Below are 567857 nucleotides of genomic sequence, written 5' to 3'. Positions count from 1 at the left end.
TTGCACGGAGGCAGAAGGTGCTGGGTGGTGCCACCACGTGTGAGGGTGTGCAGCAGGTGGAGCTGTGTCCCTGTCCCTGCAGCCTCCATTCCTGCCAGCCCAGCTGTCACCTGGTGGAAGGTGCTGTGATAGACAAGGGGCTGTTGTCTAGAAAAACATCTCTGCTGCAAGCAAAAGCTTGCACAGTTTTGTGAAGGGGCAGATTTCTACCTGGAGAGTGCAAAAGGAGGCTCTGACCTGGGCTCTGAGTGACTCCATGGTGGTTTTTGCAGTTTCACATGCAGTTCAGGAGAGATTTCTGCTGGCAGAGCACAGTTGTGTTCTCTCTCCCTTCAGGAAGGAGACACAAGCAGGGTCTCAGAGCTGCTGCTGTGCCCTGGCTGCCAAGCCAGCTGAAAGAATCTCTGGCCTGCACTGATGCTTCCTGAGCACCCAGGCAGAGCTGCTGTGCCCAGCACAAAAATCTTCTTGGGTTGTTGGGGCTGAGTCAGACCCTGGACACCACAAATGCAAACTGAGCCCGTGTCCCTTTCCCAGACAGCTGTTGAGTGTTTTGTTTGTATTACCTGTTAATTTGAGGGGTTTATCTCATCAATTCAGCCTGGCCTGTCGTTCTGCAAAGCTTGTGGATGGCTTGTCTCACCTCTTTAACGCTGGCCATTAATTTTCACTCAGATGGCTTTGGATCAAGGCTAATTAGTGCTTGTGTGACTAATCTCTGCATGATCTGACTAGCCTGGGGTGCCACTGCTGAGACCTCTGCAGCTCCAGGAACATGAAGAGATGTGCTCAGATAAGTGCAGCAGCCAAAGCCCGCCCTGTGTGCTGCAGGAGGAGGTTAAAAAAACAAACCCAGCAGGGCCAGACCCCAGAGCAAATCATTGTTCAGCTCAGATCTGATGGTCAGTCCAGCCCCAAGGAAAAGGAAAAGTGATTTTTCAGTGTGTCCTCTGTTGTGTGAAGCCTCCCCTCCGTGTGTCACAGCTCAGGGGGAGGGAAGCACAGCTGAGCTTTCAGCATTCTGAACAAAAGCTGTGTCTGCAGTCACGTAGGCAGAGCCCTGACCCCTGAGGGAGCAGGTCCAGGTGTGGCACAGCACAGCAAAGGAAATGAGGATTTTCTGCTGCTCCTGTGAATGACAGGGAGAAATGCAGTGAGGAACATTCGTGTTTTCCAAATCCCTGCCCAGCTGAGTGCCTGGCAAACAGAAGCTCAAGAATGCTCCTGTCAGAAAGGTTGGAAAAGCCCTCTGAGGTCATTCTGTCCAGCCATTCCCCCAGCACTGCCAAGGCCACCACTGACCATGTCCCCAGGTACCACATCTACATGGCTTCTAAATCCCTCCAGGGATGGGGACTCCACCACTGCCCTGGGCAGCTGTGCCAGGGCTGGAGAGCCTTTTTGGAGAAGAAATTTTCCCAAATATCCAACCTGAGCCTCCCCTGGCCCAGCCTGAGGCCGTTCCCTCTGCTCCTGTCCCTGTTCCCTGGAGCAGAGCCTGACCTCCCCCGAGCCTCCTTTGCTCCAGGCTGAGCCCCTTTCCCAGCTCCCTCAGCCTCTCCTGGTGCTCCAGACCCTTCCCAGCTCTGTTCCCTTCCCTGGACTCTCTCCAGCCCCTCCAGGTCTTTCTTATTGGGAGGGGCTCAAAAACTGTCCCCAGCATTGGAGGTGCCCCAGCAGTGCCAGCACAGGGGACAGGCACTGCCCTGGCCCTGCTGCCACAAGCCAGGTGTCACTGGCTCATGTTCAACCAGCTGTGTGCTGCTGAAAAAGAATCTGCACTCAGGAGAAATATTTTAAAAACTGGAAAGAAGAAAAAAAATCTTCATTAAAACATTTATTTTCCTACTAAATGACAACCCATAGTGGCTTGGTGTCTTCTGTTAACGTGCACATTTTGGAGATGTGACAGATATTGTCCACCAGCTGCCCTGGGTGTTTGACTGTGCTGTGCTGGGTCAGGTGTGGTGGGGTTTGGTACATCCTGAGCCCACTCCACACTGGTCACTTTGAGGAATTGCTGAGTCTCCTGTAGAGAGTTCAGTGGGAAAAAGCTGAGAGCTTGGTTCATGTGTTTATCTCTGTGAGGCTTGAGCTCTTTGGTTTGAAATAAATACATGGCTTATAAATAGATTCCTCTTTCATAAAATGCAAAGCAGTCTCTGTTTCACAGGACAGCAGGAACCAAAAGCAGAATGAATGAGTGCTGGAGCTGCACAGCTGAGCTGCTGGGCAGGACCATCTTGGGGATTACTGAAGCTTGCAGGTGAAAGGATGCTGAGGTTTGAATTGCACCATACCTCAAGAACTTAGGAAGTGAAATACTTCATTTGCATAAAAAGCTTTTTGCAGAGCTTTTTTGGCATTTATCAGTGTCCAAGAAGTGATCTGCTCTGCTTCTTCAGGAGAAGGTTTCCTGTAGCATTCCAGATTGGAGCAGCATTTTGGCATCTCTGCACTCAGTGATTTCTCCCGGCCCTGTTCTGTCTGCACAGGTGGATGGCACCAGGAAGGTGACAGCAGTGTGACAGGGCAGTGGCTCAGTTTCAAGTGTCACAATGTGTGGGGACCTGCTGACATCCCTGTGACATCTCTGCTGGCCACAGCCTGCCTCAGGTGGCCCTGCTGAGCTCAGAGCTCCAGCCTGTCCTTACCAGCCCCAAAATCAGCACTTTGAAGGCTGAAATAGCTGAGGTGAACTGCAGGCACACCTTTGGTGCTGCATAGATTCACTCACAACAAATCCCATTTTCTGATGGCAGATATGCTAATAGGAGTTTTTTCAGGAGAGCATTGTTTGGCTCAGGGGGTGCTGGAGACTTAGCACAGAGCTTACACACCATAATCCGTCAGATCACAAAATAAATGTGTCCTGAGCTGGAGTAAGTGAGTTGTTCTGCAGTTTTCCATGAGACTATTTGAATATTTGCTTGAATTAAAGCTTAAAAGTTAATACTTTGCAGGATTGAGCAGGTAACAAATATCAGTTAGGCTTATCAACAGAATATGCAAAGCAGGTATCAAGGATGATGGCATTTTACCATTATGTGGTTTGGTTTTTTTTTTTTTTTGCATTACTGCCCAAGTTAAAAGCAACAGGAAGCCTCAAAAAAAAAAATCTGAGCGTTTTCTATGGAAAACTTCTGAAATGAACCCACTGGTCGGTTCCATCCTCCCAGCTGCTCCTATTAGGATATTCTTCATTTGCCAGATCTTAATTAGTAACTGCAGTGGCCCTTTGTGTCCTTGTTTGTACCTACCTGTGATTTGGGGACTTGAAATCAGCAGGGCAGAATGAAGTGTTTATTTCAGCTGTAATTTGTGATCCTTGTTTGCACTTCAGGGTGTGTTTCGTGTGGAATGCTTTACATATTCCTCTCTGAAACATTCAGCCTCTGAGGTTTCAGTCACATGAATCTGTGTTACACAAGTACAAATCCAAATTAAAAAATCAAAATACTTCAGAAATGTGAAAAACGCCAATTACTTGGTTTTAAATTTTTAAGAGTTAAATAGTAATAAAATGGTTATAAAAATAGTAATAAAATTAGAATAATAAAAAAATGTGGACAATTAGGGTTAGCACAATGAGACAATAGAAACAAAGTTACAGACCATCCAGGTACCTCTTTTTCTGGGCTAAATAAGCCTTAAAAAGGACCCACATTAACAGAGGATTAACCCTTAAAAACAACAGCCTGTTGCATATTCATACATCTCATACATGATGCATAAATTCCATTCAAACACAGGATTCTGTCTGGTCACTGTCAGCTTCTTCCTCTGAATCCTGAGTGAGGCAGGAAGAAGTTCATTTCTTCTAATAATGGAGCAATAAATTCTTTTTCTCTGGAAGATTCAGGTGTCCTGTGGCTGCTATCTCAGTGCAAGTACCTCATTCCTCTCTTTTAAAAAAAGTATCTTACATAGTGTGAAAAACTATGCCAATCACTTGTTTTTAGAATTTTAAAAGTTCAATAGTAATAAAATGGTTATAAAAATAGTAATAAAATTAGAGTCATAAAAATTTGGACAATTAGGATTTAGGACAATACAAGACAATAAGAACAAAGAATTTGTTTCTTCTAATAAGGGAGCAATAAATTCTTTTTCTCTGAAAGATTCAGGTGTCCTGTGGCTGCTATCTCAGTGCAAGTACTTCATTCCTCTCTTTTTAAAAAAGTATCTTACATAGCAGGGTTTCTATTTTAAGATTATATTACAATCTAAAATTATATTTAACACGCTACTTAAGCAAATTAATACTTAAAAAGAAATAATAAATAATAAATAAAATTAATAAATGAAATAAATTAAATTAAATTAATAAATAATAAATTAAAGCATAACTTTCTAACACAGCACGTATAATACTCATTTTAATATTCACAAAAAGCCATTTTTCACAAAGAAAGAAAAACGCACTTTTGCGTCCGTGCCGTTTGCTAACTCAGAAACCGGAGGCAGAAGGGAAAGGCATCTTTAACATGAATATTTTCTTTTTTTCTTGCAGCTGATGAGGATCAGCAGCAGAATGTGGCAGCAGCAGCAGCAGCAGCAGGGGCCAGGCCCCGGCCCCAGGAGGAGCGGGCGGAGGGGATGCCCCGGCGCCGCAGGAACATGGGCACCAGGCTGATGGCCCAGAGGAGAGCCCAGCAGGCAGAGCAGGGGCTGGAAGGTAACTCTGCCTTCAGCTTGGCAGTGACAACCGCCCACTTTGACAAGTTAAAAGGGTTTATTAACAAAAACACAACGAAAGGACTACAAAAGGAAAAATTTTGCCGTGCTGGAAAATGCCTTCATGGGTACCACACAGTCAGTTCATCTTCAAGATGGATGCTCAGTCTTTTATACCCCTGGGGGTTGCCTCAGCCAGCCCTGGCCTCTCCCAAAGTCTGTCAGTCAGCTCTTCTGTGCCATTTATCAGTGGAAGCTGCTTTCTTGTCACTGGATTGGAGGTGTTGCCATGGCTCACCCCCTCAGCACCCCCAAGCTTTTCCATTCCCAACTGCCCCATGCCAGGGACACCTGTGCAGCTTCTTTGTACCTGTCCTGGACAGCCCAGGCTGTCTGATGGCAGCAATACAGGGGGGAAAGGGAGCTATGGGGAGAGCAGAGGACATCTAAACCACAATAACATAACCATACATCACTAAAGCTGTTCTTAATATTCACACAATAGTCACCCCTTAATTGTGAGCGCCAATCATCTCCTTGTCCATCTGTAAGAGACTGACACTGCATGAGGGTCTGACCTGCAGCTGAGCTGCTCCTGCAGGGCAGGAGTGGCCCCCCAGGTGCTTGGGTGATGGCATCCAAAAAGCAGCACCACTCTGGAAATGCAACTGCACAGAGCTGATGCAGGACAGGCATGTGAGACAACTGCTCACTTTGAAAAGTTAAACAGGTTTTTTAAACCTTGACAAAAATACAACAAAAGGACTATGTAAGGAAAAATTTGCAGCACTGGGAAGTGCTCTCATGGGTACCACATGGCCAGTTCATCTTCAAGATGGATCCTCAGTCTTTTATACCCCTGGGGGGTTGCCTCAGCCAGCCCTGGCCCCTCCCAAAGTCTGTCAGTCAGCTCTTCTGTGCCATTTATCAGTGGAAGCTGCTTTCTTGTCACTGGATTGGAGGTCAGGTGTTGCCATGCCTCACCCCCTCAGCACCCCCAAGCTTTTCCATTCCCAACTGCCCCATGCCAGGGACACCTGTGCAGCTTCTTTGTACCTGTCCTGGACAGCCCAGGCTGTCTGATGGCAGCAATACAGGGGGGAAAGGGAGCTATGGGGAGAGCAGAGGACATCTAAACCACAATAACATAACCATGCATCACTAAAGCTTTTCTTAATATTCACACAATAATTGTGAGAGCCAGTCATCTCACTATCCATCTATAACAAGCTCATCTTGCAGGCATTGAAACAAAGCTTCACTGCAGGTGTTGAAGCTGGGCAAGGGGTGCAGCTGGCTCCTGGAGGAAGTTGTTGAGTTTTGCTGATGGGTTATTTACAGTTTCACCATAATCTTGTCTTTGGGGGGGGGGGGGATAAAATGTAAAAAAAATAGAGATAGTATAGAAAGTAATTTTATTTTTGAGGAGTTGTAGTTGTTTTAATTACTAATTAATTGTCCTCAGAACAAGAGGACACAGTCTCAAGCTGCATCAGGGAAGGTGTAGGTTGGATTTTAGGAAGAAATTGTTCACCAAAAGAATAATAAAGTACTGGAATGCTCTTCCCAGGGAGGGGGTAGAATCACCATCTCTGGATGTGTTTAAAAAAGCCTGGACATGGCACTTGGGGCTAGAGTCTGGTTGAGGTGTGAGGGCACAGGTTGGACTCGATGATCTTAGAGGTCTCTTCCAACCTCATCATTCTGTGATTCTGTAAAGATTAAGAACAAGCCTGCCCTTAATAGGCCACAGCTGTAGCCAATAAAGATGAGTTATAAAAGAGTGAGTTAAGTGGTTAAGAAGAGAACTAGAGTTTGTTAACTGTGTTGTGAAGAACTACCCGTGAGAAATCACCGAGAAAGCATAAAAAATTTACCATAAAATAACATTTCTTCTCTTCCTACTTCATCACTTTTCTCCATATACCCCTTACATTAAACCTCTGCTTCTTCCTGAGGTGAATCCTGGCTATTTGTGGTGCCAGACCCTTCACATCCTTCCCAAAAACTTTTGTATTCCTGCTTAGGCATGCAAGGAATTAGATTAAATTACCTTAATTTAGGTGACCTTGTCACTCTCTACAACTCCCTTGAAAGGCAGCTGCAGTCAGGTGGGGTTGGTCTCTTTCTGTGGTGCCAGACTATTCACATCCCTCCTAAAAACTTTTTAGGAAGTTTCCTTCTTAGCCATGCAGGGAATTAAATTAAATTACCTTAATTTAGGTGACCTTATCACTCTCTACAACTCCCTGAAAGGTGGTTGTAGTCAGGTGGGGTTGGTCTCTTTCTCCAGGCAGCACTGACAGAACCAGAGCACACAGCCTCGAGCTGCACCAAGGGTTGGATATCAGGAAAAAGTTTTTCACAGAAAGAGTGATAAAGTTCTGGAATTTTCTGCCCAGGGAGGTGGTGGAGTCCCCATCCCTGGGTGTGTTTAACAAAGCCTGGATGTGGCACTGGGTGCCAGGGTTTGGTTGAGGGGTTGGGGCTGGGTTGGACTCAATGATCTTGAAGGGGTCTCTCAACCCAGTGATTTTGTGAATTTTCTGTAAATTTGGGAGAACAGAATCCACACCTTGCATTGAACACCAAGCTGTAGTGCATTACTGGTTCCTTTTAAATTAGTGGGAAGCATTAATTCCCAATGGAATCTCTGCAAAACATGGAGTTCTCTCTCCAAGGAGCCATCCAGGTGGTGCTCAGGATCAGGAGGAGATCACCACAGCCTGCAGCATTTTGCCAGCAGGTTGTTGACAATGTGCTGTGCAAATCCTGAGCTGCATTTACAGTTCACAGCTACATTTCTGTGGTGCAGACAAAAATATGGTGATAAATAAGATCTTTCTACATCCTGTTAGTACAATTCCCTTTTCTGGTGAAGGTTGACACGTGATTCTCTTTATTGCTGGAGAGATGAGATCACCATGATTCACCCCCTGGATTCTTTCTGCTTTCAGATCGTGGGTGAGGTGTTCAGGCTTTCTGCCCAAGTTCTGGAGTTTGCAGTGGAGGCCAGGGTGTCTTTGTGGTGTGCAGGAGGTGAAAGCACTGAGCACACACCTCTGTGATGCCTTCATTAGGGACTGTTTGGACTTGGTTCAGCTTCTCTTGCCCTGCAGTTTGGAGGAAGCCTCACGGTGGCAGCTGAATGTCCTTTTCCAGCTAATTATGTTCAGCAGTTTCACAGATGGAGATTGGACAGGTGTGAACTTTTCAACTTTGGTTATTTCTTCTCTTGTGATAACATCCTGGAAAGAAAATGGAATCTAAAAATACTCAGTTTTCAGCTCCAGACATCAAAAGTTTGAATGCTGAGGGCCGACAGTGAAGCTGTCAAAGCAAATGGCTCATCTTATCTTATCTTACTTTGTCACTTTAGCAATAGAAGAATCTGTGTCATTGGGCTTTATAAATAATTCTTTTGCAGCTTTCTGTACATCAGATGCAAGTGCTGCTGCTTTTGCATGAAGTTCCCTTTGAAATGACATGCCTTCTTTTATTTGTTTTCCCTAATTTCTTACCCAAATGAAACCAGCTTCTTGCTTTTTGCTTCTCTGGGTGGTTTTATTCGTATTTTTGGATGGTTTTTCCAAGTGGCTGAGCACAGGTGCACAGCAGGAGCAGCAAAGCCTTTGGAGAGTGAGCAGAGATTTGGGCAGAGGAGCTGTGGAGAGAGGCAGCTGTCCCTGACTCCCCAGCACTGAGGTGACCAGTGGCCATTAATAATTGGGATTTGCCACCCTCTGTGCTGCAAATCCTTCAGCCTGGCCCTGAGCTGCCTGGCTTAGGTAAGGCATTAAGATACCTGTCTTTTGTAAGGGTTTTCCCCTTAAAAAAGGATGTGTTGAATGTTTTAAAGCTTTCTCTGTGGACGTGTGGCACAAGCCTGGAATCACTCTGGGATTTATCCCTTTTTTTTTTCATTTTCTCTGTGTCACTGCAGTATAGAGCAGTTTTCCCTAATTGCTGCTTGCATTTGAACCAGCTGGAATAGCAAGTTCTCTCCATGGCAGGGTTTTGTGCTAAAGAATTCATTGACTTCTTGGAGAGAGAACCCAGTGCATCACCAGGGCTTAAGAGCAAAATTATTTGGCAATTTAGAGAGAAACACCAAACCCAAGCCAGTCTGGTTTCTCCACTCTCGCCTTTGAAAACTTCTGAACATCTGCAACCAAAGCAGATTTTTTTTTTTTTGTTTGTTTGAATTTGATGCAATGTTTTACTGCTAAATTTCTGTTCCGTTTGTGGAATTTCCACTCTGGGCCTGTGCTGAACTTTGGGCAAAGCTGCCTGATCCCTCTGTGTGTCACTCTTGATTTCTGCCAAGAAGTGATTTCTTCACCAAGCCATTGCTGCAAGAATCTGAGCCCTGACCTCAGGGAGGCTGTGGGGATGTCCTGACCATCCCAGTGTCCTTGTGGCAGTCACACAGTGCAGTCAGGTAGGAATCTGTTGCCACCTCAGAATTTTCCGCCTGTTGGGAGCCGGTTCTGCTGACTCTAGGAAATGTCCCCAAAGCTGCACTTGCAGACTTTGGAGTTGTGGTTAGCACGAGGGTTTTGTGTTTTCCATCTAACAATCAGATTTCAATTCCAGAATGAGAAAGAAGCTTTGAGGGTAAAGTTGTAGCCCACGATTTCTGCTGTCTGTGCTGAGCTGCTGGGTTTGTGCCAGGACTCAAATCTCTCACAGAGCAACGGGGGAGGAGAAACACCCCCAAACCCTGGGCACTAAGATCAAAACCTTGAAAACTTCATTGTCCTTTCTGTAGCTTCAATTTTACTTGTAAGTCTGGATAAAGAATAATTTAATACAGGAATAAGGAATTTAATTTAATCATTTAATAAGGAATCATTTAATACAGAGATAGTAATGATTATTTTCAATATTCAAATCTACACCCATTGCATTTTGGAGCAGAAAGTGACCCATCCATCTGATGTTTCCATCAAAACCATCATTTCCTCTCAAGTGACAAGAAACTCATGAGGATGAAATAATGACAGGTACAGTTGGGTTCTCTTGATCCAGCTGTTCTAAACATAGTGAGGGTGAGGCTTTTCTGTCACTTGGTTTTGTCTCAGGTTGTAATTCCTCAGTTTGCTGGGGTAGCTAACTAAATCAGTCATGGATTGTCACAGACAGACAATGGTACAGCAGCAAACATTTTGGCTTTCCTCCCAGAGGGAAAAGCCAGCAGGTGCTGGGCTCCTGATTGCCAGGGTCCCTGTGGGCTGTGGCATGGGACAGCCCCAGCCAGGTGCCCACCCTGCCCCAGTCCACCTGTCAGGAGAGCATCAGCACCTGCAGGTACCCTCTGATGGTCAGAGATTGCTGGGAGATGGTTCCCCTTGGTGACAAAGTGATTCTCAAAATGACTGGGACCCCTGAGCTAGGGACTTTCAAGCTGGCTTTAGAAAAATGGTTTTGATTGCCTCAAATTGCCCAATTTCATCCCAGCCACAGCACTCCTGCCTTTTCTGCAGCCCTCTGCAATCTGGGAGTCTTGTTAAAAACTAACAACCTCTGTGCTCTGCACATTGGAGCAGGGTGCCTGCTCCTCTCCCTGTGCAAAAGGAGGCTGAAGGAGAGTTGTGAATTTATGTGGTTAGGTGGAGAGCCCAGCCAGCAGACTTAATTAACTCTGTGTGTCTTAATTTAAATTGAACCCAGACAGAGGTGGCTTTGTGGGCTGACTGCAGCCAAGATGAAAATGCTGCAAGGCAGAAATGGCTGAGGATTTCAGGCATTAATCATTTAGGGCAAGAAAGGCCAAGCTAAGCAGTGGGAGAAGGGGATAAATTGGTGTTGGAGTTGCAGTGAGGGATGTTTGGGCCATATGGTAGTGTGAAAAAATACCATCACCCATTTCCAATTAGAAATTCCTTTTATTTGCCATGCAAGGAGGGTGTGCTTGGCTCTTGGTTTTGCCTGACTGATGCTCTGAGTGCATCCACTTGGATTCTGCTCACCTCTGGGTGGACATAAGGGTGTTGTGTTGTGAGCTTTTACTGGTACAGAAAAAACACTTGCCCAGCTCTCAAGTTGAGCTTGACCCTCCAAACCTGCTCCTTGTCCTTGAACATTGCAAAGAGGTGAGGAAGGTGCTTCTCTTGAGACTGCATTTTGGAGCAGAGAGTGACCCATCCATCTGCTATTTCCATCAAAACCATAATTTCCCCTCAAGTGGCAGGAAACTCGTGAGGATGAAATAATGACAGGTACAGTTGGGTTCTCTTGATCCAGCTGTGCTAAAAATAGTGAGGATTTTCTGTCACTTGGAGAGAGAGGTGTGTCAGGCCAAAACTTTACTGCTGGTGATGTGAGGGGAAAGAGAAATTGGTGATTTTAACTGCCCTAAGTCATGGTGTGATTTATAACTGCCCTAAATCTTGGTGTGATTTATTACTGCCCTAAATCATGGGGTGGTGAGCAAGAACCAGACTTGTGTAAGAAATGCCAGCACTTTCCAAAATGTCACAGAGCAGGGACCTCTGGGTCTGCTGGGAGTGTGGGTGAAAAGAAAAGGAAAAGGGAAGGGTGTGCTAGAAGAGCCTCAGCAGCCCACTCCATTTCCAGGCAGTGTTTTCCAAGGGTTTGAATTTGAAGGACACTCACCTTCACATCTTCAAAATGACCTCTCTGATTTGTTGAAAAAATGTGTTGCCAAAAAATGGGGCTTTGTGTGGATTTTTGTTTGGTTTGGTTTTTTAACAAACAGAAAGTAAGGACTCCCTCAAAGAAAAAATCTGATTTTGTCAGGTTGCTTTTATTATTTAATATTTTCTTATATTTATTATTTAATATTTTATTATTTCATAATAGCAATAATAGTAGAGAGCCCAGTCTGTGGGCTCTCTACTTCTGGCAGCAACATAAAACTCCCAAAAGTTAAATATCCCAACATCTGCATGATTTTTCTCTGAGCTTTTAGCATTGTGCAGCTGAGCACAAGTGTTGGAATCTCCAGCACAGTGAACATTTGGTTAAATTATTTTACTTCCACAGCATCAGTAATGATAAATCCAACAGCTTTTGACACTTTGAGTGCTCGAGATTGTGAAATAAAACATGAGAAACAAAAGTTTGTGAGTGCAACATAAATGAAATTATAAGTTCCTCTCTTCTTTTGCATGGCAAGCTTTGGAGATCAGAATCTCACATTTTTCTTTGCAAGTATTAATCATTACTGGGAAAGAAAGCAAAAAACAAGGTTTTAAAAGTTTTTTAAAATGATAATAATTGGGCATTTTAAAATGCTCTTTATTGCTTTGTGTGGCATCTGAGCTCAGCATTCAAATCCTGCAGCTAAAAAAATCCCGTATAAGTGTTTTCTGCTGAAAAATAATATAAAAATAATGCTTCATCCCTATTGAGTGATGGATATTGTGCATAAGTTCAAGAAGAAAGTGTTTGTGCTGAAATCTCTTAAAATAAGCACTTTTTCTGAGCACTGAAAGCTCTGGAAAATGTGTAAATTTAGAAGCAGTGATGTGGTCCCACGCTGTTCTTGCGAAAGGGAGCTGTGTTCATTGGTTACTTGAAATTATTTTAATGCTTAATCAGTGGGAAAACCTTTCTAGTACATCTAAACTTTGACTAATATCCCAAGTAGTGAATCAAAATTCAGTTTTGCCTTGCTGCTACTCGTGCAGTGGGGTTGGTGTTGTCAGAGTGCCCCCAGTGAGTGTCTGGTCCTGCTCAGGCACAGCCAGCCTGGGCAGGGGGGCTCTGTGGTTTCTCACTTCTGCCAAATGCTTTCAGCTGAGAATGAACCTCACATTCTGCTCTAAACTCTGCTCTTTGTGTCTGCTGCACTTGTCTGCCCTAAGTGTCGCCTGCTTTTGTGGCTTCTGGTTAATAAACCGGTTTCTCGTTCCGTTTCTAAGTTAAAAAATTAAAAAAAAACGCAAAAATTAAAGGTAGTTATTAGACTATAATTAATCCCACCACAGGATTGTGTTACTGAGAAATGGCCACACCTTTCCAGTGGCTGGTGTCACACATCTGTTGGGTATTAATTACCTGCTGTTAATAACATTTTCTGCTTCTGCCTGGCATCTTTTCCCCCTCTCCTTTCCCTTACTCCCTTTGTTAGGTGCTGCACAAATAGTAAATAATGCAGCTGTGCCCAAAGGACTTTCTGGGAGTAGCCACCTGTGCAACTCTCATTCTTTTCCATGGATGGGAACCCATTTGCTTCACCCAAAATTTAAAAGGAAGCAAGACAAGGACAGCTAGACCAGGTTGGGCTTGGAGAGACCTGGTCTAGTGGAAGGTGAGAGTGGCACTGGGGTTTTGGAACAGCATCTTTAAGGTCCTTTACAATCCAAACCATTCTGTGATTCTGGAGTAATTAAAATACACAATGCTGATTGTTTATTTTGGAAGTTTTTGTCTGTTCTGTACACAGTACAGGATTCTGCTGAATTTCTGTCCTGATAGAGAACATCAGCACTCCAGCACGTTTTCTAAAGGTACTGGGAAGCATTTTTAAAAAGAAATCTGTGAATTTCCAGCAATCCAGACACCTGTGTGGCTGATAACTTCCCTGGTGTGCTGCCTCTCAGTAGATTCAAAATAAAAATGAAAAGCAAAAGTTCCCTGAAGCCAGCTCTCAGCTGGGCAGCAGAGAGCCCCACGTTTGTGTAAAGCAGAGTTTGTCACACTGGTTCTGCTTTCTGCCTCTGGATGGGAACTCCTGGGACTGCTGAAATCACAGAAAGGCTGGGGTGGGATTCATGTTAAAGCTCATCCAGTGCCACCCCTGCCATGTTCAGGGTCACCTTCCATGATCCCAGGTGGCTCCAAACCCTGTCCAGCCTGGCCTTGGACACTTCAGGGATCCAGGCAGCCACAGCTTCTCTGGGAAATCCATTCCAGGGCCTCCCCACCCTCACAGGGGGAAAATTCATTCCCAATATTCCATTTAAACCTGCTTTCTTTCAGTTCTAGTCCTGTCAGAGTGTGGGGTTTCCCACAGGCTGCCCAAGCCCAGCACCTGGGGGATGCTGAACTGCTTTTCATGATCTGCCCCTCCTGCATCCCTCCCAAGCTCAGGGGCAGATGGAGGCCAAGTTCCTGTGGACTCACTCCCCACAGAGTCTGGCAGTGCTGTCACAGCCACAAGTGTGTGAAAAGTGATTATTGGAAGCTGCTGAAACAATCCCTGCTTGATTAAAATGAAATCAAGAATTGCTGGCTGTGTGCAGCACCCTCCCTGCTTTTGGTGGAGCTGTGACAACAAATGCATTCAGCTTTGGCTGTGTGTTTGTGTTGCTGTCAGCACCTTTAGGTTCATTCAGTAAATTTTAATTGCAGCCAGGTTTAGTGCCCTGGTGACCTTTGCAGCTGTGTCTGTATCCCCATCTCTGGTTTTGATGGCTGGAACTCCACACTGGAGGAAGCTTGGAGGAAGTGATGCCTAAAGGGTCACATCAGATGCTTCAAACAGGAGGAAAGGAATGATCCTGAGCAACAAAAGTGTGTCTGATCCAGGACTGGGGAAAAAAAGGCTTTAAAAGAAGGTTTCTGGCTCAGGTTATCTTAATACAGATAAAATCTGAGCAGCCCTCAGGTGGAACAGTGTCATAGATGCTGTTTTATATTTGTGATGTTTGCAAGAAATAATTTTCTAAACAATAATACCAGAGCTGAGCTGTTAATTTTGGAGTAATAACTGCTAGTGCTGGGTGTGCTCACCCACTGTGCTTGGAACTCCTGTACTTAAAATAAAGTTATTTTCAGCATCATTAAAATCACAGAAGCAACTGTGTCAGGTCTGAGTATCCCTGGTGAAGGAAGGGGGAACCCTTTTGGTTATCTCAGACTCCAGGAATTCTCTGAAGCCCAGCTCAGCAACCAGGCTCATATTAATTCCATCTCCTGAAAACTGCTGTTATTTGAGAGCCACCTACACAGCTCTCAGACACATTTATACATTTATTTCTCATGATGTCTTGGTAGTTTAACCATAGTCCCATTAACCATAGACCAGTGTCATAGATGGTGTTTTATACTTGTGATGTTTGCAAGAAATAATTTTCTAAACAATAATACCAGAGCTGAGCTGGTAATTTTGGAGTAATAACTGCCAGTGCTGGGTGTGCTCACCCACTGGGTTTGGAACTCCCCTCGATGCTGTATTTAAAATAGAAATAAAGTTATTTTAAGCATCATTAAAATTATAGAAGCAGCTGTGTCAGGTCTGAGTATCCTTGGTGCAGGAAGGGATATTTAAGAAGGGATATTTTAGAGATTTCAGCACAAACACATTCTTCTTGAACTTATGCACAATATCCATCACTCAATAGGGATGAAGTATTATTTTTATATTATTTTTCCAAAAAAAAGCAGCAGGAAACACTCATACAGGATTTTTTTAGCTTCAGGATTTGAATGCTGAGCTCATATGCCACACAAAGCAATAAAGAGCATTTTAAAATGCCCAATTATTATAATTTAAAAAACTTTTAAAATCTTGTTTTTTGATTTCTTTCCCAATAGTGGTTAATACTTGCAAAGAAAAATGTGAGATTCTGATCTCCAAAGCTTGCCATGCAAAAGAAGAGAGGAACTTATAATTTCATTTATGTTGCACTCACAAACTTTTCTTTCTCATGTTTTATTTCACAAACTCGAGCACTCATGATGTGTTGGTAGTTTAACCATAGTCCCATTCTGTGTCTTGGAATTAGTAAAACAAGAATATTTCCAACCTAATTCTTCACAAAAAAGAAGTGGGAGTGTCATTCATCCATATGCTCCTTTCACAGCAGCTTTTTGGGTTCCCAAAGAAGGGGACCAGGTGCTCTGGAGAGAGCTCCCTCCAGAAAACATCCTGGCACAAATCTCTTCCAGGCTGGATCTGAAGTGTCAGCATCAGCAGAGCAGCACTGGGCATGCTCAAAGCACCAATTATTTTACCCAAAAAGTCAAATATATGTGAGAGTTTTCATTTTGAGCCTGCCATGACTGTGAATTTGTTTGTGCAGTGAGCTGAGGATTTCTCTGGGAGTGTTGAGCTCAGTCCCCAGCCCTGATTTAGACCAGCAAATAAAGTGGCCACATGTTCCTGAGCTTTGAGCAGGCAGGAAATGGCTGCATTTAAAAGCTCTTCTTCCTCAGCCCTTGAGAGAGCAGAAATCGTCATTTGCACACCCTTTGAGCATAAGAGCCTTTCATATTTCACTCTTGCAGAATCACCTCTGTAAACAACCATTTGTCGTACAACAGGCAAATATTTACATGGCATTTTCCTGCAGGCAGACCCGAGATTTGCATTTCAAGGATTTTTTTTCTCCTCACCCCTGAAAGGTTTTATCTGTCAGAACCAGTGGATGAGTGGGGTGCCTCTGAATCCCACTCTTTGTGCTGTGCAAAGCCTGGGGCTAACTGGGAAGAAAGTCTCTGCAGGCCAGTGTTGGGCAGATAAATAATGACAACCATTAGCACAATTTCTGTATCAGAGGAAAATCTCTCTTTTTAATTGTGGAAAGCAAGAAATATTTATGAAAAGCCTCCCTTCACAGGATCAAGGAAATTTTTGTACAATTTCTGTATCAGAGAAAAATCTCTCTTTTTAATTGTGGAAAGCAAGAAATATTTATGAAAAGCCTCCCTTCACAGGATCAAGGAAATTTTTACTTCTGCCTTCACTTGAGTGTGTGTTTGCCTTGTTACTTCTGCTCTGTGGCTTTGGCAGTCTCTTGTGATTTTTTTTTCCCTTTTTTCCATCTAAAAGGTCTTGTCTGAAGTGTGTGTGTGTGTGTGTGTGTGTCTCCTTTTCATCTGCTGCTGCTTTCCTGAGCAGCACTGAAGTTTCTCCGAGAGGCTTTTGACAGATGATTTCAAATTTGTCATTTGTGCAATGTTGCAGAGGAAGAGGATGCCGAGGAGGTGCCAGAATTTCAGGTGTCTGGGAAAATTGGAGCAAAGAAGCAGAGGAAATTGGAAGAGAAACAAGCCAGGAGAGCACAGAGAGAGGTGAGGACTTCCTGCCACGTCTTGAGCAGAGCCTGAACAGCTCAGCAGAGAGCTGGGAATGACACAGAAAGCCAGAAGCAGTGGCATCACTCAAGGGTTGTTTTATCTGAAAAATGTCAATTCAGCTTTTGCTGACCCAAGAAGGCTGTGGAAAACTCTGTCTCATTTTCTTTCCATTCAGACTCGTGGGGAGTAGAGGAGTTAAACTCTTGAATGCTTTTTTTTGGATGTTTCCACTGCTTCCAGCTTAATGCCAGCACTGTCTCCCCTTAAAAATACATTTCAGTCCCCATGGAGCTGGTGAAACACCCTGGGCAGTTGTGAGGAGTGCTTCAGGTGCTCTCAGAGGGCAGAAATGTGGTTTGGTTTGATCTGTGTTTAGCTGTATTTATTGTTTTTACAGGCTAGGGGAGATACAAAGCTTTTTGGTGTTAATTCCAGGGAAGCAAGAGGCATTTCAGCCTTCTGAAGGCAGCAGCTTGTGCATTTTCCTTGGAATTGTTCTATCTTTTTATATATATATTTTTTTCAAACTCTATATTGTTCTGTATGAACATTTTTAAAGCTTGTGAAATCCCAAGTTGGGGATTTTAGTGTCGCCTGAGGTTTAAATCCAATGTAGTAGATGGAGCAGTTGGTAATAAACTTAATTATTGGTTATATATATATACTTCCATTATGAACCTTTTCTCACTCAGTGCTTTCATCATTTTGTTACTTTCCATACTCATTAAATTTAATTTTTCCCCTTTTTTTTGGTGGAAAATGTGAGCAAAGTTGAATGAAGTTGGATAAGCATCAGTTGGTGAAGCAAGGAATCTTCTGTTTCATTTTAAAACATGCTGATTTTTATTTTCCTATGTAGACAGATAAATTCCTTGGATGGGGCTTTTTCTCTGAAACACTCAAAGCCAAATCCTCCACTAGAATATTTTCTGCTTGTCCTCTTAAACATATTTTAAAATTTAAGTATCTTCAAGAGCCTGAAAAAAAATCTTTTAAAAAGCTTAATGCACCAAGACAAGGACCTTTTTATTATTCCCTCGTTTTGCAACAACCTCTTTGTCTTAACAACAAAAATAAAATTATTTTAAGAGACCATTGCAGCTTTTTATATAAGAGATTCTGCCCAGGTTAATGATACATTTGAGTGCACTTTTTTTTACATTGTGTGTTCCAAATCCTTTTATTTTTTTCCTTCTTTAAGGTCCTTTCTAACTAAACTTCAAGTGAGGAGAACTGGAATTCCATGACACAACATTGTTTAACATGACTGTTGTAATTAGCTCATAAGCACATTCAAAAGGAAATGAGATAAGTGAGGAGGGTAATTTCTAAATTTACCAGAAAGTTGAATGTGCTGGAGGGGAGGGGAAGTGAAATGATAGTGGCTTTAAAAAAAAAAAAAAAGAAAATTATTATTATTATTATTATTATTATTATTATTATTATTATTATTATTATTATTATTATTATTATTATTATTATTATTATTATTATTAATGGTGGTTGTTGTTGTTGTTGATGTTGTTGATGTTTCTTTCTGAGCAGGCATCTAAAAGGTGGGAAGAAACCCCCTCATGGTATCATCATATGAAATTTTAAAATGTAGATTCAAAAAGAGTAAGGTTTGGCTTGCATCGTGTTTATTTCAGGCTGAAGAAGCAGAGAGAGAAGAAAGGAGAAAACTCGAGTCAAAAAGAGAGGAGGAGAGGAGGAAAGAAGAGGAGAGGATTCGTCAGGAGGAGGAGCGACAGGTGGGAATAATTGTGTTTATTTCTGGAATAATTGTATTTATTTCTGGAATAATTGTATTTATTTCTGGAAATCCTAAGCCAGCTTTGCTTTTGGGATTGTTTCTGGGGGAGTTCTGTGCCCAGGGAGCTGCAGGGACCACAGGGTCTGTCCTGCTCCAGCCACATGCAGGATTTGGAGCTCAGGAATTTGCCCAGCCCAGCTCTGAGTGTCTCCCAAGGATGGAGATTCACAACTTCCCCTCTTCCCTGGGAGCTGCCAGCTGGAACCAGCAGGGCAGAAAGTGAAAGGCAGCAGCAGCAGCAGCAACTGATTTTGCAAGTGCTGTGTGAAATTTCATTCTAATTTCATGTATTTGCATGTGCTTCCCAATTAAAGCTTCCTGGGCTGTGCATATGTTAGCAGGAGTGACCCAGAAAAACAGGTACAGCTCAGCTGAAATGCTTCTGGTGAATACTTTTCATTAGTGAGGGAGGAAAACTTGGACTTCAGAGCTGCTTTTTGTACTCAGGCCATCAGTGCTGGCTGAGAACTTCCTGCTCTGGTGCTGCTGCAAGTCGTGGGGTGGAAAGGACAGAGGTGTTCTGCACAGTTCTGAGATGAAAAATGCAGCCCTCAGCTCTCACTGTGAATTTTTTGGTGTTTTTTTTGGAAATTTGTGTCTCTGCTTCATGGAGATTTATTTTAATTTGCTCCAAGAGCAGGTTGTGTAAGTGGGGTGTGTTACTGATAATATTTTTTAAAGGAAAAGATAATTTTTCCTTTCCTCTGTCAATGATATGAAGGCAGGATAAAGCAATTTTTAAAAATAACCCATACATTACACATACAGATTGTATCCATGAGAAGATTTTTATGTGAATTTCCATTTAGCTCTGGGGTTATTCCCCACAAATCCTTTTCCTCCTGAGCTCTCAGTTCCTTTCCATCAGCAGAAGTTTTGAATTTTAAAAATTGAAGGGGAATGTCAGCACTACAACATCAGAATATGTAGAAAAATCTGAGATTTTGTAAAGCAGCTTGACCAAACTTCCAGAGGGCCAATAATTCCACAGCTTCCCTTCCAAGACAGATGTACAAATTCTTTTTTTTTTTTTTTTCATATTTTCCTAAAGTTCTGAGAACTTCATATCCTTGAAACCCTGAATAATGAGCTGCGATGACTCCGGTGCTTTGGGGGAATTGTGACATTAAGTGACACTGGAACTTCCAGTCCCTTGCAGGGTGGCAGCCAGCACAGCACAGCACTGCAGGTGAATTTTTAAGCAAATTCCACCTGAGCTGGGCCAAGCTGCTCCTCCAAGGAAGCTGTGGCACAGGACTGAGCTGTTCTGCTGGGCTTTAGCAATTTGGCTGGGGTGACTCAGGCCCAGTTCAAAAGTTCAGTAGAAAATAAAGATAAAATTTACACCAGGCATCTCTTCACACAGAAATATTTATTTTTATTCTTTTACTTTGGTTTCTGTTCATTTGAGGGCTGTGTAATTTATTTCTGGTTGAATGAGGAAACTCTTTATTTGTTTCTGGTTTAGTTTGCAGTATTCTTATATACTGCACTATAGCACTTCTATTTCACATGGCTCTGGGAAAAAGAGAAATACAAACTAAGGCTCTGATTTTATTTATTTGTCTGTTTATTTATTTTAAATGTTGTGCACAACAGTTCACAGAGTACTTCCTAGAACTTGGAAAATTGCTCAAATGCCTCAAAATTGCTCAAATGCCTCAAAATTGCTCAAATCCAGCTTGGTCACTTTAGCCAGTACCTGCCTACTTAAATCCTGTAATTTTAAATCCTGTAATTTTAAACTATTTTAGTTTGATTTAGTTATTGGTTTTCCCAGTATTTATCAGGACAGCAAACCCACCCACCAGGCTGCATCAGGAACATTATTCTGCCTCTCAGAGCAAAGTGCTTTCAATATTTAATTTTTCTCCTTGTGTCTAAGTTGATAATCCAGTACCTGCTGAACATTTGGAGCATGGATCAAAGTAAATATGTCTGACAATATTTCATGTCCATGCTCAGCTGATTCCTGGTAATTTTGAATTTGTCTTCATGGAGCCTGTAACAGGAACCAGAACAATTGAAGAGAGCCTGTCCCTAGGCTCAGAACATCTCATTTTCCCAATCTTGTTACAGGCTGATGGTGTGATGGAAAAGGCAGAGCCTCTGAGAGGATCACTGGGTTTATGGAATACACAGGATGAAATGTCATTTATTTTCCTCTAGAGGAGGAATTCTTCAAGTAATATCTTGTCACCAGGAAAGCCTTGTGGGCTGCACATGTTGTGATTCCATTCCCTCATCTGAAAGGCAAAATTCTGAGAGATACCTCAGGCAGTGACTGATAGCAGATAAAAACCAGGGTGGAGCTGGGTTTTTAGAGGCATTTTGATCACTGACATTGCTGTAGTTTATATAATCCCACCAGGCACAAAAAATTCAGTTTATCACTGAAGTTTGCCTGAGAAATGTTGCAGGTCTCAGGTGCCTCCTTTTCCCTTTTCTCACCCAGAGTATTTCTGCAGGTTCAATGACAGAGGCAAATCCCCAGCTAAGCAGAGCCAGCTTTGGTACCTAAATTGTGACTGATAAGAGATAAAAACCAGGGTGGAGCTGGGTTTTTTAGAGGCATTTTGGTCACTGACATTGCTGTAGTTTATATAATCCCACCAGGCACACAAAATTCAGTTTATCACTGAAGTTTGCCTGAGAAATGTTGCAGGTCTCAGGTACCTCCTTTTCCCTTTCCTCTCCCAGAGTATTTCTGCAGAGGCAAATCCCCAGCTAAGCACAGCCAGCTTTGGTACCTAAATTCCACTTAAACCCTTTTTTTTTCAGTCTGTTTCCTAAGAATTGCTATTAAAATTGTGCTGACAGGTAGGAACTGTACCTTGAGGGAGTTATGGGGGCTAAAATCTTGCCTAGCCTTGAGAAAAATACCCTCTGCTTCTATTTCAATAGATTTGGATGCACTTATAAATAAAATGTGGTTGCCCCTTGGCTTGAGTGTTGCAAACCAGATCATGTATTTTTAAATTCAAGTTTCCTTTCCAGTGTTCTGCTGAGCTGATTGGCTGCAGGCCTGAGGAGGCTCCTTTAGAATTGGCATTTGCTTCAGCTCTGCTTTGCCCTGGGGATTTCCCTTTCACTCTTGGAGTTTTTTGGTGGTGAGCTGGTTTACCAGCTGACACCTTATCAATGAGAGTGAATTTCCTCTGATGTTGCAAAACAGAGTCTTCAGACAAAAACTGGCAGATTGCTCAGAAAAGAAAAAAAAAAAAAAAAAAGCTCTTTTTCCTTTGCCTGTGCACAGAGATTTTGGTAAATTTGAAATTAAGTGCCTAAATGCACTGAGATTTTGGTACATTTGCATTTTAGTGCCTGAATAAAAAAGGTTTGGATCTTCAGAGCAGTAGAAATGAGTGTCAGCCAGAATCACAAGGATCCTCTGGAAGGTTTGACCCTAAAGTTTTGACTCTTTGATATTTGATCATGGAAGAAGAGGCACCAAATTTTGGTTGCTTTATTTTGTGAGCAGCAAGATTTGTGTGTGTCTCAGCAGAGCTCTTCATTCATTATCTGTTTGATATTTATACCCATTTTTCCTACATTAACAGTGCATTTCTGGAGGCTGATGGAGAACCACTCCATAATTGCAATTTAAGCATCAGTTTTCAAGTGTGTGTACTCCCCTCAAAATTAAATTTCTCCTAAGAGAGTACAAACTGAAAACCTTAAAAAAAACCTCATTCTCCTCAGATTTTGAGGGGTTAAGGACACTTTCTGTGTAAGCAGTGAGGGGGGCAGGAATTCTACAGATCCATCTGCTCTGTGCCAAATTACTCTCAAAAGTCCCTTTTGGCTTCTTGCAGAACCTGCCCTGACAATCCAAAAACTGTACAAGGAGGGATTCTTTGATCCATGGCCCTCTAAACACTCAGGATGCTTTTCCTCATCCTAAAAATTCAGCAAACAGCCACAAACAAAGGAATGATGAGGAGCAGGTAGTGCTTGAAAAGTGTCCAGTGTTTGCTCTGCCTTCCTCACTTTACTACCAGTGAGGTTTTCTTCACCCAAGGAGCATCCTGAGCAATCTGTGATCCCAAAAACCAATGTGTGCTTCCAGCTGGGAGCCTCAGAGAGTTTTTGGGATGCTGTGGGTTTTACCTGGTCAAAGGCATGTTAGAAATAATCCCTGGGATTATTAAGGGGCAAACAGAGGGTGAAAGGAGCCTCACAGCACATCCAGGTCCTTGGGGGGACTGGGTGGGAAAAAGAACAGAAAACAAAGGTTTGAGTGACTAATTTATTTATTTATTTGTTCAATAAAAATGTGGTCAAAGTGGGATAGTTTGTTCTTCACATGCAGTGGAATAAACTAAAAATCAAAAAGAAATCTTTACACTGTTCAAGCCCCCAGTCTGGGTAACATTTAGATGGGTGAGGAGAGAGACAAGCCTGCTTCAAAAAAAAAAAAAAAAACAATAAAAAACCCCAAAAAAATAAAAGCAGGCAGCTGACGATGAGCATCTGCAGTTACCACATTTCCATCTGCTGGGATTTCCCCAGCACCCCACCCATGGCTGGGGGGTGGCCCAGCCACTCTCTGCTCTGAGCCATGAGCTCAAAAGGAACCTGAGTGCCCAAAATGTGGGGTTTGAAAGGTGGGTTTGAACTCACAAGGGACCCAAGTGCCAAAAATGTGGGGTTTGAAAGGTGGGTTTGACCTTAGAAGGGACCTGAGTGCCCAAAATGTGGGGTTTGAAAGGTGGGTGTGAGCTCAGAAGGGACCCAAGTGCCAAAAATGTGGGGTTTGAGCTCAGAAAGAATCTGAGTGCCCAAATGTGGGGTTTGAAAGGTGGGTTTGGCTTCACAAGGGACCCAAGTGCCAAAAATGTGGGGTTTGAGCTCAGAAGGAACCTGAGTGCCAAAACTGTGGGGTTTGGAAGATGAATTTGAGCCCAGTGCCCTCTGTGTGCCTGGCACAAAATCCTGGCCTTAGTTTGTGAGGAGATCCTGAGGGTCTGGGGGTGTTTCTGGGTTATTTATGAATGGACACGCTTGAGTTTTGTGGGAATTCTGCTGCCTGAATTTGACCTTGCAGCTCCCACACAGCTGCTCCATGAGCATGTGAGAGAAGAGGGTTAGAGAGATGAGGGTCAGAAACAAAAAATATTCTAAATAAATAAAAATATTCTAAGTAAATATAAATAAATATGAATAAATCTTCTAAATAAATAGAAATAAATACTCCCAGCCATCCTGAAAGTGCCAGGGTTCCCCTGCTCAGTCTCCACCTTGCTTCTCCCTGGGCACTTGTGCTAACTCATCTCTCCTCTTGCTCTGAACCAAGCTGCAATTTGGATAAATCCTTTTTTTTTTTTTTTTTACCTACAGATTGAATCATAGGTGAATTTAGGTTGTAAAGCATGTGAGGCTCTTCATGAATTTTTAATTTTTAGATGGAAAAAAAAAAAAAAAAAGGCAGCTGGAAATATTTAGTGTTCTGGAGAAAGCTACAACCACCAGGAAGCTTTGAGGGCTGCCAAAGCAGTGGCTCAGAGCACCTGGAAATGCTCTGCTGAGCAAAATTCAGCATCTGGAAAACAAAATCCTGTTGGCAAAAGAGGGGCTGGAGGCTGAGTGTTCTTCCCTTCTGCCTTGTTGGGAATGGAAGTGCTGATAGGAACCTGCTGGGACACTTCCAAAAACTGCAAGGTGCTGTTCTTCAGGTGGGGAAGGAGCACAGGAAGGAGCCTTGTTCATTTTTTAGACCTTCCAGAAGCAGGAAAATGGGTTTTAGTTATTGTTGCCCTCAGTTACAAATGGGACAATGTCTTCTGATCTTTTTTTTGTTTTTTTTTTTTTTGCAGAACCATCTAGAAATTATTTACCAAAGCAATTCTGAGGCTTTGTGATTGGTTTTTTTCTTTTTTTCTCATTTCAAATCCTGCTGAATTACAACCTCTCAATAGACCAGGGGGAGAACATTATTCTTGTCTTTCCAGGATCAAGATTAAATTTAATGCACTTACAAGAAAAGAACAATTGCTGTTGCTTCCAGATGAAATATGGTTATGTTGTTCTTGGCATCTGGAGTGCATGTAAGGAAAAAAATCTGCTGTTGGATTAATTGTTGTGGTGATGAATGACCCAAAAATGATCTTGTTTTGTCTCAAGAGCTTCCTCAGATCTGTAGATTTTTCATGAGATAGCAGTTTTAAAAAATGGATTTGGCTTTGCAGTTACACCAGGATCCTTTCAGTCCTGTTTTTCTCATTCTTGGATGTTGGCAGGATTCTTTCTGCTGACTTTATGGGAATTTGATATACATTTTTTAATATTTATTTATTTATTTATTTATTTATTTGTTTGTTTGTTTGTTTGTTTTTATGTCTATATTTATATATTTATATATTTATATAAAAACTATTTAATATATTTTATATATTCTGGTTTTATAAATTTTATAAAAATAAAACTTTAATATGTTTTATATATATAAAATATATCTTTTTATATCTTTTTGTACTTACATAAAAATAAAACTGTTTTATGTTTTATATAATAATTCTATTTTTATATATTTTATAGCTGTATATTTTTATATATTTATATAAAATAAAACTATTTTATATTTTATATATTAATTCTATTTTTATATTTTTATGTTTGTATATTTTAGAGATTTTTAATATATTTATATGAAAATAAAACTATTTTATATTTTTTATATATTAATTCTATTTATATAACATAATCATTTTTATATATTTAAATAAAAACAGGACCAAACACTCTTTGTTTTTTACCAAAAGACATCTTTTTTAATATGGATATATTTTCTGTATACTGAATGACTCTTCCTGTCTCTCCCTGTTCTGGTTTTTTTTAATGGAACAAATATTTACATTCCAGCTCCTTAAGGAAGCCATTACCATATCAATGTCCAAGATGTAGCATGGCAAGCTATAAACTTTATACTTCTATAAAGTAATAGAAATCAATGTCATTGTTCTTTAAAAAATCCCTTTCTCTGCTGATGCTGGAGGAATGCCCTGGGATTGTCAGTGACATTTGAAGAGCTCCTGTGTTTGTTCTAATCAGCCTCTGGAATGTGATGGAGCCAGATGCCAGATCCTGTAGGAATCTCTTTGTACCAGGTGCTGCACAAACAGAAATTCCTCTGTGCAACATTTCCTGGAGGGAAACATTTCTGTTCTGTGTGAGCCATGGAACCCTTTAGATTGGAAAAGGCTTCTGAAGTCATCAAATCCAACCTTCAGCATTAGTCCAGCCTTCTCTTGGAAGAGAACAAAACAATTTTTAAATGAAAATAATGGAAAAGAGCAAATTTAGGAGCTCCCAGTAAAAACCAGTTCTTATTTGAAACATTTTCTAAGCAATCTGTCACATTCCCAAACATTTAATCACAATTTTGATTTGTGAAGGTGTGAATTCCACAGAACCAGGCATCACCATGTCACTGATGCTGGGCTTGGAGTTTTCTGGGCCAGCTTTATTATGGCCTTGAAGGTTTTAATATTTATTTCAAGGTAGGCCATGAAGGTTTTGTATTGCCTAAAAGCCTGAAACTTTTGTTTAACAAAACAACATGTAAAAAACTCCTTTTGTTAATACAGTCATGCCCTGCCTCCTGTGCCTAAAACACTTTATATAATAATTTAGATATTATTTAATTTTATATATTATCCATGTAGGAAGGAAGTTTTCATAAGATTTTCCTTGAAAACTTGATTTTACTTGAAACTTTCACAGTTTCTCTCCCCCAGTGTAATCCTGGTGAGCACTCCCAAAGTCCTGCAGTGGCAGACCTGGGACCAGTAACCAAAAATGTGAATGTGGCATCAAAGTGCAGGGAGGAGCAGCTTTATTGTGGCCTTCAAGGCTTTAATATTTATTTCAGGGTAGGCCATGAAGTTTTTTATTGCAGATAACTAAAAACCTAAGGCTTTTGTTTAACAAACAAAAAGTAAAAGTAAAAAATTCCTTTTGTTAATACAATCACCTCCTGTGCCTAAAACACTATATAATAATTTAGATATTATTTAATTTTATATATTATCCATGTAGGAAGAAAGTTTTCATAAGATTTTCCTTGAAAACTTGATTTTACTTGAAACTTTCACAGTTTCTCTCCCCCAGTGTAATCCTGGTGAGCACTCCCAAAGTCCTGCAGTGGCAGACCTGGGGCCAGTAACCAAAAATGTGAATGTGGCATCAAAGTGCAGGGGGGGGCAGCTTCATTGTGGCCTTTAAAGCTTAAATATTAATTTCAGGGCAGGCCATGACATTTTTTTTATTGCAGATAACTGAAAACCTAAGGCTTTGTTTAACAAGCAAGAAGTAAAGTAAAAAACTCCTTTTATTAATACAATCGTGCCTTGCCTGCTGTGCCTAATTTAGATATTATTTAATTTTATATATTGTCCATGTAGGAAGAAAGTTTTCATAAGAAAGAAGTTTTCCTTGAAAACTTGATTTTACTTGAAACTTTTACAGCTTCTCTCCACCAGTGTAATCCAGTGTTCCTTGTGAGCACTCCAAGGGGCTTTAAAGCTTTAATATTTATTTCAAGGTAGGCCATGAAGTTTTTTCATTGCAGATAACTAAAAGCCTAAGGCTTTTTAACAAACAAAAGTAAAGTAAAAAACTCCTTTTGTTAATACAATCATGCCTTGCCTCCTGTCCCTAAAATACTTTATATTAAATAATTTAGATATTATTTAATTTTATATATTATCCATGTAGGAAGAAAGTTTTCATAAGATTTTCCTTGAAAACTTGATTTTACTTGAAACTTTCACAGTTTCTCTCCCCCAGTGTAATCCTGGTGAGCACTCCCAAAGTCCTGCAGTGGCAGACCTGGGGCCAGTAACCAAAAAATGTGAATGTGGCATCAAAGTGCAGGGGGGGCAGCTTCATTGTGGCCTTTAAAGCTTAAATATTAATTTCAGGGCAGGCCATGACATTTTTTTTATTGCAGATAACTGAAAACCTAAGGCTTTGTTTAACAAACAAGAAGTAAAAGTAAAAAATTCCTTTTGTTAATACAATCACCTCCTGTGCCTAAAACACTTTATAATAATTTAGATATTATTAAATTTTATATATTATCCATGAAGGAAGAAAGTTTTCATAAGATTTTCCTTGAAAACTTGATTTTACTTGAAACTTTCACAGTTTCTCTCCCCCAGTGTAATCCTGGTGAGCACTCCCAAAGTCCTGCAGTGGCAGACCTGGGGCCAGTAACCAAAAATGTGAATGTGGCATCAAAGTGCAGGGAGGGGCAGCTTTATTGTGGCCTTCAAGGCTTTAATATTTATTTCAGGGCAGGCCATGAAGTTTTTTATTGCAGATAACTAAAAACCTAAGGCTTTTGTTTAACAAACAAAAAGTAAAAGTAAAAAATAACTTTTGTTAATACAATCACCTCCTGTGCCTAAAACACTTTATATAATAATTCAGATATTATTTAATTTTATATATTATCCATGTAGGAAGGAAGTTTTCATAAGATTTTCCTTAAAAACGTGATTTTACTTGAAACTTCTACAGTTTCTCTCCCCCAGTGTAATCCTGGTGAGCACTCCCAAAGTCCTGCAGTGGCAGGGCAGACCTGGGGCCAGTTCTGCTTCAACCAAAAATGTCAACGTGTGCATCAGAGTGCAGGGAGGGGCAGGGACTTCCTGTGAGCAGCAGCAGATTGATGCAAATGAAGCAGGCAGGTTGCTATTTAAGAGGTTTTCTGTCAGCTCTGCTAAGAACCAGCCCTGGCTGTGAGATGGTCACTGCCTCTCGAGGGTGGCTTCTGGAACTCACTGTGCCATCAAGGGACAGCTTAAACTCAGCTGAAAAACTTCTCATGTGCTGGCTGCAGGGAAAGGAGATGCTGCTTCACTTCAAACCTGATTTGGGACAGAGCAAACTGACCACTTGTCATCTTTTCTGTCCAGGAAGAGGAAAAAAGGAAGGCAAAGGAAGAAGAGGAGAAGAGAGAATATGAAGAGTACCTGAAGCTGAAGGAGAGTTTTGTGGTTGAAGAGGAAGGGGTTGAAGAGTCAATGACAGAGGAACAGGTATGTGAGGCTGGTTCTGCAGTTCCCTTTCTCCTGTTAGACTTGCTGCATTCTGTCTTGTATAAAATGAAATTAAAAGTAGGAGTCAGCCAAAGGTTTTTGCTTGTGAAAGCTAAATTGTGTCTGTGGCACAGGTGAACCCTGGAATATTTCCTGGGGAATGCTGCTGTTCCTCAGAGCAGGCTCCTACAGGGTATTTTAGAGTTCTGAGAGAACTTGCTGGAAATGAGTTCTGTCCTCCCTGTGTCTAAGAACTGAAATAAAACTCACTCTGGAATTCAGATTATCTCTCACTGTCAGCAGCTCTGCCTTACCCACCGAGACTGAACCAGTAAAGCTCAGTTTGGAGTTTGAAAGTGCCCACAGACCTTGGGGACAATTATTTGGGTTTGGCTTTATTTTCTACACCAAGAGAGCTGCTGTGAAATCAAATTAAAACCCAAGCTCTTGTCTCAAAAGGCTTCTGATAAGGGAATCCTCAGGACAAACCCACACTGCTGCTCCTGTGGCTGCCTGCAGAGCTGCTGGGGATGGTGGTTGAAATGTGATATTTGATATAAAATCACAGCAAACCTGAAAAAGTTTTGCTGTGGTGGCAGGCAGAGCTCTTGTTTTGTCTGCTGAAAACCTGTTAGACACAATTTATTTGCTATCACATCCTGCAATTGCTCTTGGGTTGTAGCTGCCAATTTGAGCTGTCCAGTGCATTTCTTGGGAAGGATTTATTTCAGGGCCGTGTGTGCATTTGCTGCTCTGCTGAAGAGACTCTGGAATTAAATGGATTTGCTTTAGTGTGACTGAGAGTGGCTTTGGGCACAGCAGATTGTGCCCAATGTCAAGCACCACTGACTCATCACAGGTTCCCTTGATGGATCCCTTCCCATCAAGAAAAATTCCTCCATCACACCAGGGATTAACACCAGGAGAAATTCTGTCTGCTGATGGGGAATTGCAGTGAACAGCAAAAAATACACACTTTTATTGACAATTCCTTCAAAAATCTGTCCCTGTCCTGTTAGGAAATGAGATTATCCCTAAATATTGCTGTGTTCCACTTTAAACACCCTTCAAACTGGAATGTGGTGATTGTCCATGTTCCTACAGCTGCCTGTCAAGGAGAAATTCATCTCCCTCCATGTCAGAAGAGAGAAGGTTTTAGGTTCCTCACCTAAAAGAGCTTGAGATGCCTGATGTCAGAACAGAAAAGGGTGTTCCTCACCTAAAAGAGTTAAAGATGCCTCCATCTCAACCTGAGATAATTTTGGTAGGGGTGTTAGGGGAGTTACAACTTGAATTGCAGGTGATTTAAAAGTCACATTCAGAAATAATATTTAAAACAGGGTATTTAAAACAGGTACAGAGTTATTTGGAGGCAGCAGAAATGAGAAGGAAATGAAGCAGTCAGCCTGGCCTCGTGCTGGCTGAGAAACTGAAGCATTTCAGTGTCCTGTTAGCAGAGCTGACTCTGCCCTGTGCTGAAAATCAAGCTCCTGACTCCAGAGCTCACCACTTCATTAAGGCTGATGGATTCCTGGGCTTCCAGAGTAACCTGATCTCATTTTAGCTTCAATGCACAGTGTTTGCATTGCCTCTGCAGTGGAGCTGCTCACTGGATTTCAGGTGCATGGCTCTGAAATGCTTGAGCCTCCACAGGTGCTGTGCAGCTGTGCTGCCCCTGGCCAGCTGCAGCTCCTGAGTCACTCTGGGTTTTCCTCTGCACAGAATGTCCTGGGTGTGTGACTTAATGATGCTTAAATTCACCCAGATGTGGTTATTTCAGGGTATTCATGATGTGAAGAATAAAAAATTGTACTCTAACCTTTTGGGAAATACTTAAATTGTACTTAAACCACATTCTTTCTCAAAAAATACCTGTCAGAAATCCCTTGTGAAAATTAAATCGAGATTATTTTTCTTCCCAGTTCAATATCTCAGTGTGTGTAGTTAAAACTTAGGAATTATGCAATCTATAGACTTCTATAGTATTTATCCTCAGCAAGTTTTTGATGCATTTAATGCTCATTAAATACTTAAATTGTACCTGAGACACATTCTGTCTCAAAAAATACCTGTCAGAAATCCCTTGTGAAAATTAAATCGAGATTATTTTTCCTCCCAGTTCAATATCTCAGTGTAGTTAAAACTTAGGAATTATGCAATCTAAACACTTTTATAGTATTTATCTTCAGCAAGTTTTTGATGCATTTAATGCTCATGAAATACTTAAATTGTATCTGAGCCACATTTTGTTTTGAAAAATACCTGTCAAAAATCCCTTGGAAAGATTGAATCGAGATTATTTTTCTTCCCAGTTCAATATTTCAGTGTGTGTAGTTAAAACTTGGGACTTAAGAATCTAAACACTTTTATAGTATTTATCTTCAGCAAGTTTTTGATGCATTTAATGCTCATGAATTCAAAATTAAAATTGTTTTCCTTGTTGTCTCCAGTCTCGCAGCTTTCTCATGGAATTCCTGGAATATGTTAAGGTAAGGTGCCTTTGGTTTTTCTTTGGTTTTAGATGGTGTGGATTGCCTTTGGTCAAAGAGGGACATCTTTACTTCCTCTTTCATTTACTTAAATATTCAACAAGTAACAAAAACTGTACCTTTAGTAAGTGTTAATTACCGAACCAGCACAAACACAATTATCTAAAATAATTTAATTCCAGCTGGATCCTGGCTTTTGGGGCAGGATGTGGCATGGTGGACCTCCCTCAGAGTTTATAGAAGCAATGTTTGCTGTGGATTGGGATTTTTGGGGGCATTCAGGCTTTTTTGTTTGTGAGCATCAGCCACTGATTTAGAAACAATCTCTCCATGTGAGCTCAGCAGGAAGGAGAGCTGCTGTACCCTGGAGGGTGTTTTGGAGCCTCCAACACAGGCACTGGAAAGCTCCAATCTCAACTTTTCCTGTGATTCCTTCACTTTTTTTCTATCCTGCATGTTTTTTTTTTATGTTCAGGAGGGCAGTTTAAGAAGCAGCTGCCTTGTTTTAACCAGGGTGTGTCAGTCTCCCTTCCATCCCTCCCATTGTATGGCTGGGTGTTTAAAACCTGGGCTGTGCTCATTTATGCTTTTGATCTGTGAGGGCAAATTGCTGTATCAAAGGTCAGATGCATTTTTCTCCTCTCACTCCACCACTGGCATGCAAATCTGTTTTCCTGATGAATCCCTTTCTTCCTTTACTGGAATCTGAACTCTCAGGATGTGTGACCTGGCTTCTCCAGCAAGCAAATCACTTGCTGCTAGTATCACCTGATACTCTGTGAGCTGCTCATCAATTTATATCCCAAAATCTCACATTTTGCACGTCCATCATCCCAGCAAAACCCTGGATTTACAGCACATTTATCTCCTGGAGTCAGAGATTTGCCTCATGGATAATTCTCCTTGTGGAGTCCTTTGGAGTGACTGCCAGGCAGTTCTGGACAGGAGCTCAGAGCTGAGCCCTGCAAAGCTCTGCTGGGCTGCTCTGCCTCCCTTTTACCTCTGTAGGTAAAATAAGGAAATTTCAGTGTCCCTTGGGATCTTCCAGAGCACTGGGAGCTTTCCAGAGGGTGACACAGCCAGGGCAGGCTCTGCCCATTGCCCCTGGGGTTGTGGTGGATGGACCAGATTAGTCACAAACTCCCAGTTGAGTGTTTCAGCACAAAATTCTCTATCAGTCACTTTATCTTGACGTCAGAGAAATTCAACTTGGGCTGGAAACCCGTGTCTGAATATCCGACACCTGATTTCCTCTGCAGAGCTGAGCTGCAGAACTGGGGCATTGCTTTCTTTCACAAGTTTTAAGTATTTTTCTTTAATCTTGAAAGTGTGCTTATTGTATAGATTATGTATTGCCCTCATCTTCTGTTCTGTTCACAGAAACCATTGACAGGAAGCGGTGCTGAGCTGCTCGTAGCTGTCAGAAAAAAATGTATGAATTAAGAGGAATTGGCATTTTTTAAAAAATAAAATTGAATTTAGCTCTTCTGCTGAATAATTTCTTAGGCTGGTATCATTGACTGGAGATAGCTCACCCTGTGCTTCATCCTTAAGGGTGTTGGGAGCAAAATGCAGCCTCTTGCTGAGGACAGCAGCAGCATCACCCCTAAAATGAAATGAATTCAGGAGAATGTGGATGTGTCTTTGTTGCTGAAGGGAAGCCAAGCCTGTCTCTAGAACATGATGCATGTGGAGAAGTGTTTTATTCCCTTGGGACCCCGTGAGTGTGGGGGGTGCATCCTCATCCCACCCCACCCCCTTGGGCTCTCGTTCCCAGCAGGATCTGTCTTGGAAAGCTTCCACTAAACTTGGTCATTGAGGGGGAAGATCTTTAGGTGAAGGTTTAAGTCCTGTTTTTCCTGTTGATGTGGCTTTGCACCAGCCCCCCCCAGTCCCTTTAAAAGAAGATGTGACGAATGTTGGCAGTTCCCAGCTCTGAGAACTGAATTCCATGGACTGGTTCCAGTTCCATGTGTTCAGTCCATGGTATTCAGTTCTCTAGCTTGGCTGCATCAAACTTCACAGCTGCTAAATCTCTGTGTGCCTTTCTTTTGGGTCTGATTTTATTAATGCAAAAGATTCATCTATTTCAGCCTCTCTTGATTTCTTCAGTGGCCTCCCAGTATGCTCTCAAGACCAGAAACAAAGGATTTTGTTGTTTGAAGTATTGAATTTGTTACTGGAGATGCAGCTCCTGTGGCTGTACATACATGGATTTTAGGAATGTAAACCTGAATATTAACTGAGCTTTCCAACACTTTTGTTTTTTCCAAGCTCCTTACAAACACTGCATCCTTTTGCAGCTAAACAGATGAGTTCCTAAAATTTTGGCAGAGAAGAAAACAGGAACCAGGTAGCTCCAGACAAGCCCTGCAGGTGTTTTCTCTGGAGCTACAGAGAAGCACAAAACCAGATGGGAGCAGTGGTGGCTGTGCCTTGACTGAGAAAAGCTGCAGGAAGAACCTGTCAAAAAGCAAAATGACAAAGTGCAGTTCCAGCACTGACAATTTTAATAAGGTGTTGGCTTGCTTAGGAAGATTATTATGGCATTAATACACATGACATCAGTAAAACAGAACTAAAGCACTTAATGCTGCCAGTCTTGCCTGGGTTTTATGTAAGTGATGGTTTTAAAAGGTGCTTTGAAACATCCCTGAAAGAAGAAAGGGATGTTGATAAAACACTCTGGAAATCCAAGGTAGCAGCTGAGAAACTCAGGAGGTGGGGGAGCAGAGTCGTGGCTGTTCCTTGTGCTCATCCCAGGGTGAGGAAAAGTCCAGCATCAGTCAAGGCTGGCAGATGGGTTTAGCCTTGCCCTAAGTGGGTCAGAGCACTCAGTCTTTCCACAGAACTCCCTGCTTTAGGTAACCTCAGAGTTTTTCATCACAGGAAAATGCTTACTAGGAAAAGGAACAGGTTCTGGTTAATGCATTTTTTTATTTGAATGGAAAAAAAAATAAATCCCAGCTTTCTCATTCATCAGCTTAACTCTTGTTTGTCCCCACAGAAAACAAAAGTTATCCAGCTGGAGGACTTGGCTTCCCATCTGGGTTTAAGGACACAGGTAAAAAAAAAAAACAAAAATTGACTTTTGGGGTGGAAGTACTAATTTTTGCTGGGCCCCTGCCTTCCTCTTAAACCAGAACTCTTATTTAAGTGTGCAGTGGGTTATTACAGGAATTTATCTGGTTAAAATCGAAATTATCATTTCCTTCTGCAGTCATACAACAGCAAGAAAAACAGAGGTAGAGCTGTAGAAACCAACACTTAAGGTGCAGTGGAATTGCATGCTTGGAGTAACTGTGGAGTAAACCCAGCCATAAATTCAACAAGTTGTTCTTTTGGGTTGGTAGGAGAGGTTTACTCCTAAAAGGAGCAGGAAAAGACAGAAAAAATATGGAATTTTTGAGCAAGGACCTTGGAGAAGGACCTCTGTGCTTCATGGGACTTCATGGCACTGCACAGCCTTTCCATAGGAAGATTCCTTTAACCCCCTGCTCCTTAAAGCAGCCAAGTAATGGCAATAAAAGTCCATTTTTTAAGGGATGGGGAATTTAATTTGAACATCCCAAAATGCAAAAAAAAAAAAAAAAAAAAAAAAATCACCCCTCTAAGACCAAAGGGCTGATTCCATCTCTCTGTGTGGGAGCACTGAATTCCTTAACCCTGAGGGATTTCAAGGTAAACCTCTGGAGTTGATCTGAATGTGTGAAATGGTTTCTGCTTCCCTTTTGAGCAGTCTGTTACTCCTTTTTCTCTTCTGCACAGGATGCAATTAACAGAATCCAGGACCTGATGGCAGATGGCACCCTGACAGGTGACAGCCAAAGCACAAAGGAGATCTTCTGTAGCTGCTGGTGCAGAAAATGCCTTCCTTGTGGCAGAGACAGAATTCCAGTGTCATTCCTGCTCTGAGGATCTAGTAGGACTTGATAGCTAGATATTTATATTTTATTTATTTACCCATCTGCTGAAGGCCTTTTGGGGTTGCTGAGCAGCCAGCTGCAAATGGGTTTTTATATTTTATATTTTATTTATGAGGATCTAGTAGGATCTAGTTTTATAAGCTTAATCTATTTTAATCTATCTAGTTTAATCTATTTATATTTTTAATTTATATATTTTTAATTTTAATAATTTAAATTTAATAATTTTAATCTATATATTTAATCTATTTATATTTTAATCTATAAGTTTAATCTATCTAGTTTAATCTATTTATAAGGATCTAGTTCTGAGGATCTAGTAGGACCTGATAACTAGATTTATATTTTATTTTTTTTACCCATCTGCTGAAGGCCTTTTGGGGTTGCTGAGCAGCCAGCTGCCAATGGGGCCTTCTAAAATCTGAATTTGAGAGGATCACTGGGATGATTTGGGGTGGTTTCCAAGCCTGGTGCTTAAAGCCAAGACTGGGGTATGGCATGTGGGAGAGGCAGACATCCCAGAGCACTGCAGGATGCTGGAGCCAGTGAAGTGCTTGTTCCCAGTCCTGTCCAAGCTGGAATTACAGCAGACACTGAGCAGGAACAAGGCTGGTTTAGAGCTGGGCAGTCTTTTCTTTCCAAGGGTGAGGTAGGGGAAGGTGCCAGCACAAACATTTATTCACCTGATCTTGTGCTGGTGGCTGGAGAACAACTGTCTCAGCAATGTGGAAACCCTTTCAAATGCCCTACAACTGTCTCAGCAACGTGGAAACCCTTTCAAATGCCCTAAAAGTGTCTCAGCAATGTGGAAACCCTTTCAAATGCCCTAAAAGTGTCTCAGCAATGTGGGAACCCTTTCAAATGCCCTAAAAGTGTCTCAGCAATGTGGGAACCCTTTCAAATGCCCTAAAAGTGTCTCAGCAATGTGGGAACCCTTTCAAATGCCCTACAACTGTCTCAGCAACGTGGAAACCCTTTCAAATGCCCTAAAAGTGTCTCAGCAATGTGGAAATCCTTTCAAATGCCCTACAAGTGCTTGGAATGCAGGGAGAGGGATGTGTGCTGTCCTGGCTGGCTGTGCACAAAGCCAGGGAGGCTCTGCCTCAGTGGAATACATAAAACCAGAATTCTGTTCTCAGTCTGGGTGGAGGCACAGGAATATGGAAACTGAGCTGCATTCCCTTCAGAGGGGAAGCTGGAAAGGCTGAGCTGGGCCCCACAAGGTCCCTCCTGCTCTGCCTTTCTCCATCAGCTGCCTCAGCTGAGAGCATGAGCACCAAAAAAGCAGGCCTAGGAAGGGGAAGGGTCTGGAGGGGAATCCATGTGAGGAACAGCTCAGGGCACTTGGCTTGAGGGGAGATTCATCAAATTCTGCAGCTTCATCCCCAGGGGCAGCTCATCTCTGTGACAGGGACAGGACCCAGGGAATGGCTGGAGCTGGGTTAGGGGGATTTGTGCTGGAGATCAGGATTTGCTGGGTACTGCCCCAAATCTGCCAAAGCTCCAGGAGAGTCTGGACCACGCTCTCAGGGACAGGGTGGGATTGTTGGGGTGTCTGTGCAGGACCAGGAGCTGGATCAGTGATCCTGGTGGGTCCCATCCAGCTCAGGACATTCTGGGATCCCTGCAGCAGCTGCTGTGGAGCTCCCAGCCAGCTGTTCCCAGTGCCAGAACTTTTCTTTTGAGCCAAAGGAGCATTCCCAGGGCCCTGGGCTGCTGCTCCAGCTCCCAGCAGTGGGCAGGAGATAAAATCCTGCCTGGCCTAGGTAGGGATTATTGCCTCAGCAGCTGGAACATCCCTTCCCAAAGCAGTGAGTGATGCCTGGGGGAGGTGAGGGGAGCCTCTCAGTGCTGTGTTTGCCCTGCAGGTGTGATTGATGACAGGGGAAAGTTCATCTACATCACTGCAGAGGAGATGGCAGCCGTGGCCCAGTACATCAAGCAGCGAGGCCGAGTGTCCATTGCAGAGCTGGCCCAGGCCAGCAACTCCCTCATCAACCTCCAGCCTGACAGCAGAGCTGTGGCTCCCACCCTGGCCTGAGCCACACACTGCAGGAGTTGAAGCTCTTAATGAATAAAGCACATAATTAAAAGCAAACGAGAAGCTCCCAGGGCTGTTGGTGGTGCCTGAAGGTAGGATGATGCTCTTCTGAAGCACCAGCTGCAAACTCAGATGTTTTGCTTTTCCTTCTGTTAGAACTGCTGTTAAATGGTAAAAATTGATTGTACAAGAGGCTAGCCAGGAGCTCAAACACTGGTGCACCAGTAGCCAAAAAGATCAGTAATTTATCCCCTGGCAGCCAGTCTCATGTTGCTATAAACAAACTTTTTATTGTTTGCAGATTCTGATGTCTGTATCAAATTATTTGGGGTTGTTTGCATTCAGGATTCTCCAGGCTTGCTCTGCACTGTGGAGCTGTTTAACTTTGTGATGGACACAGCATTGGCTGCTATACCAAGGTTGGAAGGAAAGAGTAAAAAAAAAAATACTAAAAGTGTGTCTTTGTTCTTGCTGAAATATATCCTGAAACCCTGGAAAGAATGGTTGCTCTGTTCAAAATTCCAGGGGCTATTTCAGGAAACTTTTGCTATAGAAATATGTTTTCCTTGGTTTATGTAACATGAAAAGTTTGCTTGCAGACAAGCTTCATCATTTCCCTGTGGCCAAGAGACAGAAACCCCTCCAGGGAAGGGCTGAGTGGGCTCATTTATTTATTTATTGTGCAGGCCAGTCCTGCTGATACCAACCAGATCCTGGTGATTCATCCTTTGAAGTCAGAGCCAGCTCAGAGTGTCTGAAGGCCTCAGATACCCCCACCCCTTGGCCTCTGTGTTCTGCAGGTCTGGGGGTTTTTAAATAAAAACTTCAGACACTCTGAGTCATGCAATTAATGTTCCAAGTTAATGATTATTAAAGCATTAATTGTATGGGTCAGTGTATTTCCTGCAATAAGAATATTTATTTTTTCAATCATTCATTCATTCTCCTTTCTGAAATCAGCAGAATTTATGTGGATGAACAGTAACTGGGGAGGACAAGAGGTTTTGGCCCTGCCAAACTTAGAGGTAACTTGAGCAGACTAAAAGCCACCTTATTAGTGGGATGAGACAGCAATAAAACAATGGAAGGAAACATTTCCTTTTCATCTCTGCACTGCTGCTGGATGTCAGAGTGCAGGAGAGTGGAGTTCCACCAGCACCACGTGTTGCTGTGAAAGACCAGCACGTCCTGAGTGCTGTACAACCACAGCCAGCAAAGAGGTTATTTAGCATTTGAGGCTTGTGAAGTCTCTTTCTTAAGGATTGCATATTAAATATTTTAAAAATATTCGGGTTTGCCACTGGTTTTTTGTTCTGTCTTAAACGATTCTTGTAATAAAATTGACAATATTGAAAGAATTTCAGAGGTTTGAAAGGTTTGTTAGAAAGGGGCAGGACGTGACTGTGAGCTCTGCCAGCAGCTGCTCTGCCCTCCTCATCCTCTCCCACCATTTCCATTTCTGTTCTTTTCACCCAGCTGCATCCTCTCAGCACTCAGGAAAACTCATTTTTCTCTCATTTTGAGGGTGCTGTGCTGCATGTGAATTGTGAGGTTTTACATGAGCCAGGAGAAAATAATGTAGGTAACAAAAAACACGAGCGGGGCTTCTATTTCTGCTGGAAACTCCTGTGGAACAACCTCTGCTGTGCCTTGAAGGAATTGTTGCACCTCTCTGAGTTTCCTGAGTGGCTGCAGGAGGTGAGGACAGGTGGGTGTTGGTGCTCTGACCCTGGGGAACAGCCACCACTAAAAACTGCAGCTCTGTTTTCTGTTAAAGGAACGCTTTCGTATTTTCTAGGAATTCACATCCAAAGTCCCAGGAGTCCCAGCTGAAAGTCTGGACCACAATTGCTTCAGGCCATTTGTTTGGATGGGTTATAAGTGAGGCAATTCAAACCTAAGCTGCTCTTTCAGTCTGTGTCTGTGGAAGGGGAACAAATTCAGGGCTGTGCCCCCAAAGTGACTTCACTGGCTGAATTCAAAGCTCAAGTTCAATATAGCCCAAAGAGACACCAGATGGGAAGAGAGTTGTTCCCTCCCTGCTGGCACTGGAACAGGGACACCCTTGGGTGTCCTGGCTCACCTGGGAGTTGTCCCCAATGTCCTGGGTGGGGATTGGTGGCTGAGGGTGCTGGGGGAGAGGTGGAACAATCTGGGGGTACTGGGGTGCTCTCTTCTCCTAGTAAACCCGAAGGTTTGGGTGCTAAAATTCATCTCCCTCCAGCCTTCCAGGGCCTAAAGCTCCAGGAGAGCTGCAGAGGGCCTGGGGACAAGGGATGGAGGGACAGGACACAGGGAATGGACTTAAACTGCCAGAGTTTGGGATATTGGGGAGAAATCTTTCCCTGGGAGGGTGCTGAGCCCTGGCACAGGGTGCCCAGAGCAGCTGGGGCTGCCCCTGGATCCCTGGAGGTGCTCAAGGCCAGGTTGGACAGGGCTTGGAGCACCCTGGGATAGGGGAAGGTGTCCCTGGCCATGGCATGGGGTGGCACTGGATGGGATTTAAGGTCCCTTCCCAAACCATTCCATCATTCAGTGCTCTCAAGCCATGACTTTTCTCACTTTACCCCCAATTCCCTCCCTCATCCCATTCCCTGGGATGAGCCTGTGCTTCTGGGGCCAAACCCTGACAGCCTGGCACAGTCAGCACCAAATACAAGGCAGCAAAACACTGGGAAAATGGTAAACACAACAAAATTCTGGGCAGCAGATTTTGGGCTCCTCACTTTGGGATGATCCATATGGAAATCACTCATCAAAATGAGCCATGGGCAAGGGCAGCTGCTCCCACTGCCCCTCTCTGCAAGAGACAGGATGGGGGTGATATTTTGCTTTTTGCTGCTTTGCCCAATCTACTTTCATCAATTTTCAAAAGGTTGAACTTCCCCCCATTATCTGACTTTGAAAAAAATCCCTATTTTCTGTTAAATTTTGCCATGCATTATGCAGCATTTTTTCCCATGTTTTCCCTCTGAAGTAGCACAGGGCTCCCAGGTACTCTGACTGTACATGGAAGGAAATAATAATAATAATAATAATAATAATAATAATAATAATAATAATAATAATAATAATAATAATAATAATAATAATAATAAATTTTCGTGCTTATTAGTATGTATAGAATTATTATATTATAATGATAATATTTTATTATTATATTTATTGGTATATTATTATTATCATTATCATCATCATCATTATTACAACGAGCTCATTGGATCAAACTTGTCCTAATTTTGCCTTTCCACCCAAAGGCAAAGGGGAAAAAAGAGATTGGAATTATTATTATTATTATTATTATTATTATTATTATTATTATTATTATTATTATTATTATTAGTGTTTATATAAAATTATTATTTTCATTATCATTATTACAACGAGCTCATTGGAGCAAATTTGACCTAATTTTGCCATTCCACCCAAAGGCTAAAGGCAAAAGAAATTTTAAAAAGAGATTGAAAACCTTTGTCTACAGAGCACACAAGGTGAGATCTCATCAGGGAAAACTCCAGCTTCTTGTCTGATGGAAGAATGGAGTTTATGCAAAAAGTTTACAGGTTAAAAAAAAATAAAGCAACAAAATGTCACAACTTTTCATTTTATTTCTTTGTGATAAGAGCTTTTCTACCCATCACCCTCAGGGTCTCTGAATTTTCTCTGTAACTATGGATACTAGGAACAGATTTGGGGTTTTTTTTCTTGTTTGGGGCTCTGTTCTAATTCATGTTGCATGTTCATCATTTTGGGAAAATGTTAAATATCACAAGATGGCAGTGAATTACAAAGCTGCAATGTTCCTCTCTGCACAGGAGCAGCCACGTTTTGCATTCACAGATTTCTTTCTTTTTAACCCCAAAAGCAAATCCAGATCATTAATACCAATGTGTGGCTGCAGGGATCCCTGAATAAAAAATAAAATAAATAAAAAAACTGATACCCAGGGAAGTCTTGTGCCTGCAGCACTGCAGGGATGGGACTTTAATTCATTTCATCTTCTTTGATACAAAAGAAAAGGTAAAACAAAGGAGATGGGAAGTGTCTCCTTCCTGCCCTGAAAACAGAAGAACATTTTATGAAGAACATTTATGATCTCTCTGCATCCATCAAACATGACATTTTCTAACCCTGGGTGGAACAAAGAGTGGCATCAGCTGCTGCTTGGGCCTGGTTTTGGAGGAACTGGGATAAAACCTCACACCTGGAGTGGCCCTTCCCAGCCCACCTGGTCCAGGGTTAATTCAGCCTTCCTCACCCATCCTGGTGCTCCAGGCCCTGTCCAGCCTGGCCTGGAGCAGTCTGGGATAGTGGAAGGTGTCCCTGGGTGAGGTGGGCTTAAGGCCCCCTCCAACACAAACCAAAATGGTTCTTGTCTTGTTTTGGAAAGAGAGGTGCCTGCTAAGGAAGGCAGGAGCCTCCCCTGAAATGGAGAGTGTGAACTCTACCTCCCCCCCCCACTTTGAATTGCGATAAATTTTAAATTAAGGGGCTCTCAGGCAAAAATGTGGGAGCAGGAAATAACAGGTTTTTAATAGGGAAGAAAATAAAAAAATAAAATAAACAATGCAGTAAACTAAAACAACACCGACAGAGTCAGAACTCAACCTGACACCCTGTGGGTCAGGGTGTTGGCAGCAGCCCCATTGGAATTGTGGCTCAGCCCTCCTGGAGAGTCAGGGGTGGTTCTGTTGGAGCAGGGATCCTGTAGAAGGGTACAGTCTCTTCCTCTGAAGATCCAGTGGAAGAGGCAGCTGCTGCTCCTCTGGGAATCCAGGTGAGAAGCTGTGCTCGTATTCCAGAATCTCCAGATTATATCCAGGTAGGAATGCTTGGCTCCTCCCCCTGGGCTCACATCTCCCAATGGGATGCTGTAGTTCTTATCAGCCATGCAGTGACAGTCAATAGCTGTTATCAGTAGGTGTCCCCTTCCAAGGGAGGAGTGATTGTGGAAGAGATAAGGAAAACTGCCCAATGAACAGAAGACAGCTGCCATGCAGATGGTAACAGAATTCATCTTGCCTTTCAATCTGGAACAGTTCTTCAAAAGGCTTCTCATACTGGGGTGATGAGATTAGAGGAACAGCTCCAGATTTATTCATTGTCGAATCATCCAGTTCATTTCTCCCTTGAGTCAAGGACCTGCCCTTCCCTTTCTGAAGTGAACCAGCTGAGCTAACCCGCAGGTCCTGTGCAGAGCTGCACTGTGGATGCAGTCCAGCACCAGAGGGACACAATTCCCCTTGCTGTCTCTTTTTCAGACCTTTTAGTGGACTGACATTGGTTTAAGATGCCCTAAAAGCAGAGTTGGAATGGTTGCAGAGGGATCTTGCTGTGTGCTCAGATGTGAGCTGGAGGAGGGATGTGGTATTTGCTGGGTGCCCAGGATGAAGGGAAAAATTGATGAATCTGACTCCATGTTCTTAGAAGGCTAACTTATTATTATATTATATTATATTATATTATATTATATTATATTATATTATATTATATTATATTATATTATATTATATTATATATTATGCTATACTAAAGAATAGAGAAAAGATACAGAGAGAAGGCTTAAGAGCAATGATAATGCAAACTTGTGACTGTGCCAGAGTCCTGACACAGCTGACTGTGATTGGTCATTAAATAAAAACAATTCACATGAAACCAATCAACCACCTGTTGGATAAACAATCTCCAAACACATTCAAAAGCAGCAAAACACAGGAGAAGCAAAATGAGATAAATATTATTTTGCTTTTTCTCTGAAGCTTCTCAGCTTCCCAGGAGAAGAATTCCTGGTGAAGGGATTTTTCAGAAAATATGACAGTGACAGAGGGGTGGTTTTGTATTTGCAGGGAAGCCCTAAAGAAGGAAGGAATGATGACTCTGACTCCATGTTCTCAGAAGGCTAATTTTTTTATTTTATTATACTATATTATATTAAAGAATACTAAACTATACTAAAGAATACAGAATGGATATTTACTACATGCTAAAAAGATAATAATGAAAACTCCTGACTCTTTCCAGAGTCCCAACACAGCTTGGCCCTGATTGGCCAAAGAGTCAAAACACAGCAGAATTCCAATGAAACAATCACCTGTGGGTAAACAATCTCCAAACACATTCCATATGAGCACAACACAGGAGAAGCAAATGAGATAAGAATTGTTTTCCTTTTTCTCTGAGGTTTCTCAGCTTCCCAGGAGAAGAATCCTGGGCAAAGGGATTTTTCCAGAGAATGTGAATGCCACAGGGTGGGCACCTCCTTAAACCCCTCCTGGCCAGGTGGATCCAGGTCCCCACAGGAGATTCCTGGTTTGTCTCAGGGGGAAATTCCTGGCAGCACTGAATGAGGAGCAGGGGACAGAGCAGAACTGGCCCTGCTTGGGCCTGGCAGGGGACTCTGGGGTCAGGAGTGTGGAAGCCACAGGAGCAGGACGTGGATCTCTCCTGGTTCTGCTGGTGCCTTTGGGCCATCTCCCACAGCCAGAAGAGCTGGGGGACCCTGCTGTGGTTTTTCCCCATCCTCCTGCCAGGAAAATGCTCCTCTGGAATGCTCTGTGTGAATTTCTCCCCCCTGGCAGGAGGGCAGGGCTCAGGTGTCTGAGGGGATCAGGGGGATCACAGGCCAGGGTGTCCAAGCAAGGAGAAGGTGGGGATGGGACAACTCTTGCTGGAGCTGAGCTGGCAGCAGCAATAATCCGAATTTCTCTCATCTGCTCCAGTGCAGGAGCATTGGAGGAAAAAACAAAAAACAAATACAAAAAAGAAAAAACAAACAAAAAAACCAAAAAAAACCAAACAAAAAAACCCAAAAAAACCAAAACAATGAAAACAAAAAGCAACCAACAAAAAAACAAACAAAAAACCACCAAAACCCACAAAACCAGGAAAAAAACCCCGACAAAATAAAAAAAATTAAAATAACAAAAAACCCCAAACAAACAAAAAACCGAACAGAAAAAAAAAAAACCTCAGGGTGGGACAAGAACATCCACAGGAGCCTGGCAGCTCCTGAGGACACTTTTCCCTGGGTAATGGTGACCAAGCACAGGTTGAGGCTACCCCATTTAAAACCATTTAATACCCCAGTGTTTCTGGCCTTTAGCACAAGCAATCCCATGTTCCAGCTCCTGTCACTGTCACTAAAATGGCCAATCCCAGGAATCCACTCTGTGTGTCCCATCTCCTGCCCCACAGTGCGTCCCTGCCAGCCTGGCACGTGTCCTGTGTCACCTCCACGAGCAGGAGCTGAGGTTTCCATGCTGGGGATGGGATCCCTGATCCATGAGCTCCTGCTGACAGCTGGGATGGGATCCATGGGATGGGATGGGATGGGATAGGATGGGATCCATAGGATGGGATCCATGGAATGGGACGGGATGGGATGGGATCCATGGGATGGGATGGAATCCATGGGATGGGATGGGATGGGATCCATGGGATGGGATCCATGGGATGGGATGGGATGGAATCCATGGGATGGGATGGGATGGGATGGGATGGGATCCATGGGATGGGATGGAATCCATGGGATGGGGTGGTAAAGGGATAGATGCAAAGCTGCAGCTCTTGGTTGTAACCCTGAGAAACGAGGCTGAGCTGCAGCTCCAGCACGTCCCACGCTCCCTGTGGTGCCTCCACACAGGCAGAGGAGGCTCCCAGCCACCCTCTGCCATCTGCACCCTGTGCTGCCACATTTGCTCGCTGCTGCTGCTTCCATCAGGGCACTGAGGGTGGCATTAACTCCTTCACAGTGTCTCGGGGCTCTCTGTGGTCAGGATGACCCCGAGATGTGTTAAAGAGTCTTTTTTTCTCAGCCCAGCAGCCAAAGATGGAGTCAGGATTCTTCTGTTCTGGTTTTCAAGTTGTTTATTTGCTGTTATCTCTAACATTCTTTCTCCAAGCTGCTGGACGTCTCTCTGGCAGGTTGGGTTGAGGCGCACTACCCACCCTTGGGGCAGTGTTATCTTTTTATACTAAAAACTACCTGTACTTTATTTACAGTAATTTTCCAATACCTATCACCTATGTTAGACAGTGAGCTTCTACTCTAAACCAATCCAAAAGTGCCACCATCACAGCAGGAGATGGAGGACAAGACACACCCAGATTCCTCCATCTTGCCTCCTGAACCCCAATTCTAAAAACCCCAAAAATCTACATCTCACCCTAATAGTTAGTGATAAACTAACTATTATTCTACTTATTTGTGGCTTGTGAATCTTCAGATAAGGTTGGTAACTTTTCCCATGGGCTAAGATCAAAGGCACAGGTGGTTTTGACTCCGTGCCAAGGTCCCTGAGCCCCCTGCCAGGGTCTGGAGTCCTCCAGGGCAGCCAGAGGAATGTCCTGGGTTCTGACAGGAGGGCTCTTGCTGCAGCAGCCACCTCTGAGCCACTCTCTGTCCTGGGGCTGACCTCAGCAGGTCTTCAGGGTCCTCACAGGGAGACCAGTCCAGCACTGGATGTGCCCAAAGCTCCCAAAATAGAAACATGGGCATGATCCTGGTGTGTCCCAGCATTGGGCCAGGGCATCCCCTGTGCTGGCACTGCTGGGGCACGTCCAGTGCTGGGGGTGGTTTTGGGGGCTCCAGAGGGGCTGGGGAAGGGTCTGGAGCCCCAGGAGAGGCTGAGGGAGCTGGGCAGGGGCTCAGCCTGGAGCAAAGGAGGCTCAGGGGGGCCCTTGTGGCTCTGCACAGCTCCTGACAGGAGGGGACAGCCGGGGGGGTCGGGCTGTGCTCCAGGGAACAGGGACAGGAGCAGAGGGAACGGCCTCAGGCTGGGCCAGGGGAGCTTTGGATTGGATATTTGGGAAAAATTATTCACCAGAAGTGTTGAAGGGACTCCACCCAGGGCAGTCTTTGAGTCCCCATGCCTGGAAGGATTTAAAAGCCACGTGGATGTGGCACTTGGGCACATGGTCAGTGGTGACCTTGGCAGTGCTGGGTTCATTATTAGACTGGATGATCTCAGAGGCCTTTTCCAACTTTAATGACTTTATGACTTGGGATCATGGCCATTGATTGGAATAGTTAATGTTTTTTGGGAGAGCCCTCACATTCAGGGTGACATTCTGCCAGCACATCCCGTGGCCCCGCTGAGCGCTGCTGTGCCCGGACCCCTCGGTGCCAATGTCCCTGCCGGGTTTGCTCTGAGCTCTGCCCGGGACATCTCCGATTTAGCCGAGCTCCTCCAACCCCCCCTCGCTATCCCGGCTGCTCCAGGAGATGGCAGCAGCAGCTCTCGCATCCCCCTCCCGCGCGCGTTTCCATGGCAACGGGAGCCAAGCATCCCCCAGAGCATCCCCGGAGCTTGGAGGGGCGACCGCAAAGCTGGGGACATCCTATCATCTCTGTAAGGGGCTGAATGAGGGATGTGGCACTCCAGGCAGCTCTCCAAAATGCAGTTTATTCCATCCAGGGTTATGGGTGACAGAGCCTGTGCCTCCAGCTGTCAGCTCCAGCTGCAGGCAGGCCTGGAGACCCTGAGTTTAGGTTATAAATGCATTATAGACTTTTCTTTTGGTCACAATATGTTATATACTTTTCTTTTGGTTACATTGCATTATATCCTTTTCTTTGCTGAGCATCTTCATTCAGTAGAACCAATCTGTACCTTAACTTTTATCTCTAGCCTATCATAACTGCTATAATTACCATATTCATGTCACTGTTCTCCAATCACTATAAGTCAGTGCATTACAGTTAAAGCCAGAAGTTGTTTTTCAGTTTTCTTGCAGTAGAAAATTCTGAGACCTTTTTTCTACTTGCCACATTTGCTGCCTTGTTTGCCTGTGCTCTCTTTCTGCTTGGTAAAAACATCTTCTTGTTTGGGGTGGGTTGATCCTTTGCTCTAAGCCATAAAACCCCTTCTAACTAACACAGCCTTTGCCTCCTTGGTTATCCAGTGAGACTGGCTCAGCAATTCTTTTCTTCTATATCAAAACTTGCTTCCATCTCTATTCCTTCTTCAGATTCTACATTCAAAAATCTTTCTGCAAGCACACATATCTGTGAGAATTTCTTGTCAAACTTTCATCCTTCCCTACACATCTCAGCCCCTGTCCTGGTTTCCTAGGGCTCGGCAGGGCAGGGGGCTCTGCTCCTCACCCAGCATTGTGACATTGAGGTGACAACTGAGATATTGGGGTCAAATTAACCAAAATTGCTGAGTTTTACCTCTTTTAGCAGGATGGAAAAGCCACGAGAGGAATGACACCACTCCTGGATGCACTGAAAAGGGCAGGACTGCCCCAAAAGCTGTGCAGCATCATCAGAGCAGGCCGGGAGCAGGGAATTCTTTGAGGGTTTATCTTGTATTTGTGGGGTTCCCAGATGAAGAAAGGAATGATGAATCTGACTCCATGTTCTCAGAAGGCTCATTTATTATTTTATGTTCTATATTATATAAAGAATACTGTACTAAACTATACTAAAGAATACAGAAAGGATACTTACAAAAGGCTAAAAAGATAATAATGAAAACTCCTGACTCTCTCCAGAGTCTGACACAGCTTGGCCCCAATTGGCCAAAAAGTCAAAACAATTCACATGAATCTTATGAAACAATCACCTGTTGGATAAACAATCTCCAACCACACTCCAAAGCAGCAAAACATAGGAGAAGCAAATGAGATAAGAATTGTTTCCTTTTTTCTCTGAGGCTTCTCAGCTTCCCAGGAGAAAAATCCTGGGCAAAGGGATTTTTCCAGAAAATGTGACAGTGACAGGTTTAGATGCTGCTGCTGCTGCTGAGCAGAGGTTCCAGAGGGTTTGGAAAGGGCTGTTCCCAATCTCCCAGCCTGGGGAAGCTGCTGAGCACAGGGGTGTGATGCTGGGAGCTCATTAGTGATTGTTAATGAGCCTCGAGAGCAAAGAGCCCCCAGCGGGTTTGCATGGAGAGGTTTTGGCAATCAGGTGTGACATTACACTGAGCTGTCCCCGGGGACCTGTCCCTCCACCTGTGGCTAATGCCATTCCCAGCAGGGCAGGTGATGAGCTCTGGGATCCTGGGCAGGTGGGGAGCTCTGGGGTGCAGCTCAGGGCTGTGCTGGAGAGCTCCAGGGAAGGGCTTTCCCAGAGAATTACAGAATCTGGGGGGAAAGAACCCTGAAGATCATCTCATTCCATTCTCTGCCATGGGCAGGGACACCTTCCACTATCCCAGGTGGCTCCAAGCCCCATCCAGCCCAGCCTTGGGCACTGCCAGGGATCCAGGGGCAGCCACAGCTGCTCTGGGCACCCTGTGTCAGGGCCTCATCACCCTCTCAGGGAACAATTCCTTCCTAATCTCCCATCCATCCCTGCCCTCTGGCAGTGGGAAGCCATTCCCACTTTCAACATCCTTCCCTGGAGTCAGGGCACAGCTCCAAGTGCTGCTCAAGGAGGGCAAGGGCAGTGTTTGGAAGAGGGTGTTTCAGGGTGTTTCAAGTTCTCAAGGCTGCTCTGTTGAATCACTAAATTCCATTTGTCTGCTCAATTTGATGCTTTCATCCCTGGAAGTGTCCAAGGCCAGGTTGGAGCAACCTGGGATGGTGGAAGGTGTCCCTGGAATGAAATGGGATTTAAGATCCCCTCCAACCCCACCCAAGCATTGGGGAGATCACCCAGCCCCCCTGATTTGTTCCCCTGTTGGCTCAAGCCCTGGAGCTGGTTCATCCCCCAGCACAGAGCCTGTCCTGGGGCTGTTTTCCAGCTGCTCCATCTTTCCCTCTGGCATTCAGCTCCAGCCAGAGGTGCTGACAGTGCTGGTGTCACCCTGCTGGGCCCTGACACAGCAGGAGCAGACACTGCCCTGCTGCTGTGCCAGACCTGCTGACCAGAGAGGGACTGACACAGCAGATACAGACAGAAAAACACACATCATCATCATCATCATCATCATCATCATCATCAGGCCTTTGGGATCCTGAGGAATATGCACTCTTGTGCAGTTTCAGGTTTCTTTTCTAGAAGGATTGAACCTGTTTTTCTTGGGAATTTCCCTGACTTATTTCAGAATTTGAGCAGCTCTGAAGGGCTGCAGCTTTTAGCAGCTCAGCTGTGGGTGAGCTGCACTGTCCCAGGCCATGTCCCCAAGGACACAATCCCTGCACTGTCCCAGGCCATGTCCCCAAGGACACAATCCCTGCACTGTCCCAGGCCATGTCGCCAAGGAGAGCCAGGAGTGGAGGAGGATGGCACAGGGGCAGGACAGGGAGCTCAGCTGGGCTGCCCAGCTCCACAGAACCTGCTCAAGGAGAGTGGGAATGGCACAGGTCAGCTCTCCTGGGCTGCTGGAGAGATGCTGCATATCTCTGTCTTCTGTTTCCCCTTGCTAATTTTCCCTGCTGTCATTATTTGCCTGACTGGCAGGAAGGATTCACACTGACTTAGCAGAAGTACATTCACATGCACACTCATCCCAGAGAGCTGCCACTCACCAGCATGCCAAGATATTTTGGGTAAATTGAAATGGAGTAGAATGAAGCCAGAATGCAAAGCAAACTGCTTGTGCAGACAGCACAAAGCACCAGTGATGCTTGCAAAGGACCTTGGAATTCTCTGCTGGAAGGTTGATTATGCCAGGAAAATCATCCAGCCTGCTGCCCAAAGCAGCCTGAGCTTCACTTCTAATCTCTGAGGAGCTTCACACTGGAATTCACACTCTCTGGAAAAATCCCTTTGCCCAGGATTTTTCTCCTGGGAAGCTGAGAAGCCTCAGAGAAAAGGAAAACAATTCTGATCTCATTTGCTTCTCCTGTGTTGTGCTCATGTGGAATGTGTTTGGAGATTGTTTACCCACAGGTGATTGTTTCATTGGATTCTGCTGGGAGTTGTTTTCACTCATTGGCCAATCAGGGCCAAGCTGTGTCGGGACTCTGGAGAGAGTCAGGAGTTTCCATTATTATCTTTTTAGCCTTCTGTAAGTATCCTTGCTGTATTCTTTAGAATATAATATAATATAATATAATATAATATAATATAATATAATATAATATAATATAATATAATATAATATAATATAATATAATATAATATAATATAATATAATATAATATAATATAATATAATATAATATAATATAATATAATATAATTCGCCTTCTGAGAACATGGAATCAGATTCATTCCTCCCTGCCATGGGGATCCCTGCTAATACAATAAATCCTTCACAAACAGCCAGGGCAGCCCAGCTGTTTGTCCTGTCCTTAAAGCCCACCCAAGGTCCAAGCCCAGGCTCTGGAGCTGAGGGAGCTGTGGCCCCTGGAGGTGACCTGGCACATCCCCTCAGCCTGTGGGGCTCCTCTTCATGGGCAAGAGCAGAGAAGGGAAAATTCCAGCACAAAAACACCCCCTGAAGATCTCATGGAGCTCTGTAGGGAGGAAATGGGGTCACCCCACGTCTCACATACCCAGGGATCACCTGCAGCAAGGACCAGGGGTTCCCTCCCTCACAGACCACAGGGGCTTGACCAGAGCCTCTGCTTCTCCACCCTTCCTCCCAAGCCCAAGCCCTGTGAGTGCTCCAGACAATAATCTTGGTCAGAAATGTGGCACAAGGGTCCTCTCCAGAGGGTTTGACCCGTGCCAGGAGTCCTGTTGTTCTCCCAACCACCAAAGCTCCACAGGGAACATCAAACCTGGAGTTTGATGGAGCCTGTTCTGAGCCAAGGCCAGGAAAAAAAGGAGAAAAAGGAGTTTTTCTTCCTCTGCAAGGCTTAAATCAGGCTGTCAGGAGCCACATCCCTCCTCTCCACCTCTGGATATTGAAGTTGGCACGTTCTTAAGATGTCCAGACACCTTCTGTGAGGAAAAATCCTCCACTGAGTGGAGTGGTTGCAGCTGGGCTGCCATGGCTTTTCCCCTGCCAACAGCTTTAAATAAAAATGTATTTTTAACATAAAAATAACGTAATCAGGGTGGGAGTGACCTGTGCCACCACAGAATTCAAGAGGTCCCTTGGGTAGAGGAGGGAATTCTCCAACATTTCTGGGAGCAGATGATGACAGGAGAGGGGCAGGGCAGATCCAGGGGGACACAGAAGGTTTCAGGGGCATTCAGGCTGTGCTGGAGGCTGAAGTGTCCCTGCTTTACTTCTCCTCCCTCTCCACCTTCCTCAGAAAGGTTCTGGGTGTGCCAGCAGCTGGGAAAACATTTTGGCATCTTATTAAGAGACGATTAAGAAAGACAGGCTGGAGCCAGCCCTGGGGATGGAGAAGGGAGGACACCAAGGGCCCAGCAGGTCTCAGTAGGGATTTGGGCGTCCCCAGCGTGAAGGACACCAGCAGCACAGCCCCTGTGCCCACCCAGCTGCTGTCACATCTGGGCCCTGCAGGGACCTGAGCCAAGCACAAGAGGCTGCATGAGCTGCCACCCTGTTCTTCTGAAGTTCTCCCAAGCATTCTGATGTTCTCATCTCTGTAATGGAGCTTCTCATGCACTTTTCATGTAAATAAGGATTGTTTTGCATTCCTCTCTGGAGGAGGAGAGAACTGATGGACTGTTCGTTTGACCAGTGTGGTTGGAGAGGTGGCAATTCCATCCTCCAATTCCATGGTTACTTTTGGAATTCTATAAATATCAAGGTCTGGAAATAAAGGTGCCTTTTTTGCCTTGTGTCACCATCATATTTTCTGGAAAATCCCTTCACCAGGATTTCTTCTCCTGGGAAGCTGAGAAGTTTCAGAGAAAAAGGAAAACAATATTATCGCATTTGCTTCTCCTGTGTTTTGCTGCTTTGGAATGAGTTTGGAGATTGTTTATCCAACAGGTGGTTCTTTGATTGGTTTCATGTGAATTGTTTTGACTTAATGACCAATCACAGCCAGCTGTGTTGGAACTCTGGAAGGAGTCACGAGTTTTCATTATCATTCTTTGTAACCTTCTGTATCCTTTCTGTATTCTTTAGTGTAGTTTTAGTACAGCATTCTTTAATATAATATAGAACATAAAATAATAAATCAGCCTTCTAAGAACATGGAGTCAGATTCATCATTTCCTCCTTCGTCCTGGGGGCCCAGCAAATGCCACAGCCTTGGATATCTCAGCGTGTGAGTGTCGCTCATTTTGTGTCCTATCACCACATGAGGCCATCCCCAGCTCTGCTGACGTTTCCCAGAGGAGATTCCCAGCCCCAGAGCTGCCATTCCCTGGGGAATGCAGATCCCTGGCACTGCAGCATCCCCCCTGCATCCCTGCATCGGTGACACCTGGCCTGGTTGCCATGGAAACCCGAGGTGTCCCCATGTCCTGCTGTGCTCTGCTCCCTCCAGCCCTGGTTATCTGTGCCCCGAGCAGAGGTTTCCCTGCTCTCCTGGCACTGGAGCAGCCCCTGTGGCTGGGAATGGGTTCCCAGCTGCTGATGCTGCTGGAATTTGTAGGCAGTGAGGGCAGCCTGGGGTCACTCTGCACCCCAGGAGTATTTCCCAGCTCCAGCTGCTGTTGGTCAGACTGGAGGCAGGAATTCCAGGCTCTCCCAAATCCAGGATTTTTCACATCTGCACGTCCTGGGTGCTGGTGGGGATATGAGTGAGCAGAGCCGGCCAAATATTGCCAGGAAGCCTCTCACTTGGGAAACAAACCCTAAAAACCACCAGGATCCACTCCATGTACCCATCCCCAGTATCAGAATATTCAGGGATGTTTTTAATCAAGCTGCAGAGGGTGTTGACTGATTAATTTCAGGGTGGGTTTTATGCTGTTGAACAAAATCCCACAGAACCATGGGATGGTTTTGGTTGGAAAGAACCTTAAAGCTCATCCAATCCTACCCCTGCCATGGGCAGGGACACTTTCCACAATCCCAGGTTGCTCCAAGCCCTGTCCAACCTGGCCTTGGGCACTGCCAGGGATCCAGGGGCAGCCACAGCTTCCCTGGGCACCCTGTGCCAGGGCCTGCCCACCCTCCCAGGGAACAATTCCTGCCCAATATCCCATCTAACCCTGCCCTCCATCAGTTTATGTCCATTCCCTCCTGTCCTTGCCCATGTAAAAAGTTGTTCTCCCTCTTTCTCACAAGCCAGAAGTTGAATCTTTGGAAGAGCCTTTTGGGATTATCAGGTGCTAAACTTTTGGGATCCATGTAGATATTTTATCTTTGCAGCATCCCACAGCAGTAATTCCTTGTTTAGCTGTGCAGGTGACAGGGAGCAGGTCTCTGTTCTGTCTGACCTGTCCTACCCAAGTGTCACTTGATTGCTCCTATGTCCCCAGTTCTATGTCCTGACAGAGGAGCCAGCAAGGAATTGTCCTTTTCCCAGCCACCCTTAATGTTTTAATTCATTTCAATCCCATTCAAATCCTCCTTGGTCACCCCACCAACAGGAGCTATCACATCTCTGCACCTTCCCTCACTTCTCCACTGTGGCATTCACATTTTCTGGAAAAATCCCTTTGCCCAAGATTCTTCTCCTGGGAAGCTGAGAAGCCTCAGAGAAAAGGAAAACAATTCTGATCTCATTTGCTTCTCCTGTGTTGTGCTCATGTCGAATGTGTTTGGAGATTGTTTACCCACAGGTGATTGTTTCATTGGATTCTGCTGGGAGTTGTTTTCACTCTTTGGCCAATCAGGGCCAAGCTGTGTCGGGACTCTGGAGAGAGTCAGGAGTTTTCATTATTATCTTTTTAGCCTTCTGTAAGTATCCTTTCTGTATTCTATAGTATAGTATAGCATTCTTTAATATAATATAGTATAATAAAATAATAAATTAGCCTTCTGAGAACATGGAGTCAGATTCATCATTCCTGCCTGCCACAAGGGTCCCCACAAATACAAAACTCCCCAAACCCTCCCCAAAAATTCTTAACAGGGGTGATCAGGATGAACTCAAACCCATCAGAGCATTCCCAGGGGGGGTGGAGGACTCCAGGGAGCACATGGGCAGCCTCTGATCCCTTACATAACCACTGGCACTGTTTGTTTTTCTTTCCCCACCTTCATTTCATGCGCGCTCCTCCCGCGCTCGCGGCTCCCAAAGCCGCTTAGGACGGCTCTAAACCCCAGCTCAGCCAGACTCTGCTCTGCTCCTGCTGACTCACTGAGCACTTTCCTTGCAAGAAAAAGCCTCCCCCCTCCTGCCAGCATCCCAAAAGGATGACACTGGCTCTACCACCCCCTTCTCCATGTGCTCACCCACCACCTCTGGCACTGAAGAGGGTTTTTTTCCCCTCTTGTTTTACTGGATTCAGGATTTTCGTGGTTTCTCCCCTGTGTGGTGACTCTGATTTGTGACCTGCTGCCCATGAGATGCTCGGGTGGCCTCCTTAAAGGGTTGGCCAAACTCTTGGTCATCCTTAGAAACACCATCCTGCCACATCTCCCCCCAAAAATAAATCCCCAGCTTGCAGAGGTACACGGCAGCCCAGGCTGGGTGTGGGAATGGGTGTGCAGGAGCCACCGAAGTCCTGTACAAGGTCCTGGATGTTTTTCTGACTTAGACTCATCTCAGCCAGGGGATTTTGCATAAAACACAACGTGTCCTGCTCTTGCTTTGTGCAACATTGTCCTCTAGAACCTCTGTTGTGTTATTTGTGTGCAAACACACTCAGCAGATGCCCACACACACACGTTTTCTGTGAAATCTCACTGGCTAAACCCCCCTTGCTCAGGCAGATCAGGAGTTTTGGGGCCTCACTGAAACCTCTTTGCTCTTCAGGGTGACTTTGTAGAAGCCCTGGTCTGTCCAGGTCTTTCTTATCAATGTCTGTGTCTTTTTTGGAAAGTAAATGAATTTTTGTGGGCTCTGGAACAAAACCTTTGTATCCTCTCCAGAAGAGCCCGACCAGTTTGCTGCTGGGAGAATCATGGAATCTGCTGAGCTGGAAGGGACCCACAAGGGCCATGAGTCCAGCTCCTGGCCCTGCACAGGACAATCCCAAAAATCAAACCACATGCCTGAGAGAATTGTCCAAATGCCTCTTGAACATGGGCACAGCCAGGAGCTGGGACTGGGGCAGGACATTTTGAAAGCCTCCCCAAATTCTGCAGCTCCTCCAGCCCAGTTTCAGGCCCTTCTTCCCCCAGACCAGCCCCAGAGTGGTGGCTCCAAGGGCTCAGCCCGGGGCAGCTTTTCCCTTTGTGATGCTAAACATGGAGGAAGGGATAATCAAATTATATCCACACGATTACATGGAGAGCACCCCAGAGAGATTTGTCCTTTGTCCCTTCAGGAGGGACACTGGATGTCTCAGAGAGGCCAAACACCCTCAGGACATTGAACAGAGAGATGGGAGGGTTGATTTGGCCACCTTGGGGTACCTTTTTTTAGTACTCCTGGATGTGCTCACCTGTTTTACATGGAGAGCATCTCTCTCCCCCAGAGAGATTTGTCCTTTGTCCCTTCAGGAGGGACGCTGGAGCCACTGGATCTCTCAGAGAGGCCAAATACCCTCAGGACATTGAATAGGAAGATGGGAGGGCTGATTTGGCCACCTTGGGGCACCTTTTTTGAGCACTCCTGGACTGTAACCATGTTCAAAGGGGTCTTAAGATGAGGGAAGAGACGAGGATCTGACTCCATGTTTCAGAAGGCTGATTTATTATTTTATGATATATATTATATTAAAACTATACTAAAAGAATAGAAGAAAGGATTTCATCAGAAGGCTGGCTAAGAATAGAATAGAAGGAATGAATAACAAAGGCTTGTGGCTTGGACAGAGAGTCTGAGACAGCTGGACTGTGATTGGCCATTAATTAGAAACAACCACATGAGACCAATCCCAGATGCACCTGTTGCGTTCCACAGCAGCAGATAATCAATGTTTACATTTTGTTCCTGAGGCCTCTCAGCTTCTCAGGAGAAAAAACCCTAAGGAAAGGATTTTTCATAAAATATCATGGCTACACTGGCCCTGCTCACCTCCTTCCCAGCATGACAGCGCTGCCTCTCCCAGCTCCTTCACTTCTCTGCAGAGTTTTTGGGGTGCTGCACCCCACTCTGAGCACTCTGCCCCCTCTGGAGGGGTCCCCCCACATCCCCTCTCCAGGGCACAGCCTGGGGGGAGCTGCTGCTTCCCGGCTGGAGCGGCGCTGCCGCCGGGGTTACGCAATGCTGGGATGAATCAGCAGCACATCTGGGCTGCTGCCGAGGCTGCACTGTCACATTTTCCCCTCCATCCCAGCCCGACTGAGCTCTTAAGCCCCGGGAAGGCAGCGATCCAGGCCGGGCTGCCTGGCTGGGAACAGGGAGGGAGAGAGGGAGGGAGAGGAAGCCGGGCTGGCTTTGCCTTGCAGGGGAAATGTTAAACGCTGCCATCAAATAACTGGGTCATGTCCCTGTGTCTGCCTGAGCCGGGGTGAGAAACCAGGGCTGTGCCTCACACTGCTCGGAGCTTCCCTGTGCCCTGCACTGGGCTCCCCTCGTCCTGCCCCAGGCTTTGGGGACAGGGATGCTCCTGAGGCTTGGGTTTTTAGGGCTGGGATGATGATGATGATGATGATGATTATTATTATTATTATTGTATTTTATTATTATTTATTGTTATTCTATTTATTCTATTTGTTATTATATTATATTTTATTATAATATATTAATGTATTTATTATATTTATTGTTATATTTCTTATTGTATTTATTATATTTTATTATTATATTTTATTATATTTATTATTATATTTATTATTATGTATTATTATATTTATAATATGTATTGCTATATTTATTATTATATTGTTATTATTACTTTTCTATTATTATTATCATTGACCTGGTCAATCCCAGGGGCAGGCTCGGGGTGAGCAGAAGGAGCTGGGAGGATGAGGATGGATAAAGAGAGGCTGGGGAGGGAGAAGGGGAGGTTGAGAAGAGAGAAGGAGAGGCTGGGAATGGAGAAAGAAAGGGTTGGACTTGGCTCCCCTCATCCTGCTCCTGGCTCCAGGCTTTGAGGCAGAGTGATGCTCCTGAGCTCAGCACAGGGCTTGGGTTTTTAGGGCTGGGATTTATTATTATTATTATTATTATTATTATTATTATTATTATTATTATTGTTGTTGTTGTTGTTGTTGTTGTTGTTGTTGACCTGGTCAATCCCAGGACAGCCAGGGGCAGGCTCAGGGTGAGCAGCAGAAGGAGCTGGGAGGATGAGGATAGGTAAAGAAAGGATGGGGATGGAGAGGGGGAGGCTGGGGGTGAATACAGGAGGCTGGAGGTGAAGAAAGGGAGGATGGGGATGGAGAAAAAGAGGATGGGAGTGGAAAAAGGAAGATGGGAATGGGGAAAGGGAGGATGGGGATGGGGAAGGGACAGCCTTGCTTGCATTTCAACCACAGAGGAGCTGCAGAAGGACTGAGCAGCCCCAACCACTTGGCTGCATTTCCCCCATCCCATCACCCCAATCCTCAAGGCAGCTGAATCCCTGCCCCCAAAAATCCTCCTGCCCCTGCCCCAGCCCCATCCAAGGGTGAATTCTCCCCCAGCAAGTCCCTGGAGCCTTTTCCCCAGCCCATTTACCCCTCCCTCCAGCACAGCCCAGCTCGGGGGGCTGGATGGGGGCACTGGGTGCTGCTGGAGAGGGGGAGGATGGGGATGAATACAGGAGGCTGGAGGTGAAGAAAGAGAAGATGGGGATGGAGAAATAGAGGCTGGGGATGGAGAAATAGAGGCTGGAAGTGGATAAAGGAAGATGAGAATGGGGAAAGGGAGGATGGGGATGGAAATGGGGAGACTGGGGATGAATACAGGAGACTGGAGGTGAAGAAAGGGAAGGTGGGGATGGAGAAATAGAGGCTGGGAGAGGATGGGAATGGGGAAGGGGAGGATGGAGATGGAGAAATAGAGGCTGAGTATGGAGAAAAAGAGGATGGGAGTGGATAAAGGAAGATGGGGATGGGGAAAGGGAGGCTGGAGATGGAGAAATAGAGGCTGGGTGTGGTGAATTCTCCCCCAGCAAGTCCCTGGAGCCTTTGCCCAGCCCATTTACCCCTCCCTGCAGCACAGCCCAGCCCTCCCTGCCCCAGGCTGGGGGGCTGGATGGGGGCACCGGGTGCTGCTGGAGCATCTGCCGGGGGCAGCGGCTGCGGGAGGGGCAGCGGGGGCTGCCGTGTCCCCGCTCGCACGGCCGAGTGTCGCTGCTCATCACCGTCACCCGGCGCGGCACGGATCGCCACGGGCAGCAGGGATGCGGGAGGAGCATCCCTGCCCCAAATTCCGCCTTTGCCCAGGGTGCGGGGAGGAAAGGAGGCAGGGCAATGACAGGGGAGTGGGGAGGGAGGTGCGTCACAGCTGGAATAAAGCCGGAGGGGGGTGTTTGGCGAGTGGTTTTCCTCCTGGGGGTGTGATTTTCTACCCCTGCCCACTCGTTTCCCTTCTGGAAGAAATGGGAGATATCAGGTGGGAAATCACGAGGTGTTGGAGAGGAGGGAAAAGGAGGGTGTGGATCACACATTGCCGTGGTACAGACAGCCCCTTCCACAAAAAAAGCCCAAAAGAAACCCAAAACAAACAAACCAACAACAACAACAAAAAAGCAACCAAAAAAACACAAAAAAACAAAACAAAACCACAATAAAAAACAAACCAAAAAACTTAAAAAAAAAAAAAAACCAAAAACACAAAAAACCCCACAAAAAAACCAAAGCAAAAACAAAACCTAAAAACTAAAAAAAAAACCCACAAAAACCAAAACAAAAAAAAAACTCAGAAAACAAACAAAAAGAAACCCCAAAAAACCCAAACCCTCCAAAAACCCAAACAAACAAACAAAAAACCCCCCACCAAAATTTAAAAAAAAATAAAAACACAAAAAAAACCCCAAAAACCCACAACACTTTTCAGAGGAAAACCAGGAATCTGGGGAGATGTGTCTGCAAATGGAGAGCTGGTTCCTTCAGGCTGTGCATCCCAGAGGTGATAGTCTGGTCCTTCCCTCTGCTGGGAGGCACCAAGGAGCCCAAACTGGGCCCTTGGACCTTTCCCAGCAGGATCTGGGCTCTGTGAATCATCGCCCCTGGGCTGCCTCATTCACCCGGGCACAGCAGTGGGTGATGGAGAGAAGGGGACACCCCAGGGACACCTCTGTGCTCCCATTTGACCTCATTATCAATCAATAATCAAAGGTTGATCCAGCTCAGCCACCACCACCCTCCTCTCCCTCCAGCCAGAGGAGGAAGGAGAATTTCTCCAGCTAACTGAGGTCACGGCCTGCCCTGATTTCTCCCTGCCATTTCCAGATGATTATCTTTGAAGTGTTACAATTTAGAAGGCAAAAAGGCAGCAAGGCCCTGGTGCACAGGGCAGGGAGTTTGAGCTTGGTCTCATTAACCAGCAAACCACAACGAGCCGCAACGTTTCTGTCGGGGTTTGCTGGAACAAATCCAACACTCGGCTCCCCAATTATCCAATTACTGCTAATTCCCATCAATAATGCAATTATGGTGGGTGCACACAGGCCTCTGAGCATCTCCTGTGCTCAGGAGTCAGCACAGCAAGTGACCAGCTGTGGTGGTACCAGTTGTGGGTTTCTCTGGGTCGGGATTGAAGGCACTTGAGATAATATTTCATGTTTGGACTCGAGTGTTTATTACTTCTTATCAGTAAAACAGCCAGCCCCTTCCACAAAAACAAACAAAAAAAAAACTCAAAAAAACCCCAAAAACAAAAACCACCCCAAAACAAAACAAAAAAAAAACAAAACAAAAACAACAAAAAAACCCCACAAACCCAAAAAAAACCCCCAAAACAAAACACGCCCCCCCAAAAAAAACAAACAAACAAAAAAAAAAAACAAAAAAACAAAATCCCATGGTCTTACAACCATGAGTTCAGCAGCTTTTCATTAGAAGGCACAAAATGTCCAACAATCTCTTGTTCCAAGGTCTTTTAAAGCTAAACTCTCCAGTTAAGAGCTGACACCTGGATTATTTTCCCTTTTAACCCAATAACTGATCCCACAGAGCCCACAATGCAGACTTTTCTGCCCAATTACAAAATGCCACCCAAACCCATGAAGAAGGAGGAAAAAGAAACCCAGGATGACACCCTGTGCCCTCCATCTTGCTTCCATCCACAACACACTAAAAATCCCCAAACCTCAATTTCTCACCCAGTGACACACCTGCACTGCTCTCTACAATCTATTTCACACTTTTGTGGATTCCAGTCTATCTTGAAGTCTGGGAAACTTTCTCCATGAATGAGGGTCAGATTCAGTGCTGCCCTGGGGGTCAGGGCACCCCAGAGCAGACACAGAAATATTCCCTGTGTGCCCTGGGTTTCCACAAGCAGCAGTGCAGATTTTTTGCTGCAGGGGGTGAGGGTTGAGGTTGGTGCTGCTCTCACACCTCACACAACAACCTGCAGAAGCACTGCTGGCTCAGAGAACTCACCCTAGTTTTAGTCAGGCCCTCACTGGCTGGTTGGATGTTTTTAGGGTGAAACAATGCAGTTGCAAAAGGCTTGGTGAAATCTGGTGACCTGACTGGTTGCCACACCAGCAATTTATTGTAAAGGCAGGGCCACCAACAAAGGAAGGAATGATGAATCTGACTCCATGTTCTCAGAAGGCTAATTTATTACTTTATGATACTATATTATATTAAAGAATGCTATACTAAACTACACTAAAGAATACAGAAAGGATACTTACAGAATGCTAAAAAGATTGTCGCTGCTTCGAGTCCTGACACAGCTGGCTGTGATTGGTCATTAAGTCAAAACAATTCACATGAAACCAATCAAACAACCACCTGTTGGACAAACAACCTCCAAACCACATTCCAAAGCAGCAAAACACAGGGAGAAGGAAAATGAGATGAATGTTGCTTTCCTTTTTCTCTGAGGCTTCTCAGCTTCCCAGGAGAAGAAATCCTGGTGAAGGGATTTTTCCAGAAAATATGATGGTGACAGAGGGGTGGTTTTGTATTTGCAGGGAGCCCTGACAAAGGCAGGAATGATGAATCTGACTCCATGTTCTCAGAAGGCTAATTTATTATTTTATTATACCATATTATATTAAAGAATGCTACACTATACTAAAGAATAGAGAAAGGATGCTTACAGAATGCTAAAAAGATAATAATGAAAACTCCTGACTCTCTCCAGAGTCCCAACACAGCTTGGCCCTGATTGGCCAAAGAGTGAAAACAACTCCCAGCAGAATCCAATGAAACAATCACCTGTGGGTAAACAATCTCCAAACACATTCCACATGAACACAACACAGGAGAAGCAAATGAGATCAGAATTGTTTTCCTTTTCTCTGAGGCCTCTCTTGCTGCCTTTCAGCTTCCCAGGAGAAAAAAAACCCTGGGTGAAGCAATCACGTTCAGGGAATGTGAATGCCAGAGCAATGCTCATCTGACTATTGGGCCATGTGCTGTTTTGGCTAAAATCAGCTGAAAAGGACTAAAAAAAGCTCCAGGACAAGCCTGCCAAGGCCTCCCAGGACCTTGGCCCTTGTCTTGCTTAGCTGAGTGCAGAGCATGACCTAAAGGCAGTGGCCACCCTTTATTTTTGTGCTCCCAGGGAGTAAAGGCAGTGCTGTGATTTGTTATCCCTGAGTCCTCCCTCAAGTCTGCCCTGAAAAGGGAAGATTTAGATGGGAATAAATGGGAATAAATTCTTCCCTGTGAGGGTGGGGAGGCCCTGGGTTTGCCAGAGCAGCTGTGGCTGCCCCTGGATCCCTGGAAGTGCCCAAGGCCAGGTTGGACAGGGCTTGGAGCACCCTGGGATAGTGCAAGATGTCCCTGCCCATGGCAGGGGGTGGAATGGGATGGGATTTAAGATCCTTTTCAACACAAACCATTCCATGAGTCCTGCATCCCCCTGCAGCAGCCCTGGGTCCATCCCACCCTGCATGTTCTCCCTCCAGCTCTTGGAGGCCACTTGACCTGCACTTTCCTCTGGGCCCCAGAAGGATGCAGGCAACAAAACATCAATATTCACTGTGCTCCTACAGGATTTTCCAAACATTAAGGGGCATTTAGCACCCTTTGAACGCTAAACAACAAAGCTCTGCTTTTCTTCCTTTGAATATTATTCCTTTCATTCCCATCACCAGACCTTTTGCACAGAGGGGTAAGTTCCCATTTCCAGGCATCATTTCCTAAAAGAGCCTCACTCAGGCTGCTGGTCCAGAGGATGGCCAGAGCAGGGAGGTTTGTCCCTGAGCTGGCTTGGAGGAGGATAATACTCTGCTGCAGTGTGAGGTAATGGCAAGGAGAGATGGGGCGTTTTTTTTGAGCTTGTCAGTAGGAAGCATATGGCTGCCACTGAGCTCCCAGGCTTATTTAGGATTTAGTGACTATTTGATCTATTTTAATCCAGATGTTCAGCTCATCACATAATGAGATCCCACCACCAGAGGAACTGGGATGCCTCCCAGACAACCCAGTCCCCAAACTGCCCTGGGGAGAAGGAGCAGCCCCACCGAGGCAGAGCATCCCAGGGGAGCTCGTGGTTCCCACAGGGGTGACACCAGCACAGCAGTGTTGGGAGTCCAGACACTGCCCACGTCCTTCTGGCAGCCCACCTAAGCAGTTTCTAGAATCTGAAACTTTTATCTTCAAGCATTTGGGCATTTTGAAGGGTTTCACCAAAGATGGGATGTGTTTCCCTCCAGGCTCTTTCTCTCCAGGCCATGGGCCTCCCACCCAGACACAGGCACCATTTCTTCTCATATTTTGGTCTCTCCTCACCTGAATTCTGGTGTTTGTGCACATGGAATGTGTCAGCTCCCACTGCAGACTATGGATATGGATGGGAGTCCAGGCTGGAGTCAGCTGCCTGCTCATAATCATAGAATTCACAGAATTCCCAGAATGACCAGGTTGGAAGAGACCTTCAAGATCATCAACTCCAACCCAGCCCCAGCACCTCAACTAAACCCTGGCACCCAGTGCCACATCCAGGCTTTGTTAAACACACCCAGGCATGGGGACTCCACCACCTCCCTGGGCAGCCATTCCAGAACTTTATCACCCTTTCCATAAAAACCTTTTCCCTGATATCCAACCTGTATTTCCCTTGGCACAGCTCGAGGCTGTGTGCTCTGGTTGTGTCAGTGCTGCTGGAGAAAGAGCCCAGCCCCAGCTGAGCACAGGCACCTTTCAGGAGCTGTGCAGAGTGATGGGGGCACCCCTGAGTCTCCTTTTCTCCAGGCTGAGCACCCCCAGCTCCCTCAGGGGTTCCTCACAGGGTTTGTGTTCCCAGCCCCTCACCAGCCTTGTTACCTTCCTCAATCACCACCAGAGAAGCCTCCCTGATTGCTTTCCAGCAGAAATTATGGTTGGTTTGAAGCACTAAATTTCTCTGATTTGAAGCTGGCTCCCACTGTGGGCTCCCTAGAAGGTGACAAAACCACATCTCATCCCAAATCCTGCTGTCACCTCTGCAGGATTTACACTGAGATTTAAAACTTTATCAAGATTTAAAAAGGCTTTTCCCAGGTGAAACACTGACCCTGGCCAGGTCTGAGGCTGGAACAGCGACCTGGAGCAGAGGGAGTTGGTCCAGGGTGGGTCAGGATTCGGGTGGCCTGGGACAGGAGCCATTTTTGGCGTTTTGGCCAAGGAGGATGGAGGTGATGAATGTGTCCTGTCTGCAGCTTCCTGCCCTGCTCCCTCCTCTCCTGCTTCATCTCCAGCTCTCCTTGGGAGGACAAACTGTACAGAAACATCCTCTGGGAGTGCCAGCACTCGGCATGCAGCCCTCCATCAGCTGCAAACAGAGCATCTGGCAGCTCTCCATGTCAGACACTGTGCCTTTCCCAGGGAGATCTGAATAGGGAAGCACACAGGGGACTCAGTGTGGAGACTCAAAAAAGGCTGGAAGCACCTCAGCTGTGCAATTCCCATCCCTGGAAGTGTCCAAAGCCAGGCTGGACAGAGCTTGGAGCAACATGGGATGGTGGAAGGTGTCCCTGCCCATGGCAGGGGGTGGAATGGGATGAGTTTCAAGGTTATTTCCATCCCAAACCAGTCTGGGATTTATGGATTCTGGGAATCCATGATGTCCCCAGACCCCTGGAGGGTCATGCCAGGCTGCCCTTTGCTGCAGGGAAGCAGTTTGGGTCCTACAGGATGTCCCACACTGACTCAGGACAGCACTGGCTTCCCCCAGGGGGATCTGAACAGGGAAGAACACAGGGGAGGAGGAGACTCCAGAGGACTCAGTGTGGAGACTCAAAAAAGGCTGGAAGCACCTCAATTCCCATCCCTGAAAGTGTCCAAAGCCAGGCTGGACAGAGCTTGGAGCAACCTGGGACTGTGGAAGGTGTTCCTGCCCATAGCAGCACGGAAAATGAGATGAGCTTCAATGTTGTTTCCACCCTAAACCAGTCTGGGATTTATGGATTCTGGGAATCCATGATGTCCCCAGACCCCTGGAGGGTCATTCCAGGTTGCCCTTTGCTGCAGGGAAGCAGTTTGGGTCCTTCAGGATGTCCCACACTGGCTCAGGACAGCACTGGCTTCCCCCAGGGGGGATGCCCCAGGACCAGCCCTGGCTTTGGAGGTGGAGGAGCTGCACCTCCAGCTGTGTTTGGTACATCACAGAACCATGGAGCCTCCTGAGCTGGATGGAACCCACCAGGATCATTGATCCAGCAGCTCCTGGCCCTGCACAGACACCCCAACAATCCCACCCTGCCCCTGGGAGTGTTGTCCAAACCCTCCTGGAGCTCTGGCAGCCTCAGGGCTGTGCCCATTCCTTGGGGAAAGAATCTTTCACTGATCCCCAGCCTTTCAAATAACCACCCCAAAGGATTTCAGGGATCCTGCCTGGCTGTCATCACAGTTTTCCCCACATTTTCCCACCCACACAGTAACTGAGCTCTCCATTAATCTTTCAGAGCAGAGGGCGCTTAAAAGGTAAAAAAAAAACCCAAAACCTGAATATCTTGACATTTAATTAAAGAGATGTGAGTGGTTCATGGGGGATGCAGAGTGCACAGCACCAAGCCAGGAGATGCCCTTGAAGGAGCCTGGGCTTGGGAGCAGGGGGAGGAGGATGGGAAACCCATTTCAATTAAGATGCTGAGGCATGAGAGCCCTCCTGGCCTCATTCCTCTTTGCACTAATGACCCTGGATTCCCCTCCTCCATCCCAGGTGGCTGCTGGGAGGTTTTGGCACAGCACATCACAGTGAGAGAGGCAGGAGGAGAGGGATGGTCCCTGCCTGTGGCACTGCATGGTCTTTAAGGTCCCTTCCAAGCCAGACAAGTCTGAGATTCTGGGGTTGAGTCCCTGCTGGAGGACCAGCTTTGCTCTTTGGTGGAGTGGATATAGGAATGACCATCCAGAATGTGGGGTTTGCACCAGGGCTTGTGTTTTCAGGGAAAACACCACAAATTTGGGTGGATTTTTTTCCTTTTTGTCACCTCCTGCAGGTAAACTCAGAGTAGGAAAAGCACCTGTAGCCTTATTGAGAAGGAAAGGTTGTGGCAAACTGTCCTTTTAATGTATTACTTGCTGGGTTCAGAGAGCCCCATGGGGTGAGGCTCTCTTCAGCATCCTCCCCACAGCTCCTGAGCTGCGAGGAGAAAGGAGGAGCAGCTCCCAGAGACACAAAAACACAGCCCTGGACCTGCCTGATCCCTGACAGCAGCACTCCCTGCTTCTGCACCACTGGTCTTTAAGGTCCCTTCCAAGCCAGACAAGTCTGAGATTCTGGGATTGAGTCCTTGCTGAAGGACCAGCTTTGCTCTTTGGTGGAGTGGATATAGGAATCCAGAATGTGGGGTTTGCACCAGGGCTTGTGTTTTCAGGGAAAACACTACAAATTTGGGTGGATTTTTTTTCCTTTTTGTCACCTCCTGCAGGTAAACTCAGAGTAGGAAAAGCACCTGTAGCCTTATTGAGAAGGAAAGGTTGTGGCAAACTGTCCCTTTAATGAATTTCCAATGATTTCTTGCTGGATTCAAGAGAGCCCCATGGGGTGAAGCTGGCAGGTCCTTCATCATCCTCCCCCCAGCTCCTGAGTGTGTCACATTCACATTTTCTGGAAAAACCCCTTTGCCCAGGATTCTTCTCCTGGGAAGCTGAGAAGCCTCAGAGAAAAGGAAAACAATTCTTATCTCATTTGCTTCTCCTGTGTTGTGCTCATGTGGAATGTGTTTGGAGATTGTTTACCCACAGGTGATTGTTCATTGGATTCTGCTGAGTTGTTTTCACTCATTGGCCAATCAGGGCCAAGCTGTGTTGGGACTCTGGAGAGAGTCAGGAGTTTTCATTATTATCTTTTTAGCCTTCTTTAAGTATCCTTTCTGTATTCTTTAGTATAGTTTAGTTTAGTATTCTTTGATATAATATACTATCATAAAATAATAAATTAGCCTTCTGAGAACATGGAGTCAGATTCATCATTCCTTCCTGCCATGGGGCACCCCACAATTCAATACCTGAGCTGTGAGGAGAAAGGAGGAGCGGCTCCCAGAGACACAAAAACACAGCCCTGGACCTGCCTGATCCCTCTGACAGCAGCACTCCCTGCTTCTGCACCATTGGGATGGGTTTTGCAGGTGCCAGGTGGGTGCCTGGGGCAAGAAATGGCCACTTTGAGCTGTGTCAGAATTCCTTGTCCAGGGGAGGTTGATGTGCTCAGGTGGGCTCCTGCTCTGGTCCTGCTGCAGCCCATCTGGCCCTGCTGGGCATCCCTGAGGGTGTTAATTCCTTCCTCACATCTCATCTTGCTTCCCAAGGCCAGCTTGGACAGGGCCTGGAGCAATCTGGGATAAGGGTGATGCCTCAGGTTTTGGCTTTTCTATTTTTCAGATTCTGTGCTGCTTTAGTGTGTGGGTCTGGGTTTCATATGAGGGGATGGTGAGCTCTGTGCGCAGAGCAGGGAGACAAAACAATTCCTGCTCTAGCTGGGGACCAAGGACAAATGATCCAAACCTCAGCCCAAGAGCACAAACACCGTGGGCTGGAGAGAGAAAAACAAGGATGGGACTGCAGGGGCTAAAGCTGGAATGGGACAATGAACTGCAAGATGCAAATGGAGCAGAACTGATCACAGTGAGAGACCCCATGACCAGTGTCCATTTGGTGACCATTTTGGTGCATCTTGGGTTAATTTTGTGACCATTTTGGGTTCATTTTTTGATTATTTTGGGTTTATTTTGGGTTTATATTGGGTTCAGTTTGTGACCACTTGGGGTTCATTTTGTGACCATTTTGGGTTCATCCTGAGTTCATTTTTTGGGACCATTTTGGTTCATCTTGGGTGCAGCCCTGGCTGGGCTCTTGTGCTGCCCAAGGTGCATCCATTGAGGCCTCCTAATAAATCCCTGCTTTATTCTTTAGCTCTGTCCAGCCTCTGCTCCAGGTCAGCCTTCCCAAGGCATCAGGGAATGTTCCCTTCCCATGGCAGAACCAAAAGTCCTTTAGGGTGACCAATCCATGATTCTGAGCTGATTTCCCCTTGTTCCAATGCAAACAGATGGGGCTGACCCCAAAACACGAACCCTGAGATCCCAAAATCTCTGAGCACTGTGTCCTCATCCGTGTCCCCATCCATGACACCCCCAGGTACACCCAGCATGATTTTCCCGTGCCCTCCTTCCCTCCTGCCGAGTGTTAATGAGCCGGGAAGTGCCCTTGGCTGCAGGAGGAATTTCCACCTTAATGACTGCGGACAGAGCCCTCCCTGGAGCAGGGCTTGGTTAATGGAGAGGGAAGGAGATGGATTATGCTGTGCTGGGAGGTGTCTGGAGGGATGAGGAGTGGAAAGGGGATGGCTTCAGTGCCCGGATCACCATTAATGCCAAGGATCGTTGGTGTTCCAGGCTGCACCCAGCTCAGGAGGGTGGGAATCTGCACAGCTCCATCCTCTCCAGAGCGTCCTTCCCTTCAGCACAGCCTCTCCCATGAGGTGCTCAGGGTTTATGTGCATCTCTGAGCACCTTTCAAATCTCAGATAATCCTTTAAAGAACTCAGGAATTGCTGGTGCTCCCCACCAGTGCCAGGTGCACCCCTGGAAGAAAAGAGGACGGGCTTGGATTTGTCTCTGCTTTGGTCCCGGGGTCAGATGAGGTGACACTGGAGGTGGGATCCTGCTGGATCAGGCCCTCCTTGAGCTCCAGCAGGATTCAGCAGAGCTTCTGCCAGGCTTTTAATAGTGGACTCCTTCCCCCAGCCGCCCCCGAGCGTGGCACGTGCAGATCAGCAGCTCAAAGCCTGCTGTGGGCTGCCAGCCCACGGCTCTTTCTCTAAATAAACCTTCCCCTCCCTGCCTGGCTCTCCATCTCCCTGCAACGGGATGGATTTTATTCCCTGGGCTCTGCATCAGGGCCTCTGGAGCTTTCTCAGCCCCAGCCTGGCTCCCTGCAAGGCACCTGCACCTCCTGGCTGCCCCTGGAGCTCTCCTGCTCTGGCAGAGTCATCTCCTGCCTCCTCCTCCTCCTCCTCCTCCTCCCCACTGCCAGGAAAATGCAGGACACAGCGTGCCCTGCAAAATGCTGGAAGCTGAGAAAACTCTTGGATCAGGCAGAAATGTTGCCATGGGCTCTGATAAAGTGGGAAATGCCCCAAGGCTGGGAGTTACCAGCACGGGGCTGCTCCCAAAGTCTCTTTCGCAGTGGCTGGATCCCCCCAGCCCCCCCAAAACCCAGGGTGTGAGCAGCCAGAGGATCTGGGGGGACCCCAATGGCTTCTCAGTGCCAGCAGCACTGAGGGAATTTGCTGCCTGACCCCAGCTCCAGAACGAGCTCTGTCATGCTTGGCTTGACCTGCTGGCCAAATCATCATTATGTGGGGAATGCTTTTTTGTGTTTTTCAGCGGTGCAAAAACAAGGGAACGGGAGGGAGGAGGGAGAGGGACGGTGCCAGGCTGTGTCCTCTCCCCTCCTCACGTGTCCCTCACCGTGCTCAGGCCACACAGAGCACGTGGGACCTGGTGGAGCATCAGGGAGAGCTTTAAGGAGGGGGTTGCTGCTGTCCCCCTGGCCGTGGCCAGGTGCTGGCCTGGATTTTGGGTGGGTTCCTGGTGCCCTGCAGGGACCAGGCTGTGCTCCTCCACCCCAGAACCATGTGGGGCTGTTTCCTTGAGGGGGCACAATCTGATCCCCCCACTCTGGTCTCCCTGCTGTGTGTTTCTTACAGCTCCTTGTGCCAAAATTGTGCATTCCACGGGTTCAGAGGGCAGGCTGAGCACAGAAGAGCCCCTTTATCTGTGTTCCTTGCATCCTTTGGTCTTCTCCTAGTATTCTTCTTTATGCAAGAAGCTTCAGAAATTTGCATTTTCCTGTGCCCTTCGTACCATGGAAGAAGTTTCTTGAGTAAAAAAGTTAAAATTCACATAATTCTACGAGCTGAGCTTTAAATGCTTAATTCATATTGCTTCCTCAAGTGAACTCCAAAAATCTCTATTTCACAATGACTCATTTTGGGGAAGGGAGAGCAGAGCAGAGCCACCTTTGCCTTCCTGCCTTAACCCAGTGCTGGCAGCAGCAGTGCCCCACTCCAGCCTGGCTGCTGAGGCTCTGCCAGCAGGGCTGGGTCAGGGACTGAGATAACCCAGCCCGTGTCCTGGATTGCCAAGCAAATTGTATTCTATTTTATATTCTATTTTTATTTGTGTTCTGGCATCTGCATGGCAGCTGTCTTCTGTTCATTGGGCAGTTTTCCTTATCTCTTCCACACCCACTCCTCCCTCCAGGGGGGACATCTGCTGATAACAGCTATTGAATGTCACTGCATGGCTGATAAGAGCTACAGCATCCCACTGGGAGATGTGAGCCCAGGGGGAGGAGCCAAGCATTCCTACCTGGATATAATCTGGAGATTCTGGAACACCAGCACAGCTTCTCCACTGGATTCCCAGAGGAACAGCAGCTGCCTCTTCTTCCACTGCATCTTCAGAGTGTTACAGATGGACAAGGAGATGATTGGCTCTCGCAATTAAGGGATGACTATTGTGTGAATATTAAGAACAGCTTTAGTGATGTATGGTTATGTTATTGTGGTTTAGATGTCCTCTGCTCTCCCCATAGCTCCCTTTCCCCCCTGTATTGTTGCCATCAGACAGCCTGGGCAGTCCAGGACAGGTACAAAGAAGCTGCACAGGTGTCCCTGGCATGGGGCAGTTGGGAATGGAAAAGCTTGGGGGTGCTGAGGGGGTGAGACATGGCAACACCTGACCTCCAATCCAGTGACAAGAAAGCAGTTTTCACTGATAAATGGCAAAGAAGAGCTGACTGACAGACCTTGGGAGGGGCCAGGGCTGGCTGATGCAGCCCCCAGGGGTATAAAAGACTGAGCATCCATCTTGAAGATGAACTGGCCATGTGGTATCTGTGAGAGGCAGCTCCCAGCACTGCAAATTTTTCCTTATGTAGTCCTTTTGTTGTATTTTTGTCAAGGTTTAATAAACATTTTAACTTTTCAAAGTGAGCAGTTGTTTCTCACAAGAGGAAGGCTACACCCTTTTCTCCAGGATCCCTGCTCCAGCAGAACCACCCCTGACTCTCCAGGAGGGCTGCAGCCACAATTCCAATGGGGCTGCTGCCAACACCCTGACCCACAGGGTGTCAGGTTGAGTTCTGACTCTGTCAGTGTTGTTTTAGTTCACTGCATTGTTTATTTTATATTTTTATTTTCTTCCCTATTAAAGAACTGTTATTTCCTGCTCCTATATTTTTTGCCTGAGAGCCCCTTAATTTAAAATTTATACCAATTTAGAGGGGGGGGGGGTTTACATTTTCCATTTCAGGGGAGGCTCCTGCCTTCCTTAGCACACACCTGGCTTTCCAAACCAAGATGCCCTGCTAAGAAAACTCCTGCAAAAACATTGCTCTGAGCCCATTTTGGCTCAAGCCAAACCTGTCCCCAGCATTTCCCAGAGGAGAAGGACAGAGAAATACCAACAGCAGCTCTTCCAAGAGCCCTTTGCTCAGGATTTCTGGCCCAGCTGGGGACGTCAGGAGTTATTTATGGGTTGTGTCTTTTTTAGCCTGCTGTGATCAATAGGTGTGACCCATCACACAATCCAATACCAGAGCAGCACTGAGAGCGGGACAGAAAAGATTTTCCTCTCTGTGGTCACAATGCCACACACCCAGCTGTCTTCAAGGAGGGGGAGAAGCATTCATTGCCTCCAAGATGAGAAGGAAAGCTGGGATTCTCCTCCTTTCATTCCCATGGGTTTCCAATAAGCCACCTTTAGGTGCTTCAGTAGACTTCCAGATCCCATCCTTATCACCTGGTAAAAATGATCCTGTGGGAAGATAACAATGGACCCAGCAAGCCTGTGTTGGAGTGGGAGAAGCTGGAGCACATCTGTGCTGCTGAAGCCCTGGATTTACCCTGCCATGGCTCTGGCATCCCTGACCTCCAGCTCTTCCTTGGATCAGCAAATTCCTTCCAGCCAGCAGCAGCAGCAGGAATTGGTAATTTGGGGAGTTATCCTCATTTTTCCTGCTCAAAGAGGTGTGGAAACCTGGATCTTGGGAAAGGGGAGTCCTGGGGGCAGGGTGCTGCTCCTGGTCTGTATTTGAGGCTAAAAGAGACCTCCCAAGAGTGGGATCATGGAGCAGCAGGAGGCAGAATTGGGCAACTGTCAGAGGATCTGCCCCCAAGAGTGGGTCAGGTTCCCCAAAAAAGGGCCCTCACCGAGCACTCCCAGCTCTCTGGTCCCCAGCCTGGGTCTCACTGGGGTTCACCTGTGCTGGGACAGGACAGGACACTGCTCCTTCCCTGATGAGATGAGCCTCGGAGCAGAGCTGAGACACTCTCTGGCCACCATCCAGCCATGATGTCTGAACTTTACAGGCTGTGTCCCTCTCCAAGCGCTTTCCTGAAACTCCAGGAGTTATCTCTGAGTGCTGAAAGCCAAAATCTCCTCTCTCATTGCCTCAAGAGCTGCAGGAATGGCATCAGCAAACACCTTCACCTGGCCAGCCACATTCCTTGGCTCAAGCTCTTCCATCCCAGTGCCTCATTCCCTCTGGTTTTACCAAGATTCCAGAGGTTTCTCCCCCATGGCTTTCTGCCCTTCTTTCCTGACATCCACAGGGTGTTGCTGGAGCCATCATGACCCGTGGTTTCAGGCAACCTCCTGGTGGTTTTGTTCTGCACCAAGCTCCAGACCATGCAGAATTTATCACCCAAATACATGAGGGAGGCAAATGTCAGGCACGGGGAGCTGATGGATGGAACTGGGAGATGGAATTAAGCAGGATTTTGACCAGAAAAGATCTTTAGCACATGGTTAGATGGCCAGAAAAGGTCTTTAGCACATGGGATAAAATCCTACCAGCACGAGAGAGCCCCTATCACCCCTTCTGATGGGGACACTGAGGTTCCCAAATGAGGACAATCACTGCAAACCACTCCCCAGGCAGAAAATGCTCTCCATGGGTAAAAACTTCCTTCTCCCTGCTTGGGTACCTGACTGAAACCCCACAGGAGGAATTTGCATTCCAAAGCTCCATCGCACCTCTGATTTTTCTCCAAAATCGGTAAAATTAGGAGCCAAGTTACAACCTCATAGTTCTCACCCCCCTTTTCCATGGCATCATCCTTGCAAGGACAGAATCCCTTCCTCTTTCCTGCAGTGGGGACGCACAGGCTCCTGCTCCCATCCCAGATGGCATCCCCAGGAGCGATGGCTCCGGATGGACATGTCACAACAAACCCTCCTTTCTATTTATACACTGCTTGTGACCTTCAGCTGTTGCTACCCCGCTCTGGACGCAGCACAAACAGATTTTCAAACATCCTGGAGTTTGTTTCTGAGAGGTGCAGAGGTTCCTTGTGTTTTCCAAGGGGTCACGGAGTGCAAGGGATCCAGACCTTTCCAGAAAGTGGCTAATAGGCTGGGTTTTTTCTGTCTGTATCATCATTTCTGGGGTTAAACTTAGTATTTAAAAACACAGATGGGCTCAGTTTAAAGACTGGGAGAGGATCCAATTGTAAGTTGTCCAGCTGGTAAAACACCCTCACTGCTAAAAAAACGGGTGAACTTGGGAATTCAGGCAGCTCCATCTCCCCATCCTTGCCTCTCTCCCTGTGCCTTTTCCCAGCTCCTCTGGCAATGCCATGGACCCCCCAAAAGGTCTTCACAGCACAAATGGGGTCAGTCCTTGAGCCACTCACCCTTTCCCCCCTATTGCACAAACCCCTCTGACCTCTCTGCATCTCTGGCCATGAGTCAGCTTTCCCTCTTTCATTAAAAATGTGACATTTTCCTGAGCTTCTCCCAGTTTTGCTCTGTTCCTTCAGAAGCACAGGCACAGCAGGGGGATGCAGGAGTGACCTTTGGTGGGATGTGGAGCTCTTGTGCTGGTGCATCCCTCAGCCTCTTGGCTGGCTTCGTTCACAAGGTGTATCCTACACAATTCTGCATGAATTCATCCCATTAATGGAGGGAAACATCTTCTCTGGGCTCCAAGCCCAGCTCCAGTCCTTGGGCAGGAGAATGTGTCAGCCCAAGCTCTGACTTTGTGGTGTCCCAGCATCAGGAGGTGCCTTTGCACCAAGGGATGTCCTCAGCTGCTGTTTTATGGTGGGTTTTTTTTGGGAAATGCAGGATGGGAATGAGGCAGGAGAACGAGACTTTCCAATTCAGTCATCGAAGCCTTGTAGTCCAGGTATGTGGAGAAAGCACCGCTGGGAGAGGAATTTAAATAAATAAATTTGAAAACTTAAATTAATAAAATAAAATAAAAATGAAATTAATAAAATAAAATTAATATAGAAATATATAATTAATATAAAAATAAAATTAATAAAATAAAATTAATATAAAGCAAGTTGTGGGTGTTTTGGGGAGGGCAAAACACAGATGGGGGAGGGTCTGTGTGGTTATTGCATGTTCAATAAGGAGCAGTTGGAGTCAGGGAAGAAACCCCAGTTTTAAAGAGAGTGAGGGAGAATGTCTGAAGGTGAAATGAGTTTTGGGGGCTCACAAGGAGGGATTGGCTCCCCCTGCTTCAGCACAGCCTCACGGTGCTGTTTCCTACTAAAAAATGAAGTTTTTTTCCCTCAAAGCCTGCCTGGCTCCCCTTGCCTGGCTCCATTCTGGGGGGAGCTGGGCAGCCAGTGCCCAGGAGGATGGGACACAGTGGGCACTGAGCAAAGCAACCCCTGAGGATGGGACAGGGGGCCAGGGCTGCTCCCCTTCAGCCCAGGGCTCTCACTCAGGGACCCCTCCTTTGCCTTCAGCAGAGAGAAAGCACTGGAGAGGGTGGTTTGGATCCCTCTAGAGCCCTGCTGACTTTCAAAAGAGCTCAGTTATTGATTTCTGGGGCTGTGCTTCTCCCTGGAGGACTGGAAAAAGCCCAAGACGGTTGCCTAGGACGCCTGTAAACTGTGACTCTGAGAACAGCCTTGTTCTACAAGGACCTTTCCTGGTGGAATTTCAGGCCAAGGTCATTCCCCCAGGCTGCTCTCCAGCGAGCAGACTGTGAGGGGCTGGAGGATCTGCCAGCCAAGGAAGCAAGGTAAAAATCAGGATAACAATGTTGGAATTATTTGTCGCAGTGTGTTTTAGGGTGCTTTCAAAGTTTGAATCATCTTTGTAACTTGAAATCAGTTTGGATTTATCAGAGCTTATCTAAAAATTGGCAGAAATTAAAACCCAGAACTTTATAAAATCTGAAAGTGTTTGAGCAATGTCAGTAGAGACGAGTGAGCATCTCTGCAATCGACACACAGATGTTGCAGAGAAACAGGGCAAAGATTGGGTTTTGGACCAAGATGTTGATGGACCAAAGGCCCAGATGGACCAAAATGTTTGGACCAAAGGCCCTGAAGCCTTTCTGTGACAAAGAGGCAGAGATTCCCACCTTGCTGGAGTGGCTGATCTGGAGAGCCCAGAGCCTACACTAAGAGGGGCTGGAAGATGTTCTTCTGCCACTCAGATGTGTGGGGAGAGGTGCTAAAATGACCCCAGAAATCCTCTCTGCAGGGGGGTCCACAGGAAAACTGGTTGTGGCTATCTGGCATGAGTGTGGATATGGGCACAGCGAGCTGAGATGGCCCAAACTCCATTTCCCACCTCAAATAGATGGAAACACTTGTCCTAGGCTTGTCCTAGACTCACAGAATCATTCAGGCTGGAAAAGACCTCCCAGATCAAGCCCTGACTGCCACCACTCCCACTAAGACATTGCCCCACATCTCATTTTTTGAACACTTCCAGGCACGGCAACTCCACCACTTCCTGAGGAGCCTGTTCCAATGATTAACCACTCTTTCAGTGAGGAGATTTTTCCTAATATCCAACAAAAACCTTAACTCAGTGAGGCTTTGAGCTCAACCTCAAAACAGGCAGTGTTATCTCCAGCAAGGTGATGTCAATAGAGACTCCATTCTGTGGCTGCCTCCTCCTGGTAGGTGTCTCAGATATTCTGGGACACCTACAGAGCTCTTGGACACCACTTGGAAAACTGAAATGAGCTCAGACCAACACAGACAAGGAGCTGGGATTGCTGCTCCCCTGGCACTGGTGTGGACACCAAGGTGTGGTCAGCGCTGTGTCCTCGAGGAGTGGCAGCCCCAGGAGTGGGCAGGCTGCAGCCAGGCATGTCCAGCACTGCAGCCTGAAAGTCAGGGGTCTTGGTTTGAACAGACAGGTGTGTGCTAAGGAAGGCAGGAGCCTCCCCTGAAATGGAGAATGTAAACCCCCTCCCTCTGAATTGGTATAAATTTGAAATTAAGGGGCTCTCAGGCAGAGATATGGGACCAGGAATAACAGTTCTTAATTAGGGAAGAAAATAAAAATAAAATAAAAATGCAGTAAATAAAAATGCAAAAGTAAAAATAAAATAAAAATGGAATGCAATAAATAAAAATACAAAACACTGACAGATTCAGAACACAACCTGCCCCCCTGTGTGTCAGGGGGGTGGCACAGCCCCATCCCATGGGGGCTCAGCCCTCCTGCAGTGCCAGCTGTGGCTCTGCTGGAGCAGGGATCCTGCACAAGGGGGGAGTTTTCCTCTGCAGCTCCAGGGCTGCTGGAGATGGGCCTGGGCTCCCTCTGGCAATGCAGGGCAGCAGAAAGCTGCTCCTCTGGCAATGCACTGGGCAAAGGCTGCTGTGCTGTCCCAAACCTCAGATTGGATCCAGGTAGGAATGCTTGGCTCCTCCCCTGGGCAGAGCATCTCCCCATGGGATGATGGAATTGGATCAGCCCTGCAGGGACACTCACTGGCCATGGACAGAAGAGAATTAATAATGAATGGCCCATGAAGAGCAGAGATCTCCTGGAGGGAGGATTGGTTGTGGAAGAGATAAAGAAAACTGCCCAATGAACAGCAGAGAACTGCCCCAGCTCTGACAGATGGGAATAGAACACACACATTGCCTTGCAATCTGGGACATCAGGGAATCATAGAGTCACAGCTGGAAAGGACCTTAAAGACCATCTAGTCCCAGCCTGGGGCTTTCCACCTTCCACCATCCCAGGTTGCTCCCAGGCCCAGTGTCCAGCCTGGCCTTGGGCACTTCCAGGGATCCAGGGGCAGCCACAGCTTCTCTGGGCACCCTGTGCCAGGGCCTCACCACCCTCACAGGGAATGATTCCTTCCCAATAGTGCAGCCCTCAGTGCCCAGGTCTCTACTATCTTTAACAACAATCAGCTCCCACTGACTCCAGCGTGATCCCAAGGATGCCCTGCAGCCTCCAGGGCTGCACACCCCATGGAACACACTCCCAAAGAAAAGTTCCCTGCTCTTTCCCCACTAAACATGAACCCACAGAGGTGTAAAAGCTGCCAAACCCGAGCTGTGCCTGCAGCCTGGCATGATGGATGGCAGGGCTCAGCTGGGAGCTGTTTAATTTGGGTGAAAGACACTGTGTGGGAAGCAGCCCTGCCTGAGCTCCAAGGTGTGTAGGAGCCAGCTCGGTTTCATCTCAGCTGATTCTAGCAGCAGAGCGTTGCTTTGGAGAAAAGCGAAATGCCAGGAGCTGTGGAGGGGGATGGAGGTCAGGACAAATCTCTCCATTCACTTTTGCAGGGATGAGAGAGCAGCAGTGAAGCTTTCAATGGGAATGTTTCCATGAAAGGAGCAGGGACAGATCTGGTGTGGTGCTGAAAGAGGAGATAACCTGCAGCCTGCCTGCCTTGGCCAGCTCACCAGGCTCATTGCCCTGCATCCTCACTTGGAGGAAGCCCTGAGGCAAAGCCAGCAGTGTCCCTCCAGCATAAAATCACAGATTGGTTTGGGTTGCAAAAAGTCTTTTAAAGGTCATTTAATCCAACTGCTGCCATGGGCAGGGATACCTTCCACTAGTCCAGGTGGCTCCAACCTGGCCTTGGACACTTCCAGGGATCCAGGGGCAGCCACAGCTGCTCTGGGCACCCTGTGCCAGGGCCTCCCCACCCTCCCAGGGAAGAATTCCTTCCCAATATCCCATCCATCCCTGCCCTCTGGCAGAGAGAAGCCATTCCCTGTGTCCTGTCACTCCAGGCCCTTGCCCAAAGTCCATCTCCAGCATCAGTTCTTCAAATTCCTTTGGACAAGAAGAATTAAAGAGAACTTTACAGACCCCCATACCCCAAGGATCTCTTCTTCTTTGCATGACACCCCAAAGTTCTCAATTTCTGGTCCTTCTCCTCAAAATCCAGCAAAACCATCAATATCCCCAAGGATTGTTCACAGACCTCCTGCATCTCCCTGATACTTGGAGAGACCTCCTTGCTCCTGAGCATGTTCAGCCTGCCATGATGAGACAGCCCTTGGCACTGGTATTTCTGAGCACCCCCAAACCATCTGCTCTCCTTTCATCCCTCTTCTGGGTCCCTGTGAGGAGGAGGAGGCTCCAGCTGAGAGAAAGGGACAGGCCGCCCACTTGTGCTGAGTAACCATTGCCAAATTGGATGCCAGCACACACACGCACACACACACACACACAAATATTTCCACCAAGGCTGCTATGAACAATGGTCCCTTGATGATTTGCTGTCTCAAACTCTTCTGCCTTTGGCAGTGCTCCATGGGGAACAGGCAGTTCAGCACTGCCCTCCACATCCATTGTGCCATGGGCAAGGAACAGGACACAGTGATCCCTGCCCTGGGAATTTGCAAGATGAAGGCTGGCACGTGGGCAAGGGCAGAGCTGCATCCTCATCAGCGCAGGCGAGAAAATTCCTCCTCCTCCTCATCACCACTGGGCCTTCACTACCCACTTGGAAAGCCTGGCCATCTCCCTGGACACAACCCCAGCCCCACTTTGTTATCATCTTCCCAGATTTCCTTCAAACATTGCCGTGGTGTCTACAAACGCATGGGAAGAAGTTGAGGCAATGCCCAACCAAGGTTGGGCAGCCTTTTCTCCGAGGGTGTGACAGAGTGGTGACACCCTGAGTGGCACCAGAGTCACATCCTGATGATGTCCTACCTGGAAGGTGACCATCAGTGATGGAGGAAGCACTGGGAGATGTGTGAACCCAGGAAATGGGGTGAGCTGAGCAAAGTCCTGCTTGCACAAGGTGAGAACGAGCTCATGGCTCAGGGAGGGCAGAAATCAGTGCTAAAGCAGAGGGAAAAAGGACTGAGGTTCTCAGAAGCCAAATGTTTGATCTGATTATTATTTATGATACTCAGAGGTCTTTGCCCAGCCCTTGATTCTCCTCCCTGCTGGTTCCTGCATGCCTGGAGAGAGCCTTCCAGAAGAGACCCCATCCATCCGTGCACGGCGATCCCGGCTTTTGCACCGTCTCCAAATAGTTGGTGCGTGCTGAAAAGAGCAGATCTGAAGCCACAGTTGGCAAATTGCACCAACAAGCATATTCCCAGCGAGGCATTGTTCCAGTTTGTATATGTCTGAAAAGAACTGTTCAGGCATATGTTAAAGTTGGCACCTTCTCCCGGGGACTCGCTGCAAGCTGACGGCTGGAGCATGATCACCACAGCAAGGCACACAAAACACTCAGCAAATAAGGGAAAACAGAGTCCACTCGGGGTTTGAGCAGGGCCAGGATGAGGGTGAGGAGTGGGGGCAGAGTGCTGTCCCCTGGGGAGAGAGCTCATCCCAGCCTGCCACAGGGAATCTGCATCTGCAAGCACTTGGGGAGGGATTGGAGTAAAGGAGGAGAGTGAAAAATCCTGCACACAAAACATTCAGCAAATAAGGGAAAACAAAGTCCACTCAGGATTTGAGCAGGGCCAGGATGAAGATGAGGATGAGGATGAGGAGTGGGGGCAGAGTGCTGTCCTCTGGGGAGAGAGCTCATCCCAGCCTGCCACAGGGAATCTGCATCTGCAAGCACTTGGGGAGGGATTGGAGTAAAGGAGGAGAGTGGAAATCCTTCACACAAAACACTCAGCAAATAAGGGAAAACAAAGTCCAAATTTGGGGGTTTAGCATGGCCAGGATGAGGATGAGGATGAGGAGTGGGGGCAGAGCGCTGTCCCCTGGGGAGAGAGCTCATCCCAGCCTGCCCCAGGGAATCTGCATTTGGGAGAGAGATGGATATAGAGCAGGAGAGTGAAAATCCTGCAGCCCCAGTGCTGGTCCCAGGATAATCCTTGTGAAAAGGCTCAGTGATTGGGATGGGAGGGAATGGGGGTGTCCTACAGGCTCTGGACTTCAACCCACCCAAGGAGGCAGCACCTTGCAGTGGGGATGGACTCACAGCACCCTGAGGGTTCTCAGCTTCCAGGGATGTCTGGACCTGGCAAAAACTTCTCCCTTGGAGGTGCTGGAGAATGCCAAAAGGAAATATTGACCTGTTTTGGTCTTCCATGGGCAGCTGCAGCTGGGGACAGGATGCTGGGCTGGCCTGGTGGAGCTGTAACACCACCAGAGCATCTCCTCTTAGCAGGGCTGGGTTCACTTTTGGACTCAGTGATCTTAGGGGTCTTTTCCAACCTAAATGATTCTGTGATTCTGATTCTCAGCTACAAAAGTGGGCATGCCCCAGCCTAGGCACGACCCATTTTGGGTAGGGGCCACATGTGCAGGCTCCCTCAGGGTGTCCAGGAGCACTCCAGTGTCCCTTGCAGAGGGCAGCTGGAGCTCATCTCCCATCAGGCGCAGCTCCAGGTTGGTGCTCAGTCCTGGAGGTGTGGGCTGGGGTGACAATTGGAGCAGGGCTCATCTGGAGCAGCACAAAAACCTCCATGAGCTTCTTGTAGGACACCTCCTACCTTTGCATGACTCCCAAAAGAGGCAGCACTGCCAAGCTCAGAGCAGACCAGGCTTCCCAGGAAGGCCAAGACAGACTCCCCCCAGTTGTCCATGCAGGATTTAAATTGCTCCATTGCCTGGCAGTGCTGGTGGGCAGCAGCAGAGTCCCACCCACAGCAGAGGTGGCTTTGCCCAGCCAGTCTAATCCTGGTCCTCAGAGGCTGTAAGTAAATCAGGGAGCCTCAGCTGCCCTTTCCATCCCAGCAGGATCACACACAGCCCCTGAGCTGTCAGCAACAACCTGTGCAGGGAGATACTCACAGCCTGAGGTTCTGGGGGAGCAGCCAAGGGCCTGGCCAGCACCATTAGCAGGAATAATTAATTACCTGTCCTGCTATTTCACTGGAAAGCTGCAGAATTCTGTGGCAGCAATTTCCTGCCTCTTTCCTCCCTCCTGGGACCCCTGAGAGATGAGCAGGAGGGGTTTAACCTCCATCTATCCATGGAAAAGCTGAGGGGAGAAGCAGAGTGTGCTACAGGACCTGAACTGGGAGCGTTGTGCCACCAACCCCTTCATGGGCAGCACCATGAGCTTTCCTTTTCCCTTTCCCTTCCCCTTTCCCTTTTCCTTACCCTTTCCCTTTTCCCTTTCCCTTTCCCTTCCCCTTTCCCTTTTCCTTACCCTTTCCTTTTCCCTTTCCCTTTTCCTTACCCTTACCCTTTTCCCTTTCCCTTTCCCCTTCTCTTTTCCCTTTCACTTCCCTTCCCCTTCCCTTTTCCCTTCCCTTTCCCCTTCCCCTTCCCCTTTCCCTTCCCCTTTCCCTTTTCCCTTTCCCTTTCCCTTCCCCTTTCCCTTTTCCCTTTCCCTTTCCCTTTCCCTTTCCCTTTTCCCTTTTCCCTTTTCCCTTTCCCTTTCCCCTTTCCCTTTTCCCTTTTCCTTTCCCTTCCCCTTTCCCTTCCCCTTTCCCTTTTCCCTTTCCCTTTCCCTTCCCCTTTCCCTTTTCCCTTCCCCTTTCCCTTTTCCCTTTCCCTTTCCCTTTCCCTTTCCCTTTTCCCTTTCCCTTTCCCTTTCCCTTTCCCTTTCCCTTTCCCTTTCCCTTTTCCCTTCCCCTTCCCCTTTCCCTTTTCTCTCTGGCACCTCTCATTTCTCCTTGGAGAAGACAATCAGTGCAGTGTCACAGTCAGGAGCTGCCCTGCCTTCAGCCCTTGCCCATTTGGATGTCCCTTTCTCAGCTCATCCCTGTAAGGGGGAATTTGGGGAGTTTTCCCCACCCCCTGCGAGCTCAGGTCCTTGGATTCTCCGGGGGATGGGAGAAGTTGTTTCCTGTCCCCCACACTGACCTCACATCCCCATCAGAGACCCCCGGGGGTCCAGGCTGTGCCTCCACCCCAAAGGGCTCTGCTCCTGGAAATGGGGGGAAACCGGGACCAAAATGGGATTTTCATGGTGGATCCAGGCAGGCAGACTTGGCTCCCACCCCGGGGCTCCCGTGCCCCTCCAACCCCAGCCAGACACCCCCTGCCCCACTGCCGGGGCTCAGCTCTATTTGGGGGCTCTTTTTTGGGGGGCAGGAGCCTGCAGGGGACAGAGCCAGGGCACCAACACACCCCAAACATCCCGGAGCTCTGTTGGGGGGACGTCGACAAGGCGGCGAGCGAGGTGCGAGCATCACCCCAGCATCCCCAGGCAGGTCGGCGGGGACAGAGCCCTGTCCTGAGGGGTGGCGAGGGAAGAGTTAAAGGGAAGGCGAGCAGATCCTCCTCCATCCTGCCGGTGCTCGCTGTTAGGCTGCTGCTGTGACAGGGGGTGGGGTCGGGGCTGGCCGCCGTTTGCCGCAAGAAGGGGGGGGAAACGTGGCTGCGAATGTGTGTGAGTGTGTGCGTGAGTGTGTGTTGGTGACACAGGACGAAATGAGATAATGAGACCCCTCGGACGGGAGCGGCCGCCCGGCTGCTGCCACCCCTGATCCCGGCCCCATCGCTGCTGCCCGGCATCCCCGCCAAGAGTAAGGCTGGGCGCTGGGAAGAGACTGGGAGGAACTGGGAGAGGGGGGGAGGTGGGATGGGGTGGGGGGTGATGATGGGGGGGGGGGGGGTCTCCCGGGGGTGGGGTGCACGGAGGGAGAGGTTTGATCTGATTATTATTGGGGGACCTGATGCTGGAGCTTGGCGCGCCCGAACCACCCACCCAGATGTGATTTGGGGAGGGGGGAGGGGAGGAGGATTTTGGGGAGGGGGTGGGGTGGAGGATGGGCTGGCAGCGCCGATTTCGGGTGTGATGGAGGCCAGGGAGCCGTGTTTGTGCCTAAAGTCGCAGCTGCCCGGATTTGGCCCCGCGGGGCCATCGGGATGTGACAGCACCCAAAAATAGAGTGCGAGGCGGGGAGGAGCGGCGAGGGGAGGGGAGGGGGGGACAGACTCGTGTGCCAGTGCCAGGGCCGGGTTCTTCCCCCTCGTCACCTTTCCCTTGCCTTTTCTCATTTATTTTCTTTATTTCTTCGCTGTCGGGGAGGGGAGCGGTGCCTGGGGCCGGGGGTTGCATTGGAGGCACGGAGGGGTTGCTGGCGGCCGGGTGATTAACGTGCAGTTGCTGGGAATTATGTCATTGCCTCGGTGCTGGGTGGCCCTCGCCCAGCAGCGGCGGTGGGGAGGGACGGAGGGAGGACGTCATGGCAGGGGGCTCCCCGCCTGAGGCTTCACCCCGGCTCGGCGGGCACCCAGCGTTCCTCCCCATCCCCGCTTGGGACATCACCCCAGGAGGCTTGGCAGGGATGCAACAGCGGCCCCCAGGCCATGGGTGCACGCCCGCCCCGCTGCTCCTGGGGGTCCCCGGCTCCATCCCCCGGGTTGTGGCCGCTCCCGGTGGCTCATCCCGCTCGGAGCAGGGGGAGGGGAAGGTGGGCATCCCCTCTGCCACCTCCCACCCCGGGAGACAGCGGGGCTGGAGCTGCTGCACTGCAGCACAGAGCCCCATCCGCGCCCCTGGGTGTGCCCGGGGCGGGCAGGGACCCTCTTTGCCACCCCGAGCCCTCCTCAGAGCAGAGGAGAGAGCCTGGGGACCTGTGGCTGCCAGCGGCCCCCCGGGCCACGTGGTTCCTCTGCTTCAGAGGAGGGTGTTGGGCTGCTGGATGCTCCATACCCTCCTGGGCATCCCCCTGGGCATTCCTTGAGTATCCCCTGAGCATCCCCCGAGTATCCTCTGAGCATTCCCTGAGCACCCCCTGAGCTTCCCCCCCCCCCCCCAGCATCCCCTTGAACGTCCCCTGAGTACCCCCTGAGTACCCCCTGAGCATCTCCTGAGCATTCCCTGAGTATCCCCTGGTCATCCCCCTGGGCATTCCCTGAGTATCCTCTCAGTACCCCCTGAGCACCCCCTGAGCATTCCCCGAGTACCCCCTGAGCATTCCCCCCTGAGCATCCCCTTGAACGTCTCCTGAGCATCCCCTGAGTACCCCCTGAGCATCCCCATCCCCTTCCCCCCGTGTGGAGCTGGGGAGGGAGCACAAGGCCTTGCCAGTGAGCCAGGCACGGACCCTGCTGCCCATCCACAACCTCTTCCCTCTGCTCCACACCCCGTGGAGCCCCAGGCAGCTCCATGAACCCCCGGGCAGCTCCATGGACCCTGGGCAGATCCGTGGATCCCCGGGCAGCTCCGTGGATCCCGGGCAGCTCCGTGGATGCCCAAGCAGCTCCGTGGATGCTCGGGCAGCTCCGTGGGGCCCCGGGCAGCTCCATGGATGCTCGGGCAGCTCTATGAACCCCCGGGCAGCTCCGTGGATCCCAGGGCAGCTCCATGAACCCCCAGGCAGCTCCGTGGATGCCCATGCAGCTCCGTGGATCCCCGGGCAGCTCCGTGGATCCCAGGGCAGCTCCGTGGATCCCAGGGCAGCTCCGTGGATCCCAGGGCAGCTCCGTGCTCCACGGCAGAGGCTCGGACAGGGAGGGGAGCAGGCGGGAAGGCTGCAGGGAGATGAGCAGTGGAGGTAGGAAGGGCGGGCACGGCTCTAGCGGGGCATTTCTGGCATTTTCTGCCCCACAGCACAATCCCAGGGAGGGGGGGGATGCCGACAGCTCCCTGAATTCCAGCTGGGAGCCAGAGGTGCAATCGCAGCCGGGGGATGCTGCTTGCTCCGTTGGATAACCTTTGGCATCTCCCTCTGCTCCTAACACCCTCCGGCACATCCTTCACCTCAAAGCTGCTCGGGCAGCGGATTGTGCCAGCGCTGAGCCCTCCAGGGAGGTGCTGGCATGACGGGGGAACGCAGGGCACCCCAAATTTGGGGCAGGCAGGAGCGGGAGGCTGCTCCATCCCCCGGCCGTGCCCTCTCCGGGCGGGCTCGGTTTGTTTATGTGTGGCCCTGGTTGGAGCGGCGATCTGGCGTGGCTAAATATAGCAACGATGCTGTCATCCGAGTTCAGCCTGGCTGGGGAATTTATTTTCTGCAAAGGCTGCGAGGCGAACGGGCTGGGAACAGGCGTGGAAATGCCGGAGCCGTGCGATGATGCCCTGGCTGCAAGGGCAGCGGGCACCTTGTCCCCGGTGTCGCCTTTGTGATGGCAGCAGGGCAGAGGAGGGGTGGTGGAGGGGCTGAAACTGGCCCTGCTGGCTCGCTGGGGCATTTAAACACAGCGCGGTGCCTGTGTGGATTCAGTTCTCCATGCAGGGAAGGGATCCGCTCCTCCTCCTCCTCCTCCTCCTCTTCTTCCTCCTCCTCCTCCAACTCTTCCTTGCTGGCGTCCCCAGGGATCAGCTCCCAGCCCCCTCAGATGGAAAAGGAGCATCTGAAAGTCCCACATGTGGCTGTGGGTATCTGGGAGAGAGCAGCAGCCTGTCCTGAAAGAGTGGGGATTGGAGAGCCCCCCGTCCCTGGGGGCTGCAGCATCAAACCCGGGCATCCCCTGCTGCTTCCATGAAAAGAGCACCTTAGATCACCCATCCCGGGAAAAAACGGGAAAAAAAGGCAGAAAGACAGGTCCCCTGACTTGCAAAAAAAAAACCCCAGGCAGATGGGGAGGGTGTTTTCCACACATGCACTGTGAAAACCACGTTGCATCAGCTGTCGGAGCTCCATGTGGATGGAGCAGGAATGTGGATAAACTGGCTGCAAAAAAAGTTTCTGAAGGGAGTTCTAGTCTGACAGGGAAGGTTAAGAGTTAAGAGGGTGTTGCTGGGGCTGTTGAAGGGTTTAAAATCTGCTTTCTCCCAGGGCTGTCAGAGAAACCCAGCAAACAAAGGGTGAAACGAGGAGATTTCTTGTTTCCCTTCACAGAGGATCTTTCCCATTAGTCATTCCTGTCACAGGAGCTGGCAAACACGGTTATTATTTGAGGGATCTGAAAGTGAAATGGAGGCACGAGGCCAGGAGCCCAGACATCCCTGTCCCTGGGATTGGGGAGCAGGCAGGGACTCCCCAGCCCCTCTGGCTCCCCCACACCTCTGCTCCATCCTGGGTAAAGCCCCTGGATTCATCCTCTGGCTGTGGGAGCTCTTTCCAAGGTCTAGGAGTGGCATCCCTGGTCCCTCCCATCCCAAACCATTCCAGGGTTCCAGCAGGACAAGGTGGCACCAGGAGCCATAGGTAGGCTGGGATGCTCCATCCTGGAGGTGCTGGTGGATCAAGCACCTTGAGATCATGCAATAATCCAGGTGCTTCCCCAAAGCACCCAAAACTCTGCTCTTCCATCACCCCACAGCCCCAGGCACCCCCATGGGGGAGAGAGGACCAGGCTGAGTCCCACCATGGGTGGGAGGAAGGTCCAGGGAGCTCCCTGAAGAGCAAGGAAAGCAAAGGTAACTGTAAGGCAGCTCTCAGGAAATTGGGATGGCTCTTGCCTTGTGATCTGGGCTGGAGCCAAGGGCTGTCCTGGCAGAGGGAGCTGAAAGTCCCCTTGAGCCTTGCAGGAGCTGGAGGACTGGGGATCAGGTTCTCAGGGATTGTGGCTGAGTTTCCAGCTCACAAAACTGGGGGTTTTGCCATGAAGATGTGGGTCCTGTTGGCTTTTTCTGCTTCCTCAGGCAGAAGGATGAGTTTTGTCTGAGCCCCATTATGAGCCCCTCTTATTCCTTCAGGGCCAAATCCTCATCACAGACCAGTGAGAGGCTCCAGAGCCAGCAGGATGCTCCAGGTCCAGACAGGTGTAATCCCAGAATCCCAGACTCAGGCTGGAAAACACCTCCGGGATCACTGAGTACCAACCTTTGATCAAACACCACCACCCACCACCCCAACTAAACCAGAGCTCTGAGTGCCACATCTACTGATTCCTTGGGTAATTCCAGGGACTGTGAGTCCACCACCTCCCTGGAAAGCCCTGTCCAATGCTTAGCAACCCTTTCCATGAAGAAACTCTCCCTGGTGTCCACCCTGTCCCTCCCCTGGCCCAGCCTGAGGCCGTTCCCTCTGCTCCTGTCCCTGTTCCCTGGAGCAGAGCCCGACCCCCCGGCTGTGCCCTCCTGTCAGGAGCTGTGCAGAGCCACAAGGGCCCCCCTGAGCCTCCTTTGCTCCAGGCTGAGCCCCTGCCCAGCTCCCTCAGCCTCTCCTGGAGCTCCAGACCCTTCCCCAGCTCTGTTCTCTGGATTCTCCAGCCCCCTAAGGTCTTGTTGTGAGAGGCCCAGAAGTTTCCCCAGCACTGGAGGTGCCCCAGCAAAGCCAGCACAGGGGACACCTGACACCCCAAACCTGAAAAATTCCAGGTGCCATTGGCCTCCTGCCCACCTGAGCACACCTGGGCTCATGTCCAGCCCCAGCACCTCCAGCTCCTGTGCCACCAGTGGGCAACAGAGCCTGTTCCCTTTGCAGGGAGCCCAGGAAAAAGGCAATCAGATCATTAACACATGCTGCTCTTCACACAACCAACCTCACAAATATTTATCAGCTGGAGAAACACACACGGGCTCAGAAGTTGCCAAGTAACATAACAAGAGGAGCTTTTAAATAAATATCTGTGCTTCTGTGGGTGAGGAATTAACCAAATCCCTTGGTGTGTGGCCCAAAGAGCTGCTTTCCTCTGGAAGCCCAGCACCAGCAATAAAAAGAATGATCCAAAGCAGGAATGAAAACCTGGGATAAGCAGTGACTGCCTGTCTGTCCAGCTCTGGAGGGAATTCCTGCTGGGAAGGTCTGGGGAGTGATGCCAAAAGTTGGGAGCAGGATGGGATTGGGGGGGTTTATTTAGAGGGGAGGTGAGAATGAGCCCAGTGCACCAGGCTGGGTCTCATCCTGCACCCTGTGTCTCTCCTGAACACCCACAGGACTCATCTTCTCTGTAGGCTCAGGATTTCTTCTTGTACAAGGTTGTTTCTACAACCTTGTTGTTGTTCTCCATGTTCCCTCCAGCCTTGAAAAGAGTCCATCCCTTGCTCTCCTTAGCAGCTGGGTATGTCCCAGAAATCCAGCAGGAATATTGGGGTGGGCAATCCCCCTGTCTGTCCAGACAAACTCATCTCCTGCAGCTCAGGAGGGCTTTGGGACCAGCCCAACCCAGCCTGCTGACATTTCTCAGCCTGCCCAGGTGTGTTCTGCACTGCCCAGACAGCCAGCCTTGGTTCCCCTGGTGCTAAATCCTATTAAATCCTTGCTGTGAGGTCAGTTTGGAGGTTTTGGGGGTTGTTTTGGGGGGGGGTCAGTGCTGCCAGAGGACGCCAGGTGGGTTTGCAGATGGATTTTCGGTTCCTTCTTCCATGGGGAAACTCTGACTTGTGGGGTTGGGATTTCATGGTCTGGACCTTAAAACCATCTCATTCCACCCCCCTGCTGTGGGCAGGGACACCTCCCACCATCCCAGGGTGCTCCAAGCCCTGTCCAACCTGGCCTTGGACACTTCCAGGGATCCAGGGGCTTCTCTGGGCACCCTGTGCCAGGGCCTCCCCACCCTCACAGGGAGGAATTTTTCCCCTAATATCCCATCTGAGTCCCTCTCCAGCTCTGTTGGAGGCCCTTTAGGCACAGGAAGGTGCTGGAAGATCTCCCCAGAGTTTTCTCTTCTCCAAGTTGAACACCCCCAGCTCTCCCAGTCTGTCACCTCATTTGGTGGAGATGTTCCCATACAAATCCACCATCTCCCCACCACCACCAAGGCCATGGCCTGAGGGTTTTGCAAGCAAGTTGTAATTTTGGGCCCATTTGGGGTCATTCTGGGCCCATTTGGTGTCATTTTGGGCCCATTTGGGGGCAATTTAGGGGTTCTTACCCGAACCAAAACATGAGGAGACACAACCTGGACATGGAGCTGGTTGGCAAAGTCAACTTGGAGAGTGGTTTTGGGGGGCAGACACTGCCCAGTCCTGGTGGGCCCAGCTAGGCCCAGTCCTGGTGAGCCCAGCTAGGCCTAGTCCTGGTGAGCCCAGCTAGGCCCAGTCCTGGTGAGCCCAGCTAGGCCCAGTCCTGGTGGGCTCAGCTAGGCCCAGTCCTGGTGGGCCCAGCTAGGCCCAGTCCTGGTGAGCCCAGCTAGGCCCAGTCCTGGTGAGCCCAGCTAGGCCCAGTCCTGGTGAGCCCAGCTAGGCCCAGTCCTGGTGGGCCCAGCTAGGCCCAGTCCTGGTGGGCCCAGCTGAGGGGGCGAGATGACCCTGACTGGCTGAGGTGATGGTGGTGGCTGTCACCACCCAGAGCAGCTGTAGATGCCCCATCCCTGGAAAAGCTGGGATGTGGGAGCTCCTCCCTGTGCCCCAAACCATGGCAGTGCCCCCAGGCACAGGGGGAGGTCAGAGCTTTTCTTAGGCCAGCTGCTGGAGCTGGGAAAAGCAGCCCAGCTTTTTGGGCACAGGAGCTCATCTCCTTGGCCCTGCTTTCTAATTATATCAGCTGATCTAGCACAGGCTCCTTCACTCCCCACGGGCTGCTGCCTTCATTCCATCCCTGGCTCTGCCCTTGGCAAGCTCTTGGAGGAGCAGCCAAGCCATCCCAGAGGAGATGTTGGCATGGCAGGAGTGGCTGCCTCACCTCAGACATTCCCCTGCAGTGCAGTCCCTGCCTCCAGCACTGCCAGGAATGGCAAGGGGACAGGGGACAGGAGACAAGGGACAGGGGATAGGGAACAGGTGAAATATGGGTCTCTTTGAGCCAGCTCTCATAAGCTCTTGGAGATCTATTTCACACCCAAGAGAGCTCAGCTACCTTAGAAGGCATAAAATCAGCAGGATGGCTTCTGTGGCAGTGTTGGAAACAAAAAGGTTTTAATAAAAAGCAAAATAACAAAACTCTTTACAGAGAAAAACTGAGCCAGGTGCGAGAGGTTCTTGCTCCTGGTAAAACACCTCACAAAAGTGATTATTTCCTTTTGTTCTCTTCTTTTTCTAGTAAATTACTCAGGTGGGACTTTTTGCCTTCTGTCCAATTGGCTATCCTTAACTTTGAGGTGAAGTTCCCCAGGTCCTAGGAGATTTCTTTTCACTTAATTGAGGAGAGAAACTTCTGAGCTTATTTCCTTTTTACGGGGACGAAGGACAGTTTTGTCACTCCATCAACAGGGGGTACATTCGTACATCTCACCCTTTCTATATTTCTAAAAGGAAAGAGGAGAAAGGAATATGATTTGAAAAAGTTTAAATTTTGGCTGTAGGAATGGAAACATTCCTGTAGACAGGCACAGGTTGGTGATGGTTTTGGCCAGGCTGTGCACCAGTGTGGGATGGGAAGACAGGAAAGGCTGTTCCCATTGTGGGGATTGGCTCCTCAAGGTGGCTCAGAGACACCAGGGCAGAAAGGAGAGGATGAAAACATCCCCCAAAATCATCAGGGATACTGGGATGAGATGGGCAGAGCTGCATCCCCACAGGCCCCTGCACCCCAAGGCTCTCCTGCCCAGGGGAGGGGGTTCCTGGTGGTCCCTGCCCAGGGGAGGGGGGCTATGGAAAGACCTGGATTTGTTCTTGGCTCAAATCTCTCCCTCCTCCAACAAACACATTTCCCAAAAGGTCTCTGCTAGGAAAATCCACATCCCCACTCAGTGCAGCTCAGCAAGGACACAAACACCTGTCTGCAGCAGCAGGCTGAGCACAGTGCCAGGCTCAGGGAGGCCCAGCTCCTCCAGCAATGTAAATAAATAAATCACTGCTGCCCAGCTGGTGCCCAGCCAGCCCCTGCACAGCAGGACTTTGTTCCTCTCCTGTGCTCTTCCTCCCACCTGCCCCACTCTTCCTCCCTCCTGGTGCTTTCCCAAACCCCAGGACCTGCTCTCTTTGGGGATCAGGGTGTCCCCAACATGTAGGAGTGGTTTCAGTGCCGTTGAATCCCAAGTGGAAAGTTTTCAATCTGTTTTGTTCCCTGCTGCTGGCACTCGGTGCCATCCTTGGCGCATTCCTCAACCTCAGTTTCCCTCTGCAGCCTCCCAAGGGCTTGTACAGACTGGGGGCTAATCTGGGGACTAGGATGAGGTATTTCCAAACCAGACCTTGTGGCTGCAGGTGTTTGGGATGGGCAATCCCCCTGTCTGTTTCCCAGCAGAGCCCAGACAAACTCATCTCCTGCAGCTCAGGAGGGCTTTGGGACCAGCCAAACCCAGCCTGTTGACATTCCTCAGTGCCAGCCAAGAGCTTTGCCTTCCCCTCCACACTCTCAGGGGCCCAAATTAGCTTTTAATAATAATATTTCATTAGGAAAAAAAAGATTAAATAAATAAATCCCCGTGCAAACAATCCGGCCTTGGCGCCCGCCGGGACAGCAAACACTCCCCGAGGGGCACCAGGTGTGGTGCATTCCTGATAGCTGGAAAAGAAAGGAGCCATTATTCCATTCTTCCCCTCTCTGTGCCATGTCAGGGTGAGCAGGAGCAGCCAGCCAGGCTCCAGGCAGGGCTGGGCTGTGCCCAGCACTCTGGGAGGTGGGTACCTGGCTTTGGGAAGAGCTCCCTGAGCCAAGCCCCGAGCTCCAGAGCTGATTAATGGTGGCGTTTCTTTGTTCCACACGTTTCCTCCTGGCGGAGGTGAGGCATTTCAGGCGATAAAAGGGATCTGTTTGTTTTAAAAACAAGCCCTGCAAGTCACCCCAGTGATCCCTGAGTGCCCACGTTCCTGGCACAGCCATCCCAGCCTTTGTGTGGATGCATCCACCACTCAGAGGTTATTCCTCACAGCTGGAAAACTCGATTTTTCCTTCTTTAATGGAGTTTCCCATCAATCCATTGTTGTCTTTCCCTCTCATCCTCAGAAAAAAAGCTGAGGACAGGCAGGACACAGTGTTACAGCCCCAATGCCAGCTTTGACCAGGAAAAAAAGCAGGGAAAACCCTTTCCTCCAGTTCTCCACCCTTGTCTTTGGAGTGCAAAGCGATTTTGCACCCCTCCAGGGTTTAAAAGGCAGGCAGAGATTTGGGCTGCTGGATAATGTTTGTCTGGGCCAGCTGCTGGGATAAAACCAGGGCATCTGGCAGCTCCTGAGCCGGGCAGCCCACCTCCTGCCTGAATTCCAGCTCGGCCTTAGAATCACAGAATTCACAGGATTCACAGAAATTACAGAAATCACAGAATTCACAGGATTCACAGGATTCACAGAAATCACAGAATTCACATAATAACAGGATCACAGAATTCACAGAATCACAAAATCTACAGGATCACAGGATCCTAGAATGCACAGAATCACAGAATTCAGAGAATCACAGAGTCACAGAATTCAGAGAATCACAGAATTCGCAGAATCTGCAGAATTCACAGGATCACAGAATCACAGAATTCACAGAAAAACAGGATCACAGAATTTACAGAACCGCATAATCTACAGGATCACAGGATTCAAAGAATCCACAGAATTCAGAGAATCCATAGAACTCAGAGAATCATAGAATTCACAGAATTTGCAGAACTCACAGAATTCACAGGATTCACAGAATCACCGAATAAGAGAATCACAGAATCACCAAATTCACAGGATCATAGAAATCACAGAATCACCACCAGGTTGGAAGAGACCTTCAAGATCATCGACTCCAACCCAGCCCCAACCCCTCAACCAAACCCCGGCACCCAGTGCCACATCCAGGCTTTGTTAAACACACCCAGGGATGGGGACTCCACCACCTCCCTGGGCAGAACATTCCAGAACTTTATCACCTTTCTGTAAAAACCTTTTCCCTGCTATCCAACCTGTATTTCCCTTGGTGCAGCATCTGAGGGGCAGCACGGGGGAGGTGACACCCGCCCCTCCTGGGGACATCCCAGCGGGAGCAGGGTCTCCCTTTCATGCCCCGCTGGGGGATAAGAATCCCTTCATTTCCTTCGGACGCTTTATCCTCTAAGGATCTTGATCCCGGGGGCGAGCGACAAAAACACCCTTTAAATCCATCCCAGGGGCTTAGGGGAGGATTAGCAGATGTCTCTGCAGGCTTTACACCAGGGTGTCCCACCCTCATCCAGCTTCAGGCTTCCCGGAGGAGAAGTGATGGATGGAGCCAGCCTGGCTGGAATTGCCCTCGGGACATTGCTGCATCCCGGGCAAGCCCAGGCTGGCCACTGGCTCCCAAAATTTGCCATCAGTTTTCACCGGAGAGCTGGTTCTGGTGGGTGTCCTGTGGCACAGAGTGCTTCCCAGGGTGTTGTCGCAGACATCTTTTATGAAAAATCCTTTCCTTAGGATTTTTCTTCCTGAGAAGCTGAGAGGCCTCAGGAACAAAATGTAACCAATGGTTATCTGCTGCTGTGGAATGCAACAGGTGCATCTGGGATTGGTTCATGTGGTTGTTGCTAATTAATGGCCAATCACAGTGAGATGGCTCAGACAGAGAGTTGGAGCCACAAGCCTTTGTTATCATTCTTTCCTATTCTATTCTTAGCCAGCCTTCTGATGAAATCCTTTCTTCTATTCTTTTAGTATAGTTTTAATCTAATATATATCATAAAATAATAAATCAAGCCTTCTGAAACATGGAGTCAGATCCTCATCTCTTCCCTCATCCTCAGACCCCTGTGAACACGGTCACAGGGGGTTTCACCCTGGAATTTTCCAGCAGGGAGAAGCTCCCCCGCTTCCCACCTTTGGGGGATCCCTAGAGAGGAGCCCGGGTAATTCCCCAGTGAAAATCTGACTTCTCACCCCAGCCTGGCTGCTGGGAATCCCCCCTCTCCATCACCCCTTTTGTGTTCACAAGTCATTCATTACTGCCTCACTTTCCATTCCCAACACTTTTCCTACTTAATTTGTCTCAGCGCTGGGGTTTTTATCCTCTTAATTTCCCTGCTGCCCCCTCATCCCTTTTACCTCTTCTCAATTCTCACCCCCGAGGGCTTTTTGACTCTCAGGATGCCTTTCCTCCGGCAAACACAAGCTTGCATAATAGCTGTTGACACCTCAACTTCATTTGAATCGATCTTGTTTGCTAATTAGCTGATTGCAGTAATTGGCATGAACTACCTTGGGGGATTCTGCTTCCCTGGGAGTGGCCAGTGGCCAACGTGTCCCAGAGAGGTGGGAATGGCAGCAGGGAGGTGATTCCTGCTCCAGAAACACCTTTTGCAGATATCCCGGGGATTCCTGGAGCTGCAGAGGAATTTCCAGAGGGGAATCACAGCCCGGTGCAGGGGTTTTTAACTCCTGGAGTGCCTCAGAGCCACCAAAATGTCCAGAGTAACTAAAATGGGTTAAAGTTCCTGTTCCTGGGGTGAAGGGATGAGGGGATGTGACTCCACTCTGCCTCAAAATGCAACTGGGGATGACTCAAATGCTGGGTTAAAGACAAACTGAGTGAAGCAGCTTTTCTCAGAGGTCACAATTCCCTTCTGGAAACTCCCTGCCATAAATTCATGGAGGATGAAACAGCATTAGAGTGAGCAAGGAGAGAGCAGGCAGTACCAGGGACAGTGTCCAATGATGGCAGCAAACCTTTGGGGGGATCCAAAGACAACTTTGGGTGGGAGACATCCCTGAAAAGCTCTGGGATGGGAGCAGTGAGATTCTCATCTTCCCAGCCCTTTTCCTCCAAGCAGCAGCTGCACAGGGAGGAGGGAGGATCATCCCTGTGCCAGGGGATCCAGGCAGGATCCAACACTGCCCATTGTGAAATTCAGTGACAAAAGGAGAGGGACAGGAAGGGCAGGTAGGGAGTGACAGGACAAAGGGAATGGCTTGAAACTGCCAGAGGGCAGATTTACCTTAAATCTTGGGAAGGAATCCTTCCCTGGGAGGGCGGGCAGGCCCTGGCACTGGGTGCCCAGAGAAGCTGTGGCTGCCCCTGGGTCCCTGGAAGTGTCCAAGGCCAGGCTGGACAAGGCTTGGAGAAATCTGGGATAGTGGGAGGTGTCCCTGCCCACATCAGGGGGTTGGAAATGGGATGAGATTTAAGGTCCCTTCCCACCCAAACCATTCCATGCTTCTGGAATAACTCATTTTTTAAACAAACCCCAAAGCAAAGCTCCTCACAGGGGCACATTTCCATCTGTGCTGCTGCTGGGGTCCCCTGCTCCAAACCTGCCCCTGGTGAGGCTGAAGGAGTCTGTGAAATGCTGGTTTTTTAGGAGCCATCTATTTATATTGACAGCTTCCCACGCTCCATCCCTCTAATCCTGCATCCCTTTCCACCAGGCTAAGCTGCATCATCCCAATTCTCCTTTCCCCACCCCTTTTTTTTTTTTTTAATATTGCCCTGTAATTATCATCTTTCCACCCTTCTGGGATCTCAGAGAAATCCCAGGGCTTCTTAGAGAGGATGAGCAGCAGCCCAGACCTCTCCTTGTCCTGCTTCCACGGGGCTCTTGGGAGCAAATTAATCTGAACCTGCTGTTTAAAAATGTTTCTCCTCAGGCCATGCCATTTAGTGTCTTCCTGGGTTACTAATGGACTAGAAAGCACTTCCTTGTCCCTGTGCAATATGAGAACATCAGCCTGTTTTTTTCAAAGCCAGAACAGAAATTATTGGAGCTTTTTTTTTATTTTTTTTTTTCCTTCGTTGGTATCAGCGATTTTCTGATCCCCAGCTTGAGGACAGGCAATGCTGCTGCTGTTGTTTTGCTCCTCTTAATTTTGTAAAATCAAATTAAAATTCATTTCCTCCCTGTCATCTGTGAATGTCCAGGAGAGACCTGATATGGCCAACTGCAAACTGAATTGTGGACTAAATTCCAGAGCTTTATTGAGCCAGAATGCCACTAAGTTTAGTTTTGGTTACCAGTGTTGGTTCTTAAGCATTTTGGGTGGAAAAGAGAGAGCCCAAATGAAAACTGAGCTCTGCAAGACCCTTTGGTGGGTCAGGAGGCCACATCAGGTTGGATATTAGGAAAAAGTTTTTTATGGAAAGAGTGATAAAGTTCTGGAATTGTCTGCCTGGAGAGGTGGTGGAGTCCCCATCCCTGGGTGTGTTTAACAAAGCCTGGATGTGGCACTGGCTGCCAGGGGTGAGTTGAGGTGTTGGGGCTGGGTTGGACTCGATGGTCTTGAAGGTCTCTTCCAACCTGGTCATTCTGTGATTCTGTGATCAACCAGAGCTTTTATTTTATTTTATTTTATTTTATTTTATTTTATTTTATTTTTTTTTTTTTATTTTATTTTTAATTTATTTTTTATTTTTTCATTTTTGATTTATTTTATTTTATTTTTATTTTATTTTTAATTTTTTAATTTTTGATTTATTTTATTTTATTCTTTATTTTATTTCATTTTATTTTATTATTTTTTATTTTTATTTTTAAATATTTTTATTTTATTTTTAAATTTTTTTCGATTTATTTTATTTTTGATTTATTTTATTTTATATTTTATTTTTATTTTATTTTATTCTTTATTTTATTTCATTTTATTTTATTATTTTAAGACATTGCAAACACACAAGAAGCAGCTGGCTCCACCTGTGGGGTCCATGGGGGGATTTTGTGGTGACTTTGATCAGAGGGGTGAAGAGGCTGGGTTAGACCCGGCCAGGGGATGGAAATCCCAATTTCCCACTGCACAGGAGCTGTGCTGGTGGAGCTGTCACCCAGTGAGGGTGACAAGTGACACAAGTGGAGGTGGCTGGAGGGGCTGGGCCCGGGGAGGAGCTGGCAGAAACCGCAGCAGGAGAAGGAGAATTCAGAATTCTCTGTTTCCCCCCTCCCCCGAAGGTCTGCGGGGTTGGACACAATGAAATTTGGACACAATGAAATTCCCTCCTCCCTGCCCTGCCCGAGGCAGCCACATCCCAGGAGGAATTCAATGCTGCCTCCGGCTCCATTCAAAACACGCCAGGGTCAAACCTTTATGAGGCAACAAAGAAAATAAACCCCAAGACAAAAAGCTATTCTGGAGGAGGGCAGGGGAAGGAAACAGCTCCCAAAATATCAGTGAGAAGCTTTCCTCTGAGCCCAGCTGTGCAGTGGGGGTCTCTGCTCTGGTGGGACTGAGCAGGGCAGGTGTGAGCAGATCCTTCTGCACCTTCCTCGTGGTGGGAGAGGTGCAGAGTTTTGGGAATGCTGGGTGAGGATCATGAGGATCTGGGTGCTGGAGAGGGGACAGCTCTTGGTGGGATGGCTCCTGCAGGGAAAAGGGGTTGGCTGGCACCAAAGGACCATGGACCCCTCCTCTGCCCCATTTCCTGTGGTCACCACTTCCCTGGTGGCTGTGGGGGCTCCTGGTGGCTTTCAGAGGTTGTGTTGCTCCTAGCTGTGACCCCAGAGGCAGCTGGACAGACCCCAGGTCCCAACACCTCCAAAATAATTTGGTTTTTTTCCTTTCGTTCCTGTTCTTTAGCCAGGAGCACTGAGCGAGGCTTTTTGAGAGGTTTTTTGGAGTTGTTCCCATGTGGGTTAAAGCTCTGGCACCTGGAAGGGATGGCAGAGGAAATATCAGTGAGAACCTTTCCTCTGAGCCCAGCTGTGGGATGGGGGTCTCTGCTCTGGTGGGACTGAGCAAGGGAGGTGTGAGCAGATCCTTGTGCACCTTCCCCGTGGTGGGAGGTGACCAAAGGGCAGAGTTTTGGGAATGCTGGGTGAGGATCAGGAATGTTGGGTGAGGATCACGAGCATCTGGGTGCTGGAGAGGGGACAGCTCTTGGTCCCTGCAGGAGGGCAGGGCAGTCCCTGGGTCACTCTGGACACAGACAAGCTCTGTTTGGAGCACAGCAGGGAGGGATGGTTCCCCCAGAGCCCTGCTGTGACTCAGGGCTTTGTGGTCTGTGATGGGTGAGTCAGTGGGAGCAGGAAAAGCCTGGCTATTTTTAGGATCACTTGGTGACATTTTGGAGGGGTTTAACCCCTCTCGCTCCTCCCCCAGAGGCATCTCAGCAGTGCCTTGGTTGAAGAAGGAATAAAAGAATTTTTCCAGGGCAAACAGGTGCCAGCCTCACGGGGTGGAGCTTCCTGGGATGAGGAGATGAGGGAGGATCACGGGGACCAGCACGAGGCTGCCGAGAGCCACAGAGACAAAGCAAGAAGCCATGGCCAGAGAGAATCCCAGAATTGTTTAGCTTGGAAAACAGGATAATCCATCCAACCATTCCCCCAGCACTGCCAAGGCCACCACTGACCATGTCCCCAAGTGTCACCTCCTGTGGAGGTGTTTGAGGGTCCCCAGGACGAGGGAAGAGATGAGAATCTTGACTCCATGTTTCAGAAGGCTGATTTATTATTTTATTATATATATTATATTAAAAGAAAATGATATATTAAAACTATACTAAAAGAATAGAAGAAAGGATTTCATCAGAAGGCTTGAAAGGAATAAGAAGGAATGGAATGATAATAAAATCTTGTGACTGACCAGAGTCCGAGACAGCTGGACTGTGATTGGCCATTAATTAGAAACAACCACATGAGACCAATCACAGATGCACCTGTTGCATTCCACAGCAGCAGATAATCAGATAATCATTGCTTACATTTAATTCCTGAGGCCTCTCAGCTTCTCAGGAGAAACAATCCTAGCAAAAGGATTTTTCATAAAATGTGTCCATGACAAAATCCACATTAAATCCCTCCAGAGATGGGGACTCCAACACTGCCCTGGGCAGCTGTGCCAGTGCTTGGCCACTCTTTTGGGGTGGAAAATTCCCCAAATATCCAATTTAAACCTCTCCTGGCCCAGCTTGAGGCTGTTTCCTCTCATCCTGTCCTTGTTCCTTGGCTGTCCCCTCCTGTCAGGAGCTGTGCAGAGCCACAGGGTCCCCCCTGAGCCTCCTTTGCTCCAGGCTGAGCCCCTGCCCAGCTCCCTCAGCCTCTCCTGGAGCTCCAGACCCTTCCCCAGCTCTGTTCCCTCCCCTGGGCTCTCTCCAGCCCCTCCAGATGTTTTTCCCAAGCTCTGCCTGTTCCTTCTCTGGGCACCCCGAGGTCTCTCTGCCCCAGGGTGATCCCCCTTCTCTAAAGGCACATGGATCAAGTTTTAAAGCTCCTCAGCAAGTCATGGAGAGCTTTCCCAGAGTTTTCTTTCCTCCTGGCTTTAAGGGCACAGCAGCATGGCCATGTCCCTTCCACCTGCAAAAGTGACATCAGGGGACTCCTCCAGCTTCCAGGGACAGCATTTCCTCTCCCTGTGTCCAGGGAAATCACATTTGGGGTGGCCTGGGATGCACCAGGCTGTTGCTCCTGGCCTTGCCAGGGAATTGGGGCCTTCAGCATCTCCTCATGGGATGTGCAGCCTCTTCCTTCCCACAGCCTGCCCAAAAAATCAGCCCCATCTCCCCCTCCCCACCATCCCACCTTCCTGCTGGAGATGGATTTCTTGTCCTACCGTGCAGATTTAGCTGATCCATGCTCAGCCTGGAAAACTCCACGGTTTTGTTTAGTTTAGCAAAATATGAAGGGGTTTGGTGGTTTGTGTGGCTGGCATTGTTGGGGGGACTTGGTTTTTTGGGGTGTTTTTGGTTTGTTTTTGTTATTTTGGGGGGGGATTTTGGATTTTTTTTATGGGTTTTGGGTGGTTTATTTTGCGATTTTTTGGGGTTTTTTGGTTTGGTTTGGTTTTGGCTTTGGTTTTAGTTTTTGTTTTAGTTTTTTTGTTTGGTTTTTTTTGGGGGGATTTGGGAGTTATTGTTGGGTTTTGGGGGGGTGGGGGGTTTTTTTTGGTTTTTGGGGGGTTTTGGGTGTTTTATTTTTGGGTTTTTTGGGGTTTTTTTTGTTTTGGTTTAGTTTTGTTTTTTGGTTTTTGTTTTGTTTTTGTTTTAGTTTTTTTGTTTGGTTTTTTTGGGGGGATTTGGGGGTTATTGTTGGGTTTTGGGGGGTGGGGGGTTTCTGGTTTTTTTTGGGGTTTTGGGTGTTTTATTTTGGGTTTTTTTTGGGGTTTTTTTGTTTTGGTTTAGTTTTTGTTTTTTGGGTTTTGTTTTGTTTTTGTTTTAGTTTTTTTGTTTGTTTTTTTGGGGAGATTTGGGGGTTTTTGTTGGGTTTTGGGGGGTGGAGGGGTTTTTTGGTTTTTGGGGGGTTTTGGGGTGTTTTATTTTGGGGGGTTTTGGGGGGTTTTTTGTTTTGGTTTAGTTTTGTTTTTTGGTTTTTGTTTTGGTTTTGTTTTAGTTTTTTTTGTTTGGTTGGTTTTTTGGGGATTTGGGGGTTATTGTTCGGTTTTGGGGGGGTGGGGGGGGTTTCTGGGTTTTTTGGGGTTTTGGGTGTTTTATTTTGGGGTTTTTTGGGGTTTTTTGTTTTGGTTTGGTTTTTGTTTTTTGGGTTATGTTTTGGTTTTGTTTTAGTTTTTTGTTTGGTTGGTTTTTTGGGGGATTTGGGGGTTTTTGTTGGGTTTTGGAGGGGTGGGGTTTTTTGGCTTTTTTGGGTTTTGGGGTGTTTTATTTTGGGGGGTTTTGGGGGGTTTTTTGTTTTGGTTTAGTTTTGTTTTTTGGTTTTTGTCTTGTTTTGGTTTTATTTTAGTTTTTTTGTTTGGTTGGTTTTTTGGGGATTTGGGTGTTTCTGTTAGGTTTTGTTTTTTATGGAATCATGAACCCAAGCACCTTCAGATTACAACAATTGGAATTTTCACAGCTCTTTCTGCACAGTCTGTTGCATTCCTGGGACACAATGGGGGCACTCAATGTTTTATGGATGAGAATCAATAGGAATTTTTGGGCTCAATGATCTCAGGTTGGTCTTTCCCAACCTTAACAATTCTATCAGCAATGGGCAGGGATAGGTGGAAAAGGGTCACTCTGACAGCCTGCTTTATATTCCCTCAATACACTCCCAAATCTGCCTCCTGTGCAATTTACAGCAGGTCCTGATGGATTTCTGGTCCATGAACTTGCCAAGCTTCCCCTCAAACACTGACCATCAAATGGCAGGGAGCTCTCCAGGCCACCAACCACTGCCCGAGGAAGGGAGTTCTTCCTTTTCTCCCTTATTTTTACCTTCATCTTCTTCCTGATGGGTTTTCTTTTGCTAAAAAAAAAAAAAAATCTGAAAAAGGATACAGCTCCACATCTGTGTGTCATTTGGCCATGTTGAAACACTGCCCCAAAGCCACTGATGCTCCTGCAGAGCCCCCTGGGAATGTCTGAACAATTTGTCAGCACTGATTCATTAAAAAAAAACCCCAAAACTACCGAGGAAAAAGGCTGGGAATCCTCCTGGAGTGTGCACAGGCAGATCCCAGGGCAGCCCCTGTCAGCAGCACAGGTGAGATGAACGCTGTGGGATTGCTCCCAGCTCAGAGAAATTAATGAGGATGCTGTGCCAGGGTGAGCTCTGTCCCAAACAGATGAAGTGCAAGCTCGGAACATGTGCCAAGCTCCTCTGGAGCTTGTTTCACAAGTGCTGCCCATTTCCCATGCATGCCTGAGGAATTCTGCTTCCCCCAGCTCAAGGTAGGGATGAGAGGAAAGCTGAGGAGTGCAGAGAGCAGGTGGTGCTGCAGCCTCCTCCTCTGGCAAATCCTTGCACAAAGCACCAGGAATCTTTGTCTGGGTTTGGGGCACAGGTTCTGGGCTGGCTCAGCATGGATGGACTTGGAATTCCCAACTAGGAATTGCTTGGAGGAGGAATAAAAGACCTTCCCAACTAGGAATTGCTGCATTCCTTTGGAAATATCATATCACAGAATGGTGGAGCTTGAAAAGAATCTCTAAAGGTCATCACATCCAAGGATTAACCCAGCACAGAGTTCACAGAATTCACAGAATCACAGAATCACAGAATCATAGAAATCACAGAATTCACAGAATCACAGAATCACAGAATTCACAGAATTCAGAGAATCACAGAGTCACAATTCACAGAATCAAGGCATTCACAGGATCACAGAATTCATAGAATTCACAGGATTCACAAAATCAAGGAATTCACAGGATCACAGAATTCACAGGATTCACAGGATGACAGAATCCACAGAATTTACAGAATCACAGAATCACACAATTCCCAGAATGACCAGGTTGGAAGAGACCTTCAAGATCATCGACTCCAACCCAGCCCCAACCCCTCAACCAAACCCTGGCCCCCAGTGCCACATCCAGGCTTTGTTAAACACACCCAGGCATGGGGACTCCACCACCTCCCCAGGCAGAGCATTCCAGAACTTTATCACCCTTTCCATAAAAAGCTTTTCCCTGCTCTCCAACCTGGATTTCCCTTGGCACAGCTCGAGGCTGTGTGCTCTGGTTGTGTCAGCGCTGCTGCAGAAAGAGCCCAGCCCCAGCTGAGCACAGGCACCTTTCAGGAGCTGTGCAGAGTGATGGGGGCAGCCCTGAGTCTCCTTTTCTCCAGGCTGAGCACCCCCAGCTCCCTCAGGGGTTCCTCACAGGGTTTGTGTTCCCAACCCCTCCCCAACAGCCCCATGTTCACCATGAAACCACCCAAACCACAGAGGAGCTCGTTTTCTCTCCTGCAAATCACTGACCAAGCTGTTTTCCCTTTCTCCCTGCTCTCACACCACCCTTGCCCACCCCTCTCCTGCCCAGGGCTGTGTCACTGGGGTATTTGAGAGATATTTTGAATTGTTCCCATGTGGGGTTAAAGCTCTGGCAGCCAGGAAGGGATGGGAGAGGACTGGGAGCTGCAGGAGGGAGTGGGAGTCAAACCAGAGCCACCCAAAATCCAGTGGGGTGGGAACGGACACACACAAGGTCCCACTTCTCCCACCTTCTCCCTGGGGCACTACTGCTGAAGAGGGAAAATTCCCAAAGAAGAGGTTGTTTTGCTGTTTTTTGGGGTATTTTTTTAAGGGTTCTCCAGGAGGACTGTGAGGGAAGCAGTGAAAACCAGACATGAGCAGGGTGAAGGCAGAAGGGCAAGGCCAGCAGCTTTTTGTCCCCAAAGGTGCAGCCACACAACAGAGCTCCACATTTTTTGGGGAGCCACATCAAAAAAATTTTTAAAGCAGTGAAAGTCACAAATTCTCCACCTAAAGGGGCTAAAAGAGAGGTGCAGAGGGACTTTGGATGTGGAGAAATGGGTCCAAACTGCCAGAAGGCAGGGTTAGATGGGATATTGGGAATAAATTGTTCCCTGTGAGGCTGGGCAGGCCCTGGCACAGGTTACTCAGAGAAGCTGTGACTGTCACAACTCTGGAAGTGTCCAAGGCCGGGTTGGACAGGGCTTGGAGCAATCTGGGATTGTGGAAGGTGTCCCAGGCCATGGCAGGGGTGGGACTGGGTGAGTTTTAAGGTCCCTTCCAACCCAAACCAGTCTGGGACTCAGTGGTGATGATGATCCTCAGGCTGACTGGGGCAGTGGAGAAAGGTTTGATATCAATAATGGAGAAAGGTTTGATATCTATCATGGAGAAAGGTTTGATATCAATCATGGAGAATGGTTTGATATCAATCATGGAGAAAGGTTTGATATTAATCACAGAGGGTTGGAGAAAAGCAGAAGAAGGGCTGGAGATATTTCAGCAGAGACATCATTGATTTTTTTTGCATGCTTGCTTTCTGACTCTGGGTTTTCCTCTCCTGGGAAGATCATTTCTGATCCCTGACACATCCAGCAGCTGCTGAGATTGGTCATGAACAGGAGCAAAAAGGTGTTTTGGGCATGTCTCAGCTCGTGTCCCCTGGGTTATTCATTCCTCACAGGTTTCATTAGGTCTGGCCCTAACGAGGGCTCTGCTGAGCTTTGGACTCCTCCTCTCTCCCCATCCTCCAGTTCTCTGCATCTCCTGAGTGGAAACAACACCAAACTGAGAAACAGGGAGGAGCTGTCAGCACCCCACCCCACGAGGCCAGCACAGAGAGGATGTTTTCCCGCTTGGGGATGCTTTATCCAAGCTGCACACACACTCTCTCACACTCACACTCTCTCACACACACAACACAACCGTTTTCTCACCAAGCCCTTGGGATTTTGGCACTCCCTCCCACTCTCCTGGTCGTGCACAGCCCCACTTCCCAGCTGAAGTCGTTGCTGGAGGAGATGTGGAGAAATCTCCTGACTGTTTTGTTTGCAGCAGAGCTGCTGGTGCTTTCCAGGCTGGTTATGAGCAAATAGGAAACAGAAGGAAACCAAATTCATCCTCCCATCCACCCCTGCCCTTGCTGTGTCCCTGGTGCTGCCTGCTTGTCCTGTGGCCATCTCCAGCTCCACATGAAAAGCCCTCCATCAAACCAAGAGCTTTGCAGCCTCTGCTTCCAGTTCAAAGCCTCTTTTTTTCCTTTTGCTGAGGATCTGGAGGGAAGGGGGAAGTGTTCAAAGCCCAGAGTTGGTTCTGAAGTCCAAAGCTGGGGTTTGTTTTATGTGACAGAGCAGAAAGCCCAGGAACCTGTGAGGGCAAGCACCTCCCTGCAAATCAGGTCATTTATTAAACAACGGAAAAAAGGGTTCAGAGCATCAGGGCAGAAATCAAAGAGTATTTGAAGGAGGAGGGAAAGCCAAGCTCTGGCTTTGCCATTCCTGCCCTCCTGCTGGATCCCCATGGCCTGGCAGGCACCGAGGGACACCAGGAAAATATTTCACTCTTTACAAACCCTCAGAGCTGCCCTTTCCAGGGGGACTCAGGTCAGCTGCCTCACTAAACTCCAAATATTTTCCTAGCTGGCAAATGAAAAAAAAAAAAAAACCCTCCCTGTGTCTGTGCCTGGCTCTGAAGCCAACGTACACGGAGTGATGAAGCCCCTGGCACACACATCTTGCAGGAGCTAATTATAGAATTTGGAAGGCAATGTGATAATATTTTCTTTAGATGTGTGGTGCAGATGTAATTACTTCTCCGGAGATGCCAGCCGCAGATGACGCAGGATGCCCTTATGTAATCACCTTTATTATGCAGCTATGGAAATTTTCCCTCCCTGGCCCATCCCCTCAACTCCTTTTTTTTTTGTTCCTCACCCTAAATTCTCTGTGGTTCCTTCAGGAGGTGGCGGGTGAGGGCCACAGGGCAGCTGTGACTCCACCACCTCCAGAGAAATGCCATTCCTGGGTTTCCCCATCCATCATCCCTCCGTGAAGGAGCAGAAGGAGTTGATGGCTGTGCATTGGCAGGGCTGGGAAAAGGAAACCTTGGAGCCAGGTTTCCCCCATCCCTGGCATCTCCTGTGCCTTGGACCAGGAGCCAACTGCTCCATCCTCCTGATGAGGAGGAGCACCCTCCCCAAAACAGGCTGGGGATGCTAAGGATGCAAGAAAACTGCTGAGGAAAGCTGGTTTGTCCCTGCAGGGTGAAGGTTTGGTGGGTCACAAATGCTTGAGGTGCTCCAAAGGCTGCTCCAGAATGCAGGAGGATCTCCCAGGTGACCCACAAAGCAATTCCTGACAAGGCAAAAGCACAGCATGATCACAGCCAAAAATGCTTCCAACACAAGAGGGATTTTTGCCTCTGGATCCTTTCTGAGGTTTCCCTTTTTGCCTGTGGATCCTTTCTGAGGATTTCCATTTTGCCTGTGGATCCCTTCTGAGGTTTTCTATTTTTGCCTGTGGATCCTTTCTGAGGTTTTCCATTCTGCCTGTGGATCCTTACCAAGATTTTCCATTCTGCCTGTGGATCCTTTCTGACCTTTTCCATTTTGTCACTTCAAAGTCTCTCTGTCCCACAGCCCACTGAGGTCCAAACCATGGGTATCTCCAGGACAGAGGTGTCCCCCACCACCAGTGCTGCTCAGGGGGGACACAATCCTCTGTCATGACCAGGAAAACCCTGCCTTGGGTTCAGAAAACCCATATATACCCAAATATTCAGGGAAAAGGGTTGTTCAGCAGCCTGGAGGCAGCACATATTTTGGCTCTGTGGTCCCACCCTCTTCCATCCCTCTTCCTGACCAAACTGGATCCTTCCTTGCTGTTTTGAAGGATTAATATGCGATGCAGAGGGGTGATTCTGTGCTCTGTGATGTGCTGATGCCACTGAAGTTGCAAATCTGGGTTCTGAAGACCTTTCTTTCTTTTTTTCCCTGCATGGCATTGGAGGCAGGGCATGGATTGAGGAGGAAGAGGCTGGAGATGAGCAAGGCTGAATCCCTCAGTGTCTGGGAAGTCCAGAGAGTTGGGAAATGGGGGAATTGGCAACACAGCCCAAAGGAAAGGAAGCCAGGGAGATGGTGGCTGGAGCAGAACTGGAGGCAAAATCCTGGTTTACCCACTGGGGAAACTGGTTTCCAGTCACGGGTCAGTGCCAGTGCCTGCCAAGGAATGTGTCCTCAGGGCTGGGAATGCCCACATTCCTCTGAGGACAAACAGCCACAGGAGGCAGGACCTGGGGGATGTGTTTGTGGCACTCAGGTCATCCATTAACTGCAAATTCCAAATTCCCAGGAGTCCAGGGCCTTCAGGTGCTCATGGATTCAGGTGGCATTTCAGCCCAATCCCTCCCTGTGCTCCATGGCCTGTGACACCTGGGTCCTTGTGTCCTACCCAGAGAGGCCAGGGAGGCACCACAGGGATGCTCCAGGCTTCCTGCTCCGTGTTCCACTGCCCCTCCAGGAGATCTTCCCCAAAACTTGAGGATTCTCATCCCTCTGCTTCTGCTGAGGCCACTCAGCCACCAATTCCTCCCCAGAGCAGGGGCTGGCCATGATGGAGATGATGGAGATGGAGATTGGAGATGGAGATGGAGATAAATGGAAATTGGAGATGGAGATGGAGATTGGAGATGATGGAGGTGGAGATGGAGATAGAGATTGGAGATGGAGATTGGAGATGGAGAGGGAGATAAATGGAAATTGGAGATGGAGATGGAGATTGGAGATGATGGAGGTGGAGATGGAGATTGGAGATGGAAATGGAGATTGGAGATGGAGATGATGGAGATGGAGATTGGAGATGGAGATGGAGATAAATGGAAATTGGAGATGGAGATGGAGATTGGAGATGGAAATGGAGATTGGAGATGGAGATGATGGAGATGGAGATTGGAGATGGAGATGGAGATAAATGGAAATTGGAGATGGAGATGGAGATTGGAGATGATGGAGGTGGAGATGAGATTGGAGATGGAGATAAATGGATATTGGAGATGGAGATGGAGATTGGAGATGATGGAGGTGGAGATGAGATTGGAGATGGAGATAAATGGATATTGGAGATGGAGATGGAGATTGGAGATGATGGAGGTGGAGATGGAGATTGGAGATGGATATGGAGATAAATGGAAATTGGAGATGGAGATGGAGATTGGAGATGGAGATGGAGATGGAGATGATGGAGGTGGAGATGGAGATGGAGATGGAGATGGACATTGGAGATGGAGATGGAGATGGAGATGGAGATGGAGATGGAGATGGAGATAGAGATGATGGAGGTGGAGATGGAGATGGAGATGGACATTGGAGATGGAGATGGAGATGGACATTGGAGATGGAGTTAGAGATGGATGGAGATGGAGATGGAAATGGAGATTGGAGATGGAGATGGAGGTGGAGATGGATGGGACAACATGAGCACACACAACTCAGTCCTGAGCCTGATGTTCCTCCTGGAAAACACTTCCCACCCTGAGCCAAGGGGGCTGTGACAAATCCCTAATTCCTGATTTGGACAGAAGGACACTTCCAAGCAGGATCCTTGAGCACCTGGTGATTTCAGTGTTAATCTGGCTCTCCTGGCTGCAAGCTCCAATTTATTTTTGCTAGGCCTGGCCTGATGCTTTGGGACTGTGAATGGGAGACTTGTTTCTTTCATTCTGGATAATCACCCAAGGATGAATGAATGAATGAATGAATGAATGAATGAATGAATGAATGAATGAATGAATGACACACAGAATCACAGAATGACCAGGTTGGAAGAGACCTTCAAGATCATCGAGTCCAACCCAGCCCCAACACCTCAACTCACCCCTGGCACCCAGTGCCACATCCAGGCTTTGTTAAACACACCCAGGGATGGTGACTCCACCACCTCCCTGGGCAGCCATTCCAATATTTTATCACTCTTTCTGTGAAAAACTTTTTCCTAATATCCAACCTGATGCATAAGGAATGGTTTTAAACTAAAAGATGAAAGATTTAGACTAAATATTAGGAAGAAATTCTTCCCTGTGAGGGTGAGGAGCCCTGGCACAGGGTGCCCAGAGAAGCTGTGGCTGCCTCTGGATCCCTGGAAATGTTCAAGGCCAGGCTGGAGAGGGTTTGGAGCAATCTGGGGTAGTGGAAGGTGTCTCTGCCCATGGCAGGGGGCTGGAACTGGATGATCTTTAAAGTCTCTTTCAATCCAAATCATTCCATGACTCTAAGATTCCACAATTCTCTGGCCTAGACAGTTTCTGGGAAACCTGAGAATTCACATCCTCCCTGCAGACACTTCAGACCTGACCCAAATCCCATGGCCAGGACACCCAGCACCCGCTCTGGGCTTTCAGCACCCACAGGTGGAGATGCTGGATCCTCTCCTGATTTATGGCAAGAGCTGGCCCATGCACCAGGCTGTGGCTTGCCAGCACTGTGAGGCTTTGTCTGCTCTGTGCTGCTACAGGAGGAGACAGCTTATAGCAGCAGGGATGTTTTTCCCAGAATAGGAAACCATCCCTCTGGATGACATCAACCAGAGTCCTTTGGCTCGCTCGTGCTGGCTCAAGCTGAGCAGGCAGATGTCATGGATTGGAGATGGGAAGTGTCCCCCACTGCAGCAGCTGGCTTCAACCCAGCTTTTTGGGGGCAACCCAGCCTCAGGACCCCCTGGGGCAGCTTGGAGAAGGTGCTCTCCCATCCCCAGCTCTGTGTGGGTATGAGGAGGTCTCACACAGGCTCAAATTATTCCACTTAATGAGCAGGGAAAGCCTCTCCCAGCAGTTTAACTTGCAGAGCAGTGGGGTGTCCCTGTGCTGGTGGACCCCCAGGTGCAGAGAAGGTTTGTTTGACCACACAACCAGTTTATTCTGGTTAACTGATAAACAGACTCTGGGTGCCATCCTGCCCATTTCTTCTGGGAGCTCAGCCACAGAGCCTGCTCAGGCTGGGATTTCATCAGCATTCCCAGCAGAAAGGTTGGATTTCCTGGCATGGAACAGTCATGCTCCCCTACCAGCCCCATCCTGTACCTTTGGCTGTGGTCCCTGAGATCACTCACAACAAATCAGGCCAGGCAGAATCTCTCCACAAACACAGGGAAGCCTTTGGATGTTCCACACCTATTGATTGTCACAGAAAACAGGGGATTTCCTCTGAAAACAGGGCTGGAAATCTCTGCTTCAGCAGCAGAGAGGGGGGAAGAGCTTCAAGCAGAGCCTGGCAAGGAGGTACTGCAGGAATTCTGCTTTCAGTGCCCAGTCAAGCACTTACAGGCACAGCCAGTTCACAGCTAAGGTCTGAGCTGGGTTTAGGTTGTTGTGGTGCTGGTTGGGAAGCTCTGGAGGCCTCCAGCACAAATTCAGAACTGTCTCCATCACCAGACCTTGACATTGCCCAGCCAAGGCACCAAGACACGCTGGGATGGAGACCCCACTTCATTCACGGCCTCCAAGTGTGTTCCACAGGCAGGATATCCTTGTTTAGGGGTTTATTTCTGCTCCTCAATTTGAAAATGATCTTCCCTCTAAATAAAGGAGTCTGGGTGAAGAGAGGAGGGAGGCTCTTGCTCACATTGGGATGCCTTGTACCGAAAAGGAGCTCCCAGAGGTTTCCAGGAAGAAATCCCAGCGCAGGGAGCCTCTGTCTCTGCTCCCATTCCCATCAAGGCTTTCCACCCCTGGTCCCTGGGGAATGTCCTGGCCCCTCAATGCTCCTTCAGACCTCACTGAGCTGATGTTTTGCTCCTTCTCTGATCAGTGCAAAGAACACTGAACCACCCCAAGGACCTCAGAGAGCTTGGGGATCTTGAAATGGAACAGCTCCAAGGGAATGGAAATCACCCAGCCAGGGGGGCTGCCAGGAAAAGGGAAAAGAAAACAGAAGGACATGGGAACAAAGAGTTTGGATTTTGGAAGAGTAGATTTTAAAAAGAAGGCATTGGGTGGATGTTCAAAGCCTCAGCCCAAGACAGAGCAAGGCCATAAATGCTGGGTAGGGAAGGTTTTTCAGGTGGGTAAACCCAACCCTGGAGGTCACCTCAGCTGCTTGGGTCTGGGTGACACAATTTGACCATGGCCACCCACAAAGGGCAGCGCAGAGAAGGATAAACCCCACAAAGGGCGGAGGCCAGGTCCTGGTGGCTGTGTCCCATGGGGACAGGGAAGCACCATGGCCTGGGTGCAGCAGGAGCCCTGGCACACAGGGGTGCTGGGTGAGAGCTGGGGGTCTCTGTTGGCTCCCAGAGGTGATGGAGGGGCTTTGCTGGAGGTGGGCACAGAGGTTCCTGGCTCAACCACCCAAGCCCTGGGCTAGAAATGAGAGCTGGGGGTTCAAAAGTTTACACCCCACCTCAGAGCATGGGTTATCCTGGATCTCCCAGCCTTCTCCAAAGTCTCTCCTCTCATGATTTATTCATCTGTGGGGAGTGCTAAGACATAGCTCAGCTCCCCAAGGCAGCATGAGCAGTGTCAGGAAACCGCCTGTCTCCTGTGAGACCCGCGACTGCTGCAGCTCCCTCAGGGCAGCCTCAGCCTCCTGTGCTGGGGCAGCTTCCCCAAACCCCCGTGGAAGGGTCCCTGTCCCAGCAGAGCCCCTCAGCCACCTCTGCTCATTGCCAGAGCAGGGATGGAAAGGGCTCTCTGTCTGTGTGGCTGGTTCCAAGCTGCACACACACCCCCAGTCCAACATATTTGTCAGAATTCTCTGCTTCTGGAGCTTAAGGGCAAAATTGCAAGTTTGAATCTCCACAGGAATGCATTTTGGTATAATTTACACCTTCCCAGTGCACCCCAGCAGTGTGTTTTGCCCTGCTTTAAGTGCACATTAACCCAAATGTGATTATTTTGGCATTATTGCTGTTTTACTGCTCTCACTGTTGTTTGCCCATCAACACCAGCCCCGTGACCGGCGACTCCTTTGATCCCCAGACATCCTGCCAACAGAAAATTCACCTCAGCAAATGCCTTCCAATAAGTGGTTAGCTTTGTGTGGCTTTCATTTCCCTCCCTCCACGACTGCAAATAATCCAGAGTAAGTGCTGAGGCTGGATGGCCCCCCATGGGAAGGCTGATTGCTCTCCTGCCACTGGGAAAGCAGGAAAAGGAGCTCTGGGCCATCCTCTGGATGCTGGAATGGAAAGAGGGCAGCATCCACACCCAGCTTTTGGCCAGGTGGATGGAGCCCGGGGCAGCCTGGGATGGTGGGTGTGAGACCCCCATGAGATGGGGTTTAAGGTCCTTTCCAAACCAATCCATTCTAGGGATGCATCATCCCATTCATCCCATCTGTCCAATTCTCTGCCCTGCTTTCAGAGCTCTTCACAGCCTTTCATTTCAGCCACACAGCTGGGAAGCATCCCCAGAAGGATGGGAGAGTTGGGTCCCCTGATAGAAAGGTCCCAAAATTAGTATTTGAGTGAAAATGAGGTGTTTCGAGCAATCCCCACTTGAAAAAAAAAGCCCAATTTGTCAGGCCCCAAAATTCCATTTGAAAAAAGCCCAGCCCTAAATCTCTATTTGTACCCAAACAAGCCCCCCCAGACCCTGAAATCCCCTTTTGAAAAACAAATAAACAAACAAACAAAAACCAAAGCAGGCAGTCAGACCCCAAATCCCTATTTGAGGAAAACCTTTAGCCAATATAAGTTACCTGATCCCAAAATCTTGATTTGATCAAAACCAAGTCATCAGACCCCAAAATTCCCTATATTGGTAATAAATAACCCAAACCTCAGCTGTCTGATCCTAAAATCCCTGTTTGAGCAAATTGAATCTCAAACTCTTCATTTGAGAAAAACCAAGTTCTGAGAGCCTGAAATTCCCAATTTGAGAAAAAAAAAGTATAAAAACAAGAGAACCCAACAGTCAGATCCCAAAATTCCAGTTAAGCAAAACAAGCTGTCAGACCCTCAAAACTTTCTCTGTGCAAAACCAAACTGTCAGACCCCAAAATTCCCATTTGAAGTAAAACACAGGGTCTGATCCCAAATTCCCTGATTGAGATAAAACAAGCCTCTGAACCCCAAATCTCTATTTGACTAAACCCCAAAACCACCCAAATCCACATATCTCTATTTGAGCAAACCCCAAAACATTCCAAATCCACAAATCCCTATTTGAGCAAACCCCCAAAACCTCCCAAATCAACAAATTCCTATTTGAGCAAACACCAAAACCTTCTAAACCCACAAAACCCTATTTGAGCAAACCCCAAAACCTCCCAAATCCACATATCTGTATTTAAGCAAACTCCAAAACTTTCCAAACCCACAAATCCCTATTTGAGCAAACCCCAAAACCTCCCAAATTCACAAATCCCCATTTATGCAGACCCCAAAACCTCCCAAATTCACGTATCTCTATTTGAGCAAACACCAAGTCCTTCCAAACCCACAAAACCCTATTTGAGCAAACCCCAAAACCTCCAAAATCAACAAACCCCTATTTGTGCAGAAACAAGCCATCAGACCCCAAAATCCCCACCTGAAAAGAGAAAAAGACAAACTCCAAATCCTTCTTTTGGAAAACCCAGTGTCTGACTCCAAAGTCCCCATTTCTGCTAAAACAAACCATCAGCCCTAAATTCCCCTTTGAGGAAGAGGGAGCCATCCCTTCCCCAGAGCCCTGCTGGAGGTGGGCAGGGGCTGAGCAAACCCCAAAATCTCCCAAATCCACAAATCCCCATTTGTGCACACCCCAAAACCTCCCAAATCCACATATCTGTATTTAAGCAAACCCCAAAACTTTCCAAATCCACAAATCCCTATTTGAGCAAACCCCAAAATCTCCCAAATCCACAAATCCCTATTTGAGCAAACCCCAAAACCTCCAAAATCCACAAATCCCCATTTGTGCAGACCCCAAAACCTCCCAAATTCACATATCTCTATCTGAGCAAACCCCAAAACCTTCCAAATCAACAAACCCCTATTTGTGCAGAAACAAGCCATCAGACCCCAAAATCCCTACCTGAAAAGAGAAAAAGACAAACTCCAAATCCTTCTTTTGGAAAACCCAGTGTCTGACTCCAAAGTCCCCATTTTTGCTAAAACAAACCATCAGCCCCAAATTCCCCTTTGAGGAAGAGGGAGCCATCCCTTCCCCAGAGCCCTGCTGGAGGTGGGCAGGGGCTGAGCAAACCCCAAAATCTCCCAAATCCACAAATCCCCATTTGTGCACACCCCAAAACCTCCCAAATTCACATATCTCTATCTGAGAAAACCCCAAAACCTTCCAAACCCACAAATCCCTATTTGAGCAAACCCCAAAATCTCCAAATCCACAAATCCCTATTTGAGCAAACCCCAAAACCTCCAAAATCCACAAATCCCCATTTGTGCAGACCCCAAAACCTCCCAAATTCACATATCTCTATCTGAGCAAACCCCAAAACCTTCCAAATCAACAAACCCCTATTTGAGCAAACCCCAAAACCTCCAAAATCCACAAATCCCTATTTGCACAGAAACAAGCCATCAGGCCCCCAAAATCCCCATCAGAAAACAGAAAAAGGCAAACTCCAAATCCTTCTTTTGGAAAACCCAGTGTCTGGCTCCAAAGTTCCCATTTCTGCTAAAACAAACCATCAGCCCTAAATTCACCTTGGAGGAGGATGGAGCCATCCCTTCCCCAAAGCCCTGCCAGGGGTTGAGCAAACCCCAAAACCTCCAAAATCCACAAATCCCCATTTGTGCAGACCCCAAAACCTCCCAAATTCACATATCTCTATCTGAGCAACCCCCAAAACCTTCCAAATCAACAAACCCCTATTTGAGCAAACCCCAAACCCTCCCAAATCCACAAACCCCTATTTGTACAGAAACAAGCCATCAGGCCCCAAAATCCCCATCAGAAAACAGAAAAAGGCAAACTCCAAATCCTTCTTTTGGAAAACCCAGTGTCTGACTCCAAAGTCCCCATTTCTGCTAAGTTCAGCCCCTAATTCCCCTTGGCGGAGGACAGAGCCATCCCCTCCCCAAAGCCCAGCCGGAGGAGGGCACAAAGAGTTAATTGTGAAAGCTCCTGCGGGCTCCGTGGCCAATCCCACCGAGCCAAGGGCAGCCCTTGGCCCCAGCCCAGCAGCAGGTTGCTCTCCTCAGGTATTATTTTGGAATTTTCCCGGGATACCACGCAGGGAAACAATGCATTTCGCACTCGGAGGAGGATGGGGAGCTGCAGGATGCACCCCTGGGCTGCCCAGGTAAATCCCGGCGGGTGCCGGGTTTCTGTGGGATTTTTCTTTTCTTCTCCTTTCCCCTCTGGCTTTGTTTGGGGAAGGGTTTGCGGTGGATTAGGGCAGGGCCGAGCTGGTGGGACGCTTTGCAGGTGATTTTTTGGGGGGGCACACCGGGTGATATAGGTAGGAACCTCTTTAAGCTGGGTCTCATAAGCTCTTGGAGATCTATTTCACACTTAAGGTAGCTCAGCTACCTTTGGAGGCATAAAATCAGCAAGATCGCTTGGAAACAAAAGGGTTTAATAAAAGACAAAATAAACAGAGGAAAGGCGAGCCAGGTGCAAGAAGTTCTTGCTCTTGGTAAAACACCTCACAAAAGCTATTTGTTTCTTTATTCACTTCTTTTTCCAGGAAGTTGCCCAGCTCCTGTCCAATTAGGTATCCTTAAGTTTGAGGTGAAGTTTCTCAGGCCTGTGAGACGCCTTTTTCACCTAATTGAAGAGAAAAACCTCTAAGCTTCTTTCCTTTTTAAAGAGAGAAAAAAACAGCTTCGTCACTCCGTCAACAAAACCACATTCCTATAACCGGGCTGCGCTCCCGCGCGGGTCAGGGATGGGGAGGGTGGGGAAAACTGCGATTTTCCCCTCCGTAAACCCCCCCTGGATCCAGCAGGGACCCCCCCAGCACCGAGACCTTGCAGCCCGGTTGATTTTAGGGCATCGCTCTGGTTTAGCAGATCACATTCAGCGGTGGGGACCAGGCACCCACCAGGGGGGTTCGCTCCGAGCGCGGTGTCCGGGGAGGAGCGGGCGCTGCCCGGGCTGGCTCCGCGCCCAAGAAATTCCTCGGGCCGAGTTAATGATAAATCACGGGCTGGGGATGGGTCCCCACTTCGTCCTTCCTGCGGGGACAGAGGTTTGGGTGGAGTTTGGGGATGGCAGAGTCAGGCAGGGCTCCGTGGAACCGATCTGCGGGTGATGGCTCATCCCAAAGGGCAGGATTGGGTCCCCCTCCCCTGCAACATCCCATCTACAGGGGGGCTGGTGACAAAAAGGGGGGGTCCCCCTGGCGTTTGGGGCCATGGAGCTGGGGATCACATCGGGATCCCTGAGATTTGGGGCGTGGGGATGTGTGAGGATGCTCAGGGAGGTGCTGGGGAGCCAGGCAAGGGATGTATCTCTATGCTGGGACACTTTCAGTGGTCACCAGGAGCTTCCCCATGATCTCGGTGCTGGGGAGTCCCAAGGGCTCAGCTGGCATCACCTCATCCCCAGCCACCTTTCCAAAGGATCGTCCGTGGATTAGTGCAGGGCTGAGCTGGTGGGAGCCTTTCCAGGTGATTTTTAGGGATGGGATGTACCTGCTGGGCTGTTTTTGCACCAGGGGATCTTCCCAAAGGATCTTCAGTGTAATTAGGGCAGGGCTAGCTGGTGGGATGCTTTGCAGGTGATTTTTGGGATGGGATGTACCTGCTGGGCTGTTTTTGCACCAGGGGATCTTTCCAAAGGATCTTCAGTGTAATTAGGGCAGGGCTAAGCTGGTGGGATGCTTTGCAGGTGATTTTTAGGGATGGGATGTACCTGCTGGGCTGTTTTTGCACCAGGGCATCTTTCCAAAGGATCTTCTGTGGATTAGTGCAGGGCTGAGCTGGTGGGAGCCTTTCCAGGTGATTTTTAGGGATGGGATGTACCTGCTGGGCTGTTTTTGCACCAGGGGGTCAGAGCAGAGATGGGGTGCACAGAGATGGATTGGTCAGGGTGGGGAAATCTCACCCTGGATCCCACTGGCAGCCCCTTAACAAAGGGGAAACTGAGGCACACTGGGCTGGGATGACCCCAAGCAGTCCAGCCCATGGTATGGGGCATCCCAGACCCTCAGGGCTGCAGCCAGCACTGAGGCTGCTCCACCAAACTGCCCTTGCCCCTGTCCTGAGGGAATCCAGGGAGTTTTCCCTGTGTCACCAAAGCTGGTGCTTTTCTGGGCAGGGGTTGCCATCAGGATCTCACTGGGGACAATGACACAGCTGGCCCTGAGTGTCTTCTGGGGGCAGTCACAAGGGTCACAGATGAGGCCGTGGATGAACCCTTCCTGATGGACACATGGGATTTGGGAAGGCACTTTGGGCTGAGCTTGAAACCACCCTGTCCTGCTGCCCCTTGGGATGATGGGCACAGATAAGGCAGGGCATGGAAAATCCTTCCATCTGCCCTCAGGTGCATCCTGGAGGATGCCAGCCTGGATCCAAACCCAGGGCTCTGAGAGCAGATGGGGAAAAGGGGGAAAATCCCCCTGAGGATGAGGACTTTGGCCAGGGGAATGCTGGTGGATGTCCAGTGTGGCTTGTAAAAAACTCCATGGCAGGATAATTCCTGGTGGAAAGGACTCCAGGAGCCCTCCAGGCCATCCTGCTTCTGGTGGACCCTGCCTGGTCCATTCAGGGCTTGAAAACCTCCAGGGATGAGACAGAAAAGCCTCCCTGGGACTGTACAAATGTGCCTTGTCACACTTCCCCATCACCTGCTGAGGTTTCTCTGGGGCTTTGCCCACCTTGCTGCAGCCTCCAGAATAATTTTGATTTCTTCCCTTTTTGATTTCTTCCCTTACTGGAACAGCTCAAGACAGGCATGGTCTGCCAGGTGCTTGGCTTTTCATTCCACTCTGCCTGCTTTTTCAGATCCAGAAAATCCTGTGGGTTAAAACTGGGATAAAACCCCCAGAGATGAGGAGCTGGGATGGAGGATGTGGGCTTGGGACAGGGGGAGCAGCTTGCTCAGGGTGAGCAATAGCCATGTCCAGATTGATTTACTGATTTTTTTTTTTTTTTACTGTCAGAAAAAGGTTTCCAGGAAGCTGTGGCAGGGTGTCCATTCCAGGAACAGCCTCAGGGAGCTGAGAGGGAAGGAGGGACAAGCAGGAGGGCACAGAGCCAAGGCCACAGTGCAGATTGTGGCTGTGCTTTGCCACGATTCCCCCTCCTGCCACGTCCTGGGGGATGGGGACAGGGTGGCACTGGACTGTGTCCCTTAAACGCAGCGAGCAACTGGGGGAGGAAAACTGATAGCAGAGTGGGAGGGAGGGCCAGGGAAGGTGGAGCAGGCTGCTCTGCTCAGGCTGTGTCAGGAACAATGGGGCCTTTATTGGGGAAGAGAGGGGCGAGGCTGGCAGGGACAGTTTGGTGCTCAGAGAGTTCCTTGGCCAGCTGGGGGACAGGGCCCAGGCGTGTGGGATGGGACAGTTTGGTGGCCAGGGTCCCCCTAGGCAGCTGTGGGGGCTGGGAACTGGGACATGGGGTGGGACAGGTTGGTACAGCCGTGGGGGTGGGGAAATGGGAAATAATGGGAAATGGAAATGGGATGGGACAGGTTTGTGACCAATGCATCCCTTGGCCAGCTGGGGGGACAGGGAAATGGGGTGTGGGACAGTCTGGTATCCATCATGTCCTTCAGTCAGAAAGTGGAGCAAGGAACAGGGATGTGGGATGTGGGATATGGGATGTGGGATGTGGGACAGGATATGGGATAGGGAATAGAGGATAGGGGATATGGGATATGGAATGGGACAGTCTGGTACCCATCACGTCCTTTGGTAAGCAAGTGCAACAAGGAACAGGGATATGGGATAGGGGATAGAGGATAGGGGATAGAGGATAGGGGATATGGGATATGGGATGGGACAGTCTGGTACCCATCATGTCCTTTGGTGAGAAAGGGATAGGGGATAGAGGATAGGGGATATGGGATATGGGATGGGACAGTCTGGTACCCATCATGTCCTTTGGTGAGAAAGGGATAGGGGATAGAGGATAGGGGATATGGGATATGGGATGGGACAGTCTGGTACCCATCATGTCCTTTGGTGAGAAAGGGATATGGGATATGGGATGGGACAGTCTGGTACCCATCATGTCCTTTGGTGAGAAAGGGATATGGGATATGGGATATGGAGTGGGACAGGCTGGTACCCAGAATGTCCTTTGGTGAGAAAGGGATATGGGATATGGAGTGGGACAGGCTGGTACCCATCACGTCCTTTGGTCAGCAAGTGAAACAAGGAACAGGGATATGGGATATGGGATATGGGATATGGAGTGGGACAGGCTGGTACCCATCATGTCCTTTGGTGAGAAAGGGATATGGGATATGGAGTGGGACAGGCTGGTACCCAGAATGTCCCTTGACCACAACTGGAGGAAACTGGGACACGGCAGATGGGACAAGGGACAGGCCAGTTTGGTACCAGACATCCTCTGGTGGTCTCCAGGTGCCTCTGTGAGCCCCACAAATCCTGCCAGGACTCTCCTTGATGTGGGTCTGGGTTCTTGGCCACCCTCCCAAACCCTCTGGCATCAAGAATTGCAGTGAGTGGTTTAAGAGGGACCCTGGGGACCCTCACAGCTGAGAGTGAGGAGCATCCCATGCTGGGGACATCCTGAATCAAGTGCTGCCACCCACTCCAGACCAGAGGAGCTCTGGGGATGCAGGAATCTGTCATCCAGGCTGTCCCTTGGCAGCTCAACAGAGCTCCCCGAAGGAGCTGCCTGGGCCTTTTCATCTCATCTCCTTTGTTTCAGCCTTATTATGTAAATAGCTGATGCGGCCCCCATAATGAGAAAGTCGTTTCCCAGAATACAAAAGGCTGTAATTATCTCATTAGCAGGAGGAAAGGAAATGCTTCTGAGCCGGCTCACTTTTATTTCCCACAGCAGCCCGAGGAAGCTCAGCCCCCAAAACCCCCCAAAACCCCCCAAAACTGGGACCTGCGTGCCCCTAATGCTGCCACCCCCTCTCTTCAGGAGAGAAAAGCAAAGTGTGATCCTCCTGTCTCAGAAATGGGATATGGGATAGAGGATATGGGATGGGACAGCCTGATACTCACCATGTCCTTTGGTCAGAAAGTGCAACAAGGAAAAGGGATATGGGATATGGAACATGGGATAAGGGATGGAACAGTCTGGTACCCATCGTGTCCTTTGGTCAGAAAATGCAACAAGGAAAAGGGATATGGGATATGGGATGGGACAGTCTGGTACCCACCATGTCCTTTGGTCAGAAAGTGCAACAAGGAAAAGGGATATGGGATATGGAACATGGGATATGGGATGGGACAGTCTGGTACCCACCATGTCCTTTGGTCACAAAGTGGAGCAAGGAACTGGGATATGAGATATGGGATTGTACTGGAAGGGCTGAGGGCTTTGAACTTGGAACTTTCCAGTTATCCAGAGGATGCTGCAGGTCCCTGTGCAGACCCCTCAGTGCTCTCAGGTGCTGGGACAAGCATAGCTGGAAACTGGGGGGGGGTCACAGAGGGACAGGGTGGTCCCCACATTCCCAAATGTTCCTAGGCAGGATTGCCATGCTGGGCAGTTCAAGTCCAACCTCTCTGCTCCAGCAGGGTGCCCTAGGGCACATTACTCAGGATTGTGTCCAAAAGTAAATCCAATCATAAATCCTTTGCACAGAAAGATGGAAAATGTGCAGATACACAGCAGCCCCACAGCCCAAGAGGAGTCTGAGGGTGGCTGCAAGGATCTGCCACTACTTGACCCTCCAACTGCCTTCCTGAGTTTGATTTTTAGCTCTGAATGGGGAGAAAAAGATCTGCGGTGCAGGGATAAATGGGAAAAGCGAGGTCTGTGACCTGGGGAAGGAGCAGGAGTTGTTCTTCTGAGTTCATTTGGCTTTTGGTTGTGGAAAAAGCTTGTGGTTGAAAAGCTGGAGATCTGCATGTTTTTGCAGACAGGTTCAAGTGTGTTCCTGTGGCAGAGGAAAACCTGGCAGCCACCAAGCCAGGATGGGGGGAAAGGAGTAGGAGGAGGTGCAGAAAAGAGCCACAAGAGTTACTTGAGGGCTGGAAAAAATGCCTGTGAGGGACAAGAAAAGCTCATTCTGTTCCCCTCTTCAGAATGAGCAACTTGAGGAGGGTGTAGGAGAACAGGAGGTGCTGGGCACTGGAGCCAGGTGGGAGGGGAGCTGTGGTGTCCTTGCCTCCTGAATAAATCCCAGTGGAGCAGCTCTCAGCCAGGTTTGGGACAGCACAGCCATAAGGAGGTGGCAAGCGATGGCCTGTGACACACAGGAGGCAGAGCAGCAGCTGAGTGGCCTTTTTGGAGGATGTGATGTACGAGAAAAGGTGAGGGAGAGGAAGAGGGATGTGACTGAAACTAAGAGGACAAGAGGGAACAGCCTCTACACAGGAGAGGTTTAGATTGGATATTTAGAAAAATTTCTTCATGGAAAGGGTGTCCAGGCCAGTGTTGGAGTCCCATCCCTGCAGGGATTTAAAAGCCATGGGGATGTGGCATTTGGGGACACGGTCAGTAGTGGCCCTGGCAGTGCTGTGGGAGCAGTTAGACCCCACAGTCTTAGAGGGTTTTTCTAAGCTGAGTAATTCAGTGATTCTATGATTCTACAAGTGCAAGTCTTGGGTTTCAGTGGTGGTTTTGCCCCAGGGTTTATTTATTAACACCTCACTGGACACAGGTGGCTTTGCTCCCTACAGGGTCTGTCTCACTGCTAACCCATTCCTGTCCCTCCCTTCCCACTCCACATCTCCTCCTGGATCAAGGTGAAATTATCACAGCCATTCTTTTTCCACCCTTTCCAACCTGCTCCACCACCCCAGGACATGTTGACTTTTTCTCCTCCAACCAAACCAAGCCAACCCCTTGGCATTGCTGCCAACAAACTGGCAGAGCCAACCTGAGCTGTAAACACAGGGCAGGTGCAGCCCTACCCCAACAATAACAACAGAGCAGGGTTCATAGTGTCACTAATTGCTCCCTCGTTAAGCAAACAAACCTGACTAATGAAGGTCAGGGGCACACCTGTCACCAAAGTTGGCAAGAGAGGGAAGTTTTGACCTTCAGGTGCCTTTGTTGCCCGTGCTGGCAGCACCTCATGCCTGGGATGGGCACGGGTGCCAAGCCCTGCTTTGCTCTGGAGCCTTTGCTGGTGCCCAAGAGCCATGACTGATTCCCTTCCCTGATTCCTTCCCCTGATTCCCTTCTCTGATTCCCTTCTCCCTTCCCTTCTCCCCTGGCATGGTGCTGAGGTGTGTCTGTGTGTCTGCCTCCCCAAAGCCTTTGTTAGGACAGTGTTAACAATTAACCTCCTCAGGCAGCAACAGAGCCAGGCCTCCATAATTTAGTCTTGGTTAACCATTTAGCTGCTTATCTCAAAGCAATTTTTCTTCTTTCTTAACTGGAAGGCATTCACTGAATGGTTTGGGTAGAGCAAATTGGAAGGTGAAGTTGTTATTTTACAAATTTCTGTATTTACAATAACATCCAGGAATGTCCTGGAGCTGCAGGCAGGGCTGGAAACCTTGGTAAGAGTTGGACATGCAGAGTTTGCCTGGCACAGCTGGGGAAAAGGACATTTCACCCCAGATTTTCTGCATCAGGCATCAGAATATTGCTGCCTCCCAGGCGAGGAAAGGCCAAGTGGCCACAGCAGGTGGATGAGATGGGGAGGTGGTGCAATGGAAAGCTGCAGTTGGATGGGATGGGGAGGGGGTGCAATGTGGAGTGTGTGGATTCCCAGTGTACCTGCTCAGAGAAGGTCACCCAGCCATGCTCAAGGGTGACTCTGCTTTCCTCCTGAAGGATGGACTTGGGAAGGAAATGCTGGTAAATGTCACAGACGTCTTTTATGAAAAATCTTTTTTTTAGGATTTTTCTTTTTGAGAAGCTGAGAAGCTTCAAAAATAAAATGTGAAAAATGGTTATCTGCTGCTGTGGAATGCAACAGGTGAATTTGTGATTGGTCTCATGCAGTTGTTTCTAATTAATGGCCAATCAAAGTGAGCTGGCTTAGACAGAGAGTCCGAGCCACAAGCCTTTGTTATCATTCTTTCTTTTTCTATTCTTAGCCAGCCTTCTGATGAAATCCTCTCTTCTATTATTTTAGTATAGTTTTAATATAATATATATCTAAAATAATAAATCAAGCCTTCTGAAACATGGAGTCAGATCCTCATCTCTTCCCTCATCCTCAGACCCCTGTGAACACGGTCACAGGTAAAGGCAAACACTTGGCTTCCCTCAGCCTCCCTGTGCTCATGGACAGGCTCAGCACCCTTGGGAATCACAAACAAAGTTTGTGAAAAGTTCAAACATGAACTGTCAGTTCATGGTCCCATGGGAGGGAGGCAGTTCTCATGGAATCATGGAATGGTTTGGTTTGGAAGGGACCTTAAAGATTACCCAGTTCCAATCTCCTCCCATGGGCAGGGACACCTTCCACTGTCCCAGGCTGCTCCAAGCCCTGTCCAGCCTGGCCTTGGGCACTGCCAGGGACCCAGGGGCAGCCACAGCTTCTCTGGGCACCCTGTGCCAGGGCCTGCCCACCCTCAGTTAAGAATTTCTCCCCAATATCCCACATAACCCTGCCCTGTCAGTCTGAAGCCATTCCCCCTTGTCCTCTTGCCCCAGAGATGATGAGACTTAAGGAGAAGAAATGTCCTGGGGAAGTTTTTAGTCACACATTTCCCCATACCTGGAAGGAGAAAAAAAAGACTCTCCTGCTCTGTGCTGGAGCATGGCAATGTTATTCCTGTGCTCAAAATTTGATCTCACAGTTCAGCTGAGGAACAACCAATGTAAAACCTGACTGGGAACTGGAGCTGGCCAGAAGATACAAACCCAGGGGTTGTTGTTCTCAGGCAAAAAATGGCCCTTTTTGGCAAACAAAGCTGTACTGTCAGGGAGCTCTTGGCACTTCTGGAATCTCCCTAATAACATATTTGTAACACTTGTCTGTATGCTCTGTTTATCAGATCCCGGGTTTGCAGTAAACACAAGCTAAGAACAAGGGGGTTTTTTTTCAGAATATTTTCTTGGATGATTCCCAGTTAAAAGAAAATGCTTCTTGTTGTGTTGGCCTTTTTTTTTTCCTTTTGGAAGGATCAAACTTTCCAGTGACCTCATCCCTGCCCTCAGAGAGTCAATGTAAATGTGCAAATGTTACCGTGAAATTTACCCAGTGAGGGAAAAGTAACCTGGATTTCTCCCTGGCTGGCTGGGGAGCACTGCAAGGAGACAATGCCACTTCCTTGTCTGGAGCTGAGACCTTCCAGCACATCCCTCCCGTGGTGCCTGGTGTCCCATAAAAAGAAATCACAGCCTATAAAGATTCCCAAAGTCACTGAAAAGCAGGTTGTTCCTAAATTAGGAGGACAACAAGTCTTCCCTTGACTCACAAATTCCAAAGGCACCATTGGTTGAGTGTGGCTTCAGGTGGGTGCTCTCCATCCTTCCTCATCACCCCACAGCCCAACCAAGTCTCCAGGTGCTCATTTTCTCTCCTGTGTTTTGCTGCTTTGGAATGTGGTTGGAGGTTGTTTATCCAACATGTGAATTGTTTTTACTTAATGACAGATCACAGTCAGGCTGTGTCAGGACTCTGGAAGCAGTCACGAGTTTTTAATTAGTATCTTGTTAAGCCTTCTGTAAGATCCATTCTGTATTCTCGAGTTTTAGTATAATATCATATCATATCATAATAAATTATGCTGATGTTCTTTGGGAAGTGTCTTTAGGGGTGTGATGGGCTCATGAGCCTTTAAGTGCTGCTCAGAGCACGTGTCCAAATGTCACATGTCTCATACGTGGCCAGACCTTGCCACTCCTTGCTGCTGGCAGGGGTTTTGTCACTTATGACCAATAAATACTCATGTTTTGGCTGTGGGGGATCACGTGCTTGTGTGATCCTCCTTTACTGCCTGGTCTTTGGACTTTGATCGGGGAATGACATGAGATCATCCGCTGGGGACAGAGGTGCAAAATGCAGGGTGTCCTCAGCAGGGACCACAAAGTGCCCACTTAATGCTTGTTGATCGTAAAATCCCAGAAATGGGATTACAAATAATCATAAAATCCCAGAATGGGCGGGGTTGGGTTGGAAGGGACCTTAAATCCCATCTCAACAGCTGTGTGTCCTCTCCCTCTGGCACAGCAGTTACCTCATCTGCCACTCAGGCTGTACTTTGGTCAGGGCAGGGTGCTGGGAAAGGGTGAGGAGAAGCCTCCAGAAACAGAGTTTAATAAGAGCAAAGTTGAGCAGCACAGCCCCTGTGCTTTAACCTTTTTAATTCTTTTTCCATTCCATTATTAGTGCAAATAGCAAGGCCCTGTGAGACACCACGTGGGAGCTGAGCTCCAGACCTCAGCTTGCTCTCCAGGGAAATAAACCCAGCTCTGCTTTACTCAGGGAGGGCTGAATGAGCATCCCTACCCCAAGGAGAGGGAGAACCCCACTGAAATGGGGATTTTCTCCATCTCCCCTTCCTGCTGGTCCTGCCTGACTGCTGCCATCCCTGAGCCTTTCTCCAAAGGGCATCACTATTTTTATCCCATCCACAGGGAAACCTGCAGCTTCTGCTGCCTTTAAGTCCTGCTTTAGTCTCCAGGCTGTCAGGATGGATTATCCTGGAAATCCTGGAACTGAGGGTGCCTGAGACAAAAGAAAAGCATCAATTCTGGCCCATGGGGACTGAGTCAATGAACTCAGTAGGGCAGGTGGACAAGGGTCAGCTGAGTGGCCACAGCTGTCCACAAGCCACTGGCCTTGCTCCTCCAGGTTTGGCTCAATCACTCAAAATTTGCAATGCACCTTCTCCCTTCCTTCAGGTAATGAGATCCTTGGCTGGTACAGGTTCAAATTCTCCATTATTCAATGAGGCAACAAAAAAAAAAAAAAAGGTTGTTGTGGGTCTTTTATTTCCTTAAATAAGATTTTACACCTTTGTGTAAAAGCTGATGAAGAGCATCTAGACAGCTGAGAATTGGTCCCAAGGGTAACTGGTCACAGGACAGCCCTAGTGAAAGACAACTTTTGAAACCATTATTTGCATGTTATCCATGTCCCATGGCCTAGTTTTGGCCAGCCCAAGGCACAGCCTAAGTAGGAATCAAATGGAGAAGGGGAATAAAGATTTCAAAGAAAATTTATGATGACACCTGCTCAAAAGCATCTTTTTAAAAGCTCAAGTTCAGGTGAGCTACAATCCCAAGAAAGAGATGGAAATTGTGTTGCTTAAACCTTGTGGTGTCATCCCTAAGGGATGTGCTGGAGGGAGTGATGTATGAACCAGGACCAGGAGACCTTCCATCCCTATGGGAACAAAAACTTACTCAAACCTGGGAAAAGTGACAGAAATAATTCAAACTTGGGCACAGCAAATGGTTGTGTCTCACCAGTGCCATAGAGCTGTGCCTACTAAAATCCATGCAACTCACTTCCCTGGGAACCACAACCCTTGGATTGAGAAGATTAGGAACTCTTTGATAACAGTGGGTGGAGTTTGGGGAATGCTGCTCCTCCAAGGCATCTGGGGCTCCCAGAGAAGAGGAGAACCCCAGCTGTGGTATTTGCTGGGTCCCCAGGACAAAGGAGGAATTGAGAATCTGACTCCATGTTCTTAGAAGGCTAATTTATATTATATTATATTATATTATATTATATTATATTATATTATATTATATTATATTATATTATATTACGTTATATTATATTATATTACGTTATATTATATTATATTACGTTATATTACATTATATTATACTAAAACTATACTAAAGAATACAGAAAGGATATTACAAAAGGCTTAACAAGATACTAATTTAAAAGTCCTGACTGCTGCCAGAGTCCCAACACAGCTGGCTGTGATCTGTCATTAAGTAAAAAACAATTCACATGCTGGATAAACAATCTCCAAACCACATTCCAAAGGAGAAAAACACGGGAGAGAAAAAACGAGATAATATTGTTTTTTCCTTTTCCTCTGAGGCTTCTCAGTTTCCCAGGAGAAAATCCTGGACAAAGAGATTTTTCAGAAAATATGACAGTGACAATCAGCAGGACATAATTTTGATCTGCAAAGGGCATGGCATTTTTTTTTTCAGAAAACAGGGACAATCACCAGGACTTAATTTTGATCTGCAGAAGGGCACGGCAGACAAAAGCCACCTCTCTAACAACCCTTTTTTTCCCCCTCTCCTTCTCCCAGTGCCACTGAGCTGCGCCTCCACCTCACCCCTACGCTGCCATGGCCACGCTAGAGACGCTGCCCGTCCTCAGTGACCCGGCCTACCCCAGCCCGGAGAGCTTCCACGGCTTCGCCCCGCGCTACTCCCAGACCATCCCCCGGAGCGCCATGGGGAGCGTGGGCAGCGGCGTGGCCAACGACCAGGAGTTCGCCATGAAGAGCGTGGGCACGCGCACGCAGAGCGGCGGCCGCCCCACCGAGGGGCCGCGCAACGGCTACTCCGGGCGGGACATCCCCCACCGCTACTCGGGCGAGGAGAAGACCTACAAGTCGGAGAAAGTCTCCAACTCGCTCTACATCAACGGCGAGGCGCGCAAGAGCGAGAAGGTGAAGGTGGACATCTGCGGGAACGTGACCGCCAACAACGAGAAGAACCTGCCGCCGCCGCCGCCCCAGTACCGAGAGCCCGGTAACCCACCAAAGATTTTGCCAATTTCTGGCAAACTGGACCAGGTGAGCACCTCCTGGAGCAGCTGGGTGGCCGTGGCACTTCTCTGGAAGCACAGGCCAGGAGGCCTTGGGTGATGGGGCAGTCTTGATGGTCTTGTTTTTGTTTTGTACATTTCAATGTAGAGATGAGATAATTCTTACAACTTTCAGGGGTGTTGTTAGCTCTTGAGGAAACCAAGAGCATGACCACAGGTCTTCCACACACAGCTCATTTAAGTCACTGGCTATTCCAGCTTCCCTGAGATGTTGTGCCTACCTCCCTGAAGGATGGGGAGGGAGCTGGAGTTGGCCCCTGTTTGTAGGTCCAGCATCTGAGTCCCACTCCTGTTTTTGTGTGTATTGTGCCTTTTATAGGCAGTTTCCAACCACCCACTGACACCTAAAGCTGATGTTTGAAAGCAGCCACAAGCATCTGTTCCCAATCCCAGTGCCCCTTGTGAGGGAAAAGGCTTGGGAACGTTATCTCCCAGCCCAGCCCATTCTCATGGCTCATACTGGCTTCAGGGAGCAAAATCTCCCAGGCCTGGAGGGACAGAGCCCCAGCAGTGCTTTATGTTGCCTGCTGCTCTGCTCCAGTGACTTCCACAATTTGTGTCCAGTATTATTTGTGCAGCATTTGGTGGTCTTTTCTCCTGGGTTGTTAATCCAAGAGCCCCTGCAGTCCATCTCAGTCTCACACTTGGTCTCCAGCCTCCAACCTGTTCAGTGGGATTTATTCTGTTTCTCCTAAAACGCATTTTCAAAATACCTTTGCTTCCTGCAGTTTAATTTTCACTTAAAATCCAATCTGCAATGGGGGAGACTCAATCCCCTTTTGAGGAAAATTTTGTTTCTAACGGTGCATTGATGGGGTGAGGAATGTGCAAGGCTTTAAAATCCTTTCTAAATCCCTTACAGTGGTGGTCTATTGTCCCCCAGCATTGCTTATGCCACAGAAAACACAAATTTCAAATGAAGAGCAGCTCCAGCATGTTCCTTGGCTGGTGTCACTGCTGTCACAGCTCCTACCTGCTCCTGTCTGAGGACAACCAGGACATGAGGTCCCCACAGGCACAGGTCACTGCTGGCAGGAAGGAGATGTGATTCTCCTGAGGGTTGCTAATCCAAGGGTTCAATTCAGCTTTCAGCAAAAGGGCAATGCAACCTCAAGGCTAGAAATATAATCAGCAAAAATTAGAGTTATTTTGGTCAGGTCTGGTAAGCAAGGGGCAGCCCTACTTGTGACAAGCACTAAGAGAACCCAAGGAGTATTCTAGAGAAAAATCATGCAGGTTTGGGGTGAGTCATGCAGGTTTGGGGTGAAAAGATTGTTTCCTTTCATCTGAAGGAAGGGAAGAGAGTGTTGCCCTTTGAGTGACCACAGGTCCCTCATGTGCAACCCCAAATGTGTAACAAGGTGGCATAAGGAGCCAGCCCAAGCTGCATGAGCCCCACCCTGCGCCGATGTGTCTCTTTTGTGTGTTGATACCGAGCCTCCTGCCGTGTTTGATGCCTGCTCCTTTTTCCTTTTTGCAGAGCAATGAGCCCTTAGTTAGACCCTCAGCCTTTAAACCAGTAGTTCCTAAAAACTTCCATTCCATGCAGAACCTCTGCCCGCCGCAGAGCAACGGGATGGCAGAGAACAGAAAGAGCTTGAACCACGCCAACAGCAATAGCCCGTCCGCGCCCAAGGGCGGGCTCGACAAGAGCAGCCTTAACAGGACTACAAACCAGGGCGGGGGGCTCTCGGATTCGGGCCGTAACTCCCTGACCAGCCTGCCCACCTACGGCACGGGCTACAGCCAGCACGTGGGCCCCATGAGCGCCTCCACCAGCCACATCAACCGCATCGGGACCACCTACGTGGAGAAGAACATCGTGGGGTACAACGGGATATCTACCTCAGACAGCGGGCGGTCCTCGAGCAAGAGCACCTCGTCCTTCAGCAGGCTGAACCATCTCAACGAAACCATGCCTTTCCACTCGCCCTCGACCGATGACATCATCCAGGACCTGGAGGACAGGCTGTGGGAGAAGGAGCAGGAGGTGCTCCAGATGAGGAGGAACCTGGACAAGAGCGAGGCGGCCATCTTCCAGGTGTTCGAGGAGAAGCAGAAGATCTGGGAGAGGGAAATGGAGGACCTGAGGCAGAACTATGCCAACAAGTTGCAGCAGGTGTCCAAAAAGGCGCAGCGGGCTCAGCAGGCTCTGCAGCTCCAAATCTTCAAGCTCCAGCAGGAGAAAAAAAAACTCCAGGATGACATGGGACAACTCCTCCAGCAGCGAGAGGAGCTGGAGAAGAAATTTGTGGCTTTCAAGAAGGAGCAGGCTGAGTTTCTCCCAAAGATTGAAGAGACCAAGTGGGAGGTAAGAGTGTTGTTGTAACAGGCCGTAAATGAGGTTTCCATTGTGGGATCTGGTGACCCAAAGTTCCTCCCACATGCCCACAGATAACAACCATGGGTTGGTGACCTCCAGGTAACAGGTGACACTTGTCACCTCACTTGTCTGAGTCCCAGGCCTGCTGATTTCAATTAAGCTAAAATAAGCACAACTTTTTTGTGCACACCCTCCTGTGCTAGTTAATAATTTGACTTCACAGTCTGGTCACTCCAAGTCGTGACATTCAAATCCAGTTTCACGGAATACAGGTCTTTCCACACAGGTACTTGTGCCTGCCAAAAATGGGTTTAAGTCTATTTTAATTAAATTCTTTTACCATTTGCATTTGGGCAAACCTTGACACCGGTTTTCAGATATTTGATTTTTTTAAAATTGAAGATATAAAAGCAACTGAGCTAAGAATGACATTGATAGAGCCATGTTTACCTCACATTTTCCATTGTAACATACTTTATTTGGTTGTTAATAAGTTGATCTCTCTTAAAAGGCTGAAAGACACATTCTTCTTTCTAGTTCTCCTGTTGAGTCCTACATAACTTTTTCCCACTGTTTCTATTTTTAGAACATTTTATCAAGGTCTGTTTGTATAGCCAGTGCTAACATACCGTTTTTTCAGCTTGATCATGTGAAGAATTTTAATCCTTCCATGCACAGGCTAGAAACTTTAAATTTATTAAGAGTGCAGAGGCAAAACATAGTTCTAGAATCCAGACGACCTTATTCTGCTAATCCTGATGGAAAGTCAACGAAGCTGGGATTAATTAGGCTCTGAAATGTGCCATTTGCAGATGTTCAGCAGAAGGTTTGGGATGGAGCCCCGCGGGTTTGTGGGTGGGAGAGGAAGATGAAGGCAGGAGCGAAGCATCGCTGGTGGGGACCACAGCACAGGGCTTGGCTGTTTGGGCAACTCCAGCTGGGAACAGCATCAGGTCCCTGAGGGAAAAAACACAGAGGTGGGGACAACTTCTAGGTCTGTGGCATGGTGAAGCCTGGGTCCTTGAGCAGGGTCTGTGGCATGGTGAAGCCTGGGTCCTTGGGCAGGGTCTGTGGCACGGTGAAGGCTGGGTCCTTGGGCAGGGTCTGTGGCACGGTGAAGGCTGGGTCCTTGGGCAGGGTCTGTGGCACGGTGAAGGCTGGGTCCTTGGGCAGGGTCTGTGGCATGGTGAAGCCTGGGTCCTTGGGCAGGGTCTGTGGCATGGTGAAGGCTGGGTCCTTGGGCAGGGTCTGTGGCACGGTGAAGGCTGGGTCCTTGGGCAGGGTCTGTGGCACAGTGAAGGCTGGGTCCTTGGGCAGGGTCGTTTCATGGGCAGTTCAGGGGACAAGCAGCTCCTCGCTGCCACCCGCCAGCCTCACGAGTGCTCTCCCCGCAGGTGTGCCAGAAGGCAGGTGAGATCTCCCTGCTCAAGCAGCAGCTGAAGGACTCCCAAGCCGACGTCTCCCAGAAGCTCAACGAGATTGTGGGCCTGCGGTCGCAGCTCAAGGAAGGCAAGAACTTCCTACGGGAGAAAGAGGAGCAGATCCTCACCCTGAAGGACTCCTACAGCTCCAAGAGTGTCAACCTGGAGATCTGCGAGGGCGAGCTGCAGAGGAAGATGAGCGAGGTCCAGGTGCTGAGGGAAAAACTGAACCACTGTGAGCTGGAGGTCTCTGGCCTGAAGCGGACACTTGCCAGCATGGGGCCCGCGGGGTCTTTTGGCGGGGACCTCGGGGACAAGCTGCGGGGGGACCCGCTGGCCTGCGAGAGCGACGAGGCCAAGATGCAGCGGCAGAGCGAGGACAGCGTGAACAGCCTGAGGAGGGAGGTGGAGAGGCTGCAGACGGAGCTGAAGCTGGAGCGGCAGCAGCGGGAGCAGCAGGTGATGGACTTCGAGGAGGAGCGACGCACGTGGCAGGAGGAGAAGGAGAAGGTCATCAAGTACCAGAAGCAGCTGCAGCTGAACTACGTGGAGATGTACCAGAAGAACCAGCTCCTGGAGCACAAGGTCAACGAGATGAACACCAAGGCCACCAGCCCCCCGCACACCGAGGAGAAGAAGACATGGACTCCCTCCAGGCTCGAGAGGATAGAGTCCACCGAGATCTGAGGGGGCCGAGGTGACACGACAGAATTTTTTATTGCTGTGCATGTACTACCTACTCAAGCCAGAGATCTTCCGAAGGATAACGCGCTCCTGTGGGAGCGGTGTGAGCGTGCTCCCACCAGGCTCCATCACCCTCACTCTCCATTTCTGTGCTCTGTAGGTACAATAACTGTGGATGTGCGTTGGTTTTCTATCGACAATGCCACATCTCGGCTGGGGATTTTTCCTAGTACAGCTGGTGAGGGTCAATTGGCTCTTTTGTAATCTGCCCTGACTGTTACTTCACTAGAGGCTGCCACCCCCTCTCCTACAATTCACCCTTCTTTGGTTGGTTGTTTTGGAGGGTTGTATTTGGTTTCTTTGGTTTTCCAAGCATTTACGTGCAGCAAAACAGTTCAAAGTGGCAGGTTTGTTGTTTTTTGGGTTTTTTTTTTTTTTTCCAGGACATTTTTAGCCACATTGGCTAATGGAGCAAAGCTCTTGGGATCATGAGCAAACTCAAGTGTTCTGCATCAAGTATCCTGTCCAGACGGTGGTCTTAGTGAAGTCAGTGCAAGCTTGGCCACTGATTTCAGTGAAACCAGACATATCTCTACCAGACAACTCCCTCTTGCCCTGGCTGCAAGAGGTTAGGACATCCTTGAGGAGCAGGATGAGCCTGTCCTGGTAAGAAAAGCCAACAAGGAATGATGTCCCAGCAGGAGCCTCTCTGGAGGCTCAGCAGAGCTTAACACATGCTGCGTTTTCACTTCCTTGTGGTTTCCTCCTGCAGTTCCACTCCTCTCCCAGGCTGTAACCAACCCTGGGAGCAGAAACACCCTCCCACCTCTGCCTTGGCCCCCTTACTTTGTACCCAAGCTGGCTACAGCAAGAAAAAAGCTTGGAAATCCGAGCTAGTTTCCCTTCCCAACAGCCCTCTTACTTCCCAAAGTCAATGGAATCAAGGTTTGGGGAAGCCTCCAAACCCATGGGATGTTTATGCAAACTGAAGCTTTAGCAATCTGCCCCAGAAGTGGGCAATTGTGCCACCCTGTCCCCAAACGAGTGACACCTTGGTGCACTCTCTTGGGCCAGGGTCTGCTTAAAAACAGCACTCGAGCCTCACTCAGGAGTTGCAGGGGGGGCACAGCAGCATCACAGCTGGATTGCAGCAGTCAGCCTTCAGTTCTGCCATTCCAAACAGCACCCACAGCCATCCCACACCCCAGGGATGGAGAGAACAACTCACAGGCCTAGCTCAAGAAAATACTCAGCTACTAACTGTGAGCATGAAAGAAGTCATAAGAGGGGGAAAATGCTTAAGATCACGCAAGTGCTTATGCCCTGGCAGAATAATAAACCAAATCCTACGTGCACAGTCACTGAGGCAGCAACACCTGGCATTCTGCTTGAAATGGTGGGCAAGGTGAGCTCAGTTCTTCCTTCATGGACAGTTTTTTACCACGAGTCACAATAAAGAGAAGAAAAATGTTTCAAAGTGGAGTTTGCACTGGCCAAAGGATCAATAGGAGTGGGGATTTTGGCTCTTTGCCCTGGGGAGCAGCTAGAAGAGAAAAGTTAGGATTAGCACTGGGATGTCTTGCAATGTCTGAGAGGTGACTCCAGGGCAAATTTGGCCAGATTAAATTTCATGTGCACACCAAGGAAGAACCTGGAGGCATTGAGGGACTGAAGACCTTCCAAACAAAAGCCCTGAAGCTGCACATTTTCCACGTTCTCTCTCCCCAAATCTCTCCTGTTCACGACCAGGTGTGACCTTCAGTTTGAGAACAAACATTGTTGTGATGAGCTCCAGCCTGAGCAGAGTGGAGACTGCAGTTAGTCCCACCAGCCCAAGTCATGGGACAGTGCTACCAGCCAGGAGCTGGTGGTGGCTGCCAGACATCCCCAGAACCATTGAAAATGGAAAAGTGCCAAGATCAGGGCATTTCAAGATCCCAGTTGACAGCTCCTGTCTTTTCCCACCACTTTCTGCCCGTGTCTTTGGAGCTGGAAGAAGACAACTCATGGAAAACACCAGGGCAGCTCAGGCTAAGCCCCTTTCCCTGGACCAGCCATAAAAGGGAGGTTAGGTCAGGTCTGACCACTGATGGGTGTAGGGAAGAGTCCTCCTGCAAACCCTGAAGATCTCCAGCACTCTTGGACATCAGCCCAGCAAGGAAGGAGTGCAGCTGCCTGCCAGTGCCACACAGCTGCAGACTTTGCCATGGCAGGGCAAAATCCACATGCACCTGGCCAGGAAAATCCCAGAGCTTCCTCCATGTCATACTCCAGGCCTTCCAGACAGAATCAAACACCCCACAGTGGCAGGGTTGGAGATCTGGTGTCTCACCTCCTGAAGCAGATGTTTGGTGTCTGCTCTTGTGAAGACTGTTCACCTTGGAGGAGGAAAGGCCCCCTCCCTCCACCTTCCTCACTGCATCACATCGATCCAGAGCTTCAGTCCAGATCTGAGACCTCGACTGTGGACATTCCCTGCATGACAGAGCCTTCCAGACACCCACTAAGACACTCTGCTGCTGGTTTTCCCTCTCTTGGGATTCTCCCAGGATGCCCCAAGCAGCACCCCCAGCTGTCCTGCAGAAACCATCCCACCCCTGCAATGGTGACAGAAAAACACAGATGGGTTTGGGAGCCAAACTGCCACAAAGGATTCCTGTGCTTCAGGATTCCTCCCCACAACTGGATGTGCTGCTCCCCAGCAAGTCCTCTCCCCTGTGCCAGCCCTTTGCTCAGCAGAGATGCAGCAAAATGATGGTGAGACACCTGGATTCCTCTTGTTTGTGCCCAGGTGGAGCTCACCTGGCTCCTTTTACACTTTCACAAGTTGATGAAATCTCCCATCAAAAGCTTCGTTGAGGCTCTGGGGATTAGGACAGCCCTGGGTTAGGACAGCCAAGGGGTGCCAGGCTGGTGTTTGGGTGACATGTCCTGGGAATGGCCAAGGAGGCTGGCAGCATGTTCTTGGAGGCTCAGGCAGGGCTGATGAATTGTTCCTGTCCCATGGAATTCCACCCAGAGCTTGGGCTTGACCATCCCCCAGCTGTCTCCTGCATCTTGGAGCTAGTGGAATTCAGCTTGACATCCTGGCTCTCGTGTCATTCTCCAAGTGCTGCCCCCAAAATCCTCTCTAACCTGCCACTGGCCACCACTACAAGCTGTGGCCGTGACGGTCTCAGCTCAGTTGCCCACACATGGGGTCAAGAAGGGTATCTGGGATACCCAACACATACATGATCAAAGATTTTTGGGAGAGCCAGGCCAGTGGTGGCAGTCCTGGAGCAGCTCTGGTGTCACAGGCCCCCCATGTAGAGAGCCCAGTCATGCTCCAGGCACATCCACACAGCAAACAGAGGACACTGATCAGCTCCAGAGGCTTCCACCCATGAGGATGTGGGCTAAGCAGGCTGTCCTGGTGCCAGGGAAGGTCTCGCTCTGCAGTGAGCAGGGCTGCTTTGCTCCACCACCATTCCAAGGCTGGCTGCTACCAGTGTCCCAGCAACCCAGCTGGGCTGATGCCAGCACTCCCCTCTCACCCCCAGGGTGATCAGCACAACCAGGGCACGTTGTTGTGCCTCACACAGCCCCACTTAGCTCCCACCACTGTCTGCTGGCAGCTGGTGGCCCCAGTCCTGCTGTCACTGGTGGTGGTCACTCACCTCTGGGTTTCCACACTCCAGAGAGGAATGGAATTGTTGCTCTAACACTGTTGTAACAGAGAGAAGTGTATTTGGATGTAAATAAGAGCCCAGCTCTGTGTGTTGATGATTAAAAGGAGACAAGAAGGCTCTGTGGCTTCTCTGTTGGCGAGCGGGGCCGAGCGCTGCACACGGGGTGCTCAGCACCCCGACCCGGGCCTGGCTGCACTGGCAATCTGGGCTCCAGCACCTCCCAGGAGAGCAATCTACTCGGGATTAGCTCAGCCTGGGGTCCCTCTGTCCGGCTCTGATGCTTGCTGTCACCCTGAGCCAGGTTTGCAATGGCCCCCTGGTTAAGGGTGCCCATCTGGTGTCACAGCCAGACTCCACACAGACAATGGTTCCCAGAGTGTCCCTCTGAGCTCTCTGCCCATGGCAAGGACCATCCTGCTCCCTCCTGCCCCTTGCAGTGGCACTTTATAGCTCGCTCAAGGCAGCGAGCTCACGAGCAACATGACCAAAGATCTCTGGAGAGCGCTGGGCTCCATGCCTGGGGCTGTGTCCCGGCTTTCCTGCAGAGACCTGAGGCTGGTGGGGGCTGGAAAAGGGGAATGAGAGCTGGCAGGGGACTTGATTTCCCTGTGTCCCACCTGGGAATGTCTGCAGGTCCATAAGGGCCTTCTCTGTGAGAGATTGGACAGGATAGAAAGGAGTTCCTGGGCGAGGTGATCATCCCCAGTTGGTGACACCAGTATCCTCCACAGCCATACCAGTTAGCTCCACACATTTCCCGTGGAGAATATGGACCAGGGGCTGTCCCTAGGAGTTGGGATGGATGCCATTCCCTTTCTTCTTGAGGAGAAGAGAGGATGCACACCAAGTCATGCATCTTCTTGTCTTCAGGCAACTTCATGCCTCTCATCTTCAGAGCAATAGGTCAGCAGCAGACACCACTACAGGGTCCAGTCAATTGTTCTGGTTCAATGGGAATTGTCCAGGAAAATGAGCATCCTGAGAGCTGGTGGTCCTGCTGGCTGCCCCCTTGGTGTCCTCTCCACAGCTCACCCCAGGGCATTCTCAGCACCTTCCTCACCAAGGAACCAAACTCCCAGGTGAAGGCAGAGTGATCTTCACTTCTCCTGCTTGGGGTGTTGAAGGCATCTCCACCCACCTTTGCTCCAGGAAGGCTCCTAGACCTGGCAGGAGGCCACTGGGAGAGCTGTGCTCCTGCAGGTGGGTGTTCAGGTGGGTCTGGGCCTTGGGCAGATGCCTCTCAACTGTGCCTCTGCTCCCCAGCCATTCTCAGCCTTCTCCACTCCATCCCTGGGATGGAAGAGAGCCCAACTCGCTGGTAATTTAACCCAAACCTTCAGTTTAAGTCTTGAAACCCCTTTATATTTACTGTTCACCAAGACCCCTTGCTAAAGATCTGTCCATGTGTGGCCTGCTGCTCCTCTGCCCCAGCTCTCCAGGCTCTCCTGGCTCCTTTCAGATCATCCCCATCCCACTGGAGCAGTCAGGGCCTCTCCCAGTGCTCTCCCAGGTACATCTGGACAAGCTGGAGCTACAGCCCCCACTGGGAATGGGTGATCCCAACCCTGCTCTCAGGAGCTTTCCAGAACACTGATCCTCTCCTCTCTGGCATCCCAATGGCAGCTCCATCAGCCCTGCTTTGCCTCCAAGGACAATCTGGCTTCCTGCTGAAGGACATTCCCATGGCCTGCAATCCTGTGGGATCATTGCACGGGGATTCACAACTTCACCACCAGCTCTGGAGCTCCCTGGTCCTTCCACCCTCTGGAAAAACAGGGGTCTGAGGGGTTTCTGAGGTCCTTAGGGGCACACAGGACCCTGCAGTGGATCAGGGGGTTGGGATCACACCCAGCTGTTTGCAGATGTTGGCTTCCCAAGAGGATGTTCCCTGCTGGCAGCACCAAGCTCCTGTATTTTCAGGGTAATCCTCCTCCCTGGTTCTCCCAATGATGGGAATTGTGTCAGCTCTGGAGCCTGGACCACCAGGCTGTGTCCCCACAGCTCTTTCACAAACCTGTTTTCTCCAGCAGGAAGTCTCTGCTTTCTGTCCCAAAGCAATAGGATTTTCCAGGGAGATTTCAAAGGGACTTTTCCCAACTCTGACACCTGCAGGCCAGCCAACGTTCCCGTGAATACCTTCAGAGCTCCAGCCCTGGCCTCAGCTCCTCTGGAAAGGGATGCAAGGTCCAGTCTGGCTCTAAACAACCACTTGGTGGCCTGGAGAGCCCAAAGCTTCCCACATCCAGCAGGTGTGACCCATCCTGTCACTGGGTCCCTGCAGCAGGTCTTCTCCACGTGGGAGCCACCTTCGGTGACAACCAGTGGGACACTGTGGCTCTGCCATTCCTGAGAGCCAAGCTGGGAGGAGAAGATGCCTTCACCCCATGACTGAAAGGAGCAGAACAGGGGCTGGCAGAGCTGGCAGGAGCATCCCAGCACCACCCAATGCTGCACCCCCGGCTGATGTGTCTATGCAGTCCCTTCCCAGGCAGAGCCCAGCCCAGGGCTCCTCCAAGGTGTCTTCGTTTGCACTCTCCAGGACCTGGAAATCGCTGTGAGCCCAGAGGAGCCGCACTGGGCACCACCCCAGGGAGGTTTTCCCTCACCCCAAACCCATTTTAGACGTGGCTGAGTGCAGCAGATGCAGAGCTGTCCCCCCAAAGCTGCCCCGGGGGGGGTGTCCGACCTCACCAGCAATAACAGGAGCTCTGCTGGCCGTGTCCCACTGCAGCAGCTCCTGCGGGACACATCCCGCACTCCCCGAGTGTCACTCCAGCCCCAGCCTTGTGCTTTTCTTCCCTCTCGTTTTCTGATGCCTCGGTGGCTCCCTCTGTCTCTTTTTTTTCCCCTCTCTCTTTTTCTCTCTTTCTGACTGTGAATTCAAACCAGAAGTGTTCTGAACCCGACTCTGTTACTGTTCTGTCTCTGCGTCGACTGTTGCTGGTTCTCCGAACTGCATTTAAACAGGATTTTGCATTAAAAAAACCCAAAAAAATCTAAAAAAAAAAAAAAAAAAACCTCAAAAAACCCTAAAAAAATCTAAAAAAAATCTTAAAAAATTTAAAAAAAAATCTGAAAAAGGTAAAATAAAAATTCTTTAAAAATAAAAAAATCTTTTAAAAACCCTGGAAAAAAACCTTTAAAAATCAAAAAAAGAAATCGGAAAAAAAATCTTCAAAAAGTTCTTAAAAAAAATTTTAAAAGTCTAAAAAAAAAAACCTAAAAAATTATTTAAAAATTAAAAAAAAATCTAAAAAACTATATTAAAAATTCTAAAAAAATTAAAATTTATATATATATAAATATATATATATACTTGGAAAAAAATAATAAAAATATTTAAAAAAAAGAACTCCATAAAGTCGGGTGTCTCTCCTGTCCACTTGGTCACTTCCAAACACTGTTGTCTTGACTTTGCCTCTGGTTAAGTGTGTTTAAAGACAAAAGGCTGAACAAAAAAAAAAAAAAAAAAAAAAAAAAAAAAAAGAGGTAACACTCACTATTCTGGGATTTTTGTACAGCAAAGGTGTATCTGTTTCAGAGGTTCTTGTTAAAACTCCACCACAATTCCCAATTCCCTGCTGGCCTGTTGTCTGTTCCCATTGGATTATCCAGATGTGAAGAGCTCCTGCCTTTGCCATTTTCTACAGTGAATAAATATATAAATATATCTGTACAGAGGTATGTATATATATAAATAGACATGCAGATCTATATGTATACGTATCTCCAGCTCTCCTCTCTCCACCTGACTGTGAAGGATTTTTATTGGGCAAAAATAAAATGGAGAAAGGCCCCGTTTTAAAAACAGGACTGTGTGGATTGTTTGTGTCACAGCTGGGAGAATTGGGGAAAACCAGGGGGATTTTGGGATGGATCCACAGCTGGAGAAGGGGACAGAACCAGGGGGATTTTGGGATGGATCTACAGTTGGGAGAAAGGAGCAGAACCAGGTGGATTTTGGGATGGATCCACAGGTGGGAGAATCAGGGGGATTTTAGGGATAGATCCACAGCTGGGAGAATTGGGGAGAACCAGGGGGATTTGGGGATGGATCACAGCTGGGAGAAGGAGGGAGAACCAGGGGGACTTTGGGATGGATCCACAGCTGGGAGAACCAGGGGGATTTTGGGATGGATCCACAGCTGGGAGAATCAGGGGGATTTGGGGATTGACCCACAGCTTGAAGAATTGGGCAGAACCAGTGGGATTTTGGGATGGGTCCACAGCTAGAGGAGCCAGGGGGATTTTGGGATGGATCCACAGCTGGGATGGGGAGTTGTGGGGGAAAGCTTCACCCTGGGTGAATCAGCACATTCCAACCCAGCTGCAGTAGTGGGAAGGCAATTCCCCTTCCCTCTCCTGGAAAAAACACATCCCCCACTGGAGCACCCCTGATTTCCCCAGCACGTGGCTGAAGGAGCGGAACAAACTCAAAATGCATCAAATTCATGTTGGATCCCAGATGCTGGGGGTGAGGACCCCAGGCCAAGGTCTATCCACCTTCCCTCAAGCAGGGAGGAAACACCACATCCAAAACCTCCTGCAGGTTTTTACTCAACTCAATCCCACCCAACTCTGTCAGCCTCACTAAAAGCAACAGATAATCGCTGTTTTTCTTTAAAACCCCAGCAATTCCAGCCCCTTTCCCGATGGCAGCAGCTTTATCAGAGAGGTCTCCTGCCCTCTGGTGACAGAGGTGAGGCAGGGATTCCAGGAGGTCCTTCAGATTTAGAGCCTGAGGTGCCCTCAACCAGCGTGGCTCTCCTCCAGAGCCCTGGGGCCTCCTGAAAACGGCATTTCCTCCTGAAAACGGCATTTTCTCCCTTGCCAGGGCACAAAACTTCATCTGAAGGAAGAGGTGGACACGGAGCAAAGCTGGTGGAAATATCAGGAAGGGACACAAGTGCTAAGCAAGGCTTAAGGCAATATTTAAATAGTTTGCCAGTGCTGAAAGCCTGCAGTGGGCAGGAGAAAGATTTCTGGCAGCAGTGGGGCCGTGATCATTGGAAATACTCAAAATCTGTGAGGACACAGCCTTGGCCAAGGGGCTGTGGGTGGCCCTGCTGGGGCAGGAGCTCAGGGCAGAGCTCCACAGCTCCAGAATCCCCCTGTTCTCTCAGGACAGCTGCAGTGAGGGTGTCAGCTCACACAGAGCCTCCCACACACCCCACACATGGCCCCAACCCACAGCAGCACGGGGCTGGTGCCTCCCTGGTGTGAAAAATGGAAATCACTTGGTTTTAAAATTTTAAAAGTTTAATAGTAATAAAATTGTTATTAAAATAGTAATATAATTAGAGTAATAATAATTTGGACAATTTGAATTAGGACAATACAAGACAATAAAAACAAAGAGTTATGGACAATCTGGGTACCTCTTTCTGGGCGAAATAAGCCCAAAAAAGGACCCACGTTAACAGAGGATTAACCCTTAAAAGCAACAGCCTGTTGCATATTCATACACCTCATACATGATGCATAAATTCCATTCAAACACGGGATTCTGTCAGGTCAGTGTCAGCTTCTTCCTCTGAATCCTGACAGCTCTTCAGGGCTGAGTGAGGTGGGAAGAAGTTCGTTTCTTCTGATAAGGGAGCAATAAATTCTCTTTTTCTGAAAGATTCGGGTGTCCTGTGGCTGCTATCTCAGTGCAAGTACCTCATTCCCCTCTTTAAAAAAAGTATCTTACATAGTATAGTTTCTATTTTAACATTATGTTATAACCTAAAACTATATTTAACACACTACTTAAGAAAATTAATACAGCATAACTTTCTAACACAACACATATAATATTAATTTTCATATTTGTGAAAAGCCAATCATAAAATATGTATTTTTCACACTGGGAACACAGAAAGGACATCTCTGGGTGTGCAGGTACCCAGCAAGTTTCTGTGTTCTGCAACCACAGCCTCACAGAGCCAGTATTGTATTTGGGTTGCCCCCATACAAAGGAAGGAATGATGAATCTGACTCCATGTTCTCAGAAGCCTAATTTATTATTTTATGATACTATATTATATTAAAGAATGCTATACTAAATTATACTAAAGAATTCAGAAAGGCTAAAAAGATAATAATGAAAACTCGTGACTCTCTCCAGAGTCGCAACACAGCGCTTGGCACTGATTGGCCAATAAGTCAAAACAATTTATGTGAAACCAATGAAACAATCACCAACGGGTAAACAATCCCCACATTCCAAAGCAGCAAAACACAGGAGAAGCAAATCAGATAATATTGTTTTCCTTTTCCTCTGAGGCTTCTCAGCTTCCCAGGAGAAAAATCCTGGGTAAAGGGATTTTTCCAGAAAATGTGAATGCCACAAGCCACAGAACGCTCTGGGTTGGAAGGGGCAGCAAAGCCCATCCAATCCCAGCCCCCTGCCATGGCAGGGACACCTTCCACCATCCCAGGCTGCTCCAAGCCCTGCCCAGCCTGGCCTTGGACACTGCCAGGGCTCCAGAGGCAGCCACAGCTTCTCGGGCCGCGCCCGTGGCCTCGGGGCGACCCCAGGCCCGTCATGGCGGCGCCCACTGTGCCCCACGTGATTCGGGGCTGTCACGTGATTTTTGCGTCACGTGACCATGGGGGACGGGGGGGCACGTGCCGCTGGCGCCACCCGCAGGCCGCGCGCGCGCCCGCGCCGGGAACCGGAAGTGGCGTCACCGCCGCGCGACCGGAAGCGGCGGGAGGAGGCGAAGGGGGCAGGAGGTGGCGGTGGCGGCGGCGCTGGAGCGGCCCCGGTGAGTCCCGGCCCCTTCTCCTGCTCATCCCCGCTCCCTGACCCCTTCCCTTCTCCCCGAGCCGCCCTCTCAGCCGGCGGAGCCGCCCGTGTCCTGCCCTGGGCTGCATGGCCCCACATGCCTATAGGTGTGTATTCATATAGATGTATTGCCCATGGCCGTACCGCCCTGAGAAAGTCTGATCTCGGAAGCTAAGCAGGGTCGGGCCCGGGCAGTACTTGGATGGGAGACCGCCTGGGAATACCGGGGGCTGTAGGCATTTGTTTTAGAGGAACGTTTTAAAGAGCTGGGGTTGTTTAGCCTTGAGAAGAGGAGGCTCAGAGGTGACCTTATTGCTCTCTACACCTTCCTGAAGGGAGGCTGTGGACAGCTGGGGTCGGTCTCTGACAGAGCCAGAGGACACAGCCTCAAGCTTTTTCAGGGAAGGTGTAGGTTGGGTATTAGGAAAAAATTTTCACCAAAAGAATAATAAAGTACTGGAATGCTCTTCCCAGGGAGGGGGTAGAATCACCATCTCTGGATGTGTTTAAAAAAAGCCTGGCCATGGCACTTGGGGCTAGAGTCTGGTTGAGGTGTGAGGGCACAGGTTGGACTCAATGATCTTAGAGGTCTCTTCCAACCTCATCATTCTGTGATTATTCTGTGAGATGTGTATATATATCTGTGTGTGTGCTAATTCTTGTGTGTTATGTGTGTGTCTGTGTGTTATGTGTGTGTAGCTGCAGCTGTAGGGGTGAGCAGCAGCACTGGGGCTTCCAGCCCTGCCCCGGGAGAAGGGAATTGCATGGAAATGCTCCAGGGCTGGAGCCCCTGTGCTCTGGGGTGAGGCTGGGAGAGCTGGGGGTGCTCACCTGGGGAGGAGAAGGCTCCAGGAGGGATTTCAGAACTCCTTGCAGGGCCTAAAGGGGCTCCAGGAGGGCTGGAGAGGAACTGGGGACAAGGGATAGAGGGACAGGACACAGGGAATTTTTGGGATGCACCAACCCCCCCTTGCACAGAGCTGAGCCCCTGGGCTGGGTGGCATTCCCCTGGGAATGTTCTTTTCCAGCTCTGACACTTCGAGGTGTTTCCATGCCTGAGCAGCTCCTCCAGGGGCATTCCCAGCCTGCTGGGCCCAGCTCCAAAATTCCCTGGGCTCCTTGGGGCTGCTGGAAGGGAAAATTCTGCAGAGACCTGCCCAGAGCTGGGGAGGAGTTGGGATGTGAGGAGGAAGGAGTAGACATTCCTAAATACAACCAAATTGTAAACCTAATCACCCATAAAAAAACACTTTCCACTAAAACCCTAAACAACAACAAACCTTTACCCAAATCAAACAAAAAAATCACTCATACAATAACTCTTAACCCAATCAAAACAAAACCAAATATAAAAAATCTACTCTACAAGCAAAAACCATAGTTCATCCTAAAACCTTTAACAAAAATTACTTGGGGAGACTTGAAATCAACAAAATTTTAAAATTTAGCTTTGGCTTTAAAATTTTAAAGTCAAAACTACAAAAAATCCAAAACCAACTACACTTTCACAAAAAAAAAAAAAATTAACAGCCTATAAAAAAAGGAAGGAAAGGAAAAAGGGGAAAGGAAAGGGGAAAGGGAAAGGAAGGGACTGCTCAAGGTGAAAAGAGGTAAATCCATGGAAGGTGTGGGTGGAACTGAAAGAGAAATGGGCTGGAAACTGGAAAGATCACAAAGATTTGCCCAGGGGTGGGAGAAATCATGGAAAAATCACATGGAGCAGCCCCACTGCCCTTGAGGGTCCTTGGAACTGTCTTGTCCCATCCCAGCCTGGCTCAGCTGTTTGTGGTCTTCTCTTTTTGGCTGGATTTGGAGCAAAGGAGGAGAGAAGCAGCCTCTGCACTGCCTGGATTCCCAAATGTGTCACAGCTCCACAGTCAGTCCCTGGAGGATATTCTTAGCAGCACATTGAGAGCCTTCCCCAGGCCTTTGATTGATTCCCTGGCTTTGAACTGGGGCTGTTGTTGTTGGGAGGGGCTCTGGGAGCAGCAGGGCTGGGTTTCCTGGGGAAAATCACCTTTCACAGCAGGGAGGAGTTGGTTTATATCAATAACCTGGGGTTTGTTAGCAGAAAAATGGATGAAGACACTCAAAAGTCAAGTCAGACAAGGAAATCTCTGGGAATCTCTGGGAAAGGCTCGCCTGGATCAACCTCCTCTTGTTCAAGATGATTTTTGGAGCTTGATCCAGCCTCTCTAATGCTCCAGGCTGTGTGAGGTGCTGGAGGAGGAGATGTTGGAGGGATTTCTCCTTCCTCCAGGCAGGTGCAGTCTGAGCTTTGTCCCCTGTCTCCAGCATCTGTCACCTGAGGCCACTTCAGGCTGGACACCACAGCCAGGAATGATCATTTGATCAGACATTCCTTGAGCTGAGCAGGAGAGCTTTGAAATCCAGCTCTTGGTTTGTGTTTCCTGCCCAGCTTCTGAGGAGGCTTTTCCATTTCCTGCCCCTCAGACAGGCAGGAAGGGGCAGAGCCTCTCCTGCCTGGCAGGATTTGACTCCTCATGCTGGGATGGGACAGTCACAGCCTTGGAACAGCCTGGGGGCTGTGGGACAGAGCCTGATCTGCTCCTGGGGCTGCCTCAGGGTGTTTGGAAGTACAGATAAGGTGCCCAGTGGGTTGTTGAGCAGCTCACAATATTTACAGATCATCCTAAAAACACATTGGCCTCTCTTGTACCCTCCTCCTTGCATGGCTCCCCCCACAAATCCACATTTCAGTTTGCCTTTCCTTTCCCCCCAGCCCAGTTGGTTTTCTCACCTCTCTGCTGAGGTGGTTTCTGCTCCAGCAGCTTCTCCTCCCTCTTGGCTGCTGTTTGCTGCCTCCAAGCTCTGCCCATGGAGCAGAGGATGCAAAATGTCCTCATCTGCTTCAGTGGCACAGAGAAGCAGCAGATGTCCCATCCCTGGAAGTGTCCAAGGCCAGGTTGAGCAGGGCTTGGAGCAGCCTGGGGTAGTGGAAGCTGTCCCTGAATCATGGGGAACGTGGGGATCCTTACACACCAAAAAACCCCAGTTTCTGCTCAGCCAGAGCTGCACTGTGCTGCTCACACACCCCAAACCCTCCTCTTGTGCCCCAGAGTGCCCATTTTGCTGCTGCAAAACTGAGTTTGCCTGCACTGATGCCACATCTTGCTCCATCCCTGATCAGGAAGCTGTGGATCCAAGCAGAGCTCCCAGGGGTGTCCCTGAGGATTCATCTCCATGTGTGTGTGGGGAACACAAAATGTTTTGCAGTGGCAACATCTCTGCCAGGCTTTGCCTTTCCTGATTGCCCAGCTCCATGTGGGACTGAGGGGTTTTTATCCAGCACCTGTGTGATGGATATTTGTGTGAGATAAGGAACTGAGGGAAAAATCTGACACCTGGTGCTCTATTTTATTTTTTTTTTAATCAACATTTCAAGGGTGGTAAACAGGGCTCAGTGCAGGCTGGCAGCACCCAGCTGGACTCCCACGGATTTCTCATCCTCACCCTCCAAGCTGTAGCTGTTTCAGGCAGGAGTTAGGAAGGCACCAGCCATTTTTAAACCTCCTGTACCCTAAAACTCTTGGAAATGCTCTCAAAATCTGAAGCTCAAAGCTCTGCTCCTGGGATGTAGCATCACGTAATGATTTGTGTTACTTCTCCCACATTTCTTCATTTCTCCAAGCTCCACCTGCAGGTTCTGGGCCAGTTTTCACTCTCTGCTCTGGTTCTGTGGAGGCTTTGCTCCACATCCTGTCTCCAGGTGCAAAGGGCAGTGTGGCACCCTGGATATTTGGACAACTTCTGAGGTGGTCAGTGATTCAGAGCACCATGACCAAAGCAGCAGAATGCTCTGTCTGAACACACAAAGCCTCTTGAAGCTGCAGCTCTTCTACAAAAACAAATTTTCATTGATCAGAATGAAAGAAAAAGCAGCTTGGCTCTCTTAAAAATGAAAAAAACAATGATTTTTTTTTTCTTAACTCTCCTAATCTGTGCCAGGTTTCTTGTATCTGCTGAGTAGCAGGTCGTGCCTGGCTGCCTTCTACTCCAAGCCCAGCTCTCCTGGGTGCTCGTCCTGAGCTGCCTTTGCATGAGGTGACATTCCATGGTGGCTTTGCAGGGACCCAGCTGCCCTGAGCAGTGCCAGCTCCCTTTGGGTAGCTGAAGGATTGATCAAAAGGTGCTGCCTGTGAGGTGCAGTGGAGGAGTGTGCCCTTTGTTGACAAAATTATCTTTTGTCTCCTTAAAAAGGAAATAAGCTTAGAAGTTTCTCTCTTCCATGAGGTGAAAAAGGCATCTTATAGGACCCAGGGATTTCACCTCATACTTAAGGATAGCCAATTGGACAGGAGCCAGGAAGTCCCACCTGGCAATTTACTAGAAAAAGAAGAGAACAAAAGGAAATAATCACTTTTGTGAGGTGTTTTACCAGGGGCAGGAGGGCCTCTTGCACCTGGCTCTGTTTTTCTCTGTAAAGAGTTTTGTTATTTTGCCTTTTATTAAAACCTTTTTGTTTCCAACACTGCCACAGAAGCCATCCTGCTGATTTTATGCCTTCTAAGGTAGCTGAGCTCTCTTGGGTGTGAAATAGATCTCCAAGAGCTTATGAGAGCTGGCTCAAGGAGACTCCTATTTCAGTGGAGGCCACTGACTCTCCGTCTGCCCTTTTTTCAGTACCTGGAAGCAGTTCTGAGCCCCACTAAGTTGAGACCCATGGCTACGGTGCTAATGTGCCGAAGATTGCCCAGGCTGAGCAGGGTGACAGCGATTTCCACCACAGCCAAGCGTGGGAGCAGCAAAAGCAAGAAGGAAAAGAGAGATAAACCAGGAGCAGGCAAGACTGGGACTCAATCAGGGGCTACAATCCAGCTGCTGAAGCCACAGGACTACAGAGTGCTGTACAATCCAGCTGCCTATGCCAAAGGCAGGGCTGGCTCCCGGCAGCACAGGGATAGGGACAGCAGCCAGGCCCTGGGTGACACGTTCACCAGCCCTGGCACTGCACAGGCTCCACAGACATTCCCCACTGCCTCTTCCCAAGCTTTGTCACCTGTCAGGAGTGCCCTGCCCAAGTCCAAGTCCGTGCTCCTGGAGCAGAGCAGGCTGTACAAGGAGGAAGCAGAGAAGGACAAGCGGGAAGTGCACGACTCCAAGGAGGACCCGCGCACGTTCCAGAAGGGCAGGCCTGAGTACAGAGCTCTCACCTGTGACAGCACTGAGCCAGCACAGCCCCTCCCTGCAGAGGAAGGGGACTGGATTTTACAGAGTGTGGCTGGCTGTGAGGGCAGCCCTGGGGTTCTCACAGATTATTTCCTCAAGCTGAGCCGTTTGCCGGCGGAGCGCCGCGCGGCGCTGGGGTCGGATGCCGGGTTCAGCGCCCTGTGTCACCGAGCTGTCACCTCCATCAGGCTGTTCAGCACCCCAGATCTCATCCGCGTTTTAAAGGCTTGTGTCCCTTTGGGCGTGCCAGCCTCCCACCCCCTGCTCAACGCGTGTGAGGCCGAGTTCTGCCGGCGGGCGTGGGACATGGGCCTGGAGCAGCTGCTGCTGGTGGCGGATTGCTGGCGCTGCCTGGACCGCAGCGTGCCCTCCTACCTGGGCATTCTGTTCAGCTATGCCAACCTGCACTGGAAGGACCTCACCCTGCCCCAGTTTGTGCAGCTCCTTTACATCATCGGCGAAGGCCGGAGGTCGCCCGCGGACTTGGCGCAGAAGGTGGAGAGCACCATCCTGAAGCACTTGGACTCCTTCACCTTGGAGGAGCTGGGTGCCATCTGCTTGGGGCTCTTCAAATCCCTCAGTGGGATTTCTGAGCACGTCATGAGGAGGATTGCAGACAGGGTGTCCCTGCAGATGGAGGACATGAGCACCTACGCCTTGGTGAACGTGCTCAAGATGCTGCGCTACACCCGCATGGACCACCTGCCCCTGATGAGGGAGCTGGGCAGGGTGATTCCTGCTCGGATCCCTGCCACAAACATCCAGGGCATCATGCACATCACTCTCACCTACTCATCCCTGCACTTCTTTGATGAGGATGTTTTGGCTGCTGTTGCCACCTCGTTGCCTTCCAAGGTGTCCTACTGCCGGAGCAAGGACGCTGCCAAATTCCTGTGGTCGTTTGGGTGCCTGGACTATGAACCTCCCAACGAGGAGGAGTTTTACTCCAGCCTGATAAAGCAATTGCATGCAAAACTCCACGAGTTTAGCAAGTTTCCAGAGCATCTCCTTACTGCTCTGCTTGGCCTGGCTTTTGTCAAACGCTTCCCAGAGGAGCTGATAGACTTTGCTTTGAGGGAGGAGTTTGTCCGGAAAACCAGAGGTAGCAAATATGAGCTCAACAAGGACCTGTTCACCCTTGGTAAGAGCGTTGAAATCGAGTGCCCCACCTACCAAGGCAGCCACCTCACGCCTCAGCTTTGTCAGGAGTTCACTGAGATGGTCTCAAGCTTTGCAGAGAGGGAAATCTACATCAGGCCTGAAATTGTGGAAGCCACATCCCTCCTGGAGAGCATGTTGGGAGGCCCTGAGTATGTGAAGAACCACATGATCCTGCCCCACACCAGGTCCAGCGACCTGGAGGTGCGCTTGTCCGTGGATGGACGTCCCATCCCTTTCAACTTCAAGGACCCTGTGGCAGCCAAGAAGCTGAGAGACATGGGAGTTAATCTGACAGATGATTTAATGTCTCAGCTCATACAGGGGAGAGCTCATAACCAGAGTCCCACAGAGGTGGCGAATGAATCCAGGATTCCCAGTCAGGAGAGAGGGGACACAACGGGTATGGGCGGAGCCCTTCCTACAGGTGCCACATCACAGGCTGAGCCTAAAGCAGGGCTCTGGCAGCCTGGGGAGGTGAGGCTGGCCCTGCAGGTGTCCAACAGGAACCACTTCTGCTACGGCTCCAGGCGGCTGCTGGGGCTGCACTGCCTGAAGCGGCGGCAGCTGCGGCTGCTGGGCTACGCCGTGGTGGAGCTGCCCTTCTGGGAGTGGTTCCCTCTGCTCAAGCGCACGCGCTCCGAGAAGCTCAGCTACCTCCACTACAAAGTCTTCTGCCCAGCACTGCTCACCAGGGCTGCCTAGTGGGGGAAAAAAAGCCTCCCCCAATGCATCTCCATGGCTGGGTGCTGGATCAAATGGTCTCTGGGTGGTGGCTCAGTTGTGCTCTGTGAGGCTGTTTCTGCTCTGGTGATATCTGTATTTCCTGTGCTGTCCTTTTGTACCTGGATCCTCAAATGCTTCCACCACAAATAAAAGCTCCTAATGATTCATTTTTCTCTGTGGTTGCTTCTTTCTCGGCCCTAAATTACAGTGGTTGGATTTGGTGCCTCTGTGAGGGTATTTAGTCATGAGGCTGAGCTGGGTGCCAGGAACACACACAGAGATGTTTCCTCGTGTTTCCATCCCCATGGGGCTGGGGCTGAGGGCACAGCCTGGGTTTCTCCATTAGGATGGAATGTGGATACTGAGTGGGACTGAGGCTTGGGGTGCTCTGACCTCAGGACATTCATTTCATGCTCCAAGGACTTTATTTTGTGTCCACAATGCAGCAGCTCCATAATCCCACACAGGACACCAGGAAGAGTTGTGGTGACAAATTCCAGACAGTCTGGTTTAAAATTCCTTGCTCAAAACCACTGAGGATTTTTTTCAGGTCTGTGTTTCAGTGCTTCAGTCCAAAGATCTTTGTTCACCTTAAGGAAGGCACACACTGAAGAGAGAGGAGGAAAAAAAAAGCCCAGCCATGGGTAAAAGCAACTCAGTGACTCAGCTTTAGGGATGAGATTTGTAGCAGAGTCTTTCAGCAGAAGGGAGTGCAGTGACTTGGAAATGCAGAATAATCCATTTTCTCACTGAGGGATTGAGACTGGAAAAATTAACCTGAGTTAAGTTCTCAAGGTCACAAATCCTATAAAATACCCATACAGAGCTCTCCATGTTGCAGGAGAAGTCTTCAGCCCAGGAAAGTGAGGAGAGATAGAACAGGGGGAGAATCTTGAGTTTTCCCAAAGAAGGGAGCAAGGAGAGTTGGTTTGCCACTTGTCACAACACCAGTGCTGAGGGCCAAGTGAATTTACCACTTTTGGTTCAAAATGAGGCAGAAAGGGCAGCTTTGAGGCACAGCCTGTAGTTGAACTCAGTCTCCTGCAAGATATGAGTGCCAAAGTCAGACCAGTTTAAACAGTTCCCCACTGGCAGCCCAGTTCTGGAAACCTCTCAGACTCAGAAAAGCAGGAAGGTAATGTTGGAGGAGAGTTGGTGTGTGCTTGTCCTGCTCCTGATGGGTGCCAGACCAAATTTTGGGATAGAAGTGCCTGTTCCTCTTGTAAGGTTCACACCTGCTTCATTTTCAAGGCATTGTAACCAAGCCCTGCTCTCTGCAGGTGTCGATTCCATGTTGGGTTGGGTTTTTTGGGGGGGGATTTGTGCTTTGAATTCCACCTTTCTCCTTGCAGATGCAGCACAGGCAGCTCATTAACTCTGCCTTTCCAATGTGCCCCCAGAAGGCCAATTTCATTTGGGCTGAACCAAGAGAGCAGTGGAAAATCATTAAAGAGCTGCTTGTTCTTGAAGGAGGCAGCGAGTCCCTGATTTGCAAGGTTGCCCAGGGCAGTGACATTTTAAAGCTGGGGTTAACATGAGGTTAAAGCTCTCACCTCACACATAATTTCATTCTTAAAAGGGATCTGAGACAGCCAATTCCAGTCACTTTTATTTTTCAATGGGAAAGAAGGTGTGTTCAGTTTCTTTAATGAATGCTGGCAGAAGAATTTGGTGTTGACATCTCCCTCAGAGCTATTCTGTGCCCTCTGCTCCTTGGAGTTATTTAACACCAATTATTAATATTTGTGGTTAATCTTGACTCACTGTGACAGTCTCCTGTGCTGTGCTGGTGCTTTCCTACACCTACAGAACTCCTGCAATCTTTGATAAACCTTCAGGTCTAATTGCTGCTCTGTTCATAGGTGGTTTTAGTTAAAATAGCCATTTTCTTTTTGCTTTTTCTCCACAGGTTCACTAATTAATATTAATGTGATTTTTTTTCCCTTAATCTTATCTCTCCACCATATTCATTTGGGTTTATATTGGCTTCACCTCCTGGACTCAGATCTGAGCTGCATTTTAGGAAATCCCAAGCCTGTAACTCACCCAAAACATGAGATCCTTTCACTGCTCATGGATATTCACTTCCTTTATTTTTAATTTTTTTTTGTTCCAAGCTGACTCTGATGCTCAGCAAGTGACCTCTCTCCAGCTGCCAAGATGGTAATAAACGTCTGTCTGCCACAGTTCAAGCCAAGAATTCACTGCAACAAGGTAAAACAGTGAGGAGGGGGTTTTGGGGAGGGATGCAGGGACTAGGTGGAATTATCCTGAGGGGGAGCTGGTTCACTGCTCCTCTGGGATAATCAGCATCACTGCTCTGATGTGGCACACACTAAATACCCGAGGGAAAAGCCCCAGTTTTGTAGGATCTCATGACCAGACAGCATGATGTGCTTCCAGGTGCCTTTGGCTTGAGATCCCTTTTTCCCTGCAATATTCCAGCTTTCCCTCTGCCCATTGGAACTCACAGCTCTTGATAATGTGAAATTATCAATTAATGTGACATTGTGAAATGATAACTCGGTGAAGTTCCTTTCCAAGTATTTCTGGTTTCACTCAGCACATCAGAATCTCTTTAAGAAACTCAGTTTTCATTCAAATCTGGTTTTTAGTTGTCAATTTCCACACCAACTCAGCCCAAAATGCAGGACAGCCTTGGCTTTGTAAGTTCTGTGCTGCAAAAGCAGCAGTGCTGGAAGTTTTTTGTGGAGAGACCCAGCCATGCCACAGAGTTTGGGTGTGATTGTCATGATCAAGACCATATTAAACAGGTGGAATAAATAGATTTTCCTCATTTGTATTTGTCCATTCAGCAAGTGCTGCAGATTTCTCAGGGTCTGGGGCATTCAGGAAAGGGAATGGATTGAACCAGGCTGCCCAGGAGCAGAGCAGAGGGTGGGATGGGGTGTTCCAAACCAGACCCAGCCTGGTTTGATGGATCTCCCTCAGGGATGACTGGGGTGGCTCCCAGAGACTGATTAACATGCAGAGTTCCTCTGGGACCATGTAACTGTGATTCCAAGTGCATTTCCACGTGGATAAGTAGGCACAAAGAAAATCAGGAGACTCCCAGCTGAAAAGGGAGACTGAGAGAGGAGACACGCTCATCCTCTGCTCCCAGCCACCCCCTCCTTCTTGACTTATCTCACCAAAACCACGAATTCTCCCGAATTTTCCACTCTTCCAGCAGTTAAGTCAGGTCTGCCCATGGACACAGAGGGTGCAGGAAGAGGGGATGGAGGAGGGTGGGAGTGGAAGGAGTGGTGGGTCTGCTCTGCCTTACAGCAGGGTCTGAGCTGCACAGAAACCTCAGCCTTGGCTCCTGGTCAGTGTCATCCTGAGAATCTCTGGAAGGGAAATTGCCTTCCTTGTGTTTCCTTGCTCCATCCTGACCCCAGTTTTGCTCTGGCACACAGATCTCTGCTGATGGCTACGAGGTGGAGAACCTGATCTCCGAGGACCTGGCCAGGAGGAACCGCGGTTTCCGCAGCGAGTACTTCATCAAACCCCCGGTGCACGTCACCATCTCCTTCCCCTTCAACGTGGAGATCTGCAGGATCAACATTGACATCTCCTCTGGGGGCTACCAGACCTTCTCTGGCCTGGAAATTTACACCTCTACCTCATGCAACAAAACCTCTTGGCAGAGCCCTGAGGGGCAGTGCTCAGGTCTGGCCGGGCAGCCTGTGTCGGACAAGGACACCTTCACCCTGGTGGGCAAAGCTGTCTTAAAAAATCAGAGCAAAGTGACTTTTGGCCACAGAGGCTTCAAGCCCAGGCCTCCCTTCCATCAGATGGAAAATGTCTTCTCCTACCCCGGCTCGGTGTCCCAAGATCTCTGGAACAAAGGGCCGGCCTCGCTCAGCAACGTGTCCCACCTGAAAATCTGCATCACCCACGTGGCCGGGGGGGGCCTGCCCAGCATCAAGAGGCTGGAGGTGTGGGGACAGCCTGCCAAGTCCTGCCCACAGGAGGTCATCGAGGGCGTCTTCCAGGTGGCCTCCCAGTTCCTGGCCCAGGACGTCGGCAGCCTCAAGCCGGAGCTGTGGACGCCGATGGAGAGCGACTGCGTCCCCTTCAGTGCCAACGAGCAGCAGACCCTGCACAAGCTGGTGGACGTTGTCCAAGACATCCCTGAAGAATTCCTGGACCCCATCACTCTGGAGATCATGACTTTACCCATGCTCCTGCCCTCTGGGAAGGTGATTGACCAGAGCACCCTGGAGAAGTGCAACCGCAGCGAGGCGTCCTGGGGCCGCGTCCCCAGCGATCCCTTCACGGGCGTGGCCTTCAGCCAGCACTCCCAGCCCCTACCTCACCCCACCCTCAAGGCCAGGATAGACCACTTCCTGCTGCAGCACAGCATCCCTGGCACCAACCTGCTGGGCAGGGCTCACTCCTCGGAGAGCCTGGTGCCCTCCTCCATCACCATGTCCTCTCTGAAAAGGAAAATGGACTGCATGGATCAGGGCTCCCTGCAGCCGCCCTATTTTTCTGCTACAAACTTACTTGTCACTTCTACCTCAGAGAACAGTGCTAAAAAAATGAAAACTGACAGTGATTCCCACTTGATCCAGATGGACTGTTCCACAGGTATGGTGGCTCCCCAGGTCACCTCTGTTCCTTGAGTGTTGGGACAGCCCCAGGCTGGGGTTTCAAACCAGGACAAATCCAGTGCAAGTTCCCATCACGCCTCTAGAAAGTTTCCAGGCTGGGTTTGGCTGGTGGAGCTGGGTCATTTCATCCACCTCCCATGTTCCTTGTTCAGTGTTTCACAGCCCTTGTTTGCTCAGGTCACCCTGTTCCCCTTTTAGTTTGGATTCCCTTTCTCTTCCTTCCATGTGGGGACAATATTTTCCTCACCATCCTGGTTTGAAGTTTCTTTATCCGGGAGGATTTATTGTGTCCTGCAAAAACAGGAAAAGAAATGTCTGGTGCTGCAGTGGTGATGGCACAGGGAGTCCTGGCTCATCATGAGGAGGGAGGTGGGAAGGAAAACAGGAATGGGACACAGAACAAACCACAGCAAGGGAATTGCAGGGAGGAGGGACAGCTCAGCCTGGGAGAGACTTGCACAGAATTTGCAAGGGTGGTTAGAGCAGAAATCCTGCTTTAGAGGCTAAATGAGACAAGAAATGTGACTTGTGGCTGCAGGGAAAGGGAAAGGGTGCTGCTTTCCCTTCATCCATCCTTTTCTCAGTGGTGCTGGGAATGCCAAATGTCCTGCAAATCTGGAGACAAGGAGGCTCAGGTGGGACCTTGTTGTTGTCAACACCTCCCTGACAGAAAGGAGGAGCCAGGTGGGGGTCAGGCTCTGCTCCCAGGGATCAGGGACAGGAGGGAACAAGGGGAGGGTTAGGTTGGATATTGGGAACAATTCTTTCACAGAAAGGGGTGTCCAGCCCTGGCACAGCTGCCCAGGGCAGTGGTGGAGTTCTCATCCGTGGAGGGATCTAAAAGCCATGAGGATGTGGCAGCTGAGGACAAAGGGTGTAAATCCAGGTGTGGGTATTTCATGGTTGGCTCTCTGCTCAGGTGAGCTCAGTCTGCTCTGCTCTAACCCAGTGTGGTCTGTGACATGTCAAAAGGTGACCCAGAGCTGCTGGCACCTGTCACTGCCTTCACCCTTCTCTCAATCTGCCCAAAAACATTTTGAGGACAAAGCTTAGGTGGCTGTTTGATTTTAAATCAATTCTTCACTTGAAAATAATTGATGTGGGGTGGTACCAGGAAGAGTAGGGAGAAGCCAGACTGCACCTTTCTGCTCTGATCCCTCAGCCTAGAGCTCATTCCCTGCTTTAGGAGGAATCTTTGGTTATTTTGGCTGTGCCAGCTCCCACCAGGATGTGCCCCAGCCCCACAGAAGCAGGAGCTGCCCTGTGGGTCCTGGAGCTCCCGGGGCAGCCGTGTCCATACATAAATAAAAGCAGAGTGCTCAGCCCATGGAGCTCATGCTTCACTGGATCATCAGCCTTGATTGGTGGAGGAAATGTGCAGCACCAATTGTGAGCTTTTCCTCTGGGAGCTGGATTTCACAGAATTAGTGATGCAGACAACATTCTCTTAATGCTTCATCTTAATTAGCGCCGTCGGTGCTGCACAGGGCAGCCCTGCAGGGAGGGTCCAGCCCTGGCCCTGTGCCTCACAACTGGGACAGAGAGGGAAAAACAAGTCCCACAGATTTTATTAATGGTTTAAATGTTCTCTGTGAGCTGCATGGAGCAAGGCTGGGAGCGCTGGGCTGGCATCCTCGGGATCCAGCTGAGGGGTTTCAGGGAAAAACAACTTCCTGGGTTATTTGGGGTTTGGCCCTTTTTCAGTCCTGCAACTTCTACAGCTCCATGGGAGGAAGGTGCAGCCAGGTGGGGGTCAGGCTCTGTTCCCAGGGAACAAGAGGAAATGGCCTCAGGGTGTGCCAGGAGAGGTTTGGGGTGGGATCAGGGAAAATCCCTTCATGCAAAGGGTTCTCCAGCCCTGGCACAGGCTGCCCATCCTGATTTAAATACCATCATGGTATTTCAAAGCCATGAGGGTGTGGCACATGGAGTCATGATTTACTGGTGGACTCCATGATCTTGGAAGACTTTTCCAACCTAAATGATTCTGGTCCTGTATAACTTGGCTCTGGGACACCACATGAATGGTGGTGATCCATAGGGCATCCCACCTCCAGGACCCAGAGGAGATGAGGCACTCCACCCCAAATCAGCCCCTTGGTGGGGAAAAGACACCTCTCAACAAAACAAGTGGCAGGGCTCCTAAAATCCTCCAAGGTTCAGAGCCAAGGCAGTGTTTGCATCACAGATTCTTTCTCCCAGCCTCTCCATCTTTTTCTTGCAGACCTGGTCCATGTTTCCCTTTGCAGACCTGGTTTCTCTGTGTTCCTTTTGCACACCTGGTCTCCACTTCCCCTTGCAGATTTGGTCTCCATTTCCCTTTGCAGATTTGGTCTCCATTTCCCTTTGCACACCTGGTGTTTGTGTTTCCTTTTGCACACCTGGTCTACATTTCCCTTTGCAGATTTGCTCTCTGTGTTCCCTTTGCACGCCTGGTCTGTGTGTTCCCTTTGCAGATTTGGTCTCTATTTCCCTTTGCACACCTAGTCCTTGTTGTTTCCCTTTGCAGATCTGATCTCTGGGTTTCCCTTTCCAGACCTGGTCTCCATTTCCCTTTGCAGATTTGGTCTCTGTGTTCCCTTTGCACACCTGGTGTCTCTGTATTCCCTTTGCACACCTGGTTTCTCTATTTCCCTTTGCACACCTGGTTTCTCTGTTTCCCTTAGCACACCTGGTTTCTCTATTTCCCTTTTCACACCTGGTTTCTCTGTATTCCCTTTGCACACCTGGTTTCTCTGTTTCCCTTTGCACACCTGGTTTCTCTGTTTCCCATTGCACACCTGGTTTCTCTGTGTTCCCTTTGCACACCTGGTTTCTCTGTTTCCCTTAGCACACCTGGTTTCTCTGTTTCCCTTGCAGAGCTGGTGTCCCACGAGCAGAAGCTGTCGGAGAGCTTGGACACTGCCCTGACCTCAGCTCTCAGCTCCATGCCCTCTTTCACAGCCAAGCTGATGAAGAGCCAGCAGCAGGCTCCAGGAGAGGGGGGCTGCAGCACTTCCTGGAGCCTGGGCACAGCCCTTGGTGAGCAACAGGCACCCCTGGAGCACCTTTGGGAGCTGGGGCTGGGATGACAGGGAGTCTTGTTCAGACCCCAGCCTATGATTTATTCCATATAAAAATATTTCATTGTCTCCCAGCAAGCTTCACTTCACAGTCCTTGCCTCTGTCTCAGCAGTTTTGCTGCTTTATTCTCCCACTGAGGCAGGTTAGACCTTGCTGAGCCCACAAGGGGTGGGATGTTGTCCATGCCCAGGGTCAGAGCAGGCTGTGGCAGCAGTGCTGTGATGTTCCTGTGTTCTTGGCTGCCCCAGGATGATCTGGGATGGACACAGAGCTCAGCCTGCTCCAGCTCAGTTCAGAGAGCTCTCAGAGCTCTGCAGTTTGGGCTGAGAGGTTCAGTGGTGCCTGTGAGCTGTGTGGATGGAGCAAGCTGGGGAGCTGCCACGTGGGTGGAGAATGAGTCTGGTGTGGGCATGCTGCAGGAGAGCTGTAAATCCAGCAAATGCTGCAGCCTTGCAGTGCTTCAAAGGGCCTTGGAAAAAAGAGGGAGAGTCACTTTTTATGCAGACTGGACAAGGGAGAATGTTTGTGAACTAAAAGAGCAGGGTGAGATTGGATATTGGGAATTAGGAATTGTTCCCTGGGAGGGTGGGCAGGCCCTGGCACAGGGTGCCCAGAGCAGCTGTGGCTGCCCCTGGATCCCTGGCAGTGCCCAAGGCCAGGCTGGGCAGGGCTTGGAGCAGCCTGGGATGGTGGAAGGTGCCCCTGCCATGGGATGGGATGGGATGGGATGGGATGGGATGGGATGGGATGGGATGGGATGGGATGGGATGGGATGGGATGGGATGGGATGGGATGGGATGGGATGGGATGGGGGCTTTATGATTCCTTCCAACCCAAACCATTCCATGATTCTTGGAAACACCTGCTGTGACATCCACCCTTAGCAGGAGCAGGTCACAGCAGCAGCAGCAGCCCAGGCCAGGCAGGTCTGTGTGTGCCCAGAATCCCACCAGGACTGAGTGTCCCTGATCCAGGCTGCCACACCCCCCCAGCTGCTGCCCTGCCACCCTTCCAGCTGTGCCTGCATTCCCAAATTCCTGCATTTGGGCTGCAGGGAAGCTCTGAACCTTCAGATGTCCTGGTTTCTCTTCCCCTGGCTGAGGCTCTGCCTGCCCATGGCTGAGTGGGGGCTTCAGAGGGACCCTGAGAAGGGCTGTGTCTGTCTGTCCATCCATCTGCCTGTGTGTTTTTCCCTCTCTCTCCCTCCCCAAACAGCTTTTGCTGTTTCACAGTGACATTCAGCTCCTGAGCTTTTTGCTGCTGTTTGAGAGCTGAGCAGCCCTGGCTGGGTGCTGTGTGACAGGAATGCAAAGTGACCCCTCAGCTGTTCCACCTGGGAATGGCTGTGCAGGAGCTGCAGGGAGGCTGATTTCATCTCAGTAAAAGTGAAAAGCCCTTTTTTACAGTCATCTGTCCTCAATTAAAAGCCTGATGGTGCCAGTGCTGATGTGATCCATCCCTTTCTGAGCACAGCCTGCCCTGGGAGCTGGAGCATTCCCTTTCCTTGTGGTGATGACAGGGAGGTGACACAGTCCTGAGTCACAGCTGTGCCCTGAGTCTGCAGGACCTGGGGCACAGCCTGGACTTGTCACACTCCCTGCCTCACCCACTTCTCCTGTCCCTTGGTTTCAAAGCTGTGCCAGGGGAGCTTCAGGATCAGACTTTGGAAAGGGCTGCCCAGGGAGGTGCTGCAACCACCAGGAAAGCCTGGACATGGTGCTGTTGGTTCACTCAGTAATCTGTGAAGTTTCTTCCAACCTCCTCTGAGTCTGATTCTGATTTTGTGATTTTCCAACCTGCTCTGATTCTGATTCTATGATTTTCCAACCTGCTGAGGTTCTGATTCTATGATTTTCCAACCTATTCTGTCTGATTCTTATTCTGAATCCAATTCTGATTCTGTGATTTTCCAGCCTGCTGTCATTCTAAATCTGTGATTTTCCAGCCTGCTCTGATTCTGATTCTATGATTTTCCCACCTGCTCTGAATCTGATTCTGTGATTTTCCACCTTGCTCTGATTCTGATTCTGATTCTGACTCTGATTCTGTGATATTACAACCTGATCTGACTTTGATTCTGTGATTTGCCAGCCTATTCTGATTCTATGATTTTCCAACCTAGTCTGTCTGATTCTGAATCCGATTCTGATTCTGTGATTTTCCAGCCTGCTGTCATTCTAAATCTGTGATTTTCCAGCCTGCTGTCATTCTAAATCTGTGATTTTCCAACCTGCTGTGATTCTGATTCTGACTCTGTGATTTTCCAGCCTGCTGTGATTCTGATTCTGTGATTTTCCAGCCTGCTCTGATTCTGATTCTGTGATTTTTCCAGCCTGCTCTGATTCTGATTCTGATTCTGTGATTTTTCCAGCCTGCTGTGATTCTGATTCTGTGATTCTGGCTTTGCAGAGCACGGCAGGAGCCCCCAGAGCCAGGGCTGTGCTTCCTGTGGCAAATCCTTCTCCTGCTACTTCAAGGCCGAGCCCGTGTACCAGCTCCCCTGCGGGCACCTCCTGTGCCGGCCCTGCCTGGCCGAGCCCCGGGCTCCAGCATCCCCCATCCACTGCGGGAGCTGCAAGAGGGCAGCAGCCACTCACGACGTCAGGAGGGTTCATTTCTGAGCCCCAGGAGGACGAGAAGGAGCTGCTGCTGTGCCCCGCGTCCACAGGGAGCCGCCCAGGAGCCGCCCAGGAGCCGCGGAGAGGAGAGAGGACTCGGTCTAGAGGGGGGTTTGGGGGGGTTCGAGCCCGAGGATGACAAAAGCCATAGCTTCTTTATCGAGGAATATGTATTTATGCAGGACTGGTCTGCAGCACTGCCCCGGGGCTCAGAGGTTTAGCACAGGTGCCTTTTGGACCAGCTCAGCTTCCCCCCCCTCGTTGCGAGTTCACGCCACGTTTGACCAGCAGCCAGCCGGTTGTGGAGCAGGTAAAAGTGACAGCACACACAAATTCCCTCCTCTGACCTCCTCCCCTTCCCCACCTGGCCCTCCCCTCCCCGCTGGGAGCGTCTCTCACCCCGGAATGGGCCGTGGCTGAGGTGGGAGGAGCTGGCAGTGATCTCACCCTGCTCATCCAGACTCTTGTAGAAAAGCCATCCCATCCCACCCACTCGGTTTATGTCGTGTGAGCAGCCCAGCTCCTGGCTGGCTGATTGACATTTAAGCCTTAATAAAATGTTTAAAGTCAGGTTCTGTCTCTCTCTCTCTCTCTGGCTCCTAATTGGTTTCATCCTGAGCCTTAATGGTGTCATGGAGCGAATCCCTTGGCAGAGGAGGAAATCGGCTGGAAAAAGCCAAAGCAGCACGGGAGAGCTGCAGGCAGGGGGTTTCAGAGGGGTTCTGGCAGCAGCCTCATCACAGGGATGAGACTCAGACACCTGAACCCATGGGGGCTTCAGAGAGCTGCTCACCAAAAAGCCAGGAAAAACCAACTTGGATGTTTTCTGTTCTGGATATGCTGGGGTAAGGTGACATCAAAGGGTTTGTCACCTCCACAACCCCCTGCTGGTGCCACTTAATTGAAGTTCTGGGCCCTAACGAGCCTCCAGCTGGCTCAGCTCACCTTGGGCACACTTTTATTTGCTCTCAAGAGGCACCCAAGCAAAGTTGTGGTGTTGGGAAGGAGCTGCTCATGCCTGGGGCTCAGCTTTGTGCTGATCCTGACCCTGTCTGCATCAGCAGGACTTTACAGCCCATCTCCATTCCGTGCAAAAATAGAAAATCACACTTCTTAAAATAATAAACACTCAGAAAATAGGCACAGAATTCCTAAAATCCCCACGATTCAGAGGCAGTAAATGCCCTCCATTGCAGTGCTGGTGTCGTGTTCGCTGTGAGCCATCCCGGGCTGATTCAGCTCTCACACCTCCCCCAGGGAAGGGGAGGATCCCCAGAGCCAGCAAAGCCTGGATGCTTCCAAAGCCACCGGTTCTGACAGGCTCCTGCGGTGCCCAAAAGTTCCTGGTGGTGTCCCGAGGTGGGCAGGGATCCAGGTGGAGCCATCCCAAACTTCCTCCAGCCCAAATTTCCTCCCTCTGTTCTGCAGGGAGGGGCAGGAGCCACATGGAGGGAAGGGCTGTGTTGGGACATCAGGGCAGGGCTCATCTCCCCCTCACTGCAGGTTCTCAGAGCCTTCATCCCCCAGCTCCTCCTCCTTAACCCTCTGGCACCCTTGGCAGCACATTTCACCCTCTGTGTCCCCCCTTGCAGGGGATCCAGGGTTGACTCTCCCTCTGCACCCACATTTTGGAGCTCAGGGAAGGTTCACCTGCCCCAGCTGGGTGTGAATCCCCCTGATCCTGGGGCACTGAGACCCCTGTGGGCAGCAGGGACCTCTCTGCACCCCGGGGTGGTGGTGACACAGAGCCAGGAGTTTGCTCTGCTTGGACCCACAGCAGGCCCTGGTTCTGACAGCCCATGGGTGACGTGGATGTGCTGGTGCCAACCCCAGAGGTGCCTTTTCTTTTGGTCTCCCCCTCTCCCAGTGCTTTCCCTGCCCTCTGGTTCCTTGGAGAGGAGGGGGAAGAGGCAGGAGAGCTGTGGGTGGCACTGATGGATCACTCTGGGCACAGAGTCCTGCCCTGCACCCCAGTGCTGCAGCCCAGCCCCTGGCTTTGGGGCGTTTGTGTGCACCCAGGGCTCCCTCCCATCCCCAACACCATCACTGCCCTCCAGTGTCCCCTCCCAGAGCAGCATCAGTCAAAGCAGCATCCCACAGAGCAGCATCCCAAAATCATCATCCCTCCCCAAACCAGCATCCCAAAAATCACCATCCTTCCCTAAACCAGCATCCCCTAAAGCAGCATGCCTCCCTAAATCAGCATCCCCTAAACCAGCATCCTACAAACCAGCATCCCCTAAACCAGCATCCCAAAAATCATCATCCTTCCCTAAACCAGAATCCCCCAAAGCAGCATCCCTCCCTAAATCAGCATCCCCCAAACCAGCATCCCTCCCCAGATCTCCCACATGGGTGCCACCAGCAGTTTTATTGCCAGCCCCAGGCCTGTGCTCTCCCTGGGAGCTGGGCAATGGAATTGATTGCAGCCTGAGCAATTTCCTCTAATGCTGTCCCTTCAAGCAGTTTTTTGGACAAATCCATCCCTTGTTGGTCAGTGACCTCCCTGTGTGACATCCAGAGCCCAGCAGGATGGATTTGGCCCTGGAAATGATCAAAGCAGTGCCCCAGCCAATCTTGACTTTGCCTGTGCTGCCTTTTAAAGAGGCATCAGAGCTGTTTTCCAGCTGTCAGGGCAGCAGAGGAGCATCTTGAGCTGCGCTGTGAGGGGAGGAGGGGCAGGATCCCCCTCCCCTCCATCAGCCACGGGGCCAGGGTGACAGTGACAGATGCATTTGAGGAGCATTAGAGCCCCAGGCAGGGGCAGGGAGCTCTCCCTTGCCAGCCTGACCCTCTCCATGTGACGCCTTCAAGAAGCTTCTCCTTCCCTGCTGCATCCCCCTCCAGCCACAGAGAGGCAGGGAATGCAAAAATCAGTGAAATTCATCCCATTTTCCAACGCTCCTCTGGCTTATCCTGATGGAATGTTTGTCACTACATCCCATTTTCCAGCATTCCTCTGGCTTATCCTGATGGAATGTTTGTCACTAAAATCAGTGAAATTCGTCCCATTTTCCAGCATTCCTCTGGCTTATCCTGATGGAATGTTTGTCACTAAAATCAGTGAAATTCATCCCATTTTCCAGCATTTCTCTGGTTTATCCTGGTTGAATGTTTGTCACTGCAAATCACTGACATTCATCCCATTTTTCCAGCATTCCTCTGGTTTATCCTGGTTGGATGTTTGTCACTAAAATCAGTGAAATTCACCCCATTTTCCAACATTCCTCTTTTTTATCCTGATGGAATGTTTGTCACTAAAATCAGTGAAATTCACCCCATTTTCCAGCATCCCTCTGGTTTATCCTGATGGAATGTTTGTCACTAAAATCAGTGAAATTCACCCCATTTCCCAACATTCCAGGTTTGTCCTGGTTTATCCAGGTTTGTCACTCTCATTTATCCTGGTGAAACTTTGGCCCTGGGAGCTCTGGTTGCTGCAGCCAAGCTCCATCACCTCCATCCCTTCTCCTGCCTCCAAAAGGGAGACAAAACCTCTCTGGGAAGCTCCTGCTGTTCGTGAAGGAAGGGGGAGGTTCAGGTTGGATATTTGGGAAGATTTCTTCATGGAAAGGGTTTTCCAGCCCTGGCATAGCTGATGGGGATTCACAGGGTGAATCCCCATCTCTGGAGGGATTTAGAAGCCATGTGGATGTGGCACTTGGGGACGTGGGGGGTGGCCTTGGCAGTGCTGGGGGAATGGCTGGCCTGGATGATCTTGGAGAGCTTTTCCAGCCTCAAAGATTCCATGATCTCCATGGCTGAGCCCCCCTGGCAGCCCCAGCCCCTTTGCTGGTGTGGACAAGAGCTGGGGCCGTGTTTTGGCTGAGCAAGGGGGCAGATTTGAGGCTGCTGCCCCATTCCCAACCCCTTTGGGATTTCCCTCATTCCCAAGGGATGGGGATGTCACTCTGAGCCTCTGGGGGCTCTTGGGGAGCAGGAGCATCCTCTGGGGAAGAGCAGGGACGTGGCAGAGCAAATCCACGCTGGACACACAGAGCAGGGACCCTGGGGCTGCTGTTGGAGGATTTGGGGTCACACTCTGAGCACCCCCAAGGTCTCATCTGGGGGCAGGGATGGGGATGGGGGCCCAGCAGTACCCAGGGTACCAGGGAGCATCACAGCCCAGCAGGGCTGGCTCTGCCCACCCCTGGCATCCTTAATCCCATCACTCACCCCAGGTGACCCCAATATTTTCCTCCCAAAGCCCCTTTTTTGTGTTTCCCACCCCTTTCCCCCTCCCCTTTCCCACCTCATCCCGCCCTTGATTCCCGTAAGTGATTCCGCGGCTGCGGAGCCTCTGCAACTCGGAAAAAACATTTTATTAACCTTCCTTGACTTTAAAGAGCATAATTACATTTTAATCTCATATTCCTGCGTTATCATTCCAGACACAGAGTCATTTGAATGCAGATCGTTCCCGGCTAATGTAATTTTACGATACAGTAATGAAGAGACGGAGCACGAGCCCCTAACACCCAATTTAGAGCTGACATTTGGGGCTCTTTTAAAGAAAAGTTTTCCCAGCCGAGGGCTTTTTGCGTCCTCCTCGGCCCTGCAACGTAAGAGGGTTTGGGCTCCCGCTGTGAAGGGATGGGTTTGGATGGGGAAATGAGGATGGTGGTGATGATGTCGCTGTTAAATCCCCCACGGGGGTGATTCAGCATCGCGGGGCAAATCTGGGAACTCGCCGCTCCCTCGGTCCCAGCGAGGGCTGAGTCAGGGGCTGTGGCCACCCTCAGCCCCCTCGAGGGGAGGAAATGGCCCTGGTGTCACCCAGCAGAGCCCCAGAGCCCGGGATTGTCACCCCCTGATCCCTGCTCCAAAATCACGGGGCGGGAGCCGGGAGCCCCAGCACCGATGCAGAAAATGCTTCCCTGCGTGCCTCAGTTTCCCCTGGGGTTCAGCCCCTCCAGCATCGCTTCCTGTGGAGCTTTTCAAAGCACTTTGGGACAAACACCAAGGTTTTCCAGGGAGGACTGCAGTGGGATCAACTTCGGGATGCTCAGGCAGAGCAGCCCCTTCCCCAGCCAGGGCAGCGCCTCTAATTGGGGCTGGGGTGTTTGTCCAGCAGAAAAGGGAGGTTAATGAGGGGGACAAAATGAAATGGCCCTGGTGTCACCCAGCAAAGCCCCAGAGCCCGGGACTGTCACCCCCTGGGTTGATCCGTGCTCTAAAATCACCAGGCAGGAGCTGGGACCCCCAGCACCGATGCATTAAATGCTTCCCTGTGTGCCTCAGTTTCCCCTGGGGGGTGCTCTGGGGTTCAGCCCCCTCCAGCATTGCTTGCTGTGGTACAAACACCAAGGTTTTCCAGGGAGGATTGCAGTGGGATCAACGTTTCCTTTGGCAGAGCAGCCCCTTCCCCACCCAGGGCAGCGCCTCTAATTGGGGCTGGGGTGTTTGGCCAGCAGAAAAGGGAGGTTAATGAGGGGAGAAATGAGGGAAACTAATGAGGGCAAGGGGAAAAACATGTTCAGCCACCCCAAGTGATTTCCAGACTGATTTTTATGGTTCTCTGCCTCAATTCCCCACCTTATGTGAAGATAAAGATGAAACCGCTCCAGAGGTGGGACCACAGCTGGCAGCACCCCCACATTGTCCAGCCCCTCCCAGCCTCCCCAGACTGACCCTCCTGACCCCTGTGAGCCAGTCCCAGCATTGTTTGGAGGGGGGGAGAAGCAGAGGGTGGATGCTCACAGGCACCAGATTCCTCTCTGCACATTAATTTCACATTGCTGAGGTTGCCCTGGGTGTAGCTGGAAAAGGGATCTGGGAACAGCAGGAATGTTCATGGCTGGGTGGGGCAGGGGGCTGTGGGTGGTGTTTTTCCTGTGCAGATGTTTCTGAGAGCCCATGGGTGACGTGGATGTGCTGGTGCCAACCCCAGAGGTGCCTTTTCTTTTGGTCTCCCCCTCTCCCAGTGCTTTCCCTGCCCTCTGGTTCCTTGGAGAGGAGGGGGAAGAGGCAGGAGGGCTGTGGGTGGCACTGATGGATCACTCTGGGCACAGAGTCCTGCCCTGCACCCCAGTGCTGCAGCCCAGCCCCTGGCTTTGGGGTGTTTGTGTGCACCCAGGGCTCTCTCCCATCCCCAACACCATCACTGCCCTCCAGTGTCCCCTCCCAGAGCAGCATCAGTCAAAGCAGCATCCCACAGAGCAGCATCCCTCCCCAGAGCAGCATCCCAAAAATCAGCATTTCTCCCCAAACCAGCATCCCACAGAGCAGCATCCCTCCCCAGAGCAGCATCCTTCCCCAAATCAGCATCCCTCCCCAGAGCAGCATCCTTCCTGGGCCAGCATGCTCCCAACAAACACCATTTCCCAAACCATCACCCCACAGAGCAGCATCCCTTCCCAAACCAGCACCTCTCCCAAAATCTGCCTCCTGCCAAGCCAGCATCAATCCCAAACCAGAATCCTCCAGATAAACAACCCTCTCTAAAGCAGCACCTTCCAAACCCTCATCCCTCCCCAAATTAGCATTGCTCCCAGAGCAGCATCCCTCTGAAACCAGCACCTCTCAAAATCTGCATCCATCCCAAACCAGCATCACCTCCAAACCAGCACCCTTCCCAAAATCTGCATCCTTCCCAAACCCACATCTCCTGAATGAACATCTGTCCCCAAACCCTCATCCCTCCCTAGACTGCATCCCAAAATCCACATCCATCCCAAACCAGCATCACCCCCATACCAAAACCTTCCCAAAATCTGCATCTTTCCCAAACCCACATCTCCTGAATGAACATCTGTCCCCAAATCCACATCCCTCCCCAGACTGCATCCCAAAATCTGCATCCTTTCCCAAACCCACATCTCCTAAATGAACATCTGTCCCCAAATCCACGTCCCTCCCCAGACTGCATCCCAAAATCTGCATCCTTCCCAAAACCACATCTCCTAAATGAACATCTGTCCCCAAATCCACGTCCCTCCCCAGAATGCCTCTTCCAAACCCCCATCCCTCCCCAAACCAGACCTTCTGAAGATCACCTCTCCCTGAACCCTCCCCCAGCCCATCCAGGGCTGGCCCGTGCCCCCTGGAGCAGCCAAGGGTGGGATTCACCAGCCCCGAGTGCTGCTGCTCTGAATCATCTCAGTTACAGATTTGCTTGGATGCAATTTGGGGAAGGAAAAAAAAAAAAAAAAAAAAAAAAAAGAAAAAAAAAAAAAGAAAAAGAGAGGGATTAAAAAAAAAAAAAAAAAGGAAAAACAACAAAAAAACCCAACCCACCCCTCTTCTTCCTCCTCCTCCTCCCCTGGGAAGGGGTGATGGCAGCATAAATAGCGGCTCTCTCAGCACGGGGCCAGACGCAGCCGGAGCAGCTTCCCCTGGCACCATGGCCGAGCCTTCGCTGCCCCTCTCCTTCCTCTGCCTCCTCGCCCTGTCCTCCGCCTGCTACATCCAGAACTGCCCCCGGGGCGGGAAGCGGGCGCTGGCGGACACAGCCCTGCGGCAGGTACGGGATGGGAGCCTGGGGACACGCGTGGAGCTCCGGGAGGGACGCGGGGACTCGGGGGTGCTGCCCCCATCACCTCTGGGCACTGCGGGCTGTGCCACCCTGCCGGGAGCAGAGGGGGTTAGGGGTGGCTGGGGACACACCATGGGGCAGTGGCAGGGAACTGACAGCTCCAAGGTGCTGTTGGCACCTGGAGGCTGATGTCCTTTTGTCCAGCGTGGCCACAGCAGAGAGTCCTGCTGGGCTGGGGGGGAGCAGGACAGGACAGAGCATGGACAGGGGACAGGGAGGTCATGGGGACCTTGGTCATGGGGACAGGGAGGTCATGGGGGCACCCCAAAGCAGGGACACGAGGTCACCATTGCTGGTGGCAGCGTGGCAACTCCAGGAGCTGCTGGGGAGCTGCTTTCTGTACCCAGAGTGGCTCGGGGGGGTCCCTGTCACCTCTGGGCACTGCTGGCTCTGTGTCACCACTGGCTGTGCCACCCTCTCAGGGGCAGAGGGGTTTTTGGGGTGGCTGGGGACACACGATGGGGCAGTGGTGGAGGAGTGGCAGCTCCAAAGTGCTGCTGGCACCTGGAGACAAGGCTCAGGCTTGGTCACAACAGAGCCTGGCATAGCACAGATGCTGGTCTGGGGGGGAACGGGACAGGACAGAGCATGGAGAGGGGACAGGGAGATCATGGGGACATCCCAAAGCAGGGACACCCCAAAGCAGGGACACGAGGTCACCAGTGCTGGTGGCAGCGTGGCACCTCCAGGAGCTGTAAGAGGAGCTGCTGGGGAGCTGCTTTCCGTCCTTCATCCCTTCCCTCTCCATGCCAGAGGGGTTCCCAACGGGACACACCAGAGCTCAGCAGCACAAAGGGGCTGCCAGACAAGGGCCCCAAGCTCCAGACTCCATCCACAACCTCCACATCTCCATCCACAACCCCCACACATCCATCCACAGCCTCCACAGCTTCCTCCAGCTCCATCCACAACCTCCACACATCCATTTAGCTCCATCCACGACCTCCACACATCCATCCAGTTCCATCCACAACCTCCACACGTTCCTTTAGCTCCATCCACAATCTCCACATCTCCATCCAGCTCCATCCATGACCTCCACATGTTCCTCCAGCTCCATCCATGACCTCCACATGTTCCTCCAGCTCCATCCGCAGGGGCGCATCCCCGTGGGGGTTTCCAACACCAGGGGGTGCACGAAGGGTTTGTTTGTGGGGGTCACTGAGGCAGCTCCTCCCCGCAGTGCCTGCCCTGCGGTCCCGGCAACAGAGGGAGCTGCTTCGGGCCCGGCATCTGCTGCGCTGCGGAGCTGGGCTGCTACGTGGGCACGGCGGAGACGCGGCGCTGCGCGCAGGAGGATGCGCTGCCCTCGCCCTGCCAGCCCGAGGGGCAGCCCTGCGGCTCCGGGGGCCGCTGCGCCGCGCCCGGCATCTGCTGCAGCGCCGGTAACCGGGAGCGGGGAGCGCGGGCTGGGAGGGCGCAGGGCTGGGCACGGGCAGAGCTCGGCAGGTGATGCAGAGCTGGTGGGGTGGTTGGGTTTTAGGGAGGGGGAAGTGAGGGGTGGAGGGGAAGGGGTGTTGGGAGGTAATTTGGGGATGGGTGGGTTCAGGATGGGTGGAAGGAAGGAGTTGTTCACTGGGAGGGTGGGGAGGGTCTGGCACAGGGTGCCCAGAGCAGCTGGGGCTGCCCCTGGATCGAGTGCCCAAGGCCAGGTTGGACGGGACTTGGAGCATCCTGGGACAGTGGAAGGTGTCCCTGACATGGCAGGGGGTGGCACTGGATGGGATTTAAGGTCCCTTCCCAAACCATTCCACCACTCTGTGGTTTCAAGCCGTGACTTTTCTCAGTTTTACCCCAATTCCCTCTCTGGGCAGGGTTAGGTGGGATATTGGGAATTAGGAATTGTTCCCTGTGAGGGTGAAAAGCCTGGCACAGGGTGCCCAGAGCAGCTGTGGCTGCCCCTGGATCCCTGGCAGTGCCCAAGGCCAGGCTGGACAGGGCTTGGAGCACCCTGGGATGGTGGAAGGTGTCCCTGCCCATGACACAAGATCTTCTTTGAAGGTCCCTTCCAACCCAAACCATTCTGACTCTAAAGGATTGGGCTCTCAGCCCTTTCCTGACCCACCCTGAGCTTTTCCTGACCAGCACAGCCTCCCTGATGTGCCAGAAACCCCATCCCTGCTCCCTGCTTAACAGGAGACATAAAGCGATGAAGTGACAAAGATTAGGTTTGCCTGGGGGTTCATTAGCAGGGGGAGGAGCTGAACCATCATTTTCGGGGTACAAACTGTGCTGAGCCCCCAGGCTGCCACCAACCCTTCCCCCAGCCGAAAACACCCCTCGGTGATCCCAAATTACCCGTGCCACGGCCACCTTTTGCTTCCCTCGGCAGAGACGTGCACCATGGACAGCGCCTGCCTGGACGAGGGCGGCGAGGGCGCTCAGGAGGCGGCGGAGGAGAAGAACCTGACGCTGCTGGATGGCTCGGCCGGAGATCTGCTCCTCAAGCTCATGCACTTGGCAAACCGGCAGCAGCAGCAGCAGGGCAAGCACCCCCTGCTCTGAGCCAGGGCGTGGGGAGCCCCCCCTTACCCCACAGACCCCCCCAGCTCGGCTCTGTACATACCTGACCCAATAAAAGCCCTCGTGCACTGTGGTGGCCTCGTCCTGGGCACTGGGGGTGGCTCCTGGGGGCTCCAGGGGATGTGGCTGGGGCTCAGGATGGGGGTGCTGGAGGCTCTTCTGTCCCCAGATCCAGGGGATGTGGCTGGGGCTCAGGATGGGGGTGCTGGAGGCTCTTCTGTCCCCAGATCCAGGGGATGTGGCTGGGGCTCAGGATGGGGGTGCTGGAGGCTCTTCTGTCCCCAGATCCTCACAGAGTGCAGGTGGTTTGGCTGGGCTGGGTGCAGGATTTGGGCTCTGTCCTTTTAACTCCCAGCCAGAGCTGGAATTTGGGATGTGGCCATGGAGCCCCACCCTGCAGCACCCCCAGCCCCAGGGGACTGGGCACAGCTGGGATGTGTCACTGTCACCTTACCTTGTGGCCAAGCCCCTCTTTGGGGCAGATTCAGGGCCTCGCTGCCTTCAGCAATCAGCACAGCATCTACTAAAAATGATAAAAAGGAAGGAAAAGGAAAAAGCACCCCAAATCCCTCAAGAGCTGAGAGGGATCCTTTTTTTGGGGTGCTTTTCCTTTCCCAAGAAAAAAGCACCCCAAATCCCTCAAGAGCAGAGAGCTTTGGGCTCCCAGCTCCAAACCCCCCCCTCCAGGGCTGGTTTCATCTTTCCCCATCCCCTCTGGACACCCCCAGGGATGATCAGTCCCCATTATCCCACAGTCACCCCCAGGATTTGGGGTATCCCAACCCTCTCCCGGCTCTCTTACCCTGCAGGGTCCTGGCTCCGAGGTCTCTCCAGGCTGGCACTGGCCAGGGCACAGGGGACAGCTCGTCCTTTATAGTGTCCCTGAGGGAGGTGGCACCTCCCGGGAGGTGGAGCTCCCTGACTCCGGCGGGATCCATCCTGCCCCGGCAGCTCCCCGTGCCCCCAGGGGAGGCAGGATCGATCCAGGACCTGCAGGATTGATCCAGGACCTTCAGGATCGATCCAGGGGATGCAGGATCGATCCAGGACCTCCAGGATTGATCCAGGACCTTCAGGATCGATCCAGGGGATGCAGGATCGATCCAGGACCTCCAGGATTGATCCAGGACCTGCAGGATTGATCCAGGACCTCCAGGATTGATCCAGGACCTCAAGGATTGATCCAGGACCTCCAGGATTGATCCAGGGGATGCAGGATCGATCCAGGACCTCCAGGATTGATCCGGGGGATGCAGGATCGATCCAGGACCTCCAGGATTGATCCAGGGGAGGCAGGATCGATCCAGGACCTTCAGGATTGATCCAGGACCTCAAGGATTGATCCAGGACCTCCAGGATTGATCCAGGACCTGCAGGATCGATCCAGGACCTCCAGGATTGATCCAGGGGATGCAGGATTGATTGATCCAGGACCTGCAGGATCGATCCAGGACCTTCAGGATTGATCCAGGACCTCAAGGATTGATCCAGGACCTGCAGGATCGATCCAGGGGATGGAGGATCGATCCAGGACCTCCAGGATCGATCCAGGACCTTCAGGATTGATCCAGGACCTGCAGGATCGATCCAGGACCTGCAGGATCGATCCTTCAGAATTGATCCAGGACCTGCAGGATTGATCCAGGACCTGCTTCCCACAGCCAGCATCTGATCCCAGCCCTAGGGAAGGGGGGCAACCCCAAATCACCCCAAAATCATTGGGAAAGGAGTGACACCAGCATGGATGGGGACTCCAAGCTGGGGTGAGGGAATTGGGTTCCAGCCCTGCTCCAGCACTCGGATTTTCCAAGATGCAGGATATGAACCCCCAACATTCCTGCAGCACTGGGAATGAGTGGCTGAGCTGGGAGTGCTCTGTGTGATGAACACCTCAAAATCAGACAAAAATTAAGTCCCCAAAAAGCACCAGGGGCTGATAACTGGGGTTTTCCCCTCTTTTCTACCTGAGACACATCCTGCAGGGGTCTGGGCACCCCTGGAGCAGCCACAGGGGCTCTGGGATGAGAATTCCCTCCCTCCATCCTGTGCTGCAGCCGGAGCTGAGCTGCTGGGACAGCTGAGCCCCATTTCCAAGCCATTTCCAAGGATCCCAGTGCCTGCCTTGTCCCCAGGGACTGGCACTGACCCAGGCTGGGTGACAGGGACCTGGCTGCCCTTGTGCCAGCCTCACTAAGTGGTGGATTTTGAAGCAAGCCAGAGGGACAGGAAAAGGTCAGGGCTGTCCGGCTCTGGGCTGCCTAATTCCCAATTAAGGCAGTGCAGGGTAATGATCTCAGTGGACGCCAAGGTTTGTCTGCAGCAGGGAAATTTATTCAAGCTGGAAGCTCCTAATTGGGATAAGGAAGGCAAGGGGCCGGGGTGAGCAGGACCTTGGGTGGTTGCGTCAGCCTTCGGCCTCATCCTCAGCGCTGCTTCTCAGGGAGGAGGAGGGGGGGCTTTGTCTGCTGGTGATGGGGCTCAGGACACCACCCTGAATCCCTGTGTGCAGCTCCACGGAGAAGCAGTGGGGGAATTTGGGGTCTCAGGCCTTTGCCTGGGAAGTTTGGTGTTCTCAGGTGGCTTTGGGGCTGTTGGATGAGCATGGGTGGGGATGGGCAGGGGTCACTGTTATCCCAGAGAGGGATGAGCCCAGTGCTGAGCATCCCCCAAAGGCCAGGGCCAACAAGGGCCAACAAGGACATTCCCATGGCTGATCCCAGAGGATATGGGGTTGCTTCCTCCCACCCAAAGGGATTTGAAGCCAAGGGAAGCACACACCCTTCTCACCCCACTCCTGGGTGGACACATCCCACCTGCATCCGCCTTCCTTCAATCCTTCCCTCTCCAGAGGGGTTCCCAATGGGACACACCAGAGCTCAGCAGCCCAAAGGGGCTGCCAGACAAGGGCCCCGAGTCCCAGACTCCATCCACAACCTCCACATCTCCATCCACAACCTCCAGACATCCATCCAGCTCCATCCACAGCCTCCACACATCCATCCACCTCCATCCACAACCTCCAGACATCCATCCAGCTCCATCCACAACCTCCACACATTCCTCCAGCTCCATCTACAACCTCCACACATTCCTCCAGCTCCATCCACAACCTCCATGCGTTCCTCCAGCTCCATCCACAACCTCCACATGCTCATCCAGCTCCATCCACAACCTCCACATGCTCATCCAGCTCCATCCACAACCTCCACACATCCATCCACCTCCATCCACAACCTCTACATGTTCATCCAGCTCCACCCACAACCTCCACATGCTCATCCAACTCCATCCACAACCTCCACACGTCCCTGCCAGACTCATCACTGAGGAGAAAACCAGCACCTTGTCCTTGACCTCACGTCCTCGACCTCTGGCTATTAGCCGAGCCCTGTGCTGTGGGAAGCAATGCCTTGTGGTTTTTAAGGAACACTGGTGACGCCGGTGCCAGAATCCCTAAGCAGGAGCCAGGACTATAAATACAGGGCCAGCAGTTGGGATGAGCAGCCACAAATCACCCCTGTCCCGCTGCCATGTCCTGCAAGGCTCTGGCTCTCTGCCTCCTGGGGCTCCTGACTATTTCCTCTGCTTGCTACATCCAGAACTGCCCCATCGGGGGCAAACGAGCTGTGCTGGACATGGACATCAGGAAGGTAAGTCCTGGGGGGGGCTTGGAGCACTCCCAACCCCATCTTTACCTGTTGCTTTGATTTTTTAAAGATTTTTTAAGTTTTCTGATGTTTACATTCTTATAACAATTTTTTTTCACACACTTTTTGTAAATAACTGATTGTTTCGCATTTTTTTATGGAGGAGGAGAAATTTGATAGACCGTTCGTTTGTTTAGTGTCATTGGAGAGGTGGCACTGTCACCCTCCAATCTATTGTTACTTTTAGAAACCTATAAATGTTCGAGTCAGAAAATAAACTTTTCTTCACTTTGAGAGCAGCGGTGTGTGCTCTCGTGTTGTTTCGTGTCCTACAGTGACACTTCCCTTCTCCCAACCTTCTCCCCGCCCCCTTCCCCGAGCAGTGCCTGCCCTGCGGTCCCCGGAACAAGGGCCACTGCTTCGGGCCCAACATCTGCTGCGGGGAGGAGCTGGGCTGCTACATCGGCACCTCGGAGGCGCTGCGCTGCCAGGAGGAAAACTTCCTGCCCACGCCCTGCGAGTCAGGACGCAAACCCTGCGGCTCCGGGGGGAGCTGCGCCGCTCCCGGCATCTGCTGCAGCACCGGTGAGGGCGGCACGGCATCCCGGGATTGCTGTCCCGAGGCCTCGCACAGCCGGGAGGGAATTCAGGGGTCTATGGAATAGTGGGAGATGGGAGGATGCCCAAGGGATTCTTTGTCTCATCCGTGTATGCAGCCAGGGCATGCCCCAGGACCAGTCCAGACCGCAGGGAAGGGATGAGAGTGGGAGGGTTTGGGACAGAGGGAAACAGACAGCAAACAAATTTTGGGGGCTGAGCAAGTGCAGGAGCCACGTCCCCTCCTGCTCTCATCAGTTTTTCCTCAAAATCCCACCCTCCTCCCTAAATTAAACTAGCAGGGATCCTGCTGTAAATCCTGGAAAGCACCAGAGAATGGAACGAGCAGGAGCTCATTAAACCCCAGTGCCAGGGGGTCTCTGGGGGCTGTTTTTGGGGGTTCTCTGGATGTTTGGGGGATTTCTGGGGGCTGCTTTGGCGGGTTCCTGGGGGCTATTTTAAGGATCTCTGGGAGCTGGTTTGGGGAGTCCTTGAGGGCTGGTTTTGGATGTTGTTTCAGGGATCTCTGGGAGCTGGTTCAGAGGGTCCCTGGGGGCTGGTTTTGGGGTTCCTGGGGACTGTTTTTGGGAGTTTCTGGGAACTGGTTCAGAGGGTCTCTGGGGGCTGTTTCAGGGATGTCTGGGAGCTGTTTTGGAAGTCCCTGGGGGCTGGTTCAGGGAACTCTAGGAGCTGGTACAGAGTCCCTGGGCGCTGTTTTTGGGGGGTTCCTGGGGGCTGTTTTGGGGATCTCTGGGAGATGGTTTGGGGAGTCTTTGAGGGCTGTTTTTTGGGGTTCCTGAGGGCTGTTTCAGGGATCTCTAGGAGCTGTTTCAGGGATCTCTGGGAACTGGTTCAGAGGGTCCCTGGGGCATGTTTCAGAGGGTCCCTGGGGTCTGGTGGGTGCTGCCTGGTTTCACACCCTGTCTCCCCTCAGAGGGCTGTGGCACTGACTCATCCTGTGACCAGGAGCTGCTGTTTGTGTAGCCCAGCCAGGAGAGAACCTGCAGGATCCTGCATCCATCGCTGTCCCAGCCCCAACCTGGGCTGTGACTCGAACTCGAAGTGATGAGCTTTGAGCTTAATTAGAAATAAAACTTGGACAGAAAAACAACCCAGCCACAAGTCTGTGGGTTTTGTGTACTCGCCTGGTTGAGGTGCAGCCTCGGGAGAAGATTACACTTTTAGGAGGTAAAAAGTGAGGGTTTCAGGTCAATGAACTGAGGGAGAGGGACCATGGCTGAACCACAGCAAACTCCAGGCTCAGCCCAAAACCAGAAGTTTTAGGACAAAGCTGACAGGCTGCCAGACCCCAACAACCTAGAACACCCAAAGTCATTACAATTTTATCTTCAGTAGTGATGAGTAAATTAAGCCTAAAAGGAGGAATAATGAGACACCAGAAATCCTGAATCATTCAGACACATTTTCCTATTCAGCCACACCAAGGGATGTGCAAAGGAGGATTTGAAGTGTAAAATCAGGATTACAATTAATTCCTTCCCCCAACAACAAAAAAAAGGGAAGATCAGTGTTTCCTACAAATTAATTCAGCCCTCCTTTGCCTTTGGAAGCATCCAGAGGAGCTGACAGCGAGGAGCTGAGCCAGGCTCTGCCTCGGGAGTGCTCTGCTCCTCCCCACATGCCGTGTGTGAAGGCAGCAGGGATCCAAACACGTGGGAGGTGGGATCACAGGCACAGCAACAGGGCTGAGCCAGGCTGCTGGAGCCTCCAAGACTCCTCTCACCCCCTTTCCTGCAGGCGTTAACCCTTTGGAGGCAGCACAGCCAGACCCCTTCTCCACCACTTCTGTGGCCAATTTATACATTCCAAGGAAGGATCTGTGTGTTCTGTTGGGCTCTGGACACCAGGGCTGCTATGAGAGCACCGTGCGCCTGACGATGCGCCCGTCCTTGTCGATGGCGAAGTTGTAATTCCGGGGGTTGTCCAGGCACTCCTCGATCCGAGCCTCCAGGTTCTCGGGGGTGATGAAGTTTTTGGCTTCCTCCTGAAGTAAAGGACAAGGATTGTCCCCCTCAGGATTATCCCAGCCTGTTCCCAGAGCTCTGGCTCGAGCTCTCTCTCATCCACGCGCTGTCAACACCCCTGGAAGGTGCTGGCGCTTGTGTTCCCAGCTGCCAGCTGAGAAATGGGTGGCAAACAAGCCCACGGCTCCCACATGGCTCCCTGGCAGGGAATTCTGGCAAGCTGCTCCCCAGGAGGCACCAGCTGCTCTTACCTGCAGCTGGAGAACCTCCTTCTCCTTCTCCTCCAGGAAAGCCTCCATTTTCCTGGCCTGTTTCTCTGCAATCTCTGACTTCCTCCTCTTCTGCTCCTCCTCTTCTTTCCTGAGTCTCTCCTCTCTGCCAGACAGAAAGGAAAATGTCATGGAGGAGGTGACACATCCCACCCAGAGCACCTTGACTTGGCCCTCAGCAGCAGAAGGCACAGGAACCACGAGAGCTGCACAGGCAGATTTATTTTAAAAGGCCAGGGTGGGAAAGGCTGTGTCCTCTTGTCCTCTGCTCCCAGGCTGCCATGGGCCAGATTCTGGCCCATGCTGGCTGCACCCTCCTGTCAGGGAGTTGTGGACAGTGACAAGGTCTGCCTTGAGCCTGCTTCTGCCCAGGCTGAGCCCCCCACAGCTGCTCCTACCAGGACTTGAGTTCCAGACCCTTCCCCAACTTTGCTGCCTTTCCCTGGAACACTCCAGCACCTCCACATCCTTCCTAAACTGGGGGCCCAGGACTGGACACAGCACTCGAGGTGTGGCCTCACCAGTGCTGAGCACAGGGGAAGAATCCTTTCCCTGCTCCTGCTGGCCACACCATTCCTGATGCAGGCCAGGAGCCTTCTTGGCCACCTGGGCACTCTGCTGGCTCATGTCCAGCCTGCTGTCCATCTGTCCCCCAGGTCCCTTTCTGCCTGGCTGCTGTCCAGCCCCTCTGTCCCCAGGGGTTGTTGTGGCCAAAGTGCAGCACTCCACACTTGGACTTGTTATCCCTCATTTCCTTGGATTCAGCCCCTGGATCCAGCCTGTGCAGAGCCCTCCTGCCCTGCAGCACACCCACACTCATACCCAGCTCAGTGTCACCTGCAAATCTGCTGGTGGTGAACTCAATTCCCTCATGGAGATCATCAGCAAAGACATCAAACAGGGCTGGGGACACCTGGGGACACCTCTGCTGTGACCATTCCCCACTGGGCCTGGCCATGAACCAGTTCCTAACGCAGGAATGACCCTGCCCAAGCTCCTCCGTGCCCAGCTGTGCCTGAGCAGAGGCCAAAGCCGGCAGGGCAGTGCCCCCCGTGCCCTGCAGGGGCCGTGCTGACCTGCGGGCCCTCTGCCGGGCGTTCTCCTCCTCGTTCCAGGCCATCAGCTGCCGGTGCTCCTCCAGCTCCTCCGGCGAGCCCTCGGCAGCCAGGCGCTCCTCCCTCTTCTTCTGCAGCACCTCGGCCCTGAACTCCGCCCTGCAGGGCCGGGGGAGGGCCCTGAGCCCCTGCCCGGGGCTGGCAGCACAGCCCACAGCAGAGCCACCCCCACCCCCTGCCCCTCAGTGCTCCCAGTGCCACCCCCGTGCTCCTCAATGCTCCCAGTGCCACCCCCGTGCCCCTCAGTGCTCCCAGTGCCACCCCCCTGATCCTCAGTGCTCCCAGTGCCACCCCCGTGCCCCTCAGTGCTCCCAGTGCCACCCCCTGCCCCTCAGTGCTCCCAGTGCCACCACCCTGCCCCACACTGCTCCCAGTGCCACCGCCTGCCCCACACTGCTCCCAGTGCCACCCCCCTGATCCTCAGTGCTCCCAGTGCCACCCCCCTCACTCTTCCCTGCCCCTCATCAGTCCAAACCCCACCACCTTTTCCCACTCCCCGGTATCCCAGATCTCCTCCTCCCCTTACAAAGTGCCCCACAGCCACCCCTCCACTGCCCCACTGTCCCTCACAGCGGCCCCAAATGGCCACAAGGCCACACTCCAGTGCCTCACAACCCCATAGCCAGCCTCCCACCCCACAGCCAGCCCCACAACCCTCTCTTGTTCCACATCAGCCCCATGTCCAGCACTTCATGCATCCTTCAACTCCATCCCCAGAGCCACAGCCACACCCAACCTTCCCCTGCCCCACAGCAGCCTTACAGCCCTACACCTGTCCCCCTGCCCCGCAGCCAGTCCTGTACCCAATCCAGGCAGCCCCCAAAAACCCCACACCCAGCCCCTGCCCCAAACCCAGCACTTCAACCCCCTCTGCTCCACAGCCGCTCCCTTTCCCAAACCCACAACCACCCCCAGCCCCATAACCAGTCCCTTACTCAAACCCACAACCCACCCCCAGCCCTCCTCAGTCTCATAACCAGTCCCGACCTTCCCCTGGCAGTCCCTTACCCAATCCCACAACCACCCCCAGCCCCATAACCAGTCCCGACCTTCTCCTGTCCCCACAGCCAGTCCCTAACCCAAACCCACAGCCCTCCTCAGCCCCATAACCAGTCCCAACCCTCCCCTGCCCCATAACCAGTCCCTAACCCAAACCCATAAGCACCCCCAGCCTCATAACCAGTCCCTAACTCAAACCCACAAGCACACCCGGCCTTCCTCAGCCCCATAACCAGTCCCGACCTCCCCCAGCCCCACAGCCAGTCCCTAACCCAAACCCACAAGCACCCCCAGCCCCACAAGCACCCCCAGCCTAGCCCATGTCCGACCCTCCCTGCCCCCCAGCCGCCCCCATCTCCACGGGCACAGCCCAGCCCTGCCCTGCCCCACAGCCCCATCCCCATCCCCGGTACCGGAGGGCGCTGAGCACCAGCCGGTGCTGCCGGTACCGCTCCTGCACCACCAGCAGCTCCTCGGGGTCCACGGGCGGCGGCAGCTTCACCCGGCCCGCCTTGGACTTGGCGGGGGGGTCGTGCCGGGTCTTGCGGCCCCGCGCTGGCACCGCCCGCGGGGCCCAGGCGGGGCAGAGCCCCGGGGAGGGGCCGGGGCCGAGCCCTGGGAAGGGGCCGGGGCCCAGCGCGGCCGCCAGCCCCGGGAGCGGGACGGGCCCCGGGCGGCAGCGCCTCAGCGCCCGCAGCATGGCGGCGCCTGAGGGACCGCGCGGCGCGGAGAATGACGTCACATCTGTGCGCGGCGTCACGGGGAGGGGAGCGGGGTATGATGGGAAATGGAGTTCGGGAGGGGAGCGGGACACGGACACGGACAGCCAGGGGACAGGAACAGCCAGGGGACACGGACACCCGTGGGACAGGGACAGCCAGGGGACAGGGACACCCTACACGGGACAGGGGCACCCCTGGGACAGGGACAGCCAGGAGACACGGACATCCGTGAGGCAGGGACACCCGTGAGGCAGGGACACCCGTGGGACAGTGACACCCTACACGGGATAGGGACAGCTGTAGGACATGGACATCGGCAGGGATAGGGACACTACACGGGACAGCGACAGCCAGGGGACACGGGCATCCGTGGGGCAGGGACACCCTACACGGGACAGGGACACCGGTGGGGACAGGGACACCCTGCAAGGGACAGAGGCTGCCGTGGGACATGGATATCTGTGGGACACACGGACACTGGCGGGGATAGGGACACTCTATACGGGATAGGGACAGCCAGGGAGAGCCAAGGGACACGGACATTCGTGGGGCAGTGACACCCTACAAGGGGACAGGGAAATCTGTGGGACACGGACACCGGCGGGGACAAGGAGACCCGTGGTACAAGGACAGCGGCGGGGACAGTGACACCCTATAGGGGACAGGGACATCCGTGGGACACGGGCACCTAGGGGCCAGGGACGGCCCCAAGGGACAGGGACACCGGTGGGACACGGACACCGGCGGGGATAGGGACACCCTATACGGGACAGGGACAGTCAGGGGACACGGACATTCGTGGGGCAGGAACATCCTGCACGGGACAGGGACACCCGTAGGACACGGAACAGCCCTGGGGACAGGGACCAACCCCACAGGACACGGCACCCCAAAATCGGACACCCGCCCCCGTGGGACACGAATTGCCCACCCAAGGATCCCAAGGGACGCGCCCCCTGCCCCCCACGGGACACCGCATCCCCCTGGGGACACGACCCCGCCCGCCCACGGCACCGCAGCCCCAAGGGACACCGCTGTCCCCACTGTCCCCATGCCACCCCCCCCCCCGAGCCCTCCTCCAACACCATCACTGCTCACAGATCCCCCCCAGCCCCTTTATTCCCCGCGAGGGGGTCCCGGTTCGCTCCCGCGGGGGGGTTCGGTGCCTCCGGTCAGGGACGCAGGGCCGGGGGCTGCGGGAGAGGGGCGGGGGGACCGGTCAGTGCCGGTCCCGGGGACCCCCAGCCCCCCCAAGATGGGTCAGACCCGGTCCCGGGGACCCCCAGGACCCCCAGGATGGGTCAGACCCGGTCCCGGGGACCCCCAGCACCCCTAGGATGGGTCAATCCCAGTCCCGTGGACCCCCAGGATGGGTCAGTCCCGGTCCCGGGGACCCCCCAGGACCCCCAGATCGGTCAGACCCCGTCCCGGGGACCCCCAGGATGGGTCAGACCCGGTCCTGGGGACCCCCCAGCACCTCCAGGATGGGTCAGACCCCGTCCCGGGGACCTCCCAACACCCCCAGGACCCCCAGGATGGGTCAGTCCCGGTCCCGGGGAACCCCAGGACCTCCAGGAATGGTCAATCCCGGTGCCGGGGACCCCCAGGATGGGTCAGTCCCGGTCTTGGGGACCCCCAGCACCCCCAGCCCCCCTAGGATGGGTGAGTGCCGGTCCCGGAGACCCCCCAGGACCCCCCAGCCCCGCTCCCGCTCACCGGCAGCGGCTCCACCCGCCGGGGGGGACACGGGAGGGGACGGCAGCGCCCGAGAGGGGACGGGACCTGCGGGAGGAGGGGGGAAAAAGGGGGGAAAAGCAGCCGGGATTGGGGGGGGATCACCCCGCGGGTGGGGGGAATTCCAGGCTGGATAAAGTGCGGGGGATTCGGGGAGGGAGGGAAATGGGAGGGGAAGATAAGCACGGGAAAAGGGATGGTCTCGGGGGGCATCATTCGGGGAGGGGGATAAACTGAGGGGGTGATAAAACTGGATAACAACGCAGGGAGGGGGATAAACTGAGGGATTTTAGCCCATGGGGATGATAAACCCGGATAATTCAAGGAGGGGGCTAACCTGGGGGGGTGATAAATTCGGATAACTCAGGGAGAGGGATAAACTGGGGGATTTTAGCCCGTGGGGGTGATAAACCCGGATAATTCAAGGAGGGGGATAAACCTGGGGTGATAAATCCGGATAATTCAGGGAGGGGATAACCTGGGGGGGGTTTAGCCCGTGGGGGTGATAAATCCGGATAATTCAAGGAGGGTGATAACCTGGGATGATAAATACGGATAAGTCAGAGAGGGGGAAAACCTGGGGGGATAAACCCGGATAATTCAGGGAGGGGAAAAACCCGGGGTGATTATAGCCCGTGGGGGTGATAAACCTGGATAATTCAGAGAGGATAACCCAGAGTGATAAACCCGGATAATTCAGGGAGGGGGATAACCTGGGGGTGCTGATAAACCCGGATAATTGAGGGAGGGGGATAAACTGGGGGATTTTAGCCCGTGGGGGTGATAAACCCGCAGTGGGGTTTAACCTGGGGCAGAGATAAATCCAAGAACGCAGCGGGGGGATAATCGCGGGACGGGGACACAATTACGAGTGGACACAATTCAGGGAGGATAATTTGGGGCGGTGTAACTCGGGCAGGGATAATCCTGAGGGATTTTAACCCCAGGACAGGGTGGCGGGGGGGACACAAACCCTGGGCAGGAGGGACACGGGCAGGGTGGGCATCACCCCGGGAGGGACGGGGATGACCCGCAGGGGGGTGACCCGCGGGGAACGCCCTACCTGGAGGTCGCTGGGGGTGCGGAGGTCCCGTTTGCCCCCCGGGTACCATCCGTGGGACCAGTGCTGGCCGCGGGCGCGGGGCAGGGCGCAGCTGAGCAGCAGCAGCGCCAGCAGCAGCAGCGACCCGCGGGGTGCCATGGCCGGGGGGCTGCGGGGACACAGTGGCACTGTCCCACCGGCATCTGCTCCGGGGACACCCCCGGGGGGCTGCGGGAGGGCTGAGCAGCCGCGGGTGCTGCCTGGGGTGGTTTGGGTTCGGTAGGAGCACAGGGGTTGGGGGGTGGGGATGGAGATGCAGAGGGGGTGAGCACCCATGGGTGGGTTTGGGATGGGTTTGGGATGCAGATGCAGAGGGGATCAGCACCCATGGGTGGGTTTAGGATGGGTTTGGAATGCAGATGCAGAGGGGGTGAGCACCCATGGGTGGGTTTAGAATGCAGATGCAGAGGGGATCAGCACCCATGGGTGGGTTTGGGATGCAGATCCCGAGGGGATGAGCACCCATGGGTGGGTTTGAGATGGAGATCCAGAGGGAATGACCCAGCATCTCTTTGGGGTGTGTTTAGGATGGAGATGTAAAGCGGATGAGCACCCATGGGTGGGTTTAGGACGCAGATCCCGAGGGGATGAGCACCCATGGGTGGGTTTAGGACGCAGATCCCGAGGGGATGAGCACCCATGGGTGGGTTTGGGATGCAGATGCAGAGGGGATGAGCACCCGTGGGTGGGTTTGGGATGCAGATCCAGAGGGGATGAGCACCCATGGGTGGGTTTGGGATGCAGATCCAGAGGGGATCAGCACCCATGGGTGGGTTTGGGATGCAGATCCAGAGGGGATCAGCACCCATGGGTGGGTTTAGGATGCAGATCCCGAGGGGGTGAGCACCCATGGGTGGGTTTGGGATGGAGATGCAAAGGGGATGAGCACCCATGGGTGGGTTTGGGATGGAGATGCAAAGGGGATGAGCACCCATGGGTGGGTTTGGGATGGAGATGCAAAGGGGATGAGCACCCATGGGTGAGTTTGGGATGCAGATCCCGAGGGGATGAGCACCCATGGGTGGGTTTAGGACGCAGATCCAGAAGGGATGAGCACCTCTGGGTGCCCTTTGGGGCTGGGGAAGCCGGCAGGGCCCAGCACCCCGGGGTGCTGCTGGGGTTTGGATCCAGCATGGACACTCCCCCCACCCCCCCAGACCCCATTTGGGGTCTGATTTGGGGCAAGCAGGACCCCCCAGCCCGGGGCCCAGCCCGTGCCGTGGCCGGGGCAGCCTCACCTGGGCGGGGGCCGGAGGTGCCGGGGCTGGCAGTGGCGGTGACAGTGGCGGTGGTGGCAGCGGCCGGCAGGGCAGGCACCGCTATTTGAAGGGCTCGGTGACAGTGACGTCGGCCCGGCCACCGTTCCCCCGGGGGACAGTGACCTCGCTGATGGCATCGACCTCCCTGTGCCGGTGCCCGGTGCCTCCTTCCCCCCAAATGCCCCTGGCACCACAGAACAGCACCTTAGGAGCCCTTTTTGGGGATTCTGCCATGGGGACCCCCAAAAGGGGCTCATTTCCCATTTGCTGGCAGCTGGGAAAGGGATGGATGCAGATTGTCCCTCTGCAGCTCCAGGGATGCTCTTGCTGAAAGGAGGTGAGCAAATTCCCCATGCCTCAGTTTCCCAGCCCCCATTTCCTTGGTTCTCCCCCCATTTCAAATGTCACCCCCAAAGTGGGGCTGGATGCTGGCAGTGGCCATGGAGCCCACAACTCCCAGCTCAGGAAGGGGATTTAGGCAGGATCTGGCCCTGGATTATCTCCAGCAGCTGCTCATCTCTCTGATATTTGCAGTTGGATGCAGGATGGGGCCAGGGCAGATGCTGTGGCAAAAGCTCAAGGCAGCTCCTGGCACCCCAAAATTTCCCCAAACCCCCTGAGATCCTGGTAAGGAAGGAAAAAAGGGGAAATGGAGGGACTTGTTGGGGTGGTCCATGTTCCTGGGTGGAGCACCTGTGGGGACAAATGAATCCCCCCCTGTTCAAGGAGGGTCCCCATTTCTTTGGGGCCACCAGATTTATTTCTGAGTGTGACTGACAGCCTTGGCCCAAAGCCCCCAGAATTTAGGAGCTGGAATTAATTGGCAATGGGGTGATGCTGGAGCTCATGAGGGGTACCAGGTGATGCAGTGGGGATGATGGCAGCAGCAAAACAACTTTTTTGGGGGTGTTTTGGGTGGCTGAGGGTGCCCCATTGCCTTTGTGCCTCCACTGAATCCTGCCTGGATGGAAAAAGCTGAAAAAACTTGGATACTCTGACTCCTGGGCTGTTTTTACCTAGAATTTCCTAGATTTCAACCCTATATCCTGAGTCTAGAACATCCCTGTCAATATTCCTGGGCCCTTCCACCCACCCTGTGCTCCCCAGTACTGTTTGGGGTGCCCAGAGAAATCCTTGGGGTGAAGCCTCTGCTCCAAACCAGTTCTCCCAGTGCCTGCAGAGGGGATGGAGCTCCCCCATTAACCTGGCCATGGTGCCCCTGAGTGCAGGAGGAACAAGGAAGGTGCTTCCTCAGCCTCTCTTCATAAGAAAAATATTAAAATTATCAATATTAACCTGTTTTTTTTTCTAATATACAAGTGCTGCACCCCTGCTCCTCAGGATATTTCTTGAGCCTTTGGATTCTTCTTGAAAGGGAACAGGCCTGGAGTGGGGATTTGGGAAAAATCCTGCCCTGGGAGGGTGGGCAGGCCCTGGCACAGGGGGTCCAGAGAAGCTCTGGCTGCCCCTGGATCCCTGGAATGCCCAAGGCCAGGTTGGATGAGGTTTGGAGAGATCTGGGATAGTGGAAGGTGTCCCTGTCATGGATATGGGATTGGATATTCTATGAGACCCCTCCCACCCCAAACCATTCCCTCACTCTGAGATCTCTCAGAGTGCCAGGAAAAATAATCTGACATCTCCTCCAGCAGCTGGGGATGGAGCTCAGCTGGTGCCAAGAGCCCCAGCAGGGATGGCAGTGAGCACCCTCAGCTCAGGGCCACAGGGCCAGCCCCAATCCCTGCTCTAAAGTCCAGCTCCAAACACACAGACCTTTCCTTCAGGGAGCAAAAATCCTTTTGGTTTTCTGGGCTTTGCTTTTTTGAGGTTGAAATCCCAACATTTGGGTGCTGCTGTGTGGCAATTACAGTTTCCAAACCAGCAGTACATGGTGGCCTGACCCTGAGGGAGGAAAGTATTTTAGCTTTTGGTACAAAAATGAGGGTATTTATATATAAACACACACACAGAATAAGCTTTTTTTTTTTTTTCTCCTTATTTTTTTTTTTTTAGAGCTGACCAGCAGAAAAATGTGAAACCATTTCCCTGCAGGTTTGGAAAAGCTTGTGCTGGTGGGGTTGTGGTGGTGGAGGGGTTTTAGGTTTTGTTTCAGATGAGATCCAGGATATCTTTCTTTCCTTTTTTTTTTAAAAAGGTTTTACTCCCTCAAGAAAAAAAAAAAAAAAAAGATTTACAAACAAAATAACAGCCTGTATCAACTCTCCAGAAGAGAGATGGTATGACAATATTAATCCAAACATCAAGCTATTTAATTCCCCAATAAAACATTGGAAAAAAAGGAGCCAACAGTATCTGCACTAACACTTTGCTACATATAAAATCTCCAGCTAATATGAAGCTTATGGTACCAACCTCTAAAACAGTTAAGATATATACACATAGGTTTTGTTTTTGTTTTGTTTGGGGGGGTATATTAACAAACAGAATATTACAAAATATTAAAGAAGGCAACTCTTCTGTCATTTGTTTCAGGGAGGGTGGGTGTGGATTTTTTGTTCCTGTTTTCTTCACTTGAAGTTGGCGTAGTCTGAGAAGGCGTCGATGTATTCCTGCACCACCTTGTAGCAGAATTCGTACTGTTCCTGTGGGATTTCAGAGAGAACAGGCTCACAGCAGGAAAATCCACACCTGAGACAGCACCTGAGGCTTGGGCAGGTGTCCAGAGCAGGTCCCACCTCCCTGTGACCCCCAAACCCTTCCTGGGGTACTCATGGCCAAAGAAATTCTGCTTTCCCCTTCCTGCTCTGAGGTTCTGTTTGGACCCCAAAAGACTTTCCTTCTAAAGCCCTGAGCAAACCCCTCTTGCAAGACCTCACCTAGCCCCAACTCTACCAATGTGCAGGGTTCCACAGCCACTCCAGGGCACTTCTCCAGGAGTTTCAGCTCATTCATGTATGGACTGTGGCTGAGGATGTGCCCAAGGAGGTTCCTACAACTTCTGTCAGTGCTTAAAAGGTGCCTTGGTGCCTTAACAAGAGGAAGGGGAGACAGCTCCTGGCCCACCCTCACAGAATCATGGATCCTAGAATGGTTTGGGTTGGAAGGAACCTTGAGGATGACCTTGCTCCAACCCCCTGCCATGGTCAGGGACACCTTCCACTGTCCCAGGTTGCTCCAAGCCCCATCCAACCTGGCCTTGGGCACTTCCAGGGATGATGAACCCACACCTTCCCTCACTCCCTCTTCCATGGAGAGCAAAAACCTTCCACCAAAGAGGTTTTTGCTCAACACTGAGCCCCCCAGCCCATCCTTGCTGAGGTTCTGGCAGGTCAGAAGGCACCTACCAGTGTCTGCACCATGTGTGGCCTCTGTAGTCTTAAACTCTTGACTGTCTGAAAGACATCGAGGATGGCCTCTGCCTTCACCCTCTCCAGGACAGTGCTCAGCGCACAGAAGGTGCCCGTTCTTCCTGCTCCAGCACTGGGAAAGAGAAACCAGGAGCTGAGGGAAAACCCCTGCTGCCTTTGCCAGAGGACAATCCACCTGGGAAGCTCTGGAGAACTGGAGGAGCCAGCCCTGCCCCAGTGTCACTGTCACATTTTCTGGAAAAATCCCTTTGCCCAGGATTTCTCTCCTGGGAAGCTGAGAAGCCTCAGAGAAAAAGGAAAACAATTCTCATCTCATTTGCTTCTCCTGTGTTTTGCTGCTTTGGAATGTGGTTTGGAGATTGTTTACCCACAGGTGATTGTTTCATTGGTTTCATGTCAATTGTTTTTATTTAATGACCAATCACCATCCAACTGTGTCAGGGCTCTAGAGAGATAATGAGTTTTTCATTATTATCTTTTAGCCTTCTGTCTGTATCCTTTCTCTATTCTTTAGTATAGTTTTGTATAGCATTCTTTAATTTAATACAGATCATAAAATAATAAATTAACCTTCTGAGAACATGGGGTCAGATTCATCACTCCTCCCAACAACGGGGCACCCCAAAAATACCACACCCCAGCCTCTCCCATTTTATCCAGGACACAGTTTGGGATTCTGACCATCTCCCAAGCTCCTGGTGGAGCAGATCCCTCAGAGGGGTGGCCCAGCTGCTCCAGCCAGGCTTTACCTGCAGTGCACAGTGATGGGGTGGTTGCCAGACTGCTGCTGCTGCTTCTGCACCGCTGCAATGATGTTGATCATCCCCTTCCCATCCCCGGGGATCCCAACCTCTGGCCAGCCATGGAAGTGAAACTGTCGGATCTGTCGGCTCTTGTTCTCCTGTGGGGAGGGCACAGCTCCAGGTCAGGCTGAGGGATCTGTACCCAGGAACCCTGGGGGTTCAGGGCTTTGGGATAACAATCCCTGCTTGAGGAGAAGTGGCATTCCCAGGGCAAGGAGTAGGGGAAATGTGGGGAATGGGGAGCAGGAGGGAGATAAATTTTAGTATAGCGTAATATAGCATAATATAATGTCATATCATTTCATATCATATATCATAAAATAATAAATTAGCCTTCTAAGAACATGGAGTCAGATTAATCATTTCCTTCCTGCCATGGGGGACCCCAAAAATACCACAGGGATTCTTGGAAGAAGCAAACAAAATCCTTGTAGGAAAGCTGCTTGTGGAGGAGTGGCATTCCCAGGGCAAGGAGTAAGGGAAGTGTGGGGAATGAGGAGCAGGAAGGAGGCTTGGTGGTGAGGGCAGCAGGAATGAGCAGCAGGACAGGGATACAGGGATAAAATCCCTTTGGGACAATGGGGAGCTGATGGAACAGCAGCAGGGGCTCATGGCAGTGAAACCCAGGAGCACGCAGAGGTCTCCAGGTGTCACAGACATATTTTCTGAAAAATCCTTTTGCTAGGATCTTTTCTCCTAAGAAGATGGGAAGCTTCTCCATATTTTGCTACTTTGGAATGTGATTTGGAGAATTGTTTACCCAGCATGTGAATTGTTTTTAATTAATGGCCAATGACAGTCAGCTGTGTCAGACTCTCTGAGTCTGTCACGAGATTTTATTACTCATTCCTTTCTAGCTTTCTGATGAAATCCTTTCTACTTCTTTAGTGTAGTTTTAGTATATAATATTCTTTTGATATAATATATATCATAAAATAATAAATCAGCCTTCTGAAACACAGAGTCAAGATTCTCATCTCTTCCCTCGTCCTGGGGACCCTCAACCACCACCCACCACAGCCAGGGGGAGCAGCCAGGCTCTTACCCTGGTGTTGGTCACCAGCAGGTCCCTCACTGTGTAGCTCTCACACTCCTCCTCCTTCTTCAGCTCCACCGTGATGTCCCCGTAGGACACGGAGCCGTCGGACGGCCAGTACTGGGCACACTTCTCCTGAGGAGGCAGCACAGGAGGGTTGGGAAGGATGAAAGTTTTGACAAGAAAGTCTCACAGATGTGTATGTTTAGCTGAAAGATTTTTGGATGTAGAATATGAAGAAGGAATAGAGATGGAAGCAAGTTTTGATAGAGAAGAAAAGAATTGCTGAGCCAGTCTTGCTGGATAACCAAGGAGGCAAAGGGTGTGTGAGTTACAAGGGGTTTGCATGGCTTAGAGCAAAGGATCAACCCACCCCAAACAAGAAGATGTTTTTACCAAGCAGAAAGAGAGCACAGGCAAACAAGGCAGCAAATGTTGCAAGTAGAAAAAAGGTCTCAGAATTTTCTACGGCAAGAAAACTGAAAAACAACTTCTGGCTGAAACTGTAATGCACTAACTTATAGTGATTGGAGAACAGTAACATGAATATGGTAATTACAGTAGTTATGATAGGCTAGAGATAAAGTTAAGGTCTAGATTGGTTCTACTGAATGAAGATGCTAAGCAAAGAAAAGTATATAATGCATTGTGACCAAAAGAAAAGTCTATAATGCATTGTGACCTAAACTCAGGGTCTCCAGGCCTGCCTGCAGCTGGAGCTGACAGCTGTAGGCACAGGCTCTGTCACCCACCACCCTGGACTGCTGTAACTCCTGGATGGGATAAACTGCATTTTGGAGAACCCCTGGAGTCCCACATCTCTCATTTAGGCTCTTACAAAGGAGGCCACAGGGTGACAAACCCTCTATTCTTCCCATGGATTTGGATAGAAGAATCTCCTGGCAGCTGCCCAACGTCAGGTGGTGTTGAGCTTTACTGGATCATGTGAAACTGCACTTGTATAATCATTTAATGACTATGATAAATGATATGATTGTTAAATGTAATGATTGTTTGGTAATTGCATATGATTATTGTTGAATTGTACCTGTGGAAACCCAGGGCACACAGGGAATGTTTCTCTGTCTGCTCTGGGGTGCCCTGACCCCCAGGGCAGCACTGACTCTGACCCTCATTCATGGAGAAAGTTTCCCAGACTTCAAAATAAACTAGAATCCACAAAAGTGTGAAATAGATTCTAGAGAGCAGTGCAGGTGTGTCACTGGGTGAGAAATTGAGGTTTTGGGATTTTTAGTGTGTTGTGGATGGCAGCAAGATGGAGGGCACAGGGTGTCATCCTGGGTTTCTTCCTCATGCTTCTTCTTCCTCCTTCTTCATGGGTTTGGGTGGCATTTTGTAATTGGGCAGAAAAGTCTGCATTGTGGGCTCTTGGGGATCAGTTATTGGGTTAAAAGGGAAAATAATCCAGGTGTCAGCTCTTAATTGGATAATTTAGCTTTAAAAGACCTTGGAACAAGAGATTGTTGGCCATTTTGCACCTTCTAATGAAAAGCTGCAGAACTCACAGTAGTGAGACTGTTTTACTGATAAGAAATAATAAACACTTGAGTCTGAACATGAGCTACCATCTCAAGTGCCTTCAATCCAGACCCAGAAAAAACAACAACTGGTACCCCCACAGTAACAAGAATCATGAGAAATGATCTTTGGGGGGTTTGATGGAGATTACAAGAATCCATGCTTGGATGAGATCAATGGATACAACAGAACAATGTAAGTTTAATAATTAACATGTAGTTATATAATGATAAGAGTATAAAAGTGTTGACCCTGAACCCATGTTGGAGTCAGATTTGGGTCTGTACCCCTGACACCCAGAGCTCCTCAATAAAAGCACCTGCCTATAATCATTCTGTGATTGTGTGTTTCTGAATGCTAACAGTGGGATCCCACAGACCTCAGAAACTCCCAGAATCACAGCCTGGTTTGGGCTGGAAGGACCCTAACTACCATCCCATTCCAAACTCCTGCTGTTCATCCATTTATTGATCTCCCTGCTGTTTAGTGCAGCTCATCCTGGGAGCTTACCTGGCCTCTCTCCTCCAGCTCTGTCAGCATCACTATGGAGCAGGATTTCCACTCCCAGATCATCCTCCAGAAGTCCTCTATCGTGTGCTGCAGCGGCCCTTGGCTGGCGATGTAGGAATCCTTCTGGCGATACCCCTGGAATTTGGGAGCAGGGTCAGTGCAACCAGCAGCAGGAACCTCTTGGACATGGCTGACCCACCAAGCTCAGCTCAATTTTGGGAGGATCACATCCCCTACACACACCCAGCTTGATCCATTTGGGTTTCCAGGACATCTAAGCAATATTGCAAGCTCTGAGTGCTGGAGCAGAGCTTTGCCTTAGCTCCAAGTACAACTTTTATTGGGGATTTGGCACCATCATATTTTCTGGAAAAATCCCTTTGCCAGGATTTCTTCTCCTGGGAAGCTGAGAAGCCTCAGAGGAAAAGTAAAACAATATTATCTCATTTGCTTCTCCTGTGTTTTGCTGCTTTGGAATGTGGTTGGAGATTGTTTATCCAACATGTGAATTGTTTTAACTTAGTGACCAATCACAGTCAGGCTGTGTCGGACTCTGAGGAGTCAGTCATGAGTTTTTATTATTATTTTGTTAAGCCTTCTGTAAGTATCCATTCTCTATTCTTTAGTATAGTTTTAGTATAACATTCTTTAATATAATATAATATCATAAAATAATGAATTAGCCTTCTAAGAACATGGAGTCAGATTCATCATTTCCTTCCTGCCACCGGGGACCCTGAAAATACCACAGGGATTTTTGGAAGAAGCAAGCAAAACTAAACAGCACTGGATGATCTTTGAGGTCCCTTCCAAGCCAGACCATTCTATGATCTGTGAAAACCAGCAGGAAGGCTGGATGACTCTGGCTCTTCCACAGCCACAAAGAGTTTTTGTTTCCAAACCCCTGTGACTCCCCTGTGCCCTCCCTGCAGGCTGTGACTGCAGATGCTTCGTCATTTGGAGTTTGTCATTCAAGCAAAGTTCAGCAGAGGCAGGAAATTGAATCCTCAGCCCAAATTGCTTACGTGCCATGGAAATTTTCTGATCTGGATGAACAACAAGGCAGCTGCTCCTGGCTGCTCCCACAGCCACAGCAGGCACCCAGCAAAGGAGATTTCAGGGAGCAATTAATTAGGGATGTTAGAACTGGGAATAAACTGGTTTTAGTGGCAAACTCAGTGATTGCCTTTTTGGGAAAAAAAAAAAGAGTCCTGTGTCATTGGGAGAGGAAAACAGAAATTGGGCTGGAAAAGAGCAGGGTCTGTGCCTTGGCCAGCACTGGCATCACTGCATGGAGATCAATACTCATCTGAGATGTCTCCCTGGAGTCCACAGGATTGCTCAGCAGAGAAGGATGTGCAATCACTTATCTCCTCCTCAGAGTGAGGACAGCACTTAACCTCCCTGCCTCTCCTCCTGCCACCACCCAGACAGGTGTAATGGGATTGACCTGGCTCCTCTCCAAGGTTTTGGGATTGTGTATTGCTCCCTAAGCTAATCTGGTGGATGTTTTCTGACCAAATGGCCAGTGCTGTGTTATTTCCATGGATACATGGATCCTTTCTCCACAGCCATCAGCAGAGCCCAGAGGGGCAGAAATGAGCCCAGGATTTGGAGGCTCTGCTCAGGTTCCAGCTCTCCTCTCCAACAAGGAGCTGGATATACCTGGGGGTTTCTTGGAGAAAGAAACCAGCACCACCCAGTGACACAAAGCAAAGTCACATGGAGGGAGCTGTACAAAACCCATAAAATGGGTGTTTGGGATAAATTCTTCCCAAAGGAAGCAGCATGAGGTGGTTTCCATTGGGAGAAGTTGGGAAGAAGACTGGAGAAGACTCACATCGATGAAGGAAGCGTTCACATAGTCTGTGTTCTCTTCCCCTCTCTTCACTGGAATGATTACTCGGTTGAACTCATCTGGAACAGAACAAAACCATCTGAGATTTGGGATAACCTGCATGGCCTTCAGCTGGGGAGTCACCAAACCCCAAGTGGGAGACAGATAAAGGAAGGGAAGCACAGTGCACCCGGCTGGGACAAGGACAGCCAGCTCCACCCTCTGCCATGGCCTGGTTTGGGGCAGAGGAAGGGGATGCTGAGCTCTCCAGGAAAAGGACTTGCTCAGCACTGGGACTCTTTCCCCTCTGAGGCAGAGCAGAAACCAGCAGAGAGGGTCATACAGGGCTGGCTGCCCATCTGTGTCCAGAGAAAGTTTGAGTATCTTCAGGCTGGAGACTCCACAACATCCCTGAGCAAGCTGTGTCAGCACCTCACAGGCAAAATGTGTTCCCTGATCTTCAGAGGGACCCTCCTGTGGTCAGTGTGTGCCCACAGCCCCTTGTCCTGTCCCTGGCCACCCCTGGCAAGAGCCTGGCTCTGTCCTCTCTGCACCCTCCCTGCCGGTGTGCATGGACAGGGATGAGGCCCCTGGAACCTTCTCCTCTCCTTCTGAGCAGTCCCAGCTCTCCCAGCCCTTTCTGGAGCCTTCTCTTCTCCTTCTGAGCAGTCCCAGCTCTCCCAGCCCTTTCTGGAGCCTTCTCTTCTCCTTCTGAGCAGTCCCAGCTCTCCCAGTCCCCTCCCTGGGCTGTCCCCAGTCTGTCCATGTCTCTCTTGTCCTGGGACCCAGTGCTCCAGGTGTGGCCTCCCCAGTGCTCAGCAGAGGGGCAGGATCCCCTCCCTGGACCTGCTGGAAGAGTTTTGTCTCCCACAGCCCAGGCCAGCACTGTCCCTTTTGTCACAAGGGCACTTTGCTGGCTCAGGTTCAGGCTGCAGTCTGTCAGGACCCTCAGGTCCTTTCCTCCAAGCTGCTTTTCCACCCAGCTGGGTGACCCCAGTCCAGACTGGTACCTGGGCTTGTCCCTCCCCAGGGGCAGGACTCTGCCCTTTTCCTTGAACATCACAAGGTCCCTGTTTGTCCCATTTCTCCAGCCCAATTCCTGCCCCCACACCCAGCAGACCCTCAGCCAAACAAGCCTTACATGGAATTATCTGAAGCACCCTGTTCTTCTTCATGTTGGCTGGCAAGTTGCCCGTTCTCATCTTGTCATTCTGGATTTTGATTGAAGTGAGCTTCTGCAGGGCAAGGAGCAAAGCAGAGGGGATTTTCAGAGCCCCCCCAGTGCCAGGTGATCCCTGCACCATCCCAGCAGATCCACCAGGACAGGACAACAGCCACACTCACCTTGAACTCCTCCTCCAGCCCGTTGCTGCTGGTCCCTGGCACTTTGTTGTAGATCTTCTGGAGGTGGATCTCTAAGGAGGTCACCTCCAGCTCCGTGTCACCGTACAGATAGTGCTCCAGAAGTGCTTGGTATATGAACACATACTGCATCTGCAGGGTTGCAGGGACAAGGAAGGAGCAAAAGCAAGTCTGAGTCTCTCTGAAATGCTCCTTTTTAAAATTGTTCTCACTGCTCATAACTACACCTCCCCCTCTCCCATACAAGTTACTTTGCTTTTTTTCCCCTGCCATGTTCCATATCCAGTGAGGGCATGCTGGGTGAAAAGCCACCACCCCCCTGCCCACCCTCTGAGACCCCAGGAAAGTGAGAGACGACCTTCCTGGCACCAAATGGGGATTGTTTCTTTATTTACCACACCAAGCAAAGCAGATGTGACACAATGTTCTCCAAATCTCCAGAAAAGGAGGCTCAGAGGGGACCTTCTGGCTCCACAAGATTCCCTGACAGCAGGGAACAGCCAGGGGGAAACAAGAAATAGGGTGAGAGGGAATGGCCTCAAGCTGTGCCAGGGTTGGGCATGTGGAGGTGGCACTTGGGGACATGGGTCAGTGGTGGCCTTGGCAGTGCTGCTGGATTGGATGATCTTAAAGGACTTTTCCAATCCCCAAAAATCAGTTATCCTATGATGATTAACACTCTGGGATCTACACTCTCCCAGAGGCAGGACAGGGCACTGAGGACAAGTCAATGCCGGGCTTGGAGACCACCTGGCTTTGAATTCCAACTTCTCCCTCTCTCCCATGGAAAGTCTGGCACCACCACTGCAAAAGCCATGTGGAGGTGGCACTTGGGGACATGGATCATTGGTGGCTTTGGCAGTGCTGGGGAATCCTTGGACTCTATCTCAAGGATCTTTCCCAACCTAAATGATGCAATGATTCTACAAAGGGGATTAAAAAGAGGAGGACCCTGTGAAGACCCCACCTGAGCAGCATCACGCAAAAAGAGGGATGGCACAACCTTCACACGGGCTTTGAGTGAGTGAAGGAAATGCCTGCCCTGAGGGCAGATGTCCCAGATTGCAAGGCAAGATGTATTCTGTTACCATCTGTATGGCAGCTGTCTTTTGTCAAGTGGGCAGTTTTCCTTATCTCTCTCTCTGAGTGATCTCAATCAATCCCCTGATAACAGCCATTGAATGTCACTGCATGGCTGATAAGAACTACAGCATCCCACTGGGAGATGTGAGCCCAGGGGGAGGAGTCAAGCATTCCTACCTGGATATAATCTGGAGATTATCCTGGGACACCAGCACAGCTTCTCCACTGGGTTTCCCAGAGGAGCAGCTGCCTCTTCTTCCACTGGATTTCCAGAGGAAGGCTACACCCTTTTCTACAGGATCCCTGCTCCAGCAGAACCACCCTTGACACTGCAGGAGGGCTGCAGCCACAATTTCAATTGGATGCTGCCAACACCCTGACCCACAGGGTGTCAGGTCGAGTTCTGACTCTGTCAGTGTTGTTTTAGTTTACTGCATTGTTTATTTTATCCTTTTATTTTCTTCCCTATTAAAGAACTGTTAGTTCCTGCTCCCATAATTTTTGTTGCCTGAGAGCCCCTTAATTTAAAATTTATAGCAATTTGGAGGGGGCGGGGGGTTTACATTTTCCATTTCAGGGGAGGCTCCTGCCTTCCTTAGCACACACCTGGCTTTCCAAACCAAGACAATCACCCAAAAGGAGGGATGGCACAACCTTCACACAGGCTCTGAGTGGGTGAAGGGAATGAAGGAAATGCCTGCCCAGAGGGGCAAGGCAGGAGCAGCACACTCACATCTGTCTGTACCATCTGGCAGCGCTGGGCCCGGATGCGGCTGACGAAGCCGTAGACATCGACCTTCCTCTCCGTGTGCATCATGTCCAGCATGGCATCGATGACGATGAACGTGCCCGTGCGTCCCACCCCGGCACTGCACAACAAGGGTTGGCACATTGGCAAGGAATTGTTCCCTGGGAGGGTGAGGAGCCCTGGCACAGGGTGCCCAGAGCAGCTGTGGCTGCCCCTGGATCCCTGGAAGTGCCCAAGGCCAGGTTGGATGGACTTGGAGCAACCTGGGACAGTGGAAGGTGTCCCTGCCATGGCAGGGGGTGGCACTGGATGGGAATGAAGGTCTCTTGCCAAACCATTCCATCATTCTGTGGTCTCAAGCCTTGACTTTTCTCACTTTTACCCCAATTCCCTCTCTGGGCAGGGTTAAGTGGGATATTGGCAAGGAATTCTTCCCTGGGAAGGTGAGGAGGCCCTGGCACAGGGTGCCCAGAGAAGCTGTGGCTGTCCCTGGATCCCTGGAAGTGCCCAAGGCCAGGCTGGACAGGGCTTAGAGCAGCCTGGGATAGTGGGAGGTGTCCCTGCCCATGGCAGTGGGTGGCACTAAATGGGATTTTTGCCCCAAACCATTCCATCATTCTGTGGTCTCAAGCCATGACTTTTCTCACTTTTACCCCAATTCCTTCTCTGGGCAGGGTTAGGTGGGATATTGGGAAGGAATTGTTCCCTCTGAGGGTGAGGAGCCCTGGCTCAGGGTGCCCAGAGAAGCTGTGGCTGTCCCTGGATCCCTGGAACTGCCCAAGGTCAGGCTGGACAGGACTTGGAGCAGCCTGGGGTAGTGGGAGGTGTCCATGCCCATGGTGGGAGTGGTGCTGGATTGTCTTCAATGAGACCAGGAGACATGAAATAAAGACAAAGCTCTTGGAATCAGCTGGGGAGTCACCAAACCCCAAGTGGGAGACAGAGATAAGGCAAGGGGAGCACAGTGCACCTGGCTGGGACAAGGACAGCCAGCTCCACCCTCTGCCATGGCCTGGTTTGGGGCAGAGGAAGGGGATGCTGAGCTCTCCAGGGAAAGGACCTGCTCAGCACTGGGATCCCCTTCCCCTTGAGGCAGAGCAGAAACCAGCAGAGAGGGTCATACAGGGCTGGTTGCCCATCTGTGCCCTTTCTTCTTGCTTCCCAGGAAGAAAAAAAATGAACATGGGATGGTGCAAACGTGACCATCTCCGCCTTTAACCATGGGGATTCTCCTTATTGCAATGTGGAACCCCCTGTGGCTCCCTCAAGGTTGCTGCTGTGCCTGGAACCACTCCAGGTGAGGCCAATCTCCTTGGCCACTGCTCCAGGCAATCTGTCAGGTCAGTGCTGCCTCCTCCCAAAGAGGGATGTTATCTTCTCATGCCAAGGGAGATGCCACCAGTGCTCACCTTGGCTCACTCAGCACCCAGCCAATCCAAATGACCTCTCCAGATGAGTTGTAACACCCTAAAATCACTGATTCCAAGAACTTCCTTCAATTCATGCATTTTTTTGCATGTCCCCATGAGGAACATCCCCGTTTAACATAGGAAATTTAAATAAAGATAATGAAAAAGACCTGACTGAAAAAAATAAAAAAATCCTTTCAAATAGGAGATGCTTTCCCAGACTCACCTGCAGTGCACCACTATGGCTCCTGCATACTGGGGATTGCAGGTCTTCACCTTCTTCAGGAATTTCAGCATCCCAATGGGGGTGAAGGGCACCCCAAAGTCAGGCCAGCTGGTGAAGTGGAACTGGGTCACCAGGCGCTGAGGCTTCTTGTTTGTGACATCTCCCACCTGCAGGGCAAAGGAGGACTCAGGTTAAGGAGAAACACTCAGGTGGTTTCCCTTCTTCCCCCAAAATTAAGAGAGAGAGGGAGTTGCAGACCCAAGATGGAGCTTAAGCAGCATCCACAGCTGAAAGGGCATGGACTCAGGCTCTGGGACAGATCAGTCTCTAAAAACATGACATTTTAACCACCCAGCACCACATCCCACCACATCTGAGGGGTGTGAGATGCCAGCCTGTGGATCCAGCCTGGAAGCAGCTGCCATATTTCATCCCCAACAAGCTCAAACAGAAGCTGCTCCTCCATCCTTTCCCACTCCTCTGGCCAGATCATCCTCGGATTAAAGGCAGGGGAGAAAAACACACACAATTCAGGCCATTGGAGTGAAGAATGAGGCTCAGGAGGATCATCCTCAAAGTCCAGACAGGTTTACAGGCACCAACTCTTCCCTGCCTGCCTCCAAGAGAGGCAGGAAAACAAACAGAGTGACTAAAACACCCGGAGTCTCCTTGGAGGACAAGGAAATGTGGTGACAGATGGGAAAGCAATCAAACCCAACACATACAGTGCTGGATTTTGTCTCAGCTGAGGGGATAAATCTGATTATTTTCAGGCATTAAGTGTCTGTGGGTGAGAGCAGGAACCAACACTGCTTACAGCAAGTGCTGGAGTACTTCAGGATGGAATTTCAGCCCTGGCATCCCTCATTTTCCCTGCTCTCAGCACAGCCATGTGGTACCACTGTGAACAGGCTTTTGGGAGGAATAAATTCTTAACAACTCTGCTTAAAAATGGGTGCTGGGGCTCATTTCATGCCAACTCTGCTCTCACAGAGCCTTGGAGGAGTTGAGCCAAGACCTTTGGGATGCCCAGTGTGGAGAAGGGAGGGATGGGATGGGACAGGAAGGGATGGGGAGGTGACCCTTGGCTGGCACCTGCTGGATGCAGAACTTGCGCACGGTGTAATCCACCAGCACGGTCACGTCCTCCACGGACACTCGGATGTTCCCGTAGGTCCAGCAGCCCTGATCTGGCCAGTACTGAGCACATTTACACTGGGAGGAGAAAAAACAGGTGCAGGTGAGCTCTGGACGCCCTCACAAGGCTGGGAATAGCTCCAGGACATGCCCATAGGGTCAAATCCCAGCCTGTGAAACCTTCTGGCACAGACCTCTTTCCTCTCCTTCAGGTTGGTCACCATGACAATTGTTGCTGTGTTTTGCTCCCAAATCATCCTCCAAAAATCGTTCACTGTTTCTTCCTTTGGTCCTGAGGGGAAGAAAAAAACAAAAAAGTCCTCTTTGGGATCAACCTCTTACAATTTGGGGCCAAAACTCAGCATGTGAGGTCACACGTCAGGGATGATCCAACACATTTTTTGCCAATAGGTCACTGGAGGTGCTGTGGTGTCTGGGTATGCCTGATCCAAGGAATAATCCTATCATACAATACCTGGAATATCTGGATTTGTTTTATGGTCAGGAATTCCATATTTAGCTCAGGAAAGGGACAACAGGCAAACAGAGCCTGGGACTTGCCCAAGGTCACCCGGGGGAATTGTGGCTGTCCCAGAGTCCTGCCCTGGGATTTTGGGTTTTAGCCATGGGATCCCATTTCAGTGTGGCACAGGAATAGTTCCCTGCTGCCTGCCAGACACGAAGCTAACTCAGCCTACACTGCCTTGCCAAGCCTGAGGCTCAGGGTGAGCCAAGAGAACAGCAGAGCCAAAGCTTAACCTGAGCCTGGAAGTGCTGAGGGACCTGATCCAGCCTCCTTCTCCAGCCAGAGCCAGGGAAACTGGCCAGGAATGCCCTGACCCACTGGCAAGTCCAGAGAGGAAACACAAAGCACTCCCATGGGCAGCTAACACCCTGTTGCTGACATGATCCCCACCCTGTGAGTGGGAATTTTGGTTTTAGGGATCTGTTTGGACTTCTGAAGATCATGAGGATGTTTCTCTCTATCCCATCCCTGGGAGTGTTCAAGGGAGCTTGGAGCAACCTGGGATAGTGGGAGGTGTCCCTGTCCATGGCAGTGGGGTGGAATGAGATGAGCTTTGAGGTCCTTTCCAGCCCAAACCATTCCATGATTCTGTGATTTGGGGGATTTAATTAAGCAGCTCCCTGGCAGAATTTCCAGAGCTCACAACACCCTCCAGCAATGGGACTGCACAGGAAGGACTTCACTCTGTCCATCAAGACATCCAGCACTGCTCTTTGACTGGGAAGATAATTTTGGGAGCAACCTGTGGGGCAGCCAGGCCTCCTTTTGACCAGGGGAGCTCTGCAAGATGCTGTGCTGTGGGTAGAGAGGCACAGCTCCACTGAGCAGAGGGACCCAGCCCAGCTGCCCCCAACAGAGCAGTGGGAATAGTCAAGAATTTACCTTGTGCAGCAATGAATTTGTTTTTCTCTTGGTACCCCTGCAAGAGAAGAAAAAAGAAGAAAAATTAATATTTCTCTAACACAAGAGCCATGAAATGCATTTACTTCAGGAACAAACAGAGCTGGCATCTGCTCTGCTGCTCATTCTCCCTTGTGCAGAGAAGGGGCTGCAGCCTCTGAGGGGAGAATCAGCTCCAAAGATGGGCTGAAATCATTGAAAATCCTTATGCAAAGGGTTGTTTTCCCACAGGAACTCTCCCCATGCTCACATAATGCAGGAATGACCCCACTTGTTGGCACAAGGCACTAATGAAGTCGTATCTGACAGCCCTTCCACTGCAGTCAGACCCTGCATCCAGAGCATCATGTGAAAATTCAGCATTGATCCTTGGAAAAGAGGGGCTGTAGAACTCATAGGGACTGGTTTTGTGTATTTTATTTACTGGGGAGGGAAGGAAAAAGCTCTTTTGAGTCTTGCTTTGCTTCACGTGCCTGCATCTCTCACATGACCCTTCCAGCTGATTGGAGCCACATGGTGACAACCACAAAGGACCCATCTCCTCCCAGGGGCACAGCAGGGCAATGCTGCTTCCATTTCAGCTGGATTCCTTGATTTCTTCTCCATCCCCTTCCCACACCCAGCCCTGGGAAGCACTGATGATCAACTGGCCACCCTCTTCAAGGATTTCAAACCATGTGGATGTGGCACTTGGGTACATGGCTCAGTGGTGGCCTGGCAGTGCTGGGGGAATGCTTGGACTTGTGGCTCTTAGAGTGCTTTTCCAACCTCAAAGATTCTACGATTTTTCGTAGAATCGTAGCTGTTTGTTGATCAGAAATGCCCAGCTCCAGCAGGAGTGGTTCCCCAGCTCTCTCCAAAGCCTGCCTGGTTTTGCTCCTGGCAGGGATCTCCCCTTCACACCCCAAAACTCACATTGATGAAGGAGGCGTTGATGTAGTCGGAGTCAGGGACCCCTTCCACAGGAGTCAGGTGAACCCTGGAATGATCATCTGAAGGGAAATTAAAACTCTGCATTAAAGACCACCCCCTCCACTCTGCTGCCACGTGGCCTAGTGAGAATCCAGGTGTTGGAGTGGAGCCCACACTCCTGGCTCTGCTGCAAAAACACCTTTATGCCCCCAAATTCCTCCTGCTCAAACCCAGAGAGGTCCTAGATCTTGTCCAAGGTATTTTTTTTCCTACATAGTGCATATTTGAGGACACCCCAAACCAGCCCACTGCCCAATGCCACCAGGCAAGAGTTGTCCCTTCTGGCATTTCCCATTCCTTTCACTCTCCATGGCCTCCTGGCTCCATGGAGCTTCTCCTCCCAGGTATCCAAAGCTAAAGCAGACTCAGCCACCCACCTGGGAGATGAAATGCCCTCATCTGTGCCCTTGCCCATCCCAAAACCAGGAATGGGGAGCCCTGGCAGGAGCCCCTGAGTGTTTCCCCCCCCCCATCCAAGCAGCTCTGACACGTACAGGGCAAAATGTTCACATATCTGTTCTTCTCCTTGTTCTCCTCCTTGGAAGCAGCTTCACACGTGGCCTGTATGGGACACGCTGGGAGAGCCTGAAATGGCAGGAAAAAAAGGGTTTTCCATGAGTTTTCATGGCACAGCAGGAAAAATATGCTGGAAAATGCCACATCTGAGCATCCTGCCCCTCTGGATGTGTCCCCACCACCCACACCCCTCACCTCCACCCCAGCAGCAATGCTCCAAGTGACCATTTAAATAGCTGGACTGGACCAGAGAGAGCCAATCCCTCTGGAAAGAGATCTGGAATCTCCTGATCCATCGACACGAGGTGGCAGCAAAGCCTCCAGCTCTGAACCCACCCGGCAGCACCAACGAGCTCATTCCTGATTCCTGTCCACAGAGGCTCCTGTGAGATTCCTCCATTAACAGTGCTGCTAATTGTGACCTGATTAAGCCCCCAACACCCCAGCCCACCCAGTGATGGCAGGAGCAGCCCCAGGGAGCCTTTGGTGGGGGGGGAGGGCTGGGGTGACAGGGAACACTGTCCCTGGGTTTCCCAGTCGAGCACAGGAGGTGAGTCCCCAGCACTGTTATTCCACATCCTCTTTGAACAGCAAAGAATGTTCTGGAGGTATCCACCATCCCTTCCTCCAGCTGACAGGATGGCAGGAAGTGTCCAGGGCAATCAGGTATTTATAACCCTAAAAGCCCCCCTCCCTGGGCGTTCATTGCACCTATTTGGTTTCATCACAGCACGACCAGGAAAGGGATCAAGTTTTGTAGCAGCTGGACAAAGTGCAGTGGCTTTTTTTTAATCTTCTCCCCGTTCTCATGGTGTCATATCATGGCTTGGACCTGGGCTGGGAGCACAGGTCTGATGAGGAGCAGCTGAGAGAGCTGGGAAAGGGGCTCAGCCTGGAGCAAAGGAGGCTCAGGGGGGCCCTTGTGGCTCTGCACAGCTCCTGACAGGAGGGGACAGCCGGGGGGGACTGGGCTCTGCTCCAGGGAACAGGGACAGGAGGAGAGGAAACAGTCTTAAGTTGTGCAAGGGGAGGTTAAGATTGGATATTTAGGAAAATATTTTCACAGAAAGAGTTGTCAAGTCCCAGGACCAGCCCCAGCAGTGGTAGAGTCACCATCCTTGAAAGTGTTAAAGAAGCCGAAAGTGTAGATGTGGCACTGATGTGGCACTTGGGGACATGGTTTAGTGGTGGTCTTGGCAGTGCTGAGTTAATGGTTGGACTTGAGAATCTTAAAGGGAGATTATCAGTTGGGAAAAGAGATAATATTTTCCAACCTTACTGAACCTACCCCTATTCTATTCTATTCTATTCTATTCTATTCTATTCTATTCTATTCTATTCTATTCTATTCTATTCCATTCCATTCCATTCCATTCCATTCCATTCCATTCCATTCCATTCCATTCTTTTTGTATTGACAAGCCAAAACACATCCATTGTCACAAGCTGCAAGGCCCAGCAATGTCAAGAAGAGGTTGTGGCCATCCCTGAAGAAATGCTCTGGGCTTGGGGGACAAGCACAATGCCTGAACTCCTCACAGCTGAAGGCCAGCCTTTGTCCCACACACTGTCACCATTGTGTTTCAGGGTTAACAGCTCACTGAAATAAGAGGGCTCATTCCTGTTTCTCTGTCAAAGCTTTCTTTTGGTTGATTGTGGATTTAAGGCCATGAGGACTGGGAGGGGGGGGGGCAGAGCTTGGGAGGCAACCAACAAGCAGGGGAGCTCTGGAAGACCTCAAGACATCCAGGATCATTCCTGAACCCAGGAAAATGTAACTCTGAAAAGCTGTTTGCTAGAAACCCTCTGCTTTCTGCAGTGAGCATGAGGATGAACAGTTTGTCACAGATTCAAGGACAGAATCAGCCCTTGCACTGCTCAGCCTATAAGAAACCCTCTGTCCCAGATTGCAAGGCAATGTGTATTCTCTTGCCATCTGTCAGAGCTGGGGCAGTTCTCTGCTGTTCATTGGGCAGTTTTCTTTATCTCTTCCACAACCAATCCTCCCTCCAGGAGATCTCTGCTCTTCATGGCCCATTCATTATTAATTCTCTTCTGTCCATGGCCAGTGAGTGTCCCTGCATGGCTGATCCAATTCCATCATCCCATGGGGAGATGCTGCGCCCAGGGGAGGAGCCAAGCATTCCTACCTGGATCCAATCTGAGGTTTGGGACAGCACAGCAGCCTTTGCCCAGTGCATTGCCAGAGGAGCAGCTTCTGCTGCCCTGCATTGCCAGAGGGAGCCCAGGCCCATCTCCAGCAGCCCTGGGGCTGCAGAGGAAAACTCCCCCCTTGTGCAGGATCCCTGCTCCAGCAGAGCCACAGCTGGCACTGCAGGAGGGCTGAGCCCCCATGGGATGGGGCTGTGCCACCACCCTGACACACAGGGGGGCAGGTTGTGTTCTGAATCTGTCAGTGTTGTTTTGTATTACTGCATTTTTATTTTATTTTTATTTTCTTCCCTATTAAAGAACTGTTATTCCTGCTCCCATATCTTTGCCTGACAGCTCCTTAATTTCAAAGTTATAACAATTCAGAGGGAGGGGGTTCACATTCTCCATTTCAGGGGGGCTCCTGCCTTCCTTGGCAGACACCTGGCATATCAAACCAAGACAGAGTCCCAGGGGATTTGGGCTGGAAGAGACCTCAAAGATCACCTCATTCCACGCCCCTCCATGGGCAGGGAGACTGCAGGAAGGTTTCTCCCAGGCTGGAGCCTGGAGAGGAGCAGCAGGGCAGCCCAAGCACCCCCACAGTGCAGCAGAGCTCACTGAAGACAGCCAGAACAACGTGTCTCACTCAGACCTGCTCCAGGACAGACACCCTGAGCCTGCCCTCTGTGCTTCCTGCTCCCATCTCTTTGCCTGAGAGCGTAGGAAAGGCATTTTGTGCTGTTCTTGTGAGCCAGCAAAGGCTTCCTAAAGATAAGGAAAGCCCCATATCTCTCTTGAGGAAGACACCAAGGCTATCCCCATGACAATGTGATGGAAGAGAGAAAGTTAAAAGATACTGGGTTTCACTGGCTCACAGAATGACATGGCTCCTTGCTCATCTATTGAGAACTTTGTTTCTTTCTTATGACCAATGGGCAGTGAACGTGTCTGTGAAATAAATGTAAACATCTTGAAAAACCATAAAGGCAACATGTTGCTATAATCAATCTCTCTTAGGCACCCTTCTGATGGAGTCTTGGTGCTTCGTGCTGTCGCGCTCTACAGCGACATCAGAGCCCCTTAATTTCAAAATCACAACAATTGGGAGGGAGTGGGCTTACATTTCCCATTTCAGGGGGGTTTCCTGCCTTCCTTAGCACACACCTGTCCTTCCAAACCAAGAAGCAGACCCTAAAGCCACCCCTGAGGGCAGCAGCAGGGGCACTCACGTTGAACTCCTCCCTGAAGAGCTTGTTGTCATCGGCCATGCGGCGATTGATCTCCTCCTCCAGCTTGTCCACGGGCAGGGGAGGGTACTTGCGGTTGGTGCTGGGCGAGCGGGCCAGCAGGGGCATGCTCTGGGGCTCTGCAAGGACACCCAGGTGTTACAGATGGATAATGGATGGATAGTAACATTAGAGAAACCATTATGGATGGATAGTAACATTATAGTAACTGTAATGGATGGATAGCAATGTTATAAAAACTATAATGGATGGATAGTAACATTATAGTAACTGTTATAGATGGATAGTAACATTATAGTAACTATAATGCATGGATAGTAACATTATAGTAACTATCATGGATGGATAGTAACATTATAGTAACTGTAATGGATGGATAGTAATGTTATAATAACTATAATGGATGGATAGTAACATTATAGTAACTGTTATAGATGGATAGTAACATTATAGTAACTGTAATGGATGGATAGTAATGTTATAATAACTATAATGGATGGATAGTAACATTATAGTAACTGTTATAGATGGATAGTAACATTATAGTAACTATAATGCATGGATAGTAACATTATAGTAACTATCATGGATGGATAATGCTATAGTAACAAGATGACCCCGGAGGTGGGGAGAAATGATGAGGAGGACTCCATCTTATCAGAAGGCTAATTAATTACTTTATTATACTATTTTATTCTATATTATATTACATTACATCTAAACTGAATCTGCCAAGCACTCCAGTGCACAACATCTTGTGACTGTCCCGACAGTCCCAGCACACACACACACACCTGGATTCAATTGCTCAGTGAATCAAAACACTCACACCAGAATCCAATTATCAATTCCCTTCAGGTAAACAATCTTCCACCATGCATTCCACTTCTGAACAACACAGGAGCAGGAAATGACATAATAATTGTTTTTCCTTTCTCTGAGGTTTCAGAGAATGTGAAACCCAGAAATATTCTTGGGAAGAATTGGGCCTTGCTTTTCTCTGTGAAGGGAAACGTGGCGACAATTGGCTCTCACAATTAAGGGGTGACTTTGTGTGACTATTAAGAAAAGCTTTAGTGATGTATGGTTATGTTATTGTGGTTTAGATGTCCTCTGCTCTCCCCATAGCTCCCTTTCCCCCCTGTATTGCTGCCATCAGACAGCCTGGGCTGTCCAGGACAGGTACAAAGAAGCTGCACAGGTGTCCCTGGCATGGGGCAGTTGGGAATGGAAAAGCTTGGGGGTGCTGAGGGGGTGAGCCATGGCAACACCTGACCTCCAATCCAGTGACAAGAAAGCAGCTTCCACTGATAAATGGCACAGAAGAGCTGACTGACAGACCTTGGGAGGAGCCAGGGCTGGCTGATGCAACCCCCAGGGGTATAAAAGACTGAGCATCCATCTTGAAGATGAACTGGCCATGTGGTACCCATGAGGGGCTGTGAATTTTTCCTTATGTAGTCCTTGGTTGTATTTTTGTCAAGGTTTAATAAACCTTTTTAAATTTTCAAAGTGAGCAGTTGTCTCTCACACAGGGGTCACAGGTGCCACCAGCTGTGCCCCATGGCCAGCACTGCCCAGCCATGCCCAGGGGAGCACAGGGATCCTGCATGTGCCACTTTTGGGGTTGTCCTTGTGTCTGCAGAGAGTGGTTTGGGTTGGAGGAGATGTTAAAGAGCATCTTGGTCCAACTGGCTTCCACCAGACCAGGCTGCTCTGAGCACAGTGACACCTGGCTTGTGGCAGCAGGGGCAGGGCAGTGCCTGTCCCCTGTGTTGGCACTGCTGGGGCACCTCCAGTCCTGGGGGCACTTCTGGGCTTCTCACAAAAAGATCTTGGGCAGCTGGAGGGTGTCCAGAAAAGGGAATGGAGCTGGGGAAGGGTCTGGGACACCAGGAGCAGCTGAGGGAGCTGGGCAGGGGCTCAGCCTGGAGCAAAGGAGGCTCAGGGGGGCCCTTGTGGCTCTGCACAGCTCCTGACAGGAGGGGACAGTCGGGGGGTCGGGCTCTGCTCCAGGGAACAGGGACAGGAGCAGAGGGAACGGCCTCAGGCTGGGCCAGGGGAGGCTCAGGGTGGATATTTGGGGAAATTCTGTCATGGAAAGGGTGTCCAGCCCTGGCAAAGCTGCCTGGGGCACTGTTGGGAGTCCCCATCCCTTGAAGGCTACAAAAGCCCTGTGGATGTGGCACTCGGGGACATGGTCAGTGGTGGCCTTGGCAGTGCTGCTGGATTGGATGATCTTAAAGGACTTTTCCAATCCCCAAAAATCAGTGATCCTATGATGATTAACACTCTGGGATCTACACTCTCCCAGAGGCAGGACAGGGCACTGAGGACAAGTCAATGCTGGGCTTGGAGACCACCTGGCTTTGAATTCCAACTTCTCCCTCTCTCCCATGGAAAGTCTGGCACCAGCACTGTGAAACAATTCCCAGGAGGGCACAGCAGAGGCAGCTGCTGCTTGTGCTGCTCAGCAGAGCCCAGAAAGGCCATGTGAGGGTTACAGCAACACAGCTGAGCATTTATGAAGTTCACACCTCCGTTTACAGTGAGCTAAGATGGCAGGGAAGGTCTTAGCAGCCAACATAAAATAAAAAAGGTGCTGAATTCCAGTTAGTGCTTCTCAGAAGGTGTTTGGTTTATGTGGAAGGAGTGCTGAAAAAGCATCTGAACTGAGTTTAAGAGGCCTCCTCAGATCTTAATCAGTGCCTACACATGGATGGAGATGCCCAACTTCAGACCCTCAATGTCAGCTCTGGCTCACAGCTCAGTGGCAGAATAATTTAGACATTATACAAGGCTTTAAAATGCATCTGTGCATGTTTAGGAGGTACATAAATGTTCTTATAATGAAAATAAATGTATTCCCTTTTATCTCCTGGAAGTGTTAGTTTGGAGTCCACAGTTAGTGTCAAGTTCTGAGTTTTAATCAGAGACCATACTAATCTGAAAGAGCAGAAAAAATGTTTAATTATTCCCCAAAGATGTGGGTTTTTTTTCAAAAAAGGTTCTCATTTGAGCCAAATAAACACTGTGAAAACTCAAGAGGAATGTGAGTAGTGATTTTGGAAGTGATCACCCATTTTAATATCAACCACTTGAGGGCAAACATTGAATCAGTGGAACGAAAGCTGGGAAATAAACCTTCATTCTGTGAGAGTCTGCCAAAACCATGGAAAACATGGAACAAGGGAGGTCAGGAAACAACAACAAAATAGGAATTAAAAAAATATTTGCCTACAAAAATAAGAGGTGGGGGAGAGCCTGTGTGGCACCAGGTGGACTCACCTGTGTCGTCTGTCCGGCCGTTGGACAGACGGAAGGAGTTGGAGTGGCTCCCTGCCTGCTTGTATTTCTTGAACCTGCCAAGGAGAATTGGGGTGGAAAAGTCAGTAAATATCCAGCAGGAAGCCCAGGTCCCCTCCCAGATGAGACCTAAGTAAGAATGAATATTGACCAAAGGAGTAGGACACTAAAAGGTAGCAAAAATCTGAAATTCTCAAAAAAGGAAGTTATTGGTTCAGATTTTACCTATTTTCTACTTTGATCTAACAGCAGAAAAATAAGAAGAGCAGAAAAAACTTCTGGAAGTAGCAGTATCTCACTTCTTCCTTATGATGGAAGAAAACTCTTTTCTATAGTTTGCTCAAAGGATTTATGCAAACCAGGTTTAATCCAGCTGCCTGTTACTGTGTGAAAAAGAACAACAATGATGTGGAGAAGGCCACACAGGAATAAAGGATGATTTTGATAACAACACACTGACTCAACTTACTACAGGTGAGAACCTATGAATATAATCACAACCATCTAGAAGCACCCAAAGAGCTTTCCCTTTTTTGCCACACTTTCTCAAGGCTTCATGGATGAGCTGGTGGCTCCAGGAGGCTGCAGGAGCTCTGAAATCCTGCTGTGAGCAGAGCTTTTCACTGAGCACATCTGGAACAGCTGCAGGAGCCCAGAGAGAGCTGGAAACCAGGAGAAGCTTTAAGGGTGCTCTTTGCAGAGGACACCCCAAGGAGTCCCTGCTCCCTGGGCTGACCCAGCAGAGCACACAAAGCCCAGGTTGATCTGTCCTGCAGCAAATCCCTGCTCCATGTGCTGTTAACTTGGAGCAGCTGCTCATGCTCATTTTGCCTGAAATTTGGAGTTTTGCTGAATCATTGGGCAGTGAACACAAACCCTTTCTGTCAGGGCTGGAAGCCAGGTGGGAAGGACTCAAACTCTGCTGCTGCTGGACTCCTGAGGCAAAACTCTCCTCAGGTTCACTGCTGTGAGGGCAGGCCTGCAGCCAGGAGACAGAGGGGAGTTTTCCACTGCTAAGGAAATTGTTTTTTCTTTTTTTTTTTAAGACTTACTTAATCACCAAACTGGTGAGTAAATTAAAATGTTTACTGCAGGTGAATAAAGACATTCTTAGTTATGCTTTCAGGAGCTGGAAATGCTTCATTTTGAGCAGGGCAGATGGTTGGATTCTAAAAAATAGACCTAAGAAGGTTTTATTGTGCTGTAATTTCAATTACAGCATCACCTAACACTCCTCACAAAGCTCCTGCAATTCACAGTGAAAGGTGCACAGGGACCATGTGAGGTTTAGTACCCAAATCAGTTTGGATGTTGGATCCTGCTTGCTATGAAAATGGGAATCAAGGAATAACACATTGAAAGGACTTTGTGTTCAGCCTCCCTGGATTACTCAATCCATCATTTGCAGCCTCAAAAGGAAACTTCACCTGCTTTTCCCAACACTGACAGGGCTTCAGTTCAATCCACCCTGCTAAAAGTGACATTTTGAAAGGCAGAACAGGAATCCCCCACAGGAGGAGCAGCTTTGCAGAGAAAGGAATGAGCATCATTCACCAGATAACCCCAAACATCATTTTCATTCATTGTCCTTACAGGTTTCTTTTCAAAGCACCAGCTGTGTCAGCCTTTAGCTTGGGAGACAGCACAAAAGGCTCATTCCTGTTCATTCAGGAATTGTTTCTGTCAAACAAGGCAACCCAGCATTAAAGCAGCTCTTACCTCAACATGTACAGAACAATAATAATAAATACTATGACTAGGAGGGAGGACAGGGCCACCATCACAGCTATAATGGGAGTCTCATCTGCAAGAGGAAGAGAAAGGTGTGGTTATGGACATTGGAAAACATCCAGAGCCATCATTTAACAATTTCTGCTTGCAGAACAATTCTGATGATGATATTAGTAATAAAAACATAATAAATAATACATAGTATTAAGTGATGTTGCAATTTTCCAGCCTGAGAGTGAAAACAAAAAAAGGATGAGTGAGCAGCATGTGCCTCAGACACTCCCAGGTCAGATTAAAACCTGAAACCACCACTCAGAGCACCTCAATCTTCTCCAAGAGTTGGTCACTGTGAAATTGTGACCTTGCAGATGAAAACAGTGATGGAGAAAGTTGGGACTGGGTTTTTTTGGGATTCCTTCTGCACAACTGAATGTGCACGTGGTGGCCCAGCAGCCACCAGCAGAAATTTCCTCTGTCAGCTGGAAATCTACAAAAAAGAAAAAAATCTACAAAATTTTCCTGCCTGAGACTTAAGGGTCTAAGAGAAGTTCCTACCACGCCCATGAGTTTGGTGTAAGGAATGTTTGGTATGTGATAAGAAACTTTATATTAAAATGGGAGAAAACTGTGACCTAAGATCCCACAGCCACATTCGGAACACCACCACAATTTTGCTTCCAGTTCTTTGTCAAACAGGACAAGAGGACAAAGCTTCCTGCTGCCCCTGGGGTCTGAACAGCTCCAAGGGTGAGATTTGGTGTGGACCAGGCTGCCCAGAGCAGCTGTGGCTGCCCCTGGATCCCTGGCAGTGCCCAAGGCCAGGCTGGACGCGGCTTGGAGCAGCCTGGGATAGTGGGAGGTGTCTGGGATAGAACTGGATGAGTTTTAAGATCCTTTCCAACTCAACCATTCCACAACTCTGTAATTATAGAATAATTTGGGTTGGAAGTGACCTCCAAGAACCATCTAGTTCAACCCCCTGTGGAAATACAGAGTTTGGAGAGCAGGAGAGGTCAGACACCACCAGGCACCCAAGTGCGACCCAATCTGGCTCCCTTGCAGAAGCTCCTCAAGGGCAGGAACCTCACAATTCCCTCACAAAACCACTTAAATTACTCTGAAACACTCCCATCCTGCAAGAATCCCACAACAGATTTTATTTTTCCTTTAAAGAACCCATTTCTAGCTCATGCTGGAGGTCAGTGAATCAGTGCTTGGTGCTGGCAAATCACCCAGATGGGTTGGAAGCCAAGCAGCTCCAACCAGGGAGGAGAAGTGCCCTGAAGGGCATTTTTTCAGACAAATGTGGATGCCAGCCATGCCAGCTGGGGATATTTCCATTTTCCATCAGCTCCCTCCATCTGAGGGGGCCACCACACTGTGTCTACACAGCCCCAAGAGGCTGCAGGGCTTGACCCTTTCCACCTTCTGTGCATCCATTTCCCTGCAGATTCCTGCTCCATGTGGCTCAGCAATTTCAGCCAGCAGATTTCCTTAGGGTTTATTTTCCCTAGGGGTTTATTTTGCCCATTTCCCTATTTTTTTTCCCCTAGGAGCTTACTTTTTCCACCTCTGAGCTACCCAAGGGCACTCTGATTGTATTTCTGTGTTTGTCCCTCTGTGCTGTGAGCTCTGGGAATGTTATTTCTATTAAAACATATGATTTTTTAAAATATTTTCTAAATATTTCTATTAAAACATGATTTTTGTGTCACGATTTCAAGGTAACAGCCCAGTGTGGCAAATAAAAAAAATGAATTATCCTGGTTTTGCATGTTTTTGTCCTTCTCATCTACTGCCCTAATGTGGCAGCACCTCCCACAGCCCAAAAGGAATTTATTGGGAATTCTGCCTCTCCCACAGCCCAAAAGGAATTTATTGGGAATTCTGCCTTTCCCGCAGCCCAAAAGGAATTTATTGGGAATTCTGCCTCTCCCACAGCCCAAAAGGAATTTATTGGGAATTCTGCCTCTTCCACAGCCCAAAAGGAATTTATTGGGAATTCTGCCTCCTGCACACCTCAGAAGGTGATGAGCCTTGGCATTCCCCATCTTGACACTTCCCAAAAGCAAGAACAGGTTGGTCTTGGCCCAACCACAGCCAGCCCTGGCCTCTCACTGAGACTTCTGAGCACAGCCACCATTTCCATCCTGTGTGCAGGAGAGGAAGAAGAGCTGCCATGCCAAACCCTGCGGTGTTAAGCCACTGTTGGACCATTTTTTCCTGCCTTGGCTGGAGTTAGGCTCAGCCTAAGCAGTGCTGAGCTGGGCTGGAGCTGCAGGATGCAGATTTGAGGGCAGGGGTGGCTCTGGCAGCAGGGTGCAGGGAGTTTGGAGGTTTTGGGGTGGTTTTTCATTTTTTTTTGCAGCTGTTCTTTTGCACACATCTGGTGGGATGAGGAGTTGGAGCTTTCCCACCCAGCCCAGGCAGGAAATGAGCTGGAGGGTCCCCAGCTGCTCCTGCCAGCCCTGCTGAGCTCTGCCAACCCCCCCCAGGGCTCCTGTGCTGCTCCAGCCCCAGCCTGGGGGCTTCATGCTGGCAATCCACCTGGAAAAGGGACAAGGACTCAACCTTCTGCTCCCCTGGTGCTGCCGCAGTCCTGAGCTTGGAAGGCAGCAGGAGGCTTAAATCTTCTCCTGGCCCCTCTGAGGAGGCACCAAACCCCCCTCTGGAGGCTGGGAGCATGGCCCAGCTGCAGGCAGAGGTGCTTTATGGGCTCTCACCCAGACCTGGGTGCAGTCATGGCAGAGGGATGGGGCTGAGCAGCCCTTCCCTGCTCACAGCTGGCAACATCTGCCCGCAAAACCAGTCACAGAACGGTTTGGGTTGGAAGGGACCTTGGAGATCATCCCACTCCCACACCTTGCACCATCCCAGGTGGCTCCAAGCCCCATCCAAGCTGGCTTTGGACACTTCCAGGGATGGGGCTGCCAGAAATCTCTGGGCATCCCATGCCAAAGCCTCACCACCCTCACAGTCAAGACTTTATTCCCAATATCTAATCTAAACCTACTTCCAGTTTGAAGCCATTTCCCCTTGTCCCATTTGCTCTTGTTAAATATCCCTTATTTAATCTGATTTCCTAACTATATTTATAATAGTATTAGCAATATTAATATAAATCTTGTTAGCAAGTCAGATGTATTCCCTTTTTGTTTTCTTTTCCCTCAGGAGCAGGGATGAACAATGGCAGAGAGAGCACAAAATCAGGCCCAAGCCAGGCCAGATCTGAGGGAATTACACTGAGCATTTCTGCAGAGGCTTAGCCACGATTTCAAATGAGTTCCCTTGGACCTGCATCCCTTTTATTCCCTCTGTTCAATTCCCTCTGCTGCCAGTCAGTGCTCAGAGCACCAGTCTGTTTCCTGGCTGGGTGAGGCAGGCACAGAGAGCAGCACCAGGCAGAGTTTGCAAAGCTGCAGCACCCATCAGAGCCAGGATGAAAACACACAGACAGAGGCAGCTGATTCCCCCAGGTGGGAGCCAGCCCAGCTCTGCCCGCTCCTGGGGTGATAAAGCCATCAGTAATTGCAAATATTCTGGTAGAGATGCCAGTTCTCAGAGCTGAGAGATGGAAAAATGTCCCTAAAGTGCTGTTCTCTTACAAGAAATGGATTTGTGTTACTGCTTGCCAACAGAATGAGGAGAACAATAATTATTCCCATCATCTGCTGGATGGGTTTGGATCAAATTGTGTAAGTCACAGTCAATAAAGACAATTCAGCAGCAGCAAAAAAAAAAACCAAAAAAAACAAAGCAAACAAACCCAAAAGGAAATATCCTGAATGGCTTTTTAGACTTTGGTCATGCAGCTCTAGGGACGTGCTGATATTCTCAGAGCAGGAACAATTGGTACCTAACAGGACATGTACAAATTGGAATGGGATTGTTTCGTTCTAGAAAGAAAAGCTCAACAGAAATTAAGATATCAGTGTGTCACCAGCTCTTTTAAAGAGCTTGAGAGGCTTCATAAAAACACATTTGGAAGTCCTAAGGAGAGCTCTCTAATAGCAGAATGCTTCTGGAATTGTTTTTACTGAGTACAGAGCAATGAAATGTAACATTCTTACCTCTTCTGTCAGAGTTACCTGCAGAAAAAAGAAAACAAAAGTCTCTTAGCAACAAAGGAACAAGACATTTTAGTAAGTCAGGAAGGATCAAAGACCAAGACAGGAACAAATTTAGTAACTCTCATCATCTGCCTGTAAATCTTTCCTTTAAAACACTAGCTATAAAACCAGGGTGTTCAAATGAATTTCTGAGTAAGGAAAAAGGAACAAATCCTGAGTTTTTATCAGCAGAACAAGGAGCTGAAGCCAAGCTTTAACATCACTAAACACAGCTTACTGTTTAAACCCATAACCAGCAAGTCACTGGTGTAATTCATTAGCACTTAAATACCAAGAGATTAACACTGATGCATCATTTTAAGAGTGTGGCTGAGCCAAGAGTTCAATTAGGAGCAGCTGGGCTCAGGGATGGGGCGAGGAGCATCCAAGGGAAGTCTCTACCTGCTGGGTGGGATGGCTCATCCAGAGGGCACAGGAACAAACCTTGCCAGGGAGAGCAGAGCCTGGCTTTCCTGGCCATGAGCTGGGTGTGAAGAGCTGCAGCACAGGCCTGAGGACAATCCTGGTGGGTTTGGACAAGGGGGAACTGTCCCTACGATGTGTGACCTTCTGGCTCAGTCCCGTTTTCGAGCACCACTTAATTCTTCCAAGATAACACCAACATTTCCTTGTTAAATCTAATTTAGGGCTGCCCTCATGGCAAGGGCAGCCCTAAAACTGATTTTGTTCCTTGATAAATTACTTGAGATAAAGAAAGAATTAGGTTTGATCGTTTGCTCTCTGGGCTGACATCAAGTGAGAAGCCACTTCTGGCCTTGATGGTGTCGTGGCATACACCAGGGGAGTTCACCAAAACTGGTAACCCAAATCACAAAAAGGCAGTGGGGACACAAAAATGAATAAATTCAGCCCTGCCATGAGCAGACATCATATTACAAAATCCAGATATTAGCAGCTTAAGGCTTTTGCCTCCATCTCTCCTTTATGGAGGCTACATTTACACCAAACTTGGCCCATGTGTGTGTCTGAGGCTATGCCAGACTCCTTCACTCTGCAAAAAAAGATTTGGGTTGGGAAGGAAGCTGGATGAGCTCAGGAGTGGTAGAACACTACAAAAGCTGGGTTCTGAACTTCCTTCAGCCACATCCCTTCCTAGGCTGGTAGCAAAGACAACTTCACTGCAGCTTCAGGGGCTGTGGTTTCCAAAGATTCCCAGAGGAAGAGGGCACACACATCCCTTGGGAGACTGGTTCTTAAGGAATACACACATGACACCTCCCTGCATTAACTCCACTATCATCTTGTTTCAGGGTTTTCTAATCCACAACCAAGTTACCAACCCTGGTTTTCCACTAAATCCCAAGGTCTTGCAGGCACTGGCATCTTCCTGTTGCAAGCTGGAGACACCCACTACCCAAACTGGGTCTCAAACAATACAGTGAGCAAACCATGGCTGAAGAGCAACAGCTCAGCAAAGATTTCTGGTCACCTGAGCCTCTTTTTGCCTGATTTTTCACTCTTAACCAGGACTGAGCAGCCAAACAACGTTTTATGGGGTCATTTTCATGATGTGCCAAGAGGGGAATGAGATCAGGATGGCAACAGAGACAACTCTCTCTCATCTGGACCTTTCAAAGATTGAAGTTGCCCAACTGATGGGGAAAATTGATAATGTAAGGAGAGGATCACAGAACAGTTTGGGTTGGAAACAAAGATCATCTAGTGCACCTGTGGAGATCTTTCATAGATGATCTTGGCCCAAACCTTTGGTCAGACAAACCTCATCAGAAGAGGTTTGAGAGTCCTCTTGTTTTGCATCACCACAGAACTGTCCCCAAAGCGTTTTTTTGCTCCATTTTGCTCAGCCAAACAAAAGAAGAGCAAAGAAACAAACCCAGAGGCAGGGTGGCCTGGAGAAGAAGAAGAAGAAGAAGAAGAGGTGGAAGAGGTGCCTACCATTGTGGGAAGCAGAAGAGGTCTCCTGTGTTGTCACCACCATGCTGGAATTCCTCTCTGTTGTCTCTGCCTCCGTGCTGGGGACGGTGGCGCGCGGGGCCGACGGCGTCACGCTGGGGAGCAGGGATGGGGCTGGAGGCACAGGCTGGGTTGTCCCCAGGGTGGAGGAGATGTTGAGGCTGCCAGTGGTGGCATTGTGGGAGATTCTGGCAGCCGTGGTCGGAGGAGGTTTTGGCGCTGTGGTAGGAACAGTCCCTGGAGTGCTCATGTTGAGTCTGTGTGTGTTGGGCGTGGTCCCATCCTCAGGACCTGCTGTAGGAGCTTTGGTGGGGCTCCTGGGGGAGGTGGACGCTGTTGTGGGTGGCTCTGAGAAGGGAAAAGCACAGGGGAACCTCTGTGAGATTCTCTTCTGTGATACTGAGGGGTTTAGATGCTAAAGATTCATGTGACTGTAACTATAAGGATAAAATACCCAACAAATCCTGAGCCCAGGACAGGAAATGCTCTGCACAGCAGGAAATACAAATGTCAAAAAATATAACCTGAAGAGGAGCTATTTATGGGGATGTCCAAACATTAGAGCCCCTGGAGGTGGGGATCAATATTGCTCAGAGCCAAACCTGTGGGCCCCATTTATGAGCACCTGAAGCTCATCACTCTCTTTCCAACATTTTATGTTACAGCTAAGTGGAGGGCAGAAGGAATGAGACGCTGAGCACATTCCCACTCACTCCTTTGATCCTAAAGATGGGATAAAAGAGAGATAAGGAGCACAGTTTACCTGTTGTAACGTTGTTAGCACCTACACTTATCAGGCCACTTCCGAGCAAAAGGAGAAAGAGCCACAAATCCATGTTGACCTGGGGAGGAAAGCACAGAGCACTTATTAAACCCTCATGCAATATCATGCCAAAATATTCCAAGATGGGGATGTTGCTGTGCATCTTGTAAAGCTCAGAGTGGGGAGTGGAAGTGTGGCTGGAGTCCCTGCAGGCATCTGGATGGGAAGGATTAGTGGGTGAGTTCGTACAACAAGGGGAAAGAACATGGAGAAATCCCAGTCTTGTGGAGCAGCAAAGTGTCCATGGATGAAGCAGGGAATGGGTGAACTGTGGGAGAGCATGAGAAGAACAAACTGAGCACTAAAACCAAATATCTGGTCTTAAAGGAGATTAATAGTTTATATAGTGGTCTGCAAATGGCTGTACTCTGAGCAAACTCAAAGGCAATTCAGCTGAAGACCATGGCAAAGAGCCTTGATCCCAAATGCCCCAGAAATGGAGGCAGGAATGAAGGAGAGATCAGCTCCTCCTGGCTCACTGACACCTGAAATGTTCCAGGGCAGGGGCAGAACACTCAGCTCCATTCAAACCCTGCTGGATTCCCTGTGTATGTGGTCAGAACAAACACTCACACAATAATCCAAGAAGATCAGCAAGTTCAGGCTGCACGCCCATACTGTACGTGCTTCCCAGGAAATGTCCAGCAGAATTACAGGACGATGACATCAGTAAAATCATTTCCCCCAGCCCTTTCTAATACAAGATTTTTATGGTGATTTCTTTCCTCTGGAGACCTCAGAAAGCTCCTGAGAAATGGGTATCATTATCCCCTCCCAAACACCTACGGATCCAGAGGCCCAGAGATGTGAGACGTCATCGTGCTGGCCAGGACAGAGCCCAAAGCTGCCAAGTCCAGGCCAGCACGTGGCCATGGGGCCTTCCAAGGATGGGCCAACACCTCTCCTCTGCTCTGAGCCCAGAGAGGGCTTGCAGACAGCTCTGCTCCATGCCATGGGCCAGCAGCTGCTGCACGACTCCCGTCCTTCAGGCTTTTGTCCTGTGTCCAGTTGCACCTCCAGGATCTCCCAGGAGAGATCTCGCTGCCAAGTCAACCTGAGGAGCTGCCAAGAACGGGTTTTATTCCCTCCCCCTCTAATAGATCTTGTGTTGTTTGTGCTTCTTCTATTTATTTAAATCTGCTTCATCTAGACCCATCCCAAACTCCGGGCAGAAGGACAACACTGAAGTCATCCACACGCTGGAAACGCTATCAGCAATACAAGATCCTCCCACCTCACCCAGGAGTATCCTCCCACCAGCACCACCTACTTACATGTTTTTCCTCCCTCTCCAAAAGAAAACCCGGCAAAAATTGACCTTACTCAGTGACCAAAAGGTCAGACAAACCCTGAACAAGAAGGAAACCAAACTCTGGAGATAAGAGCTTTCCACAGGCTCTGTCCATGGCCAGCCCTGCTGCTGCAAGCAGGGCAGGGCTCTTTCTCCAAGGGTCCCACTGGTGTGAGCAGCCAGCATTCCAGAGGGTTTCATCACCAGTTAAAATATCTGTCTGCATGAATTTGAACTGATTCAGTCCTCCTGTCACTGCTGAGAGCAGCACTGGTCCTGCAGTGCCTCCCCCAGGCTGTGCTCCAGGGTGGGATGTCAGGAAAAACCCACAAGCAGTAGTTTGATGGTTTGATGACATGTTCCACTCATGGTGGTTAATACACCCCACTGAGCTTGGTCAGACACTTGTCAGAGCCTGGTCCACACAGGTTTGCCTTTGGGGAGAAAAACTAATATTTATAAGGAATAAATTCTTACTTATTCATCACCTGTGAGGGTGGTGAGGCACAGGATGCCCAGAGAAGCTGTGGCTGCCCCTGGATCCCTGGAAGTGTCCAAGGCCAGGTTGGACAGGGCTTGGAGCAACCTGGGATAGTGGAGGATGTCTCTGTCCAGAGCAGTGGGGTGGAACTGAATAATCTATAAGGTCCCTTCCCAACCCAAACAATTCCATAATTCTATGATCTTTGTACCTTTCTGCAGGAGACAGATTGTCCAAGCATCCCACTGTGGAATCCCACAGAGATAAGGTGCTCATCCTGATGGGACCCAAGTGCAAAAGCAGGAGGAAGTTAAACACACACTGAAACTCCAGAGAATGGAAAAGATGGCACAGAGATGCTCTGAAAACTTCACACAAGGGCTGATGACAGCACCAAGATCTCGTCATCACAACCACTTCCCTCACTGGGAACCCATCACTGCCACAACAAGGACACTATGGCAAGGGAAAGGGGAAGACTCATCTCTTCTGGAAGAACTGCTGGGAAAAAAGTGACCACTCACTGTGTTTTGATGAATATTTGCACAGAAACACCATTCACTGAGGTGGATATGGCTGCCTTCTCTTCCCCTAATTTGTTTCTCAAGAGTTCCCCTCCATTTGGGATTCTGTTCATTTGGGATTCCCATTAATTTTGAGTTCTGTTTATTTGGGATCCTGTTCATTTGGGATCCCCATTCATTTTGGGTTCTTTTTATTTGAGATCTCGTTCACTTGGGACCCACAATCATTTGGGATTCCCATTCATTTGTGGTTCTGCTAATTCATGATCCCACTCATTTGGAACCGCATTTTTTTGGCATTCCCATTGATTTAGTACCCCATTAATTGAGGGTCCCTATTCACATTGGGTCCTCATAAATTTGGGATCCCACTCATTGAGGATCCCTGTTCATCTGGGATCCCACTCATCCCATTTCTGCTCCTGTTCTGGGCAGAGCCTCCCCACGTCCTCCCCACACTTTCCCTTGGTATTAAAGCAGGACACAGAGGGTGGGAGCAAAGAAGGAAAAGCCATGAATTCCCTCTCTGCTCTCCATTATTGGGAAATAACCCACAAAGGACAAAAGAGTTTGGGTTTATTTCCATAAACTGTGATTGCTACATGGATGAGAGCTACAGGAGATTCCTGGACTGGCTGCAAAGCCACTTTGGGATGGTGGGATGATCACAGAATCGTTTAGGTTGGAAAAGACCCTTAAGCTCATCAAGTCCAGCCATCGATGAGGGTCCCTCCTTCACTGAGCTGCCAGCACAGCTCTGGGATTACATCAGTGAGCAGGGAGCTCTAAACCCCCCCTTGATTCTACATTTAATCAGTTCTTTGATCCATGAGTGGATTGCAGGAGGAGGAAGGGCTTGGCAAGGGGAGATAATGCTGGATTTCCCCAAGCCTTTCCCCGCTTTCGTGAAGAAAGCTGGATGCGGGCGGTCCATGCAGAACCTGAGTTTTTATGGCTTTATTACTGTGACTGTCAGAAGGAATGGGATGCTGGGAGCATCCCAGCTTGCTGTGCACATCATTACCCAAAAATCCAAATCCCTGGAGCTGCTCCTGTGACCGGCAATCAGCTGCTAGAGCTGCTTTATCACCTTAAAACCAGATCCGGAGCAGGGAGCAGGCAAAAAGCCCTGTGCTGGGGGAGGGCTGTGCCAGCCCAGCTCCCACTTCCCATCCCCTGCTCTAAAACCCTCCCTATTCCCAAAAGCAGCATAAATAACGCCAGCACTTCATCATTCCCCACTCCTTAACATAAAAGGCCTCGAGAGTCCTACCCCAAAGCTGGAGAAACCCGAGTCTCCCTTCCCCCTCGGCTCCCCCTCCCTGCTGCTTTCGGAAACGGAGAGGAAATACTTGTAATGTTATCAACATAAACACAGCTCTTGGCCGGCTGCAACATCCTGCGAGCTCTGCAGAAAAACACCCTGACGTCAGGGCGCCGGCTCTGCCCAGGAGAAGGGAGCTGGAGGCTCTGGCAGCGCTGCTCCACAGGCTTGGGATGCTCGGCATCGTGGCTCCTTCTTTTTTCAAAGATCAGGCTTGGAAAACTCAATAATTGCCACTGGTGTGCCCATAAATATTATATATATATGTATTTTTTTTGTGTGCATGGATATCTATATAGATATGGATATATAGTGTATGTGCACTGCATTCTTCCATAAACTGCTTGGGATCTTCCTTATAGGAAAGGCTGGATTTTAAGCTGCATATCTATATAGATATAGATATATAGTGTATGTGCACTGCATTCTTCCATAAACTGCTTGGGATCTTCCTTATAGGAAAGGCTGGATTTTAAACTGGAGGATGTATGTTTTAAAAGAAGCAGATCTTGTCAGGATGATTGATGCTGGAGAGGGGAGAAAAAAATAAAGGAAATAATCTCTTTATAAAGTAATAAGTAGCTTCAAAATGCCTGTGCTGGTGCTACAGGGGGGTCAGGCTGCAGGATCACCCTGCCGTGCTTCCAGAATGCAAAGAATTAGAGTTTATTGCTGCAGAAAGTGCCCAGGTCCAACCCGGATACAGCCGTCCACAATCAAAGGCAGGATTTACCCCCACCTCTGACATATTCCTAATTCCTGGAAAATGAGGCAATCTTTTTCTGTGTGCACTGAGGAGACACAACCTGAATTCTAACCAGCTTTCCCGGGACCCCAGAAATCCCTGGTGTCATCAGGAGGATGCTGAAAGGCAGTGGCTCGACTGTGACTGCCTCGTGCTGGCTCCAAGTGCAGTGAAAAATAAAAATAATGTTCAGTTTTCCTCTTTTTTTTGTTGGCAGAGGGAGAGGGTGCAGAACTGGGAGCAAGGTTGGCTCTTTGAAGCAGCTCACAGTAGGGCGAGAACAAGCACGAGTATAAAGAAAGGGGAAAAAGGTCATTTTTTTATTCTTTTTGGTGGCAGCAAGCCATCAGCATGGCTCAGCCACCCTGGAAAACAAACCTGCCATTCCCTCTCCCCCTCCCTGCTCCTTTTAAATCCTGTTTGTGAATTTCCAGCTTCTCACTGGAGCTGAGATCCAGGGCAGAGGAGTTGGTGCATAGCAGGGCAACTTCATCATAACCCAAAGCTCTCAATGAGATGCAAAGGATGTAAAAACACACATGGAATAGCCGAGGGCTGCAGTGAGTTGGCCATCACAGGGAGAGAAGAATTGAATTTAGGGATGAAAAAGGGTTTTGTTGCACTAAAACGCAGTGACTAATTCCTTGCATGTGTCTCCGAAGCTGAAGCGAGGCCTTTGATGTGTCACTGAACATTATCCCCCACCCTCTGCTGTTCCACTCTTCACCAGAAAAGATGAATCACAGCAGCCATTCACCCCTTCTGAAAATCCATTTAGTTTTCTTCTTTCTTTTTTATTTTTTTTTCTTTCTTCTGTTAAATAAACAGGCAGCTCCACACGAGCGACAGCCCCTGTACGGAGCGGGGCAGGAGGAGGAGGAGGAGGAGGAGGATGAGCCTGTGGGCAGGGCCTGCAGCTTGGCTTTCTCCACCTGCTCAACCTTCCACAAATCACTGCTCTCCTGCACATCAGGATTTGCTCATGGCATGGTTTGGAAGGCACCTTAAAAATCATCCAGTTCCAATCTCCTGCCGTGGGCAGGGACACCTTCTACCAGCCCAGGTTGCTCCAAGCCCTGTCCAACATGGCCTTGGACACTTCCAGGGATCCAGGGGCAGCCACAGCTTCTCTGGGCACCCTGTGCCAGGGCTTTAACAACCTCACATTAATGAATTTCTCCACCTAATTCTGTTTTCTGGCAGTGTGAAGCCATTTCACCCTGTCCCATCACTCCACACCCTTGTCCAAAGTCCCTCTCCAGCTCTCCTGAAGCTCCTTTAGGCACTGGAAGGTTTTGAAGGCCTCCCTGGAACTTTCTCTTCTCCAGGTGAACACTCCCAACTCTCCTATTTCTCTCCAGAGCAGAGGGGCTCCAGTTCTGGGAGCATTTTCATGTCCTTCAGTTCAACACACACTCATCTTTCAAAGAGTAACACCATGATAAGTGCAAGGAGGGAACTCAACCCTATTCCCACCTGGATTTCTGGGCACCTAGAAATATCTGTCACTGCTAGGATAATGTTAAAATCTGTTACTCTGAACCAGGATCAGCCTTTCCTGTGGATATGAACCTGAGTGAGATGTTAACCCATCCCATGGTGATCCTGTCTCAAAGCCCACCCAGAAACAGCAACGTGTGTGAAGCCATCAAGGGGGGCGTGGAGAGGATCAGGATGGAGAGGATCAGGATGGAGAGGATCAGGAGTTCACCAGCCAGAACCTGCATGGAGGTTCCCCAGGCAGGTCCAGGGAGGGGATCCTGCCCCTCTGCTCAGCACTGGGGAGGCCACACCTGGAGCACTGGGTCCCAGGACAAGAGAGACATGGACAGACTGGGGACAGCCCAGGGAGGGGACTGGAAGAGCTGGGACTGCTCAGAAGGAGAAGAGAAGGTTCCAGGAAGGGCTGGGAGAGCTGGGACTGCTCAGAAGGAGAAGAGAAGGTTCCAGGAAGGACTGGGAGAGCTGGGACTGCTCAGAAGGAGAAGAGAAGGTTCCAGGAAGGGCTGGGAGAGCTGGGACTGCTCAGAAGGAGAAGAGAAGGCTCCAGGGGCCTCATCCCTGTCCATGCACACCTGCAAGGAGGGTGCAGAGAGGACAGAGCCAGGCTCTTGCCAGGGGTGGCCAGGGACAGGACAAGGGGCTGTGGGCACACACTGACCACAGGAGGGTCCCTCTGAACAGCAGGGAACACATTTTGCCTGTGAGGTGCTGACACAGCTTGCTCAGGGATGTTGTGGAGTCTTCTTCCTTGGAAATATTCCAATCTTGTCTGGACACTGTCCTGTGGACCGGATCTGGCAGCTCTGCTGGTGCAGGAGGTTGGATCAGATGACTTCCAGAGGTTCCTTCCAAAATCAATCACTGTGATTCTGTAACTGCCTGTCCTGCAAACTTTTCAAAAGGCAAATCTGCTGGGATTGAAGCTCATAGTGGAGTAAGAAAGCAGCCAGGACTGAGGAGGAGATGCCTACACCATGCAGGATGTTGGAAGGGATTGATAAGGATCACCAAGTCCAACTCCCGATCCTGAACAGGACAACCCCAAAAATCACATGTGTACCTGAGAGCTTCTGAACACTTCTGGAACTGAAAAATAAACTGTTGGTGAGGTTTTCAGCAAAAAAAACACCTAACCTAAAAATCAGAGAAAAACAATAAATGTGGATGCTTTTGGGACATGAAATAGTTCCACTTCCTACAAAGATGCAGAAATGGTGACAGTGGGTACCAGTCACTGCACCAGAGAATGGTTTGGGTTGGAAGGGACCCTAAGGATCATCCAGTTCCAACCCCCACAATTAGCCCCCTGTAACTGGCACATCAGACCTTACTCTTCTGTTAAATCTTGCTTTTAGGAAAGGATTCTGTCCCTGCATGTTTAAAAACAAGCAACTACTAACAAAGAACCTACAGACTTGATGGTCTCATGCTAAAAATATGGAAGTAAAAGCCAGGGGATGAGGCTGGATCCCTGGATGATGCCAGGAGAAGATTTGTGGCACATCTAAGACCAAGGCCGTCAAATCCTTGTCCATGGAAGGGCACCCCTGCCACAGCCACCACCTGGAAACCGCCCGAGGTACCTCAGAGGGAAAGAACTACAAATACAAATCATTTTCCTAATAATAATTTTCCTAATAACTCTCATAATTAGGACAGGTTTAATTTGCCCTCAGCCACTCTTTTCTCCTTTTCTCCTGATTCCCATGATCACACACCACAGATGTGTGATCATGGGAATATGTGCCAGTTGCTGCTGCAGAACAACCTGGGGTGGCTTGGGGAACAAATTATGGAAGAGACAGAGGGGATGAAAAGCTTCCTGGGCCTGTAGCAATGGAGAATGGGCAGCTGGAGAAGGTTTCCTAAAGGACAGAGCACTGAGGAGAGACAGGTGAGTGCCAAAAGAAGGAGAAGTTTTGAGGAGAAGAGCAGAGGGAGCTGTCAGGGCAGGGAAGAGGAAGATGAAGGACCAAGTCCAAGCCTGGTCCAGCAGGAAAGTGCTGGGATGGAGGTGAGGGAGGTGAGATCTTCTCTGGGATGATTAACACAGATCTGCCACAGAAACACCCTCAGAGCTTGTAAAAACCCCTGGCTAGTACAAGAGCACTCTCCTGGTGTGCTTTCCCCACGGGATCAGCGCTGCAGCCGCAGCACGGCACCGGGAAGTGGAGAACAACGCCAGGGAGGCACGGGAGAAGCTGCCTCAACTCATTATTCCAAACCATTAATTAATAATCCAAACAACAAAAAAAGTCAAGGCACACAGGAGCATATTTCCTTAAATATCCCGTTCTAGGGTGTCCCCTCCTAAGTCCCAGGCGTGTACAAAGGAAAACACGAGCACAGTTATGTTCCAGCTAAGAAAAGGACGGGCTGATTTTGATGGAGGAGTCAGGATGAAGGATGGCTATTATTCAGCATGACAACATCCCTACCTAGCAAAATGCCTTTCAGAGAGAGCGAGCGGTGCGTGGGGAGGAGAAACGAGGCTTAAAATAAAAGAAAACCCCACAAAGGAAAATAAAAAATAAAAAAAATAAAAGCCCAGCTTTTTGGGCTCAGCCCTTTCTGCAGGAGCGGGATGAAGTCCCAGCTCCACGCCGAGATTGAGCCGGGAGCGTTGAGGCAGCGAGGGCTCGGAGCATCCTGCTTAAAACAAAGGTGTCGGCGGGGGATCACTCGCATGACAGCCTTAAAATCTCCTTAGCGAGGCTCAGCCCCAATTCAAACGCATGCGTTCGGTCATGCAGCTTAATCTCCGTGCTTGTGCTTACCCTGAAATCCACCGGGGACACCTGTAGGTGCGGGGAGCAGCCAGCCCGTCCCACGGAGCAGCCCCCGGGGCTAAGAAAGTGCCGCGGGAGCCGTGAAATCACCGCTTTACCTGCGGTAATTCTGCACCGCTGCTCAGTTCAGCCCTGTTGCCACAGTAACACTTGTGGTGTAGCCGAGATCACTGATTATGAAACTAGGAAAAAAAAAAAAAAAATCAGAGGCTGCTAATTAGGATATACTCCAGTTCTCCAAAAGCTCCATATTAATGACATTACGATTGCGAGCGCAGGGAAAACAGATGCCAGGAAGAATCACCTCGGTCAGCACCCGTGGCCAACAGCTGCTTTTTTTTTTTGCTTTTTTTTTTTTGGGTCTTTTTTTTATAGACAGGTCTTAAAAATTCAGCCTGCAAATTCCCTGTAAGATCGACTTGTTGTTTTCCTCCTCTTTGAGCAAACGTGCAAGACTCGGTGGAACAGTCTTTACTCTTTACATATATTTGCATGTATTAGACTGGGGGAAAAAAAACAAGGGTTGAGGATGAGGTACAAATGGTGACAGCCAGAGAGGGGCCAGAGATGCATCCCCTGCATCCTTCATTAACTGTGTTTCTCTGGTTTCCAGATAAACCAAAATCATGATTTTACCAGTGGCTGCGAGGGTTTATAAACAAGGTTTGCAAAGGAGGGGAGCTGGATTTGAAGCGTATTCCTCCCTGACTTCTGTCAGTGCCAAAAGCATTGTGAGGCACGTCTTCTGCTGAAGGTTTCAAGCTGAAAAGTCTGACTGGAGCAGTTGTGCTGCCAGACACAACTGTTTTTCAGCACAATCCACAAATAAGACATCAGAGCGTGTTTCCAGGTGAAAGGAAAATTGCCTGACAGGTATTTCTGGAGCTGCAAGCCCAGAGAGATGCTGCTTTAAAAAGTCAGCTCATCAAAATGCCATGATTTTTCCATTTTCTCAGATGACCAATGCAGTGAGTGGATGAAATGGTGCTGAACGTGCAGGGCCAGGGAAAAGTGAGTTCATGGATTTTAGAGAGTTTATAAGAGCTTCCTATCCTGAAAGTGTCCAAGGCCAGGTTGGACAGGGCTTGGAGCCACCTGGGATAGTGCAAAGTGTCCCTGCCCATGGCAGGGGGTGGAACAAGATGGTCTTGAAGGTCCTGTCCAACCTGGCCTTGAGGATTTCCAGGGATGGGGCAGCCACAGCTTCTCTGGGCACCCTGTGCCAGTGTTTTACCTCTCTCATTGGAATAAACACATTTCTTACATCCAGAACTGGAAGAACAACTGGGGACCCACCTCTTTATCCCCTGCTTTGAGGCAGGAAAATAAGTGAGATTAATTTTTTTCCTCCAGCAGCATCACCTAGAGCCTTGAAAGCACAGAGTCCCCCATTCACAGCTGCATGAAGCAATTTCTTCTCCCACTCATCAGCAATACTGAGAAAGTGTTAGGTGGAGTGTTAATTACCTATAAATGTGATTTATTAGCTGGAAACAACACAAGACACCACCAACCATCACATAGAAGCAACTGGCCAAGCATGAGGGCACCAGGTCCTGGGCAGACTGGGATTGGCACATTACAGATAACAAATTAATACAACCAGTGGGATTCAGCTGCATTTGATGGTTTAGTTGGAGGCATTATTTCCAACCTTTTAATAGGCTTATTTACAGGAATTAGTCCTTTAATGCTGTGTGCTTGTGTATCCAGGGCAGTATAAGCTGGCTGGATGCAACCACAGAGAGAACATCTGCTTTTGTGAGCATTTAGGGAAATTATTGCCAATTACATGGATGGCAGGTGAGGGCAGCTGGGGAGGGAGGATCTGCCAGGAGGGATGAGGAGCCTTCCTAGAAGCTGATGTGAGCAGGAAGTGCCCTTGGAACATAAATATCTCAGCAAAAAGGAGCTGCTGCCCAGAGTGCCACCAAAATACCCTCAGCAAGGAAAGGATTTCCAAGGCCTGCAGAGTTTAGGGGTGATCCCTGTGTCAAGGGAAATATAAGCTGGATATCAGGAAAAAGTTTTTTACAGAAAGAGTGATAAAGTTCTGGAATTTTCTGCCCAGGGAGGTGGTGGAGTCCCCATGCCTGGGTGTGTTTAACAAAGCCTGGATGTGGCACTGGGTGCCAGGGTTTGGTTGAGGTGTTGGGGCTGGGTTGGACTCGATGATCTTGAAGGTCTCTTCCAGCCTGGTCATTCTGTGATTCTGTGAATCCCTGTTATCATTCACACTGTCAGCATTTTGAGCAGGTCAGTCTCCCACATATTTCTTCTCATCACACCCTGCTTGCTCCAGTGGCTCTATTTCCACCTTTATCTTTCTTTTTGTCCATCTGTTTTCCATCAATTTTTCTAACCTGCCTTTTCTTCACCTTCCCATCTCCCATGCCCAAGAGAGGTGTCCTTATTTAAAGCAAAGTGATGCTGCAGGCACAGGTCATGGAGCCAAGCCAAGCTGGGCACCTTCCATCATTGCCCCAGCTATAAACACATAATGTAAAAATGTATTTTTATGGGTGTGACCAGAAGGTCAGGGGAGGTCAGCCTCCAGTGCTGTGTCCAGCTCTGGGATCCCCAGCATCAGAAGGACTTGGAGCTGCAGGAGAAAATCCAGATGATGTCACAGAGATGTTCCAAGGGCTGGAGAAGGCTCCATGGAGACCACAGAGTGCCTTGCAGGGCCTGCAGGGGCTCCAGGAGAGCTGGAGAGGGACTGGGGACAAAGGATGGAGGGACAGGACACAGAGAATGGCTCCCACTGCCAGAGGGCAGGGATGGATGGGATATTGGGAATTAGGAATTGTTCTCTGTGAGGGTGAGGAGCCTGGCACAGGGTGCCCAGAGCAGCTGTGGCTGCCCCTGGATCCCTGGCAGTGCCCAAAGCCAGGTTGGACAGGGCTTGGAGCACCCTGGGATAGGGGAAGGTGACCCTGAACATGGTAGGGGGGTGGAACTGGATGATCTTTAAGCTCCCCTCCAACCCAAACCATCCTGTAATTCTATATTTCTGAGATTTATATACCTATAAACCTATTATAAACCTAATATAATATAGCTACTACAAATTATATATAGATTTTACTATAAACCTACCATAAACCAAATATCACTGCAATAAACAAATTTCCTGCTGACTCAAGATTATAAGAACTAGTCCTAAACACCATGGTGGGTACAAGCCCCTGCTGGTACCAACACAAAACCTAATGTTCAGTAGCTCTGAAAAATATATAATTAAAATACAGCTTCTTATCTTTGAAGTGATTAACCAACATCCTGGGACGACTGACTTTTAGCCCTCCCATGTTATTCACAATTCATCCTCTATTTTCATCTCCCCAACAAAAGGCTGAACCCAACTGCATTATTGTCAGCCAGGGCTTTTATCTCCAGCCTTTGGAGCAGTCAAGGCATGGCACAGAACAATGGCTCTCACAGGAGAACAAATACAATCTGAACAAAAATACCCTGTTGCTAAGGTCTAAACCAGCCTTTTTTTTTGGGTAGCTGGGAATTCCAGAGAACCCTATCAAAAAAAAAAAAAAAAAGAAAAAGAAAAAGGAAAAAAGGAGAATTAGGACTTGGATAGGGAAAGTAACCTGACATTCAGCACTGCTTTGTTGTTCCCTCCAGGATGGCATTGAAAATTAGAGTATCACATAAAACCAAGGAAAAGGAAAGCTGAAGTTGGAGGAGCAAGCCCAGAGGTCCGTGGAGTTGTTGGGGAGGTCCAGATGGGACCTCCTCTCCAGGAAAGCCCCGGCCCAAACCACAACGATTTCTCTTGTGAAATCCACCCCAAAGGCAACCACAGAGCAGCTGTGTGTGGTTTCCACATCCTCAGCCAAGGGAGCAGCACCTGCTTCTGCTTTTGGGGTTCAGAAGAGAAAAGAAGAGAAATGCTCCTCCCCAGCAGTGGCTGGGCAAGGAACTGGGCCTGGCTGTGGTGTCCTCCCCACTAAACACAAGGGTTTCCAGCAGCAACATCCTTCAGGAGTGACCCCAAGGTCAGGAAAAGCACAACTGACAGCCCTGGCAAGGTGGGATATTGGGTGAGGGGACAGCAGAGCCATGGTGGTCCACAGAGGCCACCAGCCTCCATGACCAGCCCATCTTCCTCCCCTCTAGATGGAGCTGCAGGAGAAGCCTGAGGTCCCTCCCTAAAGGGAAGGTGGATGCACCCCATCAGCTCCAGGAACAGAACCACAGAGTTATGGAATGGTTTGGGTTGGAAGGCACCTTAAAAACCATCCAGTTCCACCCCCTTGCCATGGTGGTTGCTTTGAATGGAGCAATGATCATGGAATGGTTTGGGTTGGAAGGGACCTGAAAGATCATCTTGTCCCAAACCCCCTGCCATGGGCAGGGACACCTTCCACTGTCCCAGGTGGCTCCAAACCCTGTCCAGCCTGGCCTTGGGCACTTCCAGGGATCCAGGGGCAGCCACAGCTTCTCTGGGCACCCTGAGCCAGGGCTCAGCACCCTCACAGGGAGGAATTTCTTCTCAATATCCAACCCTGCCCTTTGTCCTGTCACCTGCAGCTCAAGTTCCTGAGGCATTTTCATTATTACCAGTTTAATTATTCTATTCTGCCACCTACCAGTAAAACTCCCATCAGGGCAAATAAAAAAAAACAAAATAGAGCCCCCCCAAAATAATGCTCTCATCCTTTGGTGAGGTAATTCTGTGCTGAAAACCTGCTCAAAAGCCTGGAAGAGCTGCTGTGCTTGGGGGCACCACAGAGGCGGCAGCTGCTGGAAGGAACAAAGCTCCTCTGGAGTGGCTGGAGATTGTGTTTGCACAAATATTTATGGACACACGTAGGCAGTGGTGAAGAGATGAATTCTGGACATTTCACATGCAAAACAAATACAGAGAGGGAATTTCAAGTTTCCTTGATGACAGCAGAGCCTGGATGCATATAAAAGAGACAGCAGAGTCAAGGTAATGCTGGAATTCAGTTTTTTATGACCCATTTTGCTTTTTTTCCAATAAACAAGGTCTCCCTGAGCGGCCATTAAACATCACCATTTGTCACTTAGATTTTAGTGATATGAAAATAAACATTAAGAGGCTACAACAGAGCTCAGATCCCCCCGTGTTAGGCACCTAAGCCAAACAAAATTATGCTGAATTAAATTCATTTCCATCCCATGCAGAAGGACAGAGCCCTCCACTCAGGTTAAATCATTCCAACAGCAATGAAGACGACAGCACCCGAGACATCCCCATCCTTGAAAGTCCTTGCTGTTCCTTTCAAAAGGCTTTGAAAAGCAAAGCTTTCCTACAAAAACACCCATTTCCATCACGCCCTGGACAGGAACATAATACACAGAGGGCTCCTCAGTGTTGCTGTTAAATAAGAGACCCCCCAAACCAGGCATGAAATGGTACAGGAGCTCCCACACAACAGAGAGGGCTTTCTGTGCCCGCAGGGACACAACACCAACTCTGTTGCTCCACACCAGGACGGTGTTTGGCGGCGCGAGGGCCCAGCTTGACAAACTCATCTCGTTTTGACAGAGTCATGGCATGGGTTGGCTTGGAAGGGACCTAAAAACCATTCAGTTTCACCTCCCTGACATGGATAGAGACACCTTCCTCTAGACCAAGTTGTTCCAACCTGGTCTTTAACATTTCCAGGGATGCAGGGGCAGCCACAGCTGCTCTGAGCAACCTGTGCCTCCCCACACTCACAGGGAATGATTTACTCCCAATATCCCATCCAGCCCTGCCCTCTGGCAGTGGGAGCCATTCCCTGTGTCCTGTCCCTCCATCCCTTGTCCCCAGTCCCTCTCCAGCTCTCCTGGAGCCCCTTCAGGCCCTGCAAGGGGCTCTGAGCTCCCTCAGAATCCTTCTCTTCTCCAGATGAGCACCCCCAGCTCTCCCAGGCTGGCTCCAGCCCTTGGAGCATCTCCTGGACTCCTATGGATTTGCTCCAGTAGCTCCATGTCCTTCCTGTACTGAGGATCCCAGAGCTGGACACAGCACTGGAGCTGCAGCATCTTAGAGCAGAATAGAGATCAGAATCCCCTCCCTTGACCTGCTGGACACAGCCCAATTCTATTTCTGGGCTGTGAGCTGGCTCGTTTTTCACCCACCAGCACCCCAAATCCTTCTGGGCAGGGCTGCTCTCAATCCTTTCACCCTCCAGTCTGTTCTGATCCTGGGAATGCCCCAACCCAGGCACAGGACCTTAGACCTGCCCTTGTTTAACCTCATGAGGATCACAAGGGCCCTCAGCATGGAATCCCATCCCTCACACGAATCACCTGCACCTCTCAGCTTGGTGCCATCACTTTTGACTCCTTGCCATGCACCCTGAGGCCATCTTGGCTCAAATCCTCCTTGTTGTCCTTAGTCCAAACCAAATCCAGTCCCATCCTTCAGTGACTCACCTCTCCAAGCCATCCCCTGTCCCAAATCAGCCATTCCTGCATGATTATCTATGGGATTGGTTCATCCTACATGGGTGATGCTCTACCCCAAGCCATCCCCTGTCCCAAATCAGCCATTCCTGCATGATTATCTATGGGATTGGTTCATCCTACATGGGTGATGCTGTTCCCCAAGCCATCCCCTGTCCCAAATCAGCCATTCCTGAATGATTATCTACGGGATTGGTTCATCCTACATGGGTGATGCTCTACCCCAAGCCATCCTGTGGGGTGCACAGCAGTGGGGGAAAACTTGCAATTTTTCCATAACCAAATGCAGGGATGTCCCAAAGAGGAGGGAGAAAATGAGAAGATTTCATTTTGGGAGGTGCAAAAGGCTTAAAACCAGAATCCTACAGATGGAAAAGGAGCAACATGTAACACACAGACAAAGCAATAGGGATGTTATTCAGTCAGTTCATTACAGGGTTATTTTTGGACACAGCAGTGCTGGGTTCATGGTTGGACTCAATGGTCTGAGAGGACTTTTCCAACCTAAATGAGACTATGATTCTATTTCTACCTAAATAGCACCCTCATGTTAGGGCACTGGTCTCAAAGGAACCATCTCCATATAATTTCAGAGATCCAGGTGTGATTTCCAGAAGTGCCTTAACTTAAAAATGAACCAACCAGCCTCTACTCCTCTGTGGAGAACTTTCCTCTACTCCTCTCTCCCACAGGCATCCATCCCATGGGCTCTGGGTGTGATCTGCCTGCTTTTAAAACCCAAGTTTGCCAGATGTTCTGGGATCTCTTTATATCCTGTGTACATCCCTGATGCTCTGATGTACAAATGTGTGTACAATTACACAATTTGGATGCTGACTGCTCAAAACCTCCCACTCTGGGAGCTGTAGGAAAGGCACACCTGGAGTTTTTGGAAAACATGGTGCCATCTTCATTCTCAGTTAATGAATTATCCCATGAGCAGTGCAAGGGATTCACTTTGCTGAGGGAAAATCTGGTATCTCCACCATCACTTTGCAGAGGATGAAGACAAAGGATTCCTGAGTGGAATTCTGACTGCCCCCAGCTCCAAAGCAGTGAAGGTGACAGACACAGCTCAGCCTCTAAAGCTGATTTTGCACCATTGGAAAAGACTGGAAAGGGAGAGCACAGGGAAAAGCAGGGCAGCCCCTGCTCTCTCCAGGTGGCCTTTCCTGTCAGCAGCAGGACATTTCAGCTGTGGGACACTCTCAAACCACCTGGAGGAACCAGTTATTCATGGCAGAAGCTGAGACATCATTAAGAGCCAAGGAGGGAACATCAGCAGTGGGGTGACTTTTAATGCTTGCTGGCGTGGACTGGAATGAAAATTAATGAGTTTGAAATGAAAGGCCACCCATCCCAACCCACACCCCAACACATCTCTGGCTGTGACATTAATGTAGGGCCAGAATCAACCCAACACCATCTTCCCCCTGACCTATCTGGACACGGAGATGAGATCCCCAAAAACACCTCACAAGATCCAGCCTGGTGGCACTGCCATGGGCTGGTTTTTATCCCCACCATGATTCTCCCCCTGCCCCTCAAAGAGGACACTTGGAGGGACAGGAGAAGCTGTAAGACGTCTCTGGAAGCTGCTTTAGTACCAAGGGAAAGACCTGGAGGGAAGGGAAGTTTCAGGTGATTTGTTTGAAGGATGCAGCTGTTGCTGAGCAGCTTTAACTCCTCTCATCCCAGATTAGCTCCTCAGATTTTACCAGGACCTTGCCAGATGTTCCACTTGCTGGAATGATGCCACGTTTGTGTGTCAGACTAAACATCTGTGCTTTTAAGCCTGGGATTTTCAGATCAGATCTATGTGTTTGGAGGGGGAAAATAACAATACAAATTGTCTGTAAGGGGAGTTCCATTGAACAGAGCCACCATTATTTCTTCCTCCCCATCCCCCCCATGACCCCTCCACAGGCAAAGCTTTTCAACAGATTTCAGGAAAATGTGGAGAAAAACAATATTGTACATTTTCTGTGGTCAGTCTTTTCCTGTTAAGTCAGAGAGGAGCTACCAGAAACAGAGCCTGCAGTTGGCATCTTCCCCTCATGCCTCACTGCTTCAGGGGAGCACCAAACTTGGGATCTGGGGTTTGAGGACCAGCTGGGAGCCCAGTATGAACTGGGAAAGGTGCTGGTTTACCCCACGGGTGTGTGCACCACTCCTGCTCTTCCAGGGCAGGAAGTGATGGAAGGATCACTGCAAGTGATGACAGGATCCCTCCAGTTTGGCCTTCAGGGGCTCCATAAATCTCCATCAGCTCCACTTTTCCACCCTCCCAGCTCCCCATCAGCCCTCACTGCTGGAGCAGCCTTTGGTCCCTGCTGACACCCATCCCCACCCCACCCTCACTTGAAGACAAGATTTAAACATTTCTGTGTTGACAGCTGGCTCTAATTTGTGGTTAACTGTGGGGAACATGAGCTGTGCTTCTGGTCTGATGCTCCATCAGAGGGGCACCCAGTGTCCCACCACCAGCACCACCTTGTGCCTCAGCATTTCTGTTCTCTCCCTGCACCTCCCTCACAGGGAAGAATTTCTTCCCAATATCCATCCAAACCTGTCCCTGCTGCTCATCACCACTCCAGGCTTTTCCCTGTGTCCCACAAGATCCTCATGGCCCAGCAGCATTTTCATGTGGGGCTTTTGCTTCTTTCCCATTTCAAATGGGATGGGGAACACAGCTGGGATGTGGAAGGCCAAAATTGGGGGTTTAACAGCCTGGCAGGTAAAAACCATGAGTCACAAAGCACAGGAGCACTTGGGGACCTCAAATTACACAAGGCCTGCAGTAACCTGAGCACTGGGAGGGTGGGAGGAGGGAAATCTGGCACCGAGTGGATCCCTGGAGCAAAGCATTCCCAGAACCACACCTACAAGGTTCTGGGAATTCTCACCTGCCATGAGGCAGGGAGCCAGCCTGGAAGCAGGTGACAAGCTGGGCAGCCAAGGACAGTGAAGTGTCCCAGATCTTTGCCATCACCTCCATCCTTCCTCGCTGTCAGAACCTTCGGCCTCGGGGAGCCGGACATTATTTCAGCATGACAGAATAACAGCATCAGCTTTTTGTGTGTGTCACTGTGCACCCAGCTCCCCTCTGCCAGCCCAAGGGAGCTGCCACTTGGGCTCTTTTCATCCTTTTCATAGAGGAAACCAGCACCAGGATCAAAGGAGGCTCCTGGGTGAGAGGCTGATGGGAAAGGGCAGGAACTGCAGAGGTGACAGCGAGGAGATGGGGCTGAGCAAAGTGAGGGGTTGTTCCTTTGTGCTGCAGCCTCTGGCCATGTAACCTGAGTGGCAGCACAGATTATGCTGAGTAGCAGAGGAAGGAGAGAGAAAAACACCTGTGCTCAGGCTGATGGAAATACTGGGTGACTGCATGAAAGGGAGAGCTGCTTCTGCTTCTCCTGAGTGTCACTGCTCTGGGCCATCCTAAAAAAGGTTCAGTGTTGCTTTGCTTATTTTTCTCTCAATTCCATCAGGTTCTGTGTGCAAAGAGGGCTGCCAGATGATATTTAATGACTCAAATACAGGCACCTCAAATACAGGTCCTCAAATGACCCCAGGTTTTACTGGGAGATGAAAATTTGATTTCAAGTCTTACCCTGGAAGTCCTTTGGTTGCACTAGATGGAAGAAGCTCTACTGGAAATTGAAGCAAACACAAGGAGTTCTTAATTCCCTGCTGAACCAAGCCCTGGCATTCCCACAGAATGGACTAACAGAAGTGGTCTTTCTCCTTTCTTTTCCCCAGCAAAATGAGAAGCATCTCATTTTGAACTCATTTTGAACATTTGGCTATTCCATGCCTACCAGGACATCTGTGGTTTGGATGGAAGAATCTGGGTGGAAGACCAGCTAAAGGTTTCCATGCAACTCCTCAGTCTCCCCACACATCCATCTATCTCTGGTGTGGTTTGAGAGCAAAATCCATGTTAAGGCAGAGGAAAGTGGATTTTCATTTTTTTTTTTTATGGATCCTTTGCAGCGCTTTGATCCTAAGTGCTCTGGGAGCACAAATCCCAGCCTGCTGCTTGTTCCCATACTGAGGGAGAGAGGAAACCTCTCAGGGATCTGCATCCCCTGCTCATGGATGTTCAAAGCCTTCTATTCACCTTGGGCTGTGTTATCCCAGCTCTTTTCAAGGAGGACTCCTTGTGAAAGTCAGTTAAAGGCAGGGCCAGGCTGTATTTACCTTGGCACCTGATTGCCTTCCAGAGTCCTCCCATTTCCTCCCTGAGTAATTAATTAATAGCTTGTCAGTGAGGAGGGGAGGACTAAAGAACTTCACCCCATTACTCCCAAGTCTTTTGCCACTGTGGCCAAACCCCTGACCATGCCCAACACCTGCAGTTTGTCACAGTATTGCAAAATACAGAAGCTACCAATAAAAACCCTGAAACCCTTCTTTTAGGATGTTACAGGGATTAAGTTGCTTCCAAAGATGAGATGCAAGGTCACCCAGAAGTGCTGGAGCTGATAAACAACCCCAGAACTGCTTTATAATCTCTGCCAAACAAGTCCAGTATATCAGAATAAGGTTCAGAAAGGTGAAACACCTGTTATATATAATTTCCAAAGCTCCTGCTGAGGGAAAAAAAAAATAATATCAGAATAAAATCACTCCTTGCTGCTGCTGCAGAAAGCTTTAATCCCAGGCTCCAGGAGCTTTCTATCCCAAATTCAGCACATTGGAACACACTGCTGTTGCCCAACTGACCCATATTTTTTTTTTCCTTTATGAACTGGGTGAATAAGTTCATAAAATAACAAAACCATCTTATTTCCACTGAGAAAACACAATTCCCTCCGAGCAAGGTGCAATCCCAGCCTGGCCGAGTCCCCTCCTGACCTATTTACGGAAGTGCTGCCGCGAGGATTTCGGTGTGATCCTCCCTGGAAAAGCCTAAAATTACACTGCCCTACAAAGAGCTGGGATAAATTGACCCCTCTAAGCAAAGGGGTTGCCAGGCTTTTATCTTTTATCTCACAAATTTTATCTTCCCCCCATTGTTGGCTGACGCTGGAGCGGAATAATGAGACGATGCGGGGCTCTACGGGGCACGACTGGAAAACTCTGCCTTAGCAACTCAATTGTGTTCCTGATGCCTGTGCTGGCTTTTATAAACAGTTACTGGTTTGGAAAGCTGCTCCTGATTGCACACACTCACTCCATAAAGCTGCATTTATGATTTTCTTCCACTTCTTTTTGCCCGGTGTTATGATAAAGGGAATGAGCTGTGGGGTTTGGGGCTGGGATGGAGAAGTGTTTTTATAAAAAAGTCTGGGGGGGATTGTTTTGGTTGGATTTTCGTGCCCTTCATCCAGTCTAGACATGAAAGTCTCAGGATGCAGATGATTTCCACCTCTCTGCAGAAATTGTGCCATGGTATTAAAAAAAGGGATGAAAGGAACAATAAGCACTGAGATGTGTCTAAAATTAGAGGTTTACAAAACAATCTGAGTTTATAATATCCCCAGTACAATAAAAGCCAAGAGCAAGCAGGCCAATTATTTAAAAACTGCAGGATAAAAGGAAACCTTGATCAAAACTGTTATCAGGGGAACAAATCTATCTTTATTGTGTTGTAGTTGTGCTGCTGACTGAAATAACTTTTCTAAAATTGCCACTATGCTGCTAAGAATTAGCTAAATAGAACACCAAAATCAAAACTGCCTTGTCCAAACTATCAACATGACAGCAGCCCACAGTTCTTCCCTATTTTCTGCCAAGGTTTAAATTCCAGTGTGGTTTTTCCTCTATGCACCTTCACTCATCACACAGAAAATGGATGAGTTGATTTCCATGTGATCTTCAGTTAAATTTGCATTTTGTATCTCAAGTGGTAGCAAAGCTGCAGTTCCAGTACTTTAAGTGAATGGGTAAATTAAGAGGAAAACACCAAAATTGTGTTTGCTTTGCTGGTGTTATTATTTTTAATATTAATCTTAAACAAGGAGCAAAATTGATACAACAGCAGTGCCAGAAATATCCTCCTCCTTCTGCCAGGGGAGATGAAAATGTCCTTTAAAATACTGGGGGGAAAATAATATTTACAAATCACTGCTGAGAGGAGGGATGCAGAACCAGCAGGGGATTGGAGATTATGCAGCATCCAACTTCTGCTGTCCCTGACCACTGGGAGAATTCAGAAGGAATTTAGAGTTGTCAGGGGGATAAAGTCACTGTCAAGGAGGATGGACTTTTCCTTTGAAAAGCCATCTTTTCTTCTGAGGGTAAACCAGATCCTCCAGAAACCTGACCTTGCTCTTGTGTAAAGGAGTGAAGTCTCTGACTTCACTTGAGTGAAGTCACTTCAGGAAGTGAGAGACCCCGTGAGCAGTCGTGCGTTTTGTGACCATTTTGGGTTCACCTTGGGTTCATTTTGGGACCATTTTGGGTTTACCTGGGGTGTAGACCTGGCTGGGCTCAATGGATGACCCAAGGTGCATCCATTGAGGCCTCCTAATAAATCCCTGCTTTATAAAGTCACAGTCAAGGAGGATGAACTTTTCCTTTGAAAAGCCATCTTTTCTTCTGAGGGTAAGCCAGATCCTCCAGAAACCTGACCCTGTTTTTGTGTAAGGGAGTGAATGTGCTCTGAGCACAGAACCTGGGGAGATCTCCACAGGCTTTTCCTGAGGAGAGGACAGCGGAGCTGAGGTTCAATTCTTGCACATGGAATAAGAAAATGTGAGCCTTGAAGTAGAGAACCAAATAAAGATGGGCACTGCAGTGCCCATGGCCTCAAACCCAGGCATGTGTGGACTGTGTTCACATGCACTCCCATGTCTCCAGAACAAACACAACCATGGAGGTGGATTTGCTCACCTGCACCACACAAGTTGTTCCTTTATCCAATGCTCTGTAATTCTCATCTTCCCTGCTCCAGCTCTCTCTATCCCAAGAATTCACATTCAGCAGTAAACCAGACTCAATCTATCTCCTTCCTAAATGTTACACACAGTCCACTTTCTCACCTTTTCCCTCCTCCCACGTCCTACAGCTGTTTTCTCCATCACAGCCATCCTTCCTAGGTAAGAAATGATTCCCAGATCTCCCCATTCCTCCTTGGAAATCCATCTCAAGTCACAGATCCTTGCTTATCTCCCCATCAACAGGCACAGCACTCACCTTGGTAGACAAAACAAGGCTGGTGGCAAAGCACTCATGGCCATTGAGCTGTGATTCAGCCATGACACACCAAGAGCCAGCAGCCCCAAAATTTAATGTTACAACTGGGTCAAACCCTAACCTGCTTCACAAGGGTTTCTCATCACCAACCTGCACAACGACCAAGGGGAAAAGAGAGGGGAAATAAAAAGTTCATGGCCAGCTAGAGGGTGCCCAGAGAAGCTGTGGCTGCCCCTGTGATGCCTCAGGTTTTGGCTTTTCTATTTTTCAGATTCTGTGCTGCTTTAGTGTGTGGGTCTGGGTTTCATATGAAGGATGGTGAGCTCTGTGCACAGAGCAGGGAGACAAAACAATTCCTGCTCCAGCTGGGCACCAAGGACAAATGATCCAAATCTCAGCCCAAGAGCACAAACACTGTGGGCTGGAGAGAGAAAAACAAGCAGGGTGGGACTGCATGGGCTAAAGCTGGAATGGGACAATGAACTGCAAGATGCAAATGGAGCAGAACTGATCCAAGGGAGAGACCCCGTGACTGGTTGTGCACTTGGTGACCACTTTGTTTCATCTTGGGTTCATTTTGTGACCATTTTGGTTCGCCTTGGGTATAGCCCTGGCTGGGTTCTTGTGCTGCCCAAGGTGCATCCATTGAGGCCTTTTAATAAATTCCTACTTTATTCTTTAGCTCTGTCCAGCCTCTGCTCTAGGTCAGCCTTCCCAAGGCATCACCTGGATCCCTGGAAGTGCCCAAGGCCAGGTTGGATGGGGCTTGGAGGAACTTGGGATGGTGGAAGGTGTCCCTGCCCATGGCAGGGCATTGGAATGAAATGACCTTTAAAGAACTTCTCCAACCATTCCCACTCATACCCAAATATCCCCCAGGCTGAGCTTTAAGGCCCATTCTGTGATACTATGATGACACACTCTGCCCAAATTTCTTCCCCATTCTCAGAGTTCATGGAGCAAATAAGAAACAGGATTTTTTTTGTGGGTGAAAGCCAAGGAACAGCTGTTCAGATCTCAGTGAAACCATTTTCAGCTCACAAGATCCAGAGCTGACACCCATGGACACCAGGCAGTTTTGGGAGATGCATCAGCTGCAGGAAGGTGAGGAGCACTCCCTCCAAAGATGGTTACATCCTCCTAAACCTAGAAGGAGTCACAGCAAGGGAGAAAAATAATAATTTTTAATTTATTTCAGAGTAGCAGAATAAGAGCCCAGGACAACAGCAGCCCTGTAAGCAGTGACAGATCCCTGAGGCCACCACACTCCTCAGTCCAGTGCCCTTCCCAGGAGGAAAGGGGTTTTTTTTTCCCCAGAAGGAAATGAAAACCACATGGACTGGCCAAAGAAGGGATCAATTAGACCATCTGGGCCTACCCACCACGCAGCAAAAACTGCTCCCTCCAAGAAATTTCCCAAATTGCTTTATCCAGTCTCACTTGAAAAGTCCAAAGCAGTGGAGTTTCCAGCTCTTCTCCTGGGATATGATTTCTCCCTGCAGGAAGCCTTTCCTAGCAAGATTTTCCTTTTGAAAATGTCTTCATTTCAATTTGCTGCCCCCCTCTCTCCCCTGCCTGTGAGCATTTGTGAACTACACTAATGAAACAGATTAATACCAAAAAGGAATTACAATTTAGGAATAAATTAGTTTATTTTCCTTTTATCCTCTACCAAAACCCCTCAACATGTCAAAGGAACTCGGAGTCTCCCTGAAATCTTCCTTTTTAAATTGGTCCCACTGCTCATAATTACACCTCCCCTCTATCCATACAAGTTACTTTGCTTTTCTTTCCCTTTCTCCTTTTTTTAGGGAGGAAGGAAAGAAGGCAGAGAAAAGAGTAAGAAAGGGTGGGATGAGGGGACAGGGCAGAGGGACCCATCCCATCTGCTCAGCCTTAATTGCTTCCAACTCTCCCCAAGTGTCTGAAAATGAAGTGATGATTCTGGTGTTGCCTGATGAATATTCCCAATTTCATTCCAGATGAAGGATCTGAGTTTATCCAATAATTGGGTTTTCTGCACCAGGAAACAGCTTCCACTTCCCAGAAATACCAAGGAGAAAGGCTGAGATGTGGCCAAATTGTGGGCAGCAGCTTGGAGAATAAAAGCACTAAGGGCTCAAATGCTGCTCCAAAGAAATAATTGTTCACAAACGTTGGGAGGGCTGCAAGAGACAAACAAAGCCCCAAATATCCACCAGGCTGGAGGCTGAGCACATACTGATAAAGGGGGTCAAAAATGCAATGGTTTCAACTGAAAATGCCCTTGAAAAAGCACTGGTAGGAAAACTCTACTCCAGCCAGCATCCTATTTCCCCAAAGGATTTTATACTCATGTCTAGTGATAAAAACTATTCTAATTTATTATAAAAATGGTTATTTTGGCCTTGATCATCACTTCAGCAAATAATAACCCACTGGATTCAAGAGCCTGCTGCCACTTCAAGGTCCTCCCTCTGGGACAGGGACACCTTTCACCAGCCCAGGTTACTCCAAGCCCCATCCAACCTGGCCTTGGACACTTCCAGGGATGGGGAAATACAGGGATGGGGAATTAGAATTCACTAAAGGCTGTTCCCATCCCACAGATGCCCAGCTCAGTATCACTTTTTAAAGGTTTCCCCTCCTGCCAGGAGTTTTGCTGGAGATCTTCATTCCATCTTGTCCAAAAACATCCAACCATGTGTGTAAATCCTTGCCACAAAAGGATTTGAAGGCCAATGGGAATTTTTTAGGTGGGAGGGCTGCTCCAGGTAGGAAAATCCATCGAGGAAGATGGGAGGGAAGCTCACACTGCAGAGGAGCTCTCTGCTTGCTTCAGCAGCAAAATTTAATTCCCACCCTTGTACAGCATGTTCTGATATTTAAAAATATTCAGTTGACTTCCACATCTCCTGTGCCCTTTATTTTTCTGACAGCTTCTCCTGGATGGGAAGTACAGGAAAATCCAAACTGCAGCAACAGAGCAAAGAGCCAGGAACCACTGCAGCCACTGCCCCGGGGCCAACTTTGGGGTGTTTCTGTTTAAAACACCACTTTTAGAGAGCTGTAAGAATAAATATATATCCTAAACCCTCTAACACTTATTAGAGGTCTAAAAATAAAAGCAGTTTTGGAAATAGGAAGTGCAAATCCAAAGGGAAAGGCAGAGCACAGGGAGGCAGCCTGCCCTTCCCTGTCTCCCTTTCTTGGCTGCAAGGAGCAGCAAGGAAGTGATTATAAAGCATTTATTTGCAAAATCACAGCCAATAAATCCAAGAGCAACAACAGCCTCCCTCACACTGCTCTGGCCATGGGTGGGGGGGAAATGAAGGAGAGCTGGAGGTCTGACCAGCAGGCAGGTGCATGGCAGCAGAGCTTCACTCCCAAGATTTTTGGGAAGAGTTCAAGCCTATAAAGTGGAATATTCACCCAGGCTGCCTCTTACCTCTGCTGTTTTGAAGCCCTAGAAAATAAAAATAAAAAGCCTTGGAAAGGCAATGACAGTTGTGGAATGAAAATGCCTGAAAAGGTTAAAAAGAAAAAAAAAAGAAAAAAAAGAAAAAGAACTGGGCTGTTGAATGAGGAAATGAGTAAGGGAGAGCAAGAGAAAATAAAACAGTACAGAAAAAGCCATCTAAATTCTCCTCCCCTTTCCTGGATACAAATACCAGCACAAGAAAACCGTAGGAAGCGAATCTGACTGCTTTGAAAATCACTGAGGTCAAAAGCCTGACAGAAGAAAGGAAAAAGGATTAAACAAAGGGATGATATAATCTATCCAGCTATAATTCAAACCTTGGAGGTATAAATAGCTCCACTACAGGCCTCAAGTCAACCACTAATTTACACTGCAATCAGGAGGGGGAGGCAGATCCCCATCCCCACAAGCAGATTAATCCTTACTTGCTCATTTTTGCATTTCTGACACCTTTCTTTGAAGTACCAAAGCTGGTACCATCTCACAAAAGGCGTTGGAGAGCCTGAAAATTGGAGAGATGAGCCTGGCTGCTGCTTGTCTGGGGCCTCATGCACAGTCCCAGATGCTGCTGTGGGTCCTGAGTGCAGAGAAGAAAGGAGATGGCCCCAATCCATGGGGATAAGAGAGGATCAAAGCCACCATTTGCCAGTTTGACACAAAGGGAAGCAGGACTCCAACGATGGCTCTTGTTTCACAAGGTTTTCCCAAGGCTTTAATTGCAGATAAATATTTAGTGGGATATTCAAATACTTGTGAGCACCTCAATCACTCCAGAGGCTCAGTAAATCCCTCTAGGAATATTGGCAAGGGTGAGCTGTGTGGTGTGAGGTAAGAGCAGCAGGACCATCAGCTGCTGGGGGTGGTGGCTCTCAGAGAGGGACACCCAACCCCTCCTCCAGTGTTGTGTCCTTGATTCATCTTGATCCACTGAGAAAGGCAGTGGCAGTGATGGAGGGACAACTCTAGGGGAGTTTCTTCAGTCCCCCACACATCCTCTATGCAACTGCATCCATTTTGAGGGGAGAAATCCCTTCACTCCTTCCTTCTTCACCACATTGTCAGGTTCTGAAGTTCAGTTCAAGAGCAGAACCCTTCCTGTGTGTCCATCCCATGTTCCCAGGAGGAATGGCTGTGTCCAGACACCCCCTGCACGTGTCCTGTGGGTTAATTAACCCCCCTGCCCCTGTTAATGACCCTCACTGCATCCCAGCCTATCTGAATTGAATGAAAGTATCATCATAGAGCCAGAATCATGGAATGGTTTGGGTTGGAAGGGATCTTAAAGCTCATCCAGTGCCACCCCATGCCATGGGCAGGGACACCTTCCCACTGTCCCAGGTTGCTCCAAGTCCTGTCCAGCCTGGCCTTGGACACTTCCAGGGATCCAGGGGCAGCCACAGCTGCTCCAGGGCCTCCCCACCCTCCCAGGGAACGATTCCTTCCCCATATCCCATCCATCCCTGCCCTCTGGCTACTGGGAGCCATTCCCTGTGTCCTGTCCCTCCATCCTTTGCCCAAAGTCACTCTCCAGCTCTCCTGAATTCCCCTTTCCCTGCTGCCCACAATGTGGGATCACCCAGGGCACATCCAGCCTTTCATCCACCAACATCCCCAAGACTTTCAGGGCTGCCATTTCCCAAATCCCTGCTATTTTCTGCTGATGAGACACAGCATCCCATATAAAAATTCCTACCCTGTAACACATCAGACTTTGTTTAGTGAAACATCTTTCTCCTAACACCAACTATCAGTCACCAGCCTCCATGGTGCCCAACCTCTGCCACACAAGACTTTGAATTATTCCTTTTGGGAAGCACCCAGCTTGATCCCACTATCAGGAGTGGTTTGTTTTTTGTTTCTTTTTTTTGTGTCCCAGTGGGTTATTTCATTAGGATGTGGCCCTGGAGACCTTATTCCAGGCTGAGTGTGCAGCTAGTGGGAAGAAAGACTTCTTGATGATGCATTTTCCTACCAAAATAGAAACAGAAGCTTTAAACACAAACAGATTTCAGCTTCCAGCACGGCAGTCCCAGGGCAGGAGACTGAACCAGCTTTAACTACTGAAGTCACACAGGGAAGAATTTGTGAAAAAAGAAAAAAAAAAAAAGTGTGGTTTCTGTATTACAGCAGCCACGTGCTCCAGATGGATTCAATGCCATGTGGGCTGGTGAGAAAAAAAAAATAACTTTGCTCCTCCCCCGAAACAGAAGTTGGGACAATTCACATCAAAAGTGGATCAAGCACAAAGCAAAAGTCACCAAATGCTTCAAAAGCAGTGAATTGTACCAAATTCAGATGTTAAAGCATCACTAGGAAAAAAAAAAACCCACAACGCCCTGTGGTATGAAACTCTGAAAATGTATGTTAAAAATTGTGTAACAGAGAATTTTTCCATATTTTTGCTCCCAAGAATAAAGACTGGGATAAATCAACAGCTGAAAGGGCTGAATGTCATCTTGCTGTGAGCTTTTGCTAATAAAAATCAGAGTATGGATGAAATCATTCAAGCTGAAAGGAAGTGCAAATGTTTTAAAAGGTATTTTCCTTTGAAAAGCAAAAATCTGCCTCACGGTGAAGAGAAGGAGAAAATCAGTTCATGACATTTCTTTCCTTTTGTGACAGAGAAAATTTATTAAAATGATGATTGCTGCACAAGGAAATAAAGTCATTTCATTACAAGCAAGACATGGAGCGCTGAGGAAGAATTTGTTCCCCTGCAAAGGCTCAAACCCCATGAGATGACAAAGCAGGGATGCCCAGAGCACAGTGTGGGGACCAAAGGTGAGGCTGAGCATCCTGCTGATTGTCTGCATCCCATAATTTAACCAGCATTTCCAATTAAGCACTTCTTACAGATCCATCATGGACTTTAGCAAGCTGACAGCCCTTCCAAAAGCCCAGAAACAGCCACTTTAAAAACAATGAAAACCCCTGAACACCTGCCCGAGGGATGAACAAACTGGTGTCTAGCAGATATTATCTATTTTTTTTTTATTTATTTAAGAGCAAATAAAATTGAAGTGGGGAGTAGATGTTTTAAAGCACTTAATGCAGAGCTGGGTTGCCAGCCAATATCTCACATCTAAAACATCTTCCTAAATGATCCATTTCAGGATTCAAAGCACATAAAAATAAAGAAATAGATATGAAATAGGTTTTGATCAAGCTTCTGGCTGCTTGGGAAAAGGACTTTTAACAGCTTGACCTCTGAAGCAAAAAGAGCAGCTGGGAAGCAAAGCTGACCTTCCACTGATCAACTGCAACAAAACCAGTGCCAGGCTGGGCTTCCCAATTTGTTTTTGTGCTCTGGACACCTGTGAGCATCCCTGGTGAAATATTTTGGGGTGGTTTCAATGCTGCTCACGGCACCTGAGCAGCAGAAAATTCATTTCCTGTGAGCTGGCATTTGAGCAAACAAATCTCCATCCTGCCCAAGGTGTGTCTGAGCTCCAGGACAGACAAACGGAGCCTCTGGGAGGAGGTGGAGCAGCACCTCAACGTGGGGGTTGAGGTCTCCTTGCCCCCCAACACCTGCAGGGGGTTCCTGTTTCCTTTGAAGATGTGGTGAGCTGGCAGCAGCCTGGCCTGAGGCAGCTGCAGGCACTGGTCCACTGCAGCTGGAGAGTTTCAGGTTGGTTTTTGGACAGTAAATGATGGCTCTAAGGGACACCTGCTCTGGCAGTGTGCAAGCAGAATCCTCATCCTGAGTGTTCATCCCAAGACAGATTGGGAAGAAGAAAATCCAGCCAGCACCACCCTTCATGGGGATCCTCAGGTGTTTCAGCCATTCCTGGGGCTCCCTGCACCTCCCAGTTTGGGGCAGAGCTCCAGCCCTTCCAAATAATTTCATTTTTGCTCAGATTTAACTCTTCCCCTCCAGACCCTTCACATGGAAGCATTGAAGGGCAGAGCTCCAGCCCTTCCAAATAATTTCATTTTTGCTCAGATTTAGCTCTTCCCCTCCAGACCCTTCACTGTCCTTGGTCACCACCTCTAATTTTGAGCTCATCTTTGGGATGAAGGCAGGGAGATGCTGAACATCCCAAACATTTCCACACACCTGAGCCTTCTTACATGGATTAAAACACCAATTGAATCCTGACCAACTTTTTTCCTGGAAAACCCAACTCAGCTTCCACATTTCTCCACCAACTTTCTGCTGCTTAATCCCTTCAGCCATTTCCCCCTCCTGCAGAGCTCTCACCTCCCCACAAGTTTCCTCTGCAAGGAGGAACCTCAAATTACAAAACCCAGATGAATGCAGCTGCAGAGACCTCCCTGCTCAGTCCCACCTGTACCTCAGAAGCTCAGATGTCACTTTAGGTGCCATAACATCCACTCATTTTGGGGAGAAACAGCAACATTTCATCCTCTAAACCAGTTTGTCTCAAATACAAAGTTTTTTACAAGATTTTGGTGTTGTTCACATGATCTTGTTGATTTAGCAAGCTGGTCTAGTTGAAGGTGTCCCTCCACATAGCAAGGGTTGGATTAAATGGTTTTTAAGACCTCTTTCAACCCAGAACATTTTATGGTTCTGTGATTCTGTGACTTCTCCACCCCCTTGTACAAAACTGGAAGCAGCTCATACTAATATTTTTTGTTTGCTTGCTTTTTAGATTTTTTGGGGTTTTTTTAATTAAGGGCCAGGTCTAGTTGAATTTTGAACCTACAAACTTCCTCTAGAGCAACAGCAGCTTGACCTTGTGCTTCCTCAGAAGCTCAGATGTCACTTTAGGTGCCATAACATCCACTCATTTTGGGGAGAAACAGCAACATTTCATCCTCTAAACCAGTTTCTCTCAAATACAAAGTTTTTTGCAAGATTTTGGTGTTGTTCACATGATCTTGTTGATTTAGCAGGCTGGTCTAGTTGAAGGTGTCCCTCCACATGGCAAGGGTTGGATTAAATGGTTTTTGAGACCTCTTTCAACCCAGAACATTTTATGGTTCTGTGATTCTGTGACTTCTCCACCCCCTTGTACAAAACTGGAAGCAGCTCATACTAATATTTTTTGTTTGCTTGCTTTTTAGGTTTTTGGGGGTTTTTTAATTAAGGGCCAGGTCTAGTTGAATTTTGAACCTACAAACTTCCTCTAGAGCAACAGCAGCTTGACCTTGTGCTTCCTCAAAGCTGAGCCCAAGGTTAAGACCTGAGGTTGCCAAGAATCTGCTGAGAGAGGTGCAGCCAAGCTGGGCACCTTCCACGGGGGAAAAAGAGCCCTGAAGAGGTAAAACAGCTTTATTGTAGCATAAGCTCCATCTATATCTGAAATGTTTCACTTTAAAGAGCTTCTCCCCTCCCTCCAGCTCTGCAAAGAGAGAATTCTCACCAAGGCACACAAACCACATCAAATGGAAGCAGAACCTGGCCAAGCAGCTCAGACACAGCCCCCACCCCACAGATGCTCTCTGCAGCAGCAAAAGTATAGATTACACTATTTCCTTCCCCAAATATTGTACATTTTATACATTTCACCTGGTACACCACCACTTCCTGCACTACAGCTTCCACCTGGGCAAGAGAGGACAGGAGCAAAAGGGAAAATGTCTTGTATATGGATAGGCACCTTAAAAATGCATTAAAAATCAAGTTTGGACATTAATTTCCCTCAGCAATGGTCAACCAAATAAAGCTCTCCTCCTCCTCCTCCTCCTCCTCCAGAGCACCCTTCCAGATCCCCCCAAGCCATTTTATAACTATGAAATTATAATTATAATTTACCTCCTTCCCCAGCGAGCTCATCTCTTGGCTCCACAGGTACCAGCTGTGCCCTCTCTCACCCCAAGTGTTGCTGTATTTTGACCAAGCTCAGAGAAACTGGTGGAGTTTGTAAGAAAAATTTCACATTTTGTGTCAGAGCTGGAGGATTTACGCATCAAAAGCTTGTTGGGCTTCTCCCCACCTGCAGCTTTTACCTGCTGCCAGGTATCACTTCCCATGAAATGCACCCACCTGAGGCCACCACAGCTAAAGGGTCCCTGTTGGAGCCCTGGATGATGAGAATTTTAGATTTTCTGTGTTGAAAGACCCTCAAGAAAACACCACATTTGACCTGAAGTCATAGAGAAAGCTTCCAAAATTGATTAATAACACTAAGATTAAAGTGTGTAGTTCGAAGAGAAGTGTGTAATAGAAAACTTGAAAAGTTTTAAAATATAATAATTTATATGAAGTCAAATAGATGTTTTAAAGCAGTAATTAGTCCTTCTTCTTCATAAATTTAAGTATTTTTTATAACTAAACAAAAAAGTCCACATTACAAGACATAAGTAATTATTAAGTTAAAAGAAAAAGTAATTTAAGTGTCATTTCTTCATTAAATAGTTTTTCCTTTAAGATCTTATAAATACGAAACCATTTTATAACCTGTTAGTAAAATATTATAGAACTCAAAAGTTGTAAGACTGTATTGTAAATAAAAATTAATAAAAATCTGAATCCAAACACAAAATACCATCAATACACTTAATCCCAGCCCTAACTTCAAAAAAAAAAAAAATTAGAAAAAAAATTTTAAAAATACCAACAGATCACAGCCCTGGGAAATACACAAAATAATTAATTTTTCCAGCCTGCCTTATCTCCCTGTGGACATCCACATACAAAAATCCCCAGCCCAGGTATCTGCCTGCCCTCAGAATGACTCTGTGTGAAAAGGGAACAGGTTCCTGACCAAGCACAGGCAGTTCTGCACCACATCCCTGTGTTTAATGCATCACAACCCATCCAGCTGCAGCTGTGAGGGGTCCACATGTCCCTTGCCAAATTCCTGTGTAATTTTTCATTCTTTCTTCTTCATCATTGCATAATCCAGGGCGGATTTGTACAGCAATATTAAAGGAAATTTGCTGGTGCAGAGAGAGGAAAACACCGGCGACGGTGCCAGCCTGCCAGGGGATTTCCATGCTTTGCTCTTGGAAAGGCCTGATAAGATGGATATATTTGTTTTAGATTTCAGCAAGGAACCTCAAGGATTTGGATTGGAAAAATCCTTAAATAATATCAGAGAAGTGAGTTCTGCAGGAGGAGGCAGGAGAAGTTAATGGTGTTAGCACTGACCTGGCTGATCCCACTGCTGACCTGTGTCTGCCTGGGCAAATGTATTCCTGAAACCTCCCTGTGGTGTTGGGGAAAGTGCAATTCCAGTTGGGTGCAACTCCAGAATTTCATAGGTTTTGGTTTGTATCAGCTGGGACCAGATGTTCTCCTCAGGCCCCTCCACCTCCAGTGCTTGGCACTGTGGTAAAAATGTCACCAAAGCAGCTGCACTTGTGTTTTACCAACAAACCCAAAGCACATCTGATTGAATTCCCTCTTCTTTTCTCTTGAAAGGGATCTTAATTTAATTCCATGCTGCTGCCATGGGCAGAGTCATTTTCCACTAAACCAGGTTGCTCCAAACCCCATCCAACCTTCAGCACTTGGATGGATGGTGCAGCCAATCTGCCCAAAAGGAAGGATCTGTTTTATTGAAAATGTGAATCAGCTCAACCCTCCCACTGGACCAAATACAATCAAAGCAGAGATGTGTTTGGAGACACCAACATGAGAAAGATTTGCTCGATAGGTGCAGGCCCACCAGTGTCAGCAACAGCTGTGCTTAGCTGCAATGAACTAAATTAGCATGGCTTGATCTCAGTGGAGACAAGTTGTTGAGGAAGCCCTCAAACTTAGCAAGCAAACACAACTAAAAACCTAAACTGACTGCAGCTGCAACCCTCCTGAAAGCTGAACCTGTGGTTGCTACACCCTGGCAATGTTTTTTATGAGGCAACCACCCCTTGGTGCAGTTTCCCATCTGTTCAGGCAACAGGTACATCAGTTGCTGGTTTCGGTTTTTCAGGACTGAATTTCAATAAAAATCGCAGTCTCAGAAGGATGTGAGAGCAGTTGATGTCTGTGCACTGATAGTTATGCCTAATTAACATAAAAATGAGGTTTTCCTAATCACCTGCAAGAGGAAACCTGCTTGCAGAACAAGCTACTGGGGAAAAAAAAAATAAATTACTCCTCAGGGAGGCAGTTGTCAGAAATAAGGAGGGTGGATGTGTTTATTTATACCCAGCAGCTCCAGGTAGGGGCTGCAGGTCCTGACACGCTGCCTGGAGTGGTTTCTGCAAGGAGTTTTCTCCTTCCTGTCCCCATTCCATGCTCAGCTCCAACCACCCAGTGCTGGTGGTGTGTGCTGGGAATGAGGGTTTGCACTCAGTGCAAATCCCAGGGTGTTTTTTAGGCCAAGTCAGCTCACCTCAGCAGGATCAAATTTCAGGTAGAAGTTTGAAGCCTCACAGGAAAGAGGTGGGGAGAAGTGCCAGTGGGATTTAGGAGCACCAATCACTTGTGATTTCTGGTCTCTGGGCAAACTCTGTGTTTCCAAAACGTGCTCCAAGGATCAGCCTGCACATCAGCAAGTCCCAAAATGTGACAGCAATCTTTAAAGGGTTCAGAAGCACTGCAGCTGGTGGTGGCTTTGACCAAAAATGCAAATCCAAGTGGGGGAAAAACCACTTTGGCCACTCCAAGCAGAATCCACCAGGATGAAGCAGTGCAGGGCTGGAATGAGTTCTGATCCACCACCTCCTATCATCTCCTGAAGTTTGGTCACAACTGCACATGCCTGAGGAGAAGATGAAGCTGTGGCACTTTTTTGAGGAGCAATCCTTGAGGGAGAGGCTGTGGGACTGTGGTGGAAGGTGCTGGAGGGTACCCCTGAGGGGAGCACCAGCAGCACCCTGGTGATAGATAAACCTTCAAGTTACTGAGAGAACAAACACCAGGGGAAGGAGCCAACCACAATTTACTGACTTATCTCTCAGGAAAGACATTTCAGTTATTGTGGGTAGCACCGAAAACAACAGCTCGGGGACGGGCGCTGGGGGAACCGGTGGAGGAAACCGCACGTGTCGAGCTCTTCTGCAAATCCAGGGCACCCCAGCGTGGCTCCCACCTCCCCAAAAACTGCTGGCAACACAGCTGGAGGAGGATATGGATGGTGCAGAGGTTGTGGATGGCTTTGGATGGCCTTTGTTGAAAGAAGATCTGTGGTTTTAGCGCTCCCCCTCTCAAAAACACGGCACACACAAGGGAGGGTCCCCTCCACACCGTGATGGTTTCTGCCCCTTTCAGCAGCTCTGGCAGTGTTCTGCACACTCAAATACAGCTCCACACAATGCCACAGCTCCATCACACTGAGCACCTTGCTCTGATTGCTTTCAATATACACCAGTGCTCTTCCTAAACCAGGACCTCACAAACGGTGGGACCACCACCGATGCTCCACCATTGCTCACGCTTGCCCCTGATGCTCTGGGGGCAGAAGTTCCCCTGGTTTTCCCCATCAAAGTCAATTTTTCAGAAAAGAAATACATTGCACAAAGTATTGTAGATGAACATCCACTCACACCTGCCCCTGATGCTCTGGGGGCAGAAGTTCCCCCAGTTTCCCCATCAAAGTCAGTTTTTCAGAAGAGAAATACATTGCACAAAGTATTGTAGATGAACATCCCAATAAGGTATTTGCCTTAACCTTTTCTACTCTCTACAAAAAGGAAGTAAGAGAATTGCAAGCAAATTTTTTAGTGCTATCAGATTTAGTCAAATTTAGTGAGGACACCAGATTTAGCATCAATGTAGAATTCAGAATTACAAAAAACTTGATTTTGTATGTGAAACCTGAAGTCACACAAAATTCCAGTAATTCTTTCCTTGCTCTATTCCTGTAAGACACCATAATTTTTAAATATTGGATAATTGGAGTCTGCAGCTTGAAGGTTTCTCCAAAACACCAGCTCTTTTTGGAATTAGACTGATGTCACTGTAGCTCATTTGCTTAATTAGTGATTTACAGAAAGATCTCTTTAGGAGAAGGGGGAAACCTTTCAAATGAAAAGCTCCAAGTGCAGAATCAAGACACCATCCCCGATGACTGTTTACTCCCATCTTGTACATAATTTTGGGCCACACTACATCAATCAGCAGCTGTGACTGATGCCATTACACCTCCTAAATAAAAAGTGAACTCTGCAAGAGGCCAAGCACCACTGAGTTTTTCCCTAACAGGAGGATGTTGCTTTTACAAAATCATGCTGGGATAAGTCAGCACACAGAATAAACACACAAATCCCAGCGCTGCTGCACAGCCCTAGAGGAGTTTTCCCCTTATTTCAGCATTTTGTTTTTATCACTGCAGCCTTCCTTCCCTCAAGCACTTGGCTTTTGCTGATCACTGCACCCCAGCACACAAATCCTCCTCCAAAGGGGTGCTGGGGTACCGTGGAGCATGGGGAGAGGGCCTGCACACATGTGCACGTTGCAAGGAACAATAATTCATGCAAATCCCTGCTCCAAGCAAATTCCACAGCAGTGCATCTTATCACAAGCCAAACAAAAAGCAGGAATAGGCTGGAGAATGGTAAACCCACGTTCAAAGAATCTGTTCTTGTTGCAGCTTGAATTTCCCCCTCTCCTCCACAGCTCTCTGCTGACACCAAAAACCAAGCAGCCATGAACTGAACCCACTAATCAGAAGTGAAAACCCAAACTGTGAGAGGAAGCAAAGCCTCTGTTCCAGTAGATATTTGGGAGTCTCTGTGGTGACCCTCTTTGCTTCAGGAAGAGGAGGCAGAGACCAGCAGTGACCATCTCACCCTTCCGATGATGCCTCCAAGCACAACCACCATGGCAGAAACAATCCAGCAAGGCAAGAATTCAGGTGTAAAAGCAGCACAAAAACTACTTATAAATCCATTTAACTCTGCTCACATTTGTATTTTCTTCTCCAAGTTTGTAAAACAATTTGCTGCTTTTAAATCAGGGATTTTCCTCTGTTTCATCCATCAAGAACTGAGCACTCCCTTGCCACATTTGGAGATAGACCAGCTTTCCACAGACGCTCAAGATGATGAAAATAAACGAATAAAATATATCTTTAGTTCAAGTTTTCTTCTTTTTTTTCTGAGATTGCAAGTTAGAACCTGAATTCCAACCCAACCACTGGGTTTCAGCAGAACAAAAAAATCCCTGTGCTGAGGGCTCTCAAATAAGAGTCATGTCCCTTCCAACTCTGCACCAACAGAGACCTTATTATCCTTTGGGGGAGGAAGTCAGATTTTTTCCACTTAGTTACGTTCCCAGGTAGTTCTTAAATAAGATTTCCCTTCCATCTGTGTTTAAAGGGACACTTTAGCAGAAGTTACTGCTTGGCCATAGAGCCATGGTTGTGTACTAAACCCCAAAATAGACCAATGGCCACTGGCCAGCACCATTTTATTGCAAGGACAGGACAAATGAGAAGATGCCAAAATTAACAGCACCTCTTCCTACCTTAATTATCATCAGTCAATCGTCCACCTGCACTTCATTAGGAGCCCATAAAGGTTCTTCCAGTGCTGCCCCCTGGAAACAAACAAACAAAAAAAAAGCTTTTAGAACCAAAGAAGACAAATACAGCAATATCTTAGGAAAACAGCATTTTTACTGCTGCCAGCAAGGCAATTCCACTCCATTTTACCAGATGCAAAATGCAGTTTTTTATTATTGCTCAAGCTACAGACACACTAGAAAAAATGAAAATAACTTCTAAGTACAGAGAGCAAAATTGGGAGTTTCCAGGGTTAAAAGTGCTTTTGGGAAGAGGTGGCAGGAGGGAATTACAGGGCAGCAGCAGTTACAGATGAAGGGACTCTGATACTCCCAGCTTGGCCTGACAGATGCACTGCTGTTTGCGTAAAAGCAAATAAAGTGTAGCAGGGTCCAGAGCTAGAGGAAATAGGTAATTGCTGTTGTAGTGAGGGCTCTTCTGAGGGTGTATTTCCCCAGACAGAAGTAGTTTGGGCATTGGGAAAAGCAGTTCTGTGTGTTCATCTCCTCCCACCCCAAGGGAAGGGGACAGAAAGCCACATGGAGGTCACCGGGATTTCTGGTGGCCACATACCCATGGGACAGCCACCAGCAACTTCCCCAAGCCCAAAGCTCTCTGGATACAGACTCTGGCTGTAGGACCAAGTGTGATCCTATAAGGAACAGGCTGGAGACCTGCAGGGATGGTTGTGATGCTCCCACACTTGCACAAATCACCTCCCTCCCCACCGGCTCTTGGGTTTGGGTTCCTGGCTCCATCGGCACGGCCACACCACAGGGGCTCACAGCTCACCTGCCATGTCCACACTGCTCCTGGCTGTTCCCCACTTCAACAGGACCAGCCAAGTTATCTCCACTCCCTGCATCTCAGCTCCCCTTCCCAAAATATTCTTTACCCACATCAGCTTTGAGGCAGCAGCAGCAGCAGGGCTCCTTGCAGGATTCTGCAGAGCCAACCCCCAACTAATCCCATCTTCTGGGCTGCTGCTCTAAAGCACAGAATTAGAGACCTGAGGCACTTGTAGATTTCGAGTTGAATACATTTAAACCATAAATTAATTTATTTTTTTTTCCCTATCGACATCTTTCCTGGCCAGCCTTGGGCAGGATGTGACCCAGCCATCTGCTCTGTCAGTGCCAGGAGCTGTGGAGCTCAGACATAATCCCTGGGTGATCTCCTCGTTGTTTTCCATCCTGCTCAAGTGTTGACTTGAGCACTTGTTCAATTAGACAAGCCTCAGCACTGCAATCAGATGGGCTCACAGGGCTGATTTTCTGCCTCCACTGAGGAGAAAAAAAAATCTGATTTAGTTCTGTGTGAGTGTGATAGAACTGGGAGCTTCAAAGCAACAAGACCTGGAGATCATGTCTGCTCTGAAGTCTGCCAGAATTGCTGCTTAACCTGAGCAGACCACCAGCAACTTCCATTGCAAGAGAAGCTGTGAGACAGAGCAGATTAAAAGCCATTGGATCTGCCAGGGAGGAGGAGAGCTGGGTTATTTTCCTGATACTTCTTTTTCAAGGGAGCTGGAGAACAGCTGAGGCATTTGCTTTCTCTTGGCTCTGGCTCTAAATGAGTGACCCCAGATGTGCCAGACTCTTGGTATTCCTACACCCCACGTGCATTTTCTTCCTTGTGACCCAGCATTTCCCAACACCTCCCAGAGCTGCTGTCCTGGGGCAGAGGGGTCTGAGGGCTACAAGAATTCAGTGCAGCATTCAGGCTGTCCTCTCCTCCCTGTGCAGAGGGGGTGAAGCCCTGCCATCCTTTGGTTAGCTCCATGCATTTAAACAAAGAGGTGAATTTTATGGGACCCAGTCAGGAAGTTGGCATAAGCAAATGTGCTGTCAATAATTTCATGGCCAATTTAATGCCTTCATTCACAAGGCTGACAGATTCCAAACACAGCTTTGGATGGTGCTAAGTGCAGGAAAATCACAGAATTATGGGATGGTTTGGGTTGGAATTGACCTGTGGAGATGATCAAGTCCAGTGTCACTGCCATGGGCAGTGACACCTTCCACTACCCCAGGTTGCTCCAAACCTGTCCAACCTGGCTTTGGACATTTCCAGGGATGGAAAATCCACAATCTCTCTGGGTAACCTGTGCCAGGGTCTCATCACCCTCAAACCAAGGATTTCTTCCTAATATCCCATCTCAGTCTACTCTCCTACAACTTAAGCTCATTCCCCCTCATCCCATCCCTCCATGCTCTTGTCCAAAGTCCCTCTCCAGCTCTGTTTTAGCCTCTCTAGGTGCTGGGAGGTCTCCTCAAAGCCTCCTCTTCTCCAGCTCCCCTGCTGCTACTCCCACCATCTGAGAGTTCAAAAGGAATCAGCAATGAAGCTGAGTTCTCCCAGAGCTCCCTGGAAGGCAAGGACAGCACCTCCTGCAAGAGGAGTGTACACAAAAAAACAGCAAAAAATGCAAAGGCACAAGGAACACAAGAGAGCTCATAAATGCCAATGGCACGTGTGTGAGCTGGCTGTGCCTTCAGAAGGCTGTAAAAAGGGATCAGAGGCAGGAGCAGAGGGGAATTTGGGATGTGTGACTTGCAGTGAGTCACAGCCCTCACTCCTGGTGACAGGTACAGAGCACAGCAAGGCACTCGAGTATGAGAGCACAAACATCTCATGTAGTACACACTCCCAGGAGTGTCTTACATCCACATCTGTTCTTAGAAATTACTCACTGGCCTCAGAAAGCAGTTTCTGTGCAGAGAGGAAGTGTGACTGCCAAGGAGCCAGAGTGGCACAGAGCTGAGTGTCCCACATTTGGCTCCTGCAGCCCCACACATCCTTTGCACTGCTCTGCCTTTTCCTGACCCCACTGGGCCCTGATGTGCCAGCAGTGTAATCCTCTTGCCAGGTAATCCTCCCAAAATCAGCATCAGGAGGATCTGCTGCCATCAGAGTGTGGAAAGCCATCCCTGCAGCCCACTGACCTTGGGAATACCATAATAATTCATAATTATTATTTGTATACCATTTGGATGTATTTGGATGAAAGCAATTTAACCTGCTGTTACACCACACCAATGGCAAGGAAGACATGCCAGATATAGGAAGGAACTTTGATTCTCTACCACAAAAATTCAGTTTTCTAATCCTGGGAAATCTAACACTGGGAAATCTAACACTGGGAAATCTAACACTGGCCTGATCCAGGTATTTCTGACAATGCTGCCACACAAAGTTGATTCAGAAAGAAATTCCAGTTATGAAAAAGACCATTGGGCTCAGGGTGAAGTGTCTTTCAGGATGGTTAGAAACATGGAATATCCTGAGCTGGAAAGGACCCATCAGAATCACTGAGTCCAACTCCTAGCCCTGTGCAGAACACCCCAAGGATCTCACCCTGTGCCTGAGAGAGCTGTCCAAAAACTTCTCCAACTCAGACAGGCTTGGTGCTGTGACCAGCTTGTCTTGGTTTTGGCTGAGAGAGAGTTAATTTTTGGCATAGAGTTAATTTTCTTCCCAGTAGCTGGTAGAGTGTTTCAGATTTAGGATGGGAGTATTGGTTAGCTCTGTGCATTTAAAAATTTTATGGGACCCAGTCAGGAAGTTGGCATAAGCAAATGTGCTGTCAATATTTTCATGGTCAATTTATTCCTTCATTCATAAGGCTGACAGATTCCAAGCACAGCTTTGGATGGTGCTAAGTGCAGGAAAATCCTAGAATTTCACAGGTGATGGAGACCATGACAGATTAATAGGAACAAGATGATCTTTAAGATCCCTTCCAACCCAAACCAGTTTGTGATTCTATGGAAAAAAAAACAACCACCTATTCCTTTTATTAAAATGAGGAATACAAGGTTACAGTCTGAGAGGGGTTTTTTGGAAGAACCCTGCTGAGAAAATGCTCTGGGAATTCAGATGATGACAGCAGTTTTGTTATTTGGGAATATTAATGGTATAAAATACAAAAATGGTTACAACAAAACATTGTTACACAAAAAATGCTCAAGATCAGGGCTTGGCAAAGGGGGCCCACAGTTCCAGAGTCCTCCATCCCCTATTAAAATAATTAAAATAACAGGAAAGCAGGTATTATTTGTTGGCTAGACAGCCCCAAATCCCACTGCCTGTTAATCCACCTGAAACCCAAGTGTATCAAGGCAAATTAAAGCTGCCTTTAATCCATGCAAATCTCAGCCCAGGAATCCTTTATTCTCTTACCTCCTGCCATGAGTTTAGCCCTGCCCTGCACCCCATTCATGCTGCCAGAGCAAAACAACACAAAGCTCCATATTTTAGTAATAGAAAGAAGGAATATTTGGACCTTTCCCACATTTTTGGACTGGGAAGCTTTGTGCTTCATTGGCTGGGTGAGACCAAACCCTGTTCCACCTGTGCTTGGTTTAATCAAATGTATCGACACACATAAATTAGGGCAATTTGTGCATAAATTAGGCAGCATCATTATGCTAATTGGGCTGCTGTGAGAGTGCTGAGAGTGTTTGCAATCTGCCACAGTCCTCTGGGACAGCGCTGTGAGGGAGCTGCTGCCTCTGAAAAGGCTGGAGCTCCTCTGGGATCCTGCTGGGGCAGGCACAGCCCCACAGCAGCCCAGAACAAGAGGAGAAGAGGGGTGAGGGGAGCTGGTGGGATCTGCTTCCTCTGGAATGCTGGTTTCTGTTCTCTGGTTCCTGAATATCACATCCTAAACTCCCCCTAAACTGATGCATGAAACACGTGGGGTTATAGGTGGCTGCAGAAAGAGGCTGCTGGCAAAACAACCCCCTGAGGTGTGTGTAAAGCAAATAAAGAGCAGGAGACCCAAATCCCTTGCACTTGGTATCAAATTTATGTGAAGAAAAACATAAAAACAAAGCCACTCCACTGTGCCTCTTCCAATTCCACCTGAATTGTAACAGAGGTAGGAATGGTTGCTGGGATCAGGGAGGTATCATAAAAGTAACCTAATGATCCCTCTCTTAAAAGAAAAAAAACCCAAACCCATAAATCTTTCCAATTGAATGAGCAAGGATAAGGGGGGAACAAATAGACTGCAAAGTGACTGCTTTTCCTTCTGGAATTGTAGAATATCCAGAGCTGGGGAGGAACCAAAATTATCATTGAGTCCAACTCCTGGCCCTGCACAGGACACCCCAAAAATCACAGCAGAGACTTGGTTAAATCATTAAATTGCCATACACAGGTAGGTCTACCTGGAGTAGGTAACTATGAAGGGGTTTTTATTAAGACCTTCAGGGGCTTTTACCAAAACCTGGATTTCTTTAGCTATCCCACAGGTATCCTGCAGGGCTGTGGTTGGTGTCCCCATCCAGAGAGTGGCTCTGCTGCTGCTGGTGATGCTCAGCTCCAGCTCCAGGGGCTGGTGCTGCACCACATCTCCCTCCTCCTTATGGATACCAGGGGATGCTCCCAAAGTCATCCAGTTTTCCTTCTACAACTGGTCACTAATTCACCAAATGGGACCATTATGCAGAAGAATCCTCCCTGTGGGAAGTGGGTTATCTCCCTTCAGAGGGCATTCAAGGTTGGTTTATTCTCCAGGATCCAGCCAGGAGTTTTTCCTCTGACAGACGTGTTGGCACTTTGCCTGGCTAAAAAACATACAGCAGAAGAGCAGCAAGCACTAAGCTACTACTACTAGAAGTGTTAAAAATCAACTTTGAGCAAACCATCTGGTAACTCTCACTGTGCCACAGGTGAGAGCAAACACAATACGCTCTGTACAGCACCAAAAATCCATCACTGCTCAGAGAATAAGGGTGTGAAACACCAAACCAGACCAGGGGAAACCTGGAACAAGTTGCCCAGAGAAGTTGTGGCTGCCCCATCCTTGGAAGTGTCCAAGGCCAGGTTGGACAGGGCTTGGAGCAGCCTGGGACAGTGGGAGGTGTCCCTGCCCATGGCAGGGGTGGAACTGAATGGTTTTCAATAAAGGTAGAAGGATGAAACACTAAAAGGACAGAGGCACATGGGAACTGGGAGATGCTCCATAACCAGTTGGAGCAGGGAGCAGAACTGAGCTGTTTCAGCTGCAGGGACAAAGGAATTAGTGAGATACAAAGGGAAAAAATCTGCAGCCAGTGTCTTTCTGCTCTTCTGCTGCTCCCCTCGAGCATGAGCAGCTGGATGGTGGCTTTTCCCCCCATCTTTAAGCAGAACCTTCTCTAAGTAGTTTAGCAGTGAAAGCAAACTCATCTCTCCCTCCTTGTGATGGAATATGGATCCTGGCATGGGCCAACATCAGCATCCTGACACCCAGTAATTCCCAAGCCTCTCTGAACACCCATCATCTTATCAAAACAACAACTTAAAAACCTCTTCTCTGCACTCTTTGGTGATAATTAGTTTTAGTTTGTCACCAGCAGATCAGTTTAGGATTGCAACTTAGCCAAAGGGATATGAAAAGGTTTTGTGCAAAGCCTCTCCACACCAAATCAAGTTCAAAAAAGGGAAAGACAAAACACGAGCTGGCTGCACCAGCAGCTCCAACAGCTTCTGCTGCTCAGAAGGGAACACAGCAAGATTTAATAAACAAGCTCAATAAAGTTATTCTTCTCTGTTTTATTTCCCCTTAAAGCATCAGCCCAATTTGGTTTTGTTTCCATCACAAACAGCTCCTTTAATCGTTCCTGACAGGAGCACAACGCGGGGCCCAGGGCTCCCCCAGCCCCTGCCAGCTCCCAGCTCATGGAGCTGCTCTGCCTCACCACAGCAATTCCTGTAATTCAAGTCTGGCAAACAATTCCTAGGCTGAAAATGGGACAGCATCCAGTTGTTATCTCCTTTCTTGTAGAAAAAGAACTTAAAAAAAAATAAAATAAAAAAATCCAGCATTATTTACTCTACCTGCCTGTTTGCCGTGCTGGCAGTGCCACCACGCAGGTGTGACAGCAACAAACGCTGCAGCTCTCACAGTTTTGCCTGTTGATGTCTCTCCTTTCATCCCAGCAAACAGCCTGTCAGAGCTAAAGGAGCAGCTGAGAGCAAGGAAAGCATCCAGCTCTCTCCTGACAGCTGAACAAGCCAGCAGTTTGCAGGAGGAAAAGCTTTGCTATGCTCCTAAACCATGGCAATTCCTTCCAGAGGTGATCTTAAAAGTCTTTTCCAACCTCAATGGTTATGTAATTCTAATATTCTCTAATTCTAATCTAATTAATTTTGGTCCTGGTCCTTCCATGTAGCCTCACTGGTGTTTCTAACCTCATTCATCTGTACCAGTCCATCTCCAGAAAAAAAGTATTAACAACCAAAAACCCATCAGTTTTCTTGCAGACACATTAACTGTGGACCAATCCCACCCTGGTGCAGACACCAGGCCCTGGCCAAGCTCAGGAACTGTGCACAAATGGAGGTGAAAGGCTTTTGTTTGAATGGCTTTGCTCACCAGGACACACCTGATAAGAGCCTGCAGCAAAGCCACACCCCGAGATAAACCCGGCGGGCTGGGTCTCCCAAAGGCAGCTCTGCATCCCGGGCAAGGGCTGGGAAACAAACACCAAAGAAAACACTCAGTGTGTGGAACAGGACCATTTCCCTTGGCAAAGCTCTCTGCTTTCCTCTCCCTGCCCTCTCTGTGTGCACAGAGCAGCCATTCCCTGGCATTTTCTGCTCCCATGGATGGGATGTCTGATCCCAGAGCAGGAGCACCCCAAGATCTCCTGGTGCCTGTAAAATTTACACCTTGCTGGTTTTTACATTGGAATGTGCAGAGACAGGGCAAAGCTGTTTGAAAAGAGGCATCCTTTACAAATGAAAGTGATACAGCTGGGAGAAGAAATCCTGGGATGCAGAGGTGGACACTGGCTTTAAGAGCCAGACTCTGGGAACCCAGTGGATGCACAACTCCAAGTGAGAGGCTTTGATGAGTGAAAATCTGACAGTCAAACACTGGCATACAGAATTATGGAATGGTTTTGGTTGGAAGAGACCTTAAAGATCATCCAGTTCACCCCTTGCCAGGGGCAGGGACACCTTTCATTATCCCAGTTTGATCCAAGCCCTGCCCTACCTGGCCTTGGACACTTCCAGGGGTCCAGGGGCAGCCACAGCTTCTCTGGGCACCCTGTGCCAGGGCCTCAGCACCCTCAGAGTACAGTACTTTTCCCCAATATCCAGTCTAAATCTACTCTCTGTCAGTGCAAGGATCATTCCCCCTGTGCTGTCACTCCAGGCCCTTGCCCAAAGTCCCTCTCCAGCTCTCCTGGAGCCTCTTTAGGCACTGGAAGGTGCTGGAAGTTTTCCCCTGAGCCTTCACTTCAATGAGCTGACGGACCCCAGCTCTCCCATCCTGTTTCCATAGGAACCCTGGGCCAGATGGATGTAAGCAGACAGACAAAGAAGCTGTGACCCTACCTGAGCACACCTTGGGAGGGCACCTTGGGTCTTCCTGAGCTCTCACCGGGGTCACCAGAGCTGCCCAACGTATCCCACACAGGGCAACGTGCAGCCCAGTCACTGAGGTCTCATTTCTAAGCAAAACATTTGCAACCTTTCTATTCCTCTTCCTCTTTTGACTTCCTTAATGAATAAACAAAAGTATGAAGGGGGGAGAAAACCCACTAGCACGACCAGTTGTCCTCTGCACAGCCTGGGTTTGCTGGGACCAGCTGGGAAGGGGGAATGGACACGAGGTTTTGAGCAGTGCACTGAGGGCAGAACCTCACAAAATGCTTCAATGGCAGCTCCTGCTGATGGCTCAGGGCTGGTTTCATTTTTGGGAAGGTGCCTCAATCTGACCCACTTCATGAACAGAGCAGGTGGGAACACACACCAAGAGTTTGCAAGAGGCTGTGCTGTGTCCTGTGCATTTTGGGAGTGAATAAATGGAGTGGAACAGGGTGCTCAGAGAAGCTGTGGCTGTCCCTGCATCCCTGGAAGTGTCCAAGGCCAGGTTGGACAGGGCTTGGAGCAGCCTGGGAAAGTGGGAGGTGTCTTCAAGGTCCTTCCAACCCAAACCATTCCAGGATTTTATGATTTGTGCTTCCCTAAAAGTTTGGGGAAATAAATCCCATATCCCATCGTGCTTTTTGCTTGCCAAATGTCAAATTGAAGAATTTCCCAGTCTGACCAAGGGACACATGGGTTGCCCCTAACCCACATCCCACCTGTATTGCCACTCCCTGCTCTGCTCACCAGTGCAATCACAGTGATGGAAACATCCTTCTTCCTGCTGGGAGAGGTTCCACTTGGGTTTTCCTGCCCATCATTCCACCAGATCCCAGCCCACACCTGCCAAGCCCCAGGCAGAGATTTATCCACTTGAAAGCAAGCAGGATCTGGTTTTAAGACAGATCCACATAATGCAGGAGTCAAGTGGTGGTTTTGGCTGGGATTTTTGTGTGTGAAGGAGTTAGGACAGGGAGAGGGATGAGAACAGGGAGTGACCATTCAGGAAGCAACCCAAGGATCAAGCTCCAGCAAGTTATAGCACTGGACAGCAACAGGATATTCTTCATTCCTCCCACAGATGGATTTCTGAGCTGTGGATTTAAATACAACATTGTTGTAGCCTGGATATTGTGCCTCTCTCCTTTGGGACACAAGATCAAAGTTAGAGCAGCTCAGAAAGCAACAGCTCCTTTCTGCCTGCCACTGACACCTGGGGTCCTCAGAACCCTTTTTGGTGGCCCCTTTCTGAGGGCCAGGTGTCTGCATCTCCAGATGTGTTATCAGTGCTGATCAGGACACCCTGTGACACACCTACACACCCCTGTGCACCTCAGCCTCATCCTGCTCCAGCTGAACCTCAAACAAACCCTCAGCAGATGATGAGAGTGCAGAGTAAGGCTTTTACCAAAGCTAAACATGAGCAAAAAAACCCCAAAACACCAAACCAGAGCAGCAGAGACCAAATGAAAATGGCTTTCACTTCTGCCACTGCCACTGCTCCACTTCAGTGTGTTCATGAAAGAGCTGCACCTCCAGACCCGACCATCAGGCTCTACATTCATTGTCAAAGTAAAGTTTGTGGATAAATCCACCCAATTTTATAGAATCGTAGAATTATTTAGGTTGGAAAAGACCTCTAAGAATATCAAGTTCAACCATTTCCCCAGCACTGCCAAGGCCACCACTGACCATGTCCCCAAGGGCCACATCCCCATGGGATGGGGACTCCAGCACTGCCCTGGGCAGCTGTGCCAGGGTTGGAGAATCCTTTCCATGCAGAACTTTTCCCAATATCCAACCTGAACCCAGACACAACTCCCCCTCACATGACAGGGGTGTCCCTGTGGTAACTCCAAAGAGGGAAGGGATGGACACTCTGCAGACCAGGCTCTTCTCTTTGCACCAAACAATCACGTTGGTTCTGTTGTAGCTTTTAGGCTGGATGAAATTCAGAGTTTTGACAATCCTCCTGCCCCACAAACGCCACTGAAGCCTGTGGGGACTCTGCAGACATCAGGATCAGGAGAACTGTGGCACAAACCCTCATGTGCATCAGGTCTGGAAGCATGAAGGGTGTTAAAATACAAAGGGGCCACAGGGCAAATTTCTGGAGGTGCAGCCTTGGAGAAGCCACCTCCTGGTCTACTCCACCCAGATTCCCAAAACCAGCAAAAGATCCAGGAGTTGATTTTTTTTCCTGCCAGAGGTTTTGATGTTTTTGACTGGGGGGATACAGTGGACAGCAGCACTAAACCTGCAGGACTCATCACACCAGCACTGGGATTATTCCAACTCTGCACTGGGAATCCTACCATGGGAATTCTGCAACCTTTGGACATCCTGGAGATGGAAAGTGGAGCCAAAAGCCATGGATGAGACCTCCTCATGGATGGGAAAGCTGTGCCAGAGCTGTGGTGGCAGGTGCTGTGTGCAGCTGTGGAGCTTCCCTTTAATCCATCTCGGTGATCTCCTGCAGCCTTCAGGCCACCACAGCTCTTGGTTCCCTTTGGGGGTTTCAGTTTTGTTTCACCACTAAAGACCCTACTCCAACAATAAATTTGTTGCTTTTCTGGAAGTCTGCCCATAGCTCTGTATTCTTTGTTTAAAATACAAAATGTTGCTTTAAAAAGTTTGGGTTTTTTGTTTTTTTTTAATTAAATTTAAACCCACACATTTTTGGTTCAAATTCACTCAAGTCCTTCCCTCAAGTGAAAGCCAAATGTCCAGCCAGGACTCTGCCTTCCCACACAGATATTCTGTCCTACCTTAGCTACCAGAACTTGTCTGAGATTATTAATTACCTAAACTTTAAAAAATAATTAACAGTGAAGGTGCCAAGTACTCAGACCCCCAACAACCCAGAATCACAGAATGGTTTGGGTTGGAAGGGACCTTCAAGACCATCCCAGGAACCTTAAAGACAGAGTCCAGGATGGCATCAGAAGATCCTGTGTGTGACAGGTCCACTCTACCAGGAGCAGCAGCTGGAACATGCCAGGCTACAATGAGACATCTCAATCTAACTCTTGAGGTACACAGCTGCTCCTCCAAAAATCCTGGATGCTTCACAAGCCTGAAGAAAAACAAAGAAATCCATCTGCCACCTCTTAGGGAAGGTAAATGCTCCAGGTAAGGCAGTGTCCTGGGAAAAAGGAGATAAATTTTCTTTTTCTTTTCCCACTATTGCCCTGCAGCAAGAACAAACCCAAATGGTTTTGCCCTAATTTATGCCTGTTTTCCTTGCTATCCTAAACCTTCTCTATTCAAAGGAAGGTTTTGCTGCAGAAACTTTTACAGGTGGTGAAATAATAACAATAATCTGTGAGCAGGCAGGGTTGCACTCTGCATCCATGTAAATCAACAGCAAAGCTCCCAGCATTTCCAGGGGACAGGTTTTGCCACAGCTCCAGCTGGGGCTAAGTGCACCTGGGTTCCCACAATACCACAACAAACCAAACTGGAGATGATCCCTTCTCTATCTCTGACACCTGAAGCTCTTTTTTGCCTTCTAATAAACAAGATAATGATTTTTTGAGTGAGTTTGCCCCTGATCTGAACAGCTGTTTCTCCTGTACTGTTGATATTCAGCATAAACTGGATTTTCTCTCTCTGGATGCTGTTTATTCTGGTTGAATTTCGTTAGAAAAGTGCCATAAACTGAGAACAAGTAAACAGAATTGAAGTGCCAAGACATTCTGGGTATCAAATAGTCAGCCTCAAAGAGGAGGAATTTCTGGGATGAATAAAGGGAAAAACTCTTCTCTGAGGGAAATACCCACTTCCACACAGTGGGGAAGCAGCTGGGGAGGAAAGGACCTTCCTGAGCTGTGCAGAAATGCCCTGGATTATCCCAAATGACACCATGCAGCCATTCCAGGGGAATAAGTGGGTGATGGACACACACATCCAAAGCTGTTTTCCATTTAAACAGGAGAGTGAGGGTGGCTTGGAAACCCTACATGCTGCTAAGGAGTTAAAAGGTAATTCTGGAGCCTGGCCCCATTAACATTCTGGCAGAGTCTATTTAAATTGCAGGGAAAGTTGAGCTTGTCCAACTGGATAGTCAGACTGCAGGTTCCCCCAAACAGGGCTTTGATTCTCCAACACAACACCCAAAATCCTCTCTGGCTTACATAAAACACATGTGGAATCACGCTCCCCGTTGCACAACACAGCCCCAGGGAGAATTCCAGGTATAGAAGTATAAACTGGAGGTCATTGCTCTGCCAGGGCTGAGGATTTCTCTGGCAACAGAGGGGAGAACAGGCTGGTCCTGGTGGCAAAGCTGCCTTGAGAGCTGCTGACAGCAGCAGCACCTCCCAAAGCAAGGGCAGGGGGGTTTCACTCAAGCACAGCAGCCAGTGACAAAAATATGAGCAAATATCTGAAAAAAACCCTAAAAGGAATGAGTTTTTGTGATCCAAACAATCCAACCCAGTAAAATTCTTATTATTTCTGCATCCTTGCATTCCCCATGCTGCTCTAGCACTCCCAATAATCACCACAGCTTTGGCATCTTTTCTGTTCTCAGGTCCACTGCTCTGTCAGCCTGGTTTTAAAATATGCTGCCAGGGTGCAATAAAAACTGACTGTGCTTTTCTCAGCCTGCAAAGGGCAGCTCAGCACAGGGAGGGGAGATCTCCCTGCTGCAAAAGGTGTTAGAGAATCATGGAATGCTTTGGGATGGAAGGCACCTGAAAGATCATCTCATTGCAATGCCCTGCCATGGGCAGGGACACCTTCCACCATCCCAGGCTGCTCCAAGCTTTATCCAGCCTGGCCTTGGACACTCCCAGGGATCCAGGGGCAGCTTCTCAGGGCCTCACAATAGAAAATTTCTATTTAAAATGGAATCTAAATCTCTTCTCTTCTATTTTAAAACCATCCTCCCCCTTTGTCCTGTATAAAAAATCACTCTCCCTCTTTAAGTCCCTTTGAGTACTGAAATGCCCCATCCCCTGTGCACAGACCATACATGGAGCTCCCAGTGATTGTGGAGGGGATGCCACACCACCCTGTCCCTTCTGCACTTCAAAGCTGGCTTTATTAGACTGAGTCTAGAAAGAATGAATGGGATCTAGGATAAAAAAAAAAAAAAATTACTGAGCTCTGCTACAGATCAGAGATCCCAGATTAGAACCACAGAACGTCCTGAGTTGGAAGGGACCCAGGAGGATTATTGAGCACAACTCCTCCAAGAGGCAAAAATGAGCGTGCAAAAGTGACTGCAGGTGGGCAGCTCTGCACAGCCCCAAAGCCAGCAGGGCAGGCAGCACCCCTGAGCTGACACAGACACTTTTTGGAGCTTTGTCCCACACACTCATTCTGAAAGCACTGCTGATTGACAGGGGGCAGCTCAATGGGCTCACAGGAAAGCCAGGGGAGGAAAGGGCTGAGCACAGGGCTCAGCTTCCCTTCTGACAGCAGAAAGCAGCACACACCAGCCCTGCTGCACAAAAGCTTTTGTTTTACATCTCTAAACCAAGCCACTGGTGCTGCTCTGGGACTGACAACTGTCCCTGCAAGCAGCAGGGCTCAAACCCAAAGTGTGCAAAAACCCAGCTTTTGTGGGGTTTGAGTCCTGAAAAATTCTTTTCTTTTTTTTTTTTTAAAGAAATGAAGGTAAGAAAAACAAATCCCAGAAGGAAAAGCCTCCCCTGGATGCTGCTGGAAGTCAAAACCCAGTAAGTGACATTTAGTGATGCTGGGGCACGTCCTCACACCCCAGTGAGTTCCCCAACCTCGGTGCTGCTTCCAGAGCATCACAGAACAATTTGGGTCAGAAGGGACCTCAAAGATGCTCCAATTCCAACCCCCTGCCATGGGCAGGGACTCTGTTTTGGAGAGGAACAGCCTCCCTGAGCCAGGCTGTGCAGTTTCCAGTAGCAACTGTGCCTAATCCAGCCCCGAGACAAAACTGTCAGTGCTCATTCATACCCACGGCACGTGCTGGGCAGACTCTGGGCATGGCCACAACTACTGCATGAGGGATTTTTTTCCTCCAGTTTAAGCTCATTTTAAGAACATTTTTTAAAAATAAAATAAGCATATTTAAGTAAGATTTTTTATAAATATAAAATTTTAATCGATGAGGTTGTGTAAGCTTTTCCCTCTGCACATTCATAGCACAAAATACATTTATGCAGTGTTTTATTTTCACAGGATTGGAGAAATCAACAAAAAAGAAGCTGGTTTGGTGGTGAAATTCTTGATTAAAAAAAAAAAGAATTATAAGAAAGAAGATAAAAATAGTATTGAAGAGGATTAAATCAGCAGTTGCTCTGCCCTGTATTCAGGTCACAGCACCAAAAAGATGCCTAATTGACAAAATAATGCTGGGATCACGTCACCTCTTAGGTACAGACAGCAGGGAATGTAAAGACTGAAGCAAAATAAAAAAATAAATCGTTTTCTAGGAAAGTTTCAGAAGAGGCAAGTCACCAGATACATGGGTTAATGAACCAGGAAGAAATGTCACTGAATTGCTAATGCAATTAGCAACTAGTTTTGGTAAATTCTTCAAAAAATTTATTTTTCTAATTCTAATTTGAGGCATGTGGTAGGTGCCCAAACACAAATATTTGTCTCTTTTTCTCTTTGGGCATATTTAGCTGCCAGCACCAGGTGGGGAAGGGGATTTTGAGCAGCTTCTCAGCATCTCCAAGGACACTGGGGAGAAGGGAGAGCCTGGCTCTCACAGGAGGTGATGGGCAGAAGATGAATTGGGATGTTCAAGGTGCAGGGAGAAGCTTTTCCACCATGAGATCAGTCAAGCTGGGTGCCCAGAGCTTGGGCAATTTCCATGCCTGGAGGTTTTCAAGATGGATAAAAGCCCTGGGCAAATTAACAGAATAAAAAGTTGGGAAAGCCCTCCAAGACCACTGAATCCAACCATTCCCCCAGCACTGCCACGGCCACCACTGAATCATGTCCCCAAGTGCCACATCCCCATGGCTTCTAAATCCCTCCAGGGATGGGGACTCCACCACTGCCCAGCTGTGCCAGGGCTGGACAACCCTTTCCATGCAAAAATATCCAATTTAAGCTTCCCCTGGCCCAGCCTGAGGCCATTCCCTCTCCTCCTGTCCCTGTTCCCTGGAGCAGAGCCCGACCCCCCTGTCAGGAGCTGTGCAGAGCCACAAGGTCCCTGCAAGCACCCAGAAACTTGGATCACGGAATTATTTTGTTCTGTATAAAAAGGTGTGTAAAAGGAACAGAGTTTGTTTCCTTTTACAGAGGTGTTTCAACGCCTTGTTTGAGAGATAGCCCAATGCCACGATGTTAAAAACCTTCTAGAAAACAACCTCAAGTCCCCCTTTTTTCATGCCACCCTTTCCAGAGTTTCCCCTCCACATTCCAACAGTGCCTGCCCTTCACCTCCCCAGCCAGCCTGGAGAAATGTTTTTCTCCTCACAAAAAAAAAAACAAAAAAACCCCCCCTCGATTATTTATGCTGCTCTTTGAACAACACAAGCTATTGTCAGGGAGTGTTTTACAGCTCTGAATGTCACATTGAGAGTCTGGTCATGGCAGGAGAAAAGCCTGCCACTGCCATGTCCAGGCATAAATCCCTTTATTCAAAACACCCAGAGCCCAGAGCTGGGTAAAACCTAAAAGGAAGCCAGTGGGTGTGACAGCTGCATTTTGTACAATGACATAAAAAGGAACAGGCAAAGCTGCTTGGGTGTTTTTTTTTTTTTGGTTTTTTTTTTTGAGGTAAAAGGTAGAAAATCTGCAAGATTGTGCAGAGCCAGGTGAGGCTGAGCTTGGACTGGATGCTGCTCTGGAGGAATTGCATAGAGAAGCAGAGGGGTGAGCAGAGCTGCAGAGCTTCCCAGCAGGACCCAGGCAGCTTTTGCTGTCTAGAAAACCAGGCTGGCTGGACAAAAACCCATTTCCTGCCTGATTGTGACTGTGTGAAGGGAAACAGGGCTCTGGAGGCAAACAAAGCCCAGCCACCTTCTGCTGGGGAGTGCCCCAAAACCATCGAGCCGTTACAAGCCTAAAAGACAAAAAAAGTGTTAAAAAAAAAAAACAAACCCCAGTCAGGCCCTTTCCACGGTTTGCTACATTACAAGGCAAAACTGGACAGGTTGCAATCTTCCTCTGCCACACCCCAAATGCCAGGTTTCAGGTTACTTCACCTGCAGGAATTCACTCGGAAGCGTGGCAGCTCTACCGAGCTCTTGGAGCCAAACCTTTACTCTGCAGCTCTTCCCAAAGTCCTGCAAAGAAAGCATCATTTCCTTCCCCCTCCCACACCCCCGTGCACCAATGAGGAATTTTAGAAGCCGTGTGAAATTATAAATATGGCCCAGCAAAGAAGGGAATGAGGGGGGCAATAGGAAAGGCAGCGTTCCCAACCTACGGGATCCATCCTTCCAGCCTCCCACTCAGGAAATGGCTTTTCAACGCTGCCTATCAAAGCTCCTCCCAGTTTTGGCATCTCCACCTCTTCTCCCTGCAGAAAATTCATTTTAAAATCTGAGGGTTTGGGGATTTTTTAAACCAATTTGTGGATATTTGCACCATAGCCAGCATCGGCATTCACGGTTTTTCTGTTGCACATCTCATGGGTATATTTACTATCAGCAAACATCCCAGCAGTAATCCTGGATTTATTTCTTTGTCTTTCTGGTAACTCCCCCATGGCTGCACCTTCAAAAAGCCCAGAAATCCAGTTTGCCACCCTTCACAGGAAACCTCCAGGCATTATGATTTATCTCCTCCACAATCTCAATTCACCATGAAAATATTTGGTGAAACCCATCAGCAGCTTCCCTGATACAAGTGCAGAGACTCTACCACTACTTCTGCCCACACAATTTTCTCTGACATCCAAAAAAAGAGATGAACTGTGTGGTTTTTAAAATACAACCCTGTGGTGCTCAGCACTCCTGTTCCCCTTTATCTTTGAGGTCCCCATGAATTTTCCCAGCAGTGGCATTGTGCTGCTGCGAAGATCTCTTGATTTATGCAAAAAACTTGATCCCTTTTCTGCCCTTTTTATGAGCAAAGGGTTTCTCTTTTTTTCTTTGGATGTAGCCTCGTGATTAACTGCTACAAGCCCTGTGCACTGCAGTCCTTTGCTGAGCCTTTAGATATCTGAGGATGAGAAGGATGTTGGGAGTACAGACACCAACAACAAAGAGAGCTACATGCAAGCATCACCTTCAGACCTTCCTTTTTATGAGGTACTGCCTTTTATCCTGGATTTTAAGCAGCAGGAGCAGGGAGAGGGGCTTTGCTGAGGTCACTGATGAGGCACAGTGCCATGACCTGCTGTGCTGTATCCATCAGGAGCTGCTGCCTCCTGAGCCATGGGATGGAGAGAGAGGCTCTCAGCACCAGAAGGGAGTGATCTACAGCAGGCAGGGAGTGTGGGGAGTGTGCTCAGGGAAGGGCAGGGAGGTACAAAGCACCCTGCAGCTCTCACTGAGCACCTTCTGCAGCTGCAGAGCTCCTCGGATGCAGTTGGGTTATTCCTCATTTCCCAGCAGCGTGAGGAAAGGGAGCCTGGGCTGAGCTCAGCAATTCCAGCCAGATCCAAAAGCCAGGAACTGCAGGGTTGTGCCAAGGCATTGATCAATGGCATTTTCTGGGCTCCCCAGCACAGGAAAGGCACAGATCTGTAAAAGCAGGTCCAGAGGAGGCCATGGGGATGCTCCAAGGGCTGGAGCCCCTCTGCTCTGGAGCCAGGCTGGGAGAGCTGGGGGTGCTCACCTGGAAAAGGCTCCAGGCAGAGCTCAGAGCCCCTTGCAGGGCCTAAAGGGGCTCCAGGAGAGCTGGAGAGGGACTGGGGACAAGGGATGGAGGGACAGGACACAGGGAATGGTTCCCACTGCCAGAGGGCAGGGCTGGATGGGATATTGGGAATTAGGAATTGTTCCCTGTGAGGGTGAAGAGCCTGGCACAGAGAAGTTGTGGCCGCCCCTGGATCCCTGGCAGTGTCCAAGGCCAGGCTGGACGGGGCTTGGAGCACCCTGGGATGGTGAAAGGTGTTCCTGACCTTGACAGGGGGCTGGAACTGGATGAGATTTAAGGTTCTTTCCCATCCAAGCCATTCTGTGATTCTGTAGCTGAAGCCACCTCATGCCCATGGCCAGGACAAATGGAAAGAGGAGCAGCCCTGAGACCACCCCGACCTTGGGTGCTGATAATCCCTTAACTCAGGGCCCTTTGATGGGCTCCTGCTCACAAATTCATTCTCCTCTCCTACATGAAAGGTGTCCAGAGCAGGCCAGAGGCAGCAGCACCACTTAGGGAAGAGCTCCAGTTTCCTTCCAGGCACTCAGGCTGGAGAAATGGAAAGGATTTAAAGCAGATGACAGAGTTGGTAAAAGATGATCCTTTGGACTTAGTGGTTTGGTGTTTTTAAGCCGTGTGGGATTCAACCCTCCTCAAACAACTCTGGTGCCACAGAAATCACAAGAAGCCTGTGCCTCTTTGAGGGACAGTGCACTACTTCTCCTAATGAAAATATTATTATGGAGCTGATAAAATACTGATCAAGAGATAACCTCATTTTCTCCCACTCAATCCTTCCCCGTTGCCACTGGGGTTCATGCTGGCATATGTTATTTTCATGCAGGCAGAAGGTAATGATAGGAAAGCAATTACTGGGCTGGGCAACGTTTTTAAAAATACAGTAAAATATTTATGAGCAATCTAATTTTTTTTTCACGCCTGGTTGCTCCGTGCACTGGGTCTACAACTCCACCACATTGTGGATGAGATTTTTCACAACAGACTGGAATCCAGACAGCAGAGCCTCCCAAAACCAGCACAGCTGAACAGTGTGGTTGGTTACTGGGTCCTTTGGAACAGAATCCCACAAGAATCCCAGAATTTTTTGGGTGGGAAGGACTTTAAAGCTCATCCAGTCCCACCCCTGCCATGGCAGGGACACCTTCCACCATCCCAGGGTGCTCCAAGCCCTGTCCAACCTTGCCTTGGACACTTCCAGGGATCCAGGATATACAGGAGCAGCCACAGCTGCTCTGAGCATTTTCTCTTTCTGCTTTTTAAAGGGATTGATGGATTTGAACCCAATATGAAAGCTGATTTTTTTTCCAAAAATTTTATCACTAATCCCTGGATCTGCACTACAAGTTTCTCCCTGCTCTAAAAATGGAAAATTTTCAGATTCAGCCAAGCCAAACAGAGTAACCATTACACACATGGGAAATCTCAGCATGAACATTTTAAAGCTGTGTTAAGTGACAAGGAGGAGGCTGCTGACTCAAGGTATGTGAATACAGTGACCATAAACATCAGACCATGAGGTGCCTCTCATGGGGACAATTTTTTGAAAGAGAAACTGAAGTTCATCTCCTGTGGGTGTTTAAATTTCAGGTAGGTGGGATTCTACACTAAAATAAAAAAAGAATATTCCAAATATTCCACGTGTAAAACCGACTTGGGTGAATGCCACCCTACTCTGGCCCCACAAAGGGATAAAAACTTCATTTTTATGCTTAGAACCAGAGAACCATTAAGGTAGGAAAAGCCCTCTGAGGTCATTGAGTCCTCTGTTCCCCCAGCAGTGCCACATTCACAGGGGCTTTCAGATCCCCAGGGCTGGACCACCCTTTCCATGAAGGAATTTTCCCAATATCCAACCTATCCCTTCCTTGAGCCTGTCACATGTCCCTTTGAGAAACTATTTCAACCCAGCTCTCCCCATAAGCCTCATAAAAAGATTTCACTGCAATAAAAGGATGCCACTGCAAAGAACAAGAATGACTTAAAAACCCAAATAAAGCTCTTTTTTTTTCTTTTTTTTTTTCTTTTACCATGTAATTGCAAATAACAAACATATCTGTGGTTCACAGAGGAGGCAATAAATTAAAGCTACAGTCACACATCAGACCAGAAAAAGATACTTAAGTCATTCAATCCACCACCCTGGGATAGCTGTGGCCTCATGGGATTCTGCTCAGTTTTGTGAAAGACTTGGAGTCCTGAATGGAGGAAGTACAACACCAAGAGCTCTCTCTGAAGTGTTTTTCTTTTTTATTTTTATAAAATGAAGCCATCCCTCTGGTGCTTCCTGAGCACAGCCTTGTTGGTCTGGCAGGAGAAAAGCAAATGGTCTTTAGCAAAGAAGCTTTTCATGTGTGAGAGGAGCACATCATAAATAAAAAGGAAGTTTGATCCCTGGCAGAGTGATTGTGTGTGTGTTTCTCCTGTAACCACCCCATGATGGCTGTGACATTTCAGCTTCTAGAAAAAGAGACAGGTATTTAATACCTTTTGTGAATCACAGAGTGGTTTGGGTTGGATGGGACCTTAAAGATCATCTGGTCCCAGCCCCTGCCATGGACAGGAACACCTTCCACTATCCCAGGGTGCTCCAAGCCCTGTCCAATCTGGCCTGGAACACTTGTTAGCTTTAAATTCATGCAAAAAGATGCATTTTGAGCCATTAGCAAGCTGAAGACCTCAAAATTTTAACTTCCTCACTGATTTTTCTGCTTTCACCAGTCACTGAAGAATAAATTTAAAAAAAAGCTTTTTTTTTTTCATTTTTCATTGAGCTGTACCCCTCAACCAATGCATTAGCTGCCTATTTCCATAGCTTTGGTGAACAGAACTATTTTAGGAATGGTCACTAAACAAAACAAGCTGAGGGTTTGGGTGTTGCAGTGGTTTGGGGTTTTAATTTCTGGGGCTTTTTTTATTTTGAGGATAAGAGGAAGTGACCTCAAGTTGCACCAGGGGAGGTTTTAAATTGGATATGAGGGAAAATTTCTCCATGGAAAGGGTTTTCCAGCCGTGGCAGAGCTGCCCAGGGCAGTGATGGATTCACCACTCTTGGAGGGATTTAAAAGCCAAGTGGATGTGGCACTTGGGGACATGGGTTAGTGGTGGCCTTGGCAGTGCTGGGCTAAGGGCTTCAATGATCTTAGAGGCATTTTCCAACCCAAACAATTCTATAATTCTGTAATTCTATGAAGGAATAAAGCCCTGTAACCACAAAGCCATGAACTCTGCACTAGTTTCCACTGCATTTCCAGAACACATGTCCAAAGAGACGCGTTTTGGGAGAATTAAAGACATTTCGCCAGAGATGGGTTTGAATAAATACACAGTGAGTAGTTCCTGTCCCTCAGCTGGGTGTAGGTCTGTAAAGAGCAAGTCTGGTTTCAGACCCAGTTCATCCATTAGGATTCTCAGGACTTTCCAATATGGTATAAACCATGTAAACCATATAAACTTTCCAACATGGAGAAAACCCCAAAACTTGACTGAATGAGCGTTTTCAGCCATCTGGGCTGTAACTGAAGCCATCTCCCCACACTACAGATGTGACAGCACCACAATAGAATGAATAATTCCTGTAACTCCCTCCAAACCCAAGGACAGCACTGAGAGCCTAAATTAGGAACATGAAAACCATTAACATGACCAATTAACCTCTGCCCCACCCTCCCCACGCCACATAAAAGCCGACGTAACAATCCCCAAGATAACATTGTGTGTCAGAAATATCACACACAGGAATACAGCAGTGCTGGGCTTGTTTCCTGACCTGGGAAAGCTGCTATAAATGTAGTGCATTGTGCTCCTGGAGGATTTCAAGCTGGAAGTTGGTTGCCAATTGTCCTGGTTTGCTGCTGGAAATTCCAATCAGGCTCCTAAAACTCTTTGGGTTCCCCAAATGCCGTGTCAAGGTGCTGCTCTGAGTTCTGTGTGGTTCAGAAGGAATTTAATTTTTCTTGGTGGAAATAAATCAAGATCATCCCAGGGATATAAAGGCTGGATGTGCAGAAGACAAGCAAATCAAGCAGAATTTGTGTGCTTGTGATTTTTGATGCACATTTCATTGCTAAGGGAACCTAAACCAAAATCATCTTGGCTTTTGCAGGCTCTCCAACTGAGTCAAGAGGACAGATATTCAGGAGAGCATCTGATTTTAAGGAATTTCTTCATGGAAATGGTTGTTAAGCATTGCAGGTGGCTGCCCAGCGAGGTGTTGGAGATCCATCCCTGGAGGTGTTCAAGGAGTGAACACTTGGACATGGCGCTTGGTGCTCAGGTCTGGGTCACAAGGTGGGAATGGGTCACAGGCTGGACTCAAGAACCTTGGAGATCTTTTCCAACCCAAATGATTCTGTGATTTTTCATTAACTCAGCAGTTACATTACACATAATTCAGAGGTTTGGGTCTCCAACCTGACCAGCTTCCAGGGAAATCTCAAAAATTCCCAGAAACCTCCATCCCCTCATGCACAAGCCCTCAGTCCAGGGCATTCTCCCTCCTGGTGGAAGCCATCCTTGCAAGCAAAATTCTCCCAGGTAATTCCCCACCCCTTTCTAGAGAACTTGAACTGCCCAGATGACAAATTTGAGGGTGTAAAGGATTCCTCTCTCTCAGCAAAGCCCAAAGGATGTGGCACCTGACAAACACACAGAATTCTGAAGTCCTTTCTTCATAAAGAGGTTTTATGTCAGTGAAGCCTTCTCCAGTCAGTATTTCCAGGTACCGCCACCACCAGCTTTTAGTTCTAAGTTCTTTTTTAGTTCTAAGTGCTTTTCCACCAAGCCCAGACAAGGTTAAAAGCAACACTTTCACTCATTTTGGTTCCATTGCAATAAAAATGAACAGATGTCAGTGACCCAAACAGACAGTGCTGGAAAAGGGCTTCTCCACAACGAAAACAACATTTTTGATGTCCTCAGTGATGCTGAAAGCTGTTGGCATCTTAATTTTATCCTTGTGGTGACCTGTGGGCTTAGACCTCTCTTTAGTTTCACCCTCACTTTCTCTCCATGAAAAGCCATAATTTCCACTCCAATCCCTCCTACTATCTCCCTTAAGGTCTTTTATAAACAAGTATTTTTTTATTAATTTTAATAATATATTTTATAATAAGATATTTTCATAAAATATCTTAATAAAAATATAGAAGAATTTTTAAATTAAAAATTAATTTAAATAATTTTATAAAGTATAGTAATTTGGAAGCTATTTTCTTGAAAGTTGGGCTTTTTCCCCCTGCCACTGCCACGCCAGTTGTTTGCCAAGGACCCCACGAGGCCCATCCCCAGAGGAAGACCATCCTCCCAGGAATTTTCCAAGGGTGAAGCTCAGCACCACCAGGGAGGCCCTGAACAATAAATATCTCCCTCATTAGTATGCTGAGCCACATTAGTTCTGCTGCTCACAGAGCCAAAGCATCAAAGTGGGGCTGAATCTTCAATTTCACACTTTGCAACGTGACGCATCAGATACTCCCGGGGCTCTGGGTGCCAATGGGGGATTCACAAAGAGTCTGAGATGTGTGAGGTGCTGCTGGTAAATCTGCCAATGTGAAAGAGGCAGCACGTGCCTCTGAGAGAAGGGGGATGAAGTCATCCTGAATAAAATTTGGGTTAAGGCAGCGGAAAGGCAAAGTGACTGCCCGGATCACACTGGAGGCTTTGGTAATGCCATGACCTCATTTGAGGAGCTGGTAACATCCTTGTGGGGGTTTTAGTTGTTGGTTTTTTTGGGTCTGGATTGAAGGTACTTGAGAGGGTAGTTCATGTTTGGACTTAATTGTTTATTATTTTTTATTAGTAAAACAGTCTCACTACTGTGAGCTCTGCAGCTTTTCATTAGAAGGCAGAAAACGCCCAACAATCTCTTGTTCCAAGGTCTTTTAAAGCTAAATTATCCAATTAAGAACTGACACCTGGATTATTTTCAATTTTAACCCAATAACTGATCCCACAGAGCCCACAATGCAGACTTTTCTGCCCAATTACAAAATGCCACCCAAACCCATGGAGAGGAAGAAAGAAGAAGCATGAAGAAGAAACCCAGGATGACACCCTGTGCCCTCCATCTTGCTTCCATCCACTACATACTAAAAATCCCAAAACCTCAATTTCTCACCAAGGGATACACCTACACTACTCTCTACAATCTATTTCACACTTTAGTAGATTCTGGTATGAGGGTCAGAGTCAGTGCTCCCCTGGGGGTCAGGGCACCCCAGAACAGACAGAGAAATATTCCCTGTGTGCCCTGGGTTTCCACACATCCTAAAAATCAGGCATGGATTACCTAAGAAGTAAATTTAGACTGCAGAATTTACATCGAGTCTGGGAAGTCTCAAGGTCTCTCCACCCAGCCCCTTCCCCCGATGCTACTCAGTTTTTACAGATTTTGCAAGATTTGAGGATTTTGAGGATTCTCAAATGCAGCTGGAAATGCTTGGAGGTTCTGAAGGTTATTTGGGATGGAGGGGCCTATGAACACAGACTGTGTCCTGTTACTGCTCTCCTGTCTTTAGGAAATGAGTTTTCAGAGCACAACATGTTACTCATCACTGCAAGAAAACTCTGAATGATGCTGTCATGGCTGCAGTTGTACTTATCAAATGCATTTCAGCTGATTTTTGCACTGAGAACTCCTTGTCCCTATTGAAAACAGAATTCCTCCAAGAAGACAACATCAGCCTTGATGATTAGAACAGAGAAAGACCAACCAAGGCCAGGGAATGCTTCTCTGCATTCAAAATTGAAGCAAAAAGGTGCCAGGGATGGCAACAGATCCCAAATACTCCAACTGGCAGCAGTATTCCTCAATACATGTGCAGCATTATGGTTTTAGAGGCTTTGGAGGCATTGCAGGGATTAATCACACAAAGTAATGATCTCACAGTGAAGTGCTGAGCTGGAATTAAAGAGATTAATGCTCAGGTCCCTGCTCTCAAAGTTCTCACCCTTGGGGAAGTCATATCAACTCCTGCATCTCTCCTCTCCACAAAACCTCCTTTGAATTACTGATTGCAGAACCTGAGTGAAGATGCCAGAGGGAAAGACCATTCCAAAGGATTTTTAAAAATTATTATTATTTTTTCCTTAATACCCGCTGTGAGGCACTGTCTTGTTTAATTCATGATTTTTTGAAGAAAGATTTGCCATCTTAAGGGAATAAAACCAAGTCTGTGTTATCTTTTTAAAAACATCATCTTCACTTCTGGTGAAGTCTAGGCCTGAACAAATACTCACATGGACCTCCCAAAAACTGCAAATTCAGGTCATAATGAGTTGGATGGGACTGGTTACAATGTGTTTGGAGAACCAAAGGTTGGGTCAAGCAAAATTCTGAAGTTAGCAGAGCATTTTTGCACCTAAATTCCCTCAGGAACAGAAGGGAAATACTGTCACATACAGCTTTATGTACTTTGTGACTCCCATTGCTGAATCCCTCAAGACTTTGGTTCTTCTGGAGTTAAAAGTTAGGCTCTTCCTTTAATTTTCCAAGCTCACATAATAGAAAATAAGACATTAACTGTCTTATTTTGTGGCTTTTTCCCATTGCCTGAAACACAAAATTCAGGCCAGGTTTTGGTACGGGTGGCAGAAATGGGAAAGTATGGAGGAAAAAGAACAACAAAGTTCAGTCATGCAAAACATCAAAATCCTTTTTTAACTTTTTTTTTGTTATTGAAACTCAAAATTTCTGTGAAGAATTTGCCATGGGACAATAGCTGTGTTTTGGTGGTGACATCTGTGCCATGCACAGAGCTGACAGTCACAACTGAGACATCTCCAACCACAGACACCAAACCTTCCTGCCCACACTGCACCTGAAATTGCACTGGGAGGCCTCAGAAATCCCACAGGATTCCAACCAATCTCCAGTTGCCTTGGAAGTGTAATTAACTGCAATTGTCTTTTTGATTTTATCTCCATTTTCTCAGGTTCTGGGCAATTTGGGAAAGCTCTCTGTGTACCTACAGGTGAGAATGCACACCAGAGCATGCACCTACTTGTCTGGAGCTAACAACTTCCCAGTGGATCTGCTTTTCTCAGGGCCTCCTTGGAGAATGAAACTTAGGGAAGAAGCCCATCCTTTGGGAAATTCTCCTTCTTATCCTGTAAAGTCGCTGATAAAAAGATTTCTGGTCCTGCTGGTGATATGAGCTCCAATCAAGGGAGTGCTCAAGCTCAGCTTGGCTCCTCTAGGCTCAAGCTCTGTGCTTCCCACAAGGTTTTCTGACAAATTGTTCTCACAGGGATTTAAAAAAAAAAGATGCTGACCTGGTCCCTTGCAGTAAGAAAGAGATTTTCCTTCCTTCTCTACATAAATTTTATAGTTTCCTAAAAAAAAAATAGAAAGAAGGGATTCAGAGAGAGCAAAGGGGAGCCCATACAGAAAAAAAAGGGGAAAGTTTGACCTGGGTCAAGGGGTAATTGATACTCCAGGCTACAGCTTCATCCATTTTAAAAGAATCACAAAATCAGGGGATGGTTTCAGGGAACACCCAGGCTGGATGGGGTTTGGAGCAACCTGGTCTAGTGGAGGATGTCCTTGTGTTGGAAGCAGATGGTCTCTAAAGTCCCTTCCAATCCAAAGCATTTCATGATTTTATGACAATTCTTGCCCCTGTAAGGAAGGTTGAGCACTAGTTTAATTCAAAAATACAGACTGGGTGTAGTCAATGAGTTGGGAGAAATCCACCTAAAAAATTAAGAGAGCTGTTTCAGTCTGAAAAACTTCCCTAGTCAGTGGAAAATTCAGCTCTGCTACAAAGTCAGGGGGAAGTTTCTGAGCCAGCCCAGGCAGGAGTTTGCCCGTACACCCCAAGGAGAAAGGCCAAGAATGAAGCATCTGAACACAGCCCTGCCAAAACCTCCCTGGTTTTATCATCCTGAGTTCAAACCCAGACCTCCTGTCCTGCTGTTCACACTGCACACAGAAAGGTTTCCAAGAAATGTTTCTTGGCAGCAATCCCAAAACACCCAGCTTCCGACCCGCTGCCGGGAGCAGAGGTGGCTTCTCTGTGGATTCTGAAAGCTGAATTTCCAAAGAAATTCCAGCATTTCTGAACAAGGCTCTTGATTTTTCTCAAACAAAACTATTTCTGTGAGCCTAATTCAGGGCTGGTGGTCTTAAAATCTGGAGAAGATGATCCTGCCCACATTCCCATTTCAGGTTTTGCATGGCATCAGGAATGCTTCCCCCCTACCCTTCCTATAAACCTGCTGGAATCATGAAAATTATTATGATGGAAAATGTGTGAACCCAGATTTTAGAAGGAATTTCTTGACTCTGAGAGTGGTGAGGCCCTGGCACAGGGTGCCCAGAGTGGCTGTGGCTGCCCCTGGATCCCTGGAAGTGTCCAAGGCCAGGCTGGACTGGGCTTAGAGCAGCCTGGGATGGTGGAAGGTGTCCCTGTCCATGGCAGGGGTGGAATGAGATGACCTTTAAAGAACCTTTCCAACCATTCCCACTCTCTGGCAGTGGGTCTGTTCCTGCCTCCCACCCTCCCTCCCCTCCTGCAGTAATGCATTTTAAACCAATTTTGATTTGAGACCACCATGATCTCTACTCAGAGGTGCCACCAGAGCTGGGAGCACAAAGATGTCCACGATCCCAAGGTTTCCAATTGCACAAGAAGAACCTTTTTAGGGTATAATCAACATTTCAGATCTAAATTCAGAAGTCTTCTCACCTGTGCTCTGCAAACACAGGCTCCCAGGCTCTGCTGCTCTGCCTGAGCTGGAATTAATGTGTGACACTGCTGAAAGAGCTGACAAAAAGAAGACAGTAACTTGTGACAAGTGAATGTGACCAGTGCAAACAAAGCCCAGAAATCTGAGTGGGCAGCTTTGTATGGGCTTCATGCATCACTTTTACCCCCCATAATCCAAATGTGAATGCTCTGGCCCTGTGACACCAATCAGGAAGTGATGGATAATGAAACACAAGCAGAAATGGGTGCACAAGCCCTTCCAGCTCCCATCAGCTGCTTCACAACCCCCATTTTAGAGAGAGAAAAAACATTCAGCCCAAAATGTCTTTCCAGTAGTGCCACAGGAGTCAAGAGGCTCTGGGTATGATGGACACCTCACACTCCATCTCTGAATGCCCCCTAGAATCCCACACCACATGAGGTGGTGAACATGTCCCATGACCTCAGGGTGGACTTTGCTGTCTTATTCCAAAAGGTCTCTGTTGGAGAAGCTGCTGTTTAATCCAAATTTTAAAAGGAAGGTGCTGAGGACTATTTCATTTCAGCCAACAGAGTCACATCCACATGGAGCTTCATCATGCCAGACAAACCACTCACACACAAACAGTTTTGGTGGGACCATTTCACCTGGCCACTCACAGCAGCCATTTCAGCCCATGGCCACTGCTCTTCATGTGGCTCCAGGCACATCCTGCCAATCCCAGCAGCTCCAGGATTCCAGCTGGCCACTGAATTCCAACCCCAAAGAGCTCAGAAGCCCTGACAGGCACATCCAAGCTCTTGCTTCTCTAAAAAAATCCTTTTCTTATACTAGCAAAAACTTCAAAATAAATGGAGTTTATTCTATTAATGTTTATGCTGAGCATCATATATTAATTAATTCTGAGACTTCAGTCTCATTGAATTTCATAATTTTCTGGGATCAGCTATAGAGAAAGCAGGCACCAAAGACAAAGTCTTTCTCCTAGGACAGCTGGCCACTACTCAGTCAATTACAATCATAGAATACCCTGAGTTGGAAGGGACCCACAAGAATCATCCAAGTCCAACTCCTGGCCCTGCACAGGACAACCCTAATTACTGGGATTCATTCAGCTGTTGACCTCAAGAGGAGTTTTCCCCAAATCAAAAAGCGAGTAAGAAAAAAAATTTTAAAAACCAACTTAAAAATACAGGTAACAAAATACAACATGAAATTCAGTGAAGTACAGAGAGGAACACACACAAACAAATGTGAAACTCACTGCTAAATATCACACAGATTCCAAGGGAAGGATTTAGTCAACCCTATAAGTTAGGATTGGCTTCAGCTTGGCACTGAGGTATCAAATCAGATTTGCAATGAGTTCAAAGAATTTTCATAGGAAACCATAAATTGGTTGAGTTTGTGAAGCAAGCAGTGTCAGCTGGACCCTGTGTGGAGGCTTTAAGGAAATATCAAACCACAAATACAAACTACTTCTCCAGACAGGGTGAACCTGTGAAAGCCACAGCAACAAGCAATGCTTGAGGAAAAGACCTTGTTGATACAAATCCCCAGGTTTCACAGGCACATCTCCCTTTGCTACTCCAGCAGCACCATCCCAGCACTGAATCCACTTGGGTTGGAACGAGTCCTTCCAAACACCCAACAAGAAATCTTACAGTAGGGTTTTTCTTTTTAATTTTTAAAAGCATTCTTCAATCTTTTTTCCACAGGTTAGACCACGGGAAGAACTTTGACCAGAAAAACTTCCCACAAACTCCCTGATGGATGTTGGGTTTTAATTCACCAATGTCCTGAGTAACACTTCTTACTCTGGAACCTTTCTTTTTACTCCATGGCCTTCCTTTCCTCAAAAAGAGTCTGGGCTTTTTCTTTCCCCCCTCCTTTATAAATCATTCATGCAAGAATTCGTGACCATCTGCATCAAAGTAAGAATATATTTCAGTCTAATACTAGTTCAGTATACTTTAGTCTAATACTGGTTTGTCTAGACAACAAAAAGAAATTTATTAAAAATCCTCTTCAAATTAGTGCAAATATTGATGCCCAAACTCTACTTATGACACAACCCAGAAGTTTCAAAAATGAAAGATTCTTTAAAGTAAATGAAGAGAAAACACTGGATTTATCCAAGTTTGCACCAAAACAAAGCCAACACGAAGAAGACTGCTCTCATTAGGATTGAACAAGGGAATTGAGTGCAGATTTCTCCTTGTAGGACTGAGGGATGTGAATCCACGAGGAAGCTGTAGTACCCTCTGGAACCTCCAAAGGCTGCAGCAGCACCAGCTCCACACCCCACACATCTCATCCATGCCTCTACTGTACCTTGAAAGGGACGTTCATTCACCTCTTCGCCTCCCCGACGCGACAGCCAAAGCTTTTTCTGATTCAAACCAAACCAGGAGGATGAGGAGCACACAATCAATCCTTGTTAAGGCTGATGATTATTCTCAAAGCACCCTGGAAGAGAGGGAACACCCAGTGAGTGGCTTGTGCCAGGGTGAAACAGCCTTTTTCTGCCCCAAATGCTTGGGTTCTGTTCTTAATGACTGAGATTGTCCCATTAAACTGAGATTGTCCCAGCCATTAATGTAGTCCTCATATAAAATAAGTTTATCCAAGTATTCCAAGCTCAGATGGAGGAAAACCAGCTTGCAGAAGACAGGGAGATGGTCAAGGAGAAGACTGAGGACCACAGCTCACATTTCAGGGAATAACCCACAGCCTGCTAATACAGCAGTAGTTAATAAACAACAAAAAATGAGTCTTAAATTGTTCTGTTTTGCAGAGAGGACACCAAAGAACACACACCACTTGGCCTGAAGCTGGAATGATCTCATTTTCTGCAAGACTTTACATCCAAATCTAGATTGCTGCCTTAAAAATGCCCTTATTTTTGGAGAGGAAAGTGAAGGGTTGTGGGCAGGAGCCAGGTACTCATCAGGCCAGCCAGCACCAGTGGGAAGAGAGGACAAACCTCTGGACAGCACAAACCCTTCTGGAGGCCTGGAACAGGGGAAGGTGCCATCAAAGGCTCCTCTGCTCATGAAAACAGCCCCAAGGTGGAATTAGAAATGTATCAGTTAAAGCATCTACAGGAGTGAGAGTGGCTCCTCTGGAGCTGTGGGTATGTTGGCAAGACAGGAAAACAATATTCCACCAGGCTGGGGGAGAGACAAGTGGATTATTCCCTTGGCAACCACTTCATGGGGCTTGGTTCTCTCCTCAGTTATTCATATTTGGCTCCTCAGTTACTTTCCGTAGGACTCCTCCAGTTTTAGATCTCATTTTCAAGTTGGTTACATCTATATATTGTGCAAAGCACAAAAAGGCAAGGTGCATTTTTGAAGGTGAGTCTAAAACAGCTGAAACCACCTGGAGTGTGGGAACATCTGACAAAATTCAATGGCCTCCTCGATGGAGCAAGAGGAAAGCTGATGCTCTTTGTTCTAATGCTTTATTAGGGCATTAAAGCCTCACACAGAATGAGCACCCAAACCACCCACCCACAGCAAAGGCCGCAGCAGAACCGATGCTCCAACAGCTGTCGCAGACACATTTTATGAAAAATCCTCTCCTTAGGATTTTTTGTCCTGAGAAGCTGAGAGGCCTCAGGAATGAAATGTAACCAATGGTTATCTGCTGCTGTGGAATGCAACAGGTGCATCTGGGATTGGTTCATGTGGTTGTTTCTAATTAATGGCCAATCACAGCCCAGCTGGCTCAGACTCTCTGTCCGAGACACAAGCCTTTGTTATCATTCCATTCTTTTCCTATTCTTAGCCAGCCTTCTGATGAAATCCTTTCTTCTATTCTTTTAGTGTAGTTTTAATATAATATACATCATAAAATAATAAATCAGCCTTCTGAAACATGGAGTCAGATCCTCGTCTCTTCCCTCATCCTGGGACCCCTGTGAACACGGTCACAAACAGCAGCTTCCAGGTGTCCCTTAAACATTCTGGTGAAGGTGATGGAGACTGCCAGGCTAGAGAGCACCACTGAAAAAACCAATATCCTCACATCCAACATCCCTGGAAGTGTCCAAGGCTAGGCTGGATGAGGATTGGAGCAACCTGGTTTAGTTGAAGGTGTCCCTACAACTCGTCTTGGAACTAAATCGTCTTGAAGATCCCTTCCAACCCAAACCATTCTGTGTTTCTATGGATTTATTTTAAGTTGGAGAAAGGAGATCCATTCTGCAGACACAGGGAAGGAGCAGCAGAGCATCTTCTCCCTGGTGGTGCAGCAGTGCTCCCTGGACACCCACTCCATTCCCCAAGAAATCACCCAGCCTGCTCACGGCCATGTGGATTCCCAATCCGGCTCTGCAGCAAAACAGGCTCCCTCTAATTATCCCCCAGCCTGATGACATCTGAATGGTGGAACAGAAGCATGGCAGAGACACAAAATGAGAGAGTGTGAAAACAAGCCTGTCTCCTTTCTCTGCTCACACCGCAGGTCCCAAGCGCACGAGGACTCGCTCCCGCCTGAGTCATTCCCAGCAACGCTTCCCAGCGCTCAGAATTCCCACGCAGGAGGCTTTTCTGGCAAAATTATTTAAAGATGAGAGGCCAGCAAGAGCCACTCTGGGACTGGAAGGAGCAAGAGTGATGAGAAGGATCAGTTGTGTCTGTGGAGCCTTATTAGAAGTAATTTATATGCAAGTAAAACAAATATTCCCCCCCACTTTTCCAGGAAAATGCTGAATTCCATAGTAATTTACACGCTTTCCAATCTCATTGAGTTCAGAGGGATTGCCTGCAGTAGGAATCACCAAGCTGTGGCCTCCCAGCAGTAGAGTAATCCCCTCATATTCCCCCTTTCAAAAGCCCCATCATCCAACCAGGTGCTGCAGCTCAGGCCCCGTGAGCTGAGTTCCAGCCCTGCAGCAACACTTCTCCTCTCCCTGCAAAATCCTGGGAAGGGGGGGAAAGGGAAATAAAAATCTGATTATGGAAATGCCTCGTGGAGAGTGGCTGAGCTGGGGAGAGAGAGGCCTGAAGCCTCTTTCCACCTAATTAAATCCAGATCCAAAAGCTGTTCTGATCCAAGTGCATTAAGTATTTTTGTTAGGAAGGGCAGGGATAAATGAACTCCTAACTCTGGCCCTAATTTTTTTTTTCATTGCTGTTTGAATTCTCCCACTTCCTACGATTTCAGTGTTTCTCTGTGATAAAGAGGAGCTCTGGCTGGCTCATCTGCCCCTTTTCTCCATGGCATCTGGGCAGATGCTCCTCCCAGCCAAGCTCTTCAAAACCACAGGATCTGCTTCTGCATTTACAAATATTGGTGCAAAAGGCAACCGCTGACCCCACTCTTTTGTCACAGCTGCTATTTACAGCACCACCAGCATGCTGGAGAGATGATAATAAATGTTTAATGGTCCACTAAACACCAAGGGCTTTATCTCCAGCCCATTTCCAAGCCTGATCAAATAAAATAATCCTTTGTATGTCTGTCTGCCACTTCCTTGGCTTCCTGTGGGATGGGAAGAGATGGACAGGGCTGCTCTATATTCAGACATATAAATATAGAGAAAAAGGGCTTAGTTATAGGGACATAAATGTTTTCCCTGCTTCCATATCAATTCTTTGCTCCCAGAAGGTCAGGACTATCCCCCAACCTGCTGGACCTCAACTTCTATATAATACAGAAATGCAGGCAGCATCTGCCTCTAGGATCCAATGCAGCAGTTATAAATAACAGGAATATTACACAGAGGAAGTGAGGAATATGTGGAGGAAGTTGAGAGAAGAATCATCCACTTACACACTGGGCAGATAAACCACTTCCTCAGATGTGAAATGGAAGATCTATTCCTCCTCCAATTATAGCTGTGGGTCCATTACTCAATATTCCCTCCTCATGCAAGTCTTACTTATCTCACAGAGCCTCATCTCTCCCAGATGACACTGTAAATGAGTCATTTGACACATTAAAGTGAGGCAGTTAGGGTTTTATTATGCTATTACACATCACTGTGACAAGCTTCCCTAAAGACCTGATCCTAAATCACAGCCCAATTCTGGTTTGGAAAACTGATCCTAAATCACAGCCCAGTTCTGGTCTAAATCACAGTCCAGTTGTGGTCTGGGAAACTGGTCCTAAATCATACTCCCATTCTGGTCTGGGAAACTGGTCCTAAACCACAGTCCAGTTCTGGTTTGGGAGAAACTGATGCTAAACCACAGTCCAGTTCTGGTTTGGGAAACTGGTCCTAAATCCCAGTCCAGTTCTGGTCTAAATCACAGTCCAATTGTGGTCTGGGAAACTGGTCCTAAATCACAGTCCAATTCTGGTTTGGGAGAAACTGGTCCTAAATCCCAGTCCAGTTCTGGTTTGGGATAAACTGGTCCTAAATCCCAGTCCAGTTCCGGTTTGGGAAATTGATCCTAAACCACAGTCCAGTTCTGGTTTGGGAAACTGGTCCTAAATCACAGTCCAGTTCTGGTTTGGGAAATTGATCCCAAATCCCAGTCCAGTTCTGGTTTGGGAACCTCACAGAACCCAGAGAAATGGGAAAAAGCCACCTGGACTCTGCAGGTGAGACCTCCCCCATGTAGGGTTGCACCTATTCAGTACACAGGCTCCAGGAGCCACACCTGTTCCACAGCTCTCCAGACCATGTTCAAGGTTTGATTTCTTTTTTCCAGCCTCCAAAAGAGCCCCAAAATCAAGTCCTGGCACTGGTGAGGTCATCTGATCCAGCCAAAGCCACCTGATTCCACCAACACCAGCACGTCTTGGCTCAGATGATGGGAGAGACCTGCTTCCCAGTTTGATCTGGTCAGACTGGAGGGTCTTCTAGGGCTGATCCATGCAGAAGATGAGGGATCAGGGCAGGATTATGTAAACTAAGGCTCCAGGCCAAAATAAAGGAGCCTGGAGGCAGGGCTGTCATCAGGGCGTAGCTCAGCTGTGCCTCCACCACTGCACCAGCCCTTCCCTCCCTCCTCCCCTCCCTCCCTGGGACATTTTCACTCAGCATGGCCAGGACACTCTTGCAGAGGGTGTTTGAAACTCCCAGAGCTGCCAAAAAAGGTCCAATTAAAGGCCAGTGAGAGCTCATCAGAAATCCAGCCCGGCGAACCGCAGCCCTGCTCAGCTGCCTTTCTGGGTGAACCCAAAAAATCCTGCAAGCAAAGACCTCCCAGCAATTACACCCAAAAGGTTTCCTGTCTCTGCAAGAATCTTTGTTTGCTTTGGGTTTTAGTGGTAGATGGGAGCACAGACTACAACTTGTGGGAGATAGGTTATTGCTGCTAAAGCAAAGAGCTTTTTTCCTTCCCTCCCTGAACAGACAGAGCACTAAAAAATGCTGCTCTGAAACAGCTTGGTCCTGCATTCACAGATGGCAGCAAAAATTAGCATTATTTATCAGTGGCTTTAGTCACTTTTTAAAAGAAAAGCAGATAAAGGAAGACATGCACCTGAATTAAAAGCTCCTTGCTCTTTCTTTTGCAGCTAATACTTTAAAAAAGCGTTTTGTAGAGATTTAGGAAACCACACTTAAAAAAACCCACCAAACATTTACCCAAGAAGGAGAATGAAAACAAGCAGAACAATAAGAGTCACGGAAGTTTGCTCTGAGGAGACAGCTGGGAAGGTGAAAGGAGGAAACAAGCAAAGAAAACACATAGCATAAAGATAGAAATGAATCTAAAACAGCAGGAGAAGAATTATTAAGCCATTTTACATTCTTACAGCAAGGAGATGTGATCACACAGTGCTGTTCCATTTGTGCACAAGTCACACCCCTGCAGAGGGCTCAGCCCAGCCCTGCATCTCCTGAGGACCTTGAGCTCTGTGTCTCAGAGTGGTGGAGGTGAGAAGGAACTTCTGGAGATTGTCTGCTCCAGCTCCCTGCCCAGCAGGGTCACACAGAGCCAGCTGCCCGTGACTGCAGACAGATAAATGCCGAATATTCCCAAAGATGGAGACCCCACAACATCCCTGGGCAATTTGTGCCAGCACCTGGTGACCCCCACAGCCAAAATGTGTTCCCTGCTGTTCAGAGGGACCCTCCTGTGGCCAGTGTGTGCCCACAGCCCCTTGTCCTGTCCCTGGACAACCTGGCAAGAGCCTGGCTCTGTCCTCTCTGCACCCTCCCTGCCGGTGTGCATGGACAGGGATGAGGCCCCTGGAGCCTTCTCTTCTCCTTCTGAGCAGTCCCAGCTCTCCCAGCCCTTTCTGGAACCTTCTCTTCTCCTTCTGAGCAGTCCCAGCTCTCCCAGCCCTTCCCCAGGGCAGAGATGCTCCAGTCCCCTCCCTGGGCTGTCCCCAGTCTGTCCGTGTCCCTCCTGTCCTGGGACCCAGGCCAGCACTGTGCTTTTTGGGCATTTTGTTTGATGTCCAGCAGGATTCCCAGGTCCTTTCCTGTCCAGCTCCTTCCCAGCACAAACTGGTGAGGAATTGCAGGGAAACAGCAAATGCAGGAAAGAAAAACACTTGTAAACCTCTACAAAATCTGCTGTCAGACAGGGAAGCTCATCACTAAAGAGCTTAGTTCAGATGAAGGACAAATAAAAAAAGGCACAGAGAGCATCATATGATAAATAGGCATCATTTTCTCCAGCAGTGAAGCCTGTCCTCACTGCAAGAACTTGCCATTTCCTCCCAGCACAAATGGATTACTCATGGACAGAGAAGTCAGGAACAAAATTAACTCTTGGAGCTCAGTGTGTCCTAGGAGATGAGCTCAATCCCAGCCTGCTCCTTCCTCCACAGCACCCAGAGCAGGAGCCTGGTGTGGCCTCTTTGATTGCTTCCATCACCACAATAATTACTTTAATTTTTAGCTTCTTGATTTTGGCAGAGATTCTCTTAAAAGCCGAAGGAAGAGCAATTAAATGAGAGAATTAAGTGAAATAAGGTGCCAGCAGGGTTTGGTGTCTGTCCCTCTTCCCTTAAGTGGGGTGGAAGATGAAGTGCTCAGCACGTGGGCTCCTGAGAAAGCCTCCAAAGGGAGGCAACCCTCAGAAGAGATCCAAAAAGCCTTTTTCTTAATAGAAATAATCTAGAACTTGCCAGAAACCCCTAAATCCTGCAGGACTGGCAGGATGGAGCTTTGACTTCAGCTCCCAGATGGGCTTAGCAGTACAAATCCACTTCCCACAGCCCAGGGAAAGCAACCCCAAATCTATTTTGTCCTTCCTGTGGTGCTGAGCAGCCAGAATGAGAGTCACTCCTGCAGAAAGCACAGAGTGAGCTGATTTATGGACTTACCAAGGAGGGAAGCTCTGATCAGGGTCCTTTTTCTCAGGGTTCTCATGTGTTTTACATGAGGTGCTCACTGAGGAGTCCACAAGCTGCCCATGATGATGAGGAGGGACAGGACACAATTCCTTCCCTTTTATGTTATCACCTGCTCAGGTTTGGGTGGCAAGGAGGGGCTCAGCACCTCTCTTCCACACAGCCAGACACTGCTGCAGGTTTCTCACCAAGGATCAAAGCAAAGAGAACCCAACACCTCCACCAGCAGCAGCTCAAGAAGCTCCCAGTGTTGGCTGCCCAGAATCCTGGGATCACAGTCCTCATCCTAATTGATTTTATTTATTTATTTTTTTTAAGAATATAATCATCAAAAATTGTCTCTTGCTGGAAGGCTAACAGCTGCATGACAGCCACATTCCAAGTTCTCTACTCATTCATGAATTCAAAAGTCAGGCTGAGCAGATGCACCATTAAGTCCAGTTTCCCTATTTTTGACAACACATGTAATTATCCCCAACTTCAGAGACACAAACTACTCCTGGAGAAGTGACTTGTCAAACAGGAGATGACAGAGGCAGCAACAAGAGCCCACTCACCCTGCCACTGGTCTCATGTCTCACAAAATAATTGCCTTCCCACCCAGAACTAAAGGTTACAACCACAGAGAAAATGAGTCAAGCCGGAAAGACATATTTAAAAAATGGGAAAAAAATGGAACAAAAAAAGTTTTATGAAAACACACCAGCATGTGTAAGACAGGAGGGAGACCATTTCTGCATTGCACCTTGTTTGCTCATGCTTTGTCTCAGCTGCCAACCACAAATTAAGTATCTCAGTTCAAACTTTGCTCATCTGGTACCTTTAATACTTACTCAGTCACTAGAAACTGAACATCTGTTTTGCTTTGAGGCTTTCTGCAGTGACTCAATGTTATCTGCAGTGCTGGACTGCTGAACATGAGTATTCCTGAGGTTTTTTTTCACCCCCTCACCCCACTCCTAGCAACAGGGCTTCTTGCTTTGGGAAGGAATCAGCTGACAAAGTTGGGTTATAAAATCATTACAGCTTGACACGAGTTGAGGAGGAAGGGCAGGACACAGAGAAATTTCATCCTCAGCTGGAAACAGCCCAGCTGAGATGTCCACCAGCGTGTACCTGAGTGCCACAGCTCCCTGGGATCGATACCCCTTTGGCTCCCAGGCTCTGGAGAAGCAGCAACCTCCTGCTGTGTTTACAGCCAGCTCGATAAACTCAACACAATTAAAATCCCTCCAGCAACCTCTCAGCGTGTGCACCCCCCGCCCCCAGGGCTGTGAGCAATCCCAAAGTTTTATTTGGGATTTAACCTCCGGGCACTGCAGAGAGCTCAGCAGCACATCTTCATCAGCAGGGAGGTTCCCAAGGTGGAGGAATAGCTCTGGGAAGAGGATGCAGCAGCAGGAAATATCCCAGCACCCAGGGACCCAATTAAGGGGCTGACAGAAGCCACCAGCATCCCATTAGCAGGGTACACGCTGTGCCTGCACAAAGGCATGCCACGCCTGGGAAAAGGACTTCAAGGATAACATATTCTGAGTGTGTGTGCCAGGGAAGAGCCTGGACATGGTCATCATCTTGTCCTGCTGTAAGAGAAGGGATCTGGGCAGTATCCAAGCCAGCCCATTGTTAAAAGTCATTTCCCTGCTGTGTGTGCAGGGATGATCGTGCTGCTCCTTCAGGGAGTGGGGATTTTCCCTGGAAGGGCATCAGACAAAGGAAATCCACAGGTCTTCCCCTTCACCTCACCAAATGGTGGCCATAAAACAGAGCCAGGTGTCAGAAAGGGTTCTCAGGGTGGCTTTATGGGGTTTCAGAGAAACACAGAATATCCTGAACTCAAAGGGACCCAGGCAGGGATGATTGAATGCAACTCCTGTTTCACCATCTCCCACCTCAGAGATGGGCACACACACAATCACCCAGGCTCTAAAGGACCTCCAAGACAACTGAGTCCAATCTGTGACCCATCATCACCCTGTCAACCAGACCACAGCACTGAGTACCACATCCAGTGCTCCCCTGAGCACCTCCAGGGATGGGCACTCCAGCACCCCCCTAGGCAGTCCAGTCCAGTGTTTTATCACATTTTCTGTGAGGAATTTCCTCCTAATGACCAACCTGAACCTCCACTGGAGCAGCTAGAGACTGTAAGGGGCTCACTCAAAGGGTTTTTATAGCCCACTTCACCCTTACATACAGATAAAGGGCACTGGCACTGAGCATTCAGAATTTAACCTGCTGGGAGATAAAGGTTCAAAGGGATATCTGAGAAAATCCCTATTTCTGGCTCCCACCCCAGCACTGGAAAAGGCTTCTCTCTCTTTCAGTGAAATTGTAAAGCTGAGTGTGCACAGGGGCAGCCTGACACTGTCCCATCAGGCACAAGAGACCCCATCTGAGATCTGCTTAACTCAGTAACTCCAAGAGCAATCAGCAGCAGGTCTAGGAAGCAAGGTCAGACCCACACCAGTCTGTACCATTTCCTCTCCAGAACATTTCCCAGTCTTCAGCACTGACTGTTTCTACCCAGGGATCTTTACACCTTCCTTCCACCAGTTTATCCAGTCACCTTCCTGATCCATGTCAGTTTTTAAGCATCCTACAGAAAGCAGCAGCATAGAAGAAGAAGCTGGGGCTGCCCCTGGATCCCTGCAAGTGTCCAAGACCAGGCTGGATGGGGCTTGGAGCACCCTGGGATAGTGCAAGGTGTCCCAGCCCATGGCAGGGTTTGGAACAAGTTGATTTTTAAGTCCCTTCCAACTCAAACCATTCTGTGGTTCTGTGATTAACCCATGGAAATTCTTACAAACACTGACAGTACACAGGGGGAGGATGTGCTACCAGGACAGCACCATCAACACCCAAAATTCTGATTCCCAGAGCTCACAAAACTCCTCTGAGTCCTCTCCCCAAAGTTTTTACAGTGCTAACACACAGCACAATGAACAAGTGCTGCCATGCAGCTCTCAGGGATTCAAACTGGGCTCCTCATTAGAGGCTCTGCGGGCAGCGAAGCAGCAGAACTGGTTTGGAAAGGAGAAAAGGAAAGAAAGCACAGATGACTCTGATAACATGTCTAATTAATAAAGCATAAACGAGACAGGCTGGTTCAGGCTGCATGTCCCATCTGCTCTGCCTTCAGCCAGGATGGTTCCCATCCCCAAAAGCACAGGTTTCCATGCAGATATTCCCACATGCTGGCAAGACAAAGATGTGCCTTCAGCAGCCCAGCACACAAGCTCTGCTCTGGCATTCCTGCACATCCCTGAGTTCCTTTCTTTTAGGAAAATAAAAAAAAATAGGAGTGCCCAGCATGCAAAGCATGGTCTGGGACACCAAGGCCATATCCCAGAGACCAAACACTAGAGTTTGGGATGAGTTTGCCATAACTTCATGGTCATCAGTCTCTGTGACCTAACCTACCATTAAAGCTTTATCCCAACATAGTTAATATGTTTTAAGCTCTGCTTTAAGCAACTCTGCAATCAAGTTGTGTGAATTTCTACAATGTAAATGCTGATTTATAAAGATTTATTTGAAGACCTGACAGCTCCCTAAGGCCAGCAGTTGAGTTATGATTCTAGAAGTTGAGGTTCAGACAAGGTCTTGATCTCTGCATCTTTCTGGTCCTCCTTTTGAAAAAAATAAGCAGAGAAGACACACACAGTAGAGTTCCAGTAGTGGGAAACATCTAGACACTCTCACAGTTGTGCATCCAGGCCCTAAGAGCTTCAACAAAAGAAAAAGAGAGAAACAAAAGGGAGCAACAGGAAACTGGTGGTCAAGCGGTGCTGATAGTCCTGGTGCTTTGTGAGGATAGGCTGACTCATTCTCCCCAGTTCAAAACCCAAACAACACCAACACCAGCCAGGCTGCTGGAGGTGGGAGTTCATGGTTTTTTTCAGGTTTCATTGCTATGGGTGGATTTAATGAAAATGGAAAGCTTTCAGGGAGGGTAAACCCTTCAGAGGCAGAGAGGAAGGTACAGTCAGTTCTGGAGAAGCTTCTCCTGCATCATTTCATTCATGGCCACACCAGCTGAAAAACCAGCAAGAGTCAGGCTCTGAAAAGATAATGTGTTCTATTCTTTTTCAAAAAATGGGACTGAATGAGCAAGGTTCTGTTGGGGAAGTCCACATGATGACATAGAAGAAGAAACCAGCCTGGTGTTCCAGCCAGCCAAATGGGGAACAGCAAGGCTTTACTAGAGGAAAACCTTGAGGAACTTGGATGCAAACAAGCTCATCTCCACCTGGGAAGCCAAGATCCTTCCACTGCCTTCTGTGAACATGATAAAGGTCTGATCTGCACTTGAGGAAGGACCAGGGAGGATGTGCCACAGCAGAAGCATCCCTGGCCCAAGCCACCGGGCTCCAAATGTGATTTTCTTCAACACTGCTACATCCAACCTCTGTAGCTTGTTCCAGCCCAGCTCCTGTCCCCACACCCCTCAAAATCCAACAATAACCAGTAATAAACAAGCAATAAACAGTGGGGAGCTCCTGCTTTGTAAATCAGTTGCCACATCGAGGATGGTCATGTATCGCAACGTCAGAGAACAACAACACGGTGATGGTGAAACCCTACAGCAGAGATTTGTTCTCCAGACTCAAAACTAAATCCAGACAGCTCATGTGGGTGGCTGGAACTTCATCCCAGGAAAGCCAACCAACACAGGAAGCCTTAGCTGCACTGGAATATTCAAGATTTCAGGCAAACTACTTAAAAGCAAGCAGTTCTCCTCAGGAAATGGACAATGAGTTGCTGGCAGCATCCTGGAAGCCTTCCTCTGACAAAGAGCTGCTTACTGAGGAATGGAGCTAACTCAGGTACAGGCACAAAATAAAAGGCAGAAGTTGAACTGGAAGTTGCTGACTAAGCTGAGCTGGGCCAGGGGGGCAGGGGAGATCCAGGCAGCAGGCAATGCTCTGCAATAGGCACAGAAACAAGTTTCCAGGGGAGCATGTTGCTTTTAAGTCAGCTGCATGAGATCATCTTGTCCCCTTGAGTATGTTGTTTCCTAATATTTTGCCCAGACCAATCACAAATGTCAGAAGCAGTGATTGGGTCTGTTGGTTTGGGTTTTATTTTTTTTTTTTTTGGATTACCTTGAGTCCCTGCAGAGCCTGTTGAGGATGAGAATTATAGACCCTGTTCTGTCTTTCACATTACAAATGCAATTACCTCTGCAGCCTGATTGCAGCGTCTCCTGTCAGGAGTGATTCTGCAAGAGGCTGGAAGAACAGCTTGCCTTTCAAAGGGAGTTAGGAACATTCCTGCAAGTCCTTCCATGCCCTGTGGTCACGTGCTGGTGAAATTTAAGAAAAGCATGTGCAGTCCCAAGGGAAAAGCATCCCTTGGAGAAAGCTGTTCTTACAGCCTTCAAAAAAGGATGTGATGAAATGCCCTTGCAACATACAAAACTTCCTGGGCAAAAATCTGATTCTTCTTGCTTTTCAATCCTCCTACCCAGAGAAAGAAGGAAAAATGTCATTGTAAGATGATTTTGAGTGGGAAGGGGCAGTTTGGAGATGGGCAGGCTTGTCCTACCTGGGTGCAAGAGCTGTGGGACTGAACAAAGCAAGAGATAACCCTAAGGTCAGTTGGACTCCTCTTTCTAAAGCAAAAATCTGATTCTTCTTGCTTTTCAATCCTCTCACCCAGAGAATGAAGAAAAAATTCCACTCTAAGATGATTTTGAGTGGGAAGGGGCAGTTTGGAGATGGGCAGGCTTGTCCTACCTGAGTGCAAGAGCTGTGGGACTGAGCAAAGCAAGAGAGGATAGCACTAAGGTCAGTTGGACTGCTCTCTCTAAAGGCAGCAAGCATCTTGGATTTGTCCCCTGGATAACTGCAAGTGGAAATTAGCACTACAAGCTGGAAACATCTGGAGATAGGGTGTTAAACAAGATAGTGTTGGTGGGCCACATCTGGCTCCCACATTTTCCTTTCAGCCTAGCCAGAGGCAGGAGTCAGGCATGCAGGACATGCAGCAGAGCTGGGAATTCTGTGCTGGATGATCACAGAGGCCACTGCCACCAGGTGAGAGCTCCCTTCTCCTCCAAGCCCTCCCAGAACCAGCTGTGCCAGGCTCTGTGTCAGCCCCAGTGGGACACAGCTCTGCCAGGCCAGGCTGCTGTGCCAGAGCACGCCAGGGTAAGCAAGCTGAGCTGCCTTACTCACCACCAGACATGGTCCAACACGTGCAGGAAGGAGAGAACAGAAAAATCAACTCTCCAAAACAACACCAGCTCCATCTTACATCAGCTCACCCCTGCCATGAAACAACTCAGCAGCTCTTTGCACCTTCATTTCCTTTTGGCACCAGGGCACCCAAATTTGGACAAGACAGGGCTTGACCCCCCAGTTATTAAGCAGGAAGTAAGAATGTCAGGTGCAGATGTTAATGGTGAAAGAGGCACAGCTGACACTAAGGTGAAAGGAAGGTTGGAAGACAGGACTGAAAGAGTTTGCATTGGATATTAGGCAGAAATTATTCCCTGGGAGGGTGGAGAGGCACTGGCACGAGTTGTCCAGGCTGTCCCATCCCTGGAAGTGTCCAAGGCCAGGCTGAATGAGGCTTGGAGCAATCTGGTCTATGGAAGGTGTCCCTGCTTGTGGCAGGGGTTGGAATGGGATGGTCTTAAAGGATCCCAACCCAAACCATTCAGTGATTCTGTGACAAAACCACTGAGCTCAGCTCACAGCACTTGAAGTCAAAGATCACAAGGTTTCACAGCTTATTATCAAACATGGAAGTCCCTGCAGGATTCTAGGAAAAAAATTAAGTGCTGCTTCCTCAGCTGCCCATTACCTCAAGTGGGCTGAATGAGCCCCATTTCTGAGGGAATAAATCCCATTTGGACCAAGCAAAAGGGACTGGAGTGGGAAGTGGTCAGCATCCTTAGGCACATCAGACCTGTTCTCCAAGCAAGAGACTCCAGGCTTAGGGCATTTCAAAAGCCAGCATTTCTCAACAAGTGTGGAAGCACTGACTCCTCCTTTCATTTCACATCCATCCCCTTTTCCCTGGGGACAGCAGGCAGCCTGGTGTGCCACAATGGGAATAACCCCAGTCCCTCATCAGGCACCAAATCTGTGAGCAAGGCAGGCTTTGATAAATGGGAGGAGGGTGGGGAGTGAAGGAAGGTTCATGGAAGAGAGCTTGCAGAAGACAGGAATATTAAAGAGTTTCAACTCTGCAGCCAGGAAGCACTTAACAAATAGGCATCTTTGCACTCAAAGCTGCTAAAAAACAACCCTACCCAGAGGAAAGAAAAATAACAGATGTGAGAATTAAGTGGCCAAGTGTTTGGTGTATGATTTTGTCCACAAAGACCATTCAGGGGACAGGTTTTGGATGTTTGTGGCTTTTAGGCCAGGTTGGAGGGGCTTGGAGCAACCTGGTCTAGTGGAAAGTGTCCCTGATGGTTGGAATAGTTGGTCTTTAAGGTTTTTCCAACCTAAACCATTCCATGAACAGCAGCAACACTTGGGAGCTCTCTGGCACAAAGCTTCTGAGGTGCCTGTTCAACATGGCTGGGCTCTGACAAAATTCAGTACAAACAAAAAGGTTTTTCTCAAGTCATCATTTTTGTGTTGCTTCCAAAACTGAGACCTGCACGAGCTCAGTGTCTCCATCTGGCACATCTGCAGTGCTGGAGCTCAGGATGCTGCAATTCTGGGTGCCAGGGCATGGGGGGAGAAGGGAGAGTTTGGCAAGGCCAAACTCAAGAGTTTGAAGGCCAAGAAGGACGGAGGAGATAATCCAAAAAGTAATGAATTTAGCTCCAGAATAAGATGGACCAAAATTGCTCCCAAAAATAAATTCAAGTGGCTCTTAGTAGCAAGAACAGATCTAACCACCACATTCATTTTCAGTTCCTCTCCCCCAAACCATCATTCCCAATGATCCTCAGGCCTCTTGTTTCTCTCTGGAGGTAGATCCAAGGAGCTCTGCAACCTGGGGGTCAGATCCAGGATGGAAATGGCTGAGAATGTCTGAAGGGAGAACGTAGTCCAAATGTTTTGAAAGCTTTGGAGTGTTTTATTCAATGTTTTGACTGTTTCAAAGTAAAATCAGGGCCCAGCTTCTAAAATATATATGAAGTAAAACCATCAGCAATGGGAAAAATTTATTCTAATGTAACATCCAACAGCACAGTTTGACAGGGTCATTTGGAGCTGCACATCAAGTGGCCACAGGCACACTGGGATAGCCACAGATGCTTCAGAACTGGCTGAAGAGCCACAGGAGGGTCCCTGCAAGAGCTTCCTACAGGAAGGACACAAAATTCCATCCTGTCTTTGGCAAAATCCACTGTTACCCACCTGAGAGCTGGCCCAGGGATGGAACTTGGTAGCCCAAGTCCAAAGGTGGGTTTGTGCCACAGCACCTGCCAAGGCTTGACACAGGATTGGTTCTCCAAAACACCCACCAAAATTCATTAATCCAGTGGCTGAACTCTGAATCTCTCCAGGGCAGAGCCTGTGGGACCTTAAATAAGGATTTCAGTCAGGACAGGGAGAGACACAGAGGCCTGAGCTCTGCATTCCAGGTGCTCCCTTGGGAAGTGTGACAGCATCCCAAAGGAGCTGAGCTGCCATTTGTCACCTCCAGAGCAAAACAATCCTCCTGGGAGTGCCCTGTGCCAACAGCTCAGTCCTGCCAGAGAAGACAAAGCTCAAGGAATGCTTGAAGAGGTGTCACAGTCACATTTTCTGGAAAAATCCCTTTGCCCAGGATTTTTCTCCTGGGAAGCTGAGAAAGCTCAGAGAAAAAGGAAAACAATTCTTATCTCATTTGCTTCTCCTGTGTTGTGCCCACATGTGGAATGTGTTTGGAGATTGTTTACCCACAGGTGATTGTTTCATTGGATTCTGCTGGGAGTTGTTTTTGCTCTTTGGCCAATCAGTGCCAAGCTGTGTCAGGACTCTGGAGAGAGTCAGGAGTTTTCATTATTATCTTTTTAGCCTTGTGTAAGTATCCTTTCTGTATTCTTTAGTATAGTTTAGTATAGCATTCTTTAATATAATATAGTATCATAAAATAATAAATTTGCCTTCTGAGAACATGGAGTCAGATTCATCATTCCTGCCTTCATCTGGGGGGAACACAAATACAATAAAAAGGTCAGCAACAATTCCTGTAACAGGCAAAATGGAAAAAAAAAAAAAGTGGAAGTGGCAATTCTGTTCCTACCCATGGGCTTGGGATCTGATGGCAGGGCTGGGAGCCTGCCTGAAATCCATTTTGGAGGGGGGACATGGAATGCACTGCCACCACCATCAAGGGGCTGGAAGCAGCTGAAGTGGCACAGAAAGTGCTGGATGTGGGATGGGACCAGCCACAGACATGCTGAGCCTGGCAGAGGTGACCTTTCCATGCTGGATTGAACAGCCTGGAATAACAACGTGCACCTATGGAAACTGGTACTGCACTACCCCCCTGTCCTTCATTAGTTAATTACTGACATTTCTGCAACTCCACTGCCTTAATGAAGCAGCAGGGGAGGGAGAAATCAATATTAAATATAAAGAAGTTATCTCAGCTGGGCAGGGATACCTTCTCTGGCACAGGGCTTCAGGAACTCCAAGTTCCTTAAATCCATGGCACTTTTCTTGGCCTGTGGGGCACTGAACAGCCCAAAATGAATCCCCCTGCACACACACAGCATCGTGAGTTCTCTAAAAGGATGAATCCTTAAAAGCTTCAAAACACAATTTTAAAGATTCTCTCCCAAACTGAGTCAAATTGTAGAGAGAGATTTGGAGATTTGCACCCTTCAAACACAAGAGAAGCTGTGGCTGCCCCTGGATCCCTGGAAGTGCCCAAGGCCAGGTTGGACAGAACTTGGAGCAACCTGGGATGGTGGAAGGTGTCCCTGCCCATGGCAGGGGTTGGAACCAGATGGTTTTTAGGGTCCCTTCCAACCCAAACCATTCCATGATTCAATGATTTTATGAAACTCTGGCATTCTGGGCAGCAAAAGGCAGGAACTTGTTTTGTGCAGCAGAGACAGTTTAAACTGATTGAACTCCAAGACTGGTGTTCTGGTCTGCTGTCATGTCACCTCCAGTGAAGCCACAGCCACCAAGCCAGACCCCACCTCTCAAGGACCTCTTTCCACAGCAGCTAAACACACTCATCTCCAAAGATCCCACGCTGGGAACTCTGAATCCATCCTACAAAAATCAAACCATTCCAAATAACCCATGCCAAAGCAGCTGAGCGAGTATTGAGCAACTGCAAAGTTCCTGGCTTCCTTAAGACACTCATGATCTTGCAGTAACTTCAGAAAACCCCAGTGAATGGGTCAGTTCCTGGGTTGGGATGTGGGGGAGCTCAGTTTTCCCAGCACTGCTGAGGCTGTCCAGGAGCCCTGGCTGAAGTTTCCAGGCAGTTATCAACAAGTTCCTGCCTTTTGCTGCTGCCTAAGAATGCCAGAGTTTCACAGAATCACTGAATCATGGAATGGTTTGGGCTGGAAGGGACCCTAAAGAAGGGACCCATCTGGTTCCAGCCAGACCTGGTGTGGCTCATCCCTGAAGCACTTTTTCCCCTCAGGACTTTCCACCTCTCCCATCCCCTTGTGCACAGAGTTAGTTCCTCATTCTCTCTCCACAAACAAGAGCAATTGGCAGAGCACAAATTCAGTTTCTCAGCCCTGAAGTTCAAAAGAGGGGTTTGTTCAGTGCCTGGGTTTCCTGGCTTTGCTCCAAGGGGGTTGGAGAGGGAATGGAAATGATGTTTTGGGAGATCCTAACTGCACATGGAGTAATTCCCCAGGGCAAGGCAGGCTCCAAGATCTGCCAGCATCCAGCCTACAATTCCTCTTGCACTTGGGACTGAACCTTTATCAAAAATGATAAGCAGAAATGACCTGGGTGATGAGTGAAGGGCTTTGTTCACGTTTGCAGAGAACAAGAGCCATGAATCTCCTACCAGCTGCTGAGCTTGTGTCTCAACAAGCACGGATCTGCAGGACACTGAGCACCCTCAGACCCCCCTGATGTGGGCAATGGAGCTGGGGAAGGATCTGGAGCTCCAGGAGAGGCTGAGGGAGCTGGGCAGGGGCTCAGCCTGGAGCAAAGGAGGCTCAGGGGGGCCCTTGTGGCTCTGCACAGCTCCTGACAGGAGGGCACAGCCAGGGGGGGTCGGGCTCTGCTCCAGGGAACAGGGACAGGAGCAGAGGGAACGGCCTCAGGCTGGGCCAGGGGAGCTTTAGATTGGATATTTGGGGAAATTTCATCATGGAAAGGGTGATCAGGCATTGGCACAGCTGCCCAGGGCAGTGATGGAGTCCCCATCCCTGGAGGGATTTAGAAGCCATGTGGATGTGGCACTTGGGGACATGGGCAGTGGTGGCCTTGGCAGTGCTGGGGGAATGGTTGGACTGGATGATCTCAGAGGGCTTTTCCAACCCAAACAATTCCATGATTCTCTGATACACAGAGAATGGAGACCAAGCAGCACCTGGCAAGATCAGGTCCAGCAAAGTGGTTTAATAAACACTGACTTAAAGCTCCACCTAAACCACTCTGTGTGCTGGGCAGAGGGGCCCTGCAGGGAATGCAGCAGCTCTGGAAAGAGAAAAGAGCTTGCAGGGGATGCTGCTGGGGCTGCAGCCCCTCCATGCAGAAGGCACCACCCTCCCAGCACGTGCCAGCTCCCCTCAGCCTCTCCTGCAGCAGCATCAGATGCTCCATCCCATGCTGCTCACTCAGCTGTGCCACAGAGGAAACGGGGACTGAGGGCTCCCAGGTTCCCCTTTTCTGGCTGCAAACAGGATAAGCTCCAGCTGAGGATGTATCCTTTTAAAGCAGCTCCCTGCATTTCACAATTTATCTTCAAGTTTCTACAAGAAGAGGGCAACATATGGGAAGTTACATAAACTCAAACAACCCCTCCAGAATATCATGGGAAAAAAAAAGGCAAATACCTCTGCACAGGCACAGAAGTTGCTCTAAAACATTTTAAGGGAAGTGAGGAGTAAATCCATCATTATAGCAGGGATAAAACCTGGACACAAGAAGCAGTATCAGATACTCAGGTGCCTCCACAGCCTCTCCTGGGTGGATCAGATGTGTCACCTTTGTGGAAGATGCACCTGCAGCCCTGGCTGAGGGACATGAGGTCTCACAAGGACCCTCACAACAGCCACCAAGAGGGATTAAGACACTTGGAGACCCTCCAAAGCATCCTAAATGCTGGTGGATCCAAGCTCAGACAGCCACCAGGTTTGTCATCCTTTGAGGAGCCTCAGCTGAGGGAGGGATGAGAGATGAAAAACCATGATTGCACCTTTTATTTACCTCTCAGGAGAGCAGACATTCACCTTAGCCCTTCCACAGCTGCTTTTCTCTCTCAGCTAGCCTTTTCCTGTTCTATTATCCCTGGTTTTATTCATTTGGATGTTGGATTCTGGGAGGCCAGACCTGCACAGCCAGAGCTGAAGCACAGCCCTGGTTCAAGCACAAATGGCTGGGTCACAGATTTCACCTCCAAGTACCTGCTGGAGTCAAAAAATAACCCTCACACCACCACTGAAGGCCAAGACAGGTATAAAAAGATGAAAAATGAGCTGGCTGGATACAACTCCCTGGCAGAAGGCTGGAGCCAGGTGGGGATCAGACTCTGCTCCCAGGGAACAGGGACAGGACAGAAGGAAACAGCCTTAAGTTGCACCAGGGGAAGTTTAGATTGGATATAAGGGAGAATTTCTTCATGGAAAGGGTTATCAAGCACACTCCTAGATAAGATTAGAAAATAATTGAACCTCTCTAATCCCAGTCTCAGTATCTAAAGACAAGCTGCTGCCACCAAGTCACCCAAAGATGCCACCTGGCATTTTCACCCTGCCACCAGAACGAGGATGCAAATTCTGCACAGCAACTGGGATTAAAAACATCTATTTGCCTGTAGCCAAATAGGTTTAAAGTCTCCTCAAGAGAAAATCTCCAGGATTATCCATGCTTTCCAATTTATTATTCATTTCTAACTCATCTCCATTCATCTCTAATTCATCATTTAGGGGATGCTATGGAAGGGGTATGAAACTGCATGATTTGGACTAAAGTTGTACTTCTGAGCCTTTAAGAGTGGCCAGTTTGCAAGAGAGTGAAATCCAGAGGCTCTGAGACACACCATGTGTTCAACAACACTGGCAAACACATGTGAATATATTTATTTTCAAACACATCCACATGAGCTTGGCTTCTGGAACACGAGTGAGATGATTATCTGCTGGTGTGATAAAAACATGATTCAAATTGTAAAGCAGCAGGAAAAGTTTTTCATGCTGGCCTGCCACACAATATCACCAGAAAAATTTATGGTACCTCTGGAGCTGCAGGTCGAGAGCCAGGATATTCCTGTGCTGATCATGGTGCCTGGAATGGGAGGCTGTGCTTTCCTACAGTGCTGCTGGAATCTTTAGAAACCACTAAAATGCTTTTTTTAAAAAAAAAAAAATCACATACACACACACAAAAGCAAATCCTGTTCTTCTTATTTCCCCTTTACTCAGTGAGATTTATTTATTTGAGGGTTCCAGCCTTCTAGAAAGCTCTAACAGCATCAGGATTGGCAGATCTTCCCTTTTTGCTCCTGGTTTGGCTGAGCAGCCAGACCTGAGCTCCTTCCTGGCTTTTTTTGCCACCTATTTCCCTGCCTTGGTTGGTCATTTGTTCCTCCAGCCCTGTTGCTCCTGTCCCTGGTCCAGGGCTGGGTCTGCACTGGGTTTTTTGGGGATGGAGTGAGAGATGCCTGGCTGGAAACAAGCAGGGTGCAATCCCACTGGGGCCAGGAGCAGATTTCCTGGCTGCAGAACCCTCTGTGCCATGGAGCACAAGAGCACTGACTGACACAAATGAATCCTATCAGCCCTGAGGTTGTGATTGAAGTGTTTGAAATCCTCAGAGGAGGAACTGACACATTACCTCCAAAAATACAGGTGGAAAGCAAGGGATGGAGCTTAGACAATGGCAGGGATTTGTGGATCTGCTGCTTAATTGGCAAATTCACCACTGTGGCCTCTTGGAATGAGTCCAGAGGAGGCCACCAAGATGATCAGATCTGCCCTGAGGAAAGAGAGAGAACTGGGATTGCTCAGCCTGCAGAAGAAAAGGCTTTGGGATGACCTAACTGGGGCCTTCCAGGACCTGAAGGGAGCCTACAGGAAATATAAAAAAGAGACTGGAGCAAAGGAGAAGGGGAATGGCTCCCCACTGAAAGAGAGGAGGTTTACATTAGATATTAGGAAGAAATTCTTCCCTGTGAGGGGGCTGAGCCCTGGCACAGGGTGCCCAGAGAAGCTGTGGCTGCCCCTGGATCCCTGGAAGTGCCCAAGGATGGGGCTTGGAGCACCCTGGGATTGTGGAAAGTGTCCCTGCCCATGGGGGGGGGAATGAGATGATCTTCAAGGCTCCTTCCAACCAAACCATCCTGTGATTCTGTGATTCCATTACCAGCACTCCCAGAGGATGAGTGAGGATGGTTGGGTGTCACTTCTGGGGAGAACCTTCACAAATTCTCTTTTGGGCAGATGATCTCCAGCTCCCCAGGGAGGAGCATGTGAGCACAGACCCAGGGACACATCCAGCCCTCAGCAGTCACAGCAGGAATTGCTGCTCTCCTCAGCCCTGGAGCAAGGGCACCACTGCTGGGGTGGAGCCCAAAGGCAGCCAACCCCCCTGGGGTTTAGATCATCACAACAACCAGAGATTATTTCAAAACCTCATGGTATGGGAGGACAGTCATGCCAGGGGGGCTGGCTCAACCCCAGTGCTGATTGATTCACTGCTCATCCCTGGATCCAGCCTTCCTCTCACCTCTTACTTCATACACAAAACCTACAAGCTCCAACAGGCCAAACCCTGTTTTTTCAGACAGGTATGCTGCTGCAGCACCTCCACAATTGTCACAGACATCTTTTATGAAAAATCCTTTCTTTAGGATTTTTCCTCCTGAGAAGCTGAGAGGCCTCAGGAACAAAATGTAAATAATGGTTATCTGTTGCTGTAAAATGCAACAGGTGGATCTGTGATTAGCCCATGTTGGTTGTTTCTAATTAATGGCCAATCACAGTGAGCTGGCTCGGACAGAAAGTCAAGAGCCACAAGCCTTTGTTACCATTCTTTGTTTTTCTATTCTTAGCCAGCCTTCTGATGAAATCCTTTCTTCTATTCTTTTAGTATAGTTTTAATATAATATATATCATAAAATAATAAACCAAGCCTTCTGAAACATGCAGTCAGATCCTTGTCTCTTCCCTCATCCTGGGACCCCTGTGAACATGGTCACACACAATGAGCCTCTAACACACCTTTATTGATGGAATTTGGAGTGTCTTGGACCCCCAAATTATGAATCCAGGTCTTAAAACTCTCTGTCTAAGCAGCATCCATCAGCCAAGGTGTCTGGTGGTCAGGTATCAAGCCAATGAAAGCCCATTTTCTGCCAGCTGGCATTTCCAGGCTGGACATCTCCCATTTCCACTGCCTCCAGGACTCATCCTGAAGAGATGTCATGGCCTCAGTGCTCACAACCCCATCAGCAAACACTGAACCTGCTGAGAGACAGGCAGGGGAGAAGCAGCTTTGCCCTGGAATTCATCTCATGCTCCCTGGGGTAAAGCAGGAAGGATGCCCTGCACCTCCCCTTCTTCAGACATGCAGGGATTTGGGGCAGGGAAGGGATTTGGCTGGTTTCCCTTCCCTCCACAAAGGAAGGCAGAGCAGGGATGTCTTCCTGGAAGGACCAGAAAATAGCAGTGGATCGAGTCAGACTGCGGAGCAGGATGAGGAAATCCTCGTTATGGCAATAAAAAGGTCTCAAGTACTTGGCTGGGGTGCCAGGAATCCACCAACAGGCCAGGCTGGCTCAGAAGCAGCTTTTCACATCAGTGCACTGAGAACATTTCTGTTTATTTGTTCCTCAGCCTCAGCCAAGAAGGAAGGAGGTGCTGCTCCGTTCCCCCCCTCACCGCACTTGTCCTCAGCTCCCTGCAACAGCAGAAAGTTGGAAATCAGTGACACCTCCACCTCCTGCTCCCTCCTGCCACCCTGGAGTGTTTGGGCTCACAGACAGGTTTTAATTGTGCTTCAGATGGCATGGCATGACCTGACTCACGTGGGAAAGGCAGAGGTTACACTCTGTCTGCTCCTCTGAAGTCAGAGAACTCTTGTTTTCCATCCCAGGCCCAAATGAGTGCTAATTATTCCATGCAAAATGGAGTTGCTTCAACAGGAAGGAATTAGGACAACAAATTATTCTGGAATAAAGAGTCACTGCTGCCTAAGCAAGTGATCTGTTTGTTTGCACAGAGAATAAAAGGAGCTTTCTCAAGGCCAGGTTGGACAGGGCTTGGAGCAAACTGGGCTGGTGAGAGGTGTCCCTGCCCATGGCAGGGGGTTGGAAGGAGATGAGCTTTAAGGTCCCTTCCAACCCAAACCATTCCCTGATTCTCTAATTCCTCCATTTGGGAAAAAAAGTGTTGTCCCAATTTTAAAAAGATTTCCAAGCTCCACACCTGTTACTCATTCTCCCACAGGTCTTTTTGGGGACAAAAGTAGCCCCAATTTTAAAAAGATTTCCAAGCTCCATGCCTGTTACAGCAGACACCAGGATGTTCTGCATGACCAATATGCCAAAACCCAAGCCACACTCAGGTGTTTTGACTGCCACCATCAAAACTGCAGCTGCCACAAACACAGAGGTACCACATCAGCAAGCACAGGGTGCTGGGTTTGAAAGCTGTGGCTGATGCTTCCAGCCAGGAGAGCTCAGATTTGGGGCAGAGACAGAGGGAGGTGCAGGCACACACCCTCCTGCAGCCCAGAGGAGGATTTCCCTCCATGGAGACACAACCTCAAAGCTGCAGGACCTGTGGCTGTGGAGATGCATGATTGGAATGCTCTAGGATAGAACTGTTGGATCACAGCATGGTTTGGGTTGGGAGGGACCTTAAAATTCATCTCATTCCAACCCCCAGCCATGGGCAAGGACACCTTCCACCATCCCAGGGTGGCTCCAAGCCCTGTCCAGCCTGGCCTTGAACATTTCCAGGGATGGAGCAGCCACAGCTTCTCTGGGCACCCTGAGCCAGGGCCTCAGCACCCTCACAGGCAGGAATTTCTTTCTAATATCCCATCTAACCCACTCTCTGGCAGTGGGAAGCCATTCCCTGTGTCCTGTCCCTCCATCCCTTGTCCCAAGTCCCTCTGCAGCTCTCCTGGAGCCTCTCTTTAGACCATGGAAGAGGCTTTGAGGTCTCCCTGGAGCCTTTTCTTCTCCATGTGAGAGAAGCTCTCTCAGCCTGGCTCCAGAGCAGAGGGGCTCCAGCCCTTGGAGCATTTTTATTGCTTCTTCTGGAGTCACTTGAAGTTCTTGTTGGACCCAGCAGTCCCCACCATCACCTCCTCCCTGCACAACAGCACCCTTCCCAGAGGGGTTGCTGTACTACAAAACACCTCATGCTGCAGAAAAAACCCAGGTAAGGCCACGTGGAGCAGCTGTGGAAAGCAGCACCCCTCCCATGGGGAGCTCTAGGACCATGGTGGGAGCCTGGAGATGACATGAAAAACCTCCTAAAGGGGTCAGACAGACAAAAGAATGAATGAGCTGCCTCTTCACTGGTGCCTGGGCAGATGTTTGTGACAAGGACAACGTCCGTGGATCCCACACTGTGTTTCCCACACAGAGAAGTTTCAAGTGCTGACAGGTCCCACTGCTGACAGTCCAGCCACGTGAGCTGCATCAGAGAAAAAGAGTTTCCAGAGTATTTGGGAGTTTAATGAGCAGCAAACACTCGTGATGAAAGCCACTCAACCCACTTAAAAAAACTGGAGACACCAGGAAGAACAGGATTGCACCAGCCTCCAGCGATATCCAGGACCAGCTGCTCCAGAGGAAGATGCAAGAAATCATTCTGGACAGCTCAGGAATCACTTGCTTATCACTAAATCTCTTCCTAAGCCCTTCAGATAGTGATGAAGCACAATGGTTCATACCCTCTATATTAAATATTAATCCTCCCTAATGTGACTGCTGATGTTCTGGTTCTCCAGTTCGGATAACCACACACCCCATCCTTTTCCACCCCAAACCACAGGAACACACCACACAAAACCCAGCAGTGTTCTGTGATCCAGCCACAGCCTCCTTGGGCTCTGAGCCTTGAAGGAAACCAGCTGGATGCCACTGAAATCAGGGGGGAAAGAGTTAAAGAGCAGGAGATGAATCAGCCACCGCTCTCAAGGCGGACATTTCCCACCTCTCTGCTCAAGTGGCTCTTCCTGGCTGCAGCCTTTGGGGATGCCAGTGGACCTGCTTGCCTCCAAATGACTTCCACAGGGAGAGGAAAGGCCAGGGATTTGCTTTATTTCCAGAGGAAAATGAGATTTGTGAATGAGCCCAGAGAGCAGCTGCCAGGGATGACCCTGTCACACCAGGAGGGGAGGACCAGGCAGCAGCTGGGGCCACCCCTGACCCTATGGAAACCCTACAGGTGCCACCCCTGACCCTATGGAAACCCTACAGGTGTCACCCCTGACCCTATGGAAACCTACAGGTGCCACCCCTGACCCTATGGAAACCCTACAGGTGCCACCCCTGACCCTATGGAAACCCTACAGGTGCCACCCCTGACCCTATGGAAACCCTACAGGTGCCACCCCTGACCCTATGGAAACCTACAGGTGCCACCCCTGACCCTATGGAAACCCTACAGGTGCCACCCCTGATCCTATGGAAACCTACAGGTGCCCCCTGACCCTATGGAAACCTACAGGTGCCACCCCTGACCCTATGGAAACCCTACAGGTACCACCCCTGACCCTATGGAAACCCTACAGGTGCCACCCCTGACCCTATGGAAACCCTACAGGTACCACCCCTGACCCTATGGAAACCCTACAGGTGCCACCCCTGACCCTATGGAAACCTACAGGTGCCACCCCTGACCCTATGGAAGCACTCCAGGTGCCACCCCTGACCCTATGGAAACCTACAGGTGTCACTCCTGACCCTATGGAAACCCTACAGGTGCCACCCCTGACCCTATGGAAGCACTCCAGGTGCCACTCCTGACCCTATGGAAACCCTACAGGTGTCACTCCTGACCCTATGGAAACCCTACAGGTGCCACCCCTGACCCTATGGAAACCCTACAGGTGTCACTCCTGACCCTATGGAAACCCTACAGGTGCCACCCCTGACCCTATGGAAACCCTACAGGTGCCACCCCTGACCCTATGGAAGCACTCCAGGTGCCACCCCTGACCCTATGGAAGCACTCCAGGTGCCACTCCTGACCCTATGGAAGCACTCCAGCACTCCAGGTGCTCTGTCCCACAGAAAAGATTCCCCCCTACACTCCCCAGGGTTCTGAGGCATCACACAGAGCACAAGAGTGGTCAGCCAAGCACAGCAGAGGTCACACAGCCTCTGGATTGGGATCCACCACCCTGCTGGACACACAGAGGGTTGGAGCAGAACAGATGCAGGCTGGCAGCAGGAGGGACAGGGAGAGGGGGAATTCAGGCCCCTCATCCAGGAGGAGGTGGATGTTGGACATGGACCAGTAGCACAGAGGTGCAGTTATTTGTGAGGGATGTTTCAGGAAGGCAGGGCTGGCTCTCCTCAGTCCACAGCAGCACCAGCACCCTGGAAATGGGAAATATCTGTTCCAGCACCTCCCAGGATCCCCCCAACTGCTTTCACAGAATCCCAGAGCCATTCAGGCTGCAACAGCCCTCCAAGATCATCACAAGTCCAACCTGTGACCAATCCCCACCTTGTCACCAGAGCAGAGCACTGAGTGCCACATTCAGTTGTCCCTTGGACACCTCCAGGGACGATGACTCCAGCACCTTCAGCCAGCTGTAACCAACCAGTTGCTTTAACCAACTGTTTTAATAAAGATCAGGCAGAAGCTCTGGAGCTTCCCCCAGGAAGCTCTCCAACAGGATGGGAAGAAAGCTGTGGAATGGGAAGGTGGCAGTGCCCACTTTCTGCCCAGCACAAACACTGAGTCTCTGTCTCCCCAGCACCCCCAGGTCCCGGGGGATTTGGGGCTCCCTGTTCCCCAAAAAGCCTCTTCACCTGGCCACAGCAGAAGCCATCAGGGAGGTGACAGTGCCATCACCATCCCTGTGATCCCATTCCTCCTCCCAGAGCTCTACATCAAGCCTGGGAGTGGTGCTTTCCCAATCTCAGAGTTTGCATCTGATGCTCGACAGAGACAAATCCTCCCTGCAAACCTGGCTGCAGCCCCCCCCAGCACATCCTTCCCCTCCCTGCCACCGGCTGCTGCAGCAACAGGAATTTAAATAAAGATGAAAAACTCCTGTTGGGGCCACAGTTTTATTTCCTGTCGTTTCTAGAACTCCTTGTACAGGAGGGAAAAAAAATATTAAAAAAAAAAAATCCTTAAATATTTCCAAGCATCCTGCATGCTTGCAGCAAGCTCCCCCCCAGCCACGGGCAGGCAGAGGAGGGATGAGTAATTTTTTTTTTAGCATAAGACGCTGGGAGAGAGCGTCCTGTGAACGAGCTCAGTAAATTCCTGAGGCTCCCGGCAAGGACTCCACCACTCCTTGCGAAACTTCCCAGCTGGAATTGAAAAAGGCACAAAACATCGTTTGCTCTCCCTCGACAAACAGAGCTTGGGATTCCTTTCACGACAGTATTTGGATTTATTTTTTTTTTTAACGTCAGGCCATATTTAGCAGGAGGGAAAAAAAGCCTCCCTTCCTTCCTGTCACATTTTCCACCCTCGATGACATCCAAGATCAGAAACAAGCAAACGCTGGCCGAGGAGGGAGGAGGATGCAGCTCCCTGAGCGTGGGAGAGCCTGGAGAGGGGCAGGAGGGACATTCCCATTTGGGATTCCCGTCGGAGGGGACACACCCTTGGAGGAGGGGAAAGAGCCAGTGAGAAGGGGACAGAGCCCTGGAGGAAGGGACAGAGCCCTGGGGAAAGGGACAGAGCCCTCAGACCCCACAGCAAGGAGGGTGTCTCTTCTAATTCTCCACCCTAGAGCATCTCCTGGAGGGATGGCTCAGAGAGCAGCCAGGCCACAGGTCCCCAAGCTGGAATATTGGTCCCAAAAGAAGCTTTTGGCCACGTGGATCTGCCCAGGGGGATGTCAGGAGGGTTCCTCACAGAGCCTGATGGAGGTGTGCAGGGAGCCTGGCCATCCTGCAGCAGGGTGAGGATGGGGATGGGTGGTGGCAGGAGCTCGTGGTCATGGTGGCCCTGCCCTGCAGATGTTCTTTGGGTCTTGGAGTGGTGTCCACAGCTTGGACCCCCGTGTCCAACCCTGTGGGATGCTGCAGACCCACAGGTGGAAGTTCATAGAATCATGGAATGGTTTGGGTGGGAAGGGACCTTAAAGCTCATCTTGTTTCATCCCCTGCCATGGCAGGGACACTTTCCACTATCCCAGGATGCTCAGAGCCCCATCCAAGCTGGCATTAAACACTCCCAGGGATCCAGGGGCAGCCACAGCTTCTTTGAGCAACCTGTGCCAGGGCCTCCCCACTCGCCCAAGGAAGAATTCCTTCCTAACATCTAATCTAACCAATACTCTCTTTCAGTGTGAGGCTGTTCCCCCTTATCTTGTCACCCCAAGTCCTTGTAAAAAGTCTCTCTCTATTTTTCCTGCGTGCTCCCTTCAAGCACTGACAGACCCCCATTAGATCTCCCCGGATCCCTCTCTTCTCCAGGCTGGACAATCCCAATTTTCCCAGCCTTTCCTCGCAGGAGAGGAGCTGCTGCATCCCTCCCATCAACTCAGTGGCCTCCTCTGGACCCGCTCCAAGGGAGCAAATCCAAGATCCCCAGCCCGCGCTCACTTTTCGAAATCCCCATTCTCACCAACAAACAACACCTACAAATACACAAACACCAAACCCCAACTTCAGCGCCGGCGGGGTGGGGGTGCCCCAACTCCACGGACACGCCTGGATCGGGCCCCCCACCCCTTCCATCACCCCCAGGCCACCACAGCCACCCCGTGCCCACCGCCGGGGGTCACCTGCGGCCCCTCCCCGCTCACCTGCGGCCGCTGCTCCCTCACCGGCTCCCGCCCAAACGGCTCCGCTGCGAGGCCGCCTCGGCCGCCCGTAACCATGGACGGCGCAGCGGGGGAGGACGCGGGGGAAGGGGGATCGGGGGAAAAGGGGAGGGGGAGATGAGGGAAGGGGAAGGGGTGCGGGAAGCCCCCGCCGCCCCTCGGGGCTCTCCCGGCGCTCAACGGCGCCGCCGCCGCCGCCCGCCCGCTGCCGCCGCCATCGTGCGGCTCCGGCCCGGGGGCGTGGCCGGGGCGTGGCCATGGGCGTGGCCAGGCGGGCCCCCGGCGCGGGGCGGTGCTGCCCCCTGGTGGCGCGGAGGCGGCACTGCGCCCTCCCCGGTCCCGCTTCCCAAAATTCCGAAGTAGGAAAAATGAATTAATAAATAAATTAACTGACTAACTGAGTATTAACTAGGAAATTAATTACAAACAAAATGTTCTGGTGGGATACTACAGGAATTCCGGAGAGGGGCTCTTAGGAAGGAGCTGCGGAGACAGGACAAGGAGTAACGTGTATAAGTTGAAAGAGGAGGAATTTATGTTGGATACTCGGAGGAAATCTTTTGCTGTGACCATGGTGAGAACAGAACAGATTGCCCAGAGAAGTTGTAGATGCCCCAACGCTGGAAGTTTTCAAAGCCAGGTGGGATAAGGCCTTGAGCAACCTGGTTTAATGGGGGTTCACCCTGCCCCTGGCAGGGTGGCTTGGGATGATCTTTAAGAGTCCCTTCCAAACCTTTAACATTCTGTAATTCTATGATTCTATGATTCTATGATTCTATGATCATGATTGTACGATTCCGTGATTCTGTGAACATAAATTACTGGGTGCAACTGAGTGTTGTTTTTTTTTTTTTATGAGGTAAGTTTTGATCAGCAAAAAAGATCTCTTCTTAATTAGAAACAACCCAGAAATGTGATCCTTTTTATAATTTAGAATGAGAAAAGCTGGCTTCAATAAATTATTATTAGAGAATGGTTTGGGTGTGAAGGAACCTTAAAGACCATCTCATTCCAGCCCCTGCCATGGGCAGGGACAACTGTCCACTATCCCAGGTTGCTCCAAGCCCCATCACATGTGGCCTCGGACACTTCCAGGGATGAGGCTTTTCTGGACAAACTGTGCCAGTGCTCACATGAAAGGCCATGTTTGTCATATCCAGGTGGAATCCATCAGTTTCTGCCCTTTGCCTTGTGTCCCATTGCTGGGCACCATGGAACAGAGCCTGGAGCAGGTGACACAGGAACGTGTCCAGGTGGGCTTGGAACATCTCCAGAGAGGGAGGCTCCAGGGCCTCCCTGGGCAGCTCTTCCAGTGCTCTGCCACCCTCAACATAAAGAAATTCTTCCTCGTGTTGAGGTGGAACTTCTTCTGTTTTACTTTGTGGCCATTAGTCCTTGTCCTGTTGCTGGGCACTGCTGGAAAGAGTCTGGCACCATCCTGTGACACCCTGCTTGGAGATATTTTGATGGATTGATGAGATGGCCTCTCAAGTCTTCTCTTCTCCAGAGTGAACAGGTGAGTCTCCTCACAGGAGGGACACTCCTGTCCCTTCACACCCGCTGTCTCTGCTCCAGGATCTCCCTGTCCCCGCTCCAGGATCTCCCTGTCCCCTCTCCAGGATCTCTCTGTCCCCACTCCAGGATCTGTCCCCTCTCCAGTACCGCCCTGTCCCCGCTCCAGGATCTCCCGGTCCCCGCTCCAGGACCGCCCTGTCCCCTCTCCAGGATCTCCCTGTCCCCGCTGTCCCCAGAGACCCGGAACCGGACACACCCCCTGTCAATCACTACCTGTCAATCACCGTAACGGGCGTCCTCCACAGCCAATCAGCGGCGGACGCGACGCAAAGGGGGCGGGGCCATAGCGGGGCCGGGCGCGCGGCGGCGGCGGGCGCAGGTGAGGGGCCCTCAGGGGCCTTGAGGGCGGTAGGGAGGGGACACCGGGGCCGCAGCGACCCCCGCGGCCGCCACGGCCCCGGCCGCCACCGCCGGCCGCTCTGCCAGGGGGATCTGCGAGCGGAGAACCTCCCGGAGCTCCCCCGGGGGCTGAAGGTCGCGCTGAGGGCGGGGGGGCCCCCGCCGTGAGGGCGCCCAGAGCCACGTCGCGGCCTGCGGGTCGCTGTTCCCTGTGGGAAGGAGCCCTGTGCTTTCCCCTTTGGTTTTCCCATTGCTTATGCGGGATTCCCGCCGTGGCCTCTGGCGCTTGTCTTGGCCGTGCCGCTTGTTTTTCCCTGTCGGCTGTCGTGACCCTGCCGCCAGGCCGGCCCCCAACCCGCCGGCGGAATCCAAACATCCAAACAAGCAGAGTGGGAATAAACACGGCTTGGGCAGTGGTAGAAAGACGCGAGGTTTGTGGAAGTGAAGATGAGCGTTGAGCTTAAACCCAAACGAATTTTCTGTGCGTGATTTCCGACAGGATTTCCCCTGTCTCATCGCGGTGTCTGTGCCAGGGCACGGGTGCCTGCCCGAGCTTCTGGAGACAGCCTGAGGCTCACCCGCAGTCTCTGTCCCTCTGCAGGTGCTGAGCCACGATGGGTTTGGCTGAGGACAAAGTGTACACCCATATTACGAGAAACCTCAAGAAGTTCGGGGCTATCCGAGTGGCGTCGCTGGCCGATTCCCTGACCTGCCTGGTCGATTCTGACAGAGTAATTTCCTATTTTCCTGAGCTCTGCCAGGCTCCCTCCCTAATGGCAACATAGAGCTGACTTATCTCTAAGCCACACCCTCTCTTAGATACCCTGTGTGTTTTTCCTAGGATGAACTCCTCGCCCGGGAGGAGACAAGGGGCAACCAGGCAGCTGTCTTTAGGTTCTATCAGCACCTGAGGTGCCGGAAGGGCTGGGTGCAGGATCTCATCCAGGCACTGCACCACAACAACGCAGGGCACTTGGCTGATGAGCTGCAGGAAGTCTATGATACCTGGCAACGTCGACCTCGTATGTAGCCTCATCTGTCCTGGGTGTGTCCTGTGAGGTGCTGGAGATGGGGGCATGATGTTGTCTCTGTGCCTGCCTCAGTTTCCAGGGTGCTGGAGGTGTCTGTGATTGCCCCCAGGATGTCGTTCACTGTGGTGACGTGTCTGAGGATGATGGGTCCCTGTTTGAAGGTGCTTGGGTTGGTAGTGGGCTGAGGGAAGATGGAAGGATGATCAAAGGGCTGCTGTGGGCTTGGCTGATGTGGGGACAGAGCGGGGACACACACAGGGACACACACAGCCCCACACTTACCCTCTGCTTCCTCAGCTTTTCCCACAATGATCTGCTTGTCTCTTCCAGGTTCCTCAGCCCCTGTTGCTGACTCCTCCCTTCCCAGTGATGCCCATCCCAGTCCCTCCTCCATCAGTGCCCAGACACCACCCCGAGGGCCAAATCCTGCCCCGCTGGCTGGGCAGCCACGCCGAGACCTGGCCACTGGTGACCATCCCCCTGTACTGCCCAGTGCTGGCACCACCACGAGCACAGAGCTGGAGGCCAGACTGCCTGTGCAGGAATCGGTGAGCAGGGCACGTGTTGGATGGGGACACAAAGATCCCTTTTGGGCTTTTTGATTGGATATGGGGAGCCTGTGGTGGGGCCAGGCCCAGCCAAAGCAGCCCCTCACTGCTGATCTCTGCTGGTAGCTTACAGCTCATATATGGCCCTGTATCTGCTCCCTCTCCTGTCTCCCTCCATGGGGGAGTGCAGGGTCTGCTTTGCCTGTCCGGGCTTCTCTCTACAGCCCCCAACCCTTGGCTGGGTCCCAAAGAGAGACCCCAGACCCGCTTCATAACCAGCCTTATGGGGTCACTGGGACCACAGGGGTGTCCCAAACCCCCTCATCCCAGTGATTTAACACACCTCATTTCCTTCCAGCTCCCCAAAAAACTCCCGGAGCAAGAGAGTCCCCGGCCAGTTCCACCTGGGAGCAAAGTCCACGGCGGAGCGAGCGGCGGGCACAGCAGAGAGGGGAATCTCTCACACCCTGCCGGGGCTGTGCCAGTGACAGCAGCGACACCGGGGGTGGCCGTGTCCCCGGCCGTGTCCCCAGAGCAGGGCCGGGACTGGCTGAGCCGCCGGCCGGTGTGCGTGGACAATGGGTTTTTTGGGAACGCCAACCACCTGCACCGCGGCACACCCGGCCTGGCCCTGGGCAGGGCTGCTCCATCCAGGGATGCAGGCGCCACTCACAGCCCTGGGCAGCCCAGGAACGAGCCCGAAGAGAGCTCGGATATCTCCACAGAGTCACCACCAAGGCTGGAGGGGGCCACTCGTGGTGTGGAGCAGCAGCCCCCAAAGTCAGTGCCAAAAAAGCAGCCTGTGTCCAGCTCTGGGCAGGGTGAGCCCACGGGCAGCTTCGTGGATGTGCGCAGCCCCCTGCTCATCCAGGAGCAGTTTGATGTGGAGAAGAAGCGGGTTGGGATGCTGCCAGAGCACCCAGGGAGTGGAGGTGGGTTTCCCTCCTGGCAGAACCAGGCAGCCACTAAGGAGCAGGAGGTGCTGCTGAGAGCCCCTCACTGCAAGAAAGAAACTGGGATGCTGGAGTGTGTCCAGAGATGGGAATGGAGCTGGGAGGGCTCTAGAGCATAAGTGTGATGAGGAGCAGCTCAGAAAGCTGGGAGAGGTCAGTCTGGAAAAAAGGAGGTTTGGGAGAGGCCTTCTTGCTCTCTACAACTCCCTGACAGGAGGGTGGAGCAAGGTGGAGTTGGGCTCTTCTCCCAGGGAACAAGCAGCAGGATGAGAGGAAAATTGTTTCATGGGAGGTTTAGATTGCATAGTAGGGAAAATTTCTTTTTGGAAGAGGTTGTCAAGCACTGGAAAAAGCCATCCAGGCCACTGGTAGTCACCATCCCTGGAGGGATTTAGAAGGTGTTTAGATGTGGCATTTGGGGACATGGGTTAATGGTGGCCTTGGCAGTGCTGGGGGAATGGTTGGAATGATGGAATAGAATGGAATAGAATATTTTGTTTGGAAGGAGTCCACAAGGGTCATCTCATCCATCTGCATTTTAATTTTGGCAGTTTTTGGGGTGTGAAAGTTCTCCCCCTGGGTTGCAGAGATCTTTGTATGCATGTGGGGGAATTTTAGCATCTCCTACATCCCTCACCTTTGGGATCACAGAATCAGGATAAAGGCCTGTCCTCCACACCAGGGTCTTGGGGTGGGCAAAAAGACACCCAGCCCTCCCAGCCCTTTCCCCTCTGCCATGTGGGGTCAGCACCTCCTGGCTGGGAGGACAGGGAGTTTCAGGAGCCTTAAAAGCCTCTGTTTGCCTTGGTGCTCCCCAGCCCTTCAGCCCACCCTGCATGAGTTACCTGCAGCTGCAGGGACAGCTTGGGTGCCACAGCAGAGCCAGAGCACTGGGTCCTACTCCCTGTGCCACCCCCTCAGCTTGGGGACTGTCCTGTCACAGCTTCCTTGAGGAAGAGCAAATCAGCAAATTTGCTGAAAACCCACCTTTTAGGCCCCCTGGTTAACACATTTTATTTTCTCCCTGACAGGTGCTTCGATGGAAACAGCTACCCTGGGTGCTACCCCTGTGCCCAGAGCCACTTTCCCATCCCGTGACAGCTCTGTGAAGTCTCTTATGCAAGAGAAGAAGCTGCCCATTGGGAATACAGCCAGCAGCACCCCCTCTGTGCCAACCAAGGAGAAAGTAGGTGACCTTTCCTCTTGCCACTTGCATTTCACTCATGTCTTTGTGCACTCCCAGGAGATTTTCTGTTGCAGTGTCACACTGAGCTGGTGATGAGTTTATTCAGGATTTTTTTTTCCCCCACTGTGGTGTTCACATTATCCACATGCTGTATGGTGGAGCATGGGAAAAGGGAGCTCAGCTGTTGGGTTTTGTCTCCTTACCTTGCCAGTCAGTCTCCTGGCTTCCAGCTGCTTTTTTCCACTGCTCTCCTCACTGCCTGCCTCCCTCCTTCACCTCCCTGTTCCCTGTGACCCAGCCTTGTTGATGCAGCTGTGGGGACTGTGTCGAAGTGGCTTTGTGTGGGACCTGTGTGCCCAAGACCAGGCCATTGGGTGCTTCCCTTGACCCCCAGCCCCTCTCCTTGTCTCCTAAAGGTGCTCCCAGCCTCGGCAAACCCTGTCCTGGGCACAGCTGTGGTAGGTGGCTCTGAAGGCGTGGCTGGGAGATCAGCTTCCCGGGTGAGCTCTGTCACGAGCATCTGGGCACCTCAGAGTGATGAGGAGAGGGAAGAGGAGCTCAGCAAGCCAGGTGTCCTCATGTCCACGCCTCAGGGCAGCCCAGAGGTGGCCAGCAGATGCCCGAGCTCTCAGGAGCCCAGCAACCGCCATTCCACCCCCTCCAGCAGCCTTGGCCTCAGCAGCGACCCCATCCTGGTGAGCAGGGATAGCCTGAGCTCCGGAGCAGCACTGCCCAGAGTCTCCTCAGTTCCTGCAGGCCCCAGAGAAAAGGAGGCACCTGGAGCAAGCAGAGACTCCTGTCCTGCTCCAGGCTGGGACAGCAGCTCCCTGGGCACCCATGAGCTCCGCGTGGATCATCACCCCAGCGTCCAGCTCGGAGCCGGCACTGACGGAGTCACAGCCCTTGGAAGCTCCGTGAATTCCAGCTCTGGCAGTGCCACCAGCTCACCTCAGGCCAGAGCCCCAAAGGGGGACAGCAATGGCCTGTCCCTGCTGTACATCCTTCCAGCTGTTGGTGTCATTTCTGCCGTGGCGTTTGCCGTGTACGCCCGGCTGCGGAAATAGCGGATGGGACACCACGACCGTGCCACAGCCAGGGGGTTCCTCTGGCAACAGGATTTTGGCCAATGCATTTGAAGCCTGAAGAGTAGCAAAGGGCAGTAGGGGCGTTGTTAAATCTTTTTTCTGGAAGGTTCTGCTGGAAGAGGCCTTGGTACGTGATGCTGTTGGGTTTGGGTCCGTTCCCTCCCATTTCCCAGCCGTCTTCTTGGCTGTAGCCTTCTCTTTTTACACCTCTCAGGGAGAAGATCTCGCTCCAAAATGTTCCATTGAGTCAAAAAGAAAAGCACTTATGGTGATTCTCCATGTCTTGTTTGGTCCCAGGAAGCCTCAGGGAAACATCTACTGGTGATCCAAAGGTGACCTCCAGGTCCCTTTGTGCAATGCAGCCAGGAGAGGTGGTGCAGATATCCTGTAACAGCAGAGCTGATTTTCTCGGCTCTGCTCATCTTGGCTTGAAAATGTGCCCAAGGGTGGGTGCAGCAGCCTCCACTGGACGTCTCATGTTCAGTTTGCCTTACTTGGTGTCTCTGGCTCAGCTGCTCCTTCTGGGATTGGTTCATGTAGTACTGACCTTGGGGATAAACATGAGGGTCAGGAAAGAGCTGCATCTAATCAGCATTCTCAAGGATCAGCCTCATTTCACCCCCTCCAGGCAGGGAAAGGGGTTTCTGGTTTAAGAGGAATGTTTCTGGCAATGCCAACTTCAAGCAGACTTGGTCCCACAAAAGGTTGTTGGGTGTCTTTGATTTTTAGGCTGGATTTTTGGAGCTTGGTTGGAAGGTTAGATGGAGTTCCTGCCCTTCCTGATACCTGTTGCTCTGGGCCAGGGGTATAGGAACCTTCTGCCCAGGCTGGGACACAAACAGGATCAACTGTGCACTGCAGGGAGGCCATACCAGAGTCTGAGATGCTGCGGGGAGACCTTGGAGCACCTTCCAGTGTCCAAAGGGCTTGGAACAGCCTGGTCTTGGGGAAGGTGGGCAGAGGGCTGGGATGAGGTGCTCATTAATGGCCCTTCCAACCCCAACCATTCTGTGATTCTAAAATACAGCAAAGCAGGGAAGAAGCAACAGCCTGGAGTAATTACATTGCTCTAGTTTGCTCCAAGCCCCATTCAGCTTGGCCTTGAACTCTTCCAGGGATGGAGCAGCCACAGCTGCTCTGGACTACCTGTGTCAGTGCCTCACCACCCTCACAGGGAGGAATTTCTTCCCAGTATCCCATCTGTCCCTGCCCTCTGACAGTGGGAAGCCATTCCCCTTTGTGCTGTCACTCCAGGTCCTTGTCCAAAGTCCCTCTCCAGCTCTCTTGTAGCCCATTCAGGTACTGGAAGCTGCTGGAAGGTCTCTTCTGAGTGTTCTCTAGGCTGAACACTCCCAACTTGGCTCCAGAGCAGGGGGCTCAGTCCTGTGGCCTCACTCCAGCAGCTCCACACCCTTCTTATGTTGGGACACAGCACTGCAGGTGGGGTCTCACCTGAGCAGAGCAGAGGAGCAGAATCACTCCCCTTATCCCAGTAACTTATTCATCCTGAATGAGTTCCCAAAATCTGCTCTTCCTGGGAGCTCAGCCCATCATACCCAGAGCTTGGCCTGTGGTGGGAAAGGTCACTCAACCCTCAATGGCTGCTCCTCCCTCCCAATGGTTTCCTTCTGCCCAAAAACCCAAGAAGTGCCTCCATGAAACTAAGGACAGCCAATAGATGCAAGAGGGAGGTGTTGATGTGCTGTGTCAGGGCTGCTTTCCAGAAGAGCTTGAGGTGTTCATTCCTTCCTCAGTGCCTGGTGCTGAAGGGGGGAAGGGACAATCCTTTAAACACACTCCACCCCCTCTGCCAGGAGAGGGAATGTGGGGCTGCTCTTCCCATTAGAGATAAAATGGTTATCACTCCTTAATGGCAGGGACAGGAGGGGACTTGCCTTCTCCACACTTCCTGTAATTCAGGGCAGACCCATGAGATCCCAAACCAGCCTCATCCATACCAAGGCCCTCTTCTCTGATGCTTTACTTGCCTGTGAAATTCTTCCCATGTTTTTCCATACATTTAAGCAACAGCTTGTACGCTTTGCCTTTTCATGTTGGATTTCTCTTGTGAAACAGCTGGTTTGTCACCACCTCAGACTGGGGAATGCACACGTTCAGATTGCTGCTGTGAACTGCCAGGATTTTCACAGTTGTTACGAAGCACTTTAAAGCCTCATTGGCAGGAGATGGTGCAGGAGGGAGCTGTGTCCCAGCACATCTTGTACTAACAGGCTAAAAAGCCTTTTACTAACTATAATAAATTGGTTTGATGCTTCACACTTGCCTTGTTGTGATTTGTGGGATGAAGAGCAGGAGGTTGATGATGCTGTGGCTGGAGGCAATGCTCTGAAGGGCTCTGTTGGCAGTGACACTGGGAGGCTGAGGTGACAGGGTTCAGGGTTCCAGACCTCATTTTGGAGCAAGCACAGGAGCTGGTCCAGAGGATGCCCACCATGGCAGATCTTCCTGTTGGTGGTTGGATGATGCTGAGGATGAAAACAGGGAAGGTGGTTCCTGAGGCAGTGAAGAGCTGAGCTGCACAAGTCAGGATGTTGTCACCAAGGAGGAACTAGACTGTCACAGTTGAGATGGCCACGATACACAAGTCAGGATGTTGTCACCATGCAATTTCAGAAGGCTTTAAGCATACAGAGTAACACCATGGCATTGCAGAAGGCTGCAAGCATCTACCCTCCTTGTTCTTTAGCCCAACCTTTTACACCCCTCATGTTGATGCATTGCACCTGTGTGCTCTCTGTTCCCTGTATGATTGGTCAGTACAACTCAGCACTCCTTATTTTCAGTGCTGTTCACCTGCTTTTCACAGCTGTAGCCCATTGGGGATGAGGCTGGCCACAGCCCCACTCCTAATTACCACACACTGTGGTGCCTACACCAGACAAATTCTGGGAAGAGAAATGCACCAAGCATCTGCAAACTTGAAGGGTGAAACAGAGCCACAAGGAGCTTAGGCTGGGAGAGAAGGAAGTGGATGTAACCAGGTAGACACAGTGCACAGATGGGTGCTGAGCTTGGTACCCACTCAGGCCAGGGTGCTGCTTTATTCATTATCCAGGTTTTCTGCTTCAATTCTGTCCTGAGATCCTGCCCAGAAAATGGGCACCTTGTCCGTGCTGGGCCACCTTAGCCACTCTGGGTTCAGCTCTGGAGGTGCTGCTTCTCTTTCCTTGTGCCCTAAACAGCTCTGACCTGCAGAACAGAGGCACCAACATCCTTAAACCATGGCTCACCACTGTGTGCTGTTTGGGGACAAACAGGAATCTTTTGGGAAGGAACAGCCCTTTCCTGTGCCCTCTCCATGCTCCCAAGAGCTGTGTCCCAAATCTGAGAGACCCACAAGCTTCCCTCACTTTCTGCTCTCCAGCTGTTACAGCCCAGGTGTGTCAAACAGTCAGAGGGGTTGAAAATACTCAAGAGGCAGCTCAGCCAGTTCCTTTTTTACCCAAATGAAAGCAACGCTGCTCTGAATGAGATTATTTGTGTTCAGAGAGCTCATCCTTTATCTCCTGTCACTGCCAACCCCATTTATTCACTTCCTCTACTTACCCAACAGGATATTAAAATATACCAACTGAATTTGGCTGATCCCTTTGTCCCATTTTTCACTCTGACAACCAGAATTCAGCAAATTTTCATGGAAAAATTATCACACCTTTGTGGAATGTTGGTCGCTGATCCTTCAGGTATCGAATTAATGCCTGAGGATTGTGGTGAGCTGGGATTACCTCGGGGCAGGTGAGGAGCACCCTGGGTCACCCTGGGGCTGCAGTTCCACGCCTGGTGTGACAGACAATTAACATTCCACATGAGAATCTTCATCATTATGGCATCCTGTAGGCTGGGAATCTGTGTTTTCCTTTTGAATTTCCATCCTGTTGGTTGTTGCTTACACCCCTCTTCATGGTTGCCTCAATTTTTCCACCACCAGGGGTTTTCCTGCTGCGCTTGTTGATAAATGCAGGATCAGGATTTAAAAACAGGGATGTGTCCATATTAGAATTATGTTGGGATGTAAAGGAGAGCTGAGGATTTTAAGGTCTTAGCAGGGAATTCTTCCTTGTGAAGGTGGTGAGGCCCTGGAATGGATTTCCCAGAGAAGCCGTGGCTGCCCCGTGGATCCCTGGAAGTGTCCAAGGCCAGGTTGGACAGGGCTTGGAGCAACCTGGGAGAGTGGAAGGTGTCCCTGCAGATGGCAGGGGGTGGAACGAGGTGGATTTTCAGGTCCGCCATGGTGGGTTGCAGACCACCCCATGTCTGTATGCATCGTTATCTGCGTATGCAAATAATATTCAAATAAGCCCCTCCGCGCGGCCCAGCCCAGCCGAACCTACTGCGGTTCTTCCCTTCGGCCCCCCGCGTTGCCATAGTTACCTCGCTGTCAATCACAGCGCCTTCTCCCGCCCCACCCGGACAGCTCTCTCGGTCATTGGGTGGTTGCCCTGTCAATCTAGCCCCAGAGAAAGCCCATAGGCCAGAGCTGCCGCATATCGGCCCGCCTCACCTGGGCGCACGCTTCCGATTGGGCAGCCACGCTTGTCAGTCTACGCGGCCGACAGCAGGGGGCGGGCCCAGCTCCCCGCTGCCGCGCAATCCCGGCCTCCCATTGGCGCATCCTCCTGTCGCTCTGCGTCGCGGGGGGCGCGGATTGGCGGCCGCCTCACGGGGTGTCCCGCCCCGCGGGGCCGTGCGGCGCAGGCGCGCCGGGGGCGGTGGCTGCGGCGGTGGCGGCTGAGCGGGGCCGGAGCGGGGCCGGGCGGCCCATGGGGCCGGGCCGCGCTGCCCATGGAGCCGCCACGCAGCTGTGGCGATGGCGCGGAGGACGAGAAGAAGCCGCGGCGGCGGGGCGGCGGTGGCGCTGCGGACGCCGGGCCCTCCCAGCTGCGGCGGCGGAGCAGCGGCGGCGCGGCGGGCGCGGACAGCGCGGCGGGTCCGCAACCCCGCGAACGCGGCGGGTCCGTGAGCCGGCAGCGGCGGGACTCGGTCCGCAAGAACCGCCCGCGTGAGTGCGGGGGAGCGGGAACGGCAGCGAGGCGGGGGGAGAGAGGCGGGGGGGGGCTCAGAGGATGGGCGGGGCCGGGACTTATGGTAATGAGCCAGGTGGGCGGGGCCTCGGTGGGTGGGGCTGCAGGGGCGTGGTCTGGGGAGGTGGGGCCGAGGGCGACCCCGGGGAACAGCGGGGAGGGTTGGGGACCCCGAGACAGTGCGGGCGGCTGTGACACGGGCACGGCACGGGCAGCGTGGGGACAGCACGGCGGGGACGCGGTGGGGTGAGGATTTGTACAGCGTGGGCAGGCTGGGGACGCCACAGGGGGGTGATGGCATGGGCACAGCGTGGCCAGGCTGGAACACCATGGGGACACAGGGTGACTTGTCCAGCATGGCCACTCTGAGGGCAGCACGGCGGGGACACGGTGGCGTGAGGCTTTGTGCAGTGGGACAGCACAGTGGGGTGATGGCACAGGGGACACCATGGCCAGGCTGGAGCACCATGGGGACACAGAGTGACTTGTCCAGCATGGCCAGTCTGGGGACAGCACGGAGGGACACGGTGGGGTGATAATTGTCCAGCATCATCAGCTTGGGAGCAGCACTGTGGGGTGATGGCATGGGCACTGCAAGGCTAGTTTGGGGACAGCACGGTGGGACAGTGACATGGGCTCAGGTTGGGCTGAAGGGTGGGACAAGCTGAACTCAAGAGGTCTGGGAGGTTTAGGGTGAGGTGACACCTGCCTGGTGGGGCAGGACATGGGATGGGACTGTGGAAGATGCTGAGGTTGCCAAACTGGGGACCTTGGATGGGAAGGAAGGGAAGGCAGCTGGTGACAGAGGGTGAGGAAAAGGACACAGCAGGACAGATGGAGACACCAAGGTTTGAGGTTGTGGGGCTGGACTGGTAACTGTGAAAGCAAAGCAATGGAGAACAAATGGAATAGTTTAAATTTTGGGAAGGAAGAACCTGACAGGTTTGGCAGGAGCTGGACACAGATCAAACCAGGCTTTCTAAGGGGCAAAAAAATGCCTAGAACCACGTTTGTAAATGTCCTTCTGGAAACAGCAAAATGGATGGCAGCCTTCATTTTGGGAGCAGCAGGAGCTGCTGTGCAGGTGCCGTGGCTGTCCCTGACTTCAGCCATATTTGAGGAACAACCAAGAGATTATTCCCTGACTTCTGCTGGAGTCCTTCCTCCTGGAGGAAATTGCCATACCCTGAGGATGAACCAGCCTCGCTGTAATCCCTTGGTACCTGCACAGCTGTTAAAGAGGTGTGAGCAAGGAATCTGGGCTGGAAACAGGGATCAGGATTCTGCTGCATCTCACCTGTGACTGGCAGTGCTGAGACATTGTTGTTACCATTTTTTTTTTTTAAGTTTTAAGAGTCTTCCTGCTCTTGTTTTTTTTTGATTCCTGGTGAAAAAGGTATTTAATGTGAAAAATAGGAATAGAGGACCGTGAGGCTGTTAATTAGAGACTTGTTCAAAGGCTGTAGGGACATGAAGGAGATCTCTGGTATGAAAATGAGGGAGGACTGGGCTCTGTGTTAGGTGATATTCTCTGCCTTGCTCAGGGCAGTTTCTGTGCCTTCTCTGGAAAATGTGGATTAAAGTTGGATGCTGAGAGTGGCATGGGATACTTTAAGGAAAACAGGTGTTCTGGCAGCTTTCAAAAAAAGGGTTTGGGTCGAGTCTGGAAGGTGAGCATGGTGGGATTTGGGATTACAATCTAGTCTAATTTTCCTAAATTATTCTTGTGGTAAGTGGAAGAGAATTGGGCTGGAGCAGGTGAGTCTCTCATTGTCCCCCTCATCTCAGGGACAATGCCTGATGTGACAATCATTCCTGTTTTGGAGTTTAAATGCTCCATCCCACCTTAAGGAAGACTCAAGCCAAAATGAAAGGAAAGCACTTAATGGCTATGGGATGAAAAATGTCCTACTTTAGCTGCCACTTGTGTGCTGCTGGCATGTGGCAGAGGAGCTGGGTGACCTTGAGGCTTGTCTTGCCTGGCTGTGCTGGCAGATGAGCCCCACTTCCCCAGGAATGAAAGGATTTTGGCAGATCCTCCTTCCTCCTCAGCCCTCTGAGCCTGTAATGTACAGTCAGGGCTGTCTCACTGCAGAGAGCAGGGAAGAGGATTGGATTTGGGATAGATCTGAAATAAACTCTGCACCCACTGTGCCAGCTCTGTGCCTTCATGCACTGTGGCCTTTTAAATTCCCTGGAAATGGAAATTCCCTGTTTGAAAGCCATGTGGAAGTGGTGCTTGGGGACATGGATTAGGGGTGAAGGTGACAGTGCTGTGTTAACAGTTGGAATTGATCTGGGAGGTCTTTTCCAGCCTGAATGGTTCTGTGAAATGTTTCCTGGTGCACTTGAGGGGCTTTCCTGCAGCCACTGGGATTTTCTGTGTGCCTGGCAGAAGTCAGGGGCGCTGCTGCTCTCAGAAGGGACTGAGAAATGTCCCTGAAAACACGAAGTGAAGGTTTGCTGAAGCTTTGGAGTGTTACCTTGGGAGGTCTGACAGGGTTATTAGTGCAGGCAGACATGTCATGCACAAAACTTTATCAGTTTCAGGAACAACACAGGAAAATTCCCTTCTGGTACTGAATTATCAGTGCCACTATTGAAATCCATACTTAAAAATTGCGCTGGGAACACTCCAGATGAATAATGAGGATATTCCCATCATGGTTCTTGAGGGAGCTGTGGCTGTGGGCAGGGTGAAGTGCCAGCAGAAACCTCATGATGGTCATAATGAGCAGGGCAATGTTTTTTTAATGAATCTTTTTTATAAGAGAAAGAGATCACTGTTCCAGTTCATCAGCTTTCTCCCTTCCTCCACTTCTCCCTGCTCATCCTGAAATCTTGGGGTATTCAACAGAGCTGAATTTAGGTTATTTCCCTGGTGGGCAAAATGTAGCTTGTTTGTTTGTTCCTTGAGAAAATATTATTTCTCTTCAACTGATCCCTTTTTTGGAAGTTTTAGTATCTTCTGTCAGGATCATGCAAAGAGATAATGGGCATACGACTTTAAATTTTCAATTTAAAAAGTATCCAAGAAAAGGTAAAAATAAAATGTTGTTTTGTCAGTTCTTTGGTAGTACAAAATTTAAGCTTTCATGTTTCAATATCCTTTTCTGTTTTGGAATGGTGTATGAAATATGAATTCCTATCAGAGCCTGTTTTTAGGGATGGGAGGAGACGTAGACTTAGTGTCACTTTATATTAAATGTTAATGAATTGTATTTTTTTCTCAGCTGTAAAATTTCCAGCATGGTGTAACACTATTAAAATATAATATTGAATATTTCAGATTAAGCCTAGAGGTGCTGTCACACACTGAACTAAATCATCAGACTAATCTTTTTAGCTCCTGATTTAATTGGCTCAGAAGTTAAGGATCACTCTGAAATGCAGCTCGAGCTGCTTGTTTTGTGATGAAAATCCACCATGGAGATCTTTAATTATATCACCTCTTTCATCTTGACAGTTCTGCAGCCTCCAGAATAAGTCTGTTGAGGGCTTTTTTATTTACACAGTGACCAATTTTATGAAGTAATTTACATATCAGATAAAGGCAATTTCTTTTTATTGCCCTGAAGATCTTACAGTAGTCTGACTGCAAAAGGGATTTGAAGGGAGGGTGGCAGCTCTTGCTGTGGGCACACAGAGTATCCTGGAGCTTTTCTGGCATTATTTAGCCAGAGCTGGGAGCCCTTAACTTTGTTGGCAGACCAGTGTTTTGTTTGTTGCTGCATATCCATAGATCTGCCCCTGAGAAGAAGGTTTGTTTTTAAGACAAAGAACTGTTTGTATGAAAATACATGGAGAGAGCTGCTTTTAAAATTGCTCAAGGAAAGCAAAACTTTGTCAGGCCAATGGTTTGGGTTGGGAGGGACCTTCAAGACCATCTCCTTCCACTCCCTGCCAAGGCAGGGACACCTTCCATTAGTACAGATTATTCCAGCCTGGCCTTGGACACTTCAGGAATGAGGCAGCCACAGCTTCTCTGCCTGCCCAGCTCACTGAGAATGGGCTTCATGGCTCTCATCCTCTGAAAAACAACCATTTCTCTAAGGAGGCAGATTGCAGGAGGTTTGGAGCTGAGAACAGAAGATTTTCTGCCTTTCTTGGAAATGCCCAAACACCCAAGGAACACCCAAACCCTTCCCAGGAGGTGACCCCAGAGGTCCATGCAGTGCTTCCCATGGCAGCCTGGGGATTTTCCATCCTTCCCATTGTTAAAGGAGACCTGCAAGGCTCTTCCCTCCCCCAGAGCTCCAAGCAGCAGCAGGGAGGAGGTGATGAGAGGCAGAGTTTGCATCCCTGCTGCTGTCTGGTTATTCCAGCAGAACCTTCTGAGAGAGCAGATTCAGCCTTGGGGATGCCCAGAGGGCTCCTGGATGCCAGCAATTCTCCTGCTGCTCCTGGAGATCTGCACCAGCTCTCTTGGAAAAACTGCTTCAGAGGCTTAAAAGGGAGAAATCTCTGGATGGCTTTCATCTGCTGGGAAAAAAAAAAAAAAAAAAAAAATCAGTGTTTTAGGAGAAATCTTGGTGGCAGATGGTGATGGCGTTGATCCAGGAGAGCTTCCTCCTCCCTCCCTTGGATTTTTCTAGTTCTCAGACATGGGAGAGCTGTTGCTGCCCTGCATGTTCCTGTGAGTCTCAGGAAAAAATCCCCAGTTCTTCATGTCCTTGGAATAGTTTCCTCCTCTTGTTTGTGTGCCATTCCCCTTTCCTACAAAAAAAAGGGTTTATAGGGAAGTTTTGGCCCTGTAATGGATTGAGTTCTCCAACAGGTGTTACTGCATAGGGAATCCTTCACAGCCTGGGAAAAAAGTACTTAATTTTGAGCTCACATGCTTCTTCCTTGGATTCTTAACCTGTGGCTGGGATGTGTATAATGAGGGCTCCATAATTAACAATCATTTGGGGTAAGATAATTACCTTAATAGTGTGTCTTTTTGAATTTATCCCTGGTGGCTTGGGGAAGGTACAGCTGAGCTGCTGGCAGATGGAGAGCACCAGCTGCTCAGTGTGGAGCTTTTCCAGCTGGTGCCACAGGGAGGTGAGGGCCAGCTCTGCTCAGGAGTTGTGTCTCACCTCATGGGGCTGGATTTGCTTTTTAGGGCCAGTTCTGAGTGGAGATAGTGACCCCTGAGCCAGCCTGGCTGCACTTACTCCCAGCTCTGCTGGCATCATTCCTGTTTTCCTGCTCCTGGTGAGACAGATAGTGGATAACTGCTGTGGTTTAACTCCATGCCTCATGTTCTGCCCAAGTAAAAACTAAATTTATCTAGAATAAAAACCTGATGATCTTGATGGTACTGGCTTTGGGATGAAATTTCCAAGGAGCTGCTCTGTTTTTTGTGACCGGAAAGCTGCCTGAACTGATGGACCCAGTTGGTGTTTGCCCTGAAATCTGGAAGGTTTGTGTCACTGAGTGTAGGAGTTTGTGAGCTTCACTAGCAACTTTCAAACAAATATGTTATTTTACTGAAGCTGTGCATGTGCTGCCAGCTGAGTGCTGGGAAGTGGGAGCCTGTTGGCCTGTGATGGAGCAGCCCCTGTGGCATTTTCAGCCATGTGGCTTCAGAGCACGGTGCTTTTGGATGTTTGTCTTTCCTGCTGCACACCCAAGGCCCTCTCTGAGTCCCCAGCCTCTGCTCTCTCCCCATTTTTACCCGTGTAGCCTGGCAGAGGGAGTGTAGGGGAAGATTGTTGTCTAAATGATAGTGGGGATGCTTAAAAAAACACCAAACAGTGGACTTGAGAATGCAGAAATGAAATGGCATTTTCTGACAGGAACAAATGCATTCCAGAAACCACAAAGTCATGGGATGCTTTGGGTGGGATGGGGCCTTGAAGACCTTCTGCTTCCATTCCCCTGTCTGACACAGGGACACCTCCCACTGTCTCAGGGTGCTCCAAGCCCCATCCAGCCTGACCTTGGACACTTCCAGGGATCCAGGGGCAGCTTCTCTGGGCACCCTGTGCCAGGGCCTCCCCACCCTCACAGGAGAGAATTTCTTCCTAATATGTAAAGGTCTCCTTTCAGTTTCAAACCTTTCCCCTTTGTCTTATCAGTGTCTGCCTGTGTAAAAGTCCTTGGATTGCTCCTGCTCCCTCCCTCTGTTGGGCTGCCATTCACATTCCTTTCCCCTTCATTCATGAAAAAGTTATTTTTGTGTCTCTTCTTGTTTGAAGTAAATGCCTCTGAAATGGAGAGTGATTGGGGTTTGGATGTGTCTCCAAAAATAAAACTTGCATCTTCTTTCAAGATTTCCTTTGGTGATGGTTGGGGTGGCCTCTGTGGAAATACATAAAAATAACTTGGTGGATTAAAAATACTGTGGGGAACTGCTGGTGCCAGCAGCTCCTGGGAGCTGGAAAGCTTTGGAAGGGCCTGTACAGCCCCCAGATAAATCTGCCTGGGAGAGAATGTGTCCTCCAAGTTGTCAGGCTGCTGCCTGTGCAGAGATTGTTCCCTGAGGAGCCTGGCACGAGGGCTTCTTGCTCCAAAGGGAGAGGAATGAGAGCTTCTCTGTGTTCCACCCTTATCTGTTTGCAGATAAGGAATTTTACTAAAACCCAAGATCCTGTTTGCCAAAGGAACTTTGGTAACATTTACTCTGGAACATGTCCAGAGAAGGGAACAGAGCTGGGGAAGGGTCTGGAGCCCCAGGAGAGGCTGAGGGAGCTGGGCAGGGGCTCAGCCTGGAGCAAAGGAGGCTCAGGGGGGCCCTTGTGGCTCTGCACAGCTCCTGACAGGAGGGGACAGCCGGGGGGTCGGGCTCTGCTCCAGGGAACAGGGACAGGAGCAGAGGGAACGGCCTCAGGCTGGGCCAGGGGAGCTTTAGATTGGATATTGGGAAAGTTTCCACCCCAAAAGAGTGGCCAAGCATTGGCACAGCTGCCCAGGGCAGTGATGGAGTCCCCATCTCTGGAGGGATTTAACAGCTGTGTGGATGTGGCCCTTGGGGACATGGTCAGTGGTGGCCTTGGCAGTGCTGGGTTAATGGTTGGGATTGTGGAGGTCTTTTCTCCAATGTTTTTGATTCCATTATTCAGGTTATTTCCTGAAAGTTCCTTTTCTCCTTCTGGAAGCTGCCATAAGGATTGAATCCTGCTCCCATAAGCCCTTACATGTGGCTGCATTTTTCCCTTTGCTCTGGATCCTGTGCATCTCGTTAGCTCCAGCCTCTCCTTGAGCTCATTAACAGTGATATTAATCTGTTCCAGTTCCCAGCTCTAATTGCAGATTCCATCAGATCAGGGGTTTCTCTTGATCTTTTCCAAGAAGTTCATTATCTAACACAGCTGTAAATGTTGCTGGGCCTGACACTGATGCATATTTTGTACCATGGGGGAATTTGACTAATAAAATAATCCAATTAGACATTTGTTTTTGTCTCCCTGAGGCATCTTAGATTACTTGTCTACCTCAGCTCTGTGTTGTAATTAGGGAACGTTTGTACATCCCTTTGATGTAAAAGCACTGGTGTTATCCATGGCTCTGGCTCTGGTTCAGAACTTGGGAAAAGGAATAGCTGGGGATTAAACCTGCAGCAGGATCTGGCAGGGCTGTGGAAGCTGTCAGACCTGTGGGGAGGGATGGCAGTGTTTGAGTGTTGTACAGCAAATATTCCAACACGGGGATCTCTGAACAGGAGCTGTTGTTGGAGGAGTCTCTTGTCAAAGACAGCATTCCTGAGAATGGAGAGACCACTGGGTCCTTAGAGAACAGAATTAATTAATTCAGTGAAAACTGTTTTCATAGAATCACAGGATGGTTTGGTATTGTATTTGTGGGGTTCCCAGACGAAGAAAGGAATGATGAATCTGACTCCATGTTCTCAGAAGGCTAATTTATTATTTTATGATACTTAAAGAATACTAAACTAAACTATACTAAAGAATACAGAAAGGATACTTACAGAATGCTAAAAAGATAATAATGGAAACTCCAGACTCTCTCCAGAGTCCCGACACAGCTTGGCCCTGATTGGCCAAAGAGTGAAAACAACTCACAGCAGAATCCAATGAAACAATCACCTGTGGGTAAACAATGTCCAAACACATTCCACATGAGCACAACACAGGAGAAGCAAATGAGACAAGAATTGTTTTCCTTTTCTCTGAGGCTTCTCAGCTTCCCAGGAGAAAAATCCTGGGCAAAGGGATTTTTCCAGAAAATGTGACTGTGACAGTTTGGGTGGGAAGGGACCTTAAAGACCATGAAGTTCCAACCTCCTCCCATGGGTAGGGGCACTGGCAAGGTGCTGATGCTATGGCTGTGCCACATCCTCTCTCATTTACTGTAGGAGTGTTGGGGGGTAGGATGGTCAGGACAGATGGGGATGAGAGATCTCTGCAGGCAGGTCAGGAACTTGGGGTTTATTGCAAAGGGCCTGGGAGCAGGGCCCTGCTGGGAGCTGCCAGGCACAGCTCAGAGCAGGCCTGAGAGGAGAGAGACAGTGGAAAAGAGGGTGAGAGAGAGAGAGGATGAGAGGATAACAGAGTGAGAGAGTGAGGTTCCTGTTACAATACAGTAAATCTTCTCTGTGTTGAATATTCTAATTCTCACTAGCCAATCTAGTACAATATACAAATCCTATAGCATTTCCATACAGCCTATAAGAATCATTACATCACCATACTGTGTTACATTTTAAACCCTAAAAACTCCTCTTTGGGCCCCTTCTGCCAAGCTGGCAGGGTCTGCTCTGACCCTGTGACCTGTCTGCAAGCAGAGGGTGTTGTTTCATCACAAGGGGATCACCTTCAGCTGGCCGTACCTAGAACTGTTATCCAGTTGTTCAGTAACTGAGGTATCTCAGAGCTTGCTTTCATTTCAATCTCCCTTATAGTTTCTATAGTCTCAAAATCTTTTGCCAGACAATCATATTTATAAGGGTTTCTGTAGCCATGATATTTTCTGAAAAATCCCTTTGCCAGGATTTTTCTCCTGAGAAGCTGAGAGGCCTCAGGAACAAAATGTAACCAATGGTTATCTGCTGCTGTGGAATGCAACAGGTGCATCTGGGATTGGTCTCATGTGGTTGTTTCTAATTAATGGCCAATCACAGTCCAGCTGTCTCAGACTCTCTGGTCAGTCACAAGATTTTATTATCATTCCATTCTTCTTCTTTTTCCTTTCAAGCCTTCTGATGAAATCCTTTCTTCTATTCTTTTAGTATAGTTTTAGGATATAATTTTTGTTGTCTTTTAATATAACATATGTCATAAAATAATAAGTTAGTCTTCTGACACATGGAGTCAAGGTTCTCATCTCTTCCCTCGTCCTGGGATCCCTGTGACCCCCGCCACAGCTTTCCTGTTTCATCTTCTGATGAAATCCCTTCTTCTATTCTTTTAGTATAGTTTTAATATATATTTTTCTTTTAATAAATAATATATAATCTTATAATATAATATATAATATATAATACATATTATATAAAATATATTATGTATGAATATATATCATATCTCATAATATATATAATCAAAATAATAATATATTTTATAAAATAATAAGTCAGTCTTCTGAATCATGGAGTCAAGATTCTTGTGTCTTCCCTCGTCCTGGGATCCCTGTGAACACCACCACAGCTTTCCTGTTTCATCTTCTGATGAAATCCTTTCTTCTGTTCATTTAGTATAGGTTTAATATATGATTTTCTTTTAATAAATAATATATAATCATATAATATAAAAATATGTATAATACATATTATATATATATTATATATGAATATATATTATATATGAATATATATTATATATGAATATATATTATACATTATATATTATACATTATATATTATACATATTATATATTATTTTTATCTGTTATATATAATATTATATATTATATATTATATAATATCTATAATCATATAATATATATTTATATAATCATATAATCAAAATAATAATATGTATAATAAAATAATAAGTCAGTTTTCTGACACATGGAGTCAAGATTCTCGTGTCTTCCCTCGTCCTGGGATTCCTGTGAACACCACCACAGCTTTCCTGTTTCATCTTCTGATGAAATCCTTTCTTCTGTTCTTTTAGTATAGTTTTAATATTTAATTTTCTTTTAATAAATAATATATAATCTTATAATATAATATATAATAAATAATATATATTATACAATATACAATATACTATATATATGATATAATATATAATACATATTATATAAAAATATATATAAATATATATCATATATCATCTAATATATATAAAATCGTATAATCAAAATAATAATATATATCATAAAATAATAAGTCAGTTTTCTGACACATGGAGTCAAGATTCTCGTGTCTTCCCTCGTCCTGGGACCCCTGTGACCCCCACCACAGCTTTCCTGTTTCATCTTCCCCAACAATTTCCTCTTTGTCTTCTCTCCCCAGTCTTCCCCTGGTTTGGCTTGGACATCGGAGGCACCTTGGTCAAACTGGTTTATTTTGAACCCAAGGACATCACGGCTGAAGAGGAAGAGGAGGAAGTGGAAAACCTCAAAAGCATCCGCAAATACCTGACCTCCAACGTAGCCTATGGCTCCACAGGCATTCGGGATGTGCACCTGGAGCTCAGGGAGCTCACGCTGTGTGGACGTAAAGGCAATCTGCACTTTATACGCTTTCCTACCCATGACATGCCTGCTTTTATCCAAATGGGAAGCGAAAAGCACTTCTCGAGCCTCCACACCACCTTATGTGCCACGGGAGGTGGAGCGTACAAATTTGAGCAGGACTTTCGCACAGTAGGCATTTTTGGCTTCTATACCATTAAGGATCTGGTAGTGAGGTTGCTTTGAAAGCTTCAAACTAGAAACTTTGCTCTGCACGCTCTGAAATTTCTCTGAATCTGTGTTTTGATGCTGTCCCTAACTCCAAGTTGGCATCTCCAAATTAAAACACTTCCTGCCCTGAATGTAACTCTCAAATTGTTTGCTAATGATCTTTCTTACACATCTTCCTCTCTATTTTTAATCTCTTCTTATGCTAACCTCAGTCTTTTTGGTTTTTTGCTGTCTTTCTCCTTTATTTTCTTCCTTTGCTCGCCTGGTTTCATTTCTAACACCTTTGTGAATGAGCTGGTTGAGGCTCAGGCATATTTGGTGGTAAATGTAACTGTCAGGAAGTTCATAGTTGGGGTTGGGCATCATCATGTGGCTTCACCTTGTTCATGGTGAAAAATATGTGATAAATATTTGTTTAGTCAGGGCTTGGAAAAATGCAAATAAAGAGGCTTTTAGAGAATCATTCAGGGTGAAAAGCACTCTAAGATCATCCAATCCAGCACTGCCAAGGCCACCACTGACCCATGTCCCCAAGTGCCACATCCACATGGCTTCTAAATCCCTCCAGGGATGGGGATTCTACCACTATCCTGGACATCACAATTATTTCTGAGAAGTTTTTCCTAATATCCAATTTTGTGTGGTCAAGGCACGAGGGGAAAACAATTTTATCATTTCCTCGCTTTTTTTTGATGCTCCTGTGGATGGGTTTTGTAGGATATTTTGGTCAAACAATGGAAGTCCCCCCTCATTTTTCCTGGCTTTTCACACCATTGCCTCAACATCAGAGCCTAAATCAGGGCTGTGGGAGTTGCTGGAATTCTCTCAGTGTCCATCTGTGGATCCAGATTGTTTTCCCCTGTTCTTCAAGTCCCTGAGCTCTCCTGTGATCCATTCTCCCTCAGCCTCCACAGGGAGCATGGACATAGCTGGACTGAGCTGGCAGTGAATGCATTTTTCCAGCCCTGAGCATAAATACTTCAAATCCCTGGCTGATGTTCAATATTCCTCTTCTTTCCTTCCCACCAGATGGGTGACCTTGAGCTGTGCAAGCTCGATGAGCTGGACTGCCTCGTTAAAGGAGTGCTGTACATTGACTCTGTGGGCTTCAATGGACACTCTGAGTGTTACTATTTTGAGAACCCCACGGATGCTGAGAGGTGCCAGAAGCTTCCATTCAACCTGGAGAATCCCTATCCCCTCCTCCTGGTGAACATTGGCTCAGGGGTCAGCATTTTGGCTGTCTATTCCAAAGACAACTATAAACGGGTAACAGGCACCAGGTGAGTGCTGGGGGGTTGTTTAGGGTCTGGAGCACAGTTCTGCTTTGTAAATGGCATTTTCAGGGCCAAGCTGCAATAAAGGTGGTGAGAGCAATGACCAAGCTCCTGCTCTTACTGCAGTTACTCCCTGCCAGAAAAGATCCCTCCTGGAAAAGAGGATGTGGATTTCATGGTTTGGTGTCTTTATTGCAGCCAGTCTCCATCAAAGCTGGTTTTACAGTTACTCTGCTGCAGGAATTTAAGGGCTTTATTTATTTCTTTTATGAGATCACATAATTTGGGATTGTTAACAACTCTTAGCTTTGATCCAAGAAGTTGAGATTTCCATCCTGACTTCCAGAAGTTGCCCAGTTTTGGTGGAAGGGATAATGGAATAGCAATAATTCCCCAGTTGCTGTCCATCTTAAAGATGTGGCTTTTGTATCCTGGCAAAGCCATAGAGTTCTGTGGCTTTAAGCTTTTCTAGATTCCCTGAAAGGCAACAGTAGTAATAATAATAATAAAGATAATAATTTTAAATTCCCTCAGTACAGTTCTTACTCTTGCTAGACATTATTAGCAGCATCTCTGTGCTGTAAAGTGAACAAGACAAGAGTTTTTCCCCCAACTTTTGGGTATCTGCCCTGACACTCCAGTTGTCCCTCAGAACTAACATTTATTTTAAGATGACCATCTCTGGATGCTGGGAAGAAAGTGGACAGTGTAACATAAAAAATCAAGGTGCAGAAGGCTGTGAGGGATTCCTTACAGCCTCTAGGTCATGTGAGAGGAACAGACTGAGGGAAATGCTGCCTTTCCAAGGTGGTTTTCCCTAAAACAGAGCTCAGGAATGGGGTGACCTGAGCTAACTGGGATGCAGAGCTGAACAATCTGAGCTTTCATTTTCATTTTGCTTTGCTTGCAGCCTTGGAGGGGGAACCTTCTTTGGCCTCTGCTGCCTTCTGACAGGCTGCTCCACCTTTGAGGAGGCCCTGGAGATGGCATCCCACGGGGACAGCACCAAGGTGGACAAACTGGTCAGGGACATCTACGGAGGAGACTACGAGCGCTTCGGGCTGCCAGGCTGGGCTGTGGCATCCAGGTAATGCCCTGCCTGGCTCTCAGGTTGGTTTTGTTTCCCCTGGAGATCCTGCAAGGATGAAAAACTGAGTTTAGGTGCCTTAGGAGAGCAACCATTCCTAAGAGATCTAAGTTATGGATAGCAGTGGTTTCTGAAGTTAGAAATCAGTCCTTCAAGATGAATCCCTTTGGTTAAATTAGCAGTTCTGATTTTCTCCTGGAATTCTGATGGGATCTTTAACCCAAAAACTGTCTTTACAGCTTTGGAAACATGGTGAGCAAGGAGAAGAGGGAATCTGTCAGCAAGGAGGACCTGGCCAGGGCCACTTTAATCACCATCACCAACAACATCGGCTCCATAGCACGGATGTGTGCCCTTAACGAGGTATTTTGGGAATCTCTTCCCTTGCTCCCTGCCTGAAACATCACCTGTGTGCTGCTGCCTGCTTGAGGAATGTGCCTCTCTCTGGGAACAGCTCTGGGAAGCAGTGGGAGAGGAGGAAAGGAGGGATAGGGGGTGTAGAGGCTGGATATCTTCTCCTGTGCCGTTCTTATGAGTTGCTCTGGATTTTTTTGGCCAAGCCCCACCACTGCCACGGCCTTTGCTGCATCTTTGTGCTTTCAGCTTCTTTACAGTGCTGCCTTGTTGCATTCATGTCAAGCAGCATTGTACAGGGCTATGAAAGAGCAGAGACCTGCTCTGCACTCCATCCTGAGCCTGCTTCCATGGGATGGGCTGATGGAATCCAGCATCCTCCTGACTCCTCTAGCTCTGCAGCCAAAATGAGGCAAGACATGTCCTGAACAGCCTTGCTCATAGTGTATCTGCTAATTCCTTGTTCTGGAGCTCAGCTGAATGAAAAGAGGATCCTGAATAGTTCTAATCAGTGTGGGGAGGGCAGGAAAATCCACAGAAGGAGTGCAGGAGCAGGTAAAAGACTTGATCTGGTTCCTCAGAAAGAGGAGGAACTGAATTGTTTTCGTGTTGGAGAACAAGAAAGCTTCAGAGCTTGGATCAGTAATGTTTTAGGATGGAAATGTAAGGCTGAAGGTCTGGTTTAAATTCAAAATTATCACTACTTGGTTGGTCTTTCTATTTCTTTAAAAATTGTGTTGGTTATGGGCTCCTAATCAGTTTTCCCCCCCTAGTTTAACAGTAGTCACTCAGCTATTTCATGATGGATCAGAGCCAGAGCTGGGAGGAGGGGAGGCAGGTGGCACTTGATGATCAGTGTTCCCAGGCAGTATAAGGATTTTGTAGGAAAATCAGCCATTCTATCCAAATTCCTGAGTTAGAAAGGCTGTAGTTTGGCCTGGGAGTTTCTGGGAGAGTCTGAGGAAGAGAGTAGTTTAAAATGGCCTGGTCCTTCTTTCTGATGGAATTGTGTGTGGTGTTCTGCACATTCTGCAGGAACTTAATTCCTAGGATTTCAGAGCCATTCAGGTTGGTGAAGTCCTTTAAGATCATCCAGTCCAACCATTCCCCCAGCACTGCCACAGCCACCACTGACCATGTCCCAGAGTGTCACATCCACATGGCTTCTAAATCCCTCCAGGGATGGGAACTCACCCTGGGCAGCTGTGCCAGGGCTGGACAACCCTTTCCATGAAGAAATTTTCCCAAATATCCAATCTAAAGCTCCCCTGGCCCAGCCTGAGGCCATTCCCTCTCCTCCTGACCCTGTTCCCTGGAGCACAGCCCGACCCCCCCGGCTGTCCCCTCCTGTCAGGAGCTGTGCAGAGCCACAAGGGCCCCCTGAGCCTCCTTTGCTCCAGGCTGAGCCCCTGCCCAGCTCCCTCAGCCTCTCCTGGGGCTCCAGATCCTTCCCCACGTGGGGTCTTTATCATTGCAAGCAGAAAATAGAATTTAGCCTTAATATTCCTTTTTTTTCCCCCTTTTTAACACTTGCAGAACATCAACCGTGTGGTGTTCGTGGGCAACTTCCTTCGGATCAACACCATCTCCATGAGGCTCCTGGCCTATGCCCTGGACTACTGGTCAAAGGGACAGTTAAAAGCACTTTTCTTGGAACATGAGGTAAAATTCCTTCTTAAAATTTGTCTCATGGCAAAATACAAATCCTTGGAGCCCTCTGGAAAGAGCCACGTGGAGCTGTTGGGTGCACACAGTGCAGGAGGAGCTCAGGGCTTTGCTGCTACAGCCACATCTTCCCTTTTGCTTTTCCTTTTCCTTTTCTTCTTCCTTTTCCTTTTCCTTTTATTTTCTTTTCTTCCTTTTCTTTTCTTTTCTTCCTCCCTGTAGTTTTATCTTTCTCCTCTCATTTATATGTTGTTAAAATTAAACTGTGTGTGAATAGCCTGGAGAAGGGAGGGCTCCAGGGGGACCTTCCAGTGCCTAAAGGAGCTCCAGTAGAGCTGGAGAGGGACATAGACAAGGGCCTGGAGTGACAGGACAAGGGGAATGGCTTCCCACTGCCAGAGGGCAGGGATGGATGGGATATTGGGAAGGAATTGTTCCCTGTGAGGGTGGGCAGGCCCTGGAATGGATTTCTCAGAGCAGCTCTGGCTGCCCCTGGATCCCTGGAAGTGTCCAAGGCCAGGTTGGACATTGGGGCTTAGAGCAACCTGGGACAGTGGGAGGTGTCCCTGTCCATGGCAGGGGGTGGCACTGGATATCTTAGGGTCCTTTCCAACCCCAGCCATTCCCTGGTTCTGTGGGCATTGCTGCTCCTGTGTCAGGAACACATTCCATGGATTTTCACTGCATGTCCCCCTCTGCTCCTCAGGGTTACTTTGGCGCAGTGGGAGCTCTCCTGGGACTGCTGGACTCAGCCTGACTCTGTGCAGGATCTGTGTTGGACCTGTGGATTCAGGGCACTCCCTGGGCCACTGAGCCCCCGGTTTGGGGGTCACTGAGCCCCTGGTTCGTGTCACAGCCCCCACTGAGACTGTTCCACTGTGGGGCAGCCTGGGGATGGGTGTTTGGAAGAGTTGGAATCCATCTGGGATTACAGCACAGGTTTGTTCCAGAGGATGTGATTGGAATACACTGGCTGGACCTGGGGGTGTATGGGAAGGTCTGGGGGGCATTTCAGTCACATGGAATTGCCCTTTTTAGGGGAGTTCTTCTAGTTTTACTCCATGTTTAATGACGGTGACAAAGCAGAGCAGGGGTGCTCTGCTCCTTCTGCTGGGATCCCTCGGAGTGCCAAGTGCCCAGGTCAGTTCTGTGCTCACAGTCACAGTCAGAGGTTCTCCAGGTGCTGGGAAATGCTCTGGGAAAGGGGAAGAGCATCAGCACAGCCCTGGTGTGTGTGTAACTAACTCCATATGGCCCCACTGGATCCACACTGGGACACAGCTGTGCTGTCACCAGTTTGTCTGTCCCTGTTCCACATGTCCTTGTGTCTGTCCCAGGGATGGAAGGTACAGCACAGCACGGCTCTGTGCCTCAGGGTGAGTCCCATTGCAGCCTCCAGCCCTCCTGCACCTCCTCAGCACCCTCTGGGATGGGGTCAGGGGTGTCAGCCTGCCTCCAGCCTTGAGACCTAGATTTGAGGGTGGAATAGGGATATTTGTTTGTTTGTCTGGGGTTTTCTCTCTGTTACCAAAGAGACACTTCCTTCAGTCACACTTGGATCTCTGTAATATTCCATGTTACATTTTCCATGGCTGCACTCCTGTCATTTGGGGGGAATTCTCCCCTTTCCATGCATGCTGTACTCCCTCTTTTCCCTGTGCATGCTGCCACACAGCCTGTGAGCAGGATACTGCAGAGTGGAGCCCTTGTGGAAGTTGCACCCTGGGGACGGGGGCTTGGAATGGATCCTGCACGCTCAATAAATGCTCTCTAAAAGCAACAAGGTATCTGCACCTTCCCTGGGGATGGGAGCTCCTGGAGACACAGCTTTGGAAGTGCTCTGGCTTCCCAGCAAGCAGCTCTGTGGAGCACAGGGAAAACTGCTCAGAGCCTTCAGATCAGGTCATGGGTTTATCCCAGGATATCAGAATGACCATCACCCTGACCCCAACACACCCTTCCAGCCCTGTTTTCTTCCCAGAGAAACCAATTTCCAATTTGTCGATATTTTTTCCAATTGGAATTTTTTCCAATTCCAATTTTTTTCTGATTCCCTTGTGAACCTGGCTGGAAGTGCTGGACAGCCCCAAACCCTTCCCTGCCTTATGAATCCTGCCCAGCTCTGTCCATTGCTGTATCCTGAGATCTCAGCATTCCAAGGTGGGTTCCTTGTGTGGCACTGCAGATTCAGAGGGTGATTGCTTTGCTGGGGAGATCTGTGTTTGTCTCTAAACTCAGCTGACCTGAGCTGGGATTCTGGACACAGCCAGGGATTTGATCCCAGGAAAATCAGGGAAAAGAACACAGGGCTCCTGTGGAAGGTGATCTGTGCTGCCTGGGGAGGAAAATGTTTGTTTTTCCTGCAGCCTTACACAAGTTCCATTTGTGTCCTGGTCTTTGTTCCACAAGGTGGTCCTGGACAGCTGAGGGCTGGAAGCAGGATCATACAGCTCAGGGAATGGTTTGGGTGGGAAGGGACCTCCAAACCCCTCTCATTCCATGGGCAGGGACATCTCCCACCATCCCAGGCTGCTCCAAGCCCTGTCCAGCCTGGCCTTGGGCACTGCCAGGGATCCAGGGCCAGCCCCAGCTGCTCTGGGCACCCTGTTCAGGATCAGCCGAATTCAAGTTCCCATTTATTCTTCACTCCTTGTGAAATCACACAAAGGTTCCCAAACTCTCCATTAAAAACATCTCCATTTCCAGAGTGCTGACTGAAGGGTTTCTAGACTCAGCTCCTGCTGTACCTCCTGAAATTTAACACAAATGGACCTGGCTGGCCTTTCACCCACCCTCACGGCCAAAACTCATGGAAAAGGCATAGCAACCTTGGCTTTTTGGAATGTCTGTGTGCCTGGGACCTGTGTGGCTCCTTGATGAAACAGGTCAGGGATAGGCTGGGCTGGGAGGGTGTGGGAATCCTTCAGATCCACAGGAAAAAAGCCTGGCTTTTATTAAGAAGCCACCTTGGCATGGTTCTGCTGTGGAGAGCTGGGAAATCTCTGCAGGGCTGGGAATTCCAGCAGCAATCCCAGAGCCTGATCCACCCCAGTCCCTGCCCCGAGGCACTGGAGTCCCTGGGCTCAGCATCCTGCAGGTTTTCCTTTTCCCCACTCTCTACATGAGCCTGTGTAACTCCTTTTTCTCTGGATTTTGGAGTAGCTCCAGCACAGTCTGATCCCAGCACCAAAGTTCCTGGCTTATTGTCTATTCCTTTTTTTGTAAACTGCTTGATTTTTTTTCTTTGTTATAAAATATTAGTTATTTTTTATATGCTTCAAACCCTTTGTTGCTTTATGTCTCATTCTTGGAGCTCCAGCACAGTGGGATGGATGTTGGTGGGAATGTGCTGGGGAAATTGGGGTTGACCCCACTTGGTTTTTAGGTCACTGAAAAGAATTGTTCGGAATCCTTGATTGTTTCTCCCTCTCTGCATGTTTCAGGTTCTGGGAATCAGTTGTATTTCAAAACATTTTAAAGAAGGGGGGAAAAATTGTAAAGAGCATTAATTATTCTGGGGAAATTGCAGCAGTTTTGGCTTTGATGAAAAACTTCATTACTGATCATTGATATGAATGGGATTGATGGGGAGGGTGCAGCATCATTCCAGAGCAGGAGCTGTGGGGTGGAAGCACCAAAAATGTTCTGTGCAGCTCTGTGGGAGATCCAGACTTTGTCCCAGTAGGAGGAAGGCAGCCAGCGAGCTCATCATCCCAAAAATGGCTGTAAGGGCAGCACAGGCCTGGGGATCCTTCTGGAGAAGGTAAATAAACAGAACATTGAGGGAACATTGGCTTCCCACTGCCAGAGGGCAAGGACAGATGGGATAGTGGGAAGGAATTGTTCCCTGTGAGGGTGGGATGCCCTGGAATGGATTTCCCTGAGAAGCTGTGGCTGTCCCCGGATCCCTGGAAGTGTCCAAGGCCAGGTTGGAGCAGCCTGGGATAGTGGAAGGTTCTTGACTGTGGCAGGGGGTGAAAGGGGACGGGGTTTAAGGTTCCTGCTCATCCCAAGGTTTGGGTGGTGTCCGGCTGGATCCGGCACTAGAGGGCAGCAGCCCCGCAGGCAGGGGCACGGGGACACGGACAGCAGGACAGGGACAGCAGGACAGGACACGCGGGCGGTGACCCCAGCTCAGCCACCCCATGGGCACAACCCGGGGGACTTTGGCACCCGCCTGGCCAAGCCTTGAGGAGGAGGAGGAGGAGGAGTGGAACAAAGCGAGCAGGGAACGGGGTTGGAGCTGCACGCCCGGAGCTCCCACGGCGCTGAGCCGGGAGCTGAACCCTGCCCTACCCGAAGGGAGGTCGGCATTGGGGATTTGCGGTGGAAAGGGTGGTGGGAGGAATATCCTCTCCCTAAGCAGGGAGGCCCACCTGGATCCTGCACAATCCCCCTTGGCTGCGGGTTCTGGGGTGCTCTGCAGCCAGCCTGTCCCCATGGGATGCTGTCCCCATGGGCTCTGCTCTGGGACAGGGACAGCGTGACCCCAACCCCAAACCTGCCCACAGTGACAGCGAACAAGGGAAGGGGGACAGACCCCCTGCAAACACACCCCCGCTTCCAAAACCTGCTTTTATTTACATTTCAAGTCAAATCACATGCAAACTCCTGGTTTTTATTTTTTTTTTCTTTCCTGGTTTTTCCTTAAGAAGAGTGTGATTAGCAAAAAAGATGCATTATTAGAATTTTCAAATAGCACTTAAATATACAAAAATAGAGCTTACAAAAAAACCAAACAAACAAGAGGAAAAAAACAAAAACCAAAAAAAACCCCCAAAAACAGCGAATGTTTTAAAAAATATTCTGCTGCAGAATTTGTAGTGTACAAACACGTCTATGAGGCTCCACGCTCCATAAACAGTCCCGGGTTTTTTTGGGAGGGGGGACGGCACCAGGAGCCCCCCCAGCCCTGCCCCGGGAATACTGACACCCCCTCCCTCCCCGATCCCGGGCATGCGCCCGCTGAGGACAGCAGGGGACACAGGGGACACCCGAAGCCGTGCTCGGAGGGGCCGGGGGTGGCGCAGCTGCCCCAGGCGCGGATGGGGGTTCGGGTGTTTTGGCAAGGGGAGCTGCTGCCCACAGAGCCCGGCTGGAAGCGCCAGGATGATCCCGAAGGATCGGCCGGGATCGCCGCTGCTGCTGAGGCCAGGATGGTGCCCCCGTCCAGGAGCTCCAGGCCCCTGAGGCAGCCGAGCAGGAGGGACAGCCACCCTCAGGCCCGGGACACCCCGCACAGCCACGGCCGGCTGCCGAAGGGACACCCAACCTCAGGGGCGAGCCCCCCTTTCCTGCTGGGAGCCGCAAAGGAACCGAAGGCGAAGAGGAGGGAGCGGAACCGGCCGCGACGCTCGGGGCCCGCCCCGTTCGGGGGCAGCAGCCGCAGCCGGAGCTCGGGGCCGGGGCCGCCGCTCCCGGAGCTCGCCGGGTGCCACCCTTAGCTTCCCGGCGGCCGCGGGGCTGCAGAAGGGAGGTGCTGGAAGAAGGATGTGCCGAGGACGCCGAGGACGCCGAGTCCCCTCGTGGCCCTGGCGGAGGATCCGAGCCCAGGCTTCATCCCGGCGGGATTCGGGGCCGCTCAGCTGCGGCCCAAGTGCTTTGGTTGTGTCCGAGCGCCGCGGGCGGGCGCGGCCGGGCCCGGCCCGGGAGGGATGAGGCTCTACACGATGTTCTGCGAGCCGGGCAGCGGCCCCTGCGGCGGGCCCGGGTCCGGCTTCCCGTGCAGCTGCGCCAGCTGCAGCACCGGCATGTTACACAGGGGACACACCTTCCGCACCTCCAGCCACTTGATGAGGCACCTGCGGACACCGCGACACCGGGCGTCAGTGGGGACACACGTGGCAGCAGCGAGGACATGCCTGACATCACTGGGGACATGCCTGATGTCAGTGGGAACACACCTGACACCACTGGGGACACACCTGATACAGGTGGGGACACAGCTGACAGCAGTGGGGACACCTGACATCACTGGGAACACACTTAACATCAGTGGGGACACCTGACATAGGTGGGGACACACCTGACATCACTGGGGACACAGCTGACATTGATGGGGACACACCTGACATCAGTGAGGACATGCCTGACATCACTAGAGACACCTGGAATTGATGGGGACACACCTGACATTGATGGGGACACACCTGACATTGATGTGGAGCTGTAAAATTCCCCCCCAAGCCCCTTTACCCTGCCCTGGAGCTTTGCTGCTGCCCAGTTTTTAATTCACCATTTGGGTGCCTTTATGTTTTATTGGGATTTTTTGGGGAGGTTCTCTGTGTTTATATACAGGGATTTTGTGTAGATATGTTTTGTGTATTATTTATATTTATATAATATATTTTATAGATTATATTTATAGTCATATATTTATATTTATATGATAGGGATTCAAAAATGCATACACCTACCCAAAATAAACAAAATATATACATAAATGGTGTCTGTGAAATTATAAACACAGAATCTGTAAATAATACACCAATAATAGACAATCATATATATAATGTGTATGGATAAATAAAAATAAAAATTATGTAAATAACTCTGATGTAATAATACTATTATGGATGTTATGTATTATATATAATTATATATTATGTTATATATTATAATATATATATTATGTAATATATACTATAGTTTTAGATAGTATATATTTATATATTTATTTAATTTAGTATATATTTTTATATATACTAAATTTATAATATATATTTATAATTATTTATATATATTTAAATATTTATAATAATATATATATTTATATGTTTATTTAATTTAGTATATTTATATATTTATTTATATATATATATTCCCAGTATATATAGCATAGTGTATATATAAATGTATATATATACACACACTTAATATATACATAATATATATTATATTTATAATGTAATATATATTATATATTAGATATAGTTTTATGTCATATATCCAGTATATATAATATAGTGCATATAGAAATGTGTAAATATGTAAAATATGTAATATATAAATATAAATATATATCATATTTTAAATCTATATAATGTATATATAAACATACAGAGAATAAAAAATATCTGTAATATATAGTAGGATATGCTGTAGTTTTAGCATATGGAATATTATATAGTACAGTAGTTATTATTATTATTATTATTATTATTATTATTATTATTATTATTATTATTATTATTATTATTATTATTATTATTTTAGTGGGTTTGCTTTATATAAACCACACCTATATAAAATATACATATATTTTTACATTTTTCATGGGATTACAGACTGGCTTGGAAGGGATCCATGAGCAGCACCAAGGCCAAGTGCTGACTCAAGGGCATCCTACAAGTCACACCCCGGCTCCCCAAAGTGTCACTCAGTTCTGCAGCTGCTCCACGTGCCCCAGGTGATCCAAAGGGGCTTTTCCTGCCCCTTTTTCCTTTTCCTGCCCCTCCTGCCCACACTTACTTCCTGTGGAAGGCATGTTTGCAGGGACAGATCCCCAGCTCGTCCTTGGGCTTGAACTCCTCCAGGCACACGGCACAGATCTGCAGGGGGGATGCACAGGGAATCTCAGTGCTCAGGGAGCAACATTAAAACAATAAAAATGAAATAAAACTACCAGATACCAGCAAATAAAAACTACCAGATGGCTGAAATCATGGAAATTTGGAATGGTTTGGGTTGGAAAGGACCTTTAAAACCATCCAGTGCCACCCCTTGCCATGGCAGGGACACCTCCCAGTGTCCCAGGGTGCTCCAAGCCCTGGCCAGCCTGGCCTTGGACACTTCCAGGGATCCACAGCTTCTCTGGGCACCCTGTGCCAGGGCCTTATCACCCTCAAAGGAATGAAATTTCCCCTAAAGCCTTCCTAAATTTTTCTGCCCAAGCTCCAGGATCTCCCTTTCCTGCTGGAAGGGACCACGGAGCCTCCAGGGAACAGCCCCAGAACTGGGATGTGTTGGAGGTTTTAGGGTGCAGAGGGATGGATCCACAAGGGAACAACCCCAGAACTGGGATGTGTTGGAGGTTTTAGGGTGCAGGGGATGGATCCACAAGGGAACAGCCCCAGAACTGGGATGTGTTGGAGGTTTTAGGGTGCAGGGGGATGGATATTTGAGGTTTTAGGGTGCAGGGGGATGGATATTTGAGGTTTTAGGGTGCAGGGGGATGGATATTTGAGGTTTTAGGGTGCAGGGGGTGGATGTTTGAGGTTTTAGGGTGCAGGGGGATGGATATTTGAGGTTTTAGGGTGCAGGGGATGGATCCACGCTGCTGCCTGCTCCCTGGGACTGGCTGCATCCACAGGGACACCTCTGGGAAAAGGCAATGGGATTGTTGCCATGCCTGTGCCAGGGCTGGGAAAGCTGCTGGCTGTTTCCTCAGCCAAAACCTCCTTCACCCTCCCAGCCAATTCCTCTTGGCTCGTTTTGGATATCCCAGGGGGTTTTGGATATTCCTGGGTGGTTTTCCCAGTCTGCCTGGCCTGGGATCTCTCAGTGCAGCAGGGCCAGGTGCAGCTTTTGGGGTCACCCCCTGAGGATCACACATCCTGAGCTCCCCCAGGGCCTGGGAGAGGCAGAATGATGGGAAAAGGGTAAAACCAGAGGCAGAGGCAGGGAGGGAAGGGCTGGGTGGGAGCTTTCCCTGCACAGGGCTCCAGGCAGCAGCCCCATCCTGTTGGAAAATTCCCACCCTCTCCTCTGCTTTCCAGAAACACTGCCTGCAAATGCCAAACTACAAATACCCAAACATGAGATTTTTTTTTGAGCTAAACCCTTCCAGGCTTTTCCAAATCCCAGGGAAGAGCTTGAACAGCTCTGTCCTCTTCCCCACAAAGGCCTGGTCCTCCCCAAAAGCTGGGAGAGCTGCAGACAGCTGGGAACAGAGGTGGAGGAGGGCTGAGCTTATTGAGGCCATTCCCGGCTCTGGCACATTCCCAAATCCCTCCTCCAGCCCATTTCTCACCCCAGGAAGTGCTTTGAAGCCTGTGTGCCGACAAAAACCCACTGCAGGTCGGTTTAAAGGGAGTGGATCAGAAATAGGGGCCTGGAACAGGGACTGCTCACAACCCCGGGGCCCTTGGGGTTTACCCTGGGGGCTGTGGGGAGTGGAGGCGCAGGATAAAACCTGGGATGGGCTCTGCTCAGGGGATTAAAATAAAATAAAACAAAACAGTGGTTTAGAAACAACTGGAGCTGGTGCTGAGCAGATGAGCAGCCTCGTGCCCGGATGTGGGTGGGCATTTTTGTTACCTCTAGAGAAATAAATCAATCCAGGCAGTCTTTGACTGGGATTTCAGCAGATTCCTGCTCAAATTCATCAGGGAAAATGAACTGTGAATAGAAACGCTCAGCCCCAAAAAGCCTGGAAGGCCATGGAGATAAAGGAAGGTGTTTGAGCCCTCGGGGGCAGGGAGGGAGGAGGGATTGGCCTCTTGCAGGAGCCGGGGCAGGGCGTTTATCCTGATTGCAGCTTTCCATGGGCTGTGCTGGGCACTGTCACGCCCCAGAGGGGACGTCCCTGCTCAGGGACACTGTTTATACACGGCCCAGACTGCCCTGGCCTCCCCTTATCCACAGCTTCTTATCACTGCGATAAGAAGAACACAATAAATAACAATAAAGATGCAGGAAAAGCCAAGGGGAGCCAGGAGGAGGGACAGGGTTTCATGCAGAGTTTTGCAGAGATCTTTCCCCATTTCCAAAGCCCAGCTGGCTGCATGCTCTGCTCCCAGGGGAGTTGGATTTGAGGGTTTGCCCCCCTCCTCAGGGTGAGGAAGAGGAGGGTGAGGGAGTTTCGTTGCCCCAGGATGTGCTCACCTCATGGAGGTTCAGCTCCTTCACCTTCTCCTTGAGTATGACCTGCAAGGCAAAGAGCTGGGGTCAGGACTGAGCTTCTGCCTTCAGCATTCCCAGGAAAAATCTCCATAAAGGGATCACACTGAGTGTCCCAGCAGAACTGGAACCCCCCAGTAAACCCAGCACAGGCAGGGAGCACAAGGGGCCCTGTGCAGGGACAGGAGGAGGGGAAAGATAAAACCACAAGGACCAAATCCAGGAGCTTTCCTCCCAGATTTAACCCTCCTGGGCTGCCATTTCATCTTTCCTCCATCCAAGCTGAGCACCTGGAGAGGGCTATAAATGCAGGACAACTGTGTGCTTCCAGCCCAGCTCCACCCAGCTTCCTGCACAGATCAAGGGGTCAGAGGCAGAAAATCCCACAAATCCTGGAGAAAACAGGACCTGGAAGCAGCAGCCTCACACCCACCCCTGGGCTGTGTTTGTTTTAATGTGTGGGTGCAGGGAAGAGCTGGGTTTGCCATGGAGCTGCTCCCTGGAAAAGCCCTGTGGCTTCAGGGATTTGGAGCAGCCAAATCCAACCCTGGGAGCAGATCCAGACCCCACAAAATCGAAGTTTGGTGACTGGGGGAGTGATGCTGTGCAGTGGGTGAGGCTGGAGAGGCTGGGGTGCTCCAAAGGTGGAGATGTTCCCACTGCTCAGAACCTCAGTGGAAAACTGGGAGACTCAGGGATGAGCAGGTGAGGGATGGTCCTGGGGGTGCCCAGCTGGTAGGGGACAATAAAATCAGCAGGGACAGGGCCAGAAACCTCCCAAGGAGAGGAAAATTGATGGATTTGGCACTAGGGAGAAGGGAAGGGAAAACAAAAGTTAAGAGGATCATCTCACCTGTTTGTAGGCGTAAAGCTCCTTGTGTGCCTGATGCCTGAGCCTGCAATGAAACCAGGGAGAAACGTGAGGTCAGGCAGAAAAATCAGGATTATTGTAATAGCTGAAACATTCCACTCCCCTCCTTTCCAGCTTTAACATGTTATATTTCATGTTTTTTATTTCAGAAATGAGAATGGCCACAGGAAATGACATGTTTAGGCAACATCCAGATCTCCCTGTTGCTGGCAGGGCAATGTCTCCATCCCAAAGCACACAACTCCTTCCTCCCTTATCCCTCTTTTGACCTCTCTGATTTTCCAAGCACACATCAACCACATAGTTAAGACCAGAAAAAGTGGGTGAGAAAATCACTGTGTGCCATGAATCCTCTCAGTTTCCAACCACTTCTGGTTGGCAACAGCTCCAACCCTGAAAGCAGCACTGTTTTTCAAGGCATGGGGGCTCAGACTTGAGGGAAGCTCTGCTCCCACTCCAGCAGGGACAGGGAAGGAGACCCTGCCCAGAGGTTTCCACCAAAGCCCCCATTATGTTGCACTGGGCTCCTCAAATTCAGCTTTATCCTCAATTCTAAAATCAATCAGACCACATCCACTCCTGGAGCAGAGTGAGAGATGGAGATGAATGGGATGGGCCTGTTCCAAGAACACCTGCTGCAGTGGCAAGCCCAGCAGGAATTTTAGGCCACAAGCAAAGTGCTGGTTCCATCCCCTCCCTCCCCAGCCTCCAGAGTCAGAGCCAGCAGAGAGCTCCACAGGCATCTGCTGGCTGGAGAAACCCATTATGCTCCTAAAATAAATATACTTAAAATTAAAACAACCAATATTGCCTCTCATTACCAGACATGGCATTTAATAAAGTGCTTGGAAAACTCAGGAGGGAAGTCCCCAGGGCTGAAGAATTGGCCAAGGACTTTCAATACAGAGTCAATGTGTGGCTGCAGGGCTTGGAGAGCCACAGGAATATTTTCCCCAGCCAGCCCCGAGTGATTTTAGATGGGAAACCCCCTTGCCTGGAATTTCTATTCTGCAAAAATATTTTGAGGGCTGTCTGAAATCCCTGGCTGCTTCAACCTGAGCTTCTAGGGGTTTTCCAATCCCGCCACGCTGCAGTGGGGGAGGTTATAAAAACGGGATGGAAAAAAATTTCCTTCTGTCTGACACCCTCCCACAAAATGTTGTGGGCATGAGAAGGTGAGGGATGGGTAAAAATGAATTTTCATGCTGCAGGGAGAGATGCATAAAGCTCCTGAGTCCCAAATTTCACAGGGAGCCATCCAGCATTGCTGCCTGGCAGGAATCTGCCTGCAGAACTATGGAAAACACTGCAGCAGGCAGAGAGGAGGAGGAGGAGAAGAGGAGGAGGAAGAGAAGGAGAAGGAGACTGGGGTCTCATCCCTCTGGCAGTGACCCTGAGCAGAAACATGAGCAGAAGATGCAGGAACAATGGAGGGAACAGGATGAAACCGGCCCCAGCCGCAGGGATCCACGCTTATGAAACACAGATGGGGACGAGCCAGGCTGGAGACACAGGAAGGGAAAACTGGCCTGGAATGGGAAGCAGCTTCCCTGTGTATGGAGCACTGAGAGGACACCAAGGGGTTGGCCCCCATGAGCCAAAGGAGCACCCTGGAGCAGTGGTGGTGGTACCAGTTGGTTTTTCTGGGTCTGGATTGAAGGCACTTGAGGAAGTGTTTATTATTTCTTATCAGTAAAACAGTCTCACTACTGTGAGTTCTGCAGATTTTCATCAGAAGGCACAAAATGGCCAACAATCTCTTGTTCCAAGGTCTTTTAAGACTAAACTATCCAGTTAAGAGCTGACACCTGGATTATTTTCCCTTTTAACCCAATAATTGATCCCACAGCCCACAATGCAGACTTTTCTGCCCAATTACAAAATGCCACCCAAACCCATGGAGAAGGAAGAAGAAGCATGAAGAAGAAGCCCAGGATGACACCCTGTGCCCTCCATCTTGCTGCCATCCACAACACACTAAAAATCCCAAAACCTCAATTTCTCACCTAAGTGATACACCTGCACTGCTCTCTAGAATCTATTGCACACTTTTGTGGGTTCCAGTCTATCTTGAAGTCTGGGAAACTTTCTCCATGAATGAGGGTCAGAGTCAGTGCTGCCCTGGGGGTCAGGGCACCCCAGAGCAGACAGAGAAACATTCCCTGTGTGCCCTGGGTTTCCACAGAGCACTGGTGGGGAAGAAGTGACCACGTGGCTGTGGATGTGCCAGGAAGCACAGATCTGCAATGCCCTGGGTTGCTGCTGAGCTGGACAGGGAGATTTTCCCTAAAAAACTCCTCCCTGGAGGATTTGGGGAGCAGCAGGAGCACATCTGGCGCTGAAGCGTGCGAGCTCAGCGTGCTCCTCCTCGCTCCCTGAGCCAGGATCCTGGGCCAGATGGGGCCTGGTGCAGCTGTGAGAGGAGACCCCGGATCCTGGCAGGCTCTGCTCCCTCCATCCATCTGGTGTCAAGTGCTGTGACTCCCCAGGAATTCCTGGCAGATGTCTGCCCCAGATAAGGGACCACACAGTGCCTGGCTGCTGATCCTGTGCGCTGTCACCCTGCTCCCTGCAGGAACAACTGCCTCTGCTGGGCTCTGGGATCTCTGCTGCAGGAGTGGGAGCTCCCTGCCTCTCTGGGTGACTCAATCACCTACAGCACGTGAACAACTATGGGGATAAATTGCAGAGGAAAAATTTTTTTGCAGGTTTAGCTCTGAGATTTCCATTAGATGCTTTATAGAAGGAGAAGAGAGGCCCTGGGCACTGGCTTTTTATCCCATCACTGTGTTCTGTCCCCAGCTCAGCCAGGCTCCTTGGGCTCTTCACGGAATCACAAAATTGTTTGAGTTGGAAAAGCTCCCTAAGATCATCCAGTCCCCCAGCACTGCCAAGGCCACCACTAATGCATGTCCCCAAGTGCCACATCCACATGGCTTTTAAATCTCCACAGGGGTGGGGACTCCAACACTGCCCTGGGCAGCTGTGCCAATGCTTGACCACCCTTTGGGTGAAGAAATTTCCCCAATATTCAATCTAAAGCTCCCCTGGCCCAGCCTGAGGCTGTTCCCTCTGCTCCTGTCCCTGTTCCCTGGAGCAGAGCCCGACCCCCCGGCTGTCCCCTCCTGTCAGGAGCTGTGCAGAGCCACAAGGGCCCCCCTGAGCCTCCTTTGCTCCAGGCTGAGCCCCTGCCCAGCTCCCTCAGCCTCTCCTGGGGCTCCAGACCCTTCCCCAGCTCTGGATCCTGGCAGGTCTGAATGCAGAAAGAAACAACCCTATTAAAAAAAGACTTTTTAGGTGCTGTGTACCCTGAGCCTGGCAGAGCCTTTGAGCTGCTCCAGGCTGGGCAGGGATGAGCCCTGGATGATCCCCAGCAAAGCACAGAGAGAGGATGCTGCAGAACTGACCCACAGTGAGGGTGGCACTGCTCAGCTCAGCATCCTTCTGGACTGGGCTTTATGGCACCAAAGGCAACATGAGTTTATCACTTTCATTAATTCACCAGAGATCAGACACGACCAGCTGCCTGCAAAATCTCATTTCCTTGTTCTTCCTTTTTTATCTGTAATTTTGCTGAGCAGAGGCAGCAGCCATGAGGGACCTGAGCTCTGACCTGAGTGGTTTGCAGCACCAGAAAAGCTCGAGGTTCACCTGAACAATACACAGGCAATAATGATTTTTGTTGTGAAACTGGACTCTTGTTTTGAGCCAATCCAATTAAAAATGCCACTTTTCCTTCCCTTGGAGCAGACAGCACAGCCTGTATTGACACAGCTGCAAAGCACAGCCCATGTCCTCTCCTTCTCCAGCACATCTTTTATTTAATGCCATCAGCTCTGTGATTTGGGGTGAATACACTTGATATTGGCCCTTCCACACTCTGGACGCCTCCTCAGCTGGGGATGTGGGGAGAGCTGCAGGGGTTGCTCTGATCCAGAGCAGGAAATGAGAACCAGGGCCTGAGGGTGGTGTCACAAGCCTTGCTTGGTGTTTGCCAAATATCTGGAGATGTGGAGTTATGGGAAAGGAGGGAGAGGAAGGGCTGTGTTGATGCTGCACCTATGGGAAGGCCAGGAGCTGCTGTTACCTGCAAGAACCCCCACAGATGGAAGAAGAGCCCTGGAGCTCTGGAGGGGACCACCCTGTCCCTTCTGTTGGTCTCTCTGCCCTTACAGGTGGGTGGTCCTCATCCTGTTGTCCACCTACAATGCTTCCAAAATTCAGACTTTTATATCCCAGCTGAGCTGAGATTACAGAGCAGCTTCCGTGGAGGTGGATGCTCCTGGGACACTGGCACAGCTAAAAGCCACAGCACAGCAAAACCCTCCCCAATGGGGGCTGGAGGATCCTGTTTTGGTTCTGTTCTGCCAATAAAAGAGCTGAGGGAGGAGGGCTGAAGAGCCATTTGTAGAGTCTCTCTAGGGTTTTGAGCTATAAAGGGATCACTGGATGACCTAATCCAAGTCCACATCTATCATGGGTTGCTAAATAGCACCTCAGGAACAGGAGCCAAAACGTCTGGTCCAGAAAGGTCCTCGGTCTTGATTGAAAGGCGTGAGGAGACTGAGGATTTGCCACTTCCTTGCTGGCTTCTCTCACCGGTTACTCACCCTCTCTCTCTTACAACACGCCTCCAGCTTCTAAATTTAAAGATTTTCTGGCTTGACCTTCCAGACATTACTCCTTGTTGTTCCTTCTTTGGGGCATAACACACCCAGCGAGTGCCCAGGAAAATGCTCTCAAAGTGCAAACACCTCTGCAATTTTCTAAGTGAGCCGTGTAGACTCGAGCTTCACCTGAGCAAAACAAGTCCTTGAGCCCTCTGAACAACTCTGGTCTATTTTCATGCACATTCAAAACACAATTCTCATAATTGTAAGGAAAAAAATTAAGATATGATGGCCAAGCAGCCCAAATCACCCCTCAGTAAACCCGGGTTTGGGATCATCTGCATGTTTGATGAGGTTTTGCTTCATACAGAACTGAAAATGGGTGGGAATTATCAAGTATTTAGAGGGTTGACATTGAAATCTCATTTCCCTGGTCTACAAGAGCAGGATAAAGTATTTTCAACACCCTTTGGATAGATAACCTGGTGGGGACTGGCTGCTGTGGTGCAAGGAGAGACTGGGTACCTGTTTTACAGGAACACAGGGAAGGGATGTGATGGATGCACAGCTTGCAGGGAGCTGGGGCCAGCTGGAAAGACAGAGGGGAAGGAAAGGGGATGGAAAAGCTGGAGAGCTCTGGGAATGCAGAATTTTGGGTACCATTGCTGGCAGAATGATGACCTCTGCTCCCAGGCACAGGTTGAAGCACAGCTTCCTCCCATCTTGGGTTATCAGCACAGCTCATCTCCATCCCCACCTCAATTCTCAGGCACTGTGGTTTTTCTCCACTTGCCTCATTTTCCCTTCATCAGAAAGAGTTTCTCCTCTCAATTAGCAGCCCAACAATCTCCCCAATGGCCCATAAAATAATTAAAACAAGCCCCAAACAGGAACAACCTTTAACCCTGCCGTCCTGCTCCCCCATTGCTCAGATTAACACATCAACTCTGCATCATTAATCTCCAAACTGTGCCGTTGAAGGAGCAATTTGTGTTCAATCAGCAACGGAGCAGGTATTAAACATTCCTTAGGCACGCAGGACACGAGTTACTCATTACAGAGGGAAATGTGTTGAAACATTAAGCAGAAAGCAGGGACCATGAAACATCCCTTTCCAGGTTTTCTGAGAAGCTGACCACAATTCCATACCTTTAGTAGCAAATGTGCCTCTCCTGGTTTTAAGTGGATAATGTCACTGTTTTGTGGGACATCAGGCTGACACAAGATGTGTCAAGGAAATTGGTGCTGCCAAGGAAATAAGGTGCTGCCAATCCTCTTTTTGGGATGGAGGGATCAGTGATTGGGCCTGGGAGCAGGGAAGCTCTTGGGGAACATTCCCTTACAATATTCCCTTACCTGATCAAGTAGCAACAGAAGAGCAAGCTGAGGATGAAGACGAAGATGGCTGTGCCGAAAACCACGATGTATATGTTGAGAGGAAGGTTCTGGAACCCGATGTTCGGCATCCTGAAACTGTAATGCTGGAAGTCTGAGCTCATGGGTAGGCTGTGGAGACAGGGAGAAAGCACAGGGATGTGTCATTCCTTAGGGATGCACTTTGCAGACCACTGGTCCCCTGAATGGATGTGGAGGGGGCTGGAGATCACTTCTCACTCATCCCCCTCCTCCTCCTTGCCCAAAACCAAGTTCCCATCCTGGTAACCCTGAAAACAAAGCAAGGCTGGATCAGCTGGGGCTCGGATTTTCCTTCTCCCACTGTGAGCTTCTCCTCCAGCTCTTTTCCTTTCACACATCATCCTTCCAAGTTAACCACTGGATGAGATGGAGGGTGGGAATTGCATCCAAGCAGCCCCAGCTGCAGCCAGCATCCCTCAAACCCTGCAATAACTTGGTAAAAATACTGAAAGCAGCCAGGAAGCCTTGGAGCAAGTTTGCCTTCCCTTCCCCTCCAGTGGTTTCCAAGACTGACTCCTCATTCCATAGAAATCCTGCACCAAAATCATCAAAGATGAAAAGGAAGAGGACAAGGACATTCCCAGGACACACAGTAGTGCCGCTGAGAGAAATTATGGGGACTCTGTAAAGGAGGCTTTGTTTTCCCATCTGAGATGCAGGTTTGGTGGTTTAAGAGCACCTCTGCAGGTTTCAGCTTTGCTCCTCAGCACAGCCCCAGGCTCCTTCCCCCCAGGAAAGCCCCGAGGCAGCAGCGAGAGGCAGCCAAGAGGAAGAGGCAGCAATTTTGGCTGTCATGTCCCACGTCTGGGACCCGTGACCAAAACCTCCCTCCCCTTGGAGAGCCCCAATTAAACCCCGAGCAGCTGTCTGGGATAAGGATTTCAGCAAATCCTGTCCCCCAGGATTTTAATTGCTCTTATTTATTATCTCTTATCTTCCTATCATTCTCTGAACCATTTGCCCTCAGATGATCACAACCGTTGCTGGCCAGGCACAAAGTTCCCCTGCCCCCAGCTTAGAAAAGGAAGTTAAAAATACACCTTGTTTTCCCTTCTGCCCACGGGAGAGCAACGTGTGATGAAGTTTTACAAGCAAGGAAAGTACCTGCAGTCTGAGCCCTGTTTCCCAAATAAAACCACCAAGGGATAACAAAACCCTCCCCTGGAGCAGGGAGTTTTCCACGGTGCAGTAATTGCACAGCTCCTCATTTTGCACGGGGTGGGAAGGCGGTGGGGAAACCGCAGGATCTGAACCCACACCCGCCGGGGAGCGATGCTCCAAAATCCAAGTGTCCCCTGAGAGTCCCTTCAAGCAGCATCCTCACTCCCAAATCTCCTTTCCCCCTTTTTTCGCCAAACCCCGTGAGCTTTCCCCTGACTTCCCACGGGGAGCAGACTCACCTCTCATCCCGGCTGCCTCACCGGGACTGTCCCCTTGCTGAAGGCAACATCCCTGCCAGCCCCAAGCACCCGCCCGGGAGCCTCCCTGCTCCGGCTGCTTTCAGTTTCCTCCCTCGCTGGAAGTTTCGAGTCGATTTCTGGTAAAGCCTGGATTTGATTAAAGCCTCCAGAGAGCAACACCACGCATGTTCAGAACCTCTCCTGGCCAACGTGGAAACGCTCCGAGAGCTCGGGGAGCCGGCACATCCCCCTGCCAGCGCTGGTGGGGATGGGATTTTATAGCCCAGCAACCACCCAGGAGGCAGCTCACGCTCCTCCACCGACGCCTGTTCCGCTCAGCTGAGCTGGTTTGCTTTGCAAATCGATTTTAAAAAGCCCAATCCAGCCCCCAAACCTTTGTTCCCAGCTCTGGCGGAGTTAATGCGCAGCTCGGGGCGGCGGGGCTGGGTTTGGGTTTCAGTGCTGTGGGTCAGAGGGATTTGGGACGGGTCAGGGGCTCCCCTCGGTCACACTTGGGGCATGAGGGTGTTTCAGCTGGAGGACACTGCCCCACCTCGCCCTCAGGGTGACAATCACTGCCTTTGGCCAAGGCTGGCTGCCTCCAGCTCCTCAGCCACCCCAGAGAAATGTCCTCAGTCTGGGAAAGCTCCAGGTGAATTTTTGCAAAGAAGGAGAAACAACTCTTGCAACTCTTGGCAACAAAACCAAGCAGCACTGGACTGTAGCTTTTCTTCCCTTTACAACTCTTCTAACTTGTGATGCTCTTCTCAGCAATCCTACTAAGAGATTCTGTGGCTATGGAACATCCAAGGCTGCTTTTGGGACAGCAAATTCCCAGAAAAATTCCTCATGCTCGTGTGCACCTGAGCTGTGCTGCTCTTGCAGCAGTCCCCACATCCATGAGCACAGCTAGGAACCATCACAGCCCTCAGCAAATGGACAATCAGCAGAAACAGAGCTCAGACCAACCCCCCAGCACCCCACTATCCTCTCCAATGGAACCATTTCCCTAATATTTTGCCCCAAAAGAATGTCATGAACGCAGCCATGTCCTACCTGCCAGCCATGTCGTGGGGGCTCAGCCTCCTGGAGACAATCCTTCTGTCCCCTGTGGTGCAAGTCCAGGGAATCCCACACCAGATTCATCCAACCCCGGTGTGAAACAACCTTCTCCACATTGGAGCTGCCCTGGTCCTCCCTCCCTCCCTCCTGCTGCAACAGCTGAGAAACGTTACAGCAAAAAACACCGAGGTTAAAGGGGGAAAATCAGTTAGTCTGCTCAGGATCCAGGAAACTGTTAACTTTAAAAGACTCCAGTGAAATCTGATGATTTCAAGCAGCCAAGCTTTGGGGTTGGTTTTTTTGGTTTTTTTTTTTTTTTTAAGGGGAGTGGGGGGGAGGGAACTGTATTTTAAGCTGCTTCAGATTTGCAAGGGCGCAGCCAAAAGAAATAAAAAAGGAGCCATAAAGAAGGATGAAAAGTTTCTGGTGCAGAACAAAAGCCTCCCTGTTGCTCTCTCCATGGTCAAGGCATCTCAGAGCAGAGAAATGATGCTTGTGGGGCATCCACGGCCCCCAGCAGGCCCCTGAAACCCCTGGGATGGGGGACATAGGCTGCACACAGAAAAGGGGGCACTGGCACAGGTTGTCCAGAGAAGCTGTAGCTGCCCCTGGATCCCTGGAAGTGTTCAAGACCAGCTTGGATGGAGCCTGAAGCAACCTGGGACAGTGGAAGTTGTCCCTGCTCATAGCAGGGGGTGGAATGAGATGAGCTTTAAGGTCTCTTCCAACCCAAATCACTCCATGATTCTGTAATTCCACGATTCTGTGAAAAATAGCAGGGAACAATGGTTCCTTGTCCTGAGATGCAGAGAGCCACAAATGGCAGAAGAACCTGAGCTCCTTCCTTACACCCTCCAATGACTCAGCAACGTGGGGCCAACAAGCACATCCACATTTCTCCAAGGAGGACAAACCCCAGCTTTAATTAAAAGCCAAAGTGCTGGTTAATGGCCCATCGAGCAGCCAAGGAAGGGAGTGTCACAGGTCAGCGAGCTCCAGCGTGGCAGGGCTTTGATTACAGTTGGGCTGTGAAAGGTAAACCTCCCCAAGCCACGTCCCAAATTAATCCCCATCAGAGCCACAGCAAGCCCTTAATACGTGGGGCCAACCTTGTACACAGAATGCTCCTCAGGAGACCTCTCAGAGATTAATACAGCATGCAATTGTCTGCTCACAGCTAGAGAAACTGAGGCAGGGAGGAGGAGGGCAGCGAGGCAGAGCTGTGGTCCATGAAGCCAGGGGGTGACACCAGGGATGACACTTTAAGTAATGCCATGGGCTGAAAGCTGCAGATTTTTGCTTCCCTGCTGCTTTGCCACATGGATTGGAACTGTGTGCTCCTTCCTGGGGTTTTACTTATTAAAAGGAGCTGCTTGTCCTTTTTTCAAAAAAAAAAAATTTATTATTATTTATTTATAACATTAGTGCATAAAGGGGCCATGCATGTACTGTGCATCCTCACACCTAAATACAGCCCCATGCTGGGTGGAGCGGTGGCTTCTGCCTCTGCTGTTGTAAATAAACTCCTGTTTTTAGAGGGATTTACTTTATGTTTTCAAGACAAAAACAACTTTCTCCACGGGGGTTCAAAGCAAACTCAGCCTCAATCTCCTCAGCCATTAACTGGATGGAGCTGGTGGTTTGGGCATCCCACCGGCCAGGCTGGCAAAGCCAACTCATCTCCAGGAGCTTCAAACACCCAGCAGAGCCAGACACAGGCAGGCCTGAAATCACGAATCTCAGGGAAAAGGGAATGCTAAGCCGTGGCCAAACTCCAAGCTGGAATATTTTATCGATGGGAAAGGTTTCAAGCGGGCGTGAACGGCGTCTCGAGTTTCAAAGGCGTTTCGCAACGTGTTTCAGACAGGTTTAACCAAAAGCGTTATTAACTGGTTGAAAGTTAAACTGGGAGCAGCTGACAAGACCTTTCTGAAACAGCCCAAGTTGTGATGCAAAGCAGGGTATTCTTCCATGGAATGGTTCTACAAGAGGAAGGTTATTTAATGGCTATGACTAACGGGATAATATTTAAAAGAAAAAGATTCTTCCAGGTGTTAAGAAGCGGCAGCCAGAGACGCCCTCGTTTAACTTGCAGGCAAAAAATCCCCCTCGTGGACCCCAAAAGCAAAGCAAAGCCCTGACCTCAAGCAGCTGGAAGGAATTTCCTTCAGCTCTGTCTCTGGAGCTGGTCCAGAGCCAGGATCTGCAGCGTGGTGATGGGAAAATCACAGGCAGCTGCAGAGCCAGCCCCAAACCAGCATCGCCGTCACCCTAGAGATGCCACACAGCTGCATCATGGAGCAGGGGGAAAACTCAGTGCTGCTCCAGCCAGGAGGGATGGCCTTTGCTGTCCAAAACCAAGGAACAACAGGATTGAGCATGGGGGGAGAACAAAACCTCTTGGCATGATGCAATTTCAAAGAGCTACGACGCTACCACGGGGATGCCACATCCAGTGCCAGCTCTGAGCAGCCAACCTGGCCCAGATCCTTCACAAACCTGGCAGGGAATGGAGGAGCGTGAGGGATGGTGCAAAGCTTGGCAGGATTATTGATTAGGGAAGAGGGAACATCCCAACAGGTCCCTCACACCACAGGCAGAGTTGTACCAGCATCCAGCAAAGCCTGGCTGGGGTGATGCAGCACCATCACAGCAACAGAAAGAACTTCTGGGTGTCAAACAGTACAAAAACCACATTTGTTTCACCCACTTTGGCTGCCTGCAGGTTTGGGGGTGCTGGTGGGTTTTTGTTGTGTGCCTGGACATCCAAGGAACCAAACTGACCTCCAAGAACAAAGGGCTTTGGACCTTTGATCCCTCCTCCCTGAAAGCGGATCCGATGTTTTTTTTGAACTGGAATCAGGAAATTTCCTGGCTGTGTTCCCCAGCAGGCTGACACCAAACACAAAACCTTAACCCTCTCCACTGCCTCTGGGCAGGGGACACAGAAAGTGACGTGACAACACGACAAAGCAATTGGAAAAAAAAAATAGGAAAGTCTAAGGAAAGCAACATCCGGCAGCACGACTGTACTGCTGCAATTTCCAGCAAGTCCTTCTGATTCCAGGCAGTTGAAGAAACAATTAATCCCAGAACTTTAAAACTGAAGAGAACCTTTAAGTGGGAAAATGTTTTTGCTACCACTGGCAGAGAAATGTGCAGAAATGGGTCAGCTGCAGCTCCCATCACCCACTGTAAAGTCAAGTTCTTTCTCCTGGCGCCGTTGGAAAAGCAAACCAGAGGTTTGCTCAGGGCTGATTTTGCAAGTTCCAGGAAAACAGGCGAAAATAAATAGAAAAAAAATAATAAAATCAATAGGACAATTTAATACAGTCTGGAGGAGGGGGGAGCAGAGTTTGGAAGAGAGCCCTGCCTGAGCTCCCATCAGGGATGAGAACTGGGAATCACTTCCCAGGAGGGTTTGAAGCAGAGCTGGCAGAGCCTCTCTGAGAAAGGCTCACACCAGCTGCCCAAGGACAGCTCCATTCACTGCTCAGAGATGAAATAACACTTGAGGAATTTTTCCCCTTTGGCCTTGGGGATTTGTAATTATTTTTCCCCCCTTTTCCTGGCATGCAGTTCCAACGTCAGGAGCCAGTGAGCTCACTCTTCCTCCCCAAAGTGTGGTGGGAAAGGATGTGCTGCTGCCTCCTCCTGCCCCCAGCCCTCTTTGTACTCCTGAGGTGAAAAGAGGAGGCAGGAGCCATCACTTCCCTTTATGGGCTGATGGTGGTGGGACAAACATTATTACATTTGGGTGTATTTTAGCCCAAAAAGAGCAATAAGAGCACAGGCAAGTGGGAATAATCTCCCATCTTCATTTGTGGTAGGTTTTCCTTGTTCACAGTGCTCCCCAATGAACAGGTTCCTTGGGGAACATAGATTGGAAACTCCATGAGAAACACTCAGCCTACACAGCTGAAGGGTCAGAGCAAAGAAATTGATCTTAAACACTCCAGGGAATTTGAAAAATTCCTGGGTGATGACACAGAGCTGTGGGAAGCAATGGGGACTCCCAAAATATCACAATTGGAAGAAAAAAAATAAAAAAATCCCACTTTGATCAAGTTGTCTTCAGGCTGAACCAAAACCAATCACTTTCCATGGAGCCAAAGAGCAACTTGCCCTCTGCACTCTAATACTGAGAAGCAGATGGATTAAACAACTTCCTAAAACCCTTTTCCCCCTCATTTCCTAAGCTCCTTTAATGAAGGAAAAAAAAATAATGATCACTGCAACACACAGGAATCAATAATCCTACAAAACCCTGCTGGAGATGAGCACCCTGAACCAGTGATGGGATCACAGCTGCCAGCAGCCATCCTATAAAGGCAGTTGGAGGAGCCAAGCACAATTTGGGAACAGGAAGGCAGAATGATCTAGTTGACACTAAATAAGGTTGCTAGGTTATGGATTTTTGTGAGGGGGGGCATAATCTGAAAGGGGATCCAGATGGCTGCAAAGCCTTGTGGTGGAAAAGCAGCATGAGGCCAGAGAGGGAAGAATTCCTCTTTATGCTGCTGCTGTCTGCTCCTGGATCCTGGCTTTCAGTCCTCAGGAATGCACTCTGTGGACCCTTTAATTTGCACCATTTATATTTGAGGTAAAAATTAAGAAGGGTAGCTGGATGGAGAAGAGTGAAAAAGCTCATGACTGGAAACTGGGGAAAAACAGTCCCTAAACAAATCCCATGGAGCAGCCATTCCCCTAGGCCCCCTTTGATCCAGCCAGGTTTGGATTTTACAGTCCTGACAGCCTGAAAAAGGCTTCAGGGAAACCCAGACAATCCCAAACCCCAGCCTGCTGGGAATTCACACCAATGCCACGTCACTGCTGTTTCCAATTTTTCCTGATACTTCCAAAAAATGAGCTGCACAAACAGTCCACCCTTTCCTGGTTTTGACCCAAGTACTGGGATTTAGGGGAGCATTTTTTTTTTATCATTCCTTCTCCCTTGCTAACAGAGACTGGAATGGTTTTGTAACGCTTCAGAGAGTCCAGCAAAAAAACCTCCTGGGAATCATATGGAAACAAGACAAAAACTGCTTCATCTCTATGGGACTGGCACAAAAAAGGTGGCTGCAAGGATGGAAAACCCCTCAAAATTTAGTTGGGAATGAAAATGGAACTTTTCCACAGCCAGACTTGCACAACTGAGGTGCTTGAAGAGAAACATCCACCAACCAACAAATGCATCTCCTCCTCTGTCACAGTCCCAGCACCAAGGGTGATGCCATGGGATATCATCCTTCTTCCATATTCTCCAGGAACTGTGGCCTGACCTTAGTGGGGTGCAGAAAATGAAGGGACCTTAGTGAAGCACTGGCACAGTGGATTCCCTATCCCTGGAAATGTTCAAGGCCACATTGGAGCAACCCTGTCTAGTGGAAGGTGTTCCTGCTCATGGCAGGGTGTGGAATGAGGTGGCCTTGAAGGGCCATCCCAATCTAAACCATTCCATGATTCTGTGATTCTAAAATCCAGGTGGAGCCATACCCCAGGAGTCTGTAACCAGGAGGTGATGGACAACCAGGTGTAAATTTTCAACACCACCTGCCCACACCTCTCCTTTGCCTAGGGATGCTGCTTCTTACAGGGGTTCCTCAAAAACTGAGCCCTAAATAAGCAAAACCTCAATTTACAGCTGTGCTGCCGATGCACAACTTGTTTTCAAAATTAAAAAAAAAAAAAGCAAACCAAAGCAAACACCTTTTGTGAGTTACTTAAAATTTACATTTTTCTCCAACTGACTGAATGACTGAACAAAACCTGCTAAATATTTTCTGAGAGCTTCGAGGCTACAAAGTTAAAAACCACCAGTGGGAATTTCGTGTAACAGTTTACTGTCAGATCTCCACGAATTCCCCGGGTGCTGAATCGCCTACTAGAAGGGAAAATATATGAGTGGCACTAAGGAGGTGGCTTAGCAACGAGCAGGCTGGCAGCTTCAAGTGGCTTTTTAAAGGTCAAGAGAGAACACGGTGCCTGGAGCCCTCACGTTCCATTTTTTTACTACAATTTAATGATATTTCTGGCCAGCCCGGTTATTAAATCGCCGCCTCGCACCAGCCAGCCACACATCTGTTAAACCCAGGCTTTAAATGAAGACTTTCCCCTCCTAAATATCCCCTTTCAACCCATTCTCACCTTCACCGAAGTGAAAAGCTTTGTCGGGATGAAACACAAGGAGAGGTCCCACCACGGAGGGGATTTTTGGGAGGTGCTGCTGAGCAGCATCATTGAAATTCAGCGGGAGAAGCCGGTTTTCCTCGGCTCTGCGGGGGCTGCCATGTTAAATCACATTTGGATTCACAGTACAAGGCTGCTAAAATACCACCACGGCGCCTATTGGCACATTTCAATGAAAACGCCGTGGCCTCATTAGTAGAGTGGAAATTATGAGCTTGTCTTTGTATATATTTAAAAGCTTGCCTCTGAAACTCTACTGGGTCGGGGCCAGGAATTCCTGGCTCTGAGCTCCTACCACTCTGCAGTTCGGGATCGCCTTGCTCACACAGGTCAAGCGACCACGCAGCCATCGACCCGGGAGAAAAGGCATTTAAAAAGTGCCCTGAGGGGAGAGGCAACAGGGTTTGAACTAAACCCTCCTCCCTGTCAGCTCCCTGCGAGCTGCTTAGGCAGCAAGTCCTAATGAAAGTGCAGGCTGTAATTAAGAGGATGCAGGAATGTGGGTGTGTGGAGTTTCATCCTGCTCCCAACAGTTGGGGTGAGAGCATCCTGTCAGCCCAGAAGCACCATTCCCCTCTGGGGATGGACCACAAAAGCCCAAATCCTTTAAAATGAGGGGCAAAGTCGTGAAATAACACGGATCTGGTCCTCTCAAGATGGGAATTTGCAGGTCTCTGTGAAGGAGAACTTTAGGCTCAGCTCCCTACTTACCTGCACGGGCGCCGCAACGCAGCCAAGCCACGCAAACCCAACGTATCTGCTTGAACAGCTACCGTGCTTTGGTACCAGGGATGCTGGAAGAAAAGAGAAAAACACCCTAAAAATTGCACAAAAATCCAGAGGGAGCAAGGCAGAGGATGAAGACGTGGTTTTTAAATGCTTGGATTCTAGGAGGCTCCCAGAAATTGCTTCGGCTCTTGGTAACAGCACAGAGATCCCCTTTTAAAACACGGCGGTGACGTTGAGCGGCATCGAAAGAACGGGGGGGGGGGAGGCTTGGCTAATCCTCACAATTTTATAAGCATCTGAGACACTAATCCCTTGATCTCATTGAAAGGGATTAGAATTACTCCCTTGCCAGGAAATTTAAGAAGTTTTCTACCAGATGTAAACAAAAGCACAGAGCAGCCCGCAGAGATGGCTGCCACACAGCGAGTCCTCACAGAGAAATCTGCATCTGGGCTGGTTTTGGGGTGGAAAAGGGGGATTTCCAGCCCAGTGCTGCACAGGGTTGTCTGGAATGATGTGGGTATCCAAGGCAAGCCTGATCAGTCCATCCACAATAGGCTCAAGACAGGATCCCATCGTGGGCAAGCAACCTGCCAGGGCTTCACAGCTCATCTTTGGGCTCCAACTCTTATGGAAATGGATGCTTCAGCTAAAAAAAAAAAAAAAAAATCCATCCCAACCACCTGACTTGTTCTGCATTTGCCTAGGAAAACATCATTTTAATAATAAGAATAAGAAAAAAATATCTGAGCAACAAAACTCAAGTTGTGCCCAGCTACACAGCAGCCTTCATCCACACAGCTCTGTGGTAATGACCTCTGGGTTGATAAGGAAAATATAACATGGAACCCTCATGGAAACAGACTGGGATCTGCTGCTACCCTCACAATGAGTGAATCATAATACTGAAGAATAAATTATTTCATTTAGAAGATGAGGCAGGCAATGTGCAATCTGGGGTTTGATATCAATTTGCTACTAGGTTGGATGTGCCAGCTCAGAACATCAAAAGCTGAGATAAATCAAACCTAGAGGAAGCAGAAAGGATTCAGGGGATCCTTTGGAGAGGAAATACAACTTTTGTTAGAAAACAGAAGTTTTCTAAGAAAGAAACGAAACTTTTGTCAGTGCTTACTTCTTTCCTCTTTTAAATTCCATCCAAAAAAGAAACCTAAAGGGACTCAAGTTCCAACCTCAGTATAAACAAGACCACAATTTCATCAGCTTGTCTTAGAACCCCTCCTTTTGGAGGTGCCTGAAAGGATGGCAGCAGAATTCCTCTTCTCCAGCCCATTTTTCTGCAGGACCATATCATTTTTAGTTTTTAGGCACAAATACCCAGCATCCCCACTGCAGTCCCATCTCCCAACTCCCTGCACACTCTTGCTGCCAGCTTTGGCATCAAAGGCTGGAATAAACCACCTGATGTCAGGCTTGTCTGCAGCTCCATCCCTCTGCCCTGGCTGCAACACATCCCAGGTCTTTCCCATCACCTCCTTGACCTGCTCCTCCTGCTGCATCACTGGCAGCTGCATGGGGAAGATGCTCCAGGAGGAGGAGGACACAAGGAGGAAGCTCCAAGAATGGTCAGAAGCACAGGACAGCTCAGCATCCCTCAGGCAAAGCCACAGTTGAGAAAATGATCCATTTTTCCTGCTTTTACTCCCAAAGTGCCACCCCCAAACAACACTCAGTACAATGGTGAGGCTCTTTTGGTGTGAATGCCAAGCAAGACTGGGGTGCAGGGCTCAGGTGACAGACACCCAACCCACAACAGCTCCACCAGACAGGCTCCAGCCAGCTCATCCCAATTTATTCAGCCCTCAAACCACCCAACATCACACAATCCCATCCCACTTCAGATGGCCACCACCACCACAGCCTCCAAAAGCCTTTTATTTTACCTCACACGCCAAGAGAGAAAAACACCGGGTCTAAGGGGTCTAATCCAACACTTCTCAACTAAAAAGCGAAAGAAAAAACCCCAACCCCGCAGCTTGGTTTGAGCAGAGCCAGGAAATTGCCTCGGGGGAAGCCCAGCCTGGCGACGGGTTTTTACAGGGAACAATAGGAAAATGGAAGTCGCTAAAGCACCGAGGAAATATTTGCCTGCTCGGGACAAAGCTCTGCGAGGAGAGAAGTTGAACTCGATCCCTACAATCCGAGAGCCCCGGTCAGCGGGAGGCACGATCCACTCCATCCACTCGGGTGGATTTGTTGTAGTTGAAGTTGTTGGGTGGGAACTGACCCCTCCAACCCAGTTCTGATGGGTAATTTGGCTTCACCCACTTTCTTACCTGCCGGGCTGCTCCTCCTGGATTTCAAGGACCAATGGGAGAGCTGAAATGCCCTGGTTTAATGCCTGGGAAGCCGCACGGTCACGGAGCTCTTGTGTTTTCCCCAAAATACTCCCATAAACCGAGAAGCTGGGAAACTCACTCCTTCTGCACAGGCTGGGAGAGGCTGGAATCAGGAGGGCAGCTCCCTCCTGCTCAGCACTTTCAGTTTCTCTCTCCAAGCACTCTCCTGGCACAACTTCCTCTAAAGCGCTTTGCGAGTGAAAAGCTGCATTAGTGGTGGGATTAAATCCTCTGAGGGGATAATAAAATCACAGAATCATGGAATCGTTTAGGTTGGAAAAGCCCTCTAAGGATAACCCAGCACTGCCAAGGCCTTCACTAACCCACGTCCCCAAGTGCCACATCCTCATGGCTTTTAAATCCCTCCAGGGATGGTGACTTCAGCCCCTGCCACGGAAAAAGTGGTGTCAAAGGCCTTGCCAAAGTCCAGAGAGACACACCCACGGCCCCTCCTTCACCTGCCAAAACAGGTCACCTTGTCACAGCAGGAGATCAGGTTGGTCAGGCAGGACCTGCATGTCACAAACTGCCACTGGCTGCTCCAGATCCTCTGATTGCCCTGTTGGTGCTGCTCAGGGTGATCTGCTCCTGTCACCTGACTGACAGCTCTGTAGTTCCCAATATCCTCCTTCCTGCCCTTCTTGTAGCTGTGTGTGCCACATCTGCTCACTTCCAGTCAGCTGGGACCTCCCAGTTAGCCAGGGCTGCTGGGAAATCATGGAAAGTTACCCCCATCCATTGCAGCAATCCATTTGTTTGAGTCATCCCACATGACTCTCTGCTGGCAACCATGTCACAGCTTTCCTGATGCACAGTGGCTTCCAGATGCTTCTCCTGTTGGTGACCACGCTGTGGGTGCTGCTGCAGGTGCACTTCAGTTGGGTTATCAATCCCACCACCTTTTTGGAGAAGTCCCAGTTCCCAGACCATTCTTAGGGGCTTTTCATGGTTTCCAACACATCAATAACCCCTGTGGCTGTCACATGGATCTCCATCCCCTGCCTCCATGCAGACAGCACACTGAAGGACATGCTGTCCCCCAAATATTGGGATGGGCCTCCAGGATTATGCCATGCAAAGATCCTTTTCCCCCTGGGAGCCAGGAGAATCCAAGTTCTTCAGCAGTCTTGGTGTCCTGCAAACCCACCCAAAAACGAAACTAAAGCCAAAATAAGCCTGGAGAAGTCATTCCTTCTTGCTCCTCACACTCACAGTCCTGAAGATGAAGCAAAAAAAGCAGGTTATCCCTGCCTAGGCTTCCCAGCACCCTGCCCTCGCTGCTCCTCCTGTTTCTCAACATCTCTGCTTTTTCCACAGCCTGATCCAGCTGCAGCTCCAGCACTGGAGCAACATGAGACCTCACAGCCTTCAGGTACACTGAGCCAGCTGCTTCCAGCTGATGTGGTCCATGAGCTCCTGCTGCCCATCCACTCATTGGCATTAGGGCCAGGCTTGTCTCCTCTCACCAGCCCTTCAGCACTGCAAGTGTTCGTGAGCAGGACACCTCCACATGTGGCTGGAACCCTTTAGATCTGTTTTTTGTTCTTTGATGGAATTTAAACATGCCAGACAAGTAGAAAAACGACACATTCCCTGTGTTACTGTTCCAGAGGGAACAGCATCCAAAAATGACACAGCTCCATCTCAGCAGCTGCATCCCAGGATGGAGGAACAGGCCCTGCTCCAGCCCACTGTCAACGTCAGGGCTTTCCCATCCCTCAGGTCAGGGAGCAAATCACCACTGCCCACAGCTGCAGCAAAACCACGTGGGTTTGGATCCTCTCCTGAAGCGTGTTGTCCATGGGATCCCTGGCATTCCTCCTTTTCCATGGGATCCCTGGCATTCCTCAACACAGTGAGCCGCACCTGCTGGGCTCAGGCGATGACTGGGCTCACTCTGGGCTCACTCACAGTTAAGCCAGGCTCAGGCGATGGCTGGGCTCACTCTGGGCTCTCTCGCAGTTAAGCTGGGCTCAGGCGATGACTGGGCTCACTCTGGGCTCATTCACAGTTAAGCCGGGCTCAGGCAATGGCTGGGCTCACTCCAAGCTCTCTCGCAGTTAAGCCGGGCTCAGGCGATAACTGGGCTCATTCACAGTTAAGCCGGGCTCAGGCGATAACTGGGCTCATTCACAGTTAAGCCGGGCTCAGGCGATGACTGGGCTCATTCACAGTTAAGCCGGGCTCAGGCGATGACTGGGCTCACTCGCAGTTAAGCCCGGTATCACACCATCACTGATGCCGCTTTAGAGCCCTGTCAGCGACTCGGGGTGGGGACACGGGAACACCAGGACGGCCGCTCCCAATCTGAGTCTGAGCGGTTCCAGGGCAACAGTGACAGGGGAGGGAATGGCTGTGACGGCCGATCTTATCTTGTGTCAACAACACTCAGCTTTAAGGGGAATGATTGCAGGAACAAAAACAAACAAACCCAGCTCGGGCACACCAACCGCTGCTCAGACCGGGGGAGCTTCCACCCCAAAAAACACCCTCCAGGCTTCCACACCAACGGTCCAAATTGGTCCAAATTGGTCCAAACTGGCTGAGGAGCAGCAGAAGGATCTGCACCTCCTGCCACGGCCCCAAGGACGGGCTTGTTTGGGTTTACTGTGCAGCAGGAGCCTGGCAAGGTGGGAGAGGACCACGGCTCAGCGCTGTCATCCCAAGGCAGAAGGCTCCAGGTGCAGGTGGTGGGAACAGGAAACGAGCACCAGCTGTGCCTCTCTCCACCTTTTCCACATCCAAATGTTGTTTTATGGCTGTGAGGGAATCACTCACAACACATCTTCTGCCACACAGCCTGAGTGGAGGTGACAGCAGGTCACTGGCAGGGGTGACCCAAGGGGGAACACCTGGAGAGATGGTCCAGAAGCACAAAAGCCCTGCTTGCAAAGCCAGGAGTCCTCCAGTCATCCCACACATCATTTAGCCCAGGAAGCAGCTGGAAGTTGGCTCTTCTTGGGTACAACCTCCAGGCTTGGTTCAGATCCATAGTCCTGAGCAGCTCTGCTGCTTCCTCACCAGGGAATCCTCCTCCTCCTCGTCCACACCATCACCTGCCTCTCCCCCAGGGCAGGGCCAGACCACTCTGCAGCCAAGAACAGTGGCAACAAGCAGCAGCCATCACCTTATTTCCCATGTGGCACACAGTGTTCCTCATCTGAAGGTCCAACAGATCCCACACCATTCAGGGCACGCTGACCCCAAAGGTGTCCTTCACGGCTGGTCCATCACAGTTATCTCCAATCACACCTGGAGGTGACTGGATCTGAGCCTGGGATGCACAAGCAGCAAGCTCCAGCAGAGCTGACTCACCTCCACATCTTGTTCTCCCCAAATCTGAGACAGCCTTTGACCAAACAGCAATGCCAGCAACACAAAAAGCAGACCTGGAGTGTCCCAGCCTTGGTGAACGGGGACAAAACCTGAGCTGAGCAGTGGTGGAACAGAGGTTGTGGACGGGATTTCCTCCAGCAGCAGGGCTGGGAGATGTGGGAAATCACCACCACACCCACCTCCAGCAGCTCCACCACCCGCTCAGGATCAGGACCACCATCTGCCAGCACAGCCCTGTGACCTGGTAACGGGATCACACTGGTGCTCCTGTCTGCTTCTGGCACAAAGGGCTGGAAGCATTTATTTTCCCTTTTTTAATATGTTTTAAATACCTCAATTAGTGCATTTTGGGTTCCTTCCACATTGCCCCCAAGCAGTTCTTCTGTCAGGGGCTCTATCCTTCCACTGCTGATTATTAGTGGGGCACGGGGTTGTTATTTTTTTCCAGGCCAGGGGCCAAATTTGTATTTAATTTTTGCTCCAGATGGCACAGCACTCCAGATGCATCAGCTGGAGCATTGAACCTGTATGAATAAAGTAATAGAGCAAACAACATGATTTACTCAGGGGCTGTTTGACACGCTTAAGGTGCTTTGTGTACATCTGTTGTGTAAAAAAAAAATAGCATTCAAATGAATTCAGATGATGGTTTCACTGTTAAACCCCAACACCTGAGGGAAATGAAACAGCAGTAGGAATCTAAAAAATAATGATGATGATGATGATAATGAACTTATATTTTGCTAATGTAAAGTCAAGGATATATTAAAAAAAAAGGCTGATTTCAGCCATCACTGCTGAGTATGGGCCTGGGTTTTGTTCACCTTCCTCTGTTCCCAAAGCTGCTGCTGGCAGCAGGTCTTGAAAACCAGGGCCAGAGTTCTCCCAGGAGAAGGGCTGGCGATCCCAGATTTCAGCGTGGTGCTGAGAGCTTATGGCTCTGCTCACCCGAGGAGATGCAAGGAGGACACCAGAGGACAACCACGAGATGTTCCAGTTATGCTTCTGGCAAATGCACCCCGTTCCCAGAAAGCTGCTGCATCCCTCTGGCACAGCCTGCAGCCAGGATGTGCTCCCTGCAAACTAAAGCACCCAAAATAACTCAGAATGGGAAAAAAAAAAAAAAAGAAGAAAAAAAAGACAGACATTGAGCAGTCGGGTTTATCTGCCCGGGCACATGAATAGCCGCCGTGTAAAAACCAGCTGAGCCCGCAAACGCTTGGAAACAAAGGGATGGGGGGGAGGTGTCTTTTTGCTTGGCTTTGCTCGGTTCAGAGCATCCTTGGGCTGTGAGAGCCCGTCCTGGCGGCACCCGAAACAAAGGAAAGCCGGGAGCTGTAGGCAGGAGCCAGCTGGGGAAAACCGGGACGAGGAGGAGGAGGAGGAGGAGGAGGAGGAGGAGGCACCCGCATCGCCCTCCCCGGCAGCTGCGGAGCCGGGCTCGCGTGTTGCCGAACACGTTATCCATGGCAGGAAACTCGAGATCAAAGGCGAGGAGCGTGCCAGAGCAAGATGTCATCCAAGCCTCCTGCCAAAGGTGTGCACGGGACGGGGAGAAGCACCCCCAGACACACACGCTGGCACATCCGACGGAGCCGGCGCCGCTCGCTCGTGGGGTGACCGAGACCCACGGCGCGCTCTCCCTCCTCCGTGCACCCCGGCGAAGACAAAGCCAGGCTCTGAACTGAACAAACAAAATAAAACCAAAACCCCAAACCGCAGGAGGTGCTTTTTTTTTTACCCGTGGGTTTCCAGTCCCCAGGGTCCCACGCAGGTCGCCTGCCAAAGCGGCGGGCGCAGGGAGGGCACGGACGTGGCGGCACGGCAGGAACAGCAGCGCAGTGTAACTCCAAAAAAGCAGCTTTTCCCATTTCTGGGTGCCTTTTTTTTTTTTCGGTTTTCTTTTAAAGCAGAAGAAACCCGCAGCGTCCTGTCTCGGCCCCAGGAAAGCAAGGGGACGTGTCTGATTCCAAGCCAGCGGCCACTGGAAACAGAGGTGACCTGGGGAGCCTGAGCCGAGCGTGGGGTGGGACCCCCAGGAGCTCCCCCACATCAGGGGGTTCAGGCAGGATAGGGACATGTCCCCTGTCCCTTTGTGCCCCCCACAGCATCCCTCCGGGGTGATGCAGCCCCAGTCCATGGCTCCAGCCGCGGGGCTGTCCCCTCTGCCCCCACAAGCGGGACCTTATGGCAGCCCTGTAATGCTGCCAGACGCCCCAAGACCCCCTGAGGGTGCCCCCTTTGGGGTCTGCAGGGACGTGGGTGCTGCTCCATTGCCCTGTGGAGGTCCCTGTCCCAGAGGGGACCGGAGCAGAGAGAAAGGGACAAAGAGGGGCCCTGTCCCCCATGCGAGCTGCTGAGGAGGGGGTGCCCCTGCCCCACAGGGGGGGAGGATGGAGGGGGAGCCCTGTCCTATAGAACAAGGCACAGGGAGAGGGTCCTGCCCCACAGAGGGCTGGAAAACAGACCCTGCCCCACAGAACAAGGCACAGGGAGAGGGGATGGAACAGACCCGTCCCTACAGAATAAGGCGCAGGGAGAGGGTACAGCCCAAAGAGGGGATGGAGGAAGGACCCTTCCCTGCAGAACAAGGCACAGGGAGAGGTCCTACCGCACAGAAGGCTGCAAGAGGGTCCCTTCCCTACAGAACAAGGCACTCAGGGAGGGTCCTGCCCAAAGCGCAGCTGCAGGACGGACCCTGCCCCACAGAGCGCTGCACAGGGAGGGAGCCCAGGCACACAGGGGGGATGCAGAGCGGTCCCTTCCCCACAGAACACGGCACAGCGAGGGGTCCCACCCCACACGGGGGTCCCCAGAGGGGGTCCCCTGCCCTCATGCGGGCGCTCGGGGGGGTTGCGGTCCTCCGGCCCCCCAGGGGGCTCCCGCCCCCCGCACTCACCCGCCGCCGCCGCGCCGTCCCGCCGGGGCTCGCGCCGCCCGCACCGCCCGGCCCGGGCAGGACCCGGATGGAGCCGCCCCGCCCCGCCCGGAGCCGGGCACGGCCTCGCCGCGAGCACCGCGCATGCGCCGAACGGGGACGGGGCGGGGCCAGCGGGGACGGGGCGGGGCCAGGGGACATGAGGGGACAGCGCGGTGGGGAGGCGGGGGGACAGAGGTGACACGGGGACAGGATGGGACAAGGAAAGCAGGTGTCAAGGAGTGACGGGAAAGGGATGATGGGATAGGGGAAGGTGACAGAGGTGATGGGGCGTGACATGGGTGATGGGAGTGACAGCGAAAGGAGGTGGCGGGCGGTGACCCGGGGAGGGGGTGGGACAGACAGAGGTGACGGAGGGTCGAGAGGGGGCAGGGAGTGACTGTAGGGGCATAAGGAGACATGGCAGTGACACTGGGCAGAGGAGACGGGGATGGTGTAGTGAGGCCTTAAAGTGACAGGGTGGCAGGGGTGACACTGGGGACAGGGTGGCACTGGGGAAAAGGGACGGTGGAGTGGAGACAGGAGATGACTTTGGGGACATGAAGTGGCAGTGGGGACAGGACGGGGTGGCAGTGAGTAGAGATGGGGCCAGGGCCTGGCAGGAGGGACAGGGTGAAGGCAGATGACAGGGGCTGGTGGCAGTGGGGACAGGGTGGCAGGAGGGGTGACCCAGAGGGGACAGGAGGTGTCCATGCAAAGGGACAAGGCTGGGGACAGCTGGAGGGGTGGTGTGCGGATGGGCACTGTCCCGCTCTGCTCATCGCTGCCCACACCCCTCCAGCTGTCCCCAGCCCTGTCCCTTTGCATGGACACGACATCACTTGTGAGGGAAATGACATCAGCTGGGATGTCACCCAGAGCCAGCGTCACTCGCTGCTCCGAGGATGTCCCAGACGTACAAGGGAAGCTGATCCTCTTTGTCCCCTTCCTTCCCTCTCCAGGCTGTGAGGAGGGACCGGACACGGCGGTCCTGGGTGCTGTGACAGCAGGGACATTGGGATGAGCATCCCGGGTGCTGTGACTGCAGGGGACACTGGGATGCACATCCCACACTCTGTGACAGCAGGGACATTGGGATGAGCATCCCGGGTGCTGTGACAGCAGGGGACACTGGGATGCACATCCCACACTTTGTGACAGCAGGGACACTGGGATGCACATCCCACACTCTGTGACAGCAGGGACACTGGGATGCGCCTCCGGCTGTCCCGGCGCTGCCGTGGGAGGTCGCCCGGCGCTGACCCCGGCATTCCCAGGCTCTGAGGCAGGCGGCCGAGCCGCTGGATGTTTTCCCTGCTGAAGCCTTGTTCCCACTGTGGGAATCCCCGCTCGGCACGGGAAGGATCCGCCCGGGCACGCTGGAGCTGGGAGTCCTGGCGTTGCGAAGAGCCCCGCGGGGAGCCCTGCCGGCAGCTGCCGGGGCGGGAGGGGTTTGGGAAGCAAATGCGCTCGGAAATCGAGTTCTGCCGTTCCTCCCACTCCGGAGCTGCAGCTGGAGGGGAGGGAGGCAGGGAGGGAGTGTTGCGAGCCTTGTCCTTGGCACGGAGTCATGGAATTGTTTGGGTGGGAAGGGACCTTAAAGTTCATCTTGTGCCAATCCTCCCTGCCATGGTCAGGGACAGCTTCCACTAGATCCAGTTGTTCCCAGCCTGGCCTTGGACTCTTCCGGGGATCCAAGGGCAGCCACAGCTTCTCTGGGCGACCTGTGCCAGGGCCTCCCCACCCTCACAGGGAAGAATTTCTTCCTAATATCGATCTAACCCTGCCCTCTGTCATTGTGAAACCTTCCCCTTTTTCCTGGTGAGAAAAGTGCTGGCTCTTGTCCCAGGTCCCTCTCCAGCTCTCTTGGAGCCCCTTTAGGCTCTGGAAGGGGCTCTGAGCTCTCCCTGGAGCCTTCTCTTCTCCAGCTGAGCACCCCCAGCTCTCCCAGCCTGGCTCCAGCCCTGGAGCACCTCCATGGCCTCCTCTGGCCTGGCTCCAGCAGCTCCAGGTCTGGCTCCAGCAGCTCCAGGTCCTTCTGATGTTTGGGATCCCATGGCTGGAGGCAGCTCTGGCAGGTGGGATCTCACCTGAGCAGGGCAGAGGAGCAAAATCCTCCCCTTCCCCTGCTGGCCATGCTGGGGATCAGCCCAGAGCTTTCTGGGCTGCCAGCACACACAGCTGGGGCATGTCCAGCCTCTTTCCCTGATTGAAAGAAAATAAAAACCACCCAAAAATGGCCCCACAGACATGGGCAAGGCAGAGTATCTGCTGTGACTCCAGTGCTGGCACAGAAATAAACTCCTGGACATTGGTTATGCCCAGGATCTACTGCCAGACACAGAGAGCAGCTCCTCCCTGCCTCAGTTTCCCTTTGGGAAGCACTGGTGCCTGCATGGGGACATATTGTATTTGTGGGTGGGTGCCCCGATGAATGAAGGAAGGAATGATGAATCTGACTCCATGTTCTCAGAAGGCTAATTTATTATTTTATGATACTATATTGTATTAAAGAATACAGAAAGGATACTTACAGAAGGCTAAAAAGATAATAATGAAAACTTGTGATTCTTTCCAGAGTCCCAGCACAGCTTGGCCCTGATTGGCCAAAGAGTGAAAACAACTCCCAGCAGAATCCAATGAAACAATCACCTGTGGGTAAACAATCTCCAACCACATTCCACATGAGCACAACACAGGAGAAGCAAATGAGATAAGAATTGTTTTCCTTTTCTCTGAGGCTTCTCAGCTTCCCAGGAGAAAAATCCTGGGCAAAGGGATTTTTTCAGAGAATGTGAACATGGCCAAGGAGGGCCCCCTCAGTGGAAGGGGAAGGCTGGATGGGCAGAGTCCTTCCTGCCTGCGTGCTGGCAGAGGGAGGATGTGGGGTGGGGGCACCCAAATTCTGCTACCTGGGTGTGTGGGGATGCACCTGATTCCCTCCCTGGTCACAGAGGGAACCACAGTGCTCACTTTCTCCCTGCTCCACGTGATCCTGCTACCAACACTTGCTGTATGTATGAGAAAATCCTGCTTTTCCTACTCGATGAGTGAAGGCACTCGGGGTCCAGCCCGACTGCATGCCTGGATCTTACAGAGATGGGGTGATAAGGGAGGGTGGGTGTGTCCCATGGGAAGGTGGAAGATGTCTCTCTTCTCATTCCTCTCTGACAGTGCTGGACTACGAATGCCACGGCAGATCTGTTGTCACTCCAATTCAAATGGGGTGACAAGTGCAGGGATGGCCCTGAAGTGTCCCTTGAAAGCAGGTTGGAGGATGAATGGTGGCAGCAGCCCTGTTGCTGCCTCCCACAGCCTGTCAGGATCTTCTGCTCCTCTGAAAATTTGTTCTTTGACAGGAGGGTCAAGCCCTGAGATGTGCCCAGGGCAGTGGTGGAATCCCCATCCCTGGAGGGATTTAAAAGCTGTGTGGATGTGGCACTTGGGGACATGGGTCAGTGGTGGGATTGGCAGTGCTGGGGGAACAGTTGTACTTGATGACCTTAGAGGGCTTTTCTGACCTTAATGATTCCATCATTCTCTGATCTACCCCCACATCTTTTCCTTTGTGGTCAAGGGGACCTTCAGCATCACCAGCCTGGCCAAGCCCATCACAGAGGTGCTGTGGATGGTGGAGCTGGTGGGCAGAGGAAGGGTTGGGTTCCTTGGTCCCATGGCATAGCCCTGCTAGGCCCTGGACAGTCCCTCACTGGAAAAATATCCACTTCACTTTTCTCCTTTCTCCCTCTTCTGTTTTTTCCCTTCTTCATCCATCCTGCCTGCTTGCTCTCCCCATTCCTTGCCTCCCCTTCTCCCCTCCTTTCACTTCAGGTCTCTGGGGTGGCAGTGCCAGCTGATCCAAGATCCCTGTCCCCTCTCAGCCAAGGACAATCTCTGTTAACAGCTGGGCTGGATGATCATAGGGTGCTTTCCCGACCTTAATGATTTTATGATTCTATAAATATCATAGAATTTATGATTCTATAAATAAAGAATTTATGATTCTATAAATATCACCGTGTGCCCATCCCATCTGTGCCCCTGACTGGGCTGTGGGGAGCCTCCCTCTGTCCCTCCCTGCTGTGGTGCCATTGCTCAGCGGGCACTGCCAGCTCTGTGCCCTGCTCAGGGTGCAGCCCTGCTTTCTCACACCTCTTCTCCACCCCTTCCACGCTGCTCCTACCCCTGGCCAGCCCAATGCAGAGCAGGGTGGAGCAGCACACACTCTTCCTCTTCCTCATAACAGCAATTACCCGGGAGCTTTGATTCATTAATGACTTTGTGAGTCAGGCAGTGACACTGCTTTGGCAGGGCTTGCCCGGGGCTGACCCCACTCCCACCTCCCTCCTCACCTTTGCATCCACCTGGGGATCAAGCCCTGCTGAGCCAGTGGAGCAGGTGTAGCTCCTGGGTGGCAACCAAAACCCTGCAGCTCTTCCTCTTCATCAAGCTCCAAGGGGCTTGGCTGCAGCACAGGATCCTGCCAGCCCCGATAGGAAAGGGGAATTCAGGGAGTCACCGATTGCATCCAAGCTGGGAAGTAAATTGGGGTGGAGCCTGCTTGCAGGTGCTTGGAGATGAAATAGCACAACCTGTATCCGTGTGGGTCCATCCTCTTCCTCCTGTTCCTGCCCCAAAAACGGGCCAGGGGAAAATTACAAACCTGGACATCGCCAGGCAATGCTGAAAGCTTCATTTAGGGGGACTCAGAGCCACAGGTTGGGACTGATCCTGCTGGGAATGTCCCTGGCGGTTTGGGCTGTTTGGCACAGCACTGTCAGGATGGAGATGAGGATTTTCCTACCACTGAGGTCAGGAAAACTTTTCAAGTGCCTTCTTCTGGAGCAGGGAGCATTTGCTGGAGGATGCAGGTGGTTCCTGAGAGGCGAGGAAGCAGTCGGGAATTCCCGTCAGGCAGCCAGACCTTCCCTCCCCCCTTAACACCACTCTGGGCTCTGCCTGCACCCTCCTGCTCTGGGAAAAAGACCCTCATGGAGGCTGAGTGCCCTTGTCCTGGCAGGAGCCAGCCCTGGCACAAGGATGGGCTTGCAGGGAAGAGCAGAGTGGCACGTGGAAAAGTGGGCTCAGGTGGGAGCAGCCCCAGCCATGGGAAGATTGCAGAGGGTAGAGGGCAGGATTGCTCTCACCCTCAGTGATGCATGGAGTGTGGAGGAATGATAAAGAGAGGTGTCTTAAAATGCCTGTTAGTGGTAGATGAGGATGTTTCCTAATGGGAAGTCAAACCAGTTTGTTAGAGGCACCGTGTCCATCGGCTGTGACTGGAATGGGATGTCCCACTGCATCCATGCTGCCAAACCCATGTCCCTGGTGGGGATGGTGCATTAGAATGTCACTTGGAGTGTCATTAGAATGTCACTTCAGGGACCAAACTAGAGCCAAGAGCTGAGGGAGGGTAACCAGGTTCCCCCTCATCCCTTAGGAGTGCACCAACACCTTGTCCCACCCGTCAGAGACATGGGCAGGTGTAGCCATGATATTTTCTGGAAAATCCTTTCCTTAGGATTTTTTCTCCTGAGAAGCTGAGAGGCCTCAGGAACAAAATGTAACCAATGGTTATCTGCTGCTGTGGAATGCAACAGGTGCATCTGTGATTGGTCTCATGTGGTTGTTTCTAATTAATGGCCAATCACAGTCCAGCTGTCTCGGTCAGTCACAAGCCTTTGTTTCCATTCTTTTTCTATTCTTAGCTAGCCTTCTGATGAAATCCTTTCTTCTATTCTTTTAGTATAGTTTTAAGATAATATACATCATGAAATAATAAATCAAGCCTTCTGAAACATGGAGTCAGATCCTCGTCTCTTCCCTCATCCTAAGACCCCTGTGAACACCACCACAGGCAGGGTCCTTGTGTCCAACAAAATCCACCAGAAATGGACAATATGGACAAGGAACGTGCATGCACAGTGGCATGGGAGCTCCTCCTGGCTCAGAGACACAGGCAGGGTCCTTGTGTCCAACAGAATCCACCAGAAATGGACAATATGGACAAGGAATGTGCATGCACAGTGGCATGGGAGCTCCTCCTGGCTCAGAACCATGGCCCCACTCTGCTGGTATCCATCCCCTGGCTGGGACTGGGGGGAGCAGCTCCTCAGGAATGTGAGGCCAGGGCCAAGCCAGGGAATGCTTTCCACATTAGATTCTCTCAGTTTCCGGCAATTTGCTGCTTCAGGATTTCCTAAGCCAGAGGTTGGATCCGTATCTTTCTGCTTTGCAGCACTTGATGGGCTTGTGGAGAGGGGATGATCCCATGTGTGGTGTTTCCTTGGGAAAAGAAGAGTTCAAAAGGATGAGCAGGCATGGGAAGAGGCACTTTTGGGGCAGCTGTGGTGCAGCCCAGGGTTGATTCATGCTTTAAATATAATAAATGATGTGGATAGAGCGATGTAAACCCCCCCTGCTCCTCCTCCTCCTCTCTGCTGGGTGTAACGTGGAGGGCTGAGCAGGATTCAGCCCTGGGGCCAGAGGGTTTCCACATGAGGCTGCAATACAAAACATCTGGAGAACATCAGCCAGAAAGAGACAGGAATGCTCCAAGCTGGGAAAGGGTCCAAGCTGTCCCTTGCAGGCTCAGACAGTCACACACACACACACTGTCACTGTCTCATCCCAGAGCTCTGCCAGCCCTTGGGCTGGGTTTGTGTTAGGAACATCCTGCCCAGGAGCACTTGGAGTGTGCAGGTGGGATCTATCCCAGGCACATTTCTGGGGTGTGCAGGAGCTGGGGCTGACAGCTCCAGTGATCTGCCACTGGCATCCTCCCAAAACTCAGCAGTTTCAGGGATTTTATTCCCCTCTGTGTTGGGAATACAAGGCAATTCCCACCTCACCAGGAGCAGCCACTTCCCTCTAACACATGGATTTAGTTGTAGGGTGCAGTGATGGAGAGAAAATTTGGGTTTGAGGGTAATTTTTTTTCTTTATTTTTTTTTCCCCAGAAATAGGGTCTAGGAAACAAAACAGGAGGAGGAGAGCAAGAGAGTCCAGACCAACTTTATTGAACAGTGTCCCTTCCTCAGACTTGTTCCCCAGATTGCTTCTGTTTGGGACTACACTTGATAAACCAGGATTGATTTAAGATTAGGCTGGGAAAAGCCTTGCAGGAGCATCCACAGGGCTCCTGATAAGGCCAGAGACAACTTTTAATTGGGGAAAATTTCCCAGGAGGTGAAAATTGGATGGTCTTTAAGGTCCCTTCCATGCCAAACCATGCCATGATTCCCTGAATTTGTAATTTGGGAGGATTGAGAGGGGAGCTCATGGGATGGACAGCTCTGGGTATAAAGGGCCACCATCCAGCAAATGAGATGATCAGAGGTCTGATGGCTGAATGCTTTTGGAGCTGAGGACACCAAATCTGGGGCCCACCACACCCTCCTGCCTCATGGGAAGAGTGGGTCCTGCATGATAGCAAATGCTTCTGCAGAGAGAAAAACTTCTATCTGACATAAATAGATAATAATACAAAAAACAACCTAATGAAAAATAAATCCTCTGCCAGAAATCTCATCTCCAGCCCTGTTCTCTTGGCTACCACTAGCCATGAGCCAGAGGGGCTGATTAACCTCTCTCTTGCACATCTGAAAATCCATCAGATTTTCAGATCATCATCTGTGCTTTGAGGAGAGCAGACACTGAGGCAACTCTCCTGAAGTTGTCTTTAACTTGGGAGAGAGGAAAGTCCCCACCCTTTGCACTGAATGTGGATTTACCTCGTGCAAGTACAGGCAGAGCCTGGGCTCCTGATAGCATCTCAGGGGATGTAAACACAGGGAGCTGGCCCAGCCTGGCTGGGAGAGCAGGGAGAAGGAAATGCTGAATGCATCAGCAGGCACTCAAAAGGTGGGTGGCTTCTCTAAGCCTTCCTCCAAAGTTTGTTGTTGTTTTTGGCCAAGGTCTTGGCCTTTCTTGGAGCTCTCATTGCCTTGTGGTTGCACAAACTCGCTGAGTCAGTGGATCCTGGGTCATTTGGCCCATGGGTCATTTCTAAGAGTTTATTTCTCTTCCTCTGTGTCCACATGGAGCCACAAAACACCTGGAACACACAGTGTTGTGCTGGCAGCAGGATGATGAGATGCTCACCCCGACCATCTGGGCCTGTCTTTATCCCCCAAATGAGGCTCTGCAGCTCCCCACCCCACCACCACCCTCTGGCACCTAAGAGAGGTGAGAAGGCACTTCCCTGTGCAGACAACAGCTGTGGTGCTCCTGCAAAGCTGCCCTGGGAGCCATGGAGATCAGCAGGTGGTTTTTTGGGAAGTTGGCATGGGTGTCACTCAGATATTTTTGAGGCTGAGCAGGTGGGAAGCGGCACTGGGTTTGCAACAGGAGCCTGGGCAGAGTAACCCAGATGTCCCCCTGTGCTGTGGGAAGAGATCCCAAGCCTGTAATGGGAGAAGGTTGGCTCCTTGTTGGACTAAAAGCAGGTAGAGGAGGCAGGGGGTGAGGAGGGAAGGGTGGGATCCCCTGCTGGAGCTGTAATCAGGGCAGTTGTACAAGGAGAGGGTGGATGGGGAGATTGGTGTCTGAGACGAGCTGGGCAATAAAGTGAGGGAAAAATGCAAGATCCCACCTGCACCCTAAAATCCTCCAGTGCTTGCAGAGGAACAATGGCTGGGAGCCTCTGGCCCAGCTGCATCCCTGTGCCTCAGTTTCCCCAGGGTTTAAAACCCTTGAGGGGGGTTTCCCTGCTCTTGACTGGGCTCGGGGCTCCACAAACAGGATTGATGGTTATGGTGTTTTCTCCCTTTTGCTACAAAATCCTCCTCAAATATCTCTCCATCAGGGGAAATCCCAGCCCAGAAGCACCTTCCCAAATGGAAGCTGGGCTAGGAAAGGGCAGAGGAAAATGGCTGGGAGCCCTCTGGCCCAGCTGCATCCCCGTGCCTCAGTTTCCCCAGGTGTAACATGGATTAAAATGCTTGAGGGGCATTTTCTTGCTCTTGAGTGGGCTCGGGGCTCCACAAACAGGATGATGGTTATGGTGTTTTCTCCCTTTTGCTACGAAATCCTCCTCAAACATCTCTCCATCAGGGGAAATCCCAGCCCAGAAGCACCTTCCCAAATGGAAGCTGGGCTAGGAAAGGGCCTCAGCTCTTCTCCCAGCCTGGCAGGAGAGCAGCACGTGGCAGGTCTCCTAGGGCAGGTGTGGCATCAGCTCTCTCCCCATAAATCCTCTCTGTGTTTACTCTCTGGATTTCACCAGGGCTCAGCAATTGGAGCCATTCCTTGGCACAAGGAAAGCCAGCTCCTCACGTGTCCACACCTGTGGTGTCCCTGCCTGTCACCCTCCCTGCTGGGTGGGGAGATGATGCTCCACCCCATCTCCTCTTCCTGGGCAGTGCTTGGAGCAGTCCAGATAAGCTGCTGCCTTTGTGAGGCTTGATCCTGCCCCAGGAGTTTCTTCCTGGGTCTCATCACATCCTGGAAGTGAGCTAATCCTCTTTTGATAGCTGGGGAAACTGAGGCACAGCCCGCTGGGATGACCTGTTCTTCCTTTGCCGTGTTGTCCTTCTGAGGGCACTGAGTGATGCTTTTTCACATTGTCCTTGGGAATAGAGGGGGAGAGATCAGCAGTTCCCATGGGAATTGTGTGGGACACCATCACATGGAGGGGAGAGAGCAGGAAGCTCTGGAAACCATTGCTGCTTCCCAAAATCTGGATAACTCAAGGTCAGAGCCTTGGCTTGAGCTGAAGAGGATTATTGCCTCTGCAGAGCAGACCTGCACTCCACACAAAGCTGTCCCAAGGCCTTGGGAGTGGCCTTGACCCAGAAAACTTGGGATGTGTCCTTAGAATTTTGGGGCTGCTGTTGGTCAGTGGTGCTGGGTGACCTCGCTCAGTTGGTGGCCAAAGCCCACCCTAAACCTGCTCTTTACCAGCTGTCCCAGGCAGAGAGCTCGTTTTGCCCTTCCAGCCAGCAGCTTTTCCATGTGGCAGCAGGAATTTTTGAGCTGAGCATCCCTGGGGTTATTTATGGTCTGCAAGAGAAGGCTGGCCCAGGTTGGAGGCTCCTGACTCCATTCACGTATCCCCAGCCTTGTTTTGTGCAGGGTGAGGAGCACTTGACCCAGGCTGTGCTTCATCTGCCTCTGGCTGGATGCCTTTCCCATAAAACTGGGGCACCCTGCATCCAGCTGGCAAACTGCAGGGACCTTTGACTCAGCTGGACTTGGCTCCAGCTCTGAGGCTTCAGCCCGGTCCCTCATGAAAACCTACCCTTGGTGCTGGAGGAATTTGCTGGATGCACCTCAGGCCTTGCAGTGCCTTTTTCTAACTCTGTCTGGGTGGGGAAAGCTGAGCCACCACGTGGGAATTCCTGCTGCAGAGAAAAGGGGTCGGGATGCTCCTCTGGGTGGTCCATGGGAGGGTGGCACCAAGCTGGGCACCCCTCCGAAGGCACCACAGGGTGGGTGTGTCGCAGACATCTTTCATGAAAAATCTTTTTCTTAAGATTTTTCTTCTTGAGAAGCTGAGGGGCTTCAGGAACAAAATGTAAACATTGATTGTCTGCTGCTGTGGAATGCAACAGGTAGATTTTTGATTAGCTCATGTTGGTTGTTTCTAATTAATAGCTAATCACAGCTCAGCTGGCTTAGAGAGCTTGAGCTACAAACTTTTGTTATCATTTTTTTTTATTCTATTCTTAGCTAGCTTTTTAATAAAAATTTTCCTTCTATTCTTTTAGTATAGTTTTAATATAATATATATCATAAAATAATAAATCAAGCCTTCTGAAACATGGAGTCAGATCCTCGTCTCTTCCCGCAGCCTGAGACCCCTGTGAACACGGTCACACAGGTGCTTCTGCTCCCACCTTCCTTTGGGAGGAACAACCTCTTCTCCAGGGCCATCCATCCCACCTGTGCCCCTGCCAGGATGCAGGCATGGCAGCAAGGAGGGAGCAGGGAGCTGGAATTTGGTGGATCTGTTTCCATCCCTGCCCTCGGTGCGGCGCGGAGCCCCGGTGTTACACAACTGCTGGCAATCAAAACACTGACGTCAGAGACTTTAATTAGCAGCAAAAAAAAAAGGGTTTCAGGGATGCTGTGGAAGGATTCTGTGTCAGCAGGTCCCCCTCCCAAGGACTGGGATACATTTTGGGAGATGAGAGGTGTCTTCATAGCCCTCCTGCCCCCCAAAGCAGCCAATGGTTCATGGAGATGGTCCCCAACATGTGTGGGGCACTCAAGGAGATTTATTCCATTTATTCCATTTTTTCCCCAGCCTCTGAGGTTTGTCTTGGTGTTTCCCAGAGCCAGCAGTGGTGCACTTTGTGGATAACACCACACTGGGAAGCAGGGTGGAGGCCCACAGGACCCTGCAGAGGCTGATGCCACATCCTGGGACAGGCTGGACACCTGCAGAGAGGATCTGGGATCCCTGCCAGGCCAAGCCTGGAGACCACGTTCCATTTTGGGCTCCAGGAAGAGTGGGATGCCCCTGGAACCTCTGTGGGAGGGAATGGGAAAGCCACAGGTGACCTGTGAGAAGATGTCACCATCACTGCCAGCAGACACGAGCAAATCCGGTCTATTTGCACCCTGAGACTGATTTGCATATTGAGATAATAAATTCTTCCTGATGGCCTGGTGGTTGCTTTGCTCAAACCCATGAAGAAATGGAGATTTGCTGCTCTGCTTGGAGCAGGACACTCACCCCGCTGGGCAGAATTCAGCCCCAGGGAAGCAGGGAGGTGGATTCCCAGAGGATTGTTGAGGATATCTTGGGCACCCATGAAGGAGGCAGCCTCAAGTCTCACCATGATCTTATTTTGATACAGCTGGTGATGTTTTATTCCCCAATGAGCTCCAGTTCAAAGCTTATCTCATTCTGCAGCTCAGCTTGGTTGTGATGCTTCCTCAGGAGGGGGAATGTTCCTTCAAGCTGTGGCTCAGACAGGATATTTTTGGCATAATTGGGTTTCTGCTTGGCATTCATTATTTCCAGATATTTGCCTTGAAAATCCCCTCCAAGGTGTCCTGGGGGGATGCTGGGCTGCCTCCATCTCCTTGGCTCATCAGGCTTTGCTTTTTGCTGGGAATCATGATCCCATGGAGAGCCCAGAGGTCAGAACATCTGGTGGTGGATGCAGGAAAACGGTGGAGGTGGCAGGAACTCCCTGATAACGGGGCTCTGACCACCTTGTGCTCACAGAAACTGGAGAGGAGACACAGTGAGATCTGGAAATACACCGGGTCACTCATCAACACACACCCAGCTGTGTCCCAAGGGGAAAAGGGAGCCCATGGGGGCTGTAAAATCCCAATTTCCAGTCTCCAAAGGGCCTGCCTTTGCTTGGGATGCAAAGCAGAGCTTGCAGCCCCACATTTCTCTTCCCAGAGAAAAGCAAGGCACAATTCTTCCCAAAAATATTTCTGGGTTTCACATTCTCTGAACCTCAGAGAAAGGAAAACACACTTCTTATCACTTGCTGTGCCTGTGTTGTGCCAAAGTAGAATGCAATATGGAGATTGTTCACTCAAAGTGATGGGGTTTTGTTTCCTTGGCCTATCAGTGCCAGCTGTGTGTGTGTGTGTGTTGGGACTTTGGGGTGACAGACACAAAATTCAGTGTAGTTGTGTGCAGAGCTGAGTGCTTGGCAGATTCAGTTTTAGATGTATAGAATAATATAATATAATATATAATATCATATCATATCATATCATATCATATCATATCATAATCATATAATGTAATATAACGTAATGGAATATAATGTAATATAATGTAATTATAATATATAATATTTAAAGTAATTAATTAAAGTAATTAATTAGCATTCTGCTATCCATGAGTCAGATCCATCATTCTCTCCCCTCGCTGGGGCAGTCTCAGCGTTGCAATAAGAGCTGAGGGCTGGGAACTTCCAGCTTGTGATTTGGGCTGGAGTGACTCGGGGTGGATATTTTTGGGACATTGATGGGATCTCTGTGCTGCCGGTTTCCAAAGCAGGATTTGGTGATTCCCAGCGTGGCCTGGGACACTGCCATCCTCTAGTGGCTGTGCCCAGAAGCACGGGAGTGCTGCTGTGGAGACACCCCCGGAGCCACCAGGCAGGGCATGGGGGGCTGGAGTGTGGGGTGGGAGGACACTCATGGATGTTCCCTTTTCCCCCACCTCCAGCCAGGATAGGGGCAGCTTTTTTTTGCTGGAAAAGGGCTTGGTGTCCTCCCCCAGTGAGCTTTGTAAATTTGTATTTTTTTGTCAGTGACACAAAGCTCCTCCATGGGCTTCATGTCTTGGGTTTGGCTCTCCAAGGATGGGTGGATTTGGGGGCAGCCTGCTAAGTCCACTCATCCAGATAAATTCCTTGGGAACTGGAATTCCCAGGTCTGGAATGAAGAGTTCTGTTAGGTGTGAATGCCAGATCCCATCTTTGGGAAATTTTTGTAGCTTGTGGTCGTGGCATCTCTGCCTTTTACTTCAGCCTCATCTTTAAAATGTTCTAGAGTTGAAACGACTGCAAGTATGTGGAGGTTGTGCAGTGTTGGGGAGGACAGAAAAAACCCTTCTTTCCTCTTCAGTGCAGGATATAGGACCAGGAAGAGGTCCCAGGGTGGTTTGTGTAGGAGATGAGGAGGTAAAAGTGGCGACTTCCAAACCACAGAACACCCTGAGCTGGACAGGAGCCACAAGGATCATCGAGCTCCAGCTCCTGGCCCTGCACAGGGCAAGGCCAAAAATCCCACCCAGTGCCTGAGAGTAGTGTCCAAATTGTCCTTGAGCTCTGGCAGCCCTGGGGCTGTGCAGGAGAGTGGCAGGAGGAAGGGGACAGAAGAGAGATCTAAAGCAAATTTATATATATATATATATATATATATATATATATATATATATATATATATATATATATATTTTAATAATTTTTATATATATATGTTATATATATGTTATATATATATATATGTTATATATATATATATATATATATATAATTTTTAATTTTATTTTAAAAAATATATTTATATATATTTAAAACAGGACCAGAAATTTGGTTCTGAGCCAAATCTCAGAACCCTGGTGAGGACATGACTGTCACGGAGCCTGTGATGAGGCTGGCACAGGATATTTGAATATATTTGAATATTTGCTGTGAATCCTGAGTCTCCTTTTCTCTGCCTTCCTCTCCCAGCCATGGTCCCTTCCCACAGCAGGATTTCCTGCTGGGATGGACACAGCTCTCCCAGCTACAACTGAACCTCCTCTCTGCTCACCCACTCATGGAAAGGGATCCAGGAGTTGGGGGAAGAAGGGATGACCACAGAATTCCAGAATGGTTTGGGTTGGAAGGGGATTTTATGGATAATCTGGTCTCCACACCCCTCCCATGGGCTGGGACACCTTCCCCTAGCCCCATCCAACCTGGTCTTGCATGGAAGTGTTGCCAAATATCCTTTTGGATCCTGATCCTACTTCTGTACCACTCCTCTGTCCAAGAGGACAAAGTTTGAAACCCCACTCAATTCTTGAAGTTTGGTGCAAACTTGAAATACAGCTTAAAAATGTGGTGGAAATCCATTTCCTTGCACAATAAACTGCATTTTTGTTGCATTGCATTTTGCTCAATGTGGTCCTGGTCCATTAAAGGAGAGCTTAGGGGCCAAAGTAATAAAATAAATTAATAAAGAAATTATCATAGCAACTCATTCAGAACTATATGCCAGGCATTCAGGTGATGGGGGCTGTCAGCTGAGACCCCTGGTGCCTTTTCTTACCACCCTGACTGGTGTGAGTGTCCACAGAAACACTGCAGGAATGGATCTTCATGCAACAAAAATGCCTGGTCCCTTCAGCTGCACAGAGGAGCCTGAAAAAAATGGTTCAAAAAGCAAGAAAACAGACAAAAAAAAAAATCCCAGAAGAGATAATTTAACATGCCAAAAATTCCTGAGCCAGTGTTCCAGAGGCCTGAACGTGCTGGCCTGTCCTGCTGCTGGTCCCAAATGAGATGTGAATATTCTTGGCCAAAGCAGGGTTTCAGGTTGCTCACAGCTTTTGCTGCCTCTGCAGTTCTGAGTTCCGTGGTTTCGATGGAAATCTGCTTCCCTCCAGCTGCCTGTCAGTGGATTGCAGCTCCAGCTGCACCTCCCAGTGCCCTGGGCAGGAGCAGAGCTCTGCAGGGATCCTCTCGCCTGTGCCTGAGCTGGCTGGAAAGCCCAGGTCAGCCTGGGCTGCATCCCGGTGAGGCTTTTCATGGAATTACTGGGGGTTTATGGTGGTCGATGATATTTTTGCCCCCAGTGAGGGGAGAGAAATGATGCATCTGACTCCACCTTATCAGAAGGCTAATTAATTACTTTATTATACTATATTATCCTATATTATATGATACATTGCATCTAAACTGAATCTGCCTGCACACAAATACACTGAATTTTGTGACTGTCAGCCTTCAGTCCTGACACACACACACACACACACCTGTCACAGACATATTTTATGAAAAATCCTTTTGCTAGGATTTTTCTCCTGAGAAGCTGAGAGGCCTCAGAAATGAAATGTAAACAATGATTATCTGATTATCTGCTGCTGTGGAATGCAACAGGTGCATCTGTGATTGGTCTCATGTGATTGTTTCTAATTAATGGCCAATCACAGTCAGCTGGCTCAGACTCTCTGGTCAGTCACAAGATTTTATTATCATTCCATTCTTTTTCTATTCCTTTCAAGCCTTCTGATGAAATCCTTTCTTCTATTCTTTTAGTATAGTTTTAGTAGATAATTTTCTTTTATAATATATATAATAAAATAATAAATCAGCCTTCTGAAACATGGAGTCAAATTCTCATCTCTTCCCTTGTCCAGGGGACCCTCAAACACCTCCACACACACCTGGCCCTGCTAGGCCAAGGAAACAAAACCCCACCACTCTGGGTAAACAATCTCCATATTGCATTCTACTTTTGCACAAACACAGGCACAGCAAGTGATAAGAATTGTGTTTTCCCTTTCTCTGAGGTTCAGAGAATGTGAAACCCAGAAATATTCTTGGGAAGAATTGTGCCTTGCTTTTCTCTGTGAAGAGAAATGTGGCTACATTATGGGTCATGGTCCTGCTTTTCACAGAGCAAAGAAGGCTGCTGTGTAAATTTGGAGCAAGTTACCCAGGCAGAGATTGTTGTTTTTGCAAATTGGAAATACAGCTTAAAAATGTGGTGGAAATCCATTTCTTTGCACAATACAAATGCATTTTTGTTGCATTGCATTTTGCTTAATGTGATCCTGGTCCATGAAAGGAGAGCTTGGGAGCCAAAGTAATAGCATAAATTAATAAAGAAATTATCATAGCAACTCATTCAGAACCATATGCCAGGCATTCAGGTGATGTGGGATGTCACATTTGAATTAATTTGGTTGTGCTGCACCCCTGCTTGTGGGAAATAGTAAAGGTAAGACAAGTTTTTTGGGTACTTTTAGTAATTGGCTAAAACATTTGTCTGTGAGCTTTACCAACATGCTATTGGCTAGAAAGTTTTTAAAATGTTCTGTAACAAAGAAATCTTTGCTGCTGGCTGTCTGTGAGTTTTTTACCATCTTTCTGTTGTCTCAACCATGTATATCCCAAACATCCCTCTTATTTCAGGAAGAAAATTTTCTGCTGAGGATGACATTTTCCATGGTCCAAGGCCATGTGTTCTTTCCCTGAGGTTCTGTTCACAGCTCAGAGAGAGCATCACCTCTGGGAATGAGTCCTGGAGCCCCAGGAACTGCTGATGGTCTGGAGGACACCGAAGACTCCTGCAGATACCAGAAAACTCTGAACTGGATTAGTTTGCATCTCTATCCCTCCTCCCAGTGAGAGGTCAATTGATGGCACTGTGATGGACCTTGGGTGATGGCTGAGAGGATCTTCTGTGACTGAGGCTGTGCTTGTAGGGCTTTATCTGGAGCTTAGGAAGGGCATCATGCCCTTGTCTGAGTGGAAAATTGGTTCCTCTGCCTTCTTCCTTTTCCCATTTTGATCATTCATTCCATCCATCCATCCATCCATCATCCATCCATCCATCCATCATCCATCCATCATCCATCATCCATCCATCCATCATCCATCCATCATCCATCCATCATCCATCCATCCATCCATCCATCCATCCATCCATCCATCCATCATCCATCCATCCATCCATCCATCCATCCATCCATCATCCATCCATCCATCCATCCATCCATCCATCCATCCATCCATCCATCATCCCTCCATCCATCATCCATCCATCATCCATCCATCCATCCATCCATCCATCCATCCATCCATCCATCCATCCATCCATCCATCATCATCCATCCATCCATCCATCCATCCATCCATCCATCCATCCATCCATCATCCATCCATCCATCCATCCATCATCCATCCATCCATCCATCCATCCATCCATCCATCCATCCATCATCCATCCATCCATCCATCCATCCATCATCCATCCATCCATCCATCCATCCATCCATCCATCCATCCATCCATCCATCCATCCATCCATCCATCCATCCATCCATCCATCATCCATCCATCCATCATCCATCCATCCATCCATCCATCCATCCATCCATCCATCATCCATCATCCATCCATCCATCCATCCATCCATCCATCCATCATCCATCCATCCATCATCCATCCATCCATCATCCATCCATCATCCATCCATCCATCCATCATCCATCCATCATCCATCCATCCATCCATCCATCCATCCATCCATCCATCCATCCATCCATCCATCCATCCATCCATCATCCATCCATCATCCATCATCCATCCATCCATCCATCCATCCATCCATCCATCCATCCATCCATCCATCCATCCCTCCTTTCTGGTGCCCAGAGCAGCTCTATTTCAGTGGCTGTCTGTCTAAAGGGAGAGCTGGGATCTGTCATTTGCACACTCCTTGTTTTTATAAGACTTTGCCTTTAATTACTAATAAATCTGCCAGACTCCACTCTTTTTCCCCCAGGCTGGCTGGCTGCCTCCAGGCTGAAGTGTTTTTGGAAAATTTCAGCTAAAATAGTTCAGCATTTTGCAAGAATTAGATTAGGAGGCAAAAAAAAAAAACCAAAAAAAAAAGACAAAAACCCCCAACTGTTTTGTTCCAGTTGTGTGGGAAGCTTCCAGCTGTTTTCTGCAGCCATTTCATCCCTGGTGTGCGTCTGAGGGGGCCCTGAAAGCCTGGGGGCAGGGAAGATCCTCGGATTCACTGTCCTTGAGCAGATCCTGTCCTTGTCCTTGCCTCTGCTGGCCATGAGCCTGCTGCGACTGCTCCTGGTACAGCAAGGCTGCTCCTTCCTGCACTGCTCCAGCAGGGAAAAGGGAGAAAGGGCTGTTGGAGGCTGCCCTGGAGCTCTTTACATCTTCCTGAAATCCCCCATCAGCCCCAGAGAAGTTTGTGTTACGCGCATTCTGTGGGGCCAGTGCTTCCTCCCTCCCTAAAGATGGATTCAGCTGAGGTAAAATGGCCCTGGGGAGGTGCCATGGGGCTGGTAGATTTAGCAGAGGATCTTCAAGGTGCTGAAGCTGCTCTGGAACAGCAGGTGGGACATCCCAGTCCAACACCTCTGCCCCACTCAGCCAAGCCCTGGTGTCCTAATCCATGTCCTGTAGGGTTAGGATGGGACTGCAATGCTGGGCCAGGACCAGGGCAGAGGCTGTGACCCTCACTGCAGCCTCAGGGCCTTCCTTTGGTCTCCTTTTTTACATCTTCTTCCTCCTGCAAAGGGGATGTGCACGGATGAGGAGCTCCACATGCCCCAGCCACGAGCACTCACAGCCCAGAGCCCTCTGTGTGCTCATCCCCAGCAGGGCAGGGGGATTCTGCAGGTGAGACCCTCCTGCAGAGCTGCTCCCAGCCCTGGGGCCAAGAGCAGGTGGAGCTGGAGCTGCTGGAGCAAATCCAGAGGAAGCCATGGAGATGCTCCAAGGGCTGGAGCCAGGCTGGGAGAGCTGGGGGTGCTCACCTGGAGAAAGGAAGGATCCAGGAGGGATTCAGAGCCCCTTGCAGGGCCTAAAGGGGCTCCAGAAGAGCTGGAGAGAGACTGGGGACAAGGGATGGAGGGATAGGACACAGGGAATGGCTCCCACTGCCAGAGGGCAGGGATGGATGGGATATTAAGAAGAAATTCTCCTTGTGAGGGTGTGCAGGCCCTGACACAGGGTGCCCAGAGCAGCTGTGGCTGCCCCTGGATGCCTGGAATGCCCAAGGCCAGGCTGGACAGGGCTTGGAGCACCCTGGGATGGTGGAAGGTGTCCCTGCCATGGCAGGGGGTGGAACAAGATGGACTTCAAAGGTCCTTCCAACCCAAACCATGCCAGGATTGTCTGACTCCACCACTCTCCTGTCCTCGCAGGGTGCTCTGGGCTGCATGGGGGCTCTGGAGGATGAGGGAAAGGCTGGGACACACTGTGTCCACCCCTCCTGTCCCCTCCAGGACATCTCATGTGGCACTTCTGGGCTGTCTCCAAGTGTCTGTCCCTGCACTTTCCGTGACCAGGGGCTGGTGCTCTGCAGGCAGCTGTGCAAACAACCCCATCTGGCCCTCAGCTCACACTGAAAAATCAAAGGGAGTTTTGAGGCTGAGTCAAACAAAGTAAATAAACAGAAGAACCCCCTCCACTGAAAACACAGACTGGAAAAAAAAAAAAAAAAAAAAAAAAAGGAAATCTGACCCAAAGCAAAAGAGTTATTTTGCTTTTGTTTCTAGCTCTAACCCTGTTTTGATTTAGTACTGCTGGTGTGAATAAGCTGTGGCAGATGTTGTCATTTTTTCATCTGTTGTGTATTTTTTCTTGTTTTATTTTCATCTGCCTGGAGAGATTTGCCAGATTCATGAGTTCTTCTGGCCACTTAAATCCCTTTTTTTCAGTGGAGAAGGCAGAGTGAGCCAGACCCCGTTAGATGAAGGTGCAGTGGCTCACGTAGCACCCTGGAGCAGGCTCAGACTTCAGTCCTGCCTCAGCTTTGGCCTCCAGATGCTGCTCTGGAGGGGTGTGCATGTCCCTTTGTCCCTCTCTGTCCTATCAGCCAGCCCCTTGCAGATGTCACCTGAGATCCTCCATCAATCCCAGCAGGTATTCCTGATGGATTATCTCTCCCCAGACACTGCCAGGCTTTGCCATTTCTCTTCTGGATTCAACTGATGCCTCAGGTTTTGGCTTTTATGTTTTTCAGATTCTGTGCTGCTTTAGTGTGTGGGTCTGGACTTCATATCAGGGGATGGTGAGCTCTGTGCACAGAGCAGGGAGACAAAACAATTCCTGCTCCAGCTGGGCACCAAGGACAAATGATCCAAATCTCAGCCCAAGAGCACAAACACCGTGGGCTGGAGAGAGAAAAACAAGGATGGGACTGCATGGGCTAAAGCTGGAATGGGACAATGAACTGCAAGATGCAAATGGAGCAGAACTGATCAAAGTGAGAGACCCCATGACCAGTGTCCATTTTGTGACCACTTTTGGTTCATCTTGGGTTCATTTTGTGACCATTTGGGTTCATTTTGTGACCATTTTCGTTCATCTTGGGTGTAGCCCTGGCTGGGCTCTTGTGCTGCCCAAGGTGCATCCATTGAGGCCTTCTAATAAATCCTACTTTATTCTTTAGCTCTGTCCAGCCTCTGCTCTAGGTCAGCCTCCACAAGGCATCACAGCCTATTTTGGGTCTCCATGAGGTGGCACAGGTCACATGGGCTGAGGAGTGACCTCCTCCTCCTCCTCCTCTTTAGGTGGTCTTGATGAAACAGGACTCGAGAGAAGGGGGAAGGGTGGGTCAGGGTGCTTTTCAGGCTCATTTCTGTGGTGCAGGATAATAAAAATATAATAAATATAATAAATATAATATAATAAATATAATATAATAAATATAATATAATAGAATGTAATATAATATAATATAATATAATATAATATAATATAATATATATATAATATAGTCTAGTATATAAAAGTGTATAATATAATAGCATGTAATTGAATATATTTAATACAGAATTATTTAATTTATAATATTTTAATTTATTTAATATATTATAATATAAAATTTAATAATAAATACAGCTGGGCCTTGCTAATGCATAATAAAATCTGGGACAAACCGTGCTCATTTCAGTTTTGCATCTGACCTGAAGGAAGGAAGGAGGAGGATTTGGCATCAAGGGTGAGCTCCTGAAGTCTTGGCCATGGCATTTGGCCTGACATGAATTAGGACTGGGCCTTCCTTTGGCAAAAGGAACAAATCCTCCTCCTTCTCCAGCCCTGTTCTCCCTGGGCTGTCCCACGGTGCTTCAGGCTCAGGAGGAGAAGTGAAATGATGGGAAAGTTGGAAAAGAGTAAAATCATAAAATCAGAGAATCAGAGAATGGTTTGGATTGGAAGAGACCTCAAAGATCTCTTGTTCCACCCCTGCCATGGGCAGGGACACCTTCCCCTATCCCAGGTTGCTCCAAGCCCTGTCCAGCCTGGCCTTGGGCACTGCCAGGGATCCAGGGGCAGCCACAGCTGCTCTGGGCACCCTGTGCCAGGGCCTGCCCACCCTCACAGGGAATATCTTCATCCTAACATCCAATTTAAATATCTCTTTTTTTAGTTTAAAACTCTTCCCCTTGTCCCATTTTTACCTGTCCATGTATAAAGGCACTTTCCCCCTTTTCCATAAGCCCTCTTTAGGGGCTTGATGGGGCGCAGGGGACCTATAGGGCAGGATCTATGGGGCAGGAGGAATCTGTGAGGCAGGATTTCAGGTAGTAGAAGGTGCTAGAAGATCTCCCTGGAGCTTTCCCTTCTCCAGCCCTGGAGCAGGACAGCACAGATGAGCGCAGGGGCCGTGGCAGATGTGAGGCAATTTGGTGAAAAAGCAGAAACCAGAACGAAACCACATCTGGAGCAGAGCCTGCAGCACACCCAGCTGCCTCTCAGCCAGGAATGTGAAATGTGGGGCTGGGAGGGGGTGGGGAAAAAAGGCACCAGGATTTTTTAAATAAAACTCTGACAGAGAAAGAAACTGAGGCAAGGTGCCCTGACTTGCTGGGTGGCTTTTGCTGGGTATTGCAAGTCCTGCTTGGTCAGGGTGTTCCTGGGGGAAGCTCCCTGCAGGGCTGGCAGGAACCTCCAGGCATTCCAGCAAACCCCAGGTGCTGCAGCAAGGATGAGCTGAGCAGTTTCCCAGCTCAGGGAGGACTACTGCACCAGGGACACATGACATGATTTGCTTCCCAGACTCTTTTTTTTTTTTTTTTTTCTGGGAAAACCAACAAATTTTGGGGCAGTGGGAGCAGGTAGCAGAAGAAAATGAGCCAGATGCATGGATGGGATTTTTCTGTCATGAAACCAGATCAGAGTGTGCCCTCACAGCCCAAGTATTTCTGGGCTCCTCTTCCTCGTTTCTGGGTAAACAGGATGTTGATATAATTAGCTTTCCTGTCATCAAGCCTATAGTAGCTGTACAGTGGAAAAAACCCTCCTGGCAGAGCTGGGCCATTTTGCTATGGAAAGATCCAGTGTCTGATTCCAGCTCCCTCCTTCCTTCTCCTTCCAAGCTGCAGGTGGGACAGCCCAGAGGTCTCCTGCTTCATCTCCTGAACACTTTGCCTTCCTCCCCCTCCCTGTTTGAGCCTGAGAGGTGGGAGAAAACACACTTGGAGCTTGGCACAAGGGATAAAAGTTGGTTTGGAGGGTGATTTCTGAGAGGGTGGGTTTGGGCAGTGCATGGAGAGCAGCTCTGCCATGGGAGGAGCTGCCTCCAGCCTCTGCTGCAGACAAGGTGGCTTCTTGTGGGACAGGGCGAACCTGCAATCCCATTGCCATGGATTTATGTGGGAATGGTGGGAGCAAAGGGCCCTGCAAACATCCCTGGTCTGGAAAAGAAAGAGTCTGTGTGTCCTAAAGGAAAGGCTGAGCTTTGAATCCTTCCCCCCAGGCACATGAGATGCAAACCACCCCAAACTTTTGGTGTGATGACAACTGCAAATGCAACAATAACTAGTGAAATGTGAAATAAACCAGCAAAACCAAACCAAAAAACCTCCTCCCACCTAAAACACTGCATTTCAGGAGGATGCAAAACGGGGTGTGTTCAGCTTCCTGAGCTGGGAAAGGCCATGAACCCTTCTGAGACATATATCTATAAATGGTGTGATTTTGGTGGCAAAGTCTGTCCCAATATTCCTGGCTGCCCGAAGCCTGGAGGCAGTGGGCAGAGCCCTGTAAGGTTTACAGAGAGTGGGTACATGCCCTTATCTTCCAAATGATGTCCTTGGCTTGTAGCTACACTTGGGCAGGAAAGGGGACAAAACCAAGTGGAATGAAAGCTCCTGGGTGCCCCCAAAACTCCCTTTGGGCCAGGAAGAAGCATCCCAGCCCTTGGCATGAGACTGAATGGAGGCTGGTTGGGTTTAAACCCTGCAGGGTTTTATGTTCATGGCAATCCTGGAGTGGTGGGGAAGGAGTTTATGTGAGCCAGGATCTGACCTGGATGTAGTGGGAGGAGGGTGGGACCTCAGGGTGGGCTCTGGGGTCCCTCAGTTTCTGTGCAGATGTGAAAAACGCCAATCACTTGTTTTTAAAATTTTAAAAGTTTAATAGTAATAAAATGGTTATAAAAATAGGAATATAATTAGAGTAATAATAATTTGGACAATTTGGATTTAGGACAATACGAGACAATAAAAACAACTCACAGACAGTCTGGGTACCTCTTTCTGGGCAAAAAAGGCCTGAAAAAGGATATGCATTAACAGAGGATTAACCCTTAAAAGCAACAGCCTGTTGCATATTCATACACCTCATACATGATGCATAAAGTCCATTCAAACACAGGATTCTGTCAGGTCAGTGTCAGCTTCTTCCTCTGAATCCTGAGAGCTCTTCAGGGCTGAGCAAGGCAGGAAGAAGTTTGTGTCTTCTGATAATGGAGCAATAAATTCTCTTTCTCTGAAAGATTCAGGTGTCCTGTGGCTGCTATCTCAGTGCAAGTCCTTCCTTTAAAAAAAATAGTCTTACATACCATAGTTTCTATTTTAACCTTATGTTATAACCTAAAACTATATTTAACACACTACTTAAGAAAATTAATACAGCATAACTTTCTAACATAACACATGTAATATTCATTTTAATATTTGCAAAAAGCCAATCATAAAATAGGAATTTTTCACAGCAGACATTGAGTTTCAGAGGATTCACTGCCCTCAGACCTGCTCCAGCCTCACCCTGTTGGGACAAGCAGGATGGCATCTTGCCTGGGCAGGTCATGTATGGTCTCCTTGAGCCAGCTCTCATAAGCTCTTGGAGATCTACTTCACACCCAAGAGAGCTCAGCTACCTTAGAAGGCATAAAATCAGCAGGATGGCTTCTGTGGCAGTGTTGGAAACAGAAAAGTTTTAACAAAAGGCAAAATAACAAAACTCTTAACAGAGAAAAACCAAGCCGGGTGCAAGAGGCCCTCCTGCCCCTGGTAAAACACCTCACAAAAGCAAATAGTTTCTTTGTTCTCTTCTTTTTCTAGTGGATTGCCAGGTGGGACTTTTTGGCTTCTGTCCTGCTGGCTATCCTTAAGTTTGAGGTGAAATCCCCAAAGTCCTATGAGGTGTCTTCTTTGCTAATTGAGGAGAAAAACTTCTGGGCTTTTTTCCTTTTTAAGGAGACAAAGGATAGTTTTGTCACTCCATCAACAAGAAGCACATTCCTATAGGCAGGGGTGTTGTGGCACTGGGATTAACTTGTTCCTTCCTGGGCAGCAGCAGCTTCACAAGGGGAACCAAAGGGCTAAACTGGAGCAATTCCCAGCCCACCTGTGCTGAGGGTCCTGCTCCAGCCCCTGCTGTGCCACCTTCCTGTCACTATAGGACATGGAATAACACAATGTGGACATGCTGCTCTTTCAAGGTAAAAGAGAGTTTTTTTAATTTCTGACTACATTTATAGATTTCTAAAAGTGACAGTGGATTGGATTACAGATTTCCATTGGTGACAGTGCCACCTCTCCAATGACACTGGCCAAACCAACAGTCCATCAAACTTCTCCTCCTCCACAAAAGAATGCAAAACAATCAGTTATTTACACAAAGTGTGTGAGAAAGTTTGTTTACGAGAACGTAAACATCAGAAGGCTTAGAAAATCTTAAAAAATCAGGGTGACACCTTCCCCATTGCTGATGGGAAGTGCTGTGGAGTGGAGCTCTGTGCCCTCCAGTGGGGCACTCCCAGGAGCCAAGGTCTGGCTCATCCCTGCTGTGGGGCAGAGGCTGAGGGGCTGCAGGGGCTGTGCTGGCCTCAGCTCACCCCAGCAGGATGGAAACTGCAGCCATGATATTTTATGAAAAATCCTTCCCTTAGGATTTTTTCTCCTGAGAAGCTGAGAGGCCTCAGGAACAAAGTGTAACCAATGGTTATCTGCTGCTGTGGAATGCAACAGGTGCATCTGGGATTGGTCTTATGAGGTTGTTTCTAATTAATGGCCAATCACAGTCCAGCTGTATCAGACTGTCTGGTGAGACACAAGCCTTTGTTATCATTCCATTCTTCTTCTTGCTTGCTAGCCTTCTGATGAAATCCTTTCTTCTATTCTTTTAGTACAGTTTTAATATAGAATTTACTTTTAATATATTATATATATCATAAAATAACAAATAATAAATTATGATAATAAATATAATAAAATAATATACATAATAAAATAATCAACAATAATTTATCATAAAAATAATAAAACTAACATAATTATATATATATATATATATATATATATATATATATATATATCATAAAATAATAGATAAGCCTCCTGAAACATGGAGACAAGATTCTCATCTCTTCCCTCTTCCTGGGACCCCTGTGAACACCATCACAGGAAACAGTGTGGATTTTGTGCTGCTGCAGGATCCTGCCCAGGGCTCAGCCCTGCCCACTCTGGAAACAGGAGGAGCCGGCTGACCCTGACAGCTCAGTGCTCTCCCTCTTTATTTTCCTCACAGAGACATCCCTCAGGGTTTTCCCAAGCCAGAATAAAACCAGAGAGCCCTTGGGTTACAAAAAAGCACCATAGCCACATCTTTTCCCTGTGCTGTTTTCCTACTCCCTGCCCTACCAGCACTGTCAGACCAGCTGGAGCCACTGCACTAAAAAACCCTCCAGGTTTTTTATCAGCCATCCACGGGCTCCCAGCCAGACAAGACACTTGAGATGGGCTCTGGAGCTGCAGGGCAGAAGCAGCAGCCAAATTTTTTGGAGGTTCAGGCTGGGGTGATCCTGGACAAGGGTGGAGTTTTCCTCTGAAGCTCCAGGGCTGCTGGAGATGGGCCTGGGCTCCCTCTGGCAATGCAGTGGAAAAGAGAGGGGTCTGCTAAGGAAGGCAGGAGCCTCCCTGAAATGGAAAATGTAAACCCCCTCCCTCTGAATTATTATAATTTTGAAATTAAGGGGCTCTCAGACAAAGATATGGGAATAGGACTAACAGTTCTTTATTAGGGAAATTTTTAAAAATACAAATGCAAAAGTACACAAAAAAAAAAGAAACCAAATCACTGCCAGAGTCAGAGCAGTCTCTGCCCCCCTGTGTGTCAGGGGGTGGCACAGCCCCATCCCATGGGGGCTCAGCCCTCCTGCAGTGCCAGCTGTGGCTCTGCTGGAGCAGGGATCCTGCACAAGGGGGGAGTTTTCCTCTGCAGCTCCAGGGCTGCTGGAGATGGGCCTGGGCTCCCTCTGGCAATGCAGGGCAGCAGAAGCTGCTCCTCTGGCAATGCACTGGGCAAAGGCTGCTGTGCTGTCCCAAACCTCAGATTGGATCCAGGTAGGAATGCTTGGCTCCTCCCCTGGGCAGAGCATCTCCCCATGGGATGATGGAATTGGATCAGCCATGCAGGGACACTCACTGGCCATGGACAGAAGAGAATTAATAATGAATGGCCCATGAAGAGCAGAGATCTCCTGGAGGGAGGATTGGATGTGGAAGAGATAAAGAAAACTGCCCAATGAACAGCAGAGAACTGCCCCAGCTCTGACAGATGTAAATAGAACACACAGCCCCAGCCTAAAACAAATTGGGATCTGGGACTTGACTCTGCCCCTTCCCAGTGCTGATGTCCCTGGAATGTGAAGCCACAACTCATCTCAGTGCCATGAGGCCTCCTGGGACAGCTGACACTGTCACAACATTGGCTTTGTGAGCCAGCAGGAGGGTTTTGCTCACTGTGAAGTCTCCATTGCTCTCCCACACAAGCCAAGGTGTTCTGAAGGGCTCAGCAGCCCCTTGGCAGCCCCTGATCCTTCCTGCGGACACGGCAGCTTCACATGGATGCTTGCATGGGAACTGACCTTTCCTAAAGCTGAATTTAGAATCCCTTTTTGGTGTAAATGCATAAAAAGAAGGCAGCCTTCCTTCCTTGGGTGGGACTCCTTCCCTTCCAGCCACGTGCCTTTGTGTGCCCAGTGGGTATTAATGTCCACAAGAGACAATATCCCCAAAGCCGTCAGCTGGCGTCACAGCTGTGTGATTTCCCTGCTGGCCTGCAGTAAAAACAGGCACTTTGGAAGGTAAAATGCCAGGATTTCCGAGTTCCTGAACTTCCAGTCACATTCCCCACTGATAGATGATTTCCAGGGAGATGGCACAGCTGTGTGGGCTGCTCCTCTGGGCTGAGGGTCCTGAGCCCATCCCTGAGCACTGTGCAAGGCCCAGAGTTGGAAGGGGGTGATGCTGTAGGGAACCAGCTCTAAAATATCTGAGATGAGCAGGAGAGTGTTTGTAATACAGTGAAAACAAGGTTTTTGAACATTTTTTGAGGGTCCTGATGGGCTTTTTTGGAGCTTGTGTCACATTCATGGCCCAGGCACCTTTGCTGAGGTGTTCTGCTCATGTGGCTGGATGGAAAGATGTAATCTCAGCTGTAATCCCAGCTGTAATCCACCAGGAAAGAGCTCCACAACCTGCCCACCTGCAGAGACACCCTCAGTGTCAGGGCTCTGAGGAGCCTTAATGGCCAGGACCAGCTTCACCTGCAGCCTCCACACCATCCCTGGGCCCTGGAGCTCCATTTAAGCTCAGCCTGGGGCAGTCTGAGTTGCTTAGAAAGAGTTTGAGTCTTGGGTTTGCTCATTAGCTGGGGTTTTTCCTGTTTTTTTTTTTTTTTTAAGTGGTTTTTTTTTTTTAACTTTTTCTCTCTTTTTATTATTTTTTCTTTTATTTTTTCTGTCTTGAGACTTTGTTTGCAGGTCTCTTGGATGTCTTCCAGCCTTAACTGAAGTACAAGAGCCTGCATAACTCCCTGGTTCTTGTGCCACCATCTCCAAGCATCTGCGTGCAGGATCCAGCTGTGGGGTTTGGCCTGAGGTGCCTGAGGACAGGGGTTCCAGCACCCTGGCTTTGGGTCCTGCTGGGTCTTCCATCTTCCCTAGAGGTGAAAATCTCCTGGGAAAACATCAGCTAGAAGCACTTGTGAGCTATTGCAGGTAAAATCTGAGGCAGGTGAGGATGCAGTGGGAGATGGATCCATTGCCTTCATGGTTTGGAACTAGATGACCTTTGAGGTCCCTTCCAACCCATTCTATGGTTTGTCACTGACATATTTTATGAAAATCCTTTTGCTAAGATTTTTCTCCTGAGAAGCCTCAGAAAATAAATGTGAACAATAATTATCTGATTGCTTGGAATGTGGTCTGGAGATGGTTCACCAACAGGTGCATCTTGGATTGGTTCCATGTGAATTGTTTTCAAATAATGACCAATCCCAGTCCAGCTGTGTCAGACTCTCTGGTCAGTCACAAGATTTTATTATTCATTCCTTTCTAGCTTTCTGATGTCTCCTTTCTCTAGTATAGTTTTGGTATCTAATTTTCTTTTAATATTATATCATAAAATAATAAATCAGCCTTCTGGAACATGGAGTCAAGATTCTCATCTCTCACCTCATCCTCAAACACCACCACAATGGTTCTGTGCTGTTCCTGGGGCTGAGCCTCCCAACCCCTCTGCCCTGGTTGTGCCAAAATCTTGCATCAAGACCCTGATAAGGTGATTTATTCTCCAACATCCCAAATGTTGTAACATCCAGCTCTGCTTTGTGAGTGACAGCTGTGTGGGCTCATGTCCCAAAATGAGTGAGGAGCCAAGGGAGGCTGGCCAAAAAACTGTCTGTAGGATCACAAGCACTGTAACTTGGCCAAGTGCCGCCCCAGAGCTGGAGCAGGGCCATGCTCCTGTCACCAGCTGGCCCTGGCACAGCTGGCAGGTGCCCCTGGGCTTTCCCAGGGTGCTGGTTTTGGTTCAGGGTGTGTAATATGAGCCAGCACAGCTCAGCTTTGCCTGCTCTGGGCTGGAGTTCCTGAGAGGGACACGAGGCTCAGCCTGGAGCTGCTGGGTGTGAGCACTGAGGAGTCAGAGCTTTGAGTGGGGCAGTCAGAAAATCCCTGGCATTGAGGGCAGTGGGATTGGTGTCTCTTAGGATGTCTGACAGCCTTGTCCAAATGCTCCTTGAGCTTGGTCAGGCCTCTTCCCTGTGGAGCCCTTCCCAGTGCCCCAACCACCTTCTGGGTGAAGAACCTTTTCCTGAAATCCATCTGAATTTCCCTGACACAGCTTCACCCTGTTCCCTCAGATCCTGTCCCTGGTCACAGAGAGCAGAGATCAGAGCCTGTCCCTGGTCACAGAGAACAGAGATCAGTGCCTGTCCCTGGTCACAGAGAGAAGAGATCAGATCCTGTCCCTGGTCACAGAGAACAGAGATCAGATCCTGTCCCTGGTCACAGAGAGCAGAGATCAGAGCCTGTCCCTGGTCACAGAGCAGAGATCAGATCCTGTCCCTTGTCACAGAGAGCAGAGATCAGTGCCTGTCCCTGGTCACAGAGAGCAGAGATCAGTGCCTGTCCCTGGTCACAGAGAACAGAGATCAGTGCCTGTCCCTGGTCACAGAGCAGAGATCAGATCCTGTCCCTGGTCACAGAGCAGAGATCAGAGCCTGTCCCTGGTCACAGAGATCAGAGCCTGTCCCTGGTCACAGAGCAGAGATCAGTGCCTGTCCCTGGTCACAGAGCAGAGATCAGAGCCCGTCCCTGGTCACAGAGCAGAGATCAGATCCTGCCCTGCTGCTTCTCCTTGTGAGGAAGCTGAAAACCACAATGAGATTTCACCTCAATCTCCTTTTCTCCAGGCTGGACAAGCCAAGTGCCCTCAGCCATTCTTCTTATGGCCCTTCCAGACCCTTCATGTCTCTCCTTTGGATGCTATCTAATGTTCTCTCATAGGACATGAAGGAATACAAGCACAGCTGCTCTCAAGGTGAAGAAAAAAGAGAAGTTTATTTTCTGACTCCAACATTTATAGATTTCCAAAAGTGACAGTGGGTTCGAGGGTGACAGTGCCACCTCTCCAATGACACTGGACAAACCAACAGTCCATCAAATTTCTCCTCCTCCATAAAAGAATGCAAAACAATCAGTTATTTACATAAAGTGTGTGAGAAAGTTTGTTACAAGAATGTAAACATCAGAAGGCTTGGAAAATCTTACAAAATCAGGGTGACACTCTAATACCTGGATAACTTGATATATTTCTATATTCATGTCCTGCCTTTCCAGACCCCCCCTCTGACCCTTCTAACACCACTGAGGGTGCTGTCCCCTCCTATTTCAGGTGACAGTGGCACAGTAGGACAGGTGGCTGCAGAACTTGCATCCAGCATGCAGTGGCCTAAAGAGGGAAAGCAGCTGTCCTTATCTTTAATGTCCCATCCCTCACATGTGACACTGTCCCTCAAACTGCTTGGAAACCTACAGACCCTGATTTCCTTGACACAGTTCAGGTTTTGTCCCTTGCAGGGATAAATGTGTGACCTTGTGTATCTGAGCCCCCAGGGTGAGGAGGGGAATTTCACCAAATCAAGGCATCTCCCACAATTTTCAAGTCAGCAGCTTTGTTTTACCTCAATGTGGATTTTTTTTCCTTTGTGTGGGTACTTTGACAAAGCTGGAACAAACCTACAGGAGGGAATGTATTTCATAAAAGCCCAGAATATTTTGGGTAGGAAGGAACCTTAAAGACCATTTTGTTCCACCCCCCTGCCATGGCAGGGACACCTTCCACTAAACCAGGTTGCTCCAAGCCCTGTCCAACCTGGCCTTGATTTATTGTGGAAATCAACAATAAATAATGAAATTTAATACCCTCAAAAACATTCAGAAATACCTTCAGCAGTGAGTTCCACAGATTAACAATAGCTTGTAAGTAAAACCTTTTCTTTATTTTCTAAACTGAAGGGTTTTTTCCCAGTTGCCTACTGGGCCAAATTTGGAGGCACATCTGATGTGTCTGTCTTCCTCTTCTCCCTGGTCTGGAGAATCTGGCTGCTCCCTGGCCAGCAGGAGCAGGGAGGGATTCCTGCCCTGCACTTGGCTCTGGTGAGGTCACACCTCGAGTGCAGGGTCCAGTCCAGGGCCCTCAGTTTGGGAAGGACTTTGAGATCCTGGAGTGTGTCCAGGGAAAGGCAGCAAAACTGGGGAGGGGTTGGGAACACAAACCCTGTGAGGAACCCCTGAGGGAGCTGGGGGTGCTCAGCCTGGAGAAAAGGAGACTCAGGGCTGCCCCCATCACTCTGCACAGCTCCTGAAAGGTGCCTGTGCTCAGCAGGGGCTGGGCTCTTTCTGCAGCAGCACTGACACAACCAGAGCACACAGCCTCGAGCTGTGCCAAGGGAAATACAGGTTGGATAGCAGGGAAAAGCTTTTTATCACAGAAAGGTGATAAAGTTCTGGAATTCTCTGTCAGGAGAGGTGGTGGAGTCCCCATGCCTGGGTGTGTTTAACAAAGCCTGGATGTGGCACTGGGTGCCAGGGTTTGGTTGAGGTGTTGGGGCTGGGTTGGACTCCATGGTCTTTAAAGTCTCTTCCAACCTGGTCATTCTGTGTGTGAAACCACATTTTGGAACCTCTTGGTTTGCTGGGAGCCAGTTTTTCCCTCATATCCAACCTGGCCCAGTCTGAGGCCGTTCCTCTGCCTCCTGTCCCTGTTCCCTGGAGCAGAGCCCGACCCCCCGGCTGTCCCCTCCTGTCAGGAGCTGTGCAGAGCCACAAGGGCCCCCCTGAGCCTCCTTTGCTCCAGGCCTGAGCCCCTTTCCCAGCTCTGTTCCCTTCCCTGGACACACTCCAGCCCCTCAATGTGATTTTCATGTTCTCAGCTGCTGATCATCTTCCTGTGCCCTGGAGCATGAGGGCTGTGAGTTGCTGCAGCTGCCTCAGAGCTGGAGTGACAGCAGATGCTGCTTGTGGAGACATCAAAATATTTAATCCTTTGTTGGAAATGCTCATCTGTGGTGTCACTGTAAAGGTGGAGATCAAAGGAACACAATAAATGTGTCAAAACAAAACCAGAGATGAAGGGAAATTGCGTGCAGAGGATAATTAGCAAACAAAGCATAGAGATCTTCTCATCTCTGGAAATTCCCTGCACTGTAAAACGTCACCAGGTGGAAGCCAGGGGCTATTGAATTGCTCACAGCATTTCTGCTCCCTTCCCTTGGGAGAAAAACAGGCTCACTGCTCCTGCAGGCCAGGAAAGACTGTTGGGGTTTGGAGTGTGCCTTCTGGGGTTGTTACTTTGAGTCCTAAAATACGATTGATTTTTCTTTTTCCTTATTGATTCCTTGTTTTTCCTCACTGATTCCCTTTGTGTGAACTTTGTAATTCCCTGCCAGGCTGCAGGAGGCACAGGGCCCTTTTTGCTGGATATCCTACACTTTTTCCTGATATCCTACACTTGATCAATCCCATCCTGCTGCTTTCACCTGTGCCTGTTTCATCCCCACATTATTTCCTCTGGATGAGGGGTGCTGGCAGCACTTTTAATGTGTTTTGTATTAGCTGTGGAGCAAGACTGTACCAAACACTGCCCACACCTGCATGTGGGGCTTTAATTCCACAAAATCCTTCTGCCCTGAGCAGAAAATCACTTTTCTCTGGGATTCAGATTGGGATTTCCCTGCTGCCCTCCTGGATGGGCACCTTTCCTGAACTGGAAGGGGATAGAAAGACGGGGAATATCAAGCCAGTGTATTTTCTTTACTTTTAGAGGTAAGTTGAGGCATTTGGCAGTTTCAGGGGATTTTTTTTCTGCCTGGAGAATTCTTCTTAGCCATGATGGAGAGGGGCTCTAAAATGATTACAGGCCACAGTAGATTTTGGGTCTTGATATCTTCCTTTGTCTCCTGAGCAAGGGATCCCAGGAAGAAAATCTCGGTGTCCTCAATCTGTGCATGTTCCACCTCTGTTTTTGCTGTTTCAATGTTTTGTTCCCTTTTCCAAGGGATGTGGCTGTTTTTTCAGGCACCTGTGGTAGCAGGGCACTGAACTGGGCTGTTTGTTTCAAGTAGCACAAACCAGTTCAAACAAAAACCACCCTGTGGGACAAACAGCCCCTATCTGCCTCCCCAGGCTTGTTTGGGATGGGAACTGCTCTTTGCAGAGGAAATCTGCATCATGCCACAGCAAAACCTAAAGGGAGCATGGATGGAAATGGTTTCCATGCTGAGCTCTCTCCAACTGTTTGAGCTCTGCCATGATCCAAGAGAGCTGCAAACGGCATCTGAGACCTGTCCTGCACTGGGGGTTCATTCCTGAACCCCCCTGTCCTGGAGGTTCATTCTAGCCCAACCAGCCTGAAAACTCCATTTAAACATGGAATGCTGGCTTTTGAAAGCCAGCTCCTCCTGCCCCTCTCCCATTCTCTACAGGACAGAGGTGAGGATTCACAAGAGATGATCAAACCTGGCTATTTTCAGAGAGGCTCACACATCCCTGGGCCCTGATCTGCAAATGGCATCTGAGACCTGTCCTGCACTGGGGGTTCATTTCTAGCCCAACCAGCCTGAAAACTCCATTTAAACATGGGATGTTGGCTTTTCAAAGCCAGCTCCTCCTGCCCCTCTCCCATTCTCTACAGGTCAGGGGTGAGGATTCACAAGATGTCACAGACTTGTTTTATGAAAAATCCTTTCCTTAGGATTTTTTCTCCTGAGAAGCTGAGAGGCCTCAGGAACAAAATGCAAACAATGATTATCTTATCTGTCCAGCAACAGGTGGATCTGGGATTGGTCTCATGTGGTTGTTTCTAATTAATGGCCAATCACAGTCCAGCTGTCTCAGACTCTCTGGTCCATCACAAGATTTTATTATCATTCCATTCTTCTTCTTGCTTGCTAGCCTTCTGATGAAATCCTTTCTTCTATTCTTTTAGTACAGTTTTAATATAATATTTATCACAAAATAATAAATCAGCCTTCTGAAACACGGAGCTAACATTCTCATCTCCTCCCTCATCCTGGGACCCCTGTGAACCCCACCACAACAAGAGATGATGCAAACCTGGCTGTTCTGAGAGGGGCTCCCACTGATCCCACCCTGGGAACAAGGCTTGCTGTGAGGATGGGCTCTGGGGCCCTTGCACCTGGGTGTTTGATCTGCAGCTCTCCAGGGAAGGGCTGCCAGGTGCTTTCTGTGGAGCTGGGGCTTTGTTACTGCCTGTCCCATGGCTGAGCCCTGCAGGATGGTTCTTCACAGCTCTTTTCTCCTCCTGTGGTTCACCTTGCACTGCTGGGAGTCCCCTCATCCAGCCAGTAGGTACCATTTAAGGGTGGTGAAGCCACCACAGACTCAGAAGGGTCCACAAATTGGGTTTGAAATTAGAATTTTTTTTTTTTCCCCTAGAAGAACAGGAGGTAGGGATGAACAGCTGAGGTTCTTCCCTCTGCAGCTCTGCTGGCTCAGCTGCAGGTGGATCTTGGCCATGGAGTTTGTTGTGCTCAAGCAATTTTTGTGTAATTGGGAGGAGGCATCAGGGCCTGAGCAGGAGAGTTTGGTGGCCCAGGTCTCTGTTACAGCAGGCCTCTCTTACTCTATTAGATGGTGATTTAGGGGCAGGGATGCTCATAAATGTCCTGAAAAGCAAATGTTGATGTTTCAGGGAGTGTGAGAGCCGCTTGGAGGCAAGGCCCACGTCTCAACAGTGACTGGAAGTGATAGTGCTCACCACAACATCCTTTCCATGACAATAAAGGTCTGACTTTGAGCAATGAAACCAAGAATATTTGTAGCTGAAGACTGTGCTTAGGTGGCCTCTCAAGGGCCTCTCTGGCTGCAGGTGTCAGGGAAGTACAGGATGTTTTGTGTAAGCTCAGCACTCTCAGTTTCACCCAGAGGAAAGGCTGTGAGAGGCCTGGAGCAGAATCAAGACCTGATTCTCTGAGTCACCTCTTGTGAAGGAATCCTTCCCTGTGAGGGTGCTGAGCCCTGGCACGGGGTGCCCAGAGAAGCTGTGGCTGCCCCTGGATCCCTGGAAGTGTCCAAGGCCAGGTTGGACAGGGCTTGGAGCAACCTGGGATAGTGGAAACTGTCCCAGCCATGGTGGGTGGGAATGGGATGAGTTTTTAGGTCCTTTCCAACCCAAACTGTCAGGACCCAGGACATTCCTCTGACTGCCCTGGGTGATTTGAGACCCTGGCAGGGGGCTCAGAGACCTTGTCACAGAGTCAAAAACCCCTGTGCCTTTGATTTTAGCCCATGGAAAGAAATTACCAACTTTGTGTGAAGATTTACAAGCCACAGAGTTTGAGGAGAATGATAGTGAATTTGTCACAGGGTGGAAAAGTAGAATTTTGGGGTTTTAAAATGGGGTTCAAGAGGCAAGATGGAGGAATCTGGGTGTGTCCTGTCTTCTCCTTCTTCTTGTCCTCCATCTCCTGCTGTGATGGTGGCACTTCTGGATTGGTTTAGAGTAGAGACAGACTGTCTAACATAGGTGATAGGTATTGGAAAATTATTGTAAATAAAGTCCACATCGTTTTAGTATAAAAAGCTAACACCATCCCAAGGGTAGGGACTGTGCCACAACCCAACCTGCTGGACAGATCTCAGCAGATCAGAGAAAGAATGCAACAGATAAGAGAAAATAAACAACCTTGAAAAGCAGAACTGATGAATCTCGACTTCTTCTTCGAGTGCAGGGCTGGAAAAAAACTTTTAATACCTTGGGGTCATCTCAACCACAGAAACCCAAGACCAAACCATTCTGATTCTATCATTCTTACCAGAGCTCTTCCACCAACCCTGTCCCTGTGAAAGCCAGCCCTTGTTGCTGACTGTCCCCTCTTCTTCTCCTGATTATGGATATTAAGAGCCCAGCTTTGAAAAGCAAAGCTTCCTGCTGGAAGCACAGCCTGGTGACCAAGGGCAGCCAACACAAACACCAGGAAAGCTTCCCTGGCCAAGTTTCACACCTAGAATAAATCAAAATATCTTCCTTCCTGCTCAGGCAGCTCCCAAGGAGCTGCTTGCTCCTGCCACACACACTCTGCTCTTTCCAGGAGAAAACTTGCTTCCTCAGGAAAGTTTGCACCATGAAACCTTTTATTTTAGACTGTGGTTCTGCCAGAGAGCTGGGAACAGCGAGGGCTGGTCCCTCTCCTGTGCTGACTTAGCCTGGGAGATCTGTGCATCTGTTATTAATTAGGGCTCCCCAGTGGAAAAAATATGGGAAAACCTCGCAGATAGGTCAGAGTGAGGAGAAACATCCAACCTCTCCCCTTACTGATGGAGTTTCTTTGGGTTTATGGAGCCTGGTGTTTGGTCACTGCCCAAAAATTTGGAGTTGGGTGGGAATGACCAGATCCTCTCTGCCTGACTCCCTTCTCGTGTCCTCTGAAGATTGAAGAGGGGTAGAACCACCCTGATATGCCAAGGTAGATGGTCCTTGATTTGTTTGGGGTTTTCTCCCTTTAAAAAAACATTATTTGGAGGAGAAGGTGAGAACCATGGTCAGGAATTTAGATTTTGGAACAAATCACAGCATCTGCAGGACAGCAGGTGCCCTCACCAATGCCTCCAGCAGCCCCCTGGCTTCTCTCCATGAGCCCCCGCTCATTCCAGCTGCTGAAGGGTGAGTGCCAAGGGCTGTTTGATGTGACCTGGCATGTCCTGGCTGTTCCCTGTGTCTCAGGTTGAAAGGTGTAGCTGGAGTGTGTTTTCTATCACCATCTGTCAGAGGTGGGGCAGTTCTCTTCGGTTCATTGGGCAGTTTTCTTTATCTCTTCCACAGTCAATCCTCCCTCCAGGAGATCTCTGCTGTTCATGGGCCATTCATTATTAATTCTCTTCTGTCCATGGCCAGTGAGTGTCCCTGCATGGCTGATCCAATCCATCATCCCATGGGGAGATGCTGCGCCCAGGGGAGGAGCCAAGCATTCCTACCTGGATCCAATCTGAGGTTTGGGATAGCACAGCAGCCTTTGGCCAGAGGAGCAGCTTTCTGCTGCCCTGCATTGCCAGAGGGAGCCCAGGCTCATCTCCAGCAGCCCTGGAGCTGCAGAGGAAAATTCCCCCCTTGTGCAGGATCCCTGCTCCAGCAGAGCCACAGCTGGCACTGCAGGAGGGCTGAGCCCCATGGGATGGGGCTGTGCCACCCCCTGACACACAGGGGACAGGGCATGGTCTGACTCTGGCAGTGGTTTGTTTTCTTCTTTTTTTTTTTTTTTTAATATTGCATTTGTATTTTTAATTTCCCTAGTAAAGAACGGTTATTCCTATTCCCATATCTTTGCCTGAGAGCCCCTTAATTTCAAAATTATAATAATTCAGAGGGAGGGGGTTTGCATTTTCCATTTCAGGGAAGGCTCCTGCCTTCCTTAGCAGACACGAGGCTTTTCAAACCAAGACATCTGGTTTCAAACCTGGTTGCTGGTGCAGGAGGACACTCTGTAGGTGCTCAGTCAGGTGTCTCAGATACCCATGAAGATGGAAAAGGTCTGCCAGGACTTCTAGCTGGGAAAGAAAAGGAGAAACACAGCAGGTTCATCAATCCAGTGAGACATAGAGGGGTGGGAAGGATCAACTTGTTAATCTCAAAGGAATTTCTGGCTAAAGTTTGGGGAGGATTCTTCCTACACCAGCACCATATCTGTGCATTTTGCATTGCAGGGGAGGATTCCGTGTGCTGGTAGAACAGCACTGGAATCCCCTGGCTCAGCTTTTTTCCATCATGAAAAATGTCGATTTCAAAAGTGCCCTCATAAATATTTCCAGGCAGCAACCTCTTTGTCAGCCCTGTCAGACTTCAAAGAAGGAGGAAGACACAGCTGATGCAATGACATTTTTTTTGACTAGCTCTGCACTTGGACAAGCAGCATCCTATTGTGCTCCTTTGGAAAAGGGGTAACTGTGCTGCTCCAGGAGCACAGGGGCAGCATCCTGCTGCAGTTACAGCATTTTCACATCCTCAGGTGAAAGCTGACACGAGGGCTGCCCTGTGATGTGATAGAGGAGGATTTTTATCCTGCTTCTTTTTTACCTTTTTACCTTCTTCTTTTAGTCTTTCTCCTGAATTTTAGAATTACCTTAAGAGCTGCTTTCATCTTCCCTCTGCTCCACAGGGAGTGAGACAGCAATTCCATAGGAAATCTCTTTTAGGATCACTTTCCTGTCAATAGCAACAGCAGAAAGCACTGAGGAGGAATATTTTGTTTTGTTTTGTTTTTTTAATCTGGCATTTTTTTTCTCCATTTTAGAACAATGTATTCGTTGCCTTAGCTATTAGCCCAAGTGATTAACTTATTGTCAGTGATTTATGACTCCTCTTAAGATATTCCCAGGGTTATTGGACTGACATCATCAAATTGCTCCCACTTGAGAGCAGGCAGAGCCAGCACAGAAGCAATCCTGAGGAGCTGCTCCTGTTCCAGGCAGGGTTTGCTGGGATGCCAAAGTGGGAAATGCAGGGGCTGAGTTTTCTCAGCCCTGGTCCAAGCTCTGGTGGTAGAGGATGAACTTGTGCTCCAGCAATTTTAGATGCCTCCAGGAGCTGCCAGCGCTCAGGCTATGAGAGAAAAGTGAAGCATCCTAAAATTGGCTCCTCCTCACGCTCCTGTTAAGGGGCTCTGTAGCTGCTGTGAAAAGCAGAACTTGCTTTTCATTTATCATTCCAAATCTCTCTGTTCCTCGGGGTTTTCTGGCCTGCCCAGGACCATTAATCTCTCCTGTAGGCACAATTCTACCCTGCAGCTGTGGACACATCCCTCTCCCATCTCTGCAGCTCTCCCCTGAGCTGGCCTCTCTGACCTGAGCAGCTCCTGTGCTTCCAGATCAACCATTCCTCCTTTTCTGGAGGCAAGTCCCACTTCCTCCCTGTTCCTTAGTGACCATGGTCTGCAGGCAGGAGAAGATACTTGTGGCATCCACACTTTCTGGAAAAATCCCTTCACCCAGGATTTTTCTCCTGGGAAGCTGAGAAACCCCAAAGAAAAATTAAAACAATTCTTATCTCATTTGCTTCTCCTGTGTTGTGCTCACATCTGGAATGTGTTTGGAGATTGTTTACCCAATGTGTTTGGATTCTGCTGGGAGTTGTTTTCACTCTTTGGCCAATCAGGGCCAAGCTGTGTCAGGGCTCTGGAGAGAGTCAGGAGTTTTCATTATTATCTTTTTAGCATTCTGTAAGTATCCTTGCTGTATTCTTTAGTAGAGCATAATATGATATGATATGACATGATATGATATGATATAGTAATAAATTGCCCTTCTGAGAACATAGAGTCAGATTCATGATTCCTTCCTGCCACAGGGGTCCCAGCAAATACAACAGATGCTGGAAAAAGATGTTGAGGGCTATGCAGAGTCTTGGGAAGATGGGTTCAAGGTGATGTTGAGTACAACTCTGCCCTACAAACCCAGAGCTTTGCTGTCCTGCTCCCACCCAGAGCTGTGGTGGCACAGCCCAGCCAAAACAGGATGCCAGTTATTTTCTTTTTAGGGTGGACAACCTTGTCAAAACAAAGCTTCTGAGATAAACCCTGCTGCCATTCACCCCTGGGTCACTGCTTCACACAGCCTGAGCTTACCTGGCCATGGGTAGGAGATGACCCCAACATGGGCACATCTGGCAGCTGTTCCATGTTGGTTCCTCCCTGTGCCTGCTGGTTGGATACCTCCCCTGCACCTCCACTCCATCCTCAGGGCTGCCAGGAAGCTGCTGGCATTGCTGCCAGTCCCTGAGGAAGAATTAAGGGGTGACTGGGTGACAGCCTGCATGTCCCCCTGCCTTCCCGCCGGGCTGTCCCTGCCACAGCTGGACCCTCGTGGCATCCCCTCAGTCCCTGTTAAACACATCTGGAACCAGCTGTGCCTCTGTGCAGCTCCATCCTCATGGCAGAGCCTGGGGGACAGATTTTTAGTTTACCACTGATCCATTCCACCTTGTGCCTCAGTTTCCCCATGTGTGATTTGGAGGTTGTCACCCCTCTGCTCCTCAGCCTCCTGCTGTGTCACACACCCTGCCGAGCACATTGAGGGGCTTGGGTTTCCCTGGGGACAAGTGGCTGGAGGATTGTCACCACTAGGACGGTGGTAGCTCTTCCTGGGATGCACAATAAGCCAGCAGCACATTTTTCTCACCTTTCCACTGCCAATCCCTGTGTTTGCCAGCCCAGAAGGTGTCTGGCATCCCCCAGGCTCCAAGGGCCAGGAATGCAAATGCCAGGTTGATAAAATGCCTTGGTTCGGGAGATGCCGTGGAGATTTACACTCCAGCTGAGTCTGAAGGCAGAGTGTCCACTGGTTAATGCAACACCTCCAAAGTAAACAGGGAAAAGGCTCTGTTGATACCCCCTGTCCAGGATATCTGCTCATCTGATCTGGGGATGGTCCCAGTGAGGGATGTGAACACAGAGACAGCGAGGGAGATGCCAGAGGATCTTCCTGCACTCAGTGATGCAGTGAAGGTTTTTGTTTGGTCTTGGGTAAGCCTGACCTTTTTTTGCCCCTAAAAATACCCCCAAAGGATGGAAAATAAACTAAAAACTTGGAGTTGGTCTGGAGTCTGTTCACATGGGTAGTGAAGTGTCCTGTGATCTGCTGGCCTTCAGCTGTGGTGGGTCTCCTGCAGGACCTGGGACACCTGCAGATGTTTCAGGGGTGTCACCTGAGCATTTTGAGTGTCACTGGGGAGCCAGCTGCTCACTCCATCCCAGAGACTGTGGTGTCCAAAATCCATCCCACTGCCTCTCCATCACTGAAAAGGCAGTTTGGGTCAGGCTGGAAGCAGCAGCAGCAGCAGCAGCAGAGGGAGCTGGTTGGCTGATGGATGCTGGAAAACTGATGCTGAGAAAGCGCTCTTGTTTCACGGAGAGCTCCTCAGGGGCTGGGCAGGAATTGGCCTGCAAATGTCAATTTCTCAACCTCTGGGCCTCAGGCTGGGCCCTCCCAGGGGGCTCCCCTGTCAGGGAAGACCTTCCTGGAGCAGTTTTGTGTCAGGAAAGAGAGACACACTGGATTTTTTCGGTCTTTGGGTTCTTGTTTATTATTATCTTATCTAAAGTTCTGCATGCTGTCCACACCAGGCTCAGCACACTGGAAAAGCACCACAAAAATGGCCAACAACCTCTTGTTACAAGGTCTTTTAAAACTAAACTATCCAATTAAGAACTGACACCTAGATTGTTTCCCTTTTAACCCAATAACAGATCCCTAAGAGCCCACAATGCTGACTTTTCTGCCCAATTACAAAATGCCACCCAAACCCATGGAGAAGAAGGAAGAAGAAGCATGAAGAAGAAGCCCAGGATGACACCCTGTGCCCTCCATCTTGCTGCCATCCACAACATACTAAAAATCCCAAAACCTAAATTTCTCCCCAAGTGACACACCTGCACTGCTCTCCATAATCTATTTCACACTTTTGTGGGTTCCAGTCTATCTTGAAGCCTGGGAAACTTTCTCCATGAATGAGGGTCAGAGTCAGTGCTGCCCTGGGGGTCAGGGCACCCCAGAGCAGACAGAGAAATATTCCCTGTGTGCCCTGGGTTTCCACATGCAAACACCACACCCTGCTGCCATGGTGACCCTGAAAATGACCTTCTGTCCTGTCCTAGGTCACAACATTAACATGTATTCTATTCCCACCCTCAAGAGCTGTTGAAACCAGGAGGGGCATTGTTTATTCCTTATCGCCTGTTGATGGGCCCATCAATGCCTTGGCATGACTCAGAGATAACGCCCTCATTTCTGTTTAACAGACCCACAGCATGACTCACAGAATGATAACAGCCCATTGGGAGATGCTCCGCCCAGGGGGAGGAGCTAAGCATTCCCACCTGGATATAATCTGGGATTTGGGACAGAGCTGTCAGTCTTTCCACAGGATCTTCAGAGGAAGACTGCACCCTTTCTACAGGATCCCTGCTCCAACAGACCCACACCTGACACTCCAGGAGGCTGCAGCCACAATTCCAACTGGACTGCTGCCAACAGGGTGTCAGGTTGTATTCTGACTTTGTCAGTGGTTTTTCTTTTGTATTATTGCATGTATTTTGGTTTTCTTTTCCTGATAAGTTGCATTTCTGACTTGGAGTCTCTCGCTGGTTCTGCTTTCAAACCAGAACATGTCTTTGCAGACCAGCCCAGGAGGTGGGGATGGAGATGCTGGAAGGAGGCAGATGCAGGGCTGAGCTCTGTGGAACAAGAAGTGCATCAGCACAGCCTGAGCTGGGTAAATAACCCCATCCTGTGTGGGTCCTCCCAAAGGGAAGCCTTGGAGCAGCCCTACCTGTGTTAGGGATCATTCCAGGCTGGCTGTGATTCCCAGAAAGTTGGATTTTTTGCAAGAGAGGGCTGCCTAAACTCCTCTAGAGTGAACTTTCTTCTAGTTTACTTGAAAAAGTGTTTAAGTTAAAGATGTCTCCTTTTCAAATAAAATCTTTTCAGATTATCCCCTCAGGAAGCAGATTTTGGCAGAAATTTTCACGTCACTAAAGCTTGCTTTGATTTTATTTCTCTTGTGGTTTTGGATTTTTAAATTTTTTTTTTTTAAATACTCACTTGTTTTAGGTTACGGAAGGCTGGCTCCACAATTCAGAAAAATGTTTGTTCATTCAGGGGAAAAAAAAAAATCAGTCCCTTGGTTTTGCTGTAAATCAGAATGATCTTGGTAATTTCATAACACATCAATACTTGATAGTCCATTAAAGTTGTTAAATCAAGGACCACTTGGCCAAGGGATTTTGGGTACTTTAGGGCTTGGGTTTAAATCTGTCCTTGCCCTGCCTTTGCTTGCCATGATTCCTTGTGGCTGTGGAATGGGAGCTGCTCCATCTCCCCGTGGGCTCCTGGGAGGATTTGTCTGCTGGAGATGCTCAGGGCAGCACGGCCACTGTGAAGGGCATCCCCTGATGTGGTGTCACACCCTGCCCTGGGGTGTCCCCCATCTCCCTGCAGTTTGGCAAAGAGGTTCTGTTCCCAGCGTGGAATTTTCCTGGCTGTGGAAGCTGATGGAAATCTCTGATGAGCTCCTGCCTGCTCTGTATTTCCTGCACACCTTTCACAATTTCTGCACTCTCGGTCTTGCCTGCTCAAACTTGACTCCCTTTTTGGGCTTTAAATATTGAGAGCAGATCAGTATCTCATGAACCTCCTCGGTGAAGATGAGTGTGATTTGCTGGGAGCTGTATCAGCCTCTTCCCTCTCTCCTCTCCTTATTCCCACTACAAGCTCATTAATTCGTGCCACAGGCAGGGATCCATCAAAGGCTGTAAGTGCTGTGGATGTTTCCTGAAGTGTCTCATTCAGAGCATGATGAGCTCTGAGTGCTTCTCCTAATGCAGGCACAATCCAGAGTTACTGGTGTGCTCTTAACTAATAAACCTTCAGCTGCAGCCCAGAATAGCAAACTCTGTAATCATGGAAAATTGCTTTCTGATGGGTGAAAATGCACTGAGCCTGGGGTGGAGATCTACTTCCCTTCCCCCTTTCTCTTTTCTTAAGGCTCTGAGTAGGAAGATGGAGAGGGGAAAGGGAGGCAGGAGCATCCACCCTCCTCCTCCTCACTGCCACAATGGCTCTTTTGGTGTTTGACTCTGGTTATCACTGAAAATTGACACTTTAGGATGAATGGGAAGGGGACCTCTCCAGGTCACTGTGAAGGCTTCCCCGGTCTGGGCTTCATCCAGGAGGTTGCTGAGACTTCCATGGTGGTGCCAAATTCATTTTTCCCTGGAAAAAGCTGAATGCTCAGAATCCTGAGGAGAGGAAACCTGCACCACCAGGGAAGGGATGGTCTGGGGTTCATCCATGGTGTCTGAAGCATCTGTGCTTCCTGCAGAGAGACCTGGGAGAGCTTGAGCTTATCCCAGCCAGAAGTATCCCTTAGGATAACACCAGATCTTAGCTGGGGATGGGGGGGGAAGAGCTTTTCTGGTGGTTGGGAAATACTGCAGTGCCTCCAGCTGGAAGTGTGGTCTGTGAGAGGGAAGGAGCTGCAGAGAAATGCCTTGGGGCACACCTGGGCTTGCAGGTGCCATATGTGGCTCAGCAGGAGATGAAATGCCAAGGGTTTGAGGGCAGGAAAGGTCCCCTGCCACTGCCAGGGCAGGAACATCACCCTCCTGTCCTTCCTGGGGGGTTTATGGCTCAGGGGGATGCGTGATTGAGGCAGTGCAGGGAGCTCAGGTCAGCAGGCGCTGCAGGACTCTGAGCCAGCCCTCCCTGGGGAGAATTCCAGAGCCAGGAGCACAGCAGGGTCATTCCCTCATGTGCAGAGCAGGATGCACTCCCTGGAAAGGACTGGGGTTATCCTGATGTCAGCTGGGGTGACAGCAGAGGGAGGGCCAGGATGTTCCCTTGCTGGGGCCTGGCCTGGCTGAGGCTGGGTTTCCAGGAAGGATAATGTCCCTGGAGCCATCTGATGCACTGTGCTGCAGGGACAGCCCCAGAGGGATGATAAACACAGCACGTGGCGCTGAGGGAGGATGCCCAGCAGCCACAACTCCCAAAGCTGAACTCGAACTTCGAATTCAGTGAGAAAAAAATCTTCCCCCCCGCCCCCCCCACCTTAGATCCACATTTCCCTCTGTGAGGTTTGGCCTTAATTAGGGTTTCTGTCTTCCTTCTGAATAATTCATGGATAATTATTTTTCTTCATACAGACTGGTTTTGGTTATCCTGCTTCACCTCAGGCTGGCTCATCTAATTAATTGACACCTATGAGAATATGAGGCACAAAAATCCCTCCAAGCCCTTTCAAGAACTTCATATCTAAATTCAAAGACTATTCAAGGACTGAGGCTCTGGCTACTAAATATTAATACTCATAAAGTAATATTTATCCTTATCTCTTCCACTCTACTCTTTCCTTCTTTTATGCTTCTCCTTTAGCAAATCAAGATGAGACCATCAATCAGCATCACCAAAACCTTCCTGGGGTGCTCTTCTTTGTAGCTTAGTTGGAATGAATCATTATTTGTGTTTCTAAGCACCTGATGAGCTTTACTGCAGAAATGAAGGTGCTCTCCCAGCTGGTTTCTGGCTGAAAGGAGGAAAGGATGGTCAAGAATGGGAGCAGAGAGGCTCAGCCAAAATCACACACTCTCCATGGGGACCATGACTGGAATCATGGGATCATGGAATTTCCTGAGCTGGAAGGGACCCACAAGGATCATTGAGTCCAACTCCTGGCCCTGCACAGGTGAATCCCAGCAATCCCACCCTGTTCCTGAGAGGGTTGTCCAAATGCTTTTTAACTCTTTTTAACGAAACTTACAGTGTGACCACGTTCACAGGGGTCTTAGGATGAGGGAAGGCATGAGGATCTGACTCCATGTTTCAGAAGGCTGATTTATTATTTTGTGATATATATTATATTAAAACTAGACTAAAAGAATAGAAGAAAGGTAGCCTTCTGATGAAATCCTAAGGATAGGAAAAAAAAGGATGATAACAAAGGCTTGTGTCTCGGACAGAGAGTCTGAGCCAGCTGACTGTGATTGGCCATTAATTGGAAACAACCAACATGGGTCAATCCCAGATGCCCCTGTTGCATCCCACAGCAGCAGATAACCATTGGTTACATTTTGTTCCTGAGGCCTCTCAGCTTCTCAGGAGGAAAAATCCTAAAGAAAGGATTTTTCATAAAAGATGTCTGACAGATTCTTATAGGCTGTATGTAAATGCTATAGGATTTGTATCTTGTACTAGATTGGTTAGTGAGAAATAGAATATTCAACACAGGAAGATTTATTGTGTTGTAACAGGAACCTCGCTCTCTCACTCTCTTATCCTCTCATCCTCTCTCTCTCTCACCCTCTTTTCCACTGTCTCTCTCCTCTCAGGCCTGCTCTGAGCTGTGCCTGGCAGCTCCCAGCAGGGCCCTGCTCCCAGGCCCTTTGCAATAAACCCCAAGTTCCTGACCTGCCTGCAGAGATCTCTCATCCCCATCTGTCCTGACCATCCTAGCCCCAGACACTCCTACAAGGCCACTGCATCCCTGGCTTCCCCTGGTGCTGGTCCAGCATGGAGATGAGTTTTTTGATGGCATGGCAGGGTTTGCAGGCCATGTGTTGTGTCTTCCTTCCGAGGCAGAGCCATCAGGCCTGGAGAGCTGAGATCTGTGGGAAACGGCAGTAGCTCCAAGGATGAGTGGATGAGGTGTCACATTAAGGTCAGGCCTAGCTGGGAGGGAGTGTTTCTTTCCCTCCATGGCTGCTGAGATGCTTGGGGGAATTGAAGAGGATGCAGAAGCTATGGGATGACGTGATGCTCTGAGGGCAGAGGTCCTGGACAAGGGGAAAATCTCCAGTGGCCACAACTCCACCCACAGTCAGGCTCTGCCTCTCTTCCTCTTGCTGTGTTTGGGCTGGAAAAAACCCTTGAGTGCAAGAGGACCCTCTCAGCACCCTGCCACGACCAGATCTGGGCCAGAACAGCAGCAGCATCCTGGGGCCATTCCCACAGCGATGATGTCCTGCATGGGAAGGTGTTTGGGTCCTGGAGGGGTTCCTTGAGCTCCAAGCTGGATGACAGGCCTGGCCAGGACCAACAGGACCCTCTCTGCAGGAGCTCTAGCTGCTTCAGGCCTCTGAGCAGCTAAAGAGTAAACAGTGAAATGAAATAGGCACAAACAAGCACAGAGACCAGCATTCAAGGCTCTTCAGCACTTCTGGCCAGGGATTTGCAACAAAACCTTTTCTCAGCTGGCTTTGAAAAGGGAACCCACACAGGCTCCTTTTGCTATTCAGCCCAAACACAGGGCTGCTACTCATTCGAGCCCTCTGAATGTTCCCTCAGCTCCTGGGTTCCCTGGGCTGTGCCAAGAGCACAAACACTGAGGCCACTGGCTGTAGGTGGGCAGGAAACGTCAGCAAAGCATTTTCCAGAGCAGGGTAAGCAGGGCACATCCCAACACTCTCATCCCGTTTCTTGCTGTGGAAAGTGGGGAGAAGTGGTGGGGAGGACGTCCTGGAGGCTGCTTGGTTTCCTCCTGTCGTTGCTGTCAGGGTTTTGGCTCAGTGTGCCAGGTGAAGCCAAGCTGTTCATCCTTGTTCTGTTCCAGGGAGTGGGGCCAGCTCTGAAACCTTTCACCAGAACCACCAAACATGGGCTGGGGGCTTGGCCAAAGCAGCTCCAGGGCCCAGCTCTTTGCTGTATGTGCTGTCTTCATCTGCTTCTTAGGAGGAAGGCATGGCACTGGGATCCTCTCCTTGGGATTCACAGCTTGGCTGTGCCTCAGTTTCCTTCCGGCCTCTGTTGCTGTGCCTCCCTGAGCTGCTGCACACTTCATGAACTGACCTAGTGGAGGAAACCCTGAAAATAGGCTCAGCCTAATGCTGAGTGCCGGTGCTGATGTGTTCCAAAACCAGGTGAGGTTTTCAGCTGCCTGGGTTCCCCCAGGGATGAAGCTATGGAGTGCTGTCCCCTGGATCATCTGGGGCCATGGCAGAAAAAGAAATGGGATTTTATTGCATTGCCTGTGTTTTCTGTTCTGCTCTGAAGGAGAAGATTTTGGCCCATCTCCAGTTTTGTGGCCACCTTCAGGAACTCCTGGATGCAGCTCCAGAAACCGTTTCCTGGATGCTTTGCTTTTTAGCCAAGGAGGACACAGCTTGTCCTCATGTCTGGGTCAAGGAGAAAGTATCAGGTTGTCATCCTGTGCTCCTCCTTTTGCTTGTCCCTGGAGTCTCTGTGCTTTTCCTTTTGTTATGAAACAGGGTTACAACACTCCTTTTGCCTTCCTGAAAACCTGTGATCTTCTCAGGGGTGTGTTGACACGTAGGGATGGAATCATCCACAGTAGTATTTCTCCCAGCACTGAGGATTTTGCTCTGTTTTATATTACAAAACAAGCTCCAGGTATCTTCACTTCTCCATTGTCCTGGCTCATCCCAAGGAAATTCCCTCAGAAAGCCCCTCCTGCCCTGTAAATACATTTTCTTTTGATCCCTTCTTCTGCCAGGCGTCACCACCTTACAGCACTGGTGCCAGTGCTGCTTACATGTGATTTTAAATCCCAATTATTTTACCTAACAACATAGGGGCTTGAATTTCCAGCTTGTGAGCCTGGATCATGCTAGGAGGGCCGCTGATGCCAGGAAATTCCTTGCATTTTCTTGGGCAGTTTTCTCCTCTGTGCCTCCTTGCTGGAAGGGGCTCTGGCACAGCTTTTGTTTGCTGCAGCTGCTGGAGAACAGAGCAATCATGGTTCCTCTCCTTGGTGGGCGAAGTTCATTGCTTTGGGAGGAGAGGTGGCATTTTGGGAAACCTGCTGAATCAGCATCCTGGATCCCAAGATCTGGGAATCTGGATCCCAGATCCCATGCTGGATCCCAGAATTTGGCATCTCTTGGGCCAAAGCTCAGTGGATAGAAACGGGATGCTGATATTTAGGTAGCTGAGTCCTGCCTCTAGGTTCCAGGTGGTGAGGTTTTCACCTGTGAACTGAACCCCATTCCTGCTGATTCCAAAGGACTTTGCCCACTCCAAGCCCTGAAAGAGAGGAAGCATTTCATGGGGCTGCTGACACACCTCAAGAGGCTTTTCCTGCCTGTCTTAGTGCAGGTGACACATCCCTACTGCCACTGCCTTGTAGGTGATCTCCAGCTCCTTCACAAGATGCATCCCCTTGGAAACCTCTGTCATCCCAGGAGATGCCAATACCTGTCCTGGTAGAGGTCTTTGGACAGTGATGGAGGGGAAAGATGAGCAGCACCATGTGCCCTTGTGATGTCTGCATGCACAGAGGGCAGCAAGAAGTGAAAATTCACTTAAAATGTTGGGCAAGGCTTGTTTCATTCTGGTTCCCTTTGGCAGCTGGAGTAAGCTTGTCAGGGATAATAAGGATAATAAACGTTGCTAAGCAATAAGTGATTCCAAATCAGCTTTATCAGCTCAGCCCTGTGGGGAGGAAAAGGGATCTGAGCAGGGGAGAGCAGCAGAAAACAGCTGGCAGGGGGATGGAAGACACAAACAGCCCATGTCAGCTTGGGGACAAACCTATGGTATCTGCAGGGAGTGCCCCAATGAGGGGAGAGAATGATGCACCTGACTCCATCTTATCAGAAGGCTAATTAATTACTTTATTATACTATATTATTCTGTAATATATTACACTGAATCTGCCAAGCACTCAACTGCACACAACCACACTGAATTTCACACACACACACACGCTTGGCCCTGCTAGGCCAAGGAAACAAAACCCCATCACTGTGGGTACACAATCTCCATATTGCATTCTACTTTTGCACAAACACAAGCACAGCAAATGGTGAGAATTGTTTTCCTTTCTCTGAGGTTCAGAGAAGGTGAAACCCAGAAATATCCTTGGGAAGGATTGTGCCTTGCTTTTCTCTGGGAAGAGAAATGTGGCGACACAAACCTGTCCCTGTGGCCCTGTTGGGAGAGGGAGGGCAGGGCCCAGGTGGGCTCTGGTTGTGCTGGTCCCAGTCACAGCAGCATGGGGAAGTGCAGGGTGACCAGTCCATGCTGACCAGTCCTGAGTGATCCCCTGCCATGGGATTGAGCTCTGGTGTTACCATCCATGACCCTTCATGGACTGTTGTATTTGTTGGGAGTGTCCAAACAGAGATAGGAATGATGAGTTTGACTCAGTGTTTTTAGAAGGCTGATGTATTACTTTATAACGCTGTATTATGCTAAAGAATGTTATACCATACTACACTAAAGAATACAGAACATCCTGAGGGAGGGCAGGACATGAGAGCTCATCCCTGAGGAGCTGCATTGTGCCTTCCAGCCCAGCAAACTCTCCCCTGGGTGTTCATGCCCTCCTAATGTGACTTTACAGGTGTAGATGGGTTGATCTATATGGAGTTCTCCAGGAGAACAGGCAAAAACCATGGAATGGTTTGGGCTGGAAAGGGCCTTAAAGACCATCACCTTCCCCTAGAACAGGTTGCTCCAAGCCCTGTCCAGCCTGGCCCTGAACACTTCCAGGGATGGGGCACTCAACAGATAGATGTCACTGGATTCCACAAATCCACAGATGGAGCCCACAGACATGTTTGAGGATCAGAATTTAAAAAAAAAAAAACCAACCCAAAACCAGGAAAAAAAGTGCACCCAAACTTTCTTTCAGTGGGTTTTTTCCCCAAAAGCATTTGATCTCTGCCTTTGTGATGCTGGTGCCATGTGCTGACAAAGGCAAATGTTCTGCTGGACCACAAATAAGGACAAACTCATGGGATCACTGTGGGAACCTTAATTTTTGTATTTTTTTCCTGCATTTTGAACACACAGTCAGTGAACTCTTGCACTGAGCTGCTGCAAAGGGTTGGCAGGAGGCAGCAAGATTTTCCACAAAGGTTTCTTTGTGCTCCTGAGTCAACCCCTTACCACGGAGGAATAAGCCATGGATGTTCATGTAGGAGATGCCTCTGGGAAGGAGTGGTGGCCACTAGAGGGTGGCCATGCCATAGACAGCACTGCCCTGGGGGACAGTGACTTCCTGGGGCAGCTCCATGCATTGGGAACCCCATCAGGATGAGCTGGCTTTGGGTGTGTGACCTGCCCAGGTACCACATTTCTGATCTGAGAGGGGCTTTGTACACCCTGATGGGTGATAGACAGGCAAGGGCTTTTCTTATGTGTCAGAGGAGGTGTCTGGATATCTGGGAAGGAAGAAGAGGAAAGGTGTGAGAGTTGGGTGGTTGTCTAGGCAGGGCCATGAGTCTCCTGAACTTCTCCAGGCAGGGGCACCACGGTGACATTTCCACCAGCTCGGAGCTGAAATGCCAATTTTCTAAGCTCCAATTTTCATCTGCTTGCATCAGAACCTGACTTCACACCCAGGCCAATGCAAACTCTGCCTTCTGGGTTATAGCTTGACAGCCACAATGCTGTCAGGGAATGTGAGGAGCCTCCACCCCTCAGTTATTCTCTGGTTATATATCTGGTCTCTGGGTGGGACTTGTGCTGCTGCCTGTGAGCACATTGCATGACCTGAAGGACATTGTCCCGTGGCTGGAGGTGGCCATAGGCAAAGGCCATTGCTGAAAAGGGACAAAACAACTTCTGTCCTCAGTGCCTGGCTCTCTGCAGGTCCCCCAGGCCATCCCACCAGCCCTGGCCACTTTCCAGCCTCTGCTTCCCCTCCTCTGCTCTCCTGCTGTGGGATATCTCGTGATGGAGCTGATTTCCTCGTTCATCCTCCCCCCGTTTTGGCTCTCAACAGGAGTTCCCTGTTCCAAGGAGACTTTGGCAAACGAGCACATTTCTTCCTTTCCCTCCAACAGCCCTTTCCTGCCTCAGAGCTGTCCCCACCATCCTCCTCACTCTGTCACCTGATGCTCTCTCTCGCTTTGGCTCTCTTTTTGCTTACCCTTCCCCTGGCTTCTGGTTCTGCTCCTCACAGCCCAAGCACATTTTAATCTTTCCCATCTGAAACAACTCTCCCTCAGCTCTGATTTCCTCCCTGGTTGCCACTTCTGTGCACACACCATGCCAAGACCCAGCTCATGTCTTCACTGAAGCCTTGGCCCATGTCTGACTCGACCTCACGGATTTTGGGTTGTGCCCAGCATCGTTAATTTGTTCCTCCTGTGCTTTCTTGAAGCCTGAGGACACCACTGGGGCTGCTGACACAGTGAATTTGTCCCCTCCTGCTTACAGAGGTCTTATCCCAGCCCCTGAAATCCTGCTGTGTCCAAACCCTGATGGTGTTTGCTGTGCTGTGTCCATCCCACCCCTCTGCATCTGGAACCTTCCTCACTACATGGATTCTCTGGGGCTGGCCACTGCCTTTGCCTATGGAATGGCTGATCCCAATTTCTCTTCAGCCCATGCTGTCTGCAGCCTTCTTGCAGCCCAGGTGGGGAGAATTTATTTTAACCATCCTTACTCTTCTTAAGTATCTTCCTAAAGCACTACAACACTGGGAGTTGGCAACAAAATGGAAGGTTTGGGAAGAGCCAGCATTGTCTCTTTTACTTTTTATAATTGGTTTTATTCATATTGGTGTCTGCTGATGGTCTCTGACCATATGTAGTAGTGGTGTGGACTTGTGGGGTTTTGAATGAACAGGAATTTGACTGAACCTGGAATGACAAAGTGAATTTAACCAAGACATCTCTTTCAGTGGAGCTGTGATATCAACAGCAATAAATTTTGTTTCCTGGGGCATCCCAGGCAGGCAAATCATAGAGAATCATAGAATATTCCATGTTGGAAGGGACCCACAAGGATCAGCAAAGTCCAGCTCCTGCCAGGCAAAGGTGTGGGATGCTGCCCAAAAAGACATGAAGGTTCTGGGGACAGGAGGCTGTGGGCATGGCAGGCAGGCAGTTACTGCCAGCCAGCACCAGCTGGTCCCACACAGGATCTGCTGCTGATTCTGTAGCTCAGTTTGAGCCTCTTAAAGGCTTTTCTGCATTCATGGCAAGGGCTGGTTGTGTTTGTGCACCCCTGAACACCTTGCAGTGCTGAAACACTCTCTAGATACTCTGGATTTAACAGAGAAGCAGGGAGGGGGCTGAAATGATTCACACCAGCTCTGCAAGTTTGTGATCTCTGTGACTGGGGCAGAAAAGACTCCACAAGCTCTTTTACACTTCCCACCTTCCCAGGCTGTGGATTGAGATCAAGGTGCCTCCTGCCTTGGCTTTTAGAGGTTCTGGTGTGTCCATGTTTGTAAAACCAGCCTGTCCCTCTAGAGCTGGCTCCTGTCCCTCCAGGGCTGGTTCTGTCCCTCTAGAGCTGGATCCTGTTCCTCCAGGGCTGATTCTGTCACTCCAGGGCTGGTTCCTGTCTCTCCAGGGTGGGCTCCTGTCCCTCTAGAGCTGGTTCTTGTCCCTCCAGGGCTGATTCTATCCCTCCAGAGCTGGTTCCTGTCCCTCCAGAGCTGGTTCCTGTCCTTCCAGGGCTGATTCCTGTTCCTCTAGAGCTGGTTCTGTCTCTCCAGGGCTGAATCTGTCCCTCCAGAGCTGGTTCTGTCCCCCCAGAACTGGCTCCTGTCCTCCCAGGGTGGGTTCCTGCCCCCAAGGGCTGGTTCTTGCCCCCAAGGGCTCGTTCCTGTCCCTCCAGGGCTGGTCCTTGTCCCTCTAGAGCTGGCTCCTGTCTCTCTAGAGCTGGTTCTGTCCCTCCAGGGCTGATTCTTGTCCCTCCAGGGCTGATTCTTGTCCCTCCAGGGATGGTTTCTGTCCCTCCAGGGATGGTTTCTGTCCCTCCAGGGCTGGTTCTTGTCCCTCCAGGGCTGGTTCTTGTCCCTCCAGGGCTGTTTCTTGTCCCTCCAGGGCTGATTCTTGTCCCTCCAGGGATGGTTTCTGTCCCTCCAGGGCTGATTCTTGTCCCTCCAGGGATGGTTTCTGTCCCTCCAGGGCTGATTCTTGTCCCTCCAGGACTGGCTCCTGTCTCTCTAGAGCTGCTCCTGTCCCTCCAGGGCTCATTCTTGTCCCTCCAGGGCTGGTTCCTGTCCCTGCTGGCTTTGCAAACACCAGGCACACAGGAGCGTTTGCCCAGTGAAACATGTGGGATCTGCCCTGTCCTGCTCTGTGCCATGGAGATGTCACTTCCCTGGCAGAGTGGGGGCTGGAGAGGCTTTGGGAAATGCAGCTTTCCAAGACCATTTACTCACTCTGTGTGCTGACTCCAAGTCCTGAGGGGAGCAGGAAGAAATGTGTCACCAGAGCTGGTAGAGCTGCTTTGGCCTGATGGGCTTCCATGTTCCAGACTGGGAGAGCTGGGGTTGCTCAGCCTGGAGAAGAGAAAGCTCCAGGGAGAGCTTCCAGCACCTTCCAGTGCCTAAAGGCTGATTATGTAAAAGAGAGAGAGGGACTTTTAATACAGGAGATCCTGGTAGGAAAGTGGGAGAGGTTTTAAACTGATTTGGATCAGATATTAGGAAAAAATTGTTCTCTATATGGGTGGTGAGGCCCTGCATGAGCTTCCCAGAGAAGCTGTGGCTGCCCCATCCCTGGAAGTGTTCAAGAGCTTGGAGCAACCTGGGATAGTGGAAGGTGTCCCTGTTCATTTCAGGGGTGGAACTGGATGTTTTTTAAGGTGCCTTCCAACACAAACCATTCCATGATTCTATAACTCCATGCTCCCACGTTGGGCAACCCCTTTGTTTTGAGCCTGCATAGGATAAGCAGACCCTCATGGACAGAGAGTTCAAGTTCTCATGCTCCCCTTGAGGGAGCAGCTCAAAGATGGTTCCCATGCCTCAAAAAGCAGGAGAACACAAAGGGAACCTGGAAAAGACCTAGGACACTGAGATGCTCAGAGCTCATCAGGCTGGGAGGGAGATGGATCAGAAGGGTTGTGACAGAGGACTATAAATCACTGGCTGGTGTGGGAAGGGTGGAAAGGAAGAATATGTTCCCTGTCTCTATCTCTGCAAGAATTACAGGGCATCAGATGAAACCAGAAATTGTAAATCCAAAACAAACAAGAGGAGGTGGCTCTTCCCCCAGTGTGTAATTAAGCTGTGCAACTCCTTGCAACAGGATGTTGTGGATCTTGAAAATCTATGGGGGTTCATAAAGAAATGAGATACATTGATGGGAGAAAAAAAAAATCATTGTGGGTAATTAAAGATGAAATTGATCTCTATGGCACAGGAACCTACCAATTAGAAGCTGACTGGATATTTTGGGGAATTATCTTGAATTATTTGCTGCACTGTGACACTCTTCTCTAGATTTCTCTATATCTGGCCATGGCCAAAGAGAAGTCACTGGGGTGAATGGAACTTAATGGCTGTTCTGCAGGTCCCACATTTTTGTGCCTACCTGGTGATAGATTAGGATCCCCCAATTATTTTTTAGGTCCCAGGACTTGTGAGGATACTGCAGGAGTTTTGGTGGTTTGCTGTGGGAGTTTCTCCTGTCTTCTCATGGATATAATGCTAAGATGAATTATAACCCAGAGGTTTTTCACAGGTAGGGGCTTCAGTCACGTCCACAGGGACCATAAAATGGCTTGGAAACTGTTTGTGTCCTTAACATTCCATGCTCCCCATGCTCCCCAAACATCCTGGTACCAAGTCAAGGCTCTTGTTTAAGCTGCATCTGCAGATCAGCTGTGGATCCTTTACAGTGGCACCCTGGATTCAATGGGAGCCATCCCAGTGTAATGCACCTCTCCTGGAGTTTGGTCACCTGCAACAAGGGTGGCTTTGAGGAACATTTCATCATGTTCCTGATCCTAATTCATAGGAGTAATCTCTAAGCAAGGCTTAGACTAAACTTTGCTAATTCTACATATTTCTCCATTTGCCATTTTGAGCAAACAGTTGTTTTTTAGCCATGGCACATCAGAGAAGCTTTTGCTGCCTTTTCCCCAGCCTTGTGTGGAGCAGCAGCATTGATCAGATCATGCAGCACCTTTGGGACCTGAAAGCACTTCCCTGCCCTTGTGTCTGCTTAGCCTGAGTGCCTCATCCTTGCTTTCTGCTGGGATAGAGTTAATTTCCTCCTTAATAACTGGTGCAGTGCTGTGTTTTGGGTTTGAATAACATTCCTCAGTGCTATTAAAACACAAACATGCTCCCCCTTCCCAGTGCCCATCCCCATTTTTATCCCTGCCATCTCCTCTCTGTTTATTGACCATACAGAGATGAAATTATGGGAGACGATCCACCCGAAAAATGTCTAAACATCAACACCACCCATGTGGTGATTTTATGGGTGGGGAAAGGGGAAGCAGCAACACTTTTGGCAGGTTTTTCTGCAAAGACTCCATTCTGGGAAGCCTCAGACTCCAGGCACGTTGGTGTTTGCATGATGCCATCATCAGGGATGCTGGTTTTGTGACCTCTGGCTCCACGTGCCTTGAAACAAGACCTGTGCATTGGCCCAGAAGAACAGGGGCTTGAGGCAGGTTTTAATTTCCTTGTAATGCTGGCCTCTCAGGGTGAATACAGAGGGATCAGCAGGGATGGAAATCACCACCCCAGTTCCAGGAGGTGACCAAGGCACGCTGGGCCCTGCCCTGTGCTGGGTGCTGTCTGTGGTCCCTGCTAGCGCAGCTTGACTCGGTGACATTTAGAGACACAGCACGTTCCCAGGGGGTGACCTTTGGAGCAAAGAAAGAGGGTCCTGTGCCTGGGAAGCTCCAGGCTGCTGAGTTTCCCCACGTAGAGCCTGCTGCTCCCATTTCCCACGGATCACAAGGCAAGGGGGAAGTCACGATGCCAGCATTCGCTCTTTTGACAGCTCCGATTCTCAGCCTTGCTGCAGCTGCAAATTCACATCAGCTTCCCCATCTGGCTTCCCTCCACAGGGCCAAGGAGGGCACTTCCAGAGGCCTGGAACAAGCCAAAATGTGCATCTTGCTGACAACTCCCTGCCCTGCTCAGAACCAAATGTGGGAGGTGACTTTGTCCCCAAGTTGGAACACAGATTCAGTTGTCCTGTGACTGTGACGGTGTTCACAGGGGTTTTTGGATGAGGGAAGAGACTCCATGTTTCAGAAGGCTTGATTTATTATTTTATGATATATATTATATTAAAACTATACTAAAAGAATAGAAGAAAGGATTTCATCAGAAGGCTAGCTAAGAATAAAATAGGAAAGAAAGATAACAAAGGCTCTGTCTTGGACTCTCTGTCCAAGCCAGCTGGGCTGTGATTGGCCATTAATTAGAAACAACCAACATGGGCCAATCAAAGATCTACTTGTTGCATTCCACAGCAGCAGATAATCATTGTTTACATTTTGTTCCTGAGGCCTCTCAGCTTCTCAGGAGGAAAAATCCTAAGGAAAGGATTTTCATAAAGGATGTCTGCGACACTGTGACAGCCTTGCAGATCTGCAGCTGGAGGGTCTGAGGGCTGGAGGTGAAGGCACAAAACACAGGCTGAAATTTGGAGGGCAGGAGGAGTTTTTTACAGAACTTGGTGTCCATGATTGCATTGGGAGCCTGAATCTCTCTGAGGCCTCTGGGCATCATCAGTGAAAGCACAACTGAGCAGAGCTGAAGGTGGCATTTCTTACATCCCAAGTATTCCACTGGGACACCCCAGCTTCAGGTCCTTCTGTCCCTTAGGCTGACAAAAAATCATTTTGATTCAGCAGTTTACTTCATGTTTAGCTTCCCAAGAGCTAAAAGGAAGCATTTCTGCCCAAACCTCTCTGTGCTGCTCAGATCAGAAATGCCTGCAAGTTCCCAAGCCATTAACCTTTGAGGCAGGGCTGGTGTGGGAGCTGCAAATCCAGCAATCAGCCTGTTCACAGCTAAAGGACCTTATTGGGATTCAGAGGAATGAGGTTCATAGGCCATTTTCATGGAAACAAATGGAAATTTTGAGTAGCTGCACACTGCAGCAAATTATGTATTTACTTATAATCTATTACTGCATATAGATTTTAAAGTTGAGATATGAGAAGTCTTTATAGAAGGAGAGGTGACCCAGTGTGCAAAGCTGTGAGTTTCTGTGTGTTCCAGACCCATTTCACCTGGCAGAATAAAACACTCTGGAGGTTTTCCTGCTTTATCAGGATGTGGACACCATGAACTGAGGGCTCAGGAGCCCAGAATTCTGCATTCTGATCAGAACTTGACTTCTCTTCAATTTGTACAACACGTTCTGCCAAGTGTCACTAAGGAAGCACCTGAGACTGGTTTAATTAATTTCCTTAGAGCAAGTTAAACCATCCCTTGAGTCCACCCCAGTTTAGGTGTGCTGCTCAGTCCATGCCCAGGCAGGACATCTTAGGCTGAATACCTGAAAAAAATCCACTTCCTCTCTGAGGCCACATTTTAGTTTTGGGTCAAAGCAAGTCACCAGATTGACAGGAGAGGTTTGTGTAGGGCAGGAGGACTCTGAATTGTCCTGAAACTGTGGTCCAAAGTCTGTCATGGTTTGTAGTTCTGACCTTTGCCACACACTGTGCTCAACGCCTGCTCTGCTTTGGTGCCTAAGTGAGACCCAGACCCTTTGGATGACACAGATGTCAGTGTGTGTGCACAGGGTTGTGAAAAGGTTGATTCCTCACAAATTTGGCTGAACTGAGGTGGAGCTGAAGGATGGTCATGCCTCTCAAGATGGTGATTTCCTCTTGTTTTCTTTCAAAAGCCCAGAGAAGGATTTGTTTTCACACCACAGCCAGAAGCCAGACTGCAGCACCCCGAGTCCTGCTGGGCCCTGCCAAGGCAGATGGTACCATTTGACCTTCTGCAGTCACTTCCATTTTCATCAGCAGCTTTGTAAATGTTTCTGGGCAAAGGGACATTATCTTCTTCTATGATACCTGCCAGGAAAATCCTCCTGGAGACAGCCCCACATTATGTGCCTGCTCCCTTGTCCATGCTGGGCTCTGCCTTAGGAAAGGGATGAGTCTGTCAGGTTGTGCGTCCTGGTTCTTCCTGGGGAGCATTCAGCCTCCTCAGCTACTGAATTAACCAGACAAAGCCACCCCAAACATGGGGCTCCCGACCTCCCCAGCCTTTTCCTTTGGGCTTATCCTACTGTGATGTAAACTGAGCAACTCCTGCTTTATAAGGCAGCAGAAAGGCTTCAGCTACAGATGAATATACATAAAAGCTTGAGTAAAAAAGGTAGTTTGTGGGAAGTACTATTTAATATTTACATGCAAAGACTTTCCATCAGGATTAATTTCCCTTAGTTTGATCCCAAAATGGTTGGGGTTGGAAGGACCTTAAAGACAATCCAGTTTCCCCCCTTGCCATGGGCAGGGACACCTTCTGCTAGACCAGGTTGCTCCAAGCCTCATCCAGCCTGGCTTTGAACACTTCCAGGGATGGGGCCATACTTCTGGCCATATGAAAGTCAGGAATGGAATCTAAATGTGGCCCAGGCTGAGGGGATGGGCTGAAATTTACTCCTGTGCTCGAGATGCTGATGAATCAATTCCCTGCTCCAGCTGTGGAAGGTCTCTGCAGTGTCCCAAGTGTGTGTCCCACCTCTGGCTGGCTGCTTCTGCTTTGGTCTGAGTTTGTCCCTGAGGAGATGGAGGGGGAGGAAGAGGACTTTTCTCTTTCAACCCACTCACCCCTGGGATTGCTGCCTCTGCTGCAACAGCAGCCAAAGGTCACAACCTCAGTCCTCAAATGTCCCAGAAGAGGAAGTGCTGTGCATGCTGAAACTGTCTCCTCGACAAAACAGCAAGACCAAAGCTGCAGCTGGGGTTTAAACAGCCTGACCTTGAGTAACACAGGCTTGCCAGCTTGGAGAGAAGGTAAATGTGTGATTTGGGGTGGGGAGGCAACAGTGGGAGGGAAATATTTGGCTTCCAGAAGGGTAAATCTCTCTGGATCCCAGTGAAAATTTCTTCACTGTAAGAGTGGTCAGTTATTGAAACAGGCTTCCCAGGAAAGTGGTAGAGTTACTGGCACTGTTCAAAACCATGTAGGTGAGGCCCCTGGGACATGGGTTAGTGCTGGCCCTGGCAGTGCTGGGTTAAGAGTTGGACTCACTGATCTGTAAGGGTTTTTCCAACCTAAATGATCCTGTGATTCTGTGGTGATGCTGCACATGGTGACAGCACAAGGAAAGGAGTGTAGGTGCCTTGCAGAACACATCTGTGCCTCAGATGGGCATTGTCAGGACCTCTGGGACAGCCAGGCTGGGTGGGGGCTGAGCCCTCAGCAGTGGATGTAGCTACTGGATCTGTCCTGGGGCAGGGAACCAATCCCTGGATTGAGACCAGCAACCCACTGAGCATGGTGACAGCTGTGAGCTGCAGCTTGTAATGGGCACTGACACCATCCCTGACCATGGGGACGTGTCCTGGCACAAGTTTGGCAGCTCTGGGCTCATGCTGGGGCTGAGGAACCTGTGCCTGGGGGCTGCACACAGCCTGTGACTTCATTCCCTCCCTTCCTTGTTAGGGCATCTTGGCTTAAAGCATTTGATTTGAAGGCTCTTGCCAATCTCCAGGGCTCTCCAGCACCATCCCAGCATTCCTGCACCATCTGCCATGCCCATATGCCCAAGGTTTTGTCCAAGGGCACTCTGCACATACCCTGGACACCACTCTGGGGGGGTTGAGGACAGCCCTCACAAGGTCTTTGAGCTGAAGGAATAACAATAATTTCATTTTGTACCCAAAAAGAGCAGGTGAACCAGAAGAGACATGCAGCAATCCCAGCTCAGAGTGGACGTGGTTAATCTATTCCAGGCAAGAATAGACAAGAGCCCACAGCATTTAACCAGGAACTGCTTCCTGGGGAGGGTGACTCTGGCACTGTGACCATAGTCCTGCTTAATGAGATAATTTGTAGCTGGTTCAAAAGGTGTGAAGGACCTGCTTGACCTTTTGTAGTGGAAAAAGTCCATGGCCTTGTTTTACACAGTGAAATGGGAAGGTCTAAGCCCTGGAGAAAGTAGCTACAGGCAGGAAATGTGACTGGACATATGGACAGGTGGCTCTAAGGACCTTGTTTGCAAGGAGAGGCTGCACCAGGGCAATGGACTGGCCTGGCCTGAGTGGTTTGGGGGTTCCTGTGTGCTCTCTTGTGATGGGAGCAGAGGGAATAGGGGCAGGGAAGGGGTTTTTAAAGGTAAAAGAAGGAGCAATGACTTCAACCAGTGCAAGTGGATTTAGGTCTGTTTTGATCATTGGGTTACCTGACTGATGGGGCAGTGAAGCTTCCTACAGGACAGTCCAACAGCTTAGGGATAAGGTGAGTTGGGATGAATTTATAGGTGCTCCAGGGCCAGGAACTGCCAAGATGATCCCATTATTTTACCAGGAGCTGCAGGAGAGACTTTTGGAGAAGTCCTGAGCTCCTCAAGTCATCAGCCTGGGATCCTGACTGCAAATCAACAAGCCTGGCTCCCTGGGAGTGGAGGAATTGGTTTGTGAGGAGCTCCTCACACCATCCCATGAACTGGCAGTCATCTTCCTGATGGAAATCTGTCCTGTCCAGTGGTAACATGTCCCTGGCTGTGCTGCATCAGAAGTTCAGGAATTGGTTTGTGAGGAGCTCCTCACACCATCCCATGATGTCAGCTTCCTGATGGAAATCTGTCCTGTCCAGTGGTAACGTGTCCCTGGCTGTGCTGCATCAGAAGTTCAACAAACGCACTGTCTTTTCTGTGAAATGTCCAGCATTCCACAAATCTGACATTCTGATGGGAAGGAAAAAAAAAAAAAAAAAAAAGTTTGCCTGGAAAATTCCCAAGCATCCTGACTGGCTCTGTGTGGTGTAAGGAAACGTGACAGCATTGTGCTGTCCATCCCATCCCTTGGGTGTAACCTCATCCCAGACCTGAATAACCTGTCACTCTTGGATAAAGGCTCTGGCTCTCTGCCCTGGCTCCCCTGTCCCCACTGAGTTTGTTTCCATGGATTTCTGCCAGGAACATGGCTTTATCTTGGTCTCCCAAGGAAACATTTGTGAGCACACTTTGCACAAGTATGGAAGAGGCCTGGCTTCATCTGTGACCTTTGTTCTTTACCTTTAAAGAATTTGACCAACTTCCACCAGATTTCATGGCAAGAGCCTCAAATATAAGCTGGTGGTTGACTTGCACCAGAGTGGGATCACAAGGCACAAATCCACATGGAATCATTAGGCATTGTCAGCTTGGTTGCATGTTGAACTACTGTTCATGTTGAACAATTGTTCTCTCTCCACAATTTTTGTCCCTGCAGGGTGAGATTGAAGGGGTCAAGGAAGGTGCACATGCCTGGAAAAAGGAATTTGCAGGGTTATCTCTCTTTTGCCCTCTGTATGGGGTTTGTAGTAGCTCACCCCAGCCTAAAGTCAGGCTGGGTCCCTTTGCTTTTGCCTCTGGATGCTGCTCTGCAGAGCAGAGCCCATGGAGCTGCTCTCCAGATCCTTCATTAGCTTCTAAAAGCCTCTGAGATTCAGCTGCTTTATAAAAGAAGAAGTTAATTTTTCACGTTAATGAAGCACTTTAGACTTGGCTGTCCAGTAGCCTACAATGTGGAAACAACAAACATTCCTGCTGTAAAATTCATGTGCTCCTCAAGGGATGGCAGAGAGGCTCCAGGAGTTTGGAAGTCATAAGTTAGGCCTTCAGCTGAAGGCTGGAAAATTCAATGGATTTTGGTGTGTATGTGACTTGATAAAATCTGGGTTTCTCCACTTATTGAGCAACTGCAAGGGTGGGGTTTAGGGAGGGTGATGAGGATTTGGACACTCCTGATGACAAGGTGTGAGCTGGCCATGTTCCTTGTCCTGGAAACATCTCAGGTGGACAAAATGCATCAACACAGAAATGAGATGTTTTCTGGCATCTGATAAAACCTGTGAGCTCTGGCATCCAGACCCTGCCCTGACTGTAAAATGGCCACAGCCACCACCAAAAGCAAGAGTCATGAGGTGTCCACACCTACACAGGATGCCTGGAATAACCTCCAGGAATCCTACAGGGATGCCATTTGAGGATGGAGTCCACTCTGCTGGGAGTGTTTGGGCTGAACATCATCTCTTGTCCCACCTGCATCCTGCAGGAATGAGGGACTTTGTAAAGAAGCAGCAAGCTCCATGCTGCCAGCCAGGGGGATCCTTGGAGAAATCCAGGTGCTGCCAAGCCACCCTCTGCCCCTGCTCTTCTGGAGACACAACATCTCCTTGCACTCCTGGTTTGGAATAGGGGTGTGGTGTTTGTGAGGCCTCTAGGACGAGGTGAGAGATGAGAATTTGACTCCGTGTTCTCAGAAGGTAGATTTATTATTTTATGATATTATATTTTATTAAAGAATATTATACTAAAGCTATACTAAGGAAAGAGAAGGATACAGACAGAAGGCTTAACAAGAAAGAAGAATAAAAACTCATGACTGACTCCTCAGAGTCTGACACAGCTGATGGTGATCAGTCATTAGGTAAAAACAATTCACATGTTTGGATAAACAATTTCTAGACCAATTCCAGAGCAGCAAACACAGGAGAAGCTGAGGCTTCTCACCTTCCCAGCAGAAGAAATCCTGGCAAAGGGATTTTTCAAAAAAATACCACGGTGACATAGGAGTGTCCTCCCCAGGCACCCAAATATGCAGCTGTGGTGCCAAAGAGGCTTTCACAACCTCCTGTGTGACAGTGGAAGACGTGGGGAAGGTGATGATGTCAAGGGTGGTTGCTGCAGCCACCCCAACATCAGGGTGTGTGCAACCCTTTCCAAGAATGTGGCTGTGGGATGTGGGGTCACAGCTGAAGCCCTCAGATGGGGTGGATGGATCAAATCAGTATTGAACCAGAAAGAGCAGGGGGAGGAGAAGTGTAGGAAAGAGCCACAAAAGGAATTTGAGGGGGGCAATGGGAGCCCATGGAGAACAGTATGATTAAAGGCCTGATCCTGCTGCTACGTGCCACCTCTGGGAGTGGCCACCAGCTGGCACTGACCACCAAACACTCAGTTTCTTGCCTGGTTTGACCAAGCAGGGACACCCCAACCACAGAAGGAAGGTCACAGGCTGCTCTTGCACCCCTGACCTATGTAAAAAGCAGAATAAAGACCTCCATGTCAGTAGAAGAACTTTAATTTAAAAAAAATCCAGGTGAGGGATCCTGGTCTCTGTCTGGGGGTTCATGGAGAGGATCCCGTTGGAAGGCAGAGAAAGACCATGGAGCAGCAGAGACTGGTGCTCTCTTCTCCTGGCAGGTTTGAATCTCCAAGTGCAGAGTGTGGTGGGCACAGGACAGTCAGCACATGGTGATGGATAGCAGGATTATGGATTGATGGCATTATTATGGGTTGTTGTGTCTGCCCCATCCCTGGAAGTGTCCAAAACCAGGCTGGACAGGGCTTGGAGCCACCTGGGATAGTGGAAGGTGTCCCTGCCCATTTCAGGGGGTGGAACTGGATGTTTTTTAAGGTTCCTTCCAATTTAAACCCTTCTGTGATTCTAAGAATATATGATTCTGTGATCTCCTTGATGGGTTACCTCAGTGACAGGTCTGCAGAAAGGCCTGGGGATCCTAAGGGATGAATCTTTATGCTTCAGGACCCCACTGCACCCCCTTCTCCTGAGGAAAAAGCACCCTGGTTGCCCTTAATATAGAAAGATGTCAAAATTCTCTTTTGCACCTGAGGAAGAGCCAGGCACGGCCCTTACAAAGCAGAATAATTCAGGAAGATCTCCAGGTTCTCCCCTGGACTGCAGCCCAGAGCTGCTTTGTCTGAATTTAGCAATGCTCTGTGACGTGTGATGGGATTTAGTAAAAAATAAGGGCTTAAAAATAAGTAAAATACTTAAAAAATAAGTAAAAAAATTTATCAAATTCCCAGAGTGCAACAAGGAGAGGGGTCAGCACGTTCCTGCTTCCCAACCTCACAGCTCGGTTCTGTGGAACAAGGATGTGTGTTGGAATGAGAGGGGTGGGCTAAAGGCCACCAGGCTCACCCTGATTTCAAATCCCTCCATCCCTTACAAGCCCAGGGAATCTCCAGAGGAATCCTCTGCCTTCCAAACACACAAGAACAACAAACTGAAAGGCCTCTCTCTGAGTCTCTCCCGACTGAAAAATATTAGCCAGCTAAGCTGGATATTCTTCTTTTAATTTATTTTTAATAGCCAAAACATTGTATGCAGGCAACAGATCTGATGTTTCTTGGCTAGCAGGGATGATTAGATCTCTATAACTATATGCTACCAAGTGTTCTTGCTACAATAAATAAAGGTCAAAGGCAAGACACTTCCTGCTACTTTTGCTGACACGTGGCTGCCATTTAGTGATTCATAATCTCTACACACGGCTTGGCACACGTAGGGGATTTTTTTTTTTTTTTTAATAGGAGCTGTTTTCAACTTGTGCAAACACAACAAAGGATTTAAAGGGACCTGCTGTGAGCCACCTCCACCAGCAGCAAGATTCAGCACAAGGTAACAAAGATGAGCAGGAGCATGGGCTGTAGGTTGAGCTATGCACAAGTGGGAGCTGATTCTCTGCTGGCTTTTAGGGGTCTTTGAGCTGAAAAAAGTTTAAAGCTATGCCTGGTTTTGATTTTTTTATTTAATAGTTTTTTTCCTCTGTATATCTCACTGCCTTGTGGAACTGCATAGACACTGATGTGTCTGAGTGGCAGATAACAAATGCTGGGAGATAACAAAACCTGATGGGTTTTGGATAGGATTGTGGTGGGCTCTTCTGGTCTTCTGGTCCCCAGGCTGGGATTTAGCTGTGACGTGGACTCTGATGAGACAAATTTTATTATCTAGAGAGGAAAAGGAAAAAATAGTATAGGAATTAAGTGTTTTGCTATGTTGGGTCTGCTCTGTGCTTTGTACAATGTGTTGGTAGCAGGTGTACAGGGGCAATTGCAAAAAGATGTGAAATGCCCTTCATATTTAGGAAGAAAACTGGGCATAAGCTGCTTGCTTCATCCATCAGGCATTCTTAGTTCTGAAGAGTTAAGTTGCGTAAGGCTGTGGTTATTTTATTCATGACAACTTTTCTTCTGTTTCTGTGGAAAATATCTGCAAGATTCAGACAAACCTGAAACATCAGGACGTGGAGAGCTGCTGAGTATTTGGGTCTTTGTCCTGAATGCAGTGAAAAGGAATGACTTTTTTAATGCACTCTGATGATTTCTCAGAGAAAATCAGACTTTTCTGCACTAAAAGTCATCTGCCTCATGTCCCATTCTGATTTGTTTCAATGACCTCACAAGATGTTTCCAGCTGGAGATGGACTGGGAGATGTGCATCTGTGAGCAAGTAATTCCATGAAGGATTGCCTGTTACTTTTGGTGGTTGGTCCACTTCATTTCCTTTTGGTAACTTTATTTTTCTACTGTGTAATCATGAAAAGTTCAGGGAAATGGTTTGAATTCTGTTGTTTGAGTGAATTCACCATGCAGTCATGGAATTGCAGAATCATGGAATGATTTGGGTTGGAAAGGACCTTGAGGATCATCTCATTCCAATCCCCTGCCACGGGCAGGGACACCTTCCATGATCCCAGGTTGCTCCAAGCCCTGTCCAACCTGGCCTTGGGCACTTCCAGGGATGGAGCAGCCACAGCTTCTCTGGGCACCCTGTGCCAGGGCCTCCCCACCCTCCCAGGGAACAATTCCTGCCCAATATCCCATCTAAATTTTCCTTCTTTCAGCCACTTTGGGGTTTGCATAGCAGCCCAGCTCAGAGCTGTGCAGCAGGAGCCAGTCCTTGCATGGGGAGCCAACAGCTGAGGGGCACAGGAGTGAAAAAGCTGGCTGGGGAAGGGGAATCTGAGTGGGAGCCTTGCAATCCGTGGTCCTACTGACTGAATCACGCTGCTGATGTCATTTATTAGGGCTGTTTCCTGCTGAGGAACAGACTCAGCAGCACACAGGCCTCCAGCCACTGCTGGCACGCTCCAGAGCAGTGAATCACCGGTGCTGTTTGCTGAGCTGAGTCACTGGCGTGGACAGAGACCTCACAGAAAATATTCCTTGGTGAAAAAAACTACTCCAGGATCTCAGTAAAAAAAAAAATTAAAAAAAAATAAAAATCCAGGTTCCTTTCTTTGCCTGATGAAAGGAGGATTTTTCTCAGTGGAATATCTCTGCTCCGAGGTGGTGTCTGGGTGCAGAGTGACCTGTGTTTCCAGCTGGCAGAACAAAGGCAGGGATGGTGTTTGAAGGCTGTTTGTTCAGCATCCCAGTAACAAGACTTTGGGCACCTGGAAACTTTGACAAGCAAAACCTGTATTTCATGATTTTTTTTTTCTTTTTTCTGAATGTTAAGGCAACAGAGAAAAAAAAAAAAAACAGAGAAAAAAATAAAAAGGTTTTGTTTTTTTTCCTTTTCAATCAAAAAGGAAATTGTGCAACGAGGGGGAAAAAGTTGTTCCAAGGCCAAATTATCACCTGCTCACTTTAATAATGGCTCAGATAAGTAAAAGGAGAACTGAAGGAGCACACAAAGGAGGCCTGGAAAAATCTTATGTTCAAGGGACAGGGTAGTGAGGGAACAGCCAGCCAGTGTCTTGCCTCTACAGGAACTAGTGCTAGCAAATGAAATTAGTGGGATACCTCATGAAGGTGGGTCCTCATGCAATGGGTAGCTGAGCTGGAAATGTCTTTCTGAAGGATATTGTGAATGCAAAAAGGTTCAGGAGGTAAATGGGCCACTGAAAGATGATGGAATTTATGGACAGATATCTTCTGGGATTTACTAAGCAGATAAATCCCATCAGGCTCAGGACATCCCTTGAGGTGAATATAAAGAAGGCAAGGAGAGCTGTGGGGAGAGGCGTTTTGTGTGTTTGACCCTGTGATAATTTACTTGTGGTGAACAAAGTTCTGAGAGTTCCTTGCATTTCAAATCCCAGCAGACCCAACCTTGAGCACTCCTCATGGCCACTGGTTTTATTTTTTTCCCCATCACTTTAACCTGAAGCAGCAGGAAGGAAAATGAGCTTGGCCACTAAAGCCGTGGTACTTTGCACCATGTGAGCAGAGCTGGGAACAGCATCCCTGGGCACAAGGGACAGGAAAGTATCCTTTAAAGGTTTGAGGTGCCCCAAATGATACCAGAGAGCACCTTATGAGGATGCTCAGCTTTGTCTTACATTTCCTTTTCCAAGTCCCTTCCTACTTTCATCTGGACCAGCCAAGGCAGCTTCCAAGCTGGATGGAGCCTGAGCACTGTGGCTCTTTTTATTCCCTAATGTGTCCCAGCAACACTGGGCAGCCAGCCTGGCATTTTGACTGAGATTTTAAAGGCTTGCTATTACTGATTTCTCTTTTTCCATTTCCCTCTCAGCAACACTGGGTTATTTTACCTTTTTTTTTTTTTTTTTTTAAACACTTGTTTTGCCCTTTCTTTGGGGACTTAGGCAAGGGACATAGATCCTCAAAAATTATTTGAGTGCCAGATCCCTGCTAGCACCTATCACCAGCTGTAATGTGCTGCTACCTCTCTCCTTCCTCACCTCAGAGCCAGGCAAACACATTCTGTTCTTTTGAGATTATATCCTGGAGGTCTGAATGTCACAGCAGGCTGTGCAGTTTAACACAGGAAACATTTGTGCCTGCTATTTAAGAGAAATAAGTTGCCCATGTTTCCCTGGGAACCAGCCTGTCAATCGAGCTCACTTGACTCCCCTGTTATTAAAATAAAATGTGAAAGAGTAAATGGATATATTGCAAGATGTGCGAGGGCAAAAATGCAAGCTGGGTGTATTTTGTATCCAAAATACGCATCCCTACGTAAAGAAGAAGTGCTTTTTCAGCCTTTCTCAGATGGATTGCTGTTCTTTTGGATTTCTTTTGCTGGCAGTGTTGTGTCTTCACACACAGAACTTGGAGCTGACTGTAAAAGAGCCCCCTGCAGCTCAGCAGTTGTTGGATTACGTCTGTGTGCAGGTTATACACAACACTTGCTCCCCAGGCTCCCTGGCACTGCTTTTGTGGCTGTACTGAGCCTGTGCTCTTTATTACCCCTCTTAGGCCGTTCCTTCAGGGCTTTCCTCTCCATCCCAGGGCTGCTTCTCACCTCATTTTTTGGGGGTTTATAGGAGGGTTTATCTTTAAGACCTGCCTCTGGGAGAGGCAGCAGGTTATCCATGGGGCAAGGCTATTTTTAGGGAGCGCAGTGCCAGGATGGCTCCCAGCTCTTGGCAGCGAACACGTGCTGAGCACAAAGGCAGCCTCTGTGCTCAGGGCTGCAGAACTGGGCACCCTCAGGAGCTGGGAGCCAGGCACGGGCAGGGAACAGGGCACAGCAGGAAAATGGAGCTGCTCTGGGCAGGGAGAAGGGCTGAGGCTGCTGTGGGCACTACCAAGGCAGAGGAGGGGAGGCAGGGGCTGCAGAGATGGGATGGAAACAGGGGAGGTTCTCAGGATCATTCTCTGGCTTTTGCAGCTATCAGCCCTTGGCTTTTGAAGGGAAATAGCCAAACCAGTAACATAATGCCTGGAAGAGAGATATATCACCTGAAACACCTGACCAGTGCTGGAGATCCAAAGTGGGAGTAGTTTGTGTTTTCCCACCGTGCTTTCCTGTACCTGCTGTGAGATAAAGGCAGGAGCTGCGCTGCCGTCAGCAGCAAAGCCTCCTCCCAGATTTCCACATCCAACCCTGTTCCTTTGCACCTGCCAGATTTTTCATTTCCTGGATTCTTTTTGTGCTCAGAATAGTTTAAGTGATTGTGGTTTCATGCAAACTGTGCTGAATTGGTGACAAAGGGGTGTAAGAGTTCCTCCTAGCTGCTTTCACAAGAAGGCATGTTGGGTGAGATAAGACTGGGTCTCCTGGGGATAACTTGTGAGGGATGTGCTAGAGTGCACAAAATAGTGATAAATTGCTGAGAATCCAGCTGTTCACTGTGTCACACAATAGAAGGACACGAGAACACTGAGGGCTGAGCACCTCTCCTACGAGGAAAGGCTGAGAGAGCAGGGGGTGTTCTGCTTGGAGAAGTCTGCAGTGAGAACTTAGAGCCCCTTCCAGTGCCTGAGGGGCTCCAGGGGAGCTGGAGAGGAACTTTGGACAAGGTCATGGAGGGCAGGACAAGAGGAATGGCTTCCCACTGCCAAAGGGCAGGGATAGATGGGACACTGGGAAGAAACTCTTCTCTATGAGAGTGCTGAACACAGGTTGCCCAGAGAAGCTGCCTCATGCCTGGAATTGTCCAAAGCCAGGTTGGAAGGGGCTTGGAGTGACCTGGGATAGGGGAAGGTGTCCCTGCCCATGGCAGGGGATTGAAACAGGATGATCTTTCAGGTCCCTACCAATCCAATCCAAACCACTCCATGAATCTCTGATTCTCTGATGAAGGGAAACAGCCAGCTCCATGCAAACCAAAGGATGTGCCACTGATATTGTTCCTTGATTCATTGTCAATATTTACCTGAAGAAAGTAGATGAGCTTGTGGAAACAAAATCCAAAGAAGGTCATTAAAAACAGGGGAACCATGTCTACCCCACAAAGTCCCTGACAGAATATAACTGGGAGCTGAGAGTGGTGAGTCCCATTCTCCCACATGTGGAGACTCAGGCTGTTCCCTGGCTAGCACACAGGTGTGTGGAGAAGATAGTGCCACCTTTTAATCTGCTTCCTGCCTGTGCTCCAGGGAAAGCATTTCCAATTTTCCTCATCCAAATGAAAACAAAAGGGCACTTCAGGTACAAGAACTCACAGGAATGGAATCATGAAGGATTTTTAAATTTAGCAGAGAGAAATTTGTGGTAAGAATAAGTAACTGGGACTCAAAGCTTGACAGATATAAGCCAGAAAGAGCAGCACATTTCAAGTTTTTGGGGTATGTGCTTGCTACCCCAATTTATTGAGGATTGCCACACATGGATCTTCCACACATGGATTTTTTTCCTATTGTTGAGATTGGATACTTTTCTCAGCAGCTATATCCTTCTAGAAATCCATGTAGGAAAGTGTCAAAGCCTGTAGCTCTCAGGACATTAGAAGAAATTATTGCTTGAGCAGTCTCATTCCAGAAATTGCCTTCCTAGAAGGGAATAAGGATGAACAAACATGGGAGGGGAATTTCTCCTTCTCACCTGGTCCAGTTTTATTGCTAACCACAAAGGTGAGCTGGGGGTTTGTTCTGTGTCCAGATTGTTCATCATCAAGGGGAAATATTCATGAGAGAGCTCCCTGTCACTTGGACAGCCTGTCAAATAGCAAAGGTCATTGTTACTCATTCCCATGAACTGCTGCAGCTACACTGGGATGACTGGAAGGTCACAAAGGCTTTTTCAGCAAAGGGCAGGCTCTCTGACTTTTGAAACTGCCTGTAGCCTGAATTTACTTTCAAAGGGAGGCTGCTGGGCTTTCAGGTTCCCTTTGTAGTCCTGGTAAAACCTTTAATTGACTTATTGTCAGGGGATTGTGAGGAAAAGGGGAAAAACACCCACAAGAGGCAATACTGTTTGATCTCTGTCCTTCCTTGTTGTGCTTGTGAGCCAGAACCTTGCTTCAGATAGAATTTCTGGTGGGATTTTGTATTTATGTTAGAATGTTTCTGTCTCCTGCACCGGACATGGGTTTGTTTTATTTTTTTTTTCCTCCTGGGAATGTATGTTTTTGTTTGAGTGCTCAAGTGTTCCTCAAGTGGGTGAATGAATCATGGAAATTCCGTATTACGGACGGATGGAAAGATAATAAAGCATTATATGAGGGCTTTCATGGTAAGTTTGCTTTGCAGGTAAAAGGGATTAGTCTCTCTCTAGTAAACAAACAGTGCAGAGGATGGAAGAGCCAGCTGGGCTTGTTTGGGGGTGCTGTAGTTATTTAACACAGGTAATTTTTTCAGGCTGTACGTGGTGTCCTTCTTGAGGAAACACAAGCAGCTTTGTCACTGTGTGTCACCCTGCCCAGAGCAAGAGCCAAAATCAGTACCCAGGTACCCTTAGGATAATAATTCCTGGCTTAGAAAACTGGAAACCCCTTTCCTGACTTACAGATTTTCTGTTCAAGTCATCATTTAACTTCATGAGGGCTCTCCCAGATGTCAGTGTGCAAGCGGATCCCCCCAAAAACTTGACCCAAACTCATGAGGCCTTTTCACTGCAGACACACTCCTAGTGCCAAAGCCAAATCTTGGCAAGATTGGGCAATCTCTGAAGCACAGCACACCCTGTGGCTCATATTGGGGGGTCTTTGTACTGAGATTCCTGATTTCAAGTAGATAACAGCACTTTCCCCAACATTTTTTAATCTGAGGATGAAAAATGATGTGTAACAACAGTAAAAGGCAAAACCTTTTCATGCCAAACATCAGGAATGTGGTGTTTGGAGCAAAGAGGGATACTCTGGGCTGCTTGATTTTATCTGCTACTTCTGCTCTATTTTCCAGCCAGCTGGATCCTTATTTTTCTGAAAAAAGCTTCATGCCAGGCTTAATGCTCATCTCATCTGACAGTTCTAGGAATGGGACATTATGTTGGTCAATAGAAATCTTCAGAACAATCACTTAATGGCTTTAAGTCATTATTTTACCTGGCAGAAAATAAAAAAAATAAAAAAAGCAGGATCAGTCAATCCAATAGATCTCCTTGGCCAGACTTCAAACCTGCCCAAACCCAGAAATACAACTTCACAGAGTGCCCAGGTACCCTCTCACCTCCCTGTGCCCACCGTGAGCTCTCTGATTTGTTTTCTGGAATTCCTTCCCCATCTGAAGGTGTGGGTTGAAGGACATGAGACCTGAGCTATTTCTGTCCATTCTGTGGTGCAAAAAACCCTTCCAAAAAGAGACCTTCCAGGCAATCCTTCACTTTTCTTTCTTCACACTGATTGTATCTCTGGATTGCAGCTCTGGGTAATCTTTTCAGGTGTGTTGCACGAGGTCTTTGTCCTCCCTGGTTTTTTAGGTTAGGCTCTCCAGACTTTTACCATTTGTTTTACATTTCAGTCATAAACCTGTCCTTCAAGAGTGCTTCCCAGGAAAGATGCTTTATTCACTGTGTAGTCTGCTTATAGAAAACAAATGTCAAAGGCATAAAAAATGCTGATTTTAGGATTTCATCAAATTTCCTTGGGACTACTGTCTGCAAAAGGCACCAGCCTCAGTCCTCTCTGTCAATTACTCGTCCTTAATCCATCGAACACTGTATTAAACATGGGCTTGCAAGGTATTTTAGCTTTATTTTCCCACAGGTAATTGCATTTCTGCCTACCCTTAAAACGCCTCACAAGCATTCCTAAGGTTTAGGGCTGGCTCTGTTGCCAAATCTAAACTGGAGAAAGAGGGTAGAGCCCAGGGGACTCCTAATACCCAGAGCTTTCTAGATTTAGCTCAAATCCTTCGCATTGCAGCCAGGCGAGCTCAGAGCTGGTGCAGCCCTGCAGCACAGTTGTTTATTTGCTGGGGAGGAAATAGAGGTGCCATTCAGTAGGAATTGGCTCCCCAGCTTTCCCAGCTGCTGCATGACAAGCATCCCTCATGGTTCAGCTTTCCTGTGGGTACAGGGGGCACCAGTCTGTCATTCGTGGCTCCTCTTTGCCTACAAAAAAATCACAGCCTGGATTTGAGGCAGCCCTGAGGGGCAGGTGTTGCTCTGAGAGATGCTGAGGACTCCAGGCAGGAAATCCTGGCTTCTCTTCCATCCCCTGCAGATAAGGTTCTCCAAGCTAGACCATCCAACTGTCCCTATTTCCTTATCACCTCTGACTTTGTCAGGTCTGGTGGGAAAGGCTGCTCTTTCCAGCCTCTTTGCCAATTCCTCTCTTTCCAGATAGAGCTGCTTAGAACAGGGATATGGATCATTTCCCTGAAGTCCTTTAATTTGCAAAGCTCTGCTTCTATCTGTAGGCTTGGTGGAGACGCAGAGAGGCAGGTGTGGGAGGGCAGAGCCCCCACCACCAGGCAAAGGCTGGCTCCTGGGGTGTGCTGCATGGGGACAGCCACCCCGATGGCTGGCAGGCTCACAAACCACATCCCAAACAGCATGTGGCCATAGAATCATAGAGTATCCTGAGTTGGAAAGGACCCACAAGGATTAACCAGTCCAATTTCTGGTCCCTCTGGCACATGAGAACCCCAACAATCCCATCCTGTCCTTGGGAGTGTTGTCCAAACTCTCCTGGAGCTCTGGCAGCCTTGGGGCTGTGCCCATTCCTTGGGGAGCCTGGCCAGTGCCCAACACCCTCTGGGGGAAAAACCTTTTCCTAATATCCAGCTAAACTCCACCTGAAACAGCTTCTTGCCATTTTCTTGGGTCCTGTCAGTGGTCACCAGAGAGCAGAGATCAGAGCTGCCTCTCTACTTCCCTTCCTAAGGAAGCTGCAGACCATGGTGTGGCCTCTCTTCAGTCTCCAGCTGAACAAACTAAAGGACCTCAGCCACCCCTTGTAAGGCTTTCCCTCTAGAGCCTTCCCCAGTTTCATGCTGCTCCTTTGGATGCTCTCTAAAAGCTTTATATCCTTCTTATATTGTCCCTTGTCCTATACTGACTGTCAAACATTACAGTGGCTTCAGCATCTGGGCCCTTCGAGGGGCTTTGAAGGGTTTTAAGTCCAGTGGTGATGGCAGCACTGAAGGGCAGTCAGGGAAGCTCAGGGTCTGGAGAAAAACAGCCTACAAGCACTGCACATATGAAATTGAAAAGTTTGCACAGTTGTCTGATATCTGAGGGAAGCTGGGAACCCCAAATCCACGTTATTCTTGCTGTTTTCCCCAGATGTTTTGGCTGGCTCAGCAGCCTCAGCCCAGCTGTGCAGGTGCAAACCTCTGGCAGGCGGCTGAGCGTGTTTTATAAAACCTTAAAATGCTTGAAGGCAGCGTGCAGACATGACTGATTTCCATCCAAGGCACAGTCTTTCCTCCAGACTTTCCCTCCAGGCATCCAAAAGCAATTTCAGCTAGCGTTTAATGGGAAGGCTGCGGGATGTCTGAGTGCTCCAGCTCCATGGTGGACCCGCATCCCGTGAGTTACACGTTGCTCAATCCTGGTCACAAACTTTTTTTTGGAAAGAAGCTGTAATTTAATAAAACCTGTGTTTATGGGACTGCTGCTTGGAGAGGAGACTTTTACCCTGCAGCTGCATGAAAAGCATCAAATTCAGAAGGAACAGGGACATCTTCCCTTTGCTTTAGGGCTCTGAGTGCCAACTCCCAAACTGTGACTGGATTGTTTTGGCTTTCCCCTCCATTTGGAAGAGGCCTCCATGGCACAGGCTCTGTGCCCAGAGCCACTTAAGAGTATTCCTATTATTTACAGAATTGCAGAATGGTTTGGGTTGGAAGGAACATTAAAGATCATCTTGTTCCAACCCCCTGCCATGGACAGGGACACCTTCCACTAGACCACATTGCTCAGAGCTTTGTCCAAACTGATCTTGAACATTTCCAGGGATGGGGTGTCCAATACACATTGAATATGTATGTATATATACAAAATTTTTATTTTTTATAAATATACATATAAATGTGCATTATAGTATATATATAGTACATATATGTATTATGTATAAATATGTTAACATTGTATATACATTATATATTATAGTGTTTATACATATATATATATATAGGAGAAGGTCCTTTGCTAGCTTTTAGGGGTCTTCAAGCTGAAAAGTTTAAAGCTACGCCTATTTTTGATTTTCTATAACTTTATTTTTTTTTCCAGTATATCACACTACCCCGTGCAACTGCGTGAACACTGATATCAGTGAGTGGCAGAAACCAGATGGTGAGAGATAAGAAATGGTGACGGTGTTTGGGTAGGACTTTGGAGGGCTGTGTTTTTCTGGACCACAGGCTGGGCTTTAATTGTGAGGTGGACTCCGATGAGATTAATTTCATTGTCTGGACAGGAATAGGAAAAAACTCGTGCAGGAATGAAGTTATTTTCCACACTGGGTTCGCTTTGTAGTTTGGTGAACGCCCCGGAGCGGGGGTATCAAAGCAGCCTTGAAGTACAGCACCAATCGCACAAGGTGAAAAAGACCCGTCTCGCTTAGGAAGAAAAGTAGCTTTAACACGCTTGCTTCACCAAACAGGCGCTGATATCTTTAGAGTTTCACGTTCAAGTCGCCCAAGATCGAGAACGGGACGGAGGAGGCGGCGCAGGAGGCGGAGGCGGAGAAGGGGAAAAAGGAGGAGGAGGAGGAGGCGGGGGATGCTCGAGGCGGAGCCGGGGCGGGCCGCAGGGGAGGCGGCTGGAAAACAGGCCGGCGCTGGTTCTCGGCCCGCAGTGCCCGCAGCCGCCGCTCAGCCGCGCCGGGAGCCGCTCAGCCGCGGGAGGCAGCGAGGCGAGAGCCGGGCGGGCGCCCCGACCCCGACAGTCCCCTCCGGCACCGCACAGAGAGGTACGCGGCGGGCGGCGGCCCCGGTCCCCTCGGAGCGTCCCCTGGCAGGGTCCCCTCGGCCCCCTCAGCCCGCACCTGCGGCGGGAGGGCCGGTGCCGTCTCGGCGGGGCTGCCCGGCTCCGTCCCCGCACAGAGCGCCCGGGCAGCGGCGGGGAGAGGGCGGGGGCTTTGTCTGGGGGGCACAGAGCCGGGACCCGTCCCACGCCCTCCTCGCCGAGCCGCTCTAGGGGCCGCTCCCCGGTGCCCCGTCCCACACACCTGCCTGAGGGGCCGATCCCGGTGCCCCGTCCCAAACACCACCCTGAGGGTTCAGCCCGGTGCCCCATCCCAAACACCACCCTGAGGGGTTCAGCCCGGTGCCCCGTCCCACACATGGGGGAGATACTGACGTGACCCCGGAGGAGCCAGCCCGGTGCCCCATCCCACAGATGACCCCGTAGGAACCAGCCCTGCGCCCCATCCCACGCACCGCCCTGAGGGGCCGTTCCCCGTGCCCCATCCCACAATTTCACCTCCTCAGACTACTCCAGGGGACGTTCGCTGTGCCCCATCCCACGCACCCCAAACCACCCCAGGAATCTGCTGACCCTCATTCCTCCACCCCTCGACACCCCAGCCCAGGTGCAGAGCAGGTGTCATCCCTGCCGCTTTTTATGGGGACCGTGGGAGAAGGGATCGCTCTCTCGCTAAGGGCAGAACACGCACGGTTGTGTTGGGATTTTGGGGCGGTTTGGGTGTTTTTTTGTTTCCTCCCCCTGCCGTGTGTTGATGTCGGTGAATCTCCCGCATGTGACACGAGTCCGCGCGTTCCTCCGCATTCCCCGCCTCGGCGTTCCCGGCGATGACACCGAGAGGTTCGGTTCCCGGTGGGGAAGTCACCGTGCTGGGGATGCGAATGACGAGCGGCGAAGGCTCGCTCCCGCCTTGTTTGTGTTTCTGCTGTTTTCATGTTTATACAAAGCTGTTACACTACCGGGGGCTTGGCGGCTCACACCGCCGCTTTCAGTCGAATCCATCGATTCATGCGGAATTGCTCCGTCTTTGAGATCGGTGTGGTAGATGAGGGATTAGTTACGAATGCCGGGTAGTGAAATGCACAAAGCCGGTTGTCAGTTCCAGAAACTCAAAACAAATCTTTTATTTACATTCTCAACCCCGTACACAGAGCTGCTCTGCTGCATCCTTGCTCTCCTCATCCCAATCCTGCTTTCTGTGGATTATAGTCATGCTGTCTCAAACCTAGTTTTGGGACCAGCTGTAGTTGCCTGATATATTAGATGTAAACACGAGCTTTACATAAAAGTGAAACCATATATATCGCCTAACACACGTCCCCTCTGTGATCCTGCACAAACAAAGTCGAGCCCAGAGCCCTGTCCTTAGCTCACCCTGCTGATCCACTTTTCCCGTAGCCTGTACGAGGCAGTTCAGTTCCCAGAGTTACCAGACAGGTTTAGTGGAGACCAAGAAATCAGCCCAGGAGCATTTCTGTGTGTTGTGCAAGAATGCTGTTATGTTCTCAGTCCTTTGCAGATGTTGTTTTATTGACTTAGTGATAACATTTTGCTCTCCTAGGTCCTTTTCCCTTTCCAGATTGTTAGGCCAGCACTTACTAATCTTTTGTGGCACTGCTGGGGAACAGATGTACTGTGTTTTTTAGTGAGTAGTAAGCTCTGTGGTTTCAGCTGGCTTTGCCTCTAAAAAAAAACCAGCCCTGCCTTTCCCTCGTGCCACTGTTGTGGAGTGGGTAGCCAGACTAGGAAGCCTGTTTGGATGACTGCTGAGCTGGCAAAAAACCCAACAGGCTTGGGTCTGACTCAGTGCCTGGATCCAAATCATTGTGTGGCTGATCAAACGTTTACCTGGACTCCTTTGGCTTTGGAGCAGCATCCAGCTGGTATTTTGGCTAAGCTGTGTGTGGAAGGGTGTGTAGAGGTCTTTAAATGCTAAAAATGCTGGGTTTTGTGGTCGTTTATCCCTTTCCATCCTTTGGCTCTGTGGAACAGCAGCTCTGGAGCTGTTCCTCTTTGTGCCAGGCTGCCCTGAAACGCTGGAGCGTGTGGCTGGAACACCACAAACACTCTGCACGTGTCCTGGGGTCCCGTGTCCTCAGCCCTGCTGCTGGCACTCGTGGCTGTCCCTCTCTGGTTTGAGCTGGAAGTGCTTTCTCCCTGTTGTGATGTCTCTCCCATCAAAGTGTCACGAGTCAGCTGTAGTGTCTGTGAAACTCCGCGCTTTTCTGGAGTGGAGGAATCTCAGTTGACTTGGTGGCACTGGAGGGGCTGAGGTAGAGTTTGGAGAGCTCTGTCAAGTTGTTGACATTCATTGCAAACAGCAGACGTGGTTTCTGGGCTCCTTACAGCATCCAAGAGGTGTGATGGTGCTTTTACTGACCTCCACCTTAGCCAAGTAGTGTAATTTGGGTTTTCCCTCACTCATCCATCCTCAAAAGCTATCGGACCCCTGCCCGTCCCTGCCTCAGAAGCTTGGAGGAGTATTCCTACATCTCATTACCAGCCTCAGGAGTGTATCTGCCTGCCTCTCAACCCCACTTCCATCATTTCATGTTTTCTGTTCCTGTCATCTCACTGAAAAGTAATCCCTTCTAATCAAATCTGAGGTTCTCCAACTAAATTCCTGCTGGCCCAAGTGAGTGTCTAAGGAAAATTGTGATGCTGACTTCTGAAGTATGTGAAATTACTTTGTATGATTGGGTTGTACAAAAAAGAGAGATATTATTTTCTCTTGTTTTTTTTCAAAAGTATTAAAAATGCAGCCTGCTGTGTTTCACAAATCTCACCGCTGTCTCCTTCTCTCAGTAATTGTAATTAACAGACCAGAAAATGGAAAAATGTAGAAATACCCTTTCCCCCTGGCCACAAACATTAGTCCTCTCCAGAAGTTAATGAAGTCAAGTCTATGGAAATTAAATAACTGATATTTCTTTTTAGTTCTGTTGGTGAGCTAAAACATTGTGTTAGGGTGGTAAATAATAAATAAAAGGGCTGTAAAGATCTCCTCTTGGAATTGATGTGGGTGAAGAATGGATTTGAATTCTTCTTTCTCTGCAGAGTCTAAACCTCTGGCTTTAAGATGTGGCTGAGGGATCTGTCCTGCTCTGCTTGCATGCAAACACTGATCTAAGCACAGCAGTAAAGTGGGAGAGAGATGGTAACCCACCATGAGAATAGGGAATAAAAGCCATAAAAATAATAATAACCATAAAAAACCCCAAAAGCAACCAATTCATCAAATTATGGGATCCTAAGACACAAATAGTTTTACAAGTGACACTTCAAAGCCACCTTTATGGTGCTTCCAGACTCTGTTACAATCATTGTTGTCTTCCTGTTGAGGGAACATGAACATTTTCAGCTACCTTGATGCTGTGTTCCATTTTCATTGGCTCTGTTGCTGTGTTGGCTTTGCTGTGTCCGGGCATTCCTTGCTCTGTGTTGAGGGCACGTGGGTGTGTGCACTGTAATAAATCTTGAATTTATAGAAGTCACTGTGGAAATCGGTTGAAAAGCTATCCTATTTTTTTTTTTCCTTTTTATAATCTGAAATTTCAGTGGTTTCTTCTTGTTTTAACAAAAGATTCCAGAAATACCATGGGTGGCAATATGAACCACTTGGAAAATAAATCTTTGTGGCAACTCCAGTTACCACCGTGAGCGTGGCGGCACCTGAGGAGCGCATTGGTGTGGTGCAGGTGGTGTGTGGAGAGTGGCTTTGGAGGAACCTCAGTCTGAGGTCCTGTTTTTGTGTTTCCATGAGAACCAGTGCCCTTGAGAGGCCCTGGGATAGGGCTGCAGGCTGGAGGAGCAGTGCAGGGCTGCAGAGCTGTCCACATGGAGAAGAGAAAGCTCTGGGGATACCTTTGACCATCTTCCAATGCCTGAAGTGGCTCCAACAGAGCTGGAGAGGGATTCTGGATAAGAGCCTGGAGTGACAGGACAAGAGGGAATGGCTTCCCACTGACAGAGGGGACTTTGAGATTAGTTATTAGGAAGGAGCTCTTTAGTCAGGCAGTGATGAAGCCCTGTCACAGAAGCTGTGATTGCTCCATCCCTGGAAGTGTCCAAGGCCAGGTTGGACAGGGCTTGGAGCAACGTGGGATCATGGAAGGTGTCCCTGCCCATGGCAGGGGATGGGAACAAGATGATTTTTAATGTCTCTTCCAGCCCAAACCATTCTGTGATTCATTCAGCAGCCCTGAGCTGTGGATAACACAGCACACAGGGTTTTTATAACAATGTATTTCTGTCTGAACCCAGCAGCAGCGTGACAAGGACGTTTGCTCTGGGAGATATGCTCGATATTCTGGTGACCTTTTCCTCTGGAAATCTTTAAATGCTGTGAATGTGGTGGTGTTTGGTGACTTTTAATCATGCCCTTGGTTTTAAGTGCAGTTTTGGTGTTAGTTTTCATGGTGACTTGAAGTTTTTGTTTTGTGATGTGTTGGGGCTGGGGCTGTGAGGTTGCAAGGATGGAATGGAAGGGAAATTGTAAGGATGCAGCAGGAGTGGTTCGGCTCTGAGAGAGGCCTGGGTTGCTCTGAAGGTGATGAGCTCAGCGGCAGGAATGTAATGCAAGAGGGGTGAAAAAGCCCCTCCCTGCTTTTCCTGCTGGAGTTTGATCCCTGAGCTATTCTCGGGTAGTTCTCTGCTACCAAGCCCTGCTTTAAAGTCTCAGTTAAACAAGGCACTTATTGTTGGTGCTCTCTGATTCCAAGTGATGGTGGCTGGCAGCCTGCTGGGTCTGAGGGAGGCAGATTTTGCAGCCCCAGAGTAGTGATTTACACAGGGTTGTTGTTGGATATTCCCTCTTTGGGGCAGTTTTCCACATCATGCTGTGAGACCACGTTTCCCTCACTTCCTGGAGCAGAAGGATGGAGGGAGGACTGGGGGCCACAGAAGAGATCAATGCCACAAAGGGAGTGAGGCGATTTCAGCTGTGGAGGGCCCTAAAGAGCTGAACTGATGTAAACCCAGGCAATTCCAGCTTGTAGGGAATTTTTGGTTTGGTAACTTTCATTTCTTGTATCCAATAGGTCTTTCAAGGGCTGCTGCAAAGCCTTTATAATGGCTTGAAAAGTTCATTTAATTCCACTTTTAGTGTGTGCGTCTGTACTTACTGAGTTCAAAGGCAGGAACTACCTTTTAAGAAATAAAGAAAATATTTGTTTTCCTGGCTGATGATGTAGAAAACTAAATGGATGTAGATAACTGTTGAAGAATGGATACTTAGTTATTCATTTCTTCACTGTTCATTATTCTTGATAATGCCAGATTTTCCTAAGTGTGTCCTCTAGATTGAGCTGAGTGGCATGGAGTAGTGTAGGTTGCTGGCACGCTCGGAATGACTGAAACATTGGACAGGATATGGTGATGTTGGCACATTTTGAGAAGGGGGAAGAAAAAGCACGTTGGTTTTGGATCATTTGTGTTGTGGAGTACTTACTCAAGCTCCCTTGTAGCTGATGTAGGCAGAAAATGCATTGTGCTAGGTGAAACAGATAGTCCTAGCCTATCCCTAAACTGGGAATTACAGAGGAAAGGAGGAGTTTCTTTTCCTTTATAAGAGTTGGTTCAGTTAAATTAATTTTTCAGGGCAGGTGGGGAATGGATTTTCTCCCAAAGAGGTTACACAGGTGCAACATTCAAGTGTACTCACCTGTTTCTGTTGGATGAGTATTTAGTCTGAAACTGAATTAAAAATTCTCCTGTCCCATGGGATGCATGTTCCAGGATATAGATGTAACCTCCTGCTTTGATCTCCAGTCTTCTTCTAACAGGATTTTCTCTTTTGAAATCAGCCACCGTTGTGATCCCAGCGGACTCTGCCAGGAAGATGTGCAGATCCTTTGGTTGAACTCCCGAAGCTCACAGAGCCTTTGGGAAAGCCTGGCAGGCTGGCACGAGGGTTGTTTTGCAAGAGCCTGGCTTTAGGAGTGGAGCTGCCCTGAGATGTTTTCTCTGAGCTGTCCTGTCTCCTACTGCTTGTTTCCTCTCTTGCATAACTCTTTTCCAGCAGTCAGAGCACAGGCTGACGGGTCACTTACACAGATTTAAGATGCTACTTCTAGGAAAAGGAGTCATCCTATTCCTGTGCATGTTCTGTTTGACTGTGGGTGTGAGATCTTGGTCAGGGAGCCCACACACCCTGGCAGAAGATTGTTATTTTTATGGGGTTATTTTTTATTTGGATCCAATCCCTGGCCTGTCCCGTGACTGATGCTGTCAGCACTACACGTACAGTCAGGGCTGTCCTTTAAGGACAGTACAAACTGGGATCTAGGTTTTCTGGGATTGCATAACTGTGCCCTCAGATGTGCCAGGGTGTACTGACAAACACACACACACGTGTGGTCATAGCTGGGATGTGCTCCTAAAACACCCACACCTGTTAATATTTCTCTTTGGGACCACTTCTGTCACCTTCCTCCCTTGTTGTTCCATAGACAGAGCTTGGAGGTTGACTTTCAATTTTCAAGAATGAGCCAAGGGGATTGGGGGGGGGCACACAAGGAAGCAAAAATTGTTAAAACTGCTTGATAGGTCGAGCTTTAACCCTGAGACAAAGATTGGTACTTCAGAGTTTTTACTCTGCTGCTTGGATGCTCTGACCCCACAGGACACTTCGTGCCATTCATTAATGCTTGCAGGAGCATAAAGTCCTCCCAGCAGACTAAATTAAATGTCCTTTTCTAGTCGTGGGCAGCTCACACTATTGCCCCAGTGGCATCTGGTGTCTCTGTTTGGCCTTTGAGAGAACTGGACAAAGGGCTGAGTGTGACCGTGGGCTTTGGAGTGAAGCACTGGGTCATTAATCTTTTTGTTCCCTGATTCCCTTGGGGTGGGATCCAGGGCTGTGGTGGGCAGGGATCCAGTCTTGATGATCTTACACATGAAAATTCTCCAGGGAGGAGCAGAAGAAGGGCCTAAAGAGAAGAAAGAGAGAACTGCTCAGACTGCAGGGTGAGATGGGAAGGGGGCAAATGGGAGGGATAATGGGGATGGGCTCCTGTTAGTAAATGTCCTCATGCTGCTGTGGGATGATGTCCTATGTGAGAGGGACTGTGTTGTTGGGAAGGCTGTGCTGGGGAGCTCCTCTTCCTGTGTCTGTTCTGTGAGTCCAGCTCTTTGTGTTCTCCCTGTATTGCTCCTCCAGGAGTGGAGGGAGAAGGTACCATGTGGGAACAGGCAGCTGCTGCACGTGGGATCTTCCAGTGTTTCTCCAATGTATGATGGAAATATTAGGTGGGGTTGTGGGATTTGGGGCTGCTGCTGACGTGTTCTGTTGTCACATTGCTGTTACAAGGAAAGAGCTGCAGGGCAGGAAGGGACCTTAAATTGTCTAATCTGACCTCCTGCCCCAAGGCTGGGTCAGATCTATCCAAACTTTCCCAGCAGATGTTTGTCCAAAGCAGTTGTTAAAAGCCTCCAGTGATGGACTTTCCTCATCGTCCCTGGGTGATCCTAGAAAGTCTGTCATTGTTCTTGCCATTACCAAGATTTTCCTGGTTTCTGACTTTGATTTCTGTGCAGCAGTTGAGAATTGCTGCCCTCTTGCCCTTTTGTTACTGTACAGAGTGAGCTGTTCAGTCCCCTGGAGCTGCCTTTGGGAATCTCTGGTCCGTGTCTTCCTTGAGCTGCATTGTCCAAAGCTTTCCTGGAGATCTGTGTCTGATACCTGCATGTACTGAGCCAGCAAACACCATTTTGTGACTCTCAAGTAGACTTTTGGGGTGTGATTAATGCATTTTAGTTTTGGACAAAGCACTGGTGAAGTGTTTTGTCATTGAAGGTTTTTTATGGCTTTGTCTTTTTACCAACTATAAGAACAGAGCATGTGCTTTTCTTGCCCAAGCACTGTCTTTTCCACAGGGATGTGTTCTGGATCTCTGACTGTTCCAGAATAATTCCTGGCTGTTCTAAGGTGAAGGAAGTCCTTGCCAGCTGCCCTGACCAAGGCTTTCCCCATGATCAGCTTGATCACAGCTCAGCCATTGTGCTTTGCTGCTCTGACCTGCCAGCTGTAGCTCAGGAGTGACCTTCCCTTCTCCCTCCCTGCCGTGATTACACTCTGTGCATCTGATTTTGTACCTGCTGTCCCTTTGTTCCCCTGAAGGACTCAGCTATTCATGCATTTCTATAGCTGGTAAAAAGATTATTCTGAGAGGTAGCACTCAAATGTAAAACAGGACAGAAAACAGATCAGTCAGCACTAGAAGCATTATTTGCTAAGGTAAACTCTTTCACTTTATTTTCTTTTTTGGAAAAAAACCCCCAAACCTGCCAGTGTGTATTTGTTCCAGGTATTTTCTCTGGATCTATTAACACCTCTATCATACCTTTCAGTGGGAGAGAGTAGGATGTGTGTGTGAAAGGTTTGTCTGCACACATAGGGCCTTTGTCCTGAGACAACTGAAGAAGCTTTCACCAAAATGAAGGCTGGTCTGGACAGGTCTGAAACATCTTTTGGCATCGACTTGTGTTTATTGCTGTGGGAAGAGCAGGTAGGGAGGAGCAGTCTGGCTTTTTTTTTTTTTTTTGTTTGAGCTATCAGTATGTATCTTTGAATCCCTCAGTGTTCTTGCAGAGTTTTTGTATGATAACTTGTGTAATGTGAGTCCCCAGTTTCTCTTGTTCTCTTTCCAATTGCAGTGAAAGCTCTGGTGTTTCATTCCTTACTTTTTTTCTCTGTCAGTTGCAGACACTGGGATCTTTAGTCATGTGGAAAACATTTTATTGACAGCTTTAGAGTCTGAAGTACTTGCTAGCACTGAAGAGGTGTAAAGTGATGTAGACTCTTGAGCAAAATCCCTTTTCCAGTGTTCCTTGATAAAGATTTCTTAGACCTGAAGAGTAAGTGAAGTGGCACAGGAGATTTGAAGCTCTCTCATCTGACCTCCTGCTCCAGACAGGGCCAGGATCAAAGGTAGGTTTCTTGTGAACTTTTTTTAGTCAAGAGTGGCAGGTTGATGCCATGCTTTGTGCCCTCATGGTGAGGAGTCTTTTCCTCCTGTCTGATCAGTATTTCCCTTGCTGTCAGTAATTCCCATTGCTCCTTGTCCTTTGGTTTCTGCCATCCAGTCTGGCTCCATCTGCTCAGTAAACCTCAGTTAAGTAGAGACAGTAACTGGATCCCCCACTAACCACCATTTCTTCTCCAAGTTCAACAACCCCTGTTCCTTCATTCCCTCTCACATCACGTGTTCCAGTCTGTGGGCTGCTGCCTTTCCAGCTCTGATCCAAGCAAATTTGAACCACAGTGTCATGGAATCACAGAATGGTTTGGGTTGGAAGGGACCATAAAAACCATCCAGTCCCACCCCTTGCCATGGGCAGGGACACCTTCCAGTATCCCAGGTTGCTCCAAGCCCTGTCCGGCCTGACCTTGGACACTTCCAGGGATCCAGGGGCATCCACAGCTTCTCTGGGCACCCTGTGCCAGGGCCTGCCCACCCTCCCAGGGAAGAATTTCTTCCCCATATCCCATCTATCCCTATCTGTCAGGTTAAAGCTGTGTGTTTCACCCATCCAGTTGGTTTCCTCCCATTTTTCTATGTTGATAAGCTCTGGGCTCTTGTTCTTTCCACCACATTGATGGCTGTTATCTTGTTTCAAAACAGAGATTAAAGCCAGAGGGTTCAATTCAAGGGAAGCAAACTCTGAATTTTCCCACTGGATTTGGAAGGAGAGGTCTCCCCTTAGGTTGTGTCCTGCTTGCTTCCCTGCACTGGTCTGTTCTTAGGAACATCCCGGGCTTAAATGGATCCAGCTAAATCTCATGCCTGGTGTTTTTTAATTTTGTTCTTCTCCACAAGGTACTCTCAGGTCTGCTGTTCCCAAAAGCACGCCAGTGAGCAGCTCAGGGCTGGACTTTGCAAGGCACAGCTGAGCGCTTCCCATGCCTCATCCCTTGGGTTTTGCCTTCATGCAGCTGTGGAACATTGTTGAGTGTCACCATTTTGCCTTGACTCTGTAAGAGCCTTTTCTGGAGACTTTCTGAATAGAGTTGCTCCCTGGTTTTGTATTTGTACCTGGGGCTTCTCTTTCTTAATTATTTCCTGATGTCGTTATTGGACCAGTGCATGAAGATAATTTAGAAATTGAAATCTGTACACCTTGGTGCTTGCAAATCCTCCCAGCTGAATCATCTTTTGGGTTTATGGCCATACATTCCAGTCTGTCATCCCAACTGATAATGAAAATATTACACAGCTCTTATGCCTGGCTGGACCCGCTTTCCAGTGCCCTCCCAGTTAGATAACAAACCCTTGATAATTGTACTCTGAGAAAGATGCTGTCATGCAGCCATTTTATGCTGATTACATCTAATTAATGTTTTCTTAGGTGCATCTTATGGGAATGTCATGTGGAACAGCATCAGAGCTAATACAGATTGCATTTCTGTATCTCCTTATCAATCCTGTACATTTTTTCCTGGTGATGCACAGATCCTTTATTGCTCCATAGATTTCTGATGCTAGAAGGAACCATAGAGGTGATGAGACCTGCCCCTGTCCACGCTGAAAATTCAACTGAACAAGTCACACCAGATTGATCAGGAGTTTTGTAACGGGACAGTTGTGACAGCTCCAGGAGATCAAGAGGAAACAAACGTGATGTGTTTATGGATCCCAAACAAAATTAAACAATTACCTGAATCCAGCCTTCGGAGCAGCCTTTGAACGGATCCCAAGCCTTTTTGTGCAGGGGCTGGGAACATAAAGAACGTGTCTAATCTGTACTGCTATCAGGCAGCAGTTATCAGTGCCTACGTGCTGTTACTCAGATCTCGTTAGCTGCCTAATTGGATAATAGGCAGGACACTTCACAACTGCATAAGTATATTAAGCTTAATCTGCTCTGGAGCAGGGAGGGGAAGATGGGCTCGGTGACAAATGGACACAAGAAGATGCACAGTGGGGCAGGGGTGTAAATATGGGGCTGTGTCCCCATCAGTCCCAGTAACTTTCTGAGGCAGAGGCTCTGTGTGTCTGCAGCATTGACATCAGTGCTGGAGTCCCAGCGCAGAGACTTCCAGACTTTACTCATATTGGCCAGGCAATTTCACCTCCAAAAGCACAGTTTTGCTAGTAGCTAAATCCCTTTCTAACTTCTTTTTAATAAAATGTGTGGTATAACTTAATACCTGTTTTTAAATCCAACATGACGGAACAGAGAGAGGGATCCTGTGTGTTTGTGTGATACTGGAACTTTGCAGCATGTTGCTGGTCCTAAAGCTTGTTTCCAGCACATGCAGATCACAGTGGACAGGATCAGAAAGCTTCCACAGCTCTGTACATGGAGAGGAGAAGCTGTTTGATTATTAATTACTCTTCCCTTTCTTTCCAGAAAAAATGCAGTCACTGCAGTTACCCAGTTTTAAACTTTGGAGTGGGTTGCCTCTTTCCAAAGGTGCAATGAAACCTGAGGCAGATTCTTGTAGATGTGGGTATGAGCACATTTCATGAGTTGTCACCACCTGTTCTATTCTCAGGAGAAGGGATCTGCAAGGGACAATTCTGAATGCAAAAGATGCATCTGCCAAGGGGATCTTTAGCTCAAGGTGATGGGAGAGTGACTGTGAACTGTGTCTTCTCCATTTTTTTTCTGGATTCCCTTGGGACTGGTGGTGTGTTTTCACAGAAACCCCAAACTGAGCCCAGCTTTTGGTCCTGTATCCTTTGTGAGGTGCCTACAGCTTTTCATTAATTTCTTGCTTAACCTCATAGAAAAAGTATCTTCACCTTGTGCTGTCCAGCATCTGCCTGTAGCCAGGCAGGACAGACACGAGCCAACCTCTTAATCTGTAAGTGTCTTAAGGAAATGTAAACTCCATTAAGTGTGTTTATCACTGAGCAGCTCATTCCCAGCTGTGCAGAGCACCTTGTGGTTGGTTTGTATGGGATGTACAGAGGATTCTCTGCTGCTTTGTCCTGACATCTGTGTTTGTGACCAGCAAGGGTGAAGAGCAAGGCACTTTTCAGGTTCTTGTCACTAAGGGTTAAGTGTGAGGACACTGTTCCACTGTACTGTGAATTTAAAGCCTGCTGATTTTCCCATGGAAAAATGTTATTTAAAAACAGAACCCTAAATTGCTTTTATTTTGTATGAAGGGAAGACGCCATGGGGTGTTTGGTCCATGCTGGTGTAGGCAAACTCCCAGATGGTGGAACTAAAGAATAGTCATTGAATACAGAAGAATTTTTATGGTTGTCCACACCTGGTCTGGTGCCTGCACTAAAAGCATGATCAGCAGGGAAAAATGGTATTTTTTTCCAAAGGGTAGCTCACATCTCAGCAGCCAAATTCCTGGAACAGGCTCTGGAGAGAGCCTGTGTCCTTGTTCGGCTTACGTAGTCCCTCTGAGGCACTGGTAGGGGGTAGCTGCAGGTAACTCTTCCCTTCTGCTGCTTGTGCCTGGGTCATGCTGCAATTGGAGGCATCCAGGAGAAATGAGGGAGAGTGGGCTGCTACAGATGGTCTCCCCAAAGTGTTGGATGTGTTGATAGCATGTTTTCTTTAGCTATACACACCAATATTGCCTCTATCTCCCATCCAAATCTGCTAGGTATTGACGTGGACTCAATCCGTCATCAACTTCGAGTTGGGCTTGACTTCAACCTGTACTTATTAAAGAGTGAAGAAGGCTCTGTCATATGCAGTTGATATGGGAATTTAGAAATAAAAGTGCATATTAAACTATCAGTAGCATTTTCCTCCCTCTTTATCTGGAAAAAAAAAATAATGGCATGGGTTGTTTTCTTCCTCCTGCGTGGGCAATTTCTAGACATGCCCAGCACCGGCAGGATTGTTTTTCAGACCCAAGATAACCCTTAGGGTAGTCCTGTCTGCCCCTGCCTGCTACAGATCAAACCCACACGTAGACATGCAGGAATTCAAAAGCAGAACACCTGCTTGGTTGGTCTCTAGTGCGTTCTTTGCAGAAAGTTTTAAAAATGTGTTTTATCAGGACAATGAGGAGGTGAGATTTGTGACTGCTGTGGATTCATCTCACCCTTGTGGCTGAGCATGGATGAGCTGTCCTTGTAGAGGGAGCCACAGAAGGATTGTGTCACTCTAGGTCTTCATTAGGGTTGTTAAGCACTATTTTAAGTTTCCTGAGCTTAAGTCACAGCAGATCTGATGTCTGGAGTCAAGGCTTGGCCTGTGGCAGGCAGTTCCTTTGGAAAGCTGTGCAAAGATCCTCGTGTCTCTCCAAAGCAGTGCCCTGTATTTCAGAAAGGAACATTGTGAGCGAGGAGAACAAGTTTCAGATCACATGTTCCCCAGCAAATACTGTCCTTTCGATAGGAAGACTTGTTGGAGAATGTTAATTGAGTCCCTTTTTAAATGAAGGAGGCTTTGCTTCCTTCCCAAGTTTTCAAAACAAATTTTCCAAATACAGTGCCTATGTTTCATTCAAGTGTAAATCCTTTCTCTTTAACCTGGAAGTTATCCCAGAAAAAAGCCTATCCATTCACTGCAGGACAGACCTTTGTGGTTGTAGAGGAAAAAAAAGGAGTGGATCAAATTGTCCAAACAGGAAGGGTATTAAGAAAAGCCTTTGCTCAGTGAGCGGAGCTCTCATTTCGGTTTAAATAGTGTCCTACAAATTCCACTTTACATCTCCATTGCTTTTGAAGCATCACACAATGATTGAGGTGTCTGCTAAATTTAGAAATGACAATTTTTTTCCTGCCAACACGCCAGCCTAGCTGGAGGGATTTCAGCATGCAGTTATGGGACGGATGCAAGTGGTGATTTGAAATTTAGTGGCTTGTTATCTCATCTGACTTGCACATAGCTCTGTCCTGGTGGGGATTTAATACCTTACACTGATGCCTTTTCATTCAGAGGGCATTAGTGGAAATGCTTTTCTGGCACAGCCAGGTGCTTGTGCTGTTTTACATTCGGTGGAGCTGAGGTACCGAAAGGATCCAGCGTGGTGTGCTGAATAAAATGAGCTCCCACCTAAACACGTTGAAATTGTGCTTTATTTTGAGCAAGTTATGGGTAGGATTGTCACTCTTTTACTGCAGTCACATGGGAAGGCTTTGGAAGCAGAGACAAATCACAAGTGTCCCAATTCACAGTTTCTACTGTTTACCAGATGACAAATCTTCCTGCTCTCTGAAAAATGTCTTAGATCTAAAATACATCTTCTTTTTTTTTTTCTTTCCTCAGCCTGTGGTATTTAATTACTCTCTTTCTGAGCAACATTTCATCTCAGTTCTGTGAAGCTGTTTGAGGCACAATTTATGCAGAGGATCAATACTAAAGTAAACTTCCCTTTGTTTTGGTAAAATGTCTTTATTGTCACAGAAAAGAAACATTTTGAATTCAGGTGTGTCGGGGAGAATGAAAGGCACCTTGCAGCAGTGGTAATCCATCACTGGAGTGCATCCCACAGCACTCCAGGCTCCACTTTACCTGCAAGGCACTCAAAACCTCAAAGCACAAGAAGTCGACAAGAGAGGTTTTCAGTTGAAATCTCCAGACAAAATTTCATCCTCGGGCTTTGTTTTGAAGTTTGCAGCAAGATGGGAGCAAAGGTGAAGGTGTCATTGTTGTGTTTTCATCTCTTTCCTCACCCACCCTTCTGCTTCTTGTCTTTGGTGTTGTTTGACCTTTAAAGATCCCTTGCAGCCCCAATTATTCTGTGATTCCATGATTCATGAGCTGTTTCTGCTCTCTGCTCCATTCTGCACTCAGGAGGAAAATCACTCAGCGGGGAGAATTGTTCCTGTCGCTTTACAGCAGGGATGTGGTCCTGTATAAAAGATTTTCCATGGCAATACTGATTCCTTTGGATATCTCTGTGTTACCTGGGTGCAGACAGTCTGTAGTGAGGAGACTCCTTTTGTACTGAAATATTTCTTATCGTTGTACTCAAATCCATGGGGAAAATTTCCCATCTTCTTCAAGGGAAGCTTTTTGGGACCAGACAGCCACTCTGCCAGCCATAACCCAGCCTTTAGGATCTAAGGACTTGCTTCCCAACCCGAATTCCCCTGCCCTGGGCTCTGTGCTGCTCTGGGGTGAGTGCAGACAGTCTGTAGTGAGGAGACTCTCTTTCCTTTTGTACTGAAATATTTCTTATCGTTGGGGAAATGGGGAAAAATTCCCATCTTCTTCAAGGGAAGGTTTTGGTGGGACCAGACAGCCACTCTGCCAGCCATAACCCAGCCTTTAGGATCTAAGGACTTGCTTCCCAACCCGAATTTCCCTGCCCTGGGCTCTGTGCTGCTCTGGGGTGAGTGCAGACAGTCTGTAGTGAAGAGACTCTCTTTCCTTTGGTACTGAAATATTTCTTATCGCTGTACTCAAACCCATGGGGAAAATTTCCCATCTTCTTCAAGGGAAGGTTTTGGTGGGACCAGACAGCCACTCTGCCAGCCATAACCCAGCCTTCAGGATCTAAGGATTTGCTTCCCAACCCGAATTCCCCTGCCCTGGGCTCTGTGCTGCTCTGGGGTGTGTTTGTGCAGGCAGCAGGATGGAGAAGGCTGCGTGAATCGCAGCGTGCTGAGGCCAGCCCTGGGTACGTGTCTGCTGCCTCAGAGCTGGAACATGTGGTTTGTTTAATGCTCCAGCAAAGCACGAGCCCAGGGAAATTCTCTTTGATACAGCTGCACCTGGAGAGACATATTTTTCCTGGAGTCACGTCTAGTCTGTTCCAGGCTGAAGTTGATCCAGTTACTGTGGGAGTAAATCCATGTGGTGGTTGGCTTTTTTAATTCTGGTGCTCTTCCCATAGTGTTGCTGTTGTATTTAATGATTTTTCCCTGTGGCTTGAATGGTAAAGATGGGGTAACTGCTTGGGGATGGCTTAAAATCAAAGATTCAGTGTGGGTGTTGCTTTCAAAAAGAGAAGAAATAATGCTATTTCGAGAGCTGTGCTGCTATTTCAGGGCAGTTTGGTAGGTCTGGGTTCTGAGAAGTGGTGAGGAAAAATAATTGCTTTTGGCTATCATGTCTCATATGGTGTGTCCTGAAATGATCCTCATGTACACATAGAGCTGGAACCCGTACTGAGCCTCTCTGCATGGGCATTTGTTCCCTGTCTCACCCTCCTGGTACAGAGGATGGGAGGAGAAGAAAAGATTCCTGTTGAAATTTTGCTCCCAAGCATGCTGCAACAAATTTAAAACCCCAAACCACAGCAAATTCCCAAGTGTAATATGGACACCAGTGTTTATTTGACTGAGACATGATTGTGTTCTGAGTTGTGCAAACACAGGCATATTTCCCATTTAATTAAGGCTCGTCTTATGAATTAAGATTTCCAAACAATTGGAGAAAGAAGGATGGTGGAAGAGATAAGATCTCAAGGTTGTGCAGACGGGATAGGGTACAGCTTGTTTTGGCAGCTGGAATGTGACTTTTGCAGGAAACTTGTTTGCAGCATTGTTCTATTAATTATGCCAGTGTTTTTAGCTTATAACTTTTTTTTTCCCCTGTAGTTTACTGTCTGTCTTTCCTTCCTTTTACAGTCCTGAAACACCAAACTTGGCTTCTGCCAGGAGTGTAGGAGTGGCAATACCTCCCAATGCTCAGTGTGATTGAGGAGCTGGAAATAGGGCTTGGCAGAGCTGGAGATAGGGAACAATTCCCACTAAGGGTCCACCAGAGCCTGGCAAGCTTGTAAAGACACAGGAAAAGACAGGACAGTTTGGGGCTGGTTGTTGCTTGTCCTGTTTAGTTCAACAACTCCAAGTTGTTCCTGAGCTGTCAGCCCTTGGTCCTGTCAGGCTGACAGAGCCAGACTGCAGCTTGATGCACTGCTTTAGGTTCTGGCCAGCTGTTGCTAGATCCCTGGTGCTCAGTAGGATTTGGAGACCAAAGGCACCGGAATTCTTGGCTAGATCACAATTTCTGTCACCAGGGTTGAGGTGGGAATATCCTGTTCACTGCAGCAGGTTGAGTACAACTGGGGGTCCCCCTGTTCTTCAGCTTCTCCTGACAGCAGGGGAGTGTTATGGCAGTAACAGCTGTCTCTGTGATGGGTGGATATTGTGGGATGCATTCTGGGTAGGTGGGACCTTCTGCCTATCTGCAGCGTTCCAAACAAGGGGATGCTGATGTGCCAGCTGCAGCACGCGCTTGTTCAGTCTGCAGGGGATTTGCAGAGCAGTGGCTGTGCTGGATTTGCTCCCGTGTTGCCCAAGGAACGTGCCTAAGCTGTTCTTTTTGTCCCTGCAGTGGAACTCCTTTCAGCTGTGTAATACTGTAGCCTCAGGCACATGAACCATGGCGTTGCAGTTGTGCTCCTGCTGGATACAGGGACAGGAGGAGCTCTGTAGTCCAGACTATATTCTCAGCCCATTTCTCTGGGAATCACTTGAGGATGATGGCTGCCTCCAGAGGGGTTTGTGATGGTGGAGAGAATCCTCTAGTCCTTCATTTTATCCCCACACTGTAAATCAAGATGCTGCCCCACTCACCAAGGTGTGTTCCTGGCAGCAGCTCCCATCCCAGCCCTTTGGAGCTGGCAGAGCCTGCCACGTTCTCACAGTACCCTTCAGCCAGAGGAACACAATTATTTTCATTTCTTTTTCCTCAGATGAGGAGGATTTGAAAAACACATAATGGTGCATTCTATCAGCGAGTTTTAAATGGTGTGATTCATCCCCTGTGCTCTTGGTGTGACGTTCCTTGGTTTATTTTTTTGGATATCCGTGCAGTTCTGTCAGTGCCAAGCACTGTAAGGAAGTGCCCCGTGGCAGACAACCTGCTCTGCCCATATGTTCCCTTTAAAAAAAAAAAAAACAACCCAGCTCATAATAGGAAGTCTTTATACTGCATGCCAAGACGCTTGGGGCTTGTTAAATATATTCTACTTGTCAACAACTACCCAATTTAAAAAGTAGCCTTGGTGTGAATCAGCTTTGAACAAGTTCATTTGACTCAAGGGATATTTGCAGGCATTAAAACAAGTTGGATCACAGTGGTAAAAATGTGCAGTTGTTTCCTGATCAAAAGCACCAACCAGTGTCCTTTTTTTGGTTTTGTTTTGTATTAATCTCTTTTCAAAAGTGCAGAGATTTTCCCAGCTGGTGATTTTGGAAGTTATTGGGGCGAGTGTTTCTGGGGACCACTGCGTTGCTGGAAAATCGAGTGGCAAAGGAGGTGCCTGGTGCCTCCAAAGCAGCAGGAAATCTTATTCTGGAACTTGTTCCACTATCTTTGTTGATTGAGAGTTAATTATAAAATATCAAATCTCATGGTTTAGGGTCTTTTTCAGCCTAAGTGGTTCTCTGAATGCTGCGGTTTATTCTCTTCCTCCCTTCTGCGTTTTTCCTGGATGATGGTGTTGTGGAAAGAGGCAAAGGGGATGGCTGTCCTGGATCATACTTGCAAAAAAATACCATTTCTCAGAACAATTTGTTTTTGTTGTTGTTGTTGTTGAAGAACTCAGACATTTCTGCTTCACTTTCTGGCCAGCAGTGCAGGACCACAGAGTGGTGCTGTGGTGGCAGCCTGTATTCTGCATAAGGTGTGTGATGGGCTCAGCTTTCATATCCAGATTTGGGCTTCTTCTCTTTCATAACTTTTGGAGCAGTTTACAGAGTTTATTTGTTTTGTGTGCACTGAAGAAGCACAGCTTCTTCTCAGCTTGGGAAGAGGAGCCAATTTAGTATTGCCTCTTCCCTGTCTCTCCTGAGATGAGGGGAGGGAAAATTCTTTCAAGTGAGGGGGTAAATGAAGTTAAGGCTTCAAGTCATCCTCTCAGAGTAAAGGAGACCTGAGTTTGGACAGGAAAAGGTTAATGCTGTATTTCCCTCTCTTTTGGGATGTGTCCAGAGGAAGAAGAGCACAGAGCCAGCCTGAGAGTCCCTGTTGTCTTCAAAAAACCAGTGCTGAGGAGGTTTGGGAGTGAGCTGCAGGTTTGGTGTGTGGGAAGAACGGGAAGCATTTTGGCATGCTGCTGTCCAAGAGTACACGTGGTGTGTCATTAATGCCTTTCCTTCCTTGATGTCTGATCCAGCCTCAGCTCCCTGTGTGTCAGTCACTGGGCTGGGTCAGTAATTTGTAAATGGAGCTGGTGATGCTGATGTAAGATCAGCATTTTCAGTGCCTTGAGCCATGCTTGGTGGCTTGGGCTTTTACAGGGATAAATTGTGGTGGATGGTAGCATTTATCTTCAGTTCCAGCTTGTTTTTGTCTCACAGCCACCTCTATAAATTCCAGCAGCTCTCTGGAAATCAAACCACTTCATTTCAGATTCTGCCTGTGGAAATACAAGGCAGGACACAAGTTGCTTGTTGGCACAGGAGTGCCGGCTTGTTTTTGGGAGTCTGTGTCCCTTGTACCACCTTGGTGACAAAGATGAGCCTGGTCATCTTTCCACCCTGAGGGCTGGTGGGCAGAGATGAGGCATGCAGGATAAATGGTGTGGGATGCAGCAGAGAGGGTGCTGCAGAGATGCTGGTGATGTTCCACCCAAACCCTCCTTGAGACCAGGCAGGGTTGCTCACTCAGGCTCACGTGTCCCTGTGCAGCATCTGCAAGGCTCTTTGCTCTGCTCAGGTAGGAAGAGGTGATGGGGGGATGGAGTCTCACCGAGAGGACAAGCAGGGATTGTGCATGTCTCCTTTGTTTCCAGTATTGGAAAGCTGTTCAAGGAGATCATGCTGGTGATGGTCCTACTTGGAGCAGAGCCTTTGTGACCCACACTTGAGTTGCTGTGAGCTGTCAGAACAGATCTCTGCCCACACCTGGGGAGCAGAACTGGACTGGGGCTGAGTGACTCGTTCCAACTGCTGCATCCACCTGGAAAACCTGCTCACACTAAAATCCTGGCTTGGATAAAACCTGAGCACAAGGCTGGCAAGGAAGTGTCACTTTTGCAGATGGTTTCAGCCCAGCAGCTGGAGGTGAGCTGCCAGCACTTGCAGGTGTAACACGAGTTAACCTTGATCCCAGTGGTGCTATACTGTCAGTGACAGAGGTTTATGAGGAAGGGCTCTGGCATGTGCAGAGAAGGCTGTGGAACATCACCCTGCTCCTGCAGCTCTGCAGGTAGCTGAGTAAACGAGGTGTGTCTACTTGCAGTGCAGTAAAGCTCCTGTGCAGCTGCAGACACAGCTGGCTTGGACTGGTGTTTGCACAACGCCTGTACAAAGGCAGCTTGGAACATCTGGTGTCATCCCATGTCTGACTGGTGGAGGACTTAGGATCAATTAATAGCACTCCTGAAAGGGTGTAAGTGGTGATTTTGAAAAGAGCTGTGAGTTTGGTGTACAGCCTGCTGGGTTAAAAAGGAGGGAGAAGGGAAAAAGAGACATCTTTCAGTTTGACATATTTACAGCCTGGAGAGCTTGGAAAGAGCATCTTGAAATAAAAGGCAGCAAGGATTAATGTGCTTGTGTTTGAGAAGGCTGATGAAAGGGGGAAGGAGGGAGAAGTTACAAAATGTTTGTTTTGTTGTGCCAGGAGCTGAGGAGAACCACAGCTCGCAGCATCAGGAGGCACTGACAGGCAGTGCTGGAGCCAGCCCAGAAATCCCTTCCACTTCACTTCTGTATCTGCTCAGAGATATGATGTGTCCTGACCCGTGCTCAGGGAGCAGCCTGAGTCTGAAACCTGCAAATGTGGTAAAGGAGATAAAATTGCTCCAACCAGAATAATCCTTCCAAGCACTTCTCCCTCAGCTTAGGGAAAAAGGTGCATTAGAGATGATGACTGGAAATTTTGTTATCGCAGTTACTTAGGTGAGGGTTATGCACTGCAGCCATGCTCAGCACAAGGAGTGCTGGGCTGTGTAATGAGTTAATGGCCTAAAGACTGCAGTGTCTTTACATCTGCTGAATAAGTCACCTTTCTCTTTCTCTTTCACCTTTCACCTTCTCTTCTCTTTCTCTTTCTCTTTCAAAAACTCTTTGGTGGAGCTTTTCCCTTCAGGCTCAGCTAACAATGCTTTCAGATAAACACTTCTCCTTGTGCAGCTGATGAAATAACAGAGCTTATTACACTATTGAAAAAAGGCTTTTGAAACTCTGGATCAAAAAGTTTGCTGGTATTATTATTTTTTAAAAAAAATTTTTTTACTGTTTTCATCATGGTAGATTACTGAGGTGCAAAGGCCACAAAATTTTGGTTTGCAATTCAAACCTGGCCATCTCCAGTGAAGTGGCAGGATAATTCCCAGCACCACAGCTGGGTCTTCTGCTGGGACTGGAGTGTGAATGTTTATGACAGATTGGATCCTGAGTTGAAAGCTTCAACCAGTATCCTCTCTGTCTTTAGAGGAAAGTATTTCAACAGCTGATTAGTGTCATTGTTAAAATTAGATATTTCATTTTTGTTGTGTTTTTTTTTCTGGCTTCTGCTCTTGGTTTCTCAATCTCACTTTGTGACTGCTTAGATTGAATTAATTTGGTGTCAGATTTTCTCTGTAAACACTTTCAGGCTGTGATGACAAACCTGTATTATAAACACATGTGTGTGCAATGCCCCTTGGTGTGTTGATAGTATTTTGAATAGCTGCACTTAAAGTAATGAGGAAATAGTAGTGTGTTTATTTCTTGTGCTTCCATTTAGGCTTTCAGCTGACTCTTGTTGCTTTTATCCAAGCTCCTTTCAAACACAATATCATTGCTTAGCTGTCTGATTAGGGATGATGCTGAATTCTCATCAAATAGAAACCTACAGGGAATAAAGTGATTCTGGTAAATTTTTCTGCTGGTCTGTGCAGTCAGCAGGGAATTTGTTTGTGTTGATGGTGCATTTCTCACCCTCCAGACTGGCTGTTACACTTGTTAGTGTGAAGGCTGTTGATTCAACACAATTTTAGAGCACTCAGAAAGGTCAGGTGACCTTTTAAAACCGTCTGTGAGCTCCCTTCCAGCTCAGCCATCCTGAGACAGGAATGCCAGGGGTCAGCAGGATGGATCTCTCCTCTCCATGCCCTGAAAATGCAAGTGGGCAGCAAATGCCACCTGAACACCTGAAATAGTGACAGGGGTGAGATGGGTGCCTCTGGGATGACCATGAATGTGGTCTGGGGGTGCCAGCAGTCCCAGCTCATGGGTAAATGACAACCTGCTGTGTGATACAGAGTCTGGAGGAAGGTCACTTTTTAAAGATTAACCAATCCTGGTGGAAAACCCCAAACAAACCCCCAGATCCTGACCAACCTTCAGCCAACCTTTAAAGCACACAAACCTTGTTTTCTGAGCATTGCCTTGCCCAGGTCTTTGTGTCGCCAGGGCTACAACAATACTGCCACAGGAGAAGTTGGGTGAGCTAAGAATAGCAGATTTCCTTGAGAAATGCTTTTGTTTATTTTGGTTTTCTATTTTTAAATAGTTGGAGCCTTAGCGACCTTTTTCTGAGGGGTCCTAGAAGAATTGCCTGGTCACAGGGTATTGTTGTAGTAAAGAGGGCAGTTGTGAACTGCCTTGATTCTCTGGCTTCTTCCTTGTGACCTGCAAGGCTTTGTGGGCAAAATAATGGGAAAAAAAAAATATCATGAAGTTGTCACCCCACTGAACTTGTAGCGAGTACAAATGCCAGAAATGGAAATGCAAGATTCTGGCTTGGTAGAATGATGCCCATCTCAGAAGATATATTTTTGCAAAGATTTGTCTGCTGAAAAACAGCAGTTATATTCAGGAATTTTTTTTTTTGGGAGGGGTTGGTTTTAGGGATTTTTTATGTCATTTGAGGTTTTTTTTGAATGAAGGAAATGGACAGGAGTGAGAGGGGATGAATTGAGGGTAATTTCTCCTAAGGAGTCAGGGACAGAATGGTGATAGAGACTGAGAAAAGGGGGCAAGTCTGGAAGTAGAAGTGATTAAAACATCCTGAGTGAGGCACTTAGAAGCACAAGAGCTAAGAGGATTGAAACTGTATGTTTTAGACAAAAGGAAGATGTGTATTTGGATATTTTCTTCTTGTGGTTAACCAGTGCCTCTTGGCTGTCTCACAGGAGCTCTGTAAGCAAGACAAAGCAAAGAATTTTACTTTGAGTGAAGCTGTGATTTAGTGCTACCCTTGCTCTTAGCTGCACACCAAGTAAAATTACAGTCTGAGGGAGATTCACAGTAAGACAGCCAACACACTTCTTACCCCTGTGATTAAAAGAGAAAAGAAAAAAAAACAAAATACAAAAGAAACAAGCCTTTTTGGCAGTCAAGAAGAAGTAAAAAGCCAAATTCTCGTTGTGTCAGAGGACCTGGTAATACCCACTGGCTCGAGAGCCTTGACTTGGCATGTGCTGAAGGGAGAGCACTGCACACAATGGGTGACAGAACAAGAGGATACAGTCTCAAGCTGCACCAAGGGAAATATAGGTTGGATGTTAGGAAAAAGTTTTTTACAGAAAGAGTGATAAAGTTCTGGAATTTTCTGCCCAGGGAGGTGGTGGAGTCCCCATCCTTGGGTGTGTTTAACAAAGCCTGGATGTGGCACTGGGTGCCAGGGTTTAGTTGAGGTGTTGGGGCTGGGTGGGACTCGATGATCTTGAAGGTCTCTTCCAACCTGGTCATTCTGGGAATTCTGTTTTATGTGCTTGTCTCACCCATGAGCCTACCAGAGGGAATAATTCATACTGAAATAAAGTGTATTGGGGGCTTTCTAAATTTATACCACCTGTTCATTCCCCTGTGGAATGTGCATCCTGGTTGGAAAGCTCAGGCTTTTGCTGAATCTTAATTGCCTTTCCCTGCTGATCATATGGTACAGGTTGTTGGCTAATTAAGGGTGGTTTCCAAATCAGGGTTCTGTACACACAGAATACCCTGCTATTTTCTCATCTGTCTAGACAGGTCACCTAATCCAGTATTAAAATGCTGAAACAGGAGGGAAAACATTTTCTTGGAGCTTTCATGTGAAGAATTCACAGGAGCTTGCCAATGCCAGGATGAGGGAAGCTGTGCTTAAAGAACTGAGCTAAAACCCTTCAATTCCTACTGAATATAGGTGGCAGAAAAGATGTTCCTTTACTGTGGCAATGAAAATACATGGATCAAAGTGTTCTCAGGAGAATGAGAAGGGGAGAGGGTTGTAGAATGTCTGTGGGAGGGAATTCTCCCCTTCTGTTCTGCCCTGGTGAGACCCCACCTGCAGTGCTGGGACCCCCAACAGCAGAAGGACCTGGAGCTGCTCGAGAGAGTCTGGAGGAGGCCATGGAGATGCTCCAAGGGCTGGAGCCAGGCTGGGAGAGCTGGGAATGTTCACCTGGAGAAGGGAAGGTTGCAGGGAGAGCTCAGAGCCCCTTCCAGGGCCTAAGGGGGGCTTAAAAAAAAGACAGAGAGTGATTTTTACACAGGCAGACAGTGACAGGACAAGGAGGGAACAGTTTTAAATCAGAAAGAGCTTTAGATTGGACTTTAGGATGAAGGTCTTCCCTGTGAGGGTGGGGAGGCCCTGGCACAGGGTGCCCAGAGAAGCTGTGGCTGCCCCTGGATCCCTGGAAGTGTCCATGGCCAGGTTGGATGGGGCTTGGAGCACCCTGGGCTAGTGGAAGGTGTCCCTGCCCATGGGAGGGGGTGGAATGGGATGAGCTGGAAGGTCCCATCCTTGAGAATTCTGTGATCTACCTTCTGTTGGGCTGTGGCCGTTGGAAGCTGCTGCAGTGGCAGTTGGAGCTGATGCAGGGCCAGCTGGGACAAGCTGCAGTGGCAGAATCAGAGTTTGCACACACTGTGCAAATCCCTCTTGCAGGTGAGTCCACAGGAGGGTGGATTGAGCTGTGAAGCTGTTTCAGTTGAAACCAAACATTTTCAAAAGTGTTGCCAGAGCTCCAGTGGGACCATTCTCCTCTTCATACCACTGCCTAAATCCCTGCCGACTGCAGTCTGGTGTCAGCTCCCTTACAGAGAGTGGATATTGCTTGGTCAACAAACATAAATTCTCTAAAATCCTGGAGAAAAAGGAACTCTCCAAATGAAACTGCTTCATTAGTTCCTGTGATCATATTCTGCAGTAGGCCAGCAGTTTTTTTAAGTCGACCCTTCTGGTGATGGAAGAGAGGAGTAGGAATCTTTGTCAGTGGTCAAGTGTTGGGAGAATTGAGGAAGAACTCAGAATGGATATCCAACAGCTTGGCAACAGGTAGAGGCAGCACACTATGAGCTCCTTGGATATCTCTGTTTGGGGAGGGAGGAGGGGGAGGCAAGGAATTGTGTTTGTGCTTTATCCAAGTTACTGGGCATCAGCTGATTCCAGGGCTGATAAATCCTGGGCTGTGTGTTTATCCTCTGCAAGTTGGGACTCATGTCAGCTCAGGTCTGGAGGGGTAGGGATCTCTGCACCCTGTTCTTTGTGCTCCTGAGGGCAGGTGTGAACCACCCAGAACCAGGTAAACACATGCTGGCTTTTGTGATTAAAGACATCCTATACTGGAAATCCCTGCTCTGGGTTGAACCTTAACCATGGGCTCAGGTCATGGTCCCACCTACTAAAATGATGTGATGGGACCTGAGAAATAAGGGTAGATAGCAGTAAAAAGGTGTCTTCTAGAAGTTTGCCAAGGAAAACAAGGTCCTGCTTGGAGGAGCAGTTGAATATATTGGTAGGTGGAGATTTGGGTGGATTTGGACTAGTCAGGACTGGTGTGGGTTTGAACCTCTCATCTAAGCCTGATGTGGCAGGACAGTGTTGGCTCCAGGGGCTGCATTTTGTGAAATTTTGGAGTGGCCCTTGTTGACTTCCATCGCTTGAAACATTTTCCTGCCTGTCCCATTTCTGTAATGGCTGGCTTGGGATCCAATGTCCTTGCTTTGAGCTAAATCCTCCTTACCTCCTCCCCTACTTAGAGGAGCTGAAATTCAGGCTTTGTGGTTGCCACAGTGGCAAAGTGGAGCTTCATTGCTGGGTTGTGGAGCTTGTCAGCACTGGGGACATGGTTTTCTTTCTTTTAAAAGCCTTCACCACAAAATTACCACTTTTGGAGGGTATATAAAAAGATGGGCGTTTGAAAGTCCTTTGACTTGTTTGGAAACAGTCTACATGGCATGAAAGGGTGGAGATTTCTGAAGTTCTTGGTGCTCTAGGCTAAAAAATTGTTTTGCATCCCAGCTTGACCTCAGTTATCCTTTCTGTGCATCCCATGTTGAAGGCTGGGTCTAACTCACCAAGCTTTTCTTTTCTGCCGGACTTTTTCATTTTTGAATCCTTTCAACTGCAGGAGGATAAGCTGGATCTGAACACAACAATTCCCTTCCTCCTACAGGTTCCTTAGAAAGAGAGCTTGGACGGCATGCAAAGTTGTGAAATATCTGCAGACAGCACGGATGATCCTCTTAGTAGTGGCCTACGGAGAAAGCGACAGCCTCGAATAGTCGTGATCGGTGCTGGGCTCGCGGGCCTGTCGGCAGCCAAGGCGCTCCTGGAAGGCGGATTCACGGATGTAACAGTCCTCGAGGCGACCGACCGCATCGGGGGCCGCGTGCAGAGCGTCCGACTCGGTGAGAGGATGCGCCTTGGCTTTCAGATTTCTGGGTTTTTTTTGGCTTTTTTTGGTTTTTTGCTTTGTTCTTCTTTTTGATTTCAGGCTGCGTTGGTGTGCGGGTCTCTGTTGGGTTTGTTGTTGCTGGAATGGCTCCTGAGGTATTAAAAAGTCTTTTTTCTCAGCCCCGCAACTGAAGAAGAAGTTGAGATTTGTCAGTTCTGCTTTTCAAGGTTGTTTATTTGCTCTTATCTAATACATTCTTTTTCTGACCTGCTGAGATCTGTCCAGCAGGTCAGGTTGAGGCACACTGACTGCCCTCAGGGTGGTGTTATCTTTTTATACTAAAAACTACGTGGACTTTATTTACAATAATTTTCCAATACTATCACCTATGTTAGACAGTCTGCCTCTACTCTAAACCAATCCAGAAGTGCCACCATCACAGCAGGAGATGGAGGAAAAGAAGAAGAAGACAGGACATGCCCAGATTCCTCCATCTTGCCTCTTAAACCTCCATTCTAAAACCCCCGAAATTCTACTCTTTCACCCTGTGATAAAGTCACTAACATTCTACTCAAACCCTTGTGGCTTCTAAATCTTCACACAAAGTTGGTAACTTTTTCCATGGGCTAAGATCAAAGGCACAGGTGGTTTTGACTCCGTGCCAAGGTCTCTGAGCCCCCTGCCAGGGTCTGGATTCCTCCAGGGCAGCCAGAGAATGTCCTGGGCTCTGACAGGTCTGGGTTTCATATAAGGAGATGGTGAGCTCTCTTCACAGAGCAGGGAGACACAACAATGCCTTCTCTAGCTGGACACCCAAGGACAGCTGGATCCAGATCTCAGGCACAAGAGTATAAAAGACATGGACTGAAGAGAGAAAAAAATGAGAAGGATGGGACTTCATGGCTGGGGCTGTAATTGGACAATTACCTCCAATATGCTAATGGACCAAAACTTATAAAAATGTAAGATCTTGTGGCCAAGCCCCCTTTTTGCTTCCATCTTGGAGCCATCCGGGCAGAGCCAAAGCCGTGGCTCTGGTACTGCCAGGGTGTGGCCTTTGAAGGCCCTTCAATAAATACCCTTTTATTCCCCTTAACTCTGTCTAGCCTCTGTTCCAGCTGTTTAAGGCAACCACGAAGGGACAATGAGGCATCTGGAAATGGCATCAGCACCTGCAGAGGGCTGCTGGTGGGGTTTGTGTGGCCACAAAGCCAGATGAACTTTTGAAATGGGGTAATGTGCATGTGCAAAATGGTTTGAGGTGTGGCGGTGTCAGGAGAGTAAATATTTAAATCCTTGGGCGCCTCTCAGGGGGGGTGGGTGGTTCTGTGCTGTCTCGTGCCTCAGTTGTGACCCAGGGCTGCTCCAAACCTGTGTTTCCATGAAATCAAAGGTTTGGGTGATTGTTTTTTCTTGTGCAGGAAGAAGAGCTCTGTGTAACAGGTCTGTGACTGAGTAACTGTACCCAGACTCTTTCCACCCAGGTTTTCCAGCTTGACTCGTTCCCAGGAGCAGCCAGTAAATCTCCAGGCTGTTGAAGGGCTGTTTCTCAGGGCTTAAAGCCCTTGGAAAGGGGAAACCCCGAGCTGTTCTGCTTCACAAACAACCCCATTCATTTCCCTAGAACTAATTTACTGTCTAGGGCGCTACCCACTGGGAATCAGGCTGCTGGAAAAACATCTTCAATGTATCCCTTCATCCTGATTTTCAGCTTTCCTACCTCTGCAGCCTCCTTTCTTAGTGTGTAATAAAGGTGCAGACTCAGGATATTTGAATGCCAGGCCAATTTAAAAATCTCTACAGGCAAAACTCCTGGAACAAACACTGTCCTTTGTAGCACAGGAATCACTGAAGCTTCTCCTGGTACCCAGAAGGACATGGCCTGTCTCTTCTCTGCAGGAGGCATAAAGCTCTCTGCCTTTCCTGAATTGCTTTCCTGATTTCAGTTAACTAATTCTAGTTCTGATCCCACTCTGGATGTTACCTTTGCCCTCTTGCTGCCCTGCTTTATTTTTATTTCTTAGGTGCTTACATCACTTACTGCGTTTTGCTTGATAAACTCACCGCAGTAAATAAACAGCAGCCTCCTGTGAACTTGCAGAAGGGAAACCAATGGAAAGGCAGTTGGAAAAATCTAATCTCTAGAGGTTTGAGTGGGGCACTTTACATTCTGCTGAGACTTGGCATAGAGGTTAGGAAGGGAAGTGTGTCCTTTACACACAATCCGCTGCAATAAAAATATCCTGGATGATGCCTGTGAGAGGAGGGAAGTGTGAAAGAGCTGAAATCTTTGGGGAGCCACAGATCATTCTCCCAGTGCACCTGTGAAATAGTTCTGGTGTTTTAGTACTGAGCCTGAATCTCTCATCTTTGCCCACCTTCACTAGTAACTCACATCTTTGCCTTTGCTGGGAATCCACCTCCTCCTCATTAACACCCCTTAATTAACAGGAGAGGAGAGCAGGTGTTTCAGTCTGGAGGCAGTCTCAGAGTTTGTAGATGTAACTGTTGCTGCACAGAGGCTGGCATCCAAAGTTAGCCATTAGTCTTTTATTATTGTTTTAAAATTCCAAACTGTCTTTTCTTATCTTTCTCTTATCTTCTTATCTGCCAGCTCTCAGGGTTGCCCTGTGTGGGTGTGGGCTGCAGTTCTCTGCCAAGGTGGATCTGTGTTCTGGCTCTGGCCTCTTCCCTGTCTGCACACTTGACTAAAAATCTGATTTAAATTTCAGGAGAGCTACTAATTAGGAAGAAATTCTTCCCTGTGAGGGTGGGGAAGCCCTGGCACAGGGTGCCCAGAGAAGCTGTGGCTGCCCCTGGATCCCTGGAAGTGTCTAAAGCCAGGTTGGATGTGGCTTGGATCAGTTTGGTTTAATGGAAGATGTCCCTGCCCATGGCAGGGGTGGGAATAGGATGATCTTTAAGATCCCTTCCAAACCCCAAACCATTCTGTGGCTTTATGGCACCTTCTCAGGGTTATATCTGAATCCATCCCCCTCAGTGAGCCATGTCTTATGGGGGACAGTATTTTCCCTCAAGTGCACAGACTGTTGCTTCTCTGCCCAGGGGACTAATTTGGATATTCAGAGGTTTGATTCTAGCACAGGTGAGGCAGAGGGTTTGTGTGTTTGTGCACTGTGTTTCCTGCACATGAACCTATTACATCTGTATGCACTGCAGCTATCTCACAACAGGATACCCAAGAAATAGCCAGGGCTGCAAAGGGAAATGTGAAAATTGCCATCCCTATCCAGGAGGCTTGATGTACAATCTGTGTGTTTCTCTGGTTTATTTTTTTTTTTTTGTTGTTGTTGTATGGCATGATTTATTCCAAATAGATTAATTTTGAACCTAAAATCCTGAAAGTAAATTGGCTGTCTCTGTTTAAAAGAATTTTATTTAATTTTACACTTTAATATAACTAATCATTTAACTTACACCTGGTAAGACCCAGCTTATCTGGTAGTGATGATAGTGAGCATGAATATTACAGGCAAGAATTAGTTTTTAATTTGTTGTTATTTGATTATGTTCCACACAGCTCAACAGGAGAACTTGAAGCACATCATCACTGTCACCAAGCATTAAGGCAGCAGCAGCACCTGCTGGCAAATTGTTTTCTTTGAAAAATCAGGATTGCTGTGCAGCAGAGAAACTCCTGCCCTGGAGCAGGAGGCAGGAGCATTCCTGCTGCTGCTTGGCTCAGCCTGACTTGCAGGAGGATTGCATTAACCAGGGGGCTGCCACTTGCAATATTGATGAGCTCTCTACCTTTGGCTGCCAGTGTTCAGTCATTTCCACCTGGCTGGGTGCTCTGGGGCGTGTTGGAGTCAGTGGCACCTGGAGTGTTCAGGTCTGTGTGTTGGTGCTGCTCTCTGGAGCAGGTGCTGTGGGGTAAAAAACAAACCTCCTGCTGTAGTGCAGGTTTTGAAGGGCAGTCAGCACAGCTCTCACTGACAAAGGGGCTGCTTGGAAAATGAGATCTGTGGAGCTTCCCTCAGAGGCAGGGGCTCAGCCAGGGAACAGCATTCCTTGGAGCTTTCACCCTTTAAACCTGACTGCAGCACAGCTCAGTGCTGCAGTGCCTCTCTGTCTGAGCATACATTTACATGTTAAACAGCAAATGATAGCTGGGAACTGCACCATCCTTTCTTCATCACGCAGGATCCTATTAATTATCCTGCTTAATCAGGCATTCCCACACTGCTGCAGGGGTGCTGGGAGATGCCCAGCTCTGTCAGACTTTAAACTAGCTTTGGCCTCCTGAGAATCTGTCAAAATATGGGGGGGTACATGACCCAAGCTTATTTTTAGCATCTCCTTTCAGCTGCTGAGCATCCCCCTGTGCTCTCAGCCTAGTCTGGTAGTGCTGGATTTGGGGGGGACAAAGCCCTGGTGCAAATCCTGATAGTTGTAAGGGATGGGGAGAGTGGGGATCACCACATTCTTTGTGTTTTTCAAGCAGAGAGTACAGCTGATGAAAACACAGTGCCTCTTTCTAAAGAACCTGATATATAAATCTCCAAAGGCATAAGTGGTAAATTACAGCTATTTACTCATGTGCAAAATGGAAATGCGTGTTTTATTGCAGTTAATCTGAGGTGTGTTTGTAAATAACAATCATTTTAGTCACAGGACAAGGTTCAGTGTTCAGGCCAATGTTGCAATCCACATTTTCCTCCATCTCCCTGCTGGCAACAACCATGGTGAGAGCTGGGAACTGAGAAGGGCTGAATTTCTCCTTAAGTATCAGAGGTGTGTCACTGTGAGGGATCTTTATTGCAACATCCCATCCTTCTGGGCAGTATCCAAACCTCTACCCCAAAGGACCAATTTGGAGAATGCCGGCATTGTGTCTAACAGAGAAAAACTCCCTTAAGGGACGTTCAAACACGTGCTGTCCTTGGGCAGTTCTGCTTCTTGCACGTTTTGTGAGAAGCTTCCAGGAAAACAGGCTTCCATAACCAGTTTGCTTGGCTTCCTCTCCTGCAGGGCATGCCACTTTTGAGCTGGGAGCTACGTGGATTCATGGTTCACATGGAAACCCAGTCTATCATCTAGCAGAAGACAATGGTTTGCTGGAAGAGACCACTGACAGCGAGAGGAGCGTTGGGCGGATCAGCCTTTACTCCAAGAATGGGGTGGCTTATCACCTCACCAACAGCGGGCAGAGGATCCCGAAAGATGTGGTTGAAGAATTCAGTGATTTATACAACGAGGTTGGTGTCCAGCTGCTTTGGCAAGTGCTAGGTTTGCCTGGAACACTGAGGCCCTTTGGTCTCAGTTCCCAGTTAGAACATTCCAGGACGAAGGTAGAAATCGGGGAAAAAAAAAAAAAATCAATGCTAAATTTTCTCTCATCTGCTTCACTGCACCCCATTTGTCCCTGATGTGGGATTAACTCTCTGTGGTGAGGAATAACAATCTTTCCATCTTTGTAATCAATTTAACCACTTCCAGCAACTATTTCTGGGGAGATCCAGTAATTAATCCAGTATTTAATTAAAAGAGTAGTGGTGGTGTGGTGGTGTTCGCAGGAGTCCCAGGATGAGGTGAGAGATGAGAATCTTGACTCCATGTTTCAGAAGGCTGATTTATTATTTTATGATATGTATTATATTAAAAGAAAATGATACATTAAAACTATACTAAAAGAATAGAAGAAAGGATTTCATCAGAAGGCTGGGAAGGAAAGGGATGGAGTAATAATAAAATCTTGTGACTGCTCACAGCCTCGACACAGGTGGCTGTCATTGGTCATCAAGTAAAAACAATTTTACATGCTGGGTAAACAATTCTATAAATCACATTCTAAAGCAGCAAAACATGGAGAAACTGAAGCTTCTCAGGAGAAAATATCTCAATTAAAGGATTTTTTATAAAATGTGTCTGTGACATGGAGGGATCAAATTGCTAAACAAAGTAGAATGCAAAACCTTAGCAACAACCAGCTAAATATTGTATCCCTGTGACTTTTTATTGGTTATAAATACTGTGAAATGCTGTGTGGTGTGCCAAAGTCAGTGCAGTTTCGTAGAATTGAAAGTTTTTTTGCATCAGAAGGAAAGGAACATCTTTTCTGGGAGATTAAACCAGCATGGACTTCAGTTGAAGGTTATTTAAACTCTTTTGCTTGCCAAAGTTAATTATAATTATTCCCCACATTTTTTTTTTAATGCTGCTTGTGAAGTACATTTAGAGGGGTCAGTGCAGACTGTCTGGCCCTCCAGGTAATGTGATCTCTCAGTGGGTTGTGGAAAATGGAACAAAACATGAATATTTTCATCAGGCTGTAGCCGTGCCTAAAACCTTCAGATTTTCATCTGACAGCAAACTTCAGTATTTGACTCTTGGCTGAACACTCACTAGATTCAGGTTACTCTTGCATACTTTGTTTAAAAATATGTCTGGGAGCATTAGAAAAGTCACTGTACCCTGTAAAGAATTATCAAGAATTGGGTGGGGAGCAGAAAAAGGGATTTTTTTTTCTTTTGAAAAGATTTTTGGCACCGTCCTGTGTTTCTGAACTGGAATCAGTGATGGGATGGCGCAAAATCATTTCACTTTCAGAGAGGAATAGTAGGAATTCCAAAGAAATCTTTTTTTGGGAAGGATTTGTTAACCTGTGGACAACATCTTGGACAAATGCAGGTGGATATAATTCATCTGAACAATTTTTCATATTACTGGATAAAAAAAAAAATGAGACTTTTTCCAGGCAGGAAAAAAAAAAAGACAGGTGAGATGTGTGTGGAGGAAGATTAACAGCAACTGGGGCTAGAAAGAGTAAATGAAAATACTGCAGTGAGCAGCATTATTTATGTAAATAGAACTCTGCCAAACTGCATGCAGGGCTTGCTGAACATCCTGTTTGGAAGATGATAGGAAAATCTCCAGCAAAGAGAGGGCAGACTCCAGAATGAGAAGGGAATACAGAGATGAGAGCCACTTAGCTATGAGATAAACCCAGTAAGATAAAGGCTATAACAAGGTACCAGTGTTTTAGAAATGATTAATTTGGTAAATCTACCCTTTCTTTTAAAGGGGAGAGAAAGGGGCAGCCAGTGACATGAGAGAACAGCACATTAAAAGTTAATCTTCTTTACACAACACCTAATTAGCTTATCATTGCCACAGGATATCTTTATCACTAGGAGACAGAAAAGGCTTTCACATTTATGGCTTGTAAAAATGTCTGCAGCCACTCGTGGTGATAAAAAATACTTAAGGGACAGCTGGAGCCAAGCAGGGGACATCAGCCAGCCCCTTAATTGCTCTTGCTGGGAGGGGCTTTCTCTGCCTTCCTCCAAAGCCTGCTGGAATTTCTTGCAGGAGCAGCTCATGGTTTTGTTGAGCTGCTTGTCTCAGCCTCTTCGGGGTGCCAGGCTGGAGGATCTGTACTGGTTTGAGGCATTTGGCTTAAATCAGTGTTTAAATCTGTGGTTTATTCCCTGCCCTGCCTAGGAAAAGTGGGAATTGAGGCAAGCTATGTGATCTCATAAAAATGCCCAGTTAAAATGGCTGTAGGGAATACAAGTGCCCTGGAGGGAGGGCAGCCAGGAGCAGCCGTGTGGCTTTGGGGACATTTTCCTCTGGCATAAAGTGCAGAGGGTGTTCCACACATGCTGAGTGTGACAGGGGCATTTCTGGTTTGTGTTTTGGGGTGTCCCCCACTTGCCCAGCATTACTGTGAGAGTGGTGAGGCCCTGGCACAGGGTGCCCAGAGCAGCCGTGGCTGCCCCTGGATCCCTGGAAGTGTCCAAGGCCAGGCTGGATGTGGCTTGGATCAGTTTGGTTTAATGGAAGATGTCCCTGTCCATGGCAGGGCAGTTGGAACAATACAAATCCTCCATGTCCCTTCCAACCCAACCCATTCTGTGATTCTGTGAGGGGGTTTTTGCTTGTTCATTAGAGGTTATTTAATCTTTTTTATTTCTGGCCAAAGTTCTGTTGCTTTAAGTGGTGATAAAATGAAATGCTGGGAAGAACAGCAAGAATTTTCAGTTCTGCATCTCTAGTTTTTTTTTTTTTTTTTTGGGAGGCAGGTTTTATGATTGGTTTTGTTAAAGCATTTTGAAGTTGTCCAGGATAAAAATTCATCTTTCAGATCACTAAATCCTGAGGTCAGGATCTTTCCTTGTCTCACAGGAGCTCCCAAGCCTTCCTCAGGTTTTCATTAGCAATCCCACCATCATGTCATCTCATCCCTTCAGAGGAGGCTGAGATAGCAAAGGCTGTGACACACCCTGTCCTGAGCTGAAAAGAAAGAACCCCCCACAAAACAGCCATCAACCCATGATGGATGCAAAGCCTAATCAGGGATGCAGGACTGGCATGAGCAGTGGAAAATGTATCCCTGAATGAGCAGGGCTAAATTTGTCACCCTCCCCCTCACTCACACCCTGCCTGGCTTTGCCTGCAGCTGCTGCTGGGGCTCCAGTGCCTTCAGTGCCTTCAGCTCTTCTCCTCCAGCTGGGTCTCTCTAACCCCAGTTATCTTCTCATCTGGACACCAGATTCTAGGGAATTCAAAGTGCAGGGGTCTCCCTTGAGTTTCACTGGGGCATGTGGAGTGTCTGAAACTGCATTTTAGCAAGGCAAGGTCTCTCTGTGCTGAATTTTGCTGGAGTGAAAGGCAGAGCACCCCTGTACCTCCAGAGCTTGCCTCACTAATTCATCTGGAAAGTCCTTAGGCTTTTTCCAGGCACTTATCCAATCTTTTTTGGCTGCCTTCTTCTACCTCAATACAAGTTTTGCTGCATTTTTGTTTGCAGTAGCCTGAATTTTTAATAGCTGTAGGGATGTCTCACAGGAGCCTTTATTTGGTTATGAGGAAGTGGAGCAGTCAGACTGCTTGAAGACTGCTCAGCTCTTCATTTCTCCAGCAGAAAGTTCCTTGGGAGGGGCTGTTGCCCTGCACTGGGGTCAGTCAGGATTTGTCATGAACCTGTGACCAAGGTGACCTGAATTCTTCTCGTGGAAAGAGGGCAATGCCTTCAAGGAAGGTCTCCAGTCCTGCAGAGCATCCACCTGGATTCCCAACCACACATTGCCAAGGGAAGCACCATGAGACAGGGCAGGACTTTTAGGATTGTCCTCCTTAGATGGTGTGCTGGGTGGGGCTGGCGCTGCTCAGGGTCATTGTCACTCCACTTGGTCAGTCTCCAAAAGGAAAGAGGCACCAGCACGGGGAGGTTCCCCAGGGTGTGATGCCCACATCACCTATTTGTCATCTTCCCACCTTCCTCTCCACTCCTTCTAGGATAACTGGGGGAATCCTGGGGCTGGGAGAGGATTTTGGCTCTTCTTGCTTGTACCACATCTCTATGACTCTCAGGAAAACGACCAGAGTGGGACCTCTGAGGGTAATGTCTGCACTTCTGGGGTCTGTGTGTGTGATTACCTCCTCAGAAAATGTGATCAGGGACAATTTATCTCAGAATTGTTCCTCTGTCCCTGCTAAGTCCTCATTTCCCTTTTCAGAGAGGTGTTTAAAGTCGATTCCCAGGTATTAGTGAGAAGTGGTGAGCTGGACAGGTTAAATGCAGCTGAAAAATCAGTCTGTCACTGCCTGATTTAAGAGAAGTGCCTGCTTTTACTTGAGCTTTTCAGCAAGGATGTGGTCCCTAAAGAACTGCTTCCCAGGAACCCTCCCTTAACAATCAGCTAATTAATGGCCTTGTTATCTGTCAGCTTTCTCCCGTGTGCTGCAACAGCTTCTGGGGGAGGGATGCAGCCAAAGAATGACAACGTTTTTCATCCTCCACACCCCCACCCCGTGCTGGGCTTCCTGCCATCCCCAATTAAGCTCCAGTGCCTTGCCTTGCAGTTATCATGGACAGCAGGACCAAAGGGCCGCTGAGAATCACCGTTCCCTCCCTGCCTCTATTGCACTGACAGATGTCTGGCCTGGGAACAGCACAGCCCTATCTCCATCAGGGCTTTTTACTGGACAGGGATTAAGTCACAGCAGTTTTTAAGCCAAGTGAGCAAAAGACAATGCTGGGCATCGTCAGCGGCGCTGACAGGAAGGAGTGTGGATGGGGATGTGCTTTCCTGACCTCCTTCAGTGAGGAGAAACTTCTTTATTTAGCTTTGTTCTTCCTAAGAAACTGCTTTTTCCTGTGGTGGAGGAGCACGTAGGTAGTAAATAAACACGTGGAGGAGGAAGCCTGTAGGTAACAAGAGGGGCCATCCTTGCTGGAATCCACGTTCCCTGCATAGACCCTGCTTGTGGGATGCCCCAGAGCTGGTCAGAAAGAAGACAGAAGATGGAAGCTGAAGTGAAACTGTTTTAGGACTGTGGACGTTCAGTTAACTTGTTTTAATTTCTTACCTTCAACTCCTTCTGTCTTGCAGACCCAGGGAGCTGGGGTTGTTCAGCATGACAACCAGGGAGACCTTCCAGCATCTTCCAGGGCCTGAAGGGGCTCCAGGAGAGCTGGAGAGGGACTTTGGACAAGGGATGGAGGGACAGGAAAGGGGAATGGCTTCCCACTCCCAGAGGGCAGGGTTAGATGGGATTTTGGGAAGGAATTGTTCCCTGTGAGGGCAGTGAGGCCCTGGAATGGATTTCCCAGAGAAGCTGTGGCTGCCCATGGATCCCTGGAAATGTCCAAGGCCAGGTTGGATGGGGCTTGGAACAACCTGGGCTGGTGGAAGGTGTCCCTGCCCATGGCAGGGGGTGGGACTGGATGGGCTTTAAGGTCCCTTCCAATCCAAACCATTCCATGAGTCTGTGAATTCCTTGGAGGATTGTGTGTAAGCCTTCAGAATGAGGGAAGGAAGAATGAGTGGTTACTTGAGATCTCTCTTTTTTCAGTCAGGCTTCCAGAGCCACTTGTTCTGTCCTAGCTCAGGGGAACTTTAGAGTGAGAAATGTTTAGGTTGTCCTGCTGGGATGTGAGATTGCCCATGGTAATAGATGGGAGTTGATGCAGTTTATCCTTTGGTTTTGCTCCCTGCTTGTATCAGATTTATGATAATAGAAAAGCAAAGGTTGGCTGGACTGTCTGTGGTGTAGCTCTCCTTGCTGGACATGGAGCTCTGGTTTGGATGCAGGGAGATTTTGAAGGGTTAACTGGAAAATCAGCAGAATCTTTTGGGTCATCCTTGTTGTTACCTTTCCCCAGGATCTTTGAGGGAAAGCCCATTTCTACTCTCTCAGGAACCCTGCTGCTGAAATGCTGAAATGATTGGAGGAGTATGGGTTTTCAGATATCACAAGTGCTTGTTCCCAGTGACCCCAGGGGTGGTCCCATAGGAATGACAATGCTTTCCCCATCTGGGGAGGGAAAGTCTGGATAATTCCAACTTCAGACAGCACAATTTTGCTCCTGCTTCATTGGACACCTACCTTAAATGAGATGTCCTAGTGAAGCTTTTCCATAGCTTCTTACACAGGATGTGTTTTCTGCTCATTTTCATTAAAACATACATTTCAAGCATCTTTTTTATTCATTTATTCTGACCATATATCTCTCAATGTAGGACCTGCTGTTGTTTCTCCTTTTGCTTCTTGCCTACAACAGCTTTGCCTCCTCTTCTTCCTCAGATGGTTCAGCACTCCCAAGAATCAGAATATCCTGAGTTGGAAGTGACTTAGGAGGATCATCAAGTTCAGCTCCTGGGCCTGCACAGGAAAACCCCCAAAGTCACACCTTGTGTCTGAGGGTGTTGTCCAAATTCTTCTTGAACTTGAAAAGCAAGGAAATAAGAGGAGAAATAAGAAATCCTGATGTGATTTAGCTTACCTGCTGTCCGATCAATGGGATGGCACCTCCAGGAAAGACTTTCCTTGATGGTTACAGCACAGAGAACTTGTGCCTTCCTGCTCTCCTCCCTGTGGGGCAGTGAAGAACTGTAATGGTTAACAAAAACATAGTCAGGCTCACTTCTCCTGTGGGCCAAGTGGTGGCTGGGTTTTAGCAGGGCTTTGCTTGTCCTGTGAGTTTGTTATCTGCTTACAGAGCTCAATCAGCTTATGAAAGCCGAGCTGATTGTGCTGACGCAAGGTCTGTGCAGCCTGGACCTGCTGCAAGTGCTTGTGGCCTCAGAAATCCAGGGACCTGAGAACCAGGGGATGCTGGAGCTGCCAAAGTTTCCTTTGCTGGAAGCCTTTGTTTCATACAGGACGTTGGGCCCCACCTTTCTTGTCTGGGAGTCGCCTTGGAATGGTCGTGTCCCAGGCAGTGTCTGCAATTCTCTTCTGTCTTTACCAGTCCCACTCATTTTCCTTGTGATTGTTTCTTCTCTGTTTTTATCATTTATTCCACCCCCCTTTTTTTGGTCATTCTTTCACTTATTTTCTCCAGTTTCCTCCTCATCCCTTCCCTGTCAATTCACCTTCTTCCATTAGCTCACAGACCTCCTCTGCCTCACTCCTACCACTGCAATGTGTTTATCCTCCTCCCTTTCCTCTTCTTCCCTGTATTTTGCCTCCTCAAATTCACTTTATTCCTAAAACCCAAGATAAAATCAAGCTCTTGGGGAAAACTGGAGCGGGAAGAACATAAACCATAGTGGATTAGCCCTCTCAGCAGGGAATGGAAAGCTCCAGGAACTTTTTGAAGGCAAGGCTGCCAGTTTTTTACCAGCTTTGTACCAGATATTTACTGTAGCTTTCAACTTCTTGACATCCAAATCATCTGTCTCCAAAAAATGATCATAAGGTGTAATTAAACCATCTTTGACAGGAGAAACACCCCAAACAGAGATGTAAGAGTATTGTTCACCCTGTGGTATGATATGAATGAGAAGGGGACACATTCTGGACAAACAAATCATTAATGGGATGTGCTGCATTTCTGAGAGGCATCTTTTGAAAGCTTTCCTGTGTTAAAAGATTCCTCCTGAAGTTTTTTTTTTTTTTCTATAAAAAGGAAGAGCCATGATGCAATCGCAGGCTCTTCTGGCAATATTGTAGATAGAAATACAAGTTTTCCCAGACAGCCACGAGCAGTGGGCTGAGTTGGATGGTGTTTCCTTGCCTTTTATGTAGCTTGTATGGAAAACTGGGGTTAAAAACCACCAGGAATATCTTCAAAGAAGATCAGTTTGTTACAAGGGATTTTTACTGTAGCTCCTGGTGAGGGGCTCTAGAGATGTCACTGTTTTCCATGGATTTCTACCTGTCCTGTGCTCAAGTAAAATGTGTGTGCATACAGAATTCCTTTGCTGTTTGTTGCTTCCCGATTTCATCGGATGTTGGAATCCAAAGTGCGGGGAATTCTCAGAACTTTGGGCCTGTAAGTCAAAGCTTAGAATTAAGCACAGGATTTGATCTGAGACCTTGGAAAAGTCTTCCAAACTTAAGTACTAGAAGCAAGAATATGGATTTATAGTTTAAAGCAGAAACATGGTGAGTTAAAAAGAGGAAAGTTTCGAGTTTTAGAATTTAAGATATAGAAAAAAATAAAAGTAGTTACAAAGGTGAGCAAGAAGTTTTAGAATACAGTACTGCAGGTTTATGTATCATAACATAATTAGCTAAGAAAGCTGTTTTTGACTTAACCCTTAAATATTTAGTTTTACAGACTTATGCTTACTCTGTAGCATAAGTCCATAAAACTAAATACTTAAGGGTTAAGTCAAAAACATAAATATCCTATTAACAGTGTTTTATTAATCAATAAATCCTTAAGAGGTCTTATAACTAGACCATGCAGTAAAGATGTGAGCCAAGCTCACCCTTCCTGTCTATGTAGAAGATAAGAAAAATAAATCACATGATCTAAAAAACTCAAAAATCCCATCTCTAACTCATTCAGAATTCCTTCAAAAATCCCCATAAATGGAAGAACAGAAAACTAACTGTGAAACTGAATTCACCCACTCTGGTGGATTCCTTCTAAATAATGGAGAGGGTGGAAGGGCTGGTATCAACCTGGGACACAGAGGTGGGAGAAGAGCCGGTGCTTTTTATCAGATGTGGGGAGGGACGTGAATGTGCTGGGTTGGGACAGCTGAAGGAGCATCTTGCTGGATGATCCTTGTGTCCTGTCTCTGGCAGGTCTATAACCTGACTCAGGAGTTCTTCCAACGAGGTAAACCAGTCAATGCTGAGAGCCAGAACAGCGTGGGCGTTTTCACGCGGGACGTCGTGCGCAAACGCGTCAAGGCCGACCCGGATGACACGGAGGCCGTCAAGAGGCTGAAACTGGCCATGATCCAGCAGTACCTGAAGGTAGGCGTGCACATCATTGGGGTGTTTTGTTTTTGGAGCAAACAAATCCTGAACCTCAGGGCACCTGGCTGAGCCCTACCCAGCCCTGGAAATTGCTTTCTGTGCTCGTTTGTAGTTTGTGTTTCTGTTGACAACTTTCCCTCTCAACTCAGATCCAAAGACAGTGGGCTGCAAGGAATAATGCCTTTATTTTTTTTTTTTTCTTACCTTAAAACCCCAGTTGTCTTAATAGAAGAGGCTTTCCTAGGCCTTGTTAAATTTTCTGGTGTGATTTAGGTTTTTTTTTTTGCCACCTGAAGCTACTCTATTGTCAGGTTCTTTTAGTAATGTTTTATCTTGTGACTTACACCTGCACTCACTGATCCTGCCTGAGTGTTTTTTACCTCTCAGAGACCAGAAGAAATGTAATTTTGATGCTAGTAATTTGCTGAAGAAATCCCCCGAAAGCATTTTGAAGGTAAAGCAATAAAATCCAAGATAGGCTGTATAAAACCAGCTTTCCACATGGCTTCCATAGTTCTTTTTATCTCCTCGGTGCCTTGGCTAAATGAGTTCTCTGTGGGATGAGGACTTAATGCTGCATCAAGCACTCCATGAGTAGAGTGTATCAGTCATTTTAATTTCAATTAGGATGACTTAAAAGCTTCTGAAATGAGGCAGGGGAGGCAAGCAGCACTTTGTCATGAGTTCACTCTTTTCAGATGGGAAGCTAAACCAAAGAGGAATAAAGACCTAAAGTCTCACAGGAGATTTGAGATAAAGCTGAGGTTTGAACCCTGGTGTCCTGAGCCTGATACCTCATCATCCTCACCCAAAACCTCTTCTCACAGGGTGTCCCCACAGCTGCCATGTAAAGCTCAGTTATTTATTGTGTTACCCAAATAGCAGCATTGGGTTAAGTCATTGGATACAGCTCTGGGTTTCCTGGTGGTTTTTCCTCTGCTTGCTCCAGGCTGCCACAGTCAGAGCTGTTTCTGCAAGTCTTGCAAATCCCTTCTCATGCAAATAACTGAGAAAAACAAAGCTTCTCATACTTTAGACTATCAGATGGCAGAGTGGGGATTAACCTGTCTTGGTAGTTGCTTGTTTTCCCCCCCCTGGCATTTTGCCTCCATGGTTGAAAGAATCAAACAGCCACCAGTATTTAACTTCATAGTGAGGAGTGTCCTGTTGGAGCATCCAGGCAGGGTGAGGATCCATGGGTTTTGTGTTGTGTCACCCTGGGGGAGGGAGGTCTGGGAAGTGCTTGGGTAGGGTGGAACTACAGCACAGTCCAAAGATGGGTCTTCACTCAGTCTCCACTGGAGTCACCAGGCAGTGACCAGGACAGGGAAGGCACCTGTTGGTCCCTGAGGCACAGGAGCAGCCTGGGAGCTGCTGGTACAACCCTGACTTGTTGGCTTTGTCCCAGCACAGGTTCCTGCCCTGCACCAGGGTGCTCCACAGCAAGAAGGTCTAGGCTTTTCAGGCTTCCAAGCACAGTCACTAAAGTGTGGAAAGGTCTGGAAAACAGGTCAAAGTTTGAGGCAAGGAATTGTAATATTCCTTAAATTGCTTAGAGAATTACAGTGTGCGAGCAATTGTGACTCTGGTGATGTGAAGATTTTAAGATCACTGTGTCCCGTGCATCAGGATTATCATTAGAAGCTTATCACAAGACAGGCCAAACATCCTGCCTTTGTTCCAGGGATTGTTGGGAGCTACAGCTATGCTTAATACTCCTACAAACATTAACCAACAGGTTAATGGATCTAAAGCTTTGGTAATCACATCAAACACACGTGGCTCACATCTTGGCATTTCCCTTTTCCGTCTCCTTCAGTTCCTCCTGTGCTGGGTCCTCTCACCTCTGGCAGATTGTTAGCTGGCTGATTGCTGACTGTTTGACAGCATGCTGAAAGCTGCAGACAGCACAAAGAGCTGCCAGAAGTTTTTTGTGGCTCCTCGTGGGAACATTTATTAGCGTTGGAATGAGCATCTGATTAACGCGGCTCCAGGTTCTGCTGTAGGAGTACCAGGCAGCAGATCCTGGCCACTGCAGAGGGTTTTAAAGGATAGAAACCAGAACTTTAACCCAGAATTGTGCAGAAGTAAAGACATAATGGAATTTTAGATTCACAGAAGGATTTGGGTTGGAGGGGACCTTAAAGACCATCTAGTTCCATCCTCTGCCATGGGCAGGGCACCTTCCACTATTCCAGGTTGCTCCAGGTCCCATCCAGCCTGCCTTGAAAACACTTCCAGGGCTGTGGCAGTCACAGCTTCTCTGGGCACCCTGTGCCAGGTCCTCACCACCCTCACAAGGAAGAATTTATTCCTCCTATCTAATTTAAGTTGACCATCAGTTTAAAGCCATAATTTTTTCTCCTGTCACTCCATGGCCTTGTCCAAAGTCCCTCTCCAGCTCTTTTGTAGCACCTTTAGGTACTGAAAGGTGTCAGGAGGTCTTGCCAGAGCTTTCTCTTCTCCACGCTGAACAGCCCCATCTCTCAATTTTTCTTCAGATCAGAGGGGCTCCAGCCCTCTGGTCTCTGAACTCTGGACAATGCAACTCCAACTCTTTACCATGACAAAATGGTTTCTTTGGTTTCAAGAAAGGCTAAGGAGTGATATTTGTCAGACCCTATGGCCAGGCACTTCTTTACTAGCAAAACTAACCTGGTTTCAGAGTGTAATTCTGTGCTTTCATGAGTGGAATTCAGTCATCTCATGCAGCTCCTCTGTGCCCTTGCAGAGCTGTGCTGTGGCTAAAGGAGTTGCTCTGTGGCAACGTTGCTTTTGTGTTGCTTTTCCTTAGGTAGAGAGTTGTGAGAGCAGCTCCCACAGCATGGATGAAGTGTCGCTGAGTGAATTTGGGGAATGGACCGAAATCCCCGGGGCTCATCACGTCATTCCTTGTGGTTTCATTAAAATCGTGGAGATCCTGGCGCGCTCCATTCCCAAGTCTGTCATTCAGCTCCGCAAGCCGGTCAAGTGCATCCACTGGAACCAGTCGGTCAGCCAGGAGATTGAGAGGGTGGCTGACCACAACAGTGACCTCCCCGAGGAGAACAAGGGCTCCAATGTCTTCGTAGAGTGCGAGGACTGTGAGTTCATCCCAGCTGACCACGTCATTGTGACTGTGTCCCTGGGAGTCTTGAAGAAGCGCCACGAGAGCCTGTTCCATCCCCGCCTGCCTGAGGAGAAGGTGATGGCCATTGAGAAACTGGGGATCAATACCACTGACAAGATCTTCCTGGAGTTTGAAGAGCCTTTCTGGAGCTCTGAGTGCAACAGCATCCAGTTTGTCTGGGAAGACGAGGCGGAGAGCGAGAGCTTGACTTACCCTGAGGAGCTGTGGTACAAGAAGATCTGCAGCTTTGATGTGCTGTACCCACCCGAGAGGTATGGCCACGTCCTCAGTGGCTGGATCTGTGGAGAAGAGGCTTTGATTATGGAGAAGTGTGATGATGAAACTGTGGCAGAAACCTGCACCGAAATGCTACGTAAATTTACAGGTCAGGCGTGCTCTGGTGGGAGAGGGAGCATGGGGCTGGGGAATCACATAACCACGAGGAAGGAAATGCTTTAAAGTCATTTTTAGTTCTTTGGCATTTTGTGTCCCTTTGAATGTGCGTGTGCTTCCAGCATAGCTCCTGCTTGGGTGTGCCTGAGAGCTATTTATACAGAGGGGCTGATAAACCGGCTCAGGAAGTGATGGGCAGAAGTGCTGGAGGATTCCACATCCTCTGCTTTGTTGAATCACAAATAACTCTTCAGCAGCTGAAGCTGTTGGGCTCTGAGGGCTGATCTCAGCTGTGGAGAGCAGCACGGCCCCTTCAGAAACTGAACCTGTTTAGATCAGCTGAGGTGTGGTTGAATCACACCCCTGACTTCCATTCAGTATCAGATCGATGGAAATAATCTCCAAGACCTAAATTTCAAAAAATTCATTGATCTTGAGAGTTCCCATTTTCTGGGTGCATCACTGAAACCTTCCTGGACTTCACAGGTTTCATGTTCTGTGATCACACATCACTTTAAGGGCAGCAGTTGAGGCAAATCTTAGGTGTATTACACTGACAAAATCCAAATAAAATCACTTAAAGGAATAACACTTGGATGCTGGGCTTTAGCTTGTCCACAGTCACTTTCTCTAAAGGTCACACACCTTCCCAGGAAAAGGGATTTCTTTATCTGAGAGTCTTTGACATGCTCTGATGGGAGACACTGTGCAAGTGCAGGTGTAAGGTACTAACACTGAAAGAAATAGTGGTGGACTTAACAGCAGTTTTGAAATAAGAGTTTTGAATTGATAGAGAATTGCTAGCACTTATAAGAGGAGCATCCTCCAAGATTAGATGCAGTTTATGCTATTTTAGAGATGGCTCCTGTGATTAAGTGATTTATATCTTCCTGCTAGCTGGTGTTAGCCCAGTCTCAGCACTCAGGGGGTTTCCAAACTTACCTCTTGTCCATGGAGCTCCAGCTAACTGGAGAAATTTGCCTTCACAAGTGCAGCTTTCCCCTTCCCTTACTGACCATTTGCTACCAACAACATGGAGATCCAGAGAGTCACAGAATCACAGAATATCCTGAGTTGGAAGGGACCCATCAGGATCATCATGTCCAGCTGCTGGCCCTGCACAGGACACTCCAACAATCCCTTTGTGCCTCAGAGCATTGTCCAAATGCTTCTTGAGCCCAGTCAGGCTTGGTGCTGTGACCATTCCTTGGGGAGCCTGTTCCAGCACCTCTGGGTGAAGAACCCTTTTCCTGAAAGGACCCTGGAATCTGAGGATTTCCTGCATAACTGACTACAGCCCAAAGAGGTTTTACCACTCTCTGCAGGAGCTGTAGGGTAGAGACTCTGGGTTGAAAAGCCCAGATTCAGTGCCCAAGCCTGCACCCTTGTTTCAGCTGTGCCTCCTGAGCTGGTGGTGTTCAGGGGTGTTGGGTGTCCCCATGTCACATCAGTCCCCATGTGCCATCTTTCCCCTGACCCCAGCAGGGAACTGCTGCTCTACCCAGGCTTAGCAGGAGGCTCTTCTCTCACAGGCCAAGTTGTTGTAGTCCTGAATGTACAAACAACCTTGTTTGTTGCAGCTTTTCTTGCTTAAGGCCTATTAAAATTAAAAAAAAAAAAAATTCCAAACCCCACTTCAATTCATGAGTGGGAATTTGGCTGTTTGGGTCTGTTGTAGTTTGGCATGTGCGAGTTTGCTCTCCCTCTTCCTTCTTGGGCTTTTTCACAGTGACTGTTTACGTGTGTTGGATGTTCCTCTCCTCCCAGCAGGGAAATATGAGGCTCTGGGCCCTGGGTCTGTGCTGCAGTTGCTCTTCCAGCTGATGCTGCACCTGGTCACTGTCCATCAGGCTCTTCCACACAGCTAATCCCAGGTTAGCTCTCCTTGGAGAATTCCAGACTGGATTTACCAGGCCCTTGCCCTGCAATGAGCATTTTGTGCATCAGCTGAGAAGTGGCCTTGCAGCTGCTCAAAACCGTGAGAGGAAAACCTGTTCTTGGAGCACCCGTTACCCAACATGATGTGTTCCACTTTCTGCCCCCAATGCCTTTGTTGGTAGAAAACCTTTTCACTTTTCATTCTCTTGCAGGATTCCCTGGCTAAGGGAGCTGGATTTATCCCGTTTTCCTTGCTCCTGTTTTCCCCAGAGGTTCCCAGAAGGAGCAATACCTCAGGGCTGATCTGGGCCAGGTGCCAGGCTGGCTGAAATAACAGAAGTGTGCTCAGCTCTCTGTGCACCTCCCTTCTTCCCTTGATCTGTTCCAGGGGGAGTGTGAGAGGGACTTAGACCAGCAGCCCATGATACACCTATGGCCACCTCTGAGCACGGCTGCACTCCCCTGGTCCAATTAGCACCACCAAACCCACCTCTGAAAGCCTTTCCCACCACTCAAGCTCACACAGGTCAGCTAACCAAGGTAGGAAACTGGTCCTGCCAGGATCCTCACCTCTGTGGAAAGCCTGGATCTTCCATAGGGCAGCTCAGATCTTCCACACCTCACCTGGTGCTCTGTGACATCTTCTGAAGCAGCTTTTCTCTATTGAGTAGAGAGGGAGCCTTATATTCAGTAATGAAGCAGATACTTTGAGCCTTTTAATGTTCCCTTTGCCTTTCACGCGCTGGGGATGAAATGCCCCATGCTTTTATTCTTCTGAGAAAGAATTCATGCATTACCAGGTAGGTTCCCATCTTTCACTGTGTTTTCCCAGTCTGTTGCTCATGGTGGCCTTTTCTTTGCCTTCAGAGTATGTTATACCAGTTTTAAGTGAAATCCATTCTTTTAGGTTCATACTGAGAATCTCTTTGAGAACTGACCTTCAATTTTCCTCTCAGCTCGGTGTTGGGGATTATCTGGCTTTGCTGTGAAAAGCTCTGAGGATTGTTCTAACCTAAGAACCACCAGCAATTACTGCTTTTCACAACTGGATGGTGAAAAGCAGTGTCCTCCAAATCTGATTAAATAGAATACCTCTGAGCAATTAGGAGCCTTGCTCTGCCTTCTTTGTTGGATAAGCTCCCAGAGTAGGAAGCCAGAGGCTCCCTGCTGAAGGGATCACTGGAGCCTGGCAGGCTGCAACTGGAGATGCCCTGAGTTTTCCTCCAGGAGGGGAACAGATCTGTTTTGGGTTCTGCATCACATCTCCCAGTCCCATGTGGGTGTCTGGGGTAGCCACTCCGGTGGTTGTAGTCACTGGTATGGGGGCAGTACCACAGATCTCCCTTGGTGGAGTCTTACATCCTGCTCTCAGGTAGGCAAATAAATTGAGGTGCCTTAATTTAGATTGGTAAGTTGATTGTATGGTAATTCAGCCAGCCCCATAACCAGTAAACCTCTGTATCCACAGGTCCCAGGAGCTGAAGAAAAATGGGATTGTGTGAGGCACAGGGAGTTGTCTTGCATAGCTTCAAAAGTGGAAATCTGTGGCATGAAGATATGTACCTTCCTGTTTTAGTGAAGGCCAACATCCTTTCTTTAGCCATTTAATCTCTTTGGATGGTGGAAATGGAGAAGTTTCCACATCTGTGTTGTTACTTTTATCTGTAGACAAAGGCTGTTTACCCTGTTTAAAAGCAGAATGAGAAAGTCCAGTGAAGGACGTTCCTTGAAGGACTGTGGCTCTCAGTCTTTGCAGTTTCTGTCTTCAAACAACTGCTCAGAATCAGAGCTTGTGCCATGTGGTCCTGTCTGACCTTCAACCAAAGCCCCCTCTGGGTCTCCTGATTTTCCTCTTAAAAACAGCTGCTTGCATTAAAAGGTGCAGAATTGCAGAATTGCAGGGCCACAGTTGCTGCACAGTGGACACTTGGGTCTTGCTAATGTGGCCTGATGTGCTGGAGACCTTGGAAGGAGCTCATGTGGATGGATGTGGATATGGAAACATGCCCCAGCTTTGGAAGAGGCACCACTAGGCCACTGCAGAGACTCTTTTTACTTGAAAACTCTTCATGTGCTGTTTTTGTGCAGTGCAGTGCAGTGGGATGGGTGGCTGCCTTGGCCCTGCTTGGGGAGTGTTCTCTGACAGCTTCCATGGTGTGTTCTCCTGGGCTTTGCCACAGCCCTCAAAAATAAAACATGATAGCTTATTTCCTTGACACATCTGAGAGCTCCCAGATCTCAGACTCCCTTGGGCTTTCCACTTCCAGGCATTTCTGCTTTGAAGAGTCTTGCAGGAACATATTTTAGAGGCCTTTGTTATGCAAAGCCATTACTCCTGAAACAACATTGCTTTGTAGGATGTGTTTTGTTTGTGGGATATATTTATTTGCTAGTCTGGGCCATATTTTGATCTGGGGCCTGGTTTTAAAGTGTTCACAGAGTACTCTGGGCAAGCCATCCTCTGCTTTGTTCCAGCCCCTTATTCCATAGCTCTGGCTGACAGGATACTCCTGAAAGCAGAAGCTGAACCAGGACCTGCTCTTGATTTTAGGGAATTGAAGGCACAGCTAAATAATAGCTTATGAGAGCTAAATGATGCAGTGCCCAACCAGGGTTTACATTTGGGTGTCTCCTTCTAAACTGGGATGAAGAAAGTGGGGGGAATTTGGGTTGCCTCATGGCAGGCTGAACATCTTGAGTTGTCACAGAGTCAGGGTCTGAAGCAGGCAAAGGATGTGAATATCTCAAAACTCCTACTTTTTGTGCTGACTATCTTCTGGAATCACAGAATTACTTGAGCTGGAAAAGCTCTTCAAGATCAGTGATCCCAACCATTCCCCCAGCACTGCCAAGGCCACCACTGTCACATGTCCCCAGGTGCCACATCCACATGGCTTTTAAACCCCTCCAGGGGTGGTGACTCCAACACTGTCCTGGGCAGCTCTGGCCGGGCTGGACAACCCTTTCCATGAAGAATCATAGAATGGTTTGGGTTGGAAGGGACCTTTATGATCATCCAGTTCCAGTCCCCTTGCTGTGGAAGGTTTAGACTCAGCCCAAGGTTCAGGTAGCTAAACCTTGCCTGGGTATGTGATGTTGCCTCAAGGGTGGATCTTGGCTCCTGCAGAGGGAATTTCTCTTCACTGGAATTCTCCATGTCCCTCTGTTCCTCTCCTGCCATGCCAGATACCATCACGGAACTCCAACAAAAGCAGTGGCACTGAGATGGTCCAAAACCAGCCCAGCAAGAGATCTCCCAAGTGTGACTCTCCCTGCTTGTACCTGAGGCTCTTGTGCCACCAGCTGGTGGCTGCAGTCCTGGATCTCATGTTCTCCAAAGTCCTTGGGGTGGGGACAGTGGCTGATGATGACCCTGTTGTGGGTGCATTCTTCACCTCTAGGTCCTACATCCTCTTAGCAGTGGAAATCCTACAGCAATCTAGAAATCCTGCTTCCAGCCTCAAAAGCCTTCTTGCCATGCCTTGTGCATTAAATAAAGAGTCTCCTGGATTTTAGCTTCATTTGGGGGGAAACTGTTATGGGAAGCTGTTGGAATGAGTTAATCCAGGTTTTGAGAACTTCCTGACAGGTTTTTCAATGTCCCCGCATAAAGAAGATTTGCCTTCTTTCCTCTTTGGAGGCACTCCTCTCTCACAAGGCTACCTAAACATCCAATTCAGACTGGGCACTCTGATGCCTAAATTTTGGTGAGATCAATCACATGCTTGATTACCACCAGGCTCCCCACTGCAAATGTGACCAGAAGATGCTTTGTATTTCCAAACCAGGCTGTGTCCAAGGTTTCCTGAAGCTCCCCAGTGTTTTAGGAATCTAAACATTTTAATGCTCCTTTCCAAAACAAATCACAGAATCATTTAAGGAGGAGAAAACCTCCAAGGTCATGAAGTCTGACCTGTGATCTATTCCTCACCTTATCAAGCAGGCCAGGCCACTTAGTGCCTCATCCAGCTGTTCCTTGGACACCTCCAGGGGTGGGGACTCCCCCAACACCCTGGAAAATGGAAAAGCTGAGATGAAAAGGGAGGCAATTTCTGTTACATAGAGTTAAAACTCCATAATGAAAGGGACATCTGGTGTGGGGGCTCTGCTAGGCTGGATGTTGAATAAATAAGATGGAATCCCTGGCACCCACACCTTGCTCAGGCACTGCCCTCTTCCCCTCTTGGACACAGTCTGACTTTTTGCCTTCCCCTTTCCACCCAGGGAATCCAAACATTCCGAAACCTCGCCGGATCCTGCGGTCCTCCTGGGGCAGCAATCCCCACTTCCGTGGATCCTACTCCTACACCCAGGTTGGGTCTAGTGGGGCCGACGTGGAGAAACTGGCGAAACCACTGCCTTATGCTGAGAGCTCCAAATCTCCTGTGAGTATGGCCCAGATGGGGCCTGGGGCAGTAAAACTGATGGGACACTGGGCAGCAGCTTTTTGGGGAGGGAGGTTGGAAGGGAAAACCCATGATTTGGCCTCCAGTAGTGTGTTTCCCCACTCTATTTTTTTTTTGTACAAAAGATGTGTGTAGGATTTTACCTCTGTAACGTTTGGAATGCCAACGTCTCAGGGATTCCCTCATCTCTACCTGAATTTATCAAGAGCTGCTCATGTGTGTGACTTTTGGAATTGTGATATTGTCCTTTAGTGACCATCAGCCCTATTGTCCAGTTCAGAATTCCTCAGGGAAGCACATGCTAGTTTGTTTCAAGGATTATTATTATGATTATGACCCTGCTAATGTCTAGGTCTGAATGTGTCAGGGGTTCATATTAGGAAATCTTTCTGTGCTGGCAGTGCAGGCTGAGGGAGGCCCAGTCCTTGGCAGGGGATGATGAGTTTTCTCCCCAGGCACTGCCTTGGCTTTCTGAATTTAGCGAGGAGAGCTGGAGCACACATGGAGGTGGTTACACAGCTCAGGATCACATTAAGCCAAACTCACCCCATCACTCAGGGTTATGTGTCCAAATCCAAAGGCTGATGAAAATGCAGCCTTCAAGCAGCTGCCCAGTCCATTTCCTCCACCAGAGCTTGGCCCCAGCAGAAATAATTGTATTCAGTGCAGAAATCTACTTAAGAAGACCCAGCAGGAGCTTTAGGAATTTTTCTGTGTGGTTCCCAGGGAAATCCTCCCAGAAATTCCTGCCTCAAATCCGAGTTGCAGTTCTAGCAAGCACCTCACTATTGGTATAAGAGATAAAATGCTGTGGGTTTTGAGACATGGCTGTTATTCTTCTGAAGTTGCTGTCCAGAAGAAAAATTCCCTTAATGCCTAAAAGTCTGCAGTGTGATTTAGGGGAGCAAAGGGAGGAGATGGTACCGAGCAGGTGCTCTGTGCCTCCTGCAGGTTGGTGGAGGTTTTTGGAACTGGCATCTTGTGGGGGTTTTGAGAACCAGCCCTCCAAAATAGATGAAAACCCCTGGCAGTGTCCCTGGCCAGGCTGGAGAGGCTTGGAGCAATTTGGGATAGAGGAAGGTGTCCCTGCCATGACAAGGGGGTGGCACTGGATGATCTTGGAGGTCCCTCCCAACCCAAACCATCCTGTGTGGGAGGGCACAGAAAGTTTGTCTCCGGTGATGCTCCCCAGTGACGTGTGCTGATGTGTGTCCCCTGTGCTGTGCCCTGCAGCCCATGCAGGTGATGTTCTCAGGGGAGGCCACTCACAGGAAGTATTACTCCACCACCCACGGGGCTGTGCTCTCGGGGCAGAGGGAGGCTGCTCGGCTCATCGAGATGTACCAGGACCTGCTGCAGTGCCCAGCCTGAGGGAGCCCTGCCTGACCACCACCAACACCACCTCCCACATCCTCCTGCAGCTCTGTGGAGGGGTTCTCTTTTATTTCAGTTCGCAGTAGAACAGCCTTTTATCTTTTCTATTAAAAAAAAATTAAAAAATAAAAAGCTCTAATTGTTAAAAAATGTTAGCCATCAATAGCTTCATTTCCATGTGCTGTATTGTTAACAGGGAAGGGTGCTCCTTTTGGTCTGGTAAACTGTTTCTCTGTCATTTTAATTCTAATTTTACTTTTGGTGCCTATCATGTTCCTTTTGTTTCTTTTTTCTTTCTGTATTGTAAGTGCCTTCTATACTAAAATAAATGTTGTAATAAAAAGACTGGGTGCTGTGGTACTTCCTGGACACTTCACTTGGTAACTTCCAACTCTTTTATTCAACATTACAAAAATAGGATTTTTTTTTTCCTCTTCCTATAAAATTTGGAATAGGAGGAAACCAGGTTGAAAATAGGTCAGAAACACATTACACAAATGGTGTTTGTATAATAATGTATCCAAACTGGAGATTTCCCCTGCCAGCAATACAATCCTGACCAAAAAGGGTCTGGTTAGGGCAGAGCTGACAGCACTGTGGTCACTGCCCCAAGGCTGCCAGAGCTCATGGAATGTTTGGACAATGCTCTCAGCTCAGGGTGGGATTCTTGGGATGCCCTGTGCAGGGCCGGGAGTGGGATTTGATGATTCTTGTGGGTCCCTCCCAGCTCAGGGTTATTCTTTTGTTGCTTTATGCTTTACTTGTGTGTCCTTCAGTGTAGCAGGAGCACTCACCCCATCCAAGCAGCCCCTGGACTGTGCAGATGTGTGTCACTAAGTCCAGCTGTTAGATGTCACTTAGTCACTAAGTCCAGATATTAGACTCCCAAGGTTTTGTCTGCATCATGTGGAAATTGCCATCAGGAATGAGAAAAAAAACTTCTTTTTTTTTTTAACTTCCTCAGAGAGATAAATCATGGGCTTCTTTAAAGTCAAGTGAACACAATGTAGCCATCAGCATAGTTTAAAGATATCTAAACAGTTTCCAAAAATAAAAGTTTTCAGGGTGAAGACCATGGGCGTTCAGCCACTGCCTTATCTCCCTGCATTCCATTTCTCCATCTGGCTGGCTGCTGGCCAGAGCTGCATGTGAGGAGTGAGGGATGTGTCTGCTTTGGCATCTGCTGCCCCATGTGAAGCCTCCCTTCCCTCTGCCTATGTGTGGGGTGGGAGCTGTGCTGATAAATGAGTTACAGAGGGGAGGAAAAGGGACAGAGAGAGGGAAAAATCCCCCTCCAGAGGGTGAGTCAGTGCATCCCAAGATAAATGTCTGCAGAGGAGGCACCAACTCTGTCTGGTTCTCTCCAAGTTCAGCTGAGCTCTGCTGATTCCCTGCTGCAGTGTGGAGGTGGGATGCCTTCCTGGCTGCTGGGGAGCTGGGAAGGATGGTGGTATGTTGAATTTATTGCTGTTTTTCTCCCATTTTTATCTGTTTTCATGCTGTTACTGAGTTGAGAAGGAGTTGGGCCGAGGGAAGAGAGTGCAGCACACTTGACTGAAGAGAGATAAAAACTCTTCAGTCACTCAGAGCTCAACCTCAAGGAACCAGAGCTGATTTCCCAGCAGCCAGATCTGTTGCAAAGTGGAATCTGAGGAGAAAACCAAATCCCTTGGGCATGTGGGGCTGACAGAGGAAAAACCAAGGGGTTGCTTTCTCTTCAGTGAAGAAATTTAGGAAGAAATTCTCAGTGAAAGGATGGTCAGACCCTGGGAGGGGCTGCCCAGGGAGGTGGTGGAGTCCCCAAGGAGCACTCAGTGCCCTGGGCTGGGTCACCAGGTGGGGATCAGTCAAAGCTGGACTTGATGGCCTGGGATGTCTTTGCTGACCTAAATGATTCTGTGATTCCTGTGGCTTCTTTATCACAGGACATCCAAGGAAAGCTGCTGTGCTGTTGGCCAGAGTTTGAGGGCTCCTTCTTCTGCTTTGTGCAGACAGAGTGATGATGGTGTCTGGCTGTGCTGAGCAGGGATCTGGGTCAGGCCAATCCCCCTCTCTCCTCTGCTGCCATCACTCACCAGCAAGCCAGCCTTTAAAATGATGCTCATGTTCTGGAGACACTAAATTTAGCAGCTGTTTGCTCAGAGGTATTTAAAATTAGCAGCAAAGGCCACCCTGAGCATGTGACAAGGAGAGGTGCTGTCACCACGGGGCTCTGTGACCCTCCACACTGCTCCTCATTCAAGACCTGTGACACCTTCATTCCACAAGAGCTCAGGGATGAAGGTTGGTGGAAAGCAGACGGGGGTGCTGGGAAGGTAAGAGGCGCCTAATTACTCAGAATTAATGAGGGATTGCTCCTCCTGGCTGGCTGTGTGGGGAGGGTAGCAGGGTGCTGCCAGAGGTGGGGCTCCAAACCCCAGTGGGTGATGGTACCAGGGAGAAATGGCCATGGCTGTCCCTGGCTGCCTCTTTCCTGGGTGATCCGGGAAAAATCATCCACAAAATTTTATTCAGAAGATTATTATTAAGGAAAATTTCATCATGGAAAGGGTTCTCCAGCCCTGGCACAGCTGCCCAGGGCAGTGGTGGAGTCCCTGTCCCTGGAGGGATTTAAAAGCCATGGGGATGTGGCACTTGGGGACATGGTCAGTGGTGGTGTTGGCAGTGCTGGGAGGAATGGTTGAACTCAATGGTCTCAGAATTTCCCAAACTAAACAATTCTGGGGTTCTGCTCCTTGAACTTCCTAGCAAGATGTCACTGTGGGACACAAAATAACACGACACGGACGTGCAGCTCTTCCAAGGCGAAAAGAGAATTTTTAATTTCTGACTCCAACATTTATAGACTTCCAAAAGTGACAGTGGGTTGGAGGGTGACAGTGCCACCTCTCCAATGACACTGGACAAGCCAACAGTCCATCAAATTTCTCCTCCTTTATAAAAGACTGCAAAACAACAAGTTATTTACATAAGGTGTGTGAGACAGTTCATTACAAGAATGTGAACATCAGAAGGCTTTGAAAAACTTAAAAAATCAGAGTGACAGCAAGAAATGCTTTTAAAAAGAGGTTTTTTTTTATAAAAGCTGAGGTGCTCAGAGCCCTGATTCCACCAGAAGAGTGGTGGAATTACTGGGCAGGTCCTGGCTTCTGCCTTCACACCCCTCCTTGCCCAAACCCGGTGTGAGCAGAGCCCCCCGTTAGTGTCACCGTGTGGCCAATCCCAGAATCACGGAATTAAGGCTGGAAAAGAGCCCTAAACTCTCTGGTTTGTGGCATGGAGTGACCTGTGGTTGTCCCTGCACAGAGGGGACCATGAGGACTCTGCAGCAGCACATTTAAGGGCTCCAGCAGGATTTTTTGCAGGGTTTTAGCCCTTTCCTCCTGACAGGAGTGTCCCAGGATCCACACTGGGCTCTGAACTGTGCAAGTGGGCACCAGCCAGCCAGGCTTTATTTTATCATCAGAATCCCCTGATTCTGATTTTATAGTCAGGGGATTCTGATGATAAAATAAAGGATCGGGCTTAGTGCCCAGGGAATTCCCTGGTGCTGATTTGTTTGCAAACGCAGACCCAGAGCAGAAAAGGAGACTGGGAGCCACTGGGAGATCCTGAGGCAAACTCAGTGGAGCAGCAGCGCTGGCAATGAGTGGGTGCTGGAACTGCAGGTGGTTCAAGGGATGGAAAAGCTGGGTTCTGGCTCTGCACTTGGATATTTTCTCCTCCTGGAGTGGCCCCCGCGGTGAGACCACTGAGTTCTCCGTGGTGCAGGGTCTGGAGCAGCCTCTGCGAGCTGAGCACACCCCGGGAAAGGTGATTTTGTGCTGCCATCTCGTGGCATTAAAATATTCTCTAGAAATAGTAAAGAATCGGACTATTCCCAGGAAACATCTGCAACCTGACACAGGAGGATGTGAGGGAAGAGCAGTGGGGTGAGCACAGATATGATCCTTTATCAGTGGGTTCTGTTTCCATTCCGGAGTGCCCTAGGGTGCCTGAGATATCCCTGGGGGGCTGGCAGGAGCTGTGGAAGGTGGATGGAAGGAGCTGGGTGATGTCCCAGCTCTCAGAGCCCACATGTGTGAGGTTTGGGGCACCCTGCAGACCCCCAGGACACCCAGAGCCCAGGGTTTGGTGTCTGGCTGGCTCAGGAGCCTCCCATCCCCCAGGGAATCGAGGCGTCCCTTTGGAGAATTAACTGATTAATCAGGTCCTGAGTGAGATCCTGCTGTGGTATGGAGGATTTCTCTGAGTTTCAGGGATGTAGAATCATGGAATGTTTTGGGTTGGGAGGGACCTTAAGGCTCGCTCCACCCCCTGTCATGGGCATGGACCCCTTCTGTTGGAACCCTGGATGCTGAGAATTTCAGACTTTCTGTGCTACCAGGCACAGAACACTGCATTTGACCTGGGGCCATGGAGAGGCTTCCAAAATTGAATTACAGAGCTGGGATTGTGGGTGTGGAGTTTGAATAGAAGTGTGTAATATCACAGGGTGGAAAACTTAGAGTTTAAAGTTTTAGAATCTAGTAATATATATATATATATATATATAAAGTAAGATGGAGGTTTTAGGGCAGAGGCTGGTCCTTCTTCACCTTGTCCTCCATGGGTTTGGGTGGTTTTGTGTAATTGGATAAAAAAGTCCCCATTGCAGGCCATGGGTGGCTGGTTATTGGGTTAAAAGTAAAAATAATTTAGGTGTAATTTCTTAATTGGACAGTTTATCCCTAAAAGGCCTTGTAGAGAGAGAGATGGGGCTCAAGTTTTTAGCGTGTTGGAATGCTGTAGAACTCAGGGTTTGTGAGACTGTGACAGAGATAAGAACAAATAAATATCTGAGTCCAAACAAGAAACACCATCTCACACATTTAATCCCGACCCTGCAAAAGAGAAGCTAAGTCTGGACAAACCACAAGGGGTGAGAAACTGGTGTGGAACTTCTCAAAAAAAAAAGGGCTCTGATAGCAGCTACAACCTGGTCCAATGCAAAACCCCCTCCAAAATCCTTTTGTGAAGCACAGGGAGAGATTTCCCAGCCCCAGTTATCCTCGTGGGCTCACAGTGGGTGGTTTGCTGTGGGGGCCTGTAAGATGAGTGACACGAGTGGGAGAACAGCAAAAAAATAGAAAAAAAAAAAAAGAAAAAAAAAAGAAAAAAAAAGGGAATTATGCTTGGAGAAGGAGGAACAGTGTCTCCTTTCTCATGGGCAGTGTGGCCCTGGCCAGGGTGGCTGCCTGAGGGCCATTTGTCAGGCATTTGGCAACTGAGCACTGCCAAGAGAAAAGACAACAGCAGAGGCAGGGCCTGGAAAAGCTGATTTATAAGGAGAGAGATTAAAAAAAAAAAACAAAACCAAAAACAGTGGAGCTAAATATGTCATGTTTGGCTGGGCAAGAGGTGAGGGCTGAGCTGGCAGATGCCAGGAACTGGGAGGGGATTTGGGATGCTCAGGGGAGGATTTTTGGCTGTTGTGAGTGACGTGGATGGGTGCAGATGATGGAGAGCCGGGAGAGAGGCCACTGACCCAGGCTGAGATGGGAACATGGATAACAGCGGGGCTGTGCTCCGAGTCACCACCTGAGGGCTGTAAATCTCCAGGAAACTCCAGCACGGGGACAGCAAATCAAACCTTCCCTTCCCTGCCCTCGTTTGCAGTACAGCTGCAAACCCTGAATGTCCCTGCTTGCAGGTAACTCGCTTCAAAGTCCCAATGGATGCCTCTGTCCTGCTTCAAAATCCAAATGGATCCTTCCTTCCTGACCTGGGCATGTTTTCAGACCATCTTGGTGACACCTGGATGTGCTTGTGCCCATAGATACAGGCAGCAATCTTTGCTTGCTCCTCGCCCCACTCCTGTTCCCTGGGCCAATGGGTTGAATTTTTGTGATGACAAATTTTGAATTTTGAATTTTTGCTCCTGTGTGGTAGGAGCCAAAAGATTCCTGCAAAAGCCAGGAACTGTGGAATGTCCTGAGCTGGAAGGAACCCACCAGGATCATTGATCCAGCTCCTGTCCCTGCACAGGCACCTCAACAATCCCACCCTGTGCATCCCTGGAGTGTTGTCCAAACTCTCCTGGAGCTCTGGCGGATTTGGGGCTGTGCCCATTCCCTGGGGAGCCTGGGCAGTGCCAGCACCCTCTGGGGGAAGAACCTTTCCCTGATCTCCGACCTAAACCTCTCCTGGGACAGCACTGGCCATTCCCATGGATCCTGGCACTGTCACAGGGAGCAGAGATCAGAGCTGTCCCTGTGCTGTCCCTCAGGAGTAGCTGCAGACCCCGATGAGTGTCCCCTCAGTGTCCTCTTCTCCAGACTCCATCTGGTCCTTCCCTGCCACCTCCTCTCAGCTGGCTCATTGCTTCCCCTTCCTTGCTCACCTGAGCATATCTGAACCTCCCTCACATGTGGTGGGATGTGTGCTGGCTGTGCCCATCACCTTGAGCTTCCTTGCTGGGGCTGGTGTTCCCAGACACCCCAGTGCTCGTGGAGAGGGTGGTGGTTGGTGTTTCAGATACCCCAGAGCTCATGGAGAGGGTGGTGGTTGGTGTTTCCATCCCAGAGCTCATGGGGATGGTGGTGGTTGGTGTTTCCACCCCAGAGCTCATGGAGAGGATGGTGGTTGTTGTTTCAGACACCCCAGAGCTCTTGGGGAGGATGCTAGTTGGTGTTTCCACCCCAGAGGTCATAGGGAGGGTGGTGGTTGATGTTTCAGATACCCCAGAGCTCATGGAGAGGATGGTGGTTGACGTTTCAGATACCCCAGAGCTCATGGGGAGGATGATGGTTGTTGTTTCAGACACCCCAGAGCTCATGGGGAGGATGGTGGTTGGTGTTTCCCCCCCAGTGCTCATGGGGAGGGTGGTGTTTGGTGTTTCCACCCCAGTGCTCATGGAGAGGATGGTGGTTGGTGTTTCCCCCCCAGAGCTCATGGGGAGGATGGTGGTTGGTGTTTCCAGTTTTCCCATGGGGTGGCACAGGGGTATTTTGGCCTCTCTGCAGAGCTGGGGCTGCACTGGGTCTCGGTGCAATTTGCAGTCAGAAAAACGTGCCTGAGCAAGGACCTTGTTTTGGAGTGTCCTCCTTCTTCATCATCAGTTTGCACCCCTCTGTAGGGTGAGCAGGAGAATCCATCTCACCCTGGAATCTCTGCTCCTGCATGGATTTCTGCTCTCAGTGTTGTCCTGCTGAGGGACCTCAGTCTGGGCAGGGTCCTTGGCATGGCAGTGGATTTGTTGGTGTGCCCCTGAGATGGTCCATGGACACTTTGATCTCTCTGCCAGCAGAGCCAGAGCCTGAACTGGACATTTTAGGGTAAGGATAGATCCAGACCCCTGTTTTGAGGATGTCTGAGGCGACCACCCCATGTCCTGCCTGTTGGTCCCTGTGCTGGTGGCACCATCCTGCTCCTCCACCTCATTCCATCACAGCCACATCCTGACGCCTTTCTTCTCTGCCCAGGCTTAGGGACAACCTGAGAGCTTTGATCCTTTAATTTTTGCTGCCCTCTGCATTAAAACATCAATTTATTCCCCACAAAGTTCTGACAGGATGGCTGGGAAGGGCAGGGAGATCCTCCACGACTCTTCCATGATGCTGAGCCCAAGGAAACCCTTCTGCCTCCACTTTTAAACAACAAAAAAACTCCCCTATCCCTAAAGAATCAAACTGCCTCCTGACACAGTGGCTCTAACTAAATGGACATATTTTAAGGCTTATATGTAGAATTTGATGTAAAATTTCTATAGAATATATAAAAATATATATAAACACACTCCTAATAATATATATCTCACATATTTGTTTATTTTAATATATAATATATAAATTATTTATAATTTATAAATATAAAAATTATTTTATATATTTATAAATATATAATTTCTAATTTATAAATATAGAAGTATATTTTGATCTAAAATCTACACACATTTTAAGGATCATATGTAGAATTTGATGTAAGATTTCTATAGAATAAAATATTATACAAGATTTTTATATACACACACACACAAATATATAAATATAAACCTATAAAATATATAAATATAAACCTATAAAATAGGTTATATAAATATAGCTAAATATATATAATATATTTACATTTTTACATATCTATTTTATATATTATAAATTTTATAAATTTATATGTATAATATAGCTAAATATAAAATATAAAATTATAAATATATAAATATAAAATTAGAAATAAAATAGAAAGAAGTAAAATATAAATAAAATATAAAATTGTAATATATAAATATATTTATATATAAAGATAGAAACATAGAAATATAGAAATATAGAAATATATAAAATACAAACATATCACTGCCAGAGCTCTCTTGAGCTGCCCTTGCTGTGGACTTTGCAAAGTGCCCAGATGACCTTGAATTCCCAGGCCAGTCCTGCCCTCAGCCTGCAGCAGGGTCCCTTCCCACAGCCCTGCAGCTCCTCCCGTGCTCGGTGTCATCTCCTTGCTATGCAGTCACGTCACTGCAGCCACGCCTGCTGCTCCAGGACAAACATTTCCACTGGGAAGTGCAGGAGTGGGAGAGAAGGAGCCTTGCTGAGGAGGCTCAGCACTGCTCACCCCTGCCCTGGGGACAGCTGGGACATTGTACACGTTCTTCTTGACTAAAGAGGTGTGTTTTGGTTTGAAAAGCCAGGTGTCTGCTAAGGAAGGCAGGAGCCCTCCCTGAAATGGGAAATGTAAACCCCCTCCCTCTGAATTATTATAATTTTGAAATTAAGGGGCTCTCAGGCAAAGAGATGGGAGCAGGAATAAAAGTTCTTTATTAGGGAAGAAAATAAAAATAAAATAAAAATGCAGTAATACAAAACAAACCACTGCCAGAGTCAGAGCAGGCCCTGTCCCCTGTGTGTCAGGGGGTGGCACAGCCCCATCCCATGGGGGCTCAGCCCTCCTGCAGTGCCAGCTGTGGCTCTGCTGGAGCAGGGATCCTGCACAAGGGGGGAGTTTTCCTCTGCAGCTCCAGGGCTGCTGGAGATGGGCCTGGGCTCCCTCTGGCAATGCAGGGCAGCAGAAGCTGCTCCTCTGGCAATGCACTGGGCAAAGGCTGCTGGGCTGTCCCAAACCTCAGATTGGATCCAGGTAGGAATGCTTGGTTCCTCCCCTGGGCAGAGCATCTCCCCATGGGATGATGGAATTGGATCAGCCATGCAGGGACACTCACTGGCCATGGACAGAAGAGAATTAATAATGAATGGCCCATGAACAGCAGAGATCTCCTGGAGGGAGGATTGGATGTGGAAGAGATAAAGAAAACTGCCCAATGAACAGAAGAGAACTGCCCCACCTCTGACAGATGGGAATAGAATACACACATTGCCTTGCAATCTGGGACATGGACCCACCTCAACTCATCCTGGGCTGGGAAAAGTTTACTTTTCCTGGAGGATTTGGGTCACAATGGATGTGCCAAACCACTCTCCCTGTCCTCCTAGGGAACACAGGCAGGAGTTCCACTGAGGGTAAGGAGAGAGAGAGAGAGCAAATGACAAGGTAATTTAGAGGTTTCCCTCCAAATTTGGATGGGATTTTGGAAGAGAGATCTCCCTGAGGCAGGGGCTCTGAAGACAATGGCAGGCACATGAGCTGCTGGATGGAAATACCACCAGGGAGAAATGCAATTTTTCACTGGGCAGGTGTTCTTGTTCCACATTTCAGTGAGAAATTTTCACAGAATCACAGAAGGGCTTGGGTTGGAAAGGACCTTAAGGCCCATCAAGTCCAATCCCCTGCCATGGGCAGGCACACCTTCTACTCCAAGCCCCATCCAGCCTGGCCTTGGGCACTTCCAGGGATCCAGGGGCAGCCACAGCTTCCCTGGGCACCCTGTGCCAGGGCCTGCCCACCCTCACAGGGAACAATTCCTTCTTAATATCAAATTTAATTCTCTCCTCTTTTACTTTTAAACCATCCCTGTTGTCCTATCACTATCTGAGTGTTTAAAAAACCTCTCTTTTTTTCACAAGCTCCCTTTAACTACTTCCAGTAATGCAGCACCTCCTGGTCCATGGAATGACAGTCCCTGCTCCCACTGTCAAAAAGATTGTTTTTCCTTTTTCAATTTCACATCCATCCTGCCAGTGGCTGTGATCTCCAAATGCCAGGGGGACGTGGGTGGTGCCAGCCCCTCTGGAGCCCCATGCCTGCCTGGTAGAGGCTGTTTGCTTTTGAGAGCCACAAGTGCTGCTGCTCTGACCAAACACAAGTTTTAGATGCTTGATCATAGCACTGGCCCTTTTCCAGGCAGTCAAAACCCCTGGTAGCATCAGCCATATGAAACATTTGGCAGCTTCTCTGCATAGTTTGAATCATTCATGGAAGAGCAAAGATATTCTTTGCTGGATTATTTTTTTTTCCCTGACATAGGCAGTTTCTGGTGAATCTGCTCTCAATTTTGTCCCTTCACATGTGATTATTCAGCTTTTTTCACTGATGGGTTTGGGCAGGGAGCTGGACTCAATGATCATTCTGGAGCCCTTCCAAATGGAGATATTCTGTGATTCTGTGTGGGATGCAATCAAAATGTTGAAATCCCTCTGATGTACCTGGCAGGGAACTGGGCCCTCTGTGGTGCCTCTGGTTTAATCTGGTGGGATTTTGTGATGTCCATGCCACATGAGCTCTCAAGCAGGTCTTTCAGTGCCATGAAACACAAGATATCTTTACAGTCCTTGGCTCTGCTTTATTCTCTGGCCTCATTCCACCTCAGTGCCAGGGCAAGAGCCGAGGTGCTTGTGGAGTTCTGGATGCAAGGAGACCACAAATCATGCGAATTTTAATGATTTCCAGCTCATGAGTGTGGGAGTGGAGGAGGGATGGTGGCCTGGAGCAGATCTTGCTGCTGTGGAGGTGAGAGATAAACTGGATACTGGGGAAGAAATTTGGGAGTGGGATTTCCTGATCCCTGCATGAATGGAGAGTATTCTGAGCAAGGTTTTGGAAGGAGGTGGAGAGAGAAGGAAAGGTGCTGGTGTGGCTCAAAACTCCTAATTAGAGACAGATCTGAGCCAGATACAACTGAGAGACACAAAACATAGGGAGAGATCGGGATCACTGGGCTCTGATATGGGAATGCTCACAGCCAGCCCTCCCAGAGATCAGAACAACTGTCAGATTTTTATTTATTTCCTTTGGAGCTGATGTTTCTGCAGTTGAGAGCTGCATTTTGGGCCTCTGTCGAACTGCAACTCTCTTAGATCAGAGCCCCCCAGGAACTGGGACCACTTTCTTCTCAGCTCAGAGTCATTGAGGAGGAGGATAAAGAGGAGAAGAAGGATGTGAAAAATGAAATTGTGCACCTCATCAGTGAGATTCAATTGGTGCCACAGGTGACCAAGGACAAGGGTGATGGAAGTGTGGAGCCAACTCTGTCTTCACACACCTGAGCACACATTGCTGCTTGCTTTGCATGAAAACCACACTTTCTAAAGAGAAAACAAGGAAGAATTTATGGAAAACAAAAAAAAAGGGGAGAAAAAAATAAATTTGCTTTCTGAGTAACTGTGTATGTACATAGAGGATATGGAAGTGCTTTTATCATAAACATCAATTACAGTAAATAAAACCATTTTTCATATTCACTGGGGAGGCGGCGAGGATGTATTAGCATAAAAGTGACTCAGTCTCTAAGTCTAGATGATTCTGAGTGCACCACATTTATTTTCCACTTTCAATGGCAAATTTGACTTCCAGACATGAGCATTTTTTCTCTAGCTGATGATATTTACACACTTTTTTTTTGGTTGTTTTTCTGGAGAGAGTGAGAAAAATCCAGCTGCATTTTTGGTTAACTTTCTCCATTTCCTTGTTAAATGTTCTTTGTGCCCTCAAATGGCTCCCAGACCCTGCTGAGGCTGGAAATGTGAGCTTGATGTCATCCATGTGGTGACACCAACCCCATGGACTCCTCTCCTCTCTCTTGGCACCCACCTTGGTGAGACTCAAACATAAATATTGGGATTTCAGGGTTTGAGGGTCTTTCCCTTGGAAACACACCACTTGACCTTGGTGTCCCTTTCAGTTTCTGACCCTTCTGATGATGGGAAAGATGTAACAAAAAGCTCTGACCAGCCAGAGCAAATCTGGGTGGTGAAAACTTAGGTCATCCCTGATTTATGAGCACTGCCGGGGTGCAGGGCGTGCCGACCTCCAGAGCACATCTGAAATTCAACAACAGGGACTGCCTTCTCCCCCTGGTTGTAAACAAACCAAAACCAGCAGGGGAGAAGAACACTTTTACTTATTTTATTATTATTATTATCTTTTTAATGTCCGGGATGACAGCCAGTGTTTCTCAATGAAGTGTCTTTAAAACTGTGCCCAGGCAAGTCTGGCTGTTTGAGGAGTTATGAACATCTGCTCTGAGGCCTGAGAGGAGCTGCTGCTTCTGAGGCTCCTCAGAGCCTCTAATCTGGTTGTTGCTCTCCAGGAGAAAATGTAAAGCTCTGCCCTCTGCACCTCATGGAAGAAGAGATGGCATTTCTCACCCTAGCCTCAGAGGAATTTCACCCAAGACAAAAAGTGGCCTACAGAAAAACCTGTCACCTAAAGCTGGAGGAGATGGCCCACAGAAAAACCCATCTCCTGAAGCTGGAGGAGATGGCCCACAGAAAAACCCATCTCCTGAAGCTGGAGGAGATGGCCCACAGAAAAACCCATCTCCTAAAGCTGGAGGAGATGGTCTACAGAAAAACCCATCTCCTAAAGCTGGAGGAGATGGCCCACAGAAAAACCCATCTCCTAAAGATGGAGGAGATGGCCCACAGAAAAACCCATCTCCTAAAGCTGGAGGCCTCACACAGATGGGATCTATTTTCCAAAGGATTGTAGCACTGAGGAATTAATGACGTTGGAGGTTTCTAATTCAGCCCTTTGCTCAACACTGGGCCAGGGTCAAGTTGCCCAGGGTCTTGTTCTGGGTAGTTTCAGGTGTCTCCAGGGTGTAGCTGCACAGCCCTTCTGGATCCCTGGCCTAGGGCTACATTGCACTCAAAAGAAAAACTTTTTATTTGTTTATTTGGAATTCTCTTTGTTGGATGTTGATGCCATCACCTCTGAGGGGAGCCTGGCTCTGTCTTTGCACCCCCACTGTAGCAATGCAGCCAGATATCCACCTAAAACCTTCTTTTCTGTGGAGTGGATGAAGCCAGCTCCCTCAGCATCTCCTTGAGTGCATCCTCCAAACTCCTGGCCATTACTGTGGCCTCTGGAGCCCCTTGTCCAGGTCACCTTGCACAGCAGCCTGGCCTTCCAGCAAAGTGGCATCCTTATCCAAACTGTCCCCATCCCAGGGAAATCTCCTGGACAGCTGCTGATCTCCAGGATGTATTGTATTTGTGTTCCCCCCAGATGAAGGAAGGAATGATGAAACTGACTCCATGTTCTCAGAAGGCTAATTTATTATTTTATTATTTTATGATACTATATTTTATTAAAGAATACTAAACTAAACTATACTAAAGAACACAGAAAGGATGCTTACAGAATGCTAAAAAGATAATAAAGAAAACTCCTGACTCTCTCCAGAGTCCCAACACAGCTTGGCCCTGATTGGCCAAAGTGAAAACAACTCACAGCAGAATGCAATGGAACAATCACCTGTGGGTAAACAATCTCCAAACTCATTCCACATGAGCACAACACAGGAGAAGCAAATGACATAAGAATTGTTTTCCTTTTTCTCTGAGGCTTCTCAGCTTCCCAGGAGAAAAATCCTGGGCGAAGGGATTTTTCCAGAAAATGTGAATGCCACAAGGATGGAAGCCCAGATGTCTCCCCTGGATGGGAAGCATAATACTGCTTTAACTTTTCCTTTCATTGATTAATTATTTATGGCCTATGCAAACACTGAGCTCCTCTTTCTTTCTCTTTCATTTTTTGTCCCCTTTTCTTTTCAACTCATGCTGATATTCAGGTTGTTTTGTTTGATCTGAGACTCTCAAAGCAAGAGGTTCACCCTGATTCTCTTTCAACCTGCCTCAGAATGAGCTCCAGAGCTGGGAGCCTTTTCCTCCTTTTGTTCTGCACTTGTCCAAGTGATTCCAATTTCATTTGAAGATATTTCATTATCCTTTCTCAGTTATTTTTGTACTTTATCCCTCCATTAGATATTACCTCTTGTAGAAACATAGGGTGTGGAATATTTTTGAGCTCTGTTAGATATTTCCAACCTAATTCAATTATGGATTTTGGCTGGTTTTTTTCCTATTTACTTAAATTATTAAAATATATAAACTAATTCTGAGTTGTGTATATTCATGTGTCTTGTTCTGTTCTGTTCAAGTCTGTTCATTCTGTCTGCCCATGACTTTTTTTCCTGTGTTGCCAGTGGTATTTTCAGAAATACATTGACACAAACACCATTTTCTTGTTTAAAATAAAAGAACAAACAAATTCTTTTACCTTGTACTTGCCTGTCACATTGGACTTTGCTATTAAACTGCCCATTGTACCAATGGAAAAAAGTATTTGATTTGGAGAAGTTGGAATGTGAGATATACTGTAGACAGTATCCAAATCCTGATGGTCTTTGAAATTCCTCTCCTGTGATATTATTTCCTCTCTATTACCCGTTCCTCTTCCACTTTTCTTTCCCATATAGTCAATATTGACTTCCTTTGTAAAGGTTTATTTATGTTTACAGCCTTGTTTCTACATTCAGCAGTTTATCGTGAAAACGTTCCCCTCCCTCTAAGCTGTCATGGAATAAGGTAAAAGGTGGAATAAAGGTTTGATAACGGCTGGAATAAACAGAGGAGAAGAAGAAAAAGTATGATTAAAGTAATTTCTGACACTGGAAAAAGTTTATTAGGTCCTACAATCATTGCTGAATTCCAAAAAGAAATGGGGAAAAAATGTGAATAATGAAGTTTGGTGACAATCCTTTGTTATTCAGGGCAAAGCTAATGCTAATTGTGAATATGGTGCACGATGGTGTTATGGATGTACTGGCATCCCTGGAGGAGCTGCTGCTGAAATAGTCAGGTTATCTTTGGCCATGTGCTCCTAAAAATGAGGCAACAGACCTAGAAAAGGTCGAGGGAAGGAGGGAACTGAGAGGTCTGGAAAAACCTCCTGCTCAGATAGGCTGGGATCTGCATCCTTGGTTGGAGGTGTTCCAGGCCAGGTTGGACAGGGCTTGGAGCATCCTGGGACAGGGAAAATGTCCCTGCCCATGGCTGGGGGGTGGAATTAAATGATTTTTAAGGTCCCTCTCAACACAAACTCTGGGATTCTGGGACAGGATTCCTTCATTGGAAAAGGAATGGTGGGGCTGGACATGATGGTTTATAATTTGTGAATTAATTACACACATCCATGGGCAGCAGATGGGAGGCAGTTATTGCCACAGGACAGCCTGGATCCTGAAAGTAGATGTGGGATGAAAAAGGAATTAGAAATATCCAGTGATTTGAAACCCATTGGTGACTCCTTCTTTGCAGGTCCTGAGTGTCAAAATCCAATTTCTTGGTTTAAAGAGAGGCTGGAGTGAGAGAGACCTCTCAGGCTGTCAGTCAAGTTCTCTCCTCTCTGCTAATAAATCCCTCCAAAATAAAGACCCAAGTGAAAAGGGTAAAAAATTAAACAGATCTGGCCAATATCCAGCAGCAAAAATAGCTGAGGGGGTCCTTGGTAGAAAAATCTAATGCAAAGACCTTTCTGATGATGGGAAAGGGCCACTACTAAAAATAAAGTAAAAATTAAATAAAAAAGAAAGTAAAAATTAAAAGAAAAATAAAGTAAAAATTAAAAGAAAAATAAAGTAAAAATTAAATAAAGTAAAAAATAAATTTCTGGAAAAAGAGGAGAGGGAGAGGGAGAGGAGTCCTTACCATTCCCTTCAGGCTCCTTTGGGCCATGGCAGATGCCTCAGCACATCATTTTCTCCTTTGCAAAACAGGTGCAATCTCTGGACAATACTTTAAGCTCAGCAGGACTTGCCAAGTCAGGCAGAAAAACTTTTATTTCTAAGGGCAGACAGCACATTTTGATAATTGAGCCTGACCTCCTTTATAAGCAGGGCAGGAGAACAAATTTTTACATCAAACCCATTACTTTTCCCTCAACCAGATCATGCATTGCAAAAGAATTTTCTCTTTTCTCCCAAGTTTTGCATTTCAACCCTCCTGCCCTCAAATTTTTGAGAAGATTTGCTCTGTTTGTTAATAATTCCCCGTGCTACTTTTGCTTTAAATTTTAATTTTAGTTTTATTTTTTAAATTCAATTTTTTAATTAAAAAAAATAATTCAAATTTTTTTAAAAAGTTGTTTTCATTTCCCTGCTAGAAAAGTGGATTTTCTATTCCTTTGCCTGCTGAATGACAGAATCCTGCTTCCCAAGAGGCTGGGAACAGTTGTTGGAGCCTGTGAGACTCTCAGGAACAGCTCTGTGCCAGAGCAAAAATGATAATTTAGAGGCTGATTGGAGAAAGTGGAGACTGAATACCAAAGTTAAATCATGTCTCCTGGTACATTAATCAGCAGGGGTGTGTTTATTCCTTTTCACAGGCAATTTGTTGGCACAATTATTCATCTTTGCTCAGTTTGAAAAGCTGGAGGTGGGATAAATACCTGTTGTGCAACCAGAAATAGATGGCCAAGGCACAAAAATTGAAACAAAACCTCAGTTTCTAATTCCTTGGGAGCGTGTTGTGAAGAATAAAGCCCTGTCCAGCCTGACCTTGGATATTTCCAGGGATCCAGGGGCAGCCACAGCATCTCAGGGCACCCTGTGCCAGGGCTCAGCACCCTCACAGGGAAGAATTTCTTCCTAATATTCAATCTAAACCTGCCCTTTTCCAGCTCAATGCTATTTCCCCTCATCCTGTCACTATATATAAAAAGTTGCTCTCCCTCTTTTTAACAAGCTCCTTAAAAAAAACCAAAACAGTTGAGAGCCAACACATGGAACAGCACAGAACATGGAATTGTACAGCTCACAGGAGCCTCAGCAGCCTCAAACCCCTTCCTCTCTGAAATGCCACCTGTGATAAATATTTGCCTGGACTCCAGGGGTGGAGAATCCACATCCCCACATCCCAGCAGGGCAAGTGGTTTCAGCAGGGGAATATCAGAACGCTCATTATTGATTTCTGCATCCCTTGTGTGGTGATTCAGCAGCTGCACTGAACACATGGAATTTTGGGTGGTCTGGGGAGCACATGGGACCCAGGCCCATGAGTGCTTTGGCAAAGAGAGCACAGAGTGAGGGTTGGAAGGATAAATTCTACACATATTTATCTGTGTTAATGTGCAGATCTGAACATATCTATTAATACATATCTATTCATACAAATATATGAATAGATATAGATTAATAGATATGAAGACATATCTATTGATACAAATATGTGAATATACACCTATAAAAACCACATTTATACCCTGTCAACCCCCATCTCCTGCCCCCTAAAGCTTTAACAAACAGCATTTAAGCTGGAAACTCTGAAACAGCTGAGAAACGAGAGCCCCTCAGCAATCATACTGAAATTGGATTTACCCAGTGAATCATCTGCAGTAATAAACACACATAAAACAATGGCAATTTACTGACATATTAACAACTGTGCTGTCAGGGCAGCAAACCTCTGAAACCCATAAAACCACCTTGCTGTGAGAAAAACAGGGCTGCCCAAGAGGGTTCCCTTCTCCCAAGGATGTGTGGAGAAATTCCAATTTCCAACTTGCAAATGAGGAAAAGCTTTTGGGACACCTTGGCCTAAGTGAAGTTTGGATTTTTTTTTTTTTTCCTGTTGGTATCTGCTGGGTTCGGGGCTTTTTGAGGGTCTTTTCTTGTGTTCCTGTGAGTTTTGTGAATTTCAAACACCTCCTGCAAACTTTGGGAATGGGAATTCTCCATTGACAAGGAGAAAGACCATGGTGTTCCTCTCCTAATAATTCCAGCTGAAGCCTCCTGGCCATGGATTGGGCTAAGATTTGGGACCTTCTCTTTCCAAAAACACACTCCTGCCACAGCTGAACTCAAATTCCTGATCCATCCCTTGCTCTGCAGGTTTTAAAGCAGCCATGGATCTGCCAGGGGAGAGCAGAGGGGTTTGAACAGGAAGGGCTGTGCTTTTCAGCAGTGCTGCTGCCACTTAAATATGGTCACATTTCAGTGAGATTTATCAATCATCTATAGCCCTTAAGGATATTTTTTTCTTCTTTTATTATTTTAAATTATTTTAATTTTTTTCTTTTTTTTTTTTTTTTCATCCTGAAAGCAGGAGCTGTAGAGGAAAGAAGAGTAAATTTCCAGCACAGAATCTGGATCAGGCCTAGATTTTTTTGTGAAAATCCCAATTTTTTTTTTTTTTAGTGAGATTTTTAGCCATGGTGAGCTGGACTAAAATGGGCTGAATCCCTCCTTGCCTCAGTTTTTTGAAGGCAAAGGAGAGGAGTGAAGAAAGTCCAGCAACCTCCAAACTGTGTGAAATGTCCTGCTCAAGGCTGTATGATAAAAAGTTAAATTGGAGATCTGGGCACAATAAATGCCAGATAATGTTCTGAGAAAGTGCATAAAACCTATTTTTGATGCCTACACCCCTTCCCCCAAACCCCAAGACATCTGTGACCCACTAGCATTGGGAAATCTTTAAATTTGGGCAAGTTTGGTTTATTGAACTGAACAGAACTGAACATCTTTGCTATAAACCTTTATTTTTAATGGCCTTTGGGGACCTCAGTGTCATTTTCACCCTGATTTATCCTTCCTGGCCTCTTGGCAGGACTCTGTGTCCTGGGATGTCGCAGGGGCTGGGTGGGGTGGTGTCCATCCTGATCTGACTCTTGGGAATGGGTTCAAGCACAGTGAATATCCTGTGTCCCCTTTTCCCAAGAGAAAAGGAGGGATCAGACTTTGAGTTTCTCTCTGTCCCAGCCCAGGTTCATCTGCCATGATCTTGAGCCACTTTTGCCCATCAGGTTTTTCTGTCCTATTTCCTGACATGTGCAGATGTCTTGGATAACCTAGAATGGCTCATATGGCGTGAAATGCCCATTTTCAATCCAGAATTATTTATTTTTTTTCTCTAATGATATTTAAACATGTCTCATTCACAGGCACCTCATTGGAATGGAGAGGTTTTAATCCATGAGCTGAATCCCACAGAAGATACCAAAAATCCCCCAAACCTTCTTGTCATGGACCTTGGTGTCACTCTGTGTGTTGTGAGTCCCCAGGGAGAGACCCTTAGAGGTCTGAAAGTGGGAAAAATAAAGGAAACCTTTGTCACAGTCACTATTTCCTGAAAAATCCCTTTGCCCAGGATCTTCTCTGGGAAGCTGAGAAGCCTCAGAGAAAAAGGAAAGCAATCATTATCTCATTTGTTTCTCCTGTGTTTTGCTGCTTTGGAATGTGTTTGGCAATTGTTTATCCAACAGGTGATTGTTTGATTGGTCTCATGTGAATTGTTTCTATTTAATGACCAATCAGGGCCAAGCTGTGTCAGGACTCTGGAAAGAGTCAGGAGTTTTCATTATTGTCTTTTAGCATTCTGTCTGTATCCTTTCTGTATTCTTTAGTGTAGTTCAGTATAGTATTCTTTAATATAATATAGTAACATAAAATAATAAATTAACCTTCTAAGAACATGGAGTCAGATTCATCATTCCTTCCACTGATGGGGGTCCCAGAAAATACCACAAACTTTTGCCTAGGATGGCTGAAGTTTCTTGGGAAACCTCTGGGGCATCTCCCAGTCCCTGCTAAAATCCCTGTCCTGCAAAAAGATTATAAAAGTCTTTTTATTGAGGGGGTGGTTTTCAATTTCTGAGTGGATGAAGAAATTTCCCAGCAGGAACTGGCACACAGGGATGGCAAAATCTTCTGACCTTGATGATGTGATGGGGATTAAACTTGGGTTTTCCATTTTTTTTTTTTTGGGACTAAACTTGAGGTTTCCATTTTTTTTTCCCTCATTTTTGCCTCTGGGCAGGGAAATGCAGGGTGGAATTTTGGCATGGATGGGCTGCCAGTGTGCAGAGGGAAGGGACGCAGACAGGGCTGGACCTTCCCAGAGCCTGGCTCATTCTGAGTCCCCTCTCTGAATTCTGAAATTCAGAAGGGATAGAGGAAAAAAAAAAAAAAAAGACAACAGTGAAATATCCCTTGAAATATCCTCCCAGCTGACAGCAATTGCTGCCTCAGGGATTTCTCAGCTCAGAGATTATATAAACGCTTCCAACTGCCCTTGATGGGTTTATCTGTCACCAAGGCACCTAATTGCTGTTCTAACCCCTACAGACAGATGCAATATCTCGTGGTGATGAGTTCCACCCTTCAGAAATGAGCCATGAGAAGAATTACCTGGCTCACTGGGTTCATTTTGATAATTGGGTTTGATGTCACTTAGTTCTTGTACCAGGAGAGGCAGTGAACATTCACTGCTCATCTTCTCCCCAGCACTCCTGGTTTTACAGACCTGGATTCTCAGTTATCAGAGTGCCATTTGATTTAAATGTTCCTTGGATGGAAACTGTCCTGTAGCTTTGGTCCACTCTAAATCCATTCTACCTTTTTTGAACTGAACAATCCCAAAAGCAAACAGGAGTCAAATGACACGTATTTGGAGGTGCAGAGATATTTCCAAGGTCATTTTCAATCTCTTCCAGTCTCCATTTCTTCCCCCAAATAATTTTCATCTCTGGCTGCTATCAAATATTGATCCAGTGTTTTCATGCTAGATCTCCTTTTGATTTTCCCTTTTGCCTTTCCCTTTCCAATCTACATATGCATCATGTAAATAAGAATCCCAGAATGGTTTGGGTGGGAAAGGACCTTAAAGCTCATCTCATTCCACCCCCTCCCATGGGCAGGGACACCTCCCACTATCCCAGGTTACTCCAAGCCCCATCCAGTCTGTCCTTGGACACTTCCAGGGACCCATGGGCAGCCACAGCTTCTCTGGGCACCCTGTGCCAGGGCCTCCCTAGAAAGCCTGGGAAGAATTTTTTTCCTAATATCTAATCCAAACCCACTCTCTAGATGTGGCTGGTGCAATCCCTTCCTGCCTGTGTGTCAAGAAACTGAGTGTCCTCTCTTGACTTGCTTTTATCATTAATTCTTCCAAGTGGGAAAGATTACCCCTGTGAAATTGCAAAAAAAATGTCTTAGAGAAATAAGCAAGAGTGGATAATTTCCCGGCTTTTCTTCCTCCCTCCTTCATCCCCTATAACCCTTGTTTTAAAAATCAGACACAGCAACAATTTACAGCAACGTTTTAGACAGGTTTGTGCATGTATTTGGTACAAACAAACAAAAATATGTGCATTCTGTTTCATAGAGCTTACATCAATCTGGCAGAACCTGAAACACAAAACAGAAATACTCCGGCTAATAAATACATCTGGGGATGAAAAATAAAAATCTATACATAAAAAATTTCCAACGTTCTGCTAAAGAAAATGTACACTTATATACACACTGTAAACAATAGTAATGCAACCCAGCTGCAGCCCAGCTCAGGCTGGCAGGGATCTTCCTTCCCTCGTGGACCTGCGAGAGTCCAGTGACACAAAATCTCATTTTCCACCCCCAACCCTTGGTTCCTTGGAGCAGCAAGGTCTGAGAATGCAATTGTGACATGGAGCCAGTGCAATGAGGTGGGATCTGATGGATAACTGAGGTGCAGGTGCTTTGGGAAATGGCCTGCCTGGAAAACCTGCTGGAACAGGGCCATTCCCTCAGCTGGTCACACCCTTGTGGATCCAGGGAAATCTGTGGGATTGGGCTGAATTTACCTCCTGAAAGTCTGAGCCCGTTTTTCCAAACTTGGGAGAGCTTGGAAATCAGAGGATTCAAGGAAAAATGCTCAATTCCAGACACTCAGGTCATATTTCATACAAGTTTTCCTTCCTCCCTGCCAGCAAAGACAGCCCTGTCTCCTCTAAAGGAAGCTCTGCATAAGCAGCCTCAGAGTCCAGTCCTGGCACTGCTTCTGATGCAAGATGCCAAATAAAAGCAGGGTGAAAACCAAGAATTTTGCCTGAATGCAGCACAGCAGAGCTCAAGGCTTTCCTACAGCTCCTTCCAGGGCATCTCTTGGGGCCAGATCAAATACAGTGAGTAACTGAGCCAGAATTTGGGCATTCATGAGTGTCTGTGTGCCATGTGTGTGCTTGAACTGACTTTATTTTCTCCCTTGTAGGTCTGTAAAGACTTGGGATGGAGAGGCAGCAAACCTCCAGACTAATCCTTTTTTTCCTTCTCAAAAAGCTTTCAAGGAGCTGGAGGCTGTAAATATAAATATTTCAATACTGGAAAAAAAAAAAAAAAGAAAAAAATATATCGAAAAGGTCAGGGAGAAGTGTAAGCTATGATACCAGCTCATTTATGGGAGCGCACTGCTTGCCAGCATTTGCTAAATGTTCATTTATAGAGGGATGTTTGCCCATTTGTAGGAGAATGCCTGGTATTTTGGAAAATGACACATTTATATAAACACAGTGAAGTGTGTCTGTCTGTCTGTCTGTCTGGTCATGGGTGTCCTTTCCCTGCTCCCTTCTCTGCCACATCCCCAGCGCTTCCCATCAGGATCCCAAAAACACCCAGGAAACCAGTGGCAGCTGCAGTCCTCACGCTAAAAAATGACTTTTTGTGCCACCCCATTATCACTGCAAAGCCTCAATTCCCTTCAGAGCCAAATAAACCGGGGACAAAAATTTATTTCCCCACAGAAGCTCCCATGGGGTGATGGGAATTCCCCTGCTTTGGTAGGGCAGAGCTGGCAACCTCAGGCTGGTTTTGCAGAGCTGGGGAACATGCAGGTGGTTGTGAGTCTGAGTTCAGTGTAAGTGCTGGGATTTGCTGCTGGGAGGAAAATATCTGGGCAAAATCTGCTGGTATTTGTGCAATAATTGGTCCAGTTTGTCCTGCATCATGTAAAGGGTGTTGAGACAGGGCCAGCTCCAGATATCTTGTCCCAATATGCACTGCACAAAAGAGTTAAAAAACAAAAAAAAATTCCAACTTCCCTCCTGTCCTGTTTTCATTTAATGCAAATCAAAACATCAGAAAGAAAGGTGACATTCTCCTTGCTGTGCCTGGCACCTTTAATCTTCCTTTGGCAGCCACCCTTGGTGGGATGAGCTGGATGTGCTGCAGGCACTTCCATGAAAGGCTTCCATGAGAGGGTTTGAGGGGCACTGCTGGTGTGGAGCAGTTTCCACCCAGGACACGTTCAGTGCCGTGTTTCCACCCCTCAGGACTTCCCATTCATGTTCTTTAGTTCCCTGGCTTGAGGCACTTCCCCTCAGACCCCTCCTCTTCCTCCATCACCTGCGTGTCTCCTGCTCGTGGCTTAACCCGACGGTCGCTCCTTGGGGCTCATTATCTGGAATTTGATTAAACCACTCTGATTTTTGAAACCAGCGCCTGCAATCCACGGCCAAGCAGAGTTTGGGTCACCATTTCCTGAGCTGCCTGGTCAAGGTGGGCTTGCCATGGCTTCAGATCCTGGAGTTTCCTGGAGGAGGCTGTGGTGCCCTCCCAAGGGGTGGTCACACTCTGGGACTGTGAGCAGGGAAAAACCCGCTTTAATTGTCATTACTTTTGGCACAGCCAAGGCAATTGTTGGCAGCCACCAGAAGTTTGATGCGTGAAGCATGTGGGAAGTCCCTTGGAAGAAGGATCATGAGTGTGACCCTGACTGGGGAGAGGATCCCTCTACTTCAGGGAGCTCCAGCTGCACCTCAGCTCCACTTCAGCTTGGACTGTATGGGCAGTGGGAATGCAAATTTCCCAACTCAGCCATCCCACCTTTCCTGAGCCACAGCACAGGCTGGCTGAGGACCCTCATTACAGAATCATTACAGTTGGAAAAGACCTCTTGGATCATGGAATCCAACCATCAACCCAGCACCACCCATTCACCATTAAACCACCTCCTCCAGGGCCACATTCGCAGTCTTTTGAACACTTCCAGGGATGGTGACTCCACCACTGCCCTGGGAAGCCTGGTCCGGTGCCTGGCCACCCTTTGAGTGAAGAAATTCTTCCTAATATCCAGCCCAAATCTTCCCTAGCACAACTTGAGGATGTTTCCTGTTGTCCTGAGTGAAGCCCCTGGGATGCATTTTTTATCCTGCGTTTTTTTGAGAAAAACAACGAGAGCAAAGAAGGGGACAGGAAGGTTTGGGGGTGACTGACACCAAAAGGAGCTGGTTTCTCTGTGTGTCACAGATGGATGTTCACTAAAGCAAGGTGGGTTGCAAGTGTTTCACTGGAAAGTGAAATGCAAAATGCTTCACAGGATAGAATTAGAGGAGAGAGACCTGCACACCCCCTGGCAGCAGTGCACACATCTGGAATACTCCTCTGGCCTAAAACCAGGTGATGTGGAAGGGCCAAAGCTGTGGCCACTGCAGAGATGATGACTGAGAGCTGGGATCCCTCCACCTTGCTTGGGAATACCCCAGTCTGCTCTCCCTCCAAAGCCAAGGCCTCATCTGGATGTCCCGTTCAGGAATTCCAGGATCCCAACCCACCCACATAAAGGATCAGCTGCCAGCTCCTGCTTGGCAGGGTCCTTCCTGGCTGCTGCCTCTGGATGGAGACATGAGCACATTTACTAAGGCAGGGTTGGCAACTTTTGGGATTCAATCTTTCCATTAGGTTTCGCTGTGGTGTTTTTAAGGCAAAGGAGACATCCTGGTTTCCCTTAATTGCACAGCTTCTTCCAAAGCCAAAGACAACTATCCACCAGAGGAGACAGCTCTTGCCCTAAGGTCATATCCACACCTCCTCCTGCTGTGGCTTTTTAGAATGGGATTTGCCATTGGCTCTAATTTGAGGAACCCATAACCCCACGGAAGGGGCTGAGCTCCGCCTGGGGGATGCTTGGACAACCTTTGGGCAACTGCATTTAATACCTGATCGCTGCTTCCAGCCTGCCTGACAGACCCACAGGTGGTATCCCTCCATGTTTCTTCTGGATACCTCTAAAGAAACCATCGACAGCTGCCCCACAGGCTTCAAATATCTGTTTCTCTCAGCCCACAGCAGTCTGTTAAGTCATGGGTTTGGTAGTCGATGGTTTCCGTGAAATCATGAGGGATCCCAATCGAGACAGACTCCACCTCTGTCTTGTAGGTGGCTGTGGCCCCCCCTTTGCTGGATCCACCCCGGATTTTGTTGGAAAGGCTGTTCATCTTCTCCTTCAGCTGGGTGGACGCCGGCTTCTGGAAAGGCGTCAGCATCTTCCAGCCCTTGAAGCTGAGCGTTCGCCTCTTACCGCCTCTCTCCTGGAAGGAGGAGTTAAATATGAAGGAGCTGTTCAGGGTGTTAATCCTGGGCCGTAGGTCTGTCTCTGAGTCCTGCACTGAGCTGTTGATGGAGGCCCCTCTCCAATGGTGGTCGTAGACCCTCCAGATGGGCCGGCGCCGCCGGCGGCACTGGCACTTGAGCAGCCGGATGAACGCGCGCTTGAACTCCTTGCTGGAGCACGGGTAGATGATGGGGTTCACGCAGCTGTTGAAGTATCCCAGCCAGAAGATGATCTTGAAGACGATTTCCGAGGGCTTCAGGGACGGGAAGAAAGAGCCTTGGGAGAGATTGAAAGGAACATGGTTAGAGGAAGTGGAAGGATGTGGTGGAGTAAGGCGATAAGGTGTCGGGGGTTGACAAGGAAGTGAGTTTCCTTGGGAAGTGATAGCCAGGCTTTGGCTGGAACCTGTCACAGACATCTTTTATGGAAAATCCTTTCCTTAGGATTTTTCCTCCTGAGAAGCTGAGAGGCCTCAGGAACAAAATGTAAACATTGATTATCTGCTGCTGTGTAATGCAACAAATGCATCTGAGATTGGCCCATGTTGGTTGTTTCTAATTAATGGCCAATCACAGCCCAGCTGGCTCAGACAGAGAGTCACAGCCACAAGCCTTTGTTATCATTCTTTTTTTTTTCTATTCTTAGCTAGCCTTCTGATGAAATCCTTTCTTCTATTCTTTTAGTATAGTTTTAATATAATATATATCATAAAATACTAAATCAAGCCTTCTGAAACATGGAGTCAGATCCTCATCTCTTCCCTCGTCCTAAGACCCCTGTGAACACAGTCACAGAAACCAGTTCTCTGAGCTTCCTGGAGGATGGTTTTCCTCCAGCAAACAGCCCAGGGAGCCCTTATGTAGGTCAGTCACAAAGCTGGGGGTTAATCCAGTCTGGAAGAGGGGAGATGTGTAGAAGAGGCTGATGGTGTGGTGGTGGTGAGACCCTGGAGCACGTTTCCCAGAGAAATTGTGTCTCCTCACCCTGGAACTGTCCAAGGCCAGGTTGGATGGGGTTTGGAGCAACCTGGCCTGGTGGAATGCGCCTTTCAGGTAATTTACTGCCTCCAGACTTATGGACTTCAGCATAAAAGTATGGCCACAGCCCTGTCACCTGCACTGAGAGAAGAGCAACACCCCTTCACATTCTCCTCTCGTGTATTTTGGGTCATCAATGTCACACGCCCTCTGTTCAGATTCCGTGGTGATGCTAAGGGGGGCTGTTAAATGGGCTCAGACAATATCCACTGCCCCGAAGCTTGTCCTTGATACTTTAAAACACTTTTGTCCACCCAGTTCCTCCTTAGGTTTTTGCAGAGTTTCCCAGTGTTTTTCTCCATGAAAAAGCTGGAGATAATATTTATTTTGAGCCAGAAGATGTCAGTGTTGCTCCCACATGGCCTCAGAACAGCATTCCCCACTTGGATCTGAAATAACTTTCTGACTCAGCCTTAATTTCTTTTAATTTTAGCTCCAGATGACAAATCATGCCACCATGTGACTGAGCGTTAATTTGTATTTTAGTAAATAACATTAACTCCAGATATCATTATTATTTTCCCCTGCGCTCCTAAGCCTGGTGTCAAAACAGTAAAACAGGTGCCAGGAGCCAGAAATTCATGACTGACACTACATAAAAGCTCCCCAGGCTGTTTGCTGGAGGAAAACCATCCTCCAGGAAGCTCAGAGAACTGGTTACAGCAAAGCTTTTGTACACCCATCCCTAAAAAGTGGAGAAATTTCAGCCAGACTCAACATTAGGTACGTGGGCAGCTCCACCACGGGTGTGTGGGAGAACACAGACACATCCCAGCATTTTGGACAGGCAAAGCAGATTAAATATCTGCTGAAGGCCCACCCAAAGCAGGCAGGAGCTCAGGCTGGCTGTCAGTGTGTGCTGAAGGGGGCATGGAATGAGGACTGTGAGCAGGACTGACATCTCTGTGCTGGGAAGGCTCAGGGCCTTCCTGGAAATGAAGGCATTTGCAGCTGAATGAGCAGCAGCTGGTGGTGGCTTTGAATGGAGCAATGATCATGGAATGGTTTGGGTTGGAAGGGAGCTGAAAGATCAGCTTGTCCCAAACCCCCTGCCATGGGCAGGGACACCTTCCACCATCCCAGGCTGCTCCAAGCCCTGTCCAGCCTGGCCTTGGACACTTCCAGGGATCCAGGAGCAGCCACAGCTGCTCTGGGCACCCTGTGCCAGGGCTCCTCACCCTCACAGGGAACAATTTCTTCCCAATATCCCATCCAACCCTGCTCTCTGTCAGTCTGAAGCCATTCCCCCTCATCCTGTCACTCCATGCCCCCATAAATAGTTTCTCTCCACCTTCCCTGTCAGCTCCCTTCACACAGGGCTCAGTTCTGTGGGCAGTGACCCCACCTTGGTTGTTCCAGATAAAAGGAATTTATTCTCTTGGGGACAGTGCTGAGATTTCCAGGTTGGCTCTGGGCTGCTGGAATCACAGGTTTTGATTTTAACCCCACCAGAAACTCCCTGAGTGACAGCCAGGAGCTCTGAACCCCCCCAGTGCTGCTGGGGCCATCCCCCTTTGCCTTCCACACAACACCTCCAGTTTTCATCCCACCATGGCTTTACCTTCTCCCTTTTTCACAGTGCCCCCAGCCCACCCCTCTGGACCTACAGGAACCATGGATGTGCCAGGAAATTGGACCTAGGAAGATGAACTGAACGTGCAATCCTGCTTATTCCCTTGTCAGGGAGAGGTTTCCTGCCTCAGTTTCTCCACAGAGAAAGGGTTAATGACCAGGAACTCCCCACAGTGTTGCTGTGAACCCTTTTTGCAGCGTGCTCTGGGTTCTCAGAGGAGCTGCAGGTCTGTGGAGCATTTTTTTTTTTTTAGCTTCAAGAGAGAGGAAAAGAAAACAAAAAACTATGGTAACAAAGCAAATAAAAGAAGGGTCTCTTTTTAAATTCAGCTGGTAATTACTGCTTGAGCCAGGCTACTTAAGAGATTGGTGTTGCCTAAACAGCCTGATGATTGCTAAAATAATAATTTCTATCTGGTGTTTAGCAGTTCAGGGCACAATGCAGTTTCTGTACTATGTGCTTTGTCTTTTGCATCCAGATAGAAAACACAAATTGAAAAGGAAGAGAAGCTATGAATTCTCTGAATTTCAACTCTGGCTGGTTTTCACCCAGCGAGAACCTTGTGTACATACGAAGACAAGGGGCTCATTAGCATCCTCATTACCATGCAAATTAGCGTGCCCCTCGAAGGGACGTGTCCTGAGTGCAGCCACAGTTTCCTCATTTCCTCACCCTGGGATGAACAGAACTGGGCAGGGAATCCCCAGAACAGCTCCTCTGCACATGCTGGAGCATCAGAATCTTCTGATGGGCACTGGGAAGCTCGACATATGAGAATTTAAGAGGTTTTTTTAAGGAATGAGTGAAAAATCAAAGAAATCAGCTCTTGCTTTCATATACTCGAATATGCAACAACACTTTGAGGGTTTTTGGGCTGGGCTTTGTGACATTTTCTATATAAATAAGTGAAAGTCAGTACTGAGTGATGGACACTCAGGAAACACAGAAGGATGTGTCCAAGGTCCAGAAATGTGAGTAAAAGATGAATAATAGCAACACAGAGTGAAGCACCAGCACTTCAGTCTGTTATCTTAGTGTGAGAGCAATTTTTGGGTGATCTGGCCCCAAAAGCATCAAGACCAGTACAGGGCAACATCAAAGAAGAGGAAATATGATTTCTGTGGGATCTGTCACAATCCAACAGGAAACCTGGTCTTGTTTAGAGAGGAGATTTTGCTGAGCACTCAAAATCAGCCCTCTGGGCACCTCTCCTGGGCATCCAGCTCAACACCTCATGGGGTGAGGGAGGAGGAGGTGGTGACACCCACCTTAGGGACAACCATCAGAATTTATAATAAAAAATAATGCTGGGGTCTTAATAGTCCATTTGGGGACTTTATTCCTTCCACCATTTTATTAAAAGATCATCCCACACCTTGCAAGATCTGAATCTGACAGAGATGGGTCAGGGCAAGGGCTCTATGTCTTGTTGTAACCTTAAATAATTCCTGTTGTAACCCTAAATAATTGTCTTCAGGACCATTCAGAAATTAAGAAGGCTGCAGGTGAGCTCAGGAAAAGCCTGTTTGCAGCTTGCAAAGTGACTGAAGTTACAGACTAAGCATGATCTGAAGATTGAACTTCAGTTTTCTGGTGATGCAGAAGTCGAGCCAATAAAGTATGTGCTCATACCATTTTTTAAAATTTTTTTTATTGTTACTTGTTAATTTTTTTTTATTGTTTCTTGTTAATGCTCATATTTGGGGAAAACCAGGCAGGTAAAAATCTCTGGAAATATGGGCATAATTCCCCAAACTAAAACTGTGACACTCTTTGGCGGGAGGTAGTGGATGCAATCTGCCCTCCATGTATCCAAACACATTTCCCATTTTTTTTAGGTTGTTTGAGCTGACACAATCTCATGATCTCTCCTCGCCTGCCCTTCTCCACCCTGCCCTCCCCATGACTCACTGGAAGGTGATATCACTTGGATTGTTCAGAGTTGCTGGTCCCAGTGTTCAGAGCTCAAAAAAATAAAGCAAAACAAGGCAAAAAAAAAAAAAAAGACAAATGCACCAATGCAAATGGAGCCAGTCCAATCTAAATTCTGGCCCTGGCTCCCAGTGTACAGCCAGAATTCCTGAGCAGGCTTAGCTGGCAAGGGCATCTTTGTTGTAAAAGGTCCCTGCTTTGCAGCATGTCCTGAATAGTCCATGGAGCAGGAATGCTGCAGACATGGGAGAGGTGGGAAGAACAAAGGGACAAAGTCATGTCCCAGCGCTGCCCCAACTTGGAAATGCAAGGACCAGCAGGACTGCTCAACACTGATAAAGGGGTTGCTGTTGCTTGGTGTGGGCTTTGTATCAGGAATGGGCTTGCAAAAAAAAAATAGCTTTTGGAGAGCTGGATTTTACAGGTGTCATCACAGGAGAGGAGAGGTAAAGCCTTCCTCAGGAGGTGGCAGGTGAACAGCTAAGAAGAGGACATGGCTCAGCAGGTTGCTAAGCTGTGGATGTCCCTGCAAGCAGGAGGTAAAAATTGATTGGCCAAACTCATGGAAAATAATAATAATAATAAAAAAAATTACCAATGTGTGAACCACTGTTTCTGAGCTAGGAGGCTCCAGAAATCCATCTGTAGGATTAGAACTGTGGTGGGGACAGGTGTGCCATCACCTGAGCTTCTCCTGGATGTACCTTAAAGGTTCAGGAGGGGATTGAGGACTGCCTTGGGAGGTATCAGAGCAGCAGGTCAGAAGAAATCCAGCTGACAGAGGAAAAGCCCTGGCACAGGAGGTACCACAGCTGCTCACTGTGGGTCCTCCTGGCCAAAGGAAGGCAGAGAATCATGGAATGGTTTGGGTTGGGACGGATCATAAAGCCCATTTCATTCCACACCTTCCACTGTCCCAGGCTGCTCTGAGCCCTACCCAAGCTGGCCTTGGACACTTCCAGGGATGCAGGGGCAGCCACAGCTTCTCTGGGCACCCTGTGCCAGGGCCTCTTCACTCTCATACTCAAAAACCTTTCCCTTGTATCCAACCTAAATTGACCCTCACTCTCTTCCTTCTTTTTTTTTTTTTTTCCTGACTCTCAAAAAGTAAATTAATTAAATCTGCTCCAAAAGAACCATGAGCTGCCCCTTTCTGCTCAATACCCAGCTTGCATCTCTCCTTGCCAGCTCCTTACTGGGCCCCCAGGATGGACAACCTCCCTGGAGCAGCTGCCAAGCTGTGGGAGAAGGGTCTGGATTTCAGCAAGGACTTCTCCCAGTGGTGGGACTCTGATTCTGACTGGTCCTTCCTGACCTTCTCCTCTGTTCTCTATTAGCCACCTCCACCGGGTATTTGTAGGCATATCAGGGTCCCTAGAGGGTTAACACCTCCTTGGTGTGTCTTGGAGTGGTCAGGGAGTTCACTGCCCTGCTAGGATGGATCCAAGAGCTGCTTGGCCTGGGGAGGAGGACAGCATGTTCACAGCCACTCCAGCATTTTCCCTGGAGGATGATGGCATTGGGATATCGGGTGGAATTCCTCAGGCCTGTCAGCTCTCCAGCCAACCCCATAAACAATGTCACAGATAAGCTGCAGCTTCCCAATGAAAGCCCCAATGAGCTGCCTGCTTGTCTCCCTGCTGCCTGTGAGTCCAACTTGTGCATCCTGCTCTGGCCCAAAGAGAAGCAGGGAGGAGCCACTACTCCCCTGACCACTGCTGACCTTCTAGGCCGTGTTTTGTCCCAGGTCGTGGTTGGAGAGGTGCTCCTGGAGAGCCCCTGGCCATGCCAAACCTGGTGTGTGGGCCCTGCTGGGGAGGGAGGGAAGCTTTAGGTGTGATGGAGATCAGGGAAACATTTGTCTGGCAGATTGCAGAGGGAGGAGAAACCAGTCAAGGGCTCTGAAACACACCAACAGTCTCAAGCAGGATCTCAAACTTGAGGTCTGAGTGTGGTTTGTTGTCGCCACATTTCTCTTCCCAGAGAAAAGCAAGGCACAATTCTTCCCAAGAATATTTCTGAGATTCACATTCTCTGAACCTCAGAGAAAGAAAAAAGAATTCTTATCATTTCCTGGGCCTGTGTTTGTGCAAAATATGAAGATTATTTACCCAAAGTGATGGTGTTTTGTTTCCTTGGCCTATCAGGGCCTATCTCGGCTGACAGTCACGAGAGTCAGAGCAGTTGTGTGCAGAGTTGAGTACTTAGAAAATTCAGTTTAGATATAATGTAACATAATGTAATATGGTATAAAATAATATAGTATAATAAAGTAATTAATGAACCTTCTAATAAGATGGAGTCAAATGCATCCTTCTCTCCCTCGTCGGGGATCCCTGCAAATACTATAGTTTGTGTGTCAGCAAGAGGAGGATAATGAATCAGAGCCTTGCTCTGGTCATTCACTGTCAAATTCATGGCCCCCAAACCTGCCTCCCAACATTTAGGAGTATGGTCCTAGTGATGTCCCCAAAACTTTTCTCTAAGGTGCTGCACATCAGTAGGACTTTGACCAAAATTGCCCTTTATTCCCCTCAAATATTGGAGATGATCTCAGAGTAATCCTGGGAATTTGGCCTGGTGGGAGTAATTGATGTGAGGATGTTTATGAGGCATCAAATTTCCTCAAAATTGTGGCTTCTGTGTGAATCACCTGCCTGAGTTCAGGCACCTGAGCAGGTCCTGGGGCTCCTCTTACAGTCACTGGCTTAGAGGGCAAATTTTGTGCTGAGAGTGGGGTGATCTATCTCATCCTCAGTAGAAGCCACAGGGCAGATGGATCACAGCAGTTTCAGATGACTGGACTCAGACTCCTGGCTCATCACAGACATCCAAGGTTACTCCTGGTGGATTTCACCCACAATGTCACGATCATCTGGTGGTCTGATGCTCTCTGAGAAGTTGCCAAAGCTTCCCATGCACCAGTTTCTCCCCTGTGTGGGACAGGACTTTGATCACAGGAAGAATTTCACCAGTGGAAGGTGAAGTGAAAAGCCACACAGGTTCCTCTACACCGTTCCCTGACAGAAACATCACAAGTAATTTCAAGAATTTTGAATACTGCTAACTTGCTTAGCGTGGTCCAGCCCGACCCCTCCAGATAAATTTGGTCCAGGGAACAATTTACTCCAGAGCCCATCCTCAAAAAAAAAAAATAAAAGGGATTGACTTTGCAGCCTGCCAACATTGCCCCAGCAGACTGTGCTCCCTTAACCACCTCCAGATGCCCTGGTGCCACATCACAGGGCAGGGAATGCAAAGCTTCTGCTCCACCCTGCAGATCCAGGCTGGTGGGCTGCCACACAGCCCCCCTGCTCTGCCAGAGATCCTGAACTTCACAAGACAGGAATTTTGCTGTAGGACCATGCATGGGGCACAAGACAGGCTTTGGGCAAGATCCTGTGAAGTATTTACTCTGCTCTGCTGTGCTCTACAGCTCTTGCTCCAGGCAGGGGCTTGAGATCATAAACTGGCTTTTTTTTCCTTTTTTTCTTTTTTGTTTTTTTTTTTTTTTTACAGTATAGCTGCTCTTAGTTTGATTCCTGAGCAAGTTGTAGCTGAACTTTGTAATTTGCTGAATATTATTTGGAATGTGCTTTTTTGATATGAGGTGAAGGGGACTTAGAGTTTTAAAATATAGTAACATATATGAAACAAAATAGAAGTTTTAGAGCAGAAATCAGTTATTCTCTTTACCTTATTCTTTCTTCTTCTTCATAAATTTAAGTAATATTGTGTAATTAGACAAAAAAGTCTGCATTGCAGACTTCAAGTAATTAGTTATTAAGTTAAAAGTAAAAATAATTTATGTGTCATTTCTTAATTAAATAGTTTAACCTTAGAGGACTTTATAAGAAAAAATAGTTAACTATTTTGTACCTTGCTAATAAAAGACTACAGAACTCACTGCTGTGAAACTATAACATAGAAAAGAAATAATAAACACTTAAGTCTAAACCCAAACTATCATCTCAAGTACCTTCAATCCCAATCTCAACAAAAGTAAAAAAAATTAAAAAAAAAATCAACAAGGGGATACAAAGAAGGTTCAATCATACAATCAGGGAATGGTTTGGGTTGGAAAGGACCTGAAAGATCATTTAAGTTCCACCTCCTGCCATGGGCAGAGACACCTTCCACTATCCCAGGTTGCTCCAAGCCCCATCCAGCCTGGCTTTGGACACTTCCAGGGATCCAGGGGCAGCCACAGCTTCTCTGGGCACCCTGAGCCAGGTCCTCACCACCCTGACAGGGAAGAATTTCTTTTAATACCCAGTTTAAGCCTACTCTCTTTCAATGTAATCCATCTCCCTTTTCCGTCACTCCATGATTTTGTAAATAACCTCTCCATCTTTCTTGTATGCTCCCTTCAGGTGCTGGAAGGGCACAGTTAGGTCACTCCAAAGCCTTCTCTTTTCCAGGCTAAATAATCCAAATCCTCTTATATGCCATCTTTCTTGGGAGGGCGCTGACCCTTCACCTGGGGACTCACAGCTGAAATCATCATCAGCAAATCCCTAGAATGTCATTTCATCCATTGCATCCTCCTTCCAAAGACCTGGATTCCCATGCACAAAACCCTCTTGGCCCTGCAAGGAATACACCACATTGCATCTTTCATGAGGGACCTCTAAAGAAGAAAGTCATGTTTTAAACAAAGGAATAACCCAGGAATTGTGGCCTGGTACTGCAGAGGGGTTGATACCCAGGTCTGTAAGGAGAAACTGTACCTGCAGCACAGAGTGGATGCCACCAAAAGAAGCCCTGAGTGGTGCATCTTGTCTGATTGGATTTCTCCAAGGTTTTCCATATGGTTTTCCATAGTCTCTTGGAGAAACTGATGCACTTTGGTCTGGAAAAGGGGTCTGTGCAGTGGGCGGGGAACTGGCTGACAGGGCACACCCAGGGAGAGGTGGTAAAAAGCTTCTTCCCAAAGAGGCAGCCTGTCAGCAGTGGGATTGATATCACTCCCAATGCTGTTTAACATCTCCCAGGTGAGCTGGATGATGGGATCAGCTGTATCCTGGTGAATTTTCCTGACGATACTGATGCCTTGTGAAGGCTGACCTAGAGCAGAGGCTGGACAGAGCTAAAGAATAAAGCAGGGATTTATTAGGAGGCCTCAATGGATGCACCTTGGGCAACACAAGAGCCCAGCCAGGGCTGCACCCAAGATGAACCAAAATGGTCCCAAAATGCACGAGCGGCCACGGGGTCTGTCACTTTGATCAGTTCTGCTCCATTTGCATCTTGGAATTAATTGTTCAATTATAGCTTTAGGTTGTGAAGTCTCATCCTTCTTGTTTTTCTCTCTCCAGCCCACGGTGTTTGTGCTCTTGGGCCTGAGATTTGGATCATTTGTCCTTGGTCCCCAGCTGGAGCAGGAATTGTTTGGTCTCCCTGCTCTGTGCACAGAGCTCACCATCCCCTGATATGAAGCTCAGACTCACACACTAAAGCAGCACAGAATCTGAAAAATAGAAAAGCCAAAACCTGAGGCATCAATACCAAACAGAATGAGGAAATGGACACTTCAGGAGTGGGGGCACCCTGCAGGAAGACCTGCATCAACATCAGCAGAGATGGAGAAGGAATTGTGCCACTCTACTCAGTGTGTTCAGTTTTGGTCCCCACCAGGGAAAAAAGATGTGGGCAGGCTGGAGAGGGTCCAGAGAGTGGCCAAGAAGATGATCCAAGCACTGAGAAGCTGCCATGTGAGGAAAAGCTGAGAGAACTGAGTTTGCTAAGTTCTTGAGAAAAGAAGGCTGAGGGGGAGGTTTTGTCACTGTGTAGCTACAAGGAAATTGTGGCTCCCTTTTTACAAGGAGTCACCTGGAAAAGATGAGGGGTCATGGGTACAGGTTATTCCTGGGGGTATTTCTATTGCACACAATTTTCCACCATGACAACCATCAGACATCAGAATAATTTACCCAGGGAAGTGGTGGATTCCACTTTTAAGATTCATCTGGACATGATGCTGGGCCATCTTGTGCAGATTGTGCTTTTGCCAAGAAAAGTTGGACCAGATGGTCCTTCAGGTCCCTTCTAACCTGATATTTTGTGATTCCACAAGTTTTCCCTGCTTCTTGATTTTTAACAGGAGCTCTGTGGACTCTACTCAGGCAGGACTAGGCAGAGGGAAGGGAGAGAAATTCTGACACCAGACCTGGACTGGGATACTGCAAACCAAACTCTGTAATAAATCTTTTAAATGGTTAAGGCAATGCTTTCATGGCAGAATCACAGAATGGTTTGGGTTGGAAGAGACCTTGAGGACCATCTAATTCCAACCCATACCCTCAAATCACGCTGCTCCATCCAACTCACTTCAACACTGCCCTGGAATTGCCTTTTTAGCTGCTTGTTTCATCCTCCAAGAAGAAGGCCCAAGAAGGGCAGCAGATTCAGGACACAGATAGTGCTGAATAAAGCATGGTCAACAGGAAGATGGACTTTGAAATTAATCACAAAATTAAAAGGAAGATGAAGATGTAGGCGTTTGACATCTGACTTTTAGTACAGACTCCCTTAAAGGTACTGCAAAATATTTTTGCAATGTTCCTCATGCTTGGGAAAGATATATGTGTGTCCAACTCCCTGCTCCTTGATTCACAAATAATAGCCTGACTCCAGCCCCAGAGGGGAGCTTAAAACAGAATCATGAGACTCAGCAAAAGGACATAAATAAAATTAATGAAAAAAAAAACCAAAAAGACAAGACTGACCAGTCTGGCAAATCCAAAGGGAGATATCAGGAAGGCTTTTATTTACCAGATGCAAATGAAGAAAAAAAAAAAGAGTCTCCTGAGAGAAGGAAAAAGTCAGGGCAACCGAGCTGCATGTCAAGAGCTCTTGTCCTGCTGTCTGAGCAGGGAGGAGAGTGGGATCCATGTGCTGATGGATTGAGCACGGCTGAGATCCGTGCTGGGATGGCTCACCAGAGGAAACACGCTCGGGGCAGCCTTTAAAAAGAAAATTTCCATCTGGCGCGGGATCTGAACGAATACAATGGCCTTGTGGGGTTGCTAAGCTCCCTCCAGGGCAGTGCAGAGCTTGCTCAGAGAGGAGCATTCCTGGGGCTCTCCGTGCTCCAAACTGGAGCATCCTGAGCTCATGCTGTGCCTGAGCCTGGGAATCTCTTCCCTGAGCACACCGTGGGGAAGCACAGCCAGGATGACCAGCTTGGGGAAAGGAAACATTTACAGACAAGCTGACTTGCTTGCCATCTCAGCAGGAATAAGCCAGAGGTAGAATGTCTCATGGGCAAAAATCCAACAACAGGCATTGATTTTCCAGGAGCATTGATAAGACGAGGGGAAATGTCCTTGAACTGAAAGAAGAGGGATTTAGACAAGTTACCATGAAGAAATTTTTTGCTCAGGAGGTGGAGAGGCTCTGGAACCACTTGCTCAGAGAAGCTGCGGCTGCTCCTTCCCTGGAAGTGTCCAAGGCCAGGGCTTGGAGCAACCTGGACTAGTGGAAGGTTTCCCTGCCCATGGCCAGGACTACAATGAGATCTTTAAGGTCCCTTCCAACCCAACCCATTCCATAATTCCATGACAAACTGTTAATCCTCAAATTTTCTTGCTGGCTGGCTCCCTTATACTCTAGTTTTCCATGAACCATTTACCAGGCCTTCATGGACTGTCAAGATCTGGAGAGCACAGTTTGGGAATTACAATTCCAGACTACCCCTTGCATTTATTGACAGTGGTGCTTCGTGGTGAGCCCTCCAATTGCCTTCTGCTGTTCAACTCCTTTTAACACCTTCCTTAAACTTCCCTTTGCAAGGAACTGTTGTTCTTTGGTGGCTTCTGCAAACACAAGTCTGGCTTCCACTCACCTCCAAGATAAAATGTCCCTTTTCTATCAAGCTGCCCCCTCCGCTCTGCTCAGAAACATTGGGAATGTGTCATTTTTTTTTCCCAAATGAAAAGGTAAGCTTGGGAAATCCTGTGGAAAAGGAATGGAGGGGAATGATTCTCAAGCAAGCCATCCAAGTCTTGGAAAAGCCACTGTGTTTCCTGGGTTGGGCCCAAGACTACTCTTTGTTTTTCCAACTCAGAAGTTCTTTTCTCTGCACTTGGTTTTCTAAGAATGTGAACTCACCCGCCCCGTCCTGTTTACAAGCTCGTAAATATGTAGATCAGATTTGGCTGCAGGGTAGGCCTTGGAAGGGCTGAATCCTGCTGGGAACACATGGCATTTTATGTTCAGCGAGGCCAGATCTGTGCTGCACAGAGGAAAAAGCCAATTTTTCATTGGGACCAACCCAGCTCAGGGAAAAAAATTTGTACCCAGCGCAAAACGCGCAAATCCAGACTTCAATTTGAAGCTTCAATTTGAAGCTCGGGGTGAGCAGAACTCACTGGGGTGACTGAGTGTGGCCAGCACCCCAACAGAGGTGACCCCAATGGTCTGGGAGGACCCTACAGTGAGCCACGGTGGTGGCTGATGGCTGGGAATGCTGTGGAGAACGTTGGGATGTCAGCGTTGGGAAACCGCGATATCGAGAGGAAGTGTGGGAGCTTCCTCGGCACATTTCCACCGTGCCAGCCCCCAGGGCTTTTCTGTTTGTACCAGAACTGGGCAGACAGGACGTCACTGGAGCCTGGCACTGCAGCCCATGTCCCCTCCCAGCACTGCCAGCTCTGATGGATGCTGGACAGCATCCTCCAGAGAGCCGCACCGTGGCGTCACGGAGGAAAGGGTGGGGGGAAACAAAAAGGATGGGGGAGGTGGGTATTTTCAGCTCTGATGAAAAATTGTGGCTGGTTCCGCAGGCTCAGGAGGGGTTACTCAAGATCAGCCAGCCGGCTTCTTATTTCTTTTCAGGCTTGGAGGGGAAAATCCTCCAACGCCTGCCCTGTTTCCGCACTCGGCTCCAAGGCACAGCCCTATTGGCTTTACTTTGCATGGAAAAATCCATGGTTTCTCATCGCTCACTTTCTCTTTCTTGGTGTTTTTTCCTGTGATAAGAAGGGAAACTTAAAACCCCAAACCATATTTCCGTCTTTTGCCCCAGCCTGGAAATATTCAGGGGAGATAGCAAAGAGTTGGTCTGTCTCTCCCCAGCCCTGGAAGACATTTTTCAGCTGATACGAAGCTCTAAACACATTGCACTTCAAAAAGAGACATTTTTCCCCCCCTCTCTCAGAAAACAATGGGTCAGTGGAACTGAGCTCCAAAAATATATCAGGAGTGGTGAGATAACAACATCCTCATCACTCCCAACAGTTCCTGAAGCTCTTAACTTGGAGGGATATATTCTCCTGTAAAATGCTGCACTGATTGCCGGTGAAGGAACCCTCTTACATCTGTCTGATGTGACCACAGAATCATGGAATGGTTTGGGTTTGAAGGGACCTTAAAGATCATCTCATTCCAACCCCCTGCCATGGGCAGGGATGGGACCACTAGAGCAGGTGGCTCCTCTCTGGTTATTCAGCAGTGATGCACTTAAGCCATGTATTTTGACACAAGAGGCAAAAATTGGCTGCCTGGTTGTCTTTTCCAAAGAGCTGAGCCAAGCACAGAGACAATGCTGGGAAGGACCAAGAAACGTGGGAGCAGATGAACCATTACCTCACGGTGGTTTTGTACAAGCTTTACAGCCACAGGGAGTTTTAAGGAGGTATTTCAGGAGAGGGAATGCAAAACCCATGCTGCATTTGCCTGGTTTAAATGCCTGCACAGGGTAATGGGATCTCTGCTGAGGAGAGAAGAGTGTCTCAAAGTGTCTCATTATTATAATGAGGCTCTCTGTCCACTGACATGCTTTCTGCTCCATCTCAGCCCTATCCCTATTTATTTTTTAATTTCTGAACCTGAAGGGAAAGGATGAAGATTTGCATTCCATTTTCATGGCACTTTGAGCACTGCCCATGAGATTCTGTCTGCCTCTCTTCCACCTTTTCCTTGGACAAACTTAAGTTTGTCCATGCTCCTCACTCCCTGCTCAGAAATATCAGAGATGGCACATGGGGTACTCTCCCTGCCTTGACATGGCCTTGATTCCTAATTAGCTCTTGGATATTGAAATTTTGCACGTTTACTTCTCATTCCAGGCAAGTGACTCTAGGTAGGCTTTCAAACTCCCCTTTGAGAAAGTGCTGCTTTTGTGGACAGCCCTTATCAAGAAAGGAATCATCCCAGGAAATTATTATCCTCTCTTTTTTTCCATCATCACCAACTAGTTCCTGAGTTGCCATCTCCCTCTTTGTTCACTTTGATGTGTTCTTATTTCAAGGGAACAAAAAACCCACGCCATATAAGATTGGCTGTGCTTGTGCACTTCCTCCAGCAGTGCTGTCTAAAATCTGGGGGGACACTGGGGGGGGGTCCCAGTTGGTCCCCAGGGTGTCTTGGTCAGAAAATCTTTGAGCAGAGCTGTTCATCCCCCTCTCTGTGTGATGAATTTAAGGCTGGATACTCTACTCTTGCTGTGAGGAAAAACTGAGTTTGCCTCCAATGCAGATCCCCTACAAATTTCCTCCAGATATCCAAAAAGAGCAAATTTCCTGGCAACTGAAGCGATCTGGCTCAGACAACACCACTGACCTGCTTCTTTGATTTTATCAACCTGTTCATAATTAAATATTCTGTACTACTGTGTGAAGCTGAGCCGTGTGATGATCCCTGATGTAAAGGTTGTGGCACAGATTTTAGAGGTTGTTACACACTGAACTCTGACTAAACTCAGAGGCATTAAGCATGAAAATGTCTTCTGGACATGAGAGTTCCCAGCATCAACCCCAGTACTGAATCTATTAGCAATAATGTCAGTTCTGGGTCAGTATTTGTGCTCACCCTCAGCAGTAGCACGTGCGAATATTTTGGTTAAATGATTCACTGAGGAATGTTTTTTCCTTCCAGGAACAAGTGGATGACTTGCTCTTACAGTCACTTCCCTCACAGAATGGCTGTCAGGGCTGTTGGCAAAAAGACAGGTGTGATTCACCTAGGAGCAACATGTCACAGAGAATTTATAAAAATAACTCATGCTCAGATCATAAAATGCCAAGAACGGGAGCAGGTGAATGAGACCAAGAAAGAGTGAAAAATGGAGGTTACTCATATGGAAAATCACATCCTTTTTCTGTGCCCACAGAGCAGAAAAAGAGCCAAGGAGAGAGAAAATGCTCTGAGGAGCTCTACAAGGCAACACAAAGGTCTGGAAAACTCAACTTAGACCATGAGATTAAAGAGTTTTGATGTATTTGCATTACCCAGGAGAAACTGAAGTGATTTGCTCACACTTCATGGTGAAATACAGTAGAAGCTGTTCCTGACAGCAAACATATCTTCAATCCAGCCAAGAGTGGTAGAAAAATTTAATGGCTTGAAGTTCTAGCTAGATAAATTTACTCTGGAAGGAAAGCAGCCATTTGTAATAGCAAGGATATAAAACAATTGGGAAAAACATAATTGGAGGCAGGGGTTCTCCATTATTTGCAGTCCTGAATTAATGCTGACTGTCTCTTCAGGGACAAAACGTGTCTTTGAGTTATAGGGGAGCTGAAAAAATTATTGAATGAGGTGCTGAGGGCTGCAGGTTTCTGTGAATCACTGCAGACAGTCAGAGCAATCCCTCCAAACCTTGGAACTCCATCCCAAAACGTGGTGGGTCTTGAATATGAAAGAGTTGTAAAAATTATCCTGACACAGAGAACTTCAGACATGACAAGAACTATTTAAGAAACTGCTTGTCTGCTCCAGAAACTGCTTTAATTAGGAATAGCAGTGACCTTTATTCCCTGCTGTAAGATCTTTCCCTGTGTTCCACACGTGTGCTGTGATGTCTGCATTTCTATGCATTCCATTGCACTTGGAGGCACTGACAGTGAGTGTCAGGGGGTTTAATTTGAGCATAATGAAGGTTTTTCTTGTTGGGGGATCATGTCAGCATTTAATTAATTACAATGAACTACACTGTTGATATTTGAGAGCAGCGCTCTCACGTCCAGACTTAATATCCTTTGGTGCACCAATAATTACCCAGAGCAAACAAAGCTGGGAAGAAACAAGCACTGCAGAGGCCTTTCTGGGCCCTTCCTCACAAAGAATGCTGCTGCCACTCGCTGGCACAGGTGTCAAGGTCTGCAAGACCTTGTGAATGCCATGAGCAGAGCCCTGCGCCAGCTGTGAGCAGTCATTCAGGTCCCAGCAACATTAAAACTCCATTTTTTTTTTTTTGTTCTGCTGAGAAAATCAATGTGTGACATTCAGAGTACTGGATATTTGGAAGAATATCCTCTCTTTTTTGGTGGGAAGGCCCTGGCACAGGGTGCCCAGAGAAGCTGTGGCTGCCCCTGGATCCCTGGAAGTGACCAAGTAACCACCTGGCTAGTGGAAGGTGTCCTGTCCATGGAAGGGGTGGAACTGGAAGATGTTTGAGGTTCTTTCCAACCCAAACCATCCTGTGGTGATTCTGTGAGATGCTGAAACTGCCCTGCAGCTCTGGGGACAGTTGTGGGGAGCAGCCTGGGCTGTCCCTGTGGTGTTGGGTATCTGACTGCTGATAGAGCCTTGTACCTGTGGGACACACAGCCCACCTGGGAGTGGCTGTAAGGCCCTCCCAAGGAGCTGGAAAAGCAGATGTATTAATGGAAAACATCACGAAAAAGAGCTTTTCTATTAACATGCCTTTCTCCTGATGTGTGAGCTTTCCCCTCTCAATCCAGTAGAACATGGATAACCAAGATCAAGAGAAGTAAAAACCCTCAAGGCTTATCATAAATAAACATCTCCCCTCTCCTTCTCACACCTAATGCTTTCTTTAGGGACACCTTTTGAAGATCCCCATCAAAATATTCTCTGTTGCCTGTCAGGGCGAGGAAGCAGCACCTGCCAGTGACTCTTTCCTGTGCTTTCCTCCCTGTGGTGACATCTCACTCTCAGGGACAGGTGACAAAGGGCACGAGCTCGTCTCTGGCCATGCCCCAAAGAGGAGAATCAACCCCAGGGCAGCCCTGCCTGCAAGCAGCTGGCAAACCCTGCAACTGGAGCCCTGCAAAGCTTCCAGCACTGGGGGCTTTTCCATCCCAGTGCTGCCATCACCAGCTCTGCTTCTCCTGCAGGTGGGTAGGGGATCACCTTGTTTATCCATTCCCTCCTCAGGATTCCTCTCCCTGAGCTGTTCCCCCCTGGGGCTCAGTTGGGGTGAACATCCCCTGGACCTCTCACTGCAAGGTGTAAGGGAAATCCTTGAGGGATGGTTCTTTCCAAACCTGGCTGCTCTCCTCGGTCGCACTGGAGAGCTGGAGCTGCTCCACTTTCCCAAAATAAAATTAATATTCAGAAGATAACGAAATAAAAATGTATCTCTGATGAACTGGCCAGGATGCCAATTATGAGATACAGGAGAGATGGGCTAAAAGCCTGAATGGGAGGGTGGGAAAGCAGTCCCTGGGACACAGGTCAGCACAAGGCTGGAGAGACAGAGATGGCTCTTCTTCAGGAAATATCTTCACAAGCACTGCAGGCCAACAGACACACACATTCCTCAGTGCCAGCTCTCCAGCTGGAGCTGCAGTGCCAGACTCATCCTGCATGGCTGGAAAGGGGATACACGAGGCCCTGAGAAACCACACAGATTGCTGGAACCCTGGATGCTGAGAATTTCGACTTTCTGTGCTGCCAGGCACTGAACCCCAGGAGAACACTGCATTGAGCTGAGGCCCTGGAGAAGGCTTCCAAAATGGAATGATAGAACTGGGATTGTGGGTGTGGAGTGTGACTAGAAGCGTGTGATATCACAGGGTGGAAAACTTAGAGTTTAAGGTTTTAGAATCTAGTAATATATATACAAAGCAAAATGGAGGTTTTAGGGTGGAGGCTGGTCCTTCTTCTTCACTTTCTTCTTCATGGGTTTGGGTGGTTTTGTGTAATTGGATAAAAAAGTTCACATTACAGGCCATGGGTGCTTTGTGGTTGGGTTAAAATTAAAAACAATTTAGGTGTCATTTCTTAATTGGACAGTTCATCCCTAAAAGGCCCCATAGAAAGAGAGATAGGGCTCCATTTTTAGTTTGTTAGAGTGAAGTGCTGTAGAATTCAGGGTTTGTGAGACTGTGACAGAGATAAGAACTAATCAACAACAGACTGCTGAGCTGAGGAGCCACCTGCAGCTCTGAGGGGCTTTGCAGAGCCTGGCCTGGCCTTGTATCCCTGCTGTCCCCAAGCCACCACTGCTGGGGATTTAATGGCTTTTTTTTAATGGCCCTTAATAAATGCAGTTTATTCCCAGTGTACCTGGATGTTGGGCTAAGCCTGATGGCACACAGAGTGACCTTCTGCCATCTGCCCCCAGAGCAGAGCACACAAGTCCCTGATCCCAGCTCTTCCCCTTGCACGTGCCAATGGATGCCAATCCAAGTTATTTATCAGGCCACACAGCATCAAGGGGATGCTGTGCTCTGAATTCCAGAGTGCATGACCCAAGGCAGGGCAGGAATTACTGCCTGCAGCCACACAGCTCTTCTGCTGCATAAAAAAAACAAACCCATTGCTTTTCCCACTGAACCAAGCTCTTAGAACCTGGATGTGCCTCTGTGTTGGGGTGAAGAAAAATGTGTTTGGGTTCCTGTTCCTGTACATGGGCCCCAAATGAGAGAGTATTTGAGGCTTGGCACCTCTGCCCTTGACCTTGGATATCTGGAGGTGATGCTTTCCCTTGCACCCCTGAGTGTTTTTGGATCCTTCTGTTACACCTGGAAGGCCCAAATCCCTTCACTCCACAGATGAATTTTCCATGAACATGGGGCTTATTTAGTTCCAACTGCACGCAGCCATGTGGCTGCCCAATGACAGATTTCTAGGGATGAGTGTTTTCCAGGTGGATTTCTTTTTTTCTACTGTCCTCCCAGCTCAAAGTCTCAGATTAGCTGAGCTGTGCTTGCCCATGCCTGATAACATCTTTAATATCTCTTAAAAGTACCTACAAAATATCAATACCCTGCCTGATGCCATCAAGCCCATGTCTGAGAAGAAAAGGAGGAGCTCCTTGTCAGGCATGAAATTGAGCCTGGAGTCATCCTGGATCCAAATAAAATCTCTTCTGGAAAGCAAAGCTGCAAGCTGCTGAACAGATGTGGCCTTATCCATGCATAGGGGAAAACATGGAGAGATGAAAGACTGACACGTCATTCCTGACCTGGCAAAGAAATGGGAATGTCAGCTCAGAGTTTAAAACAGGCTCCAGGGATCCCAGATACACTCTCAGACAGCTGGAAGGGTGAGGATGGTGGAAGGATGGAAGGTGTGTGTTGTGTGTATGGGAATCTGGGATAAAAAAAAATCACTTATGAGATTGGGGCAATGGGGCTATTGGGAAAGAGGAGGCAGCAAAGGCTGAAGTATTAATCAGGAATTGGATTTTGGGTGAATTTATGTCAAACACTCTATATTTTCACTGCTCTAGGATGGAAAAGCTTTTCCCTCAGTGATAGCTGCCTTGTGGTGATGCAGATTCTGCCTGGATTACACCAAGCAGCAAAAGCAGATTTGCACACTGCAATCAGTTTCACTACATCAGGACAGCCAGAAATTCCCTTGTAACTCCATCACATGCTCATTTTATAGATGTTTCTTCTGACCTGAGGTCAGGGGAGGGATAAGATCATCTTTTAAGACAGTTCCCATCCCAAATCATCTACAATTCCACAAAGCCAGTGGCCCAAATCCCCGTGATTTTAATGTTATGAGATGGAATTGGTAAGACTTGGTTCTTTTGCAGAATGTGTCAACCCATGCTCAGGAACACAGCTACCTGGAAATCCAGATGTGTGGTTTGGGGGAAATTTCAGTGTTTGATATTTGTCTTCTTTCAAAAAAAAAAACTCAAAAAACCAATCCAGCAACAATAAAAAAATCAATTAAAATTTCTGAGGAACTATGAATTAAAAAAAAAAAAAAAAGAATTCATAGAACCTGCAGTGCACACTCTTGTCTAGAAAGGATTCCTGGGAACCTGACAGCTACCAGCTGACATGGAAACACTTGTAAATCCATGGAGAAAACCATGGCAACAGTCAACAAGCATGAGATGGATCTGCACTGTGGGACAGTGCTCTCTCCTCTTTCCCAAGCTTCCATAGCCACAGCATGCAGAAAATCAGAAAATCACAGTGCAGAAAATCACAGTCTCAAGCTGCATCAAGGGAAATGCAGGTTGGATATCAGGAAAAAGCTTTTTACAGAAGGTGATAAAGTTCTGGAATGGCTGCCCGGGGAGGTGGTGCAGTCCCCATCCCTGGGTGTGTTTAACAAAGCCTGGATGTGGCACTGGGTGCCAGGGTTTGGTTGAGGTGCTGGGGCTGGGTTGGACTCGGTGATCTTGAAGGTCTCTTCCAACCCAGTGTTTCTGGGATTCTGTGAATTCTGTGAAAATGCAAAGTCCTTAGCTAAGTACATTCCCTGGGCTTTCCCGGACTGAACCACACAGGAGTTCAGTCAACGGAAATCCTGAAATCCTTGGAATTCATGAATCTGGCTATCTGGAGTGTCCTGAACTCCTCCAAATTAACATACTTGCAGCAGGAAAGCCTTGAAGCACGAGAAAACCCTTTCTGGAGCCAGGATGCTCCAGGGGCTTCCAGGTTTCTGGCGTTGGATCCAGGAGTCAATCCGGCTTAGCCCGGAGCTGCCAAGGTTTCACTCTGATGGCTGCATGGTAAGAAAGCCATGGAAACTTGGCATGGAAGGGCTGCCCTGGAGCTACAAGGAGTGATTGAAGTGGAGGCTGTTAAACCTGGGATGTTTCCACTTGGTTTTCCAACTGGCATTTCCCAATGGAATCCTTGTTCGCTGGCCAGCACCCAGGGCAGCTACTTGGGAATCTCGTTAAATTCTGCAGGAATGTTTCACTCACTTTGGGCCACTGCACCCAGGAGAGTGGCCAGTGCTTTGCAGATGTGCAGGAGGCTGAGGCCATGCCCCAGATATTGCAGCAGGAAGATCAAATGTGACCAGTTTGGGTTTATTGCTGGCTCTGAATTGACACTGGGGAGCTCTGGAGCTTCTGGAATAGCTCATCAATGAAGGAGAAAGGGAGAGGCTGCACAGATGGATCTGTGCTCCATTCCCACTTTAACCTCTGCTTAATTCCCACTTTAACCTCTCCTTAATGGTCTTTTCCTTTTTCTAGCTCATTCTTCACATCTATAACGCATCTCTTCCCAGCAATTTAAAGCAAGAGATGCAATCAATCACCTGCAGGCAGCTAAACCACCAATTCTGGAGCTGGAATAGCCATTTCCAGGGATTGAAAATGCAAATAGAGGCAGGTTTGTAGCAGCATGGATGCCACCAGACATTTCACTCCTGGCTGCTGGAAAAGCCAACACTTCCCTCCCCAGGATGGATGGGGCACCAAGTTGGCCACTGATTCTGAAGAACAGAAATGCTGCAAGCAATGGCAAATTGAGTCTCTAATTCTTTTGGTCTCTGATGAGAATGGAGGAAAAAATGCTTCCACTCAGACAATTTCACCTTCTGTTGGAAGAAAGTTCTTTCAGTTATTGGAGATGGTCAAATCATGCCTTGAAAAATGGACACTTCCAGGGATGGGGATGCCACAGATTCTCTGGGCTACTTGTGCCACAGCCTCACCACCCTCACTGCAAAAAATTTTGCCCTTAAATCCAATCTCAGCCTACTGTCTTTTAGTTTAAAACTGTTGCCCCTTGTTCTGTCATTACAGGCCCTGGTAAAGAGCCTCTCTCCATATTTCTTAAAAGCCCCCTATAGACACTGGATGTAGGAATGTGCCCCCTGTTCACAGAGTGACAAAACTATCCTTTGTCTCCTTAAAAGGAAAAAGCCCAGAAGTTTCTTTCCTCAATTAGCAAAAAAGACACCTCATAGGATCTGAGGGACTTCACCTCAAACTTAAGGATAGCCAGCAGGACAGAAGCCAAAAAGTCCCACCTGAGCAATTTACTAGAAAAAGAAGAGAACAAAAGAAATAATTGCTTTTGTGAGGTGTTTTACCAGGAGGAAGAACCTCTTGCACCTGGCTCGGGTTTTCTCTGTAAAGAGTTTTGTTATTTTGCCTTTTATTAAAACTTTTTGTTTCCAACACTACCACAGAAGCCATCCTGCTGATTTTATGCCATCTGAGGTGGCTGAGCTATCTTGGGTATGAAATAGATCTCCAAGAGCTTATGAGACAGCTTGAGGAGACCATATATCAACTGGAAGGGGCTCTGAGCTCTCCCTGGAACTTTCCCTTCTCCAGGTGAGCACCCCCAGCTCTCCCAGCCTGGCTCCAGCCCTTGGGGGAGCTCTGTGGCCTCCTCCTGGATTTGCTCCAGCAGTTCCACATCCTTCTGATGTTGGCCCCAGGGCTGGAGCAGCTTTGCAGGAGGGGTCTCACCTGCAGAATCCCCCTGCCCTGCTGCCCAGGTCAGGGGATCAGCCCAGGATGCCCAGGATGGCTTCCCAGGCTGTGACACACATTGCTGGGCTGTGCCCAGCTGTTCCTCCCCCATCACCCCAAGGGCTGCTCTCCCTTCATCCCCCAGCCGGCTCTGACACCCTGCCCTGCCCTTGCACTGGGCTTCAAAAACAAGATGAAGGAGTTGGGTGACATAAAATATTCCCCTGGGTGACAAATCAATCCAGAGCCCACTAAAGGACTCTGCCCTCGGGGAAGGAAGAGGGGCTGGACCAGCTGGGAGATTCTCCCTGGAGGAGACCCTGGGGTGGAGGTGTCTCTGCCCTCCTCACACCCTGGAACATCCACGATCCTTTGTTGTTCTTTTGGACCTCCCTTGGTTCTCTCAGAGACCTCCTTGTGGAATCAAGAGGCCTGCTATCCATTAGGCCTGTGAGACAGCTGGTTATAATCTCCTCTTTGATGTCCTGGCACTGAGAAATCCCTGGATGTTCCCACTGACAGAAGGGAAACAGCCCAAGTCATGGGCTGGCCCCGCAGCCTGGGAATCTCCCAGGTCATGAACCTGCCCTTGTTCCTGCTCTGCTGGGGCACTGCTGGCCCAGCTCGGCCAAATTGAGGAGGTTTGGGTGATGCCATCCATGCCCAGAGCAGCAGAGAGGGATTTGGAGGTAACACTGGGAGGGATTTGTCCCTGTGCCTGATCCTGGCTCTGTGCCGTAAATTTATTGGTGGCCTCTTTCATTCACATATTGGAGGAGGCAAAACCAAATTTTCACATAGAGAAAAATCATCAAATTATTTTTGCCAAAGCAAAAATAATTATTTTTGCCAAATATCAAGTTATTTTTGCCAAAGATGAGATAGAAAGAAAGAATTTGGAAAACAAAGGCGAAGTTTCAATATTGAAACTTTTCTAAGCAAAACTTTTCTTTTGGGGTAGGGAGGAACACACATGTTGAAGCACTTTATACTAAAATTTGCTTACATTTAAGTTTACAAACCAAACCAAACCTAATCAAAACTCAAGAGGAAATAGAAAATTATGGATAATTTCGAAAAAGAGAGTTTAATTTTCTCTTGGCCCAACTCTCCCCTCACTAGATTCCAAATCTGTGGATAAAGGACCATTATGAGCCTTCTGTACCTGCCCTGGGTACTTCCACATCCTCATTATCCAACCTTTCATTGAAAACATGGACATTTTAATGCTTGATATTCTTCTGTGCATCTGCTGTGGAGCACTCGTGGTAGCCCCACAAACTAATGGTACCCAGAGGTCAATGATTTGCACAGTTAAACTCACAAAAACAAAGCAGTGAACTCTTTGGAGTGAGGAATCATCATTTTACAATAGGAAATCCAGATCCTACCCTCATGTTCCTGGACACAACTGCAGTCCAAATAGATTTTATTAGTAGGAAAAACAAATAACAAATAATGAATTGTTCCCAAATGATCACATTCTTGCATTCTTTGTTGTTTGGCTGTTTGTTTGGGTTGTTTTGTTGGGTTTTTTTTTTCCTGTTTGTAAATGGCAATAAACAGCTCGATTTGCTTTTCATTTGTAGGCTTTTTTTGAGTGGTTTTGTGGACATTCCTAGATTTAATGGAAACATCTGTCTAGTGGTATTGGTTTTACTCCGTGCCAGCATTTGGGGGAATGGATGGCTTAGCACTGATGTCAGAATTGGTGGTTTCTGCTGAAACCTGCAGGGCCCAAACTCCAGTTTACCTGTCAAAACCTATCACAGTGTTTCTGTTTCCTGCAGCGATGAAATGGAGCAAAAAACCAATAAGGATAACCAAGGAGAGGATGAAAACAAGGGAAAACCTGCTAGTGGTGAAATTTCTGAGTGACCAGCCTAGCACCAGCAGAATTGGGACAAAAAAGACATTCAGAGTGGGGTGGAGACCAACAGCCACTGAAAGAGGAAGGATTTAACCTTCAGAAGGAAGAAAAAAAACTCTGGGTACAAAGGTCTCTACAGGCACCAGGGTGACAACAGTGGTGACCCCAATGCAGACGCCTAAACTCAGTGTCGTGCTTTGCAGAGCCCTTAAAAGTGCCCACAGCATTGCCTGGGTGCCTGCCAGACCCTGAGGAGGGTTTCCTCACCTACAGCTGGCTCAGTCCCTCTGTCTCTTCACAAGCCAAGTGATTTCTTGTGGACTCTGGCACCTTTTCCAAACGTGTGTGGTAGAGCTGCCTCCCTAGTGATGCAGTTCGGAATAAAATAAAGGTTCCTTGGTCCCCTGTGAACCTGAAATGCAGTCACTCCTGGGCTGGAGAAGAGTGAGAGGAAGGTGTTTAGAAGTGTCAAGAAATAAATGGGGAGACAGAAAAATGGAGTTTCCCAGTCCATTTTGCTGACGTGGTTGACCCAGTCCCCAGGGTGACCATCAGGCAGTGCTGGAGAGGGAGGATGACTCACATCCTCACATCTGGCAGGGCAGCAGCATTTCTTCATCCCCATTTCAGCACTGCTGGATGGAGACCTCAGGGCTTCGAGGCGTGACTCCGCCAGTGACCTGGGGAGGTGTTTCCAGCTGAGTTTGGAAGAAGAATCCTATGGAAAATCCCTTATGGAGCAAAACAGCAGTGAAAAAGATGAAATTAACTTATGCTCAGGCTTATGAAATTAACCCTGAGCATGAGCTTGGGCATGGCAGGGAGCAACTATTTATTTTTTGGACACTTTCCCTCGGAGATCTCTGTGGCATGACCCAGAATTGTCCAAACCCGGTGCCAGCAGAGCACCAAACTGCAAAGCCTGGACAGAGGCAGCCACAGGGGACATCCACCAAGACAACCCAGGTTCTTCTTTTCTCCATCTCTTCTCCAGGTGGGAAGTGTGATCTGTCAGGATCACTGCTAACAGGGACATCAGGGTTATCACCACACAGAGCTGCTTGCCCAGACACCCCTTTTTCTGCTGTATCTTCAAGAGTTTGAGTGTGAAGTACAAGGCTGGTCCCCCAAAGCACCCAAACCACCAGTGACCTAAAGGGGAGTAAATCCAGATGGATCAGTGGGGTAATATGGAGAAAATCATCAGGTGGGATGGATTCAACAAAAAGGGGCTACAGGGGGAGAAGACCTCTAAGAAGTTGTTTGCCAAAAGGATGAAATCTAAGGAAAGAATCTTAATTCCTTAAAGAAGATGACATGGACACACAGCTAATGAATTTGCAAGGAGACACGAATATGTTCCCACTGCAAAGAATAAAATTTCCAGAAACTGGATGCAGTAAGATCCAGAATGGCCTCTCTCAAGCACAGCAGCAGAGGTTCAGGGACTGGCACACACATGCAGCCCACGTGGTTTTGAATGGCTGATCCATGGGGAGCTGCAGAGACAGACAATCCTTTATCCAAATGTCACCACTGCCCATGGTATTTGCCACCAGAGCCACAGAGGGGTACAGACAGGAGGAGAATCAGGAAAAGGGAGAAGAAGATGAAGAGCTACCAAGGCAGAAGGCACCTGAGGGTTTGCCAATGCACCCGGTGGGATGGCAGACAGATCATATTTCTGCAGTGCTGCTCTCCAATGGCTGATCTGAATTCTGCTGTGAGTCACCCAGCTCTGCTTGGAGCAGTAAACACTCGGTTTTGGAGCAAATTATTTTTGTTCCATACATTAGGCTGTTAATTTAATCACCTGAGGTTTCTCTGAGTGCATGCTGGGGGGTGTGCAGAGAGAGTACACAGGGAAGGAACAGACCTTTTCCAGCTGAATGTGTGGAATTCATCCTGACAGGCTGATGGCCCCATTTAATGTAAACACTCTCCACCCAGCCCCCTTCCCTCCCTGCCTCTGACTGGAGCAGCCACAGACACTGGGAAAGTTCTGTTTTGAGTGTAAATTCTTTCCCTTGCCCTGTCCTTGCAGCAGGAAAATGAAACCACCCACGTTCCCATTCCCCTGACCTCTGGGGGAAGTTCATGGATCCTTCCTGTAGGACAGCAGCAGCCTTTGGGGTTGTTAATGAATCCCAGGAAGAGTCTGAGCATCACGTGTGTCAGGAAATCATGGAATTGCAGAGTGGCTTGGGTTGGAGGGACTTTAATGTCATCCAGCTCCAAGCCCTTGCCATGGACAGGGACACCTCCCAGGTTTCTCTGAGCAGCATCTAACCTGGCCTTGTGTGTTTGTGGTTCTCACATCTCAGCATTGGCAGGTGGGCAAAGACCTACAGCTGTGATAGGATGAACTCTGTGTGCACCACCACCACCCTGTCCAACACTGCTGTCACTACCTGTCCTGAATGGAGAGGCCAAACTGGCAGAGAAATCCCTGTTTTCCATCTGCTGAGAAAGTCAGTGGGGTCCTGCTTTCCTGGAGCACAGGTCAAGTGATGGAGACTGTGAAAAATGTGTATTTTATGGTTGGCTTTTCACAAATATGAAAATTATATGTGTTATGTTAGAAAGTTATGCTGTATTAATTTTCTTTAAGTAGTGTGTTAAATATAGTTTTAGGTTATAACATAATGTTAAAATAGAAACTGTGCTGTGTAAGATATTTTTTAAAAAGAGGAATGAGGTACTTGCACTGAGATAGCAGCCACAGGACACCTGAATCTTCCAGAGAAAAAGAATTTATTGCTCCATTATCAGAAGAAAGGAACTTCTTCCTGCCTTGCTCAGCCCTGAAGATGCTGTCAGGATTCAGAGGAAGAAGCTGACACTGACCAGAGAGAATCCTGTGTTTGAATGGAATTTATGCATCGTGTATGAGATGTATGAATATGCAACAGGCTGTTGCTTTTAAGGGTTAATCCTCTGTTAAGGTGGGTCCTTTTTTGGGCTTATTTTGCCCAGAAAGAGGTACCTGGACTGTGTGTAACTCTTTGTTCGTATTGTCTCGTATTATCCTAAATCCTAATTGTCCAAATTTTTATTACTCTAATTATATTACTATTTTTATAACCATTTTATTACTATTAAACTTTTAAAATTTTAAAAACGAGCGATTGGCATTTTTCACAGAGAGTACAGAAGAAATGGTCAGGTCAGATCAGTAAAATCACACAAATTACTTTTCTTCTCTATCTCTGCCTGTCAGGAAAAAATTAAGCCCTTCCTTTAGAGACTTTTATACATATTTCCTACTATTGCTGCACTGAAGCAAAGATGTGCCCTTCAATGCTTGGCAGCAATGTGAAGGAAGCCAGGCTGGCTCCTCTCAGGCCAGCTGAGCAGGCAGCAGTGACCCCTTTATTTTCATTTTCATGACACAGCTTCAGAATCCTCCTGTGGATAGGTGCACCTGAGGGAAAGGCATTGACATGCCAAGGTACCGAGCTGCAGGGCTGATCCTAAACCCCAGGTTTGGGATAGAGGATGAAATCTCAGTGTGGGGAGGTTACTGGATGTATTTCCCACGAGGGTATCTGGTTTTCTTTTTAATTTTTTGGGAAAGCAATCCAGGGTGCAATCCAGTCATCTGAAAGCAGACACTGAGGTTGCCCATGTGTCTTGTGCCACTGGAGACAAATGCCACCCTCCTGGACCCTGGATGTCCCTCCTGGACCCTGGATGTCCTTCTAGAAGAGCATGGAGATTCTCTCCATCCTGCTTTGAGCCAAAACCTCACGTGGTTTCCTCATCTACCTTAGGGATGGCACTGGGCATATTTCAGGGAAGCAAATTGCAATCCAAGCCTGGTGAGCAATCACGGCTCTGTAGGCATGGACAGTAATGGGAGATGAGACATCAACTCTCCACAGAGATCTTCACCTGTGAGTCTGGTCCCAGTTTCTGTGTCCACCTGCACACCAGGGATGATTACATTCCTTGTCTACCAGAGCCATGGATGAGAAGGGAGCACTGATTAAGGTTTTCAGGGAAGGGGACTCAGGGAGAGTCCACTGGAGAGAAATGCCCTGGGATGTCTCTCCTGGACCCTGGGTGTCCTTCTAGAAGAGCATGGAGCTGCTCTCCATCCTGCTTTGAGCCAAAACCTCACGTGGTTTCCTCATCTACCTTAGGGATGGCACTGGGCATATTTCAGGGAAGTAAATTGCAATCCAAGCCTGGTGAGCAATCTGAAGGCATGGACAAAAATGGGAGATGAGACATCCACCTGCTGACAGACAACTCTCCATAGAAATCTTCACCTGTGAGTCTGGACCCAATTTCTGTATCCACCTGCACACCAGGAATGATTTCATTCCTTGTCTACCAGAGCCATGGATGAGAAGTGAGCACTGATTAAGGAGGTGTTCAGGGAAGGGGGCTCAGGGAGGTGGTGGCAAGGGAGGTGATCAGATGCAATGGAAATTGTTCCTTCTCCTGGGTGGCTTTCCCAGGAGAGCAGAAGCTCTCTGCCAGTATCTGCACCACTCCTTTGCCTAAATGCTGGCAAAACTGCAATCTGCCTGCATGCAGATACTACAGGGTGCTCTCCTGCCTCCCACATCCATCTGGATCCATCAGTGTGAGCTGCTCCAGTCTAGAAATAACACTACTGTATGAATAGCCCCTGACACAGAAGAGGCTGAAGCTCCTGACTGATAGGCTGGTGCATCATGAGGGATCTCAGAAACATCAGTCTGCAAAGAGCCCAGGAGTGCTGCAACTGTGTGCTGTCACTGGAAGTGAAGCCCAGCAGGATTTAATCCCAAATAATCTGTTTTTTTTTTTGCAAGGCAGAAGAGAGGGAGAGATGAAATATTTGGAAAATCTTGCACTTTTCTCCTTCTTTCTCTTTCTCATTGCTGAGAAGGTGGTGAGGCCCTGGCACAGGGTGCCCAGAGAAGCTGTGGCTGCCCCTGGATCCCTGGAAGTGTCCAAGGCCAGACTGGATGGGGCTTGGAGCAACCTGGGATGGTGGAAGGTGTCCCTGCCATGGCAGAAGGAATTGGATGGTGTTTGGGATCCAACCCAAACCATTCTGTGATTGTATGATGATCTCTGAGTGAGGAACACACAGGAAACAAACCCTGTGATGTAAAGTCACTCTGCTTTGCTTCCCCAAATGCCCACAAGTCCTGGCTGGCTGCCAGCTGGACTCCACACTGCATCCTCACAGCTCTCCAGATAATTCCTATGGAAGGAACCCTGGGAACAGAAAGAACCCATGGCTGAAAACCTTTTCTGGTGCAGTTTGGAAAGAGTCTCTGAGAGAACTTGGCTTCAAAGACTGAGGATCAGAAGTTGGAAGCTGCTCTGAACCCAAGTCCTCTGCTCTCAGACCAGGACGAGGGGCAGCTGATGGTGCCTCCACTGCTGTGTTTTCTGTGTGCCCCATGCCCTTCCAAATTGCCTTTCTGAGAACCCAGCTGGGCAGGGAGCACAGGTGTCAGGTGCCCTGCTGGGCCCTCAGGTGAGAGGGCAGGAAATGTTACCATTTCCAGCTTCTTCTGCTCAAAACTGGGTGCCTGGATTTTGGGGTCAGTGCCCTCCATGATCCCTGTCATTACTCATGAGCTGTTTCTCAGTGATTTGTGGAGCTGCTCTGAGGAAACCTGAGCTGGAAAACAGCCAGGGATGAGATGTGACACAAGCCCACGGTGCTGGTGACAGCCTCCCCTCAGCAGTGCCTGGCTCCACATCATCCTCCTGCTGCAGGGGACACTCCTGTCCCTTTCCTGTCCTGCTGCCCCTCTTGCCTCACTGCCACAAGGATACCCCCATTCCTCACCGTCTCTCTGCTACAGACCATCAGTTTTAGGCCTAGGATATGATTGTCTCCAGTTCCAAACAAGTTTGTTTTTTATCTTTTCCACACCTCAATGCTTTCACCAAGCTCTTGCCCCTGTCTCCTGGACTGGAGCTCTGGCAAAGCCCTTCCAGCAGAGTCTGGGGCCACATTCTTGTGCAGTGGGGGCTGTTCCCTGCTCAGTGTTTGCAGAATTGAGCCTTTAATTGGAGATCTCTTGCAGCGATGCCTTTTGGCTGGTTTTTTTGGGTTTTTTTTTTCCCATAATGTATGTTTTTTGGAAGGTTTGCAGCTTTTTTCTTGGGTTTCTCAGCACTTGCATTCTTGCACTGCAAGAGCCTTGCAGGGGAATACAGCCAGGAGTTCTTTAATTCAGTTTATCAGACAGGGAAGCCCCTGTGATTTGCTCCAGCCTCTGACTCACTGGGGGAAATACAGATCCCATAAACCATGACAAATAAACAAACTCGTGGACACAAGAGGAGCAAGTTTGATTCCAGGTCCTGAAACCAAGTGGCACCAACAATCCCATGTTCCCACAGCTCCAGGCACACTTCTGGGGTAGATTTGTGTTGGAAAGAGCTGTCTGGGGCCAGTCCAGTTGATCTGCCTTAACTGAATGTCATCAATGTGCTCACTGTGAACAACAGGAAAGGCAGCATGGATTTGTCCAGTGCAGGGATTTCTCCCAGCAAATTTCTCCCTTATAAATGTTTCTTTTTAATGTTTTTCCCCCTTTCCTTTCCTTTCCTTTCCTTTCCTTTCCTTTCCTTTCCTTTCCTTTCCTTTCCTTTCCTTTCCTTTCCTTTCCTTTCCTTTCCTTTCCTTTCCTTTCCTTTCCTTTCCTTTCCTTTCCTTTCCTTTCCTTTCCTTTCCTTTCCTTTCCTTTCCTTTCCTTTCCTTTCCTCTTTTTTCTTTCTTTCTTTTTTTTTCTTTTCTTTTTTTTTTTTTTCCCCAGCTCCTGGAGGGGGTAAGAATAAAAGATGCATTTCAAGGGCCTTAATGACTGAGCTGTGAATTGCCTCGGGTTGGAAACTGCCCAGGAGGAGGAAATGCCCTCTCTTGATCAAGCTGGCAGTTGGTTTTCTGCCACCAGATCTGGTGGTTCTTGGGCTTGGCTCCAAAGGCATCAGCCACGAGCCCTCCTGGAGAAAGGCTATTCATTAGGAGCAGCTAAAAACCATCTCCTGTTCCAGCCACTCCAGTTAATCCATCCCTGGGCTGATCTCACCCATAAATTATGGTGCAGGGAGAAGTGCAGCCTTCTGTTTCCATGTGACAGCTTCACAGAGCACCAAACCAGAGAACACAGGGCAGGCAGAAGTAGAATCAGGGAATCACAGGGACATTCAGGTTGGAAAAGCCCTCCAAGATCACAAAATCCAACCATTCCAAGTGCCACATCCACATGGATTTTAAATCCCTCCAGGGGTGGGGATTCCACCACTGCCCAGGCAGCCTTTGATGGTGTTTGAAAACCCTTTCCATGAAGGAATTCTTCCTAAACATCAGTTAAAAAACCCTAATCAGTGAACAAAGCTGATTCACTACAATCATAGAATCAATACATCAAGTTATCCCATAAGGAATGATGGAAATAAATCTCCTGCTTCGTACCTGCAAGCATAGAGACCCCAGGAACCAAAATCTGTGTTTTACCTGTCATCTTCCACAGGTTTGTCAATCTCATGTTGTCTCACATTGAGCAGAACAACCTCAGCTTGTTACACAGACACAGAATGGAAAATTTCACCTGATAATGTCTGACACCAGAAACTGGGACTTTATCCCAGAAGGGTCCCATAATATTAAAAGGTGCTATCAGCCCTACCTAGAATACAGCACAGTAATCATAGCAGGTAAAACTCCTATTGATCCATCAGAAGATAATTCAGGTTGCTTTCCCAAGGAAATACACTTGTTTTGCCAAATATAATAAAGCCATCAAACCCAGCTTAATATAGATGAATTTACTGTTATGTGGTTTATTCTGGTATTGCTTCCAAAACTCCTGTTGAGAGATTTTGTAACATTTTGCTCACTGAATCCCAGCAGTTTCAATTTTTTCAGAGTCTATTTTTTCCCTGTTTGTGGTACACTCCTTATAGCAACTGCCTCGAGATGCGTCAAGACTCTGCTATATAAATATGGACATTTGGCTCTAAATAGTTTTATTTGGTGATGGAGGGGGTGGACTGGAAGCAGAATATTCCCTTACACAAGTCATGGAATATCTGTGTCCCACTCCCAATCACTGCATTGCTTTGGCCAGGCAGAAGCAGAGCAGATGTTCAAATCTGGGTGTCCAAATCATTAACTGAGGTCCAGAATAATGCATAACAGCAAAAACTGCACTGAGCCCCTCTGTCCATCTCTGGCTTCCCACACAGGTAGGAAACACTTGGGCTCCAAATAATTAGTTTTGGCTGATTATTTCCAAACAAACATGGAGTGTTTCCCTGTTTTTCTACACCCTGGTGTCTTCTGAACTCAGGCACGTGGAGGGAATCAACACTGCCTAATGCTTTGGCTGCATAATTTACTCACAGGCTTGTTATCCATGTGCCTACTTGGAATTGTCTCCTGTGTCCCTCCTGCAGGATGGAAATGTGTTTTCCCTGAAAGGAAACCCAGCTCCCAGGTTGTTTTTCCACAGAGTTTCTCCAGACAGACACAATCCCTGCAGGTGAATCCACTGTTCCCTCAGTGCTATCCCAGGGGGCTGCACATGCCCCCAGGTCCCTGTGCCTTTCCCACTGCACACATCCCTGCTGCTATGCCCCAGGAATGGCACTCTGGCAGGCTGCTACACAGCCCTGATGCTATTGCAAGGAAAAAGAGAGGCAGAAATCACATTTGAAGGGTGCTGAAGCAAAAGCAAAATTTGTCAGGGAAAACAATGGATTTCTTCTCACTTGAATGCTTTAATAGTCTTGTAATGGTTCAGGAATGGTTTGGGGCCAAGTGTTCTCTTCTTGAGAAAGGGAGATGGGCTGGAAGATCCATCCATCCATCCATCCATCCATCCATCCATCCATCCATCCATCCATCCTCCATCCATCATCCATCCATCCATCCATCCATCCATCCATCCATCCATCCATCCATCATCCATCCATCCATCCATCCATCCATCCATCCATCCATCCATCCATCCATCCATCATCCATCATTCATCCATCCATCCATCCATCCATCCATCCATCCATCCATCCATCCATCCATCCATCATCCATCCATCCATCCATCCATCCATCCATCCATCCATCCATCCATCCATCATCCATCCATCATCCATCCATCATCTATCCATCATCCATCCATCCATCCATCCATCATCCATCCATCCATCCATCCATCCATCCATCCATCCATCCATCCATCATCCATCCATCCATCCATCCATCATCCATCCATCCATCCATCCATCCATCTATCCATCCATCCATCCTCCATCCATCCATCCATCCATCCATCCACCCATCCATCCATCCTCCATCCATCCATCCATCCATCCTCCATCCATCCATCCATCCACCCATCCCCTATAATTTAATTAATTTATGGTAATTTGGCATGAGCCCATTTGATGGGAACACCCTGTGGTGCCTCTTTCCTGGATGATGTTCATAAATCCAGCCAGAGCTTGGTCCCAGCAGCTTGTGACACCAGCAGTGTCTTTGCTGGTGTTTTTAATCAAAGTTTGGTTCCTGTGAACCAGGACCAACGGGGGACATGTGGCAGATGGCATGGTTCATCCCAACTGCTCTTGTTCCACTTTGATCTGATGCTCTGGGCCATAGATAATTATCCCAGAGCATTTTGCATTCCTTTCTCTACATCACTTCTGCCACTTCCACCATAACTCAGAAAAGTTCAGAAGATACAAGGAACTGCCCTGACAATCAAAGTAACTAAATGTACTTTTACCCTTCTACTTTCAAATCACCTTTCTTTTAATCAGGTCCTCCTGTGCACAAAAACACTACAGAAGTTGGGGGTTTTCCTGGGATTGTGGCTTGTGGTAGATTTTAATATTTTCTGATGTCTAAGCAGGTGCTGAGCTCGCTCTGAACCTTCCTTCTGTGAGGAAGAGTATAGGAGTTTTCAGTCCTTCACCCACCTGTCCATTTTTACAGGAACTTGGGATATTAGAGCACTTTTAGCACTTTCTGAAATGTGACTGGGGTTGATGATGGGCTCCATCCAGAGCAGAGTGACCAGATCAGGAGAGGGGATGGGGCTTGAAGCCACCTGCTTTGGTGGAAGGTGTCCCTGCCCATGGCAGAGGGTGGAATGAGATGAACTTTCAGGTCCCTCCCAACCCAAACCATTCTGTGATTCTATCACAAAAGAGTTCATCAGGTGGTGAGTTCATCACAGGCACAGAGTGATAACATAAACCCTTTTTCTATTAAAAAAACAATGCTAAATGCTATTTTATCAGAGTAGATTAGATTCTCAATTTCTACCAGAACTTGGTCTCGCATGAAATGTGCTTTCACAGTGTTTTTCCCATAATTTATTTTACAAGTGGCACTTCCTGAAGTAGACCACTGCTACAGCTCTGCAAAGTGCTTTGTGAAGGACCTCCTGCCCTGTGTCAAACAGCAGCTCAAAAGATATTTATATTTTGGCTTGAAGGAGACCTTTCAGAGCCTGGCTGGTGCAGCAGCTGCCTTTCCTTCAGGGTGCAGGTGGAAAAGCCTGCAGTTCGCTGTTCTTCTGCATCATCCCTGGGAATGAGCAGCAGCTTCCACTGCAAACCCAGCGAGTCACCCGCCCAAGGCAAAGGTTGGACCGTCAGTCTGGAGGGTTTTATCCATGCCCAGGGATCTCTTCAGGCATTCCTTGAGTGGGTGACCTCCTGATTGTGGATGGAGCCTTGGGTTGTGGCCTTCACCCCTGTGTGGCACTAACTAAGGTGTTTCCCCATTCCTCACTATGTGTCTTTCCTTCTCACACCAGTCTTGATTTCTGACCAAATCTAAAGAATAACAAACATGGGAGCCCACTATGGGAGCCCAGACTTAAAAACCACAGGCACTGAGGTACATAAATCACCATCCTGGGTACCAGCTCGTCCATCCTTGATCCCAAGGGATGGCTGTTTCCTCCTAGATCCTTCTGAGGTGCTGATGGACAAAGTCTTGACCTCCACTCCTGGGATGGTCCTGTGAACTCACACTGACTTCAGGTGCTCCCCAGCTGAAGAGTGAAGGGAATCAGGCTTCCATCCCTCCTACTACTCTTACCTACGTTCTCCTGGCTCAGAAAGCAGGTGACTATCTACCTATAGGGGGTTCTGGTTCCCTGACCACCTGGAATAGGTGTCCTACTGCAAGGACAAACCCAGCACCTAAATTCAACAGGATTTTCCATCAGCAGAAGAGCCAGTGAAGCCTCTATAGAGCCACAGAATTGTTAAAGTTGAAGAAGTTCTCAGAGATCATTGAGTAAAAAATCCAGACTAGGATATATCCCACTTTTCTGCAAATACCTGCAGTGCAGACACCCTCAACTCATTCGTTGAGCCTGGATGTTTTTGTAGTCATAGAATCACCACAGAATGGTTTGGTTTGGAAGGGACCAGCATCTATCTGGTTGCTCCAAATCCCACTATCCCAGGTTGCTCCAAATCCCACTATCCCAGGTTGCTCCAAATCCCACTATCCCAGGTTGCTCCAACCTGGCCTTGGACACTTCCAGAGATCCAGGGACAGCCACAGCTTCTCTGGGCACCCTGTGCCAGGACCTCACCATCCTCACAGCCAAGAATTTCTTCCCAATCTCCCATCCAACCCTGCCCTCTGTCAGTTTAAAACCACTGCCCCTTGTCCTATCACTTTCTGCCCACATAAGAAGTTGTTCTGCCTCCTTTTATGAGCCTCCTTTAGGCACTGTGCTCTCCCTGGAGCCTTCTCCTCTCCATGTGAGCACTCCCAGCTCTCCCATCCTGGCTCCAGAGCAGAGCCCCAGCCCCTGGAGCATCTCCCTGGCTTGGCACAACCAAAGGGAGATGAACTCTATGCTACAAACCAGCCTTAAACTCCTGGCCCCACAACTCTGAGAAGTCTCCAGCTAAATTCTCTTGGCAGGTGTTTGCTCAGGGAGCAGGAGCTCTGCCACAAACCCCAGAAGCAGCTCCCAGCAGCCCAGGAGAGCTCCACTGCTCTCCACACTCGGCAAAGACAGGACCCAAACACAAACTACAAACCAGCATTTCATCTTGGCTTGAACAACCCGCTGCTAAAGATCCTCATCAGCCACAGGAGCTGTTAATTGTATTTAAACTGCTGGTGATAACGTCCCGTGCTCAGGGACTGTGATCACACATCCAGGAGGGAGTTAAATCACTCAGCTGATGAATAGACTGTGGTGGTACTGGGGAGTTTGAGCTGATTTAAAGAAAAATCATTGTAGATTATTTGAGCATGGAGAAATGGCTGACAGCGTTTGGCACACACATAATTTGAAAATTTTGATTATTTCAGTTTTTCTGTGAGGAATATTACCCCTGTGTAACAAATGTGGGAGCTACTCTGCAGAGTGGCAGGGATGTGTACAGACTCAGAGACACCGAGTACAGAAGTTTGCGAGTGCTGAAGGACTTTAAAGTGGAGCTGAGAGTCTTTTGTCACTTGAAAAATTTAATTTTACTAAAAATTTTAATCAGACCTCAGTGAACAGTGTGACTCAATGATGACTTCCTGCAAATTCATGTCAAAGAGAGAAAAAAACAAGTCAAAACATTTGGATATTTTCAGAAGAAAAGAGATCACTTGTTCATTTCACTTTGATGCGATTTGAAGGCTCAATTTGAAACGTCTCTGAATTTTAATAAATTCCAATTTACTCTGAACTTGAAATAATACATTGCCCTTCAATTGAAAGTTATTTTGTTTTTCATGGGAGTTTTACTTTCATTTAAAGTGTGTATCAATATAATTTTCTGTTGGTCCCAAATTCTTTCAACTAATTTTGTCTTATAAAATAAATAAAACCCATTCTACTTTACCACTTACAACCTTCTTTTTTAGCAGAGTTGGCCAAAGCATGTTTCAGCTTGTGGATTTACAGTGAAATTTCCTGATTTTTGCAAGTTTCAGACCTGTCTCCTGAGCTGCAAAATCCAAGATTAGAAGTTTCTGTCCCCTTCTTGACAGCATTGGATGATTCTCAGATTTGAATAGGAAATTGCCATTAATAAAGGGGAGGGAGGGGAAATCAGAGGCAGCCTATTTTGTAGTCATAAAATAAATGAACTTTTGCCGTGTTTATATTATACATATAATATGGCAGGAAGCAAAGATCAAAGCTGTGTTTATAAAGGACTTGGCCAGTTGTGTGCTCGGAGGAAGCAAATGGGTTCGTGGGAGGCACCCCAAGAATGAAGTTTGGATTTTTAGCTGGTGAAAATCAGTATGCCTTCTTTGACTTGTCTGATTTACATCAGCAGAGAAGCTGGTACAAGGGTTTCAAGGCAGAACAGATATGGTAAAACAAAATAAAATTGTTTTTTCCTACTGAAAAGTATTTGCCTGAGGTTCCTTCTCTGTTTCAAAGTACTGGGAGTAACTCAGAGGAACAGGATCCCGATTTCCAGCTTCATTAGCTGGAAGGTTGTCAGGTGGTTGGATCCAAACAATCTTTAAAGCCCCTTCCATCCCAAATCATTCAGTGATTTTGTTATTTTTAAGGTGTTAGGGTGCAAATGAGGTTTGGAGCTGGTTCCTGGCCTGGTTGGCCAAGGAAGGGAACATCAGAATGGGGCTGCTCAGAGGGCTCAGCCTTCAAGGACTGGCATCTCCCTGAGCCCCACAATTCCCAAACAGTTTATTTGCAGGTTACACCACGTCCCCTCCATTCCCCCCAATACACCTGATCACTGAAAGGGAAACTGAGGCATGGCCAAATGGGATAATTCATCCCTGGTCCTGCAGGGAGAGGAGTTCAGTGCAGCCTTACTGCTCCCTGCCTGAGTTATACCATCAACTGCAACACTCCCACAGGGCGAAAATTCCTCACAGCAATGATTTCATCCCATGGAGAGCTGAGCCAAACCCCCCCAAACACCACCCTCACCCACAGGAGACACTGAAGAGGCACCAGACAGCAGCACGGTGAGAGCAGACAGGCACAGCCCTGATCCACCACTCCAGGGACCCCTCAGCTCCCCAGGCACCATGGATCCCAGGGGATTGTCCCACTGGAAGGTGTCCCACAGCCCTGGGCTCCAGCTGTGCCTGGGGATACAGCGCAGGGAAACAGCCCCAGTGTGGAGGGAGCTCAAAAACCTCAGCAGGTCAAAATCTGTCCTGCAGTCACGATGCTGCTCCCACTGACCTGAGAGGCAGCCCCGAGCAAGAGGATCTGAAAAACCCTGAGAAAAAAGTGCAGCAGCCCCAGCTGTGATGAATGCTCCTCTGGCTGCAGGGCTGGTGGGACACAGTCCCCCATGGGCTGTGGGACACGTGGGTCCCAGCTGGCAGATGGAATGACAGACCTCCCTGCTTTGCTGAGCTCTGTGCAAAGGCTGCTGCTGATACTCAGGAATTATTCCAACCTCGTTTTTCCCAGCTCCAGGTTCAGCTGCAGCATTCCAGAGGGTCATTCGGGTCCCCTGAGCTGGGTGCCTGCTGTCAGGGTGAGGAGCACTGGCTTCCCTGCACATCCTGGGTCCCTGGTGCTGGAAGGGGACGCTCACACACATCCCTGGTGGGCTCTGTGCCTGCTCAGCCTCCCCTGCACGCAGGAGGGAGCATCCTTCTCACAACCAACTTGCCAAAACTTTAGAGCACAACACGAGGGACAGCCCTAAATGAGCACACGGGCACTACAGCAGGGCCATGGCTCCTGGGGGTGGTGGATCAGTCCTGGAAAACCACAAGGGATCTTCACCCACCACCCTTATGGATCATACCCGGTCCTGCTCCAGGTCCCTGCACAAAAACAGCAACTCAGGAAGCCAGGATTTGTGCTTCAGGCTCTGACACACTCCTTGGAGGGATAAAACCTCACTCATCTCCAACAGAGGTGGGAGCCCTGGACCCACAGGGGCATATCCAGGTGCAGTTCCCAAACTGGGAGAACGAGGAGATAGCAAAACTGTTGTTTGAAACCACTGTGCCATAGAAACAGCCTGTTTGAAACAGAGCTGCTTCCTCCTTAGCCTAAACTTTGTTAGTTAAAATGCTGAACGCAGAATGAATTAATTAAAGCAATTATTATTTATAGCTGCTATTTTATTCATTTGCTATCTACTCTGATTGACTATATGACTTTGCTTAATAAATATTGAATAAGTGTTAATTAATTGAATTAATTCATCGCTGGTTTATTCACCTATCAGTCACCTCTCCTTCATTTCTATGCATGAGTTGTGTCCTGAAAAGTTTGTCCCAAGGAGCAGGTCCCCAGGGGCTCAGCCCCAGGCAGCAGAGATGGGATGGGGTCACTTACCAAAAGGCAGGATGAAGAAGAAGGGGAACCAGCAGAGGATGAAAACACCCACGACGATGGCGAGAGTCTTGGCTGCTTTTTTCTCCCGGGAGAACTTGAGGAGCCTCACGGAGAGGGAGCTCCTGAAGTTGTGGCCCTTGCTCCGGGCGCTGGAGAGGGGCTCCTCCAGCACGCTGCGGCAGTGGATGCGCAGCACCACCTCCATGGACTTGTTCCTCTCCTTCTTGACCCCTGCCTCCAGGCTCCGGGTGGTCCGCCTGGCCACCACGTAAATCCTGAAGTACATCACCAGGATGACCATGAGGGGCAGGTAGAAGGAGAAGAGGGAGGAGAAGAGGGCATAGCCCGGCTCCTCCGTGATGCTGCAGATGCTCTCGTCCGGCGGCGGCGGCTCCTTCCAGCCCAGCAGCGGCCCGATGGAGATGACCATGGAGGAGAGCCAGACCACCACGAGGATGACTCCTGCCTTCCTCTCGGTCATGATGGTGGGGTACTTGAGGGAGTACTTGACACCAATGTACCTGTCCACTGAGATGATGCAGAGGCTCATGATGGAGGCAGAGCAGCAGAGCACGTCCACCGCTGCCCAGATGTTGCAGAAGATGCGCCCGAACACCCAGAAGCCCAACACCTCCAGGGTGGCCGAGAAGGGCAGCACGGTGGTGCTGAGCAGCAGGTCGGCGATGGCCAGGTTGACGATGAAGTAGTTGGTGACAGTCTGCAGGTGCCGGTTGCAAGCCACCGAGAGGATGACCAGGATGTTCCCCACGATGGCCGAGAGGATGAAGACGGCCAGGAACACCCCGACTCCCACCGCCTGCACATCCAAGGCAAAAGTCAGCGTGGTGCCGTTGCCCTCGGGGGTCTCCTCTCCTTGCAGCCCCCAGGACCGGTTGGCAGCGCTCTGGCTGCCTTGTCCCGTCCGGTTCCCACTCAAGCTGCCATTGCTCAGCTCGGGGAAAGTCATTGTAGAGAAAGTCCGGGCTCCATTGAGGGCGAGGAGAAAGTGGTGCCGAGGCGCAGCTCCCCCAGCATCATCCCCGGCTGGCAGCCCCCGCCAATTCGCGCTCCGCACCTCGCTCCCCCGGCCGGGGTGGAGGAGAAAGGGATGGAGGGATGGAGCGAAAGAGAGAGAAAGGGAGGGAGGGCAGGACGCGCCGCCCGTCGCCCCCCGCCCGCTTCACGCCGTCCGCCCGCGCTGCCCCCCGTCCCTGCTGTCCCCGCTGTCCCCGGCGCTCAGCCCCGGGGGGGCAGCGCGGTCAGTGCCCCCCCGCCGCCCTGGCATGCTCCGGGGGCTGCGCTGGGCACGGCCGGCAGCGCCCGGCGGCTCCGCGGCTCCGAGCTCCGACCGGGAGCGGCGGGAGGGGCCGGACGGGCCGGGGGCGGGGGGAGCCCCGCGCGTCAGGTGCCGCCGGGGAGGAGGAGGAGGAGGAGGAGGAGGGGAGGAGGCAGCGCTGCTTTGCAGGACGAGGCGAGCCCGGGGCAGAGTGAAAGCGGCAGCAGAGCAGGAGGGGAGAGGAGAGATGATGGAGGGGGTCCAGGCGAGATGATGATGATGATGATGGAGGGGGTCCAGGCGAGATGATGGAGGGGGTCCAGGCGAGATGATGGAGGGGTCCAGGCGAGATGATGAGGGGGTTCACGCACGCTCTGGGAGGAGGCAGCCCCCGGGAGGGTCTCGCAGCACTGGAGTGAAGCCCCAAGAGGAGCACTCAGAACTGGGGTTTAGCCCCCAGCAGGCGCACTCAGAATTGAGGTTTAGCCCCCAGGAGGAGTCACTCGGAACTGAGGTGCAGCCCCAGCAGGATCATTCAGAATTGGGATGCAATCCCAGGAGGATCGCTCAGAACTGGGGTTTAGCCCCCAGGAGGGGTCACTGAGCACTGGGATGCAGCCCCAGCAGGATCACTCAGAACTGGAGTCCAGCCCCAGGAGGAGCACTCAGCACTGGGATTTAACCCCCAGCAGGATCACTCAGAACTCCGGTA

General features: G+C 48.7%; 12 protein-coding genes and 1 pseudogene across 23 annotated transcripts in view; 9 read left to right on the top strand and 4 right to left on the bottom strand.

Moving 5' to 3' along the window:
• DDRGK1 (DDRGK domain containing 1) overlaps window positions 1–38338 on the top strand; it is a 43836-nt gene extending 5498 nt beyond the window's left edge. Inside the window, exons 2-9 of the mRNA XM_036382536.2 lie at window positions 4514–4678; window positions 16556–16662; window positions 18318–18419; window positions 28402–28524; window positions 30975–31013; window positions 34021–34077; window positions 34782–34830; window positions 36808–38338. Coding sequence (XP_036238429.1) covers window positions 4514–4678; window positions 16556–16662; window positions 18318–18419; window positions 28402–28524; window positions 30975–31013; window positions 34021–34077; window positions 34782–34830; window positions 36808–36980 — 815 coding nt within the window. The 3' untranslated portion in view covers window positions 36981–38338. The remainder of the gene's footprint in view (window positions 1–4513; window positions 4679–16555; window positions 16663–18317; window positions 18420–28401; window positions 28525–30974; window positions 31014–34020; window positions 34078–34781; window positions 34831–36807) is intronic.
• Window positions 38339–81809: 43471 nt separating this feature from the next.
• On the top strand, window positions 81810–137822 carry LZTS3 (leucine zipper tumor suppressor family member 3). The gene is made up of 4 exons (XM_036381857.2): window positions 81810–81973; window positions 125390–125881; window positions 127394–128224; window positions 129631–137822. Exons 2-4 carry the CDS (start codon window positions 125429–125431, stop codon window positions 130342–130344), a joined length of 1998 nt encoding a protein of 665 aa, XP_036237750.1. The 5' UTR covers window positions 81810–81973; window positions 125390–125428; the 3' UTR covers window positions 130345–137822.
• A 2871-nt stretch (window positions 137823–140693) lies between these two features.
• On the top strand, window positions 140694–158728 carry LOC118686497 (RING finger protein 37). 2 transcript variants are annotated; one of them, XM_036382734.2, is made up of 5 exons: window positions 140705–140764; window positions 149976–150072; window positions 151278–152454; window positions 155337–155498; window positions 157950–158728. In XM_036382734.2, the coding sequence occupies exons 2-5, from the start codon at window positions 150019–150021 to the stop codon at window positions 158159–158161; spliced, it is 1605 nt and encodes a 534-aa protein (XP_036238627.1). In that variant the 5' UTR covers window positions 140705–140764; window positions 149976–150018; the 3' UTR covers window positions 158162–158728. The 2 variants fall into 2 exon arrangements, with proteins under 2 accessions (XP_036238626.1, XP_036238627.1); XM_036382733.2 differs by lacking the exons at window positions 149976–150072; window positions 151278–152454; window positions 155337–155498; window positions 157950–158728 and adding an exon at window positions 145429–148023 and having other exon boundaries at window positions 140694–140764.
• On the top strand, window positions 140915–141023 carry LOC118686773 (5S ribosomal RNA; annotated as a pseudogene).
• A 6731-nt stretch (window positions 158729–165459) lies between the features above and the next one.
• On the top strand, window positions 165460–168288 carry LOC118685796 (vasotocin-neurophysin VT-like). The gene is made up of 3 exons (XM_036381448.2): window positions 165460–165620; window positions 166876–167077; window positions 168025–168288. The coding sequence occupies exons 1-3, from the start codon at window positions 165501–165503 to the stop codon at window positions 168195–168197; spliced, it is 495 nt and encodes a 164-aa protein (XP_036237341.1). The 5' UTR covers window positions 165460–165500; the 3' UTR covers window positions 168198–168288.
• Window positions 168289–171712: 3424 nt separating this feature from the next.
• Window positions 171713–173574, top strand: LOC118686652 (neurophysin 1-like). Its single transcript, XM_036382967.2, has 3 exons — window positions 171713–171865; window positions 172246–172447; window positions 173394–173574. Exons 1-3 carry the CDS (start codon window positions 171746–171748, stop codon window positions 173441–173443), a joined length of 372 nt encoding a protein of 123 aa, XP_036238860.1. The 5' UTR covers window positions 171713–171745; the 3' UTR covers window positions 173444–173574.
• Window positions 173575–173869: 295 nt separating this feature from the next.
• MRPS26 (mitochondrial ribosomal protein S26) lies at window positions 173870–177529 on the bottom strand. Its single transcript, XM_036382964.2, has 4 exons — window positions 177241–177529; window positions 175790–175927; window positions 174696–174819; window positions 173870–174464 (listed from the first exon to the last, which is right to left on the bottom strand). The coding sequence occupies exons 1-4, from the start codon at window positions 177525–177527 to the stop codon at window positions 174333–174335; spliced, it is 681 nt and encodes a 226-aa protein (XP_036238857.1). The 5' UTR covers window positions 177528–177529; the 3' UTR covers window positions 173870–174332.
• Window positions 177530–183892: 6363 nt separating this feature from the next.
• On the bottom strand, window positions 183893–311320 carry PTPRA (protein tyrosine phosphatase receptor type A). 3 transcript variants are annotated; one of them, XM_036382238.2, is made up of 24 exons: window positions 311091–311320; window positions 282100–282234; window positions 251904–251975; window positions 214823–214901; window positions 214042–214407; window positions 212086–212103; window positions 208004–208088; window positions 206267–206340; window positions 202961–203097; window positions 199556–199646; window positions 199005–199081; window positions 198072–198108; window positions 196858–196955; window positions 196622–196741; window positions 195527–195693; window positions 193877–194012; window positions 192043–192192; window positions 191840–191933; window positions 190702–190778; window positions 188862–188996; window positions 186822–186947; window positions 185723–185874; window positions 184950–185085; window positions 183893–184247 (listed from the first exon to the last, which is right to left on the bottom strand). In XM_036382238.2, the coding sequence occupies exons 3-24, from the start codon at window positions 251913–251915 to the stop codon at window positions 184173–184175; spliced, it is 2442 nt and encodes an 813-aa protein (XP_036238131.1). In that variant the 5' UTR covers window positions 251916–251975; window positions 282100–282234; window positions 311091–311320; the 3' UTR covers window positions 183893–184172. The 3 variants fall into 3 exon arrangements, with proteins under 3 accessions (XP_036238131.1, XP_054370618.1, XP_036238133.1); XM_054514643.1 differs by lacking the exon at window positions 282100–282234; XM_036382240.2 differs by lacking the exons at window positions 282100–282234; window positions 311091–311320 and adding an exon at window positions 223528–223721 and having other exon boundaries at window positions 251904–251981.
• A 1656-nt stretch (window positions 311321–312976) lies between these two features.
• Window positions 312977–442655, top strand: MAVS (mitochondrial antiviral signaling protein). Of its 5 annotated transcripts, none has more exons than XR_008508394.1 (8): window positions 313247–313453; window positions 313624–313753; window positions 313864–314044; window positions 314384–314601; window positions 314960–315533; window positions 316586–316740; window positions 317157–318777; window positions 442639–442655. XR_008508394.1 is itself a non-coding variant. In XM_036382907.2 (7 exons), exons 2-7 carry the CDS (start codon window positions 313637–313639, stop codon window positions 317802–317804), a joined length of 1893 nt encoding a protein of 630 aa, XP_036238800.1. In that variant the 5' UTR covers window positions 312977–313002; window positions 313624–313636; the 3' UTR covers window positions 317805–320102. The 5 variants fall into 5 exon arrangements, 3 of the variants coding, with proteins under 3 accessions (XP_036238800.1, XP_036238799.1, XP_036238802.1); XR_008508393.1 differs by lacking the exon at window positions 442639–442655 and adding an exon at window positions 436805–436818; XM_036382907.2 differs by lacking the exons at window positions 313247–313453; window positions 442639–442655 and adding an exon at window positions 312977–313002 and having other exon boundaries at window positions 317157–320102.
• PANK2 (pantothenate kinase 2) lies at window positions 322558–341575 on the top strand. Of its 2 annotated transcripts, XM_036382171.2 has the most exons (7): window positions 322558–322845; window positions 333273–333625; window positions 334694–334947; window positions 335852–336028; window positions 336268–336391; window positions 337919–338044; window positions 338754–341575. In XM_036382171.2, exons 1-7 carry the CDS (start codon window positions 322629–322631, stop codon window positions 338802–338804), a joined length of 1302 nt encoding a protein of 433 aa, XP_036238064.1. In that variant the 5' UTR covers window positions 322558–322628; the 3' UTR covers window positions 338805–341575. The 2 variants fall into 2 exon arrangements, with proteins under 2 accessions (XP_036238064.1, XP_036238065.1); XM_036382172.2 differs by lacking the exon at window positions 322558–322845 and having other exon boundaries at window positions 333368–333482.
• RNF24 (ring finger protein 24) lies at window positions 342802–372835 on the bottom strand. 4 transcript variants are annotated; one of them, XM_036382948.2, is made up of 7 exons: window positions 372760–372835; window positions 364147–364229; window positions 354725–354874; window positions 348741–348783; window positions 347873–347914; window positions 345518–345597; window positions 342802–343848 (listed from the first exon to the last, which is right to left on the bottom strand). In XM_036382948.2, exons 3-7 carry the CDS (start codon window positions 354865–354867, stop codon window positions 343710–343712), a joined length of 447 nt encoding a protein of 148 aa, XP_036238841.1. In that variant the 5' UTR covers window positions 354868–354874; window positions 364147–364229; window positions 372760–372835; the 3' UTR covers window positions 342802–343709. The 4 variants fall into 4 exon arrangements, with proteins under 4 accessions (XP_036238841.1, XP_036238837.1, XP_036238840.1 ...); XM_036382944.2 differs by lacking the exon at window positions 372760–372835 and adding an exon at window positions 366462–366582; XM_036382947.2 differs by lacking the exon at window positions 364147–364229 and having other exon boundaries at window positions 372760–372810.
• Window positions 442656–448603: 5948 nt separating the features above from the next.
• SMOX (spermine oxidase) lies at window positions 448604–500843 on the top strand. Its single transcript, XM_036382316.2, has 7 exons — window positions 448604–448732; window positions 474929–475163; window positions 480143–480369; window positions 489161–489334; window positions 492132–492831; window positions 498942–499102; window positions 500357–500843. Exons 2-7 carry the CDS (start codon window positions 474956–474958, stop codon window positions 500492–500494), a joined length of 1608 nt encoding a protein of 535 aa, XP_036238209.1. The 5' UTR covers window positions 448604–448732; window positions 474929–474955; the 3' UTR covers window positions 500495–500843.
• A 20902-nt stretch (window positions 500844–521745) lies between these two features.
• Window positions 521746–567192, bottom strand: ADRA1D (adrenoceptor alpha 1D). Its single transcript, XM_036382407.1, has 2 exons — window positions 565870–567192; window positions 521746–526071 (listed from the first exon to the last, which is right to left on the bottom strand). Exons 1-2 carry the CDS (start codon window positions 566834–566836, stop codon window positions 525503–525505), a joined length of 1536 nt encoding a protein of 511 aa, XP_036238300.1. The 5' UTR covers window positions 566837–567192; the 3' UTR covers window positions 521746–525502.
• Between the last annotated feature and the right edge of the window lie 665 nt (window positions 567193–567857).

The sequence above is a fragment of the Molothrus ater genome, chromosome 4 (genome assembly GCF_012460135.2).
Source record: "Molothrus ater isolate BHLD 08-10-18 breed brown headed cowbird chromosome 4, BPBGC_Mater_1.1, whole genome shotgun sequence".
NCBI classification, from domain to species: Eukaryota; Metazoa; Chordata; class Aves; order Passeriformes; family Icteridae; genus Molothrus; species Molothrus ater.
The sequence above is the reverse complement of the archived record's forward strand: the minus strand, read 5'-3'. Positions and strand labels throughout refer to the sequence as shown.

What these genes read in the sequence shown, in the direction of transcription:
- LZTS3 (XM_036381857.2), top strand. Translation starts at nt 125,429, where the DNA reads ATGGCCACGCTAGAGACGCTGCCCGTCCTCAGTGACCCGGCCTACCCC. An exon ending in TTTCTGGCAAACTGGACCAG is followed by an intron (nt 125,882 to 127,393) that starts GTGAGCACCTCC and finishes TCCTTTTTGCAG; the next exon opens with AGCAATGAGCCCTTAGTTAG. An exon ending in TTGAAGAGACCAAGTGGGAG is followed by an intron (nt 128,225 to 129,630) that starts GTAAGAGTGTTG and finishes CTCTCCCCGCAG; the next exon opens with GTGTGCCAGAAGGCAGGTGA.
- LOC118686497 (XM_036382733.2), top strand. Translation starts at nt 145,468, where the DNA reads ATGGCTACGGTGCTAATGTGCCGAAGATTGCCCAGGCTGAGCAGGGTG.
- LOC118685796 (XM_036381448.2), top strand. Translation starts at nt 165,501, where the DNA reads ATGGCCGAGCCTTCGCTGCCCCTCTCCTTCCTCTGCCTCCTCGCCCTG. An exon ending in CGGACACAGCCCTGCGGCAG is followed by an intron (nt 165,621 to 166,875) that starts GTACGGGATGGG and finishes TCCTCCCCGCAG; the next exon opens with TGCCTGCCCTGCGGTCCCGG. An exon ending in CGGCATCTGCTGCAGCGCCG is followed by an intron (nt 167,078 to 168,024) that starts GTAACCGGGAGC and finishes TTCCCTCGGCAG; the next exon opens with AGACGTGCACCATGGACAGC.
- LOC118686652 (XM_036382967.2), top strand. Translation starts at nt 171,746, where the DNA reads ATGTCCTGCAAGGCTCTGGCTCTCTGCCTCCTGGGGCTCCTGACTATT. An exon ending in TGGACATGGACATCAGGAAG is followed by an intron (nt 171,866 to 172,245) that starts GTAAGTCCTGGG and finishes TTCCCCGAGCAG; the next exon opens with TGCCTGCCCTGCGGTCCCCG. An exon ending in CGGCATCTGCTGCAGCACCG is followed by an intron (nt 172,448 to 173,393) that starts GTGAGGGCGGCA and finishes GTCTCCCCTCAG; the next exon opens with AGGGCTGTGGCACTGACTCA.
- MRPS26 (XM_036382964.2), bottom strand. Translation starts at nt 177,527, where the DNA reads ATGCTGCGGGCGCTGAGGCGCTGCCGCCCGGGGCCCGTCCCGCTCCCG. An exon ending in CTGGTGCTCAGCGCCCTCCG is followed by an intron (nt 175,928 to 177,240) that starts GTACCGGGGATG and finishes CCGGCCCTGCAG; the next exon opens with GGCGGAGTTCAGGGCCGAGG. An exon ending in AGGAGGTTCTCCAGCTGCAG is followed by an intron (nt 174,465 to 174,695) that starts GTAAGAGCAGCT and finishes CCTTTACTTCAG; the next exon opens with GAGGAAGCCAAAAACTTCAT.
- PTPRA (XM_036382238.2), bottom strand. An exon ending in GGCTGGAGGAGGAGTTCAAG is followed by an intron (nt 191,934 to 192,042) that starts GTGAGTGTGGCT and finishes CTTGCCCTGCAG; the next exon opens with AAGCTCACTTCAATCAAAAT. An exon ending in GGTGCTTCAGATAATTCCAT is followed by an intron (nt 190,779 to 191,839) that starts GTAAGGCTTGTT and finishes GTTCTGTTCCAG; the next exon opens with ATGAGTTCAACCGAGTAATC.
- MAVS (XM_036382907.2), top strand. Translation starts at nt 313,637, where the DNA reads ATGGGTTTGGCTGAGGACAAAGTGTACACCCATATTACGAGAAACCTC. An exon ending in GCCTGGTCGATTCTGACAGA is followed by an intron (nt 313,754 to 313,863) that starts GTAATTTCCTAT and finishes TGTTTTTCCTAG; the next exon opens with GATGAACTCCTCGCCCGGGA. An exon ending in TACCTGGCAACGTCGACCTC is followed by an intron (nt 314,045 to 314,383) that starts GTATGTAGCCTC and finishes TGTCTCTTCCAG; the next exon opens with GTTCCTCAGCCCCTGTTGCT.
- PANK2 (XM_036382171.2), top strand. Translation starts at nt 322,629, where the DNA reads ATGGAGCCGCCACGCAGCTGTGGCGATGGCGCGGAGGACGAGAAGAAG. An exon ending in TTGAGCAGGACTTTCGCACA is followed by an intron (nt 333,626 to 334,693) that starts GTAGGCATTTTT and finishes CCTTCCCACCAG; the next exon opens with ATGGGTGACCTTGAGCTGTG. An exon ending in CACTTTTCTTGGAACATGAG is followed by an intron (nt 338,045 to 338,753) that starts GTAAAATTCCTT and finishes TCTGCTCCTCAG; the next exon opens with GGTTACTTTGGCGCAGTGGG.
- RNF24 (XM_036382948.2), bottom strand. Translation starts at nt 354,867, where the DNA reads ATGAGCTCAGACTTCCAGCATTACAGTTTCAGGATGCCGAACATCGGG. An exon ending in TTCTGTTGCTACTTGATCAG is followed by an intron (nt 348,784 to 354,724) that starts GTAAGGGAATAT and finishes GTTTCATTGCAG; the next exon opens with GCTCAGGCATCAGGCACACA. An exon ending in AAACATGCCTTCCACAGGAA is followed by an intron (nt 343,849 to 345,517) that starts GTAAGTGTGGGC and finishes CGGTGTCCGCAG; the next exon opens with GTGCCTCATCAAGTGGCTGG.
- SMOX (XM_036382316.2), top strand. Translation starts at nt 474,956, where the DNA reads ATGCAAAGTTGTGAAATATCTGCAGACAGCACGGATGATCCTCTTAGT. An exon ending in TCAGTGATTTATACAACGAG is followed by an intron (nt 480,370 to 489,160) that starts GTTGGTGTCCAG and finishes TGTCTCTGGCAG; the next exon opens with GTCTATAACCTGACTCAGGA. An exon ending in TGATCCAGCAGTACCTGAAG is followed by an intron (nt 489,335 to 492,131) that starts GTAGGCGTGCAC and finishes GCTTTTCCTTAG; the next exon opens with GTAGAGAGTTGTGAGAGCAG.
- ADRA1D (XM_036382407.1), bottom strand. Translation starts at nt 566,836, where the DNA reads ATGACTTTCCCCGAGCTGAGCAATGGCAGCTTGAGTGGGAACCGGACG. An exon ending in CTTCTTCATCCTGCCTTTTG is followed by an intron (nt 526,072 to 565,869) that starts GTAAGTGACCCC and finishes ATCTCTCCCAAG; the next exon opens with GCTCTTTCTTCCCGTCCCTG.